This window comes from Dama dama, chromosome 17 (genome assembly GCF_033118175.1).
Source record: "Dama dama isolate Ldn47 chromosome 17, ASM3311817v1, whole genome shotgun sequence".
Lineage (NCBI taxonomy): Eukaryota > Metazoa > Chordata > Mammalia > Artiodactyla > Cervidae > Dama > Dama dama.
This window is the reverse complement of record NC_083697.1, coordinates 26,020,422-26,584,237: the sequence shown is the minus strand read 5'-3', so window position 1 is coordinate 26,584,237 and position 563,816 is coordinate 26,020,422. Positions and strand designations below refer to the sequence as shown.

The 563,816-nt window shown below is 37.9% G+C and overlaps 7 protein-coding genes across 9 annotated transcripts; 3 read left to right on the top strand and 4 right to left on the bottom strand.

The window, feature by feature from the left end:
• Nucleotides 1–45,743: 45,743 nt before the first annotated feature.
• LOC133071889 (centriole and centriolar satellite protein OFD1-like) lies at nucleotides 45,744–48,827 on the bottom strand. The gene has a single exon (XM_061164733.1). It carries the CDS (start codon nucleotides 48,763–48,765, stop codon nucleotides 45,754–45,756), a length of 3,012 nt encoding a protein of 1,003 aa, XP_061020716.1. The 5' UTR covers nucleotides 48,766–48,827; the 3' UTR covers nucleotides 45,744–45,753.
• A 32,687-nt stretch (nucleotides 48,828–81,514) lies between these two features.
• Nucleotides 81,515–181,289, bottom strand: PPA2 (inorganic pyrophosphatase 2). 2 transcript variants are annotated; one of them, XM_061164275.1, is made up of 12 exons: nucleotides 181,115–181,289; nucleotides 165,579–165,643; nucleotides 161,670–161,714; nucleotides 156,179–156,232; nucleotides 154,666–154,785; nucleotides 147,171–147,257; nucleotides 138,704–138,830; nucleotides 109,722–109,849; nucleotides 107,301–107,386; nucleotides 96,807–96,876; nucleotides 82,967–83,003; nucleotides 81,515–81,725 (listed from the first exon to the last, which is right to left on the bottom strand). In XM_061164275.1, exons 1-12 carry the CDS (start codon nucleotides 181,287–181,289, stop codon nucleotides 81,697–81,699), a joined length of 1,023 nt encoding a protein of 340 aa, XP_061020258.1. In that variant the 3' UTR covers nucleotides 81,515–81,696. The 2 variants fall into 2 exon arrangements, with proteins under 2 accessions (XP_061020258.1, XP_061020259.1); XM_061164276.1 differs by lacking the exon at nucleotides 161,670–161,714.
• On the top strand, nucleotides 110,772–111,626 carry LOC133071561 (small ubiquitin-related modifier 2-like). Its single transcript, XM_061164075.1, has one exon. The coding sequence runs from the start codon at nucleotides 110,772–110,774 to the stop codon at nucleotides 111,201–111,203; it is 432 nt and encodes a 143-aa protein (XP_061020058.1). The 3' UTR covers nucleotides 111,204–111,626.
• Nucleotides 181,290–246,483: 65,194 nt separating the features above from the next.
• Nucleotides 246,484–387,653, top strand: ARHGEF38 (Rho guanine nucleotide exchange factor 38). The gene is made up of 14 exons (XM_061164270.1): nucleotides 246,484–246,843; nucleotides 291,105–291,292; nucleotides 317,403–317,526; nucleotides 335,670–335,817; nucleotides 342,628–342,645; nucleotides 356,308–356,507; nucleotides 360,023–360,156; nucleotides 367,497–367,601; nucleotides 369,767–369,889; nucleotides 373,418–373,729; nucleotides 377,050–377,193; nucleotides 378,019–378,217; nucleotides 378,362–378,621; nucleotides 387,468–387,653. The coding sequence occupies exons 1-14, from the start codon at nucleotides 246,648–246,650 to the stop codon at nucleotides 387,651–387,653; spliced, it is 2,337 nt and encodes a 778-aa protein (XP_061020253.1). The 5' UTR covers nucleotides 246,484–246,647.
• Nucleotides 387,654–393,500: 5,847 nt separating this feature from the next.
• Nucleotides 393,501–417,064, bottom strand: INTS12 (integrator complex subunit 12). The gene is made up of 7 exons (XM_061164273.1): nucleotides 416,937–417,064; nucleotides 408,060–408,224; nucleotides 404,603–404,755; nucleotides 403,395–403,582; nucleotides 401,778–401,937; nucleotides 397,129–397,275; nucleotides 393,501–394,188 (listed from the first exon to the last, which is right to left on the bottom strand). Exons 2-7 carry the CDS (start codon nucleotides 408,213–408,215, stop codon nucleotides 393,604–393,606), a joined length of 1,389 nt encoding a protein of 462 aa, XP_061020256.1. The 5' UTR covers nucleotides 408,216–408,224; nucleotides 416,937–417,064; the 3' UTR covers nucleotides 393,501–393,603.
• Nucleotides 417,065–417,113: 49 nt separating this feature from the next.
• Nucleotides 417,114–544,162, top strand: GSTCD (glutathione S-transferase C-terminal domain containing). 2 transcript variants are annotated; one of them, XM_061164272.1, is made up of 13 exons: nucleotides 417,114–417,312; nucleotides 420,497–420,626; nucleotides 428,877–429,317; nucleotides 430,000–430,467; nucleotides 437,249–437,500; nucleotides 442,636–442,729; nucleotides 513,298–513,413; nucleotides 514,970–515,014; nucleotides 517,151–517,279; nucleotides 531,904–532,037; nucleotides 533,722–533,752; nucleotides 539,365–539,434; nucleotides 542,725–544,162. In XM_061164272.1, the coding sequence occupies exons 3-13, from the start codon at nucleotides 428,898–428,900 to the stop codon at nucleotides 542,859–542,861; spliced, it is 1,896 nt and encodes a 631-aa protein (XP_061020255.1). In that variant the 5' UTR covers nucleotides 417,114–417,312; nucleotides 420,497–420,626; nucleotides 428,877–428,897; the 3' UTR covers nucleotides 542,862–544,162. The 2 variants fall into 2 exon arrangements, with proteins under 2 accessions (XP_061020255.1, XP_061020254.1); XM_061164271.1 differs by lacking the exon at nucleotides 420,497–420,626.
• On the bottom strand, nucleotides 435,925–436,437 carry LOC133071888 (small ribosomal subunit protein uS19). Its single transcript, XM_061164732.1, has one exon. The coding sequence runs from the start codon at nucleotides 436,419–436,421 to the stop codon at nucleotides 435,984–435,986; it is 438 nt and encodes a 145-aa protein (XP_061020715.1). The 5' UTR covers nucleotides 436,422–436,437; the 3' UTR covers nucleotides 435,925–435,983.
• Nucleotides 544,163–563,816: the final 19,654 nt, after the last annotated feature.

Sequence of the window (563,816 nt, the reverse complement as noted above, 5' to 3'; positions counted from 1 at the left end):
CCAGAAACAGAAAAACTTCTAGAAAGACTGAATCATAAAGAAACAGAATATAAAAGATCAATAGTGAGTAAAGAGATTGAATCAGCACTCAAGTAGGTCAAAAAATAAAAGTCCAGGACCAGACTACTTCACTGCTGAATTCTACCAAATATTTAAAGAAGAACAAACATCCACTTCATCAATGGACAGTTCTTTCAGGCAAAAAATCAACAAGGAAAAGTAGCCTTAAATAATACATTTCACCCAAACAATATCTATAGAACATTCCATCTAAAAACAGTAGAATACACCTTCTAAAGTGCATGTGGAACTTCCTCCAGGATAGATCACATTCTAGGCCACAAACAAGTCTCAAAAAATTTAGGAAGGCTGAAATATGAAGCATCTTTTCCAACCACAATGTTATGTTCTAGATCCTGGGAGCTGCAACTACTGAAGCCTGAATGCCCTAGAGCCTGTGTTCTGCAAAGAGAAGTAACTGCAATGAGAAGCTTAGGAACCACAACTAGAGAGTAGCCCCCATGAGCCACAACTAGAGAAAAGCCTGTGCAGAGATGAAGACCTACTACAGCCAAAGTAAATAAATAATCAATCAATCAACCCGTGGGACACAGCAAAAGTGGTTCTAAGAGGGAAGCTTATAGTGATACAGGCCTACCTCAGGAAACACGGAGAAGGCAATGGCAACCCACTCCAGTAATCTTGCCTGGAAAATCCCATGGATGGAGGAGCCTGGTAGGCTGCAGTCCATGGTGTCACTATGAGTCAGACACGACTGAGTGACTTCACTTTCATGCATTGGAGAAGGAAATGGCACCCCACTCCAGTGTTCTTGCCTAGAGAATCCCAGGGATGGGGAAGCCTGGTGGGCTGCTGTCTATGGGGTCGCACAGAGTCAGACACGACTGAAGCAACTTAGCAGCAGCAAGAAACAAGTAAATCTCAAACAACCTATCTTTCCATATAAAGAAATTAGAAAAAGAAAAGCAAATCAAGCCCAAATTCAGCAGGAGGAAGGAAATAAGGGTCAGAAAGGAAATAAAGATTAAAAATAAAATCAATAGATCAATGAAATTGAGTTTTTTTAAAAAAATTTTAACTTGAGCCAGACTCATCAAGAAGAAAAAGAGAGGGTCCAAATAAAATAAAGTTAGAAATGAAAGAGAGGAAGTTACAACCTGTATCACAGAAATATAATCATAATAGAATACTATAAACAGTTAAATGCCAATAAACTGAACAACCTAGGAGAAACGGAAACAATCTTAGAAACATTTAATGTTCCAAAACTGAATCAAGAAGAAGAATATCTGAATGATCATTTACTAGTAATAAAGTTGAATCAGTAATCAAAATCTCTCAATAAATAGGACAGACCTCTTCACAAGGGAATTATACCATATGTTTAAAGAAAAGATCTTTCTTAAACTATTCCAAAAAAAATTGAATAGGAGGGGTTACTTCCAAACTCTTCTACAAGGCCAGCATTACTGTGATATGAAAACCAGACAAAACACTAAAAGAAAAAAAAGAATATTACACACCAAAATCCTTGATGAACATATATGCAAAAATCCTCAACAAAATATCAGCAAATCAAGTTCAACAATACATAAAAAGGGTCATGTATCATGACTGAGTGGGATTTATTCAGGAATACATGTATGATTTAATATCTAGAAATCAGTCAATGTGATATACCACATTAATGAAAGAAGTATAAGAATTACATGATAATCTTAATAGATGCAGAAAAGGCTTTGATAAAATTCACCATCCATTTAAGATTAAAGATCTTATCAAAGTTGGTATAGATGGCACAAAATAATAAGGGATATTTATGACAAACCCACAGTTAACATCATTCTCACTGGTGAGAAAGACAAAGATGTCCACTCTTATCACTTTCATTCATCATAGTATTGATAGTCCTAGTCACAGGAATCAGACAAAGAAAGGAAACTAAAAAGCATCCATATTGGAAAGGAAGAGGTAAAACTGTCACTATCTGGAGGTGACATGATAGGATATATTAAAAAAAAAAAAACCTGAAGACTCCACCAAAAAATTATTAGAATTAATAAGTGAATTCAATTCAGTGAAGTTGTAAGATACAATAATTACAGAAATTTGCTGAGCTTTTATCCATTAATAATGAACTATCACAAACAGAAATCAAGAAAGTAATCCCACATGTAATAAAATAAAAAAGAATAAAATACCTAGGAATAAATTTAACCAAGGATGTGAATACTCTATAAGACATTGATGAAGGAAACTGAAGACAATAGAAATAAATCAAAAGATACCCTACATTCATGGATTGGAAGAATTAACATTGTTAAAATGTCCATACTACCCAAAGCAATTTACACACTTAATGCAATTTCCTATCAAATACTCGTGATACTATTCACTAGAACAAATAATCCTAAGATTTGTATGGAACCAGAAAAGACCTTGACTAGGCCAAAACAATCTTGAGAAAAAAGAACAAAGCTGGAAGTATCATACTCCCCAACTTCAGACTATACTACAAAGCTACAGTAATCCAAACAATAAGATACTGGCACAAAAACAAATATAGATCAATGGAACAGAAGAGAATTCAGAAATAAGTCTATATTTATATTGTCAACTAATCTATGATGAAGGAGGCAAAAATGTACAATCTGGAAAAGAGAGTGTCTTCAATAAGTGGTTTTGAGACAACCAGAGAATTTCATGTAAAAGAATGAAACTAGAACATCTTCTCACACCATATACAATAATAAACTCAAAATGTATTAATGACTTAAATGTAAGCATTTAAACCATAAAACGCCTAAAAGAAAACAAATAGTAAGCTCTTTGACATTGGTCTTAGCAATATTTTGTGGATCTGTTTCCTCAGGGAAGGGAAACAAAAGCAAAAATAAGCAAATGGCTTTTGCAAAGCAAAGGAAACCATTAAAAAAATGAAAAGTCAACCTACTTTTTCTAAAATTTTGGGAGAAGATATTTGCAAACAATTTGTTTGATAAGGGATTAATATCTAAAGTATTTAAATAACTCATAAAAGTTAATATCAAAAATAAAAGCAATAGAATTTAAAAATGGGCTGAGGACCTGAATAGGCATTTTCTCCTATAGTCTTGTGCCCAAGAATACAGGCACATGAAAAGGTGATCACCATCACTAATCACTAGAGAAATGCAAATCAAAACCATACTAAGATACCACCTCACACTTGTCAAAATGACTATTACAAAATGATAACAAGTGTTAGCAAGGATGTGGAGAAAAGGGAACCCTTGTGCATTGTTGGTAAGAATGTAACTTGCTGCAGTCACTATGAGAAACAGTATGGAGATTCTATTAAAAATTAAAAATAGAACTACAATATGATCCAGCAATTCCCTTCCTGGGTTTTTATTTGAAGAAAAAATACTGATTAAAAAAAAATATAGACTCAAATTTATTGCAGCATTATTTACAATAGCCAAACTATGGAAGCAACTTAAAGGCCCACTGATAGATATACCCACCAATCCACCCACTTAAATACTCAGCCATAAAAAAATGAACCTAGAGCCTCTTATACAGAGTAAAATATGTCAAAAAAAAGAAAAACAAATAACATACATTAGCACATATATATGGAATCTAGAAAAGGAATGGTGACATGGATGTAGAGAACAAACGTGCAGACACAGAAGGTCGAGGAGAGGATGAGATGAATTGAGAAAGTAGCATTAACATATATATACACACTTTCACCTGTGAAATAGTTAGTGGGAAGTTGCTATATAATAGGGAGCCCGCTTGATGCTCTGTGAAGACTTAGAGGGGTTGGATGCAGGGAGGGGAGGGAGGCTTAAGAGGGAGGAGATATATATATATATATAATTATGACTGATTCATGTTGCTGTATGGTAGAAATCAACACAACATTGTAAACCAATTTTCCTCCAATTAAAAAATAAATAGACTAATGAAATTTTGCCATTTTTGATGTGAATGGATCTAGAAGGTATAATGCTTAGAAAAATAAGAGAAAAATACTGTATGTTTTCACTTAAAAAATAAAACAAGCCATTATAATGAAACAGAAAGAGACTCACAGATACAGAGGATAAATTAGTGGTTACTAGAGAAGAGAAGGGTGGTGTAAGGGTCAAAATAGATGAAAGAGATTAAGAGATACAAACAACTAGGTATAAAATAAATGTTAGAGGATGTAATGTACATCACAGGGAATATAAAAATATTTTAATAACTTTCTCTTGAATGTAATATATTAAAATATTGAATTAATATGTTGTACATCTGAAACTAATATTGTAAGTCAAATAGACTTAAATAAAAAAATTTTTTTAAATGAATCAACAACAACCCTTCTCAAACACTTTCAAAAAATTGACACAGATAGGACACTTCTAAGTTTATTTTACAAGGCTAGCATTACCTTGATACCAAACAAGATAATGACACTACAAGAATATAATATTACTGGGCAATATCTTGATGTACATAGATGCAAAAAACCCTCAACAAAATATTAACAGACCAAAGTCAACAATAAATTAAAATAATTATACAGAATGATTAGGTTGGTTTTATTCTAGTGATGCAAAGGTGATTTAATATCTTCAAAATAAATAAATATGATAGTCCACATTAACAAAATAAAGGGTTAAAATCATATGTTCATCTCAACAGATGCCAGGAAGGCATTTGACAAAATTCAACATCCATTCTGATAAAAAAACTGATTAAAAAAAAAAACCTCTCAACAAAGTGGGTATAGAGGGAATGTACCTCAACTTAATAAAGGCAATATATGTAACAAAACACGTACTCAATGATGAAACATTGAAAGCTTTCCTTCTAAGATCAGGAACAAAACAAGGATGTCCACTCACCACCTCTTTCAACATTGTATTGGAAGCCCAAGCACTGGAAGCCCAAGCCAGAGCAATTAGGAAAGAAAAAGAATAAAAGAGTATCCAAATGGGAAAGAGGTTAAATAGTCACCATTTGCAGATGACAGTGTATTTTCTCTAGAAAACTCTAAAGATGATACCAAAAAATGTTAGATTAAAAGAATTCAGTAAAGTTGCAAAAAAATCAAAAAAATCAACATAGAAAAATCAGTTGTATTGCTATTTACTGAGCTATTGGAAAGAGAAAAGAAGAAAAATATCTCATTTACATTCCTATTTACACTAGCATCAAAAATAATAAAATACCTAGGAATAAATATAATGAAGGAAGGGAAAGACCAGTACATTGAAAACTATAAAACACCAATGAAAGGAACTGAAGATACAAATAAATGGAAAGATATTCTCTGCTCATGTATTGAAAGAATATTGTTGAAATGTTCATGTTACTCAAAGCAGACTATAGATTCAATCAATTCCTATCAAAATTCCAATGGCATTCTTCACAGATGCAGAAAAACATAACCCTAAAATTAGTATGGAATCACAAAAGAGTATGAATAGCAAAAACAATCCTGACAAAGATGAACAAAGGTGAAGGCATCAAAATTTCTGATTTCACACTATATTACAAAGCTATGATAATCAAAACCAGAAGGTATTGGCAAAAAAAAAATTTAGACACAGATGAATGGAACTGAATAGAGAACCCAGAGATAAAAGCATGCATATAAGGTCAATAAATTTATGACAAAGGAGACAAGAATATATTAATACAATGAGGGAAACACAGCCTCTTCAATAAATAATGTTGAGAAAACTGGATATCCACATGCAAAAGAAACTGAACCCCTGTCTTATACCATACCCAAAACTAACTCAAAATGAATTAAAGACTTGAATGTAAGGCCTGAAACAGCAAGACTCCTAGAAGAAAACATAGATGGTAAGCTCCTTGACGTCAGTGTTGGCAATGATTTTTTCAACTGGACACCAACAAATCCATAAATTAACAGTGGGACTAGATAAACCAAGAAAGCACTGCACAGCAAAAGAACCCAACAGCAAAATTAAAAGAAACCTATGGAATCGTCAAAATATTTTTCAATCATATATGTGACAAAGGATTAATATCCAAGTAATAAAACAACTCATACAACTTGAGAGCAAAAAACAATATGATTTAAGTGGGCAGATCTAAATAGAAATTTTTTTAAAGAAGATATACAGCTGGCCAAGAGATAATATGAAAAGTATTTAATATCACTAATTACAAGGAAATGCAAAGCAAAACCACAATGTGGTATCACCTTGTGCCTGTTAGAATAGCTGTAATAATTTTTTAAAAGTATTGGCAAAGATGTGGAGAAAACAAAACCTTATATACTGTTGATATGAATGTAAATTTGTATAGCCGCTATGTAAAGCACTATGGAGGTTTCTCAAAAAATTAAAAATATAACTGCCATATGACCTAGTATCCTACTTCTGTGTGTTTATCTGGAGGAGAGAAAACACTAACTTAAAATGATATTTGTACCCCATGTTCACCTCGGCATTATTTACAATAGCTCAAAAGGAAGCAACTAAGTATCCATAGATGGAAGAATAGGTAAAGAACATATAAAGTGTGTGTGTATTATATGTATATATGCGTATATACATATACACTTCACACGCATTTGTACACACAATGGAATGTTAATCAGCCATACAAAGAAAATTCTATCATTTGCAAGAACATGGATGGACCTTGAGGGCACTCTGTTAAGAATAGTGCCAGGCAGAGTAAGACAAATGCCCTACAATCTAACTTGTATGTGGAATCTAAAAACCAAAACAAAAATGAACTTACGGATACAAAGAACAGAGTAGTGGTTTCCAGAGGCAGGGGTTGGATGGCGGTGGGACTCCAAAATTAGAAACTTTCAGTACAAAATAAATAAGTCTTGAAGATATAGTGTACAGCATGGTGACTATAGTTAATAAAACAGTATTGTATATTTGAAAGTTTCTAGAAGAACATATCTTACAAGTTCGTATCATAAAAATGAAAAAAGTTGTAGCTGTGTGGTAGTGGATAACTAGATTTATTGGGGTAATCATTTTACAATATAGACATATATCAAACCATTAAGTTATTAACATATACCTGAAACTAATATAACACTAGAATGTCAATTATATCTCAATTTTAAGAAGACATTTGAATAGGAAAGGAAGTGGTAAAATTATCTTTGTGTGTGGATGATATGATATTATTAATAGAAAATCCTAAAAACTCCACCAAAAACTGCTATAATTGATTTAAAAAATCAGCAAAGTTTCAAGATACAAAAATAAACAAACATACAGTAGACAGTTGTGTTTCTATACTTTAACAGCAAAATATGTGAAAAAGAAAACAATTAATTTGCAATAGTATCAAAAAACAATAAAATACATAGGAGCAAACTTAAACTAGGAGATGAAAGATGCACAATGAAAACTACAAGATAATAATAAAAGAAATTAAAGAACACAAACAGTTGGAAAGATATCTCATGTCCATTGATCAGAAGAATTAATATTGTTAAAACATCCATGTTACCCAAAGCCATCAATGCAATCTCTACGAAAATTCCAATGGCATTTTTAACAGAAATAGAAAAAAATCTTACAATCTGCATGGAACCACAAAAGACTCCAAATAGCCAACACAATCCTGAGAAAGAACAAAGCCAGAAAGCCAGAAACAGCACATATCCTGGTATCAAATTATACCACAAAGCTATAGAAATCAAAATAGTATGGTACTGGCATAAATATGCCCAAGGACCAATGCAACAGAATCAAGAGCCCATAAATGAACCCCCCACATATAAAGTGAACTAATATTTGACAAAGGAGCTAAGAATACTTAACACGGAAAAGATAGTCTCTTTAATAAATGATGCTGGGAAAACTGGATAACCACATGCAAAAAGACAAACACACACAAAAAGTGAAACTATCCCCCTATCTTAGACCAGTCAGAAAAAAAAAATAGCTCAAATAAATCAAAGATTTAAGCTTAAAACCTGAAAACATTATACCTATAAAGAAAACACAGGAAGAAAACTCTGTGACATTGTTCTTGGCAGTGATTTCCTGGACAAGACAGCAAAAGCAAAAACAAGTGTGACTATAAGAAACTAAAAAGCTTCTGCACAATAAAAGAAACAACAAAATGTAAAGACAATCTATGGAATGAGAAAACATTTTCAAATCATACATCTGATAAGCAGTTAATATCCAAAAATGGTAGACCCTCCTTATCTACAGGGTTCTAAGACCTCCAGCGAACGCCTAAAACTGGATAGTACCAAACACTGTATACACTATGTTTTTTTCCTACACATATATATCTATGATAAAAGTTTAATTTATAAATTAGGCACAATAAGAGATTAAAAACTAACAATACAATAGAACCATAACAATATACTGCAATAAAAGTTATGTAAATATGATCTCTCTCTCTCTCCCTTTCTCAAAATATCTTATTGTGCTATACTCACCCTTCTTGTAATGATGCGAGATGATAGAAAGTGTGTGTGTGAGATGAGATGAAGTGAAGTGAAGGGCACAGGACTGTAACCTAGCGTCAGGCTACTACTGGCCTTCTGACAATATGTGAGGAGACGATCACCTGCTTCAGGGGGTCCTGGATCACTGAGCCATGACCATGTCAGTTGTTGGGGATCCTGGGAAGGACACAGCAGTGAGATTTTATCATGCAACTCAGCATGGTACGCAATTTAAAATTTATGAATCATTTACTTCTGGAGTTTTCAATCAATATTTTGGACTATGGTGGCCAGTGGGTAACTGAAACCACAGAAAGTGAAACCACAGACAAGGGGGACTACTGTATATGAAGAACTCACACAACTCAATAGCAAACAAACAAACAAAAAATGAAAACAAAAAACTGAACAACCTGATGGAAAAACAGGCAGACACACCGAGTAAAGAGTTTTCCAAAGAAGACACAGAGGTCCAGCAGGTAGAGAAAAAAGTGCTTGACATCACTAATCACCAGGGAAATGCAAATCAAAAACCACAATAAGATGATCACCTCGCACCTGTTAGAATGTCTATCATCAAAACACAAGAGAACAAGTGTGGGTAAGGGTGTAGAGAGAGGAACTCATGTGCACTTGGGTGGGGATGTAAATTGGCACAGCCTCTATGGAAAACAGCAAGGTAGTTTCTCAACCATTAAAAAAGGAACTACTATATGACCTAGAAATCCACTTCTGGATATGTGTCCAAAGGAACTGAAATCAGGGTCTTGTAGAGATGTCTGCATTCCTGTGTCCATTGCAGCATTACTCACAATAGCCAAGATATACAAACAACCTAAGGGTCTGCTAATGGATGAATGGATAAAGTAGATGTGGTTGAGATACTTAGTAGATATCATTCAGCCGTGAGAAAGAAGGGAATCCTTCCATTTGCAACAACCTGGATTGAACCTTGAAGGCATTGTGCTAAGTAAGACAGATAAAGACAAATACTGTATGATCTCACTTATATGTAGAACCTAAAAAAGTCAAAGTAATTAACAGATAGTAGAGTGGTGGTCATTGGTCAAAGGGTACAAACTTCCAGTTATATGATTGACAGGTGTAGGCATCTAATGTATAGAATGGTAATTTTAGCTAATAGTGCTTTATTATATACTTGAATGTTGCTAAGAAAACAGATCTTAAGTGTTCTCAACAACAACAACAAAAGAAATAACTGTATGAGAGTTTGGAGGTGTTAGCTAAGCCTGTGGTGGTAATGATTTTGCAATACATAAATGAATCAAATAAACATGTTGCACTCCTTAAACTTACACAATGTTTTGTGTCAAGAGATCTCAAAAAAGCTAGGGGAGAAGGTAAAGATGGAAATGAGATGAGGCAGAAGAAGGCCACTGTAATAAGCCAAGTAAGAGACCAGGGTGATAGACGTGATGAGAAGTGGCTGAATCAAGGATGTGGGTACGAAAAAAGAGAGACCTCAAAGTTTTTGACTTAGGCAATTGGAAGATTAAAACTGTCATTTACTCGGGAGGAAAGAATGAAATTCAGATGGGAGGATTACAGAAAGAAAAGGTTGGGGATCTGGGGTGGAAGAGTTAGGAGTCCAGTTTCAAAGATGTTGAGTTTAAGATACGTACCAGATATTCAATTGGAGGTTTGGGGAAAAGTCAACTGGAAATAAAACCTGGAGTCCAGGAACAAGTGTGACTGGAGATTCAAATGTGGGAATCATTAGCATAAGATGATGTTAAAACCATTAGACTAGATAAAATCACCTAAGGAGCAGTATAGATAGAAAAGATACTCAAGGAGGGAGGCGTGGGTGAACTCTAAAACATTCAGAAACTGAGATGTGGAAAAGAAATCTGCAAGAGAGACTGAAAAAGAGCTGTTAATGATATAGGAGGCAATGGGGATGAGAAGGAGACAAACCACGTGAAAAAAAAGATTATGGTCGACATTCACAGGAGTTGTTTTGAGGGAATGGCACAGGCCAAAGCCCAGTTAGACAGAGTCAAGAAGTGGAGAAGAGGAGGGGAAGGAGAGGTGGGGACACTGGGAGTTTGAGGTTGCCAGGTACAAACTATTACATTTGGGACAGACATACAACAGTTCCTACTGTATACAGCACACAGAAATATGATACCCTGTCACAAAACATAATGGAAAAGGATATAAGAAAAGAATGTATATATGCATATAACTGAGTTACTTTACTGTACAACAGATATTGGCACAACATTGTAAATCAACTATACTTCAATTTTAAAAATTAGATAAATAAAAAAAAGAAGTAGAGAAGAGGGAGTTTCAGACAGTGGTTCTTTCAAGGAGTTTCGCTATGAAGAGAGAAGAGAAATGAGGGGGTGTCTGGAGAGCAGGTGGAAGCAAGATGAAGCTGGGATACCATAGCTCTCTATAGGCAGACAGTAATGGTCCAGTAGAGAAGGAAAACTGATGATGCAGGAGAAAAAGTGAGGGGAGAACTCTGGACTGACATACTTGAGGTGGCAAGAGATTTCTTTAAATTAAAAAAAAAAAATGCTGAGGAAACTGAGGCCTAGGGCAGTAAAGTAAGTTGGCTGAGGTCATAAGGCAGTAAGGGATGGACCCAGGCCTCTGCTATGTCTTGCAAGAGGTTTCCCACTTGATCACGCAAGTGCGGGCCCCGTGACTAAAGGCAGAGAGACAGGGAGATAAAAGCCCACTGACTTGATAGACTCCTTTGCTGTATTAAATAAATGCCATTTTGTGACAAATATATGTCCCATTTCGAACTACCGTGGTGCTTTTTTTAAGCAGAAGTGCTGGTAGATCTTTCATATATAAAGCTCATAACTAATGAAAAAAATTGGTGTAGTAATAGTTCATGCCTCAAATGCTCATTTGTAAATCACAAGTAGGCAAATTTCTCTCCTACCCCAAATATGTACGGGCAGTTTCTTAACCAGGAAGCATTATCATCTAGATACATTATGAAGACACAGACACTCTAGTCTAAGTTAGTATAGAACTTGGATAAGAGCAATCTTTGCTGAGGCTTATTCCTGTTTCCTTCTTCCTTTTTTTGTTTTTTTAAAGAATATAATGCATTGTAAACCTCAGGAAGATAGACATTTGAGGGAGAAAATAATTGAGTGCATTTTTAATAAGGTCCATCTATGAAGTCAGATTGAACTGGGAGTTAAGTGTAGTTAGTTGGTTATTTCTTGGCCACTTCAAATGCAGTAACTCAGTTTATCTAATAATTATTATTAGATAATTATTAATTAAGTTATCTAATCTCTTTAAGCTTTGTTTACACATCTGGTAAATGAGGGAATAACATATTTGCTGCAAGGTTGCTGTGGAGATTAAATAAAATTATTTATATAAAATAATGTCCAGAACATTCTGCTACACATGTAGTCTGTGCAGTCCACTTGCTTCCTTCTTGGGTTCCATTGCAGGCATCGGGGCTAGTAGGAGGAAGGCCAGCATCCTGGCCCTGGCTCCTCGACACTAGCAATAGCTAAGCAAGCATGTGTCAAGTACTGCTGAGCTACAGAAAAGCTACACAAGCATCTGCCTTCCAAGACTTTAGCAGTCAGGATGACAAGCTTTGAGAGCAGCACCTATGCCTGACCAGGTCCCTTCAGGGGCGTCTCACTGCTCCCAGGATCAAGGTCAATCTCCTGGCCAGGGTTTACAGCATCCTTGGTGATGGACCCAGGCTTCAGTTTCTGGTCACATCTCCTGCCCCTCCTCTGCCCCCTATCTGCAGTCCCAATTTACCCTCTAGACATATTGACTCTCCTTAGTTCCCTAATGCAGCAATTCTTCATAAGACATTTTCCAATGCCCAAGCCAGGTTAGTATCTCTCCCCTGCAGCCCCGCCTCCCATCTCACACCACTCATCAGGCTATAATGGCTTGCTTAGGTCCTCGGAAACAGGGCCAGGGGTCACTAGAGGTCCTGGTTTTACTTCCCACCCCTCAATTCCCCACCTAGTGTCTGTCATATAAGAGGAATTCAAATGATACTTAATAACAATTTCCTAAAAGAATTTATTGCAAAGGTGGATCAGTATAGGTTTGCAGAGGCTTGAAGCCCCATGGAGGCTGCTGCTGTTAAGAGGTACAAAGCTCAAAGGCAGGAGACACAGACATTGAGCAGCCTAGGATGGTGACACTTGAGCTGCCTGGAAACACACAAGAGCTTTGCTGAGTAGCAAGCAAAGGGGAGATTCAAGAGTAAATCCTTGAACTTGGGAAAAGGGAGAAAGAACAAAATGCAAAATGAAAGAGTAACCTGAATCTACATGATAATCCAGTTTATCAAAATATATTTCCTGGGTACAAACTGTGTTCAGGGCAACTTGGGAGATAAATGGAAGCACATGAAAGAACCGCCGCCCTGGGAGGTGGCATGTGCCTTAGTGTGAACAACGAAATAAAAGTGTGAAATAAGTAGTTGCCAAAGACGAGATCAAACAAGCCTCTGGATTATTCAAAGGAACAAGGGGGCCCTGGGAGGGGCTGTTCCCAGAGGAGGCTGTGCAGAAGAGGTAAGATCTGAGCTGGGCTTTGAAGGATGGAAGGGTTTGGTTAGGTAAATGTGTGTTAATCACCCAGCCATGTCAGACTCTGTAACCCCTTGGACGGTAGCCCGCCAGGCCCCCCTGCCCATGGGACTTCCCAGGCAAGAATGCTGGAGTGGGTTGCCATTCCCTTCTGCAGGGGATCTTCCCAACGCAGGGACTGAACCTGGGTCTCCTGGATTGCAGGCATTTTCTTTACTGTCTGAGCTACCAGCGAAGCCCAAATGGATTCGGAAATACTGTCTGACCAGCCCTCTTTAGGAAGCTCCCCCAACAAGCTATAAGATGGGACCTGTCTCCTCTGGACAGTTTTCTTTTACAATTATCAAATGTCCAAGGACTTGGAGGCAAGGGGGTAAAGCAGACAAAATATTGGCTCTGAATAAACCTGAGTTTGATTCCCGGTTCTGTGCTTTTTGGCACAATTTCCTCAACTCTGTTAAGTGGCAGTAGTAGCAGGTCTCTCTCAACGGTGGCTGCAAGGATTGCATGAGCTAAGCGTGGGAATGCGTCCAGCAAGGCGCCTAGTGCACAAGAAGCCTGGCTCTTCCAGACAATTCAGAGAGGCTGCGGGGAGCATGAATTTGTGCTTACCAGTTTAAAAATCATTATCTTAGAGAAGAGGAAGTGGAACAGAAAAGGGGAGAGGCCAGAGAAAGACACTTTTTAAAGAGTTAGATAAGCAGAGGAAATAAGAAAAGGCCACAAACATAAAACCCCAGAGAGTATATATCTTTAAAACCAACAGAGAGATAAAGGAAAGTGTTGAACTGACAGAGGAAGCTGATGACACTGAGAGAGCTCACCCCAAGGCTTGAAGGCTTGAATAAGAGAATTTAGTAAAGAGACCTGAGACAGAGGGCATGCATTTTACCACCCCCCTGCCAAACTGAGACAGTGAAAAATCTAAACCAAGGGTTAAATGTTGACAAAAATCTGTAGAAATCAGCAAATAAAAAACTTTTTTAAAATAAAAAAAATTGTAGGGAAAAAGAGAACAGATATTTGAGGACAGGTCATGGTGAGTAGCAAGAAGAGGGGGTGTGAATATAGCCTTTGTTGGTGCTGGTGTTAGCTCTGTTCTTGCTTGCTGGTATCTTTCACGCATGAATGCAAAGGCAGGAGTCAAAGCAACCCTGGAGTATTTATGGTCTACAAAAATGGAGAAGGCCAAATATTGGCCCAACATAAAGCTAACAAGGGGGAAAAAAAAAAAAAAAAACCCTTGCATCATTCTGAATGGTGTGTTAATAACAGCTGGGAAGTAAGCACAGTAAATCCCAAACTGGGAGGGTTTGCCTCTGGAGAGAATTTGCACAGATGCAGCTCACCACTTGCCAGAGGAATCCAGTTCTCAACTGGGGTTGATTCAAGCCAAGGTCACCACCTCCTACATAGATATTGAGAACAGCTGGTGTGGAGTCAACCTCTAGCTGGGTCTGTGACCCGTAACTGTTGGGACCTGAAGAAACAGAACATGACTAGGAAACAATTCTTTCTGACTCTATCCTGAGGCTGAAATCTGTAACACACAGGCTGGTGGCCAAGTCCACTCTTCCTCTTCTCCTGGGCTCTGGGTCCCTGAGTCAGCCTTGATGGTAGGGTGGGCAGAGGACACAAAGGGTCCATGTATATGGGATTCATGACAGTGAAGAGGTCCTGGGAAGCTGTACAATCACATGGAGCAGATGGCTAAAAGATAGCCATCTCCAAATCAGAACCAGACCCATTTTTCCCTTAGTTTGACCCCATTGCATTTCGTTGCTAAGTCATGTCTGACTCTTTGCAAGCCCATGGATTGCAGCACGCCAGGCTTCCCTGTCCTTCACCATCTTCTGGAATTTCCTCAAACTCATGTCCATTGAGTCAGTGATGCCATCCATCCTTCTCATCCCCTGTCGCTCCCTTCTTCTGCCCTCAGTCTCTCCATCAGGGTCTTTTCCAACGAGTCAACACTTTCTTAAAGACATTCTATGTGGTAGGGGCAAAAAAGAGTAGCAGTCAATTTAAACATAGGCATGGTTGACTGCAAGGCCTGAGTCCAAACTGAGGGTTCCATCAGTTCAGTCAGTTCAGTTCACTCACTCAGTCGTGTCCAACTCTTTGCGACCCCGTGAACCACAGCATGCCAGGTGGACAGCGATGTCCACCACCAACTCCCGAGTCCACCCAAACCCATGTCCATCAAGTTGGTGATGCCATCCAGCCATCTCATCCTCTGTTGTCCCCTTCTCCTCCTGCCCCCAATTCTTCCCAGCATCAGGGTCTTTTCAAATGAGTCAACTCTTCACGTGAGGTGGCCAAAGTATTGTAGTTTCAGCTTCAGCATCAGTCCTTCCAATGAACATCCAGGACTGATCTCCTTTAGGATGGACTGGTTGGATCTCCTTGCAGTCCAAGGGACTCTCAAGAGTCTTCTCCAACACCACAGTTCAAAAGCATCAATTCTTCTGTGCTCAGCTTTCTTTATAGTCCAACTCTTACATCCATACATGACCACTGGAAAAACCATAGCCTTGACTAGATGGACCTTTGTTGGCAAAGTAATGTCTCTGCTTTTTAATGTGCTGTCTAGGTTGGTCATAACTATCCTTCCAAGAAGTAAGTGTTTTTTAATTTCATGGCTGCAATCACCATCTGCAGTGATTTTGGAGCCCAAAAAAATAAAGTCTGACACTGTTTCCATCACTTATGAGCCTGTAATTAACTGTCAAGCTAGTTAACGTCTCTATGTTTGAGTTTCTCAAGAAAGTGGGGGAAATGATACCTACACCTCAGAAAATGGGTTGAAGGGTTAAATAAGACTGTTCATGATGTCAGTTCTCAGCAGAGTGTCTGTCACTACGTCCTCAGCAAATACTGATCAGGGAAGGTTCAGTTCAGTTCAGTTCAGTCCAGTCGCTCAGTCATGTCCGACTCTTTGTGACCCCATGAATCGCAGCACGCCAGGCCTCCGTGTCCACCACCAACTCCCAGAGTTTACTCAAACTCATGTCCAAGGTTAGTATTCCATAATCTGGATTTTTCCCTGGAATTGATTAATTTTAAACTAAAACTTTTAGTTTCAAGTGGTAAAAAAGTTCTACCACAAGTGCACTCAACAACATAGAGGAATCTCACAAAACGCTAAAAAAAAAAAAAAAAAAAGCCAAACACAAAAATGTACTGGAAAAAAGTCAAAGGTCTGCTAGCAACCAAGAGAACACCCAGTCAAGAGAGACACACTCACAGTGGTGGGACATTCTGTGCTGTTTCACTTGCCCTGGCCCTACCACATCCCGGGAAAGACAGGGCCCCTGGATGAGGGAGATTCTTGGTCTGGAAAAGGCAGCATCCGTTTCCAATTCCCTCCCGTGTCCTATGTCACAGCAGACCTCACCTGCAGCATTCTAGCCTCTCTGAGGTCCACCTGAACAGCCGGTCTCTGTTTGATTTAACTTAAAGCTCAGCTGGGGAGAAGGAATAGGAGCTGCTCACAAAAGTTACAAGGAGACAGAGACCAGTAGGTATTGGTGAAGACATACAAAAGACAATCAAAGGCCTTGCAGAGATGCTGGATGAGACACCCTAGAGAAGTAAAACATTTAAAAGCAGCTGTGTGTGTGTGTGTGTGTGTGCATGTGTGTAGGTATGTATGTGATTTTAAAAGTTATGCTTGGGCCCAGACAAAACTCATGCTTGGAAAAGATCTTAAATTTTCAACTCAGGCTTATCCTAAGGCCCAGAGCACGGCAAACTTAGCAAAGGATGACCACAGCACAGAACCAGTCTACAATGACTGGGGAAGATTGCTGCTTTCCCAAATGCCTGATTTTAAAAAATCACAAGGTACACAAAGAAACAGGAAAATACGGTCCATTCCAAATAAGAAAATAAACTGGCAGAATGCATCTCAAAAAGTACAGGCATCAGATTTACCAGACAAAAAATATAAAACAATTATCCTTCTCAACAACAAAACACACAACCCAATTAAAAAATGGGTGAAGGTCTTGAATAGACGTTTCTCCCAAGAAGACATACACGAAAAGATGCTCAACATCAGTAATCATCGCAGAAATGCAAATCAACCACAACAACCATCAGGATTTCCATAACAAATGTAGGCAAGGATGTGAAGAAATTGGAATTCTTATGCACTGCTAGTAGGAATATAACATGGTTCAATCACTGTGGAAAGCAGTCTGGTGGTTCTTTAAAAAAAAAAAAATCAAACAGAATTGCTATACCATCTAGCAATTTCACTTCTGGATGCATACCCAAAATAATTGAAAAGAGATACTCAAACAAATATATGTACACCCATGTTTATACCTAACATTATTCATAATAATGGAAGTGAAAGCGGTCCAAATATCCACTGACAGGTGAATGGTATTATGGATAAATATTTGCCCTTCTCCCTAACTAATATGTTGAAATCCTAACCCCTAATGCAATGGTATTAGTAGGTGAGGTCTTCAGGAGGTAATTAGGTGATGAAGATGGAGACTCCAGGAATGAGATTAGTGTCCTTATTGGAAGAGACAGTAGAATTTGCTCCCTCTCTCTGCTTCCCAATATGTGGAGATACAACAAGAAGACAGTCACCTGCAAAACAAGAAGTGGACATCAACCAGACTCAAGATCTGCTGGCACCTTGATCTTTGACTACCAGACTCAAGAAGTATAAGAAACGTGTTTACTGTTTTAGCTACCCAGTCTATGGTAATTTGTTACAGCAGCCCAAACTGACTAAGACAAAAGGGAAAATATGTATAGCAGTATGTATATATACAATGGAATATCATGAAGTCACAAAAATGAGATTTTGATACATGCTACAACATGGATAAACCTTGATGACATTGTGTGAGTGAAATAAGCCAGACACAGAATGACAACTATATGATTTCACTTATATGATGTATAAGTACCTAGAGTAGTCAGATTTATACATACAAAACTGAATAGTTGTTGTCAGGGTTGGGTCTGGGGGAAATGGGAAGTCAGTGTTTAATGGGTAGAGAACATTGGTTTGGGAAGTCAAAACATTTCTGAAGATGAATAATGGAGATGTTTGCACAACCATGTGAATGTACTTAATGCCACTTAACTACATACCTAAAACCTGCTAAAACAAAAAAACTTTTGTTATGCATAGTTAATCACAATAAAAATGACAAAATAAAACCTAAGTTGAAAACGTAGACTTTAACAAATGTGACTTAAAGTCTATCCCGGGTGGCTCAGTGGTAAAAGAATCCAGCTGCCAGTGCAAGAGACACAGGTTTGATTCCTGATACAGGAGGATCCTACATACCTCGGAGCAGCTAAGCCTGTGCTAAACCTAGCTAAACCTAGCTAAGGCTTAGCTAAGCTAAGCCACAACTCCTGAGCCTGGGCTGGAGTTGCAACTACTGAGCGCACATGCTCCAACTACTGAAGCCCAAGTGCCCTAGAGCCCATGCTCTGCAAAAAGAAAAGCCACTGTGATGAGAAGCCCATGCACTACAACTAGAGAAAGCCCTAGCAGCAACAAAGACCCAGCACAGACAAAAATAAATAAGATTATTTTTTTTAAAAAATTGGTCCCATTGTGCCCCCTTCTGAAGACAATACCTCCTGAAGCATTTCCAACATTTTTCAGGAATTTATAACTTCCACAAGTATTTATTGAACATTGACCATGTGCCAGACTCTGTTCTAGACACAAGAGATATAACAGCTTAAAAGAACAAAAATCTCTGCGCTGCTGGACATTTACATCATATGAGTCAGGAAGTCTGGAGCTACTAGTGCCTGAAATCGACCTCTACTGTGTGAAGCAGCAGTCAGCACCACACAGCCAAGCATTTTCACAGCAAAGATTCCAAATAACGGTCCTCAGTGGGGCTTCCCTGGTGGCTCAGATGGTAAAGAATCTGCCTGCAATGCACCCCAGACCTGGCTTTGATCCTTGGGTCAGGAAGATCCACTGGAGAAGGGAATGGCAACCCACTCCAGTATTCTTGCCTGGGAAATCCCATAGACAGAGGAGCCTGATGGGCTATAGTCCATGAGGTCACAAAGAGTCAGACATGACTGAGTGACTAACACTTTTACTTTCAGTACCATTCAGGTGAGCACCTATAATATGCCAGGCATAGTGTGAGAGAGCTGGATGGAAGGATAATATGACTCAGTTCTAGCCCCTACAGGCTTCTTTTTAAGTCCAGCTGTAGGTAGAAAGCATGCATTCAAGGAGTGTTCAGATGCTTATGGAAGAGAATGGCTCTGATGATCATTCACAGTATTTTCAGATTAAGGTCCAGAACTTGTCAAAGGCTACGCTTTCTCCTCCTAGCTAGCCTGTGATATTACTTATATGTTTGTGTCTTGGGAAGTTGTAAGCTTAGTAAGGTTATTAATCATCACTAATATTTATACAGAATTTTACTATAGGCCAACGATTGATATAAATGCATTACATGGATTAACTTTTTCAATTCTCACAAATCACCATTTTTAAGAGTGAGAAGGTCTTTTTTTCTTTTCAAATTTTACTTTTTTCACTATTCACTAGTTTAAGGAAGTCCTGTTATTCTCTCCATTTTACAGTTAAGAAAAGGTAGACACAGAATTGAAAGATCACAGAGCTAAAAGGTGGCTCCAGAGCCTGATTGAAAGGAAGGTGGATGTGAGGGATTCTCTTTTATCTGGGCAATAGTCTCTCTAGCTGACCAGTCAGAACAGTCAGAGACCCAGTAAATCAGCCCTTTGCCCTGCTGTCCAATTTTTAACAGAGCTCCCAGGTGGCCACATGTATAATTAGCCTCATCTAGGACCTTCAGCAGAGTCCTGTGGATGGTGTCTGGGCTCCATTAATGAATTGGCTAAGAAACACTGCCCATTAATTTTTTGCTCCCTGGTAATGGGATGTGGGTCAGTAAGAAAGGGTGAGGGGAAGGGAAAGAGAAAAATGGTCTCAGATTCAACGACACAGGTAAGAATGTTGAATGTACGTGCATCATACTCGCATTATAACCCCCAGTTGGGCCATGTGTTTCTCAGAGTTTCTGAAAAGAGTCAGTGGAAAACATTACACGGAGATGTGGTCTTACAATACCTGGGATCCTGTTCCGTTCAGCGCTTCCAGCTCTGAATGACAAAAGCAAGCTGTGTGGGTGTGGGTAGGTGCGTGTCTGGTTCCAGGCACAAGCCAGCAGCTGATGTCAAGAGACTCGCCTACCCCTTGGTATATTCAACAGCGGTGAATCACTTGCTCTCATGGTAACCATTCACAACCAGAGTTTTAGAAGAGGGAAAACCCCCAAGGCTGCACAGAATGACACTCTGCAACGGAAGGACAGAAAGACGCCCGGAGGCCACTCACTGAATATAACCATGAGATCTTTCAGAGAAAAGAGGGTTGTTCAGCTTTTCTGAGTCACTATTAATGTGAGCCAACTGGAAACAGAAAGAATGACTCAAGAGAGTACTACCTAGCCTGGAAACAGGGTCATTGAGTGGGGGGATGGGGAAGGGCTGAGGGTGAGGATGGAGGGAGGAAGCAAGACATGAGAATCATGTTTCCTCAATGCTGATGCTCTTCTCAAGTATTTTTGATGACACCAGTGCTCTGAGAAGGCCAGAAACCCGAAAGTGGCAGAGGTCCAAGCCCCCTCAGAGCTTTAGAGACAAAGCCCAGAAATGAAAGAATTTGACCTTACAATTGGGTGTGTATAGTATCTACATTTGACCATCAGAGAGGGGAAAAATGATCTGGGTTAGGCCAGAGAACTCCTTTACCTACTTTCTCTTTTAAATCAGGTACATGGATTCAATATACCAATTACAGCTGCCAGGATTAATGAGGGAACTGAGGAGAGAGGAAGTAGTGTGGGAAGAGGAGGAGAGAAAGAAAGAGGAAAAACAGGGGCGTGGGGAGAAGAACAGCTCCTTTTACCCACAAGGAAACCAGGAAGTTAAGAACTTCCAAATAGAGAAAGGGAGCTATTCCTAATTCCTTCTCTCTCTCCCTCCAAACGAAATGCTCAGTTTAGGCTTAACACAATCACATTATATATATGTTTCTGGTTTGTTTATATTTTTCCCCACTAGGGAAAATTAAGTGTGATGAAGGAGAGAAGTGAGGTGGGGGTAAATACACATCAGTTCTAACCTGCAGGTTCAGCTCTGGGGTGTTTGGCATGCAGCTTCACAACTCGCCAGGAATTCTCCTCCTCTCAGCTAGTGGACTGGACAAACTTGACTGGCAAGAGGCATTCATTTTCCTTTTAGAGTAAGCCCCTCCCACTTTCACTTTTCCCCATATGGACCTGGGCATATTTATGCTCACCTTCAAGGTGAGGGAGACCCTAGTCCTGGTTCTCTGCAAAAGGTAGGTGGAGGCAAGGGCGTGAGACACACTGGGCCACAAACCTAATAACCTGCTTCATTTTCTAGGAGTTGATGACATCCAGGTCTGATTTCATGGGCACACAACCAGCATGGTCACATAGGGCCCCATGTTCAGACAGTCCCATACTTGGGGTTTAATCGTCTTGCTGTCACTCCCTTGAATGCCTTAAACTTTTTTTTTTTTGCCACTTTTATTTTTTTAATTGAAGGATAACTGCTTTACATAATTTAATGGTTTTCTGTTCTGTCATACATCAACGACTATCAGCCATAGGTGTAGCCATGTCCCCTCCCTCCCGAACCTCCTTCCCATTTCCCTCCCCACCCCACCCTTCTAGATTGTCACAGGGCCCCTGTTTGAGTCCCCTGAGCCATACAGCAAATTCCAATTGGCTATCTATTTTACATATGGTAATTTAAGTTTCCATGTTACTCTCTCCATACAAATCACCCTCTTCCCCCTCCCCTCCCCCTGTGTCCATAAGTCTGTTCTCTATGTCTGTTTCTCCACGGCTGTCCTGAAAACAAATCCATCAGTGTCATCTTTCTAGATTCCACATATATGTGTCAGTATATGATATCTATATTTCTCTGACTTACTTCACTCTGCATGATAGGCTCTAGATTCCTGCACCTCAGTAGAACTGACTCAAATGCCTTCCTTTTTACAGCTAAGTAGTATTCCATTGTGTATATGTACAGCAGGTTCTTTATCCTTTCATCTGTCAATGGACATCTAGGTCGCTCCCATGTTCTAGCTATTGTAAATAGTGCTGCAGTGAACACTGGGGTACACGTGTCTTTTTCAGTTTTAGTTTCCTCCAGGGTATGTGCCTAGGGTATGTGCTGGGTCATATGGTGCTTTCATTCATAACTTTTAAGGAATCTCCATACCATCTTCCATAGTGGCTGTATCAATTTACATTCCCACCAGCAATGCAAGAGGGTTCCCTTTTCTCCACACCTTCTCCAGCATTTATTGTTTGTAGACTTTTTGATGATGGCCATTCTGACTGGTGTGAGGTGGTATCTTATCGTAATTTTAATTTATATTTCTCCAGTAATGAGGGATGTTGAGCATCTTTTCATGTGTTTGTTAGCCATCTGTATGTCTTCTTTAGAGAACTGTCCATTTAGGTCTTTTCCTCACTTTTTGACTGGGTCATTTGTTTTCCAGGTATTCAGTTGTATGAGCTGCTTGTACATTTTGTCAATTAATTATTGTCAGTTGTTTCCTATTATTATCTCCAATTCTGAGGGCTGTCTTTTCACCTTTTTACAGTTTCCTTTGCTGTGCAAAAGCTTTTAAGTGTAACTAGGTCCCACTTGTTTATTTTTGGTTTTATTTTCATTACTCTAGGAGGTGGGTCATAGAAAATCTTGCTTTGATTTATGTCATCAAGTGTTCCGCCTATGTTTTCCTCTAAGAGTTTTATATTTCTGGTCTTACATTTAGGTCTTTAATCCATTTTGAGTTTATATTTGTGTATGGCATTAGGAAGTATTCTAATTTCATTCTTTTGCACAGAGCTGCCCAGTTTTCCCAGCACCACTTATTGAAGAGGCTATTTTTGCCCCATTGTATATTCTTGCCACCTTTGTCAAAAATAAGTTATCCACAGGTGGGTGAGTTTATCTCTGGGTTCTCTGTCTTGTTCCATTGCTCTATATTTCTGGTTTTGTGCTAGTACCATACTGTCTTGATGACTGTAGCTTTGCAGTATAGTCTGAACTCAGGAAGGTTGATTCTTCCAGCTTCACTCTTCTTTCTCAAGACTGGAAAGTCTTAAACTTTTTGAGTACTTTCTGTAAATGCAGTCCAGTGGGACAATTGAAAGCATGCTGAACACTTGCATCCTGGCTCATGTCACCTCAGAGCCCTGGTGTCCTGACCCCACCCAGCCTCCTACTTGCCTTCCACCCTGACTACAGTTCCCCTCCATTCCAAGCAGGTCGTGGAGGAGGACTGGCGTCACCCAAGCATGCCAGGTGGCATCTCAGGGCAGACCATGACCAAGGCTGGAGGGAGGTACCTTGGTGTGTATTATGAATGGCTGGCCAGAGCCCATCTCAACAGGGAAAGCATCTCACCCACTCAGCCCTGACCCAGGTACTATACTCCTCCCAGAGGGGAGGGTCCAAGATGCTTGCGTGTCCTCTTGTGCGTCACTGCAGAAAAGTGATGCTCCTGGCTCAACTGCCCCAGACCTGGCCCTCAGTCAAGGTAGAGCTGAGGACTGGCTGCTGGGAGGAAGTGAAAGAGGCCGCGTGGCAGAGCATGGGCCTCAGGTACCTATGAGGATCAACACTTTCCTCTCCAGTCGCCCTGTGTCCTGGGGGGAATCTTCTCTCCCTCCTTCCAACCTTCCTGAGTCTGGGTTGCATTTATCTCATCTGGCCAGTTTTAAGAGCTCTTTGAAAGAATGAAATTCAAACTGTATAATTTCAGTGATTCTGCATGAATAGGATGACCTGATTTTAAACAAGCATTGTGCAATATAAAGTTAAATCATAAAATTCATGCCAATAATTCAAATTTTAATTTTTCTTACTCAGAACAACATTAAATAGCAAGTAGAAAACAACAGGCCAAATCATGGAAGTTTATATGAACCTTTAATAGGCAATTTTTTTTTTCCTGTTCTTTGAATAAGGAGGGCTCAGATTTCCATATTACACATGTTCCAATAAATTATGTAGCCACACTGATTAGATCATTCAATTAAAAAAGCTGTACTGAAGCCCTTTTAAGTACAAATTATTCTAATATATCCTTTCAATAAATAATACTTTTCTCTATGCTTAAATCATTTCACTCAATCTCTATATTTATTTATTTTTGTATATTTTTTGCCCTCACTAGATTTAAAATTCTCTGAAGACAAGTACTATACCTTATTTTTCTTTTAATTAATTTGCCTTAAACCTAGTACAATGCTTCAAATACAAGAGATTCCCCACTAAAATTTGCTGTATGACTGCAGAATAGCCACGATGTCAGAGAAGGAAGACCCTGAGCTTATCTCCTCCCAAGGGCACACCAAAGCGCAAATATTTACAGAGAAACTATTGATGAGAACAACCTGAATGCTAACAGAAAACATATTCCAAAACTAAAGACATAGGAGGGGTAGGGGGGCAGAGACATAGTATAGTTGAGACCCACATTCCCAGGTGGGTGACCCACAAATGGGAGAATTTGTAGAGGTTCTCTCCGAGGAGTGAGGGGACTAAGCCCCACATCAGGTTCCCTAGCCCAGGGTGGGAGGCTGCATTGGAAAGGTGAGCCCCCAGAACACCTGACTTTGAAGGCCAGTGAGGCTTGCACACAGGCAGGCTGGAGGGTTGTAGGAAAGAGACTTCATTCTTACAGGATGCAGGCAAAATTTCCAACAATCCAAGAACCAGATCAGAGGCAGTAATTTTAAAGGAACCTGGGTCAGACCCACTTGATCGTAGAGAGCCTCCCAGAGAGGCAGGAGGCAAATGAGACTCCCCCTGGGGACAAAGATACTAGTGGTAGCCATTCTGGGGAGTGTTATTCTACCATAAGGACACTGCTGCTTGCCAAGTGCCACTTTGGATTCCTCCCTCTAGCCTATTAGCACTTGGGGCTTACCTGCCCCTCAGCTGGTGAGCACCACCCTCAGTATCATTTGGACCCCTCAGCCAGGTGCAGTAGGACTCCCCATGGGCAGTTCACAGCTAGTCACTCCAGGACCCAGCCCCTCCCACTAGCAGGCCAGAACCCCAGGTCTCCCAACATCCCAGTCCTACCCACCAACATGCTGGCACCAGCCCCAGAACTCCGCAAAGATCAGAACAGAAATAAATGAAACAGACTAAAAAAGAAGAGAAAATAAAGACCAATGGAATCAATCTGGTTCTTTAAAAAGGCAAACAAAACTGATAAAACTTTAGCTAGACTCTAAGAAAATGAGAGGACTCAAATAAATAAAATCAGAAGTGAAAAAGAAGTTGTTACAACCAACACCACAGAAATACAAAGGATTGTAAGAGATTACTGTCAACAATTATATGCCAATAAACTGCAAAAATCTAGACGAAACAGACAAATTCCTAAAAACATATACTCCCTAGACAGACTCCAAGAGAAATGAAAAATATGGACAAAACCAATTACCAGTAATGAAATTGAATCAGTACGTTTAAAAACTCCCATCAAGCAAAAGTCTAAGAACAAATGCCTTCACAGGTAAATTCTACCAAACATTTAAAGAAAATAAATGGGTAGCCTCTCAAACTATTCCAAAAAAATTTAAGATTAAGAGACGCTTCTGCACTCATTCAATGAGGCCAGCATCACCCTGGAAAAGCCAAAGACAGAATATAAAAATAAAACTATAAGCTGACATCACTGATAAACATAAATACAAAAGTCCTCAACAAAATATTATCAAGCCAAATTCAATGTTACTTAGAAAAGATCATACACCATGATCAAGGAGGAATTAGCCCAGGGATGCAAGGATGGTTCAATATCTACAAAATCAATCAATGTGATATACCACATTAACAAATTGAATATTAAAAATCATATAATCAACTCAATAGATTCAAAAAAAGCTTTAAATAAAATTCAATATGCATTTATCAAAAAAGACTTTCAACAAAGTCAGTATACAGGGAACATACCTCAACATAATAAAGTCCATATATGACAAACCTACAGCCAACATCTTACTCGATATTGAAAAGGTGAAAGCACTTCTAAAATCAGGAACAAGTCAATGATGCTCACTCTCACCATTTTTATTCAACATAGTTTTAGAAATTCTAGCCTCAGCCATCAGACAAGAAGAAATAAAAGGTATCCAAATTGAAAGGTAAGAGGTTAAATCGTCATTATATGCAAATGGCATGATACTGTATATAGAAAATACTAAAGACATCATCAGAAAGTTATTGGAACCTATCAATGAATCCAGTACAAATGCAGAATGCAAAATAATATAGAAATTTGTCATGACTCTATACACTAATAAACTATAGGAAAATTAAGGAAATAATCCTATTTATAATTGCATCAAAATAGTAGAATTCCTAGGAATTAAGAGGGAAACTAAAGAGAGAAAAGACATGTACTAGGAAAATTCTAAGTCATTTAAGAAAAACTTAAGATGACACAAGCAAATACACTGTGCTCATTGATTGGAAGAGTTAAATATTGTTAAATGACCATACTACCAAAGGCAATCTACAGATTCCGTGCAATTCCTATTAAAATACCAATGGTATTTTTCACAAAACTAGAACAAATAATTCTGAAATTTGTTTGAAATGGAAACACAAAAGACCCTGAATAGACAAACAATCCTGAGAAAGAAGAACGAAGCGGAGAGTATCATGACTCCTGATTCCAATCTACAAAGCTCATTTTTGTTGTTGTTTAGTCCCTAAGTCATGTCCAACTCTTTGTGACCCCAGGGGCTGCAGCACACACCAGGCCTCTCTGTCCTTCACTACCTCCCAGAGTGTGCTCAAACTCATGTTCATTGAGTCAGCGATGCTATCCAACCATCTAATTCTCTGTCACGCCCTTTTCCTCCTGCCCTCAGTCTTTCCCAGCATCAGGGTCTTTTCCGATAAGTTGACTCTTCACATCAGGTGGCCAAAGTATAAAGTTACAAAGCTACAGTGATCACAGCAATATGATACTGGCACACAAAAAAAGGCACATAGATCAGTGGAACAGAATAGATAGCCCAGAAATGAACCCACATTTAATTGCTTCTCAGGAAACAATGTTTAGGAAAGATCAAGTGAACACACATTTATACAATCAATAATCTATAACAAAGGAAGAAAATGGAATGGGAGTACAACAGCCTCTTCAATGTATGGTGTAGGGAAAACTGGATAGCTACATGCAAAAGTCTCAAACTTTATACTTTCCCACACTATATGTAAAAAATCAAATGGATTGAATATTTAAGTATAAGACCTAAAACCACAAGAATCCTAGAAGAAAACATAGGTAGTGGCTACTTTCAAAGAAGACAATAAATATTCAGTGCTGCCAAGGATGTGGAGAAAGGGAAATGCTAGTGTATTGTAGTTGGGAATGTGACTGTTGTAGCCACTATGGAAAACAGTATGGCTGTCCCTGAAAAAACTAAGAACGGAACCTTCATGTAATTCAGCAATTTCACTCCTGAGTATCCAAAGATAACAAAAAACACTAACTAGAAAAGATAAGTTCATTGCAGCTTTATATACAATAGATAAGACATGGAAGCAACCAAGTGCCTATCAACAAATGAGTAGATAAAAAAGATGTACGTGATAGAATATTAAAGTGAAGTAAAGTTGCTCAGTTGTGTCCGACTCTTTGCGACCCCACAGACTATAGCCCACCAGGCTCCTCTGTCCATGGGATTTTCCAGGCAAGAGTACTGGAGTGGGTTGCCATTTCCTTCTCCAGAAGGAATATTACTCAGCTATAAAAAGGATGAAAACTTGCCATTGTGACAACATGGATGAATTTAGCAAGTATTCTGCTAAGTTAAATAAGTCAGACAAAGATAAAACACCATATGATTTCCCTTACATGTGGAATCTAAAAATAATAATAATAACAAAATAGAAATAGATACAAAGAACAAACAGATGGTTGCCAGAGGGGAGAGGGGAGAAATGGGTAAGGGAGATTATACCAAGTTCCAGTTGCAAAATAAATAAGTCACTAGTATGAAATGTACAGTGTGGGGAATATAGTCAATAAAATTATAATATATTTGTATAGTGATAACTAGACCAATTGCGGTGTATTGTATGGAAATACTGAATCACTATGGAACTAACAAGGTATAGTAAGTCAGTTATACTCAACAAACTAACTCACAGGAAAAGAGGTCAGATTTGTGTTTACCAGAGGCAGGGTGGATTGGATGAAGGTGGTCAAAAGGTACAAAGCTTCAGCTATAAGAAAAATAAGTACTAGGAATGGTATGTACATGATTAATATAATAAACACTGCTAAGTGTTTTAAATGAAAGTTAAGAGTGTAAATCCATACCATTCTCATCACATGCAAAATTTTACTTTTTCTTTGATTTTGCATCTTTATGTTCACTAATTTACTGTCATCACTTCATGATGTATGTAAGTCAAATTATTATGCTGTATACCTTAAATTTCTTTTTTCAGTCATAGAGCAATAAAGAGAAACAAGAAAATATTTGAAATGTCCTCAAGGATCTTATCATCTTATCATCTTGTTACAGAGGAAAAAAAAAGGTTAATTCCAAATTTTCCTTAACCAGCCCAGGTTTCTCTCCTAAACTTCAGGCCCAGAGCCCAGTGCTTGCTGGATAAGTATCTGTATTTGCATGCTCCATGAACATCTCAAACTCAACATGTCCAGCTTATCATCCTTATCTACTTTCACCTCAACACCTGCTCTTCCTCCTCCTGGGGTTTGTATCTTAGAAAATGGCTCCACCATCCACTCTGTTATCCAAGTGAGAAATTTGAGCATTGTGCTTAACTTTTTCCTCTTCCTATCCCTCGAATATCAACCTTCAATTCCATTCATCTCACCTGCATAAGATCTTTTGATATTTACGTCTTAAGTCTCTTCATTTCCTTCATATTGCCACTATCCCAGTTCAGGACCTCATCACCTATTGCTTGGATTACAACTGCCATTCAGGCTGCCTACTTTTATGCTTTACCCCTCCCCTATTTAACTGATATATGATATCTTAAAATATTTATTTGGCTGACAAGTTGATTTCAATATATTTCATTATATTGGTGAACTGATAAAACAGTTTTATTCAAAAACTCTTTATAGCTAAAATTTCTCAAAACTGCAGTAGGGTCTTACTTCCTACCTACTAGGATGGTGATAAAAACAAACAATAAATTTAAGAAACAGTAAGTGCTGGTGAGGATTTCAAGAAATTGAAGCCCTTGTATGTTGCTAGTAGGAATGTAAAATGGCACAGCCATTGTGGAAAATAGTTTGGCGGTTCCTCAAAACACTAAACAGAATTATCATTTGGCTTAGCAATCTTTCTCTTGGATGTGTACCTAGAGAAATGAAAACATGTACTCAAAAAAAAAAAAAAATCTGCTTCAGTGACTACACTAAAACCTTTGATTGTGTGGATCAGAACAAACTGTGGAAAATTCTTAAAGAGACGGGAATACCAGACCATCTTACCTGTCTCCTTACCTGAGAAACGTGCACGCAGGTCAAGAAACAACAGTTAGAATCAGGCGTGGAACAATGGACTGGTTCAAACTTGGAAAAAGAGTACATCAAGGCTGTATATTGTCACTCTGCTTATTTAACTTATATGCAGAGTACATCATGGGAAATGCTGTACTGGATAACTCACAAGCTGGAATCAAGATTGCTGGGAGAAATATAAACAATCTCAGATATGCACATGATACCACTCTAATGGCAGAAAGTGAAAAGGAACTAAAGAGCCCCTTGATGAGGGTGAAAAAGGAGAGTGAAAAAGCTGGCTTAAAACTCAACATTCAAAAAGCTAAGATCATGGTGTCCAGTCCTATCACTTCATGGCAAATTGATGGGGAAAAAGTGGAAACAATCACAGATTTTCTTTTCTTGAGCTCCAAAATCACTATGGATGGTAACTGCAGCCATGAGATTAAAAGACGCTTGCTCCTTGGAAGAAAAGCTATGACAAACCTAGACAGGGTGTTAAAAAGCAGAGACATCATTTTGCCCACAAAGGTCCGTCTAGTCAAAGCTATGGTTGTTCCAGTGGTCATGCAAGGATGTGAGAGCTGGACCATAAAGAAGGCTGAGCACCAAAGAACTGACGCTTTGAGTTGTGCTGGAGAAGACTCTTGAGAGTCCCTCGGACTGCAAGGAGATCAAACCAGTCAATACTAAAAGAAATCATTCCTGAATATTCATTGGAAGGACTGATGCTGAAGCTGAAGCTCCAATATTTTGGCCACCTGATGCAAAGAGCTGACTCCTTGGAAAAGACTCTGATATTGGGAATGATTGAGGGCAGGAAGGGGATGACAGATGATGAGATGGTTGGATGACATCACCGATTCAATGGACATGAGTTTGAGCAAACTCTGGGAGATAGTGAAAGAGAGGAAAGCATGGTATGCTGCAGCCCATGGGGTCGCAAAGAGTTGGACCTGAGTTAGTGACTCAGCAACAACCTAAACAGATATTTATATACAAATGTTCATCACAACATTAATCATAATAGTTAAAATGTGGGAACAATTCAAGCATCCATCAACAGATGCATGCTAAACACAATGTAGTTTATACATAAAATGGACTAATCTTCAGATGTATAAAAGGAATGAAGTTCTGATATGTGCTATAATACTGATGAAAGTTGAAAACATTATGCTAAGTGATAGTAGCCAGATACAAAAAGACAAATGTGTGACTTCACTTACATAAAATAATAGAACAGACAAGATTAATAGACACAGAAAGTAGGTTAGAGATTACCAGGGGCTGGAGTGACAGGGAATAGGGAGGTTTTGTTTAGTGGGTACACAGTTTCTGTCTGGGCTAATGACAATTTTGAAACAGTAGTGGCAATGGTTACATAACACTGCTAATGTAATTAATGCCACTGAAGTGACAATGACTGAAATGGCAAATTTTGTTAATTCTTTACCATAATACAATTTTAAAAATAACATATTCATGTATACTAGAGCAAAAATTCCTTTATAAGGTTATTTGAAACTAAAAATCACGTTAGTAGAATAATTATTCTTTGCGCATATTTATATGCTATACTCACTTTCTTAGCTGTATCTGTTTTAACACTGAATGTTATTTTTCTAATTCATTAAAATATTTGTTATAAAATTATCTTCTTTAAAGTTGAATGTTATGGCTAACACATTTGGTTTTTACACATTTAATTGACTCTTCCCTGCAGTCTTTAATGTTTTCATTAAGAAAGTACTCTTTACAGTGCCTGATACGCCCAGACCAATGTTGAATTTCACATATGGAAGTTGGAGGTAATTCAGCTTAAGTTTTTGCACAGACACTATTATTTTGCCATGCTAAAGAGATCATTTCTTTGATACATATTTTTGCAAAAAAATAATTTTGGCCCAAAACTTGCCTCTATGATCCTTTTGAATGTTTTACCAAACTTACATGTTGAAAACCATAAACCTTCATTTCCTTCCATCTTGATTTTTGGAATATAAATTTAGTGGTTTAACAACAGGAGCTCCATTAAAAGATTCTTCCCACAAATAGAAATACTGCAAAAAATGTGAAACTTCAGAAAGAAATATTATATACCAGTTGAGTCCTCATTATGTCCATTCTTCTCTTGCCTTTTCAGGAATAAAATGAAGGCCCTCCCTGTTTCTAAGTCTACCCCCTCCCCCAATAATTGTGATTTACTAAAAACATATTTTGGTTGCTCCATTTTTAAAAATACTGGCATTTAAAGTTCCCAATTTATTTTAAACAAAATGCAACAAAAGTCAAAGAAATTATCTCCAAAAGGTTTAGAACCACCGTAAATCAATTAGATTGATCTACAAGGAGTCCTTCAAAGACTCAGTCATTTCTAGAATCCAATTACTAATGAGCAGCAGAGAGAAAAAAATGTTAAGTTCTGCCATGCTAAAGAAGTTTTATATATCCTACATCATCAACATCATAAAAATTTAGAGTAACTCTGAATATAGAAAAATATATCTAATTAGTAGACTAATACAGCTTGTTTAGCTGCAGCTATAAAATATGCATGCACTAGAAGTAATCCAAGTAAATTCAGCTCCATAAGTTTCCTGACTATGAAAACAATCATTATAGCTCATGTCTATGTTTCACTAAAATTTGTATTTATTATCCAAAGTTGAATTTCTTTTTAAATTAAATTTGCAAAATTTAACAGTTACAATCATATCAATCAAATGAACACCCAAAAGGTTTGCTTTAATTTCATGAATTATATTTTTTAAAGGACCATTGTTAGACTTAACTGATTTTCTATTTCAGGCATCTGATAATACTGATACAAAACCAGCATCCTTTCACTGGTTGTGAAATTCTCTTCTGTTAATGGAACAAATAGTTATCACTTTACTTTTCACACGTGTATTACAAAACTCGGAATTTAGAACAGACTCAGAAAAAGAAAACCAACTTATGGTTACCAAAGGGAAGCGAAGGGAGGGATAAATTAGGAGTTTGGAATTAGCAGATATGAACTACTGTATATAAACTAGACAAACAACAGGTTCTACTTGTTAGCACAGGGAACTATATTCAATATCCTGTAATAAACCATAATGGAAATGAATATGAAAAAGAATATACATATGTTTATGTATAACTGACTCATTTCACTGCACACTTGAAACTAACAACATTGTAAATTAACTGCACAATTAAAAAAAAGAAAACAGAATTGAAGATGAACAGAGCAGTCACTTGATTGAATGAATATTCACAGAGTGATAAACTTTCTGTATCTACACATATTAAATTGTAGTTAGACAGAGTCTTCTTATAAATACTGTTTTGAAATAGATGATTTTTCAGGGATTTCTGTCTTCTAGTTTTCAATTGCTTAGTGCTATTATTTTGTTTGATCATTCTGCTGATCAAAATCAATGTCCTTAAGAGATAATATTCAATACTTAATTTTTCATTAAATATGTACTTTTGATTTTTTTGTACCCATGGCTGCTGAAAGGGTTTATTGCTAAACCTAAACACTATTTTATACTATTTTCTAAACACTATCAAATAATAAAGTCAAATAATTATAGATTTATGACATACAATAAATGACAAAGTAAAGAGACACATAGAGCTAACTTGGTTTACCTGTTCAGTAAAGGACCCTGCCGTGATTTCCTTGCAAGAATGAAGATCTCCCAACTGTGGGCCTGGATGACCCTTCCCTTCCTTCAGGTGTCAGCCTCAATGTCACTTCCACAGAAAGAGGAAAGGCTTCTCCTTCTGAAACCTGAGTCTGGATAAGGAGTTCTTTCTGTCTGCTCACATTGCTTCCTGCGCTTCCCACTCATAATACTTTCTGCCCCCAGTTATAGTCACCTGTTTTCTTCTCTGATTCCCTTATTCAACTACAATGGTCAAGAAGCTAGGCACAGTTGTCTTTTTAATTGGAGTTTAGTTTCTTTACAATGCTGTTAGTTTCTACTGTACGGCAAAGTGAATGAAATGTCTGTGCACATATATCCTCTCTTTTTTGGATGTCTTTCCCATTTAGGTCACCACGGAGCGCTGAGCAGAGTTCCTGTACTGTGTAGTAGGTTAGCCCTAGTTATCTATTTTATTTATGGGATCAACAGGCTCCCCATGTCAGCCTTAATTTCCCAATTCTTCCCACTCATCTCCCTTTCCCCCTTTGGTATCCACATGTTTGTCCTCTCCATCTGGGTCTCCATTTCTGCTTTGTGAATAAGATTGTCTATACAATAAAAAGGAATGAAATTGGGTCATTTGTAGAGGTGTGAATGGACCTAGAGTCTGTCATACAGCATGAAGTAAGTCAGAAAAACAAGTATCTTATATAAACATATATATATATATATGGAATCCAAAAAAATTGGTATAGGCACATATTTATCATTGTATTACTAACATCGATGCAGTACACTTAGTTTGCCCTTAAAATATTATTGAAATATATAAATAACAATTAAATGCAATATATAATCAGGGCAAAATTGGTAGAATAGCAGCAACTGCCCGGAGTTCAAAGAGTAAGTACTCTTTAGATACCATCCTTGCTCTAGATCCCAAGACACTCAAATAGGAAGAATCAAGGTCAGGATTAAATATTAAGTTAATCCTAGGTCTTGGATTCTAGTCTAAGGCATATTTACTTTATCTTGTAGGCATTGAAAAGCCACTGAAAATTCATAAGCCAGGATGTATCACAACACAGGTAAATGGATTAGTTTTGTTAAAGAACAAACTTGGGGAATCTCAAGCTCAACATTTTCAGCTTCCTTGATTTAGACCCAAAGCTGGACCTGTTTTTTAGAACCACAATCACAAGCCCACAGAATTAAAATAAAACAGATGACTAATTACTGGGGCTACTTCAGATATTCCTGGGAAGATGAAGCATATCAAGCAGTCTCAAAAAATACAATGCATACAATGTTAGTATTTCAGTAATTCAGAAGGGAATTCAAATGCTTCCATTAATGGGAGTTTAATCTACCTCTTTTTGGCAGTGTTATCAGGCTATTTTCTCAAACAAAAATAGAAAACTTTCACTATATAGGTTTACACAGGATGTTCTCATCTATGTGCTCTTTATCCTTAAGGCTAAGTTCCTCTGTCAGAAACACCTTTTGCCAGTTGAATGGAAGTCAGTGTAGAAATAGAATCTGTGTCTCTTATCTATCAATCTCAGAGTGTCTCTCTCTCTCTCTCTCTCTCTCTCTCTCTCTCACACACACACACACACACACACACACACACACACACACATACACACAACCTGGAGCCAAACATCATGACTCAGAAGGGAATTACTGACTTAGCACAAACCTGTCACCAGTCACGTCACTGGATACTGTTCTCTAGTGATGACCGCCACACTCCCGAGTGGCTTCGTCTCATCTCGGGCTGACCTGGCTGCTCTTCGTTTTGAATCGAAGCACCCCTTAAAACAATCCAGAAAGGCTCTTTCTCCCTTAACTCAAGCAACATTGTCTCAATCTGGTTGGTTGCCCATATGGATCTATCTTTCCAGCCATAATACAAAAGCACATGTGGCACATCTGTCCTGGCTAAGTACCAATGCACATGACAATCTGGATGGACTTCACTTTGTCAATTTGAATGGCAAAGGAGATAAAAATGGCAAATTTCACAGTTCAGCAGTAAAATAATAGTAACCTGTTATTTAGCTGACGTGGCCAACAATTCTGTCTTGAAAATATGCATCTGACAATTTTCCTTTACTTCCAGGGATTTTCATCTTTCAGGGATGCAACCCATAATTTTTCTCAACCAGAGACGTAGCTGACAATTTTGTCTTCCACAGTTTAGATTGACAATTTGTTCATGAAGAAACAAAGCTGACAGTTTTGTACCCACTAGTCACTATCCAAATTCATCACAGCTAAGATAACGTAACTTAGCTATTTTTCTATGTTTAAGATAGCAACCTTTCCTGCAAACTTTATTTTTGCTATATTAAAAAAAAAAAAAAGAGTCCTGAAAAGTTTGCTTTTGACAACAGAAACAAATAATTCTTCATAGCCTGCTTGCACATGCCATCTTGTTTTTATCAGCTGTTCTCTATTTCTACTGTTAGGAACTTGGATGATGGTTTATTTTAATGCAAAAGATGTGTGGATCACATTACAGGAATGATTTTTATTTATTACTGCAGAAATACCAGGAAAGCCTAATCTGTTTCAAGTGGAATAAAACATTTAGGCATTGAGAATATTTCTTTAGCCATGAAAACCTAAAATCTAGATCAGTTATAACTAGGAAATTTTAATAAAAATCCAATTATATATACTCTTATATTTTGCCCATCAAATTCCCAAAGTAACAAACCTATCAATTCACAGGAGTTCAGCAGCCTGGACCTTCAATTCTGATGGGTTCAACCTTCCCCACCCAAGCCCAATGCATTGATGTCATTGCTTGTTGTTTTCCTCTTGCTGTGTTTTAGTCCCAGACTAAGGGAGGTCGAGGGAGTGCAGGGAGGGCAAAACTGAGTCTCTTCTTGACAGAAAGAATAACCCAGTTCTCTTGTATCATGTACTCAAGCTACTTCTACCTTTTTCTCCACATGCAGATTCTACATGGGAAATCTTACAAGTATTAGCAGATCAAAATAAGTCAATATGCAGTAGTGAAGACACATTAGAAACTGCCCAGACAACTGATAATTTTTTTTTTCTTTTTGGCAGGTGGGTTAAATTCTAATAGCCATAATGCCTATGTCCTATCTCTTTAAGAAATCTATTTGATCCAAAGCACATCATTAGCCATTTTCAATTGTAGCATGCACAAGAGAGCCAGAGGCCCTTAAGAATATAGCCTTCGTAGGAGGGCTTCTGACAAAGCCCCCGCATTACACTCCTGTACCCTCTCTGGTTCACTCCTTAACCCGTGGTTCCTGCTCTCCTTCCTAGGGGCGAGTTTTATTTTCAATGAGCAAGTGTGACTATTATGAACACAGGAAATGAAGGGTTTCTATCCTTGCTTTTTCTCTGAGCATCTTCAGATGAAGACAGCTGCTCAGCATCTGTGGGAAATGGTTTTATTACATGAATGGGGGAGCACTGATTCAATCCAAAGGACAGGGGACGTCAGAATTACACAAAGCTGCATTAGTGCCCTTGCTGTTGTAGCCTGGGAACGAATGGCGAGGCTTTTCACTCTGGGGCCACATGAAGGCAGTGAAGGAGACCACAATTACTTGCTGAAGATCCCCTCACCAGGGCTATAATTGGGTACCCCATGCTACTCAGTTTTAGCCTTAATGATGAATAGCCAGCCTGCTGTTGAGTGTACAGAAAACATCCTGGAGCTAAAGGTATGGGTGACTTTTGAATCGATTTCTCATAATGTAATCAATAAAATGCATCTTTACAGTCCACCAGATTCTGTAGACATAACTAGAAGATATGAATGATGCTTTGCATTAGGCTCTTAGATCATCACAAAAGAGCAAATGGAATTCTATGAGCTTACCACTTATGAAAACCTACAGACAAGAAAAAAAAAAATCTCACTGCCCCACTCCCTAACTGGCACATCCTTCCATGACAGCTCAATTTTATTTACTCTCTCAAACTGCCTTTAATGTTGGGGAAGTGGTGTCTCATCGGGTCAAATATGTATTTCTTTGAAAACCCACCCTGATTTTGTTTTACATTTAGGCCCTGGGAAACAATCAGGTGTGTAAACTGTACTTCATTGTAGCTATTGCCACTTACAGCTTGGGGAAATAAAGCCCCACAATTCCATGCTTGTATTTTTTCTCACCTCTTCTGATGAGATCCCAAACCCTAATTCTAAACTTCTTTTTATTTTTTGGTGTTTCCTCCCAGCATTTTGTTATGAAAAATTTCAAATCTAAATTGTTTAAGTGCTTACTAAGAAAACCTGAATCCCAGACCAAAAGACTACTGAAAAACACTTAATGAGTCAGAAAGTGTGATTTGCTTGCTCTTCAAAACTATGAGCATGAAAAAATAATTTAGATCACAGAGTCGAGCACATGGACTTTCCCTAGAAACAGCAAAACCATATTCCCTTGCTGGAGAAAGGGGTTTTCATCACTCCTTTCTTCCTCTCTAGCCACAGCTAAATTGACCAACAGTGGATACCTGTTAATAGGGAACCAAGATGTAAGCTGAGCAGAGTGAACCAGATTCCCTCTCAAGAACTTGAGTTGTGAGACACAAGGGCTCTGGTAATATGATCATAGGGACAAGAATTATAAGAAAGGTCATGTCCAGTTGGCTTGGGGCTGCCATATTGGGCCATGTGATAAAGTCATTTAGGTTTGGGAAGAGATGTTCAGAAGCAGGTATAAAAAGAACTTGCAGAAATAAATGTGGCTAATCACAGAAATTAAATCACAGGGGAAGTATCTTATTTCTTGAATTTCCAGTTCTAGTTTCTGTATTACCTTGCTCTATATCATTTGCTATTCTTAAATGTTCATGTTCTTCCCTAGCTTACATGGGTTTTTATTCCTTATAAACAATAAACTTAAAAAAAAAAATAGGGTTATATTTTTGGCAGCTGAGGCTGCCAATTCATGTATAAGGTCAAATAGCTTACTGATTAGGAAAGAAAATATTATACAAGAGAGAGGTAAGAAAAGGCATTTCTTAGCATAATGGGTACTTCCATTTTTAATGCACTAGAGAACATACAGAAGTCTTCAGTCGTATTTCCAACCCTCTATCACCATTTCCCTGGAGAAGGAAATGGCAACCCACTCCAGTATTCCTACCTGGAGAATCCCATGGACAGAGGAGCCTGGCAGGTTACCGTCCATGGGGTGGTACAGAGTCGGACATAACTGAGTGACTAAACAACAACAATCACCATTTCCAAGCAGTTTGATGTTGTGTAGTTTCTAGACCGTAGAAATCATGTACTTGTGTCTGTATCTAAGGTCCTTTGGATAACATTGTCATAGTTAATTTTACTATCTGGAGCTATTCAGTCTATTCCTGTGATCTCAACAAAGCTTTTGAGAAAAAGAATAAAAAAAAATATCCAGTTCATTTTCTCAACCTTTGGAAATCCCACAAAGATGGCATGACTTCTCAAAAATTTACCAATTACTCCTGTCATAGCTCATGTTAAGAAAAGTGACATTAGAAAAAATTTGGGGCTCAGACAGATTGAAAAAACAAGATGAAAAATTTTCACATTTTAAGAAATACTAGTTTTACATTTTTCTCTCCTACTCCCACCTACTGATACATAAAACCCAGTGTCATTTCCTTTGCAACAACCACAGTCTGCTGGTGAACCACTCTTATCTGCATGAGCCCACTGCTCTCCGGGGGCTTAGGATGTCCTCTTTCACTTTTTCTTATCAGGACACCCTGCTTGTTTCATTTCTTCCTTCCCTGTACACCTCTTACATTTTCCCCCTTGATGTTTCTCCATCTTATCTCACTTGTGCCTCACTTGGTTAACATCCTCCGTATCCCAAAATGTCCAGGAAAAAGAACTAGACTAAGAGGCTGCAGACACAGGTACCAGTCCCAGCTCTGCCATCCATTAGGTGTGAAATTGTATTCCTTAGTTTTTCATCCATATCATGATGAAAAGTGCAAACAGCTGACCTCCAAGAGCCTTCCTAGTTGTCGAGTTCTGTAACTTTCTGTTCTTTTCTTCCTGTGGAAAAGACTTTCAAAAACACTTACCTCATTATTATGTCTTTGTATCCCTACCACTAAGCACCATGTTGAGTACTTAGAGGATGTCTAATTGAGAGATTATAAACAAAACAAAAAGACAACCCAAAGAATGGGAGAAAAGGTTTGCAAACATTACAACCAATAGGAATTAATCTCCAAAATTATAAACAGCTCATGCAGCTCAATGTATTTAAAAAAAAAAAAAAAAAGCCTCAATCAAAAAATAGGCAGAAGACCTAAATAGACATTGCTCCAGAGAAGACAAACAGACGGCTAAGCAGCACACGAAAAGATGTTCAACATCACTAATTATTAGAAAAATGCAAATCAAAACTACACTGAGATATCACCTCACAACAGTCAGAGTGGCCATCATCAAAATGTCTACAAAAAATAAATGCTGGAAAGGGCATGGAAAAAAGGGAATTCTCCTATGCTGTTGAGATTGTAAATTGGCATAACCACTATAGAGAACAATATGGAGGTTCCTTAAAAAACTAAAAATAGAGCTACCATATGACCCAGAAATCCCACTCCTGGCATATATCCAGAGAAAAACATGGCTTGAAAGGATACAAGCACCCCAAGACATGGAAGTAAACTAAATGTCCACCAACAGCGGCATGAAGAAAGATGCGGTACTTATATACAATGGAATATTACTCAGTCATTAAAAAGAATGAAGTAATGCCATTTGCAGGATCATAGGTGGATCTGGAGGTGATCATTCTAAGTGAAATAAGTTAGAGAAAGACAAATATATGATACCACTTATATGCAGAATCTAAAAAGAATGATACAAATGAATTTATTTATAAAATGAGACTTAGAGAATGAACTTATGGTCAGTGGGGGAAAGGATGGGGGTGAGGGATAGATTGGGAGTTTGGGATTGACATGTACATACTGCTATATTTCAAATAGATAGCCAACGAGGATCTACTGCATAGCACAGGGAACTCTGCTCAATACTCTTTCATAACTGAAATGGGAAAAAATTTGATAAAGAATAGATATATGTATTTGCAGTAATATAACTGAGTCACTTTGCTGTACATCTGAAACTAACACAATATTGCTAATCAACCATACTCCAATATAAAATAAAAATTTAAAAACTAAATAAATGTATCTTATCAATAAAACATATAAATCAAAACTGTCAATAAGGGGAAACCATTAAAGAACTACCTAAAATAGGTCAGCATTACTCTAAGGAGTGAAGAGATTATGCAAAAGATGTTCATTCTTCTATACTGGATAGCTTCCTACCTGTTCAAGTTCACATTCAAAATGAATTAGCCCTGTCTCCTAAGCCTCCAACCACTCATCCTCAGGAGCCACTTCTTACAAAATCTAAAATAAGTCAAGTATACCCTGAGATGAATAATCAGTGAAATCATTACTTGAAAGGGAACAATCATGTGCCCTACAATCATGTAAGTGGCTGGAAGGTGACAAGCCAGATAATTAATGAAAAATGGAGTTACGCTGAGGTTAGCATCAAAAGGCGCTCCTTTTCCCAAAAATCAAACCTTTTTTTCCTTGAATATAAAAGATAACACATTTACTGTAGAAAGTTAAACAACATAGAAGAGAATAAGTAAGGTGGTTAAATGTCTCCTCAAACCTGCTAGGTTGCTATAACAAAACACCACAGACAGGGTGATTTAAACAACAGAAATTTATATTCTCACCATTACAGAGGCTAGTAGAAGCCCAAGATCAAGGAGAGAACAGGACAGGTTCTGATAAGAGCAGTCTTCCCGGCTTGCAGACACCTGCCTTCTAGCCATGTCTTCACATGGCCTTTCCTCTGTGAATGCAAAGAGAGCATTCTGATGTCTCTTCTTAAAAGGACAGGAAGAGTTAGGTGTCAGGTTAGGGATCCCACCCTAATTACTTCATTAAACTTTAATTACCTCCTTGAGGGCTCTGTCACCAGTCACACTGGGAGTTGGGTTTCAACATAGGAATTTTCAGAGAGAGAATTCCATCCATAATATCCTCCATAAAAGCTTTCAGTTCAGTTCAGTTGCTCAGTCATGTCCAACTCTTTGCGACCCCATGAACTGCAGCACGCCAGGCTTCCCTGTCCATCACCAACTCCCAGAGTCCACCCAAACCCATGTCCATTGAGTCAGTGATGCCATCCAACCATCTCATCCTCTGTCGTCCCCTTCTCCTGCCTCCAATCCCTCCCAGCATCAGGGTCTTTTCCAACAAGTCAACTCTTCACATCAGGTGGCCAAAGTATTGGAGTTTCAGCTTCAGCATCAGTCCTTCCAATGAACACCCAGGACTGATCTCCTTTAGGATGGACTGGTTGGATCTCCTTGCAGTCCAAGGGACTCTCAAGCGTCTTCTCCAACACCACAGTTCAAAAGCATCAATTCTTCGGCATTCAGCTTTCTTTATAGTCCAACTCTCACATCCATACATGACCACTGCAAAAAACCATAGCCTTGACTAGACGGACCTTTGTTGGCAAAGTAAAGCCTCTGCTTTTTAATATGCTGTCTAGGTTGGTCATAACTTTCCTTCCAAGGAGTAAGCATCTAAAAGCTTTAAGGATATTTAAATTCACACTACTAAATATAAACTTATATGATCATTTAATGGTTTACCTAATATTCACTTTTATGGATGTACTATCATTTAAACAATCACATATTTATAGCTTCCAACTTTTTTGAGGTTATTAAAAATGCTGCAGTGAAAACACAGGTATATGTCTGTGCATGTACATTTGCACTTTTTTCCAATAATCTCCCTGGAATGAATTACAGGTAAGAGTCACTTTGTAGGAAATAAGTCTTAGAGAATTGGCACTAAAGATGCTGCTGTTCTAGCTGCTGTTATTGTGAGTAATAATGTCTTTTGTCTCTGACCTGGGCATCCAAGAACTGTTGATAGCCTAGCTTATTGGTCTTGCCAGTATGGTAGACTCTCAGATGCTCCCCAACTCATGACACATTTCCTCCACTATTTACGATAGTGCTCATTACCTTTTGCCAATTATCCACCTCAAACCTCATCAGGCTCAGAGGTTTTAAAATAGAAAAGGCAGAGGAACCAGAGATCAAATTGCCAATATCCACTGGATCATCAAAAAAGCAAAAGAGTTCCAGAAAGACATCTACTTCTGCTTTAATGACTACGCCAAAGCCTTTGACTGTGTGGATCACAATAAACTGTGGAAAATTCTGAAAGAGATGGGCATACCAGACCACCTGACCTGCCTCTTGAGAAACCTGTATGCAGGTCAGGAAGCAACAGTTAGAACTGGACATGGAACAACAGACTGGTTCCAAATAGGGAAAGGAGTACGTCAAGGCTGTATATTGTCACCCTGCTTATTTAACTTATATGCAGAGTACATCATGAGAAACGCTGGACTGGAAGAAGCACAAGCTGGAATCAAGATTGCCAGGAGAAATATCAATAATCTCAGATATGCAGATGACAGCACCCTTATGGCACAGAATGAAGAGGAACTAAAAAGACTCTTGATGAAAGTGAAAGAGAAGAGTGAAAAAGGTGGCTTAAAGCTTAATATTCAGAAAACTAAGATCATGGCATCTGGTTCCATCACCTCATGGGAAATAGATGGGGAGACAGTGGAAACAGTGTCAGACTATTTTTGGGGGGCTCCAAAATCACTGCAGATGGTGACTGCAGTCAAGAAATTAAAAGACGCTTACTCCTTGGAAGGAAAGTGATGACCAACCTAGATAGCATATTAAAAAGCAGAGACATTACTTTGCCAACAAAGGTCCGTCTGGTCAAGGCTATGGTTTTTCCAGTGGTCATGTATGGATGTGAGAGTTGGACTGTGAAGAAAGCTGAGCGCCAAAAAATTTATGCTTTTAAACTATGGTGTTGGAGAAGACGCTTGAGTCCCTTGGACTGCAAGGAGATCCAACCAGTCCATCCTAAAGGAGATAAGTCCTGGGTGTTCAATGAAAGGACTGATGCTGAAGCTGAAACTCCAGTACTTTGGCCACCTCGTGTGAAGAGTTGACTCATTGGAAAAGACCCTGATGCTGCGAGGGATTGGGGGCAGGAGGAGAAGGGGACGACAGAGGATGAGATGGTTGGATGGCATCACCAACTCGATGGGCCTGAGTTTGAGTAAACTCCTGGAGTTGGTGATGGACAGGGAGGCCTGGCGTGCTGCGATTCATGGGGTCGCAAAGAGTCGGACACGACTGAGAGATTGAACTGAATTGAACCTCTTTGGAAAACTTTAGATTCATTTTTCAAACTCCCTCATCTCACTTTTCACCCCTCATGCCACTAGTATTTTATCTATGATTGCATTAAGTATACTATTCAAGAAGAAATGACATCTGAAAATGTTACACATGGCTATACATTTTCTTCAAAAATTTTCATCCCCCTTACATTTTTCCTTCATGTTATCTCATATTTTTGGTAACTTTTATCTTTTTATTATTATTAATTTGTTATTAGTGCAAGAAAAATAGATAAAAGGCACCCAAATGGGAAACAAGAAGTAAAACTGTCATTACTTGAAGATGACAAGATACTACGTATAGGAATACCTAAAGACTCCATCAAGAAACTGTTGGTGCTAATATATAAATTCAATAAACTTTCAGGATACAAAAATTAATATATCCTTAATATTAACATATTATTATTGTTAATATGAATTGTTATTATTCCAATAATTATTATCAATCCCTATCAAAATTCCAATGGAATATTTCACAGAAATAGAATAAATAACCATTAAATGTGCATGAAACCACAAAAGACTCAGAGTCAAGGCAATCTTGAGAAAGAGGATAAAGCCCGATTTCAATGTATTTTACAAACTTGGAGTAATTGAAACTGTAGTACTGGCATACAAACAGACACATAGATCCGTAGAAAAGAATAGAAATCCCAGAAACAAACTCACACATATGGTCAATAAACTTACAACAAAGGAACCAAGAACATACAGTGGGGAAAGGCTGTGTGTGCTCAGTCACTTCACTTGTGTCCCACTCTTTGTGATCCTGTGGGTTGTAGCCCACCAGGACCCTCTGTCCCTGGGTTTCTCAGGCAAGAATACTGGAATGGGCTGCCATGCCCTCTTACAAAGGATCTTCCCGCCCCAGAGGTTGAACCCAAGTCTCCTGCATCTCCTGCATTGCAGGTGGATTCTTTACCTGCTGAGTCCCTGGGGAAGCCCCTTTTCAAAAAATGGTGCTAGGAAAACTGGACAGCCACAGGCAAAAGAATGAAACTGCACTACTACCTTACACCATAGACAAAAATCAACTGAGAATGGGTTAAAACTTCAACATAAGACCTAAATCCACAAAACTCCTAGAAGAAAACATAGTTAGTAAACCCCTTGACATCAGTCTTGTTTGTGATTTTTGGCACCAAAGCTGTTTAAAGTAGCCAGATAAAATAAGAGATCAAAAACATTGTTATTAATTTAAAGAACAGGTAACTCTTTAAGTATTTTCCATGCAGTATTTTAAACATACCGATACTAAAAAAAAAAAAAAAAATTTTTCCTGAAATTAATGTGTAACTGGGCATCCTACATTTTTATTTGCTAAATTTGGCAAGGCTAGCTGCACTGCATGGATCATGCCAAATAATACGACAGCATTATTGTATTGTTTCTGATTTTACTAGGAATGATGCTATAGTGTTTCTCTAAGTACCCCAGGGGTGCTGATCTTAATACCATAAATCCAACAGGGGTAGAAACCACTCGTAAGTTTGTAAACTCAATCCCAACCCAGTGCTTCATATATAACATGTGCTTAATACATACTGACTGGATAAATGATATAGATATACTTTGTTATGCTAGTTAGCCAAGTTTAACAAAGACAAAAGCATACAGCTTAGGTTTTATTATTTTGTAAAACTATGTAGGGATGCTTAACTCAAGTGGCAAACTAGACGTGCATACACAAGCAGATGTGAAATAACATAAAAGAACTCAACAGCAATTAAGAGTTTTGGTTCTAGAGTCACTCTGTCAGGGTTCATATATCACCCCCAGTTTTTACTGACTGCCTGATTCTGGGCAAGTTTCCTCCTAGCCTTAGATGGCACATTGATAAATGAGAACAATGATAACATCTACCTCAGAGTTAATGAGGATACATCTGGTAAATTCATAGTAAACAATTAGCACAGTGCCTGGCATGGAGATTTTAATAAATGCTACCCACTAATAAAAGTTATTATTATAGCTACTCTATTTGAACACTCATCAAGGGCTAAGTACTCTCCTAAACATTTTATTTTTTGGGGGGGGGCGGATTTCACATGATTTTTATTGAGGAGTTTGTCTCACTACAGAGAACTCACAGGCCGTTAATTATGATATTGGAGAGAGAGGCTGGGCAGCAAACACGGCTACCAAATGTCATCTGGTTCCTCATGGGAAAAGGCCGCAAAACTTTCATCTTTGTCACTAGATAGTAGCGTGTCCAACTGTGAGCTCTCTCTGAACACCTTTTTGGAACTCTTATCCGTGGTGTCCTGGTCTGGATTCTGTTGCAGGATTTTCATGTATTTCTCTAGAGGATTCTCACCACAAACAGATTTAGATTTGTCTTTCATTTCCTGAACACTTGATTCGTATTCTTTTTCAATTTCCAACGTCAATGATTCTTCAATTAGCCTCCTTTCCTGATCCAGCTTCTCAAGTTCTCGCCACTCCCTCTGCAGAGTCTCCTGCCTCTCGCTCTGCCTCTGCTCTTCTCCCTGCCTTCGTTCCCTCGCCTGCTGTTCTCGGAGTTTTTCTTCTTCCTTCTGTTCTCCAAGCGATTTCTGGTTGACACCCGAGCACTGAGACGAGACGGGTCTGGTGGGCACAGGGGCCGTAGCGCTGTCCCCATGAGGCATGTTTCCAGCATGATGGAGGCCATCTCTCTCGAACTGCCCTGGCACACTCCGTCCACATTCAAAAGATGGTTCAAATTCCTCATTATCCTTAAAAACGAGCTTGTCTGGATTTGAAAATTCACTTTTGTCTTGAAGTTCTGTAGGTCTTTGATGAAGACCGGCCTTCTGCTCCAGAGGGCTGGACAGCGAGTGTGCAGAAAGGCTGGGCCTGGACTCGGCAGGCGAAGGCTGTGGCTTTCTGTCGGGACAGGTGGCAGTCACAGTGGACCGGCCCAGACCTTCCAGGTACATTTCACTATCAAGGCTTCTCGCTTTGGGGAGTGGCGTGGAGGCGAGCCGTCTGGAGGTTATGCTCTTGTGTGACCTTGAGGCCATGCTGCTGGGCACCTCAGACACCTCGCTCTCGTCCCCTTCACGTGTGCTCACCGGAGGCTGCTGAGAGGCGACTCTAGCGTCCACAAACACACACCTCTCGGGAACAGCTGCAGTGATGTTCTTGAAAGTCCCCGGCAGACGCAGCGAGGGTGGGCTCCTGGTTGCCAAGCGGCTCTTGGCAGGGCACTGACCGACCCTTTGATGGTAGCTCTGGAAAGCTTTTCCCAGGCGCTCTGCCTCCTGCTCCAGCTCTCTCACCCTTACCTTGGTACTGGCTACAAACTCGAGGTCAGAATCAGGGGAACTGCCCTCTGCGTTGGCATTTGGGTATTTGAGGATTCGCAGTGTAACTGGGCCTGCTGTCGCCTCCTCTTGTCTCAGAGGATTTTTCAAGAAATCCCCACTGATGTCGCCATCACGAGGCACCGCCCTGGTGCTCATTAACCCGCTGATGGAGTGATTCAGCAGACAGTGCTTCGGGCTGCGGTACACTTCGTTCTCTAGCAGTGTCTGAGTTTGTTTTAGTTGTGATTTTAAAATTGAAACCTGTGTAGTTAACCTCTTGACAGAAGCATCATATTCTAATACCTGGGCCTTCAGCTGGGTGGAGCGCTCAATTTCACTTTGAAGCTGTTTTTGTAGAGCTTGCTTGTGGGTTTCAAACTCCTTATGCTCAAATGCAATAGCGTTTTCTGCTTTCTTTAATTCTTTCTGAAAAATCAGCAGTTCGGGAGACGGCTGAGCTATGTGGTTTAGGAGATGCATGTTTTCACTTTTCATGTCTTCCACTTGTTGTTTAAGTAGTTTATTTTGTGCCTGAAGCTCCAGTTTTCCTTCTTTCAGTAGAGAATAGTCACTCGTCTCTTTAACCTTTTCGCTTAGCATGTGGTTTTGCTTTGTTAATGCCAAACACTGCACTCTGACAGACTCCAACTCAAGCTCGAGTTCTTTCACACGGTTGATAGAACGATCAAGTTCTTCCTTTTTACAATTAAGAGCTGCAAGTTCCTCTTGCAAATGTATAGCTTTCTCTTTATTTTTCCTTTCATCTTCGATCAGTCTGTTGGTTCTAGTGATATAGTCCTCCTTCAGTTCAAGTTGATACTTTAGAAGTTCGTTCTTGAGCTTTTGGTCATAGGTCTCCTCAATGCTCTTTATATTCAACTCCCGTCTCCTCAGTCCATCAGTCACACTTTTAGTTTTTTCTTCTTGTAGCCTCTGGGCCAATTCAAAGGCTTCAGTTCTTTGCTTCAGCTCGGCTTCTCTGCCTCTCAGCAAATCTATGTCTTCTAGTAGAAGCTGCCTTTGAGCATAGATATCTTTTGTTTCATTCTCCTGGTGCTTTTGAATTCTCTCAAGGGTTATCTTTTCCTGAGACATCAGGGCTTCAGATTTTGCTTGACAATTTCTCTCAAATTCGTTCCGGAACTCAGCAAACTCCTTCTCACACTTCCTTTTCTCTTCCATTTTAACTTTCACTATTTCAGTATCTTTAAAGTATTTCAACTTCTGACTCATTTCTGCCTGTAGCCGCTGTTCTATTTCCCTCTTATATTCGTTTAACTTGACTTCTAAGGATTCTAACTTTGGCTGTTGAGGGCAAGCACCGGCAAACTCATTGTCAATAAACTGAAGCTTCTCCGCAAGAGAGTCTTTGATGGGAAATGTTGAACTTGTCTGGGTTTCCATATTGCAACTTTCTTTATTCTGATGATATTCTGCCAATTCTTTCAGAAATTGTATAAGAAATCCTTTTTGGTTTTCTTTATCAAATCCTGAAGTCAGTGACTTGTAGAGACTGGATTCAGGACTGATTTTAAAAAGATGCAATAGATTCTGCATAGTAAGTACCTTTTCTTTTGCCAAACCACTTTCCGGAAAGAAGACAGAAAGGGAATACTCATAGCCACATCTCTGTAAGTGATCGGCCACTAGAGAGTTGGAAGCTCCTATTAAGAGGGAGCTCTCTTCCACTGAGATGGATGGGGACTGCACTTTACCATTTAGAACAGGCTGCATCAGTTCGTGAATCAGCTGGTTTCTGAGTTGTGTCTTGAGTGTGCCCAGTACACCCCGATCCTTAAACGTCTGGTACAGCTTTTTGCGCAGATCATCTTGACTCAACACATCAGATTTGGGGAACATGATGGACCAGAAGAGAATCGGTTATGGTTTACCAGGAGGAACAAAGTGAACCTTCCGCTTCGCACTGCCTAGGAACTCAGGCAGAGACGCTCACTTCCCGGAAGTTCTGATAGGTGGGCGTGGCTACGGCCCACGCGCGACTCTCGCGGGCGGAGACCGGAAGACTGAAGTCTAGAGAATCTCGCGGGCGGAGACCGGAAGACTGAAGTCTAGAGAATCTCGTGGGCGGAGACCGGAAGACTGAAGTCTAGAGAATCTCGTGGGCGGAGACCGGAAGACTTAAGTCTAGAGAACGTGCAGCATCGGCCGGAATTCGAGCCGCCCAGAGCCGATCCCAGCCCTCCCCGCCTTCCGGCAAACAGAACAGCCTTAATCTTCTCCTAAACATTTTAAATGTTATTTTCAGTTTAAACAATAAAATAGCAGCCTTCCCTTTTGAATCCATTCACTGAAGTAAGAAAAAGAAGGTAAGTGATTTAACTTTTTCAGATGTCTCTCAACTGGTAATCAGAGACTTACACAACAGAAAACAATGATTCTCAAATTGTGTTCCTGGGACCAGTATCACCATGTGTACTAGATTTCAATTGCCACTGTTAACAAGTACCACAAATTTAATAATTAAAATAACACAAATGAGGGACTTTCTTGGTGGTCCAGTCAGGACTTACCGCTCCCCATATGGGGGGGCCCCGATTCCACCCCTGGTCAGGGAACTAGACCCCACAAGCCACAACTAAGAGTTCCATGCCAAATAAAGATCTCTCAGGCTGCAACTAAAAAAAAAAAAAAAAACTCCCGCATGCCACAACTAAGACCCAGTGCAGCCAAAGAAGTAAATAACTGTTTAAAAAATAAATAACACAAAGTATTACTTGTATGTCAGATGCCTGGACCCAGTGTGGCTCAGCTGGTTCTCTGCTTGGAGTCTTCATGAGGGCAGAATCAAGCTGTCGTCAGGGCCGCACTTCTTCTAGAAGCTCTAGGGATGAATCCACTTTCAGATTTATTCAGGTTGTATGGAGAAGGAAATGGCAACCCACTCCAGTACTCTTGTCTGGGGAATTCCGCGGACAGAGGACATGGCAAGCTACAGCCCATGGGATCGCAAAGAGGCGGACACGATCGTGCGACTAACTTTTCACTTTTCAATCAGAGTTCAGTTCCTTGTTGGACTGAGCCCCCTGTTTTCTTGAGCTGTCTGGAGCTGCCTGTTTCTAGAACAGACCTCAACCTTGCCTTATGGCCTCCTCCTCCATCTCTGAAACGAGCAAGGGCATGGTGAAGGTTTCTCTGCACTGACCCACGCCTTCCACTTTTAAGGGCTCACGTGATTACATTGGATCCACTCAGAAACTCCGGGACAGCCTACAGTCAGTTGATTAGTAACACCTGAATTACTTCAGCAAAATCCCTTCACAGGGGTTCCTAGTCTGGAATTTGATTGAATAAGGAGAGCATGGGATTACTGGTGAGACAGCTTTAGACCTTGGAACTTTCTGAAATTCAAAATTTCTCTGGCCTCAGCCCGAGGTTTGCTGAATCAGAACTCAGAATGGGGCCCAGCAATCTGTGTTTTTACAAGCCTGTCTGATAATTCTAATCCATGCACACCTACGTTCAAGAAAAATTGTGACAAGTATTAGAGTTAAACTACGTGGTTCGATTTCAAAACTTAAAGCCAAGTAAACCAGTTCTCAGTTTTAAAGTGAATCTCTAGAAGGAACTTATTTTAATAAATTTTTATAGTGTCAATACAGTGACTACATTAATTACATCAGCTATTACTGATTCCAGTTATTTTCATTGTTGATAAGGCAGTTTAACTTTTTTAAGTGGAAATATAGTTGAGTTACAATGTTGTGTTAATTTTAGATGTATAACAAAGTGATTCAGTTTTACATATATATGTGTCAACGTCATTTTTAATGGATACAAATGAAATTTTTATTTCCCTAAACAAGTTTTTTGAATGTATCTTCATGAAAAAGAGTCTAGTTTGAGGGGAAAAGTCCTCAATCACAGAGGATAATGTGAAATTTCAAACAACTGAGGAATTCCATACAGGAACTTGGAAACCCCTTCAACTTTGGATCGTTAGGAGAATCTAAGAAGTATGTTGCAGGCCTCACTCATCTCTTACTTATTATCTGCCTCCTTGATTCACAATTTTTTCATTTCTTTTGACTTCTTCTGAAGTCTCAACTCTAACTCTCAAGTGAAATGAGATTGGTGCAGAGAAGTGGGGTATTAGGGAGAGGAGAAGGAGAGAAAACAGGAGCTGGCTCCAGAAGACGAGTTTTTGAGTTTCTCAACTGGCCAAATTGTGTGTACATAGTAGTAGTAGTGTTAGTTGCTCAGTCATGTCCGACTCTGACCCCACGGACTGTAGCCCTCCAGGCTCCTCTGTCCTGGGATTCTCCAGGCCAGAATACTGGAGTAGATTGCCATTCACTTCTCCAGAGGATCCTCCTGACCCACGGATCAAACCCGGGTCCCCTGCATTACAGGCAGATTTTTTATCTTTTGAGCTACAGGGAAGAACTATATGTGTGCATACAGAAAATATAGGTTGGAGGGGAATTATTTCCTCACTAAAATATGCTAAACAAACCCTTTTATCTTATGTAACTATATTATTAATAAATGTTCTATAGTCAATTTTACAATGAAAGAAGAGTAACAGGGCATAAAATTTCTCTGCAAACGAAATGGCAAAAAACTGACATAGCTGCTTTAGCCTGTCATATAATACACCTTAGTTCAGTCGTTCAGTCGTGTCCGACTCTTTGCAACCCCGTGGACTGCAGCACACCAGACTTCCCTGTCCTTCACTATCTCCTGGAGTTTGCTCAAACTCTAGTCCATTGAGTCGGTGGTGATGCTGTCTAAACATCTCATCCTCTGTCCCACTCCAGTACTCTTGCCTGGAAAATCCAATGGACGGAGGAGCCTGGTGGGCTGTGGTCCATGGGGTCGCCAGGAGTCGGGCACGACTGAGCGACTTCACTTTCACTTTTCACTTGTATGCATTGGAGAAGGAAATGGCAACCCACTCCAGTGTTCTTGCCTGGAGAATCCCAGGGACGGGGGAGCCTGGTGGGCTGCTGTCTATGGGGTTGCATAGAGTTGGACACGACTGAAGCAACTTAGCAGCAGCAGCAGCATCCTGTGTCACTCCTCCTCCTGCCCTCAATCTTTCCCAGCATCAGGGTTTTTTCCAATGAGTTGGCTCTTTGCATCAGGTGACCAATACTTGCCGCCCATGAAATTCGGGTGTGTGCAATCACAGTTACCTGCAAACACAGCTACCCAGGTGGTTCAGTGGTAAAGAATCCGCCTGTCAATGCAGGGGCCACATGTTCAATCTCTGGGTTTGGAAGACCCCTGGGGAAGGAAATGGCAACCCGCTCCGGTATTCTTGCCTGGGCAATCCCAAGGACAGAGGAGCCTGGTGAGCTATAGTCCACATGGGTCACAAGAGTCGGACACAACTTAGTGACCAAACAACAAGAACAATGACAAATCACAGCTATGTATTAACTTTGACAGATGAGTCATTAGAGAATGTTTCCCTGAGTTTCACTTTATACACTTTGAAAAACTCAACCAAAGTCTCAGGGGACTTTGGCCATATAATTGATTTCTTTTATCATATCGCACACCATAGGATCCAGGTTCTGGATCAAGTTCAAAAGTCATCACATTACTAGCCTTTTATGTACACAAATGTAGTTGAATTAGTTTTTCACAATGGCTAGAGACTAGTTGAGTTAGTCTATCATAATTGCTAGAGACTGCAGGGTTTTGTCCCCTTATATTCATATATTAGTTCCTAATGCCCAACGTGATGGGTTTGGGAGGCAGGGCCTTTAGGATATGATTAGGTCAGGAGGTTGGAGTCCTCTTGAATGGGGTTAGTGCCCTTATAAAAGAGACATTATGCATACATTAAGCAGATGGTCATCTATTAACCAGGGGTAAAGCTGTCAACAGTCACTGAATGTGTAGGTGCCTTGATCTTTGACTTCCCAAGACTCCAGAATTCAGAACTAAACATAAGCCACCCAGGCTGTGGTATTCTGTTATAGTAGCCTGAATGGACTAAGACAATAATGTTTGTTTTGTTGTATTTTAAGTTTCTTAAACACCTCAAACCATTCTCTACCACCAGCCTCAAAAGCTCCAGAAAGCATTTCTGTAGAACTCTCAGCAGAACCCACACTAAGTCAGGCAAACATAGTGAGGACTGTGGGAATGAGGGGCCAGATATACAATGAAAATTGTTGAAAGACATGATCGAGAAGTGGAGTCCACTCTATGTTTTAAAAAACATTCCCCCTAAAGCAATCTCACAGCTAAACTTGCCATTTGAAGCTGGGCGGGGAGGAATCTGCTTAAAATGATACAAAATGGTCTTTGGTGCTACTGTTTTCCTCTCCCTTGTGCATTCCTGAGGCAGACACAGTTATAGTTCTATTTCAAGCTTAAAAAAAAAAACGCAGCTCAACCTCATCCCCTGGTAATAGACCTGGTTTATCACTCCCCCCACTTAGGCATTTACACAGGAGCATGGACGTTAATGCAGCATGTCAGTAAATGGAGACTATCAGAGTTAAGGGTTAATCAAAATAATTTAGGTGATAGCAGTTGACTCCCAGGAGAATCGGAGTCCTCATCAGAAGCTAGCTGCACGTGAGAGAGAAAGAAGAAAAAAATCGTGAAAGCCGTGGCTCTTTCAGCAGAAACCTCCAGGTCTCAGCTGGCACACAGGCTCAATTACCGGCTTTTAGCTTAGTGGAAAGTCAAGCCTCCCCAAGCCCACTGGTGCTCCAGGCATTTTATTGGCTCATTAAATATAGGATTTTGCTTTTCAGCTCCAGCCAAATGTGATGTGCTGTCCACACAGAAAGTATGATGAGGACTGGAATAGCTGACACACGCTTCCTTTGCCCCTTCCCCGTGCGTCTCTTCCCACCCGCCTCCTAAAGGCTTTATTACCATCACAGGATTCATGTGAAAATAAGCAGTGAGAGGCTCTGTTCATAAAGACTCCCACCTCCATTTGCTTCTTAAAAGGTGTGTTTTCAGCGTGTGTGGGTGAAATTAAGTCACTCAGACATATTTCCTACCCCAAAAGTAGATGACAAATGAGGAAAACAGACCCAGAGGACTTAAATATTACTGAAAAAGCATCAATTAAGCGAACTAAAAAGACTTAACATCAGAAATCATTCATGAACAAGAGAAAACAGTGAGAAGTTGCTTGAGACAGGAGAAAGTAGAGAAGGGTTTGCCTCAATTGTTTATCCTGATTGAGGATGTGCGTGCATAGGGCTGGACTATTAGTTAAAGTAAGTCCATACAATGGAAGCGGGGGAGAGTGAAGAGAGATGTCCTGGAGTCCCTGGTTTCCATCCCAGCAGACCCTGGAGGCCCCCGCCTCTCATACTTCCTGATTCCTCTTTTCTCTTTTAAAAGTAAGCCAGCTTAGAAAAACTGAAGAAATATATCTAAAAACAATCTGCAGCACCATTTGTCACACACATAAGCCTACTACATTATTTTTGAAATAGTAAGTATTTAAACAATAAACTCACACAGATGAAGTTTCAGTAAAACTGAACACATTAATATGGCATTGCTGGCATTTAAAGTAGTGAAACACTTAATAGAGGAAACCATAGAGCGGCTGGTAATAGGCAGTAACAACCAAAAGTAAGTTTATACCTTTTGACTAAATGTACATATACTGTAATTTATGTAAAAAAGAAAATTAGTGAGCCCTGTTAGACCTCATGCTAAATAGTTATCCCTAAGAGAGATGAATAAGAAATTGTCTTCAGTTACAAACTTCAACCCCTTCCTCTCTAGTAGCGGAAGACCCACTTCCTGAGACGCGCTGGGTATGGCAGTAACACAGAGAGGAGGCAGAAGGAATGAAGGGGCCTCAATCCCATACGTACTGGACATCTGTGTCGGCTTCTGAGAGTCAGATAGATAGTCCCCGTACTCAAGATGCCTACCATGTCCCAGTGATTCCAGCTGAAATTGGTGGTGTAGGCAATGGCCCCAAGAGGATGAAGTAGCCTCATGTATTTGGAGAGCTAGATGTAACATGGTATTTCTGGAGGTAGACAGAGGGAGAGAGGCCAGGCTGAGGGGAACTTGTATACCAAAGGGGCTGCTGAGATGTCACCCTGTACTTGATGGAGGCTCACTGAAGGATCTGGAGAGGGATGACAGAATTAGGTATGTGTTTTACAAAGGTGATTCTGTTGCCAGTGTGGAAAATGGGATGGGTTGGGGTTGGAGGAGCAGCTAGGTTGGAGATCGTGAGACCATAGTCTACTGCAACAGTCCAGATGAGAAATCACCAAGGTTTGAACTAGGTGAGCACCAGAGGGGACAGAGAGAAGAAGATGAATTCAAAAGATCTGCTCCAGCCGGTCTTTGCCATTCACAAGGAAATTATCCCTGCAAACTCCCAGTGAATGGATATGGCAGTGTCTATAGAAGTTCTTGACTTTCTCCCCCCAAATTTGTTTCAAGTTACCTGTCCTGTGCTCGTCAAAATACCCTAATGACTTCTAATTATTTTATTAAATCTTTCTATTCCATTTGAGTAGTTTTGGCACTCAAACTGGAATGTCCATAGCAGTCCTTTCACTTCACTTCTACACATTAGCTTTATAATACCTTACATTAAATTTTGCCTCAAGATATAATGAAATAACGCTTGTAAAGCAGTTGGTACAATATCTGGGACAGAGGAACTATTTAGAAAGTGTTTAGCAACAAAATGTAATCTAAAGTCATGCAACTAATTTTTTTTTTCCAGTTAATGGATATGAACCTCTGCCTCAGGTGAGATGGATTTTAAATAAAATTTCAGGATGCATACAAATATACAAAAATAAGGGTTTTGATACACAGGCATTAAATAGCTTTTGTTAAAAATAATATAGTGTACTAGTAAATAAGGATGCCTAATTGTTAAGTGGAGAGAGTTGAGTATATAGCATGATCTTATCTGCATAAATAGAAAAGTTTTGTTTTAAGAAAGTATTAAATTTTGCAACTCAAAGTATCTCCTTTTCTTTTCAGGAAAAAAGTGATGAAAAAACTCAAAATTGTTTCAGGGAACGTACTCGTGTGTTATTTTCGGGATACCATGGTTTATATTGCCCTACAACATTTTTGGAGACTTTTGTTGGCAACACCAGTTCTCATGCTGAGAGTGGTTAAGAATGATGTGAAGTGATTTCTCAGTTGCTGCTGAGGTGTTTTTAGGTCCATGCTCTGTAAACACATGTATTTATGGTGTGCTGTTTTTGTTTCTTAGTTTTTAATCTTAAGAGTTTACATGTCTGTCAAATGTCATTTAATGTCACTGTGATTCATGCAAATTGCAGATTCTACACCTGTTATAAAAACAGAGGTTATCGCCTACCGTGAAACAAAGTGAAAGGTCACCTCCCTGAGGAGCTGCTTCGCCAGAGGAAAAGCATCAGCACAACGGTGTTAACATGTAAGAGCCAAGTTTGAAACGTCCCTGTGAGACAGATGATACGGAGCAAGAATTCCTTGAGATGCAAATGAACGTAAGTGAGAGCAGTACAGTTAAGGTCTTGTTACTGAAAGTACAGTTTTCTAATCAGCAATATCAGCATCACGTTGGAGCCTCTAAGAGATACAGAATCTCAGTCCCTACCCCAGACCAACTGGATCAGAATCTGCATTTTAACAAGATCACCAGGTGATCTGTGCTCATTTCATGTGCAAGCAAGGTCATGCTCAAAATCCTTCAAGCTAGGGTTCAACAGTATATGAACCGAGGACTTTCAGATGTACTAACTGGATTTAGAAAAGACAGAGGAACCAGAGATCAAATTGCAAACATCCGTTGGATCACAGAAACAGCAAGGGATTTCCAAAAAAAATCTACTTCTGCTCCATTAACTACACTAAAGCCTTTGACTGTGTGGATCACAACCAACTGTGGAAAATTCTTAAAGAAATGGAAATACCAGAGCATTTTACCTATCTCCTGAGAAACCTGTATTCGGGCCAAGAAGCAACAGTTAGAACCAGGCATGGGACAACTGACTGGTTCAAAATTGGGAAAGGAGTAGGTCAAAGCTGTACATTGTCACCCTGCTTATTTAACCTATATGCAGAGTACATAATGTAAAATGCCAGGCTGGATGAATCATAAGCAGTAATCAAGATTGCTGGGAGAAATATCAACAACCTCAGATAAGCAGATGATACTACTCTAATGGAAGAAAGTGAAGAGGAACTAGAGTCTCCTGAGGAGCATGAAAGAGGAGAGTGAAAAAGCTGGCTTAAAACTCAACATTCAAGAAATGAAGATCATGGCATCCAGTCCCATCACTTCATGGCAAATAGGTGGGGAAAAAGTGCAAACAGTGACAGACACTGCAGACAGTGACTGCAGCCATGAAATTAAGATGCTTGCTCTTTGGAAGAAAAACTATGACAAACTGACACAACATGTTAAAAAGCACACACATCACTTTGTTGACAAAGGCCCGTAGTCATAGTTATGGCTTTTCCAGTAGTCATGTAGAGATGTGAGAGTTAGACCATAAAGAAGGCTGAGCACTGAATAATTGATGCTTTCAAATCGTGGTGCTGGAGGACTCTTGAGAGTCCTTTGGACTGCAAGGAGATCAAACCAAGCAGTCCTAAAGGAAAACCACCCTGAATATTCATTGGAAGGACTGATGCTAAAGCTGAAGTTCCAATACTTTGGCCACCTGATGCAAAGAGCTGGCTAATTGGAAAAGACCATGATGCTGGGAAAGATTGAGGACAGGAAGAGAAGGGGGCACCAGAGGATGAGATGGTTGGATGGCATCACTGACTCAGTGGATAAGTTAGAGCAAACTCCAGGAGATAGTGAAGGACAGGGAAGCCTGGTGCGCTGCAGTCCATGGGGTCACAAAGAGTCGGATATGACATAGCAACTGAACAACAACAACCGGATGATTTGTGAGCATTAGCACTTGAGGAAGCATGAGTTAAAACCAGTGGCTTATTTGGTCATCGTCATTAACATTTTTTTTTTCATGAAAAAACATTTTCTATATTCATTTTTTTGATTTTTGTTTTAAACTCACATTACTCCTGCATAACTATTCTATCCACTTGAATGTATACCTCTAATGCTGCTGTTTTTCTTGTGGAAAACTCATTTGTATATTTTTTTAAATGGCCGACTTTTAAGAAACTAATCATCACTTCCATTGAAAGAAGAAAATATTATAAGGGATGGACTTTAAAAGGAACCCAAGAGGGCTGCAAACCACAAAGTCAAAGATTTACTGGGATGCAGAATTGACTTGACTAAGTGAAATTGGATATGGAGACAAATGCAAGAGGAATTGTCAAGAGTAGCACCTTGATTTCTGGCTGAGGCAAGAGGATGGAGGCTGGAACCCATTCACCAATGAAATATGTAAGGTTTTGGAAGGAAAAACCATATGTTCAATTTTTGGACATGGTGAGGGTTTGTACATTTTCCAGATAGAGATGTAAAAAGGCTGCTGGATATAACAGGTCAGACCCAGGAAAGAACTTTGAGTTGATAAGACGGTGGGGCCCTTATGATAGGCCCAGAGCAGTGTCCTACAGCATCGGGATTCATGTCTGGTACCTTCACTTTATCTCTATCCAGCACTATCCATTTAATAACCAGCGTCCCTCTGACATCTTCCACAACGTTCATGCAATCCAGAATGTGTCAGGACTGATATGATGTATCCGCAACCATGTCATCTTTACTCCCCAGCAGTGGAGGGACCGCCAAGTCCATCTTAGGTGAAAGTCCCTCAGTCATGTCTGACTCTTTTGACCCCATGGACTATAGCCCATCAAGTTCCTCTGTCCCTGGGATTCTCTAGGCAAGAATACAGGAGTAGGTTGCCATTCCCTTCTCCAGGGGATCTTCCTGACCCAGGGATCGAACCTGAGATTCTCGCATTGCAGGCAAATTTTTTTTACTGTCTGAACCACCAGGGCAGCCCTCTTATGAAGGCTATTTGGGGGCAATTTTAGGAAATTTGCACCAAAGTGGATTGGATCAGTTAGGAAAAATGCAGGTATCTTATGTGATCCTAAGCCAGGTGACGACTGGACTTCTCCCCCAAATTCTTCAGCCTAGAACCAGAGGTAGCTATAGCCACTTCACTGACATGTGCAAGATGTACATCTCATAACTTGTGCACATCATGGTTTTCTTTGAGACATTTCCTGACAACTGCACTGGTGCCCTTCCTTCTGAAATACTGACCTTAGACTAAAGCAGAATTTAGCCCTGAAAGGTAAAGTCTGAAAGCTGCAAGTAAGAAAAGAAATAATGTATTAGGTAATGTCTTCCTAAAGTATGGAATCATTAAAAAAATCTTTCAGAGAAAAATTAACTTTTTTGTGTGTATTTACTTATAACTTTTGGTTTTTTAAATCCTGACAATGCAACAAGGAAGGGCATTGCTTTAAATTGATACAATAAATTCAAAACATCTCAAAGAGAAACTATTCACTGCATTTGGGTTTTTGAATTTTTCAAAAATTTCTCTAGTATACAATATCAAGTACAGAAGTCAAGTTTATTGGGATAATTTTTCTTTTATAAATAGCACCACCTCTGGACAACAGGACTGCTGCAGGTGCAGAAGAAAAAGCACATTCATCCTCATTTCATAATGTTTCTTTAATTAAAGGGGATATTTAAATTCTAAAAATAGACAACCTGATTTAAGCAGGAATGAAATAGCACATTTCAGGGAGGAGCTTGTGTTTCAGCTGAGCTTAGCTATTTGGGGGACTGACTGCTTCTTTCTGTGTGGAGGCTATTTTCCCAGAATCAGAGAAGAGGTGCCTATGAAAGGTAAATACCATTTCAATGTTAAGGCAGGATCTTTCATTTAGGCCCAGTGTCTTGCCTCTGATGCTCTCTGATCTCATCAAAACCAACACAGGAGGAGAAAGAAATTTAACAAAAAAAATTTTAGTCAGTGGCCACATGTCTTTTACATAAACTCATGGAAAGTGTCCAAATAACTTAATCATTTTGCTAAGTAGCTTTTCAAGATACTATCTACTTTCAGTAAACATACGTAGGAAACTCAAATGAGACCGCAGAGGTGGGAATGGGGATGTGACCATTCACTGGCTTGGAAGAGCCTGATCACAATAAAATCAGCTGCTCAGGCAGCTTCTTCTTGTCTTGGCCACTTTGACCACAAAAGAAACTTCTCGTGGATTTCACATAATTAATGATTCCCTGAGCTTCCTTCTTTAATGACAGGCTCGGCAAAATATGACTTCAAAGATTAGGTGGAGATTTTATGGCCCTTACCGATCAGCTGTGTTTACTTCAGACTCCACTTACAGAGCTACTTGTCAGGAGCTGTTCTGTATCCTTCACACACAGTATTTCATTTGATCCTCATACTGTCCCTGGCAAGTCAAGTTTCATTTCTAGAGATGCCTATTATTTTCTCTTTACTCTTACCTGCTTATCACATTTCAGGGAGGGGTTGGCTTTCATACGACAAAATCCTGATCCACCACTCACGATAGAGCCAAACATTTGACCAGAGCCAAACATTTGACAACAGGTAGACTGTGCCATCAAATTCATATTGTTAGGAATTCTCAGTTGGATATAGATAAACCAGGTTAGTCTCTGTTGAACATCAGAACAGATAAATGTCTGATGGAGAGGCCATGTTGGATCCATTGCAGATCTTGGGGAGAATGAGAAATGAGGCAGATGAAGGCTGCGTGGCCTTGGGACAGACTGACTGACTCAGAAGTCACATTGGTGCCTGGCTGTATTTCAGTTCCTGGATTCACTTGCTTATGAGGTCTGCCACACTTCCTGTTCTTGGAAGGTCAAGAGACAGCCTGAATCCTTACAGTTATTTCTCCTTTCTTCTTAAATTACCTTGAGCAAGTTTCATTCAATATAACACAATGGTTTCTAAGAGAATATTCTTATTCTTATTTTGTTGCCACTCCGAGAGTCTAAGCAAGATGTTGCCCAAGATCACGCAGATAGTAAAAAGTGGAATTCAACCCCAAGTTTGTCCTTTCACCACAGATTAAATTTAGATCTAAACATTTCAACATACATTGTGGATCATTAAAGCTATCTGAATCTACTAAGCTAGAGCCTCTGTGATTTCAGGGGTTATTACCGTGTCTTCTTAAAGTTTAATATGCAAAAACAAATGCTCATTGGAGACAGACAGGCATAGAGTTTCTGTACTTTCATCTCCATCGTTAAGTTGAGGGAAGTGAAACTTCCTGCTTTCTAGCTGAGTTGGCCATCTCTCAAGGACTCTAATTGTAATTGCTTTTGCAGAACACATAGATCTCCAGTAAGTTAGATGCATCTCCTCTCAAGAAAAAATTCTGTTTTCTTCTGGTCAATTTTCTATGCACAATTTATCATCACTAGACCATCCTTATTGTGTAGCTTCATGGACTGTTTCCCAGAAGAAATTGACATTTTTTTTTCTCTCAACTAGCCATGAACTCAGAGTGACTGGTGTAACTTCTGTAGAGCCCAACTTCAGAGCTGAGCAATTGGCCTTTCTTTATGGAGAATGAAAGCTCACTTAAATGATCCTATTACCCTTCCTGAGCTCCATTCCTGGGATGGGAGGCCTCCCTCTCTATCACCCCATATAACTACTTGGCTCACAAGAATCTGGACTCCAGCCACTCTGATTCAGTGATTATGTGCATGGGTTAGGTTAAGATGTTTTTATTGTCTTTCAAGGTGTTTTTATTGTCGTTCAAGTGAAAAACCATCACTTGCTACAAATCCGTTAATTTTGGTTACTTTAAATTCATTACACTCCAAGTATTATAATGTCAACAAGAATTTTAAAAGAATCATCCAGATTCCCATCACTCTAATAAATTACCTCCCTCAGTTTGTCTACATAAAAAACATACAAAGAAATGAGCTCTGTTTGGACACATGTATACTTTTTCCCTAGTTGTAATCCTAACAGATGCTACTTTGTATTGAGTTTCCCTTCAGCTAACTAGTCAGGAAGCACTTTTCTCTACTGCTAATTTTTAAAATTATTATTTAGGAGGTCACATCACCTATGTCAGATGCTAAAAACTTTCAGTGCTTCCAGTTACTTTGTTAAACAATTCTCAATCTGGTAACTACTTAGCTTTTTAGATGACAAGCTCATAGTCACATCTTTAGCACGAGTGTTGACAAGCATAGGCCACATGCAATCAAAAATCCAAGTGATAACAGGAGAGCCGATGCCAGGATAGTATCAGTTTTTCATCTGCCTGGAAGTGGGTAAATACACACCCATTACTTCTTTGGCAGAAGATTTTAAGAGTTTTCTTCATACCTGATTTAGGGACCCAAAGCAAGAGATAAAGAAGCTGGGGATCAAGGCAACGAGGTCTCTTGTCCTGAGAGCAATGCCAGTCGATAGGAGACACGCAGTTCCAACGGTAACTCGTATTTTTCATGAGCACTTTAAGGCTGTGTGCCTCTATCTTCTGTGCAAATAGGTCCCAGGTGTGTGACAGGGAAATCCACGATTGCGTTTGCTCCCTTCTGACCATGGCAAAGACTCAAAGGCACCTGAGATACCTCTGGAACTCTTAGGGGAGATCTTTGAATTTTTTTTCCTCTAGACCATCACTCAGTGATTCTAGAAGGCTTGTGTGCCTTTTTTGGCTAGTGGAAAAGGCAGTGAGTGATTTAGGCCTGTAGGAATGTAAATCTGGGCAAGCAAAAACCTACTAATTATCCTAACACACACAACTTCAAAACAAATCAATTAATTTCCTTGTCAAACACAAAGACATGGAACCACACAGTAACACAAAAAGCAAAAGGACTTAAAAGAGAGGTATATGTTTCTCCGTGTGCTTATGCTGACCATTGCTCAGCCTTACTTTTATAAGCGGATTAACTCTTCTTTCTAAGTCAAGTTTCAATGTTTAAAAAGGTAGACTCTCTGCTACTATGTTACTCAGGTGCCAAAAACTCCGATATACTCAATGGGCCTACTCTGGGTCTTTCTTGATTCTGAGAAGCCTATCTCTGGTCACCATCATTCTTCCAGATCGTAAGTACCTCTGATCAGGAGCGGCTCTCTTTTGTGATGGTCTCCATTCTGTTCCTCCTGAGGCAGCCTGAAATACCCTGTCTTCTCCTGCCTGTTACAGTGGCCACAATGATGTCACTCTCAGTAAGACCTTAAGTAACTCAGCCATCATCAGTAACCTTGCCATTAAATATCAGATCATTTTAAACCACACCCAACATAGATTTAATGCAGTCAAGCCATTTTCCCAACAATTCTAAATTAAGTATGTATATATTCAACATGTGTGCTAGGGAAACTTCTAAAGAAGGAAATAGTATTTGCTGAGCCTCATGCTTGCTAAGTACGGTCATCATCTTGATTTTACACACTTTCACCAGCCTTTTTGGAGAAGGAAATGGCAACCCACTCCAGTATTCTTGCCTGGAGAATCCCATGGACAAAGGAGCCTGGCGGGCTACAGTCCATGGGGTCGCAAAGAGTCGGACATGACTGAGCGACTATCACACATGCACAAAACAGTTTTAACCTAGAGGTTTCATTACAGGTAATCTGTTGAGAGGGCTTCCGTGGTGGCTCAGTGGTAAAGAATCTGTCTGCCAATGCAGGAGACTCAGGTTCAGTCTCTGGGTCGGGAAGATCCCCTGGAGGATGAATGGCAACCCACTCCAGTACTCTTGCCTGGGAAATCCCATGGACAGAGGAGCCTGGTGGGCTACAGTCCACGGGGTCACAACAGAGTCAAGACATGACTTAGAGACAAAACAACAACAATAATCTGTCAAGAAGGATAGACAGCTTTAAAGTTACCCACCCGTGGTAACTTGAAAATCTTGAATTTTAATTAAACACCTTAATTAAAATGAAAAACTAAGGTGAATGGACATTCCTCCTCTCTTATTCTCCTTGACCGCTCTGTGGCATTTGGCATTCTTGCTCACCTACCCCTCCATCCCCACCCTGGCTCCGCGGCACCCACAACTATGTTAGCTTTGCTCTCGTTTCTCACCACTGCACCTTTATTGCTCCCTTCATGGTTTCTTCCTGTTTCCTCAGGGGGTTCATCCACTCCAAATACCTGCAATTATCATCTGCATGTGGCTTCTTAGGATTAGTTGAGAGTACCAAGTAATGGAAACCAAAACTGAATCAATATAAAAGTGTAAAAGATATTGAAGGATCCCAGGCAAGAATGAAGCTGTGCCTTAGGAAGCCCTGAGAATAGGGGCTCAAAAGATGTGAGCTTTTCTTCTTTTGCCTATTTTGTTTTCTTTTTGTTTCTGTTTCATTTTCCTTTGTGCAGACCGAATTCACACCTCTTTCATCACAGAGACCACGGAGACTAGGCTCCAGCGTCTGGGTCTCAATTCCAAGTCTCTAAGAAAGGATCTGGATTGGCTCAGCTTAGGCTTGGGTCTTGAATGAATCAACTTTGACTGTGAGTCCAGTCAAGGGAAAGAGTAAGGTGCTCACCTAGGGCCGACCAACTATGACTAAGTGGTCATTGGAACACGGTAGTTCTGGTCACCTCCAGACTTAACCTTTTACCTGGGAACAGAAAAATGAGTTCAATATCGTCACATGCTGCCACCTCAAATTCAACAAACTCATCCGTGATAGGGCTTCCCTGGTAGCTCAGCTGGTAAAGAATCTGCCTGCACTGCAGGAGACTGCAGTTTAATTCCTGGGTCATGAAGATACGCTGAAAAAGGGATAGGCTACCCACTCCAGTATTCTTGGGCTTCCTTGTGGCTCACTGGTGAAGAATCCCCCTGCAATGTGGGAGACCTGGGTTCGATCCCTGGGTTGGGAAGATCTCCTGGAGAAGGGAAAGGCTACCCACTCCAGTATTCTGGCCTGGAGAATTTCACGCCTGAGAAACCCAAGCTATTGGCCCTTCCAGGATTATGTTCCTTGATAGTTTTAGGTTAAAATCTCTACAGTTCTCCATAGTTGGTATTTTTTTGGCAGTTAAGTATATTTATTTGACCTTTAAATCATGCATTCCTTTGTATCTCCTGTTTTTCATGACTCCAATATAAAATAAAAATTGAAAAAAGCACATACTAGATTGGAAAAAATTAAAAAATAAATTTCAAAATACAAAAACACATAAGTTCATAAGATTAATGAGAATAGTAGGGGAAGGTCTCTTTATGATCTGAAATTAATTAATTAATCACAAGTGAAATGCAAAGCAGATGGCCAGATAGTCTATTAATTATCAATTGTAATAAAGTAATTACCTCTTCTTATGATGCTGTCACACTTTGGTGTTAATGACCATATTCTCAGTGACAGTAAAAAGCCAAAGTGGCACCCACCACCTGATGATAACTTGATTACTTTGGATGTGAAGTTGTTGTACTCCTATTTTCACAAATTACAGAAAAATAATTGTTTTTGTGAGCTATTTTCTTGGGAACATAATTTTTAGACTGATTCTGTCATCAAAGATTTATGACATTTGCCATATTTCAGTTTGTGAAGAAAATAAACAAAGACTCATTGTTTCACCCTTTTTTCTTCAAGAGGCATTGCCTTAACCATACTCACAGATGCACATGTATAGTCAGGTATAAACATGTTTGCCAGTGAGATCATCCCTCCTAGGGGAGAAACAAAGGTAGAAAGCCAAATGCCATCTGAGTATAAAATCTATCTTTTTTTCCAAAGAAATAAGCACCAATCTAACTCAAAATTACATAATAAAGTGGATAATTTTTCATGTACATGTAGGTATCAGCAAACAATCCTTTCTCACAGTTCTCCCAAAGTGTCCAACCATGAGGTCAACTCTCAACACTCATCATATGTCATGTTCCTTGTAATCAGTTGCAAAAAGCTTTCATGGGACAGACAGTTGCTTAGAGAGAGTGAATCTGTGCCACAGAGGATCTGGCCAACATCAAGTCCAGCTCTCACACCACCTGTTTTCTTTGGAATGCCATCTCTGTTTTAAATCTTTCATTCAATGCACATTGGAAAAAAGCACTACGGAGTGGCAAACCTAATTTGTTGCACTTTTTGTTTTATACCATGGGAAACATCTACCCAAACAGATGCAAGCAAAAAGATATTTTTAACAGCATGGTTGGTTTGTGTTCCTCCCACTTGCTCAACATAGTAACACATCATGAAAAACTTAAGACTGATCCACACTTTCACTGTCTAATGCAAGTGTTAAGGGGAAAATAGCCACAGATTTTCATTCATCTTTCCTGTTCCCAGCACAGGATGCTGGGAGCCAGAAGATGGAAACACATCAAAGATGAACAAAAAGCATGTTGTCAGATGTGCATGCAAAAATTAGACATAATTTTGCCCCCCACCCATGCAAAGTTGCTATAAGTCAATCAGAAGTACTATTTTTCAATTTAAAATGTTAAGCCATGTTACAAGAAATATTATCAGACAGGCCGTGGAAAAAAAATCAAACTATGGTTTGAGAGACTACCAAAAAGTTCAATTACAAAAAAGAAATCTCCATATAAAGAATACTGTTTTGTATTATAGGCATAAACATTTTAAAGAGCTATTAGCTGGGAAAAAAAATTACACTAAAGAAGTGAAAACTGATGTATATTGCCAACTACAAATTGCACTTGCCATCGACCTCTATAAGGATTAAATCGTGAGCCGCTGCAGCTGCTGACCTTCAACACCCCCATGAAAGGAGTGCAGGATGGAGATCAAGAATGAGGCGTTTGGAAACAAGGCCATTTGCAGCAACATGAATGGACCTAGAGTGTCATACTGAGTGAAGTCAGCCAAAGAAGGAGAAATATCATACGACATCCCTTACATGTGGAATCTAAAAAGAAATGATACAAATGAACATACTTACAAAACAGAGACTCACAGACTTACAGAACAAGCTCATGGCTGCTGGGGGGAAGGGACAGTTCAGGACTTTGGGAAGGTCATGTGCACACTGCTATATTTAAAATGGATGACCAACAAAAACCTATTGTATATATAGCACATGGAACTCTGCTCAATGTTATGTGCCAGCCTGGATGGCAGAGGGGCTTGGGGAAGAATGGAAACATGTATATGTATGGCTGAGTTCCTTCACTGTTCACCTAAAACTATCACATTGTTAATTGGTTATACCCCAATACGAAATGTTTTTGGTATTAAAAAAAATAGGTCTTCAGATAGATGTTTTTCAGGAGGTGATTTCTTTTTTTCTTTTAGCTTTCAACTCAAACAGCAACCAGCTTTTAGTTTTTGTATTTTTTGAACTTTTTATTTTGTGTTGGAGTATAGCCAATTAACAATGTTGGGATAGTTTCAGGGGAACAGCCAAGGGACTCAGCCAGACATATACGTGTATCCATTCTCTCCCAAACCCTCCTCCCATCCAGGCTGGCACATAACACGGAGCAGAGTTCCATGTGCTATACAATAGGTCTCTGTTGGTTATCCATTTTAAATCTAGCAGTATGTACATGTCCACCCCAAACTTCCTAGTTACCCCTTCTCACCCTGCCCCACTCCGCCAACTCCGGCAACCTTAAGTTCACTTTCTAACTCTGTGAGTCCAGGAGGAGATTTCTTGAGCTGAACCCGTGTATCCCCTCGTATCTAGAAAAGCACTGAAAGCACAAATGTCAGTTGTGACATTTGCTCCTTGTGATTACCAGCAAGGCTCTAATGTGTGCCTGACTGCACGTACCCCCCTTCACTAAGATCATATACAGTGTTGACCTTCCCTGTCCCTCTCTGGAGCAGTTTCTCAGAGCTATTTGAGATGCTGTCTCCTGGGATACAGTCCTCATTTTGCCTCCAGTAAAACTTAACGCATAACTCTCACATTGTGCTTTTTTTTTTTTCCAGTTGACAGTATTTTCATTTCCACAGACACACAATTATTTTTCAATGCATACCACAGGAAAGGGTCAATGATTACCTTTCAACTCTAAAATCTGCAAAGTACACAGAAAAGTATGACAAAAACCAGAAGCAAAACCACAACAGGCGCAGTTTCAGAAGATCTAGTTTCAGGTCCGTCTTCCCTTCTCCATGACTGGGTGGCTTGAGAAAGTAACCTCTCTGGGCCCACCTTGTCTCAACTCACAGGCAAGACTTTTTCCAGTTCAAAAATTTTCTGCATTCTAAATCCACCGTCAGATTCATAAAAGCAACCTACAGTCTATACCTATTGTGCTTTTGGCACATTTCTGAATTACAAAAAATCTGTTCATAGGCAGTTAGGTATATTCTACAGATAATACTAACACTACTGTAAATTGCATTTATAAGACTTGTTTTGAGGGGCAGAAGAATTGAGGCTGGGATGGATATTGGTAAAAATCACATTTTGGTTTGAAAGCCTACCAAGAACTTCTAAAGTCTTCATGAATAAATTGAATTTTAAATTGTTTTTAAAAATGAAAGAAAAGGAGAAATCAGAGGAGGGAAATCTGATATTGTGGGAAGAGTAGGAACAGCTAACTTTTCTATGAGAAAATATTCCCCGAAATACAGTAGTTTAGAGTTAAGTGGAGTTCTGTTTTTTTTAATAAGAGGTTATCCACTTAAGTATTTATATTAGATTCACTGAACTATTTATATTAGATCTGCATTCCTTCTTCTCATTTATCACTGCATATTAATCTTATTTGTTCTACCACTCTTTTGAGATTATTCAGGTTTTCTATCACGGTGCTTCTTATGGTATTCCTAATCTGAAAACAAAAATACATTACGTCTACTTTTAAGCTCAGAAGGTCAAGTTTCAAACATGAAAATTATTATCAATAATTAAACCAAAACTCATGTCAGAAGCCACTCTGGGACAAGAATTTTGGCCTTTGAGCCCTGAGCCTATTTTTATTTTGATGTATTCCATGTTTATTTTTGCCTCATAGTCCATTAAAAAAAAAAAAGCAGCAGTAAACATGTGATGATCACCCTTTGTATTTTCACAATTAAGGTACTGTTTTTATGTTAAGTTGAACTTTTTCCCCTGGGGCATTAGAGAAATCTCATGTAAGAACTCTCAAGATGCCTTAAATACTAAAAATAGACAAAATCCTGCCCAGAAAATCTTACTTTCTCAATATCATTTAGATTCACTTGGGAACATGAAGATGAGTAACACTAACTATTGTTTTGGAAAGCACAAAATAATCTAGGCTTTGTTAAAAAGTATATGGAATGCATAAAAAGTGAAGTTTTTCTTTTTTAAAAAAAAAACACTAGAGAGATGTTTACTGTTTTCACTTGAGGGCTCTATAGCAAGCAAACAAAAAACCCCCAACAAAATAGAAGGATTTTCAGGAAAAATATCACTGATGAATAGAATTTTAGGAAGCAAGAATTATGCTGCTTGGAGAAAAAAATAAAATTTAATACTTAAGTTTATGCCTTAAGATTTATGAGGAGTTTTCTGAGTACAGTTGATCAGGTTCACACACATTAAAAATAAAGTTCAATTAAAAGCACTGGTATGTAGGGGGGGCAGGAGGGATAAACTGGGAGATTGGATTGACATACACACATTCAATTCAGTTCAGTTCAGTTCATTTCAGTCGCCCAGTCGTGTCCGACTCTTTGCGACCCCATGAACTGCAGCATGCCAGGCCTCCCTGTCCATCACCAACACCCGGAGTCTACTCAAACCCATGTCCATTTAGTTGGTGATGCCATCCAACCATCTCATCCTCTGTCATCCCCTTCTCCTCCCGCCTCCAATCCCTCCCAGCATCAGGGCCTTTTCCAATGAGTTAACTCTTCACATGAGGTGGCCAAAGTACTGGAGTTTCAGCTTCAGCATCAGTCCTTCCAATGAACACCCAGCACTGATCTCCTTTAGGATGGGCTGGTTGGATCTCCTTGCAGTCCAAGGGACTCTCAAGAGTCTTCTCCAACACCAGCATCTCCAACAAAAGCATCAATTTTTCGGCACTCAGCTTTCTTTATAGTCCAACTCTCACATCCATACATGACCACTGGAAAAACCATAGCCTTGACCAGACGGACCTTTGTTGGCAAAGTAATGTCTCTGCTTTTTAATATGCTATCTAGGTTGGTCATCACTTTCTTTCCAAGGAGTAAGCGTCTTTTAATTTCATGGCTGCAATCACCATCTGCAGTGATTTTGGAGCCCCCCAAAATAAAGTCTGACACTGTTTCCACTGTCTCCCCATCTATTTCCCATGAAGTGATGGGACCAGATGCCATGATTACTATATATAAAATAGATAACTAATAAGGACCTACTGTGTAGCACAAGCAACTTAAGACTCTGTAATGGTCTATGTGGGAAAATCTAAAAACGAGTGGATATATGCATAGCTGATTCATTACGTTGTACAAAAGAAACTAACACAAGATTGCAAATCAACTATACTCCAATATAAAGTAACAACAACAACAACAACAAAAGCACTGGTATGTAGGCTAGATATGTTCAATCTCCTCTTTTGGAGATCCTGAAAAGGAACAGATTCTTATATTTCAAAAATCCTACCTAGCTTTGGAATAGCGCAGACACCCTCAAAATGCTTTCCATGCAATAATAGAAAACTAAGTTCAGATGATTTCCAGGAACCTCTAAACTTCAGTTAATGTCATAAGTGAAAGAGGAAAAAAAAAAAAGAGAGAGAGAGTATCTGTCTTTCTCACAGGATGCTGTATCGGTTTAATACAACCAACATGAATTGTTAATGTGTGAAAAAAAATGCTACAATTGTCATGACACAGTCTCCGCTCTCAGTGAGTATAATCCAGCAGTGGAGGCAGTATGAACGAGTCTAATAATATAAGCCAGAGTGACTGAAATCCTGTAATGGAGGAATAAATCAATAGTGCTATATTCTTCTCCCTGTGGAGAAAATGATTGATTGCAACGGCAAGGGTGGGAAAGGTTTCACAGGAAAAGCAGCATCTAAGCTGAACTTGGAGTATAAGAAAGAGCTCAAGTAGCAAAGAGATACAGGGGAAAGAGCATCAGTCTTGGAGTTAACATCCCGGGTTCTGCTCCACATCTGCCTGCACCACTCACTCGCCTAGAGGCATTTCCGGCACAGGAAGGGCCCTGAACACTGGGCTTTGTCTGCCTTGCTGTTGGCTTAGACAGGAAAGAACAGCAAAGTCTACTTACACATTTCATGTGGGCTGAGCTGTTTCTGCCTACTTGTACACAGCAATGAGACCAACCCATGAGATTCTGTCCTGAATCCTAGTCTTCACGTTCTGCTCCCCAAGTGGGGAGAACCCATGCTTTAGGATGGTAATCCCTGATCTTGCCAATTGCCAAATTCTTCTGGTTGAGGGCCACAGGTGGACACCTGCCATCCAGTTTTAGCTGCTTTAATTGGATAAACTCATTGTTTGTTATTCTTCCAACATTTCTTTTAAAACTGTACTGGTTGTACTATTTTATCCATTTTTCATTTAAGGTATTAACTTTAAAAAGTTGACTTTCCCTTTTTACTCTCCATCCGTCCCCCCATTTTCTTGCTTTTAACAGAGAACAAAAAGCAGTGATAAGGGAGTATAATAAGGATAGTCCTACAGTGAGTCCTGCCTCAAACCGGGAAAATTAGTACAACTAATCCTAACCCTAATTGTGGCTGCATTCCACATTAGCTCAGCATCAATATTTTCAGGGCCCAGGTTTAGATTTCTGAATGGGAGCAAATCTATTTACACACCAATCCAGGCTTCAGGATCCAAATTTTGCACCTGAAAATATGGATATTATACAAATTGTTAAAAACATTAAGATCCAGCAATTAGAGAAGGAAGAAATGAAGAACCCCAGGGTTAGCAGAAGGAAAGAAATCTTAAAAATCAGGGCAGAAATAAATGCAAAAGAAACTAAAGAGACCATAGCAAAAATCAACAAAGCTAAAAGCTGGTTTTTTGAAAAAATAAACAAAATTGACAAACCATTAGCAAGACTCATTAAGAAACAAAGAGAGAAGAACCAAATTAACAAAATTAGAAATGAAAATGGAGAGATCACAACAGACAACACTGAAATACAAAGGATCATAAGAGACTACTACCAGCAGCTCTATGCCAATAAAATGGACAACTTGGATGAAATGGACAAATTCTTAGAAAAGTATAACTTTCCAAAACTGAACCAGGAAGAAATAGAAGATCTTAACAGACCCATCACAAGCAAGGAAATCGAAACTGTAATCAAAAATCTTCCAGCAAACAAAAGCCCAGGACCAGATGGCTTCACAGCTGAATTCTACCAAAAATTTAGAGAAGAGCTAACACCTATCTTACTCAAACTCTTCCAGAAAATTGCAGATGAAGGTAAGCTTCCAAACTCATTCTATGAGGCCACCATCACCCTAATTCCAAAACCAGACAAAGATGCCACAAAAAAAGAAAACTACAGGCCAATATCACTGATGAACATAGATGCAAAAATCCTTAACAAAATTCTAGCAAACAGAATCCAACAACATATTAAAAAAATCATACACCATGACCAAGTGGGCTTTATCCCAGGAATGCAAGGATTCTTTAATATCCACAAATCAATCAATGTAATACACCACATCAACAAATTGAAAGATAAAAACCATATGATTATCTCAATAGATGCAGAGAAAGCCTTTGACAAAATTCAACACTCATTTATGATTAAAACTCTCCAGAAAGCAGGAATAGAAGGAACATACCTCAACATAATAAAAGCTATATATGACAAACCCACAGCAAGCATCACCCTCAATGGTGAAAAATTGAAAGCATTTCCACTGAAATCAGGAACAAGACAAGGGTGCCCACTCTCACCACTACTATTCAACATAGTGTTGGAAGTTTTGGCCACAGCAATCAGAGCAGAAAAAGAAGTAGAAGGAATCCAGATAGGAAAAGAAGAAGTGAAACTCTCACTGTTTGCAGATGACATGATCCTCTACATAGAAAACCCTAAAGACTGTACCAGAAAATTACTAGAGCTAATCAATGAATATAGTAAAGTTGCAGGATATAAAATTAACACACAGAAATCCCTTGCATTCCTATATACTAACAATGAAAAAACAGAAAGAGAAATTAAGGAAACAATACCATTCACCATTGCAACAAAAAGAATAAAATACTGAGGAGTATATCTACCTAAAGAAACAAAAGACCTATACATGGAAAACTAAAAAACACTGATGAAAGAAATCAAAGAGGACACAAACAGATGGAGAAACATACCGTGTTCATGGATTGGAAGAATCAATATTGTCAAAATGGCTATTCTACCCAAAGCAATCTATAGATTCAATGCAATCCCTATCAAGCTACCAACGGTATTTTTCACAGAACTAGACCAAATAATTTCACAATTTGTATGGAAATACAAAAAACCTCAAATAGCCAAAGTAATCTTGAGAAAGAAGAATGGAACTGGAGGAATCAACCTGCCTGACTTCAGACTCTACTACAAAGCCACAGTCATCAAGACAGTATGGTACTGGCACAAAGACAGAAATATAGATCAATGGAACAGAATAGAAAGTCCAGAGATAAATCCACGAACCTATGGACACCTTATCTTTGACAAAGGAGGCAAGGATATACAATGGAAAAAAGACAACCTCTTTAACAAGTGGTGCTGGGAAAAGTGGTCAACCACTTGTAAAAGAATGAAACTAGAACACTTTCTAACACCATACACAAAAATAAACTCAAAATGAATTAAAGATCTAAATGTAAGACCAGAAACTATAAAACTCCTAGAGGAGAACATAGGCAAAACACTCTCCAACATAAATCACAGCAAGATCCTCTATGACCCACCTCCCAGAATATTGGAAATAAAAGCAAAACTAAACAAATGGGACCTAATGAAACTTAAAAGCTTTTGCACTACAAAGGAAACTATAAGTAAGGTGAAAAGACAGCCCTCAGATTGGGAGAAAATAATAGCAAATGAAGAAACAGACAAAGGATTAATCTCAAAAATATACAAGCAACTCCTGAAGCTCAATTCCAGAAAAATAAATGGCCCAATCAAAATATGGGGCAAAGAACTAAACAGACATTTCTCCAAAGAAGACATACAGATGGCTAACAAACACATGAAAAGATGCTCAACATCACTCATTATTAGAGAAATGCAAATGAAAACCACAATGAGGTACCATTACACGCCAGTCAGGATGGCTGCTATCCAAAAGTCTACAAGCAATAAATGCTGGAGAGGGAGTGGAGAAAAGGGAACCCTCTTACACTGTTGGTGGGAATGCAAACTAGTACATCCGTTATGGAAAACAGTGTGGAGATTTCTTAAAAAACTGGAAATAGAACTGCCATATGACCCAGCAATCCCACTTCTGGGCATACACACTGAGGAAACCAGATCTGAAAGAGACACGTGCACCCCAATGTTCATCGCAGCACTGTTTATAATAGCCAGGACATGGAAGCAACCTAGATGCCCATCAGCAGACGAATGGATAAGGAAGCTGTGGTACATATACACCATGGAATATTACTCAGCCGTTAAAAAGAATTCATTTGAATCAGTCCTAATGAGATGGATGAAACTGGAGCCCATTATACAGAGTGAAGTAAGCCAGAAAGATAAAGAACATTACAGCATACTAACACATATATATGGAATTTAGAAAGATGGTAACGATAACCCTATATGCAAAACAGAAAAAGAGACACAGAAGTACAGAACAGACTTTTGAACTCTGTGGGAGAAGGTGAGGGTGGGATATTTCAAAAGAACAGCATGTATACTATCTATGGTGAAACAGATCACCAGCCCAGGTGGGATGCATGAGACAAGTGCTCGGGCCTGGTGCACTGGGAAGACCCAGAGGAATCGGGTGGAGAGGGAGGTGGGAGGGGGGATCGGGATGGGGAATACGTGTAAATCTATGGCTGATTCATATCAATGTATGACAAAACCCACTGAAATGTTGTGAAGTAATTAGCCTCTAACTAATAAAAAAAAAAAAAAAGAATTCCAGGTAGGAAAAAAAAAAAATTAAGATCCAGTAAATAAACAGGCAAAGTGAAAAAAGAGAATATTCACAAAAGACACTATAGTAAAAATGTAGGGAAAAAATAACTAACTTTATATATATATATATACATACACATATACATGTATGTATAACTATCATAGTAAAAACAACAACAAAATATCCTATCCTAGAAAGGACAGTAAAGAAGAAACTAAAAATCTCACATACAGCTGCTGGCAATGTAACTGGAAAAACTTTTATGAGAATGTATTTCACCATAAAACATTTTTTTTTTTTTTATTAGTTGGAGGCTAATTACTTCACAGCATTTCAGTGTGTTTTGTCATATATTGATATGAATCAGCCAGAGTTACACGTATTCCCTATCCCGATCCCCTCTCCCACCTCCCTCTCCACCCAATTCCTCTGGGTCTTCCCAGTGCACCAGGCCCGAGCACTTGTCTCGTGCATCCCACCTGGGCTGGTGATCTGTTTCACCATAGATAATATATATGCTGTTCTTTCGAAACATCCCACCCTCACCTTCTCCCACAGAGTTCAAAAGTCTGTTCTGTACTTCTGTGTCTCTTTTTCTGTTTTGCATATAGGGTTATCATTACCATCTTTCTAAATTCCATATATATGTGTTAGTATGCTGTAATGTTCTTTATCTTTCTGGCTTACTTCACTCTGTATAATGGGCTCCAGTTTCATCCACCTCATTAGAACTGATTCAAATGAATTTTTTTAACGGCTGAGTAATATTCCATGGTGTATATGTACCACAGCTTCCTTATCCATTCGTCTGCTGGTGGGCATCTAGGTTGCTTCCATGTCCTGGCTATTATAAACAGTGCTGCGATGAACATTGGGGTGCACGTGTCTCTTTCAGATCTGGTTTCCTCAGTGTGTATGCCCAGAAGTGGGATTGCTGGGTCATATGGCAGTTCTATTTCCAGTTTCATATAACGTTTCTTATTCTATGATGCCATCTAACAGAATTTATACTAAGAAAATGAGCTCAAAGAAGGAAAAGCTGCCAATTGACTGGACTACTGCAGAAATCTCTTAAGGGGTCTTCCTGTTTCCATCCTGTGCTACACGAACTCCTGAGCCTCTCCAACGCTCAGCACAATCTATTTTCAACATAGCAGTGGCAGCGACCCATTCCTACACCCGGGACTCTCCCACGGCTCCTCACTCACAACCAGAGGCCGCGTCTGACGCTGGCCGACAAGGGCATGCAAGGCCCTCCCTGCTGCCTCTCCCGTCACTCGGCTCTCACTCTCCCCTCCAGCCACTCAGCCTCCTCGCTGTCCCTCCAGGCTGGTCACGCTCCTACCTGAGGGCCTTTGTCCCGAGCGTTTCCTTAGCCTCAGTTCTGTTCCCCCAGAGACCCACATGGGCCCATTTTGCTTCTCCACCTTTTTCCTGGCTGTCATCTTCCTAAGATGCCTGTCTTTGACCTCCTCGGTTCAAAACTCTAATTCACATTCCTATCCCTGAATAAAAGCTGGATTTCTGATTTTCCCTTCCCTCATTCTCTTCTATATACTATAAAATTACTTACAATGTTTATGCTCTTTCTTCTCCACACAAAATACAAGGTCCACAAGAGCAGGGATTTTTGTCAGTTTTGCACTGATATATCCTAAAAACTTGGACTACTACATTGCACTTACACACAGTCAGTCAATAAATCACTGTTGAATGAGTGAAGTTTAAAATAGCAAAAAGGAGGAAGCATGTCTGAAAAACAGGGTTGGCTAATCAAAATTACAGTAATGGGATGCATGCTGGACTGATGTCATTAAACCCCCAAATCTTTCTGCATTGATTGGACCCATTGAAACCAGGTACTTTAAAAAGAAGAAAGAGCCCTTTCTGTGTCGGGGATTCTGAACAGAGAAGGGGAAGCCCTGGAGGCTTCCCTTGTGGGGTCTGAGGACAGCTGGAAAAGGACCGACAGCTGCCCTGCCAGACCTGATGAGAGAGAGCTCAATAAATATTTTTTGACTGAAGGGAAGAACAGCTTATGCCTTCTGTCCTGGCTGCACTGGGCTCCTGGCTCCTTTTAAGGTAGGGAATAATCTGAGAAGTGGAGTTTGTTTCCAACAAATAGGGCACATGTCAGCTCGGCCACAGGAACCCTGGCCTCTGGCTAACAAGGGCTCGCGTGTTTCACGGAGCTCTCCCGACTTCTGCAGCCATCGCTGTCTGCCCTGCTCCCATCAGAGCAGAGCCACCTCTGTTGTTCTGACTCCTCCAGGCTGTAGCATCAGGAGCAGCCGCTTCACTCTCACTGTGTCTCAGGAAGACAGAAGCCAGGTGTGGGGCTGCGGACCAATTATTAGGGACTCTAGTAACTTCGGTAACTTATCAATTAGAAGTGATTCTCATCAGGTATATATTTTTTTGATTTGAAATGGAAAATATTTTCAAATATTTAATACTAATATTAAACATTACTATTTTTAGTATTTAATACTAAACTTCATATAACTTTTATTCCCTTTCATTTTTTTCCTAACAGGAGGTTGTGATAATATTATACATGAGTCCACTCTGAAAGCAGACACCTAGTTTTCTTTCTGCTCTTTTTTAGGGCGAAGATAACCTCAAACAGAACATTAACATGAAGAAATTCCCAGTATGATCTATCCCTGAATTATCTAAACCAATGAGCTTAAAATTTTAGAAGACTGATGGGGGTGGGGTGAAACAAGGTTATGGCCTCAGCCCCAGAAATTCTGATTTAACAGATTTTAGGGAGTCAGAAATCTGTACTTTAAGAAGTATTCTAAGTGATTCCAGAGTAACTGTTTCACAGACCCCACTGGCAAACACCGATATACACCTTGGACAGAATATAGAAAGGAGGTTGAAAAGAACACACCTGACCCAAGAACTTAAAGATGTGACCCAGTATAATAAGATAGCAACAGTGAGTAACAAGAATAAATCAGCACTCACAAAAGACAGCTTCACCTATGACAAGGCAATGATTTATTCCCAGAAGCAAATCATCAAAGGCTGCTGTTGCTGAGTAAACAAACTGCTAAAAATGCATGTAGTCCTTGATGGAGAACTGGGTTTTATGAAATTCACTGTATTTCTTCTGTAGAATAATGGAGCTATACTAAATGTATCATATATAAAATGATTCAGTCTGTAAGTGAAAAAAAACTCATAAAAAATTTCAGATATTTGCAATAATAGGTAGTTTGAGAAGAATAAATCTTGGACAGTTCATCCCTTGATTTTTTCATATCCATGGAACTGGCTGTGGATGTTACCTAAAATCCCACCCATGGGTCAGCTTTGGTTTCCTAATTTGTTTTAGGCACTTTTAAAAATGAATCATTCTTTTTCCACCCCTTCATATCCCCGCAGGAGTTTTCCTTTAAAAGTATATAGTGTAAAATCTATCCAGGTTAAAGTTAGTTCCTTGAGAATGGGCTGGCAAAAACCAGATATGTCTGGAAGATATTCTGAAACAACATGAAACAGATGTTCACTGAAATGTAATTGTCACCGTAATAACAATGAGTATGCGACAATGCAGATTCTTGTAAGAAAAGCTAAAATTCAAAATGGTGTATTTAAGATCATAACTATGTAAAATCCTATACTATGAAGACAGTCGTGATTAACTCTACTGTGGTGAGCAAGACTCCCTAACCAGGTAGCATCTAAGTCCCACTGACCACTAGGAGACGGGAGCTGAACACGAGGTGTGAGTTACTCTACAAGAGGCCCACCAGACATGGTGTCTTCTCCAACTCTCAGGAGATTAACATGCCACATGTTACAAGCCAATAATCTATCCTTTGATAATTTAGCTTATTCTTTAGCACAGACTCTCTTCACAGTTGAAAATCTGTATTTAACTTACAATTCGCTCTCTGTATATGAGGTTCCTCCGTATCTGCAGTTCACACCCATGGATTAAACCAAGTATCAGAGCAGATCATGTAGTACTGTAGTATTTACTGCTTAAAAAGGTTGCATAAAACTGGATCCGCACAATTCAAACTCATGCTGTTCAAGGGACTGTATCAATGGTTGTTCTCTGTATCTCTCTATGTGTATTATTATATCCTTAACTTAAATCAAGCTGTTATAACACACAAAATTAAAAATAATAGATTCTCCCTTTACATTCTTTGATGTCCATCAGAGGTTTACACATTTCCAAAGACATCTCAAGCGACCTGTTTCACTTGGGCTAATCACTTACTCATCTGTAAAACAGGCATGCTCTGGGCTTTGCCCGCATCACAAGGAGGCTGGAGGTGGAAAGCAGCACGCACAGCAGGATGGAAGAGCCGTAGCATTCAGAGCCACGCAGCCACAAATTCTACTTCTGGCTCTGAAACTTAGTAGCTGTGCGACCTCGGTCAAGCCATTAAACTTCTCGGAGCCTCAATGTGAAGTGGACAATTTCTACCTTATAGGGTACATGCACGCACAACATACAACAGATGCTCAAGAAAACCTAGCTATTATCATAGTGGTGCCATGTAAACTATAAGACATAATGCAATGTAAATGCAATGTGTTCACAGTGATAATAGAAAGAAAGAGGAGAAAAATATAAAAACAGAACTGGCAAGAGAAGCACAGTACTGGGAGTGTGAAAAGTACAAGATGTGCTTGGAGAAGGATAACATGACATAGCTGAAGGAGAGCACTCCTGGTTTTTATTCTCAAGAATGCGAAAGGCCATAAAAGGCATTTGGAGCAAAGTCTAACAAGGCAGTATCTACACTTTAGGAAAATACTTTTTGGGAATGTGGAAGATGATATGGAGGAAGAAAAGCCAGGGGCATGACAACAACTTGGTTAGGAGACAAGAAGGCATGAAATTGGGCTGGAACAAGGGGAACGAGGCAGAGCACTGGGTCTGGAGGTGAAGACCTAGATGGCTGTTGCAACAGTGCAAGTGAAATAAAGGGGTAATCAGTACGTTAAGGGTGTAAAGCAATAAAGAGGATAAAGAAATTAAGAAGGCCTTCTTGAGTAAAAGAAAGGAGAAAAGTGAAAACGTGAAGGTGTTAGCTGCTCAGCTGTGTCCAACTCTCTGTAACCCCATGCACTGTAGCCCGCTGGAACTCCTCTGTCCATGGAATTCTCCAGCCAAGAATACTGAAGTATGTTGCCATTCCCTTTTCCAGGGGATCTTCCCAAACCAGGGATCAAACTCAGGTCTCCTGCACTGCAGGCAGATTCTTTAGATTCTTCACCATCTGAGCCACCAGGGAAGCTCAAGAAAAGAGAAGGGAGATTCAATATGGTTTCAAGGGCCTGAGTGGGTGACTGCTGCTAAGTCACTTCTGTCGTGTCCGACTCTGTGCAACCCCATAGACGGACCCCGTCCCTGGGATTCTCCAGGCAAGAACACTGGAGTGGGTTGTCATTTCCTTCTCCAATGCATGAAAGTGAAAAGTGAAAGTGAAGTCACTCAGTCGTATCCAACTCTTAGCGACCCCATAGACCGCAGCCTGCCAGGCTCCTCCATCCATGGGATTTTCCAGGCAAGAGTACTGGAGTGGGGTGCCATTGCCTTCTCTGGAGTGGGTGACTAGGAGAATGTTAATTCAAGAACAAGGGAGGATGAGTTTAGTTTTGTACAAGAGGAATCAAAGGCATTTAAAAAGATGTCCAATAGACCCCAGGAGAAAGACCTGAGTTTCTTATGTAGACTTGGGAGTCATTGCCATAGAGATGAGAAGTAAATCTGATAGGGCTCAATGAGAATCAGAGTTTAGAATCAATAAAATAATTAAAGGAAGGAGTCTTAATAAATGTAAACACATTTACACAGGACTAAAGAAGACAGAGGTTGGTTAAATAAGTCTCTACCAGCAGTGGACTCAAAAAGACATAACACTGTACAAAAATGAGAACCATAGTATCTACAAAAATCTTTTTAGTTTACTACACTTATCCTTTTTACATTAACCCTTAGAAATAAAAGCTAATGAAACCAAAGGGTTCCTTCATGCATATAAATTAGGACTGGTCAAAACTCAATGCTCCTCTGTTTATAATAGCTGGGACACGGAAGCAACATAGATGTCCACTGGCAGACGAATGGATAAGGACATTGTGGTACATATATACACAACAGAATATTACTCAGCTATAAAAAAGAAGTCAGTTCTAATGAGGTGGATGAAACTAGAGCCTATTATACAGGGTGAAGTATGTCAGAAAGAGAAACACCAATATGGAATTTAGAAAGATGGTAACGATGACCCTATATGCAAGACAGCAAAAGAGACAAAGATGTAAAGAACAGACTATTGGACTATGTGGGAGAAGATGAAGGTGGGATGATATGAGAGAACAGCACTGAAACATGTATATTACCATATGTAAAATAGATGACCAGTGCAAGTTCAGTGCATGAAGCAGGCATTCAAAGCTGGTGCACTGGGACAACCCAGAGGGATGGGGTGTGGAGGGAGGTGGGAGGGGGGTTCAGGATGGGGACACATATACACCCATGGCGGATTCACATCGATGTATGGCAAAACCACCACAATATTGTAAAGTAATTAGCCTCCAATTAAAATAAACTAATTAAAAAAATAACTCAGTGCCTCTAAACTTCTGCCTATGAAATTCAACAAAATCTTTTCATATCAATAAATATTCAAAGGCGACTAATTCAAAAATGTCAATGTTTATTTACACATTGCATATTGCAAAAAGCTTGAAGAAAAAAAAAAAGAGGTTTCAACAGGAAGTTAATGAGCAAATTCTGTCTGTTTCTAGCACTTGGGGGAGATTGAATCTCGGCGTTCTTAGAGACTGGAATCCTGATGGAAGACCTTCAGATGTTCTAATCACTTGCCAAGGAAGTGCCATACTTGATCTGCATTTAAAATGGGGAAGCAGGTTGTTAGGGAAGGGGTGAAGAGGGAGGGAGGAAGAAGAAAGGAGAAGACAAATTAAATTTAGACTTTCTAGAAGTATTTAGGCAGATAAAAACAATCAGAACTTAGGGTGACACATTTCTATACTTAAAGTCACTCACCTTTAAATTCTTGTTCTAAGTTCTCTCATTTGGCTCAGGTCTGATATTCTAGAGGCTCCCACTTTATTTCATACATCTTGCTGGGTTCTTTAGTCTTTCTTTACTGATTAATACTGAAGTTAAGTATCCTAGCTGCGGCATGAAAGGTCTAGACAAACCCTGTACTGTAAAATGTGACTGCCTGTCAAAGCCCAGATGGAACAGTATTGCAAAGAAACAATCTGTTACTTCCCCCTATAAGAGCTTGCCTCCCCAAATCTATAGATTTGCTCCTTTCTAAACATCTTCACAGTAAATAGTTCTCATTTTTTCCTCCAAACTTGCAAGTTGAGTATTCTAATATATTAAATAAAAACAAAAAGACAAAAAGCCTTGCAATATTTTAAAAGACAGATGATACATAAATATTTTGAAATTTTTACTACAGAACATTTTTGTTTCTCACAACAGCTTTAAATAATGGTAATTTAAAAATTCTGTTTTTAATTATACTTTAAATTTTAACATCTTCAGTTAAAATGAGTGGGGACTTCCCTGGTGGTTCAGTGGTTAAGTATTTGCCTTCCAGTGCAGGGGACACAGGTTCTATCCCTGGTGGGGACCAGGGGAACTAAGATCCCACATGCTGCAGGGCAACCAAGCCCATGTGCTGCAAATAGACAGAAGCCCACGCACCACAACAAAAAATCCCGCGTGCTACAACTAAGACCTGATGCAGCCAAATAAATAAACAATAAGAATATAAAATGAGTGATTCATTAAAATAACGATAGATGATAAATAAAATCTCACCAATGCAGACATTAGAAGTCTTAAAATTTATCTGAACTAGCTGGAAACTTAGTACTTCACCAACAAAGTCACTGCACAAACTATTTTCCAGACTAAAAGTAATAAACGTGCTCCTTATTTTCTGAAATTAGAAAATAACTGATTTCATCTATAAGTTTTAATGACTATTTTAGAATGTACTTAACTTAGTTTATATCATTTTTAATCTACTGCATTTTTTTGGTCTCCACTACTGTAAACAAATAAATTTACATATCTAGCTCCTTAAAAACCAACATATACCATACCTTCTTCATTACTTCCTTTATTCAATGAAAACGACACCTGAAAGAATAAGAACAGAGTCTGTTATAACAAAAGTGAATACTCCTCTTTACCTTTTTATTGTTATTGCCCATTCTTTTAAATAAACAAACCATAGGCTTAAGAGTTAAATAAGATAAAAAGCATTCTTAAAACTATTTTCTCTCATTAACCCATGGGAACTACTGAGAATATGAAGAGACATTTTCTTTCAGTGCTTCCTTGGCTGGTTCTTTAGAATAAAAATCCAATACACACGTTCATAGACTGCACATATGCAAAGAAGCACACAAACTATTTAGTCGTCTCCTAGAGTATTTAAGTTAATTTTTCTATTTTGATGACTGTGCCAAGATTCTTAGAATAGACATAATCTGTGGTAGACAAGACTGAAAGAAAAGTTTTTCTGAGATAAAAGATTTTTTCCTAATTATGAATACATTTTTAAAGTTTTTTTTTTAACTTTATTGAGAGATCTATTACTCACAGAGAAGAATGTAGAAAGCTCCAAAATATTAGAATAAAATCTATGTAACCATCACCCAAGTCAAGAAATGGAACATGCCAGGCACTTCCCCAATCATAAGCTCTTCTCCCTGAGGAATAACCACCACCCTGATTTTATAACACACTTTTCAGATTTCAAATGTAATCATCAAGTTCTAATTCTCTCAATCTGCTCAGCCTTGGTAGGAAAGAGGCTGATATTTGAGGTCAGTGGCAAATGGAACCATGTGCCACACACCTGAGTGTTCAACCTAAAAAGCATTACAGAAAAGAAATGAACATGCTATTCTAACTAAAGCATTTATTATTAAATCTAAAAAATAATTCTAAGAACTTGTTATTTATTTACTTTTAAAATAAATTTCTTGGTTGGTAGAATATATTCAGAATGTATAAAGCCCCATTTTGTAAAAGAAAACGAACCATAACACTCAAGAGATAATAACTATGAAAGCCTGGGAATAAAAGTTTTTTCACATTTTTGTATAATAATACTAATATATGCCAAAAGAGAGACCAACATTAAATTGATTCTTAAACATAACACTTACAGAAAATGGAAGAAGAACAACAAAAAAATGCACAGAGCTACATTGTAAAGTGACCTAATCCCAACCCTCACTCCCAGGAGTCACCATCACTACGTTTTCCTTGTAAGAAATAAAGGGAGGATTTTCAGTTACTTCCTTCTCCTAATTTCTCTATAGGGGATGAATGTGGGCACCCTCCATTCATTGAAGATAAATTGTCCAGGAAAATGAATTACTTTACGAGTGAGTGAAAGCTGCTCAGTCGTGTCCAACTCTTTGCGATCCCATGGACTATACAGTCCATGGAATTCTCTAGGCCAGAACACTGGATTGGGTCGCTTTTCCCTTCTCCAGGGGATCTTCCCAACCCAGGGACTGAACCCAGGTTTCCCTCATTGCAGGCAGATTCTTTATCAGCTGAGCCACAATATACACCCATTCTAAACATGCGATCTCCTCTCCTTTCCTGCTCCCAAAATATTTCTCATGAATAATCATTTCTTTAATTTCTTTCAAACAAATCTAGTGTTTTCATTACTGAAATATTACTCTTTTAATCAACCAAAGAAGGCTTACTCTGGCCTCTGTCCGTATTCATGTGCAAACTTAATGCTAAATTAATATAACTTTAATACAGCTGCTTTGTACTCCTTCCGATAACCCCACCGGATCCCTGTGAAAGCATTTTCACCTGTAGGTTACATTTGTTCAAATTAATAAACAAACATGATACAACATAAAATCTTGCTTTACTACATGATATGAGGATTGATATTCTTTTACTTTATTATAAGGATTCAGAATGAAAGAGAAAAAAGTTTCTGATTTTTCATTCAAGTGCAGTAGGGTTTCAGCTGAATTACATTACCTTGGGTATTCTTTCCTGGCATTATGTTTCCATGGTTCATAAAGCAATTACTCTATATTCATGTTTTTCTTCTTACAGTTTTATTGAGATGTAACTGACATACAGCATTTATAAGTTTAAGGTGTACAGCATAATGATTTAATTTACATCATGAAATGATTACCACAATATGTTTAGTGAACATCCATCATTATCATATAGATACAAAATTAAATAAAAAATTTTTTCTCAGGATTTACTTTTTTTAAAGATTTTTTTATACAGACCATTGTTACAGTCTTTATTGAATTTATTACAATATTGCTTCTATTTTATGGTCTTGTTTCCTTTGGCCATGAGGCATGCGGAATCTTAGCCCCCCAACCAGGGATCAAACCCATACGCCCTGCAATGGAAGGAGAAGTCTTAACCACTGAATTACCAGGGGAGTTCCAGGATTTACTCTCTTAACAACTTTCACACATAGCATATAGCAGTATTAACTATATTTACCATGCTTTACATTATATCTCTAGTACTTACTTATAACTGGAGGTTTGTACCTTTTGCTGCCTTCATTTAATTCTTCCTCTTCTCACTTTCCACCTCTGGCAACCACAAATCTGATCTCTTTTTCTATGAGTGTATGAATGACCTACCCCACTATGTTAGTTCTTGGCACACAACATAGTGATTTGGTATTTCTATACATTACAAAATGATCACCATGATTAATCTAGTTACCATCTGTCACCACACAAAGATATTACAATGATACTGACCATATTCCCCTTGTTGTACACTTCATCCCATGATTCACCTATTTGGTAACTGGAAGTGTATTCACTTTATTTTCACAATTTCTTTTCTGATTTATAAGTCAATAAAACATGACCAGTTCTTAGTTATCCATACAAGATGTAAGAGTATTTTAAGTTTGTCTAAGTTTAATAAATGTTCTCTTCCTTTCACGAATGTATACAATTGGCTAAAATATTTTACTTTCACCTTCTTTGTTCATCTTTGAGTGGTAATGCAGTGAAGCTTTTAAGCAAAAGCTTTTTAAGCTTTTAAGGAAAAAAGGAAAACAAAGAAGGAGATATAAGTTGACTAGAATCGGATCTGGGTTTATCAAGAAAATACCTCATTTAAGGTTTTTTTAATAGTGCGCTGTCACAAAGATGTTTATTTTCAGAATCACAAATAAGACAGGTCTGTATGGCATGAATATTATAGTGTGACCTCATTAGAAAAATCACACCCACAGAAAGTTTCCACTCTAAGGGAAACACAGTCATCTTTGACAGAGACGGAGAGTGAGTGCCCACAGAGGGAAGGTCTCGTGCGGAGGCAGTCCAAGCAGTCCAGGTAAGAGAACCTCCCAGGCAGACTGACTTCAAAACTTAGTTCTGAGGTGCCTTGATTTCAACAACCAGACGCCAAGGATGGTCATCTTGTTCTGAGATGTGCAAGGAAACTGAGGCTGCCGTCCTAAGTAGCTCTAAGCAGAGACGAAGCGCACGCCCAAAGGAAATCATCTGAGAAGCATGCGGCTAAAAGTCCTGTCCAACAACCCTAATGAACTGCAACATTATTCTGCCGGTTATTACTTCTCATATTTGAAACTATTTAACAATATTCACTCACTGGTAATTTCCTATTAGGGCAGAGAACCCCAAAATACACACTTCTAAACTACCTGGTCTATCGATTATCTTTGTTGTGGGCCTCTAGAAAAATGTAAATATAGCTTTGGTATGAATTTTTTAAAAAAAGACTCCGACTCACGTAAGACACTGTTGATGATGGATTTAGCTCTAAAGTCCTTCCTCTGGATTCATCTTTGACTTAGTATGTAAATACAAACATGCATTTATAAGACTGCTGGTAAACTTTAGTGATGAGAGACAGCTAGAGTATATGTTGATGGCGTTAATTGCCACTGGAATTCCTTCTAAGGCCCTGGTCTCCTGAATGCACTGTTCTTTACAATTCAGAAGAAGTCTTGACATCAAATATAAAATGACCATCCAAAATTTCACACAGCACTGTGGATATACTGATTTACTGAATAAATAAGATCTACCCAATGTAGTCAGAACAATACTTTTAATTAAACTTGAGATTTCCCCTCACTTTTTCCCTTCAAAGCACTGCTCTCCGTGTATCCACGCACCGTCGGCACTGTCATCGCCTAGCCTGCTGTGCTCCAGATTTGCACTCGGGAGACTGCTTGCAGTGGAAGTCTGGTCAGGCGAAGGCGAAAACAAGTCAGCCTGAGACAGCCAAGACTTCCCTGGGAGGCGTTCTATCCTCCCAGTGTTAGACGTCTTTCCCCTTTGGGAAGTTTTCCATCACTACAGTGATCTAAGGTGCACAGTATCACAGGACTGGGTCCCTGCAACTAAGCAGGAGTGTGGTTACTTATTCTCCTTGGCCTCAATTCCAGATTCTAACAGCTTTAAATCTCTGTGGCTACTGGGCTGCATAGGGTCTGAGGCTAGGCTAGGATTCCACGGCAACGAGTCTGGTTCTCTCTCTCAGTCCTGTGTGCACCGAGATGTGTGCAGAATCTCACAAAGTTCAAACTTTGTTTTTTTGTTTTTTGTTTTCCTTCCAGTAAAATAACTATAATCAGTGCATACTAAGTTCTTACCAAATAACCTAATTCAAATTTCTCCCAACTTTGCATGCTGCCCAGAGGGTGTCCACTTCCAGAGAGAATAGAATGCAAGGAAAGTACTTGAACAGAAAGAAGTGTGGGGGAGAATTTTAGGGCAAAAAATTCCCAGACAGGATAAATGGTTAAGTACCACAGTGAGTTATTATGTTGTGGACACTGACTCACTCTTTCTCCTAATCTCTTCTGCTTAAGTCTCTGAAAAAGGACTACTTTTCATAGAATGATGTAGACTAGGTTGACTTTGCCACTGCCTATGCATTAATGAATGGAACGGGATACTTCATGAAGAAGTGCTCTCTTCATCACTGGAAGTAGTCAAGAGGCTGGAATACTCAAAAAATATTCAAGAAGGGGCTTCTCTCTGTGGTCAAATTAGTTTGACAATACTATTAATACAATAGAGACAACAAAACCCAATATTTAATTAATACTTTCTAGCTGCTCTCCATTTTACCTGGACTACCTCATTCAGTTCACAACAGCCCTCAGCACAAGGAAGATACTATTATTAGCTCCTTATTTTATAAATAAGGAAACCAAGGCATAATTAAGTTAAGCAATTTGCTTCCAACTATGAGTAAGAGTTGGGATTTGGATACAGACAGTCTGATTCCAGAAAAAAAATTTTTTTTTCCTTTAAGTTTTACTGAACCAAAACTGACATGGGATAAACTGCACACACTTATAGTGTACAGTTTGGTAAGTTTTGACATATACAGACACACACACATTCATGAAACCATTAACACTATTAAGATAATAATCATAGTCACTATCAATCCTAGGTTCCTTCCATCTCTGTGATTGTAATCCTTCCAACCAATCACCTGTTCTGTGTAAGTATACATTAGTGTTTGTATACTCTAAAATTATAAACGGTATAATACATGTATATCTGCCTTTTTCTATTCCATATAATTTTTTTTAAATTTAGCCATGTCATAGCATGTATCAATAATTCATTTCTTTTTATGGCTGAGTATTTCCTCACACAAATATACCACAATTTATTTCTATTGATAGAAATATGGTTTGTTTCCAATTTTTGTCTATTATAAATAAAGCCACCATAAATAAGTCTCTGTATGGACAAAGACTTCCATTTCTATTGGGGAGATATCTAATTAAGAGTGAAGTGGCTAGATCATATGGTAGGTATATGTTTAACTTTCTAAGAAAATGCCAAACTGTTTCCAAAAGTAGTTTTACCATTTTGCATTCCAACAAGCAGGGTGTGGGAGCTCCAGTTTGGTTTTCAATTTGCAGATACACTTCCTCCTAATGACTGGTAAAGTTGAGCATCATCTCCTGTTTTCAGTACATCTTCTTTGGCAAAGTAACCATTCAAATGTTTTGCAATTTTTGTGGCGGGAGGGTGATGTTTTGTTTGCTTATTATTCAATTATGAGAATTCTTTAAGTTCTAGATATAAGTCCTTTTATCAGGTATACAATTTTCAAATATTTTCTTGCAGCATGGAGCTTATTTTCATTCTCCTAAGAGTGTCATTTACAGAACAAAAATTAATTTTGATGAAGTTCAACTTAACATTTAAACAAAACAGATTGTACTTGGACTGCAAGGAGATCCAACCAGTCCATCCTAAAGGAGCTCAGTCCTGGGTGTTCACTGGAAGGACTGATGTTGAAGCTGAAATTCCAATACTTTGGCTACCTCATGCGAAGAGCTGACTCATTTGAAAAGACCCTGATGCTGGGAAAGATTGAGGGCAGGAGGAGAAGGAGACGACAGAGGATGAGATGGTTGGATGGCATCACTGACTCAATGGACATGGGTTTGGGTGGACTCCGGGAGTTGGCGATGGACAGGGAGGCCTGGCGTGCTGCAGTTCATGGGGTCGCAACGAGTCGGACACGACTGAGTGACTAAACTGAACTGAACTAGTGTTATATCTAAGAAATCTTGCCTAACTAACACAAGGTCAAAATTGGTTTAGTTTTCTGTTTTAAATTTTGTCCTAGGATACACTTTAGAGAATTATAAAACATAGTGCAAGGTATGGATTAAAGTAGGTTTTTTCCCCCATATGGAATAATCAACTATTCACGAACTATTTGTTGAAAAGATTATTACTTCAAAAATCAGTTGTCTACATATATGTAGGTCTATCTGTGGATCTGTTTTCACTGATCTCTAGTTTTACACCATTACTACACTCTTTTCATTACTGTAGCTGTGTAAAATGACTGTCAGTCAGGTAGAATTAGTTTTCTAACCTTGTTCTTCACAAAGTTGTTGTGTCTAATTCTAGGTCCTTAGTATTTACATACATGAGTTTGCTGATTTCTACAAAAAAGTGTATTGAAATTTGACTGATACTGCATTAAACCTGCAGATCAATTAGAGAATTGACATCATAACAATATTGAATCTTCCAAGTCATGAACATGAAATATTTTCCCATTTATTTAGTTCTACATCTATGGGCTATATGTGATAGTTTTCAGGGTTCAGGATCTTCACATAATTTTTTTCCAGATTTATTCTGAAGTGTTTCACATTTTTGAAGCCATTATAAATAATGTATTTATTTTTATTTCTAATTTTTGCTGCTAATACATAAAAACCCAACTGTTTACTGTGTACTGAGCCTGTATCCTGCAACCTTGCTAAAATCTCTTATTACAATAGCTTTTAGGCTCATTTTTTTGAATATTCAATATAGACATTCATGCCATCTCCCTTTACAACCTGGATGCCTTTCCTTCTTTTTAATGCCTCACTGTACTGGCTAGAACCTTTGGTAAATGCTGAATAAAAGTAGGAGGAGTCAAGGCCCAGAGTTGTGTTTACAGAAAGATATTTTAAGTGCAGATTTAATTTGTTTATACCTATTTCTTCTTCAGTGAGCTTTGGTATTTTATGTATTTCAAGGAATCTGTCCAGTTTCATCCAAATTCTGAAATTAACTGACGCAAAGTTTTTCACAATATTTCTCTATTGTTCTCCCATTATCTCCCAAATCAGTAGTGATGTCACTTGTCTCATTCCTGACATTAAAGATTTGTCTTCTCTTTTCTTTCCTGATCATTCTGGCTAAAGGTTTATCAATTTTGCTGGTCTTCACAAAGAATAAAGCTTTGGTTTCATTAATTTTATTTTTTTTTTCTGGGCATTCAAATTCTGTTAATTATGAAATACTACAAAAACACTGAAAATGTAAAGACCATTACAACAAATATCTATTCTCTGGATTTTTTTTTTAGAGTTAACATTTTGTTATTTCAGAAACTTAATAACTGAAGTCTCTTTTTCTCCCTATTCATCCATCAAAAATAAAAACCTTATTTATTTTTATTCCGTCTCAGAAGTAAATTCTCCTAACCACTAGGAGAAACACTAGCTGAAACCAGTGTTTATTGTTCTTATTTATGTTTCAAAAATGTGAAAAACATGTCTGTTTATATTCACTAAAAATCTATGGTGCTACTTGGAGTGTTTTAAAATGTACTTCAACAATACACACAATGTTGCAAACATTTTTTTCACCCAACACTGCACTTTCAGATTTTATCCATGTAGAGTTATACAGTTTCAATCCACATATTTTACCTATGGTCTAGTATTCCACTGTATAAGTATACTAGTACAGTTTATTTACCCAGTGTTCTATTGACAGACATTTGTTCAGGTTCCAACTTGCCCATGTCTTTTATAAAAAGACAGGTATTAGTGTTTCTATAGAATGTATATCTAGAAAGGTAACTTCAGAGTAGTGGGTTATAAGCATCTTCAACCATACTAGAAATTACTTAACTGCTTTTCAAGGTAGTTATATTAATTTATACTCCCCCAAGCACATCAACTAGCTAGCACGAGACGTCTCCTTTCCACATGTTTTAAAATGATAAATGCTGGCCAATCTGATAACCATGAAATTGCACTGTCTTAAGTTTGATTTCAATGATCACTGCAGAAATACAGCAAATTTTCACATGTTTTCTGGTAATGTAAATACCCTCTCTCATGAGTTGCCCATTCAAACTGCTTGCCCATTTTCTCCCCCTACTGGGTTATTATCTTCCTGTTGATTTGAATAAACTGTTAATCCTTTTGTCACTTCATGCAAAGATCTCCCAATCGGTGGCATATCTTTTAACTTATTCTGTAGTATCTTTAACTGTTTACAGATTAAAAAAACTTTGTTTAAGTTTATCAGTCTTCTTTAGGTTATCCCTGGCCCTTTAAAATTCCATATAAACTTTAGGATTATCTTACCAAGTTTAGTGAAAATCCTATTGGAATTCTTATAAAAACAGGTTGACTTCTTTAATTAACATGGGAGATACTGTCATTTTCATAACTAAGTATTCTCCTGAACTGCTGATAAGTCTATTTGGGTTGTCTGTTTGTTCTTGATTTAACACTGCTAATTATATTTTAAACAAGACTGGCAATTCATCTATGTTTAGAAAGGTATTGCCAAAAGCAACTTAGAGTATTCCTTTCTGATTACCTATATACCTCCTATGTCTGTAATGTCTTCGTTTTCATTTTGGATATTGTTATTTATGTCTTCTCTCTTTCACGGTCCTTCCTGTAATGGTGGTTTAGTCGCTAAGTTGTGTTCGACTCTTGTGACCCAGTGGACTGTAGTCCTCCAGGCTCTGGAGCTCTGTCAGGCTCTTCTGTCCATGAGATTCTCCAGGTAAGAATATTGGAATGGGTTGCCATTTCCTTCTCCAGGGGATCTTTCCAACCCAGGGGTTGAACTTGGGTCTCCTGCACTGCAGGCAGACTCCTGACCGACTGAGCTACCAGGGAATTAAGTCTGTCCATACTGTCAGCTCTATATGAAGAAAACCCAGCTTCTGTTTTAACAGATCCTTTCTGTATCTCCTTGTTTTCTAGTTCATTAAATATTTGCTCTACCCTATATAATTTTTTTTCCTATAATGTGAAAAGACAGGGAAAAAACAGAAATTGTTGAGTTGAACATTTAGTCTCTCAACTTTCTTTCTTCATTGCTGCTGTATATTTAATTTCTCTCAAAAACTGTTATTGCAGCATCATGCAAGTTTTGACACAGAGTGATTTGGTTATTCTTTTTAAATATTTTATAATTTGTTACAATTCATTTTTTTGGCATGACATATAGTAGTGTTTTTAGTTTCCAAACAACAAAGATTTGGGATTTTTTCCTTTAATATTTTTTAACTGATTGGTAACTTTGTCATACTACTGACAGAGAATGTGGTCTGCATTATTTCAACTCCTTGGCAATTTTTTTCCAACTCTCTTTGTGGCCTAACATATACTTAATTTCTGGAAGTGTCCACATCTACTAAAAAAACAATGCATTCTCTAATTCTGTATGTCTATTAGACAAAGCTTATAAATACGGTTCCTATCTTCTCAACATATTTTCCAAATACTTTAAATATAGTAAAGGACCCTAAAAGTAGCATCTTAGATCCCAGTCATCAAATCAACTGTCATTCAATATTAATATTAGATCTGAAAGGAAAACTACATGTGTATGCACAAATGCACACTCGTATGCACACACATACACAAAGATACATTCTTTCTTCCCTATAAAGGCTCTGAACCTTGTTTCCTGAAATAAAGCTTCCAATTTCTAGTCACATAGTATTTAAAAATTGGGAAAGAGTTCTACAATTTTGGCTATTAAAAAAAAAGTGACACTATCCAAAAAAAATATAATTGGGTGGTTCAGTAGGTAGCCAGTGGTCACACACAGTACCCTGGACACACACAGTAACAATCTGTCTCTGTGGATTCCGAGTGTGCTCAGGTCTAGGTAACAAACTTTGTTTTGGACACAGCCATGCCTTACATGACTGTATATAATTCAAGCGTCTATACTTATAAACAAAATTCACTAACCTTCCTGACCACTTCAACTCTCCTTATCGTCCTTAGATCAACTATCTTCCTTAAGATCTCTAACCTAAGTATCACAAATTACTTCTGTAGATATTTTCTGTTTTGTTTCTAAGATGCTTCCAAATTATAGTCATCAGGTTGTCAGCTTTTATTTTTCTTGGTTATGGTAACACTATTTTTCCTAATTGATCTGTACATATTTTTGGGTGACTACTTAATGATTTTAGGGGGGTCTCAATGCTATTACACTTAACTGTGTTTTGATGTTAACATGTTCAAAAGTATATGCTTTCTGTAACAGTTCTATTAATCACTCAAAAGCTTAGTCCATTTCTTTCTTTCAGTGCTTTAAGAGTATCTGTTCATCAAAGCAATTACTTTATCCTAAAATCTCACCTAATCAATAGACATGACTGAGCACACACACATACATCTAGAAAGTGAAAACTTATTGCTATCTGGCTTCGTTTTAACCATTACTTCAGACTCGTTTAACATCTATACATCTATCTAAAGATAATATTACCTAAGTTGATTAACTTGTAAGAATGAGTTCTCTTATTCTAAGCCCACTAATAAACCTTGGGGTTATAGTTTGTTTCCATATAGGCCCAGGATTGACGTGGTCTGAATATGATCAAATTTGATGGATGACTGTGATATTTTAAGTTATTCTGAGCAAGCAAAGGACAAACAAAAGTCGACAGCACTTTGAAGTCATTGCAACATTCAGTATATAGCAATAGAAAGATATGGGAATCTATACCTAAGCAATGCTGATTCAAACCCCTCAATGTGGTTTTGAAGATATAAAGTGAAAGTTGCTCAGTCATGTCCGACTCTTTGCGAACCCATGGACTGTACAGTCCATGGAATTCTCCTGGCCAGAATACTGGAGCAGATAGCCGTTCCCTTCTCCAGAGGATCTTCCCAACTCAGGGATCAAACCCAGGTCTCCCGCATTGAAGGCGGATTCTTTACCAGCTGAGCCACCACGGAAGCCCAGGAATACTGGAGTGGGTAGCCTATCCCTTTTCCAGGGGATCTTTCCAACCCAGGAATCAAACTGGGGTCTCCTGCATTGCAGGCGGATTCTTTACCAGCTGAGCTACCAAGGAAGAGAGAAAATGCCAAGTCAAAAAATGCTCTGACTACAAAAAATTTCACTATTACAAGTTGATAAAATCCTCATGACTAAGTGTTACCTAATCTGAACTCCAAAATCACTAATGAGGCTGCTAAAAGAGCAATTCTTTGACTTGCAAATTTTTCGTGGTGAAATCCCATATACAGTTAAGTTCCACTAGGGCTGATGAAGGACTACCTTCTCTGCATTTTTATTTTCTACTACAGCTTTCTCAGTGAAAAATCGGCATAGCACCTTCTTCATCATTATGAAACAGAGCAAAGCTACCAAACCATATAATTAAATCTGGATGTTAATGTTTCTGAATTCTAATCTTGTCCCCCAAATCTAACTACCTAGATCATATCCATGTCCTCCAATTATTTTTTAAGAGGACTTTTCCCACTAACATGTTAGGAAATATTTTTTTAAAAGATGTAAGACAGAAGCTTTCATCTTGCAGCTAACTTTAAAACAAAAGTCTGTTATACCTATCATTTATAAATTCAAAACTAAAAAGGAATAGTTTTTTTCTTTATTTTTTGGCTGCAGATGGGATCTTGTTCCCTAACCAGGGATCAAACTCTGGTCTCCTGCATGGGGAGTGTGGAGTCTTAGCCACTGGACCACCAGTGAAGTCCCATAAAGTGGAGTGGTCTTAATCTGAGATTAATGGGAGACTACATGAATAAAGATAAAAAGATATTAACTTGTTTTTCTCTATTTTTTTCTTAAAGAATAATAAATGAGAACTAAGTTCAGAGTGTAAGCAACACAAGACAAAAAACTGAAAACTTGGAGAAAATAAACTGACATCGTAGTGAGCATGATTATCAGGGCTCCCGGCACCTTCCTTGCCTCCCTGGAGTCCATTCTTGCCAACACAGCCGCCGGAGTGATCTTGTTAAAATCTAAGTCAGATCATATCATCACATCATACCTTTGCTCAAAACCTTTCAATGGTTCCATCTTATTCAGAATAAGAAATGAAATTATTAAAATAGTCTTTACAGGGTGTTCACAACATCTTTCATAATAATTTGCCTCCATTTTCACCCCAGATCCAATCATTTTTGATCTCAGCTCCTCCTTTCTCTCCTATATTCCCCTACTCCACCAGTCACTGTGGCTTCTTGGGTATTTCGTGAACACATCAACTACCCACTTGCCTCATGTCCTTCGGTCCGCAGTGTGAATGCTCTCTGTTCGGACAGTCAAATGGCATAGTCCCTTACCATCTACAAATCTAGATTCAGGTCAGTTCTCGGTTCACGAGACTGTCCCCCACTGCTTCCTAGTCACTACACTGCACGCCCCCCTGACTCCAGGCACTGTATCCCCTCTTCTCTGGCTCATTTTTCATCATTGCATTTATCACATTCAAAAACACTTTATATTTCATTTGAGTATTTATTATCCATCACTGCAACTAGAATGTCAGCTATATGAGGACAGGTTTTTGTATCTTTTCTGTAATACTGCATCTCCAGTACCTAGAATCTAACCAGACATAGCAGGCAATAATTAAACAGCTTATTAATTAGTGAAAAACAATTCAAAGCAACCATTTGAGTAATCATTTTTGTTGGTCCTGAAGTAAACAGCTAAACTCACTAGTTTTCTATCTGATAATTAAAGAAAAAAAACCCAGAAACCTTTAATTTATAAATGGGATTTCTAGCCTAAGATCACTCCTGAACATGCTTTAATAGCAATATTACTTGATTATCTGAATTTGAATTTTCTTAGTCAGGTCAAGTATTACTTTACTAAATTCAGTTGCCTCAAGGCAGCATTACTCACTAAGACCTGCAAAAATCTGAAGATATCCTCCTTAGAGAAGGAAAGTTTGTGAGGTAACCAAATTAAATGGAAAAAAAAAAGGAAAAGAAAGTTATTTATTTTTTCTTGAGACAAAATGCACCTGTGCCAGCAGCCAGTCACAATTTAGACCCTGAGTGGTGGATAACTTGTGAGGACAGGTTAGTGTAGAGGAGTGCTAATGGATTTAAACAATAATAAACTGGTGAAAAATAGTATCATATGAAATCAGTTAAATGGTTAATGTACTTCAAAAAACAAAACAGTAAAAAGTTTTAAATCTAAATTCCTTGGATAAAAAATAACTTTAATGTTATTTTTTAATGTTATGCTCCCCAAAAGACATGATACATTTCACTGATAGACTTTTCAGAATTTCCGTTAGACTTCGCCATGACATTTATTAGAATAAAGGATGCTTTGGACATCTGTTGCTTACCGATTCAACTAATGATCTTGCTTCCTCTTGAGAGCAATGGAAAGGGCTATCACATACCTGCACATTTGTGCTGGAGAGGAAAAGAGAATATAACTGTTAAATGGGATAAAAAAGGAGCAATTACCAAAAATAAAACCAACTCTCAAACACTTTACATTTAAGTGTATCAGTTCAGTTCAGTCGCTCAGTCGTGACCGACTCTTTGCGACCCCATGAATCGCAGCACGCCAGGCCTCCCTGTCCATCACCAACTCACGGGGTCCACTCAAACCCATGTCCATCGAGTCAGTGATGCCATCCAGCCATCTCATCCTCTGCCATAGTCCCCTTCTCCTCCTGCCCCCAATCCCTCCCAGCATCACGGTCTTTTCAAATGAGTCAACTCTTCACATGAGGTGGCCAAAGTATTGGAGTTTCAGCTTCAGCATCAGTCCTTCCAATGAACACCCAGGACTGATCTCCTTTAGGATGGACTGGTTGGATCTCCTTGCAGTCCAAGGGACTCTCAAGAGTCTTCTCCAACACCACAGTTCAAAAGCATCAATTCTTCAGCACTCAGCTTTCTTCACAGTCCAACTCTCACATCCATACATGACCACTCGAAAAACCATAGCCTTGACTAAACGGACCTTTGTTGGCAAAGTAATGTCTCCGCTTTTTAATATGCTATCTAGGTTGGTCATAATTTTCCTTCCAAGGAGTAAGCATCTTTTCATTTCATGGCTGCAATCACCATCTGCAGAGATTTTAGAGCCCCCAAAAATAAAGTCTGACACTGTTTCCCCTGTTTCCCCATCTATTTGCCAAGAAGTGATGGGACCAGATGCCATGACCTTAGTTTTCTGAATGTTGAGCTTTAAGCCATCTTTTTCACTCTCCTCTTTCACTTTCATCAAGAGGCTCTTTCGTTCTTCTTCACTTTCTGCCATAAGGGTAGTGTCATCTGCATATCCGAGGTTATTGATATTTCTCCCAGCAATCTTGATTTCAGCTTGATTTCAGCTGGATTTCATCCAGCCCAGTGTTTCTCATGATGTACTCTGCATATAAGTTAAATAAGCAGGGTGACAATACACAGCCTTGACGTACTCCTTTTCCTATTTGGAACCAGTCTGTTGTTCCATGTCCAGTTCTAACTGTTGCTTCCTGACCTGCATACAGGTTTCTCAAGAGGCAGGTCAGGTGGTCTGGTATTCCCATCTCTTTCAGAATTTTCCACAGTTAATTGTGATCCACACAGTCAAAGGCTTTGGCATAGTCAATAAAGCAGAAATAAGAGCAGATATTGGCAATTTGATCTCTGGTTCCTCTGCCTTTTCAAAAACCAGCTTGAACATCTGGAAGTTCACGGTTCACGTATTTCTGAAGCCTGGCTTGGAGAATTTTGAGCATTACTTTACTAGCGTATTTACTAGCTTTACCAGCGTGTTTAAGTGTATGATCCCAGCCAATAGTTACAGAGTCTCCAGATCTCACTTGATAACACACACTCTCTCTCTTTCCCCCCTAATCCCACCTCAAAAGGAGACAAGGGATCTTCTAATGTAGAACTGTAGGAATGTGATTAAGATACCCTAAAAAAGGACCGGCAGGAATATAAATTAGGACAAATGAGAGTCTTGTACATTCCTTCAGGCAAAGCTATAGAGTGTTCCACAGCACTGCACTCTTCAAGACTTGAAAAAAAAAATCAAATGATAGTATGCTAGTATACAAATTTAAATACTCTTCTGGAATATGTAAAAGGCTATTCCACTACCCTTCACCTTTACTGAAGAAAAGAAAAACCAAATTTGACCCACAGACTGAGGATCATAAGGAAGAATCTTCCTCTAAGTGAGGGGATAAACACTGTAGAGTCTCAGACAGGTATAAAAGACTAAGCTCAGTGGTGAGAGGAAACCACATGAACACAAAGACTGAGTTTCTGTGCAAGTGAGGAAGTTCAGCAAGGCACAGACAGCAGCTGCTCCCACCATCAGTAAAGGTTCTGTAAGTCCAGAGCCTTCAAACACAATGGGGACCAGCCTACTCTCTCCACAAGTATGCCACCCACCACGTCTTTCTTACTTCCTAGATGAAAGCATAGGCATTACTCCCCTCAAACTTTGTAAGTCTGATTTTTAAAAATATTTCATCAAAGAAATCAGATTAAAGTGGATACAGAAAAACGTAGTAGAGAAGGGAGTTAAATTTTTTCAAAATTGAAGAAATCAATGATTAGCAGATCCCTAAGGGAGATAATAAATAGATGAAACACACACACACATGCATACACATATTCACATACACATGCTCCCCAAGTGGATCTGAGGGATACACTCTATCAAATTTATTTTGGCAATGGCTTTGTGAAATATTCTGGGACATATATGATAAAAAGATCTGTCTAGCTATTTATCTTTTAAACTACATCTGTCTATAATCAGATACAGGGTACACAGTGATTATGAAAGTGGCAATTTTGCTTTCTACTCAGACTCAATGTGGAACTTGTTTTCATTCCTTGCATGAATGTTGATGTTTGATGAAAGCTGGTACTATCATCTTTAAGACTAAACTACTCTCTTCTCCACAGTCCTTGTTTAAGTAAGCTAAATACTGAAAAAGGTAAGGTCTTATAAGTGAGATGTTTCTCTAAAGAAAATCTAAATTTAAAAGGAACAAGGCAAAAAAATAGACACTGAGAACTCTTAAGTGCTACTCCTCTGAAGAAAGCATGGTGTATAATAAATATGCTATACATAAGGTCTTACGTATATAAACATGGCATCCAGTCCTATTCACTTCATGGCAAACAGAGGGGTAAAATGTCGAAACTGTCAGATTTCATTTTCTTGGACTCCAAAATCAACGCAGACAGTGACTGCAGCCACTAAATTAAAAGATGCTTACTCCTTGAAAGAATAGCTATGACAAACCTAGACAGTATATTAAAAGCAAAGATATCACTTTGCTGACAAAGGTCTGTCTAGTCAAAGCTGTGGTTTTTCTAGTAGTCATGTGCAGGTGTGAGAGATGGACCATAAAGAAGGCTGATCACTAAAGAATTGATGCTTTTGAACTGTTGTGCTGGGGAAGACTCTTCAGAGTTCCTTAGACAGCAAGGAGATCAAATCAGTCAATTCTAAAGGAAATCAATCCTCAATATTCATTGGAAAAACTGATGCTGAAACGCCAATACTTTGGCCACCTGATGCGAAGAGCTGATTCACTGGAAAAGACCCTGATGCTGGGAAAGATTGAGGGCAAGAAGAGAAGGAGGTGACAGAGGATGAGATGGTTGGATGGCATCACTGACTCAATGGACATGAGTCTGAGCAAATTCGGGGAGATAGTGAAGGACAGAGAAGCCTGGCATGCTGCAGTGCATGGGGTCGCAGAGTCGGGCAGGACTGCAACTGAACAACAACAATACAAGGTTTTTAACATTATAACTACACCAAAGGGAAACATTCAGCAGGGATTCTGGGAAAATGATGATGAGAGAAAAGGGAGTCTTCTGTAAAAATGGTTGTCAGATAAAATACAGAAAATCCAGTTAAGTCTGAAATTCAGATAAACAGCAAATTATTTTTTGTATAAATATGTCCCAAGTATTGCATGAGACATTTAAAGTCTGAAATTTAGATTTGAGTGGGTATCCTGTATTTTTATCTGTTAAATCTGATAACCTATTTCTAAAGTAAACTTCTACTCCCACAACAAAGCAAAGCCATCAACAGAAATGTTAGGCAAGAAAAAATATTCAAGCCAGAACTGTAAATTTTAAAAACTGAGTATGTTAAAAATTATCCCCAATAAAATATCTCGACAAGTAACCAGCAAAACCTAGGAAAGTCAATAGGCTTTGCCATTTTTCACCCTGGACAAATTATTAGCATGGCTGTTTAGGAATGAAATTGAAGGTATATACAAATGGACTTGGGAGATTCTTGCATGATATATAACATACAAAAGAGAAGAGATAAGAAGTAACAAAGCCCCTTGTTACTATTGTTGCAATAGTAACCACAACAACAATAACAAGAACAACAATAATAGCATTTTATTGCCACAAATAGTGCCACCTTCCTCACTAACATCCTTCTAGTTAATGAAGAATATAACCTGGGTTGCAATATGCTTTCCTCAGGATTTACTTTGGATGTCTGAAGGTATGATAAAAGGCAAGTTATCAAGAAATATTTTTATTTCCTCTGAACTGGCCCTTATATAAAAATAACTTACACTGATTCATATTTATTGATTGATTCAAAAAATTATTCTTATATCAACATGTTTAGGACATTTTTAAATGCTGGGGACACAATACTGAACCATGGAACCTCCCTGAATATTCAGGGTTCTTTCTAACTATGTCTAGGCCCCACAGGAGGAAAAGCAGTATAATCCCTGCAAGGAAGGATGACTAAACTAATGGTGCTTACCATAAATGAATGAAAAATAAAGACAAGGGGGAACTTCCTCAGCAGTCCAGTGGTGAAGACTCCACGCTATGCCTATGCAAGGGCCTATGCAAGGGCCACAGGTTTGACTGCTGGCTGAGAAACTAAGATCCCACATGCTATGCAGTGCAGCCAAAAATCATCATCATCATCACAAGGAAGAATGTGCTGCTTTCCTTTTAATAGTAAGACATTCAACATTTTGCTCTAAATTCACAATCACTGTATAGCCTTTGCTGACTACATCATTTGCTGACCAAAATAAGCAGACATACTAGAGAAAAAGATCAACAACACCAAAATTTCTATGCACAACAAACCAAATTTACAAATAATAAAAAAAATATTAACAGATACATAATAAGGAAAATTAGTGATTAAATAAAAAGAAATAGAAAGAGAAAATTACCTGCAAATAATAAAAAATATCTAAAAGATGAAATCTACAAGACCAGCAATATGGAATTTTAGTATAGAGAAAATTATTTTCTTCAAGACAATCAAATCAGACAAAGGCCCACACTCATGCAAATCCCCAAGGATAGTGTCCAAGATTCAGACTGGTCAAGGCTTTTCTTTCTAAAGCAAAACAGTCAAGGACAAAGGAAAGAGAAAATTTAAAGAGATAAGAATGACGATGATTTGGGACCATAAGCTCCAGAGTTCATTGAAGAAAACTAGTATTGATGTAAATCTACGTAAAGCTAAAAGAACTGGAGCTATATATGGACTAAATATATCTTTCTCTGGAAAGGTAGAAAGAAACAGCTTCAAGACTTGAATAATTTGGAACAATATACATATATGTGAAAAAACATATATATATGTTGAAAACTTCATACAAATATTTATATAATTTTTTTCATTCAGTAAGCATGTTCAAACTACCCGCTATGTGCCATGTCCTATCACTAGGGCTAAAGTACAAACTCAATTTAGAGCATAAGAAAAGTAATAAAACACTCCAAGTTCTACCTAGAGGTGTGGAAAGCAGTGATATGAGAACACAGGTGAGGGTACAGTTAATTATGCCCCCCAAAAATGAAACGACTTTGCAGAAGTAACATCTAAACTGTTTTTTTTGACGACTGGGCAGGCATTCATGGAGGGAAGACAATGAAAGAGGAGGAAAAGAACAAGAGGCTGGAAAAGCAGGTTTAGATACACTGTTTAATACAGAGAAGAGTTGGGTTAGATCCTATAATTGAAGACAGTCACAAGAAGATTTTAAGCATAAAAATGACAATCACATCTGTATTTTTCAAAGATAAATCTAATGGTATGTCTTATAAAGACTACGTTAAACAGAGTAGATACAATATAAAATAATTAATGAGTAAAGAAATTAAAGCAGTTTTATAATTAGAAGGGCAGCTGAGAATCAGTCAAAACTTGAAAATTCTGTATCAGGATAATGATCAGTGACATAAAATAAACTGGTGAAATGAAGAGTACAGTCCTGATTTCTTAAGAATAAGGTAGATATATAAATCGTGATTAAAGAGAATCTGAGAAGAACTGAAGAACAATAAAACCAAATGACAAAAAAACTGTATTTTTCCTCCAGAGAATTTCAAGTTGCTTTCAGTAAAAACAGAAATAACTTAATTATCCCTGGTTAAAAAAAAATGCAGCTTCCAGAGTAAACAGTAAGCAGTGGGGGAAAAGAATAAAAATAACAACAATAAAACTTACTGGAAAAAAGTGAATTAAGTAATTTAGTAAATGCAGGGCTCCTATAAACAGAAGAGTTACTACTGGACTTAGAACACAACATATATTTTTTGACTTTAAAATATTATCCAACAATCACTCCAATATGTATTTACTGAGTGGCTATTACATGTCAGGCATGTAGAATATAAATATGAATATTTATGAAGAATATAAAGATGAATACGGCATCTTTATTCATCTACATTTGAGGAAATTATACTCTAGAGGAGACAAATCCATAAAACAAGAAGTTAATTAATAAATGCAGTGGTAAGACTACACAGGGGGGCAAGGAATAGCACTTATCTAGGTATAATGGCACCTTAGTGAGCACAAGCCTAGGATGAGGGAAAGGTTCCTAGAGAAAGCGAAGTCTTACCAGATGAGTAAGTCAGCCAGTTTAAGAAGTGAGAAGAAAATCAAGGCAAAGGAGACAAAATGAGAAATGCCCCAGAGATCAATAAAAGCACGGTGTTTGTGATGAGTGACAGGTGGTTCTAAGTTGCTGGAACATGAAATAAAAGGCAAGAAGTGATGGGAAATGAGACTGGGCGGCAAGAAGGGGCCAACCGTTTGTTCTTTGAAAAATTTAGATTTTATGGTTCTTAAGCAAAACGGCTCATCAGAAGCCAGGGAGCTTCTCAAACATACTGATACTTAGATACTTCTCCTCAAAGATCCTAATTCATCAGATTTAAAGACGAAGACAACAAACTTGAACTTTCAAATGGTTTCCCTAGGTAACTGTGCTGTACTATATACATTGAGAGAGCTACTGTGATAAACACTGCCTTCAGTCCAGACTTAAACCTATTTACATGGAGAGAGCAGGTTAAAAAGGAAGGTGGGAAGGTTTGGTAACCAATAACAGTACACTCTACGGAACTGAGAGAGAAGCAATTCATAGGTAAAGACAAAGGAAACTTAGCTCTAAATATATTTTACAAATCAGGTAGTAACAAAAAATAAAGAAACCATGGACAAAAGTGAGTTAAAATTCTGAAGATTTTGACTTTAAATTATCTAGATGCATAAAATTTACATCCAGGACTTATAACGATTTTTAATTAAATAAAATAATTTTGCTGTATTCTTTGAAAACAGAGAAAGAATATAGCTATTAAGAGAATATGTTTAAAGTCTAGATTAAATCCATCACATAGAGACCATCAATAGGTCATAATCTCTACATGACCTCAGTTTCCTCATATGTAAAACGGGTACAAAAATTATATGCATCTTACAGAGTTCTGGTGAATATTAATTAGATGATACATATAGAGCTCACATAACTTGAAAAATAGCATACAGTTCAATAAACGCCAATTCTTATTGTTAATGTAATCCATGTCATTACCTAGGAGGCTACAATGAAATGACTTCAGAGCATATAAATAAACTTACTCTCACAATAAAGACAATTAGAATCAGCATAGAAGGAATGATATCAAGCTATAAAAAAACTAATCAGAGATGTTCTCTGAGTGTGCAAGCTGAAAAAACCTGGGAACCATATAAACCCCATCAAAGACTGCAAAAGGTTTTCACAAAGTACCATTAGGAAGGAAATAAAAGCAAACAGCAAGCAAATACCTCTTTGAACAATCAGAAACCCCTCTTTTTAAAGGGGTGTGTGTGTGTGTGTGTGTGTGTGTGTGTGTGTGGCGCGCACTCAGCCGTTTTCGACTCTCTGCAAACCCACAGACTGTAGGCCACCAGGCTCCTCTGTCCATGGGATTCTCCAGACAAGAATACTGGAGTGGACTGCCATTTCCTCCTTCAGGGGATATTCCCAACCCAGGGATTAAACCCATGTCTCTTGGGTCCCCTGCATTGGCAGGCAGATTCTTTACCACAAGCGCCACCTGGGAGCCCATCAGATTAATATATGACTTAGAATATCTAACCAGAAAGAAGAATTCAGCCTATTAGTTACTAGGATAGCAACAGCTAGATGACATTTAATTTATACCCAGTTTTCTTGTTAATAAACTGCAATAAAATGTTAGAAACAATTAACTTTTAAAACTATGCTGAAAAAAAAGAGTATTCTACAAAAGAAAAATGGAAGAAGATGAAGTCCACAGTGTCATGCTAGCCTGCAAGAGAAACAGAATCTGATGACGTAGAAGCAACCTAAATATCCATCGCCAGAGGAATGGATAAAGATATGGTACATATATACAATGGAATATTACTCAGCCACAGAAAGAATGAAGTAATGCCACTTGTCATATATGGATGGACCAATAGAGACTGTCATACTGAGTGGAGTGTCAGACAAAAAGAAATATCATATGATATTCCTTATATATGGAATTTTAAAAATGACAGAATTACACTTATTGACAAAACAGAAACAGTCACAGATGTAGAAAACAAACTTCTGGCTACCAGCAGGGAAAGCAGGATCTGAGGGGAGGGAGGGATAAACTGGGAGACTGGAATTGACATGTACACACTGTATATATAAAATACATAACTAATTAAGGACCTACTGTAAAGCATAGAACTCTTCTCAATACTCTGTAATGACCTCAAAGGGAAAAGAATCTAAAAAAGGAAGGATATAATATATACACACAACTGATATATTCTGAGGTATAGCAGAAACTAATGTAATATTGTAAATCATCTATACTCTAATTAAAATCTTAAAAAAAAAAGAGCAACAGTATCTGAAGGTATAACGCCCAAGCATTTACAAAGTACGCCTCTGAACGTGGAAAAACATTCCCTGAGAGTGACTAATTCTTTATCCCATATTACTTTGGTCTAATGACTTTTTTTTTTTTAATGATTTCTCTCTTGATTCCCAGACTTTGGGCTCCAAGAGCACAAGGACTATATTCACTGCACTCACAGCAGTAATCCTACGATCAGCACAGTACCTGGCAGGAGACCCTCAATGAGTGCTTACTGAAAGAGTAAATGGCTTCCCATTTTCTCTTGATTCAGAGGACAATGAACTTGGGTAGGATTCTGCTTGCCAGAAAGACTATATTTTTGATTGTCAGTTAGGTTTACCAAGAGTCAGTTGTTTTCATGTTCAAACCTTTTATGTCAGTTGCCTTCGTTACTATAATTTCATAATTTAAGCTATATGTATACTCACTGATGAAGGGAAAGTGGAAACAGAATTATTTCTATGGACATCAAGTGGGCTCTAAAACTACTGAGGCTGTGAACACTATCGAGGCTCTGCTGTTGGTGTCTAGTCACTAAGCCACGCCCGACTCTTTGTGACCCCATGGACTGCAGCCCACCAGGCTCCCCTGTCCATGGGATTTTTCCAGGCAAGAATACTGGAGTGGGTTGCCATTTCCTTCTCCAGGGGATCTTCCTGACACAGAGACTGAACTCACATCTTGTGCATTGCCAGGCGGTTCTTTACCACTGAGCCACTATAAAAACCTGGGTGTTAAATTAGGTGTGGGTAAGACAACCCAGCTTTTCCCTTACAGCTCAGTCAGTAAAGAATCTGCCTGAAATGTAGGAGACCTGGGTTCGATTCCTGGGTTGGGAAGATCCTCTGGAGAAGGAAATGGCAATCCACTCCAGTAGTCTTGTCTGGAAAATCCCATGGATAGATGAGCCTGGTGGGCTACAGTCCACGGGGTTGCAAGAGTCGAACACAACTTAGCAACAAAACCACCACCAAGACAACTGTAAAAGGTTAGATAAAAAGAATCTTAAAAATTTACAAAGGTTTTTAAGTATAAGGAGTATAAAGATTGCAGGATCTGATCTTTATTCTCTATTATACAGTCTATTACATTATTCTATTATATAGTCTACATGGAATCTCTACAGAAAAAGTCTTAGCCTTACATCCACAGATTGTTAAATAAACATACATTTAAGTGTTTTAAAGTAAAATAAAATGTTTGAGTTATACATCTTATGTTTGATTCCCCTTAATTAATTAGCTGGTGACCCAGATCATTTTGGATAAGAAGGCTTTTTTTACTCTTACCAAGAAATGATGTGGTACATAAAACATAAATTAAATAATCATATGTCTGCATGTTGAAAAATCACTGTATTTTGCTCCACCTTTGCATATATCACAATTCATTGTAAGTAAATGCTTGTTTACTTGACAATATTCCCTACTAAACTATAATTCCCTTGGGAAAAGTGATCATGTCAATTTCTAATTTCATAGTGCCCAGAACTTGGTAATGCTTTCCAAATAGGTGCCCTTTAAACACTTTTTAAATGAAGAAAAAAAAAATTGCAATTCTGTTTAAAAGAAACAGTATCATACGGCTCTTTAGTACCAATTAACAATAAAAATTAACACTACATAGGAAAGACAAATTCTTACCAATTTATAGCCCCGCCATCACACTTGTCCATAAGCAATGCTTTCCAACATTCATGAGTAGATTTAATGATTTCAAGAGCAAAAGCCTGGTTAAAAACCAGAAACAGATATAGCAATCACATCATTATACTATTAATAACTGGGAACTAGTCACAGTATGACAGTTAATTATTAAGAACATGAGCTCTGGAGTCAGGCAAACCTAAGTGTAAGTTCTCACATCCTTATTTACCAGCTGTGTGGCTTTGTGCAGATTATTCAATCTAATCGTCTTAATTTCTTCTTCTTTAAGATGGAATGTATTGAAAATCAACTAAATCAGGAGCTGGCACACTTGGGCCTTTGGGTCAAATCCAGCCTGCCACATGTTTTTGTAAATAAAGTTTTACTGAGCACAGTAATGTCCATCCATGCAAATCTGTGCACAGCCTCTGACTGCATTAGTGCTACAATGGAAGAGCTGAGTAGTTGTGACAGAGAACATATGGCCTGCAGGTCTAAAATATTTACTATCTGCTCTTACAGAAAAAGTTGCCAACCCGATTTAAATCATAGTGTTGCTGAAAGAATAAATAAGATGGCTGCATGTAAACCGGTTAGCCTACTGTCTGGATTGTAAATAAGCACAAACTTAATAATTTCATCATCAACAATGCTGCAAGTAGTTTAATTGAATAATCATTTTAGACTATCCACTGTCTAAAGGTAATATACCTCAACATTTTAAAAATCTTTTTCTTAAGTGTGAATTCATATAGGGTCTAAAAATGAAAACTCAACAATAGACATATCTAGTAAGACCATTTAAGGAAAACTTGGCTTCATTTTTTCAAAGAAGAAAATTTTTATTTTTTCCCTCAAAATGCTGCTAAATTTCCTTAAGCAGAGTCCTTATGTATTAACTAAGTCATACTAGCTCCTCTCTTTTTCAGTGACAACTAAACACATTATGATATGAAGAAAATGATGGCAAATGTACTTCTGAAGGGAACACTTTCCCTCAGGTCTTCTGTTGCCTGAGATGAAGAGGACGGCTTAATGCTTGGTGAGGTGGTATAGGGGAGACTCCTAAGGTATGGTACAAAAAGTCAACTTATTATTTGGAAAATACATGGAAAGATTTTTAACTATACTATTCGGATAATTTTGATTATTAAAACAGATTCCAGTACTTGCTTTAAGCAGTCAGCATGAAAAAAAAAAAAAAAAATCTAGATTACAGCCTACAGCCATCTTTTCAACCAGGTTGAAGAGATATAATTCAATTTTCCTGGGTTAGGCTCAATATATTAAACAGCAGGGATAAAAAGCAATGTGTAAAATGATTATTTTCTGAAGGGATGCATAAATGACCTAGTCTTCATTCAGAAAAAAATTAATGTTTGTCGAAATCAAACCCCCAAAATTCCCAAACTACCTCATTCTTTTATAAATTCATGGAATGACTTGGCAGTTCAACCCCAAGGCAATAAGGGGCCACAAAGGTACACACAGGTTTGAAATGTGTATTGTTTCAAACATAAAATACAACATACATTTTAGAGGAAAAGGAAAAAAATAATTTATTTTATAAAGTTTTAGTATTTTATTTTTATGTGAGAGATCACAGCCTAGTAGTTTTATATCCATATTTAATAAATCCTAGACAAAACCTTCAAGATCTTAAGGGTTAATATACCTTTTAAAAATACTGGGTTCAGCAATAAGCTCTTGTATAAGAAAATACTTACTGTAATTTTGAAGTTTTTATGACCATGGCTTAATTAACTTACAAAACATACTATATTTATTAGTACCCACTTAAAGGCTGGTTTATAATGTAAAACTTAGATAGTGGCAATACGTTTAAAAGTAGTATAAATAAATAAATAAAACAAGTAGTCTAATAGTTTTAGACTTAAATTCTGGTCCATTTTCTCCATTTGTGTCATATTAGAGCCACTTTTTGGTAACTTTGTGGTTCTCTAATATAAAAACCCTCTGACAGTAAGACAATTCAAATGCTTTCTTAACTGTTAAGTAGCTGAATTCAGTCATGATAGAATGAACACAAGAGGGAAGCCCCTTTGGATTTGCATTAATGGTAAGTAATTCCCTCCTCTCCAGAACAGTAAAATGAAAGATTTTTCTTCATTTACAAATTTACAGAGTTAGACTGATCATGGAAATCTTTTCTGAGATGAAGGAGATATTGATAGATAAATGGATGGATACAGGTGTTTACCAGTCTTACTGATTTACTTAGAGCTCCTAAAACTTTTTAAAAAATAAAAATAATGTCGTTAAACATGAAAGTCAGTAGACAGCAGTACTTTTATTATAATACTATCCACAAATATTCACATAAGAAATCCCCTAAAGTGAAAGAAATGTGGTACAGGTATCACAGGCACATTTTAAAATAAAGATTATCAACTTCACCTTGTTCTTGAATTCTCCATTAAAAGCAAACTGGTTTTCCGGTTTTCCCTCTGGTATCTTATAAAATCTAAACCAATTAATCGTAGCTTCTAAGTAACCAGGTTTGTACTTCTTAACATCTTCAATATCTGCAAGTGAAGAAACAAAAATACTTTTCGTTAAAAATCGAAATCCACTCCTTTAAGAGGTAGAGCACTGGACTGAGGGAAGGGAGTTAGAGCGATTCTGCTGCTCACTAGCGGCATAATCACTAACATGTATCATATCACCTCTGAACTTCCATTTTGTTATATGTAAACTATTACACCTTTATTGTACAAACATTTCTTGAGAACCTTCAGATATCATGTTAGGTATAGGGGATAAGTTGGTGAAGGCAACAAAGATCTTTTCCTCAAGGAGATCAAAGTTTTAATTTAAAAAAAAAAAAAAACAAACACGAACAGATAAACAGCAAATTGCATTAAAGTGAGATATACTTAGGACAGCTGTCATTCTGAGGACAATGCGGGGTTTAGGGTAGGAAGAGGTACAGCATCAGGATCTGAATTCCGTATGTACTAAGCTAAGGACTCTAAAGGTAGACTGGGGAGGGCATACCCATAACAGAAACCACGACAGCTACATGGGAGGGTTTCATGGACTCCTGCATCTACTGTTTAGTAAGTTTCTCATTATGTATCAGACACTGTTGTAAGCCATGAAACAGAACAGCAATCAGAAACAAGTCCCTGCCCACAAGATTACATATAACAGACAACAAATAAAGAAACAAATACAAAATTTAAGGGATGAAAAGACTGATGAAGAAAAATAAATCGGAGTAAGAAAGAGAATGTGGTCAAGCGCTATTTTAAACAGAATGATAAATGAATGGTTCAGTTTTTCATTTCAAACTAATAATGGTTTATAGGGTTTATCTTCAAGTTCTATTACCATGTAAACACCTTAACCATTCCATTTTGAGGACATTCACTTAAATATTAATATAATTGGAAATACTACAGCATTAGTAATAGACCCTCCTCCCCCGAAAGAGGCCCCCAAGCAATGTATCATTTCCAAAGATATCAGTTCAAGAAGCACGAGAGGCACAGGCCGTCTCCGGCTCCCACGCTGCCTCCGCCTGCGGTTCCGGCGCCGCTGTGCGCTGCTTCTGCGCCGACCTGGAACCTCTCGGGAGGCGGGGCTGACGACGCTCCCGGAGCTCGCAGGGCGGACGAAAAACCCCAAGCACGAGTCAAGACTGAGAACAACGATCACATTAATTTGAAATTGGTGGGGCAGTTTAAAATCAAGAGGCATACACCACTTAGTAAACTAATGAAAGCCTACTGTGAACGACAGGGTTTGTCAAGGAGACGGATCAGATCCCGATTTGATGGGCATCCAATCAAGGAGACAGACACTCCTGCACAGTTGGAGATGGAAGATGCAAATGCCACTGATGTATTTCAGCAGCAGACAGGAGGTGTCGACTAAAAAGGGAACTTTATACTTTACTCGTGGTGGCTCAGGTGATAAAGAATCCGCCTGCAATGCAAGGGACCCCAGTTCTATTCCTGGGTCAGGAAGATCTTCTAGAGAAGGGATAGACTACCCATACCCACTCCAGTATTCATGGGCTTCTCTGGTGGTTCAGCTGGTAAAGAATCTGCCTGCAATGCGCGAGACCTGGGTTCAATCCCTGGGTTGAGAATATCTCCTAGAGAAGGGAAAAGCAACCCACTCCAGTATTCTGGCCTGGAGAATTCCATGGACTGTATAGTCCACGGGCTCAGAAAGAGTAGGACAGGACTGAGCAAGTGACTTTCAGCTTCACACTTTACTTCAGAATTCTGTTCCTCCAGATCAAGAAGACATTTTCAACTAGAAAACTGTAATTTGGTTCCACCACATTCTGACTACTACAATACAGTTTCTCTATTCTTTCATTTTTCCTTCCCCATTCCTTTATTGTACATGAAGCAACTGGTGTATGTGCACAAGCATATTGCATTTTTTTTCAACTGAATGGCCAATGGTATGTTTTTACTGACATCAAATGTAGATGGGATGGGGAAAAAAACCAATTCTGTGAAAATACCCCTTTTTCTCCATTAGTGGCATGCTCATCAGCTCTTACTTTATATTCTACTAAGTTATTTTGCTCTGTTTAACAAAAAAAGAACAGCATAAAAATTCTTGCATACCTTGAGGAAAAAAGTATGAGAAATATCTAGATAAAACTGGAAGTCTTTACCTCCACTAGACTGTGGCTTAACAGAAATTTAGCATAGTCCTTTATTCACAATATGTTATGGCAAATGACACACTAATAGCACTTGAAAAATTAGAAGGCTGTAACTAAAACCAGGAGATGACATCATGCATAGGGATAATTTAACGATCACTCAGTTTCAGATCTGCTCATCCAAGTCTTGTGGGAATCCCCACTCACTAGGCATGACAAGAAAAGGTATGGGTTGAACAGAGAGAAATTATCCTTTTCCTTTTTATGCTTGCCTTGTGCCTTTATGTAAAAATCGAGCAAGAGGGACATGTCTCTAAAGGCCAGATGTTTCACATAAGTGAAATAAGTGTAGTAAGGCAGAAACCATAGGAATGGCAGAGACTATGGCAAACAACTGAGTGTGATGCCTAAAGGCACTCAAATTTAAAATTTTAAAACATGTCAATGGGCCACATTATCTAAAATAATTCTGGAGCAAACTGCAGAAATGCTACAACTAACTAAGAGGAAAAAGAATCCCTTGAAACTGAACACAGACTACACCAGCTCTATTAATCAGAATGAGTACATATTAATTGACAGAAGATGTTTAAAACTGTGAATTCCAAAGATTAAGATCACATTGTTTTAGTATTGTACACTGCATACTAGGTCACAGAGTTCTTTGTTATGTCCCCAGTAGAACATTCAATAGATTTCACCTAATTAAATTCTGATTTTTTTCCCCTTTATCTTATAAAAAAAGTTTCCTGCCAAAGTGAGTTTGTATTGACCATTTTCCTACATTCTATTTTTGCAAAAAACAAAAAAATCTCTGTAAACTAACTGAGCTCCTTCAAATCATTGTTTTCTTACTGGCAGGAAAAAAATATCTTTTAGTCTATGGAAGGTGAGCAACCAGAAATGCACTTTAATCAATGTCAAAAATGAATAATTTTCTATTACTTATTCTTGCCTGGAGAATCCCATTGACAAAGGAGCCGGGTGGGCTACAGTCCATGGGGTCGCAAAGAGTCGGACACGACTGAGTGACTAACACACACACATAAATCTGATTTATGGTATCATTATACCTTGTCCCATCTGCCATTTTTTGTCCCACTGCATAAACCATTTTTTTTTTTTTTTTTTGATAACTGCTTTTTAACACACTGACTTCAAATAAGAAAGGAAAAGCTAAGTTATTCAGTATCCATCTCAGTTTGCAAGGTTTTCCCTTCAGAAGTTATTAAGGGGATCTGTTAAGAAATAACATAAATAACAAAAAAACCTGAACATTTAATAATGCCAATAAGAAGTATAACTCTCCAAATATAAGTCAAACTTTTCCATTACCAATTAATTATATCCTGGAGCAAAACCAGCTACATTTTCAAAAGAACCAAAACATTTAAAATAAGTAATTTATATTTCCACACAAATTGTGAAATTATGTGTTCTAGTTCTGTGAAAAATACCGTTGGTAGCTTGATAGGGATTGCATTGAATCTATAGATTGCTTTGGGTAGAATAGCCATTTTGACAATATTGATTCTTCCAATCCATGAACACGGTATGTTTCTCCATCTGTTTGTGTCCTCTTTGATTTCTTTCATCAGTGTTTTATAGTTTTCCATGTATAGGTCTTTTGTTTCTTTAGGTAGATATACTCCTAAGTATTTTATTCTTTTTGTTGCAATGGTGAACGGTATTGTTTCCTTAATTTCTCTTTCTGTTTTCTCATTGTTAGTGTATAGGAATGCAAGGGATTTCCGTGTGTTAATTTTATATCCTGCAACTTTACTATATTCATTGATTAGCTCTAGTAATTTTCTGGTAGAGTCTTTAGGGTTTTCTATGTAGAGGATCATGTCATCTGCAAACAGCGAGAGTTTCACTTCTTCTTTTCCTATCTGGATTCCTTCTACTTCTTTTTCTGCTCTGATTGCTGTGGCCAAAACTTCCAACACTATGTTGAATAGTAGTGGTGAGAGTGGGCACCCTTGTCTTGTTCCTGATTTCAGTGGAAATGCTTTCAATTTTTCACCATTGAGGGTGATGCTTGCTGTGGGTTTGTGATATATAGCTTTTATTATGTTGAGGTATGTTCCTTCTATTCCTGCTTTCTGGAGAGTTTTAATCATAAATGAGTGTTGAATTTTGTCAAAGGCTTTCTCTGCATCTATTGGGATAATCATATGGTTTTTATCTTTCAATTTGTTAATGTGGTGTATTACATTGATTGATTTGCAGATATTAAGAACAGCATGTATATTATCTATAGTGAAACAGATCAGCAGCCCAGGTGGGATGCATGAGACAAGTGCTCGGGCCTGGTGCACTGGGAAGACCCAGAGGAATCAGGTGGAGAGGGAGGTGGGAGGGGGGATCGGGATGGGGAATACATGTAACTCCATGGCTGATTCATGTCAATGTATGACAAAACCCACTGCAATGTTGTGAAGTAATTAACCTCCAACTAATAAAAATAAATGAAAAAAAAAAAAAAAAAAGAATGAATAAAAAAGAGCATTAGTCTGGACAAAAAAAAAAAACAAAATAAAATAAGTAATTTAAACATTTTAAAACCTCAATAGCAAATGTCTCCAGCCAAGACTTTACATACAATACTAAGTCAATTCAATGAATTACTCTTCCAAAAATATGAAAAATTCTACCTAAGTCTATAAACTGATTTACAGTTCCTTAAAGATTTTTATATAAATAATCTCATTTGTTCCTCATAAAACTCCTGACAGTTGTGTAGAGTAAGTAAATTTGCATTAAATGTTAAGAAAACTACAGCTAAGAAAATGTAAAATTTGGGAAAAATGCTTCCAACTCATTCATGGTAGAACTAGTATTATACAAATACAAGTCCACTAATTCCATGAATCCTAGCTTTTCTTCTATATTGCACATTAATAATCTGCCACAGGTTTATTTATATTAAAGTATAGATGTATTTTTATTTTGGTTTTATTATGGTCAAATATCCATAACATAAAATTCACCATTTTTAAGTGTTTCTTTCAGTGGCATTAAGTACATCCACAGTGTTGTACAACCATCACTATTAGCCATCTTCAGAATTTTTTACAATATATGTTCATTGTAAGAAAAGCAGCAATTCTCTAGTGGTCATCTACTTCCACTCTTGGAATTAATTTTATATGAAAGTTTCTATTATAAATAATTATATAATTTATTTTCAAGATGAACTAATCCAAAAATAAAAGAATAGTCTATAAGTGCTCCTTTATGTAATCAAGCTAAGCTTATTTCAGTTCTCCTTTTAAGTACAAATCAAACTCTTTTAATTGAGATCTACTCAATCAACTCCCTGGACGATTAACAAAGACTCTCTACTTCTGTAGCACATTCTGCCTGATGTCGACAGTAGTCTGTCTGCTGAGTCTAGCAGATGACCCTAGAATGAAGCCTGCACTTTGCTCCCACGAGTTAAATTTTAGCTTTGCCAAGGATCAGATGTATTTATTTCCAAATACTCATGCCAATGAAGTCTATTGTTATAATTATGAAATTTAATAAAATGTTATATAAGGCAGTGACTTTATTAGTACAAAAATGAGATTTTGTTCCTATAAAATTACTGTGAGTGTTTTTGAAAGAAATCAGTAAAAGAGACTTAAAAACATTTGCAGTCAAAGTAGGCCTGGGTAAGTTAAAGACGAGACAAAGACGTAAAAAGGTACAATTATGTATGTCAGTCACGCTGCAAATGAGGATTTTAGATGTGAGAAGTCAAGGACAGCTTCTAACAAAAAGTATTTTAGTAAATTCTTAGATGAAGTGTGGGAGCGACTCATTCAAACCTCCAGAAAAGGAGTCCTGGGAGGAAGACTAGGTACCAATATTCTGAAGTATGCGTGCGCACTGAATGCTTGAGGAGACAGTAAGAAAGCCCTGTATCTGAGCTGAGTTAAGTAAGAGAGTTAGGAAACGAGATTAGAGAAGCAGTCATGTAGGACTCCAGGAGTCACACTACGGACCTGACTTTGGAATGAGACACCACACAGGATTCTGGGCAGAGGAGTACGTGTTTTCAGGAAGAATTCTAGTTGTCTTTTAGGGAAAAGATTGTGGAGAGGAAGAAGGGGAAGCAGGAAATCCAACATGAGGCTACTGACTGTGCATGTAGGTGAAATATGATGAGGGTGGGCTTTGATAACTGTAACTGTAGGAACGTGGTGACAAATGGTCAGACGTTTTGGATTAATTTTAGAAAATAGAACTGAGATGAATCACCAATGAAAGAAAAAACAAAATCAAAACCCAGTAAAAATCAGACTTACATAACATTTAAAGAATCAAAGAGCTAAAATGGACTCGTCTGTAACATTAAGTAGCAATTCAAATGATAATACAGCTAAAAGCAGTCACCTAAATAGGTATCTATTAACGGGACTTCCCTGGTGGCTCCGACGGTAAAGCATCTGCCTACAATGCGGGAGATCAGGGTTCAGTCTCTGGGTTGGGAAGATCCCCTGGAGAAGGAAATGGCACCCCACTCCAGTATTCTTGCCTGAAAAATCCCATAGATGGAGGAGCCTGGTAGGCTACAATCCATGGGGTCGCGAAGAGTTGGACACGACTGAGTGACTTCACTTTCAAATAAGTATCACCCTGTTTTTAAAAATTTTCATAATAGGTGTCTTAAGTTCTGACAAATAGTGTACAGCCATGATTTACACTATCAGCGAGCTGTTTCCAAATTTGAAAGTGTAATTAACAAAGATTATATGGAATCTCCCTAATAGAATTTTTATATTAAAACTAAAAATATATGATTAACACCACCCTTATGGCAGAAAGTGAAGAAGAACGAAAGAGCCTCTTGATGAAAGTGAAAGAGGTGAGTGAAAAAGTTGGCTTAAAACTCAACATTCAGAAAACTAAGATCATGGCAACAGGTCCCATCACTTCATGGCAAATAGATAGGGAAACAGTGGAAACAGTGACAGACTTTAATCACTGCAGATGGTGACTGCACCCATGAAATAAAAAGACGCTTACTCCTTGGAAGAAAAGCTATGACCAACCTAGACAGCATATTAAAAAGCAGAGACATTACTTCACCAGCAAAGGTCCATCTAGTCAAAGATGTGGTTTTTCTGGCAGTCTTGTAAGGATGTGACAGCTGGACAATAAAGAAAGCTGAGAGCCAAAGAATTGATGCTTTTGAAGTGTGGTGTTGGAGAAGACTCTTAGAGAGTCCCTTGGACTGCAAGGAGATCCAACCAGTCAATCATACAGGAAATCAGTCCTGGGTGTTCACTGGAAGGACTGATGCTGAGGCTGAAACTCCAATACTTTGGCCACCTCATGCGAAGAACCGACTCACTGGAAAAGACCCTGATGGTGGAAAAGACTGAAGGCGGGAAGAGAAGGAGCCGACAAAGGATGAGATGGTTGGATGGCATCACCGACGCGATGGACATGGGTTTGAGTAGGCTCCGGGAGTTGGTGATGGACAGGGAGGCCTGGCATGCTGCAGTCTATAGGGTCACAAAGAGTCAGACACGGCTGAGCAACTGAACTGAACTGAACTGATAGCTCTATATCAATTCATTGGAAATTTTGTAAATTTCTTTATTAAATGCTAGGTAAAAAGCAAAACAGAAATAATGATGCAATCTAACAAATTTTTAAGTTCAATTTGGTTTTTTAAAATCCAGAGTTTTAAAATAAAATAAAATAAAATCCAGAGTTTTTCATTTTAATTTGGTTTGTCTTAACTAATTTTGAATTAGAAATTTATAGTAGCAAAGAAATTAAGCTAAAATATCTTAGTTAAAACCTACCACTTTATTTCTATAGACATGAGAGGATCATAATACTTTTAACTTTTTAAAAGCAATCTTTATGACTTTATCTTATCCCTTCATTTGGGATATTGTATACCTTTCAACATGTAATCAAGTTTCTTTTCAGTATAACCCAATTGATTTGTTTCTAAAATGTAACTGAATATTACAAACTGTGCTCTAAGGAAAAAAAAAAAAAAAGGCTTGATAATTGACTCTCTTTCTAATCTTTATTATAAAAAAATACATTCAATTACAACAGGAGTAGTTTCTAAACACATGTGTTTGTCAAGATTTCCATTTTACCCAGATTTCAGACTTAAACATACTTTAATGTTCTATTTTTGCCAAATAAGCAAATAGTAATGACACAAATGAGGTAAAAAATTGAATTGATAAGGTTCATTTTATACCTACAGCTCACAAACCATAAGAGAGAAACAGAGTGTGCATGGAATATCTAACCTAAGAGATCTTTTTACTCTGTAGACATGAAGGACACAATGAACTTTAAAAGTAATTATTTACCAAAAACAAAAAAAATTAAGAAACTTTAATCATGAGAAAACCACAACACATTCTGTAATATCTAAACTATTGATTATTAAACAACATTTTAATTAATTAATATTAAGTATTTTAAATGAATTTAAAGAGAAGGGAGTGACAGAGGATGCGATGGTTAGATGGCATTACCAATTCAATGGACATGAGTCTGAGCAAACTCTGAAAGATAGTGAAAGACAGGGAGCTTGGCATGCTGCAGTCCCTGGGGCTGCAAAGACTGAACGTGACTTAGTGACTGAACAACAACAACAATAACAATTTTAAAATAATTTAAGTAACTCTCCTGACTACCAAAAAAGACCCACACTCAGCCCCCCCAATTTTTGTTATCAATAGTGAATATCAAAAACAAAGAGGGGGAGGAGCCAAGATGGCGGAGGAGTAGGACGGGGAGACCACTTTCTCTCCTACAAATTCATCAAAAGAATAACTGAACGCAGAGCAAACTTCGCAAAACAACTTCTGATTGCTAGCTGAGGTCATCAGGCGCCCAGAAAAGCAGCCCATTGTCTTCAAAAGGAGGTAGGACAAAATATAAAAGATAAAAAGTGAGACAAAAGAGCTAAGGACGGAGATCCGTCCCGGGAGCTCTTAGGCGGCATTGCTTGGGGTAGGGTCCGGGCCTGAGTGCCCTGAGGACAATCGGAGGGAGCTTCTGTGAGTTGCCAACATGAACTGTGGGAGACCAAAAGAAAGAGTGTAAATTAACCGGCCCGAACACACTGCCGGCCGTTCGCAGAACAAAGAGACAGAGAGGGTCCAGAGAGGAGCTCGCAGGCTGCGGACCGGCCCAGCTCCGCCGGAGGCAGGAGGCAGGGGGGAGGGGAAGGTCGCGGCGAGACACAGGGCGCAGGCACCCGACCGGCGCGGGCGGGGACTGGGGCTGGGGACGCGGAGGGCAGAAGGCGCGCGCACCCGACTGGCGCCAGCGGAAACTGAGACTGGGTCCGCGGAAGGGAGGGGGAGCGCCACACCTGGGGAGAGTGCGCCCACCAAGCCCCTCGCTGCCTGGACCGCTCTGACGGGGAAGGCACAGAGAGCAGGCGCAGCTTTTCGTTCTGCGCTTATGTGGAACACCCGAGGGCTGGAACCTCGCGCAGCGCGGGGCGCGCTCCATATAGAACAGCCGGGAGCCTGAGCAGCGCAGAGGAGAGAGCAGCGTCAGCCCCTCCTGGCAGCCCCAGCCCATCCCCGCGGCGCAAGCCCCTCCTCGCAGAGCGACGGAACTAGCTACCTGAATAAGAGTCCACCTCCGCCCGCCTGTGTCAGGGCGGAAATGAGGCTCTGAAGAGACCGGCAAACAGAAGCCAAATAAACAAAGGGAACCGCTTCAGAAGGGACTGGTGCAACAGATTAAAATCCCTCTAGGAAACATTGACTACACCAGAAGGGGCCTGTAGATATCGAGACGCGTAAGCTGGAACGAGGAGCTATCTGAAACTGAGCCGAACCCACACTGACCGCAACAGCTCCAGAGAAACTCCTAGATATAATTTTACTTTTTTCTCTTTTTTTTCTTTTTTTCTTTTTTCTTTTTTATTTTTCCTCTTTTATTTTCCTTTAAAATCCCCTATTACTCCCCCGTTACTCCTTAACTTTTATTTCCATAGACTTTTACGATTTTTTAATTAGGGGGAAAAAAAAAATTTTTTTTTCTTTTTTTTTTTTCTTTTTCTTTCTTTTTTTTTTCTTTTTTTTCTTTCCTTTTTCTCTTCTATTTTCTATTTTTCTTTTTCTCTTATTTCTTTTAAAGTCCTCTAGTACTCCTCTACTACTCCTTAATTTTCATTTTCAATACACTATAACCTTACAAAAAAAAAAAAAGAAGCCCTATTTTTAAACCGAAGATTATTCTCTCCCAATCTTGACTCTCTGTTTTCTACCTCAGAACACCTCTATTTCCTCCTTTCCCCTTCTCTTCCCAATCCAATTCTGTGAATCTTTGTAGGTGACTGGGCTACGGAGAACACTCTGGGAACAGACAGCTGTGTAGATCTGTCTCTCTCCTCTTGAGTCCCCCTTTTTCTCCTCCTGTTCATCTCTATCTCCCTCCTCCCTCTCCTCTTCTTCATGTGACTCTGTGAACCTCTCTGGGTGTCCCTAACGGGGGAGAATCTTTTAGCCATTAACCTAGAAGTTTTCTTATCAGGGCTGCATAGTTGGAGAAGTCCTGAGACTACAGGAAGAATAAAACTGAAATCCAGAGGCAGGAGACTTAAGCCCAAAACCTGAGAACACCAGAAAACTCCTGACTACAAGGAACTTTAAGTAATAAGTGACTGTCCAAAAGCCTCCATACCTACACTGAAACCAACCACCACACAAGAGCCAATAAGTTTCAGAGCAAGACATACCACGCAAATTCTCCAGCAACGCAGGAACATAGCCCTGAACATCAACATACAGGCTGCCCAAGGTCACACCTAACACATAGACCCATCCCAAAACTCATTACTGGGCACTCCATTGCTCTCCAAAGAGTAGAAATCAAGTTCCACGCACCAGAACACTGATGCAAGCTTCCCTAACCAGGAAACCTTGACAAGCCAATCGTCTAACCCCACCCACTGGGTTAATCCTCCACAACAAAAAGGAACCACAGACCTCCAGAATACAGAAAGCCCACTCCAGATACAGCAATCTAAACAAGATGAAAAGGCAAAGAAATACCCAACAGGTAAAGGAACATGAAAAATGCCCACCAAGTCAAACAAAAGAGGAGGAGATAGGGAATCTACCTGAAAAAGAATTTAGAATAATGATAATAAAAATGATCCAAAATCTTGAAAACAAAATGGAGTTACAGATAAATAGCCTGGAAACAAAGATTGAAAAGATTCAAGAACTGTTTAATAAAGACCTAGAAGAAATAAAAAAGAGTCAATTACAAATGAATAATGCAATGAATGAGATCAAAAACACTTTGGAGGGAACCAAGAGTAGAATAACGGAGGCAGAAGATAGGATAAGTGAGGTAGAAGATAAAATGGTGGAAATAAATGAAGCAGAGAGGAAAAAAGAAAAAAGGATCAAAAGAAATGAGGACAACCTCAGGGACCTCTGGGACACTGTGAAACGCCCCAACATTCGAATCATAGGAGTTCCGGAAGAAGAAGACAAAAAGAAGGGCCATGAGAAAATACTCGAGGAGATAATAGCTGAAAACTTCCCTAAAATGGGGAAGGAAATAGCCACCCAAGTCCAAGAAGCCCAGAGAGTCCCAAACAGGATAAACCCAAGGCAAAACACCCCAAGACACATATTAATCAAATTAACAAAGATCAAACACAAAGAACAAATATTAAAAGCAGCAAGGGAAAAACAACAAATAACACACAAAGGGATTCCCATAAGAATAACAGCTGATCTATCAATAGAAACCCTCCAGGCCAGAAGGGAATGGCAGGACGTACTGAAAGTAATGAAAGAGAATAACCTACAACCTAGATTACTGTATCCAGCAAGGATCTCATTCAGATATGAAGGAGAATTCAAAAGCTTTACAGATAAGCAAAAGCTGAGAGAATTCAGCACCACCAAACCAGCTCTTCAACAAATGCTAAAGGATCTTCTCTAGACAGGAAATGCAGAAAGGTTGTACAAACGTGAACCCAAAACAACGAAGTAAATGGCAACGGGACCACACCTATCAATAATTACCCTAAATGGGTTGAATGCCCCAACCAAAAGACAAAGATTGGCTGAATGGATACAAAAACAAGACCCCTATATATGCTGTCTACAAGAGACCCACCTCAAAACAAGAGACACATACAGACTAAAAGTGAAGGGCTGGAAAAAAATATTTCATGCAAACGGAGACCAAAAGAAAGCAGGAGTCGCAATACTCATATCAGATAAAATAGACTTTCAAATAAAGGAAGTGAAAAGAGACAAAGAAGGACACTACATAATGATCAAAGGATCAATCAAAAAAGAAGATATAACAATTATAAATATATATGCACCCAACATAGGAGCACCGCAATATGTACGGCAAACGCTAACAAGTATGAAAGAGGAAATTAATAGTAACACAATAATAGTGGGAGACTTTAATACCCCACTCACAACTATGGATAGATCAACTAAACAGAAAATTAACAAGGAAACACAAACCTTAAATGACACAATGGACCAGCTAGACCTAATTGATATCTATAGGACATTTCACCCCAAAACAATCAACTTCACCTTTTTCTCAAGTGCACACGGAATATTCTCCAGAATAGATCACATCCTGGGCCATAAATCTGGTCTTGGAAAATTCAAAAAAAATTGAAATCATTCCAGTCATCTTTTCTGACCACAGTGCAGTAAGATTAGATCTCAATTACAGGGAAAAGATTGTTAAAACTTCAAACATATGGAGGCTAAATAACACGCTTCTGAATAACCAACAAATCATAGAAGAAATAAAAAAAGAAATCAAAATATGTATAGAAATGAATGAAAATGAAAACACAACAACCCAAAACCTATGGGACACTGTAAAAGCAGTGCTAAGGGGAAGGTTCATAGCATTACAGGCTTACATCAAGAAACAAGAAAAAAACCAAATAAATAACCTAACTCTACACCTAAAGCAATTAGAGAAGGAAGAAATGAAGAACCCCAGGGTTAGTAGAAGGAAAGAAATCTTAAAAATCAGGGCAGAAATAAATGCAAAAGAAACTAAAGAGACCATAGCAAAAATCAACAAAGCTAAAAGCTGGTTTTTTGAAAAAATAAACAAAATTGACAAACCATTAGCAAGACTCATTAAGAAACAAAGAGAGAAGAACCAAATTAACAAAATTAGAAATGAAAATGGAGAGATCACAACAGACAACACTGAAATACAAAGGATCATAAGAGACTACTACCAGCAGCTCTATGCCAATAAAATGGACAACTTGGATGAAATGGACAAATTCTTAGAAAAGTATAACTTTCCAAAACTGAACCAGGAAGAAATAGAAGATCTTAACAGACCCATCACAAGCAAGGAAATCGAAACTGTAATCAAAAATCTTCCAGCAAACAAAAGCCCAGGACCAGATGGCTTCACAGCTGAATTCTACCAAAAATTTACAGAAGAGCTAACACCTATCTTACTCAAACTCTTCCAGAAAATTGCAGAAGAAGGTAAGCTTCCAAACTCATTCTATGAGGCCACCATCACCCTAATTCCAAAACCAGACAAAGATGCCACAAAAAAAGAAAACTACAGGCCAATATCACTGATGAACATAGATGCAAAAATCCTTAACAAAATTCTAGCAAACAGAATCCAACAACATATTTAAAAAATCATACACCATGACCAAGTGGGCTTTATCCCAGGAATGCAAGGATTCTTTAATATCCGCAAATCAATCAATGTAATACACCACATTAACAAATTGAAAGATAAAAACCATATGATTATCTCAATAGATGCAGAGAAAGCCTTTGACAAAATTCAACACTCATTTATGATTAAAACTCTCCAAAAAGCAGGAATAGAAGGAACATACCTCAACATAATAAAAGCTATATATGACAAACCCACAGCAAGCATCACCCTCAATGGTGAAAAATTGAAGGCATTTCCACTGAAATCAGGAACAAGACAAGGGTGCCCACTCTCACCACTACTATTCAACATAGTGTTGGAAGTGCTGGCCACAGCAATCAGAGCAGAAAAAGAAGTAGAAGGAATCCAGATAGGAAAAGAAGAAGTGAAACTCTCACTGTTTGCAGATGACATGATCCTCTACATAGAAAACCCTAAAGATTCTACCAGAAAATTACTAGAGCTAATCAATGAATATAGTAAAGTTGCAGGATATAAAATTAACACACAGAAATCCCTTGCATTCCTATATACTAATAATGAAAAAACAGAAAGAGAAATTAAGGAAACAATACCATTCACCATTGCAACAAAAAGAATAAAATACTTAGGAGTATATCTACCTAAAGAAACAAAGGACCTATACATAGAAAACTATAAAACACTGATGAAAGAAATCAAAGAGGACACAAACAGATGGAGAAACATACCGTGTTCATGGATTGGAAGAATCAATATTGTCAAAATGGCTATTCTACCCAAAGCAGTCTATAGATTCAATGCAATCCCTATCAAGCTACCAACGGTATTTTTCACAGAACTAGACCAAATAATTTCACAATTTGTATGGAAATACAAAAAACCTCGAATAGCCAAAGTAATCTTGAGAAAGAAGAATGGAACTGGAGGAATCAACCTGCCTGACTTCAGACTCTACTACAAAGCCACAGTCATCAAGACAGTATGGTACTGGCACAAAGACAGAAATATAGATCAATGGAACAGAATAGAAAGCCCAGAGATAAATCCACGAACCTATGGACACCTTATCTTTGACAAAGGAGGCAAGGATATACAATGGAAAAAAGACAACCTCTTTAACAAGTGGTGCTGGGAAAAGTGGTCAACCACTTGTAAAAGAATGAAACTAGAACACTTTCTAACACCATACACAAAAATAAACTCAAAATGGATTAAAGATCTAAATGTAAGACCAGAAACTATAAAACTCCTAGAGGAGAACATAGGCAAAACACTCTCCAACATAAATCACAGCAAGATCCTCTATGACCCACCTCCCAGAATATTGGAAATAAAAGCAAAACTAAACAAATGGGACCTAATGAAACTTAAAAGCTTTTGCACTACAAAGGAAACTATAAGTAAGGTGAAAAGACAGCCCTCAGATTGGGAGAAAATAATAGCAAATGAAGAAACAGACAAAGGATTAATCTCAAAAATATACAAGCAACTCCTGAAGCTCAATTCCAGAAAAATAAATGACCCAATCAAAAAATGGGGCAAAGAACTAAACAGACATTTCTCCAAAGAAGACATACAGATGGCTAACAAACACATGAAAAGATGCTCAACATCACTCATTATTAGAGAAATGCAAATGAAAACCACAATGAGGTACCATTACACGCCAGTCAGGATGGCTGCTATCCAAAAGTCTCCAAGCAATAAATGCTGGAGAGGGTGTGGAGAAAAGGGAACCCTCTTACACTGTTGGTGGGAATGCAAACTAGTACAGCCGCTATGGAAAACAGTGTGGAGATTTCTTAAAAAACTGGACATAGAACTGCCATATGACCCAGCAATCCCACTTCTGGGCATACACACTGAGGAAACCAGATCTGAAAGAGACAGGTGCACCCCAATGTTCATCGCAGCACTGTTTATAGTAGCCAGGACTTGGAAACAACCTAGATGCCCATCAGCAGATGAATGGATAAGGAAGCTGTGGTACATATACACCATGGAATATTACTCAGCCATTAAAAAGAATTCATTTGAACCAGTCCTAATGAGATGGATGAAGCTGGAGCCCATTATACAGAGTGAAGTAAGCCAGAAAGATAAAGAACATTACAGCATACTGACACATGAAATGGAATTTAGAAAGGTGATAACGATAACCCTATATGCAGAACAGAAAAAGAGACACAGAAATACAGAACAGACTTTTGAACTTTGTGGGAGAATGTGAGGGTGGGATATTTCAAAAGAACAGCATGTATACTATCTATGGTGAAACAGATCACCAGCCCAGGTGGGATGCACGAGACAAGTGCTCCGGCCTGGTGCACTGGGAAGACCCAGAGGAATCGGGTGGAGAGGGAGGTGGGAGGGGGGATCGGGATTGGGAATACATGTAAATCCATGGCTGATTCATATCAATGTATGACAAAACCCACTGGAAAAAAAAATAATAATAATAATAAAAATTAAAAAAAAAAAAAAACAAAAATAAAACAAAAACAAAGAAACACTTACTTATTAATAAATAACTTTGGTACAAAAGAAAACCAAACTCTCAGTTAGAATATTCAGAAAATAATGACAGTAAGAATATTCAAAAAGTTTACAAGAAGAAATAAGGTAAACTAATAAGGTAAAAAACATTCTGTTTGGAATCAGAGTACTAAGTTCAAATTTTAGTTCTAGCACTCATATCTTGTGTTATTTTGGAAAAATACATTACCTTGTCTCTTCAAAAACAAAGTGGAGAAAAAGACATAAAGCTTGTGATGATTTTTAATAAATAATATATTAAAAACTATGGAATAATTCTTAACAAATATTAATTCCCTGCAATCCCTTAAAACACTGTCCATGGGATGCAGCCAAAGATACTCAAAAGGAAACCTATAACTTGACATGCTTTTATCTCTGAAAAACAAACAAATATGAATTAATGATTTTAAAAATTACTTAACTTTTTTGCTAATATAGTTATTTTACTTTTAATGTACATAAGTTTATTGAAAAATCAATGTACTTAGATGTTGTTGTTCAGTCGCTCAGTTTTGTTCAACTCTGCAACCCCATGGACTGCAGCATGCCATGCTTCCCTGTCCTTCACTATCTTTCAGAGTTTGCTCAGACTCATGTCCATTGAATCAGTGATGACATCCAACCATCTCATCCTCTGTAGTCCCCTTCTCCTCCTGCCTTCAATCTTTTCCAGCATCAGTGTCTTTTAAAATGAGTCAACTCGTTACATCACATAGTCAAAGTATTGGAGCTTCAGCTTCACCATCAGTCCTTCCAAAGAGTATTCAGGGTTTATGTACTTAAGGATTGAGTGGTCTGATTTCCTTGCAGTCCAAGGACTTTCAAGAGTCTTCTCCAACACCACAGTTCAAAAGCATAAATTCTTCAGTGCTCAGCTTTCTTTACAGTCCAACTCTCACATTCATACAAGACTACTGGAAAAACCATAGCCTTGACTAGACAGACCTTTGTCAGCAAAGTAATGTCTCTGCTTTTTAACAGGCTGTCTAGGTTTGTCATAGCCTTTCTTCCAAGAAGCAAGCACCTTTTAATTTCCTGGCTACAATCACCATCCACAGTGATTTTGGAGCCCAAGAAGATAAAGTCTGTCACTGTTTCCATTTTTTCCCCATCTATACGCCATGAAGTGATGGGACCAGATGCCATGCAAGAGGCTCCTCAGTTCCTCTTTGCTTTCTGCTATAAGGGTGGTGTCATCTGGATATCTAGGTTACTGATATTTCTCCTGGCAACCTTGATTCCAGCTTGAGCTTCATCCAGCCCTGCATTTCACATGATATAGTCTCCATATAAGTTAAATAAGCAGGGTGACGAAATACAACTCTGACGTACTCTTAACCAATTTGGAATCAGTCTATTGTTCCAAGTCCAGTTCTAACTGTTGCTTCTTGACATGCACACAGGTTTCTCAGAAGGCAGGTAAAGTGGCCTGGTATTCCCACATCTTTAAGAATTTTCCACAGTTTGTTGTGATCCACACAGTCAAAGGCTTTAGCATAGTCAATGAAACAGAAGTAGATGTTTTTCTGGAATTCCCTAGCTTTTTCTATAATCCAACAAACACTGGCAATTTGATCTCTGGTTCTTCTGTCTTTTCTAAATCCAGCTTATACATCTGGAAGTTCTCAGTTCATGTACTGTTGAAGCCTATTTGAAGGATTTTGAGTATTACCTTGCTAGCATGTGAAATGAGTACAATTGTGTAGTAGTTTGAACATTCTTTGGCATTGTTCTTCTTTTGAACTGGAATGAAAACTGACCTTTTCCAGTCCTGTCACCACTGCTGAGTTTTCCAAATTTGCTGTCATCCTGAGTGCAGCCCTTTTACAGCATCACCGTTTATGATTTGAAATAGCTCAGCTGGATTCCATCACCTCTACTAGCTTTGTTCATAGTGATGCTTCCTAAGGCCCACTTGACTTCACACTGCAGGATGTCTGGCTCTAGGTGAGTGATCACACCATCGTGGTTATCTGGGTCATAAGACGTTTTTTGTATAGTTCTTCCTTTTTTGTATATTTTTGACACGTCTTCTTAATATCTTCTGCTTCTTGTTAGGTCCACACAGTTTCTGTCCTTTATTGTGCCCATCTTTGTATAACATGTTCCCTTGATATCTCTAATTTTCTTGAAGAGATCTCTAGTCTTTTCCATTCTATTGTTTTCCTCTCTTTCTTTGCATTGTTCACTAAAGAAGACTTTCTTATCTCTTCTTGTTATCCTTTGGAACTCTGCATTCAGATGGGTATATCTTTCCTTTTCTCCTTTGCCTTTTGCTTCTTTTTTTTTCTCAGCTACTTATAACACCTCCTCAGACAACCATTTTGCCTTCACGCATTTTCCCCGCCTTGGGTATGGTTTGGATCACTGCCTCCTGTGCAACGTTACAAACCTCCGTCCACAGTTCTTCTGGCACTCTATCAGATCTCATCCCTTGGGTCTATTTGTCACTTCCACTGTATAATCATAAGGGATTTAAGTCATACCTGAATGGCCCAGTGGTTTTCTCTACTTCCTTCAGTTTAAGTCTTAACTGTGCAAAAAGGAGTTCATGATCTGGCCCATAGTCAGCTCCCAGTCTTGTTTTTGCTGACTGTATAGAGCTTCTCCATCTTTGCTCGCAAAGCACATAATCAATCTGATTTTGGTATTGACCATCTGGTGATGTCCATGTGTAGAGCCATCTCTTGCGTTGTTGGAAGAGGGTGTTTGCTATGACCAGTGCATTCTTTTGGCAAAACTCTGTTATCCTTTGCCCCACTTCATAAGGCCAAACTTGCCTATTACTCCATTCCAGTCCCCTATGATGAAAAGGACATCTGTTTTTGGTGTTAGTTCTAGAAGGTCTTGTAGGTCTTCATAGAACTGTTCAACTTCAGCTTCTTTAGCATTAGTGGTTGCAGTATAGACTTGGATTACTACGATATTGAATGGTTTGTCTTGGAAACGAACTGAGATCACTCTGTCATTTTTGAGATAGTACCCAAGTACAGCATCAGACTCTTTGCCTGTGAGGGCTACTCCATTCCTTCTAAGGGATTCTTGCCCACAGTAATAGATATAATGGTCACCTGAATTAAATTAGCCCATTTAAGTTCACTGATTCCTAAAATGTCGACGTTCACTCTTGCCATGTCCTGTTTGACCACTTCCAATTTACCTTGATTCATGGACCTAACACTCCAGATTCCTATACAAATTGTTCTTTACAGCATCAGACTTTACTTTCACCAGTAGATATATCCACAACTGGGTGTTGTTTCTGCTTTGACTCCATCTCTTCATTTTTTCTGGAGTGATTTCTTTGCTCTTCTCCAGTAGCATATTGGACACCTCCTGATCTGGAGGTTCATCTTTCAGTGTCCTATCTTTTTGCTTTTTCATACTGTTCATGGGGTTCTCAAGGCAAGAAGCTGAAGTAGTTTGCCATTCCCTTCTCCACTTAGGGGCTTCCCTTGTGGCTCAGCTGGTAAAGAATCCACCTGCAATATGGGAGACCTGGGTTTGATCCCTAGGTTGCGAAGATCTCCTGGAGAAGGGAAAGGCTACCCATTCCAGTATTCTGGCCTGGAGAATTCCATGGACTGTATAGTCTGTATAGTCTGACTTGCAAAGAGTCAGACATGACTGAGCGACTTTCACTTTTTCCACTTAGGCACAGACATGAATAATATAAATAAACACTAAAAATAACATATTCATAAAGTTCTTCTATAAACATACTACTTTTCCTTATGATAAAGACCAGTCCTCAAATGAATTTGTAACTAACTTCTTACTTAATTTTTCATATTTACCTTTATTTCTAATATTATTGCAATTGAGTTTTTATAGTTTTTTTCTAATATGTTTAAGTTAAATAATCAACTTTTTTAACACTTAAAACAGAGAGGAATTAAAAACAATGCTCAACTTTCCAAAGCATTTTACTTTACAAAAAATAGACACATCTGACAAAGTTCAGGCAAAGAACTTGTGTTTCAACATGTTCACTCAAATTAACCCACAGCAAGATAGATAAATTATAAAAAAGGAAAACTCAAAATACTTAAAAACAAAAAAGCACCCTGTTGACTCAATATGGAACAAAAATACCTGTCAGGTAAAAGCAGGATAATCATATGATTTATTGTATGTATTGGAATATCTGCTAGAGCTAATCAAGCTAATACAAACAAGGATTCTACAGTAGTTATTACAAATATGCCCCAGGACTTTCAGGAATATATGAAAGTTCACAATGCATTAACATGTGGAAATCTCAGATGAGGTATAAAAACTATGAAACTTTCAAAAAAAAGAAGACAAATGACGGGTAGTCAGAAATGAAAAATGATGAATTTCATAGCAGAACTTGGATATGTCAGAAAAATCAGGCAAGTAAAAGACAGAACAATGGAAATTATGAAGTCTGGAGAACAGTAAGAAAGAAAGACTGAAAGGACATGAAGAGAGTTTCAGTGACCTGTGAAACAAAGAGTGGTCTAAATATAAGATACAAAAATTAACTCAAAATCGATTAAAGATCTGAAACCATAAACTTCTTAGAAGAAAACACAGGCTGTAACCTCACTGACATCAGTCTTAATAATGTTTTTGTGGCTCTGACTTCAAAGGCAAGGAAAACAAAAGCAGAAATAAACAAATAGGATTACATCAACCTAAACAGTTTTTTGAGCAGCAAAGGAAACCATCATTAAAATGAAAAGGTAACCTACTGAATGGGAGAAGATATTTGCTGGTTGTATATCTGATGATGGATTAACATCCAAAATATATCAAGAACTCATTACAATAACAATATAACAACAAAAAACCCCAATTCAAAAACAGGCAGAGGATCTGAATAGACATTTTTCCTAAGACATACAGATGGTCAACAGGCACATGAGAAGATGTTCAACATCACTATCAGGGAAGTGCAGATCAAAGCTACAATGAGATACCACCTCACACTGCTAAAATGGCTATTCTCAAAATGACAAGGAATAACAAATGTTGGGGAGAGTATAGAGAAAAGGGAGCCATTGTAAACTGGTGGGAGGACTGTAAATTGGTCCGGTCACGATGGAAAACTGCATGGAGACCTCTGAAAAATATGGAGGCCAGGGACATGTGTGGGAAGACAAACATCATCAAATTTGGTTAGGTGATTTCATCTCCTAACTGAACATATATCAAAACTGTCATCAATTATTCTAGTTCCAAGACTGGATTACCTAGCCAGCAATGAAGAATAGATTAACAGAACGGTTTTCAACTAGAAGGAATCCATAAAATCACTCAGGGAGATTTATCAAACTATATATCATGCACACCTCTAACTTCCCACCTACATCCCCATGTGGAGAACTAACTGTACCTCCATGAAAAAGATAGAAAAGAAAGTGGAAATGCTATTTCTCTAGCATTATTTTCACAAACGACAACATGAAATGAGAAAAGCATTATAATTAGATGAGGATTTTTGTTTCTATTTTTAGACAAAGGCCAGTAACTCAAATGTAATGCCATATCTCTTTACATTACTTTAAAAAAAAAAAAAAAAAGAAGATAATAGATAACGTGCTTATGTTTGAAGTTCTGCCCAAAGAGAGTAAAAAAGAAAAGGAGTTTCCAACTCTATGGGATGCTACCAAGGGAAGTAACATAACCACATAAAGCTCTTGTCCCAGTACTGCCAAGGCTGCTTTCACAGGCCTAAACATGTGCATGGCCGGCCTCTAAACAAGGTCCACGGGAAGCAGGACATATGTTTCTAATGACATTTTATAAACAGTCACAAGAAATAATAACTGCATCCTGTAATACTCACTGTATTTTCTGCATCTAAAATAGACGTTTCAGCTCAGAGAACAGTTTTAATAGTTATACTGCTTGGGATCTCTCAAAGGTTCTCATGTTTTCCACACTGTTCTACATATCTTATCAATGCCTATACTAAAAATATATACTAACATCGTGAAAAAGTGGAAATTAATACACTTCAAAATAAGTTAAAACCAATCATAGCATTTCTACATAGAAGACTATCTATACTGTATCAAGAAACTCTCTTGGAAAAGACTTGGTAGATTTCTTTCCCAAAATATAAACATTATCATTTCATGAGAAATTTTTACATGACCAACAAAATGAAAACCATCTGAGTGCCTAGTATGTAGTAATCCAAATGGTTTTCTAACCTAATTTTAATTGGAAACACATAATCCAGTGGCTAAAAGCTTAGACTTTGGGTCAGCCAACCTTTCACTAAAGTTTCAGCTCCACCATTTAAAGCTTTCCTAAGGTACCTAAAATTGTGCCAATGTCCCCAAGAAATCTATTTCATGATCCTATAAGTGTTTTGTTAAGCACTAACTCTGAAGATAATTTAGGTCTTTCTATTTTAGAAGAAGACAGGCTAAAAATAATGGATTGAAATATTCCTAAAACAACCAAAATTTAGAGAAGAAAAACTCTAGGGACCATTTACTGATTAGAGGATCAACCCCACAACGTTAGAGATGAAGAACGCTTCAGGAGGTTATGTGACCTTTCCAAGATCAGATAACTAATACACAAGAGAAGGTTTTAGAATTAAGGTCTCCTCTACTCTTCACCTCATAGGAATATAACTGAAGCCTGAAAAAACACTGGGAGAGGTCAAGGTTCAAAAAAAGAGGCTGAAGATTCCCAGTAATTTAATTCTATTCTTAATTATAGTACATTTTACTCAATTTGTTCCTATTCTTCAACCACTTCCTCCCACACTCCATCCCTACCCACCCATGCCCTATTAAGCCATACCTATTAATGAAATCAAAGGAATGAAGATCAAAAGAGCCATCATTTTTTACTAGAACTTCTAATCATAATTATCCCACCAATGCTTTAATTATTTAAGAGCAAGTGGTCAGCACTCCCAGAAAACCAAGGCCATAGACACTTTTCTGAGGGGCAATGCGATGCAGGGGTGAAGAGCATGGGCTCTGGAGTGCAACTGGATTCCAGTGGCTCCCATAAGCCTTTAGAGAAGTCACCAACTGACCCCTGCCCCCAACAACCAATGTCTCAGTTTCCTAATTTGAAAAAAATAGAGAGAGAGAGAACACTAGCACATCTTGATTGAACTTAGGCAAACATTAAGCAGATATTGCAAAAGAAGCACTCAGCATAGTTAGTAGGCATACAGTAACTGTTCCAGAAATATCAGTGCTCTGAGGATGACAATGGTGACATGCCAGCCCCTGTCTGCACCAAGTACATGCGCAGGAAAGCAAACAGAACTCCATCCTTTCAGGTTACAGAGGTTAACATCAATATTTTCCCTTAAGATTACTATGCTGTGCCTATCTTTCCCTAAATGACAAAATTAACTTGTTTTTCAGGAATTAAGGAAATCAAATATCAGTTAATTTGGCTTATTTTTAAAATAATAATTGAAGGGGCACTAGAAGTATTTATTTAGCACATGAAAATTTAAGTCAAATACATCTGGCCTTGAAAGAAAATGAGCTTCCCTGGTGGCTCAGAAGGTAAAGAATCTGCCTGCAATGCAGAAGACCCATTCAATCCCTGGTGGGAAGATCCCCGGGAGAAGGAAATGGCAACCCACTCCAGTGTTCTCGCCTGCAGAATTCTATGGACAGAGGAGCCTGGCGGGCTACAGTTCGTGGGATCACAAAGAGTTGGACACGACTGAGCGACCAACACTTTCTTCTCTGAAAGAAAATAAAAGAAACTACATAGTTTGACTTTCAAATTTCTTTAAACGTAAGGTGAAATTTTAAAAATATGAAATAAAGATAAATTCTGATAATTTCAGGACAAGTGTAATGCTGGCCTTTGAAAAAGTCCCAAAAGCCTCTTTTAAATAATTCCCTTATTACTCGTGATTTATTCATCCCAGAATGTATCTACATCAATATAATTGTTCTGCTTATCAATTTTTGAAAACTTTAACATCACTGCACAGGCAGTATTTATTACAGGACAATAGATAGCAGGTTTCATTTAATACCAAAGAAAATAAATTTTTATTACTCTGCAAGTTGACATAGCTTCCAGGCTTAAAATACCTCCTTATGACATTACTTTACCTGACATAAGGTCCTTGGGCATCGTTGGCAGTTCTGAAGAGGCTCAAACATCTGTTTGGTGAGTATCTGAAGCTTGACATTATAGGAACTGCTTGCTTTAACCAAAGAAATGACATATGCCCTAGGATTACAATTTCAATCTTCTTAAAAAGCTCTGAACTTGGTTATTTCATAACCAAGCACTATTATCCCTAACAGCCAAGGCATTATCTAGTAACAATTAAGCTGCCCTACATAAGGAGTCTTATTAACTCTTACAAATTAGGGTACCATTAGGAGCATTAGGGGTTGGAACCTAATTATAGGGCATTAAACAGTCTTGGTGCTCTTCACGTGTTAATGAGCCAAAGTGCCCAAGTTTCTATCAAAGAGTATAAGGAATTTGTTTTCAAATGTTATTTAGACTCTTTTTAGATTTTCAAAGTGGCTACTCCAATTTCAGGAGGCAAAACTTGAAGATTTAAATAATAGTGTTAAAATGACAAATATAGCTAGCAACCAGCTTCTAATTGAAATGTGCTGTCTCATGCAAGGACATTTTTAGTTCAGTCAAGTCAAAGTTTAAAAACCTATACACATTAAAACAGAATATTACAGTCTACTGAAGTCTGTACATGTTCATTAGGATCAAAGACGTTATTACCTAACAAATAAAACAACACCAGAACTTCCTTGCAAAAACATAAATGTGTCCAGATTAATATAAAAAAAAAAAGAGATAAAGTGTACTGTCTATAAATTGTCTTTGTTTTCAAAACAGAACAAAATAGGTACTGACCATGTAAAAAACAGCTTTTCTTAAGGGAGTAGAAATGAATAGCAGGGATTTATTTTTTAAATGTCTAAGTAACAATTAAAATATATAAGAAATAATAAAAAAATTTCTCTATACATTTCTACATTGCACACATCTTCAGAAAACTACTGATTTTAAAAAAAAAATTTTCCAGATAGTTACCCTTCCTTACATGGTTTTAACCCTTCTTCATATTGAATAAAAATGCCACGTATAGATGACAATGTTTAAAACTGCTAAAAAATCACTTACTCCTTTGTGATAGAAATTTCAACTCATATACAGTAACTTCCACTTAAGGTTACTGCATTAGATATTTTAAGATTATTTAAGTATAAGTTGACCAACAAAAAAAAATTATTTCTGACATGTATGAGCTCAATTTCCTAGGCATCTTCCATAAAAATTTTTGGAAAGGTACACCAGCCAAAAATGAAAATAAAGAAGAGAATATGAAAGAATCTAAGAAAGAATAGGACTAATAACCCAGCAAGGCAATGAAAAGAAACCCCATGATGACAGCTAGGCAGCAGGCTTAAGAATACAGACCGTCCAAAATCAGGCATTCAATAAACAGCACGATAAACGAAGTGAACGATACTCATGTAATACTGTAAATGCCATTCAGTAGTTTTCAACTATCAGATTTAAGAGACAACCATGATAAACAGCTATGGTGAAAGAACAGAACCTGCACATTTAAATGTTGACACTGCAGAACTCATAGTATAGCTGAGGGAAGCTGGGAGGTAAGGGGCAGAGAAGGAAAGAAGGGTAGAAACCTCAATGTCCCGGTTTTACACTGGGCAGCCATGAGTTACTGTTCAAAATTAATGAAGCAATAAATATAGTTTGAAGTGTAACACCTAGAGCTATTAAGTAACAGAAGAAGAAATATGGTAACAAAATTGAGAAATGTATGTTAAATTTCTAATCTTTCAGAGCAGCAACTTGAAAGAAAAGAAACAGAGGTATGAGGCACATTGATTACAGAAGAGAAGCTACCAATCGAGAACTAAAAACATCTGGGGAAGAAGATACCAGAAATATACTGGGGGTGGGGGTGGGAAAGAGAACATTACTTTTCATTTTATGTATCTTTTTTATACTTCTGAGATTTTATTTCTAAATACATGACTATTTTTATAATTAAAAAAAAAAAAAGTCATCCAAAATCTTGTGTTTGTGATTTTAGAAGGTAGACATGACAGGGATGTATAATAAAATGTTTATAAGTTACTTGGTTTAAGATTAAATACTGTTGATTTATTTTCAAAGATTTACAGTAGATAGAGAATAGCATCAAACTTTTAATATCTATTAGCTAGTATTTATTTAATCATATGAATCCAAACATACATTCTTACGTTACTACATTAAAACCATGAGTTGTTACAAGAGACATTTCCCCTAATCTCAAAATCATGAAGTTGCTTCCTTTATTTCTGAGGTCCCCTCACCCTTGCCAAGGTTCTATTTTTAAGTTGTAACAGTATATAAAATAAGCCATGCACTTATAATACTTAAACTCCTCCTGAACTATAAGTTATGTATCTTTAGAAGATGAATTATTATGATACAAGATAGAGCTATTAAATATTGTGATCAAGTCATATAATCTGATTTTGTAAAAATTTCTTCACACATTTAGGAAGCTTTCAAACCCTGTGTTAGTGAGCATCGCTCAGTTCTCATCCCCTCCAATTCAAGAGAGGTGCTCATGAAAACACAGTCAACACACCAGGCTAAGGAGTGAAGAAAAAAGTAAGGTTAGGAATGATCTCTGTCCATAAATATTTGCACTCTAAACTTTAGGAAACTCTAGGAGTAACATACTTATCCTATATAATTTGGTTTCAAAACTGCTAGTTACAAATAATGTAAAAATTACACAAACATATGGTAGATGGATAGCAGACTATAAAATCAGACCAAAATGAGTTCAAGTTGTGATTCTACTACTTAGTAAAAGTGCAAACTTGGGCAAATTATTTAAATCCTTTGAGAGTCTTCTAAATTAAGAATAATAACCAGTGTTTGCATATGTTAGGGAATTTAAGATGTTAAATCACATCTCCAACAGTACTGGGTGAAGAAGTTTCCTTAGACTCTCAGGCTCTTCAGTTTACAGGGACATTCGTCGGCACAGTTTCGTGACTTTGGTGTGCCACATCACAAGTAAATTAGCTGAACAATTTGTTTCTGCTGGCTGTTTCATCATTATATTATCAGGTCTCATTAGAGGAGAAGCTAATGTATTAAAAAAAACTCTTAAATTGGATATTTACTCTTGTTGCATATACATACACACATATATGTGCATATATATATATGAGAAATATGATAATAAACTCAGGGCAAAATAATTAGATAAGAAATATATATGGTTTAATATGGGCTCAGTCTCATATTTTAATTGTAGTTTTCATGTTTTAGTTTTGCCCCTGAGGTTTATGTACTTAACCTTATCAGACCCCTTCCTTCTTCAATTGCAAGCAATGGCATAAAATTTCTCTTGCTCCATGTTCAAGAAAAGATTTTAAATGCACATAAATTAAGAGAAAAATGTGTTAATGAGTTTCAGTCAATTCAGAAATGGTATACTTTCCAGTTTAGGTAAGAATTGAGATCTAGAAAAAAACAGGATCCTGAATAAGGATGAAACCAAAAGCAGAAAGGTTAGAAAAACAGGGGGCGGAAATTGGTGAAAGAATAATAATAGTGGCCATATATTCAACACCTGATGTGACAGCCAGATGCTTTAAGTAAATCATCTCTTATACTGGGAACAACCTCACAAGTAGGTATAATTACCTCCACCGATAGATGAGCAAACTGAAATTCAGAAAGGTTAAATGATTTATCCAAAGTCACTTGGGTAGGAAGTAGCACAGCCAGAATGCAAACTGAAGTCTGTCTGACTCCAAGGAAAGTCAACTCTTCATCACACAAACTATTCTGGGAATTTAAATTTCCAGGACATCAGAATTTTGTGAGAGGGCAGTTATCTTTCCCTTCAATTGTACAAGAGAAAACAAAACCAAGGTATAAGAACCCTTTATGTCCTCGATGGCTCTCCTAGTCGCTTCCCTGGTGATTCAGATGGTAAAGAATCTGCCTGCAATGTGGGAGAGCAGGGTTTGATCACTGGGTTGGGAAGATCCCCTGAGAAGGAAATGGCAACCCACTCCACGATGCTTGCTTAGAGAATCCCATGGACAGAGGCGTCTGCTGAGCCATAGTTCATGGAGTAACAGACACGACTGAGTGACGAACAGAGCCAACAACACGTCCTTGATGAACACCACCCCCCACTTTATTTTCTCCTGTTATTCAAATGAATAAAATAGAGATTTAAGAAAGGAGGAGGGTGAGAGGGAAAGACGTGAGGGGGAAGGAAAGCCATGAATGTACTTTCTTAGTGTGAACTAACATCTGTTTGCCTGTATCCATTTCCTTCCCCTGTTCCTCCCAGCAGTATGACACAATGCAGGCACAATCATACTGAACTGCCCTTCACAGACCGTGGAGAGAGAATTAGAACAAAAAACATACATTTAACTCCCAAATACACACATTGCGCTTTACACAAGCCCCTTTTAAACTCTAAGAATCCCAATGACAGTGATCTACTTCTGTTTCTGGGGAGTTCCAGACTTACCATGAAACTTTGAGGCTTCAGGATCATTCACATTGATAGCAATTAACTTCCAATCTGTTTCACCCTGATCAATAAGAGCCAAAACTCCAAGGATCTTCACATGAACAACTTCTCCACGAGAAAGAACCTTTAAAGAGAAAAGAAACTCAGAATCTGCAAGGCTTTGGAGACGTTTACTCATATATTATAAAAATCCATATGAAAGATTAAAAGCACTACAGATTGAAACTTAATAAAGCTTTAATAATTAAAATTATTATAAACTCAATCATAAAGCCTTTTATGATACACTTTTTAGAATAGATATCTTGAGCCCTTTTTAGAAACTGAAATTATGTATAGATCTTAAAATTTAATGTAGTAGGCCTAGAAACTCACACTAAGCAGGAAATAAAGCCACGTACATCATGTTATAGTATAAATCTGGCTTCTGCTGCTTGGGGGTAAAAAGAGACATGAGAATTCTTTGAAGCTGCTTAACAGTACCTTTTCTTTGCAAACTATATTTATCAGTTACTAATGAAAAGTAAATTTTTACCATATCTGAATGCAGCCTTAAGATAATGAATGACAATCAAAGAATTATGAATATGTTCAAGATACAGACAAAGCAGATTTCACAAAATGTGTTAAAAAGATTTTAAGAGAAATCAAGAAATAGCATGATGTTGAAGCAGATGTTCCTTGTGCTAAAGAAAGTTATTTCAGTGGTTCCTTTAAGTTGCCAATACCAAGTTTATATGCACGTGTTCCTTCTATAGCCTTTTATTTTTAAAGGTTTATTTGGCTATAGAATTTCACTGTAAGCTGAAATCTAAACACATGCTTCAGAATAATTCCTTCAAGATTTAAAATGCAGCTTTACAACTGGAAATCAAGGTATGCAAATTAAAGTCACTGTTGTGTCTTGAAATTATCTGAGAGAAAAAAGCAGATCTTAAACCATAAAGTCAAATACATTTTTTCCCGAACATTTGCAAAATCAATCTACAATCTTAATATAACCGGCATGAAGCTGAAATCAGTTTATCGAACAGATTAATGTGACTGTATAAACTAAACTGAAATACCACTTTTAGGAGAACATACACAACTATACTGACCAGATTCTCACATGTTTAGGCTCTATTAAGTACCCAAGCACTATATTAGACACTATGTATACAAAAAGAAAGCACCTCCTTTCTTAAAGGTTTACAATCCTGTTGGAGAGACTTCCACACCTCATGCCAAGAGGTCCTTTATAAAATAAAAATGTTCAAAGTTAGCACATAACCATCAAGGACACGTTACTCCACTGGCTAACTCAGTGATACACTAGATCACTGGTTCTCAACCGGAGGCAGTTTTGCTCTCTAGAGGACATCGGGCAAGGTCTGGAACACTCTTGGTTGCCACAACTTAGTGGGTGTTATTAGCATCTAGTGACAAGAGGCCAGGGATGCTGCTCAGGATAGTCTCCTGTAACAGAAACATCCACCCAAACTGGCAACAGTGACACAGCTGAGGAGCCTGCAGTAGACTCTGGGGGCAGGGGTGTCTATCAGAATTACTGGAAACCATATGGTTTTTAAAGGCACATTCTAAATTGTTTTATATTTATTCATAAAAATCAATTTACTTTGAAATTTCATGTAACTTTGAGACTTTTATGGTTACAAGGACAAGCAGGAAGCATGTCTGGGCATTATCAAGTTTCATCAGAAAGATAAATGCCCTCTGATCTCACAAACAATAGAAGTGGGGGAGACAAAACACCATCTTGCTATATATAACACATGTAAAATCTGAAAAGAGAATTCTCTCAATCAAAACAAAAACTCAGGATAAGCTGCTTAGGGACAAATGGTAAAATTCTAATGAAGAGCCCACAATTCAATTCAACAAATTTTGCAGAACACATAATGTTAGACATCCAATGAATAATATTTCTCAAAGAACTTAGCCTTAAAAATGTCTGCATCTGTATTCCAAGTCTACGATCAACTTCCAGGACTCTGCTCCTTTTCCTTTGCCCATTTACAAATATGGTGTTAAAAGAGGCTTTCTTTCTATGATGCTCCCTACAGGTGATTTAAGGATTAGCCAGGCACAGCCAGGCACAAGATAAAGGAGCGCAGCCTCAACACCAGGTCCTGCCTGGTGGCTCAGAGGATAAAGAATCTGCCTGCAATGTGGGAGAGCTAGGTTCGATTCCTGGATCAGGATGATCCCCTGGAGAAGGGAATGGCAACCCATTCCAGTATTCTTGCCTGGAGAATCCCATGGACAGAGAAGCCTGGTGGGCTACAGTCCATGAGGTTGCAAAGAGCTGGACAGGACTGAAGCCACTTAGCACACACACAGTCTCAACTAAGGTCCACTGTTTAGATGGTGATTAAGTAATTCATGTTTACTAAATATTATTTCAGGTCTCATTAACTAAAGGAATAAATTGCTTTGGATATAAGACCTATTTTCTCAGTTCCATTATCAAACTCTCCATCTACTCTGCAAGGAAATTAATGTACATAGCAGATACTGTTACTAATTCCTTGGGAATCATACAGTTGACCTTGTTTCAAAAATGAGTTTACATTCTGCAACAAGAATACAGGTATGCCTCAAAATTTTACACAGAACTAGACTAGGGTTATCATAGACTGTTCTAGCAATTATACAAAAACATTTCAAAAGATAGGATTTTTAAGTCACAAGTATGCAGGAGTGAATTCTTGCTCCACCATTCTTAGAGGTAATTGAGGTCAATTACTTCACACAAGCCACACACTACTTCAGGACTTGGTTTCTCAACAGTAAAGTGGAGATCATATCACATATTCTTTGATGTAAAGAAAAAGAGCAAAGGAAACAAAAGACACATGAACTATAACATAAGAGGTCTTCTACAGATGTTAATTTTCTCTCTGGGCTCTACACATATCTGCTCACACCTGTCAACTGCTAACTCCTGGGAAGCTGGAATGAGCAGAATATGACAGTGACCTACAGTGAAACGTCTATGCGGATTTACAATATGAAGAATGACGTAAAACTTCAACTGAACCCAATCAATATGAAAAACCACGGAAAGTAAAACTGCTTAAAACCTGTTATCCTGTGTATTAGGTATATACTGCAGTATAACAAATCATTATAAATCTAAAGCCTTAAACAGTGTAAATTTATTATCTCACAGTTTCCATACATCATGAGTCCAGGTACAACATTGCTAGATTCTCTGGTTATATGCATATGTATATGCATAGACACATATAGTATATACTATATTAATATATAGTATATATTAATATTATATATACTATTTATACTATATAAATATATAATTTTATAATATATAATTTTATATAAATATACTATATAAATATAATATATATACTATATAAATATATAATATATATATTATATATACATTGGACTGCAAGGAGAGTAAATCAGTCAATCCTAAAGGAAATCAACCCTGAATATTCATTGGAAGAACTGATGCTGAAGCTGAAGCTCCAACACTTTGGCCGCTGGATACAAAGAGCTGACTCACTGGAAAGACCCTGATGTTGGAAAAGAGCGAAGGCAAAAGGAGAAGGGAGCCACAGAGGATGACAAGGTTAGATAGCATCACCAACTCAATAGGCATGAATTTGAGCAAACTCCAGGAGGTCCTGAAGGACAGGGAAGCCTGGTGTGCAGCCATCTAATGGGGCTGCAAAGAGTCAGACACAACTTAGTAACTGAACAACAACAGTCAACATATTTTTCAGTAAGAAGGAACTAAACACCTACTATGTACCAAGCATTCTATGTAAAATACAAAGGAATGCTTTCAAGATTAATTATGTACACTTTTAAAAAATAACTTACATTTAAGGCCTTTAATTTTATTTTAGATAGTGACTTTGACAAGTTTATTCAACAGCCTGTACATCAACTTTTTTTAGATCCCTTTGTTTAGTCAATAATGAATTAGTGATAATAAGTCAAATCAATTAATCAGGTATATAGATTTTCATGATTTTCAGTTACCAATCTCATTAATTATAGGTTTACTGTCAAATTTTTACATCAGTGAAAATAAGATATTTTCATTTAATCTTTTCACCCACTAAATATCTGCATAGGAATTTAAATTAACAACCTGCATTTAATATAAGCCAAGTGGCCCCAAGGATTATACCTTCAGAATAACAGTTTTTTAGGACACTCCCTACACTGTTGGTGGGAATGTAAATCGGTGTAGCCACTATGGAGGTTTCGAAAAAAAATGAAAATAGAATTGCCATATAATCCAGCAATCCCAATCCTGGGCATATATCCAGATAAAACTATAATTCAAAAAAAATACATGCACTCCTATATTCATAGCAGCATTATTCACAACAGCCAAGACATAGAAAACCTAAATGTCCACTGATGGATGAATGGGTAAAGAAGATGTGGTACATATATACAATGGAATATTACTCAGCCATAAAGAGAATGAAATAATGCCATCTGTAATAACATGGATGGACATAGAGATGATCATACTAAGTAAAGTTAAATCAGAAAGAGAAAGACAAATACCATACAATTTCTCCTATGTATGTATGCGTGCTAAGTCACTTCAGTCATGTCAAGCTCTTTGCAACCCCACTGACTACAGCCCACCAGGCTTCTCTGTCCATAGGATTCTCCAGGAGAGAATACTAGAGTAGGCTGTCATTCCCTCCTCCAGGGGATCTTCCCTACCCAGGGATCAAACTCGAGTCTCCTGCATGGGAATTCTGGGATCAACAAAGGCAAATTATTATATACACTATACAATGAATAAACAACAAGGTGCCATTATATAGCATAGGGAATTATGTTCAATATCCTGTGACAAGCCATAAAGGAAAAGAATGTGAAAAAGAATGTGTGTGTATGTGTGTGTACATATATATATAAAAAACGGAATCACTTTGCTCCAAGAGGAAATTAACACAATACTGTAAATCAACTATATCTCAATAAAATAAATTTTCAACAAAAGAAGAAGAGTTTTCTACTATATAACCTTTCTATCAATGTAATGTTGCTTAATTTAGTGACCCTTCTTATCACAAAATAAGACACAGGAAAATGACCAAAGTAATATAACAGAGCACTTATTATAAGATAGAAGAGAGGAGGTACTCATTAAAATAGTTATATTCTTCCTTCTAGTCTATGCATTTTATATACACTTTACTATCCCTCTGGAGAGAAAATGTCCAAAAAAATGCTCAACTATAGCTTAATCTGAACTAAAGCAAACAATCTGGCCATTTTCTTGCTGGAGAGACAGAGGAATTAGAGTCACACACACACACAAATGAACTCTAGTCCCTGTCTGTCCTTATCTGGGTATAAAACTAGAAATCAAAATTGGATGCAGATCTCTCCTGAAGGAAAGGAGAAAGAGACAGGGGGAAGGAAGAGAAAAGGGAGGGAGAGAGCAGGCAGAAGAGTATAAGGAAGAAAAAAAGAGAAAAACAGAAGAAAAAGTGAAAGAAGGCACAGAAAACCTAAGAAGCGGATGAAGAGGAGGAAAAGAGGAATAGGAGTAAGAAAGGAGAATAAGGAAGAAGAGGAGAAAGAAAGAAGAAGAGAGTAACAAAGTATCACAGCAAATAAACAAGTAACAAAGAATCAGAGAAAACTATTTACTAAAACAACATTCTGGGAGCCTAAAGGTGCTAATATGAATTTCCAGAGATAACGGATTTGATCTTAGCTAGAAGAATACAACTCAAGCAGTGACCACACTTGGTATGTCTTTCATTAAGCACACGCTCTGTGCCAGACACTGAATTGAACACTGCAGTGGCGGGTCTTCTCTTCGGAGAGCTCACTGCCATCTGAGAGGAGAATGAGGCAAAGAACACAGACAGTTGGTCCTAAGGAAGCACAGACCAAAGAGCCAGCATGTTCGTCTATGGTAAAGGGAGACTCCCGAGAAGAAGTGATAGTACAGTTGAGATCCAAGGATAAGCAGGGGGATGTTCAGTGAAAAGAAGGGGGAAGTAAAACCAAGTGAAGGAAGAAGCATGTTCCATTCTGCACAGAGGGAAAAGTTTGTGTGCAGGCCTGGATTGAGTGAGGGGAGACACGTCACAGGAGTTGAAAGCATAGTACAGCTACAGGGCAGAGTGCAAACGAGGGGTGGCGGGAGAGAAAGTCAGAAATCAGGGGACAAGGCCTAAACACGAACAAAGCAGGAAAACAGTCTGGTGTAAATGATGGTAGGGAAAATAAGACTCAGCAAGGAAACTGGGCAGTGATAAGAGTAATAAGTGCAATATAATTGAGGACTAGACAAAGCTAGCTCCAGTGATAATGCAAAAGAGATTTAAAGGCCGTTTAGGTCACAGGGTCAGTACTTTAAGACTAATGGGATGAACAGAAGCAAAGGATGATCTGTAAGATTTCTCAGTTTCTGTCTCAAGAATCCAGAGGCGAGGAGGGAAGGAAGACACGTGTCCTTCACTGAGAGGAGAAATGTGGAGAGGAGGAAACGAGGAATTCAGTTTTGGACACAAGTGTGAGATGCCTGGGAGACAGTCAACTGTAAATGCAGATAGCTAAGAATGTGGGTCTGAGTCGCAGACAGTAATTTGAGAGCAAAACCACAAACGGTTGGGACTGGATCACAAAGGGAGTCCTCACACGAGAAGAGGAGTTGAACAACGGCATAACTCTCCAGCTAAGCAATGCTGAGGAGCAGGCAGAAGAAAAGCAGCCTACACAAAAACCAAGGAGGAGCCAGAATAGAGGATATCCAAGTCTCCCTGGTACAGCTGAAGTCAAGCAAAGAGACTGACAGAGAAGGAAGAAGAGGTCAAAGGCATAAAATTCCAAGGTAAATTCAAGTTATACAAAACATATGAAATGGGCTGGTTGGATTTGGTTAAAAGAAAGCTACCAGTGATCTTTCTAAGAGCAGTTTCATTGAAATAATGGGGGAAATGAAAACAATTTTAAACTGACTGAAGATTAAGTGGGAAGGAGGAGATAGAGACGAGTGTTTGCTCTTTTTACAAGTCTTCTTATGAAAGGGAATATGGAAAAAAGTCAATAAAGAAAAGTGAAAGTCGCTTAGTTGTGTCCGACTCTTTGCGACCCCATGGACTATACAGTCCATGGACTTCTCTAGGCCAGAATACTGGAGAGGGTAGCCTATCCCCTCTCCACCGGATCTTCCCAACCCAGGGATAGAACCCAGGCCTCCCACATTGCAGGTGATTCTTTACCAACTGAGCTATCAGGGAAGCCCCTAATAAAGAAAGGGCAGTTGTAAATACAGGACAAACAAGAGTAAAGAAAACAGTGTCATTCGAATGGCAGGAAGGGACAGGGCTGAGAGCACAGGGGAAGTCCTGGTCTCAGTAACAGAAGGAAGGGAAGGAGGAGCATCTGCAGGCACATCTGTTTGAAAGCCTACGGGGAGAGTAAAGGGATCCTTATCTGCAGGTTTCTAGGAGCTCTACAAAATTAAAGACAACATGCTCTGCTGAGAGTGAGAACGAAGTACAAGCAGTTTATTTTTTTTTTTTTGTCCATTAATTATTTCTTTTAATTTTTTTTTTTTTTTATTAGTTGGAGGCTAATTACTTCACAACATTTCAGTGGGTTTTGTCATACATTGACATGAATCAGCCATGGAGTTACATGTATTCCCCATCCCGATCCCCCCTCCCACCTCCCTCTCCACCCGATTCCTCTGGGTCTTCCCAGTGCACCAGGCCCGAGCACTTGTCTCATGCATCCCACCTGGGCTGGTGATCTGTTTCACTATAGATAATATACATGCTGTTCTCTCGAAACATCCCACCCTCGCCTTCTCCCACAGAGTCCAAAAGTCTGGAGAACGAAGTACAAGGAGTTTAATAGAGAACAGTAAATACTGGCAATAAATGCGGCAGAAAATAGGAGAAAGAATGTGAGTGAAGACACACAGAATTCTATGGGTCGTAGTAACCTGTGAAAGTGTAAGTTTTGTTTGTCCGCAGTAACCTGGAAGCAGACACACAAAAAAGTACCAGCTAGTTCTCATCAGTGTTGAACATCCTGCCTGGATAATGGGCAAGGATGATGAAGCAGGACTCGGCAAACTTATTCCGTAAGAGGACAGAGAGCAAATACTTGAGACTTTGCCGACTGTAGCATCTCTTCCAACCTCCTCAACTGCAGTGGCGGTCCGAAAGCGGCTCAGACAATATGTAAATGAACGACCAGAGCTGTGTTCTTTATAAAAACTGGTGGCAAGCTGGACTTGACTAGCCATGGGCTCGGGTTTACCAACCCACGGTTTAAGAGAAGGAAGTAAAGATACAAAAAGGGACTGGTATGAGAGGGATAAACAGGCAAGAACTTTGAAGAGTTGAAGAACTGGTGCCTTCTGAAAAGAACTGAAATTTTACGGCATGACTAAAGTAGAACATACGTTAGAACAACAGTCTATGAAACAAACCTTTGAGCCTATTTCACAAACATCAATAGGATCATTATCTCCACAGCAGTCTGTGCTCTTATCTTTTCGATGGGGATCTTCCCAAGTCTAAAAAACAGAAGTAGGGGTGGAATATAGGTTAATACTCTCTATAATCTTTCCACATCATCATGAAGTTTTACAGACAGTCATAATCCAAGGGAAAAATTCTCAGAAATTAAATAGGCTCAATGCCAACATGGCAGTACATTCTTAAGCATCATAAAAATTAGAACAGATTTATGCTATTTCCTCCCATCTGTCTCTCGTTTGTCTGTATAATCACATCTGAAAGTGGGTGGTATTTCCAAACACACTCTTCTTCCAAGTTTAGTCATCATCTAAATTCATGCTCACTTTTATTTGGAACTTCAGTTCAGATGTTCCTGTTGTCTGTGCCCTTGTTTCTACAAAATGTCTGAATTGCTGCTTCCATTTTTGCTTTCTTTGACATGGTAACAGCACTGGGTCTTGCTTTCCAGGTGTGAAAATAAACTTCCTGTACTTTAAATGACTTCTAATAGAACAAACCCAGTTTTCACTCATAAACCAAAGAACAAGATAGCATCTACCAAAGAAAAGTAAAATTCATTTTTGTCTCATTTCATTCCATTTAAAAGATCCTCCACCTTTTCATCAAATCTTAAGAATTTGACAAAAGCATGAAAAGATGTCAACTCTTTAGTTTACTTTAGAGATTATAACTTGTTGCCTACAAACTATATACATGGCCATTTTTATAAATGAACAGCATAACAGAAATTTATTATCAAGTTTAAAGATCCCTTATGCACCATCCTTCCTCAAAACCCTCATGATTAGCTGATTCTGAATAGAACTGTACAAATTCCCTGAAATTAACCCTCTCAGATTTATAAGATATGCAGAGAACATCATCTCAAGAATCTTATCTAGAATTATCTAAGCTTGGCTCCTCTAATTTTACATAGATAATTAAAAAGGAATGCTACTTAGAGCTAAACCCAATAGATAAACTCTAACATTTTCTGATTCTAATTATAGCATATTCAGAAATAAGCTAACTCACCATACCAAAAAAAAAAAAAAAAAAACAACCCCACAGTAAATCTAACTACATTAAGTCTAATTACATTCACACTAAGTCTAACTACATTTCATTACCCTCAAATACTACCATAATTAATATAAGAATAGTAAACACAATTGTCAACCTTACATATTGGTTATAGGTGAGAGCTAACCTAAGTGATACATACACACATATACATACATGTATACCAGGAAGAATGTGCAATCTATTAACCCCATTGTACAGATAAGTGAACTGAAGCACAGTTTAAACTTGTCCACACTCATTCTAAATGGTGCCAACAGGATGAGAACACTTGCTATTAATCATTATGTTACAAAGCCTAAATTTTAGTATGGTAACTGAATTGCAATTACTTTCAGATATAACTTTATTCATAACTCTCTTCCTTTAAATTCTTTCTCTTACTCTCAGAATCTCTTTAAGTGTATTTTCCTACTGTTGCCCTTACTGCTTCTTATTTTCTATTACCAGGCATCCATTCATTGAGTTAATATTTATTGATAAGCTACTCTGGGCCAGGAGTTAGGAATAGAAATTAACAAGACAGACTCAACACCCTGAAGAACACCATGTTAATAAGTGGTGTAGCATCTGTCATAAATGCACAAAATTAATCTTAATGTGCTAGAGAAACCATGAAGGAGTGAAGTGGAAGTGGAATTAGAAAACCCAGAGGCAGAATCAGAAAACATCTGGGAGGTTCCTCCTTTCTAAGGCAGGAACCCTTTCCTGAACCTTCCTTAACCTCATTCTTATTCTCAGAAGGGAGCAACTGTGACAAGCTAGAAGTCACTCTAGCCTGAAAGACAATACCTAGATTCTAGTCCTATTTTAGCCACAAACTACCTAGGCCAAAAGATTCAGAGCTCAGTATTCTCACCTACAAAAAGGTCTTCAATAAGACAATTGCTAGATACATCCTATCTCTGAATTCTATGATTGTTAGTGGTCATTCATAATCTGCATAAATACTACCAGTAACCAGGAAGCTCACAAATTAACGAAATAACTTAGCCTACTGTGGTCAGAGTTAATTTTTCTACAAAAGTTCTTCTTCGTATTGACACAAAAACTGTCTTCATTCTCTTCAGAAACTCCAACTGCATTTTTTACCCATCAATTTAGTTCTTTCTATTGAGGAAATAAATACATACAGGCAAAAATTCTTAACCTATAACAACACTGTCAATTTTAGGACCAGTTCTTCATGATTTCCCTCACCAGAAAAAATACCATACTGGTTCTTTCTATTTCTAGTTCTGCATTTAGTGCTCTAGATCTTCAGGGCTTGGTTTTTTACTACAAAAAAGAGAGTCATACTAAATGATTTCTAACTTTACTTGAAAATACAGTATAATTTCAAGCAATCACCAGAAGAAATCTTGACAAAGTTAAAACTTGAATTACACCCTCTAGTGGAGTTTTAAATGTCTAGGCTTAAAACTAAGCAAGGAAACAACTAGGAAAGCAGTCAAGCTAGCAAAAAAATATCCAGAAGACGAAATTCCTAATCTTAATATTTGTTTCACAAAACTGACAAAGGCTAGCATCCAGACTTTAAAATAACTTCTACAACTAAGTAAGAAAAAGCAACACAATACAAAATGGGTCAAAGTCAGGAACAGATAATTCTAAGAGGAAACATGATTTATAAGTACATGAAAAGATAACCAATCTGATCACAGAAACACAAATTAAAACCAAAATGAGTTGCTATTTCAAAAACTTAAAAAATCTGATAACATTAAATACTCATAATTATGTAAGAAGCCTGAAACGCTACTACTGGTAGGAGTGTGTATTGTTACAACTTCTTTTATAAACAATTTGGGAATACCTAGTAAAATAAACGGGTATGTAACTCAGAACTTAGCAATCTGACTCATAGGGATATACCTAGTAGTACGTATGTATACATATTATGTATACAGAAAAATTTTAGCAGAGGATACATGAAAAGCTTTAAAAAAAAGTTAAAAAATCTCTCAAGAGGAATACAAATAATGTTAAATTAATACAAAGCATAGCTATAAAGCTATTGAAAAAAACTCAATATACACAGACTACTGATCTAGCCTAAAACAAATCTACTCATCCTCATGCAGGTATCTGAGATCATTACCTTACAATCTTACAAATATTAACCAATACATCAGTAATCACCATGCTCTGGCACTTCAGTCTCTCCAAAATATGACTGAATGGTACAGAATTGAGTGTGCAGACTTCTTGAGTACTACGTCCTGATCAATCAGAACTCCTATCTCCAAGTCAAGTAAGATCTGCTCAGCCTCTACCTGTACTTCACCAGCTTCAGGGTGGAGCAGAAGCTATTTCACTAGCAGCACCTAATATCAGTGGCAATAGTTTCATCACTGAGATAATACCACCCGACACTCATTGAGGGGTGAACCTTGTTTTTGGTCATCTCATTTGAATTCCACAATAACCTTGTGGGGTAGATGGCAGGATGACACAGAGGAACAAATAGACCTGGTTAGATTTAGTCACTGGTTCCAGGTTATAAAGCTAAGAAGTAGTACAAAATGAAACTTGGGGTCAACGAACCAAATTATAATGAAGTTCAAAATAATAACAAAATGATATACCAGTAAGACTGAAGAAATTTTGAAGTTAGTGATTCTTGTCCTTTAACATTATTCAGATGAGTCTTCTAAATATTTACACAGAAAGTTACAACACTTGAATAATATGTGGGAAATATGAACAATTAAGGGAAGACAAACAAAGATGATTTTTGCCCAGTCCAAACTCAAACTTTGAGGAAGTCATCATTGCCAGCGCAGGAGAAGTTATTAGTAGGGTTACACAGTCTAGGCAGGTGAAGGTCTGAAATAACGAGGGCACACGGATGACTAAATGGAGAGGCTTCTACGTAAACAGTCTTCTGCTGCTGCAATGTTCTTCCAAGCATGGTTGGCTTGGTAATTGCTCTGAACAAAGTTCCCGCTGTTACAAGATGAATCACAAGAGAAGAGCAAAATCCAATTACCCACACATGCCTATGAACCATATGCAACACACACCATGCATTCGTGGGTTCATTTATCCCCCAAGTATTTACTGATCACCTAACTCAGCACCAGACACTTAAATGGGGCAGCTGAAAGACAACAATAAACAAAACAAACAGAATCCCTGCCCTCATGAGACTACATTCTACCTAGAACACATTTACAATAAACTTAGCAACTAAATTACATACTGGAGAAGGAAATGGCAACCCACTCCAGTATTCTTACCTGGAGAATCCCACGGACATGAAGAGCCTGGCAGGTTACATACAGCCCATGAGGTCTCAAGAGTCGGACAAGACTTAGCAACTAAACCACCACAGATTATATGGCATGTCAGAAGTTGACAGGTGTAATGGAAAAGGAAAAAAAAATAAAGTATGGAAGAACGATGGGAGTACACGGGGTTAAAACAACAGAGGATGTTACAGGCAGACATCATGAAGGAGGCAACTGATGAGCAAACACTGAAGGAAGGAGGGTGTGTGTACACTGGGAAAACATGTCCCAAGCAGGGGACACAGTGAGTGTGAAAGCTTGAGGCAGGAGTATGCCTAGAGCCTCACAGGAGTCATGAGAAGGCCAGTGTTGGGGTGAGGGAGCAGGAGGAGGAGCAGAAGGAGAAGCTGGACATGAGATCAAAAACATAAATGGGCCAGGGCTGGCTTTCAATTTAACAGGCTTACTCTGTCTTAACATTGACAAGGCAGCAAAAAAAAAAAAAAATATTAGGTACGTTTGTTGTTATTTAGTCAGTAAGTTGTGTATGACTCTTCTGTGACAGCCTATCAGGCTCCTCTGTCCATGAAATTTCCGAAAGAATACTACAGTGTGTTCCCATTTCCTTCTCCAGGGGCTCTTTGCCACCCAGGGATCAAACCCGCATCTCCTGCATTGGCAGGTGGGTTCTTTACCACTCAGACAGTTGGGTACATTACCTTGTCCATAAACAACTGGCCTAATTTCAACTTTATATAAACATGAATCAATGCAGTTGTTTTTGCTTGGTGTTTAACTTCTGTGCAATCTATGGTACATTTTTCTGCTGAGAACTCACACACACTCACACACACCACCACCACCACCACCACCACCAACACCAACATCATCAGTTTGGGGTTAAAAAGAGAGTAAAGATCTCTGGTTAAAAATGGCAGAGAGAATACAAGTCTATTTCCTCTTCCTCACTTCCATCCTATCCACAGTGGCCTCCTTTCTGCTACTCAGACACACGAGCCCTCCTTCCACCTCTAGACTCTCATACCTCATGTTTCTTGGGTTCCTCTAAATGGCCTGGGATGGCACTCACTTCCTAAGAGGCCACCCTCTCACTTTCTTCTGGTCTCCTCTTAGAAAACAGCTCCTATCTGAGGCCTTCCTCCCAACTGCAAGTCCACCACACCTTAGACCCATTTCCTGTTTGATTATTCTCCAACACACTTAGCACCATCTGACATTCTATACGTTTTTACTTTTTCTGTCTCTCTTTCTCTTAGAATAAAAGTTCCACAAGAATTCTTGTCACTGTTATCACGGCTTTACCTGCAGTACTTAGGACATGGTCTGGCAAACAGCAGGTACTCAAAAACCAGGTCCTGAAGACATGAACAGCTCTGTGAAGCAAGGGCTGGTGTGAAAATTACAAGGGCAGCTGGAGACACTGAAGGTGCTGCTGTGGTGGGAGGGAGCGAGGAGGACAAAGGCTGCAGAATAAGGCCAGACCATGACGCGTTGAGGAGCTATGTTAGCAATGTTTCATTCTATCCTTTCAGCAAAAGGAAACCATTAAAAGGTTCTCATACGGACAAAAATGGTACTTTTGGATATTAGGTGCAGTATGAAATTTCAGTAGGCAGTGATGAATGCAGGGGACGTTAAGAACCAACATTAAGAGTCTAATTCTGCTCTAGCTGAAGAACAATTGCACCTTACAGACTAATATAATAGCATGTAAGAGCACCTTGAACATTCAAACACATCCAGAGGAATACAAAAATGTGTCAGGACTTCAAATAGATGAACTACAAAAGATGAGTTAATCAGAATCTATTATGCTCCACTGTAGCCACTAATTTAGTTGTTGATCATCCCACCTCCAGGAGACTGTAAATGCTTTAAAAAAAAAAAAAAAAAGACCATATAATAGTAAGAACAACAACTACTCTACTTTTCAAAGGTCTGTTTATGTCTTCCTTTAATTCAGTGGCTTGTGAGGCCCTCCCCTCATCTTTCCATCTTCTGCAGACAGTATTCCCTAAGCTTAACAAAAATGTTCACACCCTTTCACTGCCAGGTCAAACAGAATGTCTATTTAGGCACCTGGGAAGTCAGAATCCTGTGGTCTGTTTCAACAAACATCCTCATTCTTAGCACACCATTTTAGAAGCGCCTGTTTTAACCAAGAATGTATCCATGTGGGTGGTCTAACTGTCATCAAAGGCAGTCTGACTCTTTAGAAAACAATTTTCTTTTTTCTTTTCCTGCAACTGTTTATTCTACATGGGCAGCTGGGTTTTTTTTTGTTTTGAGTTAGATAAAACAAGAACCCCTTTCTCTCAGACATTTCCCAAAAAGCATCTTGGAATTTCACACAAAATATTAAAATTAGTAAACAAAATTAAAACATAAAAATAACCAGATAGATGCTCTAAAGGTTTTTATAAACATAAAGGCAGATGCTTCTCTATGTATCCAAACCTAGATTTCTGATTCTGCATATTCTGAGTTTTACTCACTAAATTATCTGGAAGCAGTTACCACTTCCTAGGAATGAGGAAACATGGGAAGAAAAAAAAAGAAGAAAAAAGGAATAAAAGCAAATAGTAAGTGTTACTCTCTAATAGGAATGCTGCTTTACCATCACTTAACCATTGTTTTCATTGCTTCCTACTGAAAAATCATAAATTCTTAATAGTATATAATTAAGTTGCCTTATTCAATTCACAATGAGTTCTGAAAGAGGTGTCAATTTAATAGGTTCATCTGTTAAAGTTTAAAAAATAAAACTCATGCTGTCATGTATGAATGTATATAAAAGTATAACTTGTCATATCCAAAAAAATGACTGCAGATAAAGGAAATAAAATATTTTCCACTGAGTCTTAATAGCCAGACCCAGAAAAAGAAATGTGTTCAAAATGCCAAATATGAGTATTCTAAATACCTAACTCTGAGAATTTGAGTACAGACATATATACAGTTTGAAAAAAAATTTATTGATACAATAAAATTCCACATTAAAAAATTTTTAAATTTACAAATCTCTCACACTGACATGTCCTCAATTTAAATTCAAGTAGTTCACAGGATTTACAAGGCAATTTTTTCAGAAGACAGAGAAGTTTTACCATTATAACAAAAATGTTACCTGAGGGAGGGCACCGTAATTCCATATATAACCCTTGTGAGGAAAGATATTTGCCACATAGCGAAGCTTGCCATCCTTCACATCTTGTTTAATGGGATTCAATGGTTCCTTCGTGGCAATCTAAGCAGATTGTGGGAGCAAAGGGGTGTGGGACATAAGAAATGGTTAATCCTATATTCAAACATGATTTTTAAATCTGCCATCATCAGACTAAATATTCATATTCCAACTTATTGATCAAAGATAACTTTAAAAATAAGCTGGTTCTTATTTGTAATTTACTGTTTTGTATTAAACTGTCTGGGGAGGAAATGTAGGATAATATATTTAGGCACTCTATTACTTATGAACTCATTATTTTTAACACAAATAATAAATATTATTGAAATGGCAAGAAGATAAGGATTAATCAACATGTTTTTTGTTACTACTTGGGTTTTCTACCATCAATCTTATAACAAAGATTTTTCACTAAGTGATTTCATTTTAAAGTTACCTTTCAATCACATTCAAATTGCCATGCCAAGAAAAAAAAAAAACCTATCCTACAAAAGTAAACAAAAAATAATTGAAGCCATGTTTGAATGAATAAACACTGATTAAATTAGGTAGGATCTCACAGGTTCTTGATCCTACACCCAAGTGAGGTAGAGAGTAGCCAAGAATAATAAAACATTGTACCAAAAGCAAGAAGAGCAAAAGAAGAATCTAATTACTTTTTCCTATTAAAATATTAACCAAAAAACCTACTATTTTGGAGAAATCATTCTCCAAATAAAGAATCTGCAAAACATATACTGATAAAACTATCTTAACTTAAACATTTAAAATAATACATACCTCTACATCCAAAGTTACAGAAGACTTAGATAACTAACCAAAATACCACAAACCAAATTTCACTCAGAAATAGCGACCTGACTTAACTGAAGATGAAACAATAAAATTCTGAAAAGCAAAAGGGAAGTTCTTGATAGGTTCACACCATCAAGAAAAATCAAGAAAATATTATTAATTTTAAAAACTAACCAGGGGAATAGCAGATGCTCTTAGAAAGTACTCAGAAATCAAGAGTTGGCCAGAAAAACACTTTCACTCCTCTTAGAGTTAAATTTAATCTAAAGGAGAATTAAGTCCTCAGGAACCAAAATTGTCAGTGCCAAATATGCTGCAATTATGTCTATGAACAAATACATCTCAGAACCTATTTAAGAAAACCTTAAAAGTATTTGCTATTTTCAAAGACACAGGAGTCAAGGAAAATTAAATAAATATGTGTATAACAAAATAGGCAAAAAAGAATATAGTCTCTTTAAAGTGTAAATTCAGCTTTGAATAATATTTTCTTTTTGAAAATAGATTCAAAGTATGTTTACAAGAATGTTTTCCATTGTCTTCATTATAAAGAAGCTTGTCAACCATCCCAAATTCAAAATATTATGACAAACAACTTGAAACAGACTTTTATATCATTATTAATTATTCCATTTGATGTTAATAAGATATTTCATACCTCCATTTTAGCATTTGTCCACCGAGGTACTTCCACAACCATGTTAAACACATTCTGCAATTTAAAAAAACAACAAAGAAAACATTTTTTTAATGTTGTCATCTTTTATTTTTTCACTTACCTCCTGCATGAGAATGTTTTATTTTTTCCTACAAAAAATGTAAAAAGTCTGCATTATATGTCTGCCTATGCCTTAAATTCCTACTAAAAAAATGAGAAAAGCAGTTGGTTAAAATATAACAGAATTTAAGCCTGATTGTGTTACTTGACCACTACTGCATGCTGTTAGAAGTTGCTACATTTCTGGAAATACCTTTTGGTAGGGACAGAATCAGAATGGAGCCAAGAAACGTGTTTCAATTACTTTCCAACTAAAACAGAAGTGGGCGCTGAGTGTCTCACTTTTCCAGTCTATAAAGTAAGTGTGATAATCTCTGTCCTCATCCAACACAAGGCTGTGAAGATCAGTTACATGCTTTAAATGAAAATACACAATTAAGAAGTAAAATATTTTGAAAATCATAAAAAAATATTTAAATACAAGTTAGAACTATCATAATGTAAAATTGAGGCCATTAGTATAGGTAGTTACAAAGCTTACAAAGAGTCACAAAGCCTAGCTTACATCATCTAGTGATCTCTGATTCCCTAAACTTACGGAAGAAACACTGTTTCTTTTTACCGCTTCTGACCTCATAGAGTACTTGACACTCTAGGTCAGTGGTGACTAACAGTAACGGCCTTACAAAGAAAAAGCCTTAGGGGTCCCTGGTGGCTCAGTGGCAAAGAATCCGCCTGCCGATGCAGGAGACATGGGTTTGATCCCTAGGCTGGGAAGATCCCATATACCCAGCTGCTGAGCCTGTGCTCTGGAGCCCAGGACCTGCAACTGCTGAAGCCCATGCCCCCTAAAGCCTGTGCTCCACAACAAGAGAAGCCCCCACAATGAGAAGCCTCCGCACCTCAACCAGAGAGGAGCCCCTGCTCGCTGCAGCTGGAGAAAGCCCAAGCAACAGCAGAAGACATACCGCAGCCAAATAGAAACAAATAAAATTATCTTTTAAAAAGAGAGAGAGAAAGTCTATGTTGACAGTTGGCTTGCCTCCCATTCTGATATCAGTAACTAACAACTTATCAAAGCAATGGTTTAAAACAGTCTTCGTCCAAGTGTGGACATGGACCAGGGCTAATCTGCAAGTTGACAGTTACCGGCTCCTTTAGAAACATTGATAACAATTGACCAAGTAATTTTTATGACTGTCAAACCTATTAATAAGTATTTGGAACTTGAATTAAGTTTTTCTAATAGTTCTTTTTGATTGTACTTTTTAAAAGGATCAGTATCAGTTCACAAAAGATTAGAAATAAACAAACCAAAAAAGTACCTTTCACCACAGACCATTTTAGAAACAGTGATTAAATATAGTCATTCTCAACTATGCCACACAGTAAAATCACCTGGAGAGCTGGAATTGATTTTTTTTTTTTTAAGAGATTTCTAGAGCCCCCATCTCCTACATTTTTGAATTCAGTGGTTCTGTAGTGAAGCCAGGGCATTGCTTATTTTTAAAAGCTCCTAAGCAATTTTAATATGCACCCAGAGTTGAGAACCTCTGGTTTAAAGTACTGCTAAACAATATCCCTGGTGGCTCAGATGGTAAAAGCATCTGCCTACAATGCAGGAGAACTGGGTTCGATCCCTGGGTTGGGAAGATCCCCTAGAGAAGGAAATGGCAACTCACTCCAGTATTCTTGCCTGGGAAAATCCCATGGACAGCTACAGTCCATGCGGTCGCATAGAGTCAGACACGACTGAGCGACTTCATTTCACTTCAAATAATATCTGGAGTTTTCTTAGTGAAAGCAGGAAAGCTGTTAACTCAAAGAATGCCATTTACACAATTAAATATAAATCAAGCCACAGAAGTAATGATGGTTTTTAAGTTCTTCTAGATGAGACCGAAGTTTACCATGACAAAACTGCATACTCATAACGAGATAAAGAACAAAGTTGAGAATGCATTCTCAACAACTGCTCCTTAGAAATATGTCTCATATCTATCTTAGCAACCTTACATACAGGCCTGCTGTTAGGTTTCATTTTCCATGCTCTTTCATGAGGTACCCCAGCACCTGTTTAAATATGTCTGAAGGAGCTGTTAAAAAGAAAAACCTAAGTAAACGGCAGATGTTCACATAATTTATTCATCCCTGAAAGTCTGGCTCTAGGAGAAGAAATGCATGCAGATGAATACTCAGAGGTGACACAGAAGACAAAGCTAGTGCCAGTCCTTTTATAGAAAGAATGACACCTACCAAAACCCCTCACAGAGACTTGAATTACGCCGAGAACAATGGATCAGGTTTGAATTGTAAGCCTGCAAACTACACTCTTCCTCACCATTTGCTCCTGATCACTAGGAGTGTACTTCCAGTCTGCTTTTCTTCTCTCAGGCTAAAACGCACATGACCTGTGATTTTTTAAAGCCAATGTTAGCCTGTTAATTCTAAGATTAATGTTAATTACAAACCAAAAGTGGCCTGCTGAAATTTGTTAGAAAATCACAAAGACACAAGGGGACACATTTCAAATTCGGAAAGTTGGGTTAGGGACATCTACCTCTTCCTTCAGTTCTTTTCTCTATTTTTTTCCCTTCTATTTTTATTGCAGGGAAAAAAAAAAAAAAAGGATGGAAAAGCAGTCAGTAGCACTGTGTGTGCACTCAGTGCTGTCTGACTCTTTGCGACCCTGTGGACTGCAGCCGCCAGGCTCCTCTGTCCACGGGAATTCCCGGGCAAGAATATTGGAGTGGGTTGCCATTTCCTTCCCCAGGGGATCTTCTCGACCCCAGGAATGAAACCCTTGTGTCTTGTGTCTCCTGCATTGGCAGGCAGATTCTCTAACACTGCATTATCTATATTCTTGAGGTGTAAAAAGAAAGGAAATAACCCTTCTATCCTCTTTCTAACCCTTAAAATATCAAATAAACTTGGATTTGACATTAAAGCAAAGGCAACAAATGCAAAAATAAACAAGTGGGAACATACTCAAGTAAAAAGCTCTGCACAGCAAAGGCAACCTATGGAATGGAAGAAAGCAGTTGCAAGTCATATATCTGTTAAAGGGTCAATAAGCAAAATATATAAAGAAATCATGTAACTTAATAGCAAAAAAAAAATTCCCTCAAAAAAAAAAAAAGGGGGACAGGTCTTAAATACTTTTCCAAAGAAGACATACAGATGGCCAACATTACTAATCATCAAGGGAAAGAAAGCAAATCGAACTCACAATAAGATACCAGGTCATGCCCATTAGAATGATTATCATGAAAAAAGATAAGAAATAACAGTATCAGCGAGGATGTAGAGAAAACGAACCCTTGTGCACTGCTGGTAGAAATGTAAACTGGTACAGCCACAATGGAAAATAGTATGGAGGGTCCTCAAAAAATTGAAAACAGAACTACAACATAACCCAGAAATCCCACTTTTGTATATATATCCAAAAAGAAGGAAAACAGGATACTGAGGAGGTACTTATATTCCTATGCCCATTATAGCATTGCTCACAATAGTCAAGACACAGAAACAGCCTAAGTGCCGTTCAACAAACGAATAAATACATTTTTTACAAATACAAGGGAATAGTATCAAGTATGAGAAAGGACAACATCTTGCCCTTGGTGACAGGATGGGTGAACCTGGAAGGTATTATGCTCACTGAAAGAAGTCAGACAGAAGAAGACAAATACTGCATGGCACCACTTACAGGTAGAATCTTAAAAAGTTTTAAAAAGCCAAATTCATAGAAAGAGAGTAGAAAAGTAGTTGCCACGGCCTGAGGGGTGGGAGAAATAGAAAAGAATTTTAAAAAAATATCTCGAATCAAAAATCAGATAGTCACCAACACACAAACTATGTTCTAAAAATTAAATTTTAAGTTGGTTTCCCTGGTGGCTCAGATGGTAAAGAATCTGACTGCAATGTGGGAGACCTGGGTTCGATCCCTGGTTTGGAAAGATCCCTTGGAGGAGGGCATGACAACCTACTCCAGTGTTCCTGCCTGGAGAATCACATGGACAGGGGAGCCTGGCACAGGCTGCAGTCCACGGGGTCACAAAGACTAAGCACTACTGAGTGTGTACTATGTACATAAATATATATGTACTCAGTATATATGTACTTAGTATATATGTACTCAGTAAACAATTGTTCCCACTGAAACAACTGTTTTCAGGTTAACACTCGAAGTCTCTAGGAACCTATAAAGACTTGAGCCCCTGAATGTCTATTTATCCATTACATAGAGCAATGGTTCTCAGACTTCAGAGTGCAGAGGATGCCCTGGAACACTTGTTTTGGGCTTTCCAGGTGGCACAGCGGTAAAGAATCCACTACCCAATGCAGGAGATGCAAGAGACAAGGGTTCGATTTCTGAGTCTGAAAGATTCCCCGGAGAAAGAAATGGCAACGCACTCCAGTAGTTTTGCCTCAGAAATCCCATGGACAGAGGAGCCCAGAGGGCTACAGTCCAGGGGTCACAGAGAGTCGGACACAGAGTGACTGAGCAGAGAACACCTGTTAAATGTGAGGACTCCCCAGTCCGCATGAATTTAGTAGATATGGAATGGACCAGGAATCTGAAACATTAACGAGTGCCCTAAGCAGTTCCAATGCAGATGGTTTAGCACCATTCTGACAAACATCAGTTTAGTAAAATACACGATGGGGGGCAGCCAAAGCTGATAGGAATTAAACAGCCCCACAGCTATGCTTAGAAGGAGATTCAAAGGCTGGGGTCAAAAGTTTCAGCCAGCTGAGACTAGAGGGCAATAAGGTGAGGAAGGGAAAAGAAGGCTAAGGAAGAGGCAGGAAATGTTCCCTGGAATCAGCAAGATAAAAAGGCATCCACAGGAAGAAATGGGAAGACAGACATCAGCCAAACGTTCTGGTCCTAAGTCAAGAAAAATAAAAAATTTGACAGTCATGTACTTGAAAGATGAATTTAGAATGTATTTAGTTAGCATATAGTTGGAATATAGCATATATTCCTGAATCCTAGAATAGTCAGATTCATAAACAGAAAGTAGCACAGTGGTTACCAGGGGCTGCGTGGATGCAGAGTGGAGAGCTACTGCTTAATGGGTCCAGAGTTTCAGTTTGAGAAAATGAAAAAGTTCTAGAGATGGATAGCAGTGATGGTTGTGTAACATGGTAAGGAATTTAATGTCACTGAACTGTACACTTAAAAAGTGTACAATAAATAATATGGCAAATGTCATGTTATATATATTTTACCATAAGGGAATAAAGTAAAATAGTAATATTGTTCCTAGCTGCCTTAAACAGAGACTAGAAGAAAAACATCAGGATGCACTCATAAGTTCTGCAAGGGAAAATAATTCAGCATCACTGTACAAATGCAGACTACCATCAAGGTCTTTAAAAGACAATATAAGTGATACACACAAATAAAAACCTTTAGATGTACCTCATATTCAACATTTCGTGCTCTTTTTGTAGGAATGCCATTTTCCTATAAAAGAAAAGATGGTTATTAGAGAAATGCAATTAAAAAATACCATGAGGTACCATCTCACACTGGTCAGAATGGCCATCATAATAAAGCCTACAAATAATAAATGCTGGAGACGGTGTGGAGAAAAGGGATCCCTCTGACACTACGGTGGGAATGGAAACTGGTGCAGCTATTATGGTGAACAGCGTGGAGATTCCTTAAAAGAATGATCCAGCAATCCCATTCCTGGGCATATATTCAGGAAAGACAAAAACTCTAATTTGAAAAGATACTTGGACCCCAATGCTCACAGCAGCACTGTTTAGAATAGCCAAGACATGGAAGCAATCTAAATGTTCACTGACAGATGAATGGATAAAGATGTTTTATACACATATAATGGAATATTAGTCATAAAAAAGAATGAAATAATGTCATTTGCAGTAACATGGATAGAAATAGAGATTAACATGCTAAGTGAAGTATGACAGATGAAGACAAATATCATAAACTATCATTTATATGTGAAATCTACAAAAATGATACAGAAGAACTTATTTATAAGAACAGAAATATTAATAGACTCACATAGAAAACAAATATGATCAACAAAGGGGAAGGCAGGGAGGGAAGAATTGGGAATTTGGGATTAACAGATACACACTACTGGATATAAAATAGATAAACAGCGAGGACCTACTGTATAGCACAGGGAACTATATTCAATATCTTGTAATAACCTATATGGTAAAGAACCTGAAAAGAATATATGTGTGTGTGTGTGTGTATATATATATGTATATATATAAAACTGAATCACTTTGCTATATACCTGAATCACTGTAAATGAACTATAGTTCAATTTTTAAAAGATGCTCTTTTTGACTCTAATATTTCATGAAAGAATACAGCTGTATTGACCATACAGCAATAAAAATATGCCTAGAACCTCCACCAGAGGTTTCCAGAAACCTGATTCAACAGAGAATCCACCAAACGCCCAGTGCAGTTTTCTCTCTGTATTTGCATCTCCAGTGCATGAGCATCAAAGTGCTACATAAAACAAATTATTAGAAAAGCTAAATCCCTTTCAAGTGTATTTTCCTAGTTTTTATAAAATAAGCAAAGGCTCTGTTCAGTCTTTAAGGAAAGACTGGCAGTTTCCAGTAATCATGCTTAAAACAGTCATTTCATTGTTGAAATGAAACTCCAGGGAGTGTGACTAACAAGCCCTGAAAGTACTCGGCTGCGCCTCCTGCCTGTGATTCCCACCAAGGTGTGATTACCAAGTCTCCATCAAGCACTTTTAAATTAAAAGAGCATTACGCGGCGGGTTGGAAAGAAAAATTACACCATTCCCAAATGCTCACACGTTACATGTAACTTTTACACACCAAAACAGCTAATGAAGGAAACAAACAGAAAAACAATTATTCCAAGTCAGCCCTGATGCATTATTTCTTTTCCTAAAATACCACCACCCAAAGTATAAGGGGCAAGAGTTCTAATCATTATGTCTGGGAACAAGGGAAGCCTATTTACACAACCACTGTGTGTACCAGTCTCCACAGGCCCCGAATTCATTTGCACAACCTGTTACACTTTGTTCTGCCATATCAATTTTTCATATGCCCAAATCTCATGTTCCCCAAAACCCATCCTAAGGCAGAGTATTATTACTCAGTGGGATGTATGAAGCCCACTGTTTGCTCCACTTACACCCCGACCTACTACACAATTCCCCTATAACACTGTTATCACTGCTACTGCTATCAGGTCTAGAGACTGCCACAGGTCACCGCCCCCACAGGAAGCAGCACCCACTAGTCACTCCTACCTTCTCTGCTCTCTTCTAGTTTTCTAGCACCTTACAGTATTTGTTTGACTTGTTTATTTTTAGGTTGTTAGTTTCCTCTGGCGGAGAGGGAACTAGATTCACCTTATTCACCACTGCAACTCTAGTGCCTGGAATACTGTCTGACTCATAGTAACCATGCAATAACTGTTTATCGAATGAATAAATTAACAAATAAATGGATGAATGCACCCTCTTTAAGTCAAAATCAGAGAGTGGTTGGGAGATGTGAGGTACCTAGGTTGGACAGCTCACTGGCCAAAACAAGACACATGAACACACACACACACACACACACACACCCAGAGACACACCCAGGACTATAGAGTTCTTTATGCTCTCTCACCGGTTTCTTTCTCTCTCCAGATTACATGACTCCTTGTCCTGTAGCTGAATACTACTCAGAAGCAGTGAGCTAGAAGGATTACACAAGAGCAGCTAAGGTACAGACTTTGTTGAGGATGCGAGGATGCTGCTGAACGTCCTCTTCCTTGGATGTCTCTGGGATAATTATTTATGAAAAATTTTATAGACATTATAGGAAATGACTATAGTTTTAAATGTGCTTGTAAATAATAGTTTAGAATAAAATACCTTTCCTTTTGCTTACTATATCAAGACACCACTGTCTATTGTCTTCTTGACTTCACACCTGCTATTATTTAAAATAAAACCCAAAGAAACGTTAAAAAAAAAAATTACAGTCTGGAGTTACAGCACCTACGTTCAAATCTCATCTCCACAACAGACCAGCTTTGTGACCGTGGGCAAGGTACTTCACCTCATTAGCAAAATAAAAATGATAACAGCGGCCCTGGACTCACTGAAATAACGCAAGTCAAGCTCTGAGCACAGTGCCTGGCTAAGCACTCGGAGCACTCGGTAACTCTTGGCTCTCGTCGCCCCATTCTCATTGTTATGGACAGTCCAACCCTGTGAAGACCTGGGAGGCAGCATAAATCCTATTCCCATGCTCCAGAACCTCACTGTGACCCCTGACAGTCGGCCCCTGAGGTAACACCAGAAAGGTCAAACCAGACTTGCAGCTGCAGCAGCTTCCCCCTTTTTCCCTGGTCTCTGCTCCACACTGATCCCACCACGGTTCTGGAAAACCCAACCCCACTAACCAGCCCCACGGAACCTCATCCTGGAATGCAGTTCTGGTTACTGAAAAACGTGGTAATGAAATAAGCCAGTTAACTACTTGGATCTTATTGAAAGAACTGCCAAGGCTGCGGTGACAACTAACGTCCACTACCAATGACACCATCTCGCCAACTAGTCAGGAGAGCCCTAAGAATGCTCCAATACTCTGGGCCCCTCTTAGTTCCATCTTCAGCAGATAGCCCTCCAACCTGACTTACATTCCTTCTACCCTCCCACCTCTCAAGTAATTTTAGGTTCTAAAAGAATAGCTATTCAAAGACTACCATTCTTCCAACTGTACCCTTCTAGCATCTGTCTTGTAGAGCGGTTAAGGAGCATGAACTCTGTGGTCAGAAATGCTCAATCAAAACCTTGTTCTGCCACTCACCAGCTATGTGACCTTAGACAGTCAAAGTGTCCAAGTCAAGGACACTTCAGCTCCAGTGTCCTTGGAGATGATAACAGCAACTTATAAGGATTAAATAAAATGGCATATGTTGACACGGTGGCTAGCAAACAAGATAATCCACAAATGTTACTATTTTATTATTACTAATACCACTACTACTCTTATTAAAAATAAGCCTCTTGTTAACCTCCCAAATTCTTAACCTTAAATTTTTATTTGCTACCAAATTCTAAGTGTCATAGACTACTACTAACACTTCTTTCTTCCCAAGTTCTCCTGGAAGAAACTCATCCTTATCTAAATTCTAATTCAAGAAGGCTTATAATCCTGTTACAATGATAACTGATGCTAATTCTCCTCTGCCCTTCTTGACTGCCAACCACAACGTTTCTTTTTGAGATGCTTTCAAAAAGAATCTTATGGTGATACTAGAAATATATATTTTCATGCACCAAACAAGTTGAAACAATACCTCTTCAGAGTCCACCTTCAGAGGAATATCATGAAAGGGGGAAATGTAGTGACCAGCTACATTCTCTGCAAAGGAAAACAAACAAAAACACAGAATTAAAGCAATGAACTAGCTTATTCTTTAGAGCAATTATACTCTCACCCACTTTTAAATTTTGAACAAGCTGTTAATGTTTTTTCAAAATTAACTTTAACTCTCAATTTAAGGTTTAATTTAACTTTTAAAACTTGCTCCAGTCTGATGACCAAGGAGAACAACGGTAGTCTTCCCTTATCTTTGGGGGATGCCTTCCAAGACCCCAATGGATGCCTGAAAGTGTTGACAGTACCAAACCCCACATAGGGTTTTTTTTTATACACACCTACATATGATAAAGTTTAATTTACAAATTAGGCACAGTAAGAGAATATCCAAATTGCCAGCATCATTATGCTTTGGAGCCATTATTAAGTAAAATAAGGGTTACCTGAACACAAGCTCTTTCTGGGCAGTTGGTCTGAAAACCAAGACATCTACCTACTAAGGATGGACAAAGGGATGACTCATGCCCAGGACAGGGACAAAGCAGACAGCACCAGACTTCATCATGCTACTCAGAACACAGTGGCACGCAATTTAACACTTAATCGTGAAAAGCAAAACCGCAAATAAGGGGGACTGCTATACACACCAAATCAACTGTATCTGGGCTGCTGAAACCATTCACTTATCCCTGTGGCTTAAATATCCAGAGTAAAAAGTGTCTAAATTAGACTAAAACCCCAAATATGAAATAATCTTACTTTCAAAAAGAGGCTCATGAATAGGTGAACTGGGTTAAAAGTGATGTCAATTTTCCCAAGAGAAACCTAATGACATAATTCCTCATTTCTACCTACAACCCACATGAAACAAAGGATTAAAAGTCTTACCAAATTAAAAGAAACAAGTCATCTGTTCCACTCCAAGTGATAAGGATGCTAATATTAAGGTAAGCTTAAAACAAAAACTTCAATAACTGAAACTATTTTATCCTCACTGCATACTGAAACATATATGTAAAACATATTTAAAAGTATATATTATTTAAATAAAATATGAATGCATACTTTTATTGGAATGTGTGTTTCCAAAAGCTGGGCTTAATATGGCCATAGAAAATTTTCACTTTGTAATTTCCAAAGTCAAGGTATGTACTACTTCTGGCCTGCTACTTCTTTGGTATAATTTTCAAATTTAGACTTTTAAAATATTTTAATAAACAAATTAAGGACTGGCTAACACTCCAGTAGCAACGAGTATACAGAACACCCAAATCTTGGTTTCTAAATACCATTCTCCAATGAAAAGAACTGGGGTTTCTTGAAGAAGGGGCTTATTCTACACCTTGGGCAAAGAAAATACAAGATGAGCTTGGAATGTTCTGGAGTACCAGAAAGTGACCAAGTGCTCAAATAAGCAAAGCAAAAAGTTACGGGTATGTCAATGGAGAAGGAAAAGTTACGGGTATGTCAATGGAGAAGGAGAATGTCAATGGAGAAGGCAACCCACTCCAGTATTCTTGTCTGGAGAATTCCATGGACAAAGGAGCCTGGTGGGCTACAGTCCATGGGGTTGCAGAGAGTCAGACATGACTGAGCAACTATCACTCACTCACAGGCATATCAAAGGGAAAAGGAGGCAAACTGAAAGAGCTCCCAAAGGCCAAAACTGGAGCAAGCTGAGCAACAAAATAAATAACGGTTACAGGCAAACCTTGGAGACACTGCGGGCTTGGTTCCAGACCACTGTTAGTAAGGCGAATAACACAATGAGGAAAGTCACACAAATTTTTGGTTTCCTAATGTACATAAAAGTTATGTTTACACTACATTTAGTCTATTAAGTGTGCAATAGCATTATCTAAAAAAGCAATTCATACATTTAAAAAAATACTTTATTGCTAAAAAAAAAATAGCTAACCATCATCTGAGTCTTCAATGAATTGTACTGGTAACACCAAAGATCATCAATCACATATCACCATAGCAAATATTATAATAATGAAACTTTTAAATATTTCGAGAACTATCAAAATGTGAGACAGAGGCACCAAGTGCGTAAACGCTTCTGTGAAACTGGCAGGACAGACTTGCCTGACACGGGGCTGCCATAAAACTATTTGTAAAAAGTTCAGGACCTTCAGAGTACAACAAAGGAAAGGACAACTAAATGAGGTATGCCTGTAATGAATTATAATCCAAAGTATACAATAAATATACATGACCCATGGTAAAACAAATAAATGATTGTATAAATAAATAAAGATGACAGAAGAGACTAATCTTCCTTTCAGAAAAATCCTAAACAATATATGTAGGTGTTTCCCCTCCAAAAAAGTAAAGCTTACCCTATTCCTCAAGTGTGGACCAGACTTAGTGACTTGTTTCCAAAGAACAGAGTGTGGAAGGGGAAAAACATTTCTGCAGAGAAACCTGATGATCAGTATCCTGAACCAAGCGATCAAGGCTAACATCACCAGTGGACAAGTCGTGTTCATATCATGGATCCCCTGATACGCTGAGATAAAGGTACTTCACTTCTGCCATGTACTTCCTGCAAACCCATTATTCCAGTCTCGTCATGAAAAAGATTGGACACGCCCAAACTGAGGGACATTCTACAGAATACCTAACCAATACTGTTCAGAAGTCTCAAGGTCATCAAGAAACAAACTTATGAAAGGAATGACTGAGAAGTTGTCAGACTAGAGGAAACTAAGGAAATATAATGTCTGAGAGGAATGTGCTACCCTGAATTGGATCTTGGGACAGAAAAATGACATCAGTGGAAAAATCAGTGACACCCAAATAAAATGTGGACTTAGTTAATAATATGTATCAATGTTGGTGTCTTGGCTTTGCCAAATGCAAAGTGGTAATGAAAGATGTTAATGTTAGGGAACATGGCAAGATATATACTGAAATTCTGTACAATTGCTGCAACTTTGTCCAATCTAAAATTATTCCAAAATAAAGTTTATTTAAACAAATGAACAAATATAAACAGTGGCTTCAGTCTAATAAAATTAGAAATATATAACTTAACAATGGCCTACGCTCCACCAAAATTTTATTTCCTCTTCTCATGCCGTGTGGGTTTTCCTTACCCCTTATCACTAACGTTCCTGAAGAAAGAAGACGTTTTGTTGCTGTGTTTGTTTGTTCTATGAGGCTCTCTACTGGATCCTCAGAACCCAGAAAAGTTCCCAGCGCTTAGTATGCATTCAATTAATATGTGCTGAGCAAATATCTCTATTACTATTTCATTTCTCTGTACAAGCTGCTAATATAATTTACCTTTTCCCACCCTAGCAACAAAGTGACTTATGTATGACCCGATGCACAAACTACGATAAAGATAAGAAAAAGCACACAAGTGGCAAAGGAGATAAAACTCTCCCTGAACTGAACTGGAGATCTATAAAACTCTTTTCCATCAGTTAAAAAGGTGCACCTTAAAAAAAAAACTTCTCTTTCACATACCACATCAAATTTCAAATTCTCTGCCTGATTTTAAAGACATCTATGAGCAACACAACGAACAGAAAACAATACCTATGGCTGACTCATGTTGAGGTTTGACAGAAAACAACAAAATTCTATAAAGCAATTATCCTTCAATAAAAAAAAATTTTTTTAAAAGAACAGAAAACAAAATTATCAGTTTGCTGCAAGATTATTTACTTTTCTATAAACAACAAGGTTACTTAAGCGGGTCACATTTACATACTTTCTATTAAAATAAAAGATAGTGGTGGGGAATTGAACACAGTACAGCAACTTTGGAAAACAGTTTGACAGTTTCTTATAAACATATGATCCAGAAATTCTACTATTAAGTACTTAACTAGGAAAAATGAAAACTTTGCTCAAACAAAAACTTCTCAGTGTATGTTTATAGGGGCTTTACTCAATAATCACAAAAACTGGAGGCAACTCAAATATCCAACTGGTAAATGGGTAAACAAACTACTAAACCCACACAATGGCATTCCACTCAACAGTCCAGCAGTAGCAGAAATTAGTCCACAATAAAAAATGAACTATTGATACACAAAAGAAAATGGAAAAAATCTATAACGCAATTATGCTAAGTCAAAGAAGCTAGAGTCAAACAACTCCAATAAGATAACATTCTGGAAAAGGCAAAACTATAGGGATAAAAACCAGACCAGAGGTTGCCAGAGGTTGAGGGGAGAGGGTGGAGTTGACTTAAAAGAGGAGCCAGGAGAAAATCTAGGGGAGTGACAGACTGTTCTGTACCATTATTGTGATGGTGTTTAAATGAGTCTGTATTTCTACTAAAGCTCAGAACTGCTCACACACACAAAAAAGAAGGCAGTTTAAAAAAATATAGTACATTTTAACATATAAATAGGAGCACTTACTCCAAATAACAATCACCCACCTGCGATTCTTTTCTCTACTTTAAGTCATAAAGATAAGGTAGAATTCTGAACAAAAGAAAGATTACCACATTACTACAGGTTGCTACATTTGCAACCTATCACTGATGGAAATTAACAACCTCAGCTCTAAGAATTCAGGAAGTCCTACAAACCAGGAAAGTTTGTTATTAAACTTAATGAAGTATAGGAAACTGGACAGAATCGCTGGGCTACCTGGAATTAAATAAGACTAACTGATACCTCTAGCACACTGACTTGCTGTTAAGTTTCCCTAAAGCTCTTGTTAACTGGGGCCAAGTCTCAACAAATATTAAGATGTAACAGAAGTATGTGCTACTCAAGTATGAGAGAAAATAGGGCTAGGCTGTGATCACTAAAAGCTAAAGATCTGTGAGAAGTGTTCTTTGACATCTATCACTTCAAACGGGATCTAAATATATTCAAACACTAAGGCAGTGCCAATACATACATTAAAATAATTTTCTAATTGCCATTCTGGAAGGCAAAAAGAAAATAAAGGTAAATGAATGGTTTGACTCAGATAACCAAACCTACTAGAAGCCATTTGGGTCATGAAATAGTGTAAATAAAAATATAGTAATAAAGAAAAAAAAGGAAAATGTCTGGGAAAATAAAATAGGGCCTTAGATCTCTGATAATTATAATGCTTTGATGGGCATAATACTAATAAATTTGTACAGAAGCAATGAATACAGAGGGCAAGAGTCTGCCTTGTAGTTGCTGAGTTTGATAAAGTCACTCGATTTCTCTGACACTTAATTTTCTCAATTTCCTTTAATTAAGTAATATACAATTTAGTATGCAAAAGGCAATGTATTACATGTCAGAATACAAAAGTGCTAAAATGTAAGCAATGCCTACAGCTAAGTTAGGGCGCACTACACACTATCAAGATCAGCAACATCCTATGAACTGAAAGACAAAGAAGTCCTCTTGGCACAATCAGAGAGCTAACCACTGACTTAACAGACAACGGAAGGATAAGAATCCATCAGAAGTGTTCTAGAGTCAGTACTATAAGTATGATATTAGGCTTCACTGAAACGCGTTCAGTTCAGTCACTCAGTCATATCCGACTCTTGTGACCCCATGGACTGCAGCATGCCAGGCTTCCCTGTCCACCACCAACTCCCGGAGCCTACTCAAACTCATGTCCATCGAGTCAGTGATGCCATCCAACCACCTTATCCTCTGTGGTCCCCTTCTCCTCCCGCCTTCAATCTTTCCCAGCATCGGGGTCTTTTCAAATGAGTCAGTTCTTCACATCAAGTGGCCAAAGTACTGGAGTTTCAGCTTCAGCATCAGTCCTTCCAGTGAACATTCAGGACTGATCTCCTTCAGGATGGACTGGTTGGACCTCCTTGCAGTCCAAGGGACTCTCAAGAGTCTTCTCCAACACCACAGTTCAAAAGCATCATTTCTTCGGCACTCAGTTTTCTTTATGGTCCAACTCTCATATCCATACATGACTACTGGAAAAGCCATAGCTTTGACCAGATGGACCTTTGTTGACAAAGTAATGTCTCTGCTTTTTAATATGCTGTCTAGGTTGGTCATTGCGTTTCTTCCAAGGAGCAAGTGTCTTAATTTCATGGCTGCAGTCACCATCTGCAGTGATTCTGGAGCCCAAGAAAATAAAGTCTCTCACTGTTTCGTTTGCCCATCTATTTGCCATGAAGTGATGGGACTGGATGCCATGATCTTAGTTTTCTGAATGCTGAGTTCTAAGCAACATTAAATGCATTAAGATTCTTAAATGCATTAAGATTCTCTAAAGGTGGGTTTAAAGATAGGTTCTGGTATCCCCTGCTTTTCAAAAGTTTGGTTTAAGCCACTTCACTTTTATAAAAGACCTATATTAGGGCCTGTTTTGCTAACAACAACAACAAAAATCCAAAGAGGATTTTCACTTTTACACACACAAAAAGAAGAAGAAATGAAAGCAGCATTCAGTGTGTCTTCAGCAGCTGTAATGGAGGCATCCAGCAGCCCTGAGCAGTGAGAGAGCGGCCAGGCAAGCTCCTTTCCTGGGAACTACACTCAGCATCTCAGCAGCAAGTCGCCAGAGCTCTGAACTACGTCCATGAGCACCTGTGCTTTCTCTCCATTTATCTTGTGCATTCGTTAGCAAGAGGTCTCCTAAGGTGTTGCTTCTTTAGAACATTCCGGCTGATGGATGATTTCATAGGACCACTCCACTTCTAGATAGAGAAACCTGTGCTACCTATCCTGCTGCTGCTGCTGCTAAGTCACTTCAGTCGTGTCCGACTCTGTGCGACCCCAAAGACAGCAGCCCACCAGGCTCCCCCGTCCCTGGGATTCTCCAGGCAAGAACACCGGAGTGGGTTGCCATTTCCTTCTCCAATGCATGGAAGTGAAAAGGGAAAGTGAAGTCGCTCAGTCGTGTCCGACTCCTAGCAACTCCATGGACTGCAGCCCACCGGGCTCCTCCACCCATGGGACCCTCCAGGCAAGAGTACTGGAGTGGGGTGCCATTGCCTTCTCTCTGATCCTGTCTAAAATGAATGGGGTAACCCATACTATACCTGTGAGCCATGGACAGACTTGGTATATGCAGCAAGCACTGTGGCAGCGTATGCCACCTTTTAAAGACAGAACTGAAGCACACATCAGAAACAGTCTTTTCTTAGAGCCTCAGAATAAAGCAGTGATAATCTTAGGTTAGAACTTCATTATCTGCAGCTCAGAGTGGTTGTTTCTTTAGAATTAAAACCAAGTTGTTACCAATTTACTTTTTCAAATACTGTAATATATTCATATAGTTTTTAATTTACAATATTAGAATATTATCTACTGATTTCAGCTCTGAAAGGTAAATTTAGTTCATTGACTGCAACCTAATCCCTTTAAATTCTCTATTGGCCAATACTTCACAGCTTTACTACTTGCTTCATCAAAACATATACAGCATTTCTTGACTCAACTAACAGGCTTTTTCTCTCTCTTCCTTCATTCTTTTTCCTAATTTTCTACTTCTGCACTTACATGTTTTCACTTCAAAGCTGATAAACTGTTCTATAATCCTATTGAGTTTTCCATGCTTTTCCTGTTAGTGTATTTCCTAAAGATCAGAAAAGCCTGGATTGCTTGTTGAGCAGATCTCATACCTAGTCAATCAGAATCATAAGAAGAGAAATCTGGGTATCTATATTATTAGTAAGCATACGAGTCAGGCAAGTTTAAGAAGCATTGCTATATGTTGATTTTTGGCCAAGTAGAATCTTACAGATAATTTCCTTTTCTGTTCAACTTCTATTTTGAGTTGTGTTTCTAATTTTCTTCCTTCCTCAGTCAGTCGTAATCATATCTATCAATTATTCAAATATCTCACAGCTTCCACAGAACTATGGAATTCTCTAACCAAATAGCTCCCTTTGGAAATCTCATACTTTCTGCTGCAATCTGGATTGGATGTTTTCTTGGCACCTTGAGACTCTGCTTTGTTGGTTTCCAGCTTAGATCTGTTTTCTGGATTCCATGCCATCAGCTTTTTTTGTTTTACCTGTTTTGCAAGAGCATACTCCTAACTTGTGTAGTGTACCAAAGGAGGCACGGGAGGTAGTCTCCAAAGTCCTTAAATTCCTGAAATGTCTTGATTCAGCCTACACCCTGGATTAATGGTTGCCAGGGTAAATTCTAGAAGGAAAACGATCTCAGAATTTTGAAAGCGTTACTCCAGTCTCTGAGCTTTCAGGGCTGCTAGTAAGTCAGATACCAGCTTGTTCTCGGTCCTCTGCAGGTGACACGTTCTCCCTCCTTCCCCTACTCCCAACCCCAGGGACTTTTAGGGTCTTCTTTATAAAAGCCTCTGTTTTCTGAGTTTTCACAGTAAAGAGTCAGGGACTCAGAACACTTGGGTACTTAAATTCTTAGGTCTCTTTCACTATTCCTTTGAAAATTCTTCATTTTGTCTGTTGTTTCTTTCTGGAACTCATAGTATCCAAATGTTAAGACTTCCTAAAGTAAATCTCTAGGTCCCTTCTACCTTTTTTTTTTTTTTTTTTCCTGCTGTCTCTTTGACATTTTGTTCAACTTCCTGGTAGATTTCTTTACCTTATGTTCTAACTTCTCTGTATCAGCTTTCTAGGACTGCTGTAACAAATTATCACACACTTGGTGGCTTAAAATAACAGAACACCAATTGACCCACTACCCCCTCTATCGACTTTTGTGTCTTAATCAGATTTTAATCTCCAAAGGCTCTTGTTCTTTCACTGCCTTTTCTTCATAGCCTCCTCTTCCTTCTTAATGGGTGCAATCCCTTCTGAAATCAGTGGATACCTGTGTGACTGAAAAATTCTGGTTCTCTTTTTTCCCATTTAGTTTATAAGGTTTTCTTAAAATCATTCATTCAGTAAATACTTACTGAACACATACAGTACACTAGGCACTGTTTTGGGTACTAGATATACAAATTCCTTGCTTCTGTGGAATTTATATTCTGGTCAGGGGTTGGTGCATAGAAGCAATGAAAATATTTTTAACTTGATCAGGTATAGGGCAAGAAAAGAATAGTGGAAGGAGATATTTTATATGAAAATGCCAGGGAAGCTGAATGAAGTGAGGAAGAGGGTCAAGCAGACATCTAGGGAGGAACACTGCACGAGGAGCAAGGGCAGAGGTGCTGAGGCAAGAAAATGCAGGGCATGCTGGAGAAACCTAGGAGGCCAGGATGGCTGGGGCACAATGATCACAAGGAAGAGTGGAAAGCAAAGATTTCAGTGGCAAAGTCCAGGATCAGGCCACACAGGACCTTACGGCAGTAGAAGTAAGAGAAGAACCTGGCATGATCACACTTACATCTCGTGGCTCCTGGTGGAAAGCAGACCTCAGGGGACAGTGGTGGAGCAGGGTGAAGAACCAGGAGGCCCCTGCAATCGCTCAAGTGAAAGATGTCGGTGACATGGATACAGGAGCAAGGGTGGGAGCGGAGACAAGTAACTGTCTTCCGGATACATTTCAAAAGCTGGACTGAAGGGAGAGACTAGTAACTAGATATGGGGTGAGACTGGCCACAACAACGGTTCCTAAGTTACTGGTCATAGGTGTGAAGGCAGAAATAGTTGGGTAGGGGTGGGGGACAGGGAGTTCTGTTTTCTACACATTAACTTCAGGTTAACTTCTGGGGCATTTCAGTGGAAATACAGAGTACAGTTACCGCATGTGTAAATCTTGAGCTCGAGAAGAGACTAGGGCTGACATTACAAATCTGGGAGGCAGAGATATCTCAATGGATGGGATCATCTACAGTAAAAGCAACAACAGAAACTCTGGCCCGCAGGCCAAATCCAGCACAAGAGTTGTCCTTACTTTTATGAACAGCCTTTTGCTGGAACGCAGCCATAGCCATGCCTTCACTCGCTGGTTGCTTTTGCCCTGCAACACTGAGTTAAGTAGTTTGTGAGAGACCACTGGTCTTGCAAAACCTACACTATTTACTATTTGGCCCTTTTCAGAAAGGGCTTGCCAACCCCTGCCCTAGAGAGAGAAAAGATAGACATACATGCAAAGTACTGAGTCCTGGGCCATTTCAAAGGTTAGAGTTCAGATCAGAGAATCCAGCAAAGGAAACTGCTGATGGAGAAGCTGTCAAAAGAAGATAAAAGAAAGTGTTGTCCCAGGAGGGGAAAAAAAAATTTCAAGGCAGAAAGAGGGTTAGACTGTGAAAATACTGTTGAGAATTCACCTGGGAGGAGAATTTTCAGTTGATCATTACATTTGCCACATGAAGGTCACCTTTTGACAAAGCAGTCTGGTAGACAGCAGTAGCAGTGAGGAAAACCTGTGTGAAGGTGACCCCTGACAAGTTGGTCTACAGTTAAGAATAAAAGCCTAGGAAAGGCTGATGTGTGTGGGAGGGGCTTGGTGACGGGCCAGCTTCCTGTGAAGGTGTGTGCTTAAGAAGCCGGCTGTGACACTCGCATCCCCGAGTCAGAGGGCCAGCCTGCTGATCTCCAAGCACGTCCTTCAAATTCTGGGGAAGGAACTGGTCCCTGGCCTAAGCCCCAGGCCTGCAGTAAACATCCAAGTGCCCGCCATTCCATAAGACAACTTAAACGGCTCCTCCCGTGTCAAGCTCCACACGTCTCTCTCTCACCCTCCCTCCCATACAATATTAACATGTCCTCAGACCCTGAGGTTCTGCAAAGCAGCTCAGCTTCCTCTGAAACTACAGACCCTCGGCACACAGACTTAAGTTGGGACTTCCTCTGTGCCTGTTCACCAATAACCACACCGCCATCCGCGTTTCTTCCTTTATAAATATTCTGAAATCACCAGCTCTAATGGCGCCTTCTTATTTATTGTTTCAGGGTTATCTTTTTTTATCCACCTACTATCACTTTTGGATATTTACGAGAGAGAAAAACAACGGGAGTCACCCCACCACCTGATTGTGGTATTTCACTTTGTCAAAAATCAGACTACATACTTACTAAGCATAAGCTAACAAATTCTATCAGGCCCATCAACATATATTAGATAGTGCCAAACAATGTCAAAATTTTACCTTCAACTGGACTGAAACGAGATTTCATTCTGTCACTTTGTAAGTTATCTACATGTTTTTCTCTTAGAATAGCAAGTTGTTTCAGAATGAAAGTTCACTTAAATCAGCAAGTGAGAAAATCAAATGGACTGCAAAACCTGTATCTGATTATATGTATTATATACATCAAATAGCGACATGTAGGCCAAGTACCAACATACTATCACATACGATTACTAAAACCATTTGTAGAGATTCTTACTGGAAGCTGTAGCAATGACAAAAACCAAATAAATATAATTAATGTTTCTATATCCACACAATAACCATTATCTTCTATTATGTTAACTCAAGTTCTATGATATAGGCAAAATTTAAAAAAAAAAGGTTATAAGAATTCATATATTTAAGGCTCAAAACACACCTTTTGTGCAGTAATCATTGTAAATTTTATTAAGTCCAGATGTGTGGTACATTCAGTGGGAGATTGCTCCTACTATTCAAATGATGTACTTAAAAAAGAAAACATATAATAATTTCAACATAAACATATGCTTATTATAAATGATAAAGTCATTGTTAAAAAACTGCATGATTCATTCTCACGCTAAATAAAAGCAACTGGAATTATCTATGGCATTATTTCTCTAAGTGAACCAGTCACTTACCCCACAGTAACAAAAATCCAAATTATGAAAAGCGTAGTTTCTCCTCATCCTTTCAGAAAACTTAAAAAATTTAAAATAATGAATTATACGTTATGAACGAAACAAACACATGCAGACTACCAAATGAATACTGGTATACAATGTTATGTCTCTAGTCCTATATGAACAAGTCTTACTTCATCAAGACTTCACAACTAATTCAAAAGATTGCAGGTCATCAGTACCCACTAAAACTCCCAAGACTTGGAATTAATAAACTGGGACATAGTCAAAGTATCTTATTCTATCCATATCCCACTGTTCTCATCCTTTATAAAATATAACAAGAATTTTGGTCTAGTGTCTTAAAGTCAAAAGGGAAAAAGAAATAATACATATTAAACATTAACCATGTTCCACGCACGAGACACTGATAATCTTTACATATATGGTATCATATAGCTGCCACAACAATTCTATAAAATCATCAGTGCTATTCCCACTTTACAGATGGAAAAATTGAGCTAAAGGAAATCAAGTGATGACCAAGGTATAGTTAAGTCAAGCCTACAACCTAGTTTTTTCTTCCATTTTTAAAAATCTTTAATTAGAGGATAATTACTTTACAATATTGTGATGGTTTCTGCCATAAATCAACATGAATCGGCCACAGGTATACATATGTCCCTGCCTCTTGAACATCCCTCCCGTCTCCGTCCCCATCCCACCTCTCTACAACCCAAGTGTTTTAACTACTAATCTAGAACTCAGTGCTTCCCAAATAGAATTCTATGAAACTCTAGAGTTACTAAAATGTCAATAAATGTCCCGAGAAACAGGGGCTTTGGGATTCAAAAGTTTGGGACGTTACGGTACATACAAATTTCCAAGAACTTTAATATGCACACTGTGACTCCCCAAGGTAATAAAATGGGAAGCAGTTCGCTAATTTAATAAACCATGAAGCTCTTCCTTTAAAGAAAATCTAGTAACACACCATGGGATACTTGTGCTCAACTAAGCAGTTTGGAAAATGACTGATTCCGATCTCCTCTTTCTATGGTTCAATAAAATGAGGTAGTGAGAAGTTCAATTACTCACACAAGTCCCCACAAAAAGTTAATTACAGGGCCAAGAGGCCTCATGATTACCACCAGGATGCTCCTCCCTGCCACCTTGTCTCACGTCAGTACTATTCCTACAAGGTTTAACACCAATTAAAAGGGAAAAACCAAGTCCTGCATCTATCATTTATTCTAATTCTTCTGAATGGTGGCAAAGAGAACCATTTACAGAAGTGAAATTCAAAAAAGCCTACCTCCCAACTTCACTAGTATTACAGAGGCTTGGGAAATATTTGGAAATGTGGGTAATGATTTCACTGCTAAACACTAAACAACACTTTTCAAAAAAAGTGGTATATTCATGCTCTTCTTTGAAGGGAGAGAATTCACCATACTACTGCTCAGGGATACTGCCAGAGTACAAATATCCAATTTATTTATCTTTATTAAGAGAAAATTGCTCACTGTTTCCCGCATACCCCCTAACACTGAAGGGGCTTCATTTCACTTTGTCCCACCCCTTCCAGCAAATCCTAAACTGTCCTGGGTCAAGGATGCCATCTGGCGTTTAATCGAGGAATTGTTCAACCCAACCATCTCGATGACTACCTCACCACTTGGCCTCTCCTCCAAACTACTTTACGTGCTTCCAACTTTTGCCCATCAACCTCAGTAAAATCTTTTTTCTTCTTTTCTGTCAATGATTTCAACTGAGTGAGATATAAATATAATATTTTATACTTATATAAAATATATTTTATCTGTGGCATTCCAGCTATAGAAAAGTCATGAGTCTGAAACACAAGGCAGCTAAAAAAACCACACCACAGCAAGAAGTCACCAGAGCCTCAGACATGCCTAACAGGTAATGTTAGGAGTATCTCTTCGTCATCCAATGCCTCCAGGGAATACCGGCACTAAGGAGGGCCTTGAAGATCACTGGTAGGTCAGCTGCTTTCTTTCACAGCTACAGACACTGGCCATATGAGATGACACCACGGCCTGCCAACAGCACATAGTGGGTTACTGAAGAGCCAGAATCAAGACCTAGGACTCTCCATTCCAAAGTCAGTGCTCAGTAGGCTACACCACACCCTCCAAGATCCTCAAGGCTGTTTTTTTCTCAGCCAACATTCAAATAAAACATTTTTTAGTGTTTTTATATTTTCCTTAACTAATTATATTGATATTATGAACCTCTTGGGCCCATAACTAAAATTTTCTCAGTGCCACATCTAACAGGTCCAGCACAGACTTCATAAATATTCATTGACTTTTTGGTCTATAATTTATTACTGTATTTATAACAAATCTAAAATACTTTCACCATTTTAGGAGTTAGACAGCTTCTACCTACTTCGAAATCTGCCAATCTGTAACACTGTTACTATGGAAAGCTACTCCTCAAACCATCATGTTGTAACCTTTTGCAACAATCCATCAGAAATGTGGGTCTTCCTGTTATTGGTTCCTCTCTACTCCCTTAGCTTTGGCCAAATAAGGATGGAAAAGAATATGGAGAAAATTTTAAAGAAAACAGGAATTTTAGTATCAGCTGCCTTATGACCACGTGCCTGTGTGCTCAGGTGCTCAGTCGTGTCTGACTCCTTGGAACTCCATAGACTATAGCTCACCAGGCTCCTCTGTCCATGGGATTCTCCAGCTAAGAACACACTGGAGTGGGTTGCCATTTCCTGCTCCAGGGCATCTTCCAATCGAAAGATAGTAACAACAAAACTATGCAAATTGATTCTTCTCTCCTATAAAATACGCCTCCACCCTAGGCTCAAGTAGGAAACGTGTGAACGTTTTGTAAATTACAGGTATCAAAAATGATCACAAGTATTAACAACAGAATTTATATTCTAGACCCTGTGACTAATCTCTTTGTATACACTATGCCATGTAATTCTCACAGCCCTGTTTTACATATGAGAAAAACCAAGGCTCGGCAAGTTTGGAAACTCGTCCAGGATCACAGAGATAAGCGCTAAAGAATCCAGATTCGAGCTAGAGTCTAGAGACCCAAAGTCTCTAGAGCTGACATTCCTAATTGGTGGGCGGTAAGGCAAGGCCGACTTTACAAAAAAAAAAAAAGGTACTACTCCCCTTGGGGGCTCTCAGATCAGTGAGGGATGACAGCAACTCAACCAACCTCGCTACTTCACATCATAGCTAACCTGCACAGTGAAACATACACGTGCAAAAAAAAAAAAAAAAAGAGAGAGACTAAGGGAGACCTGGGTCTTTCCCATTTTAGCTGGCCAGGTCAAGGTCCTATGTCGCTTCGCCCTCTGGATTTGCTCAATTTGGGGAGGAGAATGGGTTACTTTGGAACCAACGAGGTTTGATCGTGGATCACATTCAACGTGCAAACTCGCGAGTGTAAATTCAGGCGGCTGAGCGCGCCTTCCTCAGAGCCCCGCCCCATAAAAGAAGAACAGCTGGACCAAGCATCTCCGAAGTCCCGCCTGCCTCTCCAATCGCCAGCGGCCGTAGCCAGAGAAGCTTTGTTACGCCCACCCGGAGGGCGGGCTGACCCGGGAGCTCCGTCCACCGCAGTTGAATCCGGAACGCTGGCGGGGGCCGGGCTAACGGCTGCGGGCCCGGGCAGGTGACCGCGGCCCCCGCTCAGGGTGACCCGGCGCGGCCCCGCCTGCCGCCCTGCGTCTCTGCGCTCCGTGACTGGGGACTTGGCGGCTCCTTTCGCTCGCAGCTCCCGCGGCTCGGCGCGGGCCCCCGAGTGCGGGAACGTGGCCTGGACCGCGCGGCGACCGCGCTGTGCCCGCCGGGCGCAGGGATGGAGGCCACGCTCCCATCCCCAACCTCCGGCGCGACGCGCGGCGGGCCTCCCGCGAGCTACTTACTGAAAAAGAGGCGGTAATCGGGAGAGTGGGGCTGGCCGCGCTCCTCCGTGCGGTACAGGGCCATGGTCCGACGCGGCCCGGGCCCTGCGCTCGCTCCCCGCGGCAGGCGGGCGGCGGCGGCGGCGCCCACCGGCCAGGCCCAGCTGGTGCGCAGCAGCGGCAGCAGCGCGCGCATGGCGTAGACACTGGTCCGGCTTCGCGCGGGTGGTGCCGGGGGACCCGCCCGGCCGCGCGCCGGCGCCCCCTACCGCCCGGAGTGGGCACTCCCGGGCGGAGGTTTGGAACCCCGCCCCCGCCACGCTGGCGTGGTCTGCTCCTTGAAATTAGAGCGCCTGGCAACTTGGCAGGGTGACACAAGGGTACCCGCAGCGAGGCCGAGGTTCAAGGCCCACCACCCTTGAGGAGCTCACTGCCACTTACTAATGTATACATGCATTCACTCCTTCACTCACTCATCCAGACAGTATTTACGATCGTATTTATCATGCGTGTGTGCTAAGTCACTTCAGTCGTGTCCAACTATTTGCGACCCCGGGGACTGTAGCCCGCCAGGCTACTCTGTCCATGGGATTTTCCAGGCAAGAATATTGGTGTGGGTTCCCGTTTCTTCTCCAGGGGATCTTCCCAACAGGGATCGGACCTGTGTCTCATATGTCTCCTACATTGGCAGACAGGTTCTTTACCACTCGTGACCACCCACTCATGGTGACTTAATATTGACTGATTGCTCTGTCCCAAGCACCCTCTATATCCTGTCCAGGTAGGAGACAAGCGTGCAGACACATGAAAACGTCACTGTGAGACGTAATCAGGCCTCCTTGTGAAGGCTTGACATGAGTTACAGAGCCCCAAATGGTAACTTCCTCAAATGCCTTCTCCATGAAGCCTTCACGCTTAATCCAAGTAGAGGTGATTTATCATTCCTTTTTCTTTTCTTCCCTACAGTGGCACCTGGTACTGTGCCTCTCTGTGTTTGTAAACTTACCATCTTCCGCATTTCACCCTGATCTGCCCACTGGATTGTCCACATGCCAAGCACTTAAGATTTGAGATTTAGTGAAGGAAGGCGCATCCATCATGCCTTACATAGATAATGGCTCCTTTGTTGTTGAGTTAAATTGTTCCTGGAACTCCTTCTCTACCAAACCTCTGTCATAAGCACATGAAATTCTAAGCTTAAGAACGTATGAAATTATTGGCTTTCCAGAAATGTTTATGGAAATATCATCTACAGGTATCATTTCTTCTTTTTCATATTCTTCCCTCATCTCAGTCCACATGGGTTCCTTCCTCCACCTCACCAGTTTATCAGTGACTTGTCTAATATAAAGGTCAATGCCCATAATAAATCAGAATCAGAGAATCCAGAAGAGAACATTAAATAAGATTCTTTTCCATTAGAAATTAAAACTTTTAAAGAAAATTAAATACTTCAGTTATTTAGTCTATAAAAGTGAAAACAAGGAGAGTAGTAATTTTATGTTCAACATAAACATAATATTGAAACAATATTGTACATCAGTGATACCTCAATACATTTTTAGTTAAAATTAAAAAGAGAAGAGTAACAATTTTACAAGAGGCAAAAAAGTTCACTTACAATCTTTGCAAAAACTAAATGAAATAGTTTTAATTAAAAGAGAAGCCATTTTTAAAATAATCTCTTAAACTACTATAACAAAAATTAGCTAATAAATGAAATGTTAAGTACAATCAATACATAAATTCATGAAAAATGTAAATCTAACTTAAAATCCTGGCTCTTGCAAAATAAGACAAACATTTTTATGTAGATTATGTTAATTAATTTCTAGTAATTAACTCACAATTACAGATCTGATTCAATTCAAACTAGTTAACCACTCTCTTCCATGGCTACAAACTACATCTTCTGGCTCTTAATGTTAACAAGATAAAATAAGATGTTTAAAAACTGGTGCAAACAAGCTTTTACTCACAAAAATCTGAAAGCAGAAATCCTACCAAGGTGACTCTGTAGTCAACATGTAGCTTAAATAGAGAGGATAGTACTTACGTCTGTCTCGGCAGTAGTCAGGATTTTGATCAACATCAGTATCTGGAGGTAAGTGATACAGGGCTCTCCTAATGAGAGAGCCACATTATTTCTATCCTGTTACACTGATGTGTTCCATCTCCAGTCCTAAGGTAACCGTTGTAGCTCAAAATGACTGCCACAGCTCCAAGCATGACATCTTCATTCTACCTAGCAAGAAAGAAGAAAAAAAAAAAACAAGTAGGATGTGCTCTTTCCTTAACAACACATCCCAGATACTGCATATACCACATATATTTGCATCCTATTGAGCAGCACCTAGTTGACTGCCCATAACTGACTAGCAGTCCTTTTTCTGGATGATCAAAAGCCCAGATAAAAATTAGGAACCATACTACTATGGAAAAAACAGAAATTGGAGAAGAACCTGCAGTCTGCCACAAATGTCATTTTCTTTTCCTATAGTTCAATTTTCCTTAGGTCTATGAGAAGTTTTACATATTTCTACTCCAGCTGTGAACAAGGTTCACATTCTTGGGTACCTGAGTTCTTTCAGCATCTCCAGTTACTGTTTCATGACAGCTAAAATTAAGAGACTGATCTACCCAAGTTCCCAAAAAGATCTCTAGGAGATACTGTCAATAGACAGACTCCCTACGTAGGTCATAGATCCTAAAATGTTTCTATCAACAGTAGTTGCTTTGTAATGTATCATCTTGATTAGGTGAAAAACTATATAGTGGACTCTCCCATTAAAAAAGAGGGAAATTTCTTTTATATCAGAGTGGCAGTATAATTTTATTGTTTCCTTATATAGAAAAAAAAGTGTAATTGTTCCATCAACCTTTGAAGTTCAGATGTTTCAATGAGACAAAATCCTATTGAGATAAAGTTGTGGGCTATTTTCTAATGATCTAGATACTCTTAGAATAAGATCAGACATTCCAGGTGTGTGACTCTTAGGCGTTATTGTTCTGTGGCATTCAAAATGATGGCCTTTTTAAAAAATTGAGGTATAGTTGACATACAGTGTTATATAACTTTCAGGTACAACATAATGAGTCACAATTTTTAAAGGTTATATTCCATTTGTAGTCATTATAAATTATTGGCTATATACACTGTGTTGTGCAATATATCCTTGTACTTATTTATTTTACACATAGTAGTTTCTACCTCTAAATTCCCTACCCCTTTCCTGCCATTCCTTCCTTCCCCCTCCTCATTGGTAACAACATATTTGTTCTCTCTATCTATGGGTCTGTTTCTTTTATGCTACATTCACTAGTTTGTTGAATTCTTTTAGGTTCTAAATATAAGTGATATCATATAGTATTTGTCTTTGATTCATTTCACTTAGCATAATACCCTCAAGTCCACTTATGATGTTACAAATAACAAAATTTCATTTTTTATGACTGAATAGAATTAAACAATGGCTTTCTTTTGAAAATGGTGAAAAGAATTTTCCCCAGAGAATTCTTCCTTAAATTAACACCATAAAGTTTCCTAATACCAAAAACACCAAAAATCCTAGAAACCCTACCCCAAAAAGTATTATCCTATGTCCTTCATTGCTCTCAAATTTCCCTTCAGACATTCATTTAGATGCAAAATCTGTTTTTTTCCCCCAAATTATCTCAGTTTAAAAACTAATGTCATTTTTTATATGACACAAAGTATTTTTGCATTTTTAATATGTTCATGATATTTGAGTCTCTAATACTGTATTAGTCTGTACCTGCAACTTAATTCATTGTGATTTGCTGCATGGGTACCGACATACATCTACTTCATAGATCACAAGGGCTGGTGCCTGAGTATTTGAATATTGAAATATGTATGATTTTATTACAAACTATTTTCCTTTTACATCTTTTTTATATGAAAGTGAGGCATTACATTGACTTTTTCTAAAATTATCAGTATAGTAGCTTTTATTATCTATCAATTCCATTTCAAGAAAGTAAAGATGTTGCTACAAAAGATTTCTTATTAAAAAGGAAGTTTAGTTTATCCATTCACCCATTAATAGTCATTTGGATTATTTCCATCTTTTGGCTGTTATATTACTGCTATAAATATTCATATGTAAGTTTCTCTGTAGACATGTTTTCATTTCTCCTGGGTCACAAGGCAATTCTATGTTTAACTTTGAGAAACCACCAAACTGTTTTCCAAAGCAACTGTACCATTTTACATTCCCACAGCAATGTACAATTCTTCTACATCTTTGTCATAATTATTTCCTTTTTTAAAATGTATTATAGCCATCCTACTGGGTGTGTAGTGGTATCTCATTCTGGTTTTTAGTTGTATTTCTTTAATGACCAATTAACATCTTTTCCTGTGTGATTCTTTTTTGGGCTGTTTGTATATCTTCTTTGGAAAAATGTCTGTTCAAGTGCATTATCCATTGTTTAATTAGATCATTTGTCTTTTTGTTGTTGAGTTGGATAAACAAGTTAAGGTATACATATACAGTGGATATTATTCACCCATAAAAAGGAATGAAGTTCTGAAACATTCTACAACTTGGATAAGCATCAAAATCATCAAGGTTAAGTGAAAGCCATCAGATACAAAAGGGCACATGTTGTATGATTCCTTCCATATGATATGTCCATAATAGGCAAATCCTTAGAGATATTTTTTAAAAAGATTAGTTGTTTTCAGGAGACGGGGAGAGGGAAGAACAAGGCGTGAATACTTAAAGGATAAGTTGTGTTCTTCTGCGGTATTAAAAACATTTGAAACTAGAGAGATGGTTGGTTGCACAATATTTTGAGTGCAGGAGATGCCACTGAATTTTATGCTTTAAAAAGGTTTACTATATATTATGTGAATTTCACCTGAATTTTTAAAAAGGGAAAAAGTTAGGTCTAGGAAGTTTGAAAATAAATGTTTTATAGATGCTTGATCATTATTGTTCTATATACCCCATTAGCTGCCTGTAAGGCCTATAAAACTCCTCAAAACAGTGTTTGTAAATGTATAAAATAAAACACATAGCTAAAAAGTAGACCAGTTACATTGAAATGTATTTACAAAAATACTTTAGAAAAAACATTGTGAACTAACGATTAGACGTGCTTCTTCACTGAAGCATTAAGTGAAATCAAACTAATCACTATCATAATTTTGAAGTAATGATGGGTATAAATGATCTTCAGAGACATCTGCAATATCAGGAAAATAATTTAACAATTATGTACCATTTCTATTGGAAAAAAATCATAGATAGTACTAACACTACTATAGGGCTTGTTGCCTACATTCATAAAAGCTAATTTTTAATCAAGGTACTTGAAAATGAAGGCATAATCCTTATTTTTAATCCAAGCTCACTGACCCCCAAAATTCTACCTCAGAATCCCCAGTGGCAAACATCTAGTTAGGGGAAGGGGCATCTATTATTTCCCCTTAGCTCTTAGGAGTAATTTGGTAGAAGTGATTAAGAAGAGCTGAATAGAAGAATAGAGGACAAAGGAATAAAGTATGTTGGTGAATTGGATTCCTCTTTAAGATCGCTATAACTGAAGAGCAGATAAGACATCTGTGTGTCCTCTATTTTTTTTCTATCCTATTTTATAAAAGATATTGATCCAAGATTTGATTAAACAAATGGCCCAAGAAGCAAACTCACCCAGCAAGTAGATACGTAATTGGCTAAAAAGATGAGAAATTAGTTTTATTCCCCTTTGTCTGGGGGAAAAAAAAGATCTTGTTAGCATGTGGAAATCCTTTTCTGAATGATTGTATATATGTGAAAATAAGTCCGTGTCCTGAGGCCCATATACCTCTTAAAAATAGAAGATAATCAAGTTGTTTTTAACCAAGTCCCAGTGATATGCAGAATATATTTGGTATTAAGCTTTTGGTCTTTCTGGCTGTCTACTAAATTGGATGTAATAAAATTTATCCATCATACAAGAATCATATGTGATTTAACTACACATTGCTAAATGGCATGAAAAAAATAGAAAGTTTTGCTTGATTAAGTATTGTTACTGCTTCTAGGCTAAAATAATCATGAGAAATTTCAGCCTCAAATGACACATTATAAATCCCTCTTAATATTATAAATCTAGTAATCATAGTAATACTCTAATCCAATTCAGGGGTGAGCTGCTAAATTGGTAATAATAGGTCCTGAACAAAATCTAATGAGACAACCCATTTTCTCTGTCCCTTTTCTAGCTTTTCCCTTTAGGCCTTGAGCTGTGGGAATTAATTCTGTTTTTAAATGGCTTAACCATAGAACTTCCTTTTTTCCCTCTTTTATACTGTTCTAATTATATGGAATAAAGATTTTCCAATTGGATTCAGAAGAACCCTGGGTTCCAAAAGCAGTTCTTTGAAATAAATTTAAAGTAACCCATTGCAAAAAAAATATGGGCAGGATTCAGTTCAGTTCAGTTCAGTCGCTCAGTCATGTCCGACTCTTTGCAACCACATGAATCGAAGCACACCAGGCCTCTCTGTCCATCACAGACTCCCGGAGTTTACTCAAACTCATGTCCATCAAGTCGGTGATACCATCCAGCCATCTCATCCTCTGTCGTCCCCTTCTCCTCCTGCCCCCAATCCCTCCCAGCATCAGGGTCTTTTCCAATGAGTCAACTCTTCGCATGAGGTGGCCAAAGTATTGGAGTTTCAGTTTCACCATCAGTCCTTCCAATGAACACCCAGGACTGATCTCCTTTAGGATGGACTGGTTGGGTCCCCTTGAAGTCCAAGGGACTCTCAAGAGTCTTCTCCAATACCACAGTTCAAAAGCATCAATTCTTCAGCATTCAGCTTTCTTCACAGTCCAACTCTCACATCCATACATGACCCCTGAAAAAACCATAACCTTGACCAGACGGACCTTTGTTGACAAAGTAATGTCTCTGCTTTTTAATATGCTATCTAGGTTGGTCATAACTTTCCTTCCAAGGACTAAGCATCTTTTAATTTCATGGCTGCAGTCACCATCTGCAGTGATTTTGGAGACCAAAAAATAAAGTCTGACACTGTTTCCACTGTTTCCTCATCTATTTCCCATGAAGTGATGGGACCAGATGACATGATCTTAGTTTTCTGAAAATTGAGCTTTAAGCCAACTTTCACTCTCCTCTTTCACTTTCATCAAGAGGCTTTTTAGTTCCTCTTCACTTTCTGCCATAAGGGTGGTGTCACCTGCATATCTGAGGCCAGGAGAAATGAACAGGATTAGTTTATATCAAACCTAGTGCTCATATCACAAAATAATCTCAGGGTCCAATAAAAGAATGCAGAATGGTTTCACAATTTCAGCTGGTGAAGCTTATATTAGAAACTCAGTACCTGGAAAGTTTTCCATACTTGAGAAAGTTTTTTAGAAAGGGAACTCATTCTTTCCCTCCCTCCTTTTTTCATCCCTTCTTTCATTTAACTAGTATTTATTAAAGATGTTTCATGTGTCAGGAACTAAGGTAGTAACTGGATATAGAATGATGAAAAATAGGAACATTATTATCCATATGGTGTTTAGAATTTGATGAAGAATTTGGGCATAAACAATAATCACATAAATTTATTGATAGGATTAAAAGCTGAGATAAGTGCTATGAAGGAAAACATAGGAAGCTATGACAGAAAATAATAGTGAAACTTGATCTAGGTTGAAGAACAGGAAAGACCTCAGTAAGGATATGACATTTTAGTTGATACCTAAAGGCGAGGTAGGAGATAGTACAGGTAAAGTGATATAGGAAGAGAATGTGCAAAGGTCCTAAGGCAATATGTGCCTGAGAAATATTTTCTGAGAAAACATTTGCCACACCATATGAAACATATATATTTTTGGCAGGAGAGATTCTCCAGGAAACAGAACCTGAGACAGAATATTTGTTAGGAAGTATTTTTGGATTAATCCCTGTGAACGCAGGGGAAGGATTTAGGATTTGGCCAAGGGAGAAGTTCACTGCAACACAGACCCAAAGAACAACTCTGGTTGACCACACAGGGAGCTCTAGAGGTAAAATGACCTGTCAGGATCGTATCCTATTGGGGCAGAATGGCTGGACCTTTAAACCTTTCAATCATCATGTCAGTCTTTGGCTATCAGTCACTGTGGTGAGGATGTGACTTTGGGCTACATGGCTTTTCACTTCTGACACCATCCCAGAAGGACCTGATAGCTGACGGCTCTCGGCTAACAGTACTCCCTGCAGCTGAGACGACAAGGTCCTCCTTGAAAGGGGGGTCTGGGCGACACATGTCCATATCCATCCCAATATTCAATATTATGATGAGCTTTTACAAGTCAATACAAGGCAAATAACCCAATAACCGACAGAGTAGAAGACAAAAGTAGGCAATTCAAAGAAAAATCACATTATCAACAAATGTATAAAAACAAGCTCAACCCCATTGTTAGCAACAAGAAAAATGCAAAATAGAGTAAGAAGCCTTTGTGTTTTGTTGTGCATTGCATCGGAAAGAGTTTAATGATGATAAAACCAAGATGAAGGTGTAGTTAGTTACACTGCTGCTCATCCTGGGATTTCTAAACAAAGGTCTCTCTCAATGTGATACAGTTTCCTCCGTGAAGGAGCAAGCAACTCTGTTAGATAGTGTACCGGAGTTTGCAGGGACCAAGCTGAATTTCCACACTGGATTCAGGGGTGGGCAGAAATTAAACTGTTAAATGGACTGGCACATGTAACTGTCCCCACAGTCCACAGGAAAAGCAAGCAGAACATTTTATAGGGGTCCATCATAAACGCATCTCTATTTCTGGCCTTCTGTTCTGAGGTTCAGCTATTTTGGGGTGAGATGTTCTAATTTGTGTTTGTCTAAAAAAGAACTTACCTGTGTTTTTTGTCATTGTTCAGTCACTCAGTTGTGTCCAACTCTTTGAGATCCCATGGACTGCAGCATACCAGGCTTCCCTGTCCTTCACCATCTGCCTGTGTTTATGGATACACTAATAAATGCAGAGAAAAATCTGGAAAGACATCTCTGAAGTTTACTTCTGAGTAGTTATGTTGTTCTTGTTGTTACAATAGCATGTATTATTTTAGTATTTTTCAAAAGCTTCAGATGACCTTACAGAAAAAGTGATGCCTTCCACTATAGTATTTTCTGGGTTCTCCAGTAGCCAACCATTTTCAGAGCTTCATTCAACCCCCATGCGGACAGTCTCTTTTCTTTTTTATAAGCCTAAGACACTTATGAAGAATCACCACTACTCTGATCATCTCCATTTTCAAAAAAAAAAAATTTAGGCAGATTGAAAATAAGAGAGGAAGACAGGACAAAAAACAGTCCACACTGGCTGGATCACAGTGGTTACAGAGGAAAATAGTAGATAGATTATGTAGAAACTTATGGGTCATTTTAAGAATTTTGAAATTTATCTTAAATACTTTGGAAACCCAGTGAGGGATTTTAGGCAGGGGGATATTGTGATTCAATTTTTGTAGGTATCACCTTGGTTGGAGTGTCCATTAGAGAGGTGCAAGTATGCATTTAGAAGTCTGATTAAGAGGCTACTGGAAGAGTCCAAGAAAGATACAGTGAGAACAGGGGGAGTGGCAACAAAAATGGTGGGAAGCACGAGGCTTTCCTGTGGTTACTTTCATGGAGTTAATCGCGAAGGTAGCGAAGCTGATATAGGAAAAAATTTCCAGGGTGGAGGAGAAAGAAATAATTCAGCACACAGAAAGAACAGTCTGAGAGAAAGAAGAAGGACAAAGATGACTGGATGTGGAGGGGAAAAAAGGAACTAAGAACTGTGGAGCTAAGGAAGAATGAGTTAAGGGTAAAATGGAAAAAAAAGTTAGGAAAGTGAGTGGAGATATAATTTGGAGGGCAAAAAATAGGAGTGGTAGTGGTTTAGTCGCTAAGTTGTGTCTGACTCTTGTGACCCCATGTAGCCTGCCAGGCTCCTCTGTCCGTGGGACTCTCCAGGCAAGAATACTGGAGTGGGTTGCCATTTCCTTCTGCAGGGAATCTTTCCAACCTAGGAATCTAACCCACGTCTCCTGCATTGCAGGCAGATTCTTTACTGAGCTACAAGTAGTGACTTGTATCTTTGAGCATCAGTTAAGAAAAGATGAAGTGACTGTGCACTTTTTAAAAAACTAAATGTTATATCTTTAAATTTTTTTTATTTGGAAAACCAATATCTGCTATTATGTCTAAGCAGGTTTCAGTTTTTTCCTATTATTGAAAAATATCTCTTCTTTTACAAAATATAAAAATTATGTTAACATTCGCTCAGTAGTACCTGGTGTCATACAGCACATTTGAACAAACATTTAGTTGCAGAAGATACTTCTGAAGCTAGTTTATTGTATATTTCTTTCCTTTTAAGCTAAATTCTAGAATATATTTTCTTCTCATAAAGACACTTAATATTGTATTCTTTGAGATAAAGAACTTTTCCACTGCAATCAAGATAAACAGTAATACCTCTAACACAGACACAAAGTAGAATTACTTAATTAACACAATTTTAATCAATAGGAGTTATAAATTTAGTGGAATAAGTTACTCTCAGCCCCATCTGGGTCTCAGGTTAGAAGCCCCTCAAGGAGAGATGGTCCTTGAGTTTAGGATCTGAACTCTCTAAGGACCTGGAGCAAGGCAGCAGCAATTAGACATGCTATTCATGCTATGGAAACCTGCATCATTTATCAGAGCCATTCATGAATTCTACAGTCCCCAGGCCTTTTCATATAAGGCCAATCAGGGCTCATAACTTCCTGTCAGGCTAATGTCAAAAATATCCTCCTCGGCTGGACCAGCCAGTGGCTCAATCAGCAATAGCCCGTGGGCTGTCTGAACTGTCTAGGACTGAGTTTGATCTTATCTGAAGGAGGGCAAAGGGAAGTGGGGAAGTGAAATTAAGTGGAGGCCTTTCCCCTAAAGTCAAGCAGACCATAAGCCACCAAAAACATCTCTGACAGCTGCTCACTACTTCCATGTTTGAGAAGAAATGGGTATGCAGTGGTCTTTGGAGAACTTTTTAGCAAAGTATGCTATTAGATAGACTGTTAGTCTGGTGCATGATTCTAGTATATATACCTTTTAAAAGCTCTCACCCAATTTTAGTGTATATACTTATAAAATATATCCATCCTATTATAACATATATATAAATTATGTGGAATAAAACTTAATTATACAAAATTTTATTTCAAAATCTTTTTCTTAAAAAAACTTTATATGTGAAAATAATATCAAAATTACCTATGTAGTCTCATAAGACTCTTCTTGGCTGAATTTGGTATCACAGTGCCGTCCACTTTATCACAGATACATGAGGTTTCCATAGAGAAAACTATTACCATATGTCTTTAAGAAAGAAAATGCCAGTAACTGATTAGCCCCATTTGCTGAAATCATTTTCCTTTTTATTCATTTTTACTTCAGTGACTAAGAAATAATTTATTTTTTGTAAGTAAAAAAGAAAAACCCACATAAGTAGTACTTAAAATTAAATTCCCATTCACCATCTTTAAGACTACAAAAAGGAAAGAACACATATAAATAAAAAGTGACAAGATAATTTAACCTTAAAATGATGAATATGGAGGGGACTAAACTAAGATGCCTTTTGAATAACTTTTGGAAATCTACAGCTGGTTCTTACCTGTAAATTCAGTTATTTTACTTAATTCCTATTGGCTTTCATTTTCAACTCATCATCAATAAAAGACAAATTTCTCCATCTTAAAAATGATGCTTGAGTCTTTCTCCAGATACTAGACAAGAGAGATGATGAGGAAGCATTTAATCCTATTTTTAAGCAAATATTCAAATGAACATTTTCCCTTATTTGCAGCCATCATACAGTTATTTCAATTTCCCTACCTTTGCTTGAAATATTCTCTGCAATTTTTTCTTAGAAATATAATTCAGAACAGGTTACCAGACAATTTAAAAATATTAGTCTCATCATATCATAATGATATCTCATTTTAGACCCCAAAATGTTATTACTCAGTGAAATCATAAGTCCTTTCCCTGATTCAAATAACTCTCAGCTCTTACAAAAGTCAAATTATTTAGGACAAAATAATTGTCTTTATTGAGACTATTCCAAAGAGAATGTTTCAGGCACTGAGGAAAAAGGACAGGAATACTCATAGATAATTGTCCTTTCAAATTTTCAAAACATCTTCAAGTCTTTCTTCTCATTTATTCTTTATGACTTTCTTTACGTATTGTTAATCCCATGTAGGGGAAGAAACTGAATTCTGAAGAAGTCACTCGGTCACTCATTTGATAAATATTATGTGATGTCTATTACTGACCAACACTGGTAGATGAGAGACTATGTCTAAAGTTACACATTCATCGTTGTTGTTGTTGTTCAGTTGCCCAGTCATGTCCACCTCTTTGTGACCCCATGGACTGCAGCACGCCAGGCCTCCCTGCCCCTCATCATCTCCCAGAGTTTTCCCAAGTTCATGTCCAGTGATGCCCTCCAGCCGTCTCCTGTGACGCCCTCTTCTCCATCTGCCCTCAATCTTTCCCAGCATCAGGGACTTTTCCAAAAAGTCAGCTGTTTGCATCAGACGACCAAAATACTGGAGCTTCAGCTTCAGTCCTTCCAATGAATATTCAGGGTTGATCTCCCTTAAAATTGACTGGTTGGATCTCCTTGCAGTCCAAGGGACTTTCAAGAGTCTTCTCCAACACCACAGTTCGAAGGCATCAATTCTTTGGCGCTCAGCTTTCTTTGTGGTGCAGCTCTCACAACCATACGTGACCGCTGGGAAGACCATAGCCTTGACTACACAGACCTTTGTCAGCAGAGTAATGTCTCTGCTTTTCAACACTCTGTCTAGGTTTATCACTGCTTTCCTGTCAAGAAGCAATCATCTTCTGACTTCATGGCTGCAGTCACCATTCACAGTGATTTTGCAGCCGAGGAAGAGGAAATCTGTTTCTACTTCCACCTTTTCCCCTTCTATTTGCCATGCAGTGATGGGGCCGATGCCATGATCTTAGTTTTGTTAAGTTAGCCTTCAGGTGGCTCTTTCACGCTCCCCCTTCACCCCCTTCAAGAGGCTCTTTAGTTCCTCTTCGCTTTCTGCCATTAGAATGGTGGTATCCACATATCTGAGGTTGTTGTTTCTCCCACCTATCTTGATTCCAGCTTGTAACTCATCCAGCCCAGCCTTTCTCATGATGTGCTCAGCCTACAGGTTAAACAAACATGGTGACAACAGACAGCCCTGTTGTACTCCTTTCTCGATCTTGAACCAATCAGTTGTTCCATACAGGGTTCTAATTGCTGTTTCTTGACCCATATACAGGTTTCTCAGGAGACAGGTAAGATGGTCAGGTAGTCCCATCTCTCTAAGAGCTTTCCACAGTTTGTCATGATCCAAACAGTCAAAGGCTTTAGCATAGTCAATGAAATAGAGATAGATGCTTTTCTGAAATTCCCTTGCTTCCTCTATAATCCAACAAATGTTGGCAATTTGATCTCTAGTTCCTCTTCATTTGGGCTTCCCTTGTGGCTCAGCTGGTAAAAAATCTGCCTGCAATCCAGGAGACCATGGTTCGATCCCTGGGTTGGGAAGATCCCCTGGAGAAGAGAAAGGCTACCCACTCCAGTATTCTGGCCTAGAAAATTCCATGGACTGTATAGTCCTTGGGGTCGCAAAGAGTTGGACATGATTGAGTGACTTTCACCTCACTTCACTTCCTCTTCCATTTCTAAACCCAGCTTGGACATCTGGAAATTCTTAGTTCCCATAATGCTAAAGCCTAGCATGCAAGATTTTAAGCATGACCTTACTAGCATGGGAGATGAGTGCAGTTGTCCAATGGTTAGCACATTCTTTAGTACTACCCTTCTTGGGAATTGGGATGAGGATTGACCTTTTCCAGTTTTGTGGCCACTGCTGGGTCTTCCAGATTTGCGGACGTAATGAATGCAAAACCTTGATGGCATGATCCTTTAGGGATTTGAATAGTCCTGCTGGAATTTCACTGCATTCACTAACTTTATTAACAACAATGCTTCTTAAAGTCCACTTGACTTCACACTCCAGAATGTCTGGCTCTAGGTGATTAACCACACCACTGTAGTAATCCAGTTCATTAAGATCATTTTTTATACAGTTCTTCCATGTGTTCTTTCCATCTCATCTTGGTCCCTTCAGCGTCTTCTAGGTCACTACCATTTTTATCCTCTATTGTGCCCATCTTTGGGTGGAATGCCCCTTTGATGTTTGTTAAGAGCAAATATTCTAGCTGATGAAGTGAGACTTGGAAGGCAGTGTAACTTCATTTTTGCCATTATATTCTATTAGTTACAATTACATCACAGCTGGTCCATATTCAAAAGAAAGATAATTCTCTATTTCAACTTCACTTCTTGACAGGGAAGTAGGAAGCTTCTAGAGCATGTGGGGTAAGAGATATTGGTGATTTTTATATTTTGGAATGTGTCATCTGCCACAGGCATTATGATAAAGCAGAAAATTGGACTTCTGTTGTAGTTCTGGTTTGGCACTTACTATGAATGTGTATCCACTTCTGCAATGGATACACATTCATAGTAATGTGTATCATAGCTTGCTACCCCCTTGTCAAGAAGTGAAGTTGAAATAGAGGATTATCCTTCCTCTGAATATGGACCAGCTGTGATGTAACTAACAGAATACAGTGGCAAAAGTGAAGTTACTTTGCCTTTCAATGATAACTTCATGAGCTAGAATATTTGTTCTTCAAGGCTCTCTTTTAAAGTAAGCAGGCCTGAGACTATGCTATAAGGAACCCAAACTAACTCTTGTAGAAAGACTCCATGGTCAGGCCATGAGGGCAAGATATCCAACTAGCTGCCATCAGCTTCATCACTCTCTCTGTCCAACCCTAGTCATCATATGACTGCAACTGCACAGGTCACCTTAAGCCAGAATCATTCACGTGAGCCTTTTCTGAGTTCCTGACCCAGAGTAATAATTAACCAGAATACTATCACTTGAAAATCCAAAATAGTTGTGTTAACTGTCTGCATGGTAGATTGCATGAAATCTTCCAAATTCTTTACCCTACTCTGTGTCCATGCCTTCTCCCATGTGTCTTTGCAGTTTCTCCAGGCAGACTATATCTGACCACTCCTTGATCGTGGGTTCAGTTACATCAGCATCTACTACTTTTTAGGCATCAGGGACCAGTTTCATGGAAGACAATTTTTCCATGAACTGGTTGGGGAGGGGGTGGTTTCAGGATTATTGAAGTGCATCACATTTATTGTGCATTTTATTTCTATTTTTATTACTTAGGTTCCATCCCAGATCATCAGGCATTAGATCTCAAAGGTCAGAAATCCCTGAGTTACATGACTTCTTTTGGTTGAAAGGATATTAACAGATGTAACACAAATAGAGGCATACAATGAGATTATGTGTCTCGGTTTGCTTACTGTGTCTCTTTCATGTCCATGAGAAGTCTATCCCTTGGTTACAACCAGTCCACTGGTCCAGGGAAAATGAGTGAATGTGGACTAAAGCTAACCCAACTGAGCTGAGCCTAGATGAGCTGGCCCTCCGCCTACCTGCAGATGCATGAAAATAAGGTACTGTTGTTTTAAGTCATGGAGTTTTGGGGTGATTTGTTTTGCAGTGATGGTTAACTGATACACCAACCTTCTTTGGAAAGAAGAAGGTATATCCTTTTAAGACAAGCAAAAAAGAAAGATACATATTAACATGTGCCTATTCTAATTTGTTCTTTGAAAAAAACCAACCTTCTTTGACCCACTTCTAAAACAGTTCTGTGTTTTAGGAGAAGATAAACATGGGCTCATGACTCAAGCAGGCCAATCGGAGTCCTTCCCTGAGATTGCTAAAACAGGAGCAGTAAGTAATAATTATATGAGTACACAGCCATATGCCTTCATACGGCACAATATGAAGAAACATGTCTGCAACAGTGAATAGCATAAATAGCAAGAGGCAGAGAATCAGTCTTTATGGCATTTGAGTCCTTCATTCTAGTTATTGAAATTCCCAGAGCTGGTCTAATCCTTGCCTTTTTAAAAGGTTCAACCTTGTATTGGCTCTGGGAGTTTCACTGGTACCTTGCCATTACATCCTCTTTATTACTCTAGTTTTAGTTACATTTCTGTCACTTGCAATAAGTAGCTGTCATTGATTCAGACAAGCAGTGTGAGGGATCAAAGTGTTCACATGCCCAGACTTTGTCCCGTCACCCTTCTATGAGCCTCAGTGAAATCGGGAATCATGCCCACATATCTAACCACCTGCACTGTCTAATCTAACATAAATCCTAAGGCCCCTTGTCTCTAATCAGCTCCTTATCTCAGAAACGGGAAATGATTTGCCTTCTGAGTTGCTTCTCCCCTGATACTGCTGAAATCATTCTTCATTTCAACCCGTTCACCACTTCGTTGTTTCAGGACTTTAATTTTTTGAAAGAGTTCTCAAGATGATATGTGGTCTTCCAAAAGCTTATGTTCACTGTGGTCCAAATTTTTGTCTCCCCTAAATTCAGATGTTGAAAACCTAATGCCTGATATGATGATATTAGGAAGTGGGGCGTTTGGGAGGTGATTAGGTCATGAGTGTGAAGCCCTCATGAATGGGATGAATGCCCTAATAAAATGACTCTGGAGAGTTCCCTGTCCCTTCCCACCACGTGAAGACACAGTGAGAAGGCGCTGGCTCTGAACCAGGAAGAGGACCCTCACGTGCTGTGCCTTGATCTTGGACTTCCCCACATCCGGAACTGCAAGAGACAAATGTCTGTTGTTTATCAGCCCCCCAGGCTGTGGTATTTTGCTACACAGCCCAAACAGACTAAGACACCAATCATCACCAAAAACAAAACTGATAGATAAGCATTTTTCTCCTCAAAGATCTGAGCAATTGTGTAATTTTTCTTTCTCAGCCAGGAGTGCCTTGGGAAGAAAATAAATGTTTATATTCTCTTTCCAGAGCCCCAAGCCTGTCTGAGGAACCCATTGACCAAGGATAAAGGAAATTATTTGTCCTCAGTCTCTGCAACTCTGCTTGTAGGGCATTTGACTTATTTTGTAGAAAGGGGTGGAGGATGAAGGAGGTACAGAAAGATAGAGAATTACATCTGTATCAGATTTAGTTCCCCAAATAGGAACTGGTTGGTGCCTTCCAATAACTTTTTTTTTTTCAGTCTGAAAGATGGGGTTGTTATCTCCCTTATTGATTTCTACTAATCAGGAAAATTCTGGAGGCAGGGAGAGGAAGCTACCAATATTTATTAACATTAGGTCTCTTCATTCTGGCTACTTCGAGCTGAGTAAGTAGCCATAATTCATGAGTGATTAATAACATTGCTCCAAAGGAGACTGATTTTTCAAGCTATGTTCCATAAAGCCTTGTTTTATATTTCCCTGCAGGAGTCTCTCAATTTGTTGCACATTTATAATGATCTTTTCTCCTTTCTGTTGATGTGTAATCAGGAACCTAATATACATCTTTCAGCATCTCCCCACATTACTGAAAATCAACTGCTTTGTTGCAGGGCTTACTATCCCCAGAGGAGACATCTAGGCACCAGATTCTTGGTGTTTCAAACAGTGTCTGACACATGGTAGATTTTAAAAGAAAAAAAAACAATGAATGAATTTAATGTTTTAAAACCATATATGGTTCTTAATGTCGAAAGAAGCCCAAAGGCGAGAAAGCAGGGGTGTCTATGGCTTGTTTTAGAGTCAATAGTAATAGCTTACAGTGAACGGTGTCGGATTTGTGATCTCCAAAGATTTAATTTCGGGACCAGGGACCAGGCTTGATCCCTCAAGAGCTTTTGTAGAGCAGAGTTTTATTTTTTATTTTTTTTGATAGTGGAGTGCAGTTTATTACACCGGCAGGCCCAAGGCAGCAGAGTTTTATTAAAGTGTAAAAAGGACAGAGAAAGCTTCTGACATAGACACCAGAGGAGGGATGGACAGTGTCCCCCTGCTAGTCTTTAGCGAGCAGTTTTATGTCTGTTAGAAAGCTGTCAATCAGATAAGAGAGACACCGCAATGCTGACGGAGTCTCACCAGGCCCCTCTCCCACAACATTCATTTTTGAGATAGGATGGCACGAGGTGTGTCATCCCCCACCCATGAAACAATTGATATGAACACTGCTTTGTTGAGCTATTATCAGCCCAAGGTTTGAGAAAAGAAAACAAGTTAGTCTTAGGTGGAGCCATTTTGAAGAAGGGCAAATTCCAAAGCAAATAAATAGTTTCATTAACATAGCTTAAGAAAAACATTTCCATAGAAAAACCTCCTTTTAATTTTGTATGGAGAAGGAAAAAAAAAATCTGACACTTGTAGTTTGTTTCCTCCTGCCGCTGAAGGGAGAGATAAAAAATGTCTGGCAGAAAGCGAAGAACTAAAGAGCCTCTTGATGAAAGTGAAAGAGGAGAGTGAAAGAGTTGGCTTAAAACATTGAGAAAACTAAGATTCCGGCATCTGGTCCCATCACTTCATGGCAAATAGATGGGGAAACAGTGGGAACAGTGACAGACATTATTTTTGGGGAGCTCCAAAATCACTGCAGATGGTGACTGCAGCCATGAAATTAAAAGACACTTACTCCTTGGAAGAAAAGTTATGACCAACCTAGACATAATATTAAAAAGCAGAGACATTACTTTGCAATAAAGGTCCGTCTAGTCAAGGTTATGGTTTTTCCAGTAGTCATGTATGGATGTGAGAGTCATACTATAAAGAAAGCTGAGCACTGAAGAATTGCTGCTTTTGAATGGAGAAGACTCTTGAGACTGCAAGGAGACTGCAAGGAGATCCAACCAGTCCATCCTAAAGGAAATCAGTCCTGAATACTCATTGGAAGGACTGACGTTGTAGCTGAAACTCCAATACTTTGGCCACCTGATGTGAAGATCTGACTCTAAAATCCTCCCCTGTTGCTGGGGAAGATTGAAGGCAGGATGAGAAGGGGAAGACAGAGGATGAGATGGCTGGATGGCATCACCGACTCAATGGACATGAGTTTGAGTAAGGTCCAGGAGCTGGCAATGGACGGGGAGGCCTGGCATGCTGCAGTCCATGGGGTCGCAGAGAGTCAGACATGACTGAGTGACTCAACTGAACTGAACTGAAAATATCTCTGACACTTGCAGCCTGTTTCCTCCATTTGAAGACCCCTGGCCTTCCTGCCTGTTACCCTCTCAACAGGATTCATTTTCTTGAGTTACAGACCCATTTCAGAATCTGGTGAAAGCTATAGTCCCTTTCCCCAACCAAGCACACCGTATAAAGTTTGCTTAAAATTTTGGGTTGTCCACTGACTAAGTGCGTGTGGCCTTTGTGTTAAGATTTCTTGTTAAAGTCGAACACTACATATTATAGAAAAATATTTATAATCATTGGGGAATGACTTTGTGACTAATTTGTGCTCAGATAACATCATCAATTCTTCAGAGCTTATTGTCATGATTTAATTGAACTAAGTACTCTTTGCAGTCGTTTAAAAAAGGAAAAGAGTCTTCTGTATTGGGCACTGAGCCAAAAAGAGGATATAGAAAGGTTATAATACCTCCTCCCCATGTATTTTCATTCTCTGTTCCAATATAGATGATTTTTAGCCTATCCATAGCCTCAGGACAGATATGGTCATCAAGATATATGATGTTAATGACCTTCTGGTAACACAACTTTACCATCTGAATCTGAACATTTATATGGACTGTGTCCTTTATTATTTTAAGGGTAGGATGAGATGAAGAGATCAAGATATTTCATAGAGGAAAATCCCTAATATACCCACTGACATCTGCTTTATCCTTCTTTATTTAAAGTTCAATAAGCCTAATCAATACATACAAATTTTTAGGGCTTCCCTGGTGGCTCAGGGGTAAATAATCTGCCTGCCATTGCAGGAGACAACGGGTTCAATCCCTGATTCAGGAAGATCCCACATACCGCAGAGCAACTAAACCAGTACTCCACAGCTATTGACCCTCTGCTCTAGAGCCTGCAAAATGCAACTACTGAGCCCGCACCACAACTACTGAAGCCTGTGCATCCCAGAGCCTGTGCGCCACAAAAAGAGAAGCCACCACGAGAAGCCCACACACATCAACCACAGAATAGCCCCTGCTCTCCGCAACTAGAGAAAGCTTGCGCTGCAAGGAAGACCCAGCACAGCCAAAAATAATAAATAAAATTATATTTTAAAAATCTTCTTTAGCTTCACGCTTTGGAATGTCCGTGTCTCCTGAGAACCAGGAAGGAAATAAGATGATCTAGAGTTACAGTCACAGAAGTTTAAAACTCAAGAGTATAAGTCATCTAACCTGATACTTTGGCTTCACAAGTGAAAAAAGTAAGACACAGAGAGGTGAAAGTAACCTTTCCAAGATCTCTACAACTTTTCCTAGTTCTCCACAAAGATTCTTTACTCTCTCCTTAGAAAATTATTCATTCACATAACATTATCAGGTGTCATTGTAACGCCTCACAATAGAGTGGGTGAGAGTATATTTTTTCCACCTCACTGATGCTGACCTTGGCCGTGTGACTTACCAATAAAATATTAGTATTAGCTTAAACTTTAAATATGTTTGTCTAATTTGGTTTGTCTTCTTGCACTCTTGGCATTTCATCATTAGAAATTGATAGGCAGCTGCTGAACCCAGATGATGACAACACGTGGAGCACAGATGGAGTGCAGAGTCCAATCAAACCCAGCCAAAAGCATCATCCTGTCTAAGATCAGATGAATAGCAGCCAGCGAGAGAGTGTGAGTGTGTGTCTTCTCAATCATGTCCAACTCTTTTAACCCCCAAGGACTGTAGCCCACCAGGCTCCTCTATCCATGGAATTTTCTAGGCAAGACTACTGGAGTGGGTTGCCATTTCCTATTCCATGGGACCTTCCCAGCACAGGGATCAAACCTGCATTTCTCCCATTGGTAAGCAGATTCTTTACCACTGCGCCACCTGGGAAGCCAGACGCCAACATGCAGATTCATAAGCAAGAACTGTCTTTGTTATTTTAAGCCCCTGAGAAGTGGAGGACTGTATGTTATGCAGTACTATCATAGTGAAAAAGCAGGTTAACAGTCTCATAAAAGATTAGCCAAGGTGCAATATTCAAATATTTCTTTCAAATTGTGTTAATTGTAATTTAATTTGCATGCATATAATAGAAAAACTCAAATAACAATGGCTTAAACAAAACTGATTTTACTTCTCTCAATTAATGCAGTCTAGAGTCAGGCAATTCACACTAATAGTTTAGTGATTCTCTGAGGTCATTAGGCTCTTTCTTGAGCATGGCTCTGCCATCCCTAGGATATGGGCCTTGTCTCAATGCCCAAAATTGCTAGGAGAGCTTCTGCATCAAAGACTCAGGAAGAATGGAAATAAAAGGAACAATACATGTTTGCTCTTTTAAGAATCCCTAGAATTTCCACAAAAATCTCTACTGAGATTTTATTGGCCAGAACTAAGTCAAATGACCATACCTGGATGCAAAGGAGATTGAAATGTAGACTTTTAGCTAAACAACAATGTACCAAGCAAAAATTACAGGATTCTATTACCGAAAAGGAAGGGAGAATAGATACTTTGAGGCAACTAGTGTATCTGTCATAGTGGACAAATATTTATTGCCCTATAGAAAGTGCCCAATAAATGTTTGGTGGATGACTGACTAAAATGTTAATTAATTTTCATGACCTACATTACCAAAAGAGAAAAAATAATTCAGATTTGATTATGTACTTCATTTAAAATTTGTTTTCTTGTAAACATGTTTTTCTATGCATTACAAAAGTTTGCAATTCCATTCAGTCAATAGTACTGGGGACTACAATGTGGAAAATCATTGTGCTTGGAACTGTTAGAATCCAGACAAGAAGAAGACACAATCCCAAGCTGCATGAAAGTCAGACTTTAGAGAAAAGTATTGTGGAAGAGCCATTGAGTTTGCAAGCGGTATGGGACACTTTCCTACAATAAAACAGTTTTCTAACTCAGGGCTCTTCTCTTGGCTTCACTTTCTGAGGACTTTCTCCAGGGTCACTGAAGCCTATTCATCTCATTAGTAGGATAACCCAGAATGTCCTGGAATTTAATTCTTTATGTTTGTAAAGGGGTTGTTTTGTGCATTGCAGGATTATTCTGTTTATCGCTATGTTTAACCAAAGAGATTGAGTTATTCAAAAGCCTTCACTTTATAATAGATATTCTAAAGTTAAAAATTACTGGAAGTGCAGGCACATGAAAAGATGCTCAACATTTCTAACTATTAGAGAAATGCAAATCAAAACCACAATGAAATATCACCTCACACCCATCAGAATGGCTATCAGCAAAAAGTCTACACATAACAAATGTTGATGAAGATATGCAGAAAAGGGAACACTTGCATACTATTGGTGGGAATGCAAAGTGGTATATAGGAAACAGTATAGAGGTTCCTTGAAAAACTGAAAACAGAACTACCATACAATCCAACAATTTCACTCCTGAGTATATATCTAAAAAAAATTAAAGACATGAATTCCAAAAGATACATGCACTCTCAGTGTTCATAGCAGCATAATTTACATACCTATGTTATGGAAACAACCCAAGTATCCATCAACAGATAAAAGGATAAAGAAGATGTGCTGAGTAATGGACTATTACTCAGCCATTAAAAAGAATGAAATTCGACCATCTACAACAGCATGAATGGGTCTAGAGAGTATTATATCAATACTTAGTAAAATAAGTCAGAGAAAGATAAACACTGTATGCTATCACTTACACTTGGAATCTAAAATATAAAACAAATGAATGTATACAACAAAATAGAAACATATTCACATGTTTGGAAAACAAACTAGTGGATACCAGTGGGGAGAGAGGAGAGGGGAAGGGCAAGAGAGGAGTAGGGTACTAAGGGATACAAACTACTATGTATAAAATTGAAGAAGGAAGTGGCTAACCACTCCAGTATTCTTGCCCAGAGAATCCCATGGACCGAGGAGCCTGGCGGACTACAGTCCATGGGTCACAAAGAGTCGGACATGACTGAAGTGACTTAGCATGTATGCTTGCATGTATAAAACAGATAGGCACCAAGGATATACTTATACTATACAGCACAGGGAAATATGGCCATTATTTTATATCTTTAAATGCATATAACCTTTAGAACTATTGACTCACTAAGTTGTATACTCAAAACTAACATATTGTAAATCAACTATACTTCAAGAAACAATTTAAAAGTAAAAAATTAATTGAAGTGTATGATAAAAGTCATAAATATTTTGAATATACAGAGCTATTTTTAATTTTGTTGATTTAAATAGAGAATGTTAGCATACAGATGTTTATGTCCCCTGAATGTAGGGCCATAACATAGTAACCTGGACCAGATTTACCAGGCCACAACAAATATTAATAACTAGAAAAGTGGAAAAAAATAGAAGGAAAAGTGTTTTCAGGCTTGGGATAACAGGAGGCATAGAACTACTATCTCTGATATAGATGAGAAACAAATGAGATGAGGGCTATATAACCCTGGCTTTTTGCCTAAAGACATTCTACTTTCCGGTACTGATAGGAGGACCCCAAGCAAAGCACAGTGATCTCACTGAGCCAAGAAAACTTTCTCAACCTGATAAAGGGCATCTATGAAGATTCAACACTTTCTCTTGAAGATCAAGAACATGACAAGAGCGTCCCCACTTTCTCTACTCCTTTTCAGTATTTACTGGAGATGCTAGTCAGTGCACAAAGCAAGAAAAGAAAGAAAAACCACAGAGATTGCGAAGAGAGAAATAAAAACCCTATTTACAAGCAAACTGACCATATATATACAAAATCTTAAAGAATATAAAAAAATTACTTGGTAATGAGTGACTTTAGTAAGGTCCCCAAATCTGAGCTAACATGCAAAAATCAACTGCATTTCTATATACTGACAACAAATAGACGGAAAATAAATTATAAAACATTTCCATTGCAATAGTACCAAAAACAATGACATTTTAAGGGGTAAATGTAATAAAAATAGGTGCTTGCATATATGTTTATTGAAAACCACATAACATTGCAGAAACAAATTTTAAAAGACCTGAATCAGTGGAGGAATATATGATTTCGTGGATTGAAAGATCCAACACTGTTAAAATGGTAATTCTCCCAGTATCTAGATTCATTTACAAAGTAATCCAAATCAAATCCCAACATATTTTTGGCAGCAACTGACATGCTGATTATATAATGTATAAGGAAATGTGAAGGACCTAGAACAATCAAGTAATTTTGGGAAGGAAGAACAAAGATCTTGTTCCAGGAACTGGAACATGGATATTAAAGATACAAAGATATTAAGAGTAATACCTTTAATTACAAAGGTAGTTCAGTGGGGAAAAGGACAGTCTTTAAAAAATGATGCTCAAACAATTGGATATATATATGAAAGAAACAAACCTGGATCCTTACTTCATACCAAGTAACAAAATTAGAATTAAATGTAGATTTATACTTAAGAAATAAAACTTAAGATTTCAGTAGAAAACATAGGAACAAATGTTTTTTACTCTGGGATGGCATGAGTCACAAAAAGTTAATTAAGGTGTTCACCAAAAAAAATGTTGGCTCTTTGATAAACACTGTCAGGAAAATGAAAAGGTAAGCCACAGAGTGAAGAATATATTCATGTTACATGTATTTGACAAAAGAAGTGAATTTGAAATAAAGAACTTTTGCAATTTATTAATAATATGAACAGCAGTCCAATAAACATGGGCGAATACTTTATAAAAGAAAACATACAAGTAACTAATGAGCACGTGAAAAGACACTTAATATCATTGGTCATCAGGAAAATGCAAATGAAACTGCAATTAAATACCATCACAACGCTTAGTAAATGGTCTGACAACTTTAAGTATTGAAGAACATTGAGTAAAAATTCTCATACATGGCTGCAGGAAATGTAAAATGCTACAATCACTTTAGCAAATAATTGGTTGATTTTTACATTGTCCATAAAAAGTACTGTATCCATAACAAGGAGAACTAATTAGCCCTCATAGCCACATGTAGTATCAAGTAGAAAATGGTTCTAATAGTAATGAGCACATATAAAAGTATTTGAATTAGCAAAATGTCTTAAAGAGAAATGTGTGGTCTTGTTTTTGCATCTCTTCGGAGATGAAATTGTTAGGTGGCTCTACAAAAGATGGTGAAAGTCGTTCTGTCGTGTACAACTCTTTGCGACCCCATGGACTATACAGTTAATAGAATTCTCCAGGCCAGAATACTGGAGTGGGTAGCCTTTCCCTTCTCCAGGGGATCTTCCCAACCCAGGGATCAAACCTAGGTCTCCCACATGGCAGGCAGATTCTTTACCAGCTGAGCCATAAGGGAAGCCGTTAAGATATTAGTTAAGGAATAAAAAACGTTGCAATGATACTAACAGACCAGGTCAATATACTATGATGATAAGACGTAGAGGAAACTATTGATTTTCAAAATACATCATTTTAAGAGAGACAAATGGTTGCAAAACTTAACCATAAAAAGAAATAGCCTAATAATAATTATGATTTTTAATCTACAGCTAAATTCTATACCCACGTCTTCATCCAATAATCAACTCTTTGATAACAGAGGTCCTGTGACCTTGGCTAGTTTGAAAAAATCTGTTTTCTTTTTTTAAATCTCCCCTGGAAATACTATTAAAACAGTATTACCAAAACCTTAGGAACATATCAAATTAAGTATAGTAAAAATATTATACAATAGTACAAGGATATTGATGATATTAACCAAATTTACAATGTTAATATTTTAGAATACATGTAAAGATATATGTGATTTAAAACTTGTATAGTTCTTGTATTTGCTTTATCTGCTGTTTTAGGTGTTCAGTCATGCTAAAAGTGAAATTGTTGTTTATCTTTTTTAAAGTAAATTTAGTTAACCAAGCCATTAATGTGAAATATGAGTTTAGTAAGTAAAATTATGAATTCAGTAAGCTTTCCAGGTGTTTCAGAGGTAAGGAATCCTTCTGCCAATGCAGGAGCCACGGGAGATGCGGGTTTGAGCCCTGGATCAAGATCACCTGGAGAAGGAAATGGAAATCCCCTCCAGTATTTTTGCCTGGGAAATCCCATGGACAGAGGAGCCTGGTGGGCTCCAGTCCATGGGGTTGAAAAGTGTTGGACACGACTGAAAAGACTGAGCAGGCACGCACACAGGGGGACAGATCAATGAGGGGACTTTTTACAAGCCTGTGAGCAGGACTAAAGAAAATTAACAGTTTAATTAAGTCCCATTTGTTTATTTTTGCTTTTATTTCCAATATTTTGGGAGGTGGGTCATAGAGGATCTTGCTGTGATTTATGTCGGAGAGTGTTTTGCCTATGTTCTCCTCTAGGAGTTTTATAGTTTCTGGTCTTACATTTAGATCTTTAATCCATTTTGAGTTTGTTTTTGTGTATGGTGTTAGAAAGTGTTCTAGTTCCATTCTTTTACAAGTGGTTGCCCAGTTTTCCCAGCACCACTTATTAAAGAGGTTGTCTTTTTTCCATTGTATATTCTTACCTCCTTTGTCAAAGATAAGGTGTCCACAGAAAGTGGATTTATCTCTGGGCTTTCTATTTTATTCCATTGATCTATATTTCTGTCTTCGTGCCAGTACCATACTCTCTTGATGATTGTGACTTTGTAGTGGAGTCTGAAGTCAGGCAGGTTGATTCCTCCAGTTGCTATCCAAAAGTCTACAAGCAATAAATGCTGGAGAGGGTGTGGAGAAAAGGGAACCCTCTGACACTGTTGGTGGGAATGCAAACTAGTACAGCCACTATGGAGAACAGTGTGGCGATTCCTTACAAAACTAGAAATAAAAAAAAAAAAAAAAAAAACAACTAGAAATAGAACTGCCATATGACCCAGCAATCCCACTCCTGGGAATACACACCAAGGAAATCAGATCTGAAAGAGACACATGCACCCCAATGTTCATCGAAGCACTGTTTATAATAGCCAGTACATGGAAGCAAGCTAGATGCCCATCAGCAGATGAATGGATAAGGAAGCTGTGGTACATATACACAATAGAATATTACTCAGCCATTAAAAGAATACATTTGAATCAGTTCTAATGAGATGGATAAAACTGGAACCCATTATACAGAGTGAAGTAAGCCATAAAGATAAGTACCAATACAGTATACTAACGCATATATATGGAATTTAGAAAGATGGTAACGATAATCCTATATGCAAGACAGAAAAAGAGACACAGATGTATAGAACAGACTTTTGGACTCTATGGGAGAAGGCGAGGGTGGGATGATCTGAGAGAACAGCATCAAAACATGTATATTATCAAGTGTGAAACAGATCGCCAGTCCAGGTTGGATGCATGAGACAAGTGCTCGGGGCTGGTGCACTGGGATGACCCAAAGGGATGGGATGGGGAGGGAGGTGGGAGGGGGGTTCAGGATGGGAAACACATGTAAATCCATGGCTGATTCATGTCAATGTATGGCAAAAACCACTACAGTATTGTAAAGTAATTAGCCTCCAACTAATAAAAATAAATGAAAAAAAAAAAAAAAAAAGAAAATTAACACATTTACCAACTTCAGAGAAGCCTGTTTGCCTCTAGGCCTAAGGAATCAAGGAAGCAGACACGCCCAGCAGGGAGTGAGTGACTCAGGGTAACAGTCACCCTGGTGTTAACAGTCACCACCTGCTCTTTTCTTCCGCTGGGTCTCCAATAAATTAGAGGGTAAAGGTAGTCTGTTGAAATAGTCTATAAAAATCAGCCTCCAAAGGCACCAGGCAGGTTGGAGAACAGAGTGAACCTAGAGGCGCCAATAGGAACCGTTCAGCACAATATCTTCATTACTTTCCTGCTTTCAGCTCCATTCCCTCACCTGCCCCCAGTTCATCCCACTTTCCATTGTGAGGCTAATATTATCACTAATATTATCTCTTTGCTTAGAATTCTGCAGAGTATCCTAGTTGCCTAGCAAGTCAAGTCCAAACTCCACTGTGCACACAAGGCCATCACCCTCTGGCTCCACCCCGCTTTCCCAAACCTATTTTTCCTCAAGTTCCTACGTGTGTTGCAACCAAACCACAATGATCACCCTTCCAAGTAATAGCCCATGCTTTCACATTTTGTGTGCCTTTTCTCTCTGTGCTTAAGAAACAGGATATGCTTCTTTCTATTCTGTGAAAACCTTACCCGTATATTAAGGCATTGTGCCCCCTCCTGAGCCTTTGGGCAGAGTCTCTACCTCCTTGTGAACATTAGCACCTTGTTTCCCTCCCCCATATGGACTGCCAGCTACCAACTCCCTCCTTTCCTCCCTGAGTGTTCTTTCTCAGTGAATGGCCTGCTCGTCGCCTAAGACAATACTTTGGAATCATCTCTGACACCTCTTTTCCCTCACATTTCTCATATTCAATCCTCCAGCAAATCCTAGTGTTGGAATCTCCAACACAGATACGTAATTCAACCCCTTGTCACTACCTACCCGGGTCCACCACCCAGTCCCTGCTGTATTCTTGTAACAGTCTCCTTTACATCAGCCCTTATCTACCACCACTCCCCTAACAGCAGAGCAGTGAGAGTCATCCTTCTAATATCTACACGAGATAAATCAGTCTTCTGTTCAACATTGTCCACTGGCTTCTCACCTCACCCTGAGGAAAAGCCAAAGGTCTTGCAATGAACTACAAAGTCCTGAGTGATATAATTCCCACTCATTCACACACACACACACACACACACACACACACACAACCTCTTACTTCATTAGCTCTTTTTCTTCATAATTCCTGTCTCACTTACTTCATTCCAGTAATGTTTGTGTCTTGCTATTACTAGAGTCATCAAGCCTCTGTCCTCAAGCTTTTGCACCACTCTGACTTAAATGTTATCATCCTCCCTGCTCCCCATCCCACATGGTTTATTGTGAATTCTTGAAGGTTTCTGTCCAATTATCTTCTTTCCAGTGAGGTCATTCCTAACAACACTATGGAAAATAGAAACACCTCTGCTCCCCTCACTGCCAGCATGCCCTCTTCTCTTTACCACAGCACTTATCCACATCCCACTGAGTGGCTAGAAAAACAAGAATCGGGGGATGAATTCAGGAAGAAGTGCAGAGAGGCCTGTCTCTGGGGTGGTGATATCAGGTCAGATAGATGAGAAGCACTATAGGGTTTCCTGGAGAAAGAAATGGCAACCCACTCCAGTATTCTTGCCTGGAGAATCCTGTGGATGGAGGAGCCTGGTGGGCTGCTGTCCATAGGGTCACACAGAGTCGGACAGGACTGAAGCAACTTGGCATGCATACATGCATTGGAGAAGGAAATGGCAACCCACTCCAGTATTCTTGACTGGAGAATCCCAGGGACAGGGGAGCCTGGTGGGCTGCTGTCTACGGGGTCGCACAGAGTTGGACACGACTGAAGTGACTTAGCAGCAGCAGCAGCAGTAGGGTTTCCTGGTCTAAAGTTCCCAGTGGAACACCACTGAAGTGTTTTTTTTCTCTTCTGGTATCAGTAGAGGCTAATGGTACTCATCAGGGGCCTGATGAGCAGTCACAGAACTTTGTTCAAAGTTGCAAGTTAATTTGTGGTCTCCTCAAAGCAAATTCACAGTTTGTCATTCAATTGAATTAGAATGTCAACACAATGGGAGAAAGCAGACTGGTCAAATTTATCTCTAATATTAAGCTTTTAGTATTTTATAGAAAGCTTTTTACTCACTGTTTAACCAAGAAGAGTGTCATGGCATGGCAGAAGAGATGCAGGGTAGTTTTCCCTGTAATTCTTTCAGAAGACTTGGCAAAGAAATTAATGTGGGCAAAAGAAATAATATCCCAATAATAATACCATTTGAAATAATAAAATTTGAAGGGATAGGAAAATTTTACTATTTCTCCTATTCACTATGCTACCCATGGGTTTTCTAAATATGGTATGGTGGGAGGGAAAAGGAACAAAGACAGGCACACTGTTATATAGCTAGTATAGTTTTTGCCATTTGGTCCATCAAAAAGTTGATGATTTCTCTCATTGGGGCTTCTGTCGGGGTCAACTCACCTTCCCAGGAGGTCATCTAGGGGGTGCCCTTTCAAGATAGTCCAAGGGATCCACACTTGGTCCATGTGACAGCTGCATGCATCCTGTCCTACCAAATTGTCCCATCAGAATCATGCCTTTTTCTTCAGCTATCAAAGCCACCTTCAACCTGCCTCTCATTTAGACATTTTTGGGAATTGGATAGCATGTCAGCCCCTGAGCCTCTGACTATAAGCAAGGGGGAAGCACCCCGTCCTGTTTCCTAGGTAGAGAGGAGGAGAAATGTCATAGCACTCCGAAAATAAGTAAAGACCACCTTGATGAAAATGGAGGCTATTTGTTCAGAGCCTATTATAGTAAGGAAGTCAGCAGCATCACTTGAGTTTGGCAGAGAATCAAAGGCCGGCAGAGGAGTAGGAAAGCTCCAGAGTATGGGAAGATGAGTGCCTTCAGGTATGCTCTGATTGGAGATGGTTGGTGTGGGGAAGAGCCAGAGGAGACCTAACTAGAAGCAGGGTATCTTTTTTTTTTTTTAATTAATTTATTATTAATTGAAGGATAACTGCTTTACAGTATTATGTTGGTTTCTGCCAAACATAAACATGAACCAGCCATAGGTATACCTATCTCCCCTCTCCTGAACATCCTTCCCATCTCCCTCCCCATCCCACCCACCTAGGTTGTCACAGAGCTGAAGCAGAGCATCTTTACGTGATGGGTTTGAGGCACATATTTGGATTTTTCTGACTAGTTCTGAGTTGAAAGTGAGGTAAAAAAAAATAGGAAGCTGGCAGTCATGGACCAAGTCCTAACTATTCTGGCTGATTGTTACAGAGGTTGTGCTTCGGCTTTCCCGGCTGGTTGCAGCAGTGGATGTGGGTGAGTGTTCTTTTGATATATACAGTCTAGTCATTGTTCATTTGTATATTTAAATTCTTCTAATTCTCCCTCTAGGGAAGTTCTACTTACCCATTTCCATTAATTTCCAAGCTTCTCCTTAAAGTGTCTTTGGGGTAGGCTAAGAATGCATCACCTCATTAATTTTCAAACTCTCTCTTTCTTCAGTGATTTATTCGCTAAGCGTGTCCAACTCTTGCGATCCCATGGACTGTAGCCCACCAGACTTCTCTGTCCATGGGATTTCCTAGGAAAGAATACTGGAGTGGGTTGCCATTTCCTTTTCCAGGAAGGACTCTTTTTCAGTCATCTCTTTCTATAATTTGTCAGTAATTAAATATTCTGTTCTCAAGTTTAGAGCCTCACCTAAAGCTGAGAAAATAGTAACCATCCTACTTTCACATCCTGTTACATAGGCCTCAGTACAGAGGACTCATCTGAGAAGTTTGGCAGCAAAAAAAGGAAGAGAAATTAAATGGAACTTAGAATGCACAATCAGGCAAATGAGTCCTTTTTCTTTCTCTTCTTCTCATTTTCTTTTCTAAACAGTAAGCCCTCACAATAAAGTTCAAACTCCTCAGCATGGCTAGATCCTTTGGCCTCAAGACTTGGTCCAGCCTTGCTCCTCTGGTCTCATTTTCTACCACTTCCAAACACAATCTTGTGTGTCCACTGCCAGAACTGAAGCTGAGCAGGACCCCGAGGAGCCTTCTCAGGGACAGACCCCTCCCCGGTGTCCCCTCTCTCTTGTTTGTAAAAAATCTGCAGGCTCCTAGGCCTTCCCTGAGTTCCAAAGAGAAAAATTAATCAGAAAAGTGAGAAAACAGAGAAATAAAGGAAAAGAGTCAAGTCAGACAAGATAATACTAGTTTAGGCATAAAACAAAGTGAAGGATATAAAACAAAGTGAAGGCTATAGAGAATATTCTGAGCCCTATCCTTGAGTTGTTTTGCAGATATTAAAACCCTCACCAGGTGGAAGAAGTTAACTCGATGCTAAACACCCTCACATAGACTTCAGGCCAGTTGGAACTCAGAAGACTGATGATATTGACCCCTGAACTACTGGCTGGGTTACCTCCCATCAACCAAGAATGTGAATGAGCTGATCACTCACCCTGCAACCATTTCCTTTATCTTGCCTTTAAAATTGCTTCTCGGAAAGCCTGAAAGTTCATGTTTGAGCATGAGCTACCATTCTCCTTCGCCCCACAGTGGGTGCCTTGCAATAAACGCTGTACCCTCCTTCACCACGATCTGGCATCAGTAGACTGCTTTGCTGTGCAGTGGGTAGGCAGACTCAGGTTTGCAGAGTTCCAAAGAAGAGCAAGGAGAGAAGAAAGTCCTCTCCAGTGATCAATGCAAAGAAATGGAGGAAAACAATAGAATGGGAAAGACTAGACATCTCTTCAAGAAAATCAGAGATACCAAGGGGACATTTCATGCAAAGATGGGCACAATAAAGGACAGAAATAGTAGGGACCTAACAGAAGCAGAAGATATTAAGAAGAGGTGGCAAGAATACACAGAAGAACTACACAAAAAAGATCTTCATGACTCAGATAGCCACGATGGTGTGATCACTCACCTAGAGCCAGATATCCTGAAATGCAAAGTCAAATGGGCCTTAGGAAGCATCACTACGAGCAAAGCTAGTGGAAGTGATGGAATTCCAGTTGAGCTATTTCAAATCTTAAAAGATGATGCTGTAAGAATGCTGCACTCAATATGCCAGCAAATTTGTAAAACTCAGCGGTGGCCACAGGACTGGAAAAGGTCAGTTTTCATTCCAAACCCAAAGAAGGGCAATGCCAAAAAATGTGCAAATTACCGCACAATTACACTCATCTCACACACGTCCAAAGTAGTGCTCAAAATTCTCCAAGCCAGGCTTCAATAGTATGTGAACTGAGAACTTCCAGTTGTTCAAACTGGATTTAGAAAAAGCAGAAGAACCAGAGATCAAATTGCCAACATACACTGGATCATAGAAAAAGCAACCGAGTTCCAGAAAAACATCTATTTCTGCTTTATTGACTATGCCAAAGCCTTTGTGTGGATCACAACAAATTGTGAAAAATTCTTAGAGAGATGGGAATATGAGAACACCTGACCTGCCTCTTGAGAAACCTGTATGCAGGTCAGGAAGCAACAGTTAGAACTGGACATGGAACAACAGACTGGTTCCAAATTGGGAAAGGAGCACATCAGGGCTGTATATTTTCACCCTGTTTATTTAACTTATATGCAGAGTACATCATCATTCAAAATGCCAGGCTGGATGAAGCACAAGCTGGAATCAAGATTGCTGGGAGAAATATCAATAACCTCAGATATGCAGACAACACCACCCTTACAACAGAAAAGGAAGAACTAAAGAGCCTCTTGATGAAAGTGAAAAAGGAGAGTGAAAAAGTTGGCTTAAAACTCAATATTCAAAAAACAAAGATCATGGCATCTGGTCCCATCACTCTATGGCACATAGATGGGAAAACAATGGAAACAGTGACAGACTTTATTTTCTTAGGCTCCAAAATCACTGCAGATGGTGACTACAGCCATGAAACTAACAGATGCTTGCTCCTTGGAAGAAAAGGTATGACCAACCTAGACATCATATTAAAAACCAGAGACATTACTTTGCCAACAAAGGCCCATCTAGTCATGGCTATAGTTTTTCCAGTAGTCATGTATGGATGTGAGAGCTGGGCTATGAAGAAAGCTGAGCATCGAAGAACTGATGCTTTTGAACTGGTGTTGGAGTTGGTGCTGGCAGTAAGGTGGTGTTGGAGAAGACTCTTGAGAGTCCCTTGGACTGCAAGGAGATCCAACCAGTCCATCCTAAAGGACATCAGTCTTGAATATTCATTGGAAGGACTGATGCTGAAGCTGAAACTCCAACACTTTGGCCACCTGATGCGAAGAACTGACTCATTGGAAAAGACCCTGATGTTGGGAAAGATTGAAGGCAGGAGAAGGGGACGACAGAGGATGAGATGGTTGGATGGCATCGCCAACTCGATGGACATGAATTTGCGCAAGCTCCAGAAGTTGGTGATGGACAGGGAGGCCTGGTGTGCTGCAGTCCACGGGGTCACAAAGAGTCGGACACGACTGAGCGACTGAACAACTACAGCAACAGAACACTGCATAAACTCACTTGACAAAGCGGCATCAGGGATTCCTGAGACTGACTCCAGTTTTGAAAGAAATTCTACTGCAGATAAAATGTTATCAAACAGTATTGCACGCTACAGAGAAATCATTCATGAAAAGAAGCCAATCAATGTGGCAACCTTCATCACTATTTTATTTTGAGAAATTTCCACAGCCACCCAACCTTTAGCAACAATGCTCTGATCAGCCAGCAGCCATCAACAATGAAAAAAGACTCTCCTCTGGCAAAAACATTATGAGTTGCTGAAGTTTCAAATGATGGTTAGCATGTTTTAGCAATAAAGTATTTTTAAATTAAGATATGCACATTGTTTATTTAGACATAGTGCTATTTCTCATTTAATAGGCTACAGTATACTGTAACCATAACTTTTATGTGTACTAGGAAACCAAAAGATTCATGTGACTCCCTTTATTATGATATTTGGTTTATAGCAGTGGTCTGGAACCAAACTTGTAATATGTCTGCATGCCTGTATTTAGAAAGAAAATGTTCTATAGTTTCCCTAATTTGTAGATCTTTTCTGAAAGGCTACCTTAGGGTGCAAATAGTCCATTAATTCAGTCAACCAACTGACAACCAAAATACCAGATATACACAGGACCATTCTAGGTTTGAAATACTAAAGTGGGTGAAACATAGTCTGTCTTCAGGGAGGTTTTAGTTACTTGGCATTTCAAGGTGTGATAGCAGTAAGAAGATAAAATGTGGAAATGCCATTCAGACTGAGTGAAGGAGTTGCTTTAACTAAGGTAGTCACTTCTTTTCTGTTATATTTTGATTGATGAGTAGGAGGCAGACATGTGGTTAAGGAAAAACAGATGTCAAAATCCTGAGAAGGAAAGGAGCCCACTGTTTAAGAGGCAGAAAAAGCAACATGGCTGGGGAGTAGGGAACAAAGGGGAGACAGGGCAGCAGGGGAATGAGCACGTGGGCATTGCAAGGATGGTGGACTTTTTCTCTGGTTATAAACAGAAGGCATTGGGTGATTTTAAACCAAGGTATGGAACGGTTTGTATCACCCTTTAGAAAGCTCACTTTGGCTTCTGTGTGCAGGATGGACTATTAAGGCAAGAGTTCTCAGAAGCGCATGATTTCCCTTCTTAATATTTGTTCTGCTAGATGATCAATTTAGAGGTTGTTGCCATAGTTTGAACAAAAAAAATGGTACTTTTGCAGTATTAATAGCAGAATATATTTGAGGGATAGAACTTGTAGATTCTACTGATGTGTGTGTGTGTTAGTCACTCAGTCATGTCTGATTCTTTGCAACCTAATGGACTGTAACCCACCAGTCTCCTCTGTACATGGGATTCTCTAGGCAAGAATACTGGAGTGGGGAGCCATTCCCTTCTCCAGGGGATCTTCCCAACCCAGAGATCAAACCTGGGTCTCCTGCACTGCAGGTGGACTCTACAATCTGAGCCACCAGGGAAGCCCAGATCCTACTGATGAATTAGAAGAAATCAAGTACTTGGTCCTCCTAATTGTTGTACTATGTACAGTAGTATCTTTTGGAGCCCTCTACAAAAAAAAAAAAATCCCAAACTCCAGTTTTCCTGAATATTCATCTTAATTTGATAACCAAGGGATAATCACATTAGTTGTTTTGTCAGAGAATAAAGATGTATCTTAAAGTGATATGTAATCTCCACCCTTAAATATAGGGAGGCCAGCTTTATTTTTAAGCACTCCCAACCCACAGAATCTTATTTACAGTTTTAACCAACACTTATTTCAATGTACTAGAACAATTTTTCCATTTCTTTGTCCTTTGTTTGGCTTCTCATTTGGAGTTCAAGTTCCTATGAAAGCACATACACATACTATTTATCCCTCAATTCTCAGACCCAGTTCAGTTCAGTCCAGTTCACTAGCTCAGTCATGCCCGACTCTTTGTGACCTCATGGACCCCAGGACGCCCGGCTTCCCTGTCCATTACCAACTTCTGGAGTTTACTCAAACTCACGTCCAGAGAGTCGGTGATGCCATCCAGCCATCTCATCCTCTATTGTCCCCTTCTCCTCCCACCTTCAATCCTTCCCAGCATCAGGGACTTTTCAAAGGAGTCAGATTTTTGCATCAGGTGGCCAAAGTAATGGAGTTTCAGCTTCAGCATCAGTCCTTCCAATGAACACCCAAGACTGATCTCCTTTAGGATGGACTGGTTGGATCTCCTTGCAGTCCAAGGGACTCTCAAGAGTCTTCTCCAACACCACAGTTCAAAAGCATCAATTCTTCTGTGCTCAGCTTTCTTTATAGTCCAACTCTCACATCCATACATGACCACTGGAAAAACCATAGCCTTGACTAGATGGACCTTTGTTGGCAAAGTAAAGTCTCTGCTGTTTAATATGCTGTCTAGGTTGGTCATAACTTTCCTTCCAAGGAGTAAGCATCTTTCAATTTCATGGCTGCAGTCACCATCTGCAGTGATTTTGGAACCCCCGAAAAATAAAGTCTGTCACTGTTTCCACTGTTTCCCATCTATTTGCCACGAAGTGATGGAATGGATGCCACAATCTTACTTTTCTGAATCTTGAGTTTTAAGCCAAATTTTTCACTCTCTCCTTTCACTTTTACCAAGAGGCTCTTAAGTTCTTCTTCGATTTCTGCCATAAGGGTCGTGTCATCTGCAAATCTGAAGTTATTGATATTTCTCCCAGCAATCTTGATTCCAGTTTGTGTTTCATCCAGCCCGTCATTTCTCATGATGTGCTCTACATATAAGTTAAATAAGCAGGGTGACAAAAAAACAGTCTTGACGTACTCCTTTCCCTATTTGGAATCAGTCTGTTGTTCCATGTCCAGTTCTAACTGTTGCTTCCTGACCTGCATACAGATTTCTCAAGAGGCAAGTCAGGTGATCTGGTATTCCCATCTCTTTCAGAATTTTCCACAGTTTATTGTGATCCACACAGTCAGTGGCTTTGGCATAGTCAGTAAAGCAGAAATTGATGTTTTTCTGGAACTCTCTTGCTTTTCGATGATCCAGCAGATGTTGGCAATTTGATCTCTGGTTCCTCTGCCTTTTCTAAAACCAGCTTGAACATCTGGAAGTTCACAGTTCATGTATTGCTGAAGCCTGTCTTGGAGAATTTTGAGCATTACTTTACTAGCGTGTGAGATGAGTGAAGTTGTGCGGTAGTTTGAGCATTCTTTGGCAATGCCTTTCTTTGGGATTGGAATGAAAACTGACCTTTTCCATTCCTGTGGCCACTGCTGAGTTTTCCAAATTTTCTGGCATATTGAGTGCAGCACTTTCACAGCATCATCTTTTAGGATTTGAAATAGCTCAACTGGAATTCCATCACCTCCACTAGCTTTGTTCATAGTGATGCTTCCTAAGGCCCACTTGAATCCCATTCCAGGATGTCTGGCTCTAGGTGTGTGATCACACATCATGATTATCTTGGTCGTGAAGATCTTTTTTGTGTAGTTCTTCTGTGTATTCTTGCCACCTCTTCTTAATATCTTCCACTTCTGTTAGGTCCCTACCATTTCTGTCCTTTATTGAGCGCCCATCTTTGCATGAAATATTTCTTGGTATCTCTAATTTTCTTGAAGAGATCTTGTCTTTCCCATTCAATTATTTTCCTCTATTTCTTTGCACTGATCACTGAGGAAGGCTTTCTTATCTCTCCTTGATATTCTTTGGAACTCTGCTTTCAAGTGGGAATATCTTTCCTTTTCTCCTTTGCTTTTTCTCTTCTCTTCTTTTCACAGCTATTTGTAAAGCCTCCTCACACAGCCATTTTGCTTTTTTGCATTTGTTTTTCTTGGGAATGGTCTTTATCCCTGTCTCCTGTACAATGTCACGAACCTCCATCCACAGTTCTTTAGGCACTCTGTCTATCAGATATAGTCCCTCAAGTCTATTTCTCACTTCCACTGTATAGTCATAAGGGATTTGATTTAGGTCATACCTGAATGGTCTAGTGGTTTTCCCTACTTTCTTCAATTTAATTCTGAATTTGTTAATACGGAGTTTATGATCTGAGCCACAGTCAGCTCCTGGTCTTGTTTTTGCTGACTGGATACAGCTTTTCCGTCTTTGGCTGCAAAAATTATAATCAATCTGATTTCAGTGTTGACCATCCCGTGATGTCCATGTGTAGAGCCTTCTCTTGTGTTGTTGGAAGAGGGTGTTTGCTATGACCAATGCATTCTCTTGGCAAAACTCTATTAGCCTTTGCCCTGCTTCATTCTGTACTCCAAGGCCAAATTTGCCTATTACTCCAGGTGTTTCTTAACTTTCTACTTTTGCATTCCAGTCCCCTATAATGAAAAGGACATCTTTTTTGGGTGTTAGTTCTAGAAGGTCTTGTAGGTCTTCATAGAACCATTCAACTTCAGCTTCTTTAGCATTACTGGTTGGGGCACAGACTTGGGTTACCATGATATTGAATGGTTTGCCTTGGAAATGAACAGAGATCATTCCGTTGTTTTTGAGACTGCATCCAAGTACGCATTTCGGACTCTTGTTGACTATGATGGCTACTCCATTTCTTCTAAGGGATTCTTGCCCACCGTAGTAGATATAATGGTCATCTGAGTTAAATTCACCCATTCCAGCCCATTTTAGTTCCCTGATTCCTAAAATGTCGATGTTCACTCTTGTCATCTCTGTTTTGATCACTTCCAATTTTCCTTGATTCATGGACCTAACATTCCAGGTTCCTATACAATATTGCTCTTTACAGCATTGGACTTTGCTTCTATCACCAGTCACATCCACAACTGGGTGTTATTTTTGCTTTGTCTCCACTGAGTTTTCAGTAGAGAAATAACTCAGCACCAGAGAGAATGTAAAAAATTGGTAAAAGAGAAGAGGAAGAAAGGTGATTTTTGAGGGGAATTACCTAGCTAGTTTTGATTTATAGCTATTCCCATTACTAAATGGAACATCTTTTCTTATTTGACACAAGAAATATGGGTCACTTGATCAGAGAGAAACATAGAACTTGATTGGTGCTAATTTTTAAAATATATTTTTGGGGAAACATCAGTAAAGAAAACTGGGTCTACTGAGTACTGATGTTACAACATATCTTGAATGTCACACTCTCCACATTCTTTAGCCATTCAACTTTCCCAAATAATCACCATCTTCAATATTCTATTTTTATTGCCTTCATTCCCCTCACTTAGAAGTTTCTACTCTTGTATACTAATATTTTCTATATTGTCTTCTAATGCACCACCCTACTAATAACTTGAAATGAATATTTAAAAAATTTCTAGTTAATCTGTTAGCTGTCAATGAAGTGTCAGGTAAATATAGTAATAAGAGTTATTCAACAGCATTAACAGTATTAATTTCTTTCTTAAAAATTTTGTGTTATATATTTTAAACAAATAAAATTATAAATTTTGAATATGTAATATTTAGGTACAAAAGTGTTATATGCCCACTGTAAAATATCTAAGCAATATTGAATGTATAAGGTTAAGAATGTTACTTGTCCACAGTTCAACCCTCAAGAGACAATCACAGGTTTTTCTTTGAGACACATTCCTCTGGATTTCTTAAACACATGTTTAAACATCTGTCTGTATCATGATTTCATAAAAATGTGATCAAATTACACATAGTCTGTCAGTTAAAAAAATCATTTATGTAGTTATCTTTATCTTTTCTTGTCACTAAGTATAGATACAACATTATTTTAGGAATTGTGTTATATTCCATAGATGACTAGTATATGTTTTTTAACTTGATCTCAACTGATGGCCAAAGTGGTTTCTATTTTTTTTTTTTTTTTTGAAAACAAATTTGCAATGAATACCTTTGTACATACATCTTTCTACATTTGTACAATTATTTCTTCAGGAAGAATGCTTGCAGTTTCTGAATCTAAAATTATCAATATCTAAAATTTGAATTTGATTTTACTTTAAATAAATTGCTCCAAATTGCTTTTGATAAAGTTGATAAATTACTAATTTACACTCCCATCTCCTAAAGTGGTCTGTTTTCACCACTAAGATATCATTTATTTTAATCTTTTCCAAGAAAAAATATCTTATTGTTTTAATTCACATTTCTTTCATTAGTAGTCAAATGAAGCATCTTTTATATGTTTAGTGGTTATTTGTACTCTTTCTTTGTATTGTTTTTTCTGAATTTTGCCTTTTCCTTATTTTATTTGGTTATTTGATATTGATTTGTAGTAGTTCTTGTAATTTATGGTAATTAACCTGTCAATCACATATGTTAAAATATTAACTCTGAGTTCATTGTATCTACTTCTACCTTCTTTAGGGTATTTTTATATGCAGCTATTTTAATTTTAGGTAGTCAATTTATCTCTTTTATAGATTTTGATTTTTATGTTACAGCTAGATAAAATTTTGTCAACTAAGTTATGAAGTTATTTAACCATATTTCTTCCTAGCATCTTATTCTTTCATTTTCATTTAATTATGAGTTTACATTTAAAAATAATCTTGTTTATATACTTATTTGCTAGTAAATCACTATAAGTTTCCAAGTAACATAATAGCAGAATATATAATTTGTGATTATAACTTTTAAAATAGAGAAATACTTTAAAAGCATCATTTGAGAACTAATGAAAATACTTCTAGTAAAAAAGGTGCAAATTTAGAAAATAAGTGAATAAATTATATCCTAAAATTTATAAAAATAAAAGTATTTTGTTCCTAACAAATATTGAGTTTTTGATACCCTGCTGAGTGTTTTGTGAATTTATTATTTGTGGAGATTCAGGTCAGTTGACCAGTTTTAACTGAGGTCCTCCACTTTACCTGGTGCTGGGGACACAGCAGTACAACGGCCCCGTGATAAAGAGATTTCTGGAGCCTTCTGAAGAAACAAGATTTCTCATTGCTTACAAAAGGGCTTCTGCGTCTCTCCCTGGTCATGAACTGGAGAAACACTGAACTTGGAGATTCGGTAGCCTTGTGGTGCCACAGCGGGAGCTCACATGGGGTGAAGCTGAACTGACCCGGGGAGGATTGCAGAGAAACTTGCGGTTTGATGTTTTTTAGTTGCTGAATCAAACCTTTCCTGATCCTTCTTTAAAGCTGCCAGTTATTTAAACCAATACATCCCTGTAATTGTGTAAGCTCTTTTCTGTTCCTTGCATCTAAGACATCATAACTAACACAAGGGTCGGTCCTCTCATATACCTACATTAGTTCTCTGTACGTCTCTATGTCCGCACATTTCTCATGGTATTGTGAGTATCAGTTTACCTGTCTGAATGTTGTGTACTAATCCATACACATGGAGTCTAGAAAAATGGTACTGATGAACCTATTTGTAGGGCAAGAATAGAGACATGAGTGTAGCGAATGGACTTGTGGACATAGTGGGGGAAGGAGTAGAGGGACGAATTTAGAGAGTAGCATTGACATAGATTGGAGAAGGAAATGGTAGCCCACTCCAGTGTTCTTGCCTGGAGAATCCCAGGGATGGGGGAGCCTGGTGGGCTGCCGTCTATGGGGTCACACAGAGTCGGACACGACTGAAGTGACTTAGCAGCATGGACATATGTACACGACCATGGGTAAAACAGAGAGCCAGTGGGAATCAGTCGGATAGCACAGGGAGCCCACCTTGGTGCTCTGTGTCAGCCTAGAAGGGTAGGACGGGGTGTGGGAGGAGGCTGGAGAGGGAGGGGCTATGCGTATACTTTTATAGCTGATTCACACTGTTGTACAGTAGAAGCCAACACATTGTAAAGCAATTATCCTCCAATTCAAAATTTTAAAAAATTACTTGTCTGTATCCTTTAAAAATTTTAAGCAGCAGTTGTATCTATCCTGTATACTGATTTCTACTCACTCAGTAAAGAGCTAACCAGGTCTAGACACCTCAGGTATTTGTCAAATGTGTAAGAAGAAATTGTCCTATCAAGAGATCTTCTATTATTTGATTTCTTAACTTCCACTTATTATGCACTGTTTTTCTTTATTCTTTTTCATAGTCAAAAATACAGAAAATCACACAAATCCATGTATATTTGTGATACATGTATTGCATAATCCCTAATTTTCTCTCTTTTTATCCAGGAAAAAAATATTATCACTATCTGCCAGTTTAGGCAGGTCAAGCTTTAGGATAGTATTCTTTGGTATATCTTAAAAATGCATACAAAAAGAATTATACTATATATAATATTAGGCAACCTGTTTTTTGGTAGCTCATTCATTTTAATTACTGCATAGTTTCCTCATCACAGGAAGATACCATATCTTATTTATGCTGCCATCTATTAGTGGAGATTTGCATTGGTTGCAATTTTCACTATTAAATGATACTTCAATGAATGACTCTGTTTATGTCTTCTGTGAGAGCTTTTCTGTGATAATAGGCCTAAAGAAGAAACTGATGGTCAAAAGGTACCCACATTTTAAAATGACCCAGAGGGATGGGATGGGGAGGGAGGTGAGAGGGGAGTTCAGGATGGGAAACACATGTAAATCCATGGCTGATTCATATCAATGTATGGCAAAAACCACTACAATATTGTAAAGTAATTAGACTCCAACTAATATAAATAAATGAAAAAAAATAATAAAGTGTACTGGATATTGGATATTGCCAAACTCTTTTCTTTCCAAAATGGCTGAAAACTTTCAAATTTTTATGTATTTTAAAATTGCTTTCCAAAGTAATTGTACCAATGTATACTTTAATCAATAACCTGAAAGGGTAATCATTTCTCCACATCATTGCTAAAATTTGGAATTGTTAGAAGTTTTATATTTTTGCTAATCTGATGGATGTGAAATCATTATTATTGTTTTAATATTTTTGCCCATATTACTAGTAACAATGCAATCTTTTTATGTATTTAATCATCAGTATGCTTTCTACTACTTCAAGGATTAACCTGATCAAATTCATTGCCTATTGCCAACTCTGGATTGGAAGGGGCTGGATTTTTAAATCTTTTTTCTGCTTTATATGTAATACTTTATATCTTTGATATGAATCCTTTATTTTTTATGTCATGAATATATTCTCCTTGTCTGATAATTATCTTTTCAGTCAGTCAGTCAGTTCAGTCGCTCAGTCGTGTCCAACTCTTTGTGACCCCATGGACTGCAGCACGCCAGGCCTCCCTGTCCATCACCAACTCCTGGAGTTTACTCAAACTCATGTCGATTGAGTCAGTGATGCCATCCAACCATCTCAACCAAAGTTGTTCAACATGTGGCTTATAAATACACAACTTATTAATGGAAACACCTACCACCATGTATACATCTGGGGAATGAGTAGATGAAAAACAGCATATAGGATAAAAACAGCCAATCAAAATGTTGTTCATGAAATATTTGGTAACATGGGAAATTGGATATGCTTTAGCACTAATTATTTTACATATTTATATACATATATAGAACAAACTCTGGGAGTTGGTGATGGACAGGGAAGCTGGCGTGCTGCAGTCCAGGGGGTCACAAAGAGTCGGGCATGACTGAGCGATTGAAATGACTGACTTGATACATATGTAGAAAATATGTATGAAATAGCATATAAATGAAAATTTATATGATGATAATAGATGTACAATGATAACCACGATTTTTAAAATGATGCAAAAATTAAGAAATAGCTTCTGAGCAAATATCAAATCCAACCACTATCAGTAAAGCATGTTCTAAAAATAAAATTGAAAGTGTGACTTTAAAGTCTTTTGGTAAAACCTCAGAAAACTCTAAGGGGAATATTTTTGTTGAACATAGGCTTTTAAGAAGCACATAGTATTATTCTTAGGCCGTCTTAACAGAAGTCTAAGGTAGAGAAGGATTTGTCTCAAGAAGATTTGTGTGTGTGACTTTTGTTTAATGAGCTAAATTCCAATGAGATTCATGAAAGACAAAAAAAGATTTTAAGAGACTTACATTGCAGAAACACACCCTGTTTGGATGACAAAGGTTAGAAATAGCACAAAATGAAAACAGGCCTTACATTATCTCAGATTTATAGAGAAATGTAGTATCTCATGTGTTGTTGCTCAGTCACCAAGTCATGTCTGATTCTTCGCAACTCCGTGGGCTACAGCCCACCAGGCTTCCCTGTCCCTCACAATATCTCATACATATTAAATTGTAAAGGGATTCTAAAAAAGGTGTTGAAATGAATTCTCTAAAATATCACTACTGTTTCAGGAGGGTGGGACCTTGGGACGATGTCTTCTGTCTCCTTCTACTGATTGATTTGTACTTCTCAAATTTTCCATGAGTGTGAGTTACATTGCTTATCCTTCTAAAAATGCATAGAAACAAACTAACAGGAATGTAGAAACTCAAAACAAGATCACACACTCAATGTCTGTTAGACACATGGGTAGGTTAATAACCATTTCCCCTCCTAGTTATTGGGCTTCCCTAGTGACTTAGACGGTGAAGAATCTGCCTGCAATGAGGGAGACCCAGGTTCGATCCCTGGGTCAGGAAGATCCCCTGGAGTTAGAAATGGCAACCCACTCCAGTATGCTTGCCTGGAGAATTCTGTGGACAGAGGATCCTGGCAGGCTATAGTCTACGGGGTCGCAAAGAGTTGGACACAACAGAGCGACTAACACACAATCCTAGCCATGGTTGTGCTTTACTCCCTTTCCTTGACAAGCTTCTCAAATGGGTAGATTGTATTTATCCTGAAGTCATTTCTCACAATTATTTAAACCTCTGAAATCTAGCTCACGTCACTCTACTCTTCTGAAAATGATCTTCAATCATCGCCAATCACAGACTGCTAATGAAAATTCTCTCCATCTGTGGTAATGTAACTCCCTCCTTACAAAAGTTGAAAAGCACTTAGAATATGGAGAAAAAAAACTTCATCAGAGGAGTAAATATGATCTTGTTTTAGAAAAATAACTCTGTTGTCCTTTGGGAGGATAGATTAAAGGCAGCAGAGTTGTAGCAGAATGACCACGTGCACTTCCTTTTTTGGGAGATGTCTATTCATGATCTTTGCCCACATTTTAGTATCGAGGTGTTGTCGCTGTTAAGTTGCTAAGTCATGTGGGACTCTTTTGTGATGTCCTCTTTGTCAATTGGGTTGAATTCTTGCCATTAAGATATTATTAATGATCTTAACTCTTTTTCATATTTGTGATTTCCTCATTTGCCTTATGATTTTATTTTTGCAGTTTTGAGTCTTCGTTTTTGTTATAAATATATGCTCCATATAACAAACTCAAACAACACAGACATGCATAAAACACAAAGCAGAGGACAGGATAACATGGTGTGACAAAATCATCCTGGTTTTAAACTAACCCTTCCCCCCTTTTCATGCCTCCTCAGTCTGTTTACAGCATTGTTTAAGATCATGTGTGTATCTATGTGCTTCTAGTAGAGATTTTCATTTCTCCAGGATGGCCTGGTGTTTTGGATTTGAAGAAGAGAAGGGAAGTGTTGGTGCCTCTGCTGAACCCCTAGTATCTTTCTGCCTGAAATCTGAGTGGAAATAATACTGATCTAGAACTTCCATGGAAAGTATGGCAAAATATTTTGGTGATCGAAAGAACAATATGAAATGACCCTTTGTTTCAGACTTGATTTGTCCAGTCATCTATAAAAACAAATCACAAAACCATTAACAAGAATTAGGGAAAGCTATATTAACATAGCTTTATTAATACAAATTCCCCTGCAATCACAAACCCACCAGACAGCCCTTTCCACAAGAAAGCACTAATGGGTCTTCTAGAACTAGTCTCCGCAGTTCTATATAATGCATTGTTCGCTACCATCAAGGGAACACTCTAAAGCTTGGCAGGAACACAAAGGCAGATAGAGGGTAGCTTTTGGCTGCCGGTATTTGCTGATCTTTGTTTCCTTTGAGAGGGGGAGAAAGGGAAACGAATTTGTCCAAAGGATCCAGGTAAACAATTTTTTTTTAACCTAGGTTTAAAACCTCCATGAATTTGCTACTATGATGAATTTCGTTTGTATTGTTGAGGTTTGTATTTTATCTACTTAACTGAGCAGATTGTTTATCAGGTCCCTGAACACAGACAATGAGAGTCATTGCATTCTGCTTTTAAGACTGAAGATACAGAACTCTCTCCCTCCCTTCCTTTCTTCCCCTTCAGGGAAAAAAAGTCCAGGGGCCCAGGCAATAAATTCTCCTAACCTTCTCCCCTTATCCCAGAACAGTAAACACAGCTTCTTTGTGGAGATGGTAGACTTTGCCATTCACTTATTCATTTATTCTTTTAACATTTATAAAATAGCATTTATGTAAGCTCTCCTTTAGTCACCAGAGATGCAAAGATGAATAGAATACAGGCCTTACCTTGAGTCCTTGCCAGAGGACAAGTCAGAGCTACAAAATATTATTGCCAATGATGGCAAATTATTATACACAAAGAAAAGAGCCAGGATTTGTAAAAAGTGGCTAAGAGAACTCACACATAGAATCACTACATACACATGGGAGATGATGTTACAGCTGCATGTAGATTTAGGAGGCTGAAAAGCGTTACTTAGGTAGACAAGGCAGGGACAAGTATTCTAGAAAAAGAAAAGAATGAATGAAGCACCAAAGTTTATTTCCCCTTTTTTGCTTTCTCTATCCTCTCATTCGGTAAACTCTTTCTTGCCACTTTCTTTCATTCCCTTCATTTAAAAAAAGCTGACCCATCAAACAACAGGAATTAAGTTTAATGTATATGAAACTTCTCAAAATGCTCAAAGGAAGGATGCCCTGGAACTATAAATATATTCAAATAATTTACAAAATATCATTATGTTAATGAATTAGTGTTTCTGGAATCATATTTTAATTGTATGCAAAATATTTCTAGTCTATGGAAAGGAAAAAGAAGAGTGTGCACACAAAGATTTATGTGTAGGGATGTTTAATGTCACATCATTTATAATAAAAAAAATGAGAATATCCAAGTTCTAACTTGAGACAATCAGTTACATAAATTATACATATTCATATGACACAGAGAGATGCTCATTACATTTTCTTAATTGAAATAGTTACAAAAATCTGCAAAGTATGGTCTCATGTTTGTATCAGTTCAGTTCAGTGGCTCAGTCATGTCCAACTCTTGGAAACCCGTGGACTGCAGCATGCCAGGCCTCCCTGTCCATCACCAGCTCCCGAAGCTTGCTCAAACTCATGTCCATTGAGTCAGTGATGCCATCCAGCCATCTCATCCTCTGTCGTCTCCTTCTCCTCCTGCCTTCAATCTTTCCCAGTATCAGGGTCTTTTCCAATGAGTCATTTCTTTGCATCAGGTGGCCAAAGTATCGGAGCTTCATCTTCAACATCAGTCCTTCCAATGAACACCCAGGACTGATTTCCTTTAGGATGGACTGGTTTGATCTCCTTGCTGTCCAAGGGACTTTCAAGAGTCATATTTGTACAGAAATGCATAAAAGAGAAATTGCACAAAGGATATACTATATGTGAAAGAAGTAGTATTATTTCCAGGTCCTAGAGTTGCAGTTAATTTTTATTATCTCTTTCTGTGTTTTCAGTACTGTCTATAACAAACATGTCTCATTTTATAATCATAAGAAAAATCATAATAAATTTCAGCAGCAGGGGTTGGATCAAATAATAGTTTAATGGACTTACAGAATTTCAACTCTAATCTTTGCTTTCTAAATGAAAGGTCAAAGGCAAATAAACACAAGGAATGTTTGCTTATCTCATAAAGGAGAACTGTGACGTTGGGTTTTAATCGATTGGATAAACATTTGAAAAAACTAAGTGGAAACTGTTATTCAGATTCTAACACTTCAGATTGCAATAAAAATTTCAAATATTTTTCTGTCTTCAACTTTAAGTAAAAAAACTTTTAAAAGCATAGCACATATTCTGAATTAGGCATGTTCACCTTCAGATGAACTTCAAGACATAATTTTAAAACATATCTTTTAAAAGATAATTGAGATTGAATTATTACTGCCTTAAAGAGTATTCTTGTTGTATACTACAGTTTAGCAGCCAGATACAGATTAGTATTTATCAATTCAAGGTGACCTTTGCTCTGTCAGTAACGTGGCTTAGAAATGACTCTCAAAATTTGTCTTTCTTAGCACATGTTCTGATTTTGAAAGTAAAGTTCTAGCATTATAAAAGCTATGCTCTTCTTTCACAGATGACAAATATGTCATCAGTGAGGTTGTCATGTAATGATTTGTTGAAAATCATACTAATAACTATATTTCCTTGTCATTAACTATATGCCAGTGTCACAGAAGTGGTGAGGGAGGTATGATTATGAGAATTTAACTGGGCCAAAATAATTAGAATGTAATTTCTTTGAAAGAGAAGTTTTTTTCAATAATGTTATATGTATATGGCATAATAGTTAGAAATTTATACCTGAGTTTGGATTCTGACTCCATAACTTACCATTTATAATGTTGGGAAATTACTTAAAATCTCTAACTTTAGTTTAACTCTTTGTACGTCAAGAGTTATTGTACCTATCTCATGAGGTTCTTGTGAGAATTAAGTGCCATGATCTATAAGTACCTTACTTATAGCTTGCTCATAGTGAGGGCTCAATAAATCCTAGCTAGTGATATGTTTCCATAGCATCCTTGACATACAACACAGAAAGAAGCATAAAGCACCTCTGCTTATGTTCTGAATCTCTTTTATTCAATTACTTGCTTACAGGATACCTTTTCTCATTCTCTGGTATGCAGTGTACTAAACAGATGAGGTAAGACATTAACTTTCTCTGGCAAGTGCTGAAAGCTCTTGTGACTTTCCTCAAGCAGTTGTTCTTAGATCTAGGCTAAAAGATTCTATATCATCAAACTGTCCAAACTGAACTAATTCAATATGGGACAGTTCTGCATATGATGTACTGATATATATACTGATATGAATATGATATACTGAATATGATATACTAAGAATGTGCCCCTGGATCCTGCAACAATGGAATGTTTTCCACTTATTAAAAAACAAAACTGCAGTCTGCCTTACAGATCCATTCTATTCTTCTATTTGTTTTACATGTTGGGTGCACAGGAATTTTTATTTGGGGGAAAAAATCTTGCCCTAACCTCCACCCCACCACACCATAAATAAATACATTCTATACTCTGGTCTAAGAAACAGTAATTTAGGTGCCAACTTGAAACCATTGTTTTCTAGGGGGTCCTGAAGCCACAGTGAAGACACTTTTCCTTTCTTTTATCTGAAATGCTTACACTGGCAAAAAAAAAAAAAAGGAGAGCGTTGAAAGCTGTTCTTTACTGATAGGAGTTGTTTTTTTTTTTTTTAATCACAGTGCTTTGATGTAATAAGGTAACTGAGATACCAACCTTCAGGAATGAGAAACTTTCATTTCTATCTTTCCATCTCAAGTTTTCATAATTGTCCTAATACTTATGGCTTTTGTCCAAGACTCAAATCAGATGGTATTTGAGAAAATATTTATTTTTCCTTTGAGTTTATATGCAAGTTTATTTATTGTCATTTTGGGGGATAAATATATAGAGTATCTCTCTTCAAATCACAAGATGAAGAGATAGAGAAGCTACCATTCTGATCACTATTTTCTTCTCTGTTCTGTTTACAGTTAAACCAGTATCATCTTCTTCATTATTAAGGGAGGAAATAAGACCTTGGTGATTTACTTGAGAAATAAATCATCCCAAAGACAGAAATTCCCAAAATTAAAGCCTGTATTTTAATATGAAATGAAACTTGGTAACTCAGCATTTATATTTAATAATAGCTTTTACTGACTAAAAGAAAGATACTGATTTGGATTTAATATAACAATATACTTCTAGGAATTTTCTCTATGAGGGTTATATACATATAACTGGTAAAGTTAGAGGTACCCCATTTTGTCTGTTTTGTTTAACATTTTAAGTAACTTTAAAGATACACCTTAAAGGAAATTTAGTCATCTTAAATTATCAGGTTCTTTCTAAGCTTCTATAGTTACCAGTAACTAGAAGTGGAGAGGTCCATAATAAAAACAAGTCTTATACCAAATTCCCATTCTCCCTCTCTCTCTCTCACACACACACATACACTCACATTTACTAACCAATATTTGTAAGCAGACAAATAAAAATCAGTTAATACAATGTGTAATAAACTGGGTGATCCAGCCTATCACCACTGTGGGTGGAGACAAATAGACACTTAGTAAGTTTTCAATGACTGACTCTGTGACTTCACCTTTCACCTTAATTTACCTTCAGAACAAACTATTTAAGTAACATAAATAATTTCTTGAAACTAAAATCAAAATGAGTCTCAGTTAAAGTGATAAGATAAAGTACACAGGTACATGTTGGTCAATTGAGCTTGTCACTAGTTTATAATTGCTACTTACTTCTGACTTTCTTGTGACTTTTTCTAAATCATCATATGAATTGTCACACTCATCTTTCTATCTACCCTTGAGCATTCTCACTTTCCCCTTCTACCTCCTGATACATACACAGCCCTGCACCTTGCCATAATTATATACTCAAGGTTTCTCTTATAACCTGTCAGAGGAGTCAAGATTCCTTCTGTTTCCTTGGTAATAGATTAAAGCAGTTATCCCAGTCTGCCCAAGATTGGATTAAATATCACCCTGTTGAATAGTCTGCTCACTGAATTTCCCTGTACAAACTTCTCTCTTGGGGTGTACACAGTCCTAGTTCAGAATCTCTGAGCAGTTTCTTCTTTCTTGCTTTTGATGGTCTCACTAAATCTCTGATTATTGCCTTCTAAAAGGTCCTTCTATTTTCTCAACTTACTTGCATTCTAAAAACTTTTGGCTTTCTTACGATTCTTATTTCCAGCCTTTATAATCCCATCCAAAATGGTCTGCACACTTCGTTTATACATTTTTCATACTAATAATAGGGCAACATTTAGCACATTTAAAATCAAGTGGCATATTTGTTTTTAAGTTTGTCTCTGGTTGCTCTGGATTACTCGTAATCTACACATATATTGTCACAAGGAAAGGAGGAGGGAGATATCTGTGGAAAGAATGCCTACAAAATGAAATTTTTGTCTTTGAGAATCTAGGGCAGTTGCATCACAGTTTGCAACCATGGGGGCTTCCCTGATAGCTCAGCTGGTAAAGAATTTGCCTGCAATGTGGGAGACCTGAGTTCGATCCCTGGGTTTGGGAAGAACCCCTGGAGAACGGAAAGGCTACCCACTCCAGTATTCTGGCCTGGAGAATTCCATGAACTGTATAGTCCATGGGGTCGCAAAGAGTCGGACACAACTGAGCAACTTTCACTTTCACTTTGCAAACATGAAATAGAGGAGAAATTGTGTCTGGATTACTAGCATGCTGTTGAAAGCAGAGGAAAACAGTTTTGGTATCAGAGACTCCATTTAGTTCTGAATTTGCAATTAGTCAATTGGCTGAACTTTCACACTCAAGTTTTTTTGGATACCAATTTCCTAAGATGTGAAATAGTGAAATATGTAGCTTAAGGTTGAAAATCTAATTCAATATTCATTCACTCTGGTAATCAGGCATTGTTTTCTTTTGGAAATACCTGATCAGAGACTACAGAAAAGGCAGGGACTTCTCTTTTTATGAGGAAAAATGCTCCTTAATGGGAAAAGCACAGGTTTGAGAGCCTGACACACTTGGGCTAGAATCTCATGTCTGATGTTCTAGAGAGAGGTCTGGAACTTCCTTCAGTCTCAGTTTTGCATCTGAGCAACAAGAATGGCAATATTTGCCTCCTGGAATTATTTTGAGGATTGCCTGAGTTATAGTATGCAAATAACATGAACAAGGTAGGTGCTCTATAAATGGTCGCTAGTCTTGACACTCTTGTTGGATTTTTCATTAGAAAAGGAGACAATATTTTGACTGGGGTAGTAACCTAAAGAATTCAGTGTTATAGAGAACTTGGTAACTTGTAGGGTGTTTAAGAATGTCCAATACAACCATGAAAACGCATGAAATAATGCCGTTTGTAGCAACATGGATGGACCTAGAGATTATCAAACAAAGTGAAGTAAGTCAGAAAGAGAAAGACAGATGCCACACAGTATCATGCGTGTGGAATCTAAAATACGACACAAATAAACCTACAAAACAGAAACAGACTAATAGATATAGAGAATAGACTTGTGGTTGCCAAGGGAGACGAGGAGTGGGGAAGGGAAAGGTTGGGAGTTTGTTATTAGCAGATGCAAACTATGATAAATAAGATGGATAAACAAGGTCCTACTGTATAGCACAGGGAACGATATTCAATATCTTGTGATGAACCATAATGGAAAAGAATATGAGAAAGAATGTGTGTGTGTGTGTGTGTGTGTGTGTGTGTGTGTGTGTGTGTGTGCGCGCGCGCGCGCACATAACTGAATCACTTTGCTGCCCAGCAGAAGCAAACACAACGTGGTAAACCAACTCTACTTCAAAAATACTTTTAAAAATGTCGAACACAGAGATATTTAAATGTTTTAAGTAAAAAGAGAAAATCCCCCTCTTCTCCCCTCCAAGTCCTCTGTTCATATATGTATCTGTCCAAACTTTTCCCAAATGTGCAATTATATGTACATAAATGTAACTTTTTTTCCCATAGAAATATATCACATTATATATATTGTTAAATAAAAATACTTAAATGATGAGTGGAAAGGTACAATGATTATTTCTTGGTTTAGTAAGAAAATAGTATCTTTGGGATAAAATATTATCTGTGACCAAAGTGGAAAGAAGAGATCTCCATGTCACTCCAATTCTTTTTACAAGAATTCTACAGGTGTTATTTTCATCAGACATTAGTCACAATATTTTAAAAGAAATATAACTTCACAATAAAAATCTGATTTTTCAAATAATCATGGTGGTTGGGGATTTATATATAAAATCATATACACACTGTCTAAATTGCATGAAGTTTTCTGAGCATGTGGATCACAAATAAGGAAATAACTCTCCCAGATGCTACTAGGCCCTTTTCCTGCAAAGCCACTTACTTTCAGCAGCCTAACAGAGTTTTGAAAACAGAGGCTGGTTGGGAAAGGATATAGATGCTCTGCTGTTATTTGTTACTCCAAGTGCAGACTGACCTAGTTATGGTTGCCATGGATACTGTAATTTTGAATTTAATAATATTCTCTGAAAGAATAGTAATACAGATCCTGAAAATGCAGAGCCTGTCCTGAATCTCAGCCCTGAAAGGTAAAGAAACTGAGTCAGAGGGGCTGCATGGCAAGACAGAAAGTGAAAGAGTCACAGAGAAATCTCAGAAATAGTGAGACTAATGTTTCTGGTTAGTTCAGTGGCCAATGTGCTTTTAGAAGTCATTCAATCCATAAAAAATTCTTCTTAGCTTAACCGATCTACGAGACCTTGCTGCACTTATTAAAAACACACTCTTTCTTCTAGTCCTCTACAAATACTGGTTTTCAACTCCAGACTAAGAAAGTACAAGCATCTGCTTGGAATCAATATACTGAGCTCTTGCAACAAACAGGTTTCTGCACAAGTGAAAACCAAGTGAAATACAAAAGAAAATGCCTTGGAGGTGGAAGAACAAAAGGTCTTTCCTTTTAGATTTGAATCTCTAAGATCCTTTAATGGTCATATATTATGAGTCTGCAGCATGTAGTCCTGCCTATTAAACATGGTACTATGACATATAAAATTAAATATTCAACCAAAATATTAAGACTTTATTTTTCAATAAGTTGCTTCTGAATTATTCACATTTACAATAAAAGAAACAAAGTTGACTGCTTACAACTAAAATTCTTTACAGTCCTATCTCCTACTTAAAAGCTAGTTAACAACAATTAAGCCTAGATTTTAGGGAATAAAGATGGGAGAAATCGAAGAGAGGGAGTCAAAAAAAAAATCTTCTGGATTCTCCCTGGGAAATGAGAATACCTCATCAACTGTATCAATCATACTGGCCAAAGTTGCTGGTATGCTGGAATAACAGTTAGATAAAGTCTGAAGATCATGAACTGTTGGAAATTGAACCAAGGCTCCTAGATACTGGCATCATTAAATAGAGGGTTTCGAAGAGTCCATGGACACTCTTTCTTGCTTACACAGCTGGTTTTGATCATGGCCAGGCTATTCCAGGCACTTGCAAAGATTCTTCCCCTTCCTAAGATAGATTTCCCCCTGGACAACCTTGAAAATCTTGTAATGGATGATTCATGACAGCTGAGACAAAGGCTCAACTGTGATCATATGTCATTGCTAAAATTTCTTCAGTCAAGAGGATCAAAACATTAGAAGGTTTCCCTCCCTCCAGTCCTCAGCTCCCATTCATTGTTTGCTGACAAGACCATTATGCGGCTGCGTGGTCAGTGCATTAACAGAAATTGTTGCTTTCAGGAAGCGCAGCAGTGAGTATAAAAACCCAGCTACAAGATAACAGGGTCACTGTGAACAATTTATAGTTGAATAGGGAGCTCTCAGAGCTGGCTTTATGGTCATCTCACAGATGCATTAATGACCTCATCTTTGAGCAAGTAATATTCCCTGATTTTCTCCTTTGTTTTCAGACCCATATCTTTCTTTTCTGGGAAAGAAAATACTAATCAGAGAGAGAAATAAAAATTACAGCAGTTTATATTGATCTCATATTGCTTGTCATGAGAATTCAAAGGTAAATAGCTCGAAAGGTTCATAACCTAACAAGTCACAGAATATACCATGCTCCCTCTGCTATGATGATAGAGATATGCCGCTATGTATTTCCGGAGGAGGGTGTGAGTGATTGTTCTTCGGGGACAGGAAATCTATGTCACAGAAGAGGGGACATTTAAGCTGGGCCTTGAAGGATGAGTAGGACTTCACAGGATGGGGAGAGTGATTCCAAGTAAAAGAAGCAGTTTGAACAAAATAAAACCTAAAAGAGAATAGAAATTGGCATATGTGATGGGTATATATGAGTCCGACTGCATTTTCTAAAGATAGCCACAGCAATTTCTCCCCTTTGGTAAGCTCTTCTTATAACAGGACTGTGATATTCCTCCCGTTGAGAAGGTGGGGGTCTGTGTTCCTTCCCCCTGAATCTGGTCAGGCTCTCAGACTCTGATGGAAGTGACACTATGCAACTTCATAGGATAGGTCATCAGAGTGGATATAATTTCTGCCTGGATTTCTTGAAGCCTTGAACCACAGTATAAGCATTCTGATTTCCCAAAGACTGCCATGCTGGGAAGGAAGCTCAAACCAGCCACATGGAGAGATCAAAGAGGCCCTGAAACCACATGAGGAGAGAAGGCTGTCTGGTCCACCCATGGCTGTTCTGACTGTCTGCTATTTCACCTCCTGCCAACATCTATCTACTAGGACATGAGAGAGCTGAGTCATGTACTGCTTGGCTGAGCCTTCCCTGAATTCCTGACCCACAGAAACCGTGAGCACCAATGCAATGATAGTCATTGCTTTAAGCAACTGTTTTGAGGTGATTTGTTACTCAGCAATCGATATCTGGAACAGTAAGTAATGGAAACAAAACTGGACAGTCTGATTGAAGTCTAGAGAATGTTTGCATTTCCTTCTATGTGCAGTGGTAAACCATCCATCAAGCTTTTTAATCTGAGGAATGACATGACCTGATTTATGGTTTAGAAATGAAACTCAAGAGGCATTGGACATGATGAATTGGGGTAGAGACGGGGAGACAAGGAGAATGCTTGCAGGAATTGTCCAAGTTTAACTGTGCATAGAGAGGAAGTGAGGTGCTAAGATTTCAGATCCCTCAGATTCATCCCAAAGAATGAAGGATAGGTAAGGGAGAACTGTTCCTAGATTCTCTTGATGTTGAAAAGTGCATTTGTGAGCACTTGTTCTATATCAGACAATTTGCCGGCACTTTACATCAAGCAGAGTGGCTAAGATATCAGGCTCTGCCTTAAAAGAGAGGTCTGAATTTGATTATTTATTCCATTATTTATGAGTTGTGGCATCCTGGGGAAATTACTCAACTTCTCTGAATCTGTTTCCAATTTTGAAAATATGAATATGATCCTTCCTTTCTCACTATTCTAGATATAATCCTTATGTATACTAGCTGTCTAATAATAAATTATTGCAAACTTCTTCAGAAGGGTTATTCTCATGGATTTCAACTTCCTTAACTCCTTTCATGGAGTCCCATTAATTCTGGCTTATACTTCTATCCCCATTACTGAAGCTACTTTTGAAAAGCTTGTAAGACAACTGTACCAAATTCAAAGAATCATTTCTTGTGTGTGTGTGAAATGACTTAGCTTTATCTTGAAAACATAAATGTTCAGACTGTAAAACTCTAAAAATAGATACATTATAATTTCATGTGCCTTAAACCTAAAATTAAACAAAACTAAAATGATAAAATTGTATAAGAGCTATCTATGATAAAAGTAATATATGTACTTGGTTAAAAAATTCAAAAGGTATAGAATGGTATTCGGTGGAAAAATTAGATGGAAAAAAGTTTCCTGCTTCATTCCTCAAACCTCTCCCCAGGCCCCATGTCTCACCACCCAAAAGTAATCAGCTTTAAGAAAGCTTTTAATTCTTTTGATGGTTAGCACTATAATTATATATATGCATATATATGCATAATTATATATGCATATATCACTGTTTCTTAATTTACATATTTTATCCAAAGTCGTTAACTCCAAGCTATGAATGATAATAAATCTAGTTCATTGAAAGTATCTCTCTATTAAAGAATCATTTTCTATTTTCATTTTGTTTAGCCTCTTGGCAGACTGACTACTGCTTCATTTTGGAAAAACATGCTTCCAGACTTCTGTGATGCAATATTCTTCTGCATTTTTCCCACCTCAATGGCAGCTCTGCCTCTTTTGCTGGGTTTCCTTCTTCAATGCTTGATTTTGATCCTTCTCTTCTGGGTACATTTTCTTCCTAAATGATCTCATCAATGCATGGTTTTAAATCCTGTATATATTATGATGGCTTCCAAATTTTAATCTAAAATCTAAATAGTGCATCCAAATTTATAAATCCAATGTCTACCTCACAGTTCCCCTGAATATCTTACAGCCATCTTAACCTTAGCCTATTCCTAAATGGAATTCTTGACAACCCCACCAAACTTCCTCTTCCTCTTGTCCTTCTGTTTGAACATATAGCATCAATTTCCTCCCAAATAGTCACTCTTAAAACCTGGAATTCACCCTTCATTTCTCTTCTAACTTATTCACCTCAATCACAGCACATACAAGTCCTGTCAGTTCAACTTTTAAAATGTATTTGAGTCCATCAGCGTTTCTCCATCTCTATCACCGCTACCATAGTCCAAGCATTTCTTACCTGGACTCTTGTAATACACTTCTAACTTACACTGATAAGGTCTTTTCCTTTGTCCAATCCAATGTATTTATGATTTTATTCAGAGACGTGATTTCTGTTTTGGAGTTAGGAATTTTACAAACTAAAAGCACTGGGTCTTATAAAGATATATATAACATTTAATCTATCAGTTCAGTTCAGTTCAGCCACTCGGTCATGTCCAACTCTTTGCAGCCCCATGGACTGTAGCATTCCAGGCTTCCCTGTCCATCACCAACTCCTGGATTTTACTCAAACTCATGTCCATCGAGTCAGTGATGCCATCCAACCATCTCATCCTCTGTCGTCCCCTTCTCCTCCCTCCTTTAATCTTTCCCAGCATCAGGGTCTTTTCTGGTGAGTCAGTTCTTCACATCAGGTGTCCAAATTACTGGAGCTTCAGCTTCAGCATCAGTCCTTCCAATGAATCTTCAGGACTGATTTCCTTTAGGATAGAGAGACTATGTCACCGGTAATGTCACACAGAAGAAATGGAGTAGCCTTTATGATCAACAAAAGAGTCCAAAATGCAGTACTTGATATCAGTTCATTTCAAAGGTAAGCCATTCAACATCACAATAATCCAAGTCTATGCCCCTACCACAAATGCCGAAGAATCTGAAGTTGATCAGATCTATGAAGAGCTAGAAGATCTCATAGAACTAACACCAAAAAAAAAAAAAAAAAAAATGGTCTATTCATCATTGAATATTGGAATGCAAAAGTAGGAGGTCAAAAGATACCTAGAGTAACAGGTAAGTGTGGCCTTGGAGAACAAAATGAAGGAGGGCAAAGGCTAACCAAATTCTGCCAAGAGAATGCACTGGTCATAGAAAATACCTTTATTCAACAACTCAAGAGATGACTTTACACATGGACATCACCAAATGGTCAATACCAAAATCAAGTTGATATTCTTTGTAGTCAAAGATTTAGGCTTAAACTAAAGAAAGTGGGGGAAACCTCTAGGCCAGCCAGATATGACTTAAATTAAATCACCTATGAATATGCAGTGGAGGTAATGAATAGATTCAAGGGATCAGAACTTGTAAACAGTATGCCTGAGAACTATGGATGAAGGTCTGTAATACTGTATAGGAGACAGCAAACAAAACCATCCCAAAGAAAAAGAAAAGCAAGAAGGCAAGTGGTTATATGAGGAGGTCTTAAAAGAGCTAAAGAAAGAGAACCTAAAAGCAAGAGAGAAAGGGAAAGGTATATTCAACTAAACACAGATTTCCAAAGAATAGTACAGAGAGAAAAGAAGGCCTTCTTCAATGAACAGTGTATAAAACTAGAAGAAAACAACAGAAGGGGAAAGACTACAGATCTCTTCAGGAAAAATGGAGATATCAAGGAGACATTTCACCCAGAGATGGGCTAAATAAAGATTAGAAATGATAAAGACCTAGTAGACGTTGAAGAGATCAAGAAGAGAAAGAATACACAGAAGAACCATACAAGAAAGATCTAAATGAACCAGAGTGCTATGATGGTATGGTCAGCCACCCAGAACAAGGCACTATACAGAGTGAAGTCAAGTGGATCTTAGGAAGCACTTCTGTTAATAAAGCTAGTAGATGCAATGGAATTCTAGTAGAACTATTCAAAAGCCTAAAGGATGATGCCATCAGGTGTTGCATTCAAAATGTCAGCAAATCTGAAAGACCGAGCAATGGCCACAGGACGGGAAAAGGTCAGTCCTTATCCTACCTCCCTAGAAGCGTAGTACTAAAGAATGTTCTAACCATCGGAAAATTGCAAGCTAGTAAGCGCTCATGCTAGTAAGATCATGCTTAAAATCTTGCATGCTAGGCTTGCCAGGTGGCGCTTGTAAGAGACACGGGATCAATTCCGGAGTTGGAAAAATCCCCTGGAGTAGGAAATGGCAACCCAATCCAGTATTCTTGTCTGGAGAATCCCATGAACAGAGAAACCTGTTGGACTATAGTCCATAGGGTCACAAAGGGTTGGACACTACTGAAGCAACCTTGCAAGCATACAGGCTTCAGTATCATGTGAACTAAGAACTTCCAGATGTCCAAGCTGGGTTTAGAAAAGGAAGAGGAACCAGAGATCAAATTGCCAATATTCACTGGATCATAGAGAAAGCTAGGGAACTCCAGAAAAACATCTACCTCTGTTTTATCCACTATGGCAAAGCTTTCAACTGGGAGGATCATAATAGACTGTGGAAAGTTCTTAAAGAGATGGGAATACCATCTGAAAAATACCTGTTTCCCAAGAAACCTGTATGTGAGTCAAGGAGCAACAATTATAATGGAACAAATGATTCATTAAAAATTGAGAAAGGAGTATGACAGGGCTGTCTGCTGTCACCCTGTTTGTTTAATCTATATGCTGAGCACATCATGAGAAATACCAGGCTACAAGAGTAACAAGATGGAATCAAGACAGGCGGGAGAAACATCAACAACTTCAGATATGCGGGTGATACCACTCTAATGGCAAAAAACCAAGAGGAACTGAAGAGCCTCTTGATGAGGGTGAAGCAGGAGACTGAAAGAGCTGGCTTAAAACTAAATATTAAAAAATCTAAGATCAAGGTATCTGGCCCCGTTCAGTTCAGTTCAGGTATTCGGTCATGTCCGACTATTTGCAACCCCATGGACTGCTGCATGCCAGGCCTCCCTGTCCATCACCAACTTCCAGAGTTTGCTCAAACTCATGTACATCAAGTCGGTGATGCCATCCAATCATCTCATCCTCTGTTGTCCCCTTCTCCTGCCCTCAATCTTGCCCATCATCAGAGTCTTTTTCAATGAGTCAGTTCCTTGCATCAGGTGGCTTCAAGTATTGGAGCTTCAGCTTCAGCATCAGTCCTTCCAGTGAATATTTAGGACTGATTTCCTTTCGGATTGACTGGTTTGATCTCCTTGCAGCCCAAGGGACTCTCAAGAGTCTTCTCCAACACTACAGTTCCAAAACATCTTGCCTCATTGCTTCATGCCAAATAGAGGGGGGAAATGTGGAAGAAGTGACAAATTTCCTCTTCTTGGGCTCTAAAATCACTGCAGATGGTGACTGGAGCCATGAAATCAGATATTTACTTCTTGGCAGGAAAACTGTGACAAATGTAGACAGTGCGTTGAAAAGTGGAGACATTACTCTGCTGACAAAGGTCCATGTAGTCAAGGCTATGGTCTTCCCAGTGGTCATATATGTTGTGAAAACTGGACCATAAAGAAGGCAGAGCACCAAAGAATTGATGCTTTTGAACTGTGGTGCTGGAGATGACTCCTGAGAGTCCCTTGGACAGAAAGGAGATCAAACCTGTCAATCTTTAGGGAAGTCAACCCTGAATACTCATTGGAAGGGCAATGCTGAAGCTGAAGGTCCAGTATTTTGGTCATCTGATGCAAACAGCTGACTCATTGGAAGAGTCCTTGATGCTAGAAAAGATCGAGGGCAGAAGGAGTAGAAGGCATCAGAGGCGACGGCTGGAGGGCATCACTGATATAATGGACATGAACTTGGGCAAACTTAGGGAGATGGTGAGGGACAGGGAGGTCTGACATGCTGCAGTCAGTGGGGTTTCAAAGAGTCAGACATGGCTGGGCAACTGAACAACAACAACAACAACAATGTCACAAAGTTGATTTATGTCATGAAGCTGTTTTAGCTGAAACTAAAACTGGGTCCTGGATTCACTGTACAGTGCTTTTTCAAATAATGAGCCAAAAAATAAAAAATAAAATAATAAGCCATGAACTGCATGTTCTTCACTCCTAATAAAATTAAGAGAATTAATATCAATATTTTATTAAGTGATATAAAAACCTTATGTGAAAATACTTTTGTACCTCTTTCATAAAATATAAAGCAGACAAATTAGAAGCCTTGTTCCTTCAGTCTCATTCATTTTCTAGCAAAATATTCTAGTGACAAAACACTCAAAATCTCTTTAATCTAGCCATTCTTACAGGCAGAAAAACTAAACCATGTTTTTCATATTGATGATTCTAAACACACTGGCTTAAACAGTGTCAAAAAGATAAGCAAGAAAACAGTGATTCATTTTATTTCAAGGACTCTCTGTTGAATCCCTTAGAAATGTATTGAAAAGAACTCCAGCTAACAATGTCTTTAGGATGGAGGTTCCTTTTTATTCTCATAACAAGAAGTCTAAAGGTGGATGGCCACTCGTGTTTGTTCAGTAGCTCAATGTAACCAGAGCCCATGGTTCTCTGGTCTTTCCTTATGGACACAGGGTGGCTGTAACTTCATGCATTGCACCCACAATCAAGTTTGGATGAAGGGAGAAGGTTGAAGCCAGCTATAGGGAAGCAATGCTTTCCCAGAACCAACTCCTTGTCCCCACATTCTACCAGAGGTCTTATTTGCCAGGACTAAGATTACATGGCCACCTGTAAAGGACTAGGATTACATGGCCACCTGTACATGGTCAAGGAGTACATTAAGGCTGTATATTGTCACCATGTTTATTTAACTTATACGCAGAGTATATCATGTGAAATGCCAGGCCAGATGAAGCACAAGCTGGAATCAAGATTGCTGGGAGAAATATCAATAACTTCAGATACGCAGATGATACCACTCTTTTGGCAGAAACTGAAGAGGAACTAAAGAGCCTCTTGATGAAAGTGAAAGAGGAGAGTGAAAAAACTGACTCAACATTCAGAAAACTAAGATCATGGCATCCGGTCCCATCACTTCATGGCAAATAGATGGGGAAACAACAGAAATAGGGAGAAATTTTATTTTTTGGGGCTCCAATATCACTGCCAATGGTAACTTCAGCCATGAAATTAAAAGATCCTTGCTCCTTTGAAAAAAAGCTATGATCAACCTAGACAGCATATTAAAAACCAGTGATATTACTTTGCTGACTAAGGTCCATCTAATCAAAGCTATGATTTTTCCTGTAGTCATGTATGGATGTGAGAGTTGGACTCTAAAGAAAGCTGAGCACTGAAGAATTGATGTTTTTGAACTATGGTGTTGGAGAAGACTCTTGAGAGTCCCTTGGACTGCAAGGAGATCAAACCAGTCCATCCTAAAGGAAATCAGTCCTAAATATTCATTGGAAGGACTGATGTTGAAGCTGAAGTTCCAATATTTTGGCCACCTGATGCAAAGAACTGATTCATTGGACAAGACCCTGATGCTGGGAAAGATTGAAGGCAGGAGGAGAAGGGGATGACAGAGGATGAGATGGCTAGATGGCATCACCAACTCAATGCACATGAGTTTGAGCAAGCTTCGAGAGTTGGTGATGGACAGGGAAGCCTGGTGTGCTGCAGTCCATGGGGTTGCAAAGAGTCAGACACAAGTGAACTGAAGTGAACTGCAGTGACAACAGCAACTGGAAAATGGACACAAGATTATCATTCTAACTGGCCAAGCCTAATGTCACCCTGAATAAAGTAAGGGTCTGTTGACAAGGAATAGCATGCAGTGGGAGGTGGTAGGAATGAATATTGAAAAAGCTACTAACAAGGTCTGCCCCATTCATTGATTGATTAAAAGATGGGTTTGGAAGAATTTATCTATTATTTTTAAAGTTGACATAGAAACTGTTGTGAATAAATTGCAAGATATATTTACTAGTGAATTCATGGTGTGTGTGTTAGTCACTCAGTTGTGTCCAACTCTTTGTGACTCCATGGACTGTAGCCCGCCAGGCTCCTCTGTCCATAGAATCCTCCAGGCAAGAATACTGGAGTGGGTTGTCATTTCCTCCTCCAGGAGATCTTCCCAACCCAGGGATCAAACCCAGGTCTCCTGAATTGCAGGAAGATTTTTTTTTTTACTGTCTGAGTCACCAGGGAATTCATAGTAGTTATTAATTTATTATTTATCTTCTCAACTGGTGAAATTTTAAAGTATAATAAAGTTACCACAGCCAGTTCTGCTATTCTTGCTTTGAAAACATAAATTTGTTCCAACAAAACTGATATATGAGGGAACTCTTTGAGCATAACACAATTTCACATTAGCTTATGTGTGATTTCATCCACTTGAAACATTAGGTGAATGCAGAAAGTCATATCCAGATGCCCTGAGCCATGGGGGTGTACACAAAACTCATGCATGAACACACCTCAAGATTACCAGTCCCTTCAGTTCAGGGCCTGTGGGACTAGCCACACACATCCACCTCTGGTGATGTACATTTCCATCTGACTTTAAATACCACTACTTCCATCATTTCCTCATGACTTACAGCTATAACCCTTCTAATACCCACTTCCACAAGCAATGTTTAGTGTTGTTTCAATACAAAGTGCCACATTTATTGTCGTATTTATGTATTTCTTAACCATTTATCACTGGTAAAACTGTGCTACCATTTTTTATTTTAATTTTTTTTAGGTTTTTTTTTACCTTTTTTTAGTTGGCCACCGACAAAGTTTCTGAGTGCTTTAACCCTAACCACATATTTCCCATAAGTCCTGTGGTTCCAGTTGCACAATTTTGCAGTAGCACTCTATCTAACAGCATACGTCTGTCAGTAACCACGTAAATAAACACAACCATATATTAAACATATATGTATATATAATAGTAGAATACAATTGAGACATTTTTAATGTGAAAAGAAAAAAGAGCTCATTTTACCTCTTAGCAGTGAATGTGCCTTGAGAAGCATTTATTAAATGTATTTGTGAGGGCTTGTTAAAAAAGACTATCAATTATATTAAATACAAGCCATTCAGTATGCCAAGCTATATATAGATGTCTCTATAGTGGGTGAAGATTTGTCATTTATCTTTTAAGATAATTATGCAAATTGTATTCAGCCCACACACTCAGAGTTGGAATTTTTTTTTTTCTCTTTTTCTTCATTTTAAAACTTTGTCTAACAAGAATTAACCACGATTTGAAATGGGCAGCACAAAGCTAGATTTTGGCGGTCCCTTAACAACAAAAAAGGAATCTATTTTTCTCCTTAGGGTCTCTGTTTTCTTTAACGAGTGCATACAAAACACTCTGCACTTTCCCAGAGCTTCAGAGAACTTCCCCCTTGAGAAATCTCAGAAAATAGGAGGAAAAACAACTTCAAAAAAATTAATGAAAGGCCCATCATTATTTGCCTCTCTACTCTCCCCCTTCCCCAGGCCTTTCCAGTTTCTAAGTGACTTTTCTCACTTTCAAACCCTTCCCCTCCTCTCCTTTTCCCAAGGTCAGCTGCTTTTCTCCAACACTCCATCTGCGAAAGGGAGGGAAAAGATCCTTCGGACATCACACATGGACACAGTGCTGATTTTCCCCAGGACCAGGACATAGAAGGATGGGCCTGAGGCCGTGAAAGGACTTATTTCAACCTAGGGCAGCACGTGGAGAGCAAGATACTGAAAAGGCTCCAGGTCTTCCCCACAATGCCAAGTGCCCGATCCCTCCCCGATGTAAACCCTTGTTTGCTCAGGAATGTGGATCAGGGTTTGGCACCTATGTTTTTAGCAAATAATCTGTGAGTGCTCAGTGTTCAAACACAGAAGCATGACTTTGAGTGAGCACAATGATCCTTTAAAAAAAAAAAAAAATCTGTCTCCAATCTTGTGATGTAAATGCAAATTCTCACGGCCCCACACAAGCTTCATGGTCACACGTGGGTGACTCTAGCTGAAAGTCACAGAGGAGCTCAATCTGCCTCTAGGCAGCAGAAACACAGCTCCGCATCCCAGCGCACCCGTCCACACCCAGAGGCGCGCACTAAACCCAGAAGCCGCAGGTTGCACAGGCGTGCTTCCCCTCCTCCCGCCTCACCTTGTTCACTTTCCCCACCCCCCGCACCCCCAGCCCTCGCCCCACACAATGGGATTTTTGTTTGCTTCAGCAGCATGTGACGGCGGAGTCCCTGCTTTGCCTAGCTTGGTGGGGCAGGTCTCTCAGGTAACAGGTGGCAGCTTCCCCTGTTGGATCCTAGGTATAAAAAAGAATGACCTCATAGGGGTGGAGCCCTGGGACTCCGTGGAGGTAGCAGTCACAGACAGGTCACCCCGGAGAGAAGCCTGTTGGTTGGAAGGAGGCAGTTAAACTCCTCAGGCCGGGGTTGTAACCTTCACCCTGGAGGCCCTTTAGCCGCCAGAGATTGCCCGCCGGCCTCTTGAGGTGGTCTCAGCCTCCGATGGAGCCCAAAGAAGCTCCCGGGAAAGAAAACATGGGCACCAGGAAAAAGAATCTGCCCTTCCTGAGGTCCAGGCTCTATATGCTGGAGAGAAGGAAGACCGACACTATGGTTGAGAGCAGTGTTCCGGGGGACCACTCTGGTACCTTGAGGAGGAGCCAGTCTGACAGGAGCGAGTACAACCAGAAATTACAAGGTAACCTACAAGAAACCAATGGGCCCGGGGTTACTGCACTCCCAGCTCTTTCCTTCCTACTCTTCCATTTACAAAGAAAATACTCAAGGCAGAGGAGAAAAGCAAATATTACCTTCCTCTTTAAGAAGGAAAGTAAGAAAATAAGAAAAATGAAGGAAATGTAATTCATAAATTATAGTACAAATTTATTATGTCCTTCCAGAGTTGAAGAGCCAAGTCTGAATTATTCTTAACACTATCATGTCTTTTTTTTTTTTCCTTTTTTTGTCTGCTACCTTCCGTCACCTTGCTTCTCCCTCCTCCACCCAATTTAAGAAGTGGGAAGCACTACAAAGCAAATGATTTAGAACCCTACACAAGATAGTTTATCTCAACAGATAGGTGTGAGATGTCGCACCGGGAGATCTATCTAGGTAATTGTAGTGAACTGTGATTGTGGTTATCTTAAATAGGGGCATGAAAGTACAACCACATCTGTGAAAAATAAGGAATGTTATAGTCATCGGATAGTATAAAAGGATTTCTTGAAAAATCACATAGGTGATTTTTAGAGTAAATCGAGTAACATCCAAATATGGTTAAGAGATGCTTAGCACGCTTAGACTGAATGACTTTTAAGGAAATAACTTCAGTTTATTTTGTGATGGTCGTAAGATAATCTGGCACAGTTATTATAACACGTCCTGTTTCAGGTCCTGAATTGCTCTTCCTTCCCATGCACCCTCTCTTTTTCTTCTTTTCTCTTGAAGGTCATTTGTTCTAGTCAACTTCATTTTGATGTGGCTATCATGCAACATTTTAATCAGACACCTGTTATGTGATCCCTGGAACTGGTCTCTCCCTCTTTGAGGCACACTGTGTTTAACAGCTCATTATCCCACCATGAGCTGTCATTCTGGACTGAAAAACTACCATGAAACTAGAAAGACTAATGGGACAAGCTTTTATTTAAAAGGTCCCTTTCATAAAAAATGTGCTTGGATTTAGTGATGCAAATTAAATTAAATAACTTAAATGCATGTAAATTAAATATTTAAGATTCCTGCTATGAGTTCATACTTTGAAAAAAATATAGCTCAGGATTAAAATGCAAAGTTGAGTCTTATAACTAAAGAATTTTTTTAATAGGGAAGGGGTATTGTTTGAGTTTTGAAATAATTTATTCTCAAGGCTATGGATAAACTGGAAAGCATGCAAATTTTTTTTTTCATAAACAAAATTTTATTTATTTATTTTTGGGGGGACTTTTTTGCACTCACATAATTTTGAAGCTAATCCAAGATATGATAATGTCAAATATATCAATATCTGTATCTGCAATATCTATAGATATTTCTGCATGTACTTGTAAGTATAAGAAGGTTAAGACAAAAACCGTAACCACAATATGATAATCATACCCTAAACTCTCCAATAATTCCTTAGTATCATCAAAGATCCAGTCAGATGAAAAAACAAAGACATCTCATAAATGTAATCAAATTTTAAAATAGTGTTTGTTTAAATTAGGATCCCAGTAAGTTCTGCACAGTGAGATGGGTTACTTTTAGCTCTCTTTTAACATATAGGTTTCCTTTCCTTCTCTCTCCTTGCAATTTATTTGTTGAAGAAATCTGGTGGTTGACCTCAAACTGCTTCACAGTCAGGACTTTGCTAGTTGCATCCATCCCCTCAGTGTTGCAGACAAGCTCCACTGTGGTCTGATCTTCTATGAGTTGGTGGTCAGATCTAGTGTTGATCAGCTTCAGGTTTGATTTTCCCTGGCAAGACTCCTTCATGGGAGCACCATGCTTTTTCACCTGGAGGCTTATAATATCTAGTTCTCTTCTCCTTCTCTGCTCTTAGTAACTGATATCTAGATCTGTTCAGGCATGGCTGATTCTAGCCGCGAACCAGGAAACACAGCATCTTGGAAAAGCTCCCAAGAACCATTTCTCCAAGGAGACTGTTTCCTTTCAATAAAATTCACTCAGTCGTGTCCAACTTTTTGTGACCCCATGGACTGTACAGTCCATGGCATTCTTCAGGCCAGAATACTGGAGTGGGTAGCCCTTCCCTTCTCCAGGGGATCTTCCCAACCCAGGGATCGAACCCAGGTCTCCCACAGTGCAGGCGAATTCTTTACCAACTGAGCTATCAGGGAAGCCCAAAATATCTATCAATTTCAATGGGGAATGGTATTTGGAGAACATGATCTGGGTGCTAGGAGTGTTCCTTACACAAGGTCGTTTTTGCCAAAGGTGAACAACAAGTTAAAACCCATGCTTTAGGTACACACTCAGCCTTTGGAGCCCAAGAAATCACTGGCCACCAGCACTTACTTCTGCTTGAACAGATCTGGATGTGAGAGGAGCTGTTTGCCTGAGGGAAAAGGAAGTTACCCTCCCGGGTGGAGCAGGGCCAAACTGTGGGCAGTTGCCTCAGGGGTCTTGGTTCTCCACAAGAAAACATCAAAAGGCCCTGGGAAGGGGGTGATCCCACACTCCCATTCCAGCCTGGGAGAGACTCCCTGCACACGGCCATAGGGAGGAGCTTGGGAAGCACAGAAATGGAGCCCAAGGAGGGAACCTGGGGATGGACTCTCTCCCCTTCTTTGCTGGAGCGGTGTGCATGCGTGCGTGCTCAGTCATGTTCGACTCTTTGTGACCCCATGAACTGTAGCCCACCTCTGTCCATGGGCTTCTTCAGGCAAGAATAGTGGAGTGGGTTGCCATTTCCTTCTCCAGGGGACCTTCCCATCCCAGGGATCAAACCCGCATCTCCTGTGTCTCCTGTATGATCTTTCATAAGCTACCAGAGCCACACTGAGCCACTGGGAAAGCCTTACTGGGGCAGAACAGGGCTGCTTTCCTTCCCCAGTAAAGAATGCAAGTTCTAAAGTCATACACATTCTGTTTCCAATCCTGGCACTTCAATTTACTACCTATAAGACTGAGTAATTCACTGAAAATTTCTGAGCTTCAATTTCTTTGTCTATGAAAGTAAGAAAATTATACTTACCACATAGTGTTATTGGGAGAATGAAATTAGATGATTACATGAAACATCTAGAATATTGGTTGACACATGGTATGTGCTCCATAAACAGCAGTTATTTTCAGTTTTAGAAATGATGGGTACCATAATGATAGAATAAGACTTGCCCTTTATTAACCCAAATTTTCTAATCTACTAGTCTATTTCAGGCTTCCTTTGTGGCTTAGCTGGTAAAGAATCCGCCTGCAATGTGGGAGACCTGGGTTTGATCCCTGGGTTGGGAAGATCCCCTGGTGAAGCGAATGGCTATCCACTCCAGTATTCTGGCCTGGAGAATTCCAAAGACTGTATAGTCCATGGGGGTCACAAAGTGTTGGACACAACTGAGTGACTTTTCACTTTCACTTTCAATCTGTTTCAACTCTTTTCTGTCTTTTGAGGAAGAGACCACAAATAAGAAATTCAGGAAAAGCCCACGTTTATCTCTAACATGTTTCTTCTTTGTGAGAGTCTAGTGAATCTCACTGGATTAGTATCCAGTATCTTTTTGATCCAGAGTTTCCATTAGCAGAATAAAAACAGAAAATATTTTTTGCTTTCACTTCCTAAACTTAGCTAAAAGAAAGAAAAGTCTGTGGCCACAAAGTACAGTAGATATTTGTTGGTTATGCTGCAGAAGACTTCAGGCTTCTCATGTTTGCCACTGGAGTTGTGGTTTTTCTATGCTCTGTTGGATCCTGTCTTGGAAGGAAAGACTCAGGAGTTAATCCATGGTCCTAGACCTGTCAGAGTACAGAGGAGCACACTAGAGCTGGGAAAGATAGGCTGGCCCCCTGATAAGTAAGATTTTAAAGATGTAATTCAATAAAATCCATGGCTGATCTCTAAAACCTAATAGCACCTTGAGCATGATTCTTCTATAATCGGTTTGGCAACAATAGAAGGCATTTCTCATTAATGTTGGAAGCAGTCAGCTCTGCGGTTTGCCCTCTGGTCTGTACTACTCCCACTGTCCCACAGATGAGTCCTAAGTCACCTTGTGTGTGTGTGTGCTAAGTTGTGTCTGACTCTTTGCGACCCCATGGACTGTAGCCCACCTTGCTCCTCTGTCCATGGGCTTTCCCAGGCAAGAATATGGGAGTGAGTTGCCATTTCCTATTCCAGGGGATCTTCCCAACCCAGGGATCGAACCAGCGTCTTGTGTCTCCTGCCTTGGCGGGCAGATTGTTTACCACTAGTGCTACCTGTGAAGCCCTAAGTCACCCTAAGAAGCCCTTTATTATTGCAATGCCAAGAGTTTTTCTTCTGCCTACCTTGGAACTGATAACTCCCTGGGAGACACTGAACAAAGACCTGAGCTGGTTAGAGCCTGCAGACAGATGGCCAGAGCCATCACGAGGTCACAGTGGTTTTCCAGTAGTGGAAAGCAGCCTCAAATTATTCACTGACCACTGGTTGTCCTTCAGTGCTATGTCACTATCTGAGTGATACAATTCACTGCTCTGTCCCTGTAAGCAAGTTCTTTAGGGTTCTGGAAGATGTTAGATCTGTCTTCAGCATCTCTGGGCTCACCTCTCAACTATACAGTTTATCTGTTCTATTCAGTTTCTGACCAACATCACTTTAGTAGTGTGAATCTTAAGTTGTAATATTTTAAAAATGGTGAGGGGGGGTGAGAGCTACTAAGTTAAACAATAGACCATGATTTCTATGAGAATATCATAAAATCTTTGTAAAAGATTATAATCACATCATTCCTACTAAGCCTTAGGTTGTACAATAATAGTTCGATGCTAAGCCTACTGTTAGTGGCTTGTTTTTTCAACAGATTCATTCAGTTAATTAGCACTTATTGAATATGTTATATGGTAAGCAAAAAACAATATGTGCCAGGAATTACAACTACAAAATCAGTAAGAAAAAGCATCTGACCTTTACTCCAAAGGAGCCTCAGGGTTGGGCAGAGACGTTGTTAGAAAACACTGTCACTCAGAGATGATACGGTGGGAATGGGGTGAAAGTGAAGAACTGGGAGAGAAAGGCATTTTAACATCTTTGTTGAGCTTATCTCTGTCTGAAATAATGGTGTTTGTTTCCTTGTTTATTGCTTATTATTGACCCATTTCCTCTCCCATCTCTTGCTACTCCCACCCCTGCCAGTGGGTACAAGAGGCCCTATCTGTCTCATTAACTGTTCCATCTTTGTACTTAGAATCATGCCCAGCACATGGGAAGCCCTCAGTAACTTTCAAATTGAATGAATGACTTGAACCATCCGGTCTAGGCAGGAAATTAGTAGGAGGAAAGACACGAAGGCCTGAATTAAGAGCCCTGTGTCTTTGTATGTAAGGATATATGTCTCTGTTCATAAACAAGATTCTTCAATAAAAATAAGCAAATGTATTAGAGATAACAGTGCACAGAATTGCCTTTATGACAAATAATTCTGCCTTTTAGAGCCAATTATAACAACAAAAGTTACATCATCTTAGTTTGCAAGCTTGCTCAGCCCCTCACTGGGAGCCATGGAGAGTGATGGAAGCAAGGGAAATTTACTGGCTAGTTGTTAAAAGTTTTTTCTTTGGGAAATTATTTTGCATATGACTGTATGTGTGAACTCTTTATTTGAAACGCACCTCCTTTAAACAGTTACACACAAGTGTCTGTGAATATGCAGCTCATTCATCTATCTAATGTATCTACTGTATGTAGCTACAGATTTAGTTGTATGTGTGTGTGTGTACTTGAGACATATTTCTTTAATGATTGAAACTTTTAATAAAAAGTTTATTGATTAACTTTCATCAGCGTTTTCTACAAACCCTATATGATTGATATAGCTGACGTTATTGGTTTCCTTTCAGTGTGGGTGCTATGGGATGAATGTTTATGTTTCCCCCAAATGCATTTATTGAAGCTTAACCCCCAATGTGATGCTATTTGGAGGGGGACCTTTGGGGGGTAATTAGTTCAGGAGGGTGGAGCCTTCATAAATAAGATTAGTGCCCTTATAAGATATGAGAGATTTGCTCCCTCTCTCTCTGCTCTTTGCCATGTGAGGAAGTGAATAGACATCTGGCCACCAGCAAGGGGGTGATAGACATCTGGCCACCAGCAAGGGGGCCCTTACAAGCACCTTGAACCTTGACCTTGGACTTCTCAACTGTGAGAAACAAATGTTTGTGGTTTAAGCCACGCTATTTATGGTATATTTGTTAAAACAGCCCCGAATGACCAAGGCAGTTGGGCAATTACTTTTATTCTCTATGGCCTCAGCAAGCCTCTGGTTAATTTTTTGGCCAATGTGTATTTTTGCTTATCAAGTGTCAGGTGAAAGAGTGAGAGTAGGTGGGTTAAATGTCCTCACAGTGGCAGATAACAATACAAAAGTCACATCTCCAGTTCATGTTAGTTCTGTGATGCTTTCTTTTTTGCAAAGCCTATCATATCATTTTCATTATGAAAGGATTGGTTGCTTGTTTTTATGAAAGCCTGAAATGTTCTTACTATGGATGTTAATGAACAAACCACTCTTCTGCATGGACTTTATACAGAATAATTCATTTTGCAGTATGAGGTAAAATGGCTCAAAGACTAGATTAGACTTGGTCAGATTATGGGGACATTTAATTTGTAATGACTTTTAAGAATACAAAGTAACTGGTAAGCAAGCAAGAGGAGTCATTAATACTGGCAGATTTGGTGATTTTTGTTCAAGGAATAATGAAGGGTGGGATAAAAGTAGTTGTCCAACCGTTTGTTCCTGTTTCTATCCTGGGGCCATGGGTCTTTTTTGTTGCTGCCTTTGTTCTTTGAGTGTAAAGTAACTCATTCCCCTTTACTTGCCTTTAGTGAAATGGGAAGTACTTGGATCAGTAATGTGACACCAACAAAAATAAGGTGTGTTTCACAGTTTGAAGGGCAAATATTTATAAAAGGCAGCTGCTTTATAGCACAGGGAGCTCAGCTTGGTGTTCTGTGATGACCTAGAGGGATGGAAGCGGGGAGTGGGAGGGAGGCTGAAGAGGAAGGGGACATATGTACATACGGCTGGTTCATGTTGTTGTAGAGCAGACACTAACACAACATTATATTCCAATAAAAATCAGATAAAATAAATAAGCTACAGGGAAAAAAAAGCAAGGTACTTTTGAAGCTAAGGAATTTCTCTTTCATCATGTGCAAAGAAATTTTAAAAAGCGCATTTCACTCTCTTTTCCAGTAAAGGCATTTTGCAGTTTTTAGAGGACACATATGAATCAAATAGAGAGAGTCCTAGAAGTCAAGAAAGTTTGAGCTATTCCATTGTGATGGGAAAATTTATTCCTTCTATGTTTAACTGATGTACCTCTAGATATTTCTCCAGGCCAGAATACTGGAGTACATTGCCGAGTGCATTGCCATTCCCTTCTCCAGGGGATCTTCCCGACTTAGGGATCAAACCTGGGTCTCCCTTGTTGCAGGCAGATTCTTTACCGCCTGAGCCACCAGGGAAGCCTTATAACTTTCTTAAAACTAGCAAATTCAGCTTCTAGTTGTATTTTTTTTATCCATCAACATGATGGGTTTATCAAAACGCAAAATGAGAATCAAGAGGGAGGGAGGAGTGAATGGAAGGAAGGAAGAAGAGAGGGAGGGTGGGAGAGAATTCAGATGAGATAAGCATGAGTAGAAATAGAAATAGAAGTAGAAATAGAAATCACTTTAAAATAGTGATAGATCTGGGAAAAAGATGAGTGAGTGAAAAGCACTCAAACTATATTCATCTTTGTTTCTGTTGAAACAGGAAAAGTAGAAAATCTTTTTTTGTAGAATTACTTTTTCTTGATACCATAATCATATTAACTTCGGTACTTTTGTGGGCATTTCCTGGTGATGATGGAATTATGGCAGGAATTGCTAAACTTGTCAACAGTGTCACCCTGGGAACCAGGCAAGACTTGGCTTCAGGCGAGGCTTTAGAGCGCCCCCCATCACCCCTTTTCTACCAAACAGGTGAGGAGTCCTTGGGGCCCAAGGTTCCTGCCTGCCTGGAATACTTATTCTCATTTCTAGACTAAGTTCAGGGTATCTAGAACCATGGGATTTTCTGTTCAACAGGCCCAAATACTGGCTCCAAGACGTGCTGGAACCTCTTCCATTCAATCTCTCCTTAGGACAGACTGTAGTTGCAAGTGTGCACACCCTTTGACTCTAGGGCCCACTGCTTATGAAGATGTGTCTGGAGTTTGATCATGCTGGGGTGTTCACACCAGGCCTAGCAGACCCCTTGTGGGTGGGGAAACGGGTAGAAGGAAGGGTAGGGACACAAGCCTCATGACTGGGGAGAAGGATTGTGCCCCCAGGGCCTCCTGCCAGATTTTGGCATGAAACTCTGAGGGACCTGAGAAATCTAAACTTGAACTTGGCCTTCTGGATTGTTATGAAAGTGTATTTATCAAGATATATGTATTTATCAAGAAGGATATAACATATTTAACAATTTGCCAGCTTGATTTACAACTTTTTAATTTGTAGATAAGAGATGTTGGCCTCTATTTGTAGACTTGCTCCAGGCCCCAAAGGAGGCTGCTTAGTACTGTTGTCTATGTTCAGGACATAGCCTTTCTTCTATACTAAGCTGTGGAAAGAGAAAAGGAAGGGAGGGAAAGACAGCATGACTGTCATCCTCCAGCAGCCATGCCGTGCATGCTAAGTCACTGCAGTTGTGTCCAACTCGTTGCGACTCCATGGACCGTAGCCCACCAGGCTCCTCTGTCCATGGAATTCTCCAGGCAAGAATACTGGAGTGGGTTGTCATGCCCTCCTCCAGAGGATCTTTCCGATCCAGGGATCAAAGCTACAAGTCTTGCATCTCCTGTATTGTCAGGCAGGTTCTTTACCACTAGTGCCAGCTGGGAAGCCCTTAGCCAGGGGCATTCACACATTGTTATTTGATCCCAACACTTTATCAGTTCTGGTTTTATAGTTGAAAAAATAGATTAAAAAATGAGGGAGAAAAGACTTTCTCTCTAACCTCCTACATTCAAAAGTTGGATCTATGTAGTAACAAGCAGATTAACAGGAGAAAAAGTATACAAATGCATTCATTTTAAATATTATGTACTGGGGGGGGGGTGACTTCATAGGAAAAAAGAAATAAATACCTCAAAAAAGGTTAGAATCAGAGAGCTTATAAACTATCTTGCTAGAGGAAGGGGAGGAGGAATGTAGATCACATACGGGAGAGTAAATAATTTAAGCAATGATGAACTTAGAAGAAATGCAGAGAGAGGTTGGTGATAAAAGTCTGTCCAGCTGTGGTTATCACTTCTAGTTTTCTGTCCTGTGAGAGGAGTTAACATCCCCTTGTAGACAATTGAGCTTCTTTTGGAGGATCTGTCTCCCGGCAGATAAGGGGGTGCATAGAAAGCCTCTCCCTGCATTTGCTGCTTTTCGAGTTCTTTGAACTCAAATGACCAAGGTAGCAAATTTGGGGGTGGCATGTCTTGAACTCCTTCAGGTGGTAGAGTTTAGATTTGATCACAAGTGCTTTAAATATATGCAAAAAATCAAATGTATCTCATTCATTGTCTTACTAGATATGTTGTCTGTGTGGCTTATTAGTAATAAGAAGTCAAAGCACTTTGAGGATTGTGATACATGCTGTGTGATGTGCTGACAACCCTCTGCTACCTTGATAAAACTAGATCTGCTAAAATTTTCACTTTGGGGTTCACATTCTTTCTCTGGCACTATTGTGACATTCTTCTGCTGGAGTACTGTTGCTATTTAATAAGTGCTATCTCTTGGTTTAATTATCAGGAAACAAAATTACAAAGGTAGGTTAAGCAAATCTGCCCTATTGTATGTAGTAGCTTAATCATCTCCTCTCCATTTCCCACTTCCTTGGGTATCTTGACACCATTTCCTTAATTTTATGCCTGTTAATATTTATTTGCATCTCATTAAAATTTTAATACCATCTGAAAAATTGAAACCCCTATTTTATAGCAATGGGTGGTGATGGCGTATGCACTTGCAGATGAAAAGAATGGAACTATATTCTGGAAACAAGCAGTTCTTTATCTGGGTAGGTGATATTTCCATAGAATTCTATGTAGTTAGTCTAAATTGTCTAATTATGAGCAGGAAATAGAATGTTGTGATTAAAAGCCTTTGTCCCTGGTTGTTCCAAACAATTTTTTCTTTGATTAATGAGTCAGAGAAGATACGGAGACTTAGTAGTACCTGCACTGAGGCCCATGAGAGTAGATATGGTCTTGACAGTCTGACATCTAGCTCTTAAAGAAGAAAACCTAAAGGTCATGTCGTCTAGCTGCTGCTTTAAGTACGCTGAGCCACTGTGCCCCGCACAGAAATTGTCTTTTCTGAATGCTTCTTAATATTAGGTCTCCAATGTCATTGCAAAAGCTGTTGCAGATTTCTGCTTCAGTCTTTGTTGTGGAATAGTTGATGAAGACATTGTTTATCTCTTTCTGTGCCATCCAGGTTTATTCAAGGAAAACCTTTGGCTCCCCTAAGAATTAGAATATGTTACCTTTCCAGATAAAAACAAGCGATTTATCATGTTTAGCCACCTGAAACTCAGACTCACTTTTGTACCTAATTCCTGGCCTTTGTATCAGCTGCATCTCCCTGCCCCTACTAAAATTTTCTTCCTCCAAATATCTGCAAGAATGGATTCTCATCACTGAGATCTTTGCTCACCATCTGGGAGAGTCATTCCTGACCATCCTACCTGTAGTGATAAAGGGGAGGACAGACTTTTCCTTTATTCTCTGAGGTTCTGTGGCTGGGGGCCACAAGAGACAGAATAAAAGGAGAAAATGCATGAACATTTTATTTGATGTTAATATTTTTACTTGGCACAGAGGGCTTCACAGAAAGAAGTGAGAATCCCAAAGCAGTTAGACCCAGGGGCTTATATATCATTTTAACAAAGAATGATAAATTGTGGAAATGTGGTAAGACAAAGGAAAAGGGGGTTTGAGCTAGGGGTATTAAATTGTGAAGAAATGAAAAGGAAACATATGAGGGAAACTAACGGAATGTAAAGGTTATTTTAATCATGTTTGTTTGTACAGACTCATTGTGATGTCAACTCCCTATCTCTGGTGATAAGAATTCTCTCCTCTTCCTGATACAGGAAGGGCAGAGAGCCCTGCATGAATCTGGTGCTTCCCAACTCCCTTCAGCTCAAAGTAATGAACATGCCAGTGAGGCATATTTGGGGGGTGGTATTTACTGATCCCCTTCAGTGTCCTTCACACCAGCTCTCTAGAATTATGCTGCTTTATTCTATTGTTGCCTTTCCCCTTCACTTGAATATAATTTTCCTTGGGGGTAGAAAGTCTCATTTTAACACTTAAGCAGTGCTTGGTATGTGGTAGATGCTCAGCTCAAAGACTACTTACTCAATGATTCAAAACTATTCACTGACTCACTACAACTATAATTGATCCTTAGCATTGGTATATCGGCTTTTACAATTCTGGCATTCAATTTCCCCACTACTTAATTGGAGTCAGTTTTTGAGTTAACTCCTCTAATTTCCTTTTTTGCAATAAGAGAGAACATAAATAAATAAATTTAATTAAACAAGAAAATAGAAAAAATTTCTTGGTCAGAGATAAAGAAATCTCAGTTTTATTGAATTTATCCAACAAGCTGATACCTAGTTCATACCAACCAGGTACCAACCAGATCCTGAGAATATAAAGATAAACCAAATTAAACCCAGACTATACAGTGAGACAGTCTGTGAACCAGTAACTATAGCATTAAGTGCATGAAGTAAGGCTGCAGTTTGGGTTCCTGGGTTGCAGATTCTGAGATAGAAATTTGAGTGCTGGAGGTTTATTAGGGAATGTCCTTATGACAACCTGGAGAAGAAAAAGGACAGGCAGAGGACTGACAGAGAAAGAGAGAAGTTTAGCTGTGGCTTGGTCTCAGTGGAAGCCTTAGCCTACTCTAAGGCAAGTTCTGAAGATGAGATGACCCTTTGGAGTTGTCTCAGTGATCTGGAGGTCCTAGACCATTATATCACCCTTCAAGTTATTGGATGGGCACACCTTGGGGAGAGGGATGACCTGAGAGGGTACTCTCATCTGAGATGAGTCCTAAAAAGGAGCTATTGGCTGGTGGCACTCCCAGAATAGGGGTAATAAGTCCTTTTTTTCCTGAAAAGGAATTGGTCAGCTCATCACAGCACTGACCTCAAATTAGTGGTTATTATTATATTAGAGACATAAGTAAATCAGTATAGGAATTGTGATGAGAAATAGCTTAATTGGACCTTTAAAATCTCAAAATAAGACACTGAAATCTGAATCTTAAAATCCAGTTTGGAGTTTTTTGGGGGGAGATGGGAGGGAAGAAGGCATTCCAGAAAAAGGGATTAAATATGTCTTAGTACATGGAACAAGGTAATAAAACTGGTTTTCCTGTTTGGGCTTCATAGATGGAAAAGCTGATACTAATACCAACTAGCATCTGTAGAAGGCACACAGGAACAACAAGTTATTGTCAAATATTTATAGATAATAAAATGAAGGTTAACAGAAGTGTAGGCACCTGCCAAGTGTTACACAGCTAGTAAGTGGTGATGTCAGAGTTACACTGAGGTCTACTTGGCTCCAAGGTCCATATTTTTTCAACCAATATGAACTCTATTGTTCTAACCTCAGTTTTTAGTAGCACCTCTTTTGTGGTTTGTTTTTAAGGAATAGACTGATTTTGATACAATTTTGAACAATACTCAAAAACTCAAAGAGACTCTTAAATTCTACCAGCATATTCATCTGCAATCTTAAATAATCAACAGTGACCAGTCAGTACTTTCCAGTTGCTATATTTTATGCTTTTCAATAAAATGTTTTATGTGGACTGAAGTTGGAAAGTATGTAATTGCAATGAATAGGGGATACACTTGATAAATTCATTAGAACCTTCTAATCTAAAAATATAAACCAAATGATTTGAATTATCTAGTCTTTGAAAACTACCCCTCGTCATTAACTATAGAGCACAAAGCAGGAGGAGAATGTTTGATGAAAACTGGGTCAGAATGTTAAACTATATCACTCCTCTGCTTAATATTCCCCTCACTGCTTTTTCATGTTCTCTAGCAGTGGTATCCAAAGAAAGGTATGGGCAGTCCCAGGGATTTTGAGACAATTCATTATAAAAGGAAAAATGAGTTTAGTTTTTAGTCTTATCTTTTGAAAATATCTATTTTTGTCTATTCTTTATAATTATGCAATACATTAATAACAGTCCATGTATTGGAGGTACGGTTAATCCAAACAATTTAACTGACACATGAACAAAAAAGTTTGGGATGAAACTTTGACACGTGCTACAACAGGGATGAATCTTGAAGACATGATGATAAGTGAAATAAGCCAGACACAAAAATACAAGTATTATATGATTCTGGGCTTCCCTGGTGGCCCAGTGGTAAAGAATCTGCCTGCCAATCCAGGAAATGAGGGTTCCATCCCTGGGTCCAGAAGATCTCCTGGAAGAGGAAATGGCAACCCACCCTAGTATTCTTGCCTGGAGAATTCCATGGACAGAGGAGCCTGGCTGGCTACAGTCCATGGGGTCACAAAAGAGCTGAACACGACTGAGCAACTAAATAAAAACAAAATTATATGATTCCACGTAAAAGAGGTACCTGAGATAGTCAAATACATACAGACAAAACGTGGCTGCCAGAGACTGGGTGAAAGGAGAGTAGGGAGTTAATGTTTCATGGGTCCAGAGTTTCGGTTTGGGAAGATGAAAAAGTTCTGGAAATGGATGGCAGTAATGGTTGCACAACAATGTGAATGTACTTATTGAAACTTAAAAATGGTTAACATGGTAAATTCTATGTTATATATATTTTACCATGATAAAAAAATTAATGAAGCTTGGAGACACCATGTTATAACAGTAAAATAGGTATAAGGCCACTCAACCATGTCTATATCTTTCCATCTCTGGCCTGAGGGACAGTTTTACTTCAGATTGTCTTGCCTTTATCCTTGCTATTTCCTCAGCCTGGAGTGTTTTCCCTCATCTTGGTTGTTTTATAAACTCCTATTCACCTTTTCAAGTCTACCTTTCTGTTATTATGCCCCAAATATATTTGAGTGTCCCCTCCTGTATACATTTCTCGTATTCATTATCCATCAGTCAGGGTTTCTTAAATTTGATCGAACTTCTCTAGGACAGGAGCATTGGTATCACCAAGCAGCACCTAGGGAAGGCTGGCCTATACTCAATAATCCTGTTTGTTAAGTAAGTGAGTGAGTAAACGAATGAATGAATGAACAGTAAATGCTTGGGTGTGGCCATGAAATCCAGAATGTGTGGTGAAATCCAAAATGGTTACAGGAGGACCTTCCCATGGTGGGCTTCCTTGAAGCCAGATCTGAATCACTTCTGCACTGACTTGAGGGTCACAGCCCCTGGGTAGGGATATAACTCACATCAGGGAATAATTTTTTATTTTCATTATACTGCATATTTCCCTCCTTCATAGTGTGTTTTCTTGGTCACCATTCACAATTCTGTTCTCATCAGCAAGGGCGTGCAAACATCACATGTACCTCATCCTGGGGAACCTATAGATTATCTCTTGAAATTAATCTTATACTTTTATAACCAAATTTAGATAAATTAAATTATTTTTGTTCTGGGCTAAGTGAAGATTCTGAGTGATTTCCTTTTCTTTTTTTTTTTTTTGGTTAACAAAATCTATACATCAAAAAATAGAAAGAATGTATTGAAAATAAATACTCTCCTAGAGTTTGACTTGCTTGTTAATGTCATACCAATCAGACATTTAAGATGGGCATTCTGTTATAATGGTGCTACCATTTTTAACATATTCAAAACAAAAAAATATTTTTAAAATAATACAATTATAATCTCATAGGTGTATTTTCTTCTTTATTCTGAGCATTTCTGTGTAGAAGGAAAATGTTAAATTAAGATATGAAGTTAGATTTCTGTTAATAAATTCTTGGAAAGCAAAGTCAATACTTCTCTGACAAAATTGAAGCTTCATTATATTGCAGTTGCAAATGAAAAATTTTTATGCCTTTGACATTTCATACAGAGAGTATAATTAACATAAAACTGTAGTTAAATTTTTTTAAATGAATTATAAATCAAATAAGATTTTGGACTGGGATAAACCTACCAGAGAAGCTAAGGTCCTATATCTTTTTTCCATACATTCTTATATATATGTACAAACTACCAACAACAAAAATAATCATATCAAACAAAACACTCAAACCATAATTTGATCTTATTTCCAAAATATTCTTCTCTATATTTATGTTTGTGTTCAAACCCTGATAACTTTTCCTATTCTCAGATTATATCATGTATAGGAAGAGCCTCTTCATATACTCACTGTGTATACTGTGTGAATATATACTATATAATTATATACACTAACTATACAGGCATACTACATTTTCTTGTGCTTCACTTTATTGTTCTTTATAGATATTCCATTTTTTTTCCAAATTGGAGTTTTGTAGAAACCTTGTGTCAAGTAAGTCTATTGGTACCATTTTTCCAACAGCATTTGCTCACTTTTTGTCTCTGTATCACATTTTGGTAATTCTCACAGTATTACTTTAGTTTTTATTATTATTATATTTGTTATGGTGGTCTCTGATCTTTGATGTTACTATTGTAATTGTTTAGAATGCTAGAAACTGCACTTATACAAGACGGCAAACTAAATCCATAAATGTTGTGTGTGTTCTCACTGTCCCACCGACAGGATGTTCCCGTCTCCCTCTTCTCAAGCCTCCCTAATCCTGAGACACAAGGGTGTTGAAAATTAGACCAGTTAATAACCCTACAATGGCCTCTAAATGTTCAAATGAAGGGAAGAGTCACATGAAACTAGATATGATGTCATTTAGTGGGAAGGCATGTCAAAAACAAGCTAGACCTTTTGCACCAAGCAGTTAGCCAAGTTTTGAATGTAAGGGAAAGGTTTTGAAAGAAATTAAAAGTGGAATTCCAGTGAACACATAAACTATAAGCAAGTGAAACAGCCTTAAATGCTGAGATGGAAAATGATTATAGTGGTCTGGATAGAAGATCAAACCAGCCACAACATTCCCTTAAGCCAAGGCCTAATCCAGAGCAAAGCTCTAACTCTTCAACTCCACGAAGGCTGATGGAGGTGAGGAAGCTAAAGAAGAAAAGTTAGAAGCCAGCAGTGCTTGGTTAATGAGGTTTAAGGAGAGAAGTCATCTTCCTAATACAAAAGTGCAAGGTGAAGCAGCAAGCGCTGATATAGAAGCTGCTGAGCAAGCTATCGAGAAGATCTAGCTAAGATAACTACTGAAGGTGGCTACACTAAACAACAGATTTTCAAGGCAGATGAAATGGCCTTCTACTGGAAGAAGATACCAACTAGGACTTCCATAGCTAGAAGCAAAAGTCAATGGCTGACTTTAAAACTTCAAAAGAAAGGTGGACTTTCTTATTAGGGGTTGATGTACCTGGTAGTTTTAAGTTGAGACCAGCACTCACTTACCATTCTAAAAATGCTAGGATCTTGGGCTTCCCTTGTGGCTCCGTGGTAAGGAATCTACTTGTCAATACAGGAGACATGGATGCAATCCCTGATCGGAGAGGATCCCACATGCCTGGGGCAACTAAGCCTATGCTCCAAAATGATTGAGCCTGTGCTATAGAGTCCAGGAGCCTCAACTACTGAGCTCACATGCCACAACTACAGAATGTGCCCTAAAGCCTGTGCTCCCCAGAAAGAGAAGCCACTGTAATGAAAAGCCTGCACACTGCAACTAGAGAGTATCCCTTGCTCACCACAACTAGAGAAAAGCCAATGCAGCAACTAAAACTCAACACAACCAAATAAATACAAATAATTTTTAAAAATCCTAGGATCTTTAAAAATGATTCCCAATCTTCTCTTCCTATGTTCTGTAAATGGAACAACAAAACCTGGATGACAGCACCTCCATTTACAACATGATTTATTGAATATTTTAAGCTCACTGTTAAGAATTACTGCTCAGAAAAAACATTTCTTTCAAAATATGATTGGTCATTGACAGTGCACCTGGTCACCCAAGAGCTCTGATGGAGATATACAATGAGATTAATGGTTGTTTTCATGCCTGCTAACATAATGTTCATTCTGCAGCACATGGATCAAGGTATATTTCAACTTTCAAGTCTTATTATTTAAGAAATACATTTCATAAGGCTAGAGTTGCCATCAGTAGCAATTTCTCTGATGGATCTGGGCAAAGTAAATGGAAAACCTTCTGGAAAGGATTTACCATTCTAGATGCCAGTAAGAATATATGTGATTCATGGAAAGCTGTCAAATATCAACACTAACAAGAGTTTGGAAGGAGTTAATTCCATTCCTCGTGGATGACTTTGAGGGGCTTAAGATTTTAGAGAAGGAAGGAAGTGCAGATGTGGTAGAAAGAGTAAGAGAACTAGAATTAGAAGTGGAGGCTGAAAATGTGACTAAATTGCTTCAATCTCATGATGAAGCTTCAACAGATGAGGAGATGTGGTTTCTTGAGATGGAATCTACTTTTGGTGAAGACGCTGTGAAGATTGTTGAAATTACAGTAAAGGATTTAGAACATTACATACACTTAGTCGCAAAAGCAGTGGCATGGTTTCAGAGATTAACTCCAATTTTGAAAGAAATTCTACTGTGGGTAAAATGCTATCAAACAGTTTTGCATGCTACAGAGAAATTCTTTCATGAAAGGAAGAGTCAATTGATGAGGTAGCCTTCATCATTGTCTTATTTTAAAGACTGGCCAGGCTCAGTAGCAGTTTCCTTAAAAGCACATAGTGATTGCTCCTTGGGGTGCAAGAAGGAGACCCAAGCTGCAAGGCTATGCTTGCACATACACCAGCCAAAATTCTTTGTTTAGAGTCAGTAATATTTTAAGATTGGAGGGAGACTCACAGGAATTAAATCACTGACTGAGGGCCAGAGGAAAAGTAAACAGGAAGCCTAGACTCAGCCCCAAGTCTTCAAATAAGAGTATACAGGCCACTGTATCATTCTGACTCTCAGGCTTCTGGAGCAATAAGACGGTGGAGTAGAAAGACTTGAACTCACCTCCTCTCAAAAAAACACCAAAATTACAACTCACTGCTGAACAACTATCAATAAAAAAGACTTGAACCTTCCAAAAAAGATATTCTACAGACAAAGACAAAGAAGAAGCCACAATGAGATGGTAGGAGGGATGCTTTCACAATATACTTCAAATCCCATACATGCTGGGTGGGTGACCCACAAACTGGAAAATTATATAACATAGCTTTTTCCACAATAGTTCTGAGCCCCACATCAGATTCCCCAGCCTGGGCATCTGGCATTGGAAGGAGGAGTCCCCAAAGGATTTGGCTTTGAAGGTCAGCAGGGCTTGAGCGCAGGAGCCCCACAGGACTGAGGGAGGCAGAAGCTCCACTCTGCAAGTCAAGTCTCCACGTGTCCTGGGACCCAGGGCAGAGCAGTGACTCCATAGGAGCCTGGTCCAGACCTACCTGGGGTCTTGGAGGGTCTCCTGGGAAGGCAGGAGCTGGCTATGGCTCACTGTGAGGGCAAGGACTGGTGGCGGACACCCTGAGAATAAACATTGACATCAGCGCTCCTGGTGGTTGCCGTTTTGGCCCGGAGACCTGGCCCCACACAATAGCCTGCAGGTTCCAGTACTGGGCCACCTCAGGACAAACAACCAACAGGGTGGGAACACAGCCCCACCCATCAGGTTGCCTAAAGTCATCCTGAGCTAACAGCTGCATATAAACACACCCTTTGACAAGGTCCTGCCTACCAGAGCCACAAGACCCGGCTCCATCCACCAGTGGGCAGGTACCAGTTCCTCCCACCAGGATCCTGCACAAGCCCTTGGACCAGCCTGCATGGGACAGACCCCAGAACCAAGAAGAATTACAGTCCTGCATCCTGAGGAATGGAGATGACAAACACAGAAAGTCAGACAAAATGAGACAGCAGAGAAACATGGAATAAAATAAAATCGCAGAACAACTAAGTGAAGCAAGAGAGGCAATCTGCCTGAAAAAGAATTCAGAGTAGTGACAGTAAAAATGATCCAAGATCTTGGAAAAAGTAAAGAAGCACTGACCAAGAGAATGCAAGAAATGTTAATAAAGAGTTAGAACCTTTAAAAAATAAATAAACAGAGATGAACAATATAATAACTGAAATGAAAAATATGCTAGAAGGAATCAGCAGAATAAATGAGGCAGAAGAATGAATAAGTGAACTGGAAGACAGATTTGTGGAAGTCACTGCTGTGGAATAGAATGTAAAAAGAATGAAAAGAAATGAAGAGAGTCAGAGACTTCAGGAACAACATTAAATGCATCAACATTTACATTATAGGGGTCCCAGAAGGAGAAGAGAGAGGGAAAAGGGCCTGAGAAAATATTTGAAGAGGTAATAGCTGAAAACTTCCCTAACATGGGGGAGGAAATACTCACTCAATCCAGGATGCACAGAGGGTCCCAGGCAAGATAAACCCAAGGAGGACCACACCAAGCCACATAGAAATCAAGCTGGCAAAAATTAAAGACTTAAAAGCAACAAGGGAAAAGCAACAAATAACATACAAAGGATTTCCCATAAGGTTATCAGCTGATTTTTCAGCAGAAACTCTGCAGGTCAGAAGGGAGTGGCATGATATATTTTAAGTGATAAAAGAGGAAAACTTACAACCAAGAATACCAACGAGGGTCTTATTCAGATTTGATGAAGAAATCAAAAGCTTTCAGTTCAGTTCAGTTCAGTCCAGTCGCTCAGTTGTGTCCGACTCTTTGCGACCCCATGAATCGCAGCACACCAGGCCTCCCTGTCCATCACCAACTCCCGGAGTTTACTCAAACCCATGTCCATCGAGTCGGTGATGCCATCCAACCATCTCATCCTCTGTTGTCCCCTTCTCCTCCTGCCCCCAATCCGTCCCAGCATCAGGGTCTTTTCCAGTGAGTCAACTCTTCGCATGAGGTGGCCAAAGAACTAGAGTTTCAGCTTCAGCATCTGTCCTTCCAATGAACACCCAGGGCTGATCTCCATAGTTCAAAAGCATCAATTTTTTTGCGCTCAGCTTTCTTCACAGTCCAACTCTCACATCCATACATGACCACTGGAAAAACCATATCCTTGACCAGACAGACCTGTGTTGGCAAAGTAATGTCTCTGGTTTTTAATATGCTATCTAGGTTGGTCGTAACTTTCCTTCCAAGGAGTAAGTGTCTTTTAATTTCATGGCTGTAATCACCATCTGCAGTGATTTTGGAGCCCAGAAAATTAAAGTCTGACACTGTTTCCACTGTCTCCCCATCTATTTCCCATGAAGTGTTAGGACCAGATGCCATGATCTTAGTTTTCTGAATGTTGAGCTTTAAGCCAACTTTTTCACTCTCCTCTTTCACTTTCATCAAGAGGCTTTTTAGTTCATCTTCACTTTCTGCCATAAGGGTTGTGTCATCTGCATATCTGAGGTTATTGATATTTCTCCCAGCAATCTTGATTCCAGCTTGTGCTTCTTCCAGCCCAGCGTTTCTCATGATGTACTCTGCATATAAGTTAAATAAGCAGGGTGACAATATACAGCCTTGATGTACTCCTTTTCCTATTGGGAACCAGTCTGTTGTTCCATGTCCAGTTCTAACTGTTGCTTCCTGAGCTGCATACAGGTTTCTCAAGAGGCAGGTCAGGTGATCTGGTATTCCCATCTCTTTCAGAATTTTCCACAGTTTATTGTGATCCACACAGTCGAAGGCTTTGGTGTAGTCAATAAAGCAGAAATAGATGTTTTGCTGGAACTCTTTTGCTTTTTCGATGATCCAGGAGATGTTGGCAGACAAGCAAAACCTAAAAGAATTTAGCAGCACCAAAAACCAGCTTTAGCAAACACTTTAGCAAACACTAAAGAAATTTCTCTGGATAGAAAAGAATTGGCCACAATAGAAATGAGAAAATTACAAATGGGAAAGCTCATCAGTAAAGGCAAACATACAGTAAAGGCAGGAAATCATCCACTCACAAATATATCAAAACCAGCAATTGTGAGAAGAGTACAAATGCAAAATATGGGAAATGCATTTGAAATTAAGAAACCAGCAAATTAAAACAATCTTGTGTGTTTGTGTATATATATATATATATATAGACTGCTATATCAAAATCATATGATATCCACAAGCCAAAAATCTACAATAGACACATGTACACAAAAGAAAAACAAACCAAACACAACACTAAAGATAATCATCAGATAACAAGAGAGGACAGCAAAAGAGGAAGGGAAGAAAAAAAATCTACATAATCAAATCCAAAACAATTAACAAAATGGAAAAAGCAATCTATATATTGAAAATTATCTTAAGCATAAAAGGATTCAATGCTGCAACCAAGACATAGACTGGCAGAATGGATACAAAAATAAGACCTGTATATATGCTGTCTATAAGAGACCTACTTCAGACACAGGGACACATACAGACTGAAAGTGAGAAGATGGAAAAAAGCATTCCATGCAAATGGAAATCAAAAGAATGTTGGAGTAGCAATACTTAGACAAAATAGACTTTAAAATAAAGGCTGTTATAAGAGACAAAGAAGGGCACTAAATAATGATCAAGAGATCGACCTTCTTCAAGAAGAATATATAATAATTCTAAATATTTATGCATCCAACATAGGAGCATCTCAGTATATAAGGCAAATGCTAACAGTCATAAAAGGAGAAATAGACAGTAACACAAAAATAGTGAGAGACTTTAACACCCCACTTACATCAATGAATAGATCATTCAGACAGAAAATTAATAAGGAAATACACACCTTAAATGAAACATTAGACCAAATAGTCTTAATTAATATTTATAGAGCATTCCATCTAAAAGCAGCAGAATACACATTCTTCTTAAGTGTACACAGAATATTCTCCAGGATATATCACATGCTGGTCTATAAAGCAACCCTTGATAAATCTAAGAAAACCAAAATCATATCCAGCAACTTTTCCAGCCAATACACTATGAGCTTAGAAATCAACTACAAGAAAAAACAAAACTGTAAAAAACACAAACATGTGGAGGCTAAACAATACACTACTAAACAATCAATGGATAACTGAAGATGACACAACGATGGAAAGTTATATACCATGTTCTTGGTTTGGAAGAATCAATATTGTCAAAATAACTATACTCCCCAAGGCAATCTACAGATTCAGTGCAATCCCTAGCAAATTACCAGTAGCATTTTACACAGAACTAGAACAAAAAAATTTTTACATTTGTATGGAAAAACAAAAGACCCTGAATAGCCAAAGCAATTCTGAGGAATAAAAATGGAACTGGAGGAATCAGGCTCTCTGACTTCAGACTATTTCATAAACCTACAGTCATCAAAAGAGTTTAGTACTGACACAAAAACAGAAATATGATGGACAAGATAGAAAGCAAATCCTAGATAGAAGTAAACCCATGAACCTATGGTCAATTAATCTACAACAGAAAAGGCAAGAATATACAATGAAGAAAAGACAGTCTCTTCAGTAAGAAGTGCTGGGAAAACTGGACAGCTACATGTAAAAGAATGAAATTTAAATATTCTCTAACATCATTCACAAAAATAAACTCAAAATGAATTAAAAACTTAAATGTAAGATCAGATACTATAAAACTCTTAGCAGAAATCATAGGCAGAACACTCTGACATATTTAGCAACAAAAACTTTTTGGATCCACCTTCTAACATAATGAAAATAAAAACAAAAATAAACAAATAGGACCTAATTAAACTAAGAGCTTTTGCACTGCAAAGGAAATCATAAACAATATAAAAAGACAATCCTCCAAATGGGAGAAAATGTTTGCAAATGAAGCAACTGACAAGAGTTTAATCTTCAAAATACACCAACAGCTCATGTAGCTCAATAGTAAAAAACAACCACAACAAAAACAAACAAAAAACTCAATTTAAAAAAAATCAGCAAAAGATCTAAATAGACATTTCCCCAAAGAAGACATATAGATGACCAAAAATTATGAAAAGATGTTCAACATCACTCATTATTAGAGAAATGCAGATCAAAACTACAATGAGGTATCATCTCACACCAATTAGAATGGCCATCATCAAAAAGTCTACAAACGTTAAATGCTGGAGAGGGTGTGGAGAAAAGGGAACCCTCCCACACTGTTGATGGGAATGTAAATTGTGCAGCCACTATGGAGAACAGTATGGAGATTCTTTTAAAAACTAAATATATAGTTACCATATGTTCCAGCAATTCAACTCCTGGGCATATATCTGAACAAAACTATAATCCAAAAAGGTACCTGTATCCCTGTTTGTAGCAGCACTATTTATAATAGCCAAGATACGGAAGCACCTAAATGTCCACTGATAGATGAGCAGATAAAGAAAATGTCTTGTTTACATATATAGTGGAATATTACTCAGACATAAAAAGGGTGAAATGTCACTTGCAGCAACATTGATGGACTTTGAGATTATTATGCTAAGTGAAGTAAACCAGACAGAGAAAGACAAATATCATATGCTATCATGAATATGTGGAATATAAAAAATGATTTGAGAACTTATTTATGAAGCAGAAATAGACTCACAGACTTAGAAAACAAACATGATTACTGAAAGGGGAAGGTAGGGGGAAGGGATAAATTGGGAGTTTGGGATCAGCATATATATATATAACTATATTTAACATAGATAAACAAAGACCTATTGTATACCACAGCATACTTCATACTTTGTAATAACCAATAAGGGAAAAGAATCTGAAAAAAATAGGTTTATATTTATATAGTTTATATATATATAAAATTATATATAAATTTTAAATTATATATTTAAATTTATAATTATATATATTTATATAAATATATAAATATTTATATAAATATATTTATATATTTACAGAATTTTTTCAGATTCTTTTCCCTGGGTGTTCATTGGAAGGACTGATGCTGAAGCTGAAGCTCCAATACTTTGGCCACCTGATGTGAAGAGTTGACTCATTGGAAAAGACCCTGATGCTGGGAAAGATTGAAGGCAGGAGGAGAAGGGGACGACAGAGGATGAGATGGTTGGATGGCATCACCAACTCAATGGACATGAGTTTGAGCAGGCTCTGGGAGTTGGTGATGGACAGGGAGGCCTGGCGTGCTGCCGTCCATGGGGTTGCAAAGAGTCAGACACGACTGAGCCACTGAACTGAACTGATATATGTATAACTTAATCAGTTTGCTGCATACCTGAAACTAACGCAACATTGTAAATGAACTATACTTCAATAAAAAGTAAATTAAAAAAAAAAAGGAATTGTCAGTTACCCCATGCGTGTGTGCTCAGTAATTCAGTCAACCCCAAGAACTGTCAACCCCAACTCTGGCCATGGGATTCTCCAATCAAGAATACTGGAGTGGGTTGTCATTTTCCCCTCCAGATCTTTCTGATCCAGAGACGGAAGCTGCATTTCCTGCATCTCCTGCATTGGCAGGATGATTCATTACCACTGAACTACCTGGGAAGCCCATCAGTTGCTCCAACCTTCATCAACCACCACCTTGATGAGTCAGCAGCTACCAACATCAAGACAAAACTATCCACAGCAAAAGGACTATGATCTACTGAAAATTCAGATGATGATCAGCTTTTTTTGCATAAAGTATTTTAAAGTTATGGTATGTACATTGTTTTTTAGACAGAATGCTATTCCACACATTAAAAGATATAGCATAGTGTAGACATAACTTTTATATGCACTGGGAAATGAAGAAATTCATGACTTGCTCTTTTGCAGTGGACTATAAATGAACCTGCAATATTTCTGAGGTATGCCTATACACATACGCAGTGTTACATGGATCACTGTTTTGTATATGTTGTTTGGAACCTGTGGCCTGCAATAGTTAAGCTGAATTAAAAGAATCTGTTTCAATTGGTTGTAAAGAAAGGCAACTTTCTCACTTGTATAAAACATATACAAGTTGGAGGATGATATATTCTACATCTAAACCAGCATAAAGTTTTTGTCAATAAAAAAGAGGAGAAAAGCAATGACACTCGGCTAATTTGTCTTTATCCCCAATTCATGCATGATTAGCACACATATATATATTTTTTAAAGACAAGAATGGGATTAATCCCCACTCCTAGACCTTATTTCCTTCTTTCCTGGATTCTGCCCTAAAGTCCTCTTATTAGTGAGGTTTTCTTTGACTTCTACGCAGGGGTAACTACTACCCACCACTTGGTTTATTTTCTTTCGTAATGCCTCATCATTCCTGGTATGCTATATATTTCTTTATGTTTGTTTGTTTCTCTTCTATCACTAAAATGTTTCATAAGAGCAGATTTTTTTCTTGGTTTTATCATTGTTGTATTGTCAGCATCTACAAAAGGATTTCTCAAGGTGTGCACTATTTGGGCCAGACAATCCTATGTTGTGGGATATCATCCTGTGAGTGGTGGAATATCAGCAGTATCCCTCACCTCTACCTTCTAGATGCCAACAGTACCCTCATCCCCCAATTGTGACAACCATAAATCACTCCAGACATTGTCAAACATCCCAGGCAGGTTGGGCGAGGAGGCAAAATTTGGGATTGAAAATCGCTGATCTAAAACAATGCTTGGTACAATGAGCACTCAATAAATATTTGTTGCATGAAAAAAAAAAACCACAAATGGATAAAATCAGTATTTCTCGAGTCAAAAGTTTGCCTTCTCAACAGTAGAACAATTACAACAGAAAAATTAAATGCAAAGAAAACTTTCTCAAATAGAAAAGTTCTGTTCCTATTCAGGGCTTCGAATTTGTCCTCTTTTATTCATCTTTTCCTGCTGAATACTTTAAGTGAAAACAGTTCCCATTTGTTCAGTTTCTAATTGTTTTTGCTCCCCATGCTGATCACCATGAAAAGCGAAAGTGATCACCAAAGGACTCTGTAAATTCGAACCAATGCCACTTAAGCATTTTTCAAGCCAGGTAAGCTTTGTTGAATTCCCTTTTGAAATCCACTTCTCTACTTTCTGCAGCAATTAGCAGTCAGAGGAAATAAATCACATGCCCTTTGAATAAGGATAAAATATTTCCCTGCCCCAGTGTTTGAGCTTTCAAATTCAGAGCAGTGTAGGGTCTGTTCCACCATATTTTCACTTAATACTTCACTGGCTTCTCTCCAAAACCTGCCTGACATGCAATTATTTGCAAGCTATTTCACAGAAGGCCTGCTCCATTCATCTTTTTGTGGATCAGCTTTCCGCTGAAATTGATAAAAAGATTTTACTGTGTGAAGCTTAAGTCTGTAGGGTTCAATGCAATGCTAAGCCAAGGGGTTTGGATTTTTTTTTTTTTTTAAGCCAAGGGTTGTTTTGAGGTTTATGGGGGCAGATATGACATGCAGCATGGAGGGGGACAAAATTAATTATATTGGTGGTTTGATAATGATCTACTTGCAACAAAACCCTAGGTAGAATTATGGGTGAGTGTTCACACTATATGGGTAGAAAGGAGACTATGGGTGAGTGTGATGGTCAGAAGATCTGAACTCAATTTCTGACCCTGTTATTTAAGGTAAAAGACTTACTTACTCTAGAAATTAGATTCCTTCTCTATATAATGTGATGGAACTTGATAGACTCTATCACCTTAAGTTCCTTACTGATTCTTTCTCCACTATTCCATATTTTTTTAAATGACACCAGTATACCATTAACAGCCATAAATCTGAGAGTCAGCTTTGACTGCTCTACACCTACACTGATTGCTCACCAGTTCGTGTTAATTTCATCTCCTAAATATCTCTTGATCTGTTCAGTTCTCTCTATCCTCTTGACAAGTAGACAAAGCTTCATTTCCTCCAACTCTCCCCTAGCTTCCCTGATGGCTCAGCTCCTAAAGAATCTGCCTGCTATGCAGGAGACCCCGGTTCAATTCCTGGGCTGGGAAGATCCCCTGGAGGACAGGACTGAGCAACCAAGCAGACACATATCCAGGTTCATGGCCACTTGCCTGTCACCTTGCCTTCATCTTTGTTTTCCACCTTCTTCCCCAAAATCTGGTTCTACTGAGGTCAAAGTGGTATTGTGAAGACAATTTGATGTCACTCACATGTTTAAAATTTCCTCCTTTTTTTCCTGTTGTTCTTAAAAATTCCATATTCCACAGGACTTCCCTGGTGGCACAGTGGATAGGAGTCTGCCTGCCAACACAGGGGAAATGCTTTGCTTCCTGTTTGGGGAGGAGTCCACATGCTGTGGACAAACTAAGCCCATGAGCTGCAACTACTGAAGCCCATGCCCCGAGAGCCTGTACTCCACAACAAAAGAAGCCACTGCAGTGAGCAGCCTGCCCACCGTGACTGCAGAGTAACTCCCACTCACTGCAACTAGAGAGCCTGCAAGCAGCAACAAAGGCCTGTGTGTGCGCGTAGTGGCTCCATCCTGTCCGACTCTTTGCGACCCCATGGACATAGCCCACCAGGCTCCTGGGTCCATGGGATTCTCCAGGCAAGAATACTGGAGTCGGCTGCCATTTCCTCCTCCAGGGGATCTTCCCAACCCAGGGTTTGAACCTGGGGCTCCTGTATCACCGGCAGATTCTTTACTGTCAGAGCCACCTAGCATAACCAAAAATAAAATAAATACATACAAATTTTTTAAAAATTTATATTCCCTAATAAGGCCTTCAGGATCTGTCTCCTGATCATTTCTCTAGACTCATCTCCTTAGCACATTCTTTAACATTTGTACTTTCATCATACTAAGCTTTTTGCAAACCTTTTTTTGTCGCCAAGCATTTGGACACGCTGCTGCTTCTACTCAGGATCCCTGACCTTATCTGCTCAGCAGTACTACTCTCAGATTTCACTCGTGCGTCTCTTTTTCAACAGGCCTGACCATTAGGCTATGTTCTGCTTAGCATATGGGTCATAGTTTTCTGTAATTATACTTGTATGGCAGTTTTTAAATATTGACTGATATTTTAAATTGCAAAGTGGTTTGCTTGCAGAATCTCTCTCAATAATTTTCTCCTCTTTTACAGTTGTTTCATTCAACTCCTAGTAGAGCAGCAGTGTTTTGGCAACTTAAATTTTTCAAATCATTTCAAAGCATGAAAGCAGTTTTCATGGAAACACACATATTCTTTTAACACTCGTTAAGTTTGAATTAATGCAATTATAAGAAGTACAACGGACATAATCGGGTTTGCTGTTAACACAACTAATTATTGGAAAAGGTGCAATTTGATCAGTAAGTGGATAAGTGAACAGGCATCAGTGGCTACATCTTAGGGAAGGAATGGAAGGTATTGATTTATCCTGCTACTTTAATAACCTACCTTTACTTCTAGATTATACATTTCTTGACAGAAAAGACTGTTATTTTATTCACTACTATATAACCAACATAAAGCATAGTCCCAGCTCAAACCCATTATGTAATTTAAGAAATCAATATTAAACTAGATACAAGATTTCTTTAAAAATATAGAATTCATAAGATTGCCAAATTATCTTCAAATTCTGATATTTTTATTTAATTTTAAACATATATGTTGTTGTGATTAAATTATGGATTAGGTCAGGTTCTTACCTTATGTTATCCTTGTATTCTCCACAGTCAAATGACTCTGCAAATTGCATAAGTAAGAGCTGAGTGGTGTATGTACACTTGCCTAGTCTGGTCTTGGGGGCATGAAATGGGTGTGAGGGCAGATGTTGGTAAGCAAGACTTTAAGTAAAACTTTAAGCTTTGTGTATGAAAATATTAGCCCCAAACTTCCTTAAGTGATAAGTGAGGTTTCCACATCATAATGGAAGTAAAAATCCATGATCATTTATTGGTAGCCACTGATAAATAATATCAGCTAGGGTTCTTAATCCAAATAAATAAAGACCTAGAATATTAAAAAGCTGTGTATGTTAGCAGGACATATTTTAGTCATCTTGCTTTTCAACTTCCTTGAGAAGCACATTGTCAATGAATTTCTGAGAAACTTATTTGCACTGGTGATTTAGCTCTAGGACAAATGAGAGAGAATCAGATTTTTTAAAATTCAAGGGTTTATACTATGCCAAACAAAAAAGAAGGACTGTTATCCCTACCTCATTTGAACTCAGCCTCAATAGGAAGAGGGCACATTAGGCCTGGTATTGAACAGACTTTGCAGAAGACCTTGCTGTTTTGTGCTTTGTTTTCCTAGAGCAGGTCCAGAGGCAAGAAGGATAGTTTTCCTGATGGTTGCTCCATGTCCCCTCCCACACTTGGAACATTTCCGAGGCGGGGAAAAAAGGAGAAAAAGCAGGTGCAGCCATTCTGAACCAGATATAGAAATATGACAAGTAAATCATGGAAATGAAAATAATGGCCAACATTCTTTGAGAGGTTTCTGTGTGTTGGACAGTGAGTTAAGCAATTGACCTGCTTTATCTGGATTCTCACAGCCTCCTAGCCGTGGGCCGTGGTTAAAATGCAGCTTTAGAAACCAGGCTGACTAGCTTTCCAGTCTGAATCTACTTACTATGGTGTGATCTTGGACCTTAACCTTAGCTGTGTTTCACTTTTTTGTGTGTGCTCAGCCGTGTCTGACTCTTTGCAAACCTATGGACTGTAGCCCACCAGGCTCCTGTGTCCATTGAATTTTCCAGGCAAGAATACTGGAGTGGGTTGTAACTTCCTCCTCCACGGGATCCTCTCCCCACCCAGGGGTCAAACCCACGTATCCTGCATTGGCAGGCAGATACTTTACCACTGAGCCACCTGGGAAGTACTTCACATGGAAATAAAAGGAAGGGAATTAAAATGTTTCCATTGTATTATCTTTAGAAAGATTGGATGGATGCACTTTGCACTAACTTTCCTGCATTATCTGGACATGTGAAATAAATAGGCATTTTTATTTTGCTTTTTAGGAAACATTAACTATGAAGGCATTCACTTTGAGTCTTAGCCTAACATAGGTGGTCTAAAACCTTCATGATTTACTAATAAACCTTTATTATTTACTAATAAATAAGATGAGACATTGTATAGAATAGTTGAAATAGAAAACAACTTCCATAGTAAACACCAGCTTTTTCGCCTTCTCCTCCTCTTTTCTGTTTACTAACGTGAGACCCCATCCACTGGAAAAATGTCTGGTTAATAGAGACTCAGTAAATATTCATGGAACTTAAAAAAAAAAACATTATGTAGTATTTTTGTAAGGATAGAAGAGTTAATTCAGGACAGGCTCAGTATTTAGCACAAAGTGAGTAACCATCCCTTGGAATCCGTGGGAAACTGGTTCCAGGACCCACACAGATACCAAACTCCACAGATGTGCAAGTCCCTCACATAACATGGCATAATATTTACACAGCCTCCAGTATATGTTAAATCATCTTTACTCATAATACCTGACACATTGTTAATGGCATGTAAATAGTGGCTGGGCACTCAGCAAGTTCAAGTTTTGCTTTTTGAAACTTTCTGGAATTAAAAAAAAAAAAAAATTTCTCGATCCTTGGTTGGTTGAATCCATGGGTTCAGAACCCGCAGGTACAGAGGACTGACTGTACTCAGAAATGTTAAGTTTTATTATCATTGCTGGGGGCTTCCCCGGTGGCTTCCTGGTAAAGAATCTGCCGGCAATGCAGGAGCTGCAGGAGACACAGGTTGGATCCCTGGGTTGGGAAGATCCTCTAGAGTAGGGAATGGCAACCCACTCCAGTATTCTTGCCTGGAGAATCCCATGGACAGAGGAGCCTGGCAGGCTGCAGTCCATGGGGTTGCAAAGAGTCGGACTCAACTGAGTGACTCAGCACACATGTCCATTATCACTGCTATCACGACTGTTCTTATTCTTCCTCTACAGAGGAAGCAATTTAGTGAGTCCAAATGACTTGGCCAAGGTCACACAGCTAGTGGGTGGCAGAGTCAGAATTGAACTGTGTGTCTGCCTATCCAGCACAATTTTACCGCATACAGCACAGCATACCCTGATCACAGCATAAGCAGACTGGTTAAGGAGAGCCTGGGCTTCAGAGTTAAGCGTGCTTGGTTTGAATTCCATCACTTCTGCATATTCTGTGAGCCACTGCATTCACTTTTCTCATTTGCAAAATTAGCGTGATATTCCATTTGCAGTGTTGTGAGGAAGATTATAGATAGGTGTATATTTTTCATTGGTATATAACAGGTACTTGATAACTGTTGCTCTTACAGGTGATCACAATATAATTAGTATAATTGCAGTCACAGTGTATAATGCTTTAATATCAAAAATATTTTTTAAGAATATATATTGATGCTGGGAAAGACTGAGGGCAAGAGGAGAAGGGAGCAACAGGATGAGACAGTTGGATGGCATCATCAACTCAATGGACATGAATCTGAACAAACTCAGGGAGATAGTGAAGGATAGTGAAACCTGGCATGCTGCAGTCCATGGGGTCACAAAGAGTCAGACACAACTGAGCGACTGAACAACTTCTGTTATATGAACAAAATATGCTCTATACTTATAGTAGAATATTATTCGACCTTAAAAAGAAAGAAAATTCTTTTTTTAATTGAAGTATATTTGATTTACAATGTTATGCCCATCTCTAAAGTATGTCAAAGTGACTCAATTATACACATACATGTTCTTTTTTTATATTCTTTTCCATTACAATTGATCATAGTATAGTTTCCTGTGCTATACATTAGGACCTTGTTGCTTATCCATGCTAAATGTAATAGTTTGCATCTACCAACTCCAAACTCCCAGTCCATCATCTCCTCCACTCCCTCTTGGCAACTGCAAGTCTGTTGTCTACGTCTATGAGTCTATTTCTGTTTTGTAGATACGTTCATTCATGACATATTTTAGATTCCACATATAAGTGATATCATATGGTATTTGTCTTTCTCTTTCTGACATACTTCACTTAGTATGATAATTTCTAGTTGCATTCATGCTGCTGCAAATGGCATTATTTCATTTTTTATGGCTTAGTGCTCCATTATATATATGTACCACATTTTCTGTATCCATTCATCTGTCAGGGGACATTTAGCTTGTTTCCGTATTTTGGCTATTGTGAGCAGTGCTGCTGTGAACATAGGGGTGTGTGTATCTTTTTGATTTACAGTTCTGTCCAGGTATAATCACAGGAGTGGGATTGCTGGATCAAATGGAAATTCTAGTTTTAGTTTTCTGAGGCACCTCCATACTGTTTTCCATAGTGGCTGTACCAGCTTACATTTCCACCAACATCATATGAAGAGTTTCCTTTTCTCCACACCTTCTTCAGCATCTGTTATTTGTAGACTTTTAATGATGGTCATTGTGACTGGTGTGAGGTGATAGTCATTGTAGCTTTGATTTGCATTTCTCTAATAATTAGCAAAGTTGAGCAATTTTTCCATATGCCTACTGGCCATCTGTATGTCTTCTTTGGAGAAATGTCTATTAAGGTCTTCTGACCATTTTCTGATAGGGTTTTTTTTTTTTTTTTTTTTTTTTTTGAGTTGTATGAGCTGATCATATATTTTGGAGCTGATTGTATACTAAGCCCTTGTCTGTCTCATTTTTTGCAAATATTTTCTCCCATTCTGTAGGTTATCGTTCAAATTTTCTTAATGGTTTTCCTTTGCTATGCTAAAGCTTATAGGTTTGATTAGCTCTCATTTATCTTTTGGGTTTTTTTTTCTGTTGCCTTGGGAGACTACCCTAAGAAAACATTGGTATGATTTGTCAGAGAATGTTTTGCCTTTGTTCTCTTTTGGAGTTTTAGAGTGTCTTGTCTTATATTTAAGTCTTTAGGCCATCTTGAGTTTATTTTAGGGCATGGTGTGAGGGTATGTTACTTCATTGATTTTCATGCAACTGTTGAACTTTCCCAGCACTACTTGCTGAAGAGAGTGACTTTTTCCCATTTGATATTCTTGCCTAAAGGAAGGAAATTCTGTCATCTACTTTAACATAGATGAATTGAAGACATTATGCTAAGTGAAATAAACCATTCATTAAAAAAGTTCTGTGAGTCTGCTTAAATGAGGGACCTACAGTAGCCAAATTCATAGGACAAAAAGTAGAATGGTGGTTGCCATAGGTTGGGGGAAGAGGAAATGGTGAGTTATTGTTTAACGGATGTGGGTTTCCCTTTGAGAAGATGACAAAATTCTGGAGAAGGATGGTTGTGATGGTTATACAACAATCTGAATGCACTTAATGTTGCTGAGCTACACGCTTGAAAAAAATTGTTAACATGGTGAATTTTATGTTATCTGTATTTACTACCATGATGGGGGAAAAGGAATATATTTTTGTAAAAGAAGAAAATATTATTATTGAAATAAGAAATGAGTCTTAATATTATCCCCTGCTTCTTCAGTAATATTTTTGATGTTTTATATTGAGTTTCACCGAGAAGTCACTTTAGTCTTTATATTTTATAAGAGGGAGAAAGTGTGTGTGACTATTTTTATCCACAACATATGTTTCTATTTGAATTGGCAGGTGAGTGTTAATCAATGTGGGTATCATTCTAATGATACTGTCAGAGGGGAAATAATATTGTTGTGACACCCAGAAAACATTATGTACATTACCTTGAAATAACATTTTTGCCAGGAAATTTGATGCAGCACACATATGGAACACGATAGAAAGAAGCCAAGCTAAAGTGCATTAGTTATGTGTGTTGTACATGATGTACAGTCCAAGTTCCCGTGAGATACAAGGATATAGTAACTCTGAAGGTCATTCCATAACCAGTATAATATTTGGAACAGTTATGCTGTTTATACTTCAGGTTCTCATTTTTATAAGCTTTCCTTTCTATGTGATTTTTTAAACTCCTGTAGAACTTTTCTTTCTTTCTTTTTTTTTTTTTTTTTGAAGAGGAGATGTTCCCTTTTGTTTAAATTGTCTTGTACTCCAAATCCAAACCATTTTGTACTTTGAAACATGACTTGCTTCTGACACTGAAACTCTTTTTCTTTCTTTTTGAAGTTACTATAATAAACGTTAAATTTTGAGAAAAAGTTTAATATACTCATAAGGTCTTTTATGTATCTGTTCTATTTGCCTCTGTTTCAGTCTCATTACCCTCATACTTATTAAGGTTCTCTTTTATCTCTTGCATTAGTTCTGCCTTGATAAAATACCAGCTCTTTTTGCTCACCTTAGGTTGCCTTTCTTTTTTTTTTTTTTTTATTATTTTTATTTATTTTTTTTATTATTTTTTTTATTATTATTATTATTATTATTTTTTTCCAGTGGGTTTTGTCATACATTGATATGAATCAGCCATGGATTTACATGTATTCCCAATCCCGATCCCCCCTCCCACCTCCCTCTCCACCCGATTCCTCTGGGTCTTCCCAGTGCACCAGCCCCGAGCACTTGTCTCGTGCATCCCACCTGGGCTGGTGATCTGTTTCACCATAGATAGCATACATGCTGTTCTTTTGAAATATCCCACCCTCACATTCTCCCACAAAGTTCAAAAGTCTGTTCTGTATTTCTGTGTCTCTTTTTCTGTTCTGCATATAGGGTTATCGTTATCACCTTTCTAAATTCCATATACATGTGTCAGTATGCTGTAATGTTCTTTATCTTTCTGGCTTACTTCACTCTGTATAATGGGCTCCAGCTTCATCCATCTCATTAGGACTGGTTCAAATGAATTCTTTTTAATGGCTGAGTAATATTCCATGGTGTATATGTACCACAGCTTCCTTATCCATTCATCTGCTGATGGGCATCTAGGTTGCTTCCATGTCCTGGCTATTATAAACAGTGCTGCGATGAACATTGGGGTGCACGTGTCTCTTTCAGATCTGGTTTCCTCAGTGTGTATGCCCAGAAGTGGGATTGCTGGGTCATATGGCAGTTCTATTTCCAGTTTTTTAAGAAATCTCCACACTGTTTTCCATAGCGGCTGTACTAGTTTGCATTCCCACCAACAGTGTAAGAGGGTTCCCTTTTCTCCACACCCTCTCCAGCATTTATTGCTTGGAGACTTTTGGATAGCAGCCATCCTGACTGGCATGTAATGGTACCTCATTGTGGTTTTGATTTGCATTTCTCTAATAATGAGTGATGTTGAGCATCTTTTCATGTGTTTGTTAGCCATCTGTATGTCTTCTTTGGAGAAATGTCTGTTTAGTTCTTTGGCCCATTTTTTGATTGGGTCATTTATTTTTCTGGAATTGAGCTTCAGGAGTTGCTTGTATATTTTTGAGATTAATCCTTTGTCTGTTTCTTCATTTGCTATTATTTTCTCCCAATCTGAGGGCCCTTGACTTATATCAGACCCTTTTGGGCAGAAGGAGCTGTAGGCCTCTGGTCTTTGCTCTGAACTCCTCCAAGGCCTTGTTTTCTCTCTAGACACAGTAGTGAGTATTTTTGCCAATCTCTTCTCTCTCCAGAGAACTCCTAGCCTCACAGTACTGATACTGCTAAACTTTCTAGCAGTATCCTATTACTTGTTGAATGTTTTTGCTGGGAGTTTGGAGAGAGTGAGTCTCTACAAGAAGTCTCTCTTGTTTCGTCTCCTGCTCCACTGAGATGTTTGGGTACTCTTAACTAAAGTAATGTTTTCAGAGAGATTACAAGGGTGACTATTTGCCAAATTCTCCTGTGCTTGAAAGTAGTGGCTTTTTAATATAAATAATATATAACAAGGGGGCAAAAATCTTTTCTCCTCAGAATTCTTTATACCTGATTCCAGTGAATTCTAGCATCCAGTGTTACACATATGAAATTTAATTCAAGTCCTACTCTCACCTGAATTTTTTTCTGTCAGGAATCTTATAAGAGTTTCTCTTTATACTTGGAATTTTAAAATTTCTCTGTGTTTAGGTGTGCTCCTTTTTACAATGTGTAAAACATAAAAGGCAATTACATATTTCAGAACTAGAAAGATAAGACAGTTTTATCAGTTTCATTGGTTACTGTTCTAACATAGCATTAACATTCCATCTGATTTCTCTTTCCCCGTTTCTTTCTATCCTATCCCTTTCTGCACCTCATTCTCCCCTTTGGGACCATCTGCCCTCTGAGTGGGTCTCTCTGGTGGCTCAGCCTCTGTGCATGCTTGCTAAGTCACTTTATCAAGTCCAACTCTTTGTGACCCCATGGACTATAGCCCACCAGGCTCCTCCATCCATGGGATTCTCCAGGCAATATTGGAGTGGGTGTCCATGCCCTCCTCCAGGGCATCTTCCTGACCCAGATCCAACCCGCATCTCTTATGTCTCCTGCATTGACAGGCAAGTTCTGTAACACTAGCGCCACTTGGGAAGCCCCCAGCCTTCTGGGCAAGGTACATCTTTTAGAATTACTTTTACTGAGACTCTTTTGGAGGTAAACTAAGATGTTATTTTTCTAAAATGTGCTTATTTTACCATCACTTTTGAGAAGGTTTTGCTAGGCAGGTCGACAGTTATTTCAATTATTTTTCTCTCAGCTCTCTAAAGGCTTTGCTATGTCACGGCTTGTGGCAATGCTGATGTAAAGGCAGCTACGAGTCTAATTGTTATCCCTTTTTGGTAATGTGTCTTTACATAGCATTTTTATTATTTTAATAGTTGGCCTCGAAATTTTGACATGTATTCTTAATTGAAAAATATCTAAATTACGTCAATGCCTTTACATTTTCTGCAACACTACAAAGATGTTTAAAAGTTTAAAATACTTATAAAATTGCCCTCTCCTCTGGTGTCTCCTACCCCCTCTCAGCCACCTACCCATTTCAGTCATGCATGTATCTAGGGTACACAGTTTTTAGCAGAGGAACCAACCAGTGGAAAGTTTTAAGGTGAGAGTGTGCATGCCCTGTTCAAGGACCAGGAAGGAGTCAGATAAATGCATTATTCTTTGTCCCCTTTCAAGTCTTTGCTTAATTTGAAAACTTCCCTGCCGTCTTATTTAAAATTTCATACCTTTTGAGTACTTCCCTTATGACTGTATTTTCTTCCATACCACTTACTACCTTTTGTATACTAAATAACTTATATTCTTCTTCCTCCACTAAAATTTATCTCCATGAGAGAAGGGATTTTTAAAACATATTTTTAAAATTACTGTATCCTCAACTGCTGGAACACTTTCAGGCTTAGAATAGGCCCTTAATCATTTGTTAAGCATTCATTGAATCCAGGCCCCAAACCCACACGAGAGCCAATTACTATTCTGGAATTATTAGGGAACATTCCTTCCTGCCCCCGCTTTTTTTCTATCATTGCTCAGAGCCATGGAAAAGACCATTTTTACTGCCATCTCTCGCACTGGAGCATTATTTGTATTGAACTGGTTCACCTCTCCTGGGGTATGTTTCCTCTCTGTGCCAGGCTTTATGCTCTTTGTCTCATCAGGCTCCCCCCACTGCCCAGACACCTAGCCCAGATCCCATCTCTACCACGTCCTGTCTCCTCATTGTGAACACACAGAGGCTCCATCTTCCCAGGACACTAGTGTCCGTAGATGTCTCCAAGGTAATTGGTTGTCGCAGCCTCCAAACTTAATTCCCTGGTCTGACCTTACAGTTTACTCCAGACCTCAGAGGACTTCTTAACCATTTTTGAAGGCTTATTCATTCATTTAAATAGTTTTAAGTGTTTTATCTGTTGTCTTGTAAACTCTCTGAGTCTCTACCAGCAGGTTGGGATTCATTTTTCACAGTTTGTAGAATATACCTGAAGTGGTGTGCCGTTCCTCTGTAGCCGTTCATTTCTTCTCTTTGCTGTTGTCATTGCCGTAACCTTCAAAGTCACTGCCACAGCGGTAACTGCCGCTGGGGCCATTGTGTGGTTCTTCTGGGAAACCATTAAAGTGAATTCAAGACAATAATTCATCAGATCACAGGGACTATCTGGTTTATTGCTGATGTCTCTCGAATAGAAAATTTCTGCCCAATTCTGTACTTGTCGTCTAAGGGTGGTTTTTATGGCCTACACTGGAAACCAAGACATTGAACAAAGATGAAAAAATGTATTGACAGAAAACATCTAACTGACAATCTCATGTCTATTTCATTATCAAAACTCAAGCTACTGTGGTGCAGGCAATCTTGGACAAGTAGCTCAGGAAGATTCAGTGATGAACACGGAAAATTGGAAGGAATTTTACAACATGTAGTTCAATGTTCTTGAAAGGGCAGTCTAAACAGAGATGGATCTCTCAAAGGTCAGATTATTTAGGGATTCTGGTTTCCTATCACCTCTGTAACAAATCACCACAAATTTAGTAGTTTAAACTAACGCAAATGTATTGTCTCAGCTTCTGTAGGTTAGAAGTCCAGGGTTTCTGCTTACTAGTTTCACAGCTGAAAGCAAGGTGTCAATAGAACAATGCTCCTTTCTGGAGGTTTGAGAGGGAAAGCCATTCCTCACTCTTCAGGTTGTTGGTACCTATTTCCTGGCAGCCTGTTCTCAGCTTCCAAAGGCCACTCACGTTCCTTGGCCCTTAGGCCCTCTTCCGCTCTTCAAAAATCAGCAATGGTGAGTTAAGTCCCTCACAGTCTTCACCTATCCTCTGCTGTCTTCTTCTTTGAATGGTGAATGTGATTAGACTGGGTCCACCAAGATAATCCAGGATAACTTCCCCATCTCAAAGTCTGTAACCTTAGTCACATCAGCAAAGCCTCCTTTGCCAGTGAGGTAACATACTCACAAGTTTCGAGGACTAGAATGTGGACATCCTTGAAAGACCATTTTCTGCCTATTACAGTGAGCAAGAATCCAGATTATAGAGACCAGGAGAAAGTATATCAATAATTAAAAGGTAAGTCAGGACCACTAATGTCCAGAGATACTTTCCAAAGCCCAGAAATCTCTCCATTCAGAAGTGCAGCAGGATATTAGCAGAAAACCATGAGTCAGACTCAGGGATGAGGCCCAAGAAGGTGGGATCTGGCATTAATAGATTTTCTCTAGCCTGATGGCCACTGGCAGTCTCTCAGACACCATTAACATTTATCCTGGCTGGTATGCTTTCCCTCTCTGGAATGGCAGAGTACTCTTCTTGGAAGAAGAAGCCCTGAGGCACCACTCTCATCTCCTACTAAAACTATTTCCTGGGCTTTCCTTTAAGAATGGCAGTGGTTGGCATTTTCAATCAGTTTGGGGACTTTCAGGCTATTTAAATTATAGGCCACCAGAAGAAAATCTTTTTTTAGGTGTTTTCTTCCATCTGTTCTTGTAGATTGGCTACTTGTGGTCTGAGTTCATATCTAATTTGTAAGCTTTTGTTGAAAGTGACAAGGAAGAATCAAAACATGCTAACATTTTGATTTTCTACCAATTCTCTAATTATATGTCTTGGTATGCAGAAATATAGATTTACCAAATACTTCGCCACTGGATTTTAATGATAACCAACTCTCCAGACTACAAATGTCCTCCTGACAAGCCTTCCTCCCCTGCTAGGCCAGTTTCACACTGTAGGTTGCATTATTTGCAGCACTCAAAATTTCTAGATACCAAAATATCTATCTCATAGGAATAAACTTTCCTAAAAAGGACAGAAAAAAAATGTGGCCTAACACATGGAAATTTAAGTGTCTCATACAAGAAGTCTAGGAGTAAAGAGATACTTCACATCGTTCCACATGCTGCTGTCCATGGTGTATAGATTTAATCTTTGTGACTAGTACTTCACGTTCCATCATGGCTGCCCCCGCTCCAGGACTCACATTCACGTTCCAGGCAATAAAAAGAAGGTAAGAATCATAATGGGTAGAGGATGGAATAAGCAGACTCCCAGCCAAATTTGTTTTTAAAAACTCCTGAAACCCCTCTCAGAGATTTCTGCTTAACATCTTATTTGCCATAAAAGAGACATAGTTTGAAAAAAGAATCTAAAATCTAACATTTTTATCTATTCAGAGTTCAATTTATTTTTAAAAAATGGGAGAATAAAATATTGCTCAGGCAAATAAATGGCAGTGTCTGACGATCATACTGTTATCGTAAAGAATAAAGATATATGTATGCACATGTATATATGTGTGTGTATACATATATATATGCACACATATAATATGCTTACCAAAAAAATATCTATTATAACTTCTGTTGTACATTTATATGTACATGAAAATGTTTTGAGAAGGTTACACACTAATTTAGAATACAGCTAAAAATACAGGGAAAACTATATTATAGCTAATAAACAGGAATTGCCTCTAATAATAATAGCAAACATTTACCGAGTATCTACTATTCTTAAAGACACTGTTGTATTTAACAAACATTAACTCATTTCATCTTCACAATCACTTAACTTACAGAGGAGGAGACTGGTGCATAGAGAGTTAAATAACTTGTTCAAGGTCACAGATCTAATGTTAGAGGTGGAATTTGAACCCAGGAAGTCTGGCACAAAGCCTAGGCACTTAACCTCAAAAATATCATTTTATAGCTTGAAAAAACTAATTACCTCTCCTTCCAATCACCGCGATAACAGCAGCAGCAATGGCAACAGCAATAGCAAAGCAGAAAGAGCACACACAAGCAAAAGCAAAACACGGGCTATCAGTGAAGACTGTCACCAGCCTCCTCAGCCTCGCCCCACACAAGCCACCTCTGGGGGCTTTGTCATCCCTCAAAAAGATGAGCGTTCTTCCCACTCACACAGCTAGCCCAGGAAAGCTACCCAGGATCCAAACATCAGCTCTAGCCTCAATTTTCTCCGTGAGCCATGCCCCTATTTCTCCTTCTCTCCCATCTGAACATAGCTGTCCACCCACTTCAAGTCATACATTTTTCTTGACAAGTTGATAACTATAAAATAATGAGATCATTATTTGCCCTAGGTGGTGGAAAAGGGCAAGAGTAGAGAAAAAGGAAGACTATTATTCCCGTGTCTGGAAATAACTAACATTTATGTGGTTTTAAAGACCCTATGGAACTTCCATATACTGTTGCTCATTTAATTCTGTCTTCATGAGATTACGGTGATGGTTTTTATTCCTAGTTTACAGATGAAGAAACTGAGGCCCTGTAAGGTTAACTATTCTTTTTATCCACCAAGTTATCTCTGTGAAGAGTGGCAAAGCTGATCTTAAGTCTGATTATCCTTTCCCCAAACTGCTGCAAAATCCTTTTACATAAACTTCCTTGGCCAAGAATTTCCACATATGTTACTCATGAAATTTGTGGCTAGAATAGTGAAAATTCATCATCACTGCTGGAAAAATAAAACTTGAGGGTGAAAGAAAGAGGTTGGACTTGAGGATCAGTTACATGTTACTGTTTTCATACATGGTAGCAGTATTCTTGTTAAACAAAATAAATGGGGGTTTTTTGGTTGTTTTTTGGGTTGGTATTTTTTTTTTTTTTTTTTTTTTTTTTGCTGTTGGCCATTTTTAAAGTCTATTGAACTTTCTACAATATTGCTTCTATTGTTTTATGTTTTGGTCTTTTATCACAAAACATGCAGGATCCCAACACCCTGAGCAGGGATTGAACCCATACCCCCTGTGCTGGAAGGCAAAAAGTCCTAACTACTGGACTGCCACTTAAGTTTCAAGACTATCTAAATGTTCTTTTAGCTTCCATTTCCCTTTAGTTTTGGCACAGTCTTTTAGTTTATGCTAGCTCCTAGAAAATAGTCATTTTGGAAGTTTTATTTTTCCTTCTTTCCTAAATATTCAGCTTCTCTGTGGCTTTATCTAGAAATAAAAGATTATTATAGCTGACTGCTGACTTGGTAATCTATGTTGGTTGTATTCATGTATTACAAATAGTTTTATATAAAAACACAGTATATGTAAAAACATTGTATAACTAAAAGATAAAAGTTTTAAACGTCAGGAAGGACCTTATAACAACAAAGCTTGTGCTCACAGTGTATCATGAAGAGTTTGTTGGTTTAAGAAATGCAGACGTAGAACATGTTTAGAGACTGGATAGGAAAATGATGTAAGCCTTTGTTCCCACAATAAACTTGAGTCAAAAGAGCAAACAAAGATAGCTCACAAGATCACGCCACTCTGAATTCTCTAAGAAGGTTTTTATACCTGAATGGAGAAGTTTCTGAAGTTAAATATCTTGACTAACACTATTTCCACCACTGTGACCTCCTAACTTCGTTCTGAACAAGATACTGTGCAGGATTAGAACATATAATTTTTAATTAATAAATCTAGGATTGTACATTTAAAGTGCAGCAACTGGAGAAATTGGTAAAGTAAATTAAATTCATGTAGTAATTGAGTTCCAGAATTGAGAACTAAAAAGAACCTGAGAATGGATTTTTGGAATATTTCTTGGCCCAAAATCAGAAAAGACTCCCTTCTCCTTGCTAGTCCCCCAAAGCTGACAGATTATTTGAACCCCCATTATTCCCCTTTGCCCTTTGACTCTCAATCCCCCAGCTTTTAAAAGGAGCCATCAAAAGGAGGCTCACAAAGGTCACAAGATCAGGTTATAAATACAACCTGCTCACTGCATATCTCCTCACCTCCTGACCTGCCCTCCTCTTTTATATCCAAAATAGTTCACAATACTGACATCTCACTATATCTTTTCCTTCAAATCTGGGGTGCTGAAAGACAAGCTTTTTATACCTTCCAATAAGGGTACTATAAATTATCAAGCATCCCAAAATTCTCAAAATTTGGTTCAAGATATGAAAGCTCCTTCCATGATTCTCTCCTTCAATAGCTGATGTAGATTATTTCTCTAGCACGGAATGGCCCAAGCTTTGTAAAACCTGTGCTCTTAGATGGTATTTGTCAAATCCTTCTTTCCTGATGAAGGAAGAATAGTTTCCAGGTAAATGACCCAGAAACATATTCACCTTCAAGTCAGGATTGTCCAAAGACCAAACTAGTACACCTTTCAAACTAATGATGGAATTACCTTCACAGCATCATTCCAGCCTCTGCCTGGACTCCTGAAATTACTGAGCAAGAGAGAGAGGAGTGTCCAATTCTTCTTGTGTCTCTTCACATTTTTGGGGCAGTCTCTTTACATTGAATCATTAGCTCTGCTATAATAGTTCTTTGGTTGTCTTGGCTCTTTCTTGAGTCAGCCAAGAGAAGATCCTGCAACTCTACAGGCCATAGCCCACTAGGCTCCTCTGTCCATGGGATTCTCCAGGCAAAGAACACTGGAATGGGTTGCCATGTCCTCCTCCAGGGAATCTTCCCCACCCAGGGATCAAACCTGCATCTCTTTAAGTTTCCTGCATTGGGAGGCAGGTTCTTTACCACTAATGCCACCTGAGAAGCCCTAAGCTGTCTTACTTATCAGTTAACTAGAATCATATTTGTTTTAAAGGAAATAAAATTACTTCTGCAACTACAGAGACTATGATGAAAATTAAATTTGTAATGACTTCAATTCTGAAATGGAATTCATTTACAGACACACATACAGGCTGCCCCATTATCTATCACTGCTGTGATTTCATCTGTGACCTAGTTTGTGGCTTCCAAAATTTTACATCACTGTGGGAAACTCATCCTTGAAGATACTTAACTTGCTCACATTATACCTTCTATAAAACCCTGGCTACATATGAGGTTTCCCACTTATTTCAACATCTCCTGAGCACTGTGATTTTTTTATCAAATATTTCCATTTGGCAGTTTGAAAATTTTGCAATAGCAAGATATGCATACTATTGAAGATGAGCCATAAGAAATCTTGGTTGAAATTTATTTAACCTACCACTGCCTCACTCCTCGTGGATTCTGATTGTGAACTGAAAGACAAATCTCAATCCCATGTAATTGTTTTCTATATTATGGAGATTTGCATACCACCTACTGAGAATGAGGGACAATTATTTTTAATAGATACAAAATTAGAAAGCGTTCCACTTACAAATTAAAAAATCTTCCCTTGATTTAAAAGCAAATGTGTCCAGAAGTTCCGTACTATGATTTCATACATTTTTACCTCTAGCTGAAGATCAGGTTTATAACCTAATACAATAGCAATGGGATATTTTAAAGACAAGACATGTCAAGTATTTTTTAATTGACTTGTTAGAAATATTCATTCTCAAACCCCACTCCTGCTTACAGTTTCACAGCATTCCAGCCTGGGGAGAACGTCCACACATCACTTCCCAAGAACACAGGTGAAGACACCTAAGCCTTCTTCCTTGCTAACAATAATTCTGCAGTGATGGATGTTTGTAACAAAGGAGAAGAAATCCTAACAGAATGTCTCAGGTATATTAATACACATTTTCACTTAACAGAAAAGATGACACCACAGGCTGGGTGTTCCACGGCTGAGACCCTAACTCAGGAGGATGAGCATCAGATTCGGAGAATGATGGCAAAGCGTGCGAAAATCATCAAGGAGCTGATACAGACGGAAAAGGACTATCTCAATGACCTAGAGCTGTGCGTTCAAGAAGTGGTTCAGCCCTTGAGAAATAAACAGGTAAATGCAACTTTGAGGGTCCCTCCAGCCCCGTTCTAAATAGGATCACCAGAACGGGGAAATCACAGAAACCAGGTGTATCCGAGGATCCTTAACCTTTACCACGGCGATGGCAGGAGCAATGGGCCCTTCCCCTGAGGCCCTGGGTTCAAGACAGCAGAAGTCATCACCAGACTCAGACTTCTGTCAGCACAGGGACACCCAGCATCAGGGAAACTGTATTCTAAGAAATGGGGAAATGGAAATTCAGTTTTTGCCGCTTTGAAATTTCCATGTGCTCTTTCTTGAAATCCCATGGAGCTGCCAACAAACTCTGAGTGGTTGAGTTTTTAAACAGTTTAAGAACAAAACACTTAATTGGATCTAAAGATGGTCAAGTTTTCAGAAGAGAAAACTATGTGGGTTTTTCCTCACTTCCGTTGAGAGCTTACTTGAACTATGCCTATTAGCTAGGTAAAATGAAGCATAGAAATGAACCTGAATATAAGGTAACAATTTTCTCTTAGGTAGAACTGGCCTAAGACAAAACTAGAGGTGTTTATAAGTTAATGTTTCTCCTCCTCTTTAATCAAGGTCTTTTCAGGGAATTAGAATAAAGGTACAAGAATTTTTTTTACATATATGTAAAATCACTAGGGTGGTAAGTGGTCCTCATATGCAATTCAAACAATATACAAAAACATAAACCAGAATGTAAAAATGACCAGGAATTCCAGGACTCAATGATAATCACTATTTACATGGTTGGAAACATCCTTTCAGACATCAGTTTGGACACTTGCATATCAAAACACACACATATATTTTATAGATAAACGTAATCAGAACCACACATGCTATTTTGTGACATACTTGTTTCATTCAGCAGTCTGTTGGATGTATTTTCATGACCACTAACACTTCTCAATGTTTTTCTACCATTACTGATGCTGAAACACACATGTTTTGGGTATTGTCACCTTATCTGCTTGGAATAAATTCTTAGGAGTGGAACTGCTAGGTCAAAGGATATGCATACTTAGAATTTTGATAAAAATTGCCAACTTAAAACCAAAAAGTTGACAGTGTTCTAATTTTCATTGCCACACACATTGCTTGAGCTAGTATGCTGCTACGTCATCTTTACAGCTGAGCATTTTTGGTTTATAAACAACAGTGAAGGCCAGGTACCTTTGGTTTCTTCTGGTAAGTTTATATTCATCAGCTGCTTCTTTTTAACCCTTATCCATATCCATATCTTTTGCCCTTTTGAAAAAAGTTATGGCTTGTCTTTTTCTTATTGTTTTATAAAACCTCCTTTTATCTATATGTTGCAGCTGATTTTCTCAGTTTGTCTTTTGCCTTCTAACATTGACTAAGGTTAAAAAGTCAAAACTTTCTTTAAGGCTTATTCATTTGTTTTGGCCAGATATATCCAACTTTGTGGATTCTGGGTTTGGCATCTTAACATGTACCCCACAATTGTAAAAACATGGTAAGTCAGTTGTTCTAACGTCAATTATTAACTCTCTTCCCCAGTAGTTTACATGGCTTAGCAAAAAACTCTTCTCAGAAATAACAGATAAAGTATCTGGTCTAAAAATCAGGGAAAACCAGTGTAGATCAAGGTGAACTTTGATGTAAAAGTTTTTTTTTGTCTTTTTGTTTTTTTTTTTTTTGATTTAGGCCAATGTATAAAACAAGGAGGCAAAATAGGCAAAACATTTTCCCTCCATCAGGAGTCATCTTTCATTTTCCTCCTTCATGACTTTTTATTAGGTACTTGCTATTTGTCAGGTCCTGTTCCAAACACTTCATTAGTATTCTGATTTAATCCTCTTGCTGTTCTCATGCAATCTGGAAATTTCTTAGTAATTCTGTAAGAGTAAGAATAACATTTACGGTCATGATAAAAAGCTGCTCTCAATTCATTGCTAAATATATTAAAGTATTTTTGGCGTGTTTTTCACTTAATTTAAGCTAGCGGCATTGAGGCAACCTCTATTCTGGCAGATATTCATGGTCGTTAATACAGTGTTTATTTACATAATTATTCAAATATTGATTTTTAAATGCACGTGGCCTCAGACTCTATCAAATATCTACCCTCCCTTATGGTCCAGTCCTTACTCCTAGTCTTCAGAAAATTTTATATACCTAGCACATTGCCTCCATAATTTCTCTCTTTCTGTACCTAATTTTGCCATCCATTTTCAGTAATTTCAACATTCAGGCAAATGATCCACACAGCCTGTCACTCAATTCTTTGACTTGTTCATTATGTTCAATGAGCTTTCCTCAACTTTCCCATCTCAGCCACTCTCTTCAGGGGCACATCCTACAACCATCACTACCAGTAACTTCATGCCCTCTGGATCAGAATTCCAAGCTTACCTTTCTCTAACCCCCATGTCCTCTCTTTCAGCTCACTCCCACTGGTCCTGTCTTCAGCAATTTCTAGAGCAATTTCTCCAGCAGTGCTGCCAGGACTTCTCAGCTACTGAGCTCACCACTGCCTATTCACGAGCTCATCAAGCCCACACCTGGTTTAGTTTCCATGGCACCTTCATTGTAAAATCACTCCTTGCAGATGAATTCAATTCCCTTTTCTTGCTCTCTTTCATTTACTTGCCTGAAAAAAAGCTGCCTTTATGAAGTTCAATTGTCTTTGTACTTTCTACCTTTACCGTATACAGCTGAACCAATCTCTTTTAAAATTCATAACCATTTTCTTCTAATATCTCTGAAAGGACTCTTTCGTATCTTCTTCTTGCTCCTCACACCTCAAACACTCTCTTTTTTCTTCTAACTCTCAGTTAGCATCCTCTTCCATCTTTCTCCATGGAGAAAATAGTCACAATAAGAAGGTGCACACACTCTTCAACAAGTCTAAAGCTACATGCATCTCCACTCATATAACCTAGCTGGTGGATCCTGCTTCTAATTAAGGAGAACCTCTCCACTACACAGGACTTTATCCTCTCAAGATTACTCCTGAATTTTGGTCCTGCCAGTGTCCTTTCTCTGTCCTGCATAATTGAATTTACTCTGCCTATTGGGTGGGTTTTTCTCATCATCATCGGCTATCTTAAAAAACACAAACAAAAACTCTCTCTTGATCCTAAAAGAATTGTCTATATTCTCTGTCTTTACTTCTTTCTCTTTTTTAAGTTGACTCTGAAGTATTTAATATGTGTAAAAGCATATGTGACTGAAACATGTTTTAAAATACAATTTACCAAAGCTCTGTCCCTTGATGAGTTAATGATCAATACAAAAAAAAAAAAAGACTACATATACAAGAAAATGCCTTCCTTTGAATTAATCATTTTTTTAATCAAATGGAATAAGACATTTGTTTAGACTGTTTTCAATTTTAAACCATCAGCAACACTGGTGAATTAAACTGGTGCCACCAGAATACATGCCATTGCTGAGCTATACACCTGGGTATGCTCTTTAACTTTTGCTTGTGTTTTCACTTCTGTTGTCTTATTTTTTTTGCTTCCTGTGTAACTCTTAGGAGCAATGCTAAGACTTGATGCTTCAGACCACGTTAAATAAAATGTTTCTGTTATGTAACATGTTTATTTACTTGGCATGTTTAACTTTGGCTCTTAATACTTTGAATTACCATTCTCATAATTCTGACTAATATTTCCTTTGTCATTCTATTTATAGCTTGTTGATTTTTCACATCCGGCACTTCCCAATGTTTAGTTGTCTTTCAGTGCTCTCTGCCTTCCTCTTTGTGGAATTTAGCTTCAGTCCAGTAGTCTATGTCCTCTCCACTAATGCTATAATAGCAATCATTGGGGGTTTCTCAGAAACATGGTTTCTCATGTCAGATGCACCTTTTCCCCACTTCATTATGCTTTTAAGCTTTGGTTAAGTAAAACACATGTTCAGGAATTCAGAGGATTCTTACAAACATGTCTATGCATGCTGAGGTAGTTAATTTACACCACCAACCCATTAACTTTACCACCTTGTCCTTGTACATTCACTCCTATCTGTCCTGTTTCAATACCATGAACTTTGCACATAGGCCACCTGTCATTAGATAGTGTCAAAATTTAGACATTAATACATAGTTTTCATGTTACTATGGAAATGATCAAACCATGCTTAGCTAAACCAGAGGCAGCATAAATAAATATTTCACATGTACAGGTTAGGCTGGAGGGGACTTTGGGAAGTCATGTGATGGATGCCTTCTCTTGCTGAGAAGACTCTTCACCGCATTGTGCTCCCTCCATGTCTCCTCTCTATGCAGCTGATTCATGTCTTCTCAGCCCCAGAAGAAGCAAGCCAGTTTATAAGAGTGAAAATTGGAAGAAGGAAGTTGAAAACTGAGAAAAGCCCTCTGCTTATCTGAGTGAACTTGCTTGAGTGAATCAGGGTACAGACGACTGTCTGGAATCTAACAATGGAACACAGTTTTCTGTGTAAGGAAAGGACCAACAAGTGATTGAAAAGAATAGTCAGAGGAATTTAAATACATGTTTTTACTTTTTTTTTTAATTTGTGAAATACACAAAATACAAAAATACCAAAGATCTCAAGGACACAGTAACATCTTACAGTTATTCAGTTTCATTTTCTAGAGGCAAACATCATTAGCAGCTTCTTTTTACCCTTCCAAGGATATTCTATTTATGTGTATATATTTGAATATACATTTAGTCTGTTTTCATTTATGTAACAAGAAAGTTATGTGTATTTATTTTGGATTTGTTCATATCTGTTCTAATTGTGTGAACTTACACTTGACTTTTCGTATTTTATGAAAAGAGGACAAATCATTTTGTCATGACAAGAGCTCAGTTGCAATTTCCTGTTAAAATTGGGATGCTCTTTATGGCAGCAATTTTGTAAATAATTTTCATTTGAAAAAATATATAGAAGACAATAGACACGTATAGCTTTACCACTTAGAAATAAGCACTATAAATATTTTAGTTTATTGTCTAGACATATATGAACATACCCAAATATTTCATGATACTGTAATCATACCATATGTATATATATACCCTTATGGAAACTTTTCCCCCTGAAAAGTTTATTTACATGTTTTATTTTAAACCACAAATAACAAGTACTAATATAAATGGAGAAATATTTTATTTTCTTTATTGAAGGACCATACATTTGAGAACAATATCAAGCTCTCTCTGGATGGAGGGCCCTCAAGTGGAAAATGGTGCCTACCGGTGTATTCATACAAGTCTAGGTGTTGTGATGGCAACTGTACTGTGTGACATATGTGGCCTCTGACGCACCGTACTGACATCCTACCAAAACCCTCTCCTTCAGGGTCCAAAGTGGGTACGGGCAGGCCTGGAATAGGAGAACACAAAAGACAAGGAATTAAGACAAATCCTTAACCTGCCCTTTGTTTTCAAAGTGCAAGAGAGGGAAGGGACCACGAGGCCCAGGGAATTCAGCTTCCTGCTCCACCTGAGTGAAGCTGCTCTAGCTTAAACTATGGCATCAACCCTGATAGAGAAGCTTATGCGTAAGGAGAGAACATAGAGTAGATCAAATCATCTCTGAAAGGAGCCAGGGAGGAGGAGGATGTAAATGCAAGACAGTAATAAGAATACTGTTCAAATATGGCAATGCCATGGAAATCTGTATGTGGGTCTCCCAGGTGGAGCTAGTGGTAAAGAACCCACCTGCCCATGCAAGAGACATAAGAGACGTGAGTTTGATCCCCAGGTCGGGAGGATCCCCGGAAGGAGGGCATGGCAACCCACTCCAGTATTCTTGCCTGGAGAATCCCATGAACAGAGGACACTGGCAGGCTATGATCTGTAGGGTCACAAAGAGTCAGACATTACTGAGTGACTAAGCGTGCACACAGCAAAAAGATGGTCATGGCTCAGTTGCTGTCCTGTGAATTTTAAGCTGTAGTTATTACATTGTAGTTTGATGAGTGATTTTTATTTTCCTTTGGAGTTTGCTGTATTTATTTTGGCCATACTACGTGGCATGTGGGATCCTAGTTCCTCAACTCGGGATCAAACCAATCTCTGGAGTGGAACCACGAAGTCTTAACCACTGGACCTCCAGGGAAGTCTCAAGTGCCCATATTTTTAAGGACTCCCTCTTCACCAGAATGAGTCCATTGCTGTCCTACATGAAAGGGACTGCAGCTTCAGTACATGTTCTGGGAATTTCTCAAGCTTGCCCTCTCATCTGAGGTCTCTGGTTTGACATAACTGGTATCTGCCTTGACCCCTCAAAGCTGGGTTCTACCTCAATATGCAGCCCTTGGATGGCTCTTTGGGTGAAAGGTGCTCCCAGGAGTTAGAGAGCACAGAGGCTGTGTAGCCGACCCGCTGGACAGCCTGCTTGTCTCTCAATTTTAGTTTTGCTCCTTGGATGCACTCTCTGAGATTACCCTTCCAAAACCACCACCAAACTCTTCACTCAGTCATGTCTGACCTCTGTGACCCCATGGACTGCAGCCTGCCAGGCTGCTCTATGGAATTCTCCAGGTAAGAATACTGGAGTGGGTAGCTATATTCTTCTCCAGGTATCGAACCCAGGTCTCCTGCATTGCAGGCAGATTCTTTACCATCTGAGCCAACAGGGAAGTCCTGAGATTACCTTAGTTCTGTCTGAATCTCCTCCCTAATCCCCACTCAGCCCAGCTCTTAGACATCCACTTCTCCTTAAGAGGATTTTAGACAATGACGTGTAATGAAATTTTACCAATTTCACTGAACAAAGAGCAGAATTATGATCATGATAATTCACTAAAAAACAAGATAAAAGAACCAAGACAGAAATATTTTATCTAATAATTATTAAAATATACCCAGTTTTCACTTATAGATCAATGTATATCATTTATATATATCTTATTTATATTTTTCATTTATATATTTCATTTATAGATCAATATATAGCCACCAGGGAAACCCTTATAGATCAATAGGTAGATAAATTAGACTTCTCAAAGCTATTTGTTAAAACTTTGCCTACATAACAAATAGAGGAAATCATAGGTGAGCAAATATTTTTTGTCATGAATTTTGAAGTGTCATAGAAGGACTCTTGTCAAAATTGTCTTCTCTAGCTGTCACCTGCACTAGAAGACTTTAACTGTTGCCAAAAATAAGTCATTCATTTTTAACAGGCAACCACGTGATTTTTTTCCCCTCCTGTTTTTTTTTATATTATCCAGCTACTCTTTTTTTAAAGACTTTTTTTTTAAGAGCACTTTTGGTTCATAGCAAACTTGAGGGGAGATTTCCTGCATTGGTCTGACACCATGTATAATTTCCCCCATCATCAATATCTGCCACCAGAGCGTTAGTTTTGTTACTCTGACACCAGAGTGTTAGTTGTGTTACAACTGAAGAGTATTAGCCCACTGATATATCATTACCACCCAAAGTCCATAGTTCACGTGATGGTTCACTTTTAGTATCATCCCACGGACAGAGGAGCCTGACCGGCTGTGGTCCACGGTGTTGCAGAGTCTGACGCAACTGAAGCTACTTAGCACATGCACACACGTGGAATCTTACAAATGTACAATGACATGTCATTATGGTATCATGGAGAGTATTTTTACTGCCCTAAAAATCCTCTCTTATTCCCAGAATGTCCTACAGTTGTAATCACACAGTATGTAGTCTTTTCAGATTGACTTCTTTCACTTAGTAATATGTAATTAGGATTCCTTCTCATCTTTTCATGGCCTGATAGCTCATTTTCTTTTAGGACTGAAGAGTATTCCATTGTTTGGATGTACCACACTTTGTTTATACATTCACCTACTGAAGGGCATCGTGGTTGCTTCGAAGCTTTGACAATTATGAATGAAGCTGCTAGAACAACATTGTGCAGTTTTGTGGGGACATGAGTTTTGAGTCCACTTGGGTGAAAACCAAGACACATGATCACGATCATATGTGATCACACGATCATATGGTAACAATATGATGAGTTTTGTAAGAAACCACCAAATTGTCTCCCAAAGTGAATGTACTATTTTGCATTTGTGCCAGCAATGGTTGAGAGTTGCTGTTGCATCATATTCTCACAAGCATTTAGTATTATCAGTATTCTGGATTTTGGCCATTCTAACAGTGTCTCATTGTTTTAATTTGCATTTCCCCAGTAACATATGATGCCAAGCATTTTTTTATATGCTTATTTGTCATCCAGAGATCTTCTTTGGTGAGATGTCCATTAATACTTTTGGCTCATTTTTTAAGTGGTTTGTTTGTTTTTCTGTTACTGAGTTTTAACAGTTCTTTGATATTTGATTAATAGTCCTTTGCCAGATGTGTCTTTGGGAATATTTTTCCTAGTCTATGGCTTGTCTTCTCACTCTCCTGCTCTTTCATGGTTTTTTTAATTTTAATAAAGTCCAATGTATCAACTATTTCTTTCATGGGTCAAGCCTTTGTTGATGTACCTAAAAAGTCATTGCTATACTCAAAGTTATCTAGTTTTCTCCTATGTGAGGTGTTTTTCTTAGTTTTGCATTTTACTTTTAGTTCTGTGATCCACTTTAAGTTAAATTTGTGAAGAGGGTAAACTGTGTGTCTAGATTCATTTTTTCACAACTGAATGTCTAGTTGTTTCAGCACCACTTTTTGAGAAGACTATCTTTGCTCCACAGTATTTCCTTTATTCCATTGTCCAAGATAAGTTAACTATATTTGTATGACTCTACTTCTGGGCTCTTCTATTAATCTATGTGTCTCTTCTTGTACTAATACCATACTATCTTGATTTACTGTAGCTCAGTGGTAAGTCTTGAAGTCAGATATCCAACTTTGTTCTCTTTTAATATTATGTTGGCTATTCTGGGTCTTTTGTCTCTTCATATAAACTATATAAACTTTGAAATCAGTTTATCAATATCCACAAAAGAACTGTTGGAATTTTGATTACACTTGTATTGAAGCTATAGATCAAGTTGGGGGGAAGTGACATCTTGATAATGTCAAGTCTTCCAATCCATGAACATGGACTGTCTTTCCATTTATTTAGTTCTTAGCTCATTAGAGTTTTTAGTTCTCCTTGTACAGGTCCTGTACATATATTGTTAGATTTATATCTAAATATTTCATTTGGGGAATGCTAGTGTAAATGGTGGTGTGTTTCTAATTCCAAATTCCACTTGTTCATTGCTGGTGTATAGAAAAGCAATTAACTTTTGTCTATTAACCCTGTAACTGCAATCTTGCTGTAATCACTTATTAATTCCAGGAGGATTTTTGGTTGATTAATTTGTATTACTACATAGACAGTAGTGTAATCTATGAGTAAAGACAGTTTTATGTCTTACTCCCCAGTCTGTATACCTTTCATTTCCTCTGTCTTAGTGCATTAGCTAGAATTTCCAGTACAACATGGAAAATGTGTGATAAGAGGGAACATCTCTTGCCTTGCACCTGATCTTAGTAAATATGCTTCAAGCTTCTCACCATTAAGTTAGCTGTAGGCTTTGTATAGATATTCTTTATCAAGTTGAAGAAATACCTCTCTATTCCTAGTTTATTGAGAGGTTTTTTTAAATCATGAATGGACATTCAGTTCAGTTCAGTTCAGTCGCTCACTCACGTCCGACTCTTTGCAACCCCATGGACTGCAGCATGCCAAGCCTCCCCGTCTATCACCAACTCCCGGTGTTTACTCGAACTCAAGTCCATTAAGTTGGTGATGCTATCCAATCATCTCAGCATCTGTCATCCCCTTCTCCTCCTTCCTTCAATCTTTCCTAGCATCAGGGTCTTTTCCAATGAGTCAGTTTTTCACATCAGGTGGCCAAAGTATCGGAGTTTCAGCTTCAGTATCAGTCCTTTCAATGAATACTCAGGACTGATCTCATTTAGGATGGACTGGTTGGATCTCCTTGCTGTCCAAGGGACTCTCAAGAGTCTTCTCCAACACCACAGTTCAAAAGCATCAATTCTTTGACATTGGATTTTGACAAATGCTTTTTCTGTATCTATCATATGATCATATGATTTTTTTCCCTTTTTTAATCTGCTGATGTGATAGTGAAAGTCACTCAGTTGTGTCCAACTCTTTGTGACCCCATGGACTATACAGTCCATGGGATTCTCCAGGCCAGAATACTGGAGTAGGTAACCTTTCCCTTCTCCAGGGGATCTTCCCATCCCAGGGATCGAACCCAGGTCTCCCACATTGCAGGGGGATTCTTTACCAGCTGAGCCACAAGGGAAGCCCACTGATGTGTTGGATTATATTAACTGATTTTTGACTATTGAACTGTTACTGCATACCTGGGATAAATCCCACTCAGTTATAATGTATAATCCTTTTTATGTATTTTAAAATTTGATTTCCTAATATTTTGTTGGTGATTTTTGCTTCCCTCTTCATGAGAGATACTGGACCATAGTTTTCTTTTCTTGTTTGGTTTTGGCATTAGGATAATTCTGGTCTCATAGAAACTCCCAGCTACTCTTCATGTATCTGTTAACTTCCAAATTTTTCAGATTGTATTCTAGGCCTCAAACATATTCCACCTTAGTTGACTATCCATAACTTTCTTTTTTTTTTTTTTTTTTTGTTTGGGTTTTATTTTTTTTTTATTATTATTATTATTTTTTTCCAGTGGGTTTTGTCATACATTGATATGAATCAGCCATGGATTTACATGTATTCCCAATCCCGATCCCCCCTCCCACCTCCCTCTCCACCCGATTCCTCCGGGTCTTCCCAGTGCACCAGGCCGGAGCACTTGTCTCATGCATCCCACCTGGGCTGGTGATCTGTTTCACCATAGACAGTATACATGCTGTTCTTTTGAAATATCCCACCCTCACATTCTCCCACAAAGTTCAAAAGTCTGTTCTGTATTTCTGTGTCTCTTTTTCTGTTTTGCATATAGGGTTATCGTTATCACCTTTCTAAATTCCATATATATGTGATAGTATGTTGTAATGTTCTTTATCTTTCTGGCTTACTTCACTCTGTATAATGGGCTCCAGCTTCATCCATCTCATTAGGACTGGTTCAAATGAATTCTTTTTAATGGCTGAGTAATATTCCATGGTGTATATGTACCACAGCTTCCTTATCCATTCATCTGCTGATGGGCATCTAGGTTGCTTCCATGTCCTGGCTATTATAAACAGTGCTGCGATGAACATTGGGGTGCACGTGTCTCTTTCAGATCTGGTTTCCTCAGTGTGTATGCCCAGAAGTGGGATTGCTGGGTCATATGGCAGTTCTATTTCCAGTTTTTTAAGAAATCTCCACACTGTTTTCCATAGCGGCTGTACTAGTTTGCATTCCCACCAACAGTGTAAGAGGGTTCCCTTTTCTCCACACCCTCTCCAGCATTTATTGCTTGGAGACTTTTGGATAGCAGCCATCCTGACTGGCGTGTAATGGTACCTCATTGTGGTTTTGATTTGCATTTCTCTAATAATGAGTGATGTTGAGCATCTTTTCATGTGTTTGTTAGCCATCTGTATGTCTTCTTTGGAGAAAAATCTGTTTAGTTCTTTGGCCCATTTTTTGATTGGGTCATTTATTTTTCTGGAATTGAGCTTCAGGAGTTGCTTGTATATTTTTGAGATTAATCCTTTGTCTGTTGCTTCATTTGCTATTATTTTCTCCCAATCTGAGGGCTGTCTTTTCACCTTAATTATAGTTTCCTTTGTAGTGCAAAAGCTTTTAAGTTTCATTAGGTCCCATTTGTTTAGTTTTGCTTTTATTTCCAATATTCTGGGAGGTGGGTCATAGAGGATCTTGCTGTGGTTTATAACTTTCTTAAAAATCAACCTCATCTCTTCCATGAAATTGCCCTGACAAGTAGAATCAAGATATTGATTTTTCATAGACATGTCTTATATATGCAAGCAATCACCATATTCCATTCATAATATGTTCTATCAGTTCAGTTCTGTTCAGTTGCTCAGTCATGTCCGACTCTTTGCGACCCCATGAACCGCAGCACGCCGGGCCTCCCTGTCTATCACCAACTCCCGGAGTTTACTCAAACTCAAGTCCATCGAGTCAGTGATGCCATCCAACCATCTCATCCTCTGTCGTCCCCTTCTCCTCCCGCCCTCAATCTTTCCCAGCATCAGGGTCTTTTCAAATGAGTCAGTTCTTCAAATCAGGTGGCCAAAATATTGGAGCTTCAGCTTCAGCATCAGTGCTTCCAATGAATATTCAGTACTGATTTCCTTTAGGATGGACTGGTTGGATCTCCTTGCAGTCCAAGGGACTCTCAAGAGTCTTCTCCAACACCACAGTTCAAAAACATCAATTCTTCAGCACTCAGCTTTCTTTATGATCCAACTCTTACATCCATACATGACTACTAGAAAAACCATAGCTTTGAATAGATGGACCTCTGTTGGCAAAGTAATGTCTCTGCTTTTTAATATGCTGTCTAGGTTGGTCATAGCTTTTCTTCCAAGGAGGAAGCAGCTTTTAGTTTCATGGCTGCAGTCACCATCTGCAGTGATTTTGGAGCCCAAAAAAATAAAGTCTGTCACTGTTTCCTTAATTTTCTGAATGTTGAGCTTTAAGCCAACTTTTTCACTCTACTGTTTCACTTTCATCAAGAGGCTCTTTAGTTCTTCTTCGCTTTCTGCCATAAGGGTGGTGTCATCTGCGTATCTGTGTATTAATGTTTCTCCCTGCAATCTTGAGTCCAGCTTCTGCTTCATCCAGTCCAGCATTTCTCGTGATGTACTCTGCATGTAAGTTAAATAAGCAGGGTGACAATATACAACTTTGATGTACTCCTTTCCCTATTTGAAACCAGTCTGTTGTTCCACGTCTAGCTCTAACTGTTGCTTCTTGACCTGCATACAGATTTCTCAGGAGGCAGGTTAAGTGGTCTGGTATTCCAATCTCTTTAAGAATTTTCCACAGTTTGTTGTGATCCACATAGTCAAAGGCTTTGGCATGGTCAATTAAGCAGAAGTTGATGTTTTTCTGGAACTATCTTGCTTTTTTGATGATCCAGTGGATATGCTCTATAATATATCAAAATTCAACACACACATAGTCTTGTAAGATATTATAATTAGAGGAATTTGTAAAGGTCATCCCTCTATTTTTTTTAACAGTTGCATGTGAATTTACCATTATTTCAAAATAAAAAGTTAAATTTAAAATTTTAATGCCCTTATTTTTTTTCTTTCTCTTTTTAAACTATATTATCCTTTTAATATACATGTAAAATTTTATATGCAAGAATAAAACCCTTTTCTATGACTCTACCTTATTTACTTTGCCAAACTTTCCAATTAATTCTCTTTTTATTGTGATTTCAGGGAGGAAAAGACTACATTTTTAGAACAAGGATATATATTAAGTTGTTTATAAGAAAATTTTTACTATTTAATAATCTCCCACATATGTTGGCTCTTTCTTGTGCTATGCTTAGAATACTAGAAATCCTTCTATATTTTAAAACAAAGGGAGGGAAAAGTCAACTAAGGTCCCTCTGTCCACTTCTACCTCCTTCTCAATCTAGTCCTTTCCCCTGTAGAGTCCATCACCTCCTATGATCAAACTTCTCAGTAACAAGACTTCACAGAGTGAGTGCAGAGATAAAAGCCGGGCTAATAATGTAAAAACAAAAGCTGCCCAGAGAGTCAGAAAACACAGCACTTTATTTTAATTGCTATATTAAATAAAAATCTGAGTAAATCAAAGCAATTCCTACTACCTATAATTGAGATGCTGGGAGCAATGACTCAGAAATGCATTTGAATTTCTGATTCTGCTTTGTACTGACTTTTCTGAGCTAATGTGCTGACTTTAAAATACTATACTTTTGCTGGAAATCTGCTAGAGGCATTGATACACATATTCTTCAATCCTCTGAATATACTGATTTTCGGACTTCACTAGTGGTCCAGTATTTAAGAATCTGCCTGCCAATGCAGGGGACATGGGTTTGATCCTGGTCCAGGAAGATTCAAATGCTGAGGGGCAACTAAGCCCGTGTGCCACAGCTACCTACCGAGTCCACGTTCTAGAGTCCACGAACTGCAACTACTGAGCCTAAATGCCCAGAGCCTGTGATTGCAACAGGAGACGCCAGGGCAATGAAAAGCCCATGCACCACAACTAGAGAGTGACCCTCACTCACTGCACCAGAGAAATCTTGCGCACAGCAGTGAAGACCCAGCGCAACCAAAAATACATACATATATACATTTAAAAAATTTAAAAACTTAAAAAAGTACTGATTTTCATAGTTACTAAGATCACATCACAATCAAGAATCTCATGATCTATATGGCCACATTAGAACTCCCTATTCTTTAAGATCAAAGACTTCATTTTTACACTCATTGTGGAATCTCAACATTTATTACATCATCTGGACTTTGTTCCTCCATTATAAGGTCAAATAATTGATGCCACTTAGAAAAGCGGGGAAGAAAGTCAATGAAGTTTTCCTCATTTTTTAAAAAGTTTGTCAATCAGATTGGAAAAGGCTATAGTTGTGGAACATTAAATTTAAAAATAAAAATCACATAAGTAAACAGTGCTGCCAAGCACAAGGTCACTGTGTTAATATACAATATGTAACTGACATTGAGTCATCACTGTTCAGATTTTCCCTGGGAGGGACCTTTCTGTTTTGTCATCTTGGAAGACAGTTTGCTGTCAGATTGGATTCAGATTTAGTTGGGTATGGAAGTGATACATCAATATTCCAGTATGTGAAACTTCTTTTTATAGGTAAGAAAAGCTCTTATCTTTGCTTGTTCAGAAGGCCTCAGCTCAAAAAATAAGGGATTTTTAAAATTCCTTCAATTACAGTTTTATGATGGAAACTCTCCCCCTGTTCGTTACATTTTTAATCTCCTCATAAGCTTCGTTTTAAGGCAACTACAGTTTTCTCTAAGTTTTATAATCTATTGTCCAGATCGAAACCTGATAGGCCAAGTGAGGAGATAAATGAATGCATTTCCATTTCAGTGCAGGGGCTGAAAAGCTCAAAATTGAAAAAAGGAGAGATGTGATACGCAAAATCTATTTTAATATCTAGGAAAGTCATCCCTTCAGCCTGAGTAACAAGATCTTGCTCATCATCTCACTGCTCAGAACTAAGATGCATAAAGCACTATTTTAATTTGCTTTTACCTGTAAAAATAAGCAACAAAATTTCAGTGGCTCTGATTATTATAATGATGCTATTAAACCTCCCTAACAGGATACCAGAGATGTGGAGCAACTTTCTGTATATGTGAGCTAAGCATAGATGAACATTGCTGTGCCTATGGCCATGAATCCTGGATTCCAAAGAAAAAATACTAGGTCAGAAAGGAAGTATATATTGGGGAAACATGTATTTATTAATAACACTTATTTAGGGTACTTTAGATTCAGACAAGATCATTGATTACATGAGTTAATAATTTGAGGTTATTTGGAGTACACAAAGACATGTGAGACTCATCGTTCATCATTGAAAGACTAGTTAGAGGTGTTAAGAATCCCTAGTTAGAGGTGACAAGATTCATAGCTATGAAAAGATAACTTGGAATGCAAAGCAACAATTGATAAGTGCAGACAATAAATGCAGTTGGAGTTCACAGAGGGGACAGATCACTTCCAGATAGATTAAGCAGGCAATATTTCATGTAGAATGGAACATTTTAGTTGAATATGCAAATTAAAACATTAAATGTTTGTAAAGTGTCTAGGCCCTTTGTTGAATTCTGCATGGAAATCATGGAAATTTATGTCATGATCCTGCCCTAAAAGAGTTTATAATATGGTCAAGAAAATGACTCATAAACACATAAAAAGCTAAGTAACAATCAAAGATACGTTTCAAAGCAGTGCTATAAATGATCACGACAGAAGGCAGTTTGTTATTAGTTACGCTAATTACTTATGCGGTAAACAGTTGCTTTAGACATTAGCAGAAAAATGATATCAGCATTTGATAGGAAAGCTATCTCTTTTTGTGTCCCAGGATTCTACATACCCATGTTTTTCTCCTTACTATTCCAAAGACTCCTCCTCAATCTTTTTTGTCTTTTCTGCAGGTTGATCCTTACCCATAAATGCTGAAGTAGCTCAGGGCTCAGTCCACGGCCCTCTTCTCTCTTTTGTCTCCATTCACTCTGTTGAGGATCTGATCTGGTTTCATGCCTTTAAATTGTATCTACATGCTGATGGTTGACAAATTGTATCTCCAGCCTGGACATTTTCCCTGAAGGCTTGCTTTGCTTATTTTCATCTCCCCATTCAAACCTCTACGTGATCATCTACAAGACAATGTAAATTTAATGTTAAACCGGAGTTCCTAATTTTCTCTTTGCAATTTGCTCCCCTTGCAGTCTTTCTCTCCTAAGTAGAGAGGGGAGTTGCTTGGGCAAAAACTCTGGAGTCATTCTTGACTTTTTCTTTCAAACTGTCTATCGAATCTATCAGCAAATGCTATTAGCTCTGCCTTCAAAATGTACCCAAAATCAGACCACTTCTCACCTCCTCCTTTACTTCCATTCTGATTCTAGAACCTATCAATAACCACCTAGATTATTATATCTGCCTTCTGATGAAACTCTTCTCCATCCTTGTTTCAACCAAACAGTAATTTTTAAAAAATATTAGTCAGAGCCCATCCCTCTTCTACTCAAAGCCATCCAAAATGACTTTTCATCTTACTAACAAAATCTAACATTTTTATGTGACCTACATGGTGCTACACGAGATAGTCCTTCACTCTCTGACCTCATCTATTTCCACATTCTTGCCTTCTTGGTGATCCTTAGGCCAGGGGCACCACTGTTTCAAGCTCTTTGCTCTTGCTGTTTTCTTTGCCTTAAATATTCTTCCCCAAGATAACTTCAAAGCTTACTCCTTCACCTCCTTCAAGCCTTTACTCAATAAAATATTCCCTGGCCACCTCACGCTATCTTACACTGGGTTCCCTCAAATAACTCCAATAGAAAGATTTTAGAGCAAGTTGTTTATTGGGGAGATGACCCCTGGAAGGGCAGGAAGGGAATGAGAAATGAGCCAGGGAAAGGAAGACAAATAGGGAACATTTGTAAGCAGATTACTTCTGTGGCCACTTGGGGCTCATATCCTACTGGGAGCTCAAGGACACTGTATGGAACATGCCTGACGGTTGGCCTGTGTGCAGGGTGTCAGCCACCATTTCCTGTTAGACCTGGCTTGACGGATGCTCCTGGTCTTTGGTTCTGTTCTTGAAAATTAGAACTCTGCAATTGTGTTATTAAGGGGGAAATAATTGGTCAATGTTGAGTCAGTCCTTTCTAATATCAGTGATTTCTTTCAGATATTAGATCTGAAGGAAATAGATGTTCTGTTGAAAAGATTATAATTTTGTTTGTTTGTTTGGTTGTTTCTGACTGGTTGGTTTTTATACCTAATAAGCTCTGAGTCTGAGTGTGCAGGGAGAAGAAAGTATAAACATACAAGTTTACACACACACAATGAATAGTCAAGAGATCAAAACACAAAAATGTTTACACCATTAATTGTGCTCAGCAAGAAGCCCTTAAGTATAATTTGGTGCATAAAAATTTTACATTTTTTAAAATAACTTCAGTGATTCAAACAGTTTTCAAATTATTTTCTCTTGTGTTTTCACAATATAACTCGGTGTTTATACTTTTAAAGAGATTTTCTAAAGGGTCACAAAATTTACGAACTGTCAACTCAGAAGGGCTATTCCTCGCAGGATTATTTGTCCTCTGAACATTTTATATAAAATCCTGAACAGGAAAGGACAGGAAGCCCAAAGAGCACCTCCAGCCCCCATCAAGTAACTCTTTCCTGCCTGTCCCTGAGTTAAGGCAGATTCGAGAAACAAAGCAGGAACCGTGGGTCGACTTTCCACCTTTTATCCAAGATATCAAATTGAGCATCTTCCTTTCATGCTATTAGTCAAAATAAAGTTTGGGATGAACTTCTCGATCCTCTTCCTTTGTCAGAGGCCTCCAGAAGCTCTCACATTTGACCACAGTCTCTGGTCTGATGAAGACTCTCCTCACTCACCTTTCTTGGCTCTGCTCCTCCTCTGGCTCATCCTGAGGGGTCTGTCCCAGGGTCCCAGCCTTACTCTCTGCACTGATCAGGCCTTTCCACGTGAATGTCTCCCAGCCTGGGACTGTTTCCGGGCAGGTGTCAGGTAACTAGGGCATTTAACTGCGAGATTAGTGAAAAGGCTTGCTGTCTAGCTGTGATAGCGACTCAACTTGCAGTTTGACTCAATTAGCCAGTTTAGAGTCTAGTTTCACAGCAGGAAAGTTCACACATACAAATCAGTAGTTTTGAGAAACCTGATGAAATAATGGCTAGTTTACCCTGAAAAGCTTTGCAATCTAGAAGCCAACCATCTGAGTAAATGCCATCGTAATTAGATAATTATCCCAGCCCTGCGGTTGCCAGGGCCTTCTGCCAGCATCATCCTTCCCCACTTGCTGCAGTTTCTGTCTCACAAGGCTTCCTCTTCTCACTTGCCTCACCAAAACATAAAACTAGACATGGTTCTTCCCTTTCAGAACATCCCCACTGGGTCCCCGCTTCCAAGAGTTGTTTTTAATACATTTTCACTGTTCTTCCACTCTCACCTGTTAACAGTTAAAATCTTAGTATCATTGGGCTTTTAGCTTTCAACATTAATAATGAAGCAAACTAATTTAGTGACTGTGCCCAGGCTTCACCATAATGCTGTAAATGGAACTGGCTTATAGGAAGAACAGATAGGACCCATGTTTTCTGAGACTGAGTCAGATGATGTCCAAGGTGGATTTCCTCTATATGAACTCTAATACAGGGTCCAGAGTTGGACCTTATATTGAACCTACTGTGTGTGTGTGTGTGTGTGTGTGTGTGTGTGCTCGCTCAGTCGTGTCTGGCTCTTTGCAACCCATGGACTGTAGCCCACCAGGCTCCTCTGTCCCTGGAATTTTCCAAGCAAGAATACTGGAGCAGGTTGCCATTTCCTACTCCAGGGGATCTTCCCAACCCAGGGATTGAACCCACATCTCTTGTGTCTCCTGCATTGGCAGGTGGATTTTTTTTTACCACCTGGGAAGCCCATATTGAACCTAGACTTATTCTCAAACCACATCAAATAGAAATATTGAAATCTTCTCTAGAAATAATTTCCAGGGAAACATTTGGATGGTGGCAATCACCATAGTCCTCAAAAGCAATGCTGTTTATTTTCTTCCTTCTTCTAGAACTGTTGTATGTATATACATTGAACATTAAAGTTGTGTGATTTTGCTTATCAAATTAAAAGCTTAAAATACATTTCCACATTGAGGTCAGGGCAGTAATATCCAACTGTGGGGTTTTAATTCATTGGCTTTTAGAAGAAAACAATGTAATTGCTAATATAATTTGCCAAGACTTGTTAGAAAGCCTTAAGAAATATTAATAACTTTAGCTCAATAATTACACTTAACAAATTTATCATAAGGAAATAATCAGGGGTGTGTGAATATGGTTTTAGCCAGAAGAGCTTCTTATAATAGTGAAAATAGCAATCTATCTAGATTTCAAAGATTTAATGACTGATTAAATAGACTACAGTATTTCCATATAATGTTGACTTTTAAAATAGTGTGATTGTGAAAAATTAATGACATGAAAAGATGTTCATATTATACTAAGTTGAAAAAACTCAACTTAAAACGTGGTTGAAAGTATGTAAATCTTTTGTACAGTTGTACACACACACAGAGAAAAACAATATGGCAGGACATACCTCACAATGTCAGTGGTTATTTCTGTGTGGTAGAATTATATGCAATTGCATTTTCTTTCTTTTAGTTATCTGTGTGTGCTAAGTTGCTTCAGCCGTTATCTATCTCTTTGCAACCCCATGGACAGTAGCCTGCCAGTCTCCACTGGCCATGGGGTTCTCCAGGCACGAGTACTAGAGTGGGTTGCCATTTCTTCTCCAAGGGATCTTCCTGTCGCAGGGATCAAGCCTATGCCTCTTATGTCTCCTGCATTGGCAGGCAGTTTCTTTGCCACTAGAGCAACCATTTTTCTACAGTGTACATGAACTACTTTGCTGAAAAAAAATTTTTTTAAGAGTTTGTTTCTCAACTTCTTTTCAATGTTCCCTTTTAAAGGTGTTTGTGGTTGGCATTTGCACAACACCTGAGAAGGTTTGGTTTTTCCTGTCTGTGACTATGTTTAGGTTGAGTGTCCCAAGGCTCATTAAATAGAAGACAACAAACAGGGATTTCCCAGCTGTAAATGAAGGGGGAAGTGTAGCCTTTGTTAGCAAATGTTCCAGGTTTAGTAATGGCCAAACTGAGCACAACAGTTTTCTTTGCAGATAAAATTTAGCAGAAAATTATAAAATATCCACTAAATGTGATATTTTGAACAACCAAATGAGATGATTTTGATTTCTTTTCTTTAAACCATTTTGATCTCCTCATACTTGTGACTCAAGGCCCAGGAGAGTGGAGAAAAAGGATATTTCTTGATGGTTTCCACAGAGAAAATAGATCATTTCAATTGTAGTGATTCAATTCAATTCAAATTGTCAAACTTTTATTGAGTAACTATGTGGAAGTCTAGCACTGTATTAGAAACAGTGGGGCATTCAAATAACTCACGAAGACAAATGTCCTGGAGGAACTCGCAGCTTTTACATAAAGACAGACAAATTAATAAATATCTCCTAAATATAAAATGGGCTTCAATATAAGCACTGGGTCATCAGAACAAGAGTCATGGTAGCTCAGGAGAGGGAGAGGTTAATTCCAACAAAGGGAACGGGAAAGATTTCTTAGAGGAAGTGAGATTCTGGCTCACTTCTGAATAAAGAGAAATGTATTAGTCCCCTGTTAGTTACAGGAAACAAAATTCCAACTAGCTTGAATTTTAAAAAGCAGCTCATCAGTTTCTATAATAAGGATGTCTTGCTTTAGGCAAGGTAGATACAGGCGCTAACATGATGACGTCAGATTTAGTTTCCATCTCTGTGTTGACTTTGCAGCAGTCAAGTTCTCCACAAAGATGACTGCTGAAGACAGAAACTTATATTCTTAGGGCTGGTAATATAGGCCCTTCCATTTCCCAACAACCATTGATTAAAAATCAGTGAAGATTCTCACTGGCTCTGCTTAGGAACCTGCCATCCTAGGCAAATTGCTATGGGCAGTGGGTCACATGCTCACCTCTGGAGGGAGTTGGGCAGGGGCAGGCACCAGGACTGACAATTCCACCAGATCAGGTAGAACTGGGGAACTATGGCTTCTCCCAGAAGCAACAGAAAGTACAGGGAGCTGAGCAAAACTACTGGACAAATACTACCGTTACCATATTTCATTCAGACAGGCAGAGTGTTGTAAGGTATATGAGGGCAAAGTCTTTGTGAGCAAAAGAAAGAGCTTGGGCTGGGATGTGAATGTGGGAAAACGCAAAGTAAGTTTTGAAAAGAGTGAGTACAAGATGCTGGTGGTGACAAGGAATTCTACACCTATGATTACAGTCTCTGAATTGAGAAAATTTTAATGATGTGTTTTCTTTTACTTAGACACTTATAACTGAGGAGTTTTGCATATACATGCAACCATACATACAGCAATTATTTAAATGTAATGGGAACTTATATTTGAAGTATATCCTATGAATACTTTTGTGAAACAAAAAATTAAACTGGCACCAAAACACTGACTTTTAATGTTTCTGTCTTGTATTTTCAAAAGATTTTATATTGACTTTGCTTAGAATAATGTATACTTAGACTAAATCTCTTTATCAAAAAAGTGAATTTTATTTCATTTAAAATATAACTCAGCCTAGGCTGAGTACTGCCCATTTCTAGTAAATAATAAATGTATACAAATGCTTCCTTGAACTTACGTCAGTAATTATAAAATCATCTACCAGTTTTAAAAGCCTATTTGGATGAGACATTTGTTTGTTCCTTGGCATAGTAGAGACTAAATGTGAATTCATCTCATGATTCATAATATCCCCATGGGCTATGGTGATATTGGTGATTGAAACTGTACCAATTGATGTTTTAATCCTTTCTGTCCTTCAGAAACGAAAGAAATCAAAACCTATGTTTTTGTTATTTAGAATTCATTGCATCAAGCTCAGATTGTAGATAGAATACAGAGTTAGATCCTTACTAAATGAATTTAAAATATAAATTAGATATGTGGGATTCTGACCTTGAGAAATAAATTGTAGAGGTGACAAATTGGTGAAAACTTCAAGCCAAAAAATCCAAACAGAGATGATGAAGTGTTCTATTATTTGTAATTGCTGGTCATGGACTGTGGCATAGAAATAAAAGGTCAATTTCCAGCTCAAACTCTGTCTTGAACGTCATAATTTGGGGCATGGTAACTCTTCACTCTGCATGAATTTCCCTGTTTTCACACTGATTCATATTTTACAGAGAGGTTGGAACAATATAGGAAATAATAAATATGAAGCACTTTATGTTCTTCAGAATGAAGACCCCCAAATAAATGAAATAGCTGCTCAGTGAGTCTGACTCTTTGCGACCCTCACGGACTGCAGCACGCCAGGCGGCCCTGTCCATCCCCAACTCTCGGAGCTTGCTCAAACTCACGTCCATTGAGTGATGGCATCAGTGATGCCATCCAACCATCTCATCCTCTGTCGCCCTCTTCTCCTCTTGCCGTCAATCTTTCCCAGCATCAGGGTCTTTTCCAGTGAGTCAGCTCTTCACATCAGGAAGCCAAACGATCAGAACTTCAGGTTTAGCATCAGTCCTTCCAATGAACATTCAAGGTTGATTTCCTTTAGGATTGACTGGTTTGACCTCCTTGCTGTCCAAGGGACTCTCAAGAGTCTTCTCCAGCACCACAATTTGAAAGCATCAATTCTTTAGCATCAACTTTTTTTATGGTCAAATAATTGGGTACACTATATGAAATACTTCCTTATAAAACAAGTAAATTAGGGATGAAATTTGATACTTTAGAAGGATTCATTTCAAAATATGATTTTACAGAATGTTAAACTAGCACATCTAGACTCCATCAATCTAGAAAAAATTGACTCATACAGAACTTCTGTAAAACATATTTTGCACTATGCAAAGTTATGCTTTTGTGATTTAATTAATGCTCGATACATAGAAAAGAATGTGTTAAATCCGTGGTACTCAAGAGATATGTGTCATTTAAAGTTATAATTAACAAAAAGTCATATGATTGTTATCTGCCTTTTAGATATTTTGTATAATACTAAACATACTTACTAATATAAAATAAAGTCTTGAAAACCCATAGATATTAGGCAGAAGAGCCATGTGTGCCCTGTCTTATAGTTTTCTTGAGGACCAGACTAATGATAGTAAGGTGAGGAATTTCCCAAGTTGGTTGAAATCCATATATCCAGCCAGAATATATTCCATAGGAGGCAACTGACATAGTCACAAAATTTTAAGCAAGGTGCAAATATATAGTATTACTTTCATGTTTAATACCAGAACATGCTGATCAACTTGGGCTTCCCTAGTAGCTCAGCTGGTAAAGAATCCACCTGCAACCTGGCTTAGGAAGACCGCCTGGAGAAGGGAAAGGCTCCTACTCACTCCAGTATTTCATGGACTCTGTGAAAGTCCATGGAGAATTTCATGGACTGTATAGTCCATGGGGTCACAAAGAGTCAGACAGGACTGAGTGGCTTTCACTTTCATCCCGATCAAACTAATATCCATGTCCAGTTGGGGAACAAGGTTTCAAGAATGGGATCAATGTCCAAAAAATGATGAGATAAAAAATGAGCAGCCTGCCTCCTCCCTGCCTCCTAAATAGATCCAACACACCTGAAGAAACTGTTGTTGTTCAGTTGCTAAGTCATGTCCTACTCTTTGCAACTCCATGGACTGCAGCATGCCAGGCTTTCCTGTCCTCCACTATCCCCTAGAGTTTGCTCAAATTCACATCCACTGAGTCGGTGATGCCATCCAGCCATCTCATCCTCTGTCGGCCCCTCCTCCTCCTGCCTTCAATCTTTCCCAGCATCAGAGTCTTTTCCAATGACTCAGTTCTTTGCATCAGGTGACCAAAGAATTGGAGCTTCAGCATCAGTCCTTCCAATGAATATTCAGGGTTTATTTCCTTTAGGATTGTCTGATTTGATCTCTTTGTTGTCCAAAGGACTCTCAAGAGTCTTCTCCAACACCACAGCTTAAAAGTATCAATTGTTTGGCACTCAGCCTTCTTTATGGTCCAGCACTCACATCCGTACAGGACTACTGTAAAAACCATAGCTTTGACAATATGGACCTTTGTTGGCAAAGTGATATTTCTGCTTTTGAATATGCTGTCTAGGTTTGTCATAGCTTTCCTTCCAAGGAGCACGCATCTTTTAATTTCATGGCTGAAGTCACTGTCTGCGTGATTTTGGAGCCCAAGAAAATAAAATCTGTCACTATTTCCACTTTTAATATTTGCCATGAAGTGATAGGATGAGATACCATGATGTTCATTTTTTTTTTAACGTTGAGTTTTAAGCCAGCGTTTTCACTCTCCTCTTTCACCCTCATCAAGAGGCTCTTTATTTCCTCTTCACTTTCTGCCATTAGAGTGGTGTCATCTGCATATCTGAGGTTATTGATATTTCTACCAGCAATCTTGATTCCAGTTTGTGATTCATCTAGCCTGGCATTTTGCACAATGTGCTCTGCATGTAAGTTAAATAAGCAGGGTGACAGTACACAGCTTTGTGATACCCCTTCTCCACTTTTGAAACAGTTGTTCCAAGTCCAGTTCTAACTGTTGCTTCTTAACTCACAGAAGAAACTGATGTTGAAAGCATTGAAAAGAAGCGGCAATTGTTGGCCTTCATTTCCAAGAATTCTTCAAGGTCTGTCTCTTATTCTATATCCTGTTCCCAAATTCCCTTCATTTCTTGACTCTTTTTCTTCTGATCCTTAGGTGAACTTGCTGTTTCTCTCTCACCCCTAATTTTGTCAACCTTGTTTTGAACCAGTAATTCTGTTTTTCATCTTTTAAGCTTCTCCATGATTTGACTATCGATGACTTAGTTATCCACCTATTCCTTGTGTAAAATAAACCATGAATAAAAGACATCTGCTCCTTTTCCCTGTGGCAGCCCAGTGGAGCCTGAACCAAGATGCTGTTTGATTATGAAATGAGACTTGGTTTAAAATCAACAAAAAGATTTTGAGTAGGCTCCAGCAAAATCTGGCACATAGCTCATCATGCTCTTCCTGGATAGGTTAGGATCATTGGCCATCACTTACTAATCATCCAATGCCTGTGACAGAGATTGGCCTCCATTGCAATTCTTGGTACATAAAAGGACTTCAGGAATTATTTAGTAAAAGAATGAATAAATTAGTCACTCAGTTGTGTCCGACTCTTTGCAACCCCAAGGATTATAGCCGGGCTCCTCTGTCCATAGAAATTTCCATGCGAGAATACTGGAGTGGGTTGTCATTTCTTTCTCCAGGGGATCTTCCGGACCCAGGGATCAAACCTGCATCTCCTGCATTGGCAGGCAGATTCTTTACCACTAGTGCCACCTGGGAAACCCTTTTGAAGGTGTGCATGAATTTATAAAATATGATGAATCTTTAATTAGTAGAACATATTTGGTGAAGATTTCCATTCACATTTCTTTTAAGGAAAGAAAGCAGGAAACAACTCAGCACATCTACTTGTCATCACTTTCAGAACATCTGTGGTTTTAAAACAACTTTGAAAATAGTCACTTGCCTAGAGTAAGGTCTGACTTCTGCTGCATAAGCAGTAAAATGTTCTAAATTCACATGTACTCATACATACCCTCATAGACGGCAATTAATAAAATACCAATTATGGAGCCCAAATCTTCTTCACACTTTGGTTCTTACAGGGGGATATATAGGCTTATACTCAACTCATTAAAATTAAGTCAAAATAAAGAAAAAGAGGAAGGGAACAACGGATGCACCATCCCAATCTCTTGCATGAAAAGCTGCACATTTGCTCTAGGAATCCCAAATAAGAATATTTACAGGAGCAGCTGATGAAAGCAGCATGGGCTGGCATATAAAACGCTTACTGTTTAGCGGGAGGACACATCTTAAATAGCAGGCAACTCTCTCTCCATCAGCCAGAGCTCAGCGTTTGTGTTTCTTCAGGTTGATCGGCTGGATGTGGATAGCTTGTTTAGCAACATTGAATCGGTGCATCAGATATCAGCCAAGCTGCTGTCATTGTTGGAAGAGGCCACGACAGACGTAGAACCAGCCATGCAAGTAATCGGTATGTTTACTCTCTTCTCAAGTTCTCCAGTACAACAGGAAATAATACTTTAATAGCCTCCCATTGCTTTGGTTTTATGTTTCTGACTCACCAAGCTTCCCAGGAGATATATAAATGCTAAATGCATCTTAGGGCTCATTGTAATTACACACACTCTGTATTTATTTTCACATGGGTCTATATTCATTTGCTGAAGTCCCTCAGTATCACTAAGCACCCCATTTGCTTTTTTAATCTCCAATCTTTCAACCTCTTTGCTTTCCAGATGTTCTCTTATTTAGTTTTATGGCTAACAGTTACTTGATTCTTAAAGAATTAAACATTTAAATACTTTAATAGCTTTACTGATTTTAATCACAATGTCTCTTATTCATCTTATGACTCAGAATCCACCGATTTTGGGATTGTAACATTTGCAAGGAGAGTTTACATGATTATTAAAACAACTTAACAACTACTTTTCCATTTTCTCTATATTGTTTGCTTTTCAAATATGCTTCTACTCTCACAAAGTCATAGATTATTTTCTTATTCTGATAAGATTTTGAAAAAAATTACAGAGAAATCACTGGAAAAGTGTTGGGTCAAATTTTTTTGTTCCCTCTATATTCTCCATTCATTGGGCATTTATGTATCAAATCACATAATGAATATCTATTAAGCAGTAGCATATGCCAGGATTCTTATGAGCTTCAAAGGCATACTGTGCTGTGAGCTACTTGAAGGCGATTGCCACAACCAAGATACCACAGACACAATGCCATATAGGCCCCCAATTTTTTTTTAATGTGCTCTAAGCATTTTTTCTGTCTCACACAAAATATTTAATATATGCTCATTACAAAATATTAAAACAATTTGGGAGTATACAGTGTAATTCAACCCACCAACGCAACAAGCATCCCCTTAAATAACCATTATTATCAGTTTGATATGCATCCTTCCTTTGAGACACACACACACTCACACCTTATATTTTATTCCCCCTCATTATGTCTTTGTTAATGGGGCTTCCCAGGTAGCTCAGCGGTAAAAGAATCTGCCTGCAATGCCAGAGCTGCAGGAGATGCAGGTTTGATCCCTGAGTCCAGAAAATCCCCCAGAGGAGGAAATGGCAACCCACTCCAATATTCTTGCCTGGAGAATCCCATGGACAGAGGAGTCTGGAGGGCTACAGTCCATAGGGTCTCAAAGAGTCAGACACAACTGAAGCGACTTAGCATGCACACACACAATGGAAAAATGTCATGAAATTGATTTTGTTTCATATTTAAGGAAGATCCAAAATTTAACAAGAAAGACTGATCTTATACAAAGGTGGAACAACCAGGGCCATTTGTAGTTTTACATGTCAAAAGACCAGCCCACTTAAAAATATTCTCCCACAGACAGGTTTTAATTATCATTTCTTGTGATTAAATGTCCCCATTATATACTGCAGAACTTCAGGCCATAAAGAAAATACATTTATATGGGGAATTAGAGAATTCTTGAAAATGTTGCTTGGGCTTAAAGTATTAGGTCAGATTTCAGCAAGTGAGGTCCATGTTGAGAAGACTAAGTGGAAATAATAGCATGAACAAAACCATGGACAGCAAGTGCCAAGTGTGTTTAGGAAATGGTGAGTGACCAAGCTGAGCTGGAGTGAGTGAAGGATTCCCATACGGGAGGAGTGAGAAATGAATCTGTTAAGTGTAGAACAGGGACCAGCTGTACTTAGAATCAAATTTTGGAATTTACTCTGCAGGTAATGAGGAGCCATTAAAAGATTTTTCAGCAAGGATGTGATGAGACCACAAAAGTTTCTGGAGAAAAGAAACTATGGCAGGTATGAAAAGAATGGATAGAAAGGGAAAATGAGTCCTAGACCAGTAAACAAGTCATAGATAATTAGCCATGTGGTAAGAAGCAGCTGGGCTAAGGTGGATACACTGAGAATAGAAAATAGGTGTCAGATTCAAGAGAAATGTGGGAAAAGCACAAACAAAATGTAGGGGTTGGTTGTATTTACTGGAATCAAAAATAATTCCGGGTGTAAAGAGTCTTGTATTCTGATTTGTTTAGAATATCGTGCTTTTAGCCTGTTCAAGCATCCAGTCCAGTTCAGCATTTGTCCTGGACTTCCTCATTTTTCAAGGATGATCGTTATTTATAGTTGCACCACAGAGATTTGGTAAGACCTCTTCATCACACTTTAATCTCTGACATGGCTTCTCTTGGCAGAATGTTAACAGTCAGGTGCATTTGAAAGAGTTCTCATGTGGTAAACTCTGAAAGAGAGCCCGTCTCTCTTTCCCAACCTTTTCTAGTCTCAAGGATACTTATACCTTCCTTTGAAGTACAGCACACAGGGAATTGACTGATAAAATGAAGACTTTTGGACATGAACAGCTAACAAGAGCTAACTGCTTCCTGTTCTGGTGGGGGTGGGCGATGTACTTGCTACAAGTCCTGCGGCCACTGCATAGAGCAGCAAGTTGCGTCATGACCCCTACTGGGTGGCTTATGCCCTACGCCAGGACTAGTGGGAGGCACGAAGCCCCTAGAATGACAGTCAATGGGTTTAGAGGGATACGCAGAGAATGAAAGATTAGACGCAAATGAAATATGTGTAGGAAGTGGAGGCCATTTGCGTCAAAGGTGAATTTTCTGACCATATTGTAAATGCTACTGTGAACTTTAATTCAGAAAATGCAATGTGTTAATGTAAATTATCATATGAATACATATTTTAGTGGAGCATCACAGTAAAATAATGCTTTTTACTAAAGGAAGAAATCTATGGAACAGAAATATTGTGGTGCATATGTAATATACCTGTGATACTCTATTAATTGAAATGGTAACTGTAGTCAAAGTTCACATGCAGTTTTACATATATAAAATTGAAGTGAACTATATATAATATTCACAGAATATGCACACTTTTTTTGGTGTTGGTCACTAACTAGCTTTTAGAAATTGCATTTTGTTCAAGATCAGTTAGAAGTCTCTAATTAAGATATTCAACAAACAGATGGAAAAAGTAACTTCAGTTTGTTAGTCTTTACAATTGCAATTACTGAAAACAAAATTTATCCCTATGGATACAAGGAATTAACTGAAAGATAATTAAACAATGAGAGATCATATTGTGTACAGATTTAATTGTGAAACTTTATAATTGTATTTTGGAAGAATTGAATTATGAAAATAAGCTTTTGGTAGAACTTCTATTTAGTCAGATATAAGTTATATACCCTGTACCAGATTTTACAACATCTAGAAAAATATTTAAAAATCACAAATAGAAACAACTTGTTTGATGAGTTTTACTTCGCAAAAAGAGAGAAAAGAAAATGGAAGCAAGAAGACAAGAACTTTGAAAATATTTAATCTCAAATATTTACATATTTTAATATAGAGAGATATATAACCTGAATTTTAATCTCTTACATTTAGTAGAATTTTCTCTGAGCTTATGAGGTGCCTCTGTGTTAGGAGGAAAGTATTTTCACAATTAAAAGTATTATGGTTTATATATTTGAGCAGCCAAATATATAATGATAGTATTAGATTTTCAGCATAGAATAAAACAGAGTCCATACTGATATGAATAAATGAGAAAGGAAAGCTCTTCCTTACTTAAATTTCAGCAAATAAATATAAAGGAAAGAGGAAACTTTTAAATCTCCATTAGGTAAAAACTAAAGTCATCGTCATAATTATCATAGAAGACTCCACTGGGTGATGCCAGATTTAACAAGTGGAAGTTTGAGGAGAAATATATTTTCATAGTTTCAAAGTGTCTCCAACATAAGTATTAACTTCAAAGGGAAAGATGGTAACTTTTCAGTGAGAAACCAGGCAAAGAGTATCTTAACCAAGTGAGTGATCAAGGTCAACAGTCCCAGGAAATAACACACATTCATATCATGAACCTGTGACATAGGGCACAACGTCATATCTGTGGTCCTTTTGTCCCAAAAGATGTGCAATCACTTCCAATCAGTAGAAAATGTTAGACAGTAGCAAATTCAAAGAAAGACACTGAAAATAACTGTTGAATATGGTTCGAAAAATGCCAAGGTCATTAAAGACATTGTAAGACTGAGGAGGAACTCTTAAAGACTGGCAGAAGACTAACGAGGAGTAACAAATAAATGCAAGTGGGAGCCTATATAGACTAGAATGGTGAAATACCACTAGTGTCAAAGTTCCAAGTAAAGTTCTTAGTTAATAGTATTAAAGCAAATGTCATTTCCTTTTATTGAAAATTGTACTATGTCAATGGAATATTGGGGAATATGAGTGAGGGATATTTGAAAACGACTGGTACTATTTTTGCAACTTTCCTAAAAAACATAAAATTAATTCACAATGCTTAAAATATAATGGTTTGCAGAGAAAACCCAATTGAGGTTGTTCACAATTTCAAGTTTACTAATGATACATTGTAATACTGAGGAAGATTATAGAAAATTTATGAAAATAAAAAGTAAACCAGTAAGACCATAGTTGAAAAGAAAGAGTTGAGGCATAATTTTAATTTCCCTACCCTTTATATCTGGCCTGGCTTCATGACTTTCTTTGACCAATAAAATGTGGCAAAGTGATATTCTATAATGGCCTTGTGACAGTCACTGTCTGTTCAGGGAGAGAGAAGTTTCAAACAACCCAGTCATGCCAGTCAACACAGTCAAGGCCTTGAACATACGACTCAGGCCCTCCTTGGCCAGCTGACTTCATGCTACAGACTGCAAACCTATCAATAAATCCCATTAACACCACAAGGAGACAGGCCATCCCAGCTGAGCTCTACTCATATCATCAACCTGGAGAATCATGAGCAGATAAATAGTGTTGTTTTAAGCCTTTAAAATTTTCTTGGGTTGGGGAAGGCGGGTGATTTCCTGCAACAATAGCTAACTCATACAGATACAGAGAAGAGATTAACTGATTCAGCTCAGATAATAAAGAAAAACTTGATTTGGAAGGTGGCTTTTAAGGGAGGACTTCAATTTACAAAGATGGAGATTTGAGCAAAAGACTTCTCAAATGACAAAGCACAGAGGCCTCAGGGGGGAAGAGTATGGGAAGGTCTTACAAAGGACAGCAGTTCAAGGTGACTGGAGCACAGTGACAAGGAGTACAAGTAGCCCTATCAGTGGAGTTCACTGGCACTTTCCATCACTAAATCTTTCATTTTGCATTCCAAAAAGTAAACTGATTTGGGGTGAGATATCCAAATCATGTTGCCACAAAATGAAAAGCACAGCTGTTCCATTTCTTTGTCCTTAGATGGCACGAAAAGAGTTTGTGATTCACAGTTCTAGTGCCAAAGGGGAAACTTTCCTGGTACATAGATAAGCCAGGAGAGCTTTACTCAATAAAAAAAAAAAAAAAACTTGGGATTTGGATGAGGTTCAAGTTTAAGCACAGCAAAGCACATGTTTGTAGATCTGAGAACTCTGGGAAATTGTCTGGACTATGGTGCCAAGATAGAAACTGGATTTTAAAATCTTGTCTTAGGCAGGCTGCCTAGATAGGAAATGGGTTTGAAATTTTTAGGGATGGGAGTGTGAGAAGTGACTCTTGTTTCCACTTAAAGATCATTTTGTAACAAATGAATAGTGAGCAAGGACCAAACAAGTAAAGTGATAGTGCAGAGTTGAAGAACACACAGGCTGCTATCTCAGGTTGATTTAGTTTATATCTAGGCTCAGCGGTTGCTAGATGTGGACTTGTAGGCAAGTTGCAAAACCCTATTGAACTAAATTTGAGGCAATAATACCTACCCCATAGAGAATTTATGAAGATTAAATAAAATAATGTATATAATGATAACCAGTGCCCAACCTTCATCAGTAGCCAATGCATGTTACTAACTTGTTATGATCCTGAGAATAGTAAACATACCCACCCATTCACAAAGCTTGATTTCTTATATACAAAATGTGGACTTTTTAGAGATCCAGATCATGTTTTTCAAACACAGATTCATGGGCGTGTGTGGTTTCCAGGTGTTCCCAATATGTGTGCTAATTTATCTATCTATTGATACTATGGCAACATGTTTCCTCCTGTGGAGGATGATTTGACATAGCAAGTATCATTTCCACATTTGATAAAGTGAACAGCAATTGCAGTAGGTGGTCCTCAAGGAACTGTGCCTTCTGGAATTCACACTGCCATGCAGTCTGGTCCCATAATGACTTTAGATGGCCCTGAGAGTCATCAGCTAATACAATGCATAGGAAGAGACCCTGTGCCAAAGTCTTAAGGCTGGCATAGCCTTAAGAAAGCTGGACATTTCTACATTTTGTTGATTTAGGGAGCCTGCCATTTAAGAAATTCAACTACCCTAGTGGCATATCACATGGAGAAAGATTAGACCTGAGACCATCTAGTGAGAAAGTGGTCCCACTGTCCCAGCCTCCCTGCCAAGGTACCCAGACTTGGGAATGAGCCACCTCAGACCATCCAGCCAGTTAAGTCTCTGAATGACTGCAGATCCAGCAAACCTCAAGTAAAGCAGAACCACTGAGCTGATACCTGCCAACCCACAGAATCAGGAGAGAAGATCAAATGGTGACCCCTCTTAAGGCACTAAATTTTAGGGTGGTTTGTTACATAGTGACAGAGAACCAAAACAGGGTTGTGTCCTCCTCTACAAATTTTCAACAATGTTGTAATGTTTTAAAGTATTTTTAAAAGACTGAGTTATGAACATGTTTTAGGTTACTTTCTCTGCTTACTTCACACACACGGTAAAGAGAACCAGAGCTGACAGAAGCGTGTGGTATAAGAATTACAGTTTCTCAGATGCTTTTTCCTCAGGGTGAGTTTATCCTTGGAGACAAAGATAGTATAGAGCTTTTTGTTCTTTGAAGATGGAGTGGGTGAAGCCCCGTTACTCTGTGGCAGTCCTTTGTTCTCCTAAAGCGGTGTCTCTTGTGTGTCCCTGAAGCAGGAATCTGTGCCCTTAGCCGTGATTCTGTGAAAAGAGATTAGCCATTGACAATGATGCTGTGTGGGAGATGCCACATCAGTGATGCCTGAATCACTGTTCTGTTACTATTATATCGCACATGTGTGTGTGTGTGTGTGTGTGTGTGTGTGTGTGTTACTCAGAACATAGAAAGGCCTGGCCTTGTTCATCCTGACCAGTGAGGGCAGGTGTGGGAGCTTCACCCCTGCTCAGTGGGATATGTGAGGCCAGCAGGTGGACGGAGACCCAGACACAGCAGCAAAAGGTCAGGGCGTTTTATTCCAAATACTGTCAGTGACAAGAAAGCTGTCAGCTTCAGAAAACAGGACAGAAAAAAAGGTGAGGGGGCGGCATTCAAGGTCAAATACACACAAATCCACAGAGGAAAGGAAAAATCAGCAGGAGGCAGTCACCAGGATATAATGCAAAAGTTGGACCTCCGGTCCCCTGAGTGAGGTCAGGGTTGGGCCCCAGGTCTACCAGGACTTATTTCTCATAATAAAAAGAAAACCGGGAGGGCTTAGTAACAAGTTCTATAGTTCTGTTCTCTGAGGAGAAAGTGAAGTTCTACAATGTGGAGCTGGCTCCCGGGGGGGTCAGTGGCTGAGTTGTGCCGTTAGACTTGAAAGGAGTTGTGGAAAGTCAGATATTGTACAGAATACACACAGAAGTCCAACACCCTGTGAGTGTAAGAGCGCTGTGAGCCCCTGAACACTCTCCCAACTGTGAGGAAGCCAGAAGGAGAAGCTGTCAGCAGGGGTGCCACACTTGAGGGGTACAAGAGCCTGGCAAGAACATAGCCTTTGGAGGGAGCCAGATCCGTGCCCTGACGCTGGCTCCATCCTGCCACCCTCCGTGCTGGGGCAAGGCGCTTGATCAGTGAGGACTGCCCTTGCCTGCCTGGAATAGAACCTTCACCAAGAGGACTTTTTCTCCTCACATAACAAGAAATCCATAACTCAATAGTCTAGAACAGAGACAGCACTTGCTGGCTACTTCCAACTTTTTCCTTCCCACTTAACTTGTGGTGTTTGGCTTCATGGCCTCAAGATGGTTACTCTACTGCTAAGCGCGCTTCCTGCAGGTAATAAGAGCAAAACCACCTCCCGCTCTGGCTTTTTTCATTTGGGGGAAATAGAAACCTTTCCCAGTGACTTCTCCTATACCTCATGATCTCATTTTACACACACATTATTCCATAGGTAGGTGGTGAAGAGCAAGTAGCAGAGGCAAGCATTCTCAAGAGAGGTATTTAACAAGGTGGATAAATGGGGAGACATGGGTTGGTCTAAGAATGCGGTCCTTAGCATTATCAATCCTGAGGAGGGAAAAGTTATTGTACCTTTTCCCAACCTACTCAGTGGAAACGTTTTAACTTTCAACGCTCAGAGAACCAGTGTTTCCTTAATGTGTGAATTGTTATAAAAACCCCAATGTGGAGTTAAGGTATCCAGGAAGTCAAAAAGGTTCAAGAAGAGACCTTGAGTTATTATCAAAATAAATAGCTTTATCCTTGAGTGTTAGTGCTAGACTAATACTTGAAAAGAAAGTGTAGTCGTTCAGTCTTATCCAACTCTGCGATCCCATGGACTGTAGCCCACCAGTCTCCTCTGTCCCTGGAATTCTCCAGGCAAGAATACTGAAGTGGGTTACCATTCCCTTCATGAAGTCTTCCCAACCCAGAGATCAAAACCAGGTCTCCTGCATTCCAGGCAGATTCTTTACCATCTGAGTCACCAGGGAAGCCTCATTCCAATCCAACCATCTCACTGTTCAGATGAAAAAGCTAAGAGCCTGAATTTCTCCAAATGGCATCACTAATTCTAGACACAGTTATAAGGGAGCCCTAGCTCTTCCTAATATATGTCTTATTACATATTACATACTGTCCATCTCTACTGCCTACTATTGCTCCCCAGTTTATCCTGCCCATCTGTTACACTGTCAGTGATGGAATAGCCTTTCCTTTGAAAGACCCCAGCACAATTATGACATTGTCCTCCATGGCACTGGTCGCAACTGTGGTCATGGGACAGGACCCCACAGTCTGCTCTGGCTCCCTTCCTTTCTCTTTTTTCCCTTTTATGGTCTACCAACCCCTTATTGGTCTCACCCTGTTCCCTCCTAAAACCACCTCTCTAAAATTGCTGTTACCACGTCACCAGAGACCTCAGAATTGTCAGATCCAATGAACACATTTTTCTGAATTTATCATACGGTAGCACTTCTGAAAATTTTTAACCGAATAATTCCTAACATCAGAAGAGAAATTTGATGAGCCCCAGGGAATGTGGAGTTCTGATCTGAAGCCACAGCCACAGGCATGAAATAATTTGAAATCTCATTTTATCTTAAGAATTCAAGTAAATTTTCCATGCTATTCTTGCACATGAAAATAATGTTTTTTTTTTTTTTTCTTCAAATATCTTTATAAAATTGATACTCAAGGGACATGCTTGTTTGAATCCTGTGGCTGCACATTCCACCTGGCACTTGGGTTTGAATTTCATAACCCTAACCAGGGTCCCTGGAGCATCTCTTAGTAGTCAGTGTTATCCCCAGGCGAGGCAGGAACTAAACGAGACCAAAGGCAAAGGATAGTGGCTTCTGTAAGCAGCATTTACTCTCCAACCTCTTCCTTCTCACCTCCCTCCTCATTTTGCCTTCCCCTGGAGAACAGAGGAGGCTCAGAATAAAAGGAATAAAATGTATACACCTGGCATTTGGGCTGGCTGAGCTGCTGCCTTGTTTAGTCCCAGTGGCCGGGCTCCCATCCAGGGAAGACAGCAGACCATGGGGAACTCTCCTAGTCAGTCTGCTGCAAGCTGCCAGGAAAGCTTTTTCATCTGGTGATGGCATATTTACTCACTCAGGAAGTGACAGTCAGAGGCTTGTATTATCTTACTCAGATCTCAGAACTTCTTTTCTGGAAGGGGGTCATACCTACGTTCCATCCTCAGAGAGGTCCCACTCACGTCTCTGTATTCTGAATGCTCTGTCCTGACAATCAAGTTTTACTTGGGACTACAGAACTGCCTTTTGGGATAGATCTTAGATCACAGTTTATGCTTGAGATTTTTTCCTTCCAGTTTCATTGAGATATAATTGATATATTGCACTGTATAAGTTTAAGGTGTATTGCATAATGATTTCATTTACATACATCATGAAGTGATTATCGCAATGAGTTTAGAGAACACCCATCCTCTTATCTAAACATAAAATTAAAGAACAAAACCTTACCAGCTTAAATAAGATGTGTGCGTGCTAAGTTGCTTCAGTAGTGTCCGACTCCTTGCAACCCCATGGACTGTAGCCTGCCAGGCTCCTCTGTCCATGGATTCTCCAGGCGAGAATACTGGAGTGGGTTGCCATGCCCTCCTCCAGGAGATCTTCCCAAACCAGGGATTGAACCCAGGTCTCCCACATTGCAGGCAGATTCTTTGCCAACTGAGCCACAAGGGAAGCCCAAGAATACTGGAGTGGATAGCCTATCCCTTCTCCAGGGGATCTGCCCGACACAGGAATCAAACAGGGGTTTCCTGCATTGCAGGAAGATTACTGGCCGAGCTACCAGGGAAGCCCTAATCTCTTTCTTAGATCTTCTATTTCCTGAATCCCAGACTCACATTGCAACTCCATAAAGGACTCCTCACTTTAATATACTATGGGTGACTCAAACTCAATACTTCTAAAATTAAACTTGTTGTCTTCCCATAAAAACACTATCTTCTCATCATTGTCTATGCACATGTTTACTGAAACCGGATTCCTGAGATATGTCTGGAGCTATCCTCTTCATCTCTTACATGTTCAATGTCCTTTTTTGTTCTCTCTTCTTCATCCTCCCTGATTTTGCTCTCATGTTATAACTAGCATCTAATGAACATTTGCACATGCCAATATAGACACATTACATATTTTAACTCATTTAATCATTAAACAACCCTATCATTATGATTATTTCCTGCTACAGATGAGGAAATTTAGAAACAGAGAAATCAGGTAATTTTCCCAAATGTCACATGAGTAAATGGTAAACCCAGAATCTGATACCAGGCAGTTGATTTGAGAGCGCTCTCTCAACCGCTATAACATTCTACTTTAGCCCTTATTACTTATTTCTTGTATAGTTATAGAAGCCTTTCAATTGGTTTCTCTTTTCCAATCTCCCTAACTCCTCCCCCAAATTCCATTGTTCAGATGACTAACTCCCACAGTAAACTTTCTTTTTTTTTTTTTTTAATTTATTTTTATTATTATTATTTTTTTTTCCAGTGGGTTTTGTCATACATTGATATGAATCAGCCATGGATTTACATGTATTCCCAATCCCGATCCCCCCTCCCACCTCCCTCTCCACCCGATTCCTCTGGGTCTTCCCAGTGCACCAGGCCGGAGCACTTGTCTCATGCATCCCACCTGGGCTGGTGATCTGTTTCACCATAGATAGTATACATGCTGTTCTTTTGAAATATCCCACCCTCACATTCTCCCACAAAGTTCAAAAGTCTGTTCTGTATTTCTGTGTCTCTTTTTCTGTTTTGCATATAGGGTTATCGTTATCACCTTTCTAAATTCCATATATATCTGTTAGTATGCTGTAATGTTCTTTATCTTTCTGGCTTACTTCACTCTGTATAATGGGCTCCAGCTTCATCCATCTCATTCACAGTAAACTTTCTAAAATACAGTCTCTTCATGTTAATCTGCTGCCTAAAATCCATCAGTGCTTCTCCATCACCTTCAGGTTAAAGTTCCAACTTCTTAATGATGCACAGAGTCTTCCATGGTCTGGCCCCTGCCTACCTATACAGTCTCTTCTGAATCCTCCTCCCAGGTGTGGCACCAGCCAGCCATATGAGATCACTTGCAGTTTCTGAGCAGAACTTGCTTCCTCCCTGCATCTCTGTGCTTTTGTACTCACTCATAGCTCCTACTTCAAGGGCAGACTCTTATGGAAAGAGCTCAAAGTTTCTCAAGAGCAGAATGGCTCACCCTCTGTATTTATAGCTACTGTCATACTTTTCCCATAGCATGCTAAATGGAGTTTTCTCTTCTCTCTCCTTTACTGACCTTCATAAGTCCCTTGAGGGAAGTGTTGATTCTTTTTCTCTGCAAGCCTACCAAAGTACTTAGGGCATGCTAGTCACTATTCAGCTTTCCCAGGTAGCACAGTGATAAAGAATCCACCTGCCAAAGAGCAGGAGATGCAAGAGACCCTGGTTCCATTCCTGAGTCGGGAAGATCCCCTGGAGGAGGAAATGGCAACGCACTCCAGTATTCTTGCCTGGAAAATTCCACGGACAGAGAAGCTTTGTGGGCTACAGTCCATGGGGTCACAAAGAGTCAGACATGACTGGGCATGCACCATCACAGTCACTCATCAAATGGCTATCAAATTAGGATGAACTAGTCACTCAGTCGTGTCCGACTCCTTGTGACCCCATGGACTGTAGCCCACCAGGCTCCTCTGTCCATGGGATTCTCCAGGCAAGAATACTGGAGTGGGTTGCCATTTCCTTCTCCAAGGGATCTTCCCAACCCAGGGATTGAACCCAAGTCTCGCATATTGCAGGCAGACGCTTTAACCTCTGAGTCACCAGAGAAGCCCCCAAATAAAGACCATAACTGCTTTATTTCCTTTTATGCCATTTTCCTAAACAAGGCCTCTGACAGGCTTCTTGGGCATCATTTTTTTCACCCACCCCAGATTACCTACCTGCAAAGGAAGTTCATCTAGAAGTGGGGTCAGAATAATATAGAACCCTATCACTTGGTTTGGTACATCTTAGGGATACACATGAGAGTCTGGAGGTAAAGAAGAGGTGGGCCAAGAAGAAGAACATGAATATGTTTACATTAGTGAAGGGAGCAATGTGGCCCACAGGATAGTGATGCCAGGACATAAAATGTGTTCAGTAATCCTGAGAGTTGTTCTTAAAGGAGATAAGTAAGTGCATTTTTAAAAGTGCATTTTCTTCCTCCTTTTGCATGGCAGTTATTCTGAGGGGAAGCCAATGTAGAAAGTCCTGGGATGCAGAATTTTTAAAAAAAAAGAAGCACACAATAGTTGTATTTATTTCATAGGATTCTGGTGCTTTTGTGACAGATATCCAGGAGGGAAATTACCTTCACCAGTCTTGGCTCAGTGCCTTCTCAGCTCCTAATCATCCCTTCAAACCCGCATACAGTAGACAGAGCAGTTGTCCTTCACCACTGAAGAAATGCGGCCCAGAGTTACGTTACCGTGGAAACAGAATCTTTTTTTTTTTTTTTTTTTTTTGCTGCAAGACACATCGCTTCATCTGCACTATTATGAAGCAGAATACATTGGTGGGGCTGGGAGGGGAATCAAATATTCTGCCCGCCAGTATTGTGCTTGGCCTCTGGGTGAATAGATGACTTTCAATTAGAACGCTTAAATATCTTTTAACTTTAATCATTGGTATTAGAGTTCCAACAGAATTTTACTTGGAAAAGAGTAAAAAATTCAACTCTGCTGCTCAGGAGAGAGCTATAAATTTTTTCAAGCTAGAACATTTCTCTTAAAGAAAATACAAGAGAATTTACAATTAATGGTTTCTTTGCATGTAAAATAAATGACTTTGTCCTTTGTGTTTTGACTTTCTGACTTGATCCTATTGTGGATTTATGAGATTGTCCAGACCTCTTTCTTCATTTGTCTCTACTCTAACCTGCCTTGTAGTGAACATACATATTGACAATTTTCTCTGGCATTGGGCTGCAGGTATTCAGGTTCCCCCTTCCTGACTTACTGCCAAGCCCATCTGAGCCTTGACTCCCTAGCCCAGCCAAAGCCCTCACTCCCATTTGCTGCCTGCTGCAGTGACTGCAAGGCTTGCCTTTTTTAATATCCAACCCTAAATTTAGCCACTGTCTTATTCTCTCCTCTTTTAACTACTCTCTTTTCTTACTATTTGTGTTGCTAACTGTCGTGAAGGGTGAATCTACAAGACCTCCACTGGCAAGAGGACCAATTCAGTAAAATCCCAGAAATCTAATAAGAAGCCCTCATCCCTTCATTCCAAAAATGCTTACAGTCACTGCATTTTCTTACAAGTCCAAAAAAACATTAAAAAAAAAAAACCCAAGTAAAATATATACACACATGCAGAGTCTAATTTTAATCGTAGGGAAATCCCATAAATGAAAAGAAAGAAACATCTTTCGTTAGTTGTATGTAAATTAGGAAAATGGGCTTCCCAGGTGGCTCAGTGGTAAAGAACCTGCCTGCCGATGTAGAAGACGTAAGAGATATGGGTTTGATCCCTGATTCCAGAAGATCCCCTGGAGGAGGGCACAGCAACCCAGCGTTCTTGCCTGGAGAATCCCATGGACAGAGGAGCCTGGTGGGCTACAGTCCATGGGGTTGCAAATCGTTGGCCATGACTGAAACGACTTAGCATGCACAAATTAGAAAATAATGTAACACTTTATAATACTTTAAAATTATTAGTATCTTAGTAAAAATAAAAACAAAAATAAACAAATGGAACATAATTAAACTTAAAGGCTTTTGCACAGCAAAGGAAATCATAAACAAAATGGAAAGACAACCCTCAGAATGGGAGAAAATATTTGCAAATAAAGCAACCAACAAAGGGTAAATCTCCAGAATATACTAACAGCTCATGCAATGCCATATATATAAAAAAAAAAAACTAATTGAAAAATGGGCAGAAGATCTAAATAGACTTTTCTCCAAAAAGATATACAAATGACCAAAAAGTACCTAAAAAGACGCTCAATATCACTAATTACTAGAGAAATACAAATCAAGACTACAATGATGTATTATCTTACACTGGTCAGAATGTTCTTAGTCACTCAGTCATGTCTCTTTGAGACCCCATGGACTGTAGCCCTCCAGACTCCTCTGTCCATGGGATTTTTGAGGTGAGAATACTGGAGTGGGTTGCCATGCCCTCCTCCAGGGGATCTTCCCGACCCAGAGATTGAACCCAAGTCTCCTGCATTGCAGGCAGATTCTTTACCATCTGAGCCATCAGGGAAGCCCTGCCATCATCAAAAAATCTACAAATAATGCTGGAGAGGGTGTGGAGAAAAGGGTACCCTCCCACGCTATTGGTGGGAATGTAAATTGGTACAGACACTATGGAGAACGGTATAGAGGTTTCTTAAAAAATGAAAAGTAGACCTATCGTGTGATCCATCAATCCCATTCCTGGGCATATATCCAGAGAAAACCATAACTTGAAAAGATGCATATATGCCAATATTCATTGTAGCACTATTTACAATAGCCAAGATGTGAAATTTACCTAAACGTCCATCCACAGAAGAACAGATAAAAAAGATTTGGCACATATATACAATGGAATACTACTCAACCATGAAGAAGAATGAAACAAGGCCGTTTGTAGCAACATGGGTGGACTAGAGATTATTATACTAAGAGAAGTAAGTCAGGCAGAGAAAGACAAATGCCACATGATATCACTTATATGTAAACCCTAATTTTAAAATGATACAAATGAACTTATTTACAAAACAGAAACAGAGTCACAGATCTGGAAATCATACTTATGGCTACCAAAGGGAGAATATGACGGGAAGTGATAAATTAGAAGATTGGAATTAACATATTAACACACTACTATATATAAAATAGATAACTAACAAGTACCTACTGTTATAGCACAGGGAATTCTACTCAATATTCTGTAATAACCTATATGGGGAAAGAATGTGAAAAAGAATGGAGATATATATATATACACATATATATACATCAGTCATATATGTATATGACTGATTCACTTTGCTGTACATCTGAAACTAACACAGCATTGTAAATCAACTACACTTCCATACAAATTTTTAAAAGTTGAAGAACTAGTGTTTTAATTCTCGAGATAGTAGAGCAGCATTAGAAAGCAAGTGACATGTATGGAGGAACTAGTCAGTGACAGCTGATTTTACATCCACGTCTCATTTAATTCTCAAATTCACCTCAAGTGTAACTATTACCTCCATTTTACAAATGAAAGAATTAAGGCTCAAAGAATTTTTTTTAAGTCATTCCCCTAGTCACCACATGATTGTGACAATGATTTCTGATTCTGACTCCAGTGTTTCTGCCAACTGTGTCACTGTGTCCAACATCCAGCAAAACTCTCCTATGGGGAGGGCTAAAATCTAAGGAGAAAATGAGGAGAATATGGCCTCTAATCCTGGCTCTCCACCTCCTGATAGAACTGTGGAAAAACCATTTATTTGTTTTGAAGTTAGATTTGTCCATCCTTATTTAATATGGATAAATAAGCCCCTTTCTCCTCGTATGTATAAGGATTGAAGTAGTTAATGTAACCAAAATATGTTGAAAATCTAAAGGGCACTTCTATTTCTGTAGGAAGAATGACTTTTGCTCCTATAATAGAGCCAGATTAGCAAGTCCATTTCACCGGCAATTAGTTCAGTCCCAATCATTATCAATCCCAAATTCACAATGTTTCTGAGGGCAGATCTATTACATGTTTCTTCTGTGTTTTCCAAATCACCTTAACACAATTCTGGGTTGGGTAGTGGATGCATTTTTATTAGATGAAGTGACACTTAAATCAAACTATTGTCCAACATGTACTTGAGCCATCAGTGATAGACCCCATTATATCATCTATCAAAAAGGACTCCTTAAATGCCTGGACATAATTAGCCCAAGTTGCTTTATGAATAGTCATAACCCTGGTTTATAGTATCATCCAACTGATTTGTAACAGGAATGATGGCCAATTCTTTCTATTATCATGTAAGAGAAAATATTTTACTTTCCTCAACTTCATTGTATATGTTTCATACAAACTCAGGAAATGTTAGTAAAATAAACAGAGAAAAATAATTGACCTAGAACCTGAAATTTCACTCTCCATACCTCTAACTAGTGGTATAGAATCGACCTGCCATTGCAGAGACATAAGAAATCCAGGTTTGATCCCTGGGTTGGGAAGATCCCCTGGAGGAGGGCATGGCCACTTGCTCCAGTATTCTTGCCTGGGAAATCCTATGGACAGAGGAGCCTGGCAGGCTTCAGTCCATAGCATAACAAAGAGCTGGACATACTCACTCTAACACAATAACTGCTTCATTTTGGGCATTTGCTACCTGTGTATTGTAATCTGAACATTGCATACACAATCTCTTTAATTTTATAATGACCCTATGAAACTGAATCTATTAATGTCTCTGTTTTATAGATGAGGAAACAGGTTCAAAGAGTAAAAAATAACTTGTCCAAGTCATAACCTGTCCAAGTCTGTAGCACGACCTGGCCTGTACCATACAGACTGATTCTAAGTGCAGGCTTTAACTCATGTCAAAGAAAAACCCACAGTGTAAGAAAAACCCACAATGTAAGAGTCATGAGTTTCAGTTTTATTCAAGGACTTACTGAGGGCTCTAGCCCAGGAGATGACCTGTTAGTGGCTCTGATGAAACTATGCCAAAGAGGGGGAAGAGAAGCCAATTCATACATGATTTGGGGAGCTAGGAAATACATGTAATCAAGCATACATCTCAGTAAAAGATTGCTGCTAGTCACAAAGAACAGATATTTCAAGTTAATAATTTTAGTGCTTTTCTATGAACGGCAAGATGCAAGAGTCTGGGGTCACTGAAATGCTTCCTGAGACATACACCCAACTACCAAAGGACCCGTTTATCCGAAGCACCAAGTGCCTCATGTGGTTTTTCATCCTGAATTCCTCTCAGGGTGGGCAGTTACCCTCATAGAAGCAGGTGGTGAGGGATGCCCCTTCTCTTTGTTTACACCAGGACTCTCTACACCAGCCAAGTGCATAATCTGAGAAAACCAGCTTTCTTTTGCTGCCCATCTTCATTAAGTTCATTATCCTTTATCTTATAAAAGAAAAGAGGAAAGGGATGAAAAGAGAAGAGAAGGCAGAGGGTGCAAAGAAAAAGAAAAAAAAGGGAGAAAAGAAGGTGACTCAATGTTGTCTATTGCTCCCCACCCCCCTCCAGCCCCGCTCCAGCCCCCCCCCCATAATAACATGGGCATAAAATGCAGCCCACCCAACTTTTTAACACTAATCAACATTGTTGCAAAATAAATACATGAAGTGCCAGTTTGGTCTGACTTGATGTCATCTTGCCTTTGTTTTGGATTTATCAGGAGAGGTATTCTTGCAGATTAAAGGGCAACTGGAAGATATTTATAAAATCTACTGCTATCAGCACGATGAAGCGCATGGTGTACTGGAGTCCTATGAAAAGGAAGAGGAGCTGAAGCAACATTTGAGCCTCTGTATCCAGTCCTTAAAGTAAGGCCTTTTCAAATGATGGTTTCCATGCGCTCTCAGTCGCCTAGCAGGGAACATTTTAACTGGATGTAGATGAAAGGTCTCCCATAAATCCTGTGTTTTATGAGGCTTGCTGGGAGCGCTGCTTTGTGTTCTCTCCATGAAAAGCTGACATGCCAGAAACCTGATTGACTTTTTTTTTTCCCCCTGCAAGGATGACTAAAAATAACACAGGAAAGATACAGGCTCTGTAGAGATAGAAAAAATGCAATATCAAAAAATGAAATGTAGAAGAAAAGTCCTTCTTAAGGCTGTGCTTAAGAAAGAAGTGGAAGCCTGTGTGTTAGCCTGGTCACAGGAGCACCAAATAATAGAGCTAGGGGATGTCCCAGGACCCTCTGAATGCCCCCAGCCGCTCTGAGACTGCAGGGGCCAAGGGGAGACTGGCAAAGGCAAATCAGGCCCTTTTAGAGGTAGTTTCAGGAAAATCAGTTATGCCTTCCTCTTCTCTAAATTGTTCGTGGGAAGTGTTACATAATGTACAGTGTTGTTGTTGTTTTTAATCTGGTAGAAATATTTGTTTGCTATAAAATTCTGAAAAAGGAAGTTCCCTGGTGGCCTGCTGGTTAGGATTCCAGGCTGTGGCCCAGCTTCGATGTCTGATAAGAGAACTGAGATCCTGCAAGCCACATATATGCGCCCCCCCAAAAAAAAATCTGAAAAAAATACATTAAAAAACATGAATAAGATAAAAAAATAGCCTTTACTATTCCATCTATTAATTCTTTACTAACCATGGATTAAAAACCACAGTTTGCACTTTTTCTGATTCTATTTGTATGCCTGAATATGAAGATGTATTGGGTTGATTCTTATAAATGGAATTGGTTTCTGGCTTTATCTACACTTTTCTACCAAATAAATTTAAAGCCAAATGTCTGCCCTACTCTACATCCTACCAAATGATTCTATTGTGATTTTTCACTTCTAAGGTTTATCCATTGTCAAATGGTCTTGATTAGGCTAAGAATGAACCAAGCAGAGTGCTATGGTATTTAAATCAATGCACCCCAACCCGTCTGATCCTCCACTTTCATAAACTCTCTTTTAGGAGCAGAAGGCGGTCCTGATATAGAACAACTGAATTAGAGTGAAATCAGGAAGCTAAATGAGACTGCTCTGGAGACTGCCTTTCCAGACTGGAACTGGGGCTGAAAATGGGTTTAAATTGAACCTGACGAATTTCTTAAAATTAACTTTATTGCCCTCTACTGGCCATTAAGTAACTGCAGTTCTTTAACCATTTTTCATGCTGCGGAAAAATAACAATTTTGAGTCACTAGATTGCAAGCATTTACATAGTACTTGTTATAGCAAGCATTGATCTAGTTCCTGAAAACACAAAAATAAATCAGTCTTTGACCCTGCCCACAAGCAGCTCAATATGATTAGGTAATTCTTAAAGATAATATGCAATGAGTAATTTCAGTTCACTATTTCTCCATTACTTACTGTTTATTTCAGTGTTAGCAAATCAGTTTAGGTAAGCTTTAAAGTTGAAGTTGTATCCATCTTAATAAATTCACGTATTAGAAGCAACACCTAAATTTGCAGGTACTTTTTCCAAAGAGGAAATAATAGTTTTAACCTCAGTGTGAAGGAGCACCTTTCTTATGTTAAACTAGTTGCAAGATCCAATCAATGTGTATCTTGAGTCATTTTCCTTCTTCAGTTTCCAGAAATAAAAGAGAGAGATCTTATAGCAAGTGAAAAGTAGCACCTCGAAGCCTCACTCCAATCCCAGCCCCAGGACTGGAAGTCCACATGGGGAGAGGATGTAGTTTATTTTGGCATGTGCTTCTGACAACTGACCAGAAGTGAAGCAGTCTGTTCAGAGCGGGGTGCACAATAGCTTTTGAGTCCTAAGAGGAAGAAATTAACTCTCTCAAAATAGTCGATCAGTCAGTATAGGTCAGGATCATATCCCCTGAAAAGTAAGCTAAAGCAGAGGTGATTTGGAAACTTCCTGATTACTGAAAATTACTTTCAGACCCAGCAGCTTATTTGACATTTTTTTCTGAAAGCCTCAAGTTCTTGCCCTGGTGATATCCCAAATCTTGTATATTCTGTCCCGTTCTGATTTTAGGGAATTATTTCAGGTGTTGGAAGGTGCTAAGGTTTACAAAGCACAAAATCCAAAGGAAGTAATATTGGCAGGACTATTTCTTAAGGGAAAGAAAATAAAAATAAAATAGTTTAAGTTAGATCTATTTTCTCCAAAGTTGCCTTGCCATGAAAATAAAGTTAATGATGAATTGTACTAGTCTGCCTGAAAGCTGAGAACAGGAGAATTATTAACATTACTATAATACTGACCTCAATTGAGCTTAGCTTTAAATTCAGAGAAACAGGTTTTCAAACAGGTTTATAGGCCAAAGGGAGTCTGGAACACCCCAAGGGCTTGACTTCCCTTGCCAGGTAATCAGTCAAAGCTATTACTGGGGCTCTGCCTTTTTCTTGTGGCTAAATAACAGAGCCCAAGTACATGGTTGCCAATTTCTAATGGATATTAGGTGTGGCTTCCATTTTCTACCAGGCTGTGAGGTATTGGAACAAGTGTGTTTGAAGCGGTATCCACGAAGAAGGTGGCTTCATGCCTCAGAGGTTAAAGCCATAGAGATTGCATTTTAACCAAAATTAAAATGTTTATTGAGGGCCTTATAAATATTTATTATAAGTACTAAATAATGTTGAAAAATCTTTTTTTCAAATATGTAAGCATAATTCTTGCCTCCTGGGAACATACCTTCTAGTTGGTAGATAAACAAAACCATGTGGAAAGCTTAACAATAATACAAAAGTTAATTTAAATAACATACTAGAAGCTGTCACGGTGAGGTTCAAGACTAATTTCCAAAAGGAGAGTAGAAAGATTTCCTGGTCCGGTAACCAGGAGACTTGAGCTCATAACCTTGGGCTATTCTTTGAAGCCCATTATCTTTCAAATGAACAAATAATATTTGTATCCAGAGAATAATTTTGAATCCCTTTGAAAGGTTAGGGCAGTGTTTCTTGGTGTGTGAGTCCTCCTGCATCAGACCCAAAAGCAATGTGTATTAAAGGAGCAGGTGCCTATGCTCTGCTCCAGACTAAAAAAATTAGGATTGCTGGGCATCCAGGCCATGAATCTGCACTTTAACAAGCTCCCTTGGGTAATCATGCATACACACTCAAATTAAGACCTACTTAAAAAAAAAAAAAAAAAAAGATCTACTTTAGAAGGAGAAAGCATGCCCAAGGTACCCATTTCCTGCTTTCCCTGAAGCTGTTTCCATGACTATAGATACAATCTAAGTAGTAATTTCAGGATTTGGAGACATTAGGAAAAGACTAAAACAATCCAGAAACAGAGTCCCACATCTTTGTCTATAGCCTATAAATTGGAAATCTGCAAGTTTCTAATTTATTCAACAATAAGTATTTACAGAGTCATACATATTAGTGACCTGTAAGATTACATGAAATATTGGTTTAATACAGTTTCTAAATTTATGCAAGTTATTTGCTAAGGATCTAGCTCCTTAGCCTCTTTGGAGTTATTTAAGGTTTCTGATCTGTGTGAGGAAAATGAAAAATAGAATAGTTATGAATGCAAGTGTAGCTATAATTAGAATAGGCTGTCTGTAGCCTCCTTTGTCTGTTTTTCTAGTTAAAAATACCACCAAGTCTCTGATGCCTTTCAGAAGCCCTAGAGACTAATTTGTAATAAGAATGAAGGAACTTTTCCAAGTTTTTTGGGAGGTAGCAGGAAGATGCATTTCTAGTTTCATGTCTAGTTATTACAAATTTATCTACATTTTTCTTCTTCCTAACCAAGGTCACCACCCTCAGGAGGAAAACTTCCAACTTGTAGTCATCTAGACACTTTGACTGATCAGATTACTGCTATAGCTTCTCCATACAGGGAGTAGGAAGGAAGCTAACAGCTTATGCCATGCAGCATCAAAGGAATAGATTTAAATTTGTTCACCATGTTTTACGTATCTTAATATTATTCTAATAGGGTGTTCCAAATGAAAATTAAAATCATTTTTGGAAACTCATTCATTTCCTGGTTATGTGGTATCATGTTTGAACAGACGATAATCCTTCAGAAATAGCCACATAAAAATTTTTGTGAATTTTAGTCAAATTATAATGAGCCCATGAAGGTGTAAGGTGGGGTGGTAGATATAGTGTTACTTTAGCCCCCCCAAAAAGTGTAAATGGACCCAACTTAACTTCCTCTTTCCTGAAGTGTCCTTGGCTGGGGTTAACTCCTGGAAAATTTTAGCCTAAAAAGGATATTTTTTTTTTTTAATGATAAATAAAAAGGAGTTGTTATAATAAAGTGCCACTATTCCACAACTCCAGCTAGTTTTCCCTGTTGGAAAATCTCAGGTTCCTTTTCACATAACGTTGTATTTACACTGTAGTAGTGAAAGTCGCTCAGTCGTGTCTGACTCTATGACCTCAAGGACTCTACAGTCCATGAAATTCTCCAGGCCAGAATACTGGAGTGGGTAGCCTTTCCCTTCTCCAGCGGATCTTTTCAACCCAGGGATCAAAGACAGGTCTCCCACACTATGCGGATTCTTTATCAGCTGAGCCACCAGGGAAGCCATATTTATATTAAATACAGTGTTTAATATATGTTATAATATGTAGGCTTTATTTCATTGAAATAAATGAAATAGAGAAAAAAATTTTCCATGTCTTCTCTAGGAGTTAAAAAGAACAATCTTTTCTTTCAACTTCAAAACATGTGTTTTGGTTCCAAAATGATCATATTTTCACTTGTTTGTTTTCATAGAAAACTGCATTTTTAATTTTACTCAACTTCTGTCTCAAATTTTTTCATCTATGACTCACAGAGCAAAATGAGAAAGGAAATTCCTTAATAGAAGGACACAGAAATCAGGGAAAGAATGTGAATTTAAAGGAAAGGAATGGAAAGAAATACTGGGTAGGGGGTAGTAGTGGGGTATTTTATTTCATTGAGATAGAAGAGTTCTTCAAAAGCAGTTAATAATTGTCTGAAATTGTAGCATCTGCTGATTTTTAAAAGTTTATAATCCTCTATTGGATTCCCAACTGGGAAGTTTTGGATTCAGCAAAATCTAGTTATTTCAAGATGTCTAGGAATCCTGACACTATGTCCGGAGAGTGAAGGGTAATTGCCTTACATATATGTACACCATTGTTTTACACATATATAAAGTACTAGGATTAATTTTTTAACTTATTAAGTCCATTAAAATTTATGAAATTTGGCACAGCTGTTGAATTTTTTCTCAATCACTGAATATGAAAAGACCATCTTTTACTTTACAATATTGTGTGGTTTTTAAAAAAAAAAGAAAAGAAAAGAGAAGACCATCTTCTAGGATGTGATGGTGTCATAATTTTTTAAATTATTATTTTAAAAATGTTTATTATATTATCCTAATTTTATTTATTTATTTGGTTGCATTGGAGTGGGATCTATAGTCCCAGCATGTGGGATCTAATTCCCTGAATAGGGATCAAACCTGGGCCCCTTGCGCTGGGAGCACCAAGTCTCAGCCACTGGGCCACCAGGGAAGTCCCCATAAAATGTTTTTGTGCTCAAAACAATCATTGTATTCCAAAAGACTGAAAACCAGCGGTCAAGGTGATCAGTTTTAAATACAGGCTATTACCTTATTTCTCTATATCCACATGAGGTTTTTAGAGAAATGCTTCTATCTCCTTTATTCTTGAAATTTAACTTGAAAGATTCCCATTTTCTAATTGTTTAATTAATCTGACAAGTATGTTTTGTGGTCCTACCATATGCCAGTCAGTTTTTCAGGAACTGGGGCTACAACACAGAACAAGACAAACATAAATCCTTGCCCTTGCTGGGATCTGGGAGTGGAGAGATAAACACAATAAACCAAATAAATATATTATTTTAGAAAGAAACAAAGCAGTATGGGGATATATAAACAACGTAAGGAATGAGGATAAAGAGTACAATGAGAGGCAGGTACAGTGTTTAAAATGTCAGACAGGGAAGGCTTCACTGGGAAGGGGCATTTGCACAAAGACCTGGAGGAGATAAGCAGGGAGTCACATGAGTACCTGGAGGAAGGGCAATCAGGCAAATGCAAGACCTCAAGGCCGGAGCCGGCCTGCCTTCCCTGAAAAGAGCAAGGAGGCCTGCAACTGCCACAGGTGGGGAGGAGCTGAAGACAGGGCACGAGGGAGAGAGGGGGTTGGAGAGGCAGACTGCATTGTCTTGGGAGGACTTTAGTTTTGCTTGAGCGAAATGGAAGCCGCAAAAACTAGCGATGCCCTGTGAAATTTTTTATGGAAATCATCTCATTGAATAGATGAATTGTCTATAATCTATCGGTCTACCTAAAACTTTATAGACAGAGATACTATAAAGCATTCGATCATAGTTTTCTGCATGCCAGTTACACTTTCTTTTGTAATCTTGTAATCTGTTTCTCCTATTACTATTAATATGTTTAATGGATTCTTATTTCATAATGTAAACAAATATTGACATCTAAATCCATTTTTGAAATACTAAAATTCACTAACTATAGTTTAAATCAAAACTTATTATATAAAGTGTGAAACAAATATGGTAGATGCATGCTAAAATAAAATTTTAAGGACAAGATTATATGACTAATTCTACAAAAACACTCATGAAAATGACTTACTATTTTAAATAAGATTTTTAAAAATTTTATAATGCTTGCTTATTACCTCAATAACTGGATTTATATTAATTTACTTTTTTCCTTTCTCTTGTAGGAAAATATACATGCAACAGTAAGTACTTTTGTTCAAATAATAGCAAATATAAAAGTCAGGGGAAAAGCTGATGAATATTTTTGCACAAATTAGAATTTTTAGTTTTTATAATGATGTTCATTGCTTTTAATAAGTAAGTCAAGACTTCAAAGACATTTACCCTAGACATTCTTAGTGCATTTATTTCCAATTTGTCTCAGCTGATTTTACATATTAGATTATTATTATGTTAACCGTATTAAACTTTTTAGAAGAATCTTGGGGAATAGTTTACTTAAATCACAAGTTTGCTGGTGACAGGAACTCTTTTTAAATTGCTCATTACACATTTATTAAAGAATCTTAATGTGTCCAAAAATACTTCCTCCTAAGGAAAACATTAGTCTAAAAAATTTTAGATTAATACCATAATGTTTTTTAAGGTTATATAGATTAATGTATAAAAGATTCCTTATTCATTATAGTAAAATATTGAGTTTCTTCTGACTTTGACTCTGATTTGCAGAGAAAAAAGTTATACACACACGTGTATATAGCGTGAAGATGAAACAATTGGACAAGGGACAACTCTACACATAGACATCACCAGATGGTCAACACTGAAATCAGATTGATTATATTCTTTGTAGCAGAAGATGGAGAAGACTTAACAGTAAAAACAAGACCAGGAGCTGGCTGTGGCTCAGATCATGAACTCTTTATTGCCAAATTCAGACTTAAATTGAAGAAAGTAGGGAAAACCACTAGACCATTCAGGTATTCAGTTCAGTTCAGTCACTCAGTCGTGTCCAACTCTTTGCGACCCCATGAATCGCAGTACGCCAGGCCTCCCTGTCCATCACCAACTCCCGGAGTTTACTCAAACTCATGCCCATCAAGTCAGTGATGCCCTCCAGCCATCTCATCCTCTGCCGTCCCCTTCTCCTCCTGCCCCCAATCCCTCCTAGCATCAGGGTCTTTTCCAATGAGTCAACTCTTCACATGAGGTGGCCAAAGTATTGGAGTTTCAGCTTCAGCATCAGTCCTTCCAATGAACACCCAGGACTTATCTCCTTCAGGATGGACTGGCTGGATCTCCTTGCAGTCCAAGGGACTCTCAAGAGTCTTCTCCAACACCACAGTTCAAAAGCATCAATTCTTCAGCACTCAGCTTTCCTCACAGTCCAACTCTCACATCCATACATGACCACTGGAAAAACCATAGCCTTGACTAGACAGACATTTGCTGACAAAGTAATGTCTCTGCTTTTTAATATGCTATCTAGGTTACCTAAATCAAATCTCTTATGATTATACAGTGGAATTGACAAACAGATTCAAGGGATTAGATCTGATAGACAGAGTGTCTAAAGAACTCCAGACGGAGGTTTGTGACATTGTACAGAAGGCAGTAGTGATCACGACCATCCCCAAGAAAAAGAAATGCAAAAAGGCAAAATGGTTGTCTGAGGAGGCCTTACAAATAGCTGAGAAAAGACAAGAAGTGAAAGGCAAAGGAGAAAAGTAAAGATATGCCCATCTGAATGCAGAGTTCCAGAGAATATCAAGGAGAGATAAGAAAGCCTTCCTCAATGATCAATGCAAAGAAATAAAGGAAAACAATAGAATGGGAAAGACTAGAGCTCTCTTCAAGAAAATTGGAGATACCAAGGGAACATTCATGCAAAGATGGGCACAATAAAGGATGGTATGGACCTAACAGAAGCAGAATATATTAAGAAGAGGTGGCAAGAATATACAGAAGAACTACACAAAAAAAGATCTTAATGACCCATATAATCATAATGGATCACTCACCTAGAGCCAGACAGCCTGGAGTGCAAAGTCAAGTGGGCCTTAGGAAATGTCACTGTGAACAAAGGTAGTGGAGGTGATGGAATTCCAGCTCAGCTATTTCAAATTCTAAAAGATGATGCTGTGAAAGTGCTGCACTCAATATGCCAGCAAATTTGGAAAACTCAGCAGTGGCCACAGGACTGGAAAAGGTCAGTTTTCATTCCAATCCCTAAGAAAGGCAATGCCAAAGAATGCTCAAACTACGGCACAATTGCACTCATCTCACACGCTAGCAAAGTAATACTCAACATTCTCCAAGTGAGACTTCAACAATATGTGAACCAAGAACTTCCAGATGTTCAAGCTGAATTTAGAAAAGGCAGAGGAACCAGAGATCAAATTGCCAACATCCATTGGATCATTGAAAAAGCAAGAGAGTTCCAGAAAAAATCTACTTCTGCTTTATTGACTATGCCAAACCCTTTGACTGTGTGGATCACAACAAACTGTGGAAAATTCTTAAAGAGATGGAAATACCAGACCACCTGACCTGCCTTCTGAGAAATCTGTATGCAAGTCAAGAAGCTGGAGATAGAACAACAGACTGGTTCCAAATCGGGAAAGGAGTATGTCAAGGCTGTATATTGTCACCCTGCTTATTTAACTTACATGCACAGTATGTAATGCAAAATGCCAGGCTGGATAAAGCACAAGCTGGAATCAAGATTACCAGGAGAAACATCAATAACCTCAGACATGCAGATGACACCACTCTTATGGCAGAAAGTGAAGAGGAACTGATGAGCCTCTTGATGAAAGTAAAAGAGGAGAGTGAAAAAGCTGGCTTAAAGCTCAACATTCAGAAAACTAAGATCATGGCATCCAGTCCCATCACTTCATGGAAAATAAGTGGGGATACAATGGAAATAGTGATAGTCTTTATTTTCTTGGGCTCCAAAATCACTGGAGACAGTGACTACAGTCATGAAATTAAAAGACACAGTTTTCTTGGAAAAAAAGGTATCACAAATCTAGACAGCATATAAAAAGCTGAGACATTACTTTGCCAACAAAGGTCCATCTAGTCAAAGCTATGGTTTTTTTCAGTAGTCATATATGGATGTGAGAGTTGGACCATAAAGAAAGCTGAGCGCTGAAGAATTGGTGCTTTTCAAACTGTGGTGTTGGAGAAGACTCTTGAGAGTCCCTTGGACTTCAAGGAGATCCAACCAGTCAATCCTAAAGGAGATAGTCCTGAATATTCATTGGAAGGACTGAGGCTGAAGCTTCAGCTCCAATACTTTGGCCACCTGATGTGAAGAACTACTCATTGGGAATGACCCTGATGCTGGGAAAGGTTGAAGGCAGAGGAGAAGGGGTCATATAGGATAAGATGGTTGGATGACATCATCAACTCAAAGGACATGAGTTCGAGCAAGCTCTGGGAGTTTGTGATGGACAGGAAGTCCTGGCGTGCTCCTTCCATGGGGTCGCAAAAAGTCAGACATGACTGAGCAACTGAACTGAACTGAGGGCAATATGGAAATTATAAAAGCCACACACACATACACCAACTTTGAAAGGTATCCATTTTCATAGAAGGAAAGCATATCTAGCCTAATACTGAAAGGATGATATTGACTTAAATATGAACTCAAATTTACCAGGACTTAACAAAGCACATCTGCCTTAGCATGGTCAGGAACGATCTGAAGTCCTGAGTTCCTAGTCTGTTTGTGTGTTTGCTTTGTGTGTGTGTAGGTGTGTCTGTAAGTGTCCTAAACTGCTGCAAATTTCCATCAAGAGAACAGATCGACAAGAGGAAAGTGAGCAATTCTTTTATTTTAATTTTCCTTTAGCCATGGACTTTATTATTTGAATATTTCTAACTATTATTCTATATACAAATTTCAATTTCTTACAAAACTATATATTCCATATTGTTAGATCACATCACTCTCCATTTTATGCCACACTTCCATCAAGAAGTGTTTCCCCAAATCACCATGTACCTGATTGTGTGTTCTTGTTGATCAGTTGCTAAGTTTTATCCAACTCTTTGAGATGCTATGGATCGTAGCCTGCCAGGCTCCTCTGTCCATGAAATTTCCCAGGCAAGAAAACTGCAGTGGGTTGTCATTTCCTTCTCCAGAGCAATTCTTTTAATACGTTAGCGTGCACAGGCTCCTACATACAGAATACTTAAGACAAATAGTACCTTGTATTGAATGCTGCTTGAAAATTGCACTAGCTTTTGCCACAGTCCTGCTGTGTGGCACTAGCCGACTACTTGTGCCCTTCTATCCTCTTCTATACATTAAGAACTGGAAAAGAGAAGAAGAATCACAGCGTGTAACTGGACAAACATCAAAGCCACATTTGCCTTGAGTTATTTTCCTTCCTGATTCTCTCATTCAGATCAGGCAGCCCACATGCTACTACATAAAAGGGTAAAAGGCAATGTCAAATGCTATGGAATTGTTGAGCTCCTCGTTAGCTAAGGCCAAAATGTTGCAGCTAGAGTGGCGTTTATGGGATGTGGGTTTTTTAATGACTTTTTTTTTAAAAAAAGATCTCTTACTTACTGAAACTAAAAACAGTCTTTTTTTTTTTTTTTTTTTTGCAATCTACATTTTAAAAAATATTGAAAGGCAAAGATATTATAACTTCTGAAATGTTTACTTTGAATTATAATCTTATGCAAACATCAAAGACAGTATTAAAGTGACAAGAATCATAGATTGTTCCACCAGAGTCTCCCTCAAAGTATCTGATCCAAGTCCCATGTTCTAAAGCAAGAAAAATATCCCTATTATAAATGTACCTCCAGAAATAACCTTCGTTATCTTAATTATTTAAACTCTTCTATATGCTTAGAAGTAGTCTGACCAGCTATTTCTACCTTTGCATTGCAGGATTTTAATCAATCTCAAAAGTTTTATAAGTTATTTTGTTTGTTAAGGCTTTTATTTTTTAAATTATTGAAGAAACACTGCAAAACATAGAAAATCAAAATGAAGACACTAAGAACTATTGTTAGTCACATTCCAAAGTGAACTACTTTAACGTGACATAAGTCCCTCACTTCCCTGCCATTTTTTTCCTCTATACAGACACATGTTGACTTAAATTGGACAGCTATATATTTCCTGTATGTCAACCTGCTACCTCTTCATCAGTACATCATGGACATCTCTCTATGTCAGTAAATATAAATCCATATTGCTTTATGACTACAAAATATTCTATTTGATGTATGTACCATAATTTAGTTTACCAAACTCTTACAGATATTTGAATTGTGTCTGTCTTGCAGATTGCCTTTGTGTGTTCTTTCTTACATAAAATTTTGAACAACAGTTTATTTTCTTTCAATGAATTTCTAAAATTGAAATTTCTAGATCAAAGGGCTTTTGACACTTATTGCCAGATAATTTAAGAGAAGTTGAACTAATTTATAGTCCTACTACTATATATGAGTTGCCCATTTATCTACTACTTGCTAGCACTAGATAAAATATTTGGATCCTTACAACTTATGGCAATATCATAGGCCAAAAATAGCATTGTAATGTTTTAATTACCATTAAAAATGATCTTGAGCATTTTTATGTGTCTAACCATTTGTATTTCACCACTAATGAATTATCATTTTTATTGATTATTCACTTTTTTTGAGGTGTTTGTCTTTTTCTGAAATATTGATAATGGCTCTTTAGTGAGGGTATTATTCATTTTTCTATCTTATGTACTATAAATAATTTTCCTTCTTATTACTTGACTTTTAACATAGTATATAGTTGCTTCTGTTTATGCTTTTATCTGTACAATTTTACAGAGCTAAATTTTAAAATACATTGATCATGTTTTTTCTACTGTAGCTTTTGGATTTTGTACCTCACTTAGAAACGTCAAGTTTGTTTTTAAACTGTAATCCCATGTTTTCACCAAAGGTCTTATATAGTTTCATTTTTAACATTTAAATTTTTGATCTGGAAATTATTTTGCTATAAAGAATTAATTTTTACTCTTCTATATGGTTAGCTAATTATCACAATACCCAATATCAAGTAGTTCCTTTTTTCTACTGAGCAGCAATGTCACATTTACCATGCACTTAATTCCCATACATTCCTGTATTTATTTCTTGATTTTCTATTTTGTGCTTGATTTTCATATGTCCATAGCAAATTGCTTTCATTTTTGTAGTTTTATATTTTGATATCAGGTATAACTAATCTCTGGGCTTCCCTGGTAGTACAGTGGTAAATAATCCACCTGCCAATGTAGGAAATGTGGGTTTGATCCCTGGGTCAAGAAGATCTCCTGGAGAAGGATATAGCAATTGATTCCAGTTTTCTTGCCTGGAGAAACCCACAGACAGAAGAGCCTGGTGGGCTACAATCTATGGGACCTCTAAGAGTTGGACATGACTTAGCAACTAAACACACACACACACATACAACTAATCTCAGCTTAGTATTCTTCCTTTTCAAAATTTTCTTGAATATTCTTGTATGTTTCCCTCTTTAAAAACATTCTCTTTTGTTAAAATTATATCTACTCATGGCTTAAAAGGGCTTCCCTGGTGGCTAAGATGGTAAGGAATCTGCCTACAATCCAGGAGACCTAGTTCGATCCCTGGGTCAGGAAGGTCCCCTGGAGAAGGGAATGGCAACCCACTCCAGTATTCTTGCCTAAATTCCATTGACAGAGGAGCCTGGTGGGCTACAGTCCATGGTGTAGCAAAGAGCCAGACATGAATGAGTGACTAACACATGCATGGTTTGAAAAGCCCAAAGAAAAATAGTAGTCTACTGTATAGCACAGGGAACTATATTTAATCCCCTTGGATAAACCATAATGGGGAAAAAATATAAAAAGAATGTATATATGTATATAATTGAGTCACTTTGCTATACAGCAGAAATTAACACAATGCTGTAAATTATACTTCAATTAAAAAGTTAGTTAACTAAAAAAAGGAAAGCAAAAGAGTAATCCCTTCCACCTTCCCCTAAATGTTCCTCACCAGAACACAAGTATATTCACACCTTTTAGTTGACTATTTTGGTATTTATCTTCATGACTCTAAAAACACATTTGACTCCTCCTTATTATGTATTGACTTCTCTCTATGGAAAACAAGAATTTATTTTTCTTCCCTAGCTGATCTCCACTATACACACACACACACACACACACACACACACACACACACACATCCTTCTCATCTCTCCATTCTCCCTATGGAGTTACATTATAATTTGGATAAGAGCAATAATTAGTGTTTGAATTGTTATACCTGAGTAAATTTCTTTTCAGAGATAAACCTTGGAATAAACAAATACTTATTTTGCTGAGAATTAACTATTATCTTTTTCCCCTTTAATTTTCTTTGTGGTAATCATTAATGCCGAACTCACAGCTAATCATCTTGAAGTGAGTCTGATGAAATTTGTAGGCTATCCATTTCATCTCTCTATAAAAGCCTTTCCCAGAGACTTCTGACCTATTGAGTTTGGACAAATTACACTGGACATCACTAACTCCCCTTGCCTGGAAAACTCCAAGGACAGAGGAACCTGGTGGGCTATAGTCCATGAGCTCGCAAAGAGTCAGACACAGCAGAGCAACTGAGCGCATACATACAAACTGCCATCACCTAGTTTCTCTTTGCCTCTTTCCTGTTTTCAGTAGAGGACATCCTTCAATAGTTTCCTCTGTTCATCAAAGAATACATGGGAAGAAAATTTTAAGAAAGTTTACATCCAAAAGCTCTTTATTTTACCCTCACACTTGACTTATATAGTGTGATTTGGAATAGAAGTCTAAATTGAAAATCATTCATCTTCAGAATATATAGGTAATTCATCATTTCTAACTTTCTAACTGCTTAGCTTACACATTTCTCTGAAGGACTGTAGGCTTTTCTCTTTGTCCCTGATAATTTGAAGTTTTAATAATTCCAAGGTATGAGTCAGTTTCATTCACTGTGCTGTGACCTCAGCAAGTTCTTTCAATGCGCTAACTCATTTTCATTGAATTATCTTACAGATGAGTTCCTTCCCATATGTTCCCTGTTCTCTCTCTCTCTGGGACTTATTATTTTGATATTGGACCTTTTAGGCTGATCCTCTAATTTTCTTATATTTTCTTCCATTTTTGTATTTTTGCTCTTCTCTCTAGAAAGTTCTTGAACATTTTCTCCAACACTTAGAGTTTTTATTTCTGCTACTATCCTTTTAGTTTCCAAGAGCTCTTCCTTAATCCTCCAAACGATCTCCCATATTTGTATAGCACCCCAAGGATTATGCTGTTTCTTAAAGAGGTTTTCAACTGGCTCTTCTTATTATAAAACCCACACCTCCCTCCCTTTACTTCCATATATTTTCAAGGACTCTAGTTAATGAAACTTTGAAGGAGTGATGAAATAACTACTTCATATTACTGGTTCTTTCTGGTCTGCTATGTCAATTACCATTTGCTCATCTCCTTTAAATCATCTAAGATTTGCTAGTAGTTCTGTATTTATTTTCAAAGCTATTTTAAAATTATGACAAGTGCTATTTGTTTATTATTGTGCAGCAATATATAGTTTCCTCTAAAGTTGACTTATGATGTTTTTAAAGGAGAGTAAATGGAAAAAAATTCAATAGCAGTATGGATGGTTTGTAGCTTCTGTAAATTAAATATTAAATTTAGGATTCTTGTGGCCATAAAATAGAGGAAATTCAAAGTAGGATGATCAATAATTACATGATTAGTTTTCCTTTCATTTTCTCCTTCAAATTAAGAAATGTAGATACATCTCAGTGTTGAATCTGATTTTTTGTTTTCATCATAGTTTTTACATTTGCTAAGTATCACTTTAATTTTCATTGTGCAACTGTTTTCTTATACTTGATGCAAAACTTTTTATAGCAAAACTGGATGCTTCTAAAACAAAGCCAGCTGTGTTTACTTGACTTTGTAATGTTTCGATAATAATTTGTAATGAGATTAGGGTAGCTACTTTTGCTACTAAATATTTGCCAAAGTGTTCATGATAATGTAAAGGAATGTGAAACAGAATTACAATTTAATAACTACCTTAGTTTTCAGGACAACAGGTATGGGGAATTGTTATGCATTTGATTACTTTCTAGGGGGTAGGCATGTGATAATTGGCTGCTTGGTTGAGAAAGTTATATCACATATAAGACTCATCTGCCTTGCATAGCTGTCAGACTCAGTCTTACTGGGAGGGATTAGATGGGGTGAGAATTGTGGCACTGAATGCCTGGAGCATCATTATCTAGTAATACATTCTATCTTTTCTACCACACTGCCTGTCTGTGTAACACACGGATCAGAGCGTCATCGCTCATCACTTGGGCAACTGTCCAAAGGGCTTATCTTAAGACAAAGGTGTCTGGGAGATTTCTCATTTTTGAGAAAAACTTTTTTTAGTATTCACATTTGTGATGCTTTTAAGAGAAACAGTTATTATTTATAATTGTTATTACTGTCATTTGAAACCTGAAAGGGAGAGAATAGAACTTTGATGCCAAAGTGAAGTTGCTCAGTCATGTCCGACTCTTTGCGACCCCATGGACTGTAGCCTACCAGGCTCCTCAGTCCGTGGAATTTTCCAGGTAAGAGTACTGGAGTGGGTTGCCATTGCCTTCTCCAGGGGATCTTCCCGACCCAGGGATCGAACCCGGGTCTCCCGCATTGCAGGCAGACGCTTTACTGTCTGAGCCACCAAAAGTAGTGATTAGATTTGGACAGAAAGGAAGGGCCTAGGTTGGGTTTTTGATGGATGCTGATAAGGAAAGAAGGAGAGCAGCTGAAAGATACAAGTACATTCTTTAATATATCTGGGGATTTATTTTTTGTAATTAAAAGTTTTAAAATATGTGTATAACAATAGACCACACTGATAAACTATCTTAATAAAATTGACTTTATTTGACTGAATTGTTTGATTACATCTACATTTTGATAATATTTTCAGTGATTTTAGAAGATTAAATAAACTAATACTGGGCCGTGCTCTGTTGTTCAGTTGTGTCCGACTCTTTGTGACCCCACAGACTGTAGCCCAGGCAAGAATACTGGAGTGGGTTGCCATGCCCTCCTCCAGAGGATTGTCCCAACCCAGAGATCAAACCCAGGTCTCCCACATTGCAGGTGGATTCTTTACCATCTGAGCAACCAGGGAAGCTCAAACTAATATTGGTGATAGTAAAAAGAAAAACTCAGAAGAAATCTGGTCATATTCATAAGGATAATATGATTTTTTCTAGTCAAGTTGGTACCTTCCATATTCCTGACTTGTTCTTATTTAAGGAAATACTTTCTACTTAAGTGTCTAAACTGTTGTATTATTGAAGAACTTATATTTAAGATACGTAAGGATGCTGTACTTCAGCATTGATATACCAGTTAGGAAATATGTTTTTAGTTATTATTTTTTTAGTATTCATAAAAGATTTATATATTTTCCCATCCAATTTCCAATCCAGTCCTCTTGGAAACCAATAACATCTCTCTTTCCCTCATTTCCTCTTTCCAGCCTGCCTCCTTACCTCCCTTCCTTTGTAGATTTGGTGCATATGAGTAGAAAGTGCAAGATAAATCATACTAAAGCAACTGTCTCTCAATAAAGGGGGCTAGAATGTATTGATACAACAGAGAAAAGACAGTGTCCTCAGCAAGCGGTGCTGGGAATGTTGGATAGCCATATGTAAATCAGTGAAGTTAAAACACACCCTCATACCATATGGACTTCCCTGGTAACACAGAGGGTAAAACATCTGCCTGCAATGTGGGAGACCTGGGTTCGATCCCTGGGTTGGGAAGATCCCCTGGAGAAGGAAATGGCAACCTACTCCAGTACTCTTGCCTGGAAAAGTCCATGGACTGAGGAGCCTGGTAAGCTACAGTCCATGGGATCACAAAGACTAACAGGAGACTAAGCAACTTCACTTCTCATACCATATACAAAAATAAACTCAAAATGGCTTAAAGACTTAAGTATAAGACAAGACACCCTAAAACTCCCAGAAGAGAACATAGGCAAAACATTCTCTGATGTAAATAGTACCAGTGTTTTCTTAGGTCAATCTCCCAAGGCAGTAGAAATAAAAGTAAAAATAAACAAATGGGATCTTATCAAACTTATAACCTTTGAAAACCATAACCAGGAAAAGAAACCATAAGCAAAATGGAAAGGCAACCTGTGAAATGGAAGAAAATATTCACGAATGATGGGACGGACAAGGGCTTAATTTCCAAGATATACTAATAGCTCACACAACTCAACAACAACAACAACAAAAAAACCAAACAAACCAATTTTTTTAAATGGGCAGAAGATTTAAATATACATTTCTCTAAAGAAGACATATAGACGGCCAATAGACACATGAAAAGATGCTCAACGTTACTAATTACTAGAGAAAAAGAAATCAAAACTAATGAGGTACTCTCTCACACCAGCCAAAATGGCCATCATTAAAAAGTCTACAAATAATAAATGATGTAGAGAGTGTAGAGAAAGGAAAGCCTCTTACGTTGTTGGTGGGAATGTAAATTGGTGCAGCCACTGTGGAAACAGTATGGAGGTTCCTCAAAAAACTAAAGATAGAGTTGCCATGGGATCTAGCAATCCCATTCCTGGGCAAATATCCAGACAAAACTGTAATTTGAAAAGATATATGCTCTCCTATGTTTATAACAGCACTATTTACAATAGGCAAGACATAGAAACAACTTAAATGTCCATCAACATATGAATGAAGAAGACACTATATATATATACACACACACACACAGTGAGTAATGGAATATCAATCAGCCATAAAAATGAAATAATGCCATTTGCAGCTACATGGATGAATCTAGAGATTATCATACTACATGAAGTAAGTCAGAAAGACAAAGACAAATACCATATGATATCCTTATATGTGTCTAAAACATGACCCAAATGAACTTAACTATGAAATAGAAACAGACTCACAGACTCATAGAGAACAGACTTGTCAACAGGGAGGAGAGCATAGGAAGGGAAAGACTGAGAGTTTGGGGTTAGCAGAGGCAAACTACTATATACAGGATGGATAAACAACAGGGTCCTACTGTGTAACACCGCAACTCTATTCAATGTCCTATGATAAACTATAATGTAAAGGAATATGAAAAAGAATATATATGTATAACTGAATCACTGTTGTACAGTAAAAATTAACACAACACTGTAAATCAACTATACTTCAAGAAATTTTAAGTTAATAAAAAGCAATTCTTTACTCCCTTGTAAGCCTTTAATATTTATTTTGGTTTTACTTTAAAAAATATTGTCTTTTGGTTTGATTCAGTGTTTGTCTCTATGGATACCAATTATTTTCTCAACATGTGAATAAAACTCAGTCATTTGTTCAGGACTACTGTGCAAGTTTTTGGGGGGAAAAAAGTTCAATGTAAAATAACAGCACATTACAGAAAATGGAAGTAATCTATCACTTCAAGCTACAAATATTCATTGAGAGAATATTACATGTCATGTTGGATATATAATAGTGACAGAGAAATTGAATATAAACTGGTCAATAGAGAAGAAAGACAATTCCAGATAGTGCTAAGTGCTATAATGAAAATGAGCACATGTGACAGAGTGACTGATGTGTGTGTGTGTGTGTGTATGTGTACCATATTTGCACTTACATGTGATAAATTTCCTTAGTTTCTGATTTATCAAATGAAGAGTTCAAATAGATGATCTCTGGGGTGTCTTCATTTCTTTTCTAGTGATGTAACTTTTCTAATTTTGTTCCAAGTTTTTAGATCCATTTCACCATTTCAATTATGTAGTCTATTGTCCACCCACAAAGTATTTGAAAAATAATAATTGAAGAATGAAACATTCACCCATCAGAATTTGAAAGCCATGTCTGTCTGTATTCTCTGTCTTCTAAATAAAAATCTAAAGGAAAGCCAAAGAGTATATCTTTCCATCAGAAGGGACTCAAAACACAATTTTCATCCATGTTCCACGTACAGGGTCTCTTTTTTTGTCTCTTTGCATAAAGAGGCTTTTAAAAACCACTGATTTAGGGCTGAAAAAAAAATGAATACAGTGGGTTGGACAATGGATGTCCAGTGAACAATGGCATGATCAAGTTTGTAGCTCCTTCTTTTCCTGTAAACTTCTTGGCTAGTGGGAATGGCTCTAGGCTCATCTCAGAAGCTCTGAAGGGGAGAGCCAGGGGTGAGTGCTCACTTTTGTGTAACCATTTGAAGATCTGTGGGCTAAGAGGAATTCCACATGGAAAGTCATTGTATACTAGTAATGATCAGTGATAGTGATGGCATAAATAATACCTAGAGAAGTATTGTATTTATTATAAATCTCTTTTGGGGACTGTGGTAGAACCTCTAAACCACTGTAAGTTCAACTTCTCAATTTGGTAGAAGAAAGAAAACAAACTTTGTGTTTAGATTTTTAAAGGATGACTTTATTTTCCTCACTTAATAATCTCAAAAATACCATCAAGAAAATGCACTTTTCTTCATTGTCATGGGAAAATGCAGTCTGAAATTGTTTCCCACTACTATTATAAAGCCTGTTATTTAAAAAACCTGTAAATGGAACATAGTTGGAAATCATGTTTTCAGTCCTTTTAGGTGGACAAACATACTTGTTTTCTTTTAAATTTGGTTAGAAGTAGACTCTTGCAGCCTTGCTTCTTTCTGTCACCTATTGCCGTTGCTTCATTTAGAGATTGAACATAGCCAAATCAGAGAAGAAAATGGTGAAAATCATCTTCAGGATTAATCATTAAAAAAATCACAAAAATAAAAAGGAGTTAATAAGACAAATGTTTGTGAAACTGATACAATATATCTCTATTGCAGAGGCAAACCAAACTTACTGGACATGGGCTCTTTGATGATCAAGCCAATTCAGCGAGTGATGAAGTACCCTCTATTACTGTATGAACTCTGGAATTCCACCCCTGCCTCTCACCCAGACTTCCGAGCACTGGAACATGCCTATGCTGCAGTGAAACACATTAATGTAAACATTAATGAACTTAAAAGACGAAAAGATTTAGGTAAGAGGAGATATGATGAAGTGGGAGTTTTCCAGGGTTGGAATCTTCTGTTTATGTTTTGGAGGATCAGAATGTCTCAGGAGTTCCAGCAGATGCAGTGATAATGATCATTTGATATCTAGAGTTAGAGGCCAGGGAGGAGAGGATGGTTTTGCCTTTCTAGCTAGGTTCAGAAGAAGCTCACAAGGCACAAACATTGACAACTTTTCATCGGACAGCCCTACAATCAACCTCTTTTGACCATCGCATGCCTGGTGACATATTACGGGCTGAAGAAACCTACAGCATATGATCCTCCTGATCTTGGTGTTATATATGGTAGGAGAAATGGCCAGGTAGTTGGGAGCAGTGAATAGCTAGAGCTGAAAAACGGTGGTGAGAAAGGTGGATACAGGTAAGACGACCTGGCTAAACAGGCTTATTTGGTTCTGAAGCACAAAGAATGGGTATTTTTGGCAATAATTACTCCAAGAAGGGAGCAAGTATATTGCTTTCTCAGATTAACAAATTATTGTTAACTATTCATTAACTAAGAGGTCAAGTGTTAGTCGCTCAGTCGTGTCCAACTTTTTGCGACGACATGAACTATAGCCCACCAGGCTCCTCTGTCCATGGGACTTCCCAGGCAAAAATACTGGAGCAGGTTGCCATTTCCTACTTCAGGAGATCTTCCCAATCCAGGGATCGAACATGGGTCTCCCACACTGCCAGCAGATGCTTGACCATCTGAGCCACCAGGGAAGTCCAGCTAAGAGGTAAGAGTCACCTCTCAAGAAGAATGTAGATTTTAAAACAGGAAGCACAATTAAACGGCTTCTATCTTCTCAGAGCTAGCAGTGCGTTGGGGTAGACCCTGGGTTCTCTCTCAATGTGGTTTGTGTCCATAAATTCTTAATTGGCTTTGTAGCTCTAACTCTAAATCTCAGTTCAACAATTAGAGCAATGGTAGAACTGTGGACCTAATTGATCCAACCACTGTGTTTATTCTTATTGCCTTTATTTTCTAATTTTTATTTAAAAAATTGTACGTATTTGTGTTAATAAATTGTAACTATAAAGAAGAGCATAGAGTGAAAAGGGAAAGTTGTAGAACAAAACATGCCGTAAAAAAATAGACCATAAAAAAAAAAAAAAAAAAAAAGACCATAGACAAAGGATTACTATCTAGGATATATAACTATTGATACTAAATAAATAATAAAAACATTCTAATACAAAAAATGTTAATAATAAAAATGAACAACTCACAGAAAAAGACAATACATTTTTAAATGCTAAGATCCACTAGTAACCAGGAAAATGCAAATTAAAAACATAATGACAAGTGTTTCCAGCCCATCAGATTGGCAATAAGATTTTTAGTGAATAATGTTAAGGGCTGAATATTAGTTTGCAGGTAAGAATGTAAATCCTAAAGGAAATCAGCCCTGAATATTCATTGGAAGGACTGATACTGAAGCTGAAACTGCAATACTTTGGCTACCTGATGCGAAGAACTGACTCAATGGAAAAGACCCTGATGCTGGGAAAGATTGAAAGGAGGAGATGAAGATGAGATGGTTGGATGGCATCACCAACTCAATGGACATGAGTTTGAGTAAGCTCCAGTAGTTGGTGATGGACAGAGAAGCCTGGTGTCCTGCAATCCGTGGGGCTGCAAAGAGTCTGACACAACTGAGCGACTGAATTGAACTGAACAGAATGATGTGAATTGGAATCACCACTTTGGAGAACAATTTGATAATACTTACTAAGTTGAAAAGGCACACACCCAAGATACAGAAAATCAGTTTCTAGATATTTGAGAAACTGGCTCACATGCTCTTGGAGAAGTATACAAATAACTAGCATTGTTCATAATTAGCAAAATTATGAATTATTAATTGAAAATTATGAACTAGCAAATAACTAGCTAGTTCATAACTAGCAAAAGGAAAACAAAGAAAGAAAGAAACAAGCAAACAAAGAAAATGGAGGGTGACTTCCATATTAATTCAGATGGATAAACTATGTATTATAAACTATGATACCATAAGAACATAAAATTAAAGTACATGTATCAGTTGGATAAATCTTGAAAACACAAGGCTGAGTGTTTTTTAAAAAGTAACCTAGTAAGTGACAGAAGAATGAATGTGATATGGTACTGTTTTTAGAAAGACTGAAAATATTCAAAATAATACTATATGGTTTATGACTACATACCTACAAAGTAAAGGCATGAAAATAAATACAGATATAATAGAGCCCATAATTAAGGATTACCATTTCCTTTAGGGATCAAAGATGGGGATCAGAGAAGCTCAACTATTATGTGATTGCTTTTAAATAAAAAGATTGGAAACAAGGCAAAATGTGAAGGTTTGATAAAGCTGGGAGATGGACAATAGCTGTTACATTATATTAACTTTGCTGTTTGCTTAATCTTCAAATTTCAAAGTTTTAATGAGGAAAATTTTTCTCCTTTCATGGTTCTAGTTTGCATAGCTAACATTTTAGTAAGTATTCTTCAGAATTTCTATGTCTTTTTTTTTCTATTTTCTTGCATCTCTCTCTCTCTTCTTCTTCCCTTCCTTCTGCAACATGTAAGACACTACTGTTTTCTGGGTCTTTCAAAAAACTTAATTGTATATCAAGAACAATTTTCAAGTTAATATGGTCTTCTTTTAAATGGCTCCATAGTATTCCATTTAAAAATGTGTCAAAATTTTCTTAAACTATACCTCTATGGATAAACTTTTAGATTGTTTCCAATATTCTGCTGTTAGGAAAAATGCTCTAGCAAATAAAATTTTGTAGGCTTGATTATGGGAAGTATATTTCTCTACATGGACTTCCTGGTCATAGATTATTTTTATATTTAAGGTTCTGCCAAATTATTCTCTACAAAAACTATATTGATTTACTCTTCATCAACAGTGTATTAGCATGCCACTCTCACCACATCCTTACCAAAGCTGAAGGTTGGGGATATTTAACATTTTGAACAATATGAGAGGGAAAATAATTTTAAAGATAAAAAAGTAAAGCTCAGAGGGATGGCTCAACTTACCTTAACTCTCTCAGCTAGTGGAGACAATTGTAGGGTGGATATGAGGTCTTATGTTGGCTGCAGTTGTCTTTCCACTAGTTAGGTCTTGATGCTTCATTCTGAAGATCCCAAATAACAAGTGTAGTATCTAAGAAGAGAGAAAAGAGCTTATTTCCCCCCCCCTCCCCAGTATCAGGAATTTCTCTAATGTGGGAGGTAAATGCAGTTGGGCTTTGAGGAGCTCAAGTCCTAGGACAATTTCTGAAGGTCAGTGGGGTTGGCAGCTGGAGCTGTGATGGGGCAGAGCGACTGGAGCATAAGCCGAGACTATTTTTAAATACTTATTTTTTTTAATTTTAATTATTAAATTTTATTTTATTTTAAATAAATAAATTTTATTTTAATTATTCTTAAATACTTTGGATGAAACACACACTGTCTGTACAACATGTGTTCATATATGTTTCACCTTCTTCCATTTCAGTCCTGAAATACAAGAAGAATGATGAGGAAGAATCACTTAAAGATAAATTGTCTAAACTAAATATTCATTCAATTAGCAAGAAATCAAAAAGAGTGACAAATCATCTAAAGATTCTGACAAGAGGAGAATCACAGGTAATTTTTCTTCTTGGGCCACATACATTTTCCTGGGCAACACGAACGCTGAGACTTTTGTGAGATTTCCTTTTATTGTTATCAGAGCTGTTTCTGGAACACTTTGACAATCAAGGTAACTGCCCAATGCTGTTTCTTTTTTCTCTCTCTCCCCCTCCCTACCTCCTTCTTGTAGGATATTTCTTTGGGTGGTGGTGGAGGGGGGTAGTTTTGACTCTATTTTAGCTGTGGTGCTTCCATTCATGAAGAGGACAAAGGAGAGATAAGGACAGGACAGGGATCAACAAAGAATGCCCCAGGAGTCCTGATACCATCAATTAGCACATGAAAGAAAGTGAAGTTGCTCCTCAGTTCAGTTCAGTTCAGTCTTGTCCGACTCTTTGCGACCCCATGAATAGCAGCATGCCAGGCCTCCCTGTCCATCATAAACTCCCGGAGTTTACTCAAACTCATGCCCATTGAGTCGGTGATGCCATCCAGCTATCTCATCCTCTGTCGTCCCCTTCTCCTCCTGCCCCCAATCCCTCCCAGCATCAGGGACTTTTCCAATGAGTCAACTCTTCTCATGAGGTGGCCAAAGTATTGAAGTTTCAGCTTCAGCATCAGTCCTTCCAATGAACACCCAAGACTTATCTCCTTCAGGATGGACTGGCTGGATCTCCTTGCAGTCCAAGTGACTCTCAAGAGTCTTCTCCAACACCACAGTTCAAAAGCATCAATTTTTCGGCGCTCAGCTTTCTTCACAGTCCAACTCTCACATCCATACATGACCACTGGAAAAACTATAGCCTTGACCAGACGGACCTTTATTGGCAAAGTAATGTCTCTGCTTTTTAATATGCTATCTAGGTTGGTCATCACTTTCCTTCCAAGGAGTAAGCGTCTTTTAATTTCATGGCTTCAGTCACCATCTGCAGTGATTTTGGAGCCCCAAAAAATAAAGTCTGACACTGTTTCCACTGTCTCCCCATCTATTTCCCATGAGGTGATGGGCCAGATGCCATGATCTTAGTTTTCTGAATGTTGAGCTTTAAGCCAACTTTTTGACTCTCCTCTTTCACTTTCATCAAGAGGCTTTTTAGTTCCTCTTTACTTTCTGCCATAAGGGTGGTGTCATCTGCATATCTGAGGTTATTGATATTTCTCCCAGCAGTCTTTTTTTTTTTTTTTTTTTTCGGCAGCCCATCAGGTTCCCCCGTCCCTGGGATTCTCCAGGCAAGAACACTGGAGTGGGTTGCCATTGCCTTCTCCACTGCATGAAAGTGAAAGTGAAGTCGCTCAGTCGTGTCCGACTCTTAGCGACCCCATGGACTGCAACCTACCAGGCTGCTCTGCCCATGGGATTTTCCAGGCAAGAGTACTGGAGTGGGTTGCCATTGCCTTCTCCATCTCCCAGCAGTCTTAATTCCAGCTTGTGCTTCTTCCAGCCCAGTGTTTCTCATGATGTACTCTGCATATAAGTTAAATAAGCAGGGTGACAATATACAGCCTTGACGTATTCCTTTTCCTATTTGGTTGCTCCTCAGTCATGTCCAAGTCTTTGCAACCCCATGGACTGTAGCCTGTTAGGCTCCTCTGTCCATGGGATTTTACAGACAAGAGTACTAGAGTGGATTGCCATTTCCTTCTCCAGGGGATCTATCCCGACCCAGGGATCGAACCTGGGTCTCCCGCATTGCAGGCAGACTCTTCACTGTCTGAGCCACCAGGGAATCCCAATTAGCACATAATCTCACCCAAGGCAATGCCCTCCTTTCATCGCTGTCTCCTTTCTGCTTTCTAAAACCTCATTTCTTTTAGTAACCTTTGTGTTCATCTTATATTTATTTCACCTATAGTGTTTAGAGGCCTATCTTAGTGTAATTTTTCCTAACTATTATCCCTTTCCTCTTCCCCTACCCCCAGGAGACATTATATTCCTGGGTAACTCTTTGGTGTCATCCTGAACACTTTAATCTCAATCCCTAATAAACAATTAATGGATTTGTTATAGCCACGCTTTCCGGGAAACAAACTCACTCAGAAGGACAATGCAGATAGTGGAGTGCAGTTTATTACACCTGCGGGCCCAAGGCAGAGTCTCCTCTTAGCCAAGGGCCCCGACCAGCATTTGTGAAAATCTTTTATACCCCATGTGTACATGTCCAAACCCACCACCCCAAATCCCTTGAGGCTTACAAAGGAAGGGTAAATACAATCACAATAACCCCATCATTCACGTGTTATGTGTTCAATCAATAAGCCCACGGTTACATTCCAACCAGTTAATAACCGATAAGCCTGTGCTTACATTCTGATAGATAGTGTCCGGAGGCAGGGGTGATTAGTGTCTGTTTTCTCTTAAGTGATGAGTAACCTGGATATGATCTTCAAGATTCCCCTGTCCGGAGGGGGTCTTATCCTTCCATTGTCATTCCCACAGGCACTAAGCAGAGAGTTCAGAGTCCACTGGAGAGGTGGCCAAGCACGATCAGCACAGACAGGCCTGAGATGGAGTCCAGGCCCTATGAATTTCTTCTTCAGATTTGCAAAGCCTCTCAAAGTTTAATGTGCATAAGAATGACCTGAGGAACTTGCCAAAAGATAGATTCCTGGGTTCCACCTGGTTCAAACGTGCAACCTCAAAGTTTGTATTTTTACAAAGACTCCAGATACTTTTAAGCTAATTGATCTGGAAATTGAAAATCACAAGATAGAAAGGTCAAGGCCCAGAAGTGGTAATACAGTGGGCCTCTAACCAAAAGCAGGCAGAATATTTCTTAGGATACTAGATAGTATTTCCCGCCCACCCCCCCTTTCCTGTGCCTGATTTCATTCTTCATTATGTTAGCATCTCTAACAAAATTTTTACTTTAAACTAGAGGCAACTGGTTCAACTCTGACTCTTCTTATCTACCTCACTGTTTGGCTGCTGTGGTCTTTTTTCTTTTCATTAAGTCTTTGCAGCTTTCAGACCACTAAGCTAGAAGTGGCCTCTTCTCTTCTGAATGCCTGACACACTTACTCAGGGTATCCCAGCCTTGGCACTGTTAGTATTGGCAGGCGTCAGCACAGAAATTAAGAGCAAAGCTTCTGAAGTCATTCAGACCTGGGTTTGAACCTCACTTCTACCACTTAATAAATACTTGTCTTTCGGTGCATAAATTCAGTGTAACCATCTGTAAATTATAGTAGGGGATTATAGTAGGACCTAAGGCAGGAAGTGGTTGTGAGGATTCAATTGTTGGGGGAGTGTGTAATTTCCTCAGTTCAGTCTTGCCACAGCAAAGATTTGACATGGCAGACCAGTGTTACAGCTCAGTTACAGCTCAGAGTTTTCTTTGGCAAACAAAGGATAGTACACCCTCAAGTATGTGGGCAGGCTGACCCCAAAGGAGAGGTGTCTATCCCTCTTGGCTTCCCCTTTTTATATGTTTGTCTACTCTGCCCTTTGAGCCTGGCCTATGCAAATTGGGCTGGCCGAGAAGGGGGACTGTTTGTTTCACCTGAGGTTCTCACTCCTGTCCTCCGGTTTTCTTTTGTTCCATTTTTGCAGGATTTTTTCCTCTCTTTGTCTTTTAGCCACTGCCATTTAGGACTCCTTTTTCCTATTCTAACTACCTAACACAATGAAATGATACATATTTTAAAAAGTACTTAACATAATGTGTAAGCATTCAATATATTGGCTATCATCATCACTATCTTATTTTGCATATAAAATACTATTATTTACCTTTTAACAAGCAGACTTCTTACTCCCTTGCGGGTAAAACTTCTTTATGCATAATGTATTAATCATATCTTATACTTCCTGTATTTTATGATGTTTTGCCATCTTAAAAAAGCTCGCAGGCCAAAGAAAACACCTCTGGTAGGGCTAACCTACTCTTACAGAGAGCAAAGAACTCAGCTGGAACTGCTTCTTTCATTTGCAGACCAACCAATCCTGGGTCTAGAGCCACAACCACCTCCTTATCTAAAGCTCACAGATGAAGCCCATATTCCTCTGCCCTAGATCATTCCAAGGCCAGGTACCAGGCAACCAGAACCAATTCTATAGCCCAAAGCCTGCTGGAATTATTCCAACTGGCTAGTCCTAAAGTTTACCCTGCCCCAGCTCTTTCTCTGTGGTTTCTCACAGAAACTCCAATAAAGACTCTAGCATTAACTTTTTCCTTGCTCCTTTCTGCCAAATGACCCAATCTCAGTGATTCCTCTGTGATCCTGCATGACATAAAGTGACCTCTTCTCTAGGACCTGTGAGTATAATCAACCTCCAAGCTTCATTCTCTTTTCCTCCTGTGGCCACACTGTCCATTCTCTACCATACCCAATACAGGTATTCTTACAACACAAGGCTTATATCATCCTTGTACTTACTTCTTGCTTTTCTTCCATTGCGTACAGGAGATAATTCCAGGCCTCCCTCTCTCCTCAATGTGGAACTATAACATGGGACGCTTGTGAAAATCCAGATGTTTCCACTAAAGACAATAGTAACAAAATTGAATTGGGAATTCATTTGAAGAAAAGACTGTAGCCTCCATGAGCATGTGTAAATGTAATGTAAACAATTCTCCCCTACTCTTTAAGATGTTGCTTCTGACCCAAGACAATACTATTGAGGAACAATATTCATGTCTTAATCCTGGACAGGCTCCTGTAGAAGCTGTTCCAGTCTTTAATGCATTTGCCATCAACTTCTGATATTTTCCAGTTGCGAAGTGAAAGTGAATTGTAGTTAAAGTAGCCTGAAGGGAAATTAATTAGATTTTTTCCCATTAATCTTTTGAGAGGATGTCCTGTCAGCAATGAAGCATTTCACTGTTAATCAGAAAATCAGCTGCATATGCTGGACTGTAGAAAAGATATATCTCAAATCAGTCAATTTTGCACTCGTCAGCAGCTCAAGTGAAATATTTGGTGGAGTTAGGGTATAAAACTGTTACCCAAGAGGAAGATTCTATTCCATTCATCACACATATATTGAACTCCTTTGTACTCAACACTGTTAGAGATTGCAAATGCAAAGAAGTTCTAAATTCAGACAGTTTGGGTTGGAATCCTAGTCGTATTAACAGGGGTAAAGTTTCTTTAAGTTCTTATATTAGGTCACAGAGAGATTCCAAAACATAGCAGCTTAAGTCAGATAGTCAGTTGTTTGTCTCTCATAAACGTCCAGATGGGCTGTGCTGCACAAGATCCTCCAGGATCCCAGTTCCCAGTTTTGTGCTGTGCTGTTCCCTAACATATTGTCTTCATCTGCCTCATTAAAGCTGGCTCACTGCCATGTCTTCAGTCAAAGTCCCAATGACGATGTTCTAAGCCAAGATTCAGAAATGAAATGTATCACTTCCGCTCACATCCTATTTGCCCAAAATTGCCTTGTAACCCAGTTACCAGGGCAGAACCAGCTGCAAGGGAACCTGGGAAGGGCTGTCTCTACCAGGGCAGCTGTGTGTCCATCTTAAACGAAAAGTGCAGGTTCTATTGGTAGAAGGTCGACATGGGGAATGTTCAAACTGTCTGCCACACCTCCTGGAACTTCTGTTTCTTTATCTCTGAAATGGGGGTTATCACAGTATCTACTTCATAGGGTTGTGTAAGACTTAAATGAGAAAACGGAAGACAGGTTTTAGTACAAGTGAAAACACATTTGAAAGTGAAGTGAAAGTGTCATTCACTCAGTCATGTTTGACTCTTTCCAATCCCATGGACCATAGCCCACCAGACTCCACAGTCCATGGAGTCTCCATGCAAGAATACCAGAATAGGTTGCCATTTCCTTCTCCAAGGGATCTTCCCAACCCAGGGATTGAACCCAGGTCTCCCACACTGTAGGAAGACTCTTAACTGTCTGAAAACAAAGTTAGTGTTTAGTAAATGTTACAAATTGTTATTATTAAGAAAAAATACGTCCTCTCCAATGCTTGCAATCCATCAATGGAGAGAATTGCTTAAATCTTTAACTAGTGAGAGCACATAGGATGGCGCAATTAATTTTCTGGAGTGGAAAGAACAGGAATTAGAGGAAGGAGTTGTAGCAGGGGTGGCAGTTGAGCAAGTCCTTAAAAAAAATAAACGGGACTTTGCAGGGAAGAAAAGAGACAGCAGCATATTCCAGCAAAATAGCACAGCATGAGAGGGCTTGGAAATAGGGAAGTGGAACCGGGCAATATTTTTCATGTCATGATCCTTGAAACTCTTATTTTAGCATCATCTGGGATCTAGCCAGGACGCACAGACTACAGTAGCTGGTCCTTGAAAACTACATTTCAAAGAAATCTGCCCAAGCATATGCCTCAAACTGGCTCAGAGCATAGAGCTCCTAGGGCAGAGGGTGATGAATTTTGTGTGGATCACAAAGAATGAGGCTGCCTATTTGATGAAAAGCTTTGCAGATAAACAATATTAAAGGACTTAAAAATATTAGAATAAAATGTCACCATTTTCTATGCATTCAGTTCTAAGGTCAACCACCTAAACTAATGGATGTAAGAACTGAGAACACCTTCAGTTATTAGCCAGTACCAAACTGATTATACATACCATATTCCATAAAACAGGTGTTTGTTCACACAGATTTTGCTGGTACAAAGCTGGTTCTGATCTTTTTTTGTATAATTTTGAATGTCAAGAAATATTTCTCATCATTAACAGAATAATGTCTTCTTAGAAATTGCCACAAGCACATAAAAAGCATATTTTTCTGACTCCTAACAGGTATACATGTAAGATACCAATGACAACAAAAAACTGAACACATGTGATCACAATGTTAACTCTGCAGAGCTTTACTCCCGGAACTGTTTTTGTTAAGATTATTCATCATCTTTCAAATTTGAACTGATAACGAATTATCATATTTCTTCAGCGAAGACCTGAAGAATATTTTCTGAGTAACCACTGGGAAATAAATTGGGATGAATCATATCAGCAAAATGATAAATTCTACTCAACAGATCAAATTTTTATTTTAATTTCATTTTTCATTTTATTAATTATTTTATAGACCTGTAGGTTACCTGCATTTGTAAATGCAGTGTAATTTAAGAGAACACATATAATGCATGCCATTAAAAACTCTAGAGGGAAGTTTCGTATCCCACAGCTACTGTGACTAGGTGAAGCAATGTGAAAAGCACCACACAGCTTTGCTGCACTAATTGAACATTAGTTGTGTCATGCGCTGGACAAAGAAAGGACTGTGTTAAGACAGTCAGCATAGTATGAAAAGTTTTCACCTAAACAAGGAGTTTTTTTGGTAACATGCTGGCCAATATGGTTCGTGGTTTTCTTAAAAAAAAAAGCCAGATTCCTTTGAATTATAAAAATAAATAATTTCATCTATACTTTAGGTGAAAGACAATACCTTTAACAGAGAAGAAAAGCTATTTCGATCTTTAGAAAAGACTGTGAGGCACTGCGTGAAGAATATTTCATTCTGTCTTCAACACATACAGGTGGGTGAGACACCACTGTTTTTTCCAATGTTTCTCTACAAGAAGGTCTTGATGTCTCTGGTTTTAATAAGGAGTAGATGTGACTCTTCATTCATTTATATGATGACACCTATTGTACCAAATTTGGGAGGCTCCAAGGTGCTGGTGAAGGAAGCTAATACAAAGACTTGGGTTTTGCTCTCTGTTCCCTTCCTCTTCCATCCTTCCCCTAATCTAAGTCATCACACAGTGGGACAAGCATGGTTCACATGCTTGCCACATGGGACTGGACCATTAGCATAGTTTCTTTATAATATGCTAAATGGCAGACAAGGTAGACATGTTATTTGTTTGATTATACCAACATGTATGTCTTTCCTGGCCCTAAAACACAAATTCGAAAATTCAAGATTAGGACTGAGAGAAAAGAGAAAACCAAAAGAGGGGAAAAAGTAAAACTAGAGAAATTAAAAAGTAAAAAGTGCATAATATAAAAGCCATAAGCTTAGTTCAGCTCAGTCTCTCTGTCGTGTCTGACTCTGCGACCCCATGGACTGCAACACACCAGGCCTCCTTGTTAATCATCATCTCCTGGAACCTGCCCAAACCCACGTCCATCAAGCCAGTGATGCCATCCAACCATCTCATCCTCTGTCGTCCCCTTCTCCTCCTGCCTTCAATCATTCCCAACATCAGGGTCTTTTCTAATGAGTCAGTTCTTCTCATCAGGCGGCCAGAGTATTAGAGATTTAGCATCAGTCCTTCTAGTGAATATTCAGAGTTGATTTCCTTTAGGATTTCCTAGACTGGTTTGGTCTCCTTGCTATCCAAGGGACTCTCAAGAGTCTTCTCCAACACCACAGTTCAAAAGCATCAATTCTTTGACTCTCAGCTTTCTTTATGGTCCAGCTCTCACGTCCATTTGTGACTACTGGAAAAACCACAGCTTTGACTAGATGGACCTTTGTCGGCAAAGTAATGTCTCTGCTTTTTAATATGCTGTCTACGTTGGTCATAGCTTTTCTTTCAAGGAGCAAGTGTCTTTTAATTTCATGGCTGTAGTCACCATCTTCAGTGATTTTGGAGCCCAAAAAAAGAAAGTCTGTCACTGTTTCCATTGTTTCCCCATCTATTTGCCGTGAAGTGATGGGACCAGATGCCATGATCATAAAAACCACAAAAACCCACATGTGCATCTCAAAGTTAGCTGTAGGCTACCTCCCAGTCAACCCCAAAATGGAGATATGATCACACAATTTTAAGACAAACCAAATACCTCTATTTATTTTATAACTGGTAATTTGTAACACCCCCTTTACAGTTCTGATCTTTCTCCAGGGGATCTTTCCCACCCAGGGATCAAACTCACATCTCTTGCCTTGGCAGGTGGATTCTTTACCACTGAGCCACTTAGGAAGTCCTAGTTCATAAATGGTCCCTTCCTATTTTCTAATTTTTCTCTTGGATATGTTTTGGAAGATGTCTGCATGCTTTAATAGATGATCACACCAACAGACGATTAAGCTTACAGGCATAGTGATTTGGAGACAAGGTTCTATGTTACATAACCAACAGCCACATTCTTTTTATTATTATTATTATTAACTGATGCAAAACCTGATTTTGCAGTCAGATTTGCTAATCTCTTCCTAAAGCCCTGACTTCTGTGAAAGGAAAATCAAACCATAGTTACAACATCCAGAGGGCAGTGGAAACCCTGTCCCTGATACACTTTTCAAGGAGTCAATGCCTCCTGGGAACATCTACAGAAATGTCTTATATTTCCACTAACTGATTCAACAAAAGTGTGATCATCTTCTCTTAAAGAGAAGATTAAATTCGTCATGGAAAATGATGACATAAATCAAAGAGGAGTGATTTTTAAAATAAGAGATCTGTAAGAATTGAATGATGAAAAATGGCCAAAGAGGGAATTTAAGTGGACTCTACTTAATAAAAAAGGGTGTTGTACCAATGGAGCAATATGAGAAAGCAACAAGGGGAAAAGTAAGGATATAGGTCATCACAAGTAACCTGACTGTGCCAAGTGTTTGCAGAATTTTTCCTTCCCTTTGTCTTTTTCTCTCAGTGGTAACAGTTATGTTGATGAAGTGCACATTTGGGATGCACTTCCTGTGCTGACTTCAGAACTTTGCACTTTTGGTAATTTTACTCTTGGCTTCCAGGATGCCGTGCCTTTAGCTCTGCAGAGCATGATGGAGCTCCAGGAGATTTCACACAACAAAGAGGAGGAGGAGAGTGGCTATTCAGAGTCTCCAAGTAATGCCCCAAATCCCTCTGAAGACTTTGTAAGTTATTTATATTCACAGATGAATGCAAATGGAAATAGTAGGGTGAGAAGAAAAGCTGGTTTTCATTTACTTTTTTGGAACTAAAAATAAAACGTGCACTAAAGCAAATACTAATGTCAAAATTAGTAGATTTAAACAGGAGGTTTTTTATCATTAAATATTTTGAAGTGGATTTGTGAGGCTTTTATCATAATCAAAATTTAAGAGGGCTCCAGACTGTGTTTGTAGGATATCTAGTGTCTGTGCAGCTTTTCAAATCAACATTTAGTTTAAGTCTGCATATGGTATATTAGGGATTTATTAAGTTAGAAAGCTGTGATTTTCTTACAGGAGTCTCTGGAAATGCCTAGAGTTTTTACAGGAGGAGTGAGGATAGTCTGTGAGGATGTCTTTTATTAACATACTATACACTGGGAAGTAAGAGAGTGATAGTTGCTCAGCTGTATCCAACTCTTTATGACCCCATGGACTATAACCTTTCACCCTTCTCTGTCCGTGGAATTCTCCAGACCAGAATACTGGAGTGGGTAACTGTTACCTTCTCCAGGGGATCTTCCCAACCCAGGGGTCGAACCCAGATCTCCCACACTGCAGGCAGATTCTTTACCATCTGGGCTACCAGAGAAGCCCAAGAATACTGGAGTGGGTAGCCTATTCCTTCTCCAGCAGATCTTCCCGACCAGGAATCAACCAGGCATCTCCTGCATTATAGGAGGATTCTTTACCAGCTGAGCTACCAGTGAAGCCAAGTAAGGCCTTTCTATTCAGAAAGGGCTTTTATTTAAGAGTCATATATCTTCTGTTCTGTGGTAAAATATTTGTTTCCTAAGAATTATATAAAATATACAGAATTATAAAGCAAAAATTGGGAATCATTAAAAACATGTTTGAGGCAAGAAAATATTTGGGCAGCAAACTAGTCTGAGATTTATTTATTTTATTTTAGTATCTTGGGCTAGATAGGTATTATTATTTCATAGTAATATTTCAAGTATTATATAAAAGATATAATAGACTCCTCCATCATTCTGAAGGTCCTTGAAAATGACATTTTTTTGTATTGGTATTATTGGCATTTGGGGTCAGATGAATCTTCATTGAGTGGCCCTTGTATTGAAGGATATTTAGTTTTCCTACCAGGCTCTGAACCCCAGTAAATGTCTGCCATCTCATATTTTCAAATCCTGGGAAGTGATACAACACCCACTCCAGTAGAAAAACACCCAGAAGCATCTAGCTTTCCTGGCACTGGGTAATGGAAAGTCATGATTACATCTGAAACTAACATGGTAGATTAGATGGATGGGAGGGAGGGAGGGGGTGGGAGAGGGAAGGAGAAAGGAGAGTTTTTATAACATGTTAAATGGAAAAAATATGCCTAGTTCTTTATATGTTTTCTGAGCTTAATTACAGTGAGCACATTTTAAAAATGTCCTCATGTGTTTGCTCTCTGGTTTAATTCCGACTCATTAAGGTGATAAATATTTATTGAACACCCTGTAAGACTATCGTATATAGCTTCCCCATCATCAAGCATGCTCCAGAACCTGACAGAATGAAGAGATAAGGTGTCCTTCCCTACCTTGTATAAAACCACAGGATGATAAATTAGGCTAAGTCAGAAAGCTCAATATAAAAGTACCTTTGTATGAATAAAGTGTATTGAACTCTTTTTAAAAAATCAAATATTAAGCACTCAAATCTATCTAAAGGCAGCACAATTGTTTTTATCTAACCATGAGAGATATCTATCTACACATTTTGTATAGCACAAAATAGTAGAATAAAATCTGATTCTTATTTGTTCCAATCATAATTCCTATGTACAGATGAACTGGTTCGTGTCTGTGGGTCACAGAACATATATATTGCAACTATATTCTAATATTGTAATTAGTGGAGGAGGAAATGACAACACACTCCAGTATTCTTGCCTGGAAAATTCCATGGACAGAGGAGCCTGGCAGGCTATAGTCCATGGGGTCACAGAGTCGCACATGGCTGAGTGACTGAGCATTGTAATTATTCATTCAACTATGTCACAAACACAGTAATTCATCCCAGAACAGTAAACAGATTCTTTGCTTAGTTGACAGACTCATTAAATAATCTGCAGGTGTATATTGATTATTTTATAAGCTAGATATCAAATTTAATCTGTGCTGGCTATTGCTGGCACCAATATGAGATTGGTTTCCCTCCTCTTCTCCAGTTCCCATGAGTTCAGACAAAGTTACCAGAGGTCATGAGTGTGTGCTAGGTCATTCAGGCACGTCGACTCTTTGTGATCCTACGGATTGTAACCCGCCAGGCTCCTCTGTCCATGGGATTCTCCAGGCAAGAATCCTGGAGTGGGTTGCCATGTCCTTCTCCAGGGGATCTTCCCAACCCAGGGATCTAGCCCAAGTCTCCTGCACTGGCAGGCAGGTTCTTACCACTAGCACCACCTGGGAAACCCTACCAGGGATCATGTAAGTTATTTAATACAAACTGCTGCTCAGATGTTGATTCCCTAGAACATCTTTCAGGGTACAAAAGAGAAATCTTTTTTCCAAATTGCTATAGCCTAATCATGACACCCAAGCACATATGATAAAGGGAAAAGCTGGGTAGTTAGCAAACATAGGAGACTTCAGAACAGAGGGGAGGCAAGAGGAAACAAAAGAAATTAAATCTAGACTGCTCAGGTGCTGGCATGGAGCTAGACAGTGATTCGGTGTTCATTTTCAATGACTCAGACATACAAATATAACAATTTAGGACACAGGATCAGCATCAGCTTAATCCTGCAAGGTATTTAAAGAGGAAACAATAACTATCTGGCCATTTCTGTAACAGGAACAAAATACCTGTAATAAGGGGCTACTCTCTGTATAGAGGATACAATTGCAGCACCAAAATCAACCGGCAGGGTAGACAGGGAAGGGGGGGGTGCAGGTGTGGGAGGAACAGGACGCAACCTCTCCTAAGACCAACTGTCCTCCTTTCATTGCTAGCAAAGGAAGCGAATGATGTGTGCATTATTAATAATACAGGTTTGGTAGTCCAAGGTGGAGATTACCTGCAACCCCATATTCGGGAGGAGCTCCACTTGGCTCTGAGATTAGAAAGAAGGGGAAGGGGAAAGTGTGGAGGGAGATGACCCCACTGAAAAGTCAGTGGTTGTGGAGAGAAGGGTGGAGCGTAGTTTGAGTGTGCAGGTTTCAACTTTTGTATTCTTCTTCCTGTTCACTCTTCAGTTTCAACGCTAGAGTCTAGAGTTGCTATTTTAGGTCCTTGCACAGGTTTAGCTAGACGACAACAACAACAACAACACACACACACACACACACACACACACACACACACACACACACACACACACACACACACACACACACACACACACACACACACCCCACGATCCCTTGCTAGGTACTTTCCTGCCTTCCTTTGCGCTTCGGCAAGGAGGCAGTAAGCCTATTGATAACAGCTCCTGGCTTGGGTGTTCCTCCCCCTGACGGCGTTGTTTTGCTCGTTCGGCAGGCAGCTCATTTACAGAAGCTCGTCCTGACGCCCCTGTCGGTCCTGCTGTCCCTGTTCCCAGGGCCTCAGAAGCTAATCCAGAAACGCTATGACAAACTGCTGGACTATAACAGCTACTTGCAGCGGGCGGCGGCGGACGAGTCAGACTTGGCCAAAAGGGAGTATGAGGCGCTCAACGCCCAGCTGGTGGAGGAGCTCCAGGTGTTCAACGTGGCCGCGCGGAGGGTCCTCCTGAACTGTCTGTGCAGTTTCGTCACCCGGCTCAGGGACCTGATGGCCGCGGCCCAGCGGGCTCACAGCGCCACGGGGCCGGTAAGCGCCGCGCCCGGCTCTGCCAGAAGGCACGCCGCGCCAAGCAGCCTGCTCACAGCGGCCTTGGGTGTGCGTGTGTGTGCACGTGTGTGTGCGTGTGTGTGCACGTGTGTGGTGTCCGTTTCTACTGAAGCCAGTCAGAGTGTTCTGCTCCTTGTCCCCCTTCCCCACAGGAAGCTAAAAGCAAGTTTCCTGCTGCCGGCTTACTGTGACTTACACACACGGAGATCTTTTGGGAGATTCCTTTTCAAACACCAAACATCTTTCAGCTTGGCTCCCTTCGTTGGCGGAGCCAATGTAGCTCCCTCTGCCTGATGCGATCTTGAAGCTTATCAATTTATATTTTGTATTATCTTCCTATTCAACAGTTTCTAAATGTTAACCATGACTAAGACATGAGTCCAAAACTAAGGCCATCTCAGTGTAGTGACAGAAATAAGATATCCGTCAAACCAGTCTTTGTTTTGCTTTTGTTTTTCTCTGAGGAATAGAAGCCTGATGTGTGTGTGTGTGTGTGTGAGAGAGAGAGAGAGAGAGAAAGAGAAATATGTGCATATATATAAAACAGGGCTTCTTGGTGGCTCAGCAGTAAAGAAGCCGCCTGCAATGCAGATGTGGGTTCCACCCCTGGGTCAGGAAGATCTCCTGGAGGAGGAAATGGTGATCAATCCACTCCCATATTCTTGTTGGGAAAATCCCATGGTCAGAGGAGCCTGGCAGGTTACAGTCCATGGAATCACAAAGGCTCAGACACGACCGAAGTGACTGAGTATGCATGCATATATAAAACATAGATATATTAATACATAAAATATATACCTAAAACTATGTATCATAACTTTCCATTAGGGTATAACTTTATAATCATTTTCTGAAGAAGAAGAAAGATATTTACAGCCTAATATCAACTTAAAAAAAAGATTAGCTTTGTTACCTGACCTTTACTTATCTTTCAGCTGATTAGATGTTTAATGAACACTTGGAGAAAAATATATTGTATAATTAACTTTTAACTTATCCTCTGAATTAAGTTAAGTTGGATAAATAGGTGCTACATTTACTTGGCTCAAGAGAAAAAGCTATATAAAAATGTATAAGCAGTCTCACACCCATTCTGACTCCAAACCACCTCATCTCCAGGTCTCACCCCCATTGATATTAGTTTATTTTTATTGTGCTATTAAAAGTATAATAAATGCAAATATGTATTTTCTTTCTTACACAAACTAGCAAACTATAGTACCCTTCTGCAACTTGTGTTTAACATCCATGTCAGTACATAGCCTCATCATTTCTTTCACATGTCTACTGCATAGTCTTTTATATGTCTACTGCATAGTTGTACAATATTTTTTGGTAACAACTTTATTGAGATATAATTCACATACTATACACTCCACCTGTTTAAAATGTACAATTCGATGATTTTTGTCGATTCGCAAGAATCGTGCAGCCATCACCACAATTTTAGAAAATGGTCATCACCCCCAGAAGAAACTGTGCCATTAGCAGTGACTCCCCTTTTCCCCTGGCCTCCCCGGTCCCAGACACCCTCAGATCTCCTTTCTGTCTCGACAGATATGCTTATTCTGGACATCTGGTATAAAGAGAATTTTACAACATGCGGTTCTTTGTGACTGGCTTCTTTCACTTAGTATCATGTTTTCAAGTTTTGTCCATGTTGCAATGTGTTTTACAACTTAATTCTTTTTATTGCCAAATATTACATTCTATGGTATATCACATTTTATTTATCCATTCATCAGGTGGTGAACATTTGAGTTATTTCTACTTTTTGTATCATGAATAATGCTGCTATGAACATTCAAGTTCTTAATGGATAATATGTTTCCACTTCTCTTGGGTGCATACCTAGGAGTGGAATTTCTGGATCATAAGCTAATTCTATGTTAACCTTTTGAAGAACTGCCAGTCTGTTTTCTGAAGTGGTTGCACTATTTCACATTCTCAGTAGTAATGACTGAGGGTTCCAATTTCCTCAATCTGTCTTTTTTTTTTTTTTTTCATTATGGCTGTCTTAGTGGATATGAGGTGATAACTCATTGTGGTTTTGATTTGCATTTCTCTGATCAGTCCCCTATTTTAACTTTTTAATTCCCTCCTTCCTATTTTTAAACTTTTTAAATTGAAGTGTAGCTTATAAGATTATATGCAGTAAAATGCATCTATCTGAAGTGTATATCTCAATGAATGTTTGCACATATATGCATCTGAGTTGCCACCACCCAGATCTAGATATAAGCCTTTTGTGGTTCCCTGTTAGGGAACTATAATTTCCAGATTACAGTCCTCCAAAGGTAACCACTCTTCTGACTTATATTGCCACAGACTGTTTGGCCTGGTTTGTATTTTATATAAATGAAATCACACAGCATGTATTCTTGTGTATATTAATCTGTCCCTATTGATAGATATTTGGGCTATTTCCAATCTTTTTCTATTACAAATAGTGCCAGAGTGATTTTATATGTGAGCAAATGTGTTAATATCTTTAGGAGAGGTTTCTGAGTGTCCACTAGTGTGTGGAGCAATCTGATTGCAACTTCATTTGGGAACTCCTGGTGATAGCCATCAGTAGGTCTTTCCTCTTGGGTTGTTCAGAATCTTCAGAGATGTCCTTTCAAGTTTTCTGTCTAAAGGGTAATGGTTGGCTATGAAGCCTGGTTGGCAGGGTCTCTGGATCCAGTCTATATCCACTCACTTAATGACCCTCTTTCTAACTCGGGTCCCCACTGTCATTTGTGCCTAGTGTCCCAGTCTAGAGACTCTCCATTTTACTATTTGCAGAGAAGAAAATTTCCATCTTCTGCTAAAGTATGGAAGTCACCAAGATTCACTGAGATGGAGAAAGAATCTTGGGATCTAACTGCTTCAAAACAGTTCCAGTTGTCTATATCTGCATAACAGTTTACACCAAACATGGTGTAACAACACAACAACATGTGTGAAACAACCAATGGTCACTTATTATTGTCTCTCATAGTTCTGGGGTTCACTGGGGTCAGGTAGTGACTCTCAATGTCTCAGTCAGATAATAACTGGGGCTGAAGTGTTACAAAGATTTTCTTAGGCCATTGTCTAAGGTTGGTGGTTGGATGATGATAGAAGACTCAAGCAGTGGGAGATTGGAATAGCTGGGGTTGCATAGACACCCCACTCCTTCCAGCCCACCCCCACTGGATCTTTCAGCATGATCTTTTAATATGGTGGACCCAGTACAACTGGACTTCTTCTATAGTGACTAGAGTCTCCCTAGAGTGAATGTCCAAAGAGAAATGTCGTATCATTTCTACCTTTAGGTACCACGGTTGGCTTCAAGCATCTCTGAAATTCAGAATCGAGTACTCGAAGAGGTTCAAAACCTGAATTTTGTAAAGGATAACAATGCTACCTTTATTGAGAGGAAACTTAGTTTTGAAAAGAAGAAGCCTGTGCAAACTCTGGTGAGTTTGGTAGCATTCAGCAACAATGATGACTATCACTTCTTTTCCTTGTTCAAATCATAGTATGTTATTTTTCATATCACTTATTTCATTCTAATATCTTATAATTACCTACTTATTACACATAGAATTTCTCATTTATCTCTACCCTCTGCACTATGAACTCCATAAGGTCATAGGTTTTTATCTGTTTTGTATAAGATGTATACAGAACAAGTGCCTAAATGTGCTTGACAAAGGTAGGCACTGTATAAATACCTGGTAGTGAATGAACAGAATTTTATAGTGCAAAATCATTACAGTTTAAACCTTACGTTTTTCTAGATAAGGAATCCTATTCTGCAGAGATGAAGTGGCTTTCTCAATGTCACTTAGTAGTAGAGCTGGGACAGGGGCCAAGACTCTTGACTCCTACCTAATTTACTGATATTATTTCCCAGAAAAATACACGCACATATATAATTTAATTAATTAAATATTATTTATCAAGTGCTTAATACATAAGTGCCTACAGCATGGCAAAAAATTAAAAAATGTTCAACAATCAGTGGGATTAGAACCTCTGCCTTTTTATTCTCAGCCAAATTTTCTTTCTTCTCTACAACACTGCCCTCATGTGCTAACTAGAGAATTTTTCACTGCATAACTCAACTGAATACTTTCACAATAATAGTCTGATCATGCCTCAACATTGAAATAATCCCAAATTAATGTAGGGCTTCAACATTTTAAAAAAATCTCCAGAGAAGAAATACTTCCCAGTATTTATTTGAGAGGATTTTTATTATACATCTGTCTGAATAAAAGTCTCTCCTAACTTTCCAGCCAGAAGTGCCACGCCAGACGGACACTCACCGCTCCAAACTTCTATCCACATACAGCACAGAGGAGCTCTACCAAGCTAAGCGCAAGTGCAACGCTACACAAGAATATGACATCAATCTTCTGGAAGGGGAGTTGGTGGCTGTGATGGAACAGAAGGATCCACTGGGGAGTACCAGCAGGTGGCTTGTTGACACAGGAAGTGAGTTTTTTGCATAAGATGGAAAGAACTTCCACCTCTCTACTACTTGAGATCTTCCCAAGGTCTTCTCTGTGCTTCTCCAAGTGCAACTGTTTGGAAAGAGTATATAAATAACCTTGTTTCTTCTTTTTATTTCCTACCCAGTTATAAAAGGATATGTGTATTCCTCCTTCCTAAAACCCTACAATCCAGCAAGAGTGCAGAAGATGGATGCTGAGAACAGGTTCTGCGATGATGATTTTGATAATATCAGCCTCTTTGTGTCTTCACGGCCAGTCAGGGACAGTGTCACAGGCACCCCAGAAGGTAGCATAAGTGGTAGCAGCTCATCTCTTAGTGGAACATGTGGGAAGTCTGAAACAAATGGTACTGACGTTGACAGTTTTCAAGAGGCAGATGAACAGGTAAGAGTTTGAACCTTGATGTGAAGGTGCTGGCTGTTCAAACCTTGAAATATGTTCTCTCTTACTGTGAGACTCTGGAAGTGTCAGCTTCCACTTTATGTACCTTTTTCAAGGGATTTAATTCTCTGAGCCTGTTTCCTCAAATGAGGAAAAGACAGTAATTCCTACTTAGCCAAGTTGATGCAAGGATTAGAGATAATGTGTAAGTGAGCTACCTATGAATCAGTTGTTTTTAATCTCTAGCATAACACCACCACATAATGACATATACTATATACTGAAACTTTTAAAAGCTACCATTCCCCCATTTAACCAGTGCAAAGGCTATTGGCATAATCCTTTCCCAAAATGGTAAGTTAACTTCTATATAGGGGTCCTTTTGCTACCTCAGAAAGTTTCAATATATTTGTTAATCCCCAGTGGTGACCAATTAACTGGTTCCTTTTTTTAAACTTGCTTTTTTTCTTTAGTGGCTTTTCTATTAATTAACTTCTTTTAAAAATAAGGCTAATACATGTTATTTGTGAAAAGTTAAAATAGTAGAAAGATACATGTAAATTAAAAGTAAAGGTCTTTATTCTCTCCTCAGTCCTACTTTGCAGAGATAATATGCAGGTATATCTTTTCAAATACTGTATTTATATGAGTAGATTTATACTTATATGAGTGGGAACATATATGTTGTACATAATTTTTTTCACTTAACAATATATCTCAGACACAGCCATACTTAAATATCTACCTTCTTCCTTAACAAATTCTGCATAGTACTTCATTATTCAGATCTATCCCAGTTTATGTAAGTATTACCATAATAATAGACATTCAGATTATTTTGAGGTTTTTAAAAGTTTCAAACAATATTTCAGGCAAGATCTTTATTCGTCTATTTTTATACACTTGAATATGTATATCTGTAAGGCAAGTTCCTAAAAATATTGGAGCGTCAAAGGAGATATATATTTAAAGTCTTGATAGACAGTGCCATATTGCTCTTCAAAAATATTTTATCTATTCAATTTCTTTCATCAACAATACACTGAATGCTGTCCAATTCATGTCTGAAACTTTAAAAATGGTTTTATTGAGTTCTTACTTACATACCATAAAATTTATGCAATTTAAGTATACAATTCACTGACTTTTAGTATACTAACAGTTACCTGAATTCAACTTTAGAATGTTTCCTTCACCCTAAAAGATTCTTTGCACTCTTTTGTAGCCCTTCCTCTTTCCCACTTTTAGCCCCAAGAAATTTTTAACCTACTTTTTTCCTCCATAGATTTGCCTTCTTTGTATTTTTTGTATTAATGAAATCACACAGTATGTGGTGTTTTACAGACAGCTTCCTTCACTTAGCATAATGTTTTTTGAGATTCACCCATGTTGTAATATGGATATATAGTTTGTTGCTTTTTATTGCCTAATAGTATTTTATTCTTCAAATTTAGCTTATTTTGTTTATCCATTCACCAAATGATGGACATGTGGGATAACTTCTATTATGAATAATGCTGCTATGAACATTTTTGTGCAAGTCTTTGTGTGAATTTCATTTTTCTTGAGTAGAATTGCTTATTGGTACCATTAAATTTTTAGAAAACTGCCAAGCTATTTTTCAAAGTGATTGCACCATTTTATGTATCCAACAAAAATCTATAAGGATTGTGAATTGCAGTTGCTTCATATTCTTGCCTTATTGCCTTTTTTTTTTTTTTTTTTTTGTCACAGCCATCTTAATGGAAGTGGTATCTCATTGTAGTTTTGATTTACATTTCCCTAATGACTAATGCTGTTGAATATCTTTCATGTTCTTATTGGCTATTCCTGGTTTGTGTTGTTTTTTTTTTTTTGATGAAATGTCTTTTTGGGTATTTGCCCATTTAAAAAATTGGGTTCATTTCTGTTCTTATTATCCAGTTTTAAGAATTCTTTATATATTCTGGATACAGTTCTTTATCAGATATGAAATTTGCAATTATTTTCTCCCAGCCATGGCTGATTCCTGTGTGTTTTTACCACCTTCCTGTCTTGAAGTTTCAAAACCCTGTTTTTCACTTATTCATTCTCTTAGCTTATTCAGAGTTTTTGTAAGACAGTATAATGTTATAATACCTACTGATTAATGATTTTTTATCAGTGAAATCCATATACTTGATTAAGTGTCCTGGCTGACTTTGCCTTATCTCAATAACCTGGAAGGACAGACATTGGAGGATGAAATTTGTGAAGACACCCTAAAGCTGGTTTGATGTTGAGTTCTAGTTTTTACTTGGCTTTACAGGAACTTTTAGGCTCAGCATGGATTTTGTAGTTTAAAACTGCATCTAGAGCCTACTAGCTGCTGCTACTGCAGAGTAATTAATTGCTTTGAGTTATCCTATCAATATGTATCATGGGAATTAGGTCCATTAGTAGTTTCCATTACTGAGGGGAAAAATAAGGATTTTCTTTCGCTCAAAACAAAGTATATTAATGATATCTTTCCAAAGTGCTGTTTGTTCTCGTTTTCCTTTTGAGTTTCAAACCAATTCAAAGTAGACTATGGTATCATGGACATAAATACAAATATTATCACTGGTACAACTGAATTAGAAAAGGCAGCTTGGATCTGTGAACACATAGGATCCCCTGTACCCTTCCTTTGACTTGAAATAACCTAACTCAAATTTCAGATTTCTTCCATTAAATAATAATGGGATGGTCTGTATTAGTTTTCTATGCTGCATAACAAATTATCACAAACTAAGTAGCTTAAAACAACATAAATTTATTATCTCATCATTTTCTTGGTCAGAAGTCCAGACCACAGCTTAGCTGGGTGCTTTGCTTGGAATCTCATAGTGCTGCAAGTCTAGACGTTTGCTTGGCTGTGCTCCTTTTCAAAATTCAAGGTTCTCTTCCAAGCTCGTGGTGATGGCAGAATTTAGTTCCTTGTTCCAGTAAGACCAAGGCTTCCATTTTCTTGCTGGCACAATCTTTAGTACTTCTCAAAGACCAAGTTTAATAATGGCTAAAATCCAGTTTTAGAGGGAAATAACGTCTGAGAATCAGTGCTCTTTTCTTTTTCCATGTGAATACTACTGAGAACATAATTTTTGACTTCTGAAAAGTTGGTTGTTTTGTACTAATTCTAGATTCACTATCTGATCTCCCCTCTTTACGTTTTTCAACTGCTTATGATAATAATGCTATATGTCTAGCATGTGATCATTTAAAAAGTGCTTCAAAAGTTAGAAGGATGTAACATATCTAACTAGTCATTAAAATGATGTTTTAGAGAGCTATTTATTGACATGAGAAGATTTTAAGATATATCTTGAAGTGAAAAAGCAGGTTGCAAAAATTATGTGTACTATAATTACATGCCTAACACCACTTTAGGTAGGTAGGTAGAACAAAAAGGATAAGGAAGAAAGGATAAAAGAAAAACAAGGTAGTCACAGAAATTGGGTAAACTTTTTTGTGCTTACCTTTATTTAAAACTGTTTTTTCTTTTACAAAAATTACTTGCTTGAAAACGATTCATAGTTGTTAACTAAAGAACATGAAGGCTTGCTTTTGTGGGTGAGAGAGCATTTTTCATGCAATATCACTATCTTGGCTTCCTGTAATACGGTAAATGCTGGTTTTGCAGATTTTTAGTTTTGGAAAGGAAAATTAAAATATATTATGATTTTAGTTGCTGCTCATTAGAGAACAGGGGTGAAATCAGTAAAATGAGATTCAGTGAAGATAGGTAATGTGGCTCAGTAGGGAGGAATAATTAAATGCGCAATTATAGAATAAGGAAATGTTGAATTGGCAGTGGCACCACAAGGAAAGAGCCGGTGCTTGTAAACAGTAAGTAATAAATTGGGTACGAGTCAATAATACAATAATACAGCGTGTTATTAAAAAAAGGAAATGTGGAGAACTGGATTGCAGTCACAGAATATTGTACATAAAATGACCAGAGCTTTACATATTGCAAAGAAGTAATTAATAAAATATATTTCACTGAATGCCAAGGAAAGGATCAGATGATTATGGCTTAAATTTCCAAAACTGTAATAAATGTGTCTGGATCAAAACATAGTAACATTGAAAGTTGAAGGATATGGCTTAGAACAATGAAAACATTTTTTAAAAAGAGAGAAAACCTTTAGCTCTTAAATCCATAACAAACTGAAATTTTCTAACTTGTAGTCTAATGTTATCAACTACTGTCTCTTTAAAAGCAGATTTACTTCCATTTTGAATATTTGTCTTATGTTAAATGGAGAAACAAACATATCTAAAAACTGAAAAATTCTTATCCTAAGGTAATTTTGGACTATGATCATCTAAAGTATTCAAAGTGTATAATTTTGTAATTTAAATTTAAAATTTTATGAGTGTTTATATTGAATGTTTAAAATATAAGCTTTGCTAGGTAGATTTTATATTCCCCTTGAGAGTATATGTGCCAAATTGAATGACCACCACAAATATTTAGGAATCATATATTAGTAGGTAATCTGACTTGATAAAAACTCTTTAGCTGCACTGATAAAGTATGTATATTATGTGTGCATGCATGCATGCCAGGTTGCTTCCGTTGTGTCCAACTCTGTGCAACTCTGTGGACTACATCCTGCCAGACTCCTCTGTCCATGGGGTTCTCCAGGAAAAGATACTGGAGTGAGTTACCATGCCCTCCTCCAGGGGATCTTCCCAACCCAGGGATCGAACTCATTTCTCTTATGTCTACCTGCATTGGGAGGCAGTTTCTTAACCACTAGCACAACCTAGGAAGCCCCATAATATGTATAAAAATTGCAAAAGATGGCTAGCAACTACTAATGTGGGCTCTTAAAGATTATTTCAGAAGCTGTATTATGATACATCATATTCCTGAAAGCTTTTGCAAACCAAATCTTCCACTCTGTTCTTATGGATATATTCAATGCCTTCAGTTTCTAAACAACAAAAACAGCAGCAGCAGCAGTATATTAGATTCCATTCCCTTTCTGCAAGAATACACTCTGCACACCCTTGCTAGAAAAAAGAGTTTGGTTCCTAAAGTGCCATGAGAAATGAATGAAGCATACGCTTTGGAGTTGGAAGATACAGTCCAAGTAGTACCAACTAGCTTTATGATTAAGAGCATGTTACTTCTCCAAGTTTCATCTCCCAGGGTTGTGAGGGATATAGCACATTTGATGTAAACTGTTGTGAGAGCTATAAAAGGTGGTCATTATTGCTACCATCTCTCATCTGAGATGGGACTACCAGACCACCTTACCTGCCTCCTGAGAAATCTGTATGCAGGTCAAGAAGCAACAGAACTGGACATGCAGCAAACAGACTGGTTCCAAATCAGGAAAGGAGTACATCAAGACTGTATATTGTCACTCTGCTTATTTAACTTATATGCAGAGTACATCATGTGAAATGCTGGGCTGCATGAAGCATAAGCTGGAATCAAGTTTGCCAGGAGAAATATCAATAACCTCAGATATGCAGATGACACCACCCTTATGGCAGAAAGCAAAGAAGAACTAAAGAGCCTTTTGATGAAAGTGAAAGAGGAAAGTGAAAAAGTTGGCTTAAAGCTCAACATTCAGAAAACTAAGATCATGGCATCTGGTCCCATCACTTCATGGCAAATAGATGGGGAAACAATGTAAACATTGAGACTATTTTGGGGGCTCCAAAATCACTGCAGATGGTGACTGTAGCCATGAAATTAAGACGCTTGCTCCTTGGAAGAAAAGCTATGACCAACCAAGACAGCATATAAAAAAGCAGAGACATTACTTTACCAACAAAGGTCCATCTAGTCAAAGCTATGGTTTTTCCCGTAGTCATGTATGGATGTGAGAGTTGGACTATAAAGAAAGCTGAGTGCTAAAGAATTGATGCTTTTGAACTGTGGTGTTGGAGAAGACTCTTGAGAGGCCCTTGGACTGCAAGGAGACCCAACCAGTCAATCCTAAAGGAAATCAGTCCTAAATATTCATTGGAAGGACTGATGCTGAAGTTGAAACTCCAATACTTTGGCCACCTGATTGGAAGAACCGACTCATTGGAAAAGACCCTGATGCTGGGAAAGATTGAAGGCGGGAGGAGAAGGGGATGACAGAGGATGAGATGGTTGGATGGCATCACTGACGTGATGGACATGAGTTTGAGTAGGCTCCGGGAGTTAGTAATGGACAGTGAGGCCCGGTGTGCTGCAGTCCACGGGGTCACAAAGAGCTGGACACAACCGAGTGACTGAACTGAACTGAATGTTACCATTCCATTGCTCAAGAATTTATGGCATCTCCCTTTTGGTTTTCTCTACTTCTTTAAATTGCAAAGTGATACATACCCACCAATCTGTCTTGTATGTATCTTGTATGACTCAAGATGATCTCGTGTGTTCTTGTATGATATCCAAGACTTTCAGCCTTACTTTCAAAACAAACCAACATATATTTGAATTCCTACTATATATCATTGATGTGGTCAATGGAGAAAAGTTAAAATGTGGTTCTCCTCCCTGAGGTGGAGCTCATGCTAGAGCTGTTGAAATGATACATGTCAGTGGTATCAGAATACCATCAAAAGCGAAATAGTTCAAGTTCTAAAGAACAGCTTATGCTGTATCTGTACCAGTGACCCTTGAACAACTCTGGGGTGAGGGAGCTGACCCCTGGGCAGCTGAAAATCCACAAAAAATTTTGATTCACCCCAAACCTAACTCCTAATAGTCTACTTTGACTAGAAGCCTTAATGATGATATAAACACTTGATTAACATATATTTTATATGTTTATGTATTATATATAAACATACAATAAAGCTAGAAAAAATATTAAGAAAATCATAAGGAAATAATACATTTAAAATACTTTACTGTATTTATTGATACTGTAAGTTTGTTTACAAAATGAATCATTTAATACATCAACATTATATGATATAAAGCAAGTGTAATTTTATTTGCATTACTAATGTTAGACATTAGAAATGAAAAAATTATATAAAAAAGAAAATCATATTTATTTACAGGTATGATTCATGCATTGAAAACAAAGCATCACTCGGATTGTTTTATGGTAGCCTAGTATAATCAGTATGATTGCTTCACAGTAGCCTAACCTATTCACTAATGACTAAATCATAAAATTTTTTTGGCATACAGTATTACAGTCATAGTCAGAGTATTGGGTGGACCAAAAAGTTTGTTCGGGGAAAAACCCGAACAAACCCAAACAAATTTTTTGGCCCACCAATACAAATTGGAAATGTTACACTTTTTAAAAAAATCACTTACCTGTGATGATAGGCTAATATGCAGTCTCTTCAGTTATGACAGGCACACTGAATGGTAATATAATTCTTTGAAAGCAAAGTTTCAAAGAGTAAGAAAACTAACATTATTTAGTTAAATATACTCATCTTATGCTTTAGTAATTTAGTATTTTATGCATTCTGACATCTTATTTTTTATTTTTTCAATATTTCTTAACTATGTGGTTCATCTGTTTTTTCAAATAGTCACAAATCTCCCCATTTTTACTGAAAAAAAGTGTGTAAGTGGATCCAGTCAGTTGGGTATTGCCCAAGGATTAACTGCTCAACAATCCAGTCTCCTGCTCAATGAATTTATCTTATTTCCTTTTTATCCTGACCTTCAATTTTGAGAAAGCTAATCTGCTTGCCTTTCCCATGTACTGTTTGTGTATTCATCTCTGTACCTTTGAATAGGAAATATCTACCCTCTTTATTAACTTTGTGACCTATAAAAGGTTACTTCTTCCAAAACCCAGCTCACAAATTAGCTCATATATATACGCCTGTATATCTATCACCTGCATTTGCATGGTGTTTGTTTTGCTTTGTTGTTTTTTCATGTACCCCCATTTTTTCAGCATTTTTTTCGCTAGTGGGTTTATCAGTGCTCTGACAATATAATATCTGGCAACTAATAGATACATAGTAAGTTTTAATTAGATAAATGAATGAATAAATATTGTTAGCTGACTGCTTAATTTTATAACATAACTAAACATTTTATTAATAGTCTTAGTGGAAGAGGGACTAAACACTTACTTAGAGGCTTCTTATGCATCTAATAATTATGAAGTTTTCTTTTAAGGTTAAAGAAAAATTCTGGTCACTCAAATAATTTAAAATTATAAATTTAATACACTGTCATTATAAAAGTATAAAATGAGAAAACAAAAACAAATAAGAAAACTTTAGTAATACTTCTAAATCTTGGAAATCTTTATTATGTTTGTCTACAATTTTAGGTCTAACTTCTAATAATTACACTATTCAAAGAAAACCATCTAACAGTATTAGACTTATATTGTACATCTGGTTTCTTTTTGACTGAGTATTTTATCATAAGCATTTTCCTGTGTTGTCTCAGAAAACAGTATTTTTATGACTACAAATTTCCTTAGTGTAAGCATCTAGAATTTAACTATTGTTTACTGAACCTTTAATGTTATTCCACCTCCCTCCACTTTTCACCTTATAAGAAAGCGGGTATTACATTAACATTATTATGCAATAATCTCTTCTAGTGTTTCTATTTCTGTAGAAGAGACTCTTTGAGCTATTACTGAATCAAAAAAAGTTAACATTAAAAAGATTTAATAAAAAGTGCCAAATTGCCTTCAAGAATGAATAATTTAGACTCCTTCCAACAGAACAGTAAGAATGGCAATTTCACTGTTTTCATCTTGGACCATACTTTGGCAAAACAAATCCAACAAAGGAGTTGGGGAAATGTAACTTTAGGAAAATTCTAAATCTTGGTTTTATTATGTTTGTCTAAATTTTTAGGTTCTGCTTCTAATAATATCATTTGCTTCTTTGTCTAGATTTTCTATGCAGTTCATGCCTTTCAAGCACGGAGTGACCATGAACTTAGCCTTCAGGAATACCAAAGAGTTCATATACTTAGATTTTGTGACCTAAGTGGTAATAAAGAGTGGTGGTTAGCTGAAGTTCAAGGACAGAAAGGCTATGTTCCAGCTAACTACCTTGGGAAGATGACTTATGCTTAAGAAAATAAGCCTTTGACTTTCATTTTCTGGCAAGTTGTTGACTGACTACCTCATAAAACTGCCATTACAAAATATTGGCCTAGAAATCAAGAAACCTCCAAACTATTAATTCAAGAACTGACACCATTTCAGATTTTAAGGAAGACTATGCTTCCAAACAAGATTATTTCAAAATGTACTATAAGGAATGCACGTTGAAGGAAACACTAAACAAACAGAATGGCAAAACAAACAGCCAAAGCTCCAACTATCAACTCCTTAAAAATGATCTTCTGAAAGGGTAAATGTATTCTTTATCATCATGAACGCCTGGATCTAAGGATAGTTTTTTCAATTTACTGTATTTTATTTTTCTGTATATTTTGCCTTAAATGTTTTTGTTTTTATATTCTTCTCTTTTGAACATGCATGCATGTATATACCTACACACACATATATACCATAACATTACATGGTTTACACACATATATGTATACTATGTGGTACAGATTATACATATATATGCATGAACCAGGGAGTGTACTAAAAAGACATAAGGACAGAAACAGATTACTTAATTAACAGTCAACTAGAAGCCTGATGTGGATTCTCTTTAATGGAAGTTTTGAATTAAAAAAAACCCTGAATAACATAATGGTAATATCTAACATTTACTGAATGCATATCAAATGCCAGACATTATTATAAATGCTTTATATGTGATAAATTATTTGATACGCAAAACATTATGAAGAAACTATGGCCTAAATAGATGGATTAATTTATTTAGCCCAAGTTACATTGCTAGTAAGTGGTAGGGCTGAAATTCAAACCTAGACCTAGTTATGAGGTCCATACCCCTAAACACTACATGGTATCTATTTACTATCAGCAAAGAAGATAATGATAAAAAATAATCAACACTGATGAGGACCATTTTCCTCTTAGGTCCATATTTAAGTATTGAGAAGTTTTTCAAAATCACAGGCTATTGGAACTTCCATGATTAGCTTAGAGAATAGGAAGTACCTAAGTTTGTTATTTTTTTGCTTAAACATTGTTGAAAGTGAAATTGTTTAAAAACTATCCTACATGATCACTAATGATAATTTAATGAGAAAATATTTTTGGATCACTCAGTCATGTAGATTATGAATGAGGAATGTGTGTTCCATGTTCTGAGCCAAGATGTAAATATTTTTAGTTGCTGATTGGTATTTAGACAAGGCAGGCATTGAGCACAGCATTTGCTGTAACACAATGTCCCGGGACACTGAACTTTCATTTAGGAATAGCTCAGAACTGTTCTCTAAGATTTCAGGCATATTTTGTCCCAAGATATTTTATTGAACTAAAGATGTTTCTTTGGAATAGAAAAAAAGATTAAATTTGACTCAGTGGTTTCTTTTAAAAACCAAACTAAGGTAGGTTTTCATTGTCCATATAAAATGTGTTAACATATTAAATTTTACAATTTTAAAGTTAAAATTACTCTCAAAGATTTGATCTCAATAATACATATTGTTACATATATTACTGAGGAATACAAAAAAATGAAGAATGAAGAATGCCGTTTTTCAGAGAGCTCTTGACTTTTAACGTATACAGGACATGTACAACCATAGAAATTCATGAGAAGACAATACATGACAGAAAAATTTATATTTTATGATATTGTTTCTAAAATTCTTAAACAAGATTTATCAGGTTATATTTATAAGTTGTTTCTGCATAAAATTTTTGTTTGAGTTGGGTACCAAAAGATTGGATGTACAGCAACTTTTTGTCTTTTAAAGGGTCCTTTGTATTCAATAGTGAAACATGAGTAAATTCATTTGCTTAGGGTAAAGCAAAAGGAAATCCAAACTTGTAACTTTTGGCAACCATGAATATACCAGCAACTAGTGGGGAATTTTTATATAATTTAAAGTAGCTGTGACTTAAATACTCCTCCCTGAAATGAAGAATTATGTAAATAACACATATCTGCTTTTCTGGCTGAAATAAGTGACTAGATGTATAGGAGTTCTGTCTACCTCTGGAGTCCTAAGATTGATGCTTCCTGTCTGACCTTAGAAGAAACCACACCACTGAAATCATAGCTGCAGTTAGTAACTGAGCAAGACTTATAGTGAAGCCACCTTCTGCAGTCCCCCACTACTGTGGCAAATATGCATTACTATAAAGCAATGTTGTTGCTATTTTAAACATACAACCTACATTTCATATGCTATTTAGGCTTTTTAAAAAAATTATACAATATATACATTTTAAAAGTATATTATTTAAAATCAAGTAATTGTAATTTTGAAGTCAGGCATTATTTTGTTGGATCTAAGGGAAATAAAATCTCAGATGTGTATGAGTCTTCAAGAAGTTTAAAAAGATAGAACTGTTGGTGACATGACTGCATTTAAGGCAAGGAATGCTAATGTAATTCTATTCTTTCTTTATGTCTTTAAAATTAAATGTTATTATATAGTAGACAATTCTCTGAAACAGGAATTTTTACTAAGAATGAAGGGGAAAGTTTTGTGGCTGTTTTTCTTTATGAAACAAATAAACAGGTGTATGTATACACTTTATTTAGTATTTATTTTTAAATACATGCCTTAAACTATATACATAATAAAGTTTAGAAATGATTTTTTAAACTCTAGTAATACAAAGTTACCATGGGTGCTTAAATCATGTGAAAGAGTCACAAAGCCACTATTTGAACATTTCTTATTATTTTAGAAAAATACCTGGTCTTAGTATTTACTAATAAAACATTTCTATGAAGGAAGAATTGTGCAGAAGAGATGTAATGCACATTGTTAGTCATATAAATGCCACATTGCATGAATAATTTTAAGTACTGGTATATTCCATATCTTCCCTAAAATATAACTTGGACTTTTAGAAATGGCTATTAAGTGCCTGTCACTATTTGCGATGAATATTTAGATGATTTACAAATGTTTAATAAACATGGAATTAAAAACTCTTCATTTTTCCATCAACTTCTTTGACTTTTGTCAATTGCAAAAACCTCTCAAAGTTACTGTGAATAAAAAGAGGAAATCTGTATATCCTAAGATGGAAAACCACTTTATTTAGATTCTATTTGTCATAACTATATGGCTTCTTAAGGTACTCAGTACACTGTTCAATACTTGAATACACTGAGAAACCTCACAAGATTTAAGCTAAATTAAGACATGTACATTTACATTATAGTGATGAGGAAGGAGTTAAATTTCACTGACTGGAAGGACACTAGATTTTATATGCTTTATAGAGATATCCTACTATTTATAGAATGCTACTATTTTTAAAGTCTATTTTTTTCAATTACCTCTCTCATATATATACTCAATAGTATATATAAAAAGTTAGTCATTAAATTCTCTGTGACCTACAAAATCATTCCAATATAAAAATCTTTACTCCAGGGATTCAAGCTGAGTCTCTGTGAGCCAATAACTGTGCTCACAATATTACACTCTAGATACAGACAAAACTTGCTTTAATTTCTCTGGAAAATAAGTCACATTTTAGTATATGCCAGAACAAGATGTTCTTGTTCAAAAATCTTGTGAATGTATTCTTAGTAAATTAAATACAGCTTCTCTTAAAGAAATATTACAGCATGTAAACATATGGCTTTCTCTACTTGCTTATAATTTTTATAATTATTGCGCCAAATGTATTTCTGTAAAATGATGTATTTCCTATACAACCTATGATCACCATGGTTTATAATCTGTTACTAATAAACAGTGCTACCACATCCTTGTTAAGAGTCAGAATCACTTAACCTTTGAATATTAGAAGCCTTCCATTTTATCTCATTCATTACCATTTATGTTTTATAGAGGAGGAAACTAAGACCACATAGCTAACACATGGAGAGACTGGGTCTCTGACTTTAAGCCAGTGTCCTTTTAAGAGTTTTAAGTCACTAAAATCTTCAATTAAATAATCTTAACAGAAAAGCACAATATGCAAAGCAGAAGAGTGATACTGGCTAAATTTCTACTAAGACAGGATGTGAACTTAACAATCCTAAAAGCTCGCTTTTTGGCTCACCTACGTTCTATCTATTCTTTCACTGAGTTAAGAGCCGCAGTGGGAACACCATGATGTGCAAGACACACAAGATCCCTGCCCTCACACAACTTAAAATTCTGTGGCAAAAACAAACGACACATAACAAAATAAAATAAATGATAAATACTCAATATAAAGCTGGCTACATTCATCACATGCTCAGTTATAAAGTTCACTTAATGATATGGAAAAATCAAGATCTAAGAGCTACTTGAGGATAAACTCTAATACCAAATATACCTCTATGAAATACCAAACTTAGTTATACACTACTAGATGTATGTATCCTACACATATGTCAAGATTCTAAATATATGTTTATACACACATACAATCTATAAAAGAACCATGCTCAATAAAAGCTAAATCACTTCCTAAACAAGTTTTCTAAAGTCCTCTCTGAAATACTATAGAAAATAAAATGCTTTTTTTCAACTCTATCCAGCAGATGCTTTTGCCTATGTTGGATAAAATTTTCCATTTCAATTACCAATGTGCAACTGTTTGCATTATTGCTTTAATTTCTTGTAGGTACTGAGGTTATATTAACTGTTACAGTTGTCGAACTGAGCTTGTGTCACATCATTTTATCCAGTTTAGTCCAAAATGACCCTGAACTATATAAACAAATAATGATGAATATACTTTTTTTTTTTGGTCATTTGACACTAAAGGGGACTTGGAGTTGATGCCAAATTGATGTTTAATCAACAGAAACCCGAGTTTCTCAAAACAAAGACATCTGCAGGCAGATTTTAAGCATGTAAATAGATGTTTACTGCACTTCGTAACTAAGGATTATTTCAAATTTGAGTTGTAACTTACCATGAATTCAGTGCCATTATTTAACAAAGCAGTTTAAAATGTCTTTCCTTAAAAAAGGCCAAGCTTACTTTAAAATGTTTTAACTTCACAGAAATCATTTACCAGCGTATTTTAGAACAACAATGTGAGAAAAATATAGGAATTATGGGCAAGGGCTTAAGTTTAGAAGTTTATAGTTTTAGTAGCATTCCTCAAAGCTGAAGGAACTGGCTGCTCAGTTTAGTCAATGCAGGAATTTGCTGGATGACTAGTTTCTGAATGAAATGAGGTATTCATGAAGTATAAAATGACTGCTACATTTTGCTGAGAACAATGAACTCTCTCTCTGATCCAGAAAGCCTTATGTCTTCTGTCAGAATATGTATATAAAGCAACAGCAGGATAATTTACTAGCTTGCAAATAAGGTAACAACTCAGATCCTTCACAATTTCTGAGAGAAGTGTGAGAAAAGTATTGCATTGAAGGGGCATGGGGGTTCACAATCTACTGGAAGAGATAAATGCCTAAATAATTGTTATGAGGTGATAAAAAGATAAAACCATAACACAAGAACATGAAAAATTAATTTTGAAAAGAAGAAGTTGAAATATTTGGGGGGAGAGGGAGAATCAATTGAAATAAGCCTGGGACTGACACTGAACATTCAGACTATGGTGGGCAAGGAGTAGAAAACTTTATTATTGGGCCATCCTTGTCTTCTTGTAAGGCACCTATTCAGCAAGGTCAATTATTGGGACTTTGTTAGAAGATGCATTTTTTTTTTCAAATCTGCAGATGCACCATCTTCTGGGATTTCAGAAGTTTTCATTAAGAATTAGTCATTCTAATCATTTGTTTTCACACACTATGAAAACTGTCAAAATAAAAATGTTAAAACAGATTCAAGATAAACATTTCCAAGTTTCACTAAATACTATTTAGCATTTTAAGGTAAGAAATAATAGAAATTTCATTATGAAGGTTTTTATTAAATTATAGTATATTACAGTTTATATCTTAATAAGATTTTAATCTTTAGGGTAATATGATATAAAAACCTACTTGGCCACATTACTTCTTGAGTTTCTTTTGGGCAGCCTTCTTCTTGACCATTTGTAATCGCTTCATGGCATTGAGTTGTGATTCTTGTGAAGTTGGACCTTTAAGGGATGTCGACGGAGAGCTGCTCGATTCGGAAGTGGTTTTGTTAGTGCTATTTCCACTAGGCCCTGATGTCCCACTATTTCCATTCCCACTGAGCTGGCTGCTGCTTCCTGGAACCAAACTACTTGGACTGGGAAGACCTACTTTGCTAACATTGTCACAACTAACTGAGCGACTAAGGCCAGTTTTGCCTAGAGTGAGAGGTGGAGGTGGTTTCAATGGTACAGTGGGTGAAGTGCTGTTATTGGAACCTATTTTGGAACCTAGTCCCCCTTTGGATGTTGTTGCCAGACCAGTCAAACCCACGGGCTTCTGGTTAGCAGAAGAGGTAGCAGGTTTCCCGCTATTGTTTTGGGCTGCTGAACTCAATTTTGCTGTTGACGGACCAGAAGAAGTAGTTTTGGCTGCAAAAGCTGCCCATCCAATTAGGCCACTAGTTGCTGAAGAGGAAACATTGGTGCTAGAAGAATTTCCTGAAACAACCGTGGATGCCTAAAAAATATAAGATAAATGTTAGAGCCAAGTATAATTAATACCTAATATTCTTAAATACATAATAAGATTAATGGTTAAGACTTTTTATACAAAAATGATCTTGGAAATTTAAATCATCAAAATTAAGTTCTGATAAACTGATATGACAAAACACATAGAACAAAACCTTTCCATCACTAACGGTGCTACCATTTCCAAAGCAGGAATTATGGGATGTCATATTCTTATTCTAATCATTTCAGAAAAAAATTTCGTTTCTGAGGACTGCTTCTAGATTCAGCCACAAGCCACATCAGAAAATCAGATTTAATGTTTTAAGTTGTTTTTCATGCAAAAAAGGTTATTGTTTAGCTTAGTAAAACAACTAATTCTTTAGACCTTGCTCCAAATGACTTGTGGATCAATTCAAAAACAGAATCCACTCTTAATGGACAAAAATGCTTATGCCCAGGATATTTAGTAGAGGTCTGAGATGAGATTTTGAACCTATTTAAAAAAAAAATTCCCCCTAAATTTTGAGCAAATACTTGCATATATACAGGTATACTGCATTAACTACATGAAATTGTACAACTGGTGAAATACTAAAAAGGTTTCATAACTTTATTTTCCCAATTTGACCATGTTTCCACTGAAACCATCACAGAGATCTCTGTTTCTATCTAAAGGATTTTTTATAAACTTTTTTATAAACTGCCTCAATAAGCTGTATAGTGACATTTTGGGTATGCCTGACTCACTCCCAGATTTATTCCTTAAAGGTGTAACACATATTAAATTTCTCTAATTAACTTCCTTGGATAGTCAAAAGCTAACAGAGTACTAATATCACTACATAAATACTGTTCTTCTTCATACAAAAACAATTTTTTTCACATTAACATTTAGGGGAAAATGCACTTTGTTCAAATTGATTGTGAACTGAATTTTTCTATCTTATATTCATGGGTCACAAAAGTGTTAAATATGTAAAAGATGAAAGTCTTACAAATAGTATCTTACTTAATATGCTAGTTATCATGCTTAAAATACACCCAGTTATATTTTAGAACCGAACTCTGAATGAGTTGATAAAACGTTTTTAGTTCTTACAAAGTAGTCTTCAATGTTGTCTGCACTAAACACTATAAACCAATGAGAAAAACACTGAAAATAGAGTGCTCTGAGGTCTTTATAAAAGGAAGGTCCAGATAATTGTTCACATACTGTGAAAAATGATAGGATTTTTTTACAGTAACATCATATAATGACGATCTCATAAGGTGATGCAAAGAAGGTAAACTTTACATAAATTGCAAATTCCTAGAGAAATGCATATATTTAATGAGAAAAAGTTAGCCAAGGTAACAAAAGGACACAGGTATGGTAAACTTAATTTTCAATTATAAAAGATGTAATTTTTTCCTTTTCTTTCTAGTAAATATAAAACTGCTTGCCATTTGGCTAAATGATCTTTCAACAAACTTCACAAAAGAAAACTCATCTGAAGTAATCAAAAAGACCAACACTTATGAAGTACAAAGCAAGTTCTGTGTATATGACATTTTATTTTAATGGTTTGCTGTTACTGGTAGTGCTTTTCAATTTACTGAATTTCATAATAAACATTTATTCCATTTTATTATAAAAATATCAAAACCTCTTAATCAGAACAAACATGACAGTCAAGGCCTTAATTTATTTGCTGCAAAATAATTTCATATTGAGTTTCCTAAAAATAAGCCTTAGTAGTAATAGGTTAGTATAAAAATCTATCTGAAAGTAATTTAAGTATAGAATATAGCAACTCTAATTATTTTCAATAAATTATTCTTACTTCTACTCTAACTCACCAAGTTTCTATGTGACAAACCAATAAGGGCTATCCCTTGGAATATCAACTCTTCCTTGGTAAATTAAATTAAAAATGATCTGCAAATAAAATTATCAGTACCTTTCTCAAGAGTACTTTATATTTATATTCTTGATTTTCACTACCTATAGCCAATTGGACAAGGTAATATCTTTAGAATTTTCTGGGGGTAACCTTTGAGAATCCGGAGCTAACATTTTTTCTTCTATCTTTAGTATTCTGCTTAAAATCACAATGTGTAAGTCAATAAACGCATTCCTTTTGTTATAAAATTAGATTAGAAAAATATTTTATCCTATGATAGCAAAATGCCAGGATAATAATAATAATAATAATAATAATGTAGCATGATGTCAAGGATGAAGACCAAGGAATGAGAAAGGTAATACTCTCACTAGATAATCTGGCCCCTTAGTATAAGAGAGAGCCACTTCATGGGAAAATTCATGATAACAGAAAGAAATAAGAGAAACCAAGAAAACTTCTTCAATTGCCAATGAGTAGGAAGGAAAAAGCTCATAAGTGATGTGAGGAGCAAAACAATTGCTACTGTGGACAAAGGTATTTAGAATTGAAACCAAATTCCTGATTGCAGAATACTGGCTGACTACATGGGAATGATAAAGAATGTTATCTTAGAATGCTCACAAATAGTTCCTAACCACGATAAAAAAAGAAATAGCAGAGCTCAAGTTAAGATAATTATATAAATGTTCCCTTTCTACTTAATGTTAACAGTTTGTTGTTTAGTCAGTAAGTCATGTCCAACTCTTTTGTAACCCCATGGCCACAGCCTGCAAGGCTCCTCTGTCCATGGGATTTCCCAGGTAAGAATACTGGAATGGGTTGCCATTTCCTTCTTCAGGGGATCTCCCGGGCCCAGGGATTGAACCTGTGTCTCTTCATTGGCAGACGGATTCCTTACCACTGAGTCACCAGGGAAGCCAACGTTAATGGTAATACAGTCTTAATTTCCAACATATGGCCATTTAGTCTACAAAGTTTCTGATTAATTTTTTCAAGTAACTATTACTAAGTCAACTAAATTTAAAGCCAATCTTAGATAAAAATAGAATGTACCATACCTTGACTTCTGATCTCTTAAATGCTAGAAAAGTTGTCTCTGGTTTGAGTTTAGTTTCTGGTTTCTTAACCAATGGATCTTTAACAGCTGGAGCTACAGAAACAACTGTGGGGGCTGGTTTCTGTGGTGGTTTCTGAGTTTTCTGAGCCTGCAAAAATCAGTGTTAAGTTTAAATTAGCTACAAAATCTTAGTTAAATGTACAAAAAGACAATAAAATCTACCACAGGACTCCTCAATGAACTGGAATACAGATAAACATTTAACTTTAAAAAATATAACTGTGATGACATCAAAAATATAGATTCTTAGACAAATTATTTTTATCATATCAATTAATGACTTTATAGATTTTATTAGTTTCTAAACAGTAAAGATAACATGAGGTTTTAAAAATCATGCAAAAAAAAAAATCATGCAGACTGGAGTTAATTACATATTTTAACAAAATAGACCAAAATCATTAAAAAGAAAAAGAAAAAAACCATATAAGCATTTTCAGTTTTATTTTGACCAACAATTGATCTTTTTCCTTTATATTAGGTACTTTACTAAATTATCTTGTACATGAATCATTTTTCAGTTTATTCTTTAGTGTTGTCCAGCTAAATAGTATTAACTATATAAACGGTATAGTGCAATGTTTAAGAGGACAGTTTTTGGAATCATATAGAACTAAAATTAAAGCCCAGCTCAACTACTTCCCTATCTATGTTACCTCAGGTAAAATATGTAAATTTCCAGAAGTCTTGTTTTTCATCTGCAAAATGTGGATAAAATCTTCCGTTCTAAAGGTGGGTTATGAGAATGAACTGTGATTATATAAGAGTTTACACAGTGTCTTGTACATGTTAAGTGCAGATAACAGTTACTACTTATTTATCATCATTATTTACAAATGGTAAGAAAACAAAGTTTTCTAACTTAATCCAGAAGAACCCTTCTCTACTAGATGAGTAATGGTGCTCCCAGCCATCCCACTGTTTTTGACAGTCCTAGTAAGGTCATGCAAAACTATACCAAAAACTTTATTAATGATGTGTTCCCATTTTTGGAAATTTGAATGTAGCTGTTTTATCTTTGTTTAGACTTTCTTGTGCTATGGTTTGCCATATAATATATTTTCATCCTTAAGTCTCAGTTCATCCCATTTTTTATATTACATATTTTCCACATGAAAGTATACCTACTTTCAGACATCACTTATAAAGCAATACTCAGATCAAGAATATTATAAAGGATGCTGGAAGATATCTATGGTAAAATATCTCTTACTACCAAGAAAGATTATCATACCTTGTACTGCAAACCATGTTATGAAAATGTAGCTTCAGAGTATCAGAAGTACATGGTATTCTGATCTTACACTTTCCTCCACCCACATCAGTAGATGAGGTTAGACTCTGAAGACTGACCTAACTTGTATGCTTTAGCAGATGAAGATTCCTTACTATGAAGCTCAGAAAAAACCTCTACCTAGGAGATCATGTTTGGATCTTCTGCTTCCTGGCTATTTCACCTAGTCATCTTAGAACCTCAGAGATACCCAAAACCCTCTGTTCTTTGCTGGTAGTACTAGTTTAGGGAACTAGGATATTATCACTGATTCAGTATTGCTCAACAAAGGCACTATAATTTTTTATTGGGTGACTGACTCACACAGTGTAGAATGTATGAAATTCACCACTCAAGGCAATATGGCCAGTAGGGTAACAATCAAAAATACCACGTACTTCTGTTATTGCTGAGTAGGAATGTGTTACCACCTTAGACTGAGAACCACTGCAATAAGTCATGAGTGTTGGGGCAAATCCCACTGCCTGGTAGAAAGAAAATTACAGAACTAAAGAATAACTCTGGACCCTGCCACCCACTATCATGCTCTGACATTAGGCATTCAGCACTTGACTCTTGGACATATAGACTGAACTTACTGACTGCTGATTTCTGGGCCAAATCTATATTTCCTCTATTTTTATGTATCTCAAAATGAAACAACAGAGTGGAATGTGTCCAGTCCTGAGTTCTGCTCTGGTGCTCTGGTGAGTGAATGAGACTTGCTTTTAATACAAATTAATTAGGCATTTAATTTGCAAAGTTGATAAAGAATAAAATGTATCAGGATGAGGAGAAGCTGAGAAACTGGACATGTGGGAACATGAAAGTTCACCACATACTCAGGGAATGAACCATTTGGTCTCGTGTGGCCACAGTATGTGGTGTATATGGTGAAGTGGTGGGAAGAAAAGGATACAAACGTAGAGCTGGGTCAAAGAGAGAAGGTCCACAATCCACCCTAACAAGGATAACTTCACTATATAGGTAATTGAGAGCCACTGGGCACACTTAAACAGATAAAGTTAGATAACTATTGTAGAAGAATATTCTAATTGCAGTGTGTAAAATGGACTGAAGGGAATCAAGGAGCTAATGCAACAGCAAGAAATGAGCGATTTGTGGAACAGGGTAATAAAAGTGAAATGAGCAGATCTGTGACATACATATGAGGTACAATTAACAAGTTTGGTAAACAAAGGGATGTGGATTTAAGAGAGGCATCATGGATAATGTTATCAGTTCAGGCAAAGGAGGAAAAACTGAGTGGAGAAGAAAACAATTTTAATTTAAAAAATACTGCACTTGAAGTAACTGTAGTAACTGGTCATCTGCCAAAATTCACTTCAGAAAGAGGGTAAGAACTATAAATATAGATTTCGTACGAGTTAACTCACAAAATGTAAGGGAGGAAAAACAGGAGAGAACGGTACTTACTTTATTAAGAGACTTATAATAAAATAATAAAAAACTTTGAAGCTATGTTAAAGAAAGATCACTATCAAAAAAAAAAAAAAAGAAAGAAAGATCACTATCACAAGTTATTTATTTTGACTAGCAATTCTTAGTGACTACTTGCGCCAAAGTGCTGGAACATACTATTCTGCTCACCCATAATTACTTGGGTTGAAGTCCTGGAGGGTAGTTTAAGTAATAAACTAAATAAAAATCACACAGAGCAGAAAAAATACTGTACCATGTCACAGAAATTTCTTGTTACAAACACAAAGTATAAATACTACTGAAATTTTATTACTTTTCATAGGAATAAAAACATAATCTATTTCTGATTTAGTGATTAAAAAGTAGATATCTTGATTTTTTTTTTTCTTTTTATTTAACTAAGTACTTCTGACTTTAAAAACATATATTTGGTCAGAAAAATTTATGTAGAAATTCACTTGGTTAACAATATGAGAACTCCTCTATCAAAAGTCCTTAATCTTCTGGAGAAAGCTATAATTCACAAAAATACAGGCACTCCTATATTCACAGCAGCACCACTTACAACAACTAAGACATGGAAGCAACCTACACGTCCATCAGCAAAGGGATGGATCAGTCCATGGAATTCTCCAGGCCAGAATACTGGAGTGGGTAGCCATTCCCTTCCCTGGTAAGTTACCAGGGAAGTCCCAAAGATATAGTATAGACATATACAATGGACTATTAGTCAGTGATAAAAAAGAACAAAATAATGCCATTTGCAGCAATGTGGCTGGACCTAGAGATTATCATATAAGAGAAGCAAGTCAGACACAGAAAGACAAATATCATATGATATCACTTATATGTGGAATCTAAAATATGACACAAATGAACTTATTTTTAAAACAGGAACAGACTCATAGAGAATAGACTTGTGATTGCCAAAGGGGTGGGAGGAATGAGGTAAGGATGGATTGGAAATTTGGAATTAGTAGACAAAAATTATTATGTATAGGACGGATAAACAACAAGGTCCTATTGTATATAGCACAGGGGACTACATTCAATATACAGAATCACTTTGCTGTACATCAGAAACTAACATTATAAGTCAACTGTACTTCAGTAAAAAATAAATTAAAAAAAAAGAGTCCTTAATCAAAGGTAGAGGAGCAGGGATGGGGGAAGTAAACAAGACACTGAAGTAAATAACAACTTGATTTCTTTAAAAGGAAAATGATAACATTCATCCATCTAGTTTTTAAATGAATAAAAGTTAGAAAATAAATTCAATATAACAAACGAAAATGTTTCAGTATGACATTAAAGGCAGTTATGTTTGTGAGCAGTAAACTGAGAAAGTACTTGAGAAAATAGGTTAAATGGTCACTTGAAGACAACGAGAAGGAAAGACAAGGAATCGAGAGAGAAATACAGAAGGAAAGACAGACGTAGCTCTGCACACAGCTTGTAAGTTTGGTGGTTTGCGCTCACTCAGGAATAGACATTTCCAATATTTCCTTAACAGACTCATCAAAGACTAGGGCTTTGTATCTCACGACTTCCCATAGTGCTTTGCAGTATTTTTAAATGTGCACAAATACACTGACACACCAGTAGGAAATAGTCCTAATTTGTGGGTCTCCAATTCTGTTCATTTATACTAGAACAAGCTAAAAGCTGAGCAGAGAAAAATAGATATATATGGTCTGGTCCACTTAGGCATAGACACATAAACCACACATTTATATTATATAAACAAACATTAAAATAATCAGCTTATAAGATTTTTTTCAATAGCATAAATGTTCGAATTTTTATCTTAACAACCACATATTAACCAAAAAAATAGACAGAGATTGTTTAAAATGGAGAAAAATAATTCCTACCATTCTTTTCATTTGTCTGGTACATCGGGCACAATACCACACAAGGCGAGGGTCATTCACTTCCTTGTCTGTCACCTGGGGCTTATGGCAATCTTGGTGGTAGAGATTATGGCATTCCTGACATTCTACTAATTGGTTACCCGATGCCACTGTCATTTGCCTAAGAAAATAAATCATTAGATATGACACATATTTGAATGCAACAATTTAAAGCCACTCTAGGGTTCTTCTGGTGAAGTTTGATATATTAAAGAGGGTAAAGACCTCAGAAAAGCCAAACAGTAAAATAACAAATCCCAACGTATAGCCTGCACAAAAAATTCATTTCTTTTAAAGGTTATGCTCAACCAGTAAGAAATGTATAAGGTGACTTAGGCTAAACTTGGCTATATTCTTCTTCTTAGCATTTTCCACTGTAATTTTTTTCTTTTTCCCAGAAGGTAGTAGACCTTGGCTCATCCTCCAACAGTCTCATAACATCTTCTTTGTACCTCTATTCAATTCCTTTATATTTGTTGCCTACATATTGTTCTATCTTCTTCATTAATACATGAGTTGCCTAAATGTAGAAAACGAACCTAATTATCTGCAGTGCCTAGCACATTACTGCACAGACATGGGGTGCTCCATAAATAAATGTCTTAATCAACAAAACAGAATGTATTAATAAGTGTATCAAATAGGTAAAAACTGCAACAGCAACAGCCTCAGACTTTCATAACAAATCTTCTTATGGAGGATTACAATCACTAGTTCTTTCCCCCCTATTACTTTACCATTTATTTCTTTATATGAAAATGATAACCCTTACAGTAGATAAAGGTTGAAATAAACAAATATATGTTAAAGCAATGAGGCTCTAACAAAATAATCCTATTCAGAAGTACAATAACTGATGCTCTATAATGTTCACAAAATTTGAGAGCTATGCATTCAGTCCCAACGCACCGGAATTTAATATTTTCATGAAGCAAACAGCAGGAAAGATGATGATCTCTTCTACTGTGCTAGGCAATGAAAGTCATTAACAACTAAAGATGGAGATCCTGGTATCAAGGAATTTAAGATCTAATTATTCTGATTTTTAAGATGAATCTTCTACTAAGCAAAATTATGTTTTTATAATTATGTATCCATGTTTCAAAACAATACTCAGAATGACCTACATGATCCATTAATTTCATTTTCCTTATCCTTAGGAAAAGATTTAGTGCTATTTTAGAAAATGGTATATAACTGTTTACTTTATAAATTCTATGAACACTTCAGGGAAAAAAAAGCAATATAGTCTTCTTAAAAAGAAAGGTGGAAATAATTTAATCTGCTAAACAGTGTCTCACTAAAAATTAAAGCAGTAAGTGCTTTTACTCTAGAAGCCAAGAATGCAAAAAATGTTATTACAACATAACTGATTATAAAGATGCCTGTCAGCAATATAAATTTTTGACAATTTATTAGACATTAAATTGCCACATGGGCAGTTTATCTCCTACCCACCTCCAAATAATGAAAACAGAATTTAAAAAACACCCAACAATTGGTCTATTTTTTTTCTTTTTTAAATTGTTTTTTCTTTACAAAGAAACAAAAGAATCTATGTGGCAAGGTACAACTTACCTACAAACAACACAGGCCAATCCCATCTCCATGGCAAAATCATCAGCGCTGGTCTCCTCGAAGCTGGAAAGGTCAGCCATGGCTAAATCCTTGCTGGTTTGGACAGTGATGGGAGAGGACCGTGTCTCTGGCTTCTCCAGTCTAGGTTTCTTTGGGACATCAACTCCTTCAGTGACGTCTGATTTCATCTATAAAAAGCACCCAGTCAAAAAGTAACACATTAAAATAAACTTTAAATCACTGAGAGATGTACAAGATAGACAGTGTCCAATGACCAAGTCCACTCCACAGATACTTTCACATAGTTAGGGACAAAAGCACACACTAAAGACCTGTAGAAGATTTATAATAAATTCGTACTCAGGATGTTCAAAGAATCCAACAAGGTAAAAAGAAACAAATCAGGACAGTTCAGCATGCATCTGTATCTCTCTTTGTACTCTTTTATTCATTAAAGAATCATGGAAGTTCAATGGATTTACTTACACTGCCCTCCTACCCACCACTGGATGCTTTGAATTGAGAAGCCACAGCACTAATAAGGATATTTTTAAGGCTATTTTTAAATATTTTAAATTATGAACTAATGATATTTTATACTGAAAAGAAATGAATAATGAACTTCTACCAGTAACTCAGGCTTAACACATTGCCATATTTGTTTCAAAGCAAATTCTGGCTCCTTTCTTTAAAATATAGAGAACAATATAATATAAAGAACCAGTATTTAGAAAAAATATGGAAACACAACCCCTTGACAGCAAGTACTAAAGTTTTTTTAAATTTTTTTTTACTAAGTTCTAAAATCCTAATAATTAACTATGTGCAAAAATCATTCACAGTAGACAATCCAAGAGTTTTCTGTAACCCTGTTAAGGTACATGCCTTTCTGCAAATTTCATGTCTAGTGATTTATATCTTTATTCTTTCCTTGCCATCTTTTCTTTTCAACACCTGTTCCATCTAAAATATTTGAGTTATAGATTAAAGTGTACACATGAAATTAGTATATCTTCTAGGGCTCAAATATTTGTTGACAATGATCTCAATAAATGGATCTAAAATGTTTCTAAATTTTAATTTTAAAAAAATCCATAATAACCAAAATATACTTACTGAGTGATTATTACATACTTTTACCAATTATTACATACAAAAAGTAAGCATAAAACAACTGATTGATTTACAAGAGTAAAGCAAAATCTTACTTTATCAGCAGGTCTCTTTTCACCTTCCTTTTTTACCTTCTCAGTTGTAAGGACCTTGCCATTATTATTGCCAGAAGGAAGACTAGATGATGTTTTGGGCTCTTGCTTAACAGAAACAGTTTTTGTGCTTGAAATTTTGGGTGGCTCCACATCCTGTATATGAAATTAAAAGATACCTATAAAGAAATATTCAGACTAGTATATTATTCAAAAAAAAAAAAAAAAAACCAGATCACACATCTAAATTATCAGTTAAAAATTAAGACATCATATGTGCCAACATATTGTGTCTTTTTCTTCAATAAGTTTCACTATATGGTTTCACATTTGTGAACCATCACTACAATTAATATAATGAACATATTCATCATCCTGCCAAGTTTCCTTGTTGCCCTCTATAATCACTCTTGGAGGTAGACATCCTAGAAAACTAAGCCACCCATTCTCAGGTAACCACTGATCCATCTTCTGTAACTATATAGGTTGAATTTCCTAGAAATTTTTCTCAGTAGAATCATGCAGGATATACTCTTTTTTTTCTGACTTTTTTCACTCTGTATATTTATTCTGAGATTCATGAAAGTCACTGAGTGTAACAAACGTTCACCTCTTTTGTTGTGGAATAGTACTCCATTGGACAGATATACCATGATTTGTTTATTCATTTACCTACTGCTGGACAGTCGGGATGCACCCAGTTTGGGGCTACTACAAATAATGATGTTATGAACATTCACGTACAAACCCTTACATGGACACATACTTTAATTTCTCTAGAATAAATGTCTGGGAGTGGAATATCTGGATTATATGGTAGGTTTACGCTTAACTTTTTAAGAAACCTCGCCAAACCATGTTCCAAAGTGGTATACCATTTTATATTTTCATCAGGAGTACCTGAGAGTCCCAGTTCCTTCCTATCTTCAAATCCTCACCAACACTTGGTATCGCTAATCTTTTTAATTTTAGACATTTAATAGATATGTAAGGCATATCATTGTAGATTTAATTTACATTTCTCTAATGGCTAAAAATGTAAGGGCAGGAGACGTTTTAGTTGCAACCAATTTCTCATGTACTTTAATAATTGCACTGCCTTCTGTTTTAGAATCTCAAAAATACTGCTTCTTGGGGCTTCCCTGGTGGTCCAGTGACTATGAATTTGCCTGCCAACACAGGGTACATGGGTTCAACCCCTGGTCCGGAAGATCCCATATGCCGTGCAGCAACTAAGCCCTTGTGCCACATCCACTGAGCCCACATTCTAGAGCCCATGGTCTGCAACTACTGAGCCCACGCATCACAACTGAAGCCCTGCGCCCTAGAGCCTGTGCTCTGCAACAAGAGAAGATACCGCAATGACAAGCTGACGCACAGCAACCAAGAGGAGCCCCTACTTAAAACACTTCGAGAAAGCCTGAGTGCAGCAGTAAAGACCCAGTGCGGCCAAAAGTAAAAGAAGTAAATAAATTTTTAGAAAAATACTGCTTCTTTAGTAATAATAGGAATTTCCTGTTTGGAGAATATCAATACTCGGAGCAGAACAGATTTGTTAGTATATTTTGTTGAGTTTTATTACTTTGGTTGGTTGGAGCTCACTGAACCTCCACAATGAGAATGGTAAAATAAAGGAAGTCACAATGGCTCTACTAGTCAAAGGACAATGAAAAGGTCTGAGGATACTAGAGCTTATTTTGAAAGAAGGCTGGGAGGAAAATATCACTGCTGACTTGGGCACTGAGTCTGGGACTTGGCCCTGTCTTGAGTTTGAGATTCTGGATTAGACTGAACTAGTCTGGTAGTTTGGTCTTTTCCTCATCAGTTTGGTATCTAGGTGCTCATAGACCTGGGTGACTCGAAGTTTCAAGGCTAGAGTTTTAGAAACGTTTGAAAGAATGGTATGTATTGAAGAATATAGTAAGACCTGTCATTCACTAAGAGCTTATTATATACCAAGTAGACACTACACTAGGTGACCAATGTACTTTATTTCTTTTAATGTTCATTACTTTGTAAGGTAGTTCTCATCATCCTCATTTTACTAATAGAGAAACAGATGCTAGATGAAATGAAGTTACTATGTACCTCAGTTTCCTTATTGTAAAATAAAAAAAATACCTATCTCAAAGGATCATTATCACAATTAAAATTAATTATACACCTGTATCACTGAGAAAAGTACCTAGGACACAGTAAATGTTCAAGATATGTTACCTGTTATCACACTAGTAAGAGGTAAGCTGGGATTTAAAACAGATTTGTCTGGTTCCAATGCTGGAGAGGGTGTGGAGAAAAGGGAACCCTCTTACACTGTTGGTGGGAATGCAAACTAGTACAGCCGCTATGGAAAACAGTGTGGAGATTTCTTAAAAAACTGGAAATAGAACTGCCATATGACCCAGCAATCCCACTTCTGGGCATACACACTGAGGAAACCAGATCTGAAAGAGACACGTGCACCCCAATGTTCATCGCAGCACTGTTTATAATAGCCAGGACATGGAAGCAACCTAGATGCCCATCAGCAGATGAATGGATAAGGAAGCTGTGGTACATATACACCATGGAATATTACTCAGCCATTAAAAAGAATTCATTTGAACCAGTCCTAATGAGATGGATGAAGCTGGAGCCCCTTATACAGAGTGAAGTAAGCCAGAAAGATAAAGAACATTACAGCATACTAACACATATATATGGAATTTAGAAAGATGGTAACGATAACCCTATATGCAAAACAGAAAAAGAGACACAGAAATACAGAACAGACTTTTGAACTCTGTGGGAGAAGGCGAGGGTGGGATGTTTCGAGAGGAATCGGGTGGAGAGGGAGGTGGGAGCGGGGATTGGGATGGGGAAGACGTGTAAATCCATGGCTGATTCATATCAATGTATGACAAAACCCAGTGAAATGTTGTGAAGTAATTAGCCTCCAACTAATAAAAAAAAAAAAAAAAAAAAAAAAACAGATTTGTCTGGTTCCAAAATGTATATTCTTTTCACAGAAAGCTGCTTGGCCACTTTGTTTGCAATGGGAGTGACACAGTTCTCACCGTTTATCCATACCTCCTTTTGCCCTTAAATTATCCTATCTATATGTAATTCACTTCATTGTAGAATCCCTGTCCTTTTATTTTTTTGCCCCTACAACATTAGAGAATAATTACAAGCTATGGTTTCCTTCAGCAGATTGAAAAAATTCTAACCATAAAGAATTAAAATTATAATACATAAGTGGGTTTCTATACCCAGAAAATAGTAGAACAAAATATTCCCCACTCTCAGCTAACTTTTCTATATAGTGGAATAATTCTCTGAAAGCTTGAGGAAAAAAAAGAACACTATAAAGTTCTTCATGCCACAAGGGAAGATTATCTGGCAGACAGACTGTTTTGAGATGGTCTAACCATTAAAGACTTTACAAAACTCCCTCCAAGCCTCTAATTCAGTTATATACCTTTTGAGATGGACGGTAACTTGAATCAATGCCCCGAGCCAAAGATTCATCAAGTAGTGTTTTTAGCTTTTCAGCAGAATCCTTACTCTTTGAATGTAAGAAGCCTAGTGCTTTCAAAAAAATGGGATCAAGTTCCAAGTTCACTGCAGCAGCCATCCCAAACACCTGAAGGAAAAAAAAAAAGAGAGAAGGTAATTTATAGACAATGGGCAATTACCTGTCAAAATTTATCTGTCTTATTCTGTTTATAATAAGTATTAATGTGTACCTGATACAAAATTAAAACTGTCTAAAAGGTTATTACAGATAAATTTCCTTCTTATCCCTAATTGGAATTATCTAGTTCTCTTCTCCTAAAGTGAGAGTGTTATCAGCTATCAGATAAGCTCCTCCTCTCCACAGAGCCTCTTCCTAATATTGTTTTCCAATAATACACTTACCATTTAGAACAGAGAAACTTGATGTGTTTAGGTCAAGTTTACAGTATATCAAAATTTCTTCTCTCAAACCTTATTTATACACCCCCCCCCCGCCCCCACCACACACACACAGATTGGGGGAAAGGTGTCACGGGAGGACAATAGTTACAGCATACATTAAGCAATAAGCTATAAAGGTCAGTGCTGAGATTTTAACCTCGGTTATCTTTCTTTGCCTCCTTAGTCCTCAGATCCAATCTTGAGAGCCTCAGAAAATATACTTATGATAATCTTATTGCATCACATTTAGATTGTGGTACCTCATGCATTAACCTATTTTTAAAAAGCAAAGTCTCTGACAAATGGTGCCAAAACATACATTTATATATATAGCTTATGATATTCTCTGTGCCCTAAGGAGCTTAAAAAATAGTGAAGATATGCATCAAAGGCTTATGAAATTCAAAACATTAAAAAGTTTTGTTTTCAGTTAATACCAACACTACTATGTTGTTTTATTTCTGGTGTCACTTTTTAAAATACTTTTCCAGGCAAGGAATTATTAAAATAAAAATGTATACTTTGTATTCAATCCTTTGATCAACATTCTAGAGCCTGAAACTGTCTTCTGTCCTTGAGGTTAATACTGTAATAATGCGGCACACTTGTACTGCTAGAGTTAGGGATCTGTCAGCAATTCCACAGTAATCTCTCATTTTCAGGGATTTATAAAGCCATTAAAACCTGCTGTAGGTTTAATCTTGGCATATGAAAGACCACCCTGAAAATGGATTTTGTTTGTTCCTTCCGTATCTACCTTCCTCCTAGTACTTATTCAGCTTTTATAGGAAACACACATACACACACCCCGAATGGCCTTTTTTTTTTTTTAAAGAAGGTATAAGATACCCACCTGATGGCCACAAAATTATTGCCAAATTCTGTGCTCTACTCAATCACTCACAAGCAGGGGTCCAAAGCTCAATATTAAAAGAAAAATAATCTACCTCAAACAGTGGTATGGGTGAAAGTGAAGTCACTCAGTCATGTCCAACTCTTTGCGATCCCATAGACTGTAGCCTACCATAGACTGCAGGCTTCTCCATCCATGGGATTTTCCCGGCAAGAATATCGGAGTGGGTTGCCATTTCCTTCTCCAGGGGATCTTCCTGATCCAGGGGTTGTATGGGTAATAATTTAATAAAAATTGAGAAGCAACCTCTGTTACTTCTTAAGACTGCATTATTACATACATTACCCATATATAATGATAGGTACAGAAAGGTGTATTTTTTTTTAAATTATTCATGAGGTTGGTCACCATAAACATTCTGAGGAGAAAAGCTCCTCATTAAAATGTCCACAATAGTTCTTTTTTATTGTGGAGGTTTCACACAGTGGGTGGGGCTGGACGATTGGCTTGTCAAGGTTTCCTGGTTAGGGAAGCTTGCGTCGGTGTTCTAGTGCGTGGAACTGGATTTCTTCTCTCTGGAGTGCAGTGGAGTGTCCAGTAGTGAGTTTTGAGATGGGTCTATGTATTAGGCGTGACTTTGGGCAGCACCCAGAGGGATCGGGTGGAGAGGGAGGTGGGAGGGGGGATCGGGATGGGGAATACATGTAAATCCACGGCTGATTCATGTCAGTGTATGGCAAAAACCACTACAATATTGTAAAGTAATTAGCCTCCAACTAATAAAAATAAATGGAAAAAAAAAGTTCAATATAAAGGTAGAGGTTTATAACAACAATAAAAAATGTGACTGACAAAAAAAAATAAAATAAAATGTCCACAATGAAAAGGAGTAAAGTTGCCACTCCTCCTGAGTGCACAAGGAAACACAGCCTAGACTTTCTACTGACTTAAGTTTTTATAGCTCAAGAGCACAGTAGTTTACTTATCCAGAACAATCTGTATTTTGAGGTGCTGAAAGGATTGAAACGTAGAAGAATCCTTTTAATATACTCAAAAAACCATTACTTCAAATTTCTATGCTGAAAATTAGAAACAGTATTTACTGTTTTATATTTCTATAATCACAGATAGAAAAAGGTTTATATTACAGATTAGGTAACAAGAGTCTTGTCTTTCACATGTCAGCATTCACATGTCAGTTATATTTCTATAATCACAGATAGATAAAAGGTTTATATTACAGATTAGGTAACAAGAGTCTTGTCTTTCACATGTCCTCCATTGGCAGGTGAATTCTTGACTACTAGCACCACTTGGGAAGCCCATATAATTGGTAGCTAAATACATACATAAAGACGTGTACTTACTTTTTTACTCATGGAATAAATGATAAGAAAAGTTTGGAGACCTATGGGTTAGTCTTTCTAGTAATTTCCAGTTTCCCTTTTCCTATTATATATACATAATGGTTACTTTAAGGTACAAACTTGCCTCCCCCTTAAGAATCCCTCCAGTACTCATTTAGCTCAGGGCTTCCCAGGTGGCGCCAGTGGCAAAGAAACTGCCTGCCAATTCAGGAGACATAAGAGATGCGGGTTTGATCGCTGGGTTGAGAAGATCCCCTGGAGAAGGGCATGGCAATCCACTCCAGTATTTTTGTCTGGAGAATCGCATGGACAGAGGAGCCTAGTGGGCTATGGTTCGTGGGGTTGCAAACAGTCGGACAATGAAGTCAGACAATGAAGCACACATACATGCCCTCAGTCAGCTCAGTCCTTCCCCCCTCCACATTAATTTCATTGCTAGCTCCCCATCATCTTCTAGCCCCTACTTATTACCAACACATTCCCCTAGATTTTTCCATGGTTTTCTCAAGCACTCCTTTCATTGCTTTCCCTTGACTGCTGCTGCTGCTGCTAAGTCGCTTCAGTCATGTCTGACTCTGTGTGACCCCATAGACGGCAGCCCACCTTGACTATCCCCCCCTCAAATGCACACAGACATCACCTGTTTCACAGCCTTCCCCAAGTAGTGAGTTGTTTCTATTCAAAGACCAAACAGAGGTCTACAAAGACCTTACTCCATATTGCTGTTTTAGGGAGAATTCTCCCTGACCATCATTAATCAACATAGTCTCTTGAAATCCACACCTGCATGTTCACTGTAGCTAATGGACAGATTTGCACCAGGTTCATCTTCTTCCTCTCCCCCTTGCCATCATCTCTGGTAATTCCAGCATCTACACTGGTGTTCTTCTCCAACTTCCTGTGCTAGGTTTATTTAGATCTTCAATCTCAAAGAGCTTCATCTTTAGCCACTGAAGCCTGGAGCTCACAACTCTTCTTCTCTTTGACTACAGTCAATTCTCCTTTTTAACTACAATCTTCCATCACTCTCTTAATCTCGTCTACTGCTTTGACCCAGGAGCCTCTTCAGGGTACCAAGTCCATTTTTCTTTCTTTTAAAAATTTCTTTACTCCCATCCACCTGTACTTTGAATTTATAGAGGCCTCCACTTTCTTGTTTCCTCTGCTTCCTCTTTATTGGCAACTTCTCGACCCAACTTCTATTCCCCATCCAACAGAAAAAACAGGAGTCGAGCCTAAAATAAAACACTCATTGTTGTATGTTTTATCCTTTATTCTTTTGCTTTCTACCTTACTTTCCCTCTCCATTTTCTATTGCTTTCTCCAGTTTCTATTATTTCTCCTTTCTTACTGGAAAATGCACATTAGTAATCCTCTGTATGTGGATTTTGAGTAGTGTGATGAAATCACACACCAGCGTGGCCCATCCTGCTTGGGACATGAATTATCCCTTTGTCCATGGAATCCCACCTGTGAGTCACTAGCCAGCTCGGTTATCAGATTGGCTGCCAGGGTACTGCAGTGCTTGTGTTCATGTTACCTTATTATTATTTATTTAATGGCCCCAAAGAACCAGAGTAGTAGTGCATGCAATTCAGATATGCCAGAGAAGCTGCAAAGTGCATCCTCTAAGTGAAAAGGTGGATGTTTTCAACTTAATAAGAAAAAAGTTATATGCTCATATAATGAGGTTGCTAAAATCTATGGTAAGAACAAGTCTTCTATCTGTGAAATTGTGAAGAAGGAAAAAGAAATTTGAGCTAGTTGTGCTACTGTACCTCAAGCTGCAAGAATTATAGCCATGGCGCATAAGTGCTTAATTAGATTGGAAAAGGCATTAAATTTGTGGGTGGACATGAACAGAATATGTGTTCAAACTGACAGAAATGCATTGGGCCAGAAAGCATTGAGCATCTACAAAAACTTAAGCAAGGGATCCCCTGAAATGAGTAACACCAGCCGTTTACTGAAAGTAAGAGATGGTTACACAGATTTGGGTTTAGACTGAAAAATATATAAATTACTGGAGAGGCTATATCTGCCAATGAAGAAGCCATTGTCACATTTCAGGCAGAGTTAAAGAAGCTGAAGGAAGAGACTACGTTCACATAACTTTTATTATGGTATGTTGTTATAATCATTCCATTTTATTACCAGTTGTTAATCTCTTACTGTGCTTAATTTATTAATAAAACTTTATCACAAGTATGTACATAGGAAAAAAATGGTATATATAAGGTGTGGTACTATCCATGGTTTCAGGCATCCACTGGAGATCTTGGAACGTATCCCACATGGATAAGAAGGGACCAATGAAGAGTGAAAGAAATTTCTTTTTCTTCTATGGTCCTAAAGAGGTCAGCAACTGTAGTGTAAATCTGTCACTCAGTAATGCTGGCCAAGAGAATTCACTGTCTCTTTCAAAAACCTTTCTCCTCCAAGAGAAATACTCAGCTTTTCTGGTTTTCCTTCTCTATCTTGGGCTCTTATTTCTGTGGGTCATCTTTTCAATGCCATTGATCTTGGTATTGCCCCAGTAATTGTGTCCTCATCTATTTTCTTTAGTTCTGCTACTAGTTTCCCACTTAGTAATCTTTATATATCATGTTTTTTCAACTAGCCTGTGTAGATAAATGATTTCATATGTTTATTCCCAGTCCATCTCAATTAAGCCTAAACGCCACATTTCCAACTGCTTAGTAGACATATCTAACTGGGTGCCCTAATGGTATCTCAAGTTCAGCTATGATTGAATTTGAAATTATGAATATCTTCCCCCCAAATTTCCCTGTCCTGCACTTTCAATAAATGACACACTCTCCATTAATCAGGTCTGAGGCCTAAACCTTTGCTCACTGAGTCCTTCCCAACTGCTTATATCTGAACAATCAGCAGACCTTTCCTGTGAATTCTGAGTCTGCAACATTTCTCACATCTGTTCCTGTTTTTCATTTCCAAGGCTATTATTCAGATTCAGGTTTTCACTTGCTTTTTGTATTACAGCAATAATCTAGTTATTCTCCTTGATGTCAAGACAGCTGCCATATTAAATGTTCCTGCAACACATTTTCTTTCTTTCTTCTTCGAAAATTAAGGAGACCCACTGCCTTTAAAATAAAGCCAAATTTCTTGGCCTACCATTTAAAAAGATTCAGTAACTGGCACAAAAACTTTAATTCTTCCTCCCTAGATCTTCAGTAGGGCAGAGTCATTAGCTGGGCTTGCTACTTCTACTAAATTTGTCTGTCTGAGAAGCATCTTACGCATTTTTATATTTCCAAATCCTATCAAGACCTGGTTCAAATACTACTTCTCATAAGGACTTTACTCATAGTGAGTGTGTTCTTGCTCTACTCCCTGGATCACCAATCCTGCTCTCCAAGGATATCTAAAAGTGGATTCTCAAGGTACGGGAGTTATCTACCTTGAACCACACTTTTTTTATTTTTTTGGATATTTGTTATATTCTCTATAAAACTCTCAGTACTTTAATGGGAGAAACTATCTTTTTTGCCTGTGTGTGTTTGTGTGCTAGGTGGCTTCAGTTCAGTTCAGTTCAGTTCAGTTCAGTCGCTCAGTCATGTCCGACTCTTTGCAACCCCATGAATCGCAGCACGCCAGGCCTCCCTGTCTATCACCAGCTCCCGGAGTTTACACAAACTCATGTCCATCGAGTCAGTGATGCCATCCAGCCATCTCATCCTCTGTTGGCCCCTTCTCCTCCTGCCACCAATCCCTCCCAGCATCAGGGTCTTTTCTAATGAGTCAACTCTTCGCATGAGGTGGCCAAAGTACTGGAGTTTCAGCTTCAGCATCAGTCCTTCCAATGAACACCCAGGACTGATCTCCTTTAGGATGGACTGGTTGGATCTCCTTGCAGTCCAAGGGACTCTCAAGAGTCTTCTCCAACACCACAGTTCAAAAGCATCAATTTTTCGGCACCCAGCTTTCTTCACAGTCCAAATCTCACATCCATACATGACCACTGGAAAAACCACAGCCTTGACCAGATGGACCTTTGTTGGCAAAGTAATGTTTCTGCTTTTTAATATGCTATCTAGGTTGGTCATAACTTTCCTTCCAAGGAGTAAGCGTCTTTTAATTTCATGGCTTCAGTCACCATCTGCAGTGATTTTGGAGCCCAAAAAAATAAAGTCTGACACTGTTTCCACTGTCTCCCCATGAGACAGTGATTTATTTCCCATGAGGTGATGGAACCAGATGCCATGATCTTAGTTTTCTGAATGTTGAGCTTTAAGCCAAACTTTTCACTCTCCTCTTTCACTTTCATCAAGAGGCTTTTTAGTTCCTCTTCACTTTCTGCCATAAGGGTGGTGTCATCTGCATATCTGAGGTTATTGATATTTCTCCTGGCAATCTTGATTCCAGCTTGTGCTTCCTCCAGCCCAGCGTTTCTCATGATGTACTCTGCATGTAAGTTAAATGAGCAGAGTGACAATATAGAGCCTTGACATACTCCTTTTCCTATTTGGAACCAGTCTGTTGTTCCATGTCCAGTTCTAACTGTTGCTTCCTGACCTGTATACAGTTTTCTCAAGAGGCAGGTCAGATGGTCTGGTATTACAGTCTCTTTAAGAATTTTCCACAGTTTATTGTGATCCACACAGTCGAAGGCTTTGGCATAGTCAATAAAGCAGAAATAGATGTTTTTCTGGAACTCTATTGCTTGTTTGATGATCCAGCAGATACTGGCAATTTGATCTCTGGTTCCTCTGCCTTTTCTAAAACCAGCTTGAACATCTGGAAGGTCACGGTTCACGTATTGCTGAAGCCTGGCTTGAAGAATTTTGATTCAGGGGTGGCCAACTCTATGTGAACCTATGGACTGTGTCCTCTGTCCATGGGATTCTCTAAGCAAGAATACTGTAGTTGATTGCTATGCTCTCTTCCTATCTTTTTTGCCTACTATTTTGCTATTTTGCAAAGTACCACAATATAATGGCCATAAAATTACTAGAGATCAAAGTATAATGATCTTTTCTCTGCTTCTACACAGTTCTCAACATTTCCAAAGTCCCTTAAAAAAAGCGACAAAAAAGAAACTCAGGGTCATCCCCACTGCCTCGCCCTGCCCCCAAGCCCTAAAACATCAAAAAGGGAAAGGCAGTACAAAACAAAAACACCTCTTTGAAGACTGGGGACTTATACAATGTTCCTATCTGCAATACTTTCTTGCCAATCCTTCGTCTGGATTAGATTTTTTTAATCTCACTAGGCTGTAAACTCCATGCAAGCGGGGACTTGTTTTAGTCACTGTTACATACCTAGTGCTTGGAACTTAACAGACTCTCACAACTATTTGTTGAGTCACTGAACTAGGTTTCGTTTAAATGTCACTTTTGAGGGCTTCTGTGATTTCTCCAAACTAAGTTGGGCATTCATATATTAATATATCCTTTCCTCTAGATCCCATTTCCCACTCAACACGCCGATCTTAAAAGAAGTGCAAAGTTGATCTTCATGTGAACCGAGAGGCAGGAAACTGACCCTATTCACACAGAGTGCAATATCAGGGTTGTCATCACAGAACGGCTCTAGAAAGCTTTGCCTTTTCATCTTTGCAAGCTCTCCCAACCCATCCCTTTAAAGATGCGGCCCTTTTTATTCCTTCACCGAGTTCTTGGTCCTAGGTTACACTGCTACCTTAGGCACACGTCCGGAACATAGGTGAGGCGGAAAGACCTCGATTGCAAACCAATCAAGTGACAAAGAATCTAAAAAGTAACCAGAGACGCTCAGAACAAGAATGCCAATATTCTGACCAATGTCGTGACACACCCAAGGCCTAGCATAGGGCAAGGTCTTTGACAAGTGAGCCGGAGAGGTGAGAGGCAGACAGAAGGAGCTGTACAGAGAAGTCGCCAGAACCTGCCAAGGAAGGTCCGAGGCAGGATTCTAAGGACCTAGTCCCTGGGGCTTTGCCGTCGGCGCGCGCGCACCAGCCCACAACACCCTCCGAGGAAGCAGGATCCTCACTGTAAAGAGAAAGCGGTCAGCCTGGGCACTCGACCGCCTGCAGACTGCGAGGTGTCCCCACAGGGAGCGCGAAAACTCTTAAGACCCCACGGAACTACTCTCCCACCTCGCCCCTCGCGGAGGTCGCAAGCCCCAGAGGGTCGGCTGAGAGCCGGGCAGCTGGTCACTACTCACTACTCACCGCTCCGCCCAGCCGCTCCGTCCGTTGTCAGTGGCCTGGCGAACCGGTCCCAACACCACCAGCCCGCTCCGAGAGCGGAAAAACAAAGGTTCCCGCAGGAGGCGAGACTGGGGAACGTTTTGACTGTGCGACGCTAGGAAGTGACGTGGCGCTCTTTCCGGTCCGCCGGATTATGAATGACGGCCGCTGCCGCTGCTTCCTTGAAGCGCTCTTCATTGTTTCTCTCGTGGCGTCGCTGGCCCCGAGTGGCCAGCAGACGAAGACTCCCTGAAGTGGCCTTGGGAAACACGGCTCGGGCGGGGCTGGAATGCGCTGGCGGCCCCTGTCGCCTACCCACTCACGCACCCTCCCTGCCTGGCCGCGCCTCTGCGACCAGGTAAGGAGGGCGCAGTCCCCGTGACCCCGAAAAACCGCCTCTTAGCATAGGGGGAAACAGGATGGACGATGCGGGAAAGGGTGGGAAGGGTGCGAGGCTCCCGTCCCCTTCCCAGTTTTTCCAAGACCAGTGCCCGTGGCTTTCTCTAACGGTGGAATGGAGCAGCTTCCAGTTGCAGCAATCTAAGGGGTCGTTTGCCATTGGCTGCTAGGTATAGTTTGTGTAGATTTCTTGGATCGTCTTTAACTTTTTTTTTTTTTTTTTTTTGGCACTTAGTTTTCTCTCCCAGCCCTTCCTCATTGGAGAAAGCAGTTGTATGTGAATATTAGCAAACTGTTGCTCCAGTGAACTTGCTTCATTTGGGGCCATTTGCTTCTATTGCATCATCAAAGCTGTGTTTCACTTTGGTTTAGGATTAGGTGACTTTTTTTTTTTCCTTCATTCATAATGTCATGATCCCATCTTGGATATCAAGACAATGCCAACACTTAATAATGCATCTTGGCAAAAGTACTGATAGAAGAGATCGAGTACCTCTTTTTTCCTAAGCTTATCTAGAAGCAGTGTTTAAAAGGGAAAATGTAAGAGCAGGCAACAACTAGTGATATGACAATTTAAATTTTAACCATGGTCATTTAAATAGTGTGGAATAAAGTCTTTGTTATAAATACTACTGAGTAATTTGCTGTCATATTGAATAAATCAAACATCAAGCTCTATGTGACTTTTTTAACTCTCTGGTGAGTAGTATTTGTAGTTGTTCAGTCAGTAAGTCTTTACAAATGTTACACTCTTTGCAACTCCCATGGACTGCAGTACACCAGGCTTCCCTGTCCTTCACTGTCTCCTGGAGTTTGCTCAGATTTATGTCCGTTGAGACCGTGATGCTATCTAACCATGTCATGATCTGCCACATCCTTCTCCTTTGCGTTCACTGTTTCCCAGCATCAGGATCTTTTCCAGTGAGCCAGCTCTTCACATCAGGTGGCCAAAGTATTGGAGCTTCAACTTTAGCATCAGTCCTTTCAATGCATATTCAGGGTTGATTTTCCTTATGATTGACTGGTTTGATCTTGCAGTTCAAGCAACTCTCAAGAGTTTTCCAGCACCACAATTCAAAAGTATCAGTTCTTCAGCTCTCAGTCTTCGTTATGGGTCCACCTCTCAAATTCATACATGACTACTGGAAAAAACCCTAGCTTTGACTATACAGACCTTTGTCAGCCAAGTTGTGTCTCTGCTTTTTAATATGCTGTCTAGGTTTGTCATAGCTTTCTGTCCAAGTGTCTTTTAATTTCATGGCTGCAGTTATCATGTGTAGTGATTTTGGAACCCACAAAAATAAAATCTGTCATTGCTTTCTCTTTCCCCTCCAATTTGCCATGAAGTGATGGGCCCCGATGCCACTATCTTTTTTTTTTTTGAATGTTGAGTTTTAAGCCAGTTTTTTCACTCTCCTCTTTCACCCTCATCAAGAGGCTCTTTAGTTCTTGCCATTTAGTTCTTGCTCTTTAGTTTCTGCCATTAGAGTGGTATCATCTGCATATCTAAGGTTGTTGATATTTCTCTTGGCAATCTTGATTCCAGCTTGTGAGTCATCCAGCCCGGCACTATGTGCAGAGTACTCTGCATATAATTTAAATATGCAGGGTGATAATATACAACCTTGATATACTTTCCCAATTTTGAATCAGTCTGTTGTTTCCATGTCTAGTTCTAACTGTTGCTTCTTGACCTGCATAGAGATTCCTCAGAAGGCAGATAAGATGATATGGTATTCTCATCTCTTTAAGGATTTTCCACAGTTTATTGTGATTCACACAGTCAAAGGCTTTAGCATAGTCAGTGAAGCTGAAGTAGGTGTTTTTCTGGAATTCCCTTTCTTTCTCTATGATCCAACAAAAGTTGGCAATTTGATCTCTGGTTCCTCTGCCTTTTCTAAATCCAGCTTGAACATCTGGAAGTTCTCGGTTCACACACTGCTGAAGCCTAACTTGAAGGATTTTGAGCATAACTTACTAGCATGTGAAATGAGCACAACTGTATGGCAGTGTGAACATTCTTTGTCATTGTCCTTCTTGGGGATTGGAAGGAAAATTGACCTTTACCCGTCCTATGACCACTGCTGAGTTTTCCAAATTTGCTAACATGTTGAGTGCAGCAGTTTAACAGCATCATCTTTTAGGATTTGAAATAGCCTAGCTGGAATTCCATCACCGCCACTAGCTTTGTTGGTAGTATTGCATCCTAAGGTCCGCTTGATTTCACATTCCAGGATGTCTGGCTCTAGGTAGTGACCACACCATTGTGGTTCTCTGGGTCATTAAAATCTCTTTTTGTATAGTTCTTCTGCGCATTCTTGCCACCTCTTCTTAATCTCTTCTGCTTTTGTTAGGTCCTTACTACTGAAAGGATTGCCTTAAGCATATCTCATTATTCCACATTGTGTTTTTCTTTAAGATTTTTTTAATGTGGACCACTTTAATAGTGTTTATTGAATTTGTTATAATATTACTTCTGCTTTATGTTTCGGTTTTTTGGCCATGAGGCATGTGAGATCTTTGCCCCCTGACCAGGGATAGAACCTGTACCCTCTGCATTGGAAGTGAAGTTTTAACTGCTGGACTGCCAAAGAAGTACCGGAAATTATGTTTGAGTTACACCTGAAGGCAATATTTTAAGAGGTCTAACTTCAGAAATAAATCTGGAAAAATCAGTGAGATTTGAAAATTATTTTATCACTTCCTTTTTGTTTTTACCTTTCCGTTATAAGTTTGTCTGCTTTGAAAAAGCTCAAACTTGAACTTTTATAGTAGAGGGCCCATCAGGGGTTTTGGAGGGGTTGTTTTTGTTTGGTTGTTTGTTTGAACATGTGTTTGTAACTTTTCTATCACCTGTGATTTGAAATAAAAATAAATGTTGACTGTCCAATTGATCTTTCTAACCAACAATTTAGCAGACTTTGAAACTGAACAAATTCTGAAACTAGTCAACTAAAACATCTCTAGTATAGACAATTCCTTAGTGGTTTTTATCTTCAAGTTTTTTAACTAGCCTACTGAATTCTGTTATGATTAATACTTGCAAAGTAAGGATTTATACTACTCAGTTCATGATGAGCACAGATGTTAGTTACTGTGGGGATTCAGTAATTTTATTTCATGTTTACTGATGTTTCTAACAGGTTAGCATTTCATGCTGTGGTTCCTTGTTAATTGTGAGGTCAAGCTTATCTGCAAGCATTATGATTCTATGGCAACATATGATTCCCTGATTCTATGGAGAGAAGATGCCACAGTTCCCTAATGGCTAAGGTTATAGTAAGCTTTCTTACTTTTAAATATTTTTTCCCCACTTCTTGCCTGGATAAGAAAACAGCTAATTTTAATCATAGGATTTTGTCCTCTAGGTCTTAGTGATATGTGTCTCAATGTTTCACAGCGTAGTGAGCACTGAATAGGTCGGTTTTTTCTTTCTTTTAACCTTTAATATCTAAGGTAATAAGCTGCTATTTAACTCTGTAGAGGCAGACTTTTCTTTTTTTTAAAATCTATATTATTGAAAGAAAACAGTGAGATATTTGCAACCAAATACTGTTATTTTGGGGATTTCCCTGGTTGTCCAGTAGTTAAGACTCCCTGCTTCCAGTGCAGATGGTGTGAGTTCAATGCCTGGTTGGGGAACAAGGATCACACCTGCCACATGGCATGGAAAAAAAAAAAAAAAACTTGTTATTTTTATGTATAAAATACAAGCTAGGTTCTAATACTCATAATGCTGAATGTTTTGATGTAGTAGGGAATTAAAATGAGTTTAATTTTAAACTTGAATCTTTAAGAAAAGTAAGAGTTTGTCATTTTTTTCATACTTATAAATTGCTTTAAACTATTCGATATAAGCAGTTAATATTCGAGTGAACTTAAGATATCCCACTTATACTCCAGAATTTTGTGACTCCCTGGTTTTCAGCCTTAAATAACAAACTGATTTTTTTTTTTTCAATATTTGCTTTCAATCTTTTCTGTTTTTAAAAAAAAATCTTTTTATTTTATATTGGAGTATAGTTGGTTAATAGAGAAAATCTTTTCAACTCAACACAAAATCTCATTTTTCTTGAGAAGTTTGGAAATATAAAGCATAATTGAAAACTTGCCCATCAAACTTGGTGTTTTTTGATAGCATCAATGCATAAGGAATTTGGGGATAAATTACAAGTAGATAACAATAGTATTTATTTAGAGGATTACTAATGTGATAGATGTTGTTCAATTCTCACAACGTACTATATGGTAAATACTGTTGTTATTATTATCTCTTTTTATGAATGAGAAAACTAAGGCACAGAAAAAATTTATATTACTAGGTACTAAGTATCAGAACCAGGATTTAAGCCCAATCAGTCTGCACCAGAGTCTACACTCTTATTCATTACTCAGTGTATGAATATTCTACTTGCTAAGTAAATATATAGAATCTCGTTGGGTTCCTAATTCTCTTGCCTAAATATCAATAGGCATAAAAATGTTTATGCTTTATTTACAAGTTTGAGTGGATTCTAGTTATACTTTTTCCGGCTCAGCTCACAGTGGTGTGTTTCTTCATTTTAATTTATACATAGTTTGTTCTTAAAATAGATTTATTCGGAAGAGAAAGAAAGGTGTCAAGAAAAGTGAAGTTCATGTTGTACCAAGACTAATATTCTCAAAAATACTGTCATTACAGGGATTAGTGACAATCATTTATGTACATTTATTCATTTATACAGTCCTTGAACTAAAATTTGAGTACTGTTTACCACTGGAGATGTGCAGTAATAAGAGCTGTAAAGAAAAAGAAAGCAGGATAAGGGGCTAGGAAGTGTTAGGAGTGCTTTTTCAATTCAGGTAGTCAGGAGAGACTGCTCTGAGTTAATATTCAGAGACCACAGTGAAATAAAGGAGCAAACCATGTGAATATCTTGAAGAAGAATATTCTAGGCAGAAGGAATCGCAAGCACCCAATTTCTCAAGTGTGGGAGCACTACTGGCATTGCACCAGAACAGAAAGGAGAATTGGCTTTAGGGAAGTGAACAAGAGGGAGATCAGGTCAGAAAAGAAAGACAGCCAGGGTCATGTCAGACCTAGAGACCATGATAGGGAATTTGAATTTTATTAAGTGTGCTGGGGAGCCATTGAATGGTTGTGAGCAGAGACATGGTCTGATTTATGTTTTTAAAGGATCACCTTGACTCGAGTTGGAGAATTGACTGTTGCCTAGGAAATAGTTAATGGGCTTTTGAAGTAGTCCTTGAAAGAGCTAGTGATGACTTAGATGAAGGTGATATTGGTAGGTTCTCAGAAGTTAGTATTACCATGTATTTCAAAGGCATAAATAGTAAAGTAAGAGAGAAAAAAAGGAATTGAGTGATTCTTCAGAATTATGGGCCCAAGTATCTGGGTAAATGGTGTTGCTATTTTATCAAGAAGATTACTTGAGGAAAGAGGAACAGATTTAGAAAAATGTTGGAGTGCAGATGTCAAGTAGGCTACAGAAGTCAAGTTCAGGGGAAAGGTTGCGGCAGAGATAAATATCAGAGTCATCAGTGATATTTAAACCCGTAGCACTGTAAATCACCTTGGACAGTGCTGTCATAGTGTAAGTTGTAGCTCAAGGATCTTGGAATCAATTTAGTGAGCGCTAACCAGCATTAAAAACAAACAAAATACAACCCTGGAAAAAAAGAAGAAGAAAAGATTAACTGTTAGTTATATCTCCTATGGTAGGGTAGTTTTTTTGTGAGTCTTTTGTTTCAGTTTTATTTATTTCTTATTTTATGGCATGATCAAAAGTTTGAAAGCCAATAATCAAAGGTGTGAGTTTAAGATGAGAATAGGGCAAAGTGCTAAGCTACATGTCACTAAGAGGTCTGAGGAGGATCCAATAAAGGGAATTAAGAAGGAATGATCAAAAAACCTAATCCAGTGCTGAGAATTGTCAGATACTCTGTCTTTAGCATGGAGGTTTTTATCAAGAATGTACATGCTCAGTCACTTAGTGTCTCTGACTCTTTGTGACCCCGTGGACTGTAGCCCACCAGGCTCCACTGTCCATGACTAGTCCCAGGCAAGAATACTGGAGTAGGTTACTATTTCCTTCTCCAGGGGTTCTTCCAGACCCAGAGGTGGAACCCGCATCTCGATCTGCACGGGCAGGTGGATTCTTTACTTCTGAGCCTCCTGAGAAATTTGCTAAGAATAACATAGTTTCTGATGATTTTCACTCTGGTAAAATTGTGGCTGTGATAAAATTGCAATATGGTTCCACTTAGGAAGTTTATAAAGTAGTGCTATTTATATTAGAAAAATACCCATTCCTTAATGTTTTCCCATAAGATCCCTTTATAGATTCAAATAATGCTTTTGGATTGAAGTACAGTTCTTATTCATGTAGTAAAATGTACTTTAAGGATTATGAGGGCTGAAGTGATGCATAAAATTCAAGGTGCTTATTAAGCACATATTTGGTAGGCAATAAAATGTACATAATATTATTTAGAATTGCATTCTTTGTTCCTTTCGCATTTATTAAGCTCTTATCAAATTCCAGCCACAGTAATAATTCCTTACTTAAAAAATACAGTCAATTGGTTAATATTTTTGTTGCAGTTATGTACTTTTGGACTTTACTATGTAATAAATAGGGCTTTCTGGGTAACATTAGTGGTAAAGAACCCACCTGCCAATGAAGAGACATGAGAGATGCAGGTTCAATCCCTAGGTTGGGAAGATCCCCTGGAGGAGGGTATGGCAGCCCACTCTAATAATATTCTTGCCTGGAGAATCCCATGGACAAGGGAGCCTGGCGGGCTATAGTCCATAGGATGGCAAAGAGTTGGACATGACTGAAGCGACTTAGGATGCACACACATATGGAATATATAACTTATCTATTTATCTGTAATGTAATGTGTAGTTGCCATAGATCCAGACTTGAATTTTGAGCACTGAAATTTTAAACTTTTTTTCTAGCTTCCAGAGAAGTATGCTTATGTTCAATATTTATGGTGATTTTTTCTTTCTTTATATACGTATGCCCTGAGTAAACTATTGATAATAAAATGGCTTCAAATAAAATACCTATAAAACTCATTTCCCCTTTCACGTATGAAATGTTTCACTTTATCAGCACCATGATACATTCACTAGAATAAATGAATAAAAAAGATTAAGGTCCTGAAATATTAAACCTGTGACTACATTTGTTTAAAAATATCTTTGAAAATTCCCAAGTAATGAAACCAAGGCTTAAATATTTACTTTTTACCTGTTTGTGCTTCCCAGGTGACTCAGTGGTAAAGACTCCTCCTGCCAATGCAGGAGGCCTGGGTTCAGTCCCTGGGTTGGGAAGATCCCCTGGAGAAGGGAATGGCAACCCACTGCAGTATTCTGGCCTGGGAAATTTCGTGGACAGAGGAGCCTGACAGGCTACAGTCCATGGGTTCACGAAAGAGTCAGACATGACTTAGTGACTAAACAACAACCTGTTTTTATTCGCTCTGTAACATTCCCAAGCAAGGGAGGAGATGCACACTCCATCAGCTCTGTTCAGGCATCTCAAGCTTCTGGTTTTGTCTTCCGCTTTCTCACTCCCTCTAAGGGCACTGTGGCATCTGTCAAAACTGAGAAAGAGCAGATGACAGCACTTCTGTGCTGGGCAGAAGTGTAATCTGGAGTAACAAGGTCTGTACCCCAGCTCCATGCCTTGGAGACCCCAAGGGTGATTCTATAGTACCTACCTTTTAAAAGCTCATGACATAAGAGTGATAAGATGAGGAATTCTCTAGGTAGAAATGGAGAAGAAAATAGGTTTCTTTTGCTGTATGTGCAAACTTTAAACAAAAAATGTGTTCTACTTTCTTGAAAAGTTAGACATGGTACATGCCAAAAACAGATATCAAAATTTTACAGGTTTGCTAATACTTAATACTTATTTTAGAAATTATAATAAAATTTAATGTGGAGAAATTGCCCAGGGAGAGTGATTGGTTTTTTAAACCCCGAAATCATTAAGTAATATTTTTAGTCTTCAAGGGGAAAAAAAATACCAATATTTATATTTTAAAAAGTAAATTATATTGAGTCAACAGTACTTTGCATTTTCTCTTAGGCATCTCATTAATTATTAGTTATCTCCAGGGACAGATTATTGCTATTCTGTTTTGTTGACATTTAGCATTTATTAAGTGCTCACAGCAAAAAAAGTTTATGAAATGTGTAAAAGTTAAATTTCATGGTCCTTATATGCCTCAGTTCAGTTCAGTTGCTCAGTCATGCAACCCCATGGACTGCCGCACGCCAGGCCTCCCTGTCCATCACCAACTCCCAGAGTTTACTCAAATTCATGTCCATTGAGTAGGTGATGCCATCCAGACCATCTCATCCTCTGTTGTCCCCTTCTCCTCCCTCCTTCAGTCTTTCCCAGCATCAGGGTCTTTTCAAATGACTCAGCTCTTCAAATCGGGTAGCCAAAGTATTGGGGTTTCAGCTTCAATATCAGTCCTTCCAATGAACACTCAGGACTTATCTCCTTTAGGATGGACTGGTTAGATCTCCTTGCAGTCCAAGGGACTTTCAAGAGTCTTCTCCAATACCACAGTTCAACAGCATCAATTATTCAGTGCTCAGCCTTCTTTATAGTCCAGCTCTCACATCCATACATGACCACTGGAAAAACCATAGCCTTGACTAGACAGACCTTTGTTGGTAAAGTAACTTCTCTGCTTTTTAATATGCTGTCTAGATTGGTCATAACTTTCCTTCCAAGGAGTGTCTTTTAATTTCATGGCTTTAGTCACCATCTGCAGTAATTTTGGAGCCTCCAAAAATAAAGTCTGACACTGTTTCCACTGTCTCCCCATCTATTTCCCATGAAGTGATGGGACCAGATGCCATGATCTTAGTTTTCTGAATGTTAAGCTTTAAGCCAACTTTTTCAGTCTCCTCTTTCACTTTCATCGAGAGGCTTTTTAGTTCCTCTTTACTTTCTGCCATAAGGGTGGTGTCATCTGCATATCTGAGGTTATTGATATTTCTCCTGGGAATCTTGATTCCAGCTTGTGCTTCCTCCAGCCCAGCGTTTCTGATGATGTACTCTGCATATAAGTTAAATAAGCAGGGTGACAATATTCAGCCTTGACGTACTCCTTTTCCTATTTGGAACCAGTCTGTTGTTCCATGTCCAGTTCTAACTGTTGCTTCCTGACCTGCCGACAGATTTCTCAAGAGGCAGGTCAGGTGGTCTGGTATCACCTTCTCTTTAAGAATTTTCCACACTTTATTGTGATCCAGACAGTCAGAGGCTTTGGCATAGTCAACAAAACAGAAATAGATGTTTTTCTGGAACTCTGTTGATTTTTCAGTGATCCAATGGATGTTGGCGATTTAATCTCTGGTTCCTCTGCCTTTTCTAAAACCAGCTTGAACATCTGGAATTTCACGGCCTCAGGAAGTAGCAAATATATATGTACTCTAATTTTTTAATATTTCAGCATATCCTGAATCAAAAGCTGTAAAATAGCATGATGTTTACAGTCTCCCGTTTTTTATGTCTTTTTGAAGTGTTAACAGGACTAGTTTCTACTAGTTCCGTGAGGAAATTGATTATGTTTCCTTTCAAATCTGCTTCTTAGGAAAGCACTTAGGGATCTTCTTTGTAGTATGGCCGAGTCCCTTCACTGTTCACCTGAAACCGTAACAACTCTGTTGATCAGCTGTTCCCCAAAACAAAATAAAAAGTTTAAAAAAGTTTAAAAAAGGAAGGTAGGACATGATGTATATGATATATATGCACAATAAAACTGTAATTTGCTATTTAAAAAAAGTGATCTTTATAGTGTCAACAAAAGGAGTTAAGAGGATTGGTAAATTAATCAGCAAAAGATATAGAGGGGCAAACTATATCTATATAGTTTAGGTATAGAAATAGTAAGCTACTATCTCCAAAGAGACTACCAATTTTCTATAAAAGGTTGGTTTCTTTTGCCTGTGAGAGTTAACAAATGCCCTTTAATACTTTCTTTTAACATCAGCTCTAGATGAAGAGAAAAGAAAAAATCCAAAAGGTAATTAAGTTAGCTCAGGAAGAAAATAGTTTCTTTCGGTTAAAGAGTTGTTGCTTTTAAATTACAAGAAATAATTTTCTCCCAGGTAATCTTTTAAATAAGTAACAAGCTGTGGTGCAGATCTGTTACGTTTTAATAAAAGAAATATAAACACTAGTGATTATTTGCATTACCAAGAAGTTTTCCGAGACAGTAATGTTACTGTGTATACCTTTACTAACTATATCTCTTTGTTGTAATGAATTATTAGCTCTTTAATAAAAAAAAGTTGAGCACCAAGATTAACAAGTACTTGATTGTTTTGCTTTTAATTAAAAAAACCTAAGGAATTTACAATATAAAGAAAATTTAGTTGATTTTAATACCCTAAAATTCAGGGTACACTAATATTTCAAATATACTTAAAGAATTGCATGTATACTTTTTAAAGGCTTTTAAAATAATATTTTTAATTTAAAATATTTTTTCTTTAATATACCAGTTAGTATATGGCAAATGCTTTTAAAGGGTGCCATCTAGTGTCAGTTTGGGAATTTTGATTTATGGATTAGAACATGGGGAATTTTAGACCCAGGAAATGTAGAAATCAAACAAAAAGTCATAATTGACAAAAGTCTTAAGGATTATGATTTGAAAACACCCATCAATAATTTGACCACAAGATTGTGTATGTTTGCATCTTTAAAATAATGAACATGTCTATTCATGTATGCAGTCACTCAGTGCTTTTTATTATACATATATGTGTGTGTATATATACATATATATAATATCAGACCTTGTTTAGATATAGCAGTGAATAAAATGAAATTGTGATCTCATGGAACATGCTATTGGAGGAAGACAAGAATAGGTATATAGCATGCTGCAATAGTGATAAATGCTAGGTATTCTTGATTATTTCTTGCGTCCCATCCTGTTCATCTCTTGTTCTCACTGTAGAGACCGACAGGTACTTGACTGGGAGGGCTATATTGCAAAGCATCTGAGGCATGCTCATTTTAAAGGAGCTGTATATAAAATCCCCTTGCGTGCATGCATGCTGAGTCACTTCAGTCGTGTTCAGCTCTGTGCAACCCCATGGACTCTAGCCCATCAGGCTCCTCTGTCCATGGGATTTCCCAGGCAAGAACATTGGAGTGGGTTGCCATTTCCTTCTCCAGGGATCTTCCCAACCCAGGGATTGAACCCGCAACTTTTACGTCTCCTGCATTGTCAGGTGGGTTCTTTACCACTGGAACCACTTGGGAAGTCCTAGAAACCCCTTAAGACTAGTTAATTGCACAACGTGGGCCTCATTCTTTTGGAAGCCGTTTATTCATGCCAAGAACAAATTTTTGTAGAATCACATCTATCACAAATCCTTTGCTGATTTCTAGAAAAAGTTTTAACATGTTCATCTTTTATTTTAGCTTTGCAATTACTATATCCTGAGACCTAAAACCACTTCAATTTATGCTTCAGGTAACCCAATGAAAGAAGAAAATGAAAGGCATTAAGAAAAGCCTTACAGAAGAATATCTGTACTTGGACTTTTCTCACCAAAAAGAAGGGTGCATCTTTCCTCTTCATACGTCTGTAACTTTATTTTTGTTATCATACTGTGACTGCACAGTCTTTAAAGTTTACTTAGTCCTCCCTGGAGAAAGCACAAGTATTTCACTACCTAAAGATGTACCATCTGAAGGTGTTGAAATACAGATTATTTCAAGGCAAGAGCTTCCACCAATAGTCCAGAGTTGCTGTTTACCTGCAGTAGTAGAAAGACCAGACAATTTCTGTAGAGCAGGACTTGCTGTCGTTCTGAGACACATAATCCAGAAGTCATATGAAGCAGACCCCTCAAAGAAGGAAATTTTGGAACTTCTGGGTTTTAAGAAGACTTGCTTGAAAGCTTGTGCTGAAGTAAGTAGACTGTCTCTTTTCTGTTATTTAAAGCCATAAGTAATCATTGCAGGCAGATTCTTTGTCTTCTGCGCCACAAGGGAAGTCCATAAGTGATAACACATTCACTTGAATATTTATTTAATTCTCTGTTGGAAAATAAAGTTTCATTTACTTAAAAAAAACTTCAGTAACTAATAAAAGAGTTAAAGTAGCCTTTCATGTGTACTAATATTTCAGTGCAGTATTAGAAAATAAGAAGTAAAGATTTAATTTATGAGATTTATTTATTTATTTATAAGATTTATTTATGAGACATTATTTTTAGGAAAAGATTTTTTTTAACCTTTTATTTTAATTATGTTGAGGATTAAAGAAGCTCAAGTAGCAGTGTTTTAGTAACCCAGCTTTTTTAGGGAGAGTGCACTTTAGAGGCTTTGGGACGTGAGGATTTACTGAGTAAGAGGAAATAAGAGAATAGCATATATTTCCAGATACAGCAGTGCTAAGCCTACATTGTTGAATATTATCACTTCTGAAGCACTGTGGTAATGTCTCTTGATAGAGCATAAAGTCTAGCCCAGGAATGGTTTAGCTTAAGACTTAAATTCTGTAAACCAGTCTTGTTTTCCAGTATGAAGTTATTTTTCTTCAAGTTTGGTTGAAAGTAAAGAATCCTTTCATTTCTTGTTTTGTTTTGTAGGTTAGTCAATGGACCAGGCTATGTGAACTTACCATCCCTTTAGCTGTTGAGAATTTTCTCAAAGAAGCTTTTGATCAACTCCCGACTATTCCTGCTGCAATACTAGAGCTTGAGAAAAAGCTTAGTGAACCCGTTAGAGTGCATAATGATGACAAACTCCGGCGTCAGAAGCTAAAGCAACAGAAGGCTGCCGGGGTTGGACCTTCCCTTGCCAAGGAAAGAATGCAGAACAAGGGTCATGGGCAGGAAACATCTGAAGAGCGGCACTCCTCATCTGCAAGCCTGGAACTGAAAGTGGCCTTCTCAAAGCTCACAGTACACAAGGAGCCCACTTCTGCCAGCAGAGAGCCTTCTCACGTCAGAAAAGCAAAAGCCTCTGACCTGCCTCCTCTGGACCACGTGTTCGCAGAAGGCCTGTACTTCACGTTGGCAGATATTGTGCTCTTGCCCTGTATCCATCATTTTTTGGTAAGGTTTATCAGGAGTCGGTACCCTGTTGTAGGTTTCAGTCTATAAAGCTTCCCAGGTTTGAATTCCTATTCCATTTCTTATTATGCTTCTGGGCAAGTTATTAATATCCGTCTGCGTTTCCTTATCTGTAAAACAGCGATGCCCATCTGTTTGGATGAGTGTGAGGGACAAATGACAATTTGTGTAAAGTAGGAACAATGCTTAGACATAGTTGCTGTCAATAAATATTAGTAATTAGTATGACTTTTAGTTTTGAGTTGCTAAAATATTAGCATTTGTTATGATTATTAGGGGCTTTCCTGGTGGCTCAGCTGGTAAAGAATCCTCCTGCAGTGCAGGAGACCCCAGTTCCATTCCTGGTTGGAGAAGATCCCCTGGAGAAGGGATAGGCTACCCACTGCAGTGTTCTTAGACTGCCCTGGTGGCTCAGACGGTAGAGAATCCATCTGCAATGCAGGAGACCTGGGTTGGATCCCTGGATTGGGAAGATCCCCTGAAGGAGGGCATGGCAACCCACTCCAGTATTCCTGCCTGGAGAATCCCGTGGACAGAGGAGCCTGGCGGGCTACAGTCCACGGGGTCGGAAAGAGTCGGATACAACTGACCAACTAAGCATAGCACATAGGACATGATAATTAAGCTTAAATTGCTCTTGTGATTACCTTCTGATACTAGAGGTTCCAGTGTTAAAATACTGAAATCCCTGGTCCACTATATTTTATAATTAAGTAGTCACTTCAAATGGCTTGCTTCCCAGGTGGCTCAGTGATAAAGAATTCCCTGAAATGCCAGAAATGTGGGTTTGATTCCTATGTCGGGAAGATGCCCTGGAGAAGGAAATGGCAACCCACTCCAGTATTCTTACCTGGGACATCTCATGGATTGAAGAGCCTGGCGGGCTCTAGTTCATGGGGTCGCAGAGTCAGATGTGACTTAGCAACTAAACAAGTCACTTCAAATTCTTTACCACCAGTGCCACCTGGGAAACAACTAATTTCACTATGTCAGATGTTATTAAATCAGAAATATTTAACCCACATCTCTTTGTTATGTAACAGAACTGTCAGTCCTATTCAATGCTGTGGGAGATTATAAATGGAAAGTCTCCATTTTTAGTTCATTATATATATATATACACATGCTAAGTCGCTTCAGTTGTGTCGGACTGTTTGCAACCCCATGGATTGTAGCCTTCCTGGTTCCTCTGTCCTTGGGATTCTCCAGGCAAGAATACTGCAGTGGGTTGCCATGCCCTCCTCCAGGGAATCTTCCCAAACCAGGGATTGAGCCTACGTCTCTTAAGTCTTCTGCATTGGCAGGCAGATTCTTTACCACTAGCTGGAAATTTTTTTTTTTTTCTCTCCTGTCTGTGGGAGGGACAAAGGAGAAAGTGAATGGAAAGCTAGATTCTTTGTAGCTTTCCTATTGGTTTTCCAGAACTGCATTTTTCCTACTTTGAAGCATTTCACCCTTTCCTTTTCTAAGGAATCGGATAATCAGATTTGGTTTATTATATATCACCAATACTTCAGGTATGTTTGCTGACAACTGAGAAAATATTTCTAATGAACATCTATGTATTTGGAGACCAGTGCTTCACTAATAAGTTAGGTGGCATCAATGAGTTGGTGTTTTCTTAAAGAACATTTCTCTTTTCTTTAAAATGGGAGCAAAACAAGAATAGAAACCAAAATAACTTCAGAATTAAAGGATGTGAAAACAAGAGATTTAGGAATTGCATAGATGTTGATTAGTATTGTAAATGTCACGTGTATTCCTACTGTCCATGGAGCTGGAGCTGGATGGGGAGAAAAACAGATTTTTTTTTTCCTAGTCAAATGATTTCTAAATTCTGTTGTCACCATTATTACCAACTTTAGTCATTAAACCAGTCATTTGGTACATATTTTGAAATACTGTTGATATTCATGGCTTCTTGGTCTTCTTGGATAACTCTTTGTTGCTTATTTCTTAAAAATTGAATCTTAAGTGGCAGAACCATTAATTCATTCATTTGAGAAATTTATTTGAAAGCATATTGTATATGTCACACTCTTGTATACACTGGGAATACAGTGATGAACAAGAGAGAAAGAGTCCCAGCTTTTATGGAGTGAATATTCTAGTAGAAATAGAAGAATAGGGAAGATAGAAATTAACAAGTAGACAAATAAATAATGCACATTTAAATAATGGTGAGTACTACAAAGGAAATAAAACAAGTTGATAGAGAAGACTTGAGTATTTGCTCTCAAATGCAACAAGACATAAAAAATTGGATTCATCTGCATAAAAACAATTTTTAGATCATTATCCAGACATCCATCTTTTACATTTGATTTTAGCTTAATTTAATACTGTTTACCTAAATAGGATCAACTGAGGTGAAGGTGTTCCTAATTGAGAGGATTTTTTTCCCCCTTCAATCAGGTTGGACATCAGCCTGACCACTGCTGACTAAATCTACCTAATACAACTGAGGAACTCTGTCTCAGTTTAAAATAGTGGAAAACTTGTACACTCAGCCTTTTCTATTACGTGTATTCTGTGATTAAATTCTTCTGACATTTATATGTAAACTAATTCTCTAAATATTTTCCTTTGTTTGTTTGTATTTTTCCTGGATCATCACATTTTCTTTCAGGAATTAATCTCTCTTTGCCAAAGCTTTGATGTTATTTTTGTTATATTTATTTTCCTCTTATAAGTCATCTTAGGTTATGAAGCAGCCGTTTTAGTTCAGATGGTGGCGATGATGCCAAGCCTTTATACTTGTAGTAACTCACATTGAGGTGATGAAGTAGCAGTCCAAATGATCAGAATCAGGATCAAGTTAATGATGAGGAATGAAGGTCAAGTTACTAGGTTTGGATCAGAAACAGAGAGCTGCATCTACGGCCAAAATATTTAGCCATAGAAATAAGATCAATAATATGAAAGAGCAGTCAATTTTGCTAATTCAAGATTTGGTATACCAGAGGTCAAAATTAGAAGAGTTAGGGGAAATACCCAGTTTTGCTGAACAAAGTGATGGCTTCCTGGTAGCTCAGACAGTAAGGAATCTGACTGCAATGCAGGAGACCGGGGTTTGATTCCTGGGCTGAGAAGATTCCCTGGAGAAGAGAATGGCAACCCACTCCAGTATTCTTGCCTGGAAAATTCCATGGACAGAGGAATGTAGTGGGCTACAACCCATGGGACACCAAAGAGTTGGACACAACTGAGCAAGCAAGCAAGGGAAAATACCCAATTTTGCTAAACAGAATAAAGCCAAATATGCAAAACAATAGCTAGAAGAGGCTGCAGTGTTACATCTAAACCTCAGCTCCAAGCTGCTTTTCTCTTCATAGGACATTAGCTGGCAAAGGCAACCCCTGATAGCCCAACACTGCTTGCTGGAAGGTGCTTGATAAAATCCTCTCCTCTGGAAAGTTTCAGGAATGGGTTTTAAAAGAATAAATTAAAATGCATACTACTTATGATTCCCCCTTCCCTTTGATTTAATTGCCAGAATCTTTTAGTATACAGAAGAGCAAGTAGATGGGAGAAATGACAATGAATAGCTATACTAAGGTAAAATCTTGCTGATACCAGATAATATTCAGATACCAGTAAATTTTATTTTTAAGTTACTACTACTAAACAGGTACACTTTGATCGAACTGTTTAAAAGATTGTTCTAGTCCTGGAAGATAAACAAATTGCCACTTTATGAAATATTTTTGTAACCTGCATATTTATGATTTAACATACTACATTTTAACTTCTAATGCTTTGAATTTAGTTTTTTAGAAGTATGACATTTGTTACAAAAGTAAAGACATTGTATAAATTGATTTTTCAGCAAAAATGCCTATGTTAAATACCTCTTTCATTGTTCTCATTGGCATAAAATTGAGAATAAAATGGGAATCTCGCTATTGGCTGACATATTGCAAAAATCATGAATGCTCTGGTTGATTTATATTTTCTATATCCTATCCTCTGTCTTAAGTCCTTAAGAATTTTCAGTTTTAACTCACCAGTTCTAGACTGTTAGAAAAACACTAAACTGGGATTTTATTTCCACTTAGTTTACTATTTTTTACACTGCTTACGCTGCTCACCTAAACATTTGTTAGTTATTACATGCTTTTGAAAGAGTAGACGTGACTAAGGAAATGACATGAAAGAATTACAACATACTCTAATAAGCAATGGAAAATAATACAGAGGAGATCTTTTGGATAGGTATAATATCTTCTCTTTTTATTCACACAAGTTTTTTCTGCCCCTTATTGTAATTAACTGCAAAGCAACTCCTGGTGGCTCAGATGGTAAAGAGTCTGCCTGCAGTATAGGAGACCCAGGTTCAATCCCTGGGTTGGGAAGATTCCCTGAAGAAGGGAATGGCTACCCAGGCCAGTATTCTTGCCTGGATAATTCCATGGATAGAGGAACTTGGTGGGCTGCAGTCCATGGAGTTGCAGAGAGTTGGATACGACTGAGCAACTAACTCTTTCATAAAGCCACTAGGATTTCATTTTGTGGTCTTCATAGCAGTTTGTTTTTTTTTTTAAACCATTATTTTAAAAATAAATTCTCTAATTTTCTTGTCCTTAAGTAACTTGAGTAAAGTTTATAATGATTTTGATCTTATCAACCAGGTAACATTTTTAAAAAATCATTTCTTAGGGACAAATTTAATTTTTGTTTCACATATTTTTCATTAGCCTCTTCCTTAAATACATTTTCTCAAGTGTAATTAACAAATGTGGTGCAGTACCTCCTGAGCTGTCTGGATAATAGCAGAGCAGCCTGGCATGTTGATTAACTGGAATGACCTGTCATGTAGAGTGAAAGTCCTCCATTTTTTTAAACATGAATTATTGTTGCTTAATTACAATTTATCTCAAAAGGAGGGAAAGATGTCATATGCATCTAACAAATAAGAATAAATCATTACCAAGGGAAGTAACGGAAAGTGAGGAAATGAGAACATTTCTTATTTGATTAATTTATCATGGCTTAAAGCTCAATTCCCTTAGCTCATAATCTGTTTTCAGGCAACTAAGTATTTTGTTGAGAGTTAGAAACTTTTTTACTCCCAAAGTACCATTTAGACAGTATTTTTCAAACTTTTTTACTTTTCATAGTAAATGATGCATTTTACAAAATGATTGAGCATACAAGTATACATCTTTATATTATACATATAAATGCAAAATAATCTGCCTTACGACATGCTATTTACCCTGATATTTTCTATTTTATTTCAGTTTTTTTTAAACCAGATATATTAATTTTAAAATTTCTTAATGGGTCATAAGCAGCAGTTTGAAAGACACTAATTTAGGGGATTATTCTTTGAAGAAAATAAGTGGTTCCTTTATCATCTGTTCAATCAAGAGTATTTTTTGCCAGGCAGTAGTTTAAGCACTTGTAGTATACAAAGGGCATTAGACATAAACCCTGTTCTTTTTTTTTTTTTTTTTTTTTTTTTAGAGAAATCTCTGCTTTTATTGGCCAGCAGGTTACTTGAGGGGGATGAAGCGGGAGGAATGGGTAGCCCCGATACCGGGCCGGCCGTGTTTCACGGGCTTGTAGGTGATGGAGAACTCGCCCAGGTAGTGGCCAATCATCTCAGGCTTGATTTCCACCTGGTTGAAGGTCTTGCCGTTGTAGACGCCCACCATGCTGCCCACCATCTCGGGCAGAATGATCATGTCGCGCAGGTGCGTCTTCACGACCTCGGGCTTCTCCATGGGCGGCGCATCTTTCTTGGCCTTGCGCAGCCGCTTCAGCAGCGAGTGCTGCTTCCTCCGCAGGCCGCGGTTCAGCCGCCGTCGCTGGCGCGCACTGTATAGCTGCATCAGTTGCTCATAGGACATGTCCAGCAGCTGGTCGAGGTCTACGCCGCGGTAGGTGAACTTGCGGAAGGTCCGCTTCTTCTTCTGTTCCACTTCCGCCATCTTGCCGGTTCTTCAGACATAAACCCTGTTCTTATAGTCAGTTCTTATTTAACCTTAAAGTCTAGTTAAAATAAATCATATATATGTGTGAAATTTTTCATTAATTTTCATCCTTTCTGGCTTCTGTTTTGGCACTGATTATAACTAGATATATCTGTAGAGATTTTCTGTGACTTGACCTTTTTACTTTTTCTGTTCATAATTATAAGTCATAATCTGTTTGTAACATTATAACTGTTTCTATGGAAACGGCATTCAGTGTCTTACAGAGAAGAAGAACATTCTAATTTTTAAAGAAACTGAAGTTTGGTGGTGGTGCTAGGGAGAAAGCATCTGACCAAGGCAAAATAAACATTAATTTACATGAGGGGTAATGGTTTCAAATGTTTTTAATTTGAATAAATAAGTCTTTCTTTGAATGCTGCATCATCATAAAAAGCAACCAACTGCTGATACATGCAACTACATGGATGAATCCCAGAATCATACTGCTAAATGAAAAGAACCACATTTTGTGATTCCATTTTCATGAAATTCTAGAAAAGACAGAATTATACACATGAGAAGCAGATCAGTGATTGCCTGCAACTGACTGGTGGGGCAGAGACTGATTGCCAGCAGTCACAGGAAACTTCCCTGTGTGACATTGGGCGTTCCAGTAGTAGGTTATGGTGGTAGTTGCACAACTGTATAAATTTACTAAAACTCATTCTGTGAACTGTACCCTTAAAAGGTGTGAATTTTGTGGTATGTAAGGTTACTTCAATCAGCTCTTATAACAAACAAAAATTATGTATAATAATATGTTTTGTTCTTTTTCCGCCTAGGTAATCATCTGCAGGAAACTTTCTGGAAAGCTGGCAGAATTCCCGCTACTGGCTGCCTGGTACCAGCGGGTTCAGGAAGTGCCAAGAGTGCAAACGGCAGCTTCTCAGTGTGGGATCCAGTTTCTCAGTTTACCAGAATTACAGACCGCCTCAAGTCAACAGCCCCCAAACTTAGATGAGACCCCATGTGCAGAGGAGCAAAATGATCCTTCGTTCATTGGAGGACCAAGACCCACTATGACTAAATTAATGGTAATTCAGTTGTTTTCATTAAAATTTTGTTTGAAAGATTCCATGTGATAAAAGTTGCTTAGTATACTACCCCAACTTGTAATTATCTATTGACATTTTGTTATGAATTTTATTTACATCAGTCTTGACCAATCACACTTTCTGCTAGTCTTTGCATTTAAGTGACAAGTAAATTGAATACATACAGTAAATTGAAGATTTTTACTATTATGTGTCTTTGGAGACAAACGAGTCAGGATATATATTTTTAAGAGTATTTTTCTCAAAACATTTTGTTTTACATTTGATATGCCAAAGTCATATCACATCTGGTCAAGTTTATTGTTTTAACCTGATGTTTTTCTGTTGCAAGGAACTAGTCTTGGTTTTTTAATTTTGATGTGATGATTTGAATTAAAGAAATGAGAATGATTATCTCAATTTATTTGCCAAGGTTTTGTCTAAATTTAAGATTTTTGAATTCTGTTTTTAATTTAGTCCTTGATTTTATGACCTTATATATAATAAGAATGCATGTCATTTATTTTTCTCTGTTTATAGCATAATTAGTTTCTAATGGTATTAAGTGTATAAGTTTTCACCAATAGGCTTGCTTTTCAATATCATTCAAAACAATGTGCAAAGGAACTTCCCTGTTTGGTCCAGTGGCTAAGACTGTGTTCCTAATGCAGAGGGCCCAGGTTTGACCCCTGGCCAGGGAGCTAGATACCACATGCTACAATTAAGACCTGGTGCAGCCACATAAATATATACATATTTAAAAATATTTACAAAAATGGCTTGCTTTTAACTTAGACTACTTTATTTGATTTATTTGAATAGGGAATTCATGAAGTAATTTGAGCTGGTCATCTGAGTTGTATTGGCAAAAAAATTAGTTTATTTTTCTTAACTTGGGTTAGGAAGTATTTGAGTTCTAGTGTTAACAAAGTTCTTTGATTTAGAAAAGCACAAGAAGATGTTAGTAGTAACACCAGCTCCTCATCTCTTCAGCTAAGTTTTGTTAGCCTAGTGATGAAACAATGAAACAGGAGTTGATTAGTAGTTTGATGTGTCTTAATCGGATGGTTGTATTGTTCAGCAATCTTTCGTTTACCTCCTGATTTTTTTTTTTTTAATAATTGTCAGGAGAGTATCTTTGTATTAAAATACTAATTTCTAAAATTGTAGCAAATCAATAATCCATGCTTTTATTTGAATTCATACTTTTAGAGTCTTGAAAAAATATTGGTAATTCAGATTTTTCTGCCCATGCTTTTCCAGCAACGAAATGATATTAGGAAAAACATTTGCATTTGTTCCATTTTAAAATATTTATAAAAAAGAGACAAATATATTCAGAGAAAAGTTAAACAATCATAAAAATAAGCCGTTTGTAATAATATTAAAAATATAAAGGAATCCTGAGATTTTAGCTTACAGGGGATGAGTTAGAAGCGAATTCCAAGGTAGGGTTAGATGTGCTGCAGGAATACTGAGGGGAACATCTGTGAGGGAAAGTGGGGTGCAAAGAAGGGTGCAAGAGCCTTCAGAAGGCGGTGCAGGTTTGACCGCTGTGCGTGAGAACAGAGAAGGAAGGAAGGTTGCATCGGTGTGATTCAGAATCCTTGAGTTTCAATCTTGTCACAGAGTTCCGTGTTTCTCAAAAGTGGCCTGCGCTCAGTCTGTGTGCCTGAGACTTAGTCACTGACTTGGCAATATCCCTGGGAAGGCTATGTTAGAGACCAGGTGACTTGGGTTCCAGGCCCAGCTTTGTAGTCAAGCTAACATTATTATTATACCTTCAGTAAGGCGTTTAACCGAAAGGTCTCAATTTCTCCTTATATAAATTAGGAGAGTGAGGTGTACATTTGTATATGCATCATTTCTAATTTTAAATCTTTATGATTGTATGAAAGTTGAGTGGGACATCACATCAGCAATTTTAAAAGAACAAAGTTTTCAAATCTAAAAATAAATTAGAATTTCAATTTTCTTTTAATTCTATCTTGATTGTGTGTATTGGATACATTTTTTTCTTTTTATCACTTTTCCAGCTTTATTAAAGAAGTTCACCAAAGTAACATTTTCCTTTTTATTTATTTATTTATTTTTACTTCTTTTTTTTTTTCATTTATTTTTATTAGTTGGAGGCTAATTACTTTACAGTATTGTAGTGGTTTTTTTCATACATTGACATGAATCAGCCATGGATTTACATGTGTTCCCCATCCCGATCCCCCCTCCCACCTCCCTCTCCACCTGATCCCTCTGGGTCTTCCCAGTGCACCAGGCCCGAGCACTTGTCTCATGCATCCAGCCTGGGCTAGTGATCTCTTTCACCCTAGACAATATACATGTTTTGATGCTGTTCTCTCGAAACATCCCACCCTCACCTTCTCCCATAGAGTCCAAAAGTCTGTTCTGTACATCTGTGTCTCTTTTTCTGTCTTGCATGTAGGGTTATTGTTACCATCTTTCTAAATTCCATATATATGCATTAGTATACTGTGTTGGTCTTTATCTTTCTGGCTTACTTCACTCTGTATAATGGGCTCCAGTTTCATCCATCTCATTAGAACTGATTCAAATGAATTCTTTTTAATGGCTGAGTAATATTCTATGGTGTATATGTACCACAGCTTCCTTATCCACATTTTCCTTTTTAATAGGGCATCATTTTTGCTAGGTTTCTCATTGTCATATATTTAAAAGACAATAGTATATCAAATTAACATTCTGTGAATGTATTAATTTTATTTATACTATAATTTTTTATTTCTGAATAGTCAGAGTTTGTGTGTGTGTGTGTTTGTCTTTTTTTTTTTTTTGCCAATTGCATGAGGACACATGAAATTGGCCATAAGTAGATGTGTAAAATACAAAAAATTTTCTTGGTAGTGCTCACATCTCACCTTTTTTTCCTTCTGTTTTCTCTGGCACAGTCTTGCCTGCAAAATCTCCCATATTCTCGAGAGGTTTTAAATTTATTTATTCATCCAGTCAGTCAAAAGATGTACATGTATTTACTAAACACCAGACATTTTTCTGAATGTTGAATATATGAAGAACAAATTGGACTGCCCTCCTGGATGTTCCATTCTGGTGGGGGAAGTGAATAAAAACCACAAGTAAATATGTAACACATTAGCTAATGATAAGTGTTATACAAATAATGTGGGATGAGGGGACTGGAGATGTTGGAGGTCATGATCATATTTTAGATAAGATGGTCAAGAAGGCTTAACTGATGAAGCGAAGACATTGATCAGATGACCAGAATGAACATTTGAAGATTTGGAGGGTATGTTCTAGGCATATGGTCCAGCTAGTAGAAGACCCTGAACAAATTTACAGAGACAGAAAGTCGATCAGTAGTTGCCCAGGGCAGGGAGCTATGGGCAGAGAATAGAGAGTGTCTGCTAATGGGTATGGGATGTCTTTTTTTTGAGATGAAAATGTTCTCAAATTAGATAATGATTGTTACACAACCGTGAATATTTTAAAAACCATTGTATTATACTCTAAAGGGACAGATTAAAGAAAAAAAAGGGACAGATTTTATGGCATAGAAATTATATTTCAAAATAGTTGTATTTTATAAAAGACCCTAAGTTAAGAATGAGTGTGGTAAAATGAGGAATAGCAGGAAGTTCAGTATGGCTAGACTGGACTAAGGGAGTTATAGGAAAGAGGTGATGATGTCAAAGAGATGTGTTTATCTTTCTGGAGTCAGGTACATACTCTGGCCTCTATATCTGTAGCTATATCTATGCCCCAACAACAGAATCTTTTTACTATCTCCTTTTGGACTGGAATTCAGCTAGTCTTCATGGTGGAAACTAGTCTCCTAAACTAACTGATACAAAGGGGTTAATGATTGATTTTCAGGGATTTTTATTTTGAATAAGATATTCCTGGAGATTAAAAAAAAATAATTCCAGAACCATGGGTATATATCCTGTGGGCTGTGGACACAGAATATGATTACAAGGAGTCTGGAAATCTATGAGTATGCCATGCAACTGTCTGTAGATCAAATAAATCAATGTACAACATTCAACATGAGGAAGGAGCCTGAGAATTTTTCTATATATGGAAGAGGGAAGATCATTCTTTTAAATGTTGGGAACTAGTTGGTTAAAAAAAAGGGATCCTTTTCTAGAGACTTTGTAGGTCCCCGTAAGAGACTAGTATGGATGATATTTGGGGTGCATGTTAAAGTGGGACTTTTTGATCCTTTAAACATAGCTGCTAGGCTGTAGCAACTTTTGAATAATACATGACAGACTTTGATGGATGTATGCAGAGTTAGTTTTGATTATGTGAATTGTTTTTGATAATAGTTTTATTCTCAGGTGACTTTTCTCTTTGACACCTAATATTTCTAGGTGGCTTATTACTTCTGTGTCACTTCAGGTAATAATTTTAGTAGGAAATTTAATAGGAAAGTAACCATACTGTTAAGAAACTCAACATTTATTTCTCGTTTTGGGGGGAAGAATACTTTTCAAAAACATCTTGATCATTATTTCTTCTGCTTTTACTTGTTTCTGACTTCTGTTTGCAGAAGTCAGGGTAAGTGTTTAAAGAGTTTTAACAGGAAGCAGAGAACAAGGTCAAATACAAATTTTTGTGATATTCTCAGATCCCATAGTGTGAATCTAAAGAAGGGAATCTATTAGGGTTGTATTTAAGATCAAGAAACAAGCAAGCAAACAAAAAAGTAGGCTACACTGTGATAACAGAATTAGAGAAGGAGAACAGACCACCTGTTCATTCATTCACCAAGCATTCATTCCGTGTTATACCAGGCAGTGCATCAGACTCAACTGTGTGTTAATATGGCCTGTGGAACTCAATTACATCTCTTCACAGATAATTTACTTTTCTCTCTGGGTGGCTGTATATGAAATATTTTTCTGATGTTTATCACAAGTTACTACTTCTTGAAATACCTTGTGATATTCTGCAGTCATGGAATAGCTAGAAATATTTAAGAGTATATTTCAACATATATCTCTTATGTAACAATATTTTGAGGAATGCTTGATGTTTATTAAAATTTGTAGTGTAGAAAATAGAATTTGGTGTTCTAGAACATAACAGGATTGTATTAATTCATTAATTTGGAAAGGGCCTCTCTCCTTTTCCAGGAAAAAGGCATTGAAGTGATGTTTTCTCCCCACCCCTGCCCTACTTGGACCCTTGATTGGGATATACTTCCTGCAGCAGTGAGCCCAAAAGAAGGTAAATTGTTTTTTGTTTTGTCTCTTTAAATTTTATTCATACTCTGGATACCCTCCTCATCCACCTTCCAGTTCTCTAGTTCTCTCTTTGACTGTATCTAACATTCTGATCATACTATCCATGGAGTTTTCATTTTATTTTTATTACAAAAATTTTACATATATACATTGCTTTAATTTAGTATTTCCCACATTTGCTATATCTGTTCTTTTTTTTTCTTTGCTGAAGTATTTTGAAACCTCTCCCAGATAATATGTCGCCCATAGTATACACATCTAAACAATATTGACATCTTAAATAATCACCATGTCATTATTATGTTTAATAAAAATCAACAAAAATTCCTTCATCATCTAATAACCACTTCATAATAATTTCCCCCAATTATTTTAAATATTATTTGAAAAAATATTTTGATAGATTTTTTTAGTTAAATATATTATTTATTGCTAAAAACTACATTTGGTATGTTTATATTGATGATAAACTTTTCCTTGCTCATGTTTCAATTTTCTCTTTTTATGATCATTTAAACATAGTGATTTTATATGCTGCATATATTATTTCTAATAGCTGATATTCATTGAGGTATAATTCTTCTGTTCATTGTTTCTGTTGACTTCACTCCTGGTGTCTCATACCCCTATTAATTTTGTAATTTTAGATTCTGAATTCATTTTTTGGGTTCCCAAATCTTGGAATCTTGGGAGACCTGGTTAGAAATGAATTCCCATAGTTAGGATTTATGTTTGTGTATGCCAGACATCTTAAACTATTGCACTTAATGTACTGGAACGTACTTTTTCAGGTTGTGATTCCTTCAGCGTTTTCTATCTAGCACTGAGGCTTACACAGAAAATTAACTTTTTTCACTTTTCTTTGTTGTTGAATAGAGCTTTTTTTAAAAAAAAGTATACCTCTTTTCATAGTGCATATAGCTTTTCAAGGTTTCTGCTTTCATGTAGTGATGCTAGTTTCAGCTCTCCACATGCTAGGAATCAAGGGCTGGCCTCTCTTCTTCTTCTTGCTGTTAAAGCCTAGAGCCCTATTATCAGCAGATGCCCTCCAGGCAGCTGTGGTGTCAGTTCGAGATGATTACACTGTGTTTTAGTCCCTTTCCCCCTTTTTCAGGTCCGATGGATTTTCCTTACTCTCAGAAGTCCAATCAGACAGGTCAAGGATAATAGTTGAAGTTTAAATGCCATTTTAGGTATTTTTAGGGGAGGAACACTTTCATAGCTCAGCGTTCTATTTCTTTAACTGTTTATGTGTTCTTTAGTTTTATACTAATCTAAATATAAGATTTAATTTTTAAAGGACTCTTTAAAATCATTTGCCTTCCTTTTTCATATTCTTCTCTTCTATGATACATCCTGACATTCCTGTATCTCATTAATCACTTCTGTTCTGTTAATCAACAAAACATTTTAGAATTCTTCCAAAATGGAAGAAGATTATGTTGAATGGTTAAGAATGCTGCTGCAAACATATTTTATAAATATGAAATTTATTTTTTGTTTTTATTAACTATGTGAAAAATAGTCACTAGTGAATTTGTTAATGTTTTAATTTAGATTTTTTTGGCATTTTACAAAGCTTAAATGTTTTTATTGTACATGCAATTAAATTTTCTATACTCTTCAGTTATAGTATTTTGAGTTTTGAATATATATATGAGTATATAGAATTTTGAATATAGATTTTGAATGGGTTAAACCTATAGTTTACTAAATAAAAGTCAAATTTTTATTAATACTTAGGTTAAAATGAAAACAGCATCTTAAGTGCTGCATGTTTTTCTTTAACTATAATTAATTTACTATGAAGGCAAAATGGTATTTTCACTTATTAATATGAACACTCAATTATATCTGCTAACAACTCGGAAATTTGACATTAAGCATTCATGTCTGGTTGTTGTACTGGTTAGAAATGCATATCTAATGGAGCTCATGGAATATATTACTCATTATATACCTTTAATTGGATCACTTTGTTTTAATAAATGTTATGACAAAGATGGAGCTATAACAGTGGATCTCATGGTATACTCACATTTCATATACTGTAAAAGGTTTGTAGTCTTTAACTAAGGTAGAGTTGTGGTATTTTTCAATGTTCTGTTTTCAGTTCTGGTAATTTCAATATTGCACAGTTAATAAGATCTTTTTGAAATGAAATTGTACATCATGGTGCAGATGTCACTATGAATGTGTTCTCATGATTTGTGCTCTAGTACTATCTTTTAGGAGAAATTAAATTCTACTAAGTTATTATTGGTACTTGGTTCATTTGAATGTTTCAGAAACCAACTCTATTTACATCAAGATTATGGTGCATGAGAATCAGCTTCTTTACCATCAGAGACTGTATTAATTCTCATGATAGACTCTAACATATTTCATAAATCTATCTAATCTCGTTCACTCTGCTCACCCATTTCTCCCCCTCCATCTTATGTACCAGCCCCTAAATTTCTTGCTGTTTTCCTTCTAAGATCTGTATTTTCTCTCTCCACACCTTCATCTTTATTTTTCTTGCAACCTTAAATATTCCTCTATTTCCCATTTCGTTAAAATTATATTCATCTTTTAAGAATTAACAAAGCTTCTTCATCGGTTATGGAATCAGACTGCCTGAGTTTGAAACCTGGGTTACTAGCTAGCTAGATAACCTACAGCCAGATTCCTCTCTGAGAATGTCTGAATTCTCTGTATTCTCAACTGACAGTTCTCTGTACCTCAGTGGCCTCATCTGCAAATAGTGGTAATAATACTACTTACCTTAGGAGATTATTGGTACATTCAGTGAACTAATATGTAAAAAGTACAGTGCCAAACTATAAGTAATAACTACTAAAAAATACTAATATAGTAGTCAGAATTAATGACTTCCTTTCAATATTCCTTTAGTATTTCTTACACTTCATTTTTCATACTTACAGAATACTTCTCTTATACTATGTTTACATGCATATTTTCCTTCTCCAATAAACTGTGAACTTTTAAAATATAGGACTCCTGTGAATAGGTCCTCAATATATTTTTTTTAATAAATTGAACTGGATTGAGACTGTAGATCCTTTTTCTTCCCCGCTTGTGTATGTGTCAGTCAGTCAGTTGTATCCAACTCTTTGTGACCCCATGGACTATAGGCTGCCAGGCTCCTCTGTCCAGGGAATTCTCTAAGCAAGAATACTGGAGTGGGTTGTTATTCCCTTCTCCATTTTCCCCCCTTGGTGTTCAGTAAGTATTTATTGAGAAATGAACAACTTCAGGGTCTGCGGAGGAGTGTTCTGCCTCCAATACCATTTTCCATCCATGTGAGAGTGAATTTTTTGTTTAGAAGGGCTGAGCTTGACCCCAGACATTCCTAGAGAGGAGGAAGTTTTTGACTGGGGAGTTTGGGAACTTCTGAGTCAGGACAAAACTTGTGTCAATCCAGATATCCAAGGAGCTGTGACACCTAGGATGGAGTTACATCCAAAAGATATGTCTGGGGGCCTGTCTTTAGTATTTAATTTCTGTTCCTGATGAAAATTAAAATAACTAAAATCCTGGAGCTATACAGGTTCCCAGAATTGTGGCAACCATACGGATCCTTTTGTTTTTTTAAAACTTCCAGGCAACTTTTTTGTCTCATAGAGATTTAGAAGGCTAAAATAGTTGGGATTATTTAGTTTTAAGAAAAGAGAACTGGATATTTCATTTACATTATTATTTTTATTGTTGTTGTTACTGTTATTATTGTATGCTTTTAAATGGACTGTTTGGCAGTAAGTTGCAGACATCATGACTTCACTTCTCTGTACTTACCTCCTTTAAGAACAAGGACACTTCCTTATATAGCCCTAGTACAATGATCAAAACAGGATCTTTACTTTAGGACGTACTTTTATCTAATGTAGAGTTCAGAAGATTCTAGTACATTTAGTTGTCATGTCTCTTTAGTTTCCTTTAATGTCGAATAGTTTCTCAGATGTTTTTTGTCTTTCATAACATGAACTTTTTTGAAGGGTTCTGGCCAAGTTTTTGGTAGACTGTCTCTCAATTTGGATTTGTCTAATGTTTCCTCATAATTGGGTTCACTTTACGCATTTTCCGTGGGAATGCCACAGAAATGATGTTGCATCCTTCTCAGTGCTTCATTATCAGAAGGCAGATTATGTCTGCTTGGGCCCGATTATGTTAACTTTCATCATTTGGTTAAGGTGGGGTCTGCCAGGGGTCTCCACTGTCATATTACTATTTTGCTATACTGACTTAGGTAGTTTATGGAGAGATATGAGACTGCATAAAGCTTGTTTCTTTTCAATCTTTCACTTACCAGTTTATATTCATTTGATGCTTCTTGCCTGTGATAGTTGCAAAATAGTGATTTTTCAACTCTATCATATTTCTATATTTATTAGTTGTCACTGTACTGTAAGAAAGCCTTCTTTCTCTTTCTCCTTTCTTCTGTCTTTCCTTTTTTTCTTTCTTCCTTTTAACTCATAAATGTTTTAAATTAAGTTTCAGTACTAAAGTCGTTGTAGCTGCCTTCAGGCTAGCTCCTAATCCTTTGGAAATGCCCCAGTTGTTCTATGACTATGTCCTTAATTTTTGGTATAACAAAATATTACAGGCTCTTTTTGTCATTTCCCTGCCCAAGCCCTAGAATCAACTGTTTCTCCAAGGAACCCTGTTTCCTTTTAGTAGAGAATGGTATTTAGAAACTAAGATTTGGGTACTAGGCATGCTCTTTGGTAGCCGTGTTGCTTCTTGGTTCTCTTAGCAGAGAGATGTGGGCTTCCCAGGTGGCGCTAGTGATATAGGGCCCACCTGCCCGTGCAGATTAGACATAGCAGACACAGGTTCGATCCCTGAGTTGGGAAGATCCCCTGGAGGAGGGCACAGCAATCTACTCCAGTATTCTTGCCTGGAGAATCCGATGGACAGATGACTGGCAGGCTGCAGTCCATAGAGTTGCAGAGTCAGACACAACTGAAGCCATTAGCAGACACACAGCAGAGAGATATAGATTGATCCATTAGGAAATAGATGTATGTGTCTATACATCTGTGTACACACACACATAATCATACACATCAGTATCTACTGCTGTATCTATATATCAATGTCTGTAATCTATACATGTTGAAAATCATGATTTTATACTGATACATCTAATCCCATCCAGTACCATAAGGTTCTTCCTAGGTTTTCTGAATTCAGTATCTGTATCTACCTTTCACAACAGTAAAAGTTATAGCACCCAATATCACCTATGTTTTTGCTCATTGGTACAGTCCCTCAGTATTTAGACAGTAATTTCAGAATTATTTTACCCATATCTATGTGAAAAATATACCTACTAAGTTGAGTTCCAGTTTGTTTGCAGTTATTTTCACTTTTGAATTGAGTGTGTATGGTCACAGTTTTCATGCAGGTAGTTGTGATCACATGGTTCTACAGAAGATGAATTGTGAAAAGTGAAATGTTTGAGTTAGTATTAATCATTGTCCCCTGATAGAAAATCTTCAACCAACAGTCTGCACTGAGAAGATCCAAACAATAGCATAGTCCCTCTTCCCATTTGTCCTCAAATAACTGTGATTTCCTACTTTAATGAACCAGTATATATACTGTGAGCCTGAAGACTACTTTTGTTAAGTCCAGCGACACCTCCGTGCTTGCCTTTGGAATTTTTGCCCTCTAAGTATGAAAGAGAGAATAAAGAGTCTTTTGCCTTAAGACCTAGAATAGAGCTGCTTTAAGACACTCACTCCATAGATATTTCCCTGCAGCCTTTCTGTTCTCCGGTAGTTTTAGGTGGATGGTTCCTGTGTTAGGAGTCCCTAATAACCGTATCAATCACATAGAAGGGAGGAGTCAGAAGCATGACCTTATAGGAGATAAAAGCAATAAAAGATAGTTACTTAGGTATTGTTCCAGCTATAATCCCTTTTTTTCGTATATTCAGAGTTGCACTATCTTAGAAATATGGTCCACTTAGGTATACATGCAGCCTTGGTTTTGCTTTTGAGCTTCATGAGAGCACTAGCTGCTAGGGAGACTGATATGAGGGTGGTATCTAAAAACCTTAGACATCGCCACTCATTTACCCACCTGCCACCCAATTTGGAGTATATACTTATCAATTGAGATAAAAGACAAAAAACTGATCTTAGAGTTTTACTAGAAGGAGATAGTAAGATCTCATCTATCTAGAGGTATTGTATTATATAATATATATAATAATCTTATAGATTTCATTTGCTTCGGATAGATATTTTGAATTCTTGGAACAATAATTACAAACTGGTGTATTCTAGTTCCTGCTATATAACTCACTGATTAAATTTATCATTCTAAGGCAATGTATAATTTTTCAATCCTAGTGGCAGGTTATTCAATTAGTATTAAGTTGTTCTTTTTTATCGACTTCTGGTTACAGTAGATGACTGAGATTTTTAAATTTGAAAGCTTATCCTGGAGGATCATTTATGTAAATACAAATTTTTATTTCCCCAGTTGTTTTCCAGAGAGTATTTGGGGTGTAAAAGAATGATTGACCTTAACATTAGAAAAAAATATAAAATAAGATGGTGATACATGCTATAGCTAGTAAAAGTTGGCCTCAATGCAAAGTTCCTGCCTTTCCCTGACCCTTGTATTATATGCTTCTAGAAACCAATGGGATCACCCTTTCTTTTTCCAGCAGAAGTGATTGGGAAGGGAAGGATGTGGTCAAGATCTTTGGATAGAGTTGTAGCCAAGATGGAGAATGGTAGGACACAAACAGAGCCTTTTCCTCTATCAGTGATTCTTAAAGTTCTTACCAACTCTTAAGGGGTATGGTAAACAGCATTATTTATTGCTATTGGTGCCAGAAAGTCAGGGATGCTAAAAGTTCACCATAATGAAGAACTGTCTCATCTGTAATATAAACATCATCCTCCTTTGGGGAAAATGAAGCATAAAAGTTTGTTTTAGGGTCTTTAGTTAGAATGTAAGAATGCTATATTGTTCTAAACCATTGCTTTTCAAACTAGGACATCCATCAGAATCATTTGTATGGCATGTTATAACAGAATGCTGGGCCTTACCCCAGAATCTGAAGCCAGGGCCTAGAGTTTTCATTTCTCAGAAGTATCAACCCTTGCTGCCTCTTACTCTTTAGCGACCACAGGTGGGAGGTTATACCACAGGTAACTGGTACAGTGAGCATATGGGCTCCTTTGATTCCACCAAAGTAAGATGAGCAAGATCAAAGTTTTCTAGTTTTTTTTTTTTCTTGACAACCCAAAAAATTATTTTTTGCCTCTTAGCACAAAGTCCATCAAATATAAGCCTTTGTGCATACCATTGAACCATTTGGTAACCATGAAAACTTCTACTTTAAGTGAAATATGCTAGCAAATATAAGTGGAAGTAGAAGTATCTTGATAATGTAAATGAAAGTAACTGTTCCTTTCAAGATATTTTTTTTTCTTGAAATACTGGTCTTAGATTCTTAAGATGAGATTCAAAATTAGCATACTGTTTTCGTACTTTTAAAAAATTATTCTCCAGTGAGACAATGTAAAGATATAGTCTCCTCAACACATTTGTGTTTATTTTGAGTAACTTTAGATTATGAGGCAGTTACATTTTGAACTTTTTGGCATTTAACATACTAAAAGCACACCAAGAGAAGGAGATCAAAGGCTTTTTTTTTCTTCCGACTTTTATGGGAAAAAAATTCTCTAACATAAATGTTTTTCATTTCTCTAAGTTATACTTAGCTGTGAAACTCAAAACTTGACCATATTTGACTCATAATTCTACAAATTTATAACTGTTTTCTCTTTCAAGAGTGAGGTTCTCAAGCATTTTGGTGCTTTACCAAAAGTAATACAATCTTGTATTTAAACTGCATTTTAATCCAAAGCTAAAAGCCTCTAAAGCATAGTGTATATATATACACATATATATAGTGAGAGAGAGAGAGAGAGGATTTATATTAAATGGTTTAAAATATAACAAAGTTGCGAAGAACAAGTTTGCTATTTGCTTAGTGTGTGCTCTTGGTTTAGTGCCAAACAGGAATACAAATAGGTATAGAGTCTGAGATAGAGAGGTATATCACATATGCATTATATTATTATATATTGTATATATAAATGATGTAAAGCAAGCCATGTGTTAAATTCATCTCTTTTCCTAGTAGAAAGTGAGAGAAGTCAGCTAAAGTAATAGTGGAAAGAACTGAAACTGACAGAGATGTGTAAATTTTTACTTGGCAAATTCTTCCAATTATCATAGCATTAGACACACTCATATAAAAATGTTGGTCTTTTATAAACTACTAGTTAACTGTACTTGGTAATCAAAAGAGGTAGTACTGGTAGTAGGAATATTTTTATATAAATTTGAATGAGTAACCATTAGGTAACTTTTTTAATTAAAAAGAATTAATACATTGTGTTGTAATCTTTATTTGAAAGGAAGGTGACATAAAGAGGTAGAGAACTAGTGGAAAGGTATCTATTTTTTCAGTGTTATTTTCTTCATGTGGGATTTTAAAAGGTTTAAAGTTTCTTTGTGTGAAATGTCAAAAGTTTAAATAAGAGAAAGAGAACCATGTAAAATGCACACTCATTACACAGTTGATCTTTGAAAAATGCAGGGGTTTGGGTGCCAATTCTACTTGCTGTTGAGAATCCTTGTATAACTCACAGTCCGCCTTGGGAAGCCACGGGTTCTCTCATATCTGCAGTTCTGCATCCACATATTCAACCAACTGTAGATTAAGTTAGTACCACAGTATTTACCGAGAAAAGAATCCACATGTAAGTAGACCTGCGCAGTTCAAACCCAAGTTGTTAAAAAGTCTACAGTACTTGTATAGTAATAACACATTGATTTATATTTATTTAAGCCTTTTTAATTTAAGCCTTTTAAAAATGCTGTACCTGTTCAAGGGCTTCCCTGGTGGCTCAGTGGTAGAGAATTCGTCTGCCACTACAGGAGACATGGGTTTGATCCCTGGGTCAGGAAGATCTTTTGGAGAAGGAAATGACAACCCACTCTAGTATTCTTGCCTGCAGAATCCCATGGACAGAGGAGCCTGGTGGGCTACAGTCCATGGGGTCGCAAAAGAGTTGGACATGAGTTAGCAACTAAACAAGAACAACAGCAATCAATAGCTGTTTCAGTTTCACGTGAAGAACACTTTAAATAGTTTAATCAGATTCTCCTCAAGTTTTCCTATATGTTTAGCATAACTTTTATCAAAATCCCAACAAGATTTTGAGTAGATATAGACAAGCTTATTCTAAGTTTTATGTGAAAAAGAATTTGGAAAAGAATGGTAGAGAAACTCATTCTACTCAATGTTGACCTCCTGTGTATACACAGTAATTGGAGAGATAGTGTATAGATCAATAGAATAGAACAGAGAACCTACAAAAAGGCATAAAAGCAGCTCATTTGGAGAAGGATAGTCTTTTTAGCAAATGTTGCTTGATCAATTGGATAGCCATAGACAAAGAAAATGAATATCTAATTTACATCCCTTGCATGAGACAAGTGCTCAGGGCTGGTGCACTGGGAAGACCCAGAGGGGTGGGATGGGGAGGGAGGCAGGAGTGGGGATAGGAATGGGGAACTCATGTAAATCCATGGCTGATTCATGTCAATGTATGGCAAAAACAACTACAATATTGTAAAGTAATTAGCCTCCAACTAATAATAATAAATGAAACCCCCCCAAAAAAAATTGCATCCCTTATGTAAAAGTTAACTCAAAAAGAATCATGGTTTTAAATGTAAATTTTTAAATTATAAAATATTAGAGTAAAAATATGAAAAAGCTTTGGGATCTGGGGATGAAAAAGAGTTCTTACACATGACACTGAAAGCACAGTGCATTAAAATTTTTTTGATAAGTTGGGCTTCATCAAATTTAAAATGTTTGCTCTGCCAAAAACTCTATTATGAGGGTGATAAAAAGTAAAAAACAAAGAGGAATCCAGGTAGAAAATGGGCAAAAGACATAAACAGTCATTTTACCAATGAGGACATACAGTTGGTGCACATGCACATGAAGAAACTTTCATTGAGGGTGGATTCTTTACCATCTGAGCCACCAGGGAAGCCCATATGAACCTGTACATGGGATCAAGGTCCATAAAACTGTACATATGCTCATGAATACAAACATGTTAAACTGACGAAAACTAAGCAAGGTCTGTGGTTAGCAGTATTGTAATAAAAATGATTTTCTAGCTTTGATATTGTACTGTAATTTTATAAGATGCCACGCTTGAGGAAGCTATTAATAGTTGGGTTCACAGAAGTCTATGTACTATTTTTACAACTTCTGTGAATCTATAACTATTTTAAAATAAAAAGTTAAAAATATAATTTAAGTAGAAGTTGGAAATGATCTAGACAATAAAGAATATTGCAGTATTTCTCAGTTCATCTTTTTTGAAAAATAACAGAAGACTTCTGGAGACTATAAGTCAAATGATAGTTTGATACAAGACCCCACCTATAAAATATTCAAGTTGCAATGCAATTCTATTACAGATAATTAAACATTGATTTTCACTTTTGATAGCCCATTTCATAAGTTGCTATTCTCAAGCTCCTAGAGGAATGGAGAAAGTCGAATGTAATATAATTTGAGTTTTTTATATCAAGATTGCTTCAGGAGAGTGATTGGTATGATCTTGAAATAGCCCTAGTATAAATCCTGGCTGATAGTTTGCACTAAGGCTCACACTCAGTCACCAGAAAATTTCAAGTTTCCCAGAAGATGTCATGGTATTACACATGTTATGGTGATAGAGAGGGGTGTTACATTTATGAGAAGCAGAGAAACTTCTTTCATACTGAAAGCTTAGTTATGTCCAATTTCAATTATATACTTGCAATACAAAGTACTGAAAAGTGGGACTGAGGGTTTTGTTTTGGCTGTCAAAATGGTTGAGTGAATTAGTTTACTTTATACTTTAGATCAGCTCAGGTGTGGAAATGATCCAGTTGTACAACATCGTACCACTAACTAAATTGTCTGGAACCACTTTGCTGTAAGCAAGGCCTGACAAAGAGTAGCAAGATTAAGTTCAAGTTTTATTGCTTCCATGTCCTCAACAAAAATCAGTGCAGAGCCAGTGTCTACACAGAGGCAGCAGTTCTTTAACTCGGGGAGCACTGGTACAGTGGTCTCACAGCTTCGGTGCGCTGGGCTCACTGGCTTTCTCTCTTTATTTCTTTTGCTGTTTTTAAGCCATGAAACCAGATTGTCTTAGAAAAATACAATCCTTTTTTTTTTAAGTATTCTGAACTATGGCATGTGAGTAAAGAAAAAGTTAGAAGTCTTTGTTTCTCCTGGAGTTACATTTGCTATAATTCTTCCCACTGTTATGCTATGCTTTGTTCCAGCCTTTAGGATTCGATTTCAAGCACCCTATTTATAGACCATGTTTTTAGTACTTTACAAGCAGAGCCCATGACGGGTTACCAAGAAAGGTTTTAATAGCCAGTTTACCTAAGGTGGATTACATAAAATATTTTGATAGTGTTGCTTGTTAAAACAAATAAAAGTATTTGATATGAAAAAGTATATATATAAGAGTATGTAATTTTATCAGAATTTAATTCGGTCACATATGGAGTATAAAATTATTTGGAAAAGTTTTTGTGTACAAATGAGCAAATTCAGAATTTATTGAACTGTCAAGGATATTTAAATCTATTCCTGACTCCACTAAGTCATTTATTATTGCCCTAAGCAAGTTTGAAAGTTACCATGGTTTGTTTTAAGAGTTTGAATTCACTGATGAGAAACCTCAAATTACCCATTCAAATGAATATTGCTTATTAGTATGTTTCAGAGATCAAATTGCTTCATCGAATAGGTTTAGGTGAGTAATACAATACTTATTTCTGAAATCCAGTACCAGGCAGAGGTTCAGATCTCAAAGGGTGCTGAAATGTAGTTAGGATGGTACCGTTTTAATTCAACAGTACCTTTCTGGTGAACAGACCTGGAGCACCCTTCCACTCTTGCTCTCCTTTCAGCAGCACTAGCTCAGCTGCTAAAGAAGCTGCCTGCAATGCAGGATACTCTGGTTTGATTCCTAGATCAGGAAGATCTGCTGGAAAAGGGAAAGACTACCCACTCCAGTATTCTTGGGCTTCCCTGGTGGCTCAGCTGGTAAAGAATCCGCCTGCAATAAAAGCAAAAATAAACAAATGGGACCTAATTAAACTTAAAAGCTTTTGCACAATGAAGGAAGCTATAAGCAAAGTGAAAAGACAGCCTTCAGAATGGGAGAAAATAATAGCAAATGAAGCAACTGACAAAGAATTAATCTCAAAAATATACAAGCAACTCCTGCAGCTCAATTCCAGAAAAATAAACGACCCAATCAAAAAGTGGGCCAAAGAACTAAACAGACATTTCTCCAAAGAAGACATACAGATGGCTAACAAACACATGAAAAGATGCTCAGCATCACTCATCATCAGAGAAATGCAAATCAAAACAATGAGGTACCATTACACACCAGTCAGAATGGCTGCTATCCAAAAGTCTACAAGCAATAAATGCTGGAGAGGGTGTGGAGAAAAGGGAACCCTCTTACACTGTTGGTGGGAATGCAAACTGGTACAGCTGCTATGGAGAACAGTGGGGAGATTCCTTAAAAAACTGGAAACAGAACTGCCATATGACCCAGCAATCCCACTCCTGGGCATACACACCGAGGAAACCAGAGTTGAAAGAGACACGTGCACCCCAATGTTCATCGCAACCCTGTTTATAATAGCCAGGACATGGAAGCAACCTAGATGTCCATCGGCAGACGAATGGATAAGGAAGCTGTGATATATATACACAATAGAATATTACTCAGCCATTAAAAAGAATGCATTTGAATCAGTTCTAATGAGGTGGATGAAACTGGAGCCTATTATACAGAGTGAAATAAGCCAGAAAGAAAAATACCAGTACAGTATACTAATGCATATATGTGGAATTTAGAAAGATGGTAATGATAACCCTATATGTGAGACAGCAAAAGAGACACAGATGTATAGAACAGTCTTTTGGACTCTGTGGGAGAGGGCAAGGGTGGGATGATCTGAGAGAATAGCATTGAGACATGTATATTATCATATGTGAAATAGATCTCCAGTCCAGGTTAGATGCATGAGACAGGGTGCTCAGGGCTGGTGCACTGGGATGACCCTGAGGGATGGGATGGGGAGGGAGGCGGGAGGGGGGTTCAGGATGGGGACACATGGACACCCGTGGCTGATTCATGTCAATGTATGGCAAAAACCACTATAATATTGTTAAGTAATTAGCCTCCAATTAAAATAAATATTTTTTTAAAATTTATTAAAAAAAAAAAAAAACAAAGAATCCGCCTGCAATGCAGGAGACCTGGGTTCCATCCCTGGGTTAGGAAGATCCCCTGCAGAAAGGAATAGCTATTCCAGTATTCTCACCTGGAGAATTCCAGACTATCCATGGGGTCACAAAGAGTCGGATGTGACTGAGCCACTTTCAAATTCTTTTAGGGATGGAGATGTGTACCCATTTCAAGATAAGACTTTCCCTAAACATTTCTTTCTGTTTTGTCTGTTTTTGTCAAGGCTTTGATGTTTTAAATGAGACAGCTTTGGATGAAAATTTATAGAAATTTTACATTAATAATTAACAGGTAAATTTTCAGTAATTACCCATTTAAGTAGAGCAAAACTTACTATTGGTGTCATTCAGAAGCAATGAAGAATAGAGAAGAAGCAACGATATGTGTAATAAAAGATTTAGTTCCAGCCTTTAACATCATTTCTAATGAAGAAAAATGAACAAGTAACCCAAAGCACTTGCAGCGTTTATTTTCAGAATTATAGATAAGCTATATATAACTACTCTGAAAGCTCTGAAAGACAACTTCTGTTTATAATTAATGCAAAACCAGTTCTACACTAATTCCATTTTGTGCATTTGCCAAGAGGTATTTCTTCATATAATTTACCTCCTGGATTGACTTTCCAGACTACTTTTGAATATTTCAACCAAGTAACTTAGTTTTTTAAGCTTAAAAACTCTTGACATTGCTTAACTTTCAAGAATTATTTCTTTAAATGATAAATGTTTATAATCACATTTAGGAGATAGAGGGAAGACTAATGATGTAGATCCTTATTTTTCTGCTAATGGAAACTAATTAGTGTTATTTATTTCCATTTAAATTAGCATTCTCTGTACTATTCCAGATATTTATGATTAAAATCAGCTTGGCTGTACAATGAACTATTTTAGTCTGTGCTTTGCACAGGTTCCTCTCAGCACCCAAACCCATTCATTATTTTTATTTAATTAAGCCTGACTCACATTGGAGAGATACCTGAAGCAAGGAAATTTCCCTAATAGCTATGCAATCACAGTAGCTCACAGACGATAAGAATATGAAATTAATGAAAGAAGAAATTCAATAAAAACTAAATCATTGGGAGAATTTTTTAAAATTAACTTTATGTATAAAACAAAAGGGGAGAAGGAAATGGCAACCCACTCCAGTACTCTTTCCTGGAAAAATCCCATGGACAGAGGATCCTGGTAGGCTACAGTCCATGGGATCGCGAAGAGTCGGACACGACTGAGTGACTTCACTTTCACTTCTCACTCTCATGCATTGGAGAAGGAAATGGCAACCCACTCCAGTGTTCTTGCCTGGAGAATCCCAGGGACCAAGGAGCCTGGTGGGCTGCTGTCTATGGGGTCACACAGAGTCGAACACGACTGAAGTGACTTAGCAGCAGCATAAGACAAAAGTGTAGTCATTAATCGAAAACTGTCATTTAAATAGCATAAATATATAGTATTAATAATCGATAGCATAATGTTTGTATATATGAATATATTTGTGGAAAATTATTAAATTAGTTTTATGCTGAAACCAGTGATTAGGAAATTGCCTATATTCTATATTGGCTATATTAGCAGTGTGAACTTATATGCTTCCTAGGGGAAAAAAATAGGAATTTTGCATATAATCCCATAGCAGATATTTTATAAGCCTAGAGAAAACTGAATTTCCAGGACAATTCTTTATTTTAAAAGAGTTATTTATTTTTTTGAGTTTTTTTAAAAAATATTTGACATGTAAGTGAGATCATATAGCATTGCCTTTGACTTGATCACTTAGCATAATGAACTCTAAAACCAGTTATTTTACATGATGGTTGTATTCTGACATGTCTTCTGTAATGAGGAAGCAGAAAAATTTTGGTGGCAGTGTTCACATCTAACAAACTAGACATGAAAAACTGCAGGGGTTTGTTTTGTTTTTGTTTTTGTTTTGCAGAGGAGAGAGATTAGATGGGGCTAAGCCCTCTTTCAAAAAAAAGAAAAAGAAAACAAACTTTATTGACTAAACACTTTCGTGGCCTTGGAGACGTATTCATACTTAATTTTTTTTTTTCAGCAAAACAAGGAAAGGAAAGAAAACCAAGCTGCCAAAGGCAGTGTTAGAGAAAATGACAGAAAATTGCTTTCCAGTCATGCTTATCTGCTTTCATCAAATCTAAATGGTTTACTGTAAAATTGAGTAATTGTTGGATTACAATAATCTAACCAAAAAAAGTTTTGAAATAATTTTTTTGTAAAATAGTGTTTTCAATGTTTCTTTCAAGTGACTTTAAATCTCATCAATAAGCAATAGATATTAGATTCTGACTTACATCGTTGATCAGATTCTTAAAAGTGATTGTATGAATAAAATTTCCAAATAGGAAAAGATGGCACATTCAAATTGGGAATATTTGAGGAGGATTTATATGTAAAGACATTAGTTATAAAGTCATAGGCAGGATGTCTTAAACCCTTAAACCGAAGGGATAGAGCAGGAAGTAGCCACAAAGCTGTTTCTACCTCAAATCCTGATTGGAGAGGGAAAAGAAAAGAGAGAAAATCTCATAGAGCAAGCTGCTTTGAGTGGGGCAGTAACCTTCAGGCAAGAGACAGGCAGCCTCAAGTGTCAGTAGGGGTGAGAGAAGAAAATTACCCTGCCCTCATTCTTCTTTATCATTTACCTTCTATCTCATCTCTTCCTGGGGCTTCTCGCTGACTAAACCCGTCTAGATGCCAGTGGGCAAGGAAGTCTGTTGATGTAGCCGATGCCGGTCACCGTCTGGGCAGAGAGCTAGTTGAATTTGGAGGAGGCAAGTCTAAGATATCTAGCAGAGAAATTAAGGAATTCAGAGCTAAGAGAGATGGTAGAGGTCATCTTGATGCTGGGAAAGATTACGGGCTCGAGGAGAAAGGGACGACAGAGGATGAGATGGTTGGATGGCATCACCCAGCTCAATGGACATGAGTTTGAGTAAGCTCTGGGAATTGGTGATGGACAGGGAAGCCTGGTGTGCTGCAGTCCATGGGGTCACAAGGAGTCGGACACGACTGAGGGACTGAACTGAGCTGAGAATGAGGAAATCTGAGGTTCGTGGAGAGGTTAAGTGGCATGCGCTGGCTAACATACAACCAGGACACGCCGTCTGTCAGTCTGCTCTGTCCAGAACAGGAGCTCTGCAAACACTGCTTGTCATTGTGCCAGTGTTCCCTGAAGCATCTGTGCAGGTCTCTTGTGCAAAGTTAAACTGACTTGTATTGCTGCCATCCTAGCAAAATTAATAAAATTTGAAATTTATTTACCTGGCAGGTGGGATTTGCAGTTATTGGAGGAAGTGTTTTGGAATAATAGTTTGCCCCATAAAGCTTATATCAGCACCTACTCTAATTGCCTGAAAATTACTTTCAGTGCCCATACCTGTTATAGAAAATTGCTCCTTAATGTGACTTTTCTTAAATCCTAGAACTGTGGAGGTAAGATAGAGAAATTAGAATAACCCTCTAACTACTGGACTCTTTGCATTAGAGGTTTAAAATTTGAAACTCGTTTGATTAAAATTAAAAGCAGTCTGTAAAATTCTTATCATATTAAGAATTTCCATTCCTAAGATGAATTCTGTCTTTCATTGTTGGAAAATGTTTGCCTGTAACATTTTCAGCCACTTTTTACCTTATTCTTTTCACTATTCTGTTAATACATCTGGTCAAATTATATCAAGTAATTTTCTACTTGTTAAATACTTTTGTATTTTACTAGAAGTGGGAGATTATGGAGCATTGTTTCAAATTTTCCCTACGTTCTGAAAACTCTTGATTGCAGTGCTTACTTTTCATTAGAAATTAGACATTATTTTTGTGAACAGAAATTTTTATGTTTTCTTCACATAAACGATCTCCTTGTATTCCAAGTCTCTTCCTCCTTTCTCATATAGCTTGTGTGAGTATAATGTGTAAACTCTTAAACCAAAACACTAGATTATTGCTAAGGTCTTTTATATCTCTGTATCTAGGATTAGAAGTTATCAGTGTCATCTGGACTTTGCTGCTGTGTCTGTGGTTATAATACTTAATGGTAAATGCTGCATTGTACCCAACCTACTTAACAAGAGATACATTCTGTTGCTTTTCTACTAGTCAGGTTTGAATATCTATAGAACATAAAAGTTCTGGATTAAAAAAAAACCTATTTGAGTATAAATGCAGCATTTTCTCCGTTTTAGAATGCAGTAAACTATACTTAGCTAAAACGTATTCTAGCTTCATAAATACTTTCCCTGGATCTTTAAACATTTTCCTTTCATATTTTTCCTTTTATCAGGCAGTGTGATAGATCTTGTCATTGAATGTCAAACCATATTAAACAGTTCAGCTACTTTAATATATTTATAGTGTTTGCCTTTGAAAAAATTAAAAAATTTTGAAAACTAATAAACAGCCCTCTCATAACAGCTTGTTTTTAATGATTCCATAATATTTCATTGAGTAGATGTAATGTATTTTGCTTAATTATCTGTAGTTGAATTTAAAATTACTCTCAATCCTCACACTACAGATAACACTGCAGTGACTATGTCCTGCACATATCTTTTCCTACACTTTGAATTATTTCTCAGAAGTAAGATGATGGGGTCAAAGGAAATGTGAACATTTTTGTCACTGATGATGTATATTAATAGAAAATTTCCAAAAGGGTTTTAACTTGTTTATTTTACCATGGCAATGTTCAAGAATCCCTGCATCACTCCCACTTTCATTGGCATTGGTTCACCAAATAATTTTTGTAATTTTTACAGACTAATAGACATACCTTGTTTCATTTTGTGTTATATTATCATAGCAAGGTTAAATATTTTCATTTATTCAATATTTTGCTTAATATCTTGTTTCTTGCCAGTTTGAATGAGTTCCTCATTAAAAATATCAATCTTCTGTTTATTTGCTAAAGATATTTTTTCTCAGATTATTGCTTGCCTTTTTTATTTTAATTATCAACGTGTTTTTCTTAAGGCTGAGTAATTCCACAGGCTTTATGTTTTAGTTCTATTTTGTATACAGAAAACTACTGCAGAAGTGGACAGTTTCTGTAGGTCCTTAAGAGAATGTCAGTCTCAGATGGTCTTAACACTAGCACAGAGCCTGTAAGCTCTAGAAGTCAGCTGGCAATGGTAAAAGCAGAAATCTGAGATTGTTTTCTATCCTGCGTATTGTTTTATTAATTTCATATTTGTTCTACCTGGAGTATTTAGCAAAGTCTTTTAAAAATGGCAGCCTGTCTCCATTGTGCTAATAGGAGCCAAAGAAAGATTTTCTGTTATTATGATTGTTTTAATTGAGAAAGAATAACATACCCTGAGAAGGCAGCATGAAGGTGGAGGTGATAATTCAAGTGAAACCCATGTGAAAGGTGAAGCTGAAGGGGACAAAGGGAAGCTACTTTGTCCAGTTGTCCTGAACCTGGAGTGTTAAATGTTAGTAGTTGGTTTTAGTTCAACAAAGAAGGTGATTACCTTCCCTGATACTATCCTGCCCCCAACCAGACAGCTCTTTGAGGGAGGATAAGGTATTCCTGTTTGGAACTCATCCCTGGCTGAGTGACCAGCATAAACAGGGCAGAGATTTAATGAATTCCTGAATGAAATAATGAATGAATCAAATGAGGAGGAATAGTATGGGAGTCAATTGGAGTTGAAAATATAATATTGATTCTGACTACTGCAGGTCCTCAGAGGAAGAAAATAAAGATTATGTTCTTGTTAAAATGGCCATACTACCCAAAGAAATCTATACATTTGGTGTTGTCCCATGACATTTTTCACAGAACTAGAATAAATAATCCTAAAATTTATATGGAACCACAAAATCCCATATTCAGAATTCATCAAAGCAATCCTGAGGAAAAAGAACAAAATGGGAGGCAAAACCTTTAGACTTTGGGCATTACTACAAAGCTACAGTAATCAAAACATCAAAAGGATGCAAGAGTCAGGTTAAAGGGTGCCTACTGGCCAAATTTGGGACAATTTGGATATTAAAATCAGTAGTAATGGAATGTAAATGATTGAAAAAGTTGGAATCCAGAAATCCAAACTGATACAGAGAATGATAAATAAATGAATGAGGGAGAAAGGAAAACTTTTCCTTAATTGCCAATTGATAAATATAGAAGGAATTATGAAGGGCAAAAAATCACCATTTTGTAAACATTATAGTAATTAATAGTAATTGTTTCAGGCAAGAATCATTCATGGATGTGAAATGAAATGTAATGAAGAAAAAGGTACAGTCTCAAAGTACTTCCCCACAAATTATTTGTTAATTACAAAGGGGAAAATAGTAACTTTATGTGGAAGAAACCTACACCTGCCATCTTAAATCAGGTAACCAGCATCACCATTACCAATGAAGGGATAAACTGACATCATGTGCCTTTTCTGTGCACATTACTTCTGTGGTATTTCTGCCCCAGATCTATAACCTGCATCTAATTATGAAGAAATGTGGAAATAGTCTTCAAAATAACTTGTCTATACTCTTCAAAAATGTCTCATCAAAAAAAAAAAAAAAACAAGATCATAAATAACACACAAAAGTCTAGTAATCATTTCCTCTTAAAGGTAACTAAAGACACATAAAAACTGAATACAGTATGATCCTAGAGTGTGTTCTGAACTAGATAAAAAATAAATATAAAAGATATTATTGGAACAATTGATGTAATTTGAATATAGACTATTGAAATAATAATATTATATCAGTATATGAATTCCTGATTTTGATCATTGTACTGTGGTTACATAAGAAAATGGATAGAGGCATTAAAAAGGGGAAAAACATCTTCAACTTCTCACTGGTTGAAAAAATAGGCATATACATATGTATATACACTCATATATATAGAGAGAAAGAGCAAGAAAAGAGTATAAATGATAAAGCAAATGGGGCAAAATAATTGGTGAATCTGGATATCTCTTGCACTATTTTGGCAATTTCCTTTAAGCTTGAATTATATTAAAATAAAAAGTTTTAAAGCCCACATGCCAACAATTCCCCAAAGACATTGAATTTAATCAAGAACATGCCAAGGAATTAAATTTCAGAAAATGCATGTATCACTTTGCTAAAGCAAAAGGAAACTACTTTATTGTAAAACCAAAGATTCTATGTAGCATAGTGAAATTAAAAAAAAAAAAAGCTAACACTGTACCCAACATATTTATTTCAGAAAGCTGTTTGTTCTAAAGGTTAAAAAGAAAAAGTTCAATTTCCTGAAGATGTAATCTAGTCTTATCCACACCAGGTGCAATATCCAATCTTATCCAAATAAATCAGTCCAAACATATGCCTCTAAGAGCAAGAAAGGTCAAAATTCGTAAAAATTGTCCATTTCAAACAAAAAGAAAGAAAGAATGTGAAAAGTGCTCTGTATAAATAAGGTGCACTTGTGTTCTGGCATGGTTGCTATTAGCAATGAGATGACTTTGACATTAAAGAAAAAATTACTTGAGGTTCAGCTAAATTGGCACTTTTTTTTTATTAATACACAACATGCAAACAAAAACACAATAATTCTTTTTATATAGCTTAAACTGAAAAACCCAAAGTGAATTCTTTGTATATTAAGGCAACAGATCAAAGGTGATGATTAAAAATTCTGAAGCAATCATAATTCCTATGTGTTATGAAGCCATAGAAGATTGGTCTGGCTCCTTTTTATTTGTTTTTTCCTTCTCCTGTTCCTCATATTCTCTTCCTTTCTTTTTCTCTCAACTACCCTGCCTGTGTGGGCTAACCTGCGTGACTCACCATGGCCAGGGACAACCAGCTACAGAGGTTGCTGACCTTGTACCAGGCGGGCACAAGAAGTGGCACATTTATTCTGACAGGGCATTTACATGAAGCAAACCATCTTTCAGAGCATCTTACTGAAAAACAGTTCCTGCCGGGAAGTCTGTGGGCTTCAGACTGTGAACTGCCTCCTGCTGAGCTTAAACCGCACACCTTTCGGATCAGCAGCACCATGTCGGTCTCTGACAGCTGTGTAAGGTAGATTTTGATTTACATTTGCTTTCCCCAAACCTGTATCGTCCTTGTCAAAGAAAAATTTAAGTAGATTAAGAGACTAATAGGCAGAGTCATAAATGACCCCGCCCAAAAAAAAAGCCCTGAAAATTTAGATTTCCTGTTGGAAAGATTGTTAATCTTCCCAAAAAGACATTTGTGTTATATAGGTCTCCCTCCCCTTAGTAACAAATATTTTCACCTTCACCTGCTTGTTCTACCTCCTAGGAATGCTATAGAATACTTCCTAGGAATGCTAATAGATTCACAGTTATTTTTGTTTCAAAGAAGGGAAAATCAAATTTTAAAAGTTCAAGGAAAAATCTTTAGCATAAAATAAAATACCAGGGAAATTAACATTCTTTTCCATTTTCTGTGTCTCAACCACAGTACTGGGTGAGAAGAGAAAGTAAGAGCTAGGCACTGGATAAGATACTTTACATATTATTTTACTTAATGATGTGAGGTAAATATTATGGTTTTCTGGGCGCTGACACTTGGAAAAATTAGGTAATTTACTTGAGATTATACAGCTAGGAAATGGCTCTAAAATTAGGCCTACATGAAATCTAAGTTTACAATTGCATGCCTCTCTGCTGCCTCCCTGAAATTTCTCTAAATATTTCAGTAATATAAGAATATCTTGACTTTTCAAATAAACCAGGAGGAAAATAACCCTAGAAATAAAAATTTTGAAATGAACTTTCAGAATTTAGTATATACTGGCCTTTCAGACTCTCTGACAAACTAATCTGTATGTAATTTGACTGACCAACTTGATAAGTCATTAAAAATTAATACTTCTTATTGAAAAAGAATGTCCAGACTCATGTTAACTGTATAAATCAGTAACAAACTCATCTGTAAATGTTTTTTTAAAAAGGGTAGGAGGTGATAACAGTGCATTTCCTCCTCTGATGTTGTAATATCTTCCTTGGTGAAAACTACGCTCCACATTATGACTCACTCAAATATTTCATTCTCTGTCCTATCAGCTTTTGTAGGGCTCAGACTTCTTGTTACCAGCTGGGGAACAGGACATAGTAAAATTTCCTAGAAGCTTTATCCTAGCAGTCTGGTTGATAGCCAGATTCAGTAGCACATATGTTAACTTAGCCAGGAAAAATTTTCCAGAGCATCATGAAGAAAGGCCGTAGGGGAGAGCAGTGAGCCAATGAACACAGTGGCTGAATATTGTAAGACAGCTCTTCCCTAGCCTGAAAGGCTCAGATTGAATTCCCTGCAGGGCCATCAATTTCACACTTCATCATCTAGAGCAGGTTGCTGTTAATAAGCCATGGGCCACCAATATGGTGAGGACACCATTTCTGAAGCAACCCTGAGCCTGTCCATCATGGGAAATGGCAGGGACATATTTTGTGCTGCCCTTGTTAAGCAAGGTTGATTATTCATTATTATTAACATGCATTTGTCGGCAAGGAACAATATGGAACATGTAATTAGATACAACATCTGTGCAGCAGGTTTTGTATTCAGGCCGGACTCTATTCTCTGTAGAGGGGAAAATAAGGAAAGAAAAGAAAGATCCAGTTTTAAAGTCTGAGTATTACATATTTGTATAAAGAGCACCACTGATATAAAATTCATTCTGACCTAACAGAAAACAGCTTTTCTGGAACGACTCTGAAAAGCTAACCAGTACTAACTGAACATTACGGAGGTACCTCAGTTCTTCCCTGTCAGTGGCCCTAGAATTCGGTGGCAAATTTTGGTAAAAATAAATTCCCTCAAACTGCTTACTTACTTCAACCTTTTGGTTTACATTGGACAAAAAGAAAAGAAAACGTGCCATAATATTCTGTTTCATCTCAAATTCATGTCATTACTTATTGCCATAGATACTAAGTTTCTTTCTAAAGAGTCTCTACCTTTACCTTCATTTAACAATAAATATAGGGCTTCTCCGATGACTCAGTGGTAAAGAATCTGCCTGCAACACTGGAGACTTGCAGGAGATGCAGGTTTGATCCCTGGGTCAGGAAGATTTCCAGGAGAAGGAAATGGCAACCCACTCCAGTATTCTTGCCTGGGAAATCCTATTAACATAGGAGCCTAGTGGATTATAGTCCATGAAGTCACAAGAGTCAGACATGACTGAACAACTAAACAGCACCACAATGGCAATAAATATCTTGACAAACTGCAGTAATTTGACAGAATATTGCAGGGACAGTGTTGTACAATACTAATGCTTCACTAATAGGTTAAAAAAATGAGAAACATGAAATAAAAATGAAAGAATTGAGAACTATAAATTTGCAAATATACTAAAGATTATAATGGTGTTTCTTTTCCAAACTAAAGTTCATCTTTAAGACTTCTGGTGTCCTCTTGATATGAGGCACTGAGAAGAAAATAATGTGACTTCTGTAGTCCTGCTCAAAGTGCATCACCTGAATCTAATATAAAAAATATCAGACATCCAAATTGAGGTGCATTCTTCACAGAAATTGGCCTGTGTTCCTTAAAAATATCAAGGTTAAGAAAGACTAAGACTGAGGAAGTGTTCCAGATTAAAAGATAAAGATGTGACAACTAAATGCAATCAGTAATATGGGATTTTTCTGTTACTATAAAGAACATTATTGGAACAAATGGTGAAATCCAAATAGGACCTGTAGTTCTGTATCAATATTAATTTTCTGATTTCGATGATTATTTTTTGGTTATTTAAGAAAATTGTTTTTTTCTTGTTTTCAGGAAACATTTGAAGTATTCAGGAGTAAATAATGGGCATCATGCCTGCAAGAATCTTAAATAGTTCAGAGAGAATGAGAGAGAGAAGGGAAAGAGGAAGAGAATAAGGCAAAATGTTAATTTTGGGTAAAGGGTATCTGAGACTTCTTAGTACTATTCTTGCAATTTTTGTAAGTCTGGAAAGTATATCAAAATAAAAAGTTTAAAGAGACTATAACCAAAAACTTAGTTACATTTTTATGGAAAATACTATAATTCAAAGCAATTTTAATTAAAATAAAGTGACTGTAAGCTTCGCATAATATATATCCCTTGATTGTTTTCACATATCATGCAGTTGCAGCTGTCATAGCTGTCACTTAAATAGTTTTTTCTCAAATTTAGCTAAACCAATGGGAAACAATGGCATGATAATCCCAAACAGCTGATAATTTAAAAACCATTTGCAAAGTATTATCTCACTAACTCAAATGGGAAGAATAGTGTATAGCTGAAATAAGTGCTATCTTGTTACTTTCTAACAGGTATTGCAAACAAAAATATTAAACAAATGTTGCCATTCAGAGGTCCTTCAAGCTTATATGAAGGAATGTGTGTTTCATGCACACACACGCATATACATATATGTGTTTTTGTTGTCATTTAACACATAGTCTATAAATGGCTTATTAAAACAGCAGCTAATACTTACTGCATTCTTACTAAGCCAGTACTTTTAGATAATTTTATTCTCTAAAAATAGTCCTATGAAGTAGGCTGTATTATTAATGTTAAGCTAAGACTACACTACTCTCTGAAATTACATGCTATTGTCTTGGCTTCAAATGCCCTTTTTTGCTCATTTCTTCCCATCAAAATCATACCTCAGATACAAAGTTCAAATGCCAATGGCAATCAAGTGTTCCTCAATCCCACAATCAAAATTAATCACTCCCTCTTCTTAGTTTTTATAAGCCTTTCTTTATTCATTAGCATTCATTAAAAGTTTTCTAAAAATATTCATTAGACACTAAGCTATTTGCAAGAGGTTACAGGGAAGAAGGAGGGATTATTAACATAATTTTAGTTATATAATAAAACATTGGTGTTATTAAGAAGGCCTTGAATTTACTGGACACTTATCAATATGCCCAGCAGGGTACTAATCACCCTATAAAGAAGTCATTATTAACATCTCCCTTTTGCAGATGAGGAAACTAAATCTTAGAGAAAACAATGAACTTGTAGGCATAACTGATAAACAAAAGAGCCTGGTCTGAGTCTAAAGCCTGTGCTCTTAAACTATTTACAGCCCTCAGGCTGATGGTTCAATGGAGAAGAAAACATGCACCTAAGTATATTATAGCACACAATGAAAAAGTAGTGTTTTATTAAAAAAAGAAAAAGAGGTTAAGAAAAAGCTTATAGGTAAACATGAGTATTGAAAGATAAATAGATAAATGAGAAAGAGAAGAAAGCCATTCTGAACTTGCAGTGACGGAGAGGTGTTGGAAATTCTGGGAATGTTTGGAGGGTCCATAATCTGCATAAGGGATATTAACACTAGAAGGACAAGCATATTTACCCCTTATGAAAGTTAAATACAAAATTATAGGATTTGAACTTTCCCAGTAGTGTGAGATGCATAAATTTGAAATCAATTCAATATCCCTAGCTCTAAAAATGTACCAGACAAAATATATTATGTACCAAAAACATATTTTTGTTTAACAAGTATTTAGCAGGCTTTTAATAAGTTGTACTCCATAATAACCCCAATACATGAAGAAAGCTACTACCATTTTAGTTTTTTTCTATTCCAGAACAGCCATTAGATTTAATCAGAGTTATACACTGTGAAAATAAATCTGACAGCAGTCTTACTGTGAGTTGGAGGAAAGCAGAAAATGAAAGTTGGGGGAACCATTATAAAGTAATACGACTCCCTAAATAGTGCTGTAGCATTTTAGAGATAGATAGCCCCATAAAGATCACCCAACGAAATTTTCTTGTCCCAGAGATGAGGAAACCAAGATAAATATAGAATCCTTAAGATTATAAATAGCAGATATTAATAGTTAACTTTTATCAAGCAAGTAATTCTCAGAAAGGTGTGGGGAAATGCTGAAATAAAATCTACTGAGCACAAAAGACTAAATGGAAAGCAAATATAAGAAACAGAACAGAGAAAGAACAGCTATACCAGCATTGAACTTTTAAGAGCTGCCTGAGCTTCATGTTAAATACAATTTGCCACTCTGAAGTTAAATTAAAATGGAGTTTTACATAAGTTCCCCCCTCTTTCCCAGCAGTCTCTGTCACGCCTATAAAAATATTGATGTGAATAAACAAATGTTTTCCAGTTGTAAAAGTTACATATACATACCAGTGGCAGAAAATTTGAAAAACCAACCAACCAAAACTAAACCAAACAAATGAGAGAATCATCTATAAAATTTGCCAGCCAAAAGCAGCTACTCTTAACAATTTGGCTTGAAGAACTGGTAACAATTCTGTGAATCCTGGGAAGAAAAAACAGCAGTTGTAAAGGTACAGAGCCAAGAAATCATATGGGGCCTTTCAGAGATCTGAAAATAGCAAATTGGAATACAAATCTGGGGAAGACATGGAGATAGTGGAAGATGGCACAACAGATAATAAACTGCAACTTCCAACTATGGATTCATAATGTGGTCACCAATGATATGTTAATTTTACCCATGCATTACTATCTGCTTCCTTCATCAATTGACTTAGTCCACAAAGGCTGATCCTCTGTGGCTCTCTGTCCTCATGTCAGGGAGTGACCCAGCTGGCCATGTATAGTGTAGATATACATTTTTATTGAGATAGAATTGACACATTAACATTATATTAGTTTCAGGTGTACAAACTAATGATTCTGTATTTGTGTATATTGCAAAATGATCATTCCACTAAGTCTAGTTACCATCTTTCACCATACATAGTCATAGAAAACTGTATTTTCTTATGATGAGAAATTTTAATATATACTCTCCTAGCAACTTTCAAAAATACAATACCATATTATTAACTATAGTCACCATGCTGTACATTTTACATCCCCTGACATTTATAACTGGAAGTTTGTACCTAGAATATATTTTTTTAATGAGGTAGATTGTATTTTCTGAGATGAATTAAGTCTGTTCATTACTGAAAACAGCTGAATTGACTAATTGACCTTTCAAAATATAAAATTTCTTTTTACGTAGAAATATGCAGGAAAGAGTAAAATGGAAGACATCAGTTATTACTCTCAAGAATAGAAATGTTCAGACAAATTCAGATAACCTTATCTGAAATAAAGGCATAAACCAATTGAAAACTGAGAATCAATTTTTAAAAGTTTATGTGGGTCTCAAAGTAAAAAGAAAAAGCAAAAAGTTCATGAATAGAAACCGGTCACTGTAAATGGCAACCTGGAACTCTGAAATGTCAATTTCACACTGCACTAAGCATATCCTTCCAAACACTACCAAACTGCTGTTTGGAAAAATATCAACACCTGATGCTACCTTCCTTGGAGTAATAGGTCAGACACATTAGCCAGGTCAGGTACAAAACTGCATCCACTGGGACCTACCGCTCAGGAATCATTCTCCATCTGTTTCAGTGTTTTATCACTTTTAAATCAGATGTGTTAATTGACCTAGAAAAGCAGCTAACTCCAAACAACTCCATGGTTTGGCTCAGTACAAGAAAATGCTAAGAATATCCTAAAAAAAGCAGGTGGGGGAACTTAAAGTGAGTTAGAATATATTCATCTAGGGTTTCAGGCTGACGGCTGAAATATATAACCTATTGCTGCAATCCGCCACTCATATACCTTCTCCATTCAGGTGCCCATCAAGCACTGACAAGCCCCAGGCTGGATCACTTATTAGGTGATAACAGTTATTCAGGGGAGAGCTGACTCTTTTCCATATGAGAAGTTCTTTGGGGAAAATACTTGCATTCTGGCCTCAGGAACTGAAGGCAAAGATACTTCCAGTCTGACAACAAAGCAAAAGACTGTGTTGCTGTCTTACTCAGAACCTCTGGGGAATTTTCTCCCTCAGGGAGACTGGGGCTGTGGAGTACCCAGCGCTCCCCAAGTCCCTCCCTGACATGCGTAAATGAGGTCTGTCAGTGATATGCAAGTAAAGAACAACTCCAGAAATAGAAGTTTCAAACTCAAGGAGATATAATTGAGGGTGATAAAGCATACAGACCCAGAAAAAGGTGACTTAGATTTAAGGCACACAAAAAGGCCAAGAACCCTTAGCGAAAGTAACAGGGTGGAATTCTCTCCATGTGCTTTTGGTCAAGTTTCTTTTCCTGGTACGTGCCCACATTGTTACACTCCAGAAACAAATGGCAAACAAGCCAGCTAGCTGTCCATTGCACTGAAATACCAGGTTTCTATTATATCATCAACAAAATGGCAGTCAAGGAGGAGTCCATAAAAATGCTTTAGCCCTTAAGTGAAAGACAGCTGGCAGAGTGAAAGTTTTGCAGAATCAAATAGCCAGATAAACACTGCTTCATATTCAATAAATATAGTAAATTTACTGTAGCCTTCTCACAGAGAAAGATTATTTATTCTTCCCTTTTAATAGATAAGTTATTGGTCTCCAGTACTCATACTCTAGAATGTCACTTATTAATGTCCAGAGGACCAGAAAACTAGTAAATTGTATTCAGTACTGCCTCTGTTTTTCTCTAGAAAGCTCGTTTTTAGGAATTAACAAGTAGAGATATAAAGAGATACATAAAATTATTGTTATTTGTCCTTAAGAGTTCTGAAATCATTAAAAAAGATTTTGAAATCAGAAGAATTCAAATTCAGCCACCCCACGTCACCCCCCTCAAAAAAAGCTCCACAAAATTGGCTTTTATTACAAAAGAGAAAAGGCATAAAGTATGACATTAAAAGCTCTCAATGAGCTGATTCCCCTTAACCAATCTTCCACAGTTGGCATTACTTCATAAAACTAGTTTTCTGACATTCACTTGAAATTCCCTTTCCATACCCATTCTCTCTAGTCTTGTTAATGCTATTCCCTCTCACTAAAATACTTCACATTCTTCTTTCTTTTAATCTAAAGTTTACTCTGTTTCAAGGCCAAATTCAAGAACTGCTTGACCTGCTTGACACCTTTCCCAACCGAAAATCAACATCCTTCTTTTCTGGCCTTTTCCAACACCTACTGTTCAGTCTTTCCAATTCAGTAATCTTTCACTGCAGAAATTATGTTCCTAAAATGTAATATAGTTGGCAAGACCCAGCTGGTAAGATCAAAGTCTCATAGAAAACAGGGTATTAAAAAAAAAAATTGTTTTAGATCTGTTTTCCTTGAAAAGAAAGTTCTGAAAGTCGACTGTTCCAAAGCATGTAGATTTACTGGAGCTATCTCCTCGTATGGGCTTCCAAATAGGAATCCTGATACTGAAGTTGACTCTCCAAGTTCAATGTCCAAAGGCTGTTATCTCTTGAGGCAGCCCTTACTGACTTAGAACACTATTTTGTACATGAATTTTCCCTTGTTTTTTTCTTTGTTTCTTTCTTGGTCTGTCTCTCCCTCTTTCTTCCATTCTTCTTTGCAAATCATAGCAAAAAGCTTGTTCTATTAACTGACCAAATTACTAGGCCACATAACAGTTTTCTGGACTGATTTTCTTCATACAGTGAAGGTAGAGGACACACAGGCTTCACAGAGGGGATGTACTAAATTGATCATGCTCTGTTGTTTAAGGACACATAAGAATGAGTTATCTCAAAACACTGGTTTTTAAGAATTAGTGTAGTATTCACTTTTAATAGTAAAATAAATGTATTTCTCATGTCAGTCCCAATTTTTTCTAACACAAAGGCTCGCAAACCTGCTTTCTTCCTTCATCCAATTCCTGAAGTGGACAAATGTGAGTTTTGGAATATTTAATTAGCCTTTATAGACATACTCATTAATAATACATACTTCATAAAGAAAACTTTTTTCAAGATTTGCTTAACTGCAGTATTGCTAAGCAGACTTGGGGCTGTAGCATATCCAAAGATAAATGAGCAAATCTTGAATCTTTCTTCAAAGCTATTGTGCATTTTGAACTATGGAGTTTACTATAAGAACATGAAATTGGAATTTGTGATTATATGTGATTTCTCTACATGTTTGCTACCAACATAGTGTCATTGAAACAGAGCTATAAAGGGACTAAAAAAAAAAAAAAATCACTAAACTTTTTTTTTAATAAAGCAGCAAACAGGATGTATTAGTTATGTATTGCTGCACCCCCAATTTAGTGGCTGAAAACTGTGAGCGTTTATTACCTCACAGCTTCTGTGGTTTAGGAACCTGATGGAACTTGGTTGGGTCTTCTGGCTTAGAACTTCTCACAGGCTGCTTTGAGCTGTGGTTTCACTGCAAGCTCAACTTGGAGATGTTTTACTTCCACACCTATTTGTATGCCAGTTGGCAGGATTCAGTTCTCAAGCAGTATTGGAGTGAAGGCCCGGGCTCTCACTGACTTCTGGGCTTTGTTCTTAGAGTCTTCTCCATAGGACAGCTCACAGCATGGCAGCTGGTTTCTCTCAGAGTGAGCCAGAAAGATAGCAAGCTAAAGAGAGAAATCACAGTTGTCTTAGGACTTAAGCATTGAAGTAACATCCTATCACCTTTACTGTATTCTGTTTATTAGAAGTAAGTCACTAGTTTCAGTCCACAATCAAGGGGAGGGGATTACACAAAGGTGTGAATAATGGGAGGGGTGATTGTAGAGCACCGTATTGGAAGTGCCTCCCATAGAGATCCAGAGAAGTGAAGCATCCAAAGTTATACATACAGTTTCTCTGAAGAAAGAAATGGCAACCCACTCCAGTATTCTTGCCTGGAAAATCCCATGGACAGAGGAGCCTGGTAGGCTACAGTCCATGGGGTCGCAGAGTCGGATAGGACTGAGCGACTTCACTTTCACTTTCACTTTCTCAGTAGAAGCATAGGGTCAGCTCTTTAATTTCTCAATTCCCAGTCCACTATGCTTTTGCATTTTAGTCATTAAAAAGGAGTTGATGACATAACTCTTTCTCTTTGAGAAGAGAAATGACTTTTAATTTCCTCCAGCTCATGAGATTACTTATAATATTGCAGCAGGGGAAAGATGCAGAGAGGGAAGCATAAATAACATTACTGAATTTGCTTTCCTACTCAGTGGAAATCATGCCAAGTTTAGAAACAAGGTTGTAAGGGAGAGCTTAGAGATCTCCCAGCTAAGCCTTTCAAATATGCAACTAGACCCAGATTTGTTAGTTGGGCACTTTTATAATAAGCTCACATTTTAAAAGAAAATGATTGATGAGAACATTAGTATGCTCCACAAGTCCTTACATAAATTAAATTAAAGCACCAATAAAATATAGGCAAGTAGGAGTGTTAATATAATTTAAAAATATGAAAGGCATCAGTAATACTGTGCTTGAATCCAGTGGCGCTATTGCCATCAAATGCTGGGGAATAAACCTTAGAGCGTGGTGGGAGTTGGAGTACAGAGGAGGATGCATCCATTTGCAATTTGTAGAATAGATGCATAAAAAAAATAAGCAACACAAATTATCACCATTGTTCTTAGAGCAGTTGTTAGTTCAAGAAGTGGTAAGAATCAACATCCAGTCAAACTTACTGTTTAATCACTGTAATAAAGCATGGCTAGATAATATACTGGTTTCCCAGGTGGCTCAGTGGTCAAGAGTCTGCCTGCCAAAGCAGGTGACACAGATTTGATCCCTGGGTCAGGAAGATCCCCTGGAGAAGGAAATGGCAACCTCCTCCAGCATCCTTGCCTGGAGAATCTGACAAACAGAAGAGCCTGGCAGGTTACAGTCCTTGGGGTCATGAAGAGTCGGACATGACATGGAGACTAACAACGACAGCAAGCTAATATGCACGTAGCAAACAGTGTTATGTCTCTCACAAGAACTTGAGTTTTTTTGTGGTCTAAAAAATAGGCCATGATAAAAACAGAAGACAGACATTTCCTCTGTTATAGACTGTGGAGACTGCTAAGAAAAAAGAACAACAAATACTGAGATATAGAACTTACTTGGTTGATGAGTAAAACTTGTTGTTGTTTAAACATGTTTTTTTTTAAAAAATGTTTTGAATAACTCCTTCTTGTCACTGATATGTCTCCATGCAAAAATTACTTCTTTGGAGAAATATTTCTTGACCACTCTGTCTAAACTTATTCCTTCCCCATTTACTGTCATTATCAGGTTATCCTGTGTGATTTTTCATAGCATTTATCTAGTGTTTGAAATTGTCTGAGACCAGATAAGTTTTTCTATCTCATTCACTACTGGATTCCCAGAATTTAAACTAATACTTGGAAAGGACTTCCCTGGTGGTCCAGTGGTTAAGACTGCGCTTCTACCACAGTGGGCACGGACTCAGTCCCTGGTGGGGGAGCTAAGATCCCACGTGCCCTATGGTGTGGCCAAAAAGTTAATTAATTTATGAAAAAAATAGTACCTGGAATATAGATAGTAGGTATTTCATACTTATTTGCTGCATGAATACAGTATTCCAAACACATTGCAGTGAAAGGATCCATATGTCAGAGCTTTCCAGACTTTCACCCTCAGTGTGTGCCTATAGTTTTTTTGACAGCACCTCTAAACCAGTGAAATTAATGTGGTGTGATTTACTGTTGAAATTGTGAATTATTTCGTCTAGTAATTTGTGTGGTAACCAACAAATGTTCAATATAGCTGTGTTTCCTTCAAAAATATAACGTATTCCACAATACTACTGTAGTAAGTTCACTATAGCTCCCTGGGGAACCGTAATCTAACATGGTTTATCTCATTTGTTAATGTCCTAAGTTGAAAGCTTGGATGTCCGGGAAAGAGGCTCAGTCTCTTCCTATGAAGCCATGCGATCCAGTAAGCATCAGAGTTAGTATCAGATCAGGGCCCAATGTACTGACCTAGAAGAATCAATCTGAGTAAATACCTAACTAAATAAAATCAGGACATATTAAATAATTCTAGAGCAGAGTCATGCTGCCAAACAACTCAAGAACCTCTAAGTCTAGAAGTGAGTTGTTGTTGTATAATCTCTAAGTTATGTCTGACTCTTTGCGACCCTGTGGACTGCAGCATGCTAGGGTTCCCTGTCCCTCACACTCTCCTAGAAATTGCTCAAACTCGTGTTCATTAACTCTGTGATGCTATCTATCATCTCATCCTCTGTCACCCCTTTCTCCTGCCCTGAATCTTTCCCAGCATCAAGGTCTTTTCCAGCTAGTTGACCTTCATATCTGGTGGCCAAAGTATTGGAGCTTTAGCATCAGTCCTTCTAATGAATATTCAGGACTGATTTCCTTTAGGATCGACTGGTTTGATCTCCTTTCAGTCCAAGGGACTCTCAAGAGTCTTCTCCAACATCACAGTACAAAAGCATCAATTCTTCAGCACTCAGCCTTCTTTAAGGGCCAACTCTCAACTCTCACATCTATACATGACTACTAGAAAAACCATAGCTTTGACTAGATGGACCTCTGTCAACAAAGTAATGTCTCTGCTTTTTAATATGCTGTCTAGATTTCTCATAGCTTTTCTTCCCAGGAGCAAGTATCTTTTGATTTCATGTTTGCAATCACCATCCACAGTGATTTTGGAGCCCAAGAAAATGGAATCTGCCACTGTTCCCACAGTTTCCCCTTCTGTTTGCCATGAAGTGATGGGATCGGATGCCATGATCTTTGTTTTTTTGAATATTGAATTTTAAACCAGCATTTCACTCTCCTCTTTCACGTTCATCAAGAGGCTCTTTAGTTTGCTTTGCTTTCTGCCGTTAGAGTGGTATCATCTGCATATCTGAGATTGTTGATATTTCTCCTGACAATCTTGACTCCAGCTTGAGAGTCGTCCAGCTCCACATCTCACATGATATACTCTGCATATAAGTTAAATAAGCAGGGTGACAATATACAGCCTTGACGTACTCCTTTTCCTATTTGGAACCAGTCAGTTCCATGTCTGGTTCTAACTGTTGCTTCCTGACCTGCACACAGGTTTCTCAGGAGATAGATAAAGTGGTCTGGTATTCCCAACTCTTTAAGATTTTTCCACAGTTTGTTGTGATCCACATAGTCAAAGACTTAGCATAGTCAACAAAGCAGAAGTAGACGTTTTTCTGGAATTCCCTTGCTTTCTCTATGATCCAATGAATGTTGGCAATTTAATCTTTGGTTTCTCTGCCTTATCAGAATCCAGCTTGTACATCTGAAAGTTCTTGGTTCACATGCTGCTGAAGCCTAGATTGAAAGATTTTTGAGCCTTATCAGAATTCTAGCATGTGAAATGAGTGCAGTTATACAGTAGTTTGAACATTCTTTAGCATTGTCCTTCCTTGGGATTGGAATGAAAACTGACCTTTTCCAGTCCTTTGACCACTGCTAAGTTTTCCAAATTTGCTTGGCTTATTGAGTGCGGCATGAAATTAAAAGAAGCTTGCTCCTTGGAAGAAAAGCTGTGACCAACCTAGACAGCACATTAAAAAGCAGAGACATTACTTTGCCAAACAAGGGTCTATCTAGTCAAAGCTATGGTTTTTCCAGTAGTCATGTATGGATGTGAGAGTTGGACTATAAAGAAAGCTGAGTGCCAAAGAATTGATGCTTTTGAACTGTGGTGTTGGAGAAGATTCTTGCGAGTCCCTTGGACTGAAAGGAGATCAAACCAGTCAATCCTAAAGAAATCAGTCCCGAATATTCTTTGGAAGGGCTGATGCTGAAGCTGAAGCTCCAATACTTTGGCCACCTGATGCAAAGAACTGACTCATTGGAAAAGACCCTGATGCTGGGAAAGATTGAAGGTGGGAGGAGAAGGGGACAACAGAACATGAAATGGTTAGATGACATTACTGACTCGATAGACATGAGTTTGAGTAAGCTCTGGGAGTTGTTTATGGACAGGGAAGCCTGGCGTGCTGCAGTGCATGGGGTCACAAAGCCTGGTGTGCTGCAGTCCATGGGATCACAAAGAGTCAGACACGACTGAGTGACTGAACTGAACTGAGTGCGGCACTTTAACAGCATCATCTTTTAGAATTTTAAGTAACTCAGCTGGAATTCAATCACCTCCATTTGCTTTGTTTGTAGTAATGCTTCCTGTGAAGTGAGTGAAATACCATAGTTTAAGATGTTGATAGGTAGATGTGTAAACTTGCTGCTCTTTGTATAATAAAGAGACTTCTGGGCTTATTTTGTTTTTCAGTCAGCATCTGAGAGGAGGACTTCGTACCTTACTTCCTAATGGATCCTTTCTTCCCTGGCTCTTTTTTGAGTATTTTTCCCTCAGTGTTCTGCCCCACCTCCTCACCCCCATCCACCCCTGGGTTCTGCACACGATCATGCTTTGTAATGAGGATTAAGATAGATACAGATTAAAATTGTTTACGAAACATAGAATTAAACAGCTTGTATTTCCAAACATGCTGCAACACCAAGTGCATTTTTTGCCTCTCTTTGATTTTGTTTTAATAAAATGTCAAATAAATATTCAACTCTGTACTCAAAGCACTTTAATCGATTTATAGTTTCATTTCTTTCCCTTCTAACAGTTTAATTGCAAAGTTAATTGCAAAGTCTTCAATGGTTATATTTATATATATCTTAATAATTACATTAACTTTTCTATATTTACTTAAAGTTAATGTATATCCTAGCTTTTCTAAGAATAAGGTATAACTCTTAAATGTGTACAACTTTAAAGATTCAACTGCGTTGAATCAAGGCAAGTGAAATAATCTTAACTGTTTCCCAAAGAGTCAAGTGATAAATATATTTCTGCTAGAAAAAAGAGAACTTCCTAAATTACAATTTTCAGACAGATGCACACTGCTGTGGTAGAAAGAACATTTTAGAAGACAGAATCCGTGCCCTGCCCCAGCTCTGTGCTCATTAGTGGATTAACTTTGCACAGGGCTAGGAGTACATGTGAAGTCACTTTCAGTTCAGTCGCTCGGTCGTGTCCGACCCTTTGCAACTCCATGAACTGCAGCACACCAGGCTTCCCTGTCCATCACCAACTCCCGGAGCTTGCTCAAACTCATGTCCATCGAGTCAGTGATGCCATCCAACCATCTCATCCTCTGTCGTCCCCTTCTCCTCCTGTCTTCAATCTTTCCCAGTGTCAGGGTCTTTTCCAATGAGTCAGTTCTTCACATCAGGTGGCCAAAGTTTCAGCATCAGTCCTTCCAAAGAATATTCAGGACTGATTTCCTTTAGGATGGATTGGTTTAATCTCCTTTCAGTCCAAGGGACTCTCAAGAGTCTTCTCCAACACCACAGTTCAAAAGCATCAATTCTTTGGCACTCAGCTTTCTTTATAGTCCAACTCTCACATCCATACATGACTACTGGAAAAACTATAGCTTTGACTAGACAGACCTTTGTTTGGCAAAGTAATGTCTCTGCTTTTTAATGTGCTGTCTAGGTTGGTCATAGCTTTTCTTCCAAGGAGTAAGTTTCTTTTAATTTCATGGATGCAGTCACCATCTGCAATGATTTTAGAGACCCCAAAAATAAAGTTTCTCACTGTTTCTGTTGTTTCCCCATCTATTTGCCATGAAGTGATGGGACCAGATGCCATGATCTTAGTTTTCTGAATGTTGAGTTTTTAGTCAGTTTTTTCACTCTCCTCTTTCACTTTCATCAAGAGGCTCTTTAGTTCTTCTTTACTTTCTGCCATAAGTGTGGTGTCATCTGCATATCTGAGGTTATTGATATTTCTCCCAGCAATCTTGATTCCAACTTGTGCTTCTTCCAGCCCAGCATTTTGCATGCTGTATTCTGCATATACGTTAAATAAGCAGGGTGACAATATACAACCTTGACATACTCCTTTCCCGATTTGGAGCCAGACTGTTGTTCTATGTCCAGTTCTAAATGTTGCTTCTTGACCTGCAAACAGATTTCTCAGGAGGCAGGTCAGGTGGTCTGGTATTCCCATCTTTTTAAGAATTTTACACAGTTTGTTGTAATCCACACAGTCAAAGGCTTTGGCGTAGTCAGTAAAGCAGAAGTAGGTGTTTTTCTGGAACTCTCTTGCTTTTTCTATGATCCAACAGATGTTGGCAATTTGATCTCTGGTTCCTCTGCCTTTTCTAAATCCAGCTTGAACATCTAGAAGTTCACGGTTCATGTACTTTTGAAGCCTGGAGTGGAGAATTTTGAGCATTACTTTGCTAGTGTGTGAGATGAGTGCAATTGTGTGGTAGTTTGACTATTCTTTGTCACTTTAGCCATGTCCAACTCTTTGCAACCCTATGGACTGTAGCCCGCCAGGTTCTTCTGTCCAAGGAATTCTCCAGACAAGGATACTTAACTGGGTTGCTGTGCCCTCCTCCAGGGGATCTTCCCGACACAGGGATCAAACCCATGTCTCTTATGTCTCCTGCATTGGCAGGCAGTTTCTTTACCACTAGCACCACCTGGGAAGCCCAGCATGGCTATAAACTTGCATAATTTTTCTCATTTGTAAAAGTCAGCAGAGTTTTCCTACCTTGGTTACCTCACAGTATTATGGTAATAATTTCTAAAAGTTGTACCTATGTTGCACAAAAGACGTAGAATATGGACTCAGAAGAATTTAATACATTGCATTGTTTTCCATTTATTGGCTGTGTGATTCAGGCTTGCCACTTTCTGTCTGTTTCATGTCTGTGAAATGGACATGCTAATACTGTCTAATAGAAATATTGGGAATATGAAACAAGATAATGCGTTATAAGTCATGACAGACTAGACTAGGATGAGTTTCTATAAGTGTCAAAATTGATATCTGAGTATAAAGTGTTGTTATCATATTGAGCAGGATTTTCCTGCATTGAAAATGAGATTGGCCCAGATGACCCATAAGATCCTTTGTAAATCTCTTTTACATCAATGATCTACATAATATGGCAATGTTTTTTATACTTGTGAGCCTTTTCTAATAGAAGGAAATTTAGGAATTATCTCCTTAAATTTCTTCCTTAAATTTCCTCTGTGTGTTTGTGTGTGTGTGTGTTGCTCAGTCATGTCCGACTCTTTGCAACCCCATGAACTATAGCCCACCAGACTCCCGTGTCTGTGGGGTTCTCTGGGCAAGAATACTGGAGTGGATTGCCATTCCCTTCTCCAGGGGATCTTCCCAACCCAGGGATCAAATCCAGATCTCCTGCATGGCAAGCAGATTCTTTTTTGTGTGTGATGAGAACTGTTAGGATTTGTCCTCCTAAAAATTTCATGTATAAATTACAGCAGTGTTTTTGTATTTTTAGCATATTATTTAATATGTCTGTACTGTATTTCATAAGACATGTGATATGGGTGTATTTTTAATCTTCTCCCAGACAACCAGCTGTGTTAACCTTTATTAAATGATCCCGATTCTTTACCATCTGAGCCACCAGGGAATCCCACATTTCCTCTGCATTATTCTAATTGTCATGATGCTTAGCCCAGCAGTCAGCATCACACTGAAACTCAAAAAGCTTGCTTTTATAAACAAGAAAAGCCTACAGTTTTCATGATAGAAGACTTTTAAATATTGTAATTGTTGATGTAATTAAATCTGTAATCTCAATGTGCGTAAATTTAAATTAGAATCGGTTAAAATAACCAAGCTTATAGTGAATATTTTTTATAAAAGCATAAAAATAATACTAACTGAAGTGCATTAAATTCTTACTATATGCTAGGCTTCACAATTGTCGTCTAATTTTTAACCCATTTTTATTCAGCCATTACCAATTAATTCGAATTGAAACACCCTGACTTGTAGCAATCTTTTATAGTAAGTTGCCTGCTAGTGTATTTAGCATTCACTAACACTAGACTTGTATCATTTAACAACATCTTAATAAAGGTTCTTTTTATTCTGTTAGCTTATTTCCTAATTCTATCTGTAATCAAAATGTATTCAAGCAAACACATACATTTTAAATGTTTTTTTTTACATGGGTGGATCCTGGCCATTCCTCTTACCACCTGCATTGTAACTTGGTTAAATCGGGCAAGAAAAGGTGTGGAGACTTGAAAAGCAGCAGCTTTCTTCCGCATATCTCTTTTTACTTGGAAATTCAATGCCCTTGTCCCTAGCCCCACTGTTTTTTGAGAAACTTTCTGAATGGGACCTCTATTGTCATCCTCCGGAAAACAAAGAGTTTAATACCACTTTGTTTAAAACTTTGTCTTGATTTCTATTCCAAATGATAAATTAGTTGGATGAGAACTGATTAACAGACTAAAACTGGGAGAATAAATAACCAAGAAACTTGAGTGGCAACAGCAAGAGATGTTATTGTCAGCTGGTTCCTCTTAGCTGTATAATCTACTTTTGTTTAAAACCAGTCAAAAGTGTCCAGAAGGAAAATGAATAGGTAAAGCCAGCCACTTTTGTGAGGAAAAAAAGAATGAGATAATGGGTAACTGTTATATAATAAACAATGTAAGAGATTATGTTGACTCAATCAATAAAGAACTCATTTCATTCTTTATTCAAGTAATAAATACATTGCAAAAATGCACTTTTGAGATAGCTGAAGAATTTGCACACAAATTGGATATTAGGTTATATTAAGAAATTATTGCTATTAATTTATTGGATATTATGAATTTGTTAGAAGAAAGAAGTCTCTTATCAACTAGAGATACATACTAAAATATTTACAGGTAAAGTAATATGATTGTCTGGAATTTTCTTTATGATTACATCAGTGGAAAATACAGGTTGGAGGTAGATGAAATAAGATTTGCAAAATAGTGCTATTTATTGAAGCTGGGTTAAAGTAATGTGGAATTTCGTTATACTATGCTCTCTACTTTTGTATGTTTTTAAATTCTCATTTTTATCTTTTTTAAATTGAGAAACAGTGTTAACCACTTTCTCTCAGCAAAAAATTTATCATGGTTGTTGGTGGTTATCAGTTGCAAAGTTAATTATACCAGAGGAGGTTTTCAGAGTTAGAGTCCAACCTCAAATTTTCTGCAGTATTGTTGGAGAAAATGCCTAGTTTTTCTTTGAAAAGCCCATATTTCTTGGTAGAGAACAGAACCAAAAGCTTTACTCTTAACTTTATATGAAGATGTCCTCCTATCTATTTAGTTTCCAAAACCTATCTCTGTGTGTAACCTTTTAATGTTCAAGTTTAATTTTAAATAAAATAGGACAAAATAGAGAATAGGCAAAATCATGGTTAACCTGGAAAGGGAAAAGCAAGAACAGATGGGAGTGCATGATGAAACAGAACTAAATTGCACAAACCATCACTGACTGGGACCAGATGTGATTATATTTTCAGGTGAGAAAATTCTCATGGGAGGGCTTATTTCATTTACAGTAAAGCTGTAGACACATGATAAAAGTATTGTGGAAGATGTTACCCAAGACCTTCTTCAGTCAACTCAAAAATCACACTTAGCAGCTATTTTATATCTGTTCTAAAAGAAATGTTTTCTTTTTTAAAAAAACTGTATCTTAGGTTTAGTTTTAATATTGCTCAAGTGGCATAATAGTATAACAGCTTTTTGAAAAAAGAAAATACTATGTAAACCAAACACACTAAGTCACTTCTGCGTGTCCGACTATCTGCGACCTTATGGACTTTAGTGCACCAGGCTCCTCTGTCCATGGGATTCTCTAGGCAAGAATACTGGAGTGGGTCGCCATGCCCTCCTCCAGGGGATATTCCCTACCCAGGGACTGAACCTGCGTCTCTTGCATTGGCAGGTGGGTTCTTTACCAGTAGCCCCACCTGGGAAGCCCAAACAACTGGTGCCATTTGTGTATCACTCTTTCCAGTCTTTTTATTTGCATTTGATGCATTCATACAGACGATGTACATCTGTGATTTTTTTCACTTATAGTTATTTCATTTGCATCTTCCAAATTTATCTTAAATCCTTGCAACCTCACAGGTTTTCTGAAAAGTACATTTATTCATGAGTACATTGACAAAGGGATATCAGATATATTCTCAAAAGTCCTAATTATTATTTGGACTTTAAAGAATAGTTAACCATTAGTTTTTAGCTAACTCAGATATATATTAGATTCATATAAAATGTTAATTTCCTTAACTGGGTATGTAGGGCTTCCCTGGTGACTCAGTGGCAAAGAACCCACCTGCAGTGCAGGAGACATGGGTGTGATCCTTGGGTCAGGAAGATTCCCTCGAGAAGGAAATGGCAACCCACTCCAGTCTTCTTGCCTGGAGAATCCCATGGACAGAGGAGCCTGGTGGGCTACAGTCCATGGGGTTGCAAGAGTCAGACACGACTTACCAATAAACATCATCAGCTGGGTTTTGTGGGGAGTGGTATTGAGAGAAAATTAAAGAATGTGAAAATCTATGAAATTGCTCTATTTTGTGCACCAAGACTTGTGCTTTGCTTGACATGTCTGCTTCGTAGACTGAACTATACAGTTTGAAAGGTTTCACTCCAGTACTCTTAGTTGAGATAAAACCCCTCTTGAATATATTATATGGTTCAAATGCCTTGCTTTTCACTGGATGCTTATCTAGTGGAAAAGCAAGGCACAGTGATATCTGGGGCATAACCACATATCCTTGCTTATGCCCCAGGATATCACTGAAATCAGTGGTGTGATACACAGTTCCATGATCCTCAATTGAGATTTGCCTTGGTAAACTCTGAGTAAGAAGAAGGTAAATTCTCCACAGAAGCAGCCACTTTACTTTTTATGTTGAAGACCGACAACTGTGCACCTCATCTTTGGAGCATTACTTATTCACGGTTGTAAGACAAACCCTGCTGAAGCACTATAAATATTTAAGTAGTGAGCACTAACAGAGAAGATACAAAAGAGGAAGTAAGAATTACAATGGGAAAAATTAAAGGCAAAATTATTTGTCTTTTGATTCTGTTCAGTAAGTTGGTACTGACATAGGAGAGCTTCAGCCCCCTTCCCAAGTCATGGGAGAGGCTCACAATGGGACTGGTAATCACAGTTACTTCCTAAGATTGCTGTGAGGATGACATGAGATAGTGTACATAAAACACAGCTCTTGGCACACGGTGAATGCTAGTAACAATGGTAGGCATTTTCCTTGATTCCCCTCTTCCTCTCATTCACCCTTCCCATATCCAGTTAATCACTATGCTGTACGGTTGGGTTATTTTTTGAATTATATGTCAAAATCTTTCACACCCTGTGTCCTCTGCCATTCCTCTATTAAAGGCCATCATTGTCTCTCAGATGGTTTATTGCAACAGGCTATTAGTAGCTCTCACTGCCCATCATCCATTCTCTACTTCACATCTAGACTGATCCCTAAAAACACAAATCGGAATATGTCATTTCTATGTTTTAAAATTCTTCAGTGCCTTTAGATAAAGTCCTGCTTCCTTAGCATGACTTCTGTGTGTTGCTCCTGCCTAATTCTCTCCATTCTCCCTGACTCTCTCTACCTTTGCTGCACTATTTTCAGCTCCACAGCCTGAAACACTCCTTCCCAACCTCCTTCAACCTAACCTTAAGTGTTGACTCTCCTAAGAGCTCCCCCTGTTCTAGGTGATTCTGTTATCATAGTTCTAAGTACCATGTGTTTTCTTCTCAGTGCTTTACACTCACCAAGACTGTAAGCTTCTTGATCAGGGATAATGCCTGTCTTACTGGTTAGAGCTTTATAAATATTGGAAGAGAAAAGTAACAGAGAGGAAGGAAGAGAGGGGGGTGGAAAACAACAAAATTTACTCTAACGTACGTACTATTTTGGTGTTGAATTGAGTTGCAAATAAATTTTATCTTTATTTTAAATGCATATTCTATTTCACATTTGCCTTTCCTAACACCATAGCTATATTTTTACTTGCATAACTAAGGGGAGGTGTTTTACAACATGCACCTTCGTTCTCAAATCTCAGTAGACCTCATAATCTTGCTTCTTGCCCCTCCACCCCTACAAACCCCAGTAAAAATCTGTCCTTTTTCTCTTAACCAGTAAAAGGGATTAATTGGTTGCTAGATATTTTTATCTGAATGAATTATGTGAGTGTAGCATGAAGCCCTCCCTGACAGAGCTATGTTGTGCTCTTTTTTAAGTTAGATGAAGGGTTCAGTAAGCTGGGTGTGCCCATTAAATTATAATGTTGAAAAACTTGAATCCTAGAAGCATATGCTGCTGATATTCAGGGTTTTAATAGGATTAGCTCTACTATGAAAGAATTTGAGAACTTAGGTTCCTGTGAAACTGTGTTTGTGGGTTAATTTGATATGAAAAGAGATGAGCTGTTTTGCTTTCCATGTCGAAAAAAGATTTGTTTGTACTCTAGGGATTTGAGAAATATATAGGAAATTATCATCTCATATAGTATTTTAATCCTTATTCATCTATGTAACAATATTTTCTTATTCACATTCTTGAAATATAACACTAAAAACATTTCTTAACTGCATGACATTCTGGGAAAGGTAAAATTACAGAGACAGTAAAGAGCTCAGTGGTTGCTCTGGGGTTTGGGGGGAGGGATGAGTAGTGGGACACAGGATTTTTAAAGCAGTGAAACTATTGTGTATGACACTGCAGTTGTGGGTGCATGTCATTATACATTTGTCAAGACCCAGAGAATATACAACATTAAGAGTGAACCCTACAGACTTTGGGGCTATAGTGACGTAGGTTCATAACAAATGTACTACTGTAACAAATGTACCACTCTGGTATGGAATGTTGGTAGTGGGGGGAATGCATGTGGAGGGGACGAGGGACTATGGGAACGCTGCAGTTTCTGCTCAATTTTGCTGTTAACCTAAAATTGTTCATAAAAGAGAAATATAATACTATATTTAGTGTATTTTTTCCTGAATTGCCCCAGAACTTTAAACTACTCTGATCTATAGAATGTCTTCTATTGTAAGTTATATTCCTGCCAACAAAGTATATTCATGTGTGGAGAAAATTATTGAAATCTTTTACATTTCTAAAATTTGAGTTGGATTTTTCTCTTCCTTTCTACCATGTTTTTTAGATTAATACTGTTTTTATCATAGTATTTTCTTCCTTATCTATTGTGGTTATTATTTGCTTGATTTCATGGATCAAATGCTTTAGTCATGTACAGATCATGCTTCTTGTTTTATAATAGATTTATTTCTAATAAAAGCTCTAGACTTTTTTTTCTGAGACCTGCTTTGGCTATATCTCATAAATTTTTATATACTGTTCTCATTGTTATCCATTTGTTAATAGTATGTAGTTCATTTTTATTACTATTTTAATCCTAGAGATTTTTCAGTTATATATATATAAATATATCTATTCTTTTTCAGATTCTTTTTCATTATAGAGTATTGCAATATATTGAATGTAGTTACCTGTGCTATACGGAAGTTCTTTGTTGCATATCTGTTTTATATAATAATCCCAGACTCTTAATTTATCTCTTCCCTACTTCACCTCCCCACCCCCCTTTCTTTTTGGTAAGCTTAAGTTTGTTTTCTTTGTCTGTGTCTATTTCTGTTTTGTAAATACATTCATTTACATCATTTTTTTTAGATTTCACATTTAAGTGATATCATATATGTTTTGTCTTTCTCTAACTTACTTCACTTAGTATGATAATCTCTAGGTCCATCCATGTTGGACTGCAGTTGGCGTTATTTCATTCAATTTTATGGCTGAGGGTAGTATTCCATTGTTTATATATGGCACATCTTTATCCATTCATCTGTTGATGAACATTTAGGTTGCTTGGCTGTTTTAAATAGTGCTGCTATGAACATTGGGGTGCATGTATCTTTTGGAATTAGAGTTTTCATCTTTTGTGGATATGTGCCCAGGAGTAGGATTGCTGGATCATATGGTAACTCTATTTTTAGCTTTTTAGGGAACCTCCATACTTTTCTCCATAGTGACAGCACCAATTTACATTCCCACCAACAATGTAGGAGGTTTCCCTTTGCTCTACACCCTCTCCATCATTTATGATTTGTAGAGTTTTTAATGATGGCCACTTTGACTGGTACAAGGTGGTATCTCATTGTGGTTTTAATTCAAATTTCTCCAATAGTTAATGATACTGAGCATCTTTTCATGTACCTTTTGGCCATTTATATGTCATTTGTGTAGAAATTTCTATTTAGGTCTTCTGCCCAGTTTTCAATTGGTTTGTTTGGGTTTTGTTTGTTTTTTGTTTTTTTTTTTGATAAGCTGTATGAGCCGTTCATATATTTTGGACATGGATCCCTTGTTGGTAGCATTGTTTGCAAATATTTTTTCGCAGTATGTAGGATGTTTTTTCATTTTGTTTATGGTTTCCTTTGCTATGCAAAAGCTTTTAAATCTAATTAAATCCTATTTGTTTATTTTTGTATTTTTTATATTTGGTCTTTTTTATTTTCACTACTCTAGGAGACAGGTCCAAAAAAATATTGCTGGCAATATGTGTCAGAGATTGTTATCCCTATGCTTTCCTCTAGGAATTTTATAGTATCCAGTCTCACGTTCAGGTCATTAATCCATTTTGAGTTTATTTTTGTTTTATGGTATGCGAGAATGTTCTAATTTCATTCTTTTACAGGTGGCTGTCCAGTTTTCCCAGCATTACTTGTAGAAGAAGCTGTCATTTGTCCATAGTACATTCTTGCCTCCTTTATCATAGATTAACTGACTTTAAGTGTGTGAGTTTGTTTCTAGGCTTTCTATCCTCTTCCACTGATCCATATATCTGTTTTTGTGCCAGTGTCATACTGTTTTGATGTCTGTAGCTTTGTAGTTTAATCTGAAGTCAGGGAGCCTGATTCCTCCACCTCTGCTTTTCTTCCTCAGATTGTTTTGACTATTCAGGGTCTTTTGTATTTCTGTACACATTAGAGTTTTTTGTTCTGGTTCTGTGAAAAATGTCATTTATAATTTGATAGTGATTGCATTGAATCTGTAGACTGTCTTGAGTAGTATGGTTATTTTGACAATATTGATTATTCCAATCCAAGAACAGAGTATATCTTTGCACCTGCTGTGTTGTCTTCAATTTCTTTTATCAGCATCATATAGTTTTCACACAGGTCTTTTATGTGCTTAGGTAGGTTTATTCCTAGGTATTTTATTCTTTTGGATGTGATGCTAAATGGAATTGCTTCCTTAATTTCCCTTTCTGATCCTTTGTTGTTAAGTATATAGAAATGCAAGAGATTTCTATGTATAATTTTGTATCCAGCAACTTTATTGAATTCATCAATGAGCTGTAGTTTTCTGGTAGCATCTTTAGGATTTTCTGTCATCTGCAAACAGTGACAGTTTTACTTCTTCTCATCTCATTTCCTTCTCTGATTGCTGTGGCTAGGACTTCTAAAACTATGTTGAATAAAAGTGGTGAGAGTGAATATCCTTGTCTTATTCCTGACCTTAGAGGAAATGCTTTTAGCTTTTCACCCACTGAGTATGATGTTAACTGTGGGTTTGTCATATAAGCCTTTTATTATGTTGAGGTATGTTCCCTCTGTGCTCACTTTTTGCAGCTTTTATCATAAATGGATGTTGAATATTATCAAAAGCTTTCTCTGCATATACTGAGATGATTGTGTGGTTTTTAGGCTTCAGTTTGTTACTGTGGTGTATCATATTGATTGATTTGCAAATATTGAAAAATTCTTGTATCCCTGGGATAAAGCCCACTTGATCATGGTCTGTTTCTTTTAAGTTGTCCAGTTTATTGGTGTGATTTGCTCATAGTACTCTCTTATGGCCCTTTGTATTTCTATGATGTTAGTTGTAACTTCTCCTTCTTAAGCTAAGTCCTGTCCAGCTCTTTCGTGACCTCATGGATCTCAGCCTGCCAGGCTCCTCTGTCCGTGGGATTTCCCAGTAAGGAATAATGGAGTGGGTTGCCACTTCCTATTCTAGGGGATCTTCCTGACCCAGGGATCGAGCCTATGTCTCCTGCGTTAGCAGGCAGATTGTTTACCACTGAACCACCAGGGAAACCCATTTAAAAAAAATTTTTTTTTTAATTTATTTGACTGCACCAGACTTTAGTCTTGGCGTGTGGAATCTAGTTCCCTGACCAGGGATTGAACCTGGGCCCCCTGCATTGGGAGCTTGGAGTCTTATCCACTGGACCACCAGTGAAATCCTTAACTTCTTTTTATTTTCTGATTTTATTAATTGGGACCCTCTCCCTATTTTTTCTTGAAAAGTCTGGCTAAAGATTTGTCAATGTTGTTTATCATTTCAAAGAACCAGATTTTAGTTTCATTGATTTTTAAATATTTTTTTAGCCTCTATTTCATTTATTTCTGCTCTGATCATTATTATTATTTTTCCTTCTATTAACCAACTCAGCTTTTTTGTTCTTCTTTTGTTGCTGTACACATAAAATCAGGTTGTTTGAGATGTTTCTTGCTTACTGAGAAAAGCTTGTATCACTGTAAATTTCCTTCTTAGGACTGCTTTTTCTGTGTCCCGTAGGTTTTGGATCATTCTATGTTCATTTCCATTGTCTCTAGGTGTTTTTTTATTTCATATTTGAGTTTCTCAGTGATCCATTGGCTGTTTAGTGACGTACTGTCTAGCCTCCCAGTGTTTGGGTTTTTAACAGTTTTTTTCTTGTAGTTTTCTAATCATGTAGCATCACGATCAGAAAAGATGCTTGATATGATTTCATTTTTCTTGAATTTATCAGGTCTCGCTTTGTGGCCCTGCATGTGATTCATTCTGGAGAATGTTCCATGTGCCCTTGAAAATAATGTGTACTCTGCTGCTTTTGGATGGAACACTCTGTAAACATTAAAGTTCATCTGGTCTTATATGTCATTTAAGGCCTATGTTTCCTAACCGATTTTCCTTCTGGATGATTTGTCCATTGATATAAGTGGGATATTAAAGTCTCTCACTATTATTGTGTTACTGTCAATTTCTCCTTTTATGTCTGTTAACATTTGCCTTATATATTGAGGTGCTCCTATGTTGGTTGCATATATTTATAGTTATTATATCTTCTTGGGTTGACCTTTTGATTATCATGTAGTATCCTTTGTTTTTTCTAACATCTAACAGATGAAAGGGAATATTAAAAAATAATACCAGTTGCTATTGATGCATAATATTTGCCCAATAAATACAATAAATTTCATTATTCATAGTAGTCATGTTCTATAAAATCATTGCAAACACTCAATTAGTAGGTACTGAACCACTGCTCTAGGAAAAATATAGGATTAAGTTCCTGCAAGCCTCTGATCACATTTTTGTCAACCAAGCATATGTAACTTTATGTCTGTTTCTGTTTAAAGACACTTTATTTAATATGTACTCTTGTCTAAGATTGAACTCAAAGCCAACAGTACTATAATATGTGCCTGAATAAGCTTATCTAATGCACATACTTTCTCCATAAGACACATCACAACCTTCTTGCACTTAGAACACTAGACTTCAGCTCTATGCTCGGGAGCCATTTGAAGCTGCAAAATCACCAACAAAATAAAAGCACAAAAATATGAGAAAATATGGAACTAAATAGACCATGAAAAGGAGACTCCTTTTCATCAGGCAGATCATCACCTCATTCAACCTCAGCTGGAACCACGTGTGTTAGGCAACTCTGCTACTGTGTGCATGTCCACAAATGACTACAAAAACACCACAAGTATCAGTTTTGAGCTTACAAATAAATTTTAGTTAAAAAATAATTCACAAATACAGAATCTGTGAATAATGTGGTTGACACCATTTGATTTTTTTCATTCTATGCTAGGCCATGGAGACGTCAAGATGAATGAGGGCAGACCTTTGTGAAATGAATTGTGTTAAGGTTTTTGTGTTAAGATGGTCTTCCCTCTCTTCCCTTCCTCCTCTCCTTCTTGTTTTCACCTTCTTCTTCAAAATTTCTTTAATAAAATGATAGTTAAACTCTGATCTAATTTTATAATGCTGAATTACGAAGTCTACCATACACCCTCATAGCTCAGTTGGTAAAGAATCTGCCTGCAATGCAGGAAACTCTGGTTCAGTCCCTGGATCAGGCAGATCCCCTCGGGTAGGAAATAGCAACCCATTCAGTCTTCTTGCCTGGAGAAACCCGTGGACAAAGGAGCCTGGCGGGCTACAGACTGTGGGCTCGCAAGAGTTGACACAACTTAGCAACTCACATGAACGTGAAAGTCACTCAGTCATGTCCGACTCTTTGAGACCCCGTGGATAGTCCATGGGATTCTCCAGGCCAGAATACTGGAGTGGGTAGCCTTTCCCTTCTCCAGGGGATCTTCCCAACTCAGGGGTCAAACCCAGGTCTCACGCACTGCAGGCAAATTCTGTACCAGCTGAGCCACCACCACCACCAATTAAGAAGTAAATAGTATGTATTATAGGCAGCAAGACTTCTGTATGAAAGAATGTGAAAGTGAAAGTCAGTCAGTCGTTTCTGACTCTACAGCCCCACGGACTATACAGGCCATGGAATTCTCTAGGCCAGAATACTGGAGTGGGTAACTGTTCCCTTCTCCAAGGGATCTTCCCAACCCAGGGATCCAACACAGGTTTCCCACTTTGCAGGCAGATTCTTTACCAGCAGAGCCACCAGGACAGCCCTTCTGTATGAAGTTCATCAATATATTATTTGATTTACCCTTCTGCCATAGTAAACCTGAAATAGTCTTTGATTTTTTTAACAACAGAAAAAATGGATAATACGTCAGGACAAAAATCTAAATAACTAAAATTAGAAACAAGCTTTTGATGCCCTATTTAGGAAGGCTACCCACGCCAAGTTTACATAAAACCACCTGTCATTATCTTGTCATGGTTTATGTTTACTTTTCTATCTTCTCTTTTTATAATTTTCTCTTCCAAGAGACATTCAGTGGATGCTCATTCAGCTAAACTGATGGAGTCTAACAGACATGGTTTCTAGTCCCTCTTTTTTTGTAGTTATTATTAACAGCTGTGTGACTGGGCAAGTTGATAACTTCCCTGAACATCCTATTTCTTCAATTGCAAAATAAAGATAATGAAGGATTTCCCCAGTAAAATGAGAATAATATTAACGAGAATATCTTCACTTATAAAATGAAGATAGTAGCATGAGGATGAAATGAGATACTGTATAAAAACTATGTAGGCTAACTGGAGCCTGACATTGCTCTGTTTTGGGAAATTTCCATTTCCCAAAGAGGGTGAGTAGACTCTAAACACTTGTATATTAGAGATGATGGTTCTGTTGCTGTCTGGGAAAATTTCTGTGCCTCAAGACAATATTTCCTCAAATAAAATCTTCATCCCATTTATTCTGGTCTTCTATTCAGGATGACTGGTTGTCCGCAGTTGACTTTTCATTGTCCTTTATCACATTCCTCAGATCTTTCTTTAACTTTTTTTCTTTGTGTTTCTTTTTGCATTTGAGAAGTGTTTAGGTCACAAACCAATTTTTATGCAGTAGCAGTTCTGCTAACATTTATAATGAAGTGCTTGCTGTGATTTTTAAAGCTATAATAATACCCTGCTCCCATGGAGATCATATGTCTGGAATTAGATAAAACACATCTGTGGGCCGGGGGTGAGCCAAAAATACTCTAGTCTCTTAAAGTAGTTGGGCAAATACCATGCTGTAATGTAAAGTAGATATGAAGGAGAAGCAACCTACATTTACTGAAGCCCAGTGACTTAGCTAGGACTATGCCATGGTGCTATTTATTTCTTGCAATAGTTCTATCAGGTAGGATTGTTACGTGCATTTTAAAGAAGAGAAAGCAGATACTCTCAGAAAGATTTGGTAACAACAAAGTCAGACAACTAATAAATGCCTGAGCCAGACTTGAAATACCAAAATCTTTGTTCTTCCCATAATACCATTTTATCTCATGATTGTACACATTCCCTCTAGAAAAGCTCCCATTTGGTCTTTCAGTCATAACCTATTTTTTCTTCCTGTTGGCACTGCACTCACATTTCGCTGGCTAGGCTCCAGGTCTATGAAGAGGAAATTGAAAATAGAGAATGTTAGAATAAACATTGTAGCAACAAGAAGTTTCTTGCCAGTAGCCAAAGATTAAGAGGGAAGAACTATAAAAACCAGACTAAATATACTAATTCTAGTAAAAATTAGAATCTACATCTCTATAACCTCTGAGGGCATTGTTATAATGCTGTATTGTATAAAATTGATAGTCATAGGTATGTCTTGGCCTCAGTAAAGAAAGTTTAAATTATATTCAAGTTTTTAAAAGAAAGCTAACAAATATGCAACCAGCTTAAAAAATTCCAAAATTGAAGATGTATTCAGTTGTTTGTAATTGAAAAAAGAAAAAGCAAAAATGAAACATTTCAAATGACTAACCAGCAACAAGAAAATAGATAAATTATATTAAAACTCTATAATGGAATACTTAGATTAGTGAAAATAAAGTACAGTTTTATGTATATACATGAATGAACATTAGAAAACAGCAAGAAATGAAATTTGCATAAATTATGTATAAAATATAATTCCATTTACCTACAGTCTTGAAGTATTCAAAACTAAATAATATAGCATTAGGCTTATACATGTATGTAGCAAAAAAAGAAAGCCAGTGTAATGATAAGCACAAAATTCAGAATAATGACAGTCTCAGGGCAGGGAAGGATGAGGGAGATACAGTTGGGTAGGGAAATATATATAGGATTTAAGAGTATTAGTAATGTTCTATTTCTTAGGCTGGGTATTGGATACTCCAGTAATCATTTTATTACTAATAGTATTATTTATAATATATATGTATATATATAAATTACAATTGTATGTAGGGAATATTTAATAATAAAAAATTTACTTTTTAAGAAGGTTTTGTTTTAGTTATCTAGAAAATTTTGGTTTATGAGAAATATTTCCAAAGGTATCAGATATGTGATTCATTATTATTATTATTACAAAAGAAATATAAAAATAACCAGATGGCTATATCAGGGAGCTCATTTAAAAAACAAAATTTATTGGTTTACTTACCTACAGACCCTCCTTTATATTAGACTGTTGAGTACTAATGTACAGAAGGTGGTTTCTATAGGGGGAAATTTTTGAAATAGAAGTCAAATCCCATAAATTATGATATGTTCTGTGAAAATCTGCTTTCTATAACTTATGGTTCTTTGGGTGAATAAGGAAAAAAATTCCAGTAACAAAACAATCCCTTAAATTGTAGAGAAAAGGTCACCCAATACAAAGAATTTACATGTTATGATATTTAATGTTGAGCCCTGAGGGTGTTTTAGAAATCTGAGTGGCCATTTTGGTCCCTAGTAGTGACTGAGCATATTACAATACTGTCCTATAAAATATTTTACTTCTTTATATTATAGTCAAGTGATTATTTTTATTTAGGTTATGTAAGCAGGTAAACTATATTATCTTTGCATTTTACTTTGGAATACTTAAGGAGTATACTATAAAACATTCGTTATAAAAGGGGCATTAAAACTATTAGGGCTGAGAAGAAAATAATCTGTACCCACTTAGATATATGGACAAATTATTCTGAAAGGTTAAGATCAAGCCAGAAGTCTCCAAGAAAAATTAAATTATGTGAATATCTAGGAAGCTTTATGTATTTCTCCATTGTGTTTGAATTTTAATTGCATTTTAACTCATAATTAATAATCTAATGCTGATTGACATCCATGATTAAAAAGATAGATCTATTAATTTTCATTTCCTGCTTATGCATAAAAGAATTCATCTTTCTGGTTAAAACACTAAAAAAGCACATATGTATTTTGAGAGATTTTCACATATTTTTCACTGAGAAATATTTTCTCATACAAAATAATTTTAATTTCATCTCTAATTTTGGAAGGGAATAAATATTGAATACTGCTTTGTTTTTATTTGTTTTTAACAGGTGGTTTAGGAAAAGAGTACACTCCTATGCCTTGTATGAGGGTCTCTATACGCAAAATGCTTTACTTTCCCTGGAAACTAATCTCCTTAAAAGCTAATACCCCCCCCCCCAAAAAAAAAAGCTAATACCCAAATCAAACAATGTACCCTTTTCAGCTGAATAAAAATAGGTCAGGAAGGGATTAAAAGTCTGGCACTGCACTAAAGTGAAGCAATGAAAGTTTCACTCTTTAAGCTCTCCCTTGTTATGTGAGAATTTATAAATTACCAGTTAATTCAGACCCCTTCCTTCTGCCTACTCTAGCTTGCCTCTGAGTGTGTAAGCCTTTATTGTTCATATATGTATGAAACACTGTTTTCTTAGAAATGTTCTCATTGCTGTTAGAAATTTTTCAATATCAATCAACATAGAGTCCACTTCATCTGTGTATTTAATCGGTGGAGAAACTTAGGTTGATTCTGCATGATATTCATTTCTTCAGTTTCTTCTTCCTTTGCTTCTCCTTTCCTCTTAAGTACCTGGTGACCAGCACTATGCCCTGAATAGTCTTAGATTTCTCAAGAGACTTAAGTTTGCTGAAGTGTTTGATTCAATAGGCATACTTGAAAATCTACTAGGTATAAGGGAATATGAAATCAGTATCAAGTTGGATAAGATTAAAGTTTGAAGTCTTACTGAGAAGTCCTTAAAATAAGATTGCAATAACTGCAGCACACGTGTAAATTCCATCAGCTGATGCAAACAGCTATATGACTTTGGGGATAGTATCCAAACTTTTTGAACCTCCTTTATTTACATGGAACTGGAAGTTAAAATGTATACCTTTTTTTTTTTTATTTTATTTTTGAATTGAAAGATAATTGCTTTACAGAATTGTGTTGGTTCCTGCCGAACATCAATATGAATCAGCCATTGGGTATACATATGTCCCCAATACCTTTTATATAAGTAGTTTTCAGTACAGGAGATAATGTATACAAAGTACTTATCATGGCTCTGTCCTGTCAGAGGATTCCAGTAGGTGGTTTATTTCTTGTGTGTACATGTGTGCCCTACTCAGTCGCTTAGTCGTGTCCGACTCTGTGACCCCATGGACTGTGGCCCGCCAGGCTTCTCTGTCCACAGGATATTTTCAGGCAAGAATACTGGAGTGGGTTGCTGTTTCCTCCTCCAGGGGATCTTCCCAATCCAGGGATCTAGCCTGCATCTCTTATGTCTCCTTCATGGCAGGCATATTCTTTACCCACTGAGCCATCTGGGAAGCCAGCTATTTAACTTAGGGTCCACTTAATTCTAGTTTCATAAGTGACTTTAAGATCAGGCAGTGAATTATCATCAGCTGCATCTTGAAGAAACTATAGAGACAGAGATTGGTTTTAGTAACAGCGTGAGAGGTGTGGTTGGATTAAATTACCTTTAGTTGTCTTTCCAAATCTGAGATTCTGTGATTCTTTTTGACCTTGTGTCAGATTTGTCCTGAATTGCCGAGGCCTGGAGCAGCTGTCGTCTTCACATTTTTAAAGAGAATGAATTTTACACACTTGCCCTGCATTGTAATACATGTGTGCATGCATGCTTAGTTGTGTCTGATTCTTTGCAACTCCATGGGCTGTGGCCCACCAGGCTTCTCTGTCCATGGGATTCTCTAGGCAAGAATACTGGAGTGGGTTGCCATTTCCTCCTCCAGGGGATCTTCCCAACCCAGGGATTAACACCCCCATCTCTAGCATCTCCTGCCTTGGCAAGTGGATTCTTTACCACTGCACCACTTAGGAGATTTTTTTCTAAAACGTCAAATAATGTCACAAAATCCATCTAACTCAATATAAAACCCAAAGTTCTTGCATAGATTATACAGTCCTGCATACTCTGGCCCCTGGCTATTTCGTTGACCTGCTGTCCATCTCCTATCTACTAACTCTATTTGTTATCCCCTTTGCCTGGAAAACTTCCCCAAACAATCCATATGCCTGACTCGGTCACTTCATTCAAATCTCACATGTCACCTTATCAGAGAGTGCCTTTCAGATCATCCATCCTGTCTAAAATAAGTCTCCTCTCCTTTCCTCTTTGACCCCTTTCTCTGTTTATGTTTCTTTTTAGCCCTGATACAGTATATGTTTATTTGTTTTGTGTGTATCATCTGTCTACCATCACTCAAGTATGTCTTCTGTGGCAGCCCGAACTGCTATAATTCCAACCCTGAGAGCAGTGCTTCAGTCGAGTTCAGTTCAGTCTCTCAGTCATGTCCGACTCTTGCGACCCCAAGGACTGCAGCACGCCAGGCTTCCCCTCCATCACCAACTCCCAGAGCCTACTCAAACTCATGTCCATTGAGTCGGTGATGCCATCCAACCATCTCATCCTCTGTCATCCCCTTCTCCTCACACCTTCAATCTTTCCCAGCATCAGAGTCTTTTCAAATGAGTCAGTGCTTAGCACCCTATAAATATTGTCAGTTGGCTGTTGAAATGGCTCTCTTTCTTGTCTGTTAGTGATAGAAAGGAAAATGTGTCGTTTTTTTTTCCTACTTCTAGTGACAGTTTTAGTTTTATAACTGCTCTTTTCCTCTTGAAATGTTTTCAGTGTTTCAAAATATACTTTAGCAAAGAAATTATTTTTTGTGAGTTGTATAAATTAATGGATTATTTTTAGTATTGCTGCTTCTTATTCCTAATCCCAGTATGTTTTTTCTCGAAGTTTGGATATGATTCCTTAAAAGGCAACTAAAATTTTCAAATGTTAACAGTGTGTTGTTTCTTTTATGATAAATGGAAGTACAAAGTCTTTTGCTAAATCATCCATATATGAATTCTAAAGCCCATCAGTACAAGTGTTTATTTTAATGTCCTATTCTTTAGGAGGTCTACCTATTTTTTACTAGCTTATGAAGAGAGGAGTTCTCACTTCTTTTATTAACTTGAAAGTAAAAACTAATTACAGGCTTGTAAGATTTGAGTAAGCTAAAGGAAATTGATGGAAATTTTGACTACCTTCTCCAGATGTTTTTTGTTCTGTATGTTTGGTGTCTCTGGATATCATATATGTGTGTTCTAAATAATGGGTGGAAATATATGAGTTCAAACCTGACTTTAACAGTTCTTGAAAGTGACCAAGATATGTCTCCCGGTTTTAAAGAGTGAGGAAATTTGCTTGCCTGTTTTGTGGGTATGGAAATGCAAAGGTGTTACCCATAAATGCCCTATGCTACCATGTCTGTACCACAAACGTCAGATGATAAATTTTGGGGCTATTCATTAGGGAAGATGGGAGAAGGAAATGGCAACCCTCTCCAGTATTCTTGCCTAGAGAATCCCATGGACAGGGGAGCCTGATGGGCTGCCGTCTATGGGGTCACACAGTCTGACGCGACTTAGCGGCAGCAGCAGCAGCAGCTAGAGATAATGGTATATCAAACTACTGGAGGAAGGAGAGAAAAGAAACATCTTTGTAATAAGAGAAGTCTACCCATTCTGAGTTACTTCAAATTTACTTCCAAGTCCTTCTGTTCTGAATTTCTGAAAATTCTTTTTAATAATTATGTGAATCCAGAAAGTGTTCCTTTAACAAGTAAATGTCAAGCATGCTGTGATTATTTTGGTTCTTTGGTTGGTTGGTTTTGTGTATGCACATTTGTACATACCCACACACTGTAGTTTTTAATTCACTATTGACCATGACTTTTGTACTTAAAAGTCTAAGCAATGTAAACCTAGAAGTATTCCGTTCAGTTCAGTTCAGTTGCTCAGTTGTGTCCGACTCTGGAACCCCATGGACTGTAGGGGTTGTAGTAAACCCCAGAGTTTACTCAAACTCATGCCCATCGAGTTGGTGATGCCATCCAGCCATCTCATCCTCTGTCAGCCCCTTCTCCTCCTGCCCCCAATCCCTGCCAGCATCAGGGTCTTTTCCAATGAGTCAACTCTTCGCATGAGATGGCTGAAGTACTGGAGTTTCAGCTTCAGCATCAGTCCTTCCAATGAGCACCCAGGACTGATTTCCTTTAGGATGGACTGGTTGGATCTCCTTGCAGTCCAAGGGACTTTCAAGAGTCTTCTCCAACACCACAGTTCAAAAACATCAGTTCTTCAGTGCTCAGCTTTTTTATAGTCCCACTCTCACATCCATACATGACCACTGGAAAAACCATAGCCTTGACTAGACAAACCTTTGTTGACAAAGTAATGTCTCTGCTTTTTAATATGCTGTCTAGGTTGGTCATAACTTTCCTTCCAAGGAGTAAGCGTCTTTTAATTTCATGGTTGCAGTCATCATCTGCAGTGATTTTGGAGCCCAAAAAAATAAAGTCTGACACTGTTTCCACTGTTTCCCCATCTATTTCCCATGAAGTGATGGGACCAGATGCCATGATCTTAGTTTTCTGAATATTGAGCTTTAAGCCAACTTTTTGACTCTCCTCTTTCACTTTCATCAAGAGTCTCTTTAGCCATAAGGTGTCATCTGCATATCTGAGGTTATTGGTATTTCTCCCGTAAATCTTGATTCCAGCTTGTGCTTCCTCCAGCCAAGCGTTTCTCATGATGTATTCTGCATATAAGTTAAATAAGCAGGGTGACAATATACAGCCTTGACATACTCCTTTTTCTATTTGGAACTAGTCTGTTGTTCCATGTCCAGTTCTAACTGTTGCTACCTGACCTGCATACAGATTTCTCAAGAGGCAGGTCAGGTAGTTTGGTATTCCCATCTCTTGAAGAATTTTCCACAGTTTATTGTGATCCACACAGTCAAAGGCTTTGGCATAGTCCATAAAGCAGAAATAGATGTTTTTCTGGAACTCTCTTGCTTTTAAGATGATCCAGCGAATGTTGGCAATTTGATCTCTGGTTCCTCTGCCTTTCCTAAAACCAGCTTGAACATCTAGAAGTTCATGATACTATTGTCATAGTATCCAGCACCATTTCTTGTATAGGTTATTGTTATTCAGTCACTCAGTCATGTCTGACTCTTTGCAACCCCATGGAGTGCTGCGTGCCAGGCTTCCCTGTCCTTCACCATCTCCTGGAACTTGCTCAAACTCATGTCCATTCAGTCAGTGATGCCATCCAGCCATCTTGTCCTCTGTTGTCCCCTTCTCCTTCTGCCTTCAATCTTTCCCAGCATCAAGGTCTTTGCCAGTGAATCAGCTCTTTTCATCAGGTGGCCAAAGTGTTGGAGCTTCAGCCTCAGCATCAGTCCCTCCAATGATTATTCAGGATTGATTTCCTTTAGGATTGACTGGTTTGATCTCTTTGCAGTCCAAGGGACTCTCAAGAGTCTTTTCCAACTCCATAGTTCATGTTTAGGCAGATGCCTTAATAAATACTGTTCAATTATGATAATCCTCAAAAGCCCAATGTTAGGATGTCATTCAGATGATCTGTAGCTGCATAAATGTACCAGCAAGCTCAGTGAATTGAAACAACACTTATCTCTTTTATTCACAAATCCTCAACTCAGAAGGTCATCTCAGTTGGTGCTAGCGGTGATGAGTCCGCCTGCAAACGGAGGAGATGCAGATTTGATCCCTGGGTCAGGAAGATCTCCTGAAGTAGGAAATGGCACCCCACTCCAGTATTCTTGCTTGGAAAATTCTATGAGCAGAGGAGTCTGGTGGGCTACGGTTTATGTGGCCACAAAGAGTCGGACACAATTGAGCAAGTGAACACCTACAAACACAGCTCAGGTAGGACGTGGTAGGAGAAGCTGTTTGTTCATACATCATCAGCTGGGGAGAGCTGGCTTCCTAAAGCGTGGCTCTGTGTTCTGAGAGCAAGTGTCTCAAAAGATAGGATGTGGAAGCAGCCAGAAATGTGCACAGTGTTTCTTCTCGGTTATACCAGTCAAATCTGCATGGAGCTCAATTCAAGGGAACAGACATAGATGCCACCTCTTGATAGAAATACTGTTTATTAATGTAGTATTAATATTATAAAAGAATTTGGGACCATGCCACCTTAGATACACACCATTTTCATTTTTTTAATCAAAATGAAATATTTGAAAAAAATCAAACAAGAAAACCTATGGGTTATATCATAGTAGAAGTTAGAATACTATGCACATGAGAAGCTATTTTTAAAAAATAGGAAAGTTTAACTTCAGGAAAGTTAACACTCACTGTTCAGGTTACTAGTGTATCATTTAACCTAAATACAATGAAACACATTGAATGAAAAGTCACATTGAGGATTACTTGAATGAAAGTATTAAAAGCCCTTACTGTTGTTAATTTAATTTCCTGGAAAAGTAATAAATACCTGTATTCTAGAGTTAATTTTTGTTGTTCTAAAGCATTTCAATTTGGTCTTGTGGGCAACTTGGAAGATATTGTGAATTTTTTTTTGTAAACTAAATTCCAGGGCAAAGAAATGTTTATTTTGTGTGGTGTAAATAACATTTGAATGAAATGAAAATATATGTGTTCAATTAACTGTGGTATTCTGAAGTCAAAAGTTTTATTCATCTTAGAGAAGAAAATAGCAGCAATAAGAATTTTTTTAAAAAATGTCCACTATTCAATGTATGTAAGCTCTTTTATAAACAAAACTGAAGTTTTGATTTGGCAAATGATGTGGCTATACTTTCTTCGATTTTCATCCCTCAATTCTGCATCTTGCTTGAATACTTTTAGTAGTTTTTTTTTTTTTTTGAAAGATGCTCTGGAATTAGATATAGAAGGGTGAAGGTGCATGCTATATTTGTCAGCATCTATAGTACTATAACATGAAAGATCATCCCAATCTGTTTTCTTTTTTTTTTCCTCCTGGATAATCCGATTTTGCAACAGATTGATTGCTCAGCCTCCCAATGTCACTTTTTTATAAAAGTTAAAAGGTTGCTACAGTACAAGGTGAGGAAACAGTCTTTTTCTGGAAAGGGTGACAACCAAAGGCCAGCTCACTAAACAGAGTGACTTATGACGAGACCTCCAGATAACACCTTAGTGATGTATTCCGCAACATTGACATTCAGAACTTAAATTGATCCTTTTTACTGGTAAGCCTGCTTTTGGGAAATTTTATTTAGAGAAAAACTGAAATAAAATACATTTTATGACTGATTCTGAAGAATTAACCTTTTTTCCCTAAGATATGATTGTTGGAGGCTTCCCTCATTTCTCTGCTAGAAAATACCTTGTTTCCTTGAACACGTAAGAAAAGGAACCAGTCCTGAGACTCTGAAATCACAAACTCATCTGTGTAAGAAACGGAACCCTATTGGAAAGAAGACTGAACCTAAAGTTAGAAATCCTTGGTTAAAAACCCACCTTCTCTGCCTATCAGCTGTGTGTCTTTAAGCAAGTGCTAACTCTGGGCAATCTCTTCAGTGCTGTGTCCTCATTTGTGAAAAAAGGAACAGGTTATCCACCTGACAACCTGACAGTCTTGAAGTTAGATGCTATATCAAATATGCAAGTGCTTAATCAACTGCAAAGCATCATATAAACAGAAACTGTTATCAATCATTTAGAAGCTTTAATGAAAGAAGTATGAATTTTTTAAGTTAGGGCTGTTAAAATGTCATAAAATTATTGTACAATGTGGTTAATAATATTCATCTCCTAAGGCCAAGTGTAATGGTTTTTGTACTATTTTAAATAAGGTGTAAGTTCATTAAGGACAGAAATCAAGGAATAGGCATCTTTGTGTCCCTCACATTGTCTAGAACAAGTCTGTGTAGGTCAGTTTAGTTGGTTGATTTGATGGTTAAATGATTGATTAAGAAAGATACTTTATGAGGTCAATATTCCTCAATTGAGAGAAGAATAAATCTGTTTCATTTAGCATTTTGAATTTCTAACTAATAATTATTGCTCTAATAATATCTATAACAAAACTATCAGAGTGAAAATGCCATCACACTGATACACTATTGTTGATTTCATAGACTGCACTGTGAGATGTGTGAATGGCCTGGAGGTGGGAGACAGAGGGCAAAGGTAATAGATGATTAGTATCTATTGTTACAAGAATATTGTCACTCTGAGGTAAGTATGGCCAAGAGGATTAGTGAATCCTGCAGCTGGCTTTAAAAACTTCAAATTCAGACAATTATAAATTTTCAGTATTTCCAACAAGTCATTTCCAAAATTTAAGCAAGTTTGCCCTAACCTAAAGTATAAACTTTACGTTGCTGCTTAGTTTCATGCATTTTCTCAGGCATTTCTTTAGGAATTGTATTCACGCTTTTCTAGTTTTTGGTATAGCTTTAAATGACAGCTTTCTTATTTCCTCTTAAAAGTTTTCAGAAACTTTTCCATCCCCACCTGAAACACTGTTTCATAGTTGACTCCATTTTCCTATTTCAGTACAGTATACTTTCAAATATGATTGAATTTGTTTTCATACTTAGTACCTTCAAAAGTTAACTGCCTTAAAATGCTGTTTAAGTCATGATTATAGAGAAAATTCATTCATTAAACTTTTATTGAGCATGTGTTATGTGCCTGTCAGTCTCCTAATCGTCTTTCCATTTAATTGGGCCCAAATGTATGTAATTCCAGAAAAAATCATCTGTATCTGTTTCATGTAAACAGAAGCAATTTCAGCTAACAGTCCTTTTTGGGGTAGTTGGTATAATGAATAATGCCTCGGTAATCATTTAATTTTTTTTATTAATTTTTATTAGTTGGAGGCTAATTACTTTACAGTATTGTAGTGGTTTTTGTCATACATTGACATGAATCAGCCATGGAGTTACACGTATTCCCCATCCCGACCCCCCTCCCACCTCCCTCTCTACCCGATCCCTCTGGGTCTTCCCAGTGCACCAGGCCTGAGCACTTGTCTCATGCATCCATCCTGGCCTGGTGATCTGTTTCACCCTAGATAATATACATGTTTCGATGCTGTTCTCTCGAAACATCCCACCCTCGCCTTCTCCCACAGAGTCCAAAAGTCTGTTCTGTACATCTGTGTCTCTTTTTCTGTTTTGCATATAGGGTTATCATTACCATCTTTCTAAATTCCATATATATGTGTTAGTATACTGTAATGGTCTTTATCTTTCTGGCTTACTTCACTCTGTATAATGGGCTCCAGTTTCATCATCTCATTAGAACAGATTCAAATGAATTCTTTTTTTCTTTTTTTCAAATGAATTCTTTTCAATGGCTGAGTAACATTCCATGGTGTATATGTACCACAGTTTCCTTATCCATTCGTCTGCTGATGGGCATCTAGGTTGCTTCCATGTCCTGGCTATTATAAACAGTGCTGCGATGAACATTGGGGTGCACGTGTCTCTTTCAGATCTGGTTTCCTCGGTGTGTATGCCCAGGAGTGGGATTGCTGGGTCATATGGCAGTTCTATTTCCAGTTTTTTAGGAAATCTCCACACTGTTCTCCATAGCAGCTGTACTAGTTTGCATTCCCACCAACAGTGTAAGAGGGTTCCTTTTTCTCCACACCCTCTCCAGCATTTGTTGCTTGTAGACTTTTGGATAGCAGCCATCCTGACTGGCGTGTAATGGTACCTCATTGTGGTTTTGATTTGCATTTCTCTAATAATGAGTGATGTTGAGCATCTTTTCATGTGTTTGTTAGCCATCTGTATGTCTTCTTTGGAGAAATGTCTGTTTAGTTCTTTGGCCCATTTTTTGATTGGGTCATTTATTTTTCTGGAATTGAGCTGCAGGAGTTGCTTGTATATTTTTGAGATTAATCCTTTGTCTGTTGCTTCATTTGCTATTATTTTCTCCCAATCTGAGGGCTGTCTTTTCACCTTGCTTATAGTTTCCTTTGTTGTGCAAAAGCTTTTAAGTTTCATTAGGTCCCATTTGTTTATTTTTGCTTTTATTTCCAATATTCTGGGAGGTGGGTCATAGAGGATCCTGCTGTGATTTATGTCAGAGAGTGTTTTGCCTATGTTCTCCTCTAGGAGTTTTATAGTTTCTGGTCTTACATTTAGATCTTTAATCCATTTTGAGTTTATTTTTGTGTATGGTGTTAGAAAGTGTTCTAGTTTCATTCTTTTACAAGTGGTTGACCAGTTTTCCCAGCACCACTTGTTAAAGAGGTTGTCTTTTTTCCATTGTATATCCTTGCCTCCTTTGTTGAAGATAAGGTGTCCATAGGTTCGTGGATTTATCTCTGGGCTTTCTACTCTGTTCCATTGATCTATATTTCTGTCTTTGTGCCAGTACCATACTGTCTTCATGACTGTGGCTTTGTAGTAGAGTCTGAAGTCAGGCAGGTTGATTCCTCCAGTTCCATTCTTCTTTCTCAAGATTACTTTGGCTATTCGAGGTTTTTTTGTATTTCCATACAAATTGTGAAGTTATTTGTTCTAGTTCTGTGAAAAATACCGTTGGTAGCTTGATAGGGAGTGCGTTCAATCTATAGATTGCTTTGGGTAGTATAGCCATTTTGACAATATTGATTCTTCCAATCCCTGAGCATGGTATATTTCTCCATCTGTTTGTGTCCTCTTTGATTTCTTTCATCAGTGTTTTATAGTTTTCTATGTATAGGTCTTTTGTTTCTTTAGGTAGATATACTCCTAAGTATTTTATTCTTTTTGTTGCAATGGTGAATGGTATTGTTTCCTTAATTTCTCTTTCTGTTTTCTCATTGTTAGTGTATAGGAATGCAAGGGATTTCCGTGTGTTAATTTTATATCCTGCAACTTTACTATATTCGTTGATTAGCTCTAGTAATTTTCTGGTAGAGTCTTTAGGGTTTTCTATGTAGAGGATCATGTCATCTGCGAACAGCGAGAGTTTCACTTCTTCTTTTCCTATCTGGATTCCTTTTACTTCTTTTTCTGCTCTGATTGCTGTGGCCAAAACTTCCAACACTATGTTGAATAGTAGTGGTGAGAGTGGGCACCCTTGTCTTATTCCTGATTTTAGGGGAAATGCTTTCAATTTTTCACCATTGAGGGTAATGCTTGCTGTGGGTTTGTCATATATAGCTTTTATTATGTTGAGGTATGTTCCTTCTATTCCTGCTTTCTGGAGAGTTTTAATCATAAATGAGTGTTGAATTTTGTCAAAGGCTTTCTCTGCATCTATTGAGATAATCATATGGTTTTTATCTTTCAATTTGTTAATGTGGTGTATTACATTGATTGATTTGCAGATACTAAAGAATCCTTGCATTCCTGGGATAAAGCCCACTTGGTTATGGTGTATGATTTTTTTAATATGTTGTTGGATTCTGTTTGCTAGAATTTTGTTGAGGATTTTTGCATCTATGTTCATCAGTGATATTGGCCTGTAGTTTTCTTTTTTTGTGGCATCTTTGTCGGTAATCATTTTAAAATAAGAAAACTTTTTCAGTAGTTAATAATAACAGCCTTTACAGCATAAAAAACAGCCTTTATGGTATAAAAGCCCTTTGTATAGTGATAAGGAGTTTAAAAAAGTAACTTTTTTGTTTTTGTCTTAAAAAAAAAAACCAACTTATTACAATAGGAATTCATGTCAGTGTAGCCAGGAGTGAGGAATAGGTTTCAAGCAAAGAGAACAAAATTTATAAAGCAGCTGACTCACCAGCGATGATAAATTCAAGGGACTATAGCCATTGTTCAGAGAGGCTGGAACATAGAAGGTATAGTATGAAAGTAGCAGAAAGGAAGATCGGCAAATTAACAGGGTCCAGATCGTTAAAGGCCTTGCTTTCTTTCCAAGAAGTTAGGAGTTTTTTCATAAGGCAGAGGGGAGCCTTTAAAAGTATTTTAAGTAAGTACAGGTATTTTCACGGGTAGTTTTGGAAGGGACTTTTTGGTGATATACTCCAGAAAATCACCCTCAGTGATGAGCGGTGGCACAGAGAGAACCTGGTGCATACAGCATCTCAGGGACCACCACGGGGAGAGAAGCCTGGGAAGGAGAGTGAGGAGAAGAATCCAATAAGGATCCAAAGGCATTCTTGGTCTAGAACAGCAGAGCTCGAAATGATTCAGTGAGTTCAATTTATTTAATTTCATTTTCTTAATTAAATCATTTGATGACATTAGTATCCATTGAGGTTGAATGCTCCACATAAATTTATGAATAATTCTATCTGATTTGTGGATATACTCTATCCAGAATTTAAAATGTTGCAGGATAGCAGTATAAAAGAACATCTTAATATGGAATAATGTAAAAATAACAAAGCTGTCTATTCAAAGAGAACTTGTCTCTAAGGAGCTCTAAGCATACCAGTTAAGTATATATTAAGACTGTTTCTCTGCAGCACAAAGAGACAAGATAAGAAGCAGTGCCCTTTCCCATCTGGCCCTGCCAAATTCTCAGGTCTGTCCCATGCTCTACCACTTTCCCGTGGATCCTCATATTCAAGCACAAGTGAGCTAATCGCAGTTTCTCCCCTGAGTATACCATATCACACTTTAAAAAAAAATAAGAATTTCATTTTATTATTTTTTTGGTTGTGCTAGGTCTTCGTTGCTTTGCACACTTTCTCTAGTTGTGCAAGTCAGAGCGATGCTTCATTGCTGTGTGTGAACTTCTCATTGCCGTGGCTTCCCTTGTTGCGGAGCACAGGCTCTAGGGCACACGGGCTCAGTCCTTGTGGCCCACGGGCATAGTTGCTCAGTGGCGTGTGGGATCTTCCTGGACCAGGGATCGAACTGTGTCACCTGCAACGGCAGTCAGATTCTTTATCACTGAAGCACCAGGGAAGTCCCTGCCGTATCATTTTTAGCATGCTTTCCCTCCCCATTCTACCTGGGAAGTTTCTGTTCCTCCTCAGAGACTCAGGTGAAGTACCCCAGATCTCAGTAAAATCCTCAGTGATGTCTCACACAGTTCGTTCTTTACCGGCAGTGCACATACTTTGCACATAATGAGTACTATACCTGCACATCGTCTTCTTAGGTCCCCTCTTAACTCCTGAAGCACAGGGACCATGTCTTACTTTGCGCTGTGTCCTCAGCCTGGAGACAGCTGCGGGGCGTATACTTGGGGCCTGGTGACTGTCCCAGGCATGAAAACCACATCTACCCGGAAGGTGGAATTTGGGCATCGCTGGCCGTTACCCTGTGAAGCATGATGTTTGTCTTAATGTTGTTAGGCTTCTTGAAAGCATGAAAATTTGTGGTTTTTACATTCCTTCTCACCCACCAAAGGCCCTATCGGTATCACCCTGTGTATTCAGTTGCGTCGTACCATCTCTGCAACCTATTACAAGCGTCTCTGTTGGGGAAATTTACTCTTGCCCTCTTGACTTGATAACTTTCCAAACAAAAATGTATTTTAAAAATCCCTGCACAATTAGTTTTAGCCATCTCCTTTATATACTCTATGTACTCCTGAAGTACTTATCCTTTTTGCCTTTAATCATATTTAATGATTAAAAAAAATTTTCACAGAATGAGGGTGGTGTGCATCTCAAAGAAATACTTAGAAAACAAAACAGCAAATGAATCTTTTTAAGTCTAAAATGTATCCAAGCACCCATCCATTTTCCTTTTACCAGTAATTTATAACATTCAAGGTACTTTGTTGCTTCAGACTAAGAAAGAATAAATTAAGAGCTGCCTATTTGGTGTATGGCAGAAACCAGCACAATATTGTAAAGCAAATATCTTGCAATAAAAAATTTACTTGGAGCCCATTATACAGAGTGAAGTAAGCCAGAAAGATAAAGAACATTACAGCATACTGACACATGTATATGGAATTTAGAAAGGTGATAACGATAACCCTATATGCAAAACAGAAAAAGAGACACAGAAATACAGAACAGACTTTTGAACTTTGTGGGAGAATGTGAGGGTGGGATATTTCAAAAGAACAGCATGTATACTATCTATGGTGAAACAGATCACCAGCCCAGGTGGGGTGCATGAGACAAGTGCTCCGGCCTGGTGCACTGGGAAGACCCAGAGGAATCGGGTGGAGAGGGAGGTGGGAGGGGGGATCGGGATTGGGAATACATGTAAATCCATGGCTGATTCATATCAATGTATGACAAAACCCACTGGAAAAAAAAAAATAATAATAATAATAAAAAGAAAAAAAAAATTTATTTAAAAAAAGCTGCCTGATCTTGAGCACTATCTATTGCCACTAGACTGAGCAGATGTCCTGGCTGCACCCGTGCCTATTTTCCATCCATGGCTTTTTTTTTTTTTTTTTTTTTCATCCTGCTTTATTTGATGCTTTGAACTGACCAAAAATACCAGTGTCCTAATATGGTGCTTCCTTAGTTTAAAAATTGGCTCCTTTACCCTTGTAATTTCTTTTTGCATAATGCAAACGATGAAGTTGTCTGAATAATCAGGTTCCTTCTAACTTGAATTAGACAACAGACTCTACTGCAGAAGAATTTACATTGCAGGGTAAATAGGATCATTTATATTAAAACACTTGATTCTTGAGTTTTGTTTTTTCATGATGACACCTAAAGAACCATCATTTTTAGTCAAGTTGAAAAATACTTTTATACATGTAAATGGTGTCAGGCACAAGAATATTGGATTTAAATACAAAGTATGATTTGGTTTTTAAATGAATACCATATCTCAAAATACCTCTTTCTTGTTTTTTTATTTAGTTTCTTTATTAGAGTTATTATAGCCCTTAAAACGCCAAATTTACTAATGTATTGTCATCTGACAAAACATAATCAAAATACCACTTTCTTACCTGGTTTAACATATTTAAGATCCTATTCATGTTTCCAGGAGCTTCATAATATTTATAAAACTAGAATGGGGAGGAGGGATGCTTTATTAGAGGCAGTTTGTCCATAAAGCACCTAGGCCTCATGGTACTTTATTTTTAGTTCAACCTGTGAATGTTATGGGCAACTTAATAGTCTGTGTATTTAAACAGAACCCTGAAAGGTATCTTTTTGCCTTCATTTAGGCACAGATTCTTCATATGCAAAGAGGCAGGTTTAGCAAGTAAAACAGATCTTTATCAACATTTGCTTTTGAAGCAGACCTTAGAAAGTTAGGCCATTCTAAATATCTGGTAGAAGTACAGTACGGAACTTACTGTTAGATATTCCACTAATAAGTTTTATTTTCTTATCTCCTTATTCTTAACAAAAGATGATTCCTTTTTACTTTCTCTTTTGAAAATCCTTTGGCTACGAATTGTTAAGAAATCCACAAACATACCAAAGGCTTGAATGGCAGTGCTAGTTTGCCGCTTGATGGCTCCATTTAATAGCAGCATGTGTGACTCTCACTCTCCCAAGGGCCTCAAAAGTACTTTTCCTCTTTGCCTTCTGATTCCTGCCCCTTCTCCCTCTTCCTTGTTCTTATTTTTCTTCCTCCAAATAAAAACTACACTGCCATAATAAAAATAGATAATTAGGTGGATTTATGACTGGATGCATAGAGGGAGGGATAGATAGAAGTGTGGTGAACCAACTCTAGTAGGCTGCTAATGGTAGAATCTAGGTAGAGGGTGCAGAGTCATTCACTGAATGTTGATTCTTTCAATTTTGCCTTATGTTTAAAAACTGTCATAATAAAACCTCTTAGGAGTGGCCGTCCACAAAGCCACAGGGGCTTTCACTAATGGCTTAAATAGTTTGCTATTATATTATCAGATAAAAATGAAAATAAGTACATGAAATGGTCTTCACAAATGAAGTCACCAAACTATTGATTTCAATGCTTTTCATGTTTGAAATTCACATTCAGTTCAGTTCAGTCGCTCAGTCGTGTCCGACTCTTTGCAACCCCATGAATCGCAGCACGCCAGGCCTCCCTGTGCATCACCAACTCCCGGAGCTTACTCAAACTCATGTCCATCGAGTCGGTGATGCCATCCAGCCATCTCATCCTCTGTCGTCCCTTTCTCCTCCTGCCTCCAATCCCTCCCAGCATCAGGGTCTTTTCCAATGAGTCAACTCTTCGCGTGAGGTGGCCAAAGTATTGGAGTTTCAGCTTCAGCATCAGTCCTTCCAATGAACATTAGGCCATGCTAAATAATTAAGAACGCACACAAGGAGTCAATTGTATGATAATGACCACGTTTTTACAATAGGAAATTGGCTAAATAAATTGGGTATAGGTAGTTAATAAAATTTTCACAGCCATTAAAACTTACAGTATAGAAACAAATTCATAGACATAGAAAGATTTATATTATAACATATGCTATGCTGTCCAGAAAATTATGAACTTACGGGTATAGTTGGAAGTGCATATATTAAAAACAGAAAAGTACTTAGAAAAATGACTTTTTCTCTCATATAGATCTTTTTAAATTCATATTTCCTGTTTTTTCATACAAGTTTCCCAATGTTTTAATTTTAGTAATGGAAGAAAGAAGGAAAATACAAAATGAAAAAGCATGCTATTTTTCTGTGAAAATGGAGTGGGGAAACTTGTTATCTATAAATGATTTTTGATCACGCCCAAGAGATTATCTGCATTTTTCCTTTTATCTATATCACTGAACTTCCCTGTGACTCAAACGGTAAAGAACCTGCCTGCAGGAGACCAGGATTCGATCCCTGGGTTGGGAAGATCCTCTGGAGAAGGGAATGGCAATCCACTCTGGTATTCTTGCCTGGAGAATTCCATGGACAGAGAAGCCTAGCAGGCTACAGTGTGTGGGGTCGCAAAGAGTTGGACATGACTGGGCAACTAACACACACATGTCACTGAAAGCTACCCTTATATTTTTTTAATCTTGCTCTGATGAACAGTGCATTTGAAATATGTTAAAACAAATACTTTTATTCATTCTTCTGAAGATATTTTAATGGACTTGACTAGTGGCTTTTGAAAGGAAAGTTAAGATGTTTTCGTACTGCTAGGCCCAAGGCGTTTTGTGCTTGGAAATGCCCTATCTTCTGTCTCTAATTACATTAAATTTCTGTGTCTGACTCATGAGGAAAGGAAGCTTCAAAGCAGAAATAAGAAAATCTAATTTATTTCTAAATGCAATAACAATTGATATATTTTAGACAATGTGACACCTGTGTTCCAAGTGTCTTAACCAGAAGAATTAAGAGTTCACAGATGTGCCAGTTAGAGAATAAAAATGTTTTTATTATTATAGGTCTCTTTTCTCCAAGGAGATTTAAGCAATGTGCTGAAATTAGATAATCTTTATACTATGTCACTGAGAGGGATAGAGGGAAGAGACTATTACTGTTAATTTTTATTCTTCCAGTAACATTTGCTAAACACTTTGTTTATGACTGAAGTTAATTTTACACTTATTGTTTCCTCTCTTTAAAGACATTTTTTCATAGATTTTTCTGTCAGTGACAATTAAAAGAATAGTTGTGTTAGTCATTCAGTCATGTCCGACCCATTGGGACCCCATGGACTGCAGCCCAACCAGGCTCCTCTGTCCATGGAATTCTCCAGGCAAGAATACTGGAGTGGGTTGCCATTTCCTCCTCCAAAAGAAAGGTTTGGTAAGAATAAAAGTAAAATTAAGCAAAAAGAGGTTTCACCTCTGAGTTCCAGTTCTCTAATCCTCTCGTAGTGGGTCACGTGGAACGGTATTCACTTGCATCTGTAGCGTTCTTCCTGTATGCTTCTAGTCTAGTGCACCGGTGCTTTCCCAGTCCCTGCAATACATAATGTGTCACTGTCTTCATCTCTTTCCCAGGTAAAATGTCCAGTGATCGAGCTTTGAGGAAGCAGCAACAGTTGAACAACCTTGTTTATATGGTGACAAATCAGGCCAAACCTGGTGACAGAATTGTGGATTTCTGTAGTGGTGGGGTATTGTATCTCTTCTTTATTCTCTTTAGCTTTTCCAAGATGAAGTGACTTTACTATCTTACACTCAAGGACACGTTTTTATATGACAAGAATGTTGTCTCACAACCTCTTTAACAAGTGGTGCTGGGAAAACTGGTCAACCACTTGTAAAAGAATGAAACTAGAACACTTGCTAACACCATACACAAAAATAAACTCAAAATGGATTAAAGATCTAAATGTAAGACCAGAAACTATAAAACTCCTAGAGGATAACATAGGCAAAACACTCTCTGACATAAATCACAGCAGGATCCTCTATGACCCACCTCCCAGAATATTGGAAATAAAAGTAAAACTAAACAAATGGGATCTAATGAAATTTAAAAGCTTTTGCACTACAAAGGAAACTATAAGTAAGGTGAAAAGACAGCCCTCAGATTGGGAGAAAATAATAGCAAATGAAGCAACAGACAAAGGATTAATCTCAAAAATATACAAGCAACTCCTGCAGCTCAATTCCAGAAAAATAAATGACCCAATCAAAAAATGGGCCAAAGAACTAAACAGACATTTCTCCAAAGAAGACATACAGATGGCTAACAAACACATGAAAAGATGCTCAACATCACTCATTATTAGAGAAATGCAAATCAAAACCACAATGAGGTACCATTACACACCAGTCAGGATGGCTACTATCCAAAAGTCTACAAGCAATAAATGCTGGAGAGGGTGTGGAGAAAAGGGAACCCTCTTACACTGTTGGTGGGAATGCAAACTAGTACAGCTGCTATGGAGAACAGTGTGGAGATTCCTTAAAAAACTGGAACTAGAACTGCCATATGACCCAGCAATCCCACTCCTGGGCATACACACCGAGGAAACCAGATCTGAAAGAGACACGTGCACCCCAATGTTCATCGCAGCACTGTTTATAATAGCCAGGACATGGAAGCAACCTAGATGCCCATCAGCAGATGAATGGATAAGGAAACTGTGGTACATATACACCATGGAATATTACTCAGCCGTTAAAAAGAATTCATTTGAATCAGTTCTAATGAGATGGATGAAACTGGAGCCCATTATACAGAGTGAAGTAAGCCAGAAAGATAAAGAACATTACAGCATACTAACACATATATATGGAATTTAGAAAGATGGTAACGATAACCCTATATGCAAAACAGAAAAAGAGACACAGATGTACAGAACAGACTTTTGAACTCTGTGGGAGAAGGTGAGGGTGGGATGTTTCGAAAGAACAGCATGTATATTATCTAGGGTGAAACAGATCACCAGCCCAGGTGGGATGCACGAGACAAGTGCTCCGGCCTGGTGCACTGGGAAGACCCAGAGGAATCGGGTGGAGAGGGAGGTGGGAGGGGGGATCAGGATGGGGAATGCATGTAACTCTATGGCTGATTCATATCAATGTATGACAAAACCCACTGAAATGTTGTGAAGTAATTAGCCTCCAACTAACAAAAAAAAAAAAAAAAAGAATGTTGTCTCAGAATAAACAGAAGCCTGAGAGACCAAAGTTAACTTGTTCCTTTTCTTGCCTTTTTCAGGGCCATGTTGGGATTGTCCTAGCTCACATGATGCCATCATGCCAGGTAAAGTCTGAATGACAGATGATAAGAAACTGCACAATTCAATTAGCTGAGTCTGGCTTATCCCTCTTGGAGCTGATAGTCATTCACTGAGGTCAGATATGAGGCACAGACATTTTATTTTTCGTTGAACTACACTTCTAAGATTCAGAATCTTAGGGGAAAAGAGTAGGGCCACAATACAGTTTTTATTTTTTATAAAAGAAATAATTATTTCACTGTTAATTAATGATGAAACCAGTTTAATTGTCAACATAATTTTGTACTTGAAATACTAGCTTATGAAACTTGTTGAGCATATTCTTTGGTGCCTTGGTTTTTAGTCATTGTATCAGAATTGTAAAACTGTTTTTTAAAGAAAAAGATGAACCCCAGATCTACCACTCTGATCCATCAAATGCATTTCCCCCCATGGTCTCATTAAGCCATTGTTCAGAAGGATGCTTATTGCTGCAAATTCTAAGACTGCAAATACAATTTGAACCACCTGCTTTCACTCAATCTTATGTCATAAATGTTTTTTCCTATTGCAAGTAGTTTTAAATATCATCACTGAAATGTGACTTGGTAATATGTTTTTGAGTAAATGTACTGTAATTTATACAATCACCATCAACATTTGTTAGAAGTTTGTGCCGTTTTTAGTCTTCTGTCATAGTAAATCACTTCCTTCCAACTTTTAGCATAAAAGCTAGAACTTGATGTCGTTTTTTCAAATTACAATTCTTTGCTTGTGAGCTCGCTGGAAATTACAAAATAATTAAAGTGATTATTCTCAGAAGAAAAAAATGTGGAAGAACTCATAGACTGGCCAGAATGATAGAGAGTGGAAGGTATTATTCTTTATCTTTCTTAGTAAATAAATGAGGAATATGAAGAGAAACAGGCAGGCATCTGTTTCATCACGAAGGAAAACAACAGTTTCATGGTTGGAGTAAGAGGAAGAGAGCTCATAGAGGAGAATCCTGGAGATGCAGAATCAGGGACTGGTATCTTTTTTTCCCTTCCTAAAAGGTCTGGAAACTTAGAGATGTTGAAATTGGAGAAGGAAAATCTTGGCTAGAATAAAGGCTGGAAAACCTTTGACACCAAATATCCTCTGACAAGCTTTTTATACAAAAAGATCCAGAATTTTTCCATAAAGACAAACGTAAGGACAAGATAAGGACCAAACTAAGAATGAGAATGATGAAAATGACTTAAGTCTGCCCACTTTTCTTCATCCAAATCAATGATGTCTCCTCTCTTCCTTGGCCTGGATTACTATTAGAAATTTGTAATTTGTTGCCATGCCTTTTGCCATGGCCCCACCAATCCATACTACGCATTGCCAGCAACTGGTTGTCCTTGTATCACGAGCGATCTGGCTCCTGTTACCTCTGCAGTCTGATTTCTGCCCTCCACACCCTGTCTCCCCACTCCCAGCTCTAGCATCACTCACCATACCCCACTGTACCAGTCTTCTCGGTTCTGCAAACCCACTGTATCTCTCTCACCATGGGCCTTTCTGTCTCCACCAGAAACACTCCTTCATTGCTCCAGCTAATTTCTATTCATTTTGCAGGCCTCAATTAATATGTTACTCTTTAATATTAAATGACTAAAACCTCTCCTAGTCATCAAGTTTACGTGCTTTGATAAGACATTATATGTCCTTCATTAAACACTTACCACTCACTCTGCTATAATCACCTGTCTCACTTATACCATCATATCTATAGGCTCCACGCGTTCGAGGACCTTGTTCACTTTTGTCCTGTGTTATCTGGCATATGTCCTATTAGCACAGAATAGTGAAAATGAAGTGAAAGTGAAAACCACTCAGTCGTGTCTGACTCTTCGCGACCCCATGGACAGTATAGCCTGCCAGACTCCTCTGTCCGTGAAATTCTCCAGGCCAGAGTACTGGAATGGGTAGCTGTTCCCTTCTCCAAGGGATCTTTCCAACCAAGGGATCCAACCCAGGTCTCCTACATTGCAGGCTGTTTCTTTACTGTCTGAGCCACCACGGAAGCACAATGATAAAGATCAATGTAATATGATCAACATTATTAAAGCTAGTAAATACAGTAATAAAACTTTGCTTTAATGTCTAAATTAGGTTACTGAATATACTATTGTTTCCTGTGTGAAATCTAGGTTATACTAATAGAAAACAAGGAATTATCATTAATTCGTGCTAAGAAGAGAAGTGATGAACTAGGTTTAAGCAACATTTGGTTCATTCAAGCAAATATGGAGTATTTTACAGGGATGTTTAATATTGGGGTAAGTAATCAAGCAATTTCAGTTTCTTTAACTAAATAAGAGAAATGAAATGTCCTAGAGTAAATAAAGGAGATACATTTATTTTCTTTGCTAACCAAGAAATTTATAACTTTTGTTTTCTACTATCTGTAAAGTATACCTTATTAATGAATATTACTTCATTCACAGCATTTTATTATTACATGGTAAAGATAATATTTGTTCCTCTACCAGACAAGAACTTTATTTTCTTCACTGCAAAATCCCCAGTGCCTGAAAAAATGTTTGACACATGGCAAGTACTTTAAAAATAGTTACAAATTGAATGAATTCTAATGAAGATGACTTCCCTTGGTTTATTCTACATTTTTAGAAGGTTGTGAAAGAAAAGAAAAACAGAAAATATAGTAGAAATAGTTTGTTTATGTGTGTAACTAATTCACTTTGCTGAACACCTGAAACTAACACAACATTTAAATCAACAATACTCCAATAAAAAAAAAAATAAGCTGCAAATACTTGAGTTACTTTCAGATGACTCTTTCCTTAGCAAGGATTTGCTATCTTCATGTATTCTGAACTTCTAGTATAAAATGTATTGGTGATGTTTTTGAAACCTTAAAATCAAATTGTTATTGTTTGATACCACTAGAAGACCAAAGATAATGTGATTCTGCCAGTTCATTTAAATCCAGGGTGTACACTCTGGTGGAATTTGAGTTTCAATAAGATGTTAGCATTGCTGCTGTCCTTGTATCTGTTTTGAATATTTTCCCTTATTTTTATAGTACTAAATGCTCGATATAGAAAACTACATAATAATATAAGGAAGAATCACCAGTATTTTTGCTAGTGAGAGATAATACTATCAAAACCCTTTGGTCTTTGTGTATTTATACACACAAACAAATGCATATTTACATATACCTTGAGATCCTGCTTTCCCTGAAATTGTCAGGTGAAGCAATACTAAATACTTTCCCTACTCATTAATCATGTTCCTTTTCTGTTGTTATTATAATTATTATTTATTATATATGTCTAGTGATGTATCAATTAAGACTTTTGATTCCTTTGCCTAATCACTTTACAGGAAGGTTGTGCTAATTTGCATTCTCAACTGTATATGGTCACATAGCATATACAATGCGCTTGTCTAGTTGAAATTCTTGTCCAATCTTAGAGGTCCAGACCTTTCAGAGTACTTATGATTTTTGTTCAGTCAGTGAAATTCATTTCTTAAATATCAACTTCTGTAAAATTGTGAGACTTATTGTTATACAGCCTGAAAAGAATGCAATGTGTTTCCTTTGTGGACATGATATAGATTGGTTATCTCAAGCAAAGCTTATGGAAAGAGAAATAAACTTTTCAGAAACCTATTAGGAAGGATATTCAGGAAAATATAATAGACATCTGATACAGCAAGTTCAAATAAATATATTATTATGTACCACTTAAATTTTACATAAATGTTGAGGTAGAGGATAAAGCTTCTCCCTAAAACAGACCATTAAACCAATGCCCATGTTACCAGGAAGAGTGTATAAGGTAGCATTTACTCACCTCTCAAATCACGAAATTCCCAGCCGATCAGCCCTGTATCTCTTTACCCTTCAATGGCTTGTAGGTGATAAATCATTCTGGCATGTTCTTATACCTTTCAAGGTCATGTAATTCACTAATACCAACTAGCAAAGTATATGTCTTTTGGGAAGTGACATTTTTCTCTATATCTCATAATATACCCATAATGGGTTTTTTTTCTTTCATAATTACCTTTGTCAAGATATATGGAAAATGAATTAAAATTACTTGGAGGATTAAACCAAAATTAGATTTAAGAATATAATTTGCCTAGGAGGATAATTGAAGTATTGTCAGTAGATAAATCAAACCAAATGCATCAGTGGCTCTTTTATATGAAATAGACTCTAGTGAAAACACTGTTGCTAGAGAGGAAATCAGAATAACCAGGTATCAGGAATGTAGTAAAGCTCTGTTAATTCAGTTTCGTGGTATTTCAAACAAGGGTTTGCTGCTGCTGCTGCTAAGTCGCTTCAGTCGTGTCCAACTCTGCACGACACCATAGATGGCAGCCCACCAGGCTCCTCTGTCCCTGGGATTCTCCAGGCAAGAACACTGGAGTGGGTTGCCATTTCCTTCTCCCATGCATGCATGCATGCCAAGTCGCTTCAGTTGTGTCCGACTCTGTGCGACCCTATGGACAGCAGCCCACCAGGCTCCTCTGTCCACAGGATTCTCTAGGCAAGAATGCTGGAGTGGGCTGCCATTTCCTTCTCCAAAATAAGGGTTTAGTTATTGTTTATCTTTGCTTAGTAAATGCCTTTTCTTTTGCTATTTTTCTCTGGACATAAAAATCAATGCTGTAAACAAGATTTTAAAGGGAGATTTTTAAAGTCCTCAAACCAACTATCTTTAGAAACTTCAAGCAAATTAATTATATGTAAGAATTGAAATACTTATTATTTGTCTTATCTCCATTAATATAATGACCTGTATCAGGCAAAAATGAATAGATTTACTAACTTTTTAACCTTCTCTCCTTTCATACAACACAACACTTTACTAACTTTTTAAAACTAGTGTGACTTGACATAATGGAAGAAAACAAATCTAAATATTTTTAGGTCTTTCAACAAGGTCTTCCATCACCTCAAGGGCTATGGTTCCCCCTTGTAACCAGAATCAGGGCGGTAACACCACATATTCCAAAGAGCATTTATAATTTCTGATTTCCTTTATGTTTATTCGAGAAATATATTTCCTTAGAAATACAAATATCTAATAAGCTTATTAGAAACATTCAAAGTCTCTAGTAACCAAATGCATTTCAACTTGAACAACAATAATATTCTGTTCTTGTTCTTAATATTTGCAAGGATTTTAAAAATATTACTCATTGACTGTAAGACTTCTGTGAGGAGCCCAAATCATTTAGGAGCTTTGAAATTTTCATTTACATGATATTTGTAATGATTTGTTAATGACATGAAATGTTAGTTATAATGGTAAACAGAGAAAATTTTATTAACATAATTGTTCTGTGCATGCATGCTTACTCAGTCATGCCCAACTCTTTGCAGACCTGTGGACTGTAGCCCACCAGGCTTCTCTGTTCATGGATTTTCCAGGCAAGAATACTGGAGTGGGTTGCCATTTCCTACTCTGGGGAAACATACTGGTTAAGAGAATGCATTTTAAGATTGAATTTAACTTGTGCTAAAGTCTCAGTTTGACCACTTACTAGTTGTATTGCCTTGGGCAACTTATTTAAACTCACCCTCAGTCCTTAGTTTTTTAATTTATGAAATGAGAATAAAATATCTGGCTCATGGGATGTTGATATAATGTCTATGAAGCACTTAGTAGGTTGCCTCGCATTTAGGAAGTACTCAAAAAATTGGGCTTTTACTCTGTGCAATGTGATCTCAACCATGTGAAAACTGCATTAAAAAGGATGGGAGGAAAGCATGTGAATATTTATTTTTTTAAGGCCTCTATCTCTATATAATATGTAATAATATTTTTTATTCAGTATTTTTAAAATATTCCACATTTAACATTATCATTTTTATATTCATAATAATGTAAACAGTAAAATTAGAAGAAATAAATATATATGCTTAATGTTTTATAGATGAATACCTAGCTTATATAGCCGAGAAAGAACAATAGAGCCTAAGCAGCACTGTAAGATTTCTAAGAATTCTGAACCTATCAGATACATATATAATTGACTCAGTCATGTCTGAATCTTTGCAACCCTTTGGACTGTGGCCCGCCAGCCTCCTCTGTCCATGAAATTCTCCAGGCAAGAATACTGGACTGGTTAGCCGTTCTTCTCTCGATATGTATGTGTAATTTGTTTTAAAGCAAGTAATTGTTTATTATAGAAACACCTTTCGATTGCCTTATTCTGATTTTGATTATGATGGCTATTAATGTCCTGAAGAAAATACACAAGTCTTTTCAAAATTAAGAAACATCTGAGAAGGTTTTTTTCTTCCAGTTTGGATATATGCAGCTGTATGACCCTGAAATGATTATGTGTTAGGACTGAATGTTTGTGCCTCACCTCCACCATCAAAAAATTCATGTGTTGAATTCCTCAACCCCTAATGTGATGGTATTAGGAGGTGGGACATTTGGGAGGTAAATGGGTCATGTGAGTGGTGCTCTGCTGAGTGGAATTAATGCCCTTGTAAGAAGGGAAGCAAACTTGCGCCCCTTCTTAGCTCTCCACCATATAGAGATACAGTGAGAAGACAGCCATCGTGAAGCAGGAAGAGGGTCCTCACTAGACATCAGACCTGCCAGCACTCTGATCTTGGACTTCCCAGCCTCCAAAACTGAGAAAAAAATAAATATTTGCTGTTTGAACCAAGTTTATGATAGTTTTTAAAGAGCATCCCAAACTAAAACAATATATATCAATTACCATACCCTAAAAAGGGTAACTCAGACAAGATTATTTAAGTGGACCTTTTAAGGCTATTTTCTTAATTAGGGATTTCTTTTATTTATCTTATTTTTTGGCTGTAGTGGGTCTTTGTTGCGCTACACAGGCTTATTCTAGTTGCAGCAAGCCACTCTTAGTTGCATAGGAGGGCTTCTTGCAGTGGCTTCTCTCGTTGCAGAGCACAGGTTCTAGGCGTGCAGGCGTCCGTAGCTGTAGCAGTCGGCTCAGTACCTGAGGCTTGCGGGCTCTAAAGCACATGCTCAGTAGTTGTGGCACATGGGCTTAGCTGCTCTGAGGCATGTGGGATCGTCCCAAACCAGGTATAGAACCAGCGTCCCCTGCATTGCAAGGCCATTCTTGACCACTGGACCATTAGGGAAGCCCTTTAGAGCTATTTTTTAAAGAAGTCTATTATTGCCTTCTTGTCTAGTGTAAGATAATCATTATTATGAAAACTTATTTTATAAGATTTTACTTTTTAAGACTTAATTCATATTGTGTATTAATACCTAGTCTCTCAAACAATGTAACAAAAATCTTGTTGCCAAACAGTATTACTGAAAGGGCCATGACTATGAAAAACACACCTTGCGTAAGAAACAAAAATTGTGTTAGTGCTGAACAACCTGCCCACCAAAATGTTTTAGTTGGGTAATTTCAGTCATAACATGGGATCATCTCAAACAGGTATTGATTCCTAACAATATTGGTGAATATTTTCTACTTATCAACATATATCACAGTTTCTATAAACAGTTTATTTTTGAGTTATCTGTATTTACTTTTTTCTATTTCACCCATAACAATGTTTAATATGATTGTTTATCATTCATCAGTGCTGAGTGCTTAATTACAAGCTCATTTCTATATGTTAGTGTACAATTAGAATATGCAATTGTAGAATATGATTCAGTAACACTTTGGATGAATGATTTATGTGCTCTTATTTTAAAGGGAAAGGTGCTTGAGAAATTATATATTCTGTAAATGCAATTTTTTAAAACAAATCATTAAGGCAATGAAAGACTCTTCGGGTGAGGGTGGCAGATAGAGGTATTGCAACCCCCTTCTCCCCAAGAAAGATCAGACCCCTAAATAAAGAAAACAAGAGCCAGAAAAATCATACTCCATCTCTGATGAGACAGTGTTCAAGATTCTATAACTTGAACTACAATATTTGAAGGTAGAAAGCAGACTGAAGAAAAAATTACTGAGTTGAGAAGAGGAAGATCAGACTTAATGCCTGGGGAGAGGGAGTGTCAAGAGGGCTATCAGGATTGCTCTCCCACAGTCCCAGAAAGTTTCAGGAATTTAGGATGCCCGAAATCTCGTAGGAAGAGGAAAAGAAGGGGCTGAATCATGTTTAATTAAACATTGTATTTAGAGACCCAGATTCCTGCCACCATCTTGTGTAGACAAGTAACTATTTCCCCCAACTCCTGCGAGAGACCGGAAGTTTATGCTATGAGAAAAGTGTAACAGAGACTCTCCAAGTATACGGAGAGGAGAGCAAGAATGACATGACTCTGAAAATAAGAGCTAAGTGCCCTTAATTCCAGGACTCCTTCAGAAGCTAGAATCAGCTCCTCAATCAAGAGGTTAAAAGAGCCTCCTCTACAGAAACAGAACCATCCCCAGAGAAAATACTATAGCTATAATTAAAAAAAAAAAAACAAACAGCTGGCCACCTGTTTACGCAGTCACTAAGGAAGCTCACCTTCAAGCCTTTCACTCAGACTTCCATTAACTTTTTAGTGATTCACTCTAGTATGATCTGACAGATAAGGTATATCAAATGTGTAAAACTTCCAAAATAGAGGAGATCAAAGCAAAGAACATGACAGAGCATCTCCTTTTTATTCAAGGAGAGCTCACAGAAGATATTGCATGAATGAAACAGAGATAAAATGAAAAAGAAGTGAACCATCAGAGAACAAGAAAGAAAAAAACATATTAGCCAAAATAAAAAGCAAGTGGAAAATCTAAAACATGAAGTATAGGACATCATGTGAAAAAACAGGACAAAAAAAAAAAAAAAAGAGATAGGGACTGAAAGAAACATTTTTCTTTATCCAATAGAGATTTAGCCCATGAATACAATATGTCAATAATAGGAGGACCAGAAAGAGAAAACATAAAATGGTGGAGAGAAAAATATCAAAGAATTAATATAAGAAGATGTGTAAGTAATGAAAAATACGTTTCTCTTGTAGAAAAAGCCCACTTAAAAAAAATGACCTAAAGCAAGGCACATTGTTGGGGGCGGGCAGGGGGCCGGAAAGAGTGTTGTGATAAAAAGAAGTTTCTGACAGTTTCCAAAGAGAAAAAACAAATAGATCACATACAGAAAATTTGAAGTCAAATTGCCATCACACTTTTTAATAGTCACATGGACAGCTAGAAGACAGTGAAGCAATGCCTTCAAAGTTATAAAAGACAGTTTCCAACCTAAAATGTTATGCCTGACCAATCAATCAATCATATATGCAGGTAATAAAGAAAATGTCAAAGTCTCAAGAAAACGTACATCAGGAAACTATGTAGAAGATGTGTTTCACCAAAATAAGAGTAAATAATAAAAAGGAATCAGTTCAGTCGCTCAGTTGTGTCTGACTCTTTGTGCCCCCATGGACTGCAGCATGCCAGGCCTCCCTGTCCTTCACCAACTCCCAGAGTTTACTCAAACTCATGTCCATTGAGTCGGTGATGCCATCCAACCATCTCATCCTCTGTCGTTCCCTTCTCCTCCCGCCTCCAATCTTTCCTAGCATCGAGGTCTTTTCCAGTGACTCAGTTCTCTGCATCTTGTGGCCAAAGTGTCAGAGGTTCAGCTTCAGCATCAGTCCAGAACTGATTTCCTTTAGGATTGACTGGTTGGATCTCTTTGCTGTCCAAAAGACTCTCAAGAGTCTTCTCCAACACCACAGTTCAAAAGCATCAATTCTTCAGCACTCAGCTTTCTTTATATTCCAACTCTCACATCCATACATGACTACAGGAAAGCCATAGCTTTGACTAGATGGACCTTTGTCAGCAAAGTAATGTCTCTGCTTTTTAATATGCTGTGTAGGTTGGTTATACCTTTTCTTCCAAGGAGTAAGCATCCTTTAATTTCATGGCTGCAGTCACCATCTGCAGTGATTTTGGAGACCAAGAAAATAAAGTCTGTCACTGTTCCCAGTTTCCCCTCTATTTACCATGAAGTAATCGGACCGGATGCCATGATCTTAGTTTTCCAAATGTTGAGTTTTAAGCCAAATTAAACTCATGATTAAACTTAAACTCTCTTCTTTCACTTTCATCAAGAGGCTCTTTAGTTCTTCTTCACTTTCTGCCATAAGGGTGGTGTCATCTGCATATCTGAGGTTATTGATATTTCTCCCGGCAATCTTGATTCCAAATTGTGCTTCATTCAGTCCAGCATTTCTCATATAAGTTAAATAAGCAGGGTGACAATATACCGCCTTGATGTACTCCTTTTCCTATTTGGAACCAGTCTGTTGTTCCATGTCTGGTTCTAACTGTTGCTTCTTGACCTGCATACAGATTTCTCAGGAGGCAGGTAAGGTGGTCTGGTATTCCCATCTCTTTAAGAATTTTCCAGGTTTGTTGTGACCCACACATTCAAAGGCTTTGGCATAGTCAATAAAGCAGAAGTAGATGTTTTTCTGGAACTCTCTTGTTTTTTTGATGATCCAGCGGATGTCGGCAATTTGATTTCTGGTTCCTCTGCCTTTTCTAAATCCAGCTTGAACATCTGAAAGTTCATGGTTCATGTGCTGTTGAAGCCTGACTTGGAGAATTTTGAGCATTACTTTACTAGCTTGTGAGATGAGTGTAGTTGTATACATTTTTGAGCATTCTTTGGCATTGCTTTTCTTGGGATTAGAATGAAAACTGATCTTTTCCAGTCCTGTGGCCACTGTTGAGTTTTCCAATTTTGCTGGCATATTGAGTGCAGCACTTTCACAGCATCATCTTTTAGGATTTGAAATAGCTCAACTGGAATTCCATCACTTCCACTGGCCTTGTTCATAGTGATGCTTCCTAAGGCCCACTTGACTTTGCATTCCAGGATATCTGGCTCTAGATTAGTGATCACATCATCATGATTCTCTGGGTCATGAAGATCTTTTTTGCATAGTTCTTCTGTGTATTCCTGCCACCTCTTCTTAATACCTTCTGCTTCTGTTAGGTCCATACCATTTCTGTCCTTTATTGTGCCCATCTTTGCATGAAATGTTCCCTTGGTATCTCTAATTTTCTTGAAGAGATCTCTAGTCTTTCCCATTCTATTGTTTTCTGCTATTTCTTTGCACTGATCACTGAGGAAGGCTTTCTTATCTCTCCTTGCTATTCTTTGGAACTCTGCATTCAGATGGTTATATCTTTCCTTTTCTCCTTTGCCTTTCGCCTCTCTTCTTTTCACCGCTCTTTGTAAGGCCTCCTGAGACAACCATTTTTCCTTTTTGCATTTCTTTTTCTTGGGGATGGCCTTGATCACTGCCTCCTGTACATTGTCACAAACCTCAGTCCATAGTTCTTCAGACACTGTATCAGATCTAATCCCTTGAATCTATTTGTCACTTCCACTGTATAATTATAAGGGATTTGATTTAGGTCATACCTGAATGGTCTAGAACTAACATCCAAAAAAGATGTCCTTTTCATTATAGGGGACTAGAATGCAAAAGTAGGAAGTCAAGAAATACCTGGAGTAACAGGCAAATTTGGCATTGGAATACAGAATGAAGCAGGGCAAAGGCCAATAGAGTTTTGCCAAGAGAACGGGTCATAGCAAACACCCTCTTCCAACAACACAAGAGAAGAGTCTACACATGGACATCTCCAGATGGTCAATACTAAAATCAGAGTGATTATATTCTTTGCAGCCAAAGATGGAAAAGCTCTATACAGTCAGCAAAAACAAAACCAGAAGCTGACTGTGGCTCAGACCATGAACTCCTTATTGCCAAATTCAGACTTAAATTGAAGAAATTAGGGAAAACCACTAGACCACTCCATGGACATGAGTTTGAGTAAACTCCGGGAGTTGGTGATGGACAGGGAGGCCTGGTGTACTGCAGTCCTTGGGTTCGCAAAAAGTCAGACACAACTGAATGAGTGAACTGAAATGAACTGAATGGTCTAGTGGTTTTCCCTGCTTTCTTCGGTTTAGGTCTGAATTTGGCAATATGGAGTTCATGATCTGAGCCACAACCAGCTCCTGGTCTTGTTTTTGCTGACTGTTTAAGGGTTTCTCCACATTTGGCTGGATGAAAGATGGAAAAAAAGGAATAAGTGGTATCTAATACAAGAATGGGTGAAGGGAGTTCTTAGTCTGATGGCAAAGGAAAGTCACAGGAAACAGAGTTAGGTGTTAGGCTTAGAAAGCTGTGAATCCGGGTTTTAGTAAAAGGTCAGATGCCCAGGAAAGATGTCTTCAGGAAAGAAAAATGGAGCTGGCCAATTTTTTGAGAATTTTCACACAGTGGAAAATTGTACCATAGAACATTTTACAGAACTTTTGTGCAGGGAAAGTCTTGAATGTTTGGAAAAAAATTTTTACAACACATTTAGCAGTGAACTATACATATAGTTAATATACAAAGAAATAATAATAAAAAACACTGCATGAACACTTAACTAAAATTTGGAGGTTTTATATATATATATATAAAATATGTAACTAATATATTATTAATGTGATATATTAATCACACATATCATATACATTTTATAATATTAATATATAATATGTTAGAACATATCTATGTTATATATTATATGTACATGTTATATATATTATATGTATAATGTGTGTATATATATATGTTATATATATACATTACATCTTCTTTTTTGTTTTTCAGAATTGCCCTCAGGTGTCAGAACCTCTGCTGAACTGTGAGGGCAGACAGCTGTTGTTTTTTTTTAATGTGTTTATTTTTTGGCTATGCTGGGTCTTAGTTTCAGCACTTGAAATCTTTGATCTTCGTTGCAGCATCTGGGATCTTTCAGTGGCAGCATGTGAACTTACTTGTAGCATGTGGGATCTAGTTCCCTGACCAGGGATTGAATCTTGCCCTCTACATTGGGAACTTGGGGTCTTAGCCACTGGACCACCAGGGAATGCCCTATCTCACATCTTTGCTGTCCATTCATCTGTTTATGGACACTTAAGTTGCTTCCATGCCTTGGCTATTATAAATAGTGCTGCAGTGAAAATTGAGCTGCATGTATCTTTTCAAATTATGGTTTTCTGTGGATATATGCCTAGGAGCAGAAGTGCTGGATCATATGGTAACTCTATTTTAAGTTTTATAAGGAACCTCCATACTGTTCTCCATAGTGTCTGCACCAATTTATTTTCCTACTAACTGGGTAGGAGGGTTCCTTTTTATCCACACCCTCTCCAGAATTTATTATTTGTAGACTTTTTGACGATGGCTATTCTGACTGGAGTAAGATGATACCTCACGATAGTTTTGATTTGAAAGAAGCAATATACATTTATTGTATAGAAAAACAGAGATGGATTTCAGGAAAGAAACCCATGAGTTGAAAAGCATTATCTGTTCGCCAGATTTTCTCTTGGAATGAAGTGTGTACAGAACAAGGAACTGTTTTTGTCATTCCCTCCTTTTTAGCATTATTTCAATTTTAAAGCCAATTACCTATAATATAATTGCGTGAAAGTTTTTGAAGAGGGAGAACAAGAGATCAATTGAGACCAAGCTTGCTTCTGTCTAAGATTATCTGGTTAAGAATCCTTCTTTGAGAAGCAGTGGCTCAGAGCATGATTGGGTGGAGGCAAATTTAGAGATGATTCAGTTTAGCTTTCTCATTTTGTAGATATGAAAGTTGAGGCTGCACTTGGGGAAGAGGAACGTAGCAAGTTAATGTGAGAGCTGGGATTGGAGTGACTCCCTGTTTGTTCCTCACATCTAAAGAAAGAAGTAGACAAGGAACATAGAGAATTGGAATAATGGTGTTAGAGAGATTGAGATTAAATCTTGTCTTCGTCATTTATGACCTTGGACTAGCCACTTGGTCTTTTTTATAAAATGGGGAATACAATATCTGTATCTGTGATTTGGAGTAGGAAAGGACTATTAAATGTTAAATTAATCTTAAAAAAAACCCAAAGCAAAGAAAAACAACCCCAAGGATAGGATGCCTAGTAAAATCATAAATCCAGCACAAGCTTAGTTTTGGGGGTATGAATAAGGCATAGGCTTACTGTCTTTACCAACATGTATTCTTTTAGAATATATGTGTCTTTATCAACATACATTTTCTTAGAGAAGAATCAATCAGTTTTGTCTAGAATCTTGCCTTGTTTTTTAGAAGCTGCCAGTTGAAAGACATTCTAAGAGTGAGTGATGATTAATTTCTTTTGTTTACTACCACATGTAGCAAAGATACATGGTTTGAAATTTCTTGGCTGTTCAGTTATATTTCACTGGCTTACATCATAGGATGTGTTATACTTAGAATTTTTAGGACAAGTATTAAATAGATTAATTGAAGTAAGGAAAAGTAAGGGAAAAACCCTTAATTTATAGTCCCTGAATTCTTCAGCATTTACTTGGATCAATAATACTTACATATACTTTGGAATGTGCATTACCTTGGCCAATAGATACTTCTACAATTCAGTTTTTATCTTTTGTTAGAATTCAGTGTATTTACAGAGAACCACAATACCGAATTTGGGGGTGCAGTGAAACACTTGTTTGCTATGTTCTCCACTAATTGTTGATTAAGTATGGTGTTTTCCCCCAGCACATTAACCTTTATTAGATACTCATAGTTGATGTTTTATGCTCTTTCTACAGTTGCCAGATCTATCCAGTGTATATATTTATAAATCTATTTATCCTTTATTTATTATATTATAAACTCTCTAGTCAGATGTTTAAAATGTAATTAGAAATTAGGTTTCATAAATGATGTAGTGGAAAGCCTGTGAGCTTCGGAGTCAGACCTGGATTCAGAGTTCATCTGGAATGGTTGCTGTCTAGGCGACCTTGTCATGATATTGCAAGAGACATAGTAAGAGCTATTTAAAGTATCAATTTAAGAAAAGAATTAAGTTATTAAAACAAGAAAAAATATCTATGTAGAGATTTTTACATCTTGCAGACACTGAATATATGCTAGTTCCCTATGGTGTTGTAATTCCAGAAGATAATAGGACCAATGAGATAAAGAAAATGAGAAGGAGTGTACAGTATTCCCCCCACCCCCATCTTTGTAATTTTGCTTTCCTTGGTTTCAGTTACCTGTGGTCAGTTATGGTCTGAAATATTAAGTGGAAAATTCAAAAAAAAAAAACAAACCAATTCCTAAATTTGAAATTATACACTGTCCTCCAACCAGCCCAGGACATGAATCATTCCTTTGTCCAGGGTATCCACGCTATATACATTCTCCTCCCCCTGCCAATATAGGAATAAGCATAGTACAGTTGACCCTTGAACCACATGGGTCAGGCTGGGGGTCAGGATTCTGCCCCTCAGAAGCTGCTTTGTTGAGAACATATACTTAATTTCCCCAAGCTTCAGTTTCTCCACTTCTCAGACAGAGATAATAAAATCTTTCAGGGCTGTTGTGAGCATAGAAGGATGTGCGTGCCATCACCCAGCATAGTTGCCAACACATAAAGGGCTCGGGGAGAGTGTTGGTTCTCTTCTCTCTCCCTCCAGGGGAAAGTGCATCTATAATTTTTACTATGAGGTTTTCTCCAGCCACTCAATGAGAAAAAGAACTAGCCTGAATTTCACCCTGCAAAACTGATTTATAAAAAAAGTGGGCAGATGAAAAAATCCAGGTTCTTTCCTATCCATTAGTTGTTGCTCCCTTCACTGGACAGCAGCCTACCTGGGTGATACTAGCAGAGTGAAGCTGGAAGTGGTTGACAGCAACCACGGAGGTAGTTGACCTCTATGGAGTTGATGGAAGCCTGCAAGGAGGGGGGAATTCAGGAGCAGGGCTGAGAGCAGAGAGCCTGCTTTCCTCTTCTCAATACAGCTTTGTCTTTGGTCTGCCAGTTCAAAAGGGGAATCTGACTTACACTACTTAATATCCAGAAATTTCCAGAAAACCGCCTTGTCTTCACCCTAAAAGCCCTTCAGCCCCTCCCTACCCTGAAGTTGAAAGATTTGTTTCTGGAAAGGACAATTATAATCCAGTACAACTTGCCTTTGTTCAGAATGAGATCTGAGCATTTTTCTGACAAAATGCTTCATCTTTCAGGATCCCTACATCTGATTTCCTTTTGGAGTCCTAATTTTCCTTATTTAGCCTAATTATTTTCAAAATGGTCTACTTTAGATAATGGTACGTATAGATATATTTAAGGCATTTATTCTAAAAACATTTTAAAGTCATCTTATTTTTCTTTTCATGAATTATTGATGCACTAGTCATGACTTCAGTCCACGATGTTTTTCCTTTCTAAATAAACCCTTTAAGAATATTTCCCACGACTCATCATGCAGTGTTAAGAATTGTAATTCTATGAATATAAGAAGGAGCTACATAAATATGATTTGATCAGTTTTATACAACACTGATGAGAATATATTCAGATGGCATTTGAAAAAGTGTTTTCAAATATACTTCTGTTTAGTGTTGCAACAGCATTGTGATGTGTCAGTATTATTAACCATAGTTTATGGTGGAGGAAACTGAAGCCCAAAGATGTTAAATTTCAAGCAGCCCAGGATCACCCAGCCAATTAGAGTTCTGAACCAGAAATTCTGATTTCCAAGTAGAGTTCTTGCCAGGATGCCACAACTGAACTAAAGTTTCAATCAGTAAGAGCATTAGTATAGACTTGCATACGTATTGAATCTTCCATATTTACTATGACATCAGCTTTTCCATTGAATGAATCTTGTGCTCTGTTATAAATGTTCCATTTGTAATCTTTCAGCCTCTTGCTTAATTTTCTTAATTAATATGAATACCTAATTAGTCCTTTGGCATGTCCAAATGAGAACTATTTAAACTACTATGAAATAACTTTCTGGTAACTGGAAACCTCTTAAGGAACAATCCTTAAAGTTTTGTTTGTTTTTTTTTTTCTAATGGCACAAAGTAGCACTGTTAGTTAAAAAAGATCTTAGTGCTGAGGTCTGGCCTTGTTTTCCAGGTGGCGTTGCATGCGTGTGGAGTGGCAACAGACATGGTGATCGAACACTGCCTCAAAACACGGGCTTCCTTTGTCACATGCCCTTGCTGTTACGGTTTCATTCAGAACACCTCCAAGTTTAATTTTCCAAAAAGGTGAAATCTTGTGTTCTGCCACAAGGTATCAATATCGGTGTTAAATCAATACCCAAAACCCTTTTGATATAAAGTTGCAATGAGATTCTAGGCTCCAGCTCCTTTCCTCTTTCCACAGTGGCAAGCATTGTTTCTAAGCTGCATAAGGAGAGGATCTCCTCCATGTCTTCCCCTCCATATCTACTCCTGGGTCCAGCTCTTGCTGAAATTTAGAACAGATCTGTCGAGGGTTAAAAAGTGGACTGGAAGTGACTGGCAGGCAGCACTCCTCTGGGTACTTCTCAGAGGAAACCATGACCTATGAGAGGCAATAGAGAGCAGCGGTCAAGTCCTCAGGACCTGAAAGTTTTCTGCCTGGGTGCTGATATTGGCTTCTCATTCTTTTGTAAATTGTTTCACCTCAGGCAATCTACTTAATAATAATAATATCTACCTCAGGGCTTTTATGAGAATTGAATGATATACATGTAATCACTTAGAAGTGGCACAGAGTAAGTACTCAATAAACATGAGCTATTGTTAACTACAGCAATAGTTTAAATTCTTCCCGAGGGTGCTGCAAGCTCAATGGCCATAGTTACTGTCCTCCTAGGCTTCCCCTGTAGCTCAGTCGGTAAAGTATGTGCCTGCAGTGCAGGAGACCCGGGTTCGATCCCTGGGTTGGGAAGATCCCCTGGAGAAGGAAATTGGCAACCCACTCCAGTATCGTTACCTGGAAAATCTCATGGACAGAGGAGCCTGGTGGGCTGCAGTCCTTGGGGTCACAAAGAGTTGGGCACGACTGAGCGACTGACACTTACACTTACTTACCTCACACAGAAAAGGGAGACATTTTCATTGTCATTGTCATCACTTTAACTCAACCTGCATGCGTGCTCAGTTACGTCCAACTGTAGCCCGTGAGGCTCCACTGTCCTTGGAATTTTCCAGGCAAGATTACTGGAGCGGGTTGCCGTTTCTTCCTCGAGGGAATTTTCCCCACCCCGGCATCAAACCCATGTCCTGCATTGTAGGCGGGTTCTTAACCACTGAGCCACCTGGAAAGCCCTTAACGCACGCTAGTGGAGGGCCATTCTTGGTGTTCATGACATTTCACTTGATTTATGGTTATTGAGAATCCAGCTGATCATATTACACCTGTTAAATATAGGATAGATTAAATATGTTAATTTGAGTTGTTCAGTCCACAGTCTCACTTAACTGATTTTAAAGTCTCAATTTAGTGTCTGTCAACTTTTCCACTTCTCCGTGGACTTACTGACACTTGCCCCCTTTGTCATTAGGGGAGCACTCCCAGGCCCCACTGTCCCCTTGCCTTGATCACCCTAGGGCCAGGTACCAGACAGCTCGGGACAGCCCCTCTGCTTCAGAATAACAATAAAACCTACGTTTTTAACATGCCTGAATCTGTGTGCACCCATGCAAGGAAGAGAAAAAAGTGGTTGTGCTTCTCTAATACTATAAACAGTCTTTGAAAAGGAATTCTTTAAAATGAATCACATACAGATAATGTGCTTTTGTCATTTTATGAAGATACTTCAAACTGGCATTGTTTTTAGTTCAGGCTAGCATTATATCCTTCAGATAAAATACATATTTTTTGTTTATAGTTTAATTTCTCCAAGACTGTTTCCACTCTTTAATCTTCGGTATTTAAGTAATTCATTTTTCTTTTCTATTTCAGTGAACAATTCAAGAAAACATTATCATACAAGGTAACTTTTTTTAAAAATTTATTTTAATTGGAGGCTAATTACTTTACAATATTGTGGTGGGTTTTGCCATACATTGACATGAATCAGCCATGGGTGTACATGTGTTCCCCACCCTAACCCACCCTCCCACCTCCCTCCCCATTCCATCCCTCAGGGTCATCCCAGTGTACCAGCCCTGAGCACCCTGTCTCATGCATCGAACCTGGACTGGTGATCTGTTTCACATATGATAATATACATGTTTCAATGCTATTCTTTCAAATCATCCCACCCTTGCCTTCTCCCACAGAGTCCAAAAGTCTATACTTTACATCCGTGTCTCTTTTGCTGTCTCACATATAGAGTCATCATTACCATCTTTCTAAATTCCATATATATGCATTAATATACTGTATTGGTGTTTTTCTTTCTGACTTACTTCACTCCATATAATAGGCTCCAGTTTCATCCACCTCATTAGAACTGATTCAAATGCATTCTTTTTAATGGCTGAATAATATTCCATTGTGTATATATACCACAGCTTTCTTATCCATTCATCTGTCAATGGACATCTAGGTTGCTTCCATGTCCTGGCTATTGTAAACAGTGCTGTGATGAACATTGGGGTGCACGTGTCTCTTTCAATTCTGGTTTCCATGGTGTGTATGCCCAGCAGTAGAATTGCAGGGTCATACACTATCATACAAGGTAACGTTTAAAAGATCTAGATGTTTTGCTCATATACTTCTTATTCCTTCTTTATATTTTCCCTCTCAAATTTCTAATGGAGTATATAATCTAGTACACTTGAATCACTCATGAGCATCTAACGCAGATTTTTTTTCCTTTCTGGCCAGTCAATATTACTCTTCAAGTAGCTGACAAGATTTGCAGAAAGCCTGAGAGTTGACCCTACTCACAAGCTAACAAGTTGGCCTGGCACAGCTTTCGTGGATGCTAGCGGAAGCTAGGAAAGCCCTGAGTCAGAGGCAAAGGGCAGTACTGCTCACAGCGTAGGACTAGCTGGGCTGTCACTGGTCACATCAGTTTCGCAGTGACTCCCTGAACCCCAGTTCCCACAGGGCGGCAGAGAAAGTGCCGGCTGACCCCTACATGTACCGTGAATCGCATGACAGGGACAGAGACCTGAGCGAGGAAGCCCGGATGTTTAAGATGCAATCTTTCAGGAAGCATGCCTCCCTTTTTCTGCAGAGGGAGAGAAGGGGAGTTCCAAGTCTATATAGTTTCCAAGACTGTTCACTTTGAAAGGATTATCTGGAACAGAGGCGAATTTTTTCTGTAAAAGGTAGTAAATACTTCAGGCTTTGCTGGGCACTTGCAGATCTCTCACGTACTCTACATTGTCCTTGTGATTGTTGTTACGGGTGTACTGCTCTTTGAAAGTGTGAAAACCCGTCTTAATTTGCAGGCCATACGAAAACAGTTCATAGACTGAACTTGGCCAATGGGCCAGACATAGTTTGCCAGTCCCCGGTCTGGAACAAAGACAGTGCCTCTTCTCATAAGTTGTAAAGAAACACAAGAGACCCACAGAGAACTGTCTTCCAACAGTAGTCAGAACATTGCATAGTTTTGAGTCACCAGTCTGAGCAAAACAGTTTGCAGCTTTCTGACCATCACTATGAACTAATTAATTGATCAATGATGTGACATAATACAATCTAAGAAATGATGATATTTGAGAGAAATATACAAATAATCCCATTAAAAGCTAATAAATTAGTCTGTATTCTTCGTTTGGTTAATTCCACTTCTTGCACAGACTCACTAAAAATATGCAATCTCAGTCTCATTTTATATACCAGCTCCTGCTTTCTAGGAATTTTACCTTTTTCCCCTTCCAACAGAGAAACTGTGAGATAGAGTAACCTAAAAATGCTCATTTCTTCTACCTTGGCCTCTATATCTCCCTCACCTCTACTTTACAACTCTTTAACACCCATCTCTAGCTCTGTCTTCTGCCCCATATCCTACCCTTACCTCTCCCCTATTCCCAACTCTCCCACCCCCACCCATCCAAGTACAGAACTTGAGTGTACATGCATTCATCAGAATGCATGAACCAGAATTATTTCATCTTTGCTTACTGGATTTAAAATCTTCATATTCTAGGGAACTATAGGTTTTTGGGAAAACATTAGGACCTCAGGAACTTTATTTTCATAATATTTAAAACACCTCATCTTTTTCGCCAAAGGCCATAAAATAAAAAATGAACTGAAGAATAAACAAAGAACAAAGACTAGACCTTTGCTTGAATCCCTCCTCTAGGATGCTAGGTAAAAAACCTAGGGCAGTGAAAAGTCGGGTGCCACAGCCTCACTGTCTGGGAAAAGAAATCTAAAATTTCTAGAGTCAGAAGACACAGGGCACCCAGGCACTTCCAGAGAACATAAAACTCCCTGGTACCCCAGTTGTGTTTATTTCCTCTTCCTCCCACACCCCAAATCTGCTTGGCCGCCCCACCCACCCTTTGAGTATCTTTTAAGAGTGAATGCACTATGAAGTCTTAAACCTCCTGCATGCTGTTGCAAGATGATATCTCAGTACTTCTTAACCACGGTGGGTGGCCTGGCAGGCAGAACCGAATGGATGGAGTGCTCTATTATCTTGAGAGTCACTTTGGAAGTATTTTTTCTCCACAGTTCAATTTAGCCAACAAACCCTCACTGAGTACCTCCTATGGACCTTCCCCTTTCAGAATTTAACTTCTACTGGGAAGAACACATACACAGATAATTCCAATAAAATATAGTGAGACTTATCAGGACAAGGGAAATGAACCTCATGTGAGGTTCTGATTGTCGCAACATTGTCTTTACGTAAAGTGAATCTTAATTTATAAACATGTGGACAAAGGGCAGGCTTTGCCTTACCTTTTCTTCCAATTATACAGTTATAAACTCTTCTTCTTCCCCTTTGTTTATGCCAGTTCACAGGACCTTAATAAAAGTTATTCATTTGAATCATTTTATTAGTATCCTACCCATTACCACTAAATTTTATAATGAGCATTAAAGTGGTTTTTTTCAATGTGTTAAAGTTGAGACAAAAGTAACCCTTCAAAAAGAGACAGCTTCTCACAAAAACTTATTTAATAAGGTAATCAGAATAACCCTTTAGAAAAAATTAAGTCTTCAAATTAAATGTCTAAAAACCCAAGGAGACAAATGATAGATCTGAGTTTAGTGAGTTTGCTAAGCTGTCAGGTAAGCTCATTTCAGTTCAGTTCAGTCACTCAGTCGTGTCCGACTCTCTGCGACCCCATGAACCACAGTACACCAGGCCTCCCTGTCCATCCCCAACTCCTGAAGTTTACCCAAACCCATGTCCATTGTGTCGGTGATGCTATCCAACCATCTCATCCTCTGTCGTCCCCTTCTCCTCAATCCTTCCCAACATCAGGGTCTTTTCAAATGAGTCAGCTCTCCGCATCAGATGGCCAAAGTATTGGAGTTTCAGCTTCAACATCAATCCTTCCAGTGAACACCCAGAACTGATCTCCTTTAGGAAGGACTGGTTGGATCTCCTTGCAGTCCAAGGACTCTCATGATGTACTCTGCATATAAGTTAAACAAGCAGGGTGACAATATACGGCCTTGATGTACTCCTTTTTCTATTTGGAACCAGTCTGTTGTTCCATGTCCAATTCTAACTGTTGCTTCCTGAGCTGCATATGGGTTTCTCAAGAGGCAGGTCAGATGGTCTGGTATTCCCATCTCTTTCAGAGTTTTCCAAAGTTTTTTGTGATCCACACAGTCAAAGGCTTTGGCATAGGCAATAAAGCAGAAATAGATGTTTTTCTGGAACTCTCTTGCTTTTTCAGTGATCCAGCGGATGTTGGCAATTTGATCTCTGGTTCCTCTGCCTTTTCTAAAACCAGCTTGAACATCTGGAAGTTCATGGTTCACATATTGCTGAAGACTGATTTGGAGAATTTTGAGCATTACTTTACTAGTTTGTGAGATGAGTGCAATTGTGCAGTGGTTTGGGCATTCCTTGGCATTACTTTTCTTTGGGATTAGAATGAAAACTGATCTTTTCCAGTCCTGTGGCCACTGCTGAGTTTTCCAATTTTGCTGACATATTGAGTGCAGCACTTTCACAGCATCGTCTTTGAGAATTTGAAATAGCTCAATTGGAATTCCATCACCTCCAATACCTCCGATGCTTCCAGAGGCCCACTTGACTCCACATTCCAGGATGTCTGGCTCTAGATGAGAGCCATCGTGGTTATCTGGGTCATGAAGATCTTTTTTGTACAGTCCTTCTGTGTATTCTTGCCACCTCTTCTTAATATCTTATGCTGCTGTTAGGTCCATACCATTTCTGTCCTTTATTGAGCTCATCTTTGCATGAAATGTTCCCTTGGTATCTCTAATTTTCTTGAAGAGATCTCTAGTCTTTCCCATTCTGTTGTTTTCCTCTATTTCTTTATTGATTGCTGAGGAAGGCTTTCTTTTCTCTCCTTACTCTTCTTTGGAACTCTGCATTCAAATGGGTATTTCTTTCCTTTTCTCCTTTGCTTTTCACTTCTCTTCTTTTCACAGCTATTTGTAAGGCCTCCTCAGACAGCCACTTTGCTTTTTTGCATTTCTTTTTCTTAGGGATGGTCTTGATTCCTGTCTCCTGTACAATGTCACGAACCTCCGTCCATAAGATCATTTACACATTTGGAAACCACAGCTGCTCTGAATGAACAGTTGTCATGGGAGCGCTGCAGTTATCTTAGCTCCAACTAATCACTCACCTTTGTGTAGTTGCAGATTTAAGAGTGCAGGGCAGACCCTTCCCCTCTCTCTCCCTTTAAAGCCTTCTTCTTCTTCATTAAGGTAATCTTTCCTAAAATTGTGAAGCAGAAGCAATAATGTCCCTTCCGTTCTTTCCAGTCCCCTTTACAGTCTGATGTAAAGTGCATCTGCGTGCCTGAGTGGGTCACCGTGCCTTCCTCCAGGGGATCTACCCTCCTCCAGGGATCAAACCAACATCTCGTGTCTTACCACTAGTACCACCGGGGAAGCGCTAAGCACATCTGTGTGCATCTAAATAGATGCACTTCCTGCAGCCTTCTGGAGTGAGTGAGAGGAGGGAGGGAGCCGGCCTCCTTTCCTCTGAGGGAACCAGCTGAAGGGAAGGGGACAGGGACGGCACTGTCTGGGGACAGGGAGAACTATGGAGGCCACAGCCATGATCTTGAGTACTTCCTTTCCTTCCTGTAGTGGAGGAAAAGCCACTTAGAATATCTGCCTGGAGCCATGTTCCTGAGACTCAAATTTTATTAAAAGGGAAATATAACTGACTTTTAGGTCTTTGAGTTTAACACATTATAACCACAAATTGTAACCATATTTTGGCTAAAAACAGCCAGTTAAAGAGCCCGGAGGACCTTCCATGCATCTGTTCTTAAGAACTACATCTGAAGAGCACTCTACTTGAAGGGAGAGAAGTTATTGAGTACCGTTTTCTGAAAATGTGCTGCTTTTGAAAGTGCTGTCTCTGCAGCACTTTATTTAATTAAATGATGTAGAGTTTCAGAAAAATAAGTGAATTTTTTTTTTAACTTTAAAGAAGATTTTTAAAAAGCCACATTCTATTGCTTTTTCTTTCAGGAACACATGATTCTGTGCAGATTTGCAGACCAGACAGCTGTCCAGCTTCCACCCCAACGAAGGCTCACAGGTATGTGTTTTCACAGAGCAGCTGTTGCGTAGATTATGTCCACGATGCCTAGGAATGAATGGACCAACTCCATACGGGAAAGTGGGAAACCACTATATGGTCCATTTATCAGTGAGATACTAAAGTTGTTTTTCCCAGAATAAAATCCATCTTGAAAAGAGCTCTAACTATAACAATATTTTACCCCATTTTTTGTTAACATTAATACTTCCAAATGTATTTTCAGTGTTCATACATTGAGTAGATTTATGTTAAATATTTTTCTTACTGTTACAAACAAACTGAAGAATCTCTCAAAAGCCATAGAAGAAAATACTAAAGATGGAAAAATCAACTATGCATACCAAAATTGATGTATTACAAAATGTATAAACAAGTATGATAATGTTTTCTTTCGCAGAAAAAATATACTCATATAATATTAATCATAGACCAATTTATTTGACATTTGTAATATTAAACATTACCTAACTTGGAAGAAAAATAGTATTTCAAGTTTAAGTAATGAATTTATCCAAGACTTTGCTTTAGAAAGAGAAATCACATTTAGAAAGATAAGAGCCGCTAACAGGAGAAGGCAATGGAACCCCACTCCAGTACTCTTGCCTGGAAAATCCCATGGACAGAGGAACCTGGTAGGCTGCAGTCCATGGGGTCGCTAAGAGTTGGACACGACTGAGCGACTTCACTTTCACTTTCATGCACTGGAGAAGGAAATGGCAACCCACTCCAGTGTTCCTGCCTGGAGAATCCCAGGGACGGGGGAGCCTGGTGGGCTGCCGTCTATGGGGTCGCACAGAGTCGGACACGACTGAAGCGACTTAGCAGCAGCAGCTAACAGCTATTGCACATTTTAGTTCTGAGCTAAATGTCCTCCACCCACTATCTCAGTAAATTCTTATAAAAATACATGTGGAATATGTGCTGTTATTCATATTTTGCAGGTAGGGAACTGGGGCAAAATTTTGCCCAGGACCGGTGGATGGTGAAGCCACATTGTAAACCCATATTATTTGATTCTAGATGTAAAGCTCCATTTTTGCAGTGACCATCAGTGACAGAGTGTCATTACTGGAAGGTTAGGTTCCAAAATTCGGGCTTAACATGATCTAATGGAGTCAAAATAATCTTAAAAATGATTCAAAAGGCCACCCATTGAAGACTGTCATGATGGAGCAGAAAACAGATTGCTGATTCTTTGGCCCAGCAATGGGTGTAGTAATTAGCTTGCATTCAGAGACCACATTGTACGCGAAAAAGTTATCTGTAAACTCTAAAGTCCAAGTCAGCATAGCAGCAGCAGCATGGTTGGAGAGGCATTTGAGACCTGAGACTGAAGGGACAAGCGGTTTCCTTCTTTGTCTCACAACCTGGGGCGTGAACATATGGAAGAAGCTTGCAATCTCCCTCTTTGATTCTTTTTCCCTCTTCCTCCTTTTTTCCATCCCCACATTTTGAGTAGCTGAATGCATATTTAAATGCACAGTCAAATATATATATACGTGTGTGTGTATAGAGAGAGAGATATAATTTACACATATATGTCAAGTTACATTTGCTACAACTCCACTAGACTCAATGAAAGCATAATTGGTGTGGTGGGTGGGGGTGTACCTGTTGATGTTTTAGGCATCAAATGAGAAGGGAGTGGCTGGAAGGGAGATTGCTAGAGTTGAGGAGGAGCCTTTGGCAAGATTGCTGGCATGAAGGGAGGGAAAGTCAGGTTCAAAGTCACTGACTCCATCAATTCTACATCTCTTCTTGGCACAAGCCATACTTTTGTTCTGTAAACATTTGAGGAAGCTGTCCAGACCCTAAACGGTAGACTACCAACAACTGAATTTCAGTTGTGAAGACACTTCTTCAACATGTAAAAACAAGAGACCCTTCCATGTAATGCAAAAGGAAAAATTAACCAGACTGGGATCAAAGCCAAGGGTAAATGAGCTGCAGTGTAAACCTAGGGTGGGTACTGAAGGAATGCAGAGCATCCCATACTGACAGAGAATGTTTCATTTTAAATTGAAGAGTAGGTGGGGTGGAGGAGGGGACATTTACAGATGTCTTAAAGGGGGAACAATATTTTAAGGAAAAAAAAGAATGACAGTCATGCAGCTGTTGATGAAGAAGGGGCCGTTTAGCCTAAATGGAATTCTAGACATCTCTTTTTATAATGTTTCCATCACAGTCCATCCTTTTTGGCATGGGGCCTTTTAAGGGAAATGTACAAAGTATTTTGAATCTTTCCTTGTCAGTTTCTTAGCTACTGATTTCACCTTCCTCTGTTTTTCTGAGCGGATTCATGTCTTCCACAGAAGAACTTTTCTATTTCAGTTATGCCTTCACTTCTAAGGCTGTTTTAACTTAGCAATTTCTGCTATCATTCAAACAAATCATTTTAAAATGAGGTGTAGGCCTTATTATAATCGTTGAGGAAGAAAATGGAATGAATGAAGTTCTGCATAGTCAATAACCTTTTTTTTCCAAGAGGATGAAAAAGTTTATATATTGAACTTAAAGAAATTGAAATTGTAAAAGTAAACCTTAGCTTTGAATGTATTCAACCTCAAATCAGTTTTTTTTTTTTTTCTCCCTAGCTACTTTGAAATAGAAGTTTGCATTTGCCAAAGGACACAAAATAACTGCTTTACTTGCCAGTCAGGTTTCCTCTTTTGTTTTCCAAGATTAGAAAGAAAATTGAATACCACTGTTTCATAGGGGTGCAGGCACTCTATTAAATTAAGATTATATTACACTCAGTGTTACATATCCACCTGAAATAATCAGTACATAATTGAGAATTTTCTCAAATATATTCTATTTCTCATTTCTTCATTGTATCCTAAAAACTCCAAGTGCAAAATATAATATGTCTTTGAAGTATCCCTTTGTCTGGATGTTATTTTGGACATTCTTAAAGACAGATTTTTTTTTTTTTTTTAACAACATGGCAGATAATGTCTTTTCATAGAGAGTGAAGAGAAAAGGTCTTAACATGGATTTTTACCAAAGTAGGAAATTTGTAGTTTTTTTATTTGAGATTTATTTATAAATACATCTTAAAAGGTTAATGTTTAAATTACTAGCAGCAACAAATCTGTGAAATTGTCTTACATTTGTTATTGTCTTCTCGCCATACTGATCAAGAATTAAATTGAAAGAGACCAAACAGGACTTGGGGGCAAACATTCTACATAATAGATTTTGTCATTGTGTAGAACCCCTTAAACAAACTGACTCTGCACTGTTAGCTGAAGGGCATCTCTTGATACCATTTTTACGTATTTCAGGAAAACAGTGCATGTGCCTGGTGGATCTGGATCGAGCAAGAGCTGCAGAAGAACGTGGCTACTCCGTTCAAGTGATATCCATGGAGCCAGAGAGCTGCTCTCCCAAAAATAACATGATCGTGGGAGTCCCCATTTAGAACAAGATATTCACATTTGATGTTTTGCCATCCCTCTCCATGATAAAAGCCCGGTGGCATTCGGGAGAGCCTTGGCATAACTAGGAAACAGCAGTAGCCATCTTGAACCTATTGTGCTCAGGAAAGAACGCAGCGGGAAAGTCTTAGAGGAGGGCTGCCTGCAAAGCATCACAAATGCTCCTGTAATGTGTGATTAAAGGACCGCTGGTGTTCATAGTGAGAATCCTCTGAAGTCTCAGCTGCGGGCAGAATGATACTCAGGAGAGGAGGTTCCATCACTGGAATAACAATTTCCTTCTTGTCTCACAGCCTTTCTGATCTTGCCAGTGTGGTGTTCAGTGCAAAATAGTTAACTCACACTCTTATAACCATTTAGAGATTCAAATGGAGACCAAAACTTGACTCAGTGGGGTTTTTTTGTTCTTTATATTTTTAGCAATTGTACTTTTTAAATAATTTTTTTTTTCAAAAACCCAGTCAGATAGTTACAGTATGCTTGTATTTTTAAGCTGGGGTGAGTTGGACTTCTATATCATTTCAGGTACTCCTTTTAAATATACTTCTCATAAATTACCAAATGAGATCATTGCTGGTTTAACCAAAACATTTTATATGAAGATATTATAAAATAATTTTGGTAAATTTCCCATTACAAGAACATGTAATTGGGACATAAATTCTAACTAATTAGTCAGTACATTGATTTATTAATTCAAGTCAATAAATATTGCAGATCCATTAATTTCAAGATCCTGGCCTAGATTCTTCTAAGGATGTAAAGACGAGTTGCAAGAGACACAGTGCCTTGCCTGTGGAAGTAAATCATGGTACAGAAGAAAGGTTCATGAATTAATTAAGTTCTTTATATCGTAAAATAATATGTGGTCCCAGGGTTTGTTTTTCAGATACCAATCATTTTTTATTAATTTTTGGGGGGGCAAAACTTGCTGAATGTAACTTGGAGGTAGAAGGAATAGAGTACAGAGGCTTATTTGAGTAATTCTCCCCACTCACATTGTTCTTATTCCACCAGCCAAAGTTTTTAAAACCAGCTGCCAAGTCCTTTCTCACATGCTGCTGATTATTTTTTTACATGTTCCGAGTTATTCCACTTGAGATAAAATTTATTTCATCGATTTTGATATTTTCAACCCCTGTATGACACATATCATGATGAGAAAGGGCTTTCATAAATAACTCTTTCATTACTGTGAACTAAAGCACAGGAATCATTTATTACAGGGACAGGGGTTTGAACTCTTGCTTTCTAGGCTAAAATTAAATAAAAGAAGCAAACATCAGCCCTGAGTGTCTTAGTCATTTGCACTTATAAACATATCATGCTCTTTTATCCTGAAATGTCTTTTTTTTTAATTGAGGTATAATTACAGACAGTAAAATAACAGATTTTAAGTATTCAGTTTCAGAATATTTAAGTATTCTTACTTAAGTATAGTTAATACAGTTTGTGCAACCACCACCAGAAATAAGATATATTGGATTTCTATCAGTCCAGAAAATTCTCCCATCTGCTTTCTGTCCAATTTCCCCACCCAAAAGGCAACCACTCTCTGACTTCTGTCATCCTACATTTGTTTTGCCTATGTTTGTCCTTCATGTAAATGAAATCATTTAGTATACTGTCTTTTGTGTCTCGCTTCTTTTGCTCAACATGGTATTTTTTGAGAAATATCCACTTTGTTGTGTGTATCAATGGTTTCTTTTTATTCCTAAGTGTTATTTCATTATATAAATATATCAGAATGTGTTTATGCATTCTCCTATTTGTGTTTATATGGATTGTTTTTACTTTGAGGATGTTATGAATGAGGTCTATGAATATGCTTCTATACGCCTTTTTCTAATAAACACCCAATAGTAGAATTGCTGGGTTGCTGAGGAAGTGAATGTCAATTGCCAAAAAATTTTCCAAAGTGGTTGTACCATTTTAAATATATTCCCACCAGCAATGTATTAAGGCTCTAGTTCTCCACATCCTCACCAACTTTTCATGTTGTCAGTTTTTTAAATTTTTACCACTCTAATGGATGTGAAATGATATCTCATCATGGTTTTAATTTTCATTTCTCTGATAACTGGCATGTGAAGTATCATTTCTAAAGTGTCTCCTCAGGTCTTTTGCTCATTTTTAAAATCAGGTGATTTGGGCTTTTTTTATTATCATGTATTCTGAATTGGAGTCCTTTGTCGTGTGCTGAGACTATTTTTCCCAGTCTGTGGCTTACTTACTCATTTTCATAATGAATGTTTCAATTTTTAATAAGCTTAATTTATCTATATTTTCCTTTTATAGTTAATATTTTCTGTGTCCTCTCTAATAAATCTTTACTTATCCTAAGATTATAAAAATTCTTCCTATGTTTTCTTATAGAGACTTTATGGTTCCAGCTTTTTATATTTAGGTCTGTGATTCATCTCAAATCAATATTCACTTATACAGGTAGGCTTTGAGGAACATACAGTCGTTTCAGGGGCATTTGTTTAAAAACCTTTCCTTATTGAATTTACTTGGCACTTCAGTTGAAAATCAGCTGATGTATATGTATGTGTCTGTTTCTGAATTCTCTAGTTTGTTCCATTAATCTATTTGATAACTGGAACTTTATAGTAAGTCTTGACATTCGGTACCTTGTCTTCCAATTTTTTTTTTATTTTCCAGATTGTTTTGTCTGTTCTAAATCCATTGTTCTTCCATATAAATTTTTAATTGGCTTATCAGTTTCTTTTTTTTTAAAAAAAGGCCTGCTGAGGTTTTTGGTGTTGCCTGGAATCTTTAGATCAATTTAGGGAAAATGAACATATTAACAATATTGAATCTTACAATCCATGAATAGAACGTGCCTTTCCATGCATTTTGATCTTCTTTAATAACTCTCAGTAGTATTTCATAATTTTCAGTGTAGATGCTTTATTTATCACTATTTGATATCAATAGTTTTGATGCTGTCTCCTTGAGGTTTTCCAGCTGGGATGGCTGAGGCCAGTCCTAGACATGGGTATTAACAATTGCTCTTGGATCATGATTTTTCTGTGTAAATTCATGCCAAGATTTCTCCTCAGCCAAAGCAAATAAAAGGAGTTGTATGCAGGCAACAGGAAGGCTGTTGCAGTGACAGCAATCTGAGTAAGTGACCTGGTCTCACCCCTACCTCTGTCCGTCAAAAGTAATGCTACTCCTCACTAATTTGTCTCCTGCCATGGTGGTAATATTAGAAGCCAGAGCTTAATGTTTATTGACTTTTGAGCCTGGCCCAGAGAAGCAGGGATATAATTATTAATGACTAAACAGCCTTATCTTATTTAAGGAAAAAAATTTCAGTTCTATTAGAAAACAGTATTTTCAGGCTGTGCATGCAAAATAAAATGCATGTGATGATAATTATTTCACCTCCTTCTCAAGAATTTGGCTTCAAGTGCTGCCTACTCCATGGTTCCAGAAAATTGGCATTAATAGAACTTCCACATAGTGACACCTGTTTTCCTGTTGATTTTCACAATTAGAGATACAGTCCTGTGGAAGTAATGAAATTATAATAAAACATACATTTTTTTAGGTACAATTTAAAAAAAAAAAAACAGACTCTCAATGCAAAGTAGATTTTTAATAGATTTTTAGAATTATATCAGAATTACATGTATGCTGGGGAGAAACTAAAAGATGTGGATAAACAAAAAGAGGAAACACTTTAAGGTAACTGTTAATCCTGTATCATATTCCTTCCTAGACTTTGTTGTGCGCACACACACACATGGATTTATTTAACAAATACTAGTACTATATTTTGGAGAAGGAAATGGCAACCCACTCCAGCATTCTTTCCTGGGAAATCCCATGGACAGAGGAGCTTGGTGGGCTACAGTTCATGGGGTCACAAAAGAATCACACACAGCTTAGCAACTAAAAAACAACAATACTATATTTGCTAGGTACTATTCTAAGCCCTTTACAAATAACTTAGTCTCTTTTTAAAGTCATTCAGTCCTCATAATGACCCTCAAAGGTAGCCACCATTAGTAATCCCATCTTACAGAACTAAGACCAATGTTTCATAGTACGAACAGACCTAGGTTTGAATTTAACCTGTAATTGGCAGAGAGACTATTCAAATTCAGGCTCCTCAACAATCCTCTTGGGATTGGCTGAAACAACCAATGGTACCTTTTGAAGTTCTACACAAGAAAGATGTCTTTTTTGCTTATACTACATATCCATCCGAGTTAGTGCTGACTACACTATCATCATGTCTGACCAAGCAGGCTCTACCAGGAACATAGCTAGTCTCGTGGCAAAGGAAGAAAAGACACGGCCCACTATCAGCCGCCTACTAAAGATTCTGCTCAGGTCCCTTATACGTCCCTTCCCTCAGTTTGTTGACGAATGCAAATTACATAGCCCCTTCTGAGTTTAAGGTGGGGAGATACATATATAAACCTTTGGTGGAGGTGGAGGTTGCAGGTAATTTCAAACAACAATGTACCATCAGCACTGTAGTTGAAGGAGAAAGAGAAGAAAAGGAAAAGAAGGAAGGAAGAAGTAAACAGAAAGAAAAGCCCATTGCATCTTCCAGTTTAGAAAGTGTCTGAATCTGGTTGCAGCAAATCCGGGCTACTCTCTGTTGTGGTGTGCGGGCTTCTCATTGCAGTAGCTTCTCCTGTTGCAGTGCATGGACTCTAGGGCACAAGGGCTTCAGTAGTTGCAGCCCATGGGCTCAGTACTTGTGGCATTCAGGCTTAGTCGCTCTCCGTGGCCTGTGGTATCTTCCTGGACCAGGGATTAAACCTGTATCCCCTGCATTGACAGGTGGGTTCTCAACACTGGACTACCGGGGAAGTCCCTGGACTTTTCATACTTACTTTCAGAAAGGAATTTTCCAGAAAGAAACACTCAAAGGAGTTGTTTGTATTGTTATCAGAGGTTGGAGAAATTTCTATTAAAAGGAGTTTCAGGTTTGCAAATTCTGCCTCCTCTGTTCAAGTGCTTGATCTATATGATGCCAGGTATTCCTTCAGTAAGGTGTGAGTTTACACACCTAGGGACGTAGGTTATATCCCTGTGCCCTTAACCGGGGCTTCCCTGTGACTCGGTGGTAAAGAACCCACCTTTCAAGCAGGTTCAACTCTCTGGTTTGGAGAAGTTCCCCTAGAGAAGGAAATGGCAACCTGCTCCCATATTCCTGCCTCGGAAGTGCCATGGACTGAGGAGCTTGGCAGGCTACGGTCCATGGGGTCACAAATAGTCAGACACGACTTAGCCACTAAACCACCACCGCCACCCGTAACCAACATAGATGTTATCAGAATTTTGTTTTAATCTTGGCCAATGTGATGGTCAAAATCCTATTTTGTTTTTATATTCATTCTTGACATTATTCACATAGTTGCATACTCTTCATATGTTTACTGGCCATTTAAATTCTGCCTATTCATCAGTTTATTCATGTAATCAACACATATGTTGACCTCTTGTGTTAAGACCAAGTATTGTGTACATATCTATGGCTCATTTTTCATCTAGTACTTTCACCTTTTACATAAAGATTAGTAAAGGTTTATTCTTTGTATATATTTATATATGTATTTATTTCTGAGTTGTTTTATTTTTTAATTTTTATTGGCATATAATGGATTAACAGTAAAGGCTTATTTATGGATTAAGGATTTTTGTTAATTACATTGCAGTTTAAGTTGGTCTTTCCAGAGGAAGGTGTTGTGTCTGTTTTTGTTTAGTTGTTATAAAACTTAAAATACACGTTTGTTCATATAATGTCACTCTTTTTCTTGTGATTTCTGCTTAGAAAGATTTTTCACACAGTGATAAAAAAATAGTCACCTAAAAAAAAAAATAGTCACCTATATTTTTGATGTTCTAATTCTTTAATCATTTTAGTTTTTACATTTAAACCTTTTACTCAGCAAGAATTTCTTTGGGGGGGCGGGTAGTTTGAGGTAGAAATCCAATATTTCTTTTCATGTTATTAGTTACTTTTCCCGTACTATTATAAAAATTTAACTTTTTCCATTTATTCCAGATGACTTTAGAATATTAAGTATGTGTTGGGCTTTCTTCATTTTTATTCTTTCCGTTTGAATTCTTGTACCAGAATCATACTCAGTTTGACATCTAGCAAGGTAAGTTTTACCTTTGGTAATAATTAAAAGGTTTGTGACCTGAGACAGAGAATGTGTGAACCTCTCCTGAAACTGTACCCCATGTTTCAAATGGACATGTGTTTTCCTAGTCTTGATTAGACTCTTAATTGGATTCTCTAAAGAATCCATGACCCCAAATAACATTATCACTGATCGAAAGGAAGCAAAAATGTAACTGAACTCAATGTTCTACCTGAAAGAATTAGCCAAATATTAAAATCTTTTTTCAATATTTACGATGAAAGAATAATTATTTGCTTTTCTAGACTTCTTTTTCATAGCTCCCTTAAGAAGCCAGGTTTTGTTCATTTGTGTTCGTTTGCTTTTGGGTCTAGGTAATCTGACCTAAACAACAACAGTTTATAATTAAACAAGAAAACGAAATTCAGCAGCAAACAGAGGAGAATATTTACTGGATGACTAAAGTGTCCTGAAAATTTCTATAATGTGAGTCAGGTACTGTGTTAGTTGCTGTCACTTTCTAGAAGGAAGCTTTCTGCCCAACTAACCCACAGTGGCCTCTCCTGGTTACTCGCTATCTCTGTGTAATACGTTTGTGTGTGTTTATCACATGTCTCTCCATAGAATTTAAGCTCCAAGCAGTCTGCTTTATCACCATTATACTTTCAGTACTTAGTCCAATGTCAGGCACATAGTAGGAACTCAGTAAATGTTCACAGAATGAATCATATATTTTAATACCTTCCACATGGCGTAAAAATACATATAAGGTTTTCCTTTACCATCTGTAGACATAGATCCAGGCATCAGGCCTGCAGACTTTTCTTATTGTTTGGGCTTAATGTTTTTACTTTGTTTTTTTCTTAAAACTCATTTAGCAAATCCAGTTCTAAAGATGACCAAGCAATGACTGTCATTGCCTATGTCATCTGAATAGTTTTTATGCAGAAGTTACTGGTAAATTATTTTCCCTGCCTAAGGAGGGAAGGAAAAAGTGAATGTGCTTAAACTAAAGTGAGAAAAGAAAGTGTGTTAGTTGCTCAGTCATGTCTAATTCTCTGTGATCTTGCTCCTCTGTCCACAGAATTCTCCAGGCAAGAATTCTGGGCCCAGGTTTCCTGCATTGCAGGCAGATTCTTTACCATCTGAGCCACCAGGGAAGCCCCTCAGAAAGGTTTCCCTGACCAGAATCAAACTCAGGCCATGGCAGTGAGAGCACTGAGTCCTAACCACTAGACCACCAGGGAGTGAGAAGAGAAGGCCCTCAATAAATGTCAGTGGATGTTGACCATTATAAACCTGTCCCAGCACAGAGCAAGATTCACGTGTGGTGAAGAGTCAATATATGTTAAATCACTGAATGACCATTAAAAAAATAAAACCGTGGACCATGCAGTCTATAGGGAGACGGCATTTCTCTGTCACCAGGGCTGCTTCAGTGTGAAAAGAGATGCTTACTTTTCACATGTCTGATGACTGGGCTCAAGTCACAGATCAGTTCTCGCTATCTGCCTGCATTTCAGTCAGAAGAGAAGCATATGCACAGCCTGGGAGTCCTGCAGACTATTTTCCTTGTATGATGCTTCCTCCTTTGCATAGAGTAGCTTGCTCAATTATCTGAGAATAATAGATAGCCCAGTAGAAGTTTGGAAAGCAGCACATACTTTATTGAGAACAGCAAAGTTCTCAGTAATTAGGGAAAGTAAGCCAAGTAGGGGTTTCCCTGGTGGCTTAGATGGTATATAATCCACCTGCAATGCGGTAGACCCAAGTTCAATCCCTGGGTCAGGAAGATCCCCTAGAGAGGGAAATGGCAACCCACTCCAGTATTCTTGCCTGGAAAATTCCGAGGACAGAGGAACCTGGTGGGCTATGCTCCACGGGATCACAGAGTCAGACACGACTGAGCGAGTAACTCACACATAAAAGCTAACTAGAACTTCTTGGATAGGCAAAGAAATCCAGTATGGGGTAAAAATTTACCATAGATAGTTAAAACCATGGTTTATATACATAACCAACTAGGTGTTGACTATATATAATAGTAACAAAGGTGACTTTTCTATATAACCAAATTTACTTTCACTGCAAATATTAAATGATCATCTGACTTCTTTGTTTCAAACCTGTCTATTATTTATCCTTCGTAAATCATCCCACAGTTTGCTTTGAATTTAATGAGACTAAAAATACGTAAGTACATGCCTGGGTAAATGGTGTCTGTCCTTTCCTTATTATATTTTGAGTTTAGAGCTTCTACAATGTAGGGATGGCAATGATACTCCTTGAGTAGATTTTTAAATGAGTACCTGGAGACATGTTTGCTGCTGAATGAGAGCAGTTACTTTGGAAAAGCTTGTGCGTGTCTGTATTTGGGGAAGTGAAAGGAGGTCATGGGGAGAGAGAAAACAATGCATATAGATTAGTGCAACTCAATTTTCCCCTCAGTCTCAACAAAAGAGAGCATCTTCATTATACCTAGAATTCATGACTAGAAACAGTTGACGTAGCCAAACATGAATTTCAACACCTCTAGTAAATTTAACACCCACATTTCCTGACAGACTAAAAGTCAATCTGATTTTTGAAGGCATCCAAAGCAAGACATTTTAGCTTCTTTCTCAGTAAATCTTTATTATATTTTCCATATCTCACTTCACAGAAATTCTATTTTAGCCATATTTCTTGGTACTACATTTAAAAGGCATCTCAGGTGTTTAAGTCAGTGAAAAGGAACAACAGCTATGAGCTAAATTTTCTTGCTTTAAATTTGAATATACCTCTAAAGTATTACTTTTAACGTGTTTATAATTGTTTGTACAGTATTATTAGAATCATCAGACTAAAGATTCCTAATTTTACCCTTTGAGCCCTAAGTCTCATTATTTCTAAGGCTCGCTTCCAAACCTAGCCCAATTTCCACCTCCTCCTTGGCCATAAATTTTGGATGCTTTACAGAAACAATCTGAACAGAATCATTAATGCTAATTACTTTCTTAATTACCTACAGCTTTCTTGGTCTTGATGTCTGGCAGAGAGAAGCCCTGCCTTGTTCTCCCTCAAAATAATCTTGGCTCTTCCTGCCTGTTTGCTCTTTCCCATCTAAAATTTAACATTGATTTGTCAAGTTCCATGAAAAAGCCTTTATTGGATTTAGTGATTGCGTGCGGAAGAGTTGACATCTTAACAATGTCCAATCTTCTTATTTCTGAGCATAGTGTATATGAACAAGGTACGTGCACACTGCTGCATCGTTTCAGTCATGTCCAACTGTTTGCGACCCCATGGACACCAGGCTCCTCTGTCCATGGGATTCTCCAGGCAAAAATACTGGCGTGGATTGCCGTTCCCTCCTCCAGAGGATCTTCCCAACCCAGGGATCGAACCAAGTCTCCTGGGTCTCCTGCACTGGCAGGTGGATTCTTTACCATTAGTGCCACCACAGTTCAGTTCAGTCGCTCAGTCGTGTCCGACTCTTTGCGACCCCATGGACTGCAGCACACCAGGCTTCCTGTCCATCACCAACTCCCGGAGCCTACTCAAGCTCATGTCGTGTCAGTGATGCCATCCAGCCATTTCATTCTCTGTCATCCCCTTCTCCTCCCGCCTTCAATCTTTCCCAGCATCAGGGTCTTTTCCAATGAGTTGGATCTTCACATCAGGTAGCCAAAGTATTGGAGTTTCAACTTCAGCATCAGTCCTTCCAATGAATATTCAGGACTGATTTCCTTTAGGATTGACTAGTTGGATCTCCTTGTAGTCCAAGGGACTCTCAAGAGTCTTCAACACCACAGTTCAAAAGCATCAATTCTTTGATACTCAGCTTTCTTTATAGCCCAACTCTCACATTCATACATGACTACTGGAAAAACCATAGCCTTGACTAGATGGACCTTTGTTGACAAAGTAATGTCTCTGCTTTTTAATATGCTGTCTAGGTTGGTCATAACTTTCCTTCCAAGGAGTAGGCGTCTTTTAATTTCATTGCTGCAGTCACTATCTGCAGTGATTTTGGAACCCAAAAAAGTAAAGTCAGCCACTGTTTCCACTGTTTCCCCATCTATCTGCCATGAAGTGATGGGACCAGATGCCATGATCTTAGTTTTCTGAATGTTGAGTTTTAAGCCAACTTTTTCACTCTCCTCTTTAACTTTCATCAAGAGGCTCTTTAGTTCTTCTTTGCTTTCTACCATAAGGGTGGTAGACTCTACAGATCTGCATATCTGAGGTTATTGATGTTTCTCCCAGCAATCTTGAGTCCAACTTGTGATTCATCCAGCCCATTTCACATGATGTACTCTGCACATAAGTTAAATAAGCAGGGTGACAATATACAGCCTTGATGCACTGCTTTCCTGTTTTGGAACCAGTCTGTTGTTCCATGTCCAGTTCTAACTCTTGCTTCTTGACCTGCATACAGATTTCTCAGGAAGCAGATCAGGTGGTCTGGTATTCCCATCTCTAAGAATTTTCCAGTTTGTTGTGATCCACGCAGTCAAAGGCTTTGGCGTAGTCAGTAAAGCAAAAGTAGATGTTTTTCTGAAACTCTTTTGCTTTTTTGATGATCTGGAAGATGTTGGCAACTTGATCTCTGGTTCCTCTGCCTTTTCTAAATCCAGCTTGAACATCTGGAAGTTCACAGTGCCACCTGGAATGCCCATAAAGAAGGTAGTTCCCTTCAATTCCACCTTGATCTTGTATAGATTGCTCATTTAGTAAATGCCTTTTCTGTGTCCACTGAGGTCATCATCTAGTTTTCCTCCTTTTACTATTTTTTTTTAAATTCTTATTAATTTTGATTGCACCCAGGTCTCAGCTGCAGCACTTGGAATCTTTACTGCGGCATGCAGGATCTTTCAGTTGAGGCATGTGAACTCTTAGTTGTGGCATGTGGGATCTAATTCCCTGACCAGGGATCAAGCCTGGGCCCGCTGCATTGAGAGTGCAGAGTCTTAGCAAGGGGACCACAACGAAAGTCCCACCTTTTACTATTTTAATGAGGCTAATTCCATTAACGTATTTTCTAATGTTGAACTGTCCTCATACTCATGGAAAAAACTTAAATTGCTCAAAATGAGGTTTTTTCCCCCAGTTCCTAATGTTTCATTTTTAATTTATCACCTTTGTTCATAAGTCTTATTATTATGTGATAATCATCTTCTGATGTTATCCTGGTCTGATTTAGGTATCAAGATAAAGGCTACTCTAGCACCATTAACTGATATGGAAAATATTGTTTCTGTTCTCTAGAACTGTTTTTATAAGCTAGAGATTGTCTTTTTCAAATGCTTGGTTCACTGGCCTCTAAAACCGTGTAGTATATCTGGGGACAGGTTAACAGGAATTAGATTTTAAGCTGCTTACTAATATCTTTGGTGATTATTGGCATATTTAGATTTTTCCATTTCTTCTTACATCTCTTTCCTAAGGTGTATTTTTCTAAGACATTGTCTGGGTTAACTTTCTTATATCTTTATCTAGGCTGATGATGAAAACTTAAAAAAAAAACTTAGGCTCCTAACTGACTTTGAAAAACACCTTGTATTATTTTTTTGACCCTCTAGCAATTTGTATTCTCACCTAATAGTTATGCTGTCTGGACCATGTTTTCTAAATTTATTGCCTCATACAACTAAATCACCTAACCTTCCTGGAGCCATGATAAATTAGAACTATCTCTTTTTCTTGATCTACTTGGGAATTTTATCCTAATATATCAGGTTAGTGTGACAGTGTTTATTCTTCATGAGGACTTGCTGGCAGCTATCAGCAAGATGCCTGAAAGTTTTTCTTTCAATGGTGTTTAAATGTACAGACATTTATTATATAGAATTTATACTCACATTGCTGAAGTCTTTGGAGGATTTTACTGTGAATGTCATCAAAAGTGCTTTTCAAGAACAAATTTCAGGAACAGTAATAGAAAATAGAGAATAGAATGGAATCCTGAACAGACTCCTAAAAAGAGGCATGTTGTCTTTAGGAAACAGGGTAGGATGTAGGTGTAGACAAATGTGCATTAAATCCTATCTCTCTGGTCAGAAATTGAAGTGCTCTGCAGTAAAGAATCTGCCTGCAATGCAGGAGACCCAAGTTCAATTCCTGGGTCAGGAAGATTCCCTTGAGGAGTAAATGGCAACCTACTCCAGTAATCTTGCTGGGAAAACCCCATGACAGAGGAGCCTGAAGGGCTACAGTCCATGGAGTTGCAAAGAATCAAACATGACTGAGCGACTAAGCATGTGACTTTATGTCACCAACAGCAAGCGCCAACAGATGGCTCTCGCGATGTTCCAGAGCATCTGAGAGAAGATACCAGTTGCGATCAGATGCAAGTAAAAAAGATTCTTATCACATACAACAGGAGAAGATCATCCCTGTGGTTTCTTATCCCATCCTAAGCATTCCAGAGGAAAGGAAATATAGTAGCTTCTAGCCTTATGGTGGGTTTGTAAGGCCTTCATAGTGTGTGTGTGTCTGTATTCAATTTCCCAGTTCCTAACTAGTGCAATCCATTCAATCTTTTTGAAATAATTAAATCATAGATTGCCAGACTGCAGCCCAAGGGCCAAACCCAGCCCACAGCCTATTTTTACAAATAAAAATTTGTTGGAATACAGTCATGTTCATGTGTTTATATATTTTCCATAGCAATTTTTGTGCTACAAATGCAGAGCAGTTTGGATAGAGGCTGGCCCCCAAAGGTGGAAAATATGTAACCTCCTACTTTATAAAGAATATGCTTGCCAATCCCAGAGTTTGATTATTAGGTGTCAAAAAAGCTAGAGAATCAGTTAATTTAGGCAAGTGACCTTAAACTGGGGTTCATAAATATGTATCTAGGATCTGTCATTCCAAGAAATGATTTGTATTTTTTATTTTATGTGTGCATTTTTCTGGTAAGAGAGTCCTGTGTCTTTATCAGATTTTCCAAGAGGTCTTGTGATCCAACATGTTAAGGACTAATGTTTTAGGTGAATATTGTTTATTTGTTCTTTTGAATGTTTATAGAATGGTCTAAAAGAAATGGCAGTTCACAGAACTGACTCAACACAATGAAATATCACCCTAGACGTGTTAGGATGGCTATTATCCAAAAAAAGAAAAATCTAAGTGTTGACAAGTGCGGAGAAATTGGAACCATCATACAACATTGGTGGCCTTTACAGAATCAGTACAGTTTCCTCAAAAAATTACAATAGAACTACCATATGATCATGCAATCCCACTTCTGGGTGTAGAAAGAAATGAAATCAGTAGCTCAAAGAGACAGCTGCACTCCCATGTTCATTGCAGTGTTATTTACAATAGCCAAACTATTGGATTAAAAGAAACTAAAATGCCCATCAGTAGATGAATGGATAAAGAAAATGTGATATTGATATTATTCAGCCTTAAAAAAGAAGGAAAGTCTGCGATATGTGACTACATGGATGAACCTGAGGACATTGTGCCAAGTGGCGATAGACCAGTCACAGAAGGACAAATGCTGAATGATGTCACATGTATATGATATCTAAACTAGTCAAACTCACAGAAATAGAGAACAGGGTCGTGGTTGCCAGGGGATGGGGAGGAGGGAAAATGCAGGCTGCTGGCCCTGGGTACAAAGTTTCTGTTATGCAAGATGAATAAGGTCTAAAACTCTGATGAATAATATTGTGCCTGTGGTTAACAATGCTGCCTGGTGCACTTAGCATTTTGTTAAAAGGGTAGATCTCACATCAGTTCTTCCCACAATAATAATAAATGAAAAACTGACCCAAAGGTTTTTTGAAAGGATGGAAAAGTTAGTAAATACTGTTGTCTAAGGGAATTTTATGTGTGAGAGAAACAATTTCCTAACACTCCAGAGTTAAGTCTAATTCATTTATTTCTATTGATTTTTTGCCATATATTGTTCACAATGTCTTATTTTCACAACGTTGCCTGATGGGTTTTAACACCTCATTTTACAGAAGAGTCAACTAAGGATACCAAATTTATTCTTAACAATAGCGAGTAATAGTAAGATTTGAAATAGCATATGATTCCTCAGACTGTGTACCACACACCCTCCTCACCAAAGATTCTTAGGCTGTCATATGATGTCAATGACACGCTGCCAAGGAATTTAATGCTAGTTTTAAAACTGAGAAAAATCTTCCCTTGTTGCTCCACTAGGCATCACAAGGCTTAAGGTCCATCCCCATGAGGAAGGGTACACAACTCTTCCCTCTGAACCCAGATCACTTCTAGAGAGTGGAGTAGAGGGTTCTCCTCTTCAAAGAATTCACTGACTGGAAAGTGAGTCTGGAGAGAATTCTCCTCTCACCAATGCCTTCCTCAGAGTCTTTCCTCTCCTCCCCTCCTAGACTTTGATAAATAGCTCTGCATTAGCAATGAAGTCAGTCTTTCAAAAAAGATAGAACAAGGGTTATTTTCAAGTTGTGTCTGTTTTAGGCCCTGAACAAACCCTTATGCCAAAAAGAAAAAATACAGACTTGGTCATTTGTGTGTGTGTGTGGAGTTGGAGGGTAATACGTAGGTTTGGGTTATTGTTCAGTCACTCAGTCATGTCCAACTCTTTGCAACCCCATGGACTGTAGCACTCCAGGTTTCCCTGTCCTTTACCATCTCCTGAAGCTTGCTCAAACTCATGTCCATTGAGTCAGTGATGCCATCCAACCATCTTGTCCTCCATTGTCCCCTTCTCCTCCTGGCTTCAATCTTTCCCAGCATCAGGGTCTTTTCTAAGTGAGTCAGCTCTTCATATCAGGTGGCCAAAGTATTGGAGCTTCAGTTTCAGCATCAGTCCTTCTAATGAATATTCAGGATTGATTTACTCTAGGATTGATTGGTTTGATCTCCTTGCAGTCCGAGGGACTCTCAAGAGTCTTCTCCAACACCACAGTTCAAAAGAATAAATTCTTTGGCATTCAGCCTTCTTTATGGTCCAACTCTCACATCCATACATGAGTACTGGAGAAACCATACCTTTGACTAGACAGACCTTTGTGGACAAAGTAATGTCTCTGCTTTTTAATATGCTGTCTAGGTTGGTCATGGCTTTTCTTCCAAGGAGCAAGCATCTTTTAATTTCGTAGCTGCAGTCATCATCTGCAGTGATTTTGGAGCCTAAGAAAATAAAATCTCTTGCTGTTTCCCTTGTTTCCCCACCTATTTGCCATGAAGTGATGGGACTGGATACCATGAACTTAGTTTTTTGAATGTTGAATTTTAAGCCACTTTTTCACTCTCTTTCACCTTCATTAAGAGGCTCTTTAGTTCCTCTTTGCTTTCTGCCATATGGGTGATGTCATCTGCATATCTGAGGTTATTCATATTTCTCCCAGCAATCTTGATTCCAGCTTGTGCTTCATCCAGCCCAGCATTTCTCATGATGTACTCTGCATATAAGTTAAATAAGCAGAATGACAATATACAGCCTTGACACACTCCTTTCCCAATTTGGAACCAGTCAATTGTTCCATGTCCAGTTCTAACTGTTGCTTCTTGACCTGCATACAGATTTCTCAGGAGGCAGGTCAGGTGGTCTGGTATTCCCATCTCTTTTAAGAGTTTTCCACAGTTTGTTGAGATCTGCACAGTCAAAGGCTTTGGTGCAGTCAATGAAGCAGAAGTAGATGTTTTTCTGGAATTCTCTTGCTTTTGCTATGATCCAACAGATGCTGACAATTTGATCTCTGGTTCCTCTGCCTTTTCTAAATCCACCTTTTACATCTGGAAGTTCTCGGTTCACGTACTATTGAAGCCTGGCTTAGAGAATTTTGAGCATTGCTTTGCTAGCATGTGAGATGAGTGCAATTGTGGTAGTTTTAACATTCTTTGGCATTGCCCTTCTTTGGGATTGGAATGAAAACGGACCTTTTCCAGTCCTGTGGCCACTGCTGAGTTTTCCAGATTTGCTGACATATTGAGTGCAGCACTTTCACAGCATCGTCTTTGAGAATTTGAAATAGCTCAATTGGAATTCCATCACCTCCAATACCTCCGATGCTTCCAGAGGCCCACTTGACTCCACATTCCAGGATGTCTGGCTCTAGATGAGAGCCATCGTGGTTATCTGGGTCATGAAGATCTTTTTTGTACAATTCTTCTGTGTATTCTTTCCACCTCTTCTTAATATCTTCTTCTTTTAGGTCCATACTGTTTCTGTCCTTTATTATGCCCATCTTTGCATGAAATGTTCCCTTGGTATCTGATTTTCTTAAAGAGATCTCTAGTCTTTCCCGTTCTATTGTTTTCCTCTATTTCTTTGCATTGTTCACTAAAGAAGGCTTTCTTATCTCTCTTTGCTATTCTTTGGAACTCTACATTGAGATGGGTATATCTTTCCTTTTTCTCTTTTAGCTTTCACTTCTCTTTTCTCAGCTATTTGTGAGGCCTCTTCAGTCAACTATTTTGCCTTTTTGTATTTCTTTTTCTTCGGGCTGGTTTTGATCACCACGTCCTGTATAATGTCACGAACCTCCATTCATAGTTCTTCAGGCACTCGATCTATCAGATCTAATCCCTTGAATCTATTTGTAGTAAAGAGAACCTATTGACTCTATTTGGGTAAAAAGAACCAAACCATAAACTAATTTCTAAATACATTATCATGTGACAGTCTTATTGGCAGTGAGTCAACTGGCAGTGAGAAGCCATTGAGTTCCTGGAAGGGAGTAAAGGAGGGAAGTATTGTTTTAAAAAAAAATGGGAAACATATTTGCTGCAAACAGAATCAAGCCTTAAACTTTTCACAATGTAATTATTTCACAATGAAATAATTGTGAGATCAAGTCTGCTAAGGTTACTTGAAAATAATTGTAAATCTACATATGGCCAAAATCTACCTTAAATTTTAAACTTGCACATAGAATGGAATTGAATGGGCTTTCCTACTGCCCACCCTCTGCCTTCTACCTTTGGTGACTTTTACACATGAGAAAAAGAATTTGGAAATTTTGCCTTTAAAACTAGTAACTAGCATCTTTCTTTTTGATACTAGTGTTCCAGTGCTCTTTTTTGTTTAAGTGTTTTCTTGGGAAAGGTATTCTTGCTTTCCGGATGTATAGGTGGTTTTGTATGGTGTGCAGTCTATCAAATTCTGTATCAGATTGCCTTTGGTTTTTTATATCACTGCACTCCAAGAACGTCAGGTCCTGACAATGACATTTCTGCTTCCTGCAGTGGGTGCCATCCCTTCTGGGTAACCTTTTGTGAAGTCACATGAGTGGCAGCTAGCCTAACTCTGGTTGTCCTCCTCTAGGCAATGACATTTGAGCTGCTGTCGTTTCATCTTGCAGCCTATCAAAGCCAATTTTTCTTCCAGGTTTTCAGCAACATTAACGATGATTACTCTTTTCCTTGTTGAATTTATAAAATGTGTCTTGGCATTTTCAATTACCCAGGCATTCAAGGAGACAGGCTTTTGTGTGAGTGTTGACTCAGGCCCACACCCACGCTAATGATGGAGGTTCTGTAACCACGCAGCCAACTCCCCGTAATAAGAGGGAATGTACGCATAAGCTGAATTATGATTTAATCCTATTATTTTAATCACCAAAATAAAATTCTGGATTATCCTTCCTAAATTAATGGAGCGATTTACACTTAATCCAAAATATCTTTTTTGTATTAGATTTGGCTCTTTGATTACAATTTACTACTAATAATGTAATAACGAATGAGAAGAGGAGGCAGCACAAAAACATGTAATTCTTGCAGGTAGAGTTTAGTAAAAACAGAAAATAAAAAGTTGTTTGGAACCAAAAACAGAATTTAGATTTGAAGATAGTCCCGGATCCACAAAGTAAATAGTCTATACATGAAGCGTGCCGCAGAGTTGTAAACACCCACTATAAACCGTCTTCTTAAAGAGTCTGGGGGTTTTCCTTATTTCCTCCACACTAACCACCTCCTTGGATGTGAAAGTTGGACTATAAAGAAAGCTAAGCACTGAAGAATTGATGCTTTTGAACTGTGGTGTTGGAGGAGACTCTTGAGAGTCCCTTGGACTGCAAGGAGATCCAACCAGTCCATCCTAAAGGAAATCAGTCCTGAATATTCATTGGAAGAGCTGGTGCTGAAGCTGAAACTCCAATACTTCGGCTACCTGATGCAAAGAACTGACTCCTTGGAAAAGACCCTGATGCTAGGAAAGATTGAAGGCAGGAGGAGAAGGGGATGACAGACAATGAGATGGTTGGATGGCATCACTGACTCTATGGACATGAGTTTGAGTAAGCTCTGGGAGTTGGTGATGAACAAGGAAGCCTGGTGTGCTGCAGTCCATGGGGTAGCAAAGAGTCGGACAGGACTGAGCGACTGAACTGAACTGTCTTTTCACATCCCTTCCTTATTCCCTTCCCCCAGCCCTCACCTGCTTGTGATCCCTGCAGGAAAACCTCTTCCTTTGAACCACCTGCTGGAATCCTGATTGATACAAAAAAACCACAATGAGTAGACATGGACTGCTTTAAATGGTATCTTTTTCTTTTTTAATGGCCATATTGGAATGCAGATGTTGATGGGGGAAGAAAACTTGTGATAAAGAGTCTGACTAACTTAAAAATGAAACAATTGAAGGTTGACTATTCATTGCTCCTTTTTAACATTTATCCTTATGGCCTCCTAGAATTACCTGACTTCCGGGAATTAGGTCAAATTGTTTTATAATTTAGTGGCACAGAAACAGGGATTCTTTCATTAATTTCATTTTTGGTAAATTCTAAGTCTGGCATTTAGAGTCATACGATTAGAGCAAGCATAAATTGTCTACTTGTAAATCTCAACATTCATTGGTCATTAAGTCAAACAGTTAAACAAATTTCAAACTGTTGGACATTCAAGTAGGTAAGGCTTTAAAGTTCTTCAAAGATCAAATCAAAGTCAGTAATAGAATTCAAAATGAATAATTCATTTATTTGCATAAGCATCTGAGCTTTAACTCTCAATATTTCAAATCAAATATTATTTATTTAACTTGTGCAGGTGTCTGTAGTTAGTGTATGAATTAGCAATGTTAATTTGCTAAAATCTCACCCATACTAGCATCCTGTAACTACAACATTTATGTTTCAATCTAAGATACACACACTTTGGAGAAGCTAAAGATTTTTTCATATAGAAGTCTTTCTAGAGTGTAAATCTGAGTTCATCCCAAATAAAATTAGAACAGTCCCCCAGAAATGTCTCCTGTTTGCATTTGGTCTGAAACATTGCTCTTCTAAACTGTCCAGTTGTCAGAATTGCCTGGAGAGCATTTTTAAAACACAGATTACTGGTCTCGGTCTCATTTCTCCTATAGAGACTGGAGCAAGGTGGGACTATATCTGTTACATTCATCACTGTGTTTCCAGAATGTAATGCATTACATACATTATGGCCTGCCATAATCATTTGATGAATAAATAAATCAGAATGTCTGAAGGTTGATCCAAGAACCTGTATTTTTATAAGGGCTCCAGTTGATTCTGATGACCAATAACTTCTCGAATCACTGATTTTAACTTGGAATTTTAGACCTGGAGATTTTAGCCGTTATTTAATTCAACACACTTGCTTTGTAAGTAGAAAAACATGAAGTCTTAGACATTAAATAACTTATGTATAATCATATTTTCATACTTAGCAATCTATTTTAGGACAAATGACGGAAACAAGGAGAAAGGGAGACTAAAAGATACAGTTTTTCTGTGTGTGTGTGGTGTGTTAAAATGCCAACATGGCTAAAGATTTTTTTTTAATTATAGTTGATTTACTATATTATATTAATTTTAGGTGTGCAGTTTAGTGATTTAGTGTTTTTAGTGATTATACTCCATTAAAAGTTATTACAATAGCTATAATTCCTTGTTCTAGTCAGTACAGCCTTGTTGCTTATCTATTTTATACATAGTAGTTTGTATCTCTTAATTCTATACCCCTAAATTACTCCTCTCCCCAGTGGTAACCACTCATTTGTTTTCCATATCTGTGAGTCCATGCACATTCCATATACATTCATTTGTATTATTTTTTTGATTCTACATATTAGTGATATCATACAGTATTTGTCTTCTTCTAACTTATTCACTAAGCATAATATCAGAGTCCATCTATGTTGCTGCAAATGGCAGAGTTTCATTCTTTTTAATGACTGAGCCATATTCCACTGTATATATGTATGTACCACATCTTCTTTATCAGTTCTTCTGTTGGTGGGCAACTGGTTCGCTTCCATAGCTTGGCTATTGTAAACAGTGCTCCTGTGAACACGGGGGTACATGTATCTTTTTGAATTAGTGTTTTCATTTTTTTCTGCATACATACTCAGAAGTGGAATTGTGGGTCATATTTTAGTTGTGGGTTCGATTTTTAGTTTTTTGAGGGAACTCGATACTGTTTTTCCATGGTGGATACACCAATTTATATGCCTACCCACCAACAGAGTACAATAGTTCCTTTTCCTCCATATCCTCTTCAGCATTTGTTATTTGTGGTTTTTGGTTTTTTGGGTGTTTTTTGTTGATAGCCCACTCTGATTGGTATGAGGTGGCACCTCATTGTAGTTTTGATGTTCATTTCTCTAATAATTAGTGGTGTTGAGCATCTTTTCATGTGCCTGTTAGCTATCTGTAAGTCTTCTTTGGAAAATATAGCTACTTAGGTCTTCTGCCTATTTTTTGATTGAGTTTTTTTTTTTTTATATATATTGAGTTGCATGAGCTATTTATATATTTTGGATTGAAAGATAGAGTTTTTACCTTAAATACAAGCCATTTTACATCTTAGTCTTAAGGACTATAAGAGGTCAACGGAAAGACAACTTGAAGCCAGACTCATTACAGTACTCAT

Bases quoted from the DNA above. Each gene is read 5' to 3' on its own strand.
- LOC133071889 (XM_061164733.1), bottom strand. From the start codon at position 48,765: ATGTTCCCCAAATCTGATGTGTTGAGTCAAGATGATCTGCGCAAAAAG.
- LOC133071561 (XM_061164075.1), top strand. From the start codon at position 110,772: ATGTATCATTTCCAAAGATATCAGTTCAAGAAGCACGAGAGGCACAGG.
- PPA2 (XM_061164275.1), bottom strand. From the start codon at position 181,289: ATGCGCGCGCTGCTGCCGCTGCTGCGCACCAGCTGGGCCTGGCCGGTG. The intron at 154,786-156,178 runs GTATGAAATATC...CAATCTGCTTAG, and splicing joins GGACAAATGCTAAAATGGAG to ATTGCCACGAAGGAACCATT. The intron at 109,850-138,703 runs GTAAGTCTGGAA...CTTCACTTGCAG, and splicing joins TGAAGCCTCAAAGTTTCATG to ATATTGAAGATGTTAAGAAG.
- ARHGEF38 (XM_061164270.1), top strand. From the start codon at position 246,648: ATGGAGCCCAAAGAAGCTCCCGGGAAAGAAAACATGGGCACCAGGAAA. The intron at 246,844-291,104 runs GTAACCTACAAG...TTCACTTAACAG, and splicing joins GTACAACCAGAAATTACAAG to AAAAGATGACACCACAGGCT. The intron at 369,890-373,417 runs GTAAGTTATTTA...CTCGTTCGGCAG, and splicing joins CAAATCCCTCTGAAGACTTT to GCAGCTCATTTACAGAAGCT.
- INTS12 (XM_061164273.1), bottom strand. From the start codon at position 408,215: ATGGCTGCTGCAGTGAACTTGGAACTTGATCCCATTTTTTTGAAAGCA. The intron at 404,756-408,059 runs GTATATAACTGA...TTTCATATACAG, and splicing joins GTTACCGTCCATCTCAAAAG to GATGTGGAGCCACCCAAAAT. The intron at 394,189-397,128 runs GTATGGTACATT...TATATTTTTTAG, and splicing joins TTAAGAGATCAGAAGTCAAG to GCATCCACGGTTGTTTCAGG.
- GSTCD (XM_061164271.1), top strand. From the start codon at position 428,898: ATGAAAGGCATTAAGAAAAGCCTTACAGAAGAATATCTGTACTTGGAC. The intron at 429,318-429,999 runs GTAAGTAGACTG...TTTGTTTTGTAG, and splicing joins GCTTGAAAGCTTGTGCTGAA to GTTAGTCAATGGACCAGGCT. The intron at 515,015-517,150 runs GTAAAGTCTGAA...TGTGAAATCTAG, and splicing joins ACATGATGCCATCATGCCAG to GTTATACTAATAGAAAACAA.
- LOC133071888 (XM_061164732.1), bottom strand. From the start codon at position 436,421: ATGGCGGAAGTGGAACAGAAGAAGAAGCGGACCTTCCGCAAGTTCACC.